Source organism: Peromyscus californicus, unplaced genomic scaffold, assembly GCF_007827085.1.
Source record: "Peromyscus californicus insignis strain IS unplaced genomic scaffold, ASM782708v3 Scaffold_4__1_contigs__length_199733344, whole genome shotgun sequence".
Taxonomy (NCBI): domain Eukaryota; kingdom Metazoa; phylum Chordata; class Mammalia; order Rodentia; family Cricetidae; genus Peromyscus; species Peromyscus californicus.
The window spans coordinates 129,253,707-129,830,422 of NW_026294562.1; the positions used below are offsets into that span (position 1 = coordinate 129,253,707).

Consider the following 576,716-nt stretch of genomic DNA (forward strand, 5'->3'; position numbering starts at 1 on the left):
ACGTGTCTTACCAGCACATCTCAGGTTTTTCTTCTTCCAGATGCACTTCAGAGCGATGTTATCAAATTTATCCCTTCCATTCTTCCTCTATCATAAATAGCATCAAAAATGTTATTCCGTTTGATGGTAAAATCAGTTCTGAAACACTAGCTAGCATCTGTGTACCAGTCCTACGCAGTGACATAGCACTATGGACTGCGGTCTTGACATGGGTCTAATCTGTCCTTCATGTTAGACTCGGTTCCTGCTAAAGTGTCATCTTACCATTACAAAAAGTGATTGTTTTTCTAGTACATACACTTCTTGGTTATTTTCTTTCTCTCTCTAGCCAAAAGAGCAAGTAAGTCATTTATTTATAACAATCAATAAATTATTACTAGCCGGGCCATGGTGGTACACACCTTTAATCCTAGCACTCAGGGAGGGAGAGGCAGGTGAATCTCAGTGAGTTTGAGGCCAGCCTAGACTACAGAGTGAGTTCCAGGACAGCCAGGGTTATACAGAGAAACTGTCTTGAAAAAAAAACAAAAAAAGAAGAAAAAATTATTATTGTCCTTTATAGCATTCACAGCCTCCTGAGTGCTATAGTCACATGCTAGTGGCTGAGTTTTCCAGAACAAAGGCAATTCACGTTGTGTTAACAGTGAACATTCTTTTATGAGATAAATGTGTTTCAAAACATCTCGGTGGGGAGGGATGAGGATTAATGTTAAATCAGTACAAACAGCATCTTAGAAATCCCTGTGTGTATTACCATATAAAAGTCTCCAAGAAGCTCAGCAAATAAGAAACTTGGGTTTCCTGTTGACTCGTGCTTTAACATGCTTCACGTGCTGTTACCCAAGCTCTGCTCTGCAGAGAATCTTTGTTTGGCATTTATTTACAGTCCAAATAATGTATGTTTTATCATGTCAGAATAATCCTCTTTTTGTATTTTAAAATGTGCTTTTTCTAGAACAAAACCAGATGTGAATTGGTTCAAATGTTTATTCTCGTCTGGGATCCCATTCTGATGCATTACTAGAGATGAACATCTTTAATAAGATGTAAATTTTAAGGAATAAGCCATGACTGAACTTAGGTTACTTTTTAAAATATTTTGCTGAATTAATAGATTGGCATTTTAATTCAATAATTCATAATAATTACCTTTATGTTCATTTAAAAAAATCAACCATTTAATTAAATTTTTAAGGGATTTGTCTTTATCTTTACAAATGAATGTGAAAACTCTCCATTTCTGCTTTATTGAACAGTTTTGTAAACTAGGATCAGCATGTGTGCCTATGGCTGCAAGCACATATCCAAGAGGCTCTTTGGGGTGTAGAACCCCACTTGACTCATTATTTAAAATGGCTGTTTGATGTTTCCCTGTGACTAGTGTATTTGTTCTTTACTTAAGCTGAGAATATCGGGAGATGTTCTCTTCAATCTCATCTGTAGTAAATGTTTACCCAATACTTTTGTTGGTGGTGGCGGTGTACAGAATTGTTGTGGAATGTTACTTTAACTGTGTAAAGTTGTATTGCATTTGTTTATGTTGCAGAATATTACTTTAACTATGTATAGGTATGTTACATTTGTTTACACTGCATTTGTTTAACAATGTAAAGATGCCTTGCTTTGCATGCCTAAGGCACCTGATTGGTCTAATAAAAGCTGAATGTCCAAAAGCTAGGCAGGAGAGGGATAGGTGGGGCTGGCAGGCAGAGACAATAAGAAGGAGGAGGAGGAATCTAGGCCCGAGGGAGAAGAGAGTGAATGAGGGAGATGTCTGAGGCCAGCCAGACACACAAGAAAGAAGCAGGAAAAGTAGGACATACAGAATGAAAGAAAGGGAAAAAGTCCCGAGGCAAAATGTAGACGAAGAGAAACAGGTTAAATTAAGTTTAAAAAGGAAGCCAGAAATGAGCATAAGATGAGGCTGAGCATGCATAACAAATAATAAGTCTCCATGTCATGTTTTGGGAGCTGGTTGGTGGCTCAAAAGAAAGCCTGCTATACAGAATAGTAAGTACCCACACTACCATAGGTTCCTTTGTGTATTTATGTATGTATCTATTTATTGCACAATTCAGCTTGTTCTCCTTGTGCAAGAAACATAATCAAAAATTTCACCATCTGAAGACAGATTTACAATACCTAGCTTGCAGTCTTCTCTTCTTACTCTATGTCTTAGGTCGAGTGGGTTGCCACCCCTCAAAGACCATCAGAAAACATCGATGTTCACATTACAATTCATAACAGTAGCAAAATTACAGTATGAAGTAACGATGAAACTAATTTTATAGTTGGGGGTCACCACAAAATGAGGAGCTACATTGAAAGGTCACAGCACTAGGAAGGTTGAGAGCCACTGTAGGATATAATTTCTAGCTTTGTCCTATTTTAACTGATTTACTGTCAGAGACCAAACATGGACCATGGAAAAGTACTGGCTAAGCCAGAGAACAAGCCCCTACCCTAAACCAAAGATAAAGAACAGGTCAGGCAGGTCAGGAAGCATAGCAACAGAACAACGGGCCCTGACCTTACCACCTAGCAGCCTCACAACTTGCACGACTTGCACGACTTGCACGTAGCCCTTCACCTGCACGTACGGCACGTCGTGCACCCCTTCCCTCCTTCCTGCCCCCTCTCATGCTATATAAGACGTGCAAGTCGTGAGGGTGTTGTGCTAGGTGGTAAGGTCACTGGTCAGGGCCCATTGTTCTGTTGCTATGCTACCTGACCTGTTCTTTATCTTCGGGGGCATCTGGTTTAGGGTAGGGGCTTGTTCTCTGGCTTAGCTAGTACTTTTCCATGGTCCATGTTTGGTCTCTGACATCTAGCTAGTACTTTTCCATGGTCCATGTTTGGTCTCTGACAACTTACGTATTTGGGGGCAAGTCTCCCCGTAGATGTCAAGGCAGAAGTGTAAGATGAGATGACAAAGCACAGAAAACCTAGTCAAGCTGTGTTCTCTCCTCAAAACCCATTAGATATTAGCAGGCAAGTCATGGCTCACTAGCAGGTAATTGAGTAGAGAGAAGAGAGCCTAACCTCATTGCATGCAAAAAACAACACCAATTTGCAACAACCCAGTGATGTCGCAGAACTATGGGGGCAGGTTCTGGAGTGGAAGTGCCAGGGGCCTCTGAAAGGAGTGGGATTGGCTGACACAAGACAAATGATGGGTGTGTGCATAGGCACAGTTGCAGTGTTTCCATCTACAGCCTATGGAGTCAGGTGGTTACCACCCTCCCCTGACTCCCACCCCAGCACCGTACCTTTGTGACATTTGGAAAAGTTTAACCAGAGAAGTTCTAGGCATGGAAACACCAAGATCAGGTGAAGGTGGCCATTAGGGTAGAAAATTGAAGCAGTGAGACAGAAGATAATCGGAGACCTTCAGGGGCGAAAAGGGGGCAGGTGATGAAAATCTAGCTGCTGAATCCAACTGCATCTTTATTCTGCTTCTGGGATGCCTGCAGGCAAGAATACGCCCTAAATAAGATAGTCTAAGAACTATCCTTTGTTGAGAAAGAAGCTTACGACGCAGCGAATTTCCAAAGCAAACATATTCATACATATGACGTGTAAAATGGTGACGCATTCCTCAGGAGCATGCTTCATGTTCCGTTAAAGCTAAAGGAGGACAAAGATGGCGGACAAAGAGCAAATCCTCAATCCCAGGGCGGTTAACAGAATGAATCCTCTGGCTCCTCCCTGTGTAGCAGAAGGGTCTGAGATAATGGAAACGTTTGCCATGTCCATCTAGACTCCAGTCGCAAGCAGTTAGTGAGTGCTTGAACTATGCATGACTAACTTTTTAATTCCACTAAATTTTAAGCAATTTAAATTTAAATGACCACATGTGCAAGGTGGCTACTCTACTGAGCAGAGTATTCTAGATGAAAACGAAGAGAATGATCACGATGGTGAGAAGGGACAGCTTTATGAGTTAGAAGACACAACACTGTAGGAGGAGCCGTGCTTCAGAAAAACGTGGTTTACAAGAATATTGCCTACGACGTGTACATTTTCAAACTTGCTATGATTCTCTAAAGCAACGGAGTTGGTTTCTCTTCATTTTACATTGGATCTGGTCTCCGGATATCTTTAACTACGGGACTTTGGGGGACTTGTAGGTGCGAGCCTCCTTGTAGAGAAGCCCTAATATCATTGGCTCCTGGATTCTATAGAAAGCCAAACTCCGTGTTTAAAAGGGCAGTAGCTCTGAGACTGCCATTTTGGGAAGAATCTCATGTTAACTACATGGAGACACGGGGCTACAGGAGATGGAAAGAGCCCTAAAATCTCAATGTCATGATGAGAATGATGATATGAGCCACCCACAGAATAATAGAGGAAGAGAAAGGGTACCAGAGAAGGATAGAGAATAAGAGAAAGAAGTGGTGTGGCTGTGATCAAGATGTATTCTATACGTGTATGAAAATGTTACAGCCAAACCCATTTATTTTTACAATTACTGGACAATAATAAATATTGTCTTTATATCATCTTTTGGTTTTAATCATATTGAGATAAGTGCATCCTATGAAAACTTAAAAACACGATAAATTTGGCATTTTGAAAGATGCATGTGATATTTTTATTTGCAAGTTTTTACAATAAAGTTTATAACCGTTAAAAAGAAAAGATGAGTTCAGATCTGTACATAGTAACTTTTAAAAGGCTTAATGAACTGAGGCATTTCTAGTTATCAGAACCTGAATAGGGGCCACTCAGCTAGACCACTGTCACTTCACCCAGGCAGGTTTTGGAGAAAACGTCCATAGAGTGAGAATGCACCCAGCTAGACCACTCTGCCACTTGTCCCATAGGGTGAGACATCACAGTCATTGGTCTCCACCCTGTGGTTGGTTCCCAGCCTCCTCTTGAGCACTCACATGAATTTTAATAAAGAAACATGGGAGGGCACATTCATAGATAGAAACTGGTAACCATCACTACCCAGAACTCCCAAACTTGTATGTAATTGTTTCTGACCCAGATCCCATCTTGAACACCGAATTAAATTGCCATAGTTTACATAGTTTCAATAGCAGCTCCTTCTAGGACCTCTAGGTCAAGAGCTGATTAGAAAGCAGTTAAAGTGAAGGATGTGTAGAGCATGGCCCAGCGTCACTGGGATTGCGCAGCATATGCGAATGATGATTTCCAGCTGTGAGATCACATTGCCCTTTCCCAGGGAACACTATGTCCATAGCATCTCCTCAGATGGGTGGGGATCAGAAGAGACTTCTCCAGGCTAACTTGGTTCAAACAGGTGTGGAAGAAACCATGGTAGGGAAGTTTCTTGTTCTGAGCACAATTGTAAGCTGAGGCTGGTAATGCAGATGGTAGGCACTGTCCTATGAAGGAAATAGAGAAATGACTTGTGTAGCAATTCCTCATCAAAAAGTCTTAGATTATTTAGGGATCCTCAGTAGTATGAGGAGGAAAACCCAAAGAATCCAGCTCAAATCAGTTACTGTACCACTAAGGTCATTGGTGGAGAGATCTCATAGACTGCTCTTCAAAACACAGCTCATAGGAATCAGAAATCAGAATAGACTGTGGGTGACAAGCATGGCTATGGGGCTTTAACCATACTGCCTTTCTCCTTGTTCTTAGCACCCATCGTATACTGTTATCAGGGCCTTTCTCCTGAAAATGTCCTCTAAAGTCATAGCATTAACCGTGTCCCTCACTCCATCCATGTGCCTTTCAAGTATCTTCTTATTCAAGATGCTTGCCAATGTGTGTGTGTGTGTGTGTGTGTGTGTGTGTGTGTGTGTGTGTGTGTGTGTGTGTGTGTTTTGGTGCTATATTCTAAGCCTAGAAGACTTCATTTCCTTTTCTTTCATTAAATTGACTCCCATAACCCTCCAAGTACGTCTAGACAATTCTTTCATTTTTCTAAGATGCCTCCTAAAGGGAATGAGATCCCTTCAACAGCCCCAATACAGTGTATGTTTATCCCTCCAATAGCACTCATCCACCTTTGCGGCTACCTACTTTCTCATCTGAATTCCCCAAGAAGACTTCAGGGCATGGAGAGACTGGTTAACTACTTTAGTCTCAGAACTAGTACATAGAAATCCCTCAACACTGTTTGTTAAATAAGAGCAGTAAAATATGCACATGTATTTATTCTTAGATGATGGACACCCTTTTATTTATGGATCTCACATTCCTCAGTCGTTGGGTACATCCACATGGCTCCCAAATGTCATTGTGTCATGCCAGACCTGGGATGTATAATCCACAAATATGGTGTCATTATGAGATATTGTTAGGCAGTAAAACAAAGCAACTGTTTATCTTTCCTCAAGCCAAACCTGAAAACCAGAGCCTCTGCTCTCACGTGTCATCTCAAATCTCTTAAGTGGTAACCAGCAGCCTTCCTGCAATTCTCTACCATCTTTTCTCCCCTCAGGGTGGCTGAGGTCTCTGAAAACTTCCTTCCACAAAGATGCTCCGATGCGCACATGACCAAGTTAAAGTGGCTATGCCCTCCCACACCCTAACTTTCCTTACTTCATTGGAGAAAATGGATGAAGCCAGGACCCTTCCCTGAGTTTTGGGATCCATCAGGTTTAACGACCTCCCTCTTGTAGTGAGCCGGCAGAACCTCATCCTCCACACCGTGTGCACTTCAGAGCTGGCATCCATGTGTTGAAGCTAGGCAGACCTTCAGCAATGTTTAATTTTTGGCAGAATTTATGGTTTTGGCTGGCTGCCCTTGTGAAATGTGTTTAGTTTTAACTGACAGACCTGGTCAGCACCACTGGCCACAGTTAAGCCTGGATAATTCAGGCAAGGTGAAGGAAATCGCCCCCTTTCCGATTTTCTTTTTTCTCCCCTTTCCTCCTCAGGACAGGCTAATCCCAGCAGAAGATTTCTGTCTTCCTACCTGATTCTCCATGATAAACACATCCGGCTTTAGGATGAGACTCTTCATCTGCAAGCAGACCTGTAGGGGTTGATCAAGAGAGTGGATTGCATCTGATGTCTAACACTGAAAAATCAAAGTCTGTGGCACACTGTGGGCAAAGGACTGGCTCTAGGAATCCTTAAGTGAGTAAGACAGTGTGCTGCTTCCGAGAGTCAGGCCTGGGCAAGGTTCAGAAGCAATCCAAGTGGGTCCCGAAGAGCCCAGGAGAGAACTGGAGAATGGCTGACTGATGTGAGCCTTAGATCCTGGCCCCTGCACTCACTGGGGCACAAGGAGTTTTTGTTTCATTTTTTTCCCCTCCAAGAGGGATTAGCAGCGAGTCATCTTCTGACTGCTTGTTTTATTCAGTTCAGTGAGAATGACCATGCTTTTTCCTCGCCTCTCAACTAGGCTCTACGAACATGCCAGACTGGGAGAGTGTACACTTCCCAAGTGATTTCTAACCAGTTTGAGCTTAGAAAGGGCCCAGGGGTGGAGGACGATGTAGCTGGGGGCTCAGAAATGTAACTTGCCTTATAGAAACCATCTCGAAGAGAATGTCACCCACAGAGTATATAAATACAATTTACAAGCTGGAAAGGAAGGGACCATGCACTCAGCTAGCTAGTGATAATCACTCCAGGGTGTTTGTGATGCATATCATTCCATAGTCTTTTCAGACCATTTCATATTCTTTTAATGAAAATTAGTGGGCTGTATATAATATCACAACAACAGAAGTTTCATCAGATGGGAAGCTTGGTTTACATATTTTTATACTGCTATTGCTAAAGAGTGGTTTGTTCAAATGGCTCATTTAGCCTGATTTATGACAGTCACTCAGCATGTGTGTATAATATATATATATAAAAGTATATATTGTACATATATATATATACTATGTATACTTAATTTCTTTATCAAATGTATACTCTATATTAAAACTTAAAATTAGAAAATTTAGCTTGTTCCACAGGTCTAAGAAGACTCCATTCTGTTTTTTCTCTTTATGGTTAAGAACTGGAAAGGAATATTACTAAGGGGTAATTCTGAATGCAAAAATCCCTATGGCCATCAAGCGCAGAAGCAGAAGGCCAAGCTGAGCCGTAATTTCAGCAGGGCTTGGCTCTGCGTTTCAGTGACAAACAAGGCTGCCTATTGAGAAAGAACTCTACCTGCATTAATTATTTTTCTCCATTCTGTTGGCTCTGGCTCAATTGTGGCCACAACACTTGCTCACATGTACTGAGCCAATGATGTTAGCGAGGGAAGGACAGCACCCCAGACTAAGGGGCGTTTGCCTCCCCGAGCACTAGGATTTAAGAGGGCAGCTGGGGAAGAATATGGAATTCAACAGGTCTTTCATAACAGCCCCATTGGTTCAGGCTGGCTTGGAAAAGGCCCTGGTGCTGGCAGGTACTTCAGGCTGGTTTTCCAGGAGGAGTGTGGCTCCTTCGCCTCCTTCAACAGGTCTTCAGTTGGCTCAGTTAGTTCATCTACTTCAGACTTTGAATTGGCACAAATGCGTTGTGCAGATGGAGCAGTCACATTGACTGGCCTGGAACTAATTAAAAACTGGAATATTTTAGATCAGGAGGAGGACATGGGACCAGATGTGTAGGGATAGTCTGAGGGAGCAGAAAGAGCAAACTGACCGTGGCAAGATTCAAATTCAGATGATGCCTGACCTTAAGTAGCCCCAACTACTTAAGGCTTGGACATGTCTAGGAATGTGATGGTCCTTAGAAATCTGACAAGTACTGAACCATCTCAGTGGTTCAAGAAATATCAGTCCTAAAAATTTTTCCGGTGGCACCATATTTTATTAAGAAGAACAAATTTTCCAAGCTTGTTGGCTTTAGGGAAAAGATACATCCAAGTGAGTGAAGACCTGTGAAAGGCGTTTAGACTGAGGGACAGTCACTGGTTGAATGTCAGAGCTGTATTTCAAGAACTAGACTTCCATAGCACTACACACAGACTTACCAACCTCCCTTCATGATGGAATGGGGCATAATTGTCCCCTGGCTCTCTTTTGAGACAGGCTCCACTTCCCTGTGGCTCCTCTTTTTTGTAGCTTCCTGCTGACTATTGCATTCTGTCATAAATTATGAGATTCAGTCATCCACCTTGGCTCAGATTAGTGTCTTCTCTTGTTAAGGACCTAATTATTGTCTCATTTCAAGTTTTGGGAACTCCAGATCTGTTTTTAGCTCTAGCAATCTTAGATCAGAGCCAATAGCTGTAAGTTCAAAGAAGTTTTGTGGGGTTTTTTTGGTGCTTTGTTTTTAATAAAATTTCTTTGGCTTATGCTTCCATATCCAGCACTGAGCTAAATCACATAAGATGGTGTCGCCACTATCGATGTCATAGTTCAGTTAGAACCCCTTTCATCTAGCAGCACCAAACTCTACATCTATTAATCACACTATAATTAATTGATTATGTTATATATTAATCCATGTTCTTCCTTCCTGTAAGACTGATGATTACTCTTTACTCTTTATCTTTATGAATTTCTTTGTTCTAGGTACCTCATACAAATAGAGTCACACAGCTCTCAGCTTTAGTGTCTGGCTTGTTTCACTTAGCGTTATGTCTTCAAGATCCATCCGTACTGTAGCATGCATAGAATTTTTTTAAAAGTTTTTATAATAGGATACTTGTATGCCAGGCTTTGTTTATCCATTCATCCATCAATAATTTGCTTCCACTTTTAGCATTGTGAGTGAAGTTGTTACAAACATAAGCACACAAGTAAGTATAGGTTCCAGACTGCTATTCTGTTGTCTACTTGAGGAATCAGAAGTGCAAAGCCATTTAGCAGTTTGCCTTCATGTGATAGCTACGTGAGCAAACCAGGATGGAGATGTAAGGGGCCCTGACTTCTCAGCCCTGTTTTGTCCAGCTTGTCTAAGGGGCAGGCATCTGTTCTGAGGGATGGGCTGTATATTGTGGAGATGAAACATGAGCTAAGCAATAATACTTGCACTAGTTAAATGCTCATCATTCTGGCAATAAATCTCCAAATTGGAACTTGTATGCTAAATTATATATTACTTTAAATGTGTCAGTTACATAAACATCGTATTTTTTTAAATCCAGTAATTTAATGCTTCCTATTTGTAAGTCATTGTACTGGGCATATAAATACATTGATTCTAACTACAGGTAATCCAGTGCTTCTGCCAAGTTACTTTCCAATAGACTCAATTGTTGAAAACTTCCGTTTATCACTAGTATACAACATCATCTATCACTAGTATGTAGGTCCTTTGTATGTTTAACTCTACAACCCATATTAGGGCTTCCATCTAACAGGCAATGAATCTCAACTCCACAGTGAGGTACTGGAGTTTAGTCCGGTCCCAGCACCCATATTCTTTCACTGCTCTTATGGCCTGAGCAATGCTTGATTACCTTGGACCATGAGATTGATCTTCAGTGAAAATCAGATACAAGCAAGATATGTGAGCACAAGTTGTTATGGATTTTAAATAGGTGGATTTGGGGAAGATCTGGAATGATCCCTAAGCATGAACACTTTGTCTGTGAATGACAGAGGCTTATGGAACAGATTCATGAGTGAGATTTGACAAAGACCATATATCTTTTAATGCCCAGCAAAGCGTCATGTACGCCAACATACTCTTCACATACTAACACCTACTTCTAACATTGGCTTTAATGGCTATCAAGTCTGGGGAGCTTGTTCAGCAATTCTGTGCTCAGGGATGCCTGGCTCCTTTTCAACATGTTTCCTATGTCTCATTCTCCAACTCAACTCTTCATCCTGGAAAGTCTGTGTCTCATTCCAGCTCTCTGCTGTGATTTATTTTTGGTGGTGAAGGGAAGAATTAGTCATACCTCCTCTTCTGTTGGAGTCTAATGGGTGCATTGTGAATGGTAGTAAAGATGGTAGTTTATCAGGCTGGTGACTGTAGGGTTCATGGCATGAGCTTCCTCGCTCCTCTGAATTTTCTTTACCCCATGAGTCACTCTACAATAATAATGAAGAGGTGAGGTTCAATGTCAGACAGTAGGCTGCCTTGTCCTCAGCATTCAGTCTTGCAATAATTTCATATTATGAAAGGAAAGATGATGTCACTCCCTTGGCAGTTGAAAACAAAGGAGGGTACATAGAAATGACCAGGACCACCCAAAGACCTGTCAATCAATACTATTGACAATGAAAAGGAAAGCATTCTTTTCCTTGGTCATTAAGTATGACTGAGCTAAGCAGTATTGACCTCAGGGTAAGGGGTTCCCTAGGATTTAATGAGTGGCTAGGACACTGATGAACCTTTAGTCAAGCTGGTTATTAACTGCCTGGAAGTGGCTGACCCTGGGAACAATCGCTGCCATCACAAATACAAAGCTGAGTCTGGCTTGGACAATCTGCTTTTGTAAGTCAACCTCAATGCTGAGTGACCTTACAGTGTGGCGTACTGTTTCTAGCGGACACCATTCGATCAAGACTCAATTTTAAGAATAAATGCTAGGAATAAAAGTGGATGATACTTGACAGTTTTGTAGAATAGCCCACTGTACACTTTAGTTGCCCTTTGATGATTATGGGTGGAACTGATACACTGTGACTACAATGGCCAGTGCTGGCTATCAGAAATCTAAGGAGATCCACGCAGGTTCTCTACCACTCATTTGTAACCACATTTAGAGAAGTGGTTGGATTTCAACAATGCATCTTAGCAAAAGGTAGATAGACAGAAATAGATATACAATGTTTTCATTCCAACATGCTCTCCAAACAGTTATGTTTTCCTTGGTTTGTTGAGCAAAGCTTTTCCTACCCCAGGTGTATTTCACACTTTCAATGCATCTCAGTTCCCATCAGCAATATTTCCAGTGTTCAAAGGCCACGGCAGTTAATAATTACCATTTCATAGTGCAGACACAGAAAAGTGGGTACCTTTCAATAATGTGTTCATCTGTTCAAAAGGGCTGTATTCTGAAATAATGAGGACAGCTTCTCACGATTCTCAGCAAAGAGTTAACACATAGAGAGATGCTAAACAAAGCCTGGTGGGAAAGTGGTGGGTGCAAGATCAAGGATCACTTAGATTCCTGATGGGGAACAAGGAAGCTGTCTATCAACAAAGAACATAGATCTACAAAGGGAATGGCAGTCCCTGGAGCAGCAAGCATAATGGAAAAATGAGGAGCCGAGTGCACAGGTTAGATAAGGCAGAAGGTTAGACCACAGTCAAGGAATCAAACTTTAGCAACAATAATCAAACAATGGAAAGTTAAGCTATATATTCATAAGGGGAGGGAGTGATTCGGGCTGTTGGTTTTGCTATTGTTCTGGGTGTTTGGTTTGGTTTCAGCCTTATTTGTCGCTCAGCAAATGCTTAATATATCTTTGTTGAATGAGAGAAATTGCACGCTGCTTCCTGGCAGGTGAGTTTGCTGTAAGAACCAGAGAAACCCCAAAAGTCCCAAAGGAATTGTGCCTTTCCAAGAGGGGTCGCTCGGACCCAGGAAGAAAGGGATGGTCATGTTCATGGTGGCAAATGGGAGAGAAGAAAAGAAAGAGACACACGCAAAAGGAGATTAGAGGTGAGCGAGATGGGTAGGTGGGTAAGTTCGTTCCTGTGTCAGCCTGGCGACCCAAGTTCTACCTGTGTATCCCTGGAGCCTAAGCTGAAAGGAGAGAACCAACCCACAAATGTGTCCTCTGTCCTCCGCACACCAACTGTGGCAAGCACACTGCACACACACAGCAAAAAGAGAGAAACAAACAGAGAAATGTTAATGGACAAGAGCAGTGAGACAATAAGAAAGACCCAGTCTCCACCGTGTTTACTGCCTCCTGAAGTTCCGTCAGACGCATTACACTGTTTGACTCAAAAGTCTGGGTCCTGAAATGTCACCCTTTACTACAGACGCCATGTATCAAGGAGCTTATTTTTAGGAGAGTAAGTATATAGTTTAATAATATGCAAATACCTTTCAGAGGAGACAGCACCGACATGAATTCTCAGAACTGACATCACTTATTTTAGGAAAAGAGTGGTACATAGAAAAATAAAATTACGGAACCAGTTAGATTTATAATCAGACACAAAAATGTTTCGTAAATCAATGACAGTAACTGAAGATGGAAGAGGATGTGTTACTGAAACCAATTTGCTGATAGAGCAGGAAAATGCAAGCCCGAGTCTATTTCAATAATTTATTCACTCGCTCACCGATCCATTTATTCAAAACCATTTTTGTTCATTCATTGGTGTTTCCCAGTCACTGCTCTGAGCACCAGTGATACAGCTTTACAAAAGAAAGGCAGAGCCCTGGCTTTCAAACAACTTACATTTTCATGCAGACACATGTCACACAATGCATAGCAACACATAAACCAACAGGAAGTTTATAGCAGGTTGTGAAATTGCTACAGAGAAAGTCATGGCTGAGGAAGGATCAGGCCCGGGAGTGGGTGTGTGGCTGGCTCTGGCCAGGAGTGACTTCAGTTTGGAGAAGAGAAGCTAGTTAGAAAACGTTTCCTGGGTTGATGGGGAAGATAAAATAGGCCTGGCTGTGAGCAGACATGCGGTGAGCTTTCCAATCAGATTTAACTGTACATTTACCTATGTTTGGATTTTAGTACTACAATGTCTATGTTCAGATAATCTTGCTGTGCAAAATACCAAGAATAATGCCAAGACTTCTTTTTTAACCTTGAGATAGGCAGACCTCAGACTTAACATGGAGGTCAATGTCAGCATCCCATCTTGGGATAATTCTATGAGGCTATCCTGTGCCCCTGACAGAAAATATAGTGTTAAGCTTGATGATTATCACATCCAGCATCTGTTTTCACTGAGAAGTTTCACTGAGAAGTCTAGAAAAATTCTGTGAAATGGTAGCCCCCAAATGTACTTTCCTTCCCCAGTTTCTAGCTGCGGACCCCATTTTGTTATCCTAGTCTCTCTTCATATAGAATCCAGGTCTTTGCTTAGATTCCTGCCTGTCCTTTACCAAAGTCCAATTCTGACTCCTTAACAGCACAGCTGAGATGCTCGGGTGTTTGAGGAACCCCCAGGCTCTCTCTTTCTACCTTTAAAGAGTGTTTGATTCACTCTTGGGCACAACCAACTCAAAGGCTCCCAGAGGTGTCAACAGTCTAGACCCCAGAGGACAACCTTCTACCTACCCTTCCTTAGTTTTTCCTCGGGTGCTCAGTTCAAATCCCAGGTGGTCTCATGCACTAAGGAAGCACTCTCCCACTGAGTCACTACCCAGACGTTGTCTGTGTGGGCCACTTCCTTGAGTGTGATGGTTTTCTTGTGCTTTGAGGTATTGACGGCACTTTTGACAGAACTGAAAACAGAAAATAGGGCCAGTAGTCCCCTATAAAGCACTTATGAAGCCTGTATTCTTTACACACACACACACACACACACACACACACACACACACACACACACACACACACCCTTTTGTTTCTGGCTTTGAGAAACTCAGTAAAGGAGGATTCATGTCTGGGGGCCTCCCACTCTGGATTTCATCTGCTGACTGTGCTAAGTCTGGGGGGTTTTGCTCCAAGGATTCTCAAGATTGCTTCTGTTGCCCGTATTTGTTATTAACCACACTTGCTTAGACTTGTTTCTGTTTGCAAGTCTCTGCACACACACACACACACACACACACACACACACACACACACACAGTTATTGCAGTGTGGGTCAGAGTGTCTGCTTCCAACTGGCTGACACAACAGATTTAGAGCTCCTGTACTCCCAGTAATCTGATCTTGACATTTATTGTTAAACTCATAGATAACATCTAAGGCTGAGATTAAAATGCAAATTGAGAACAATACTGAATCAGGACAACAATTATCATTTACAGGATCTTCTCACACAATGCCCAGCCATTCCTTTATGTGACTTCATTTAGGTTGCACAGTAACGATAAGGGAAATTGATAGTATGCATAAGTGGTAGGGGCAGGACACAAACCCATGCTGACAAACATCAGGGTCTATGTTCTCACCGAGATCAAGACCCAGGTTATAACTCAGAGCTGAAGGCACAAGTAACTGCGGGCAGAATTCTCAGCTAGAACTTGTAAAGAAAAAGTTGTCATTACTAGGGGCTGAGAAAGCTGCTCAATGGTAGAGCTTTCACCACTTTGCAAGACTGAGTTCAAGTTGTAACATGAGAATTTAAAAAAAAAGAGGGAAAAGAAGAAAAAAAGAAAGAAGGAAAAAGCAATTGACAAAAAAAAATGGATCCACACTAGAAGAAATGTAGCAGGAGATGTTATTTCTATCTTTCCCTGTGGAAAAATAGAGTAATGGAAGAAGGAAAGAGACATTGTAAGGAACTTGAAGAAGGGAGGCAGAATACGCCAGAGGAGGATAGTGAGGACTTTGAGATCATCCAGAGTCGGGAGAAATGACTCATGGTGCTTATGTTAAGAAAACAGAAGAGGCACATCTCGTACTTCTCAGCCAGCTCCAACCACAGCTTATGTTATCATCAGTGACATGAAAGCAACCCATGCTCCCAAGATTTTTTGGTGGCCACTTCATAATCTGCTCAATGTCCAACAAGACTCTCTCTAGCTACCAAATAAACAATGCCAAGGCATAGTAGCAATGGTTCATTTTGCATTGTTGAGAATTTATTTTAATCTGCTTTTGTATCTCATGGGTGCTTTCCAACTTTTAGATGTTAATCTAAGGGACAAAAGTTTTACACTGGGCCAGGAGGAGAAGAGATGGGGCAGGCATAAACAGAATCAAGGTTACAAACAAAACAAAAACCTATGATGCTAGAATATTTATAGTTGATGTGTTTGAAAAAACCCACAGCCCCTCGCTTTGAGTATCATTTTTGTTAATTATTAAAGAACTTAAGAAAAGATGCATCTGATTTCCCCGGGGCTGGTCCTCATCTTTATCTCATTGTTTTATAGAAGGGATCGATTCAGCAGCCCATCATGTGCAGGTACAACTATTGTTAGTTTATCTCAGCTCAACAGTAGGTCTCATTTTCGTGACTAGAGTTAGTAGGTAATCACTGCGTGGATTGGTTGCTATTGTTCAGCTCTTCTTGACTGTACATGTATCCAGAGTAGGGGAAGTCAAGGCATCACTGAACAACCCATGGACTATATGCGCCATCTCCTGCTAACTTGGAGAGGGGTCTGAAGTGCACGTATCCTGTTTGTATCACTCAACTATCGCCGCTGTGGTCCAGCCTCACTCAGTCCCTCAGGTACAACCCATTTCAAAGCACACTCTTTCTTAGATCGACTTGTTCTTCTCATACTTTCCTCTCTTTCTCTTTGAGTTTCACTTCTAAAAACAAAGGACTCACAGCCAAATGTTTGCCTCAAACGTTGCTTCTTGGAAGAAGCTGGGCTAATGGAAGATTATTATTGTATTTAATCATCAGAACGCTCTATCTGTTTAGTTTCCTTGGGAAATGTTAGGTGATATGTATTTGAAATAATGTCTTAAAATTTACTTTTACTGGAAATGTAATGAAAATCCATGCTACCCCTCACACAAGTTAATTTTCCTTAGGGGATGATAAAATCAGATCTCCTCACCATTGGCCTAGCAAGAAAGGCATGAAATTTTGGTTTTGGGTTTCATCTAACCACTGTTTTGTGGATTGTGGCGTTCCTTAGTGACATGAGCAACATATTTAGTTCTGCTCAAGACTTGGTTTATGTCTGTGATATTCATGAACATTTTAAAAATTAACCAACATCTAAACATCTTGATTTGACAGATGGTATTTCTCAAAATAAATGACATGAAACAGTCACCAGAATGACTTAATAAAAACAGTGTTTCTCTCTCCAAAACAGCTCTAAGAAGATAAAGAGGGTAAGCCCTTGACTTTCAATGTTGCTTTCTGTAAGACTCTCAGGCAGTTGGCTGATGTAAGAGATTCCCCAACTACCGCCCTTAGGGATTCTGACTTAGTCAGGTAAAGATGAGTCTAGAAATAGATACTCGAGAATAAAAATAAGATAAAAGGTTTCATGCCATTCTGAAGGAAATGATGCATGGACCATACCTTCAGACCGCCTAATTCCTGAAAGGGAAGCTCACTTTGGAGTTAAGGTATCCCTTCTGCAATTTACAAAGATGATTCCAACAGTAGCTGACCTGTTCTTTGAATGTGTTGATTTCAACACTGAGAGAATGATGTGAAAGTCTAAAATAATACTGTTCAACTTGGAGCTGTTGGATGCAGGTGGGAAAAAGGAGCTCAGATGCCAATGGGGAAATGGGATTTAGCAACATTGGGAAGTCACTGCCCTCTTGGGCTTGGAGGGGGTAAAGAGAGCACGAAGTACCTGATAACCATGACAGATAAATAAATAAATAACCACAAAACCTGGTGCCACAGTGGTCTTGCACAGCAGGTATACGAGCAATGGAGGCATATCACTGGTCCTGGAGACCCACAGGAGCCACTAAATGGGAAAAAATGTTTTGAGTCCTCCTCCATCCTTTTGTCAACGTCTCTGCTGGGCTGTCCCCACCTGGAAGGTAGATGACCAGCTGCATCTAGAGATGCTGCCAGCAGATGTCACCTCCTCCCAACTTCTACAGTTCTAGGATGAGGAGGGAAATGGTAAAGAATGGTGTGGATCATACAGGCATAGGCAGATAACAGTAAGATGAACCTTAATCCACCGTGTCATTAGTGTGTTGCTGGGATTGTTGGTGGCCATCTCTTCTTTTTCCACATTATACTTGGTGTCCAGGAAAAGTGAACACAAATTCCAGGCCACTCTGCCAAACAGTTGTCGCTGTTTGGTTTCCCCCACAGGCCACATGTTGCTGAACTGACTGGTGCTGCTGTGCCATTGTGTCATTGCCCAAGATCACGTCTTTGTTTATTCACAATGAATTCCATGAAGACAGTGTGCAGGATGCAAAACAACTTCATGCTATACCAAAACATTGAATAGAAACTTACTGAAGGGAGGTACTCCAGAGGTGACCTACTTCTATACAATAAGTCTAAGAAAAATATGAATTCTAAGGATAAAAGGACATGAAAGTAAGAAAAAGCTGGAAACACATGGACCTATTTCTCTCTTGTCATTAATATGCTAATATAGGTCATGTGTCCCTGAGATCAGTGGCATACACAGTATGGTCAAATTTATGAAACCATTTGGTCACTCGGTAAACATGTATTTAACAGCTACTCTAAACTTGAAACTCATCAAGGTGTTGGACATAGTCAGGAGCAAAGCATAAAAGAATCAGCATGGAGCCGGGCAGTGGTGGCGCACGCCTTTAATCCCAGCACTCGGGAGGCAGAGCCAGGCGGATCTCTGTGAGTTCGAGGCCAGCCTGGACTACCAAGTGAGTTCCAGGAAAAGGCGCAAAGCTACACAGAGAAACCCTGTCTCGAAAAACCAAAAAAAAAAAAAAAAAAAAAAAAGAATCAGCATGGACAGCAGATTCGGGTAGAAGGGCAGAGTCACGAATCAAAGCACCAATAAACGAGCAGAGGGACCATTTTCCACGGTGCCCTTTCTCCAACTAATATTCGGCGTTTCTACTCCGGGCTGTCCTAGAGTCCAGCCAGTTCAATTGCCGGGCTCCATCCAGCTCGTGAGATTATGCTCTCTCTCTCTCTGTTGACCTTTCTTCTTCTCAGTGCCTGGGCAATAATAACATAACGGCAGCTGCATGTGTTATCTGTGGGTTCTGCCACCCCTCTTCAATGCTTGGCTTTGCTCTTTCCTGGGAAAATAACTCCTGCACCTCACTCACTCACTCATTCATTCATTCATTCATTCATTCATCTGGCATACATTCATCCTCCCAGGCCCAGTGCTACAACCTGAGGACCCACCTGAGAACAGGGAACCTGCTCTCAAGGACCCTCAGGGTCAGCGTCAGTTTCCTCAGTGGCTTGTGCTGCACCAGATTGTCATGAGGATTAAAGGACTTAATCCATGCGGAGCATTCAGAACACTGCCTGGCACAGTCTGAGAGTTTACTGATTGTCAGCTTGCATTCTGTGTGCTATCCCTGAGTTTCAAACTCTCCTTGGAGTCACTGTTGCCTTAGGGAAAATTCCAACCTGCTTAGTGCAGTAGACACAGCCTTTCAGGATCTGGCCTCATTCTCCACACATCCTCCTTTCTAGACACATAGAACTGTATGTGACCCCTATCTTGTATACCTCCAAGCACTCTGATTCCTCCACATTGAGATGTCTCTCTCGTGACAGCCTTCTTTCCCTTTAAGAATGACCTCAAATCGTATGTTCTGTTGGGTGGGTGTATGTTTTATTTTTGAGACAGGGTCCTTACCAAATAGCCAAGGCTGGCCTCCAGCTCACAGCCTTCCTGCCCCAACCTCTCAATATGCTGGGTTACAGTCAACCTGTCATCAGACCCTGTTTCAACTGTGCCATTTGGGAAGATTTACCCGGACCCTTTACTGAAAATGCAAGACCACATGTGGTCACACTGACCCTTTTGCCCATAAAGTGAAGAATGTATGAAAATCAACTTGTCAGGTCTGAGATAGCTGAGAGACATTAAGTATAGGTACTATGAACAAGGCAGTGAAATGCATATCTAAAACTCAGAGAAATTTTTAAAATGTACATATATATCTTTTGCTTTTCATCATATTATTTCACATTATCTGTAGCCCAGTAATTGTGGTCACATTTGATTTTTCTTTCCTTTATGCCTTTGTCTTTGCTTCTTTTGAAATGTTATATTTTAATTGGCATAAAATAGTCTATATTTCAGTATAGTGTGATGCTTTGACTGATGTCCACGTATGGTAAGTGTGGAAATCAGAGCACCTAGCATTTCTATCAAAGCAAACATGTACCATTTGTATCTGTAATATATTTAATTCTCTCTTCTGGGTGTTCTGATCCACAGTATTAACGACTTAGTCATCTCCCTGTGCCCTAGAACCATAAAGCCAGCTACCTCTATTTGAATATATTAACTGTATTCTTGAAGTCGCTTACCAGTTTTATTATCCTTCCCCCTCCCTCTCTCTTGACTTCTGTGAGGTCAAATTTTGTAGCTCCTGAGTGTGTGATGCATCTGTGTTCCTATGCTTGGCATGTTTTATTGAACATAGTGCCTTCCAGCCTCATCAATGTGCCCAAATTCTTTTTTTCTTTTTTAAGTTGGAGTGTCAACTCCAGGTTAGTCTCGACTAGTCTGTAGCTCAGCATCTTCCTGCCTTGGGTTCCTAAGCATTGGGAGGATAGGTGTATGTCATGGTGCGTAGCTTTCAATAAACACCATGTTGATTGCACATCTTAGCAATAACAAATTGTGTTGCAATGAATATGAGTGTGCAAATGTTTCCTTGACATACTGATATCCTTCCTTTTCATATACACAAGGTAGTGGGGTTGCAAGATTGTATAGAAGTACTACTGAGGATCATTGTTAACTATTGAATATAGAACTTAAATCCTTAGGAGCAGATGAAGTCACCTAGTGAAATCTACAACAGGGGAGAGTGAGAACCCAATCCCTGGGAGTCAGTGCTTAAAGTCACACAGTGTCACAGAGAGCAACAATGGGGGTTTGAATTGAAGACAAGAACTGAAATATCACAGAGAAAAAGGGGGAGGAGGGAAGGGAAGGAGAGCAGGTGACCCTGTGGCCTGTCCTGTTAGGGGAAGTTGGGTGAAGACATGACTGAGTCTATTGTTTGTCGTCAGAGATGATGCCTAGCACGAATAATTTAACTGGCTATTTAAAGTTTTTCTCTCCATTACCAGTGAGACTAAAAACCCAAAGTAGAGAATGAGAGGCTTAACAAGAATCAAAGAGCAGAGGCTATGTGCAGACAACTTTTTCAAGAGACTTGTCCCAAATGAAATGCATAATGACAGTTAAGTGGCTGGAGGGTGGCATGGGACTCAGCCAGGGAAGGTATTTTTCTGTCAAGTGTGCACTGCACTCTGAGAAAGTTGACACAGTAAATAAAATGGTAACAAAAAAGGCATTGGTACAAGAAAGAGCCTCAAACAGTCAACATCTAATGGACTTTCCATGCTTGTTATCACAACTCTCAGCGTTGGCCAATGATGTCAGATCAAGAAGGAGCACTTGGGCAGGTGAATAACACAGTAATGCAGTCTATATCCCTTAGTCTCTGTTAGCCAGGCTCAGATCAAGAATAGACTTTCAACAGGATGTGGTAGTGAGTGCCCAGAGGCTGAGGCTGAAGGATCACCAGTTTGGGGCCAGCCTGCAGAGATAGAGTAAAACTCATTCTCCAAGAACACAAAATAAATAAAACCCTATCACCTACAGCAGTGTTAGAAACTTAGCTTTAGGGTCTGGGGAGATGGCTCAGCAGTTAAGAACATTTACTGTTCTTGCAGAGGACCTGGGTCCCCGGTACCCACAGGGCAGCACACAGCTGCCTGTCATTCCTTAGCCTAGGGGATCTGATGCACTTTTCTGTCCTCCTCAGACACATGGTGCATAAACATCCATGCAAGCACTCACACGTATATACACTCATAAAATAAAAGTAAGTAAGTCTAAAGAAAGCTCTAATACACTGTTGAGAAGCCTTGGACTTTGCACTTTTTAAACATTGTCTCCAAGGAGCCATTGAGGAATACTAAGTACGGCACAGCAAGTTTTGAGTGACATTTCTGACAAATGCATATGCCACCACTGTGAATGGTGAGAACTATTGGGTTGATATCACTCTGGGGAGGCTGAGTCACTTATCATCTCCTAAACAATCAGTTTGGGGCCATGGGGAGGTGGGTTCTGGATCCTGCACAGCAGTATTTAGTTCAATGGGTGTTAAGTTTATTCCATATCGAATCGCACTGAAACTGTTTGCCCAACAGCTTCACGGAGGAACCGTGAACTTTTCAACGGCAAGGACTGTGATGTTTTTTCAAAGCAGCTTCAACATCTAAACCAGTGTCTGTCACTTGCTGGATTGCCAGGAAAATGGATTAAATGATAAAATGTGTAAGGTGGTGAATGAATGAGCGAAATGGCCAGAGTTATGAAAATTGGGGAGGACATAAACATATCACAGTTCACATAAAGTCATTCATATTACATTCTAGGGATTGTAAAACCTCTCCAACTTCAAATCTTCAAATCCCATCTGCTATATTCTCATGTGCCCGTGTGTGTGTGTGTGTGTGTGTGTGTGTGTGTGTGTGTGTGTGTGTGTATGTGTGTATGTGTGTGTGTATACACTTCTAGGCAGATAAATGACAGATGTCAGTAGAATAGATCTGTGCCAGAACATTCCTGCTCTTGTCCCTTTGTCCCTTTCCCTTAATGACTGTGACGGTTCTATACATAAGAACTTCTTTGGCTGAAATATTTTATCAGCAAGCATGGTAATACTCACGTCCTAATGCTCCAGCCATAGAGCAAATGCCACATCTCGGGCATTAGTTGGGTGTAATTTTCACAAATGTAATCACTGCAGTTTTCACTTTACACATGAGAGAGCAGGCTTATGGAAACCGAGTGGTTGTCAGGATCACCCATTTAGTGAATCACTGAGAGCTTCGAAGCCAGATAGAAATCTAAAGGTTACGAGTGGGCCCGACACTTCAGTTAGCAAAGTGCTGGCTTTGCGAGATTGCCGAGCCAAGTTTGGTTTCCTGACCTCACATCAAAGAGTGCCAGCTGTGGTGGTTCTTGTGACGCTAGTTCTGGGAAGGTGGGGACACATGAACACCTAAAGCTTGCTGGCCAGCCAGCCTACTTGGAGACTTCTATGGTAGTGAATGGCCTTGTCTCCGCAAAACAGTGTGGGCAGCAAGCACGTAAGGAACAGTTGTGGTTGACCTCTGTTTTACACACACACACACACACACACACACACACACACACACACACACACACAGGACCATATACACATAAATAATTTTTGGTTTTAATCACAAGAATAAGAGCCCATCACACTTAACCTAGAAGTTCATATCCCTGATGTAGTGGTACTGGCCCATGACAGGGCAGGAGAATCAGGGTGGGGCTGGAGAGGAGGAAATCAGGCCAGCCATTGAGTACCGGCAAGTACAGGCTCTGGGACATCAGCGGGAACAGGTCAGAGGCTGCACAGTTATCAGACTATGCTCCAGAAATGGACTTAACACATCTCAGAAGGACCCTGCTGCTGGCCACTCTGTCCTAGACTTGCACTACTCCCCCAGCACTCTCCCTGGAAAAATAACTAATGATGGTAGAAAGTCGCCGTCACATGCAGGGACCGTAGGAACAATGGCTGTGCTTTCCAGAATTGCTCTGGGTGTGCTGCCAAGCTCGACATGGTCTCAGGCCATGTTGGGATTTCTCTGGACTCTGCCTTCATTTCAGAGACAAAACCCTGCTTTACTGGTTTACAGATGTGAGTAGCATGGCAGAATGTTCCTCAAGGGGAGAAAATCCTGGAAATCTACAGATAAGCCAGTCTGTAGTTCTCAGCCGACGCATTACACTTGCTAGAAATACTCCCTTATTAATGTATGTGTATGATGTATTTACTCACTTATTAATGTATATGCATTTCCCTGGCTCTCCCTGACTTCTTCCCTTCCTCCTTTCAGCTTCAAGAATTAGCGTATGATTTATTTCCCCCTCAGTGTCTGTCCCTCCCCGGCAAGCCACTCTGATTGGCAGCAGATGCTGCTCTGGAAACCTGGTAGAAATATATGTGAGGCACCAGGGCCTGAATCCACTTAGCTCCTTCACCTACTTTGACAAAGCTACCCCTAGATTGGCAGGGAGGGGATTCTGCTAAGTGTATCACTGTGAAACTCCTAACAAAATTAAAGTTAGAGTTCTTTCGACTTGTCCCAGTTATCAGTTTACCTGTCTGGTTGTCCCTTTGCTGTTACCTATAAAATCTAAGGAAATAGTGCTCGGGATCAGACGGTCACACACAGCCCTGACAGATTCTGAAGGAAATCAGGACAGCTTGTCTGTGCACCATCAGTTCCGCTGCCAGCCTGTGGAAGCGATTGGTGCGCACATAATAGCTTTCTTGCCTCATTGGGCCAAGGAGCCTGGTTCTTATTTTGAGAGACAAAGAAGTCATGTGTCTTTCCACCAGGCATAAAGGAGATGGGATAAAATTGGAGGCTCCCAGGGGGTCTGGGGGAAAGTTGATCTGAAAATTGTGATCAGATATTTTCCCCATCATGTTTAAATGGGTTAATAGGAAAGGCTGTATGTGGAGTGCGGGCGGCTTCTTTTCACTTGATGCTCAAATGCCCACAGTTTACAACCATCTTAGTATCCACCACCTCTGCTCAAAAGAGGGTGAGGGTTCTTTCATTGTTTTTGTGCTGGTAATTTTTTTTAAGTTTTTCAGATAGAGATTTTAAATTTTAGGGGCTGTAATGGTAGCTGGGTCAGTATAAAACGTTTACCACATAAGCATGAGGACTGGATTTTAGATCCCCAGCACTCACTCAGAAAGCTGGGTGTGTGAGGTAGGGACAGAAAGATCCCAGGGTTTGCTGCCAGGCAGTCTAGCCCAATGGATGAACTCAAGATTCAGTGGAGATCCTGCCTCACCAAAATAAGGCAGACATCTAGGTGTGGGTAGGAGGGGTCAGAAGAGAAAAGCTCTGGCTGGGCAAGCCTGAGGTAGAGCCCCTGAAGCTATGTGGAAGAGAGAACCAACTTCTGAAAGTGTCCTCTGATCATATGATCATCACAAAGCATGCATGTGTGTGTGTGTGTGCACACACACACACACATGCATAAAAATAAATAAATACTTTAAAAATTATAAAAAGTATGGTGGAGGGTAATTGAGGTTCAGAAAAAAAACATAACACTAACCTCTGCCTTCCACATGCAGGAACACACACACACACACACAGAGGGTGAGAGAGAGAGAGAGAGAGAGAGAGAGAGAGAGAGAGAGAGAGAGAGAGAGAAGAAAGAAAGAAAGAAAGAAAGAAAGAAAGAAAGAAAAAGATTTTCTCTCATCTTTGATTAGTTTCGTGTTGTTGTACTGTTGTGGCTGTTGTTATTTTTTCCAGTCCAGTAGACAAGGTTGAGTTTGTCTCTGGAATTCCAATCACCTGGTTTCCTCCCTTGGCCACTACCTCTAATTCTCCCCTGTCCCTTTCAGAATGCTGTTCACTGTATAAACCTTTCCCAACTTTAGTCACGTCTACTCAGTCAGTACAGTCTTGAAATCCTCTTGGGAGGTGCCAGGCCCTGTGAGGTGGGGACAAAGAGAAGCAGGCTCTGTTCCTGTTGCCGGGAGCCTGCTGAGTCTCCTGAGATGTTTGAAAAACCAAAGCTTACAAGTGACAAGCAAGCCAAAGCATATTTCATCACGGGGATTATTTGTACACTAGCAGAAGATAAACACTGTGGGTTATTTCACCTAAAACAAATTCTATATCTACATAGCTTCACATAAAACTTCAGGATTTCCAAGAACCCCATGGCATCTAGCTAGCCAGCAGCACCAGATTAAAAACAGCTGCCTTCAAAAATAGAAGAAAACTCAGCCTGAGTGGGGTTCACAGCATTCTTAGGGAAGATCATCTGTTAGGGTATATTCTAGAAGCCTTTGTAAGCATGGTAATGGTCACAGCCACTTTTTCTTGGCTCAGGTTGTGCTGATGCTGGGCTGGTGTGATACTTTGACCCAAAATAAGAGCACATCTTCACTCATATAACCTGATCTATTTAAGCACAAGAGTGACTGGGTAAAATGCCCCTCAAACATAAAACAGATGGTGTATTGGTATGCATGCCACATACACAAACACACATAAGCACACATGCATACACACCACACACACAGACCAAACACACACACACACACACACTAAGAGGGAAAGGGAGACAGATAGAGAGAGAGAGAACAGAATATGCTAGAGTTTGAAAACATGGAAATTATGTATCTGAATTAGAGACACAGAAAGGAAGCATACTGAAGATATGGACAGCTGTAGGACAGTAAAAAATAAATGCTGGGTGGAGGATGTTTCAAACTGACTTCTGGTTAAATATAGTAAATATAGTCACGTGCTCAGTAGAGTGACATCATAGCTCAGAACTAAGGCAGTGATCTTCACTTAACTGCTCTAAAACAGTATACAAATTTGCCTAAAGTCACATGATTATAAATAACAACAACAACAAAGACCAAGAGATACAACCACATTGGGTAGGTACACTTTGTCACAGGATGAGGTCTGTCCTTCATGGGCAATCACAATATGAAGAAAAGCATATGCAAACCCCTTCTGCTCCAAATCCATTACTTTCAATAATCAATTGCTACTCTCCAAAATTATTCTGTTATGGACAGAGTCACCAACACCTGGGTTTCGTTGAGTTATTAGGTAATTATCACACTGATTGATTCTTCCACATGCAAGCTGAATGTCTGTCTCTTCCCTCTGCTTCATCTATCGTCAGTTCATTTCAATAAACCTTCAGATGAAAGGAAAGTTCCCCCTTTGTCTATATAACTCAAAATCGCACTCATAAAAAGTGATGCTCACATCAGACCATCTCAGAGCCATCAGGGAAGTAATAATCAAAGGACAGAAACAAATGGTCCTGTGAACATGGGCACAGGGCCTTCTCTTTATGTGTCACCTAGCAGTGGGCTTGTTCAAGGTGCTCAGAGACACAGGAAGGATCCACGCCAAAGAAGGCAAGAACAGCTTCAGGATGGGAAAATTGAATGCTGGTTAGAGGATTTTTCAAATTGATTTCTGGTTAAATTTGTAAATATAGGTAGGGATCCATCTCTGCTCTGGGCAAAAGACAAACTAGAAATACAAAGATATCTCAACCTTAGCTGGGCATTCCTAAGTATTGAAAAAGACTTTCAAATAGAGCCAAAGTGATTTGTGTCACTTGATGCTGAAGGTAGAAGATTCCTGGCCATGGCCCCTGGAAGCAAGGAGAGGAATGGACCATGAGGCAGTTGGACTGAGATTTTCTTCAGCAAGATGTCAGCCCACTCTCATTTTCTCATTCTAATTTCTCACGGAAAGATATTATTCTCTTCAAATAATCATGCAATAAACATACACATATGTTCAACAAATATTAAGAGGTAGCATATAAGTTATTGAATTTTTTAAAGTATTCACTTTAAAAGTTTCTGTTCAAGTATCTATTTTATGTGGAGACTATTACCCCACTCCCTCCCTCCTTATTGCCTCTCCCCTCCTGTTAGTCCCCCTAAAAATTTTTCTACTTCATGTTATATATTCACCCATGATTTTATGTATCTACATAAAATGACGAAACCACAAATGAGATGATACTTGTCTTCCTGACACAGGTTTAGTTTGCTTAATATGATTGTCTCCAGTTCTAACCATTTTTTATAATAACAATTTTGTTCTTCTTTAAGGTTGAGAAAGCCCACTGTGTATATGTGTACAACTCTCATCTGTTCCTGTGTTGTTGGACACCTATGTAGAGCCTGTAATTACGCTGTTAACATTAAGTATAAATGCAGAAGTATCTCCATGACATGTTGTCTTGGGGTTCTTGAGGTAAACACCCAAGAGTGGTATACCTAAGGATATGGCACATCTAGTTTTCAGTCTTTTGAGAAACATCTATAATGACTTCCACAGAGGCTATATACTCCACTTCCAAGAGCAGTTGATAATTATTCCCTTTTGTCCTCATTCTTCCTGGCACAAGCTGCCATTTGTTTTTGTATATATGAGCAATATATTATTATAATATATAAATTCATATAGATAGATAGGTAGATAGATTGAGCCATAGACTATCTAACAACAACAACAAAAAAAAAAAAACCACCAGGCATGAGATGCCCTCTTGAGTTGTTGCTCAGTGTTGTTCTAGAGACTTCTAAAACATTGTAGGCTATTGATATTAGCTTTGGTTGTCCTATCCCAGAGGTGGAAGGTAAGTCTCTATTGCTGAAGACATCAAACACTTTGGACCCAGGACCTAGAGGACCAGAGCTGAGTCTAACTTAAAAGCCTCCTCCTTGAGGGTTAGTTTTCATGGTTCCAGAAGAAGAGAAAACAGTTGATTTTTCTACCTACCTATGGTGCTTGTGAACCACAACAATGACCAGCACGGCACATTAATCCTACGGATGCAGCAATGACACATATACCATGATGGTATCTAACAACTCTCTAACTGGACTTATGCCTTCTCAGCAAGACAGAACTCATGTCTGGTCCTGGAAAATTATTTCTTTTCATAAGGACTGTCATTCTGAGTAGGGTAAAAGTGGAATCTCAATGTAGCATTGATTTTTATTTGCATTTCACTGATGGCTACTGAGGCTGAACATTTTTTAATGTTTATTGAATTTGTAGTTAATCTTTTTAAAACTGTCCGTTTTTTAACCTATTTGTTGTTTGGTTTTTTGGGTACTAGATTTTTTGCTTGTTTTAGTTTCTGTATATAGTCTAGATAGTAATCCTCTATCAGACACGTAGCTAACAAATATTTCTTTCCGTTCTGTGGGCTCACTCTTCACTTACTTAACTTTTTCTTTTGTCACATAGAGGCTTGTAAATCATATACTGGTACAAAACCACATTTATCAATGAACTAGTTAGAAAACCTGGATACAAACCCACACAACTGTAACTACTTGATTTTTTGATAAAGATGCAAAAAAACCCCACATATTCAAGAAAATATTTCCTCTTTAATAAATGGTTCTTCAAAAACTATATATCCACTGTGGTGGTTTGAATAAAAATGGTCTCTATAAGCACATAGGGAGTGGTACTATTAGGAGATGTGGCCTTGTTGGAGTAAGCATGGCTTTGTTGGAGGAATTGTGTCTCAGTCTTTTCCTGTTGCCTGGGGATCAAGATGTGGAACTCTCAGCTCATTCTCCAACTCCATGTCAGCCTGCATGCCACCATGTTTCTTGCTATGACGGTAATTGACTAAACCTATGAACTGTAAGCCAGCCCCAATTAAATGTTTTCCTTTATACGAGTTGCCATGGTCATGGTGTCTCTTCACAACAATGAAACCCTAACTAAGACATCCACATGAAGAGGAATAAAGCTAGATATCTGTTTCTCACCTTGTACACACAAAAAAATATAACACCTTAGTGTGGATCAACAGCTTTAACAGAAGACCTTAAACTCTGAAGTGTTAGATAAAGAAGGAAGGAGAACATTTCAAGACACAGATGAAAGTGAAAACTTTCTGAATAGGACTACTGTTTCTCAGGAAGTAGATCCAACAATGGACACATGGACTTTTAAAATAATCCAATTATCTACTTCTTTTGAATAACTCAAAACAAGTATTTAAAACGGAGTTGAAGAAAATCATTTTTCCCTTTCCTAGTAGCTATCATTTATAAATAGCTTCTTGGCTGGGGGTAGTACTGTGTTCACTCCCCTTCTTCAGGCTGGGATTTTTGTCAGTCTTGTGCATGCTGTTGTAATCTCTATGAGTTATATGTGTATCAGCCATGTTGTGTCTGGGAAATGCATTGCCTTAAAATTATCCACTACTTCTGGCTCTTACAATCTTTCTACCTCCTCTTTAGCATAGATCCCTGAGCCTTGAGGTGAGAGATATGACAGATATAAACAATTAAGAGTTGAGCACTCCAAAATCTCCCATTCTCTGTATGCTGTCCAGTTGTGAATCACTATCTACATAAGAAGCTTCTCTGCCCAGGTGAAATAACACTGAGTATGTCAACCCCATTCAAGGGCAGGCCCATGTTCAGGAGTAGATGGCCAGTCTTATAGTTTTGATTAAACTTATTAGCTATGGTGGGTTGAGTATTTTACATTTTTTCCTGCCTTGTCATTTTCTGGAAGAATGTGAAATCTCTCACTGTGGTCTCTCATCTATTATAGGAACTATTATGTACCCTATACCATTCAATACCATTTTATGCATACCACACAAAATTGTTGTTTTAGTAAAAAATCATACTATTCACCAGTGAATTACTTTTGGAGGGAAGATGATTAACATGGGTGATTGTAGAATGGCAAGTGGGGTCATGTGAAAAGGCATTGAATTTTACTCAATGAGTTGTAACCTAAGAAATAACATGGTCTGACTTGAGCTTTTTAAGAATATTCCAGCTGCATCATGAATCCAAGATGGAGTGTTCAAGGAATGGAAGCTCTAGAAGATTCACTAAAAAGCTCCTATTGATGATCCAAACATAATATTTTCCTGAATGAGATATAAGTGGTAGAGATTGTGAGAAGTAGTCAAATGGACCTGTCTTTGGAAGAGGAGTCCTACAACATTTTCCGATCATGTATCATTACATACCTTTATTTTGTATGGTACTTATGTAATACATTTTCACTGTTTTATGTTCAATCTTTATTTTTTCCAATTTTTATAGTTTTTAAAAAAATATTCTTTGAGAATTTCGTAGATTATATTTTTGCCATACAGTTTCACATCTCCCAACTTCTTCCAGATATAATCTTCCACCACCCAACCTACTGAAATTCATGTTTTCATGTTTTTTTCTCTTAAAAACAAAAATGCAATAACAAAAGATAAAAGCCACTAAAAATCATGAAGTCCATCTGATTATTTCCCACAGTCTCTACCACTTATACCTCATTCAGGAAAATATCATTAAGCTTGGATTATCAACAGGAGCCTTTTAGTGGATCATCTTGCTTCCATTCTTTGCATACTCCATCTTGGATTCATGATGCAGCTAGACTGATCCTTAAAAGGCTCAAGTCAGACCATGTTATTTCTTCGGTCACAACTCAGTGAGTGGAATTTAATGCCTTTTCACATGACCCCACTTGCCATTCTACAATCACCCATGTTAATCATCTTCCCTCCAAAAGTAATTTACTGGTGAACAGTAAGATCTTTTACTAAAACAACAATCTTGTGTGGTATGCATAAAATGGCATTGAATGGTATAGGGTAAATAATAGTTCCTGTAATAGATGAGAGACCACAGTGAGAGATTTCACATTCTTCCAGAAAATGACAAGGCAGGAAAAAATGTAAAATACTCAACCCACCATAGCTAATAAGTTTAATGGAAACTATAGGACTATTCTATTAGAGTGTAAAAAAGAAAAGCTGCAAGGCAGGCAAGCTACAAATCTTGGCAGCTCCCCAGAGGAAGGAGATGGAGAGGAGAGAAAAAGCCATGGCTTTTGAGTTAGACATAGAGGTGTAGCAAGAAGTCATGTGGCAAAGGGGAAGCAGGCTCTTCTTTCGATTTCACTTATTAGTTGATGCCATTGGTCTTGCTTGTGTACAGTGGGAGGGTGCTAAGTATATAGGAGGTGGGAGGTTTACTGGAGGTGAAGATTCTTCAGTGGTCCAGTTTGCAAGATAAATGTACCCTGTGCAGGGAGGACATGGAACTTGCTGGTGATATTGCTGCCAAGAATCAGGCAGGCTCCATAAGTAACTGTTCAGACATGCAGATAGAATAACTGTAAACAACTCCACTGAAGGTGGTGTTTCAGCAAGCCAGATTTGAATGGTGTGATGGTTAACAAGGATTGTCAACTTGACAGGATCTAGAATCGCCTAGATGACAAGCCTCTGGACATGCTGGGAAGGTATTGTCCAGATTACGCTAAGTAAGATGGGAAGACCTACCTTGAATGTGAGTGGCACCATTCCATGGGCTGGGGAAACAGCACTGCATATAAAGGAGAAAGCTAGTTAAACAGGGATGCTCCCTGCTCTCTGCTTCTTGGCTGTAGATACATTGTGACCAGCAGATTCTATTACCTGTCACCATGATGGACTAAATTGTGAGCTAAAGGAAACCCTTCCATCCTGAAGTGTCAGATACGTTGCCACAGTAATAACACAATAACTGATATAATGGCATCCTTTCATTGGTCTATTGGTTACCAATCTTGGGTGACTAGATGTTTATTTACTTGTCCCAGGGAAAAGTAACATAGGGGGCTAGTTTAAAGATAATGTGTATGAAACAGAAGACAGGTGTAATTTGCAGGGGAGGTGAAACCAGATTGCTCGTGGGTAGGAAACTGTGAGAACTAGTGGAGTGTATATATAATTTTACTTTCTTTTCTTTTTAACATTTGAAATGTTTCATCCTAAAAAGATGAAAAAATTCTTGACATGTAACTATTTCTTTAAAAAGACAAAAACGTCATGTGCTGCATAAACTGAGAAGCCACATATTTTTTTATGGCTAACTTCTATGATACATACATTCATGAGAAGAACCAGCTTGTTCCTACACGATAATCTGAACCATGAAAGGAGCATTTCTTTGCTTGTCCCCATCTTCAAATGGCACATGATCTAGACAGCCTTCTTGATAACTTGAGTAAAAGTGCATCACTTGTTACTTGAGCCCTAAACTGAGGACTGTAAATGATAACAGTTGAAGACAGGGAAGGTGGAGGAAAGAATGTGTGAACATGTGTCTGTTAAGGGTTTGGGCATCAGTATATTAGAGATGCCCCATTTCAGAATTTGTCTTCCCACCTTAATCAAACTGAAAATAATGTCAACTTCTCTACGTTGTCTTAAAGAAATGAGTTCCCCAGGACCCCTGCTTACCACCTTTGGAAGAGGGGGTTCTCAAGAGCTGTTCCAGCTTACTGAAGCCAGCCCTCCCTGTCTGTATGTGAGAGGACCCCCGGCAAACAGGAAGGCCTGACTGTAAGGGAGACATGCATCCACAAATTTGGGTATCTTCAAGGGTCTGCAATGTACCCTTCACAGGAGCCTCTGATCCTATGAAGATGATGCACTAGCTTGCTTATTGGTGGTGTCTTTTTTGTGTTTTGTTTTTGTTATTTTGTTTTGACAAATCATTTTGGGGGGGGTTGTTTGATTTCTTCACCATTTGTGGTCATTGCTCCAAAAGGACACAATGGAATTTCTTGTGATTGTTTCAGCACACCATATCTACTTCAAGTCTGAGTTTATGCAAAGTTGTTCAGAGGGATTTTCACAGTCTTCAGTGAGTGTCTAAGGTGCACACAGTCCAGAAATGCAGATAATAACGTTCATCTTTGACCTTCATTTCCCTTCCATTCTTAGTGTTAGAAGAAAGCACTGGCTTCTGGAGTTGCCTTATGAAAGGGTTGCAATCAGCAGTCAAACACACACTCCAAACTCAAGTTCACTCACACAGCTCCCAGAGATGAGAGGACAGTCTCTTCCAGGATTTTCTATAGCAAACTCCAGGTGATGTTCACCATGATTTTATTTGATGTAAACTGGGACATCTGCCATGAATTCCATTCAATAATTATGAGAATTCACTTATACCAAATCCTATGCCAGGAACAGAGAACAAACAGTAGCACCTTTTTCCCCAGAATAGCGCAAAAGTTAGAGGATCTAGAGAGGTAAAAGTAACACCAGACCATAATGGGCTCAGTGATACTTAAAGGTAGGCATAAGACACCATGGAAGCTATAATGAAACCATCTCCAGAGGAGCAAGTATGAGATAATAAGAAGCATTTCAAGAGACTCTTGAGAGAGAAGTCAGAGATTCTTGGGTAGAGATGATCCAAAACATGAATGTCTGAGGCTATTGAGGCAAGATGGTACATAGCATTGTCAAGCGACACCATAGCGGCATGTAAGTTGGATGAAAGGTAGGGTGAATGTGAGCAAGCTACATAGAAGAGAGAATTAGAAAGAACCTTGCCACACAGGGCTCTAAGTAGATCTCAAACAAAGTGTACATGACTCAAGTCTTCAAGTATGAGCAACCGTAGATGTGCCTAGTCAACATATGCATGTTTAAATACATCAAACAGTCTGGTTGATTAATCTTCCAGGAGCAAATTCTTGCAAGGATGAAGTAAGAAAACACATGGGACGACATTGAGGCCAGACTACTGAGGGAGTTAGTGCCTTGGTGACTCTGAAAACAGCTCGGTATCTGAGAGTCTATTGTGTCTTCGCCCTGAACTTGAGAACCTATTTCAAGTCCTGGAAATGAGAAAAGGAGAGATGGAAATAGAGTAGTGCAAAATGTAAAGCCTGAAAATGTTGATTTTTTTCAATCTCTTTAAAATGTTGAGACATTGGCAGGCATGGGGACACACCTTTAATCCCAGCACTTAGGAAACAGAGGCAGACAGATCTCTATGAGTTTGAGGCCAGCCTTGTCTATACAGTGAGTTCCAGGCCAGCCAGGCCTACAGAGTAAGACCTTGTCTCAAAAACAGTAAAAAAACAATAACAAAACCCACATAAACTTCTGCTTCCAGTCTCCACATAAAAGAACTCAGTCATTCTCCCACTGATATTCCACATGACCATAGAGCCTAAGACACAATGAAATCTTGGATTGCAAGGAATTGATGGTATTGCCCATGTGTGCTGCATCATCAACATCAGGAAGCATACCAGTTTCAATTAAAGCAGGAGAGGTAGTGAGCAGCGGGATGCAATGGAGTGTAGTGTCCATGTTTTTCCTCTGTGCTTTTTCACATCAATGAACTTGATGAGACAGCACAACATTTTAAATTAGGTCACTTATTTATTTAGAAAAATGGAATGAAATGTATGAAAATATTGGAGAAAATTTAGGGGCACAGTTACATGCCTTAAAAGCCCAGGTGCTGGCTGTTCATAAACCCAGGTGAGCCACCTGCTGGGATTGCCAGTGACAGAAGTCTGAAAGGATATTCACACAAGATGCCAACTACAGAAATGCAGAAGAATCACAATCTAATTGAACGTCAGTATGCCTCTTCTGGACTCAGACATGAGGGTGGGAGAGATCTGGGTTACAGATCACACTTCTGTCTCAGGGTACAACAAAAGCACTACTGTATTATTCAACCCCATGCCAGTTCCAGGTGCCCACAAAACGTGCAGTCGATTGAGTTTCATTTGTTTTCAAATACACTGCAATGAGCTATCCATCAAGTATGATTTGGTAAAACTGCAGAATTCTGTCTTAGAAAATGTTAGAATGTGCGAGCTGCTTTCTTTTTGGCTTGAAAGAGACAGTGGTCCACATGCTGCTGCATTACCTCCTCTTTCAAGGATGCCATGGCAAACTCACCTTGTCTGGATCTACTGGAACGCAGCACACGGCGGTCTTCCGTTACAGCCTGTCTACATCAGTGGCACTGTTTGGTCACCTGAACGAGAAGCTGAACAAGAAGCAGAAGTGTATCCTGCAGGACCTCTCTAGGGATGGAGGACCGTGACTCTCCTCCCGGTGGGACTCTTGGAGTCTCTGGGGAGTTCAGCACAGACTCTCCAGTAAGAGGTCTGTTTCACCCCAAACCCAGAGTAGAAGAGTTAAGTGGGTTTTTTGATCAACCATCATGTTCCCAGGTGCATTCTAATGAAGCTGGAGACCCCTTGATTCAAGCCTGCCTCGAAGCAGTGAGAAAGACAAGAGGAAGAAGCAGACAGGCCAGCTAATGGCCCCCGAATAAGTTCTCCAGATGTAGCACATTCTTTGGTCCGCCCTGGGCTGTCATCAACATTTCAACATTTAACGTCTCATTTCCTGCTTTCTTCTTGCCTGTCACAGAAATTGGACTAAAATTCCCTCTTTACAGAAAGGATCATGCATAGTTTTTTTTTTTCTTTTCTTTCTTTCATTGTGCTCTGACTCGCGAGCATATTAAGTAGATCTCCTTGGCAGGGTGCAAGTTTATATCACAGAGGCAAAGTGACATGTGGCTTGTCACATACTGTCAGTCAGTTTGTATTTCCTGTTGAAAGGTGTGTGTGGCTGTTTTTACTCTTATACGTTCTCTCTTTCCTATAATCCCCTGGTAAAAAAAAAAAGAGAGGACACCCCTGGAAATACAAATGATTTCAAAAGATAAGGCCCATTTCCTAAAAGAAATTTCAAACCCGTCCCACAGTGTCACCCATGATGGCCTCCTTCATTTGGACACACTGGCGTGTCACCTTCCATCCACGAAATTCTCTAGCAACGTCCTCACCGTCCTCGCTGATCCCAGGCCTCTCAAGGATATCTCACCCCAAGTTCCCATCAATGGATGTCACTGTGGGGAGAACTGCAAGGAAAGGATTTGAGTTTCAGGAGAATCAAATTACGCCTGGATAAAAGTGAAAAAGGGAATAGATAGGTGGTGGTGGGGGGGAATGCTTGGGCGTTTCATCTTGCCAGCCCTGGTGTTCCGGGGTGGGGCTGGGCAGAGTGCAGAACCGGGAAGGCGAAGGCGGATTTGTGCCTTTTTGTGTTGCCGTGACAAAATGCCCGACGACAGCGATCTTAAGAAGAAACAGCTTGTGCTGGCTCTTGGTTTGAGAGTACAGCCCATCATGGTGGGAGCGGGGAGAGTTGCTGCAGCTGTGGTGGGAGCGGGAGCGGGGAATAGCTGATCTCATTCCATTCCGACAAGAAGCAGAAACATATGAGTGCTGATGCTAGGCTCTTTTTCTCCTCTTTTCCTTTTTATTCAGTCTGCTACCCCAGCCCATGGGAAGGTCTTCTCCACATCTAAGGTAGGTCTTGCTTCCTCAGTTAAACCTCTCTGAAAACACCTTCCCAGATATGCCCAGTGGTATACCTGGAAGTTTCTATCCCACTGGGTCCCGTCACCGTTCAGTCCCAAATAAACACACAGAGGCTTATATGAATTGTAAAACTGTTTGACTTATTGCTCAGGCTTATAACTAACTGGCTTTTACATTTAAATTAACCCATAATTTTGGTCTGTGTGTAGCTGCATGGCTTGGTACCTTTTCTCAGTCTCATCTCACTTCCTCTGTGTCTGGCTGGGGACTCAGTCTCTGCCTTTTCTCTTCCCAGACTTCTCCTCATCTGGTCACCCTAGAAATCCTATAGGATAATGCTTTTGTACACTGTAAAGATTTGTCGTTCCTATTGGTTTAATAAAACACTAATTGGCCAGTAGCCAGGCAGGAAGTATAGGTGGGGTGACCAGAGGAGAAGGCTGGGAAGAGGAACTGACAGAGACGGAGTTGCCAGCCAGCCACAGAGGAGGCAAGATGATAATGTTGGACTGAGAAAAGGTACCAAGCCATGTGACTAAACATAAATCGAAATATGGGTTAACTTAAAGTGTAAGAGTTAGTAATAAGCCTGAACTACTACTGGCTGAGCATTTTAATTAATATTAAGCCTCTGTGTGGATTATTTGGGAAGTGGCTGCTGGGTATTCAGGAACTGATGGGCAGGACAGAAACTTCTGACTACACAGTAGTGTGTCCCCCAGGTGTTTCTAAAGTCAGTCAAGTTGACACTCAATGTTAACTACCCCTGAAGCTTTCCCTGGCAGGGCTGTCTTTGTATTTGTGTGCCTTATTCCTTCGATATCAGGGGAGGTAATGTATAAACCATTGTTCAAATATCTAATAATCACATTGTTATACAGAAATCTCCTCCAAATTGAAATGTTTCTGTCATGGAGAGATGAAGGAGGCTCATAAGACTTGGGAAAGAAGCAACTTATAAGTCTTAGGGAGTTCCTGAAACTAGAAAGATTTACAAGACCCTTCCACCAAGGTTACGGAGGCAGCAAATACCTCCCGGGAAAGGAAACTGACAGGCTGAGCTGACCGTAGGAGACTCTCCAACCTTTTGACCTGTCTTCAAATTGTTCAGGGAGAGGTCGTGCACTGAGGCTTGCCTAAGTTGTTCCCCTTGGTGAGGTGGGCTTTTTGCCCATGCTCCTCTAAGTAACCCTAATAAACTCATTGGCTCACCAGGCTGGTCTTTGGTGTAATAGTTACTTTGGTCTGTTGATCCCCTTTCTGGGATAAGCAGATGTTTGCTCATGCCCCCCTAAGATAAATGATATCATACACAGAGCATAAGCTTTATGGAGGCAAGCCTGGAGTTGTGGCACAAACTGTTCACTTCAGTGACGTACGCATTCTAGCAGAGCTGAAATTTGCATATGGTAAGCTATTTAAAATATTAGTGATAATCTAAACCAATAATACAAGTTCCCTGTTAGTAAGGCCCTTGGATGAGACACATAAGGTTCTAGAACTATACGTATGACTGGTGATTTTTCTTACTGTGAAGGGTGATCATCTTTTATGGGTTAGGTGAGTGGAAATGCATGAGTAGACAGGATAAAGCTACTTGGCAAAATTACAGAATTAAGGGAGGTTTGACTTGTGATCCACCTGGTGCCTTCTGCTTTGCTGTCTCCCTGCCAATCATTTATTGCCACTGAGTTCCATTATTTTCACTTAAATCAATGTGTAGGAAGCAATTGCTGATTAAGCCTAGTATTTTCCAGCTTATAATGGTAAGGTGTTGATGATATCCATGAATTCCTAGAGACCAAGCAAGCATTAATTCTGAGTGTGACTGTGAATATTTCCAGAAAAGACTAGCATGTGAGTCAGTGGACTGAGTGGGAAGATGTGCCTTCCATGTGGGTAAGCGTGCTGATTGATCTTATGCCAACTTGACACAAGCTAGATATCTGAAAGGAGGAAACCTCAATTGAGAAGATGCCTCCATAAGATCTGCCTGTACAGCTTTTTCTTAATTAGTGATTGATGGAGAGGGCCCAGCCCATTGTGGGTGGTGCTATCCCTCGGCTGGTGGTCCTGGGTTCTACAAGAATGCAGGCTGAGAAAGCCAGGAGAAGCAAGCCAGTAAGAAGTACCTCTCCATGGCCTGCCTCCAAGTTCCTGACCTGTTTAAGTTCCTGTCCTGACTTCCTTCAGTGACAAGCAGTAATATAGAAGTGTAATCCAAATAAACCCCCTCCTCCCCAGTTTGCTTTTGGTTGTGGTGGTTTTTTTGTCCAGCAATAGAAATCCTTACTAAGATAGTAAGCATCATCAGATCAGCTGAGGGCCCAGACAGAACAAAACACTAGAGAAGAGTATTTCTTCTCTTCCTTAGAGCTAGAACAGGTTCTTCTCTTCCAACCATTAGGTGTTAGAATCACAGTGTCTCATAGAACTCTAAGATTTGCACCAGCATCCACATGGCCTGCCTTCTAGGGCCTCAGCCTAAACCATCAGCCTCCTTGCTTCTTGATACCTTTGGGCTTGGCCTGAGCCATGCTCCTAGCATCCCAGTGTCTTCAACTTGCTGATAGCCTGAGAGTTTCCTTTGAGAAACTCCCTTTACTCTATCTATCTATCTATCTATCTATCTATCTATCTATCTATCTATCTATCTATCTATCTATCTATCTATTGTAGAAAGTGACAAGTATTTTAGATAGTAGACATTTTAGGCTTCAAAAAATAGTACATCCCTCCCACCCCCGGTGTGTGTGTGTGTGTGTGTGTGTGTGTGTGTGTGTGTGTGTGTGTGTGTGTTCATGTGGGTATATGTGTGGAGGCCAGAAGTCAACTTCTTATATAGCTCACCTTATTTTGGGGAGACAAGATCTCTCCCTGTCCACAGGATCACAGAATAGTCTAGGATGACTGACCAGCAACTTTCAGAGATGCATATGTCTTTGCCTTTTTAGGTGCTGTGTTACCCGCACACTTGGCTTTTTTAATGTGGTTTCTGGAGATTAAACTCAAGTCCTTGTGAATAAATGGGAAGCATTGTATAGACTGAGTTGTCCCCCAAACCCCAGATATCATATTTCTGAACAAATAATGAACTCTGTTACCAATATTAGAAAACATGTAAAGGAGTATTTGTTATTGTATTCCAATAAAACTTTTTTAAACAAATACACAAACAGGGTTTCATTCATTTATAGTTTGTCAAACCCTGGTTTATTAGCTTGAAAGAATATTGATGCTTTAAAGCCAAAACTTATAGACCTATTGTTAGAATCAGATTACTAAAAGATTGAATTATCATTTGGCAATATAAATTTATGTTTAACTCATCAAATGACTAGTTTGAGTAAGGAGGAGGCCTGGCACATGATGACCACTGTAACTGTGGTGATCTAAATACAAATGGCCCTATAGGCTCATGTATTTAAATTTTTGATTCCCAGTTGGTGAACTATTTAGGAAGGATTAAAAGGTGTGGCCTTGTTGGAAAAGGGGTGTTATTGAGGGTGGCCTTTAAGGTTTCAAAAGCTCATGCCAGGCCTAGGCTCTCTCCCTGCCTGCAACTTATGGATCAGATGTGAGCTCTCAGCTTTTGCTCTAGCACCATGCCTGTCTGCCTGCCTGCCACTGTGCTCCCTGATATGATATTCATGGACTCACCCTCTGAAACTGTAAGTAATTACCCATTAAATGCTTCCTTTTATAAGTTGCCTTGGTCATGGTGTATTCATAACAACAGAATGGTACCTAAGACAGTCACCGACTACAAATGAATACAGTATGGAAATGCTGGATATCCAAGAATGACATTTGAGCATTTAGAACAGATAATTTCATGTAATCACAGAACATAGAGATACAAAAGGCAACGTTTCAAATATCACCAGACTATGAAACTTCTGTTACTAATTTAGTTGAATAATAAAATGAGAACAGAAAGCATTAATTATCAACCAAAGCTCTGCCAATTCTAGACTTCTTGGATTTACTGTAAAATTTACTGTAGGAAAATCTTTGTAAAAGATGTATTATCATTATCTATGGATATAATCAGTCTGGAGTGAAGCTAAACATGTGTTTGGCTTGCATTGTGGTGGAGGAGAGAAGACAGGAAGGGAGGGAGGGAGGATAGAAAATGAAATAGGAATGTCTGGCACTTGCCATCCTAAGACTTGAAGCCAGATGAGTGCCATTAGGGAGCCCTATTTGAAGAAGATACACTTAAACCTTCCCATGGAAGTCACAAACACAAGTCATTGTCATGCTTGAAGTAAAGATGACAGTCACTACAGGCAAAACACCAGCTACATCATTGCTGCAATGATCAAGACAGAAAATGGTTCACAATAGATGTAGCATCATGGGTAGGACCTGGCTGATAACCATTCCACACATATAACCATGATCACAGTAGAAATGTGTATTTTAGGTCCAACCTGTGGATACTCTTGACCACTGTTCATGAAGTACTAAAAGAAATAGACCAGCACATGTAAAAGTTGCATATTTGGATGTAGACACCAAAGTGTATGGAGAATTGAGAGAAAGGATGGACCAAGCTATCTGGCTTGAAGTGTGGTTGTAAGGTACCATTCAAAACCAATCACAAAAAGTTTCAGCTAGAAATCATTGACTTTAAACTGTGTCAGAGAGCCAGGAGGGGGAAGGGACAGTTGCTGAGCAAAGTGGTGTAGTGTGTCAGGGACTAGGTAGCTGGTTTCCTTGACTCTGTTTATAGTTTGGTCCTGAAGCAGTGATGTGTGTTATATTCACAACTGTCCACAGATACCTTCCATGTGTGAATCTCTTGTTCTTCATCCATCTCCATAGGTAGGACTACATGCTAGTTATTCGTTGCTGGGAGCAAGCACCTGACAAGGAGCAACTGCAGGGGTTAGTTTTATTATGAACATAACACAAACTGGAGCACAGCACTGGGAAAAAGGAACTCCAGCTGAGGAATTGCCTTCATCAGGTTGCCCAGTGGGCATGTCTATGGGGCATTTTCTCAATTGCTTATTAATGTGGGAAAGTCCTACCCACAGTGCTATTTGTAAGCAGGTGGGCTTATCAATATTACTTATTGTAGAGGACTAGTTGAATAAGCTAGAGAATCAAACAAGTAAGCAGCCTTCCTCCATGGTTTCTGCTTCAATCTCCTGCCCTGGCTTCCCTCTGTAATGTAATATAAATTGTAAAATGATATAATACTCCCCCCTGTTAGTTTTGATCAGTATTTTATCACAGCCACAGAGACCATGATGGCATAAGGATATAAACGATTTTTTCACAGAACTTAATAATCATTTTTATTTATTAAAATTTTCATTTCTCAGAATAAAAATTTTTAGTAAGGTTACTGGATACGAGATTAACTAAAAAAAAAATCAGTAGCCCTCCTATATTCAAATGACAAATGAACTGAGAAAGAACTCAGGGAAAAACACCTTTTACAATAGCTTCAACTAATAATTAATATCTTGGGGGTAACTCTTACTAAGCAAGTGACAGACTTGAAGATAAAGTCTGTCTTCAAGTCTTTGAAGAAAGACATTGAAGACATCAAAAGATGGAAGATCTCCCATGTTCATAGATCAGTAGGATTAGCATAGTAAAACTGATCATCCTGCCTAAAGCAATCTACAGATTCAATGCAATCTTTGTCAGAATTCCAATACAATTCTTTACAGATCTTGAAAGGACAACTCTCAACCTCATATGAAGACAAACAAACAAATGAACAAAAAAAAAAACCCCAAGATAGCTTAAAACAATCCTGAACAATAAAAACACTGCTGGAGTTCTCACCATTCACAACTTCAAGTTGTACTGTAGAACTATAGTAATAACAAACGTATGGTATTGGCATAAACACACTGATCAATGGAATCTAATTGAGGACCCAAACATAAATCCACACACCTTTGGACACCTGATTTTTGATAACTAAGCCAGAAATACACACTGAAAAAAACCCACCATATTCAAAAAATTGTGCTAGTCAAACTGGATGTCTGCATGTAGAAGAATGCAAATAGATCCATTATATATCACTATGCACAAAACTGAAGTTCAAGTGGATCAAAGACCTGAACATTAAACCAGATACTCTGTACATTATAGAAGAGAAAGTAGGGAATGGCCTTGAACTCATTGACACATGACATTCTGAACAGAACACTGATGGCACAGGCACTAAGATTGGCAATTAATAAATGGGTCCTCATAGAACCGAAAAGATTCTGTAAGGCAAAGTATACTGTCAATGGGACAAAGTGACAGCCTATAGAATGGGAAAAGATTTTTACCAACTCTGCATCTGATAGAGGAGCAATGTACAAGAGAAATAGCTGGAATTGGGGAGATTTTGGGGGCTGGTATGGAAACCTGAAGGTGATTCTAATGAGGACTCCTAGTAATGGGGAATATGAAGTCTCAACTGGCCATCTCATGTAACAAGACTAGGCTTCCAGTGGGAAGACATGGTTGTATTCAGTTGAGTTGTTGAATGAGGGGGTCCCATGGAAATCATCAAGCAACTCAGATTGTTACTGAGACAAAGGGTTGCTCTCTGCAAATGGATAGTATGGCTCATTGCCAAGGACAACACCCACTCAATTCATTGAAAATGGAAAAGTGCTGGTGCCCACATGAAGCCTTCATCCCTATGTTCTAGTCTCTTTGGTTCAGGAAGATACTCTATAGGGTACTGAAAGAGAAACGTGGACACCACATTTTTTGCCTACAATCTTCTGCCTGTAAAATATGCTAAGGCAATGGTGGCACAGAACATGTGGGAGTAGTCAACCAATGTCTGATTTGGCCTACTCTATAAGTAGGAACTCATACCTGACACTGGTTGAGTAACCAAGAACTAGAGACTAGATAGCCCAAAGTCCTAGGGTAAAACCAAACAATACTGGTCTAAAAAAAATTAAAATAATTTCTAATGATGTTTTGCTATATCATTGTCTTATTCAGTCATCATCAGAGAGGCTTCCTCAGGTAGTAGATGGAAACAGATGCAGAGACCCACAGCCAGACATAATGCAGAGTCTAAATGGGAGGTCTCCATCAAATCCCTCCCTTCAGAGCTCAGGGAATCTCATGGAAGTAGGCAAAAAGATTTGAACAGCCAGAGTGGGCAGAGGATACCAGGAGAACAACTCCTCTGAATTAACTAATCAAGGTGCATATGAGCTCACAAAGACTGAAGCAGCAAGCACAGGGCCTACATGGGTCTGCACCAGGTTATCTGCTTATATATTATAGCTATTAGCTTGGTATTATTATGTGTAGGTGGCATTTTTCTGTCCCACCAGGTATCTCTGTTCCACTAGCCAGCTCCCAAATAACCACACAGACACTTATTATTAATTATAAATGTTCAGCTGGTAGCTTAGGCTTGTTACTAACTATCTCTTAGATCTTTAATTAACCCATATTTCTTATCTATGTTCTACCTCATTGTGGTACCGTTTTGCAGTATGGCATGTTCATCTCTGTTTTTTTCTGTGTCTGGCTGGTGACTCCACATGACTCTACCCTTCTTCTTCCTAGCATCCTCTCAGTTTGGCTCTCCCACCTAATCTCTCCCTGCGTAGTTATTGGCCAGTCAGTTGTTTATTAACAATGAGAGCAATACATCCTCACAGTGCACAAAAGGATTATTCCACAGTATTTATAGGACTTCTGAATGTGGGAACAAGTGGGTCTCTGACTCTTGTGTCTACCCTTGGGACTTTTTTCCTTCTCCTGAGTTCCCACATCCAACTTCAATATGATAGTTTTTGCTTCATCTTATTTTATTTTGTCATGTTTGGTTGCTATCTCTTAGGAGCTTGTTCTTTTCTAATAAGAGACAGAAAGGGAGTGTAACTGGGGGGATGGGAGGGGAGGTGGGGAGTAACCAGGAGAAGTAGAGGGAGGGAAAACTATAATCAGCATATATTGTGTGAGAAAAGAATCTATTTTCAATAAAAGAAAAAATTCATTTCTTAGGTTTTGCATATGTATTACCTTTTGCCATGTTTATTAATAGAGTGCATATTGCAAATTGTTTTTATTTCCATTATATTATATAGTGTATAATATTATTATATATTTTTTAATTGAAAATTTGACTCACAGTTGGAAGATACTGCCCATCATGGCATCAATTGTATGGCAGCAGGAGCATGAGACACTTGGTCAGAGTGCACTGGAAGGCAGAAACCAGGTAGATGTGAATGCTGATATTCAGCTGGCTTTCCCCTTTGTGTTCAGTCAAAGACTCCAGCCTTAAGGATAGTACTGCCCACATTTAGGATGGGTATTCTCACTTCAGTTAATCCAAACTCATTCACAATCATGCCCAGAAGTTTGTCTCCTAGTAGATTCTGGATCCTATCAAGTTGATAAACCAAAATTAGCTATTACAGCGGAGTACTTGGAGAACTTAGCTCCCAGAAATACCACCTGGAGAAGGGTTTCCTACCAGTCAGGAAGGTCTTTTAAATTACATAGGAAGAAATTAATGCACTGTATTTGAGACATAGTATATTGGAGGGGGAATTAAATGATTACCTTAACAAATTTTCCCAATTGGCATACATGTTTGAAGAACAAACGGATGTTTTGTTTCATCTTTCTTCTGTTTTATTAAATAATTTATTTTTATTTTTAGTTATTTATGGGGGAAGGTGGGTATGCATGCACACATTAGTGCAGATGCTCACAGAGGCCAGAGATACTGGATCTCCTGGAGGTAGAGTCAAAGGCAGTTGTGAGCTGCCTGACATGGGTACTGGGAACAGAACTTGGATCCTCTGGAAGAGCAGTGCATGCTCTTAGCCCCTGAGCCATCTCTCCAACCTTGTCTTTCTTCTGTTTATCACACTGAGTACTAGCTCTCTGTAGAATTCCACGTAAACAGCTGGGGTGTATAAGTCTGGGGTTGCTAGGAGAAGCCAGAGGTCAAAATGTTGATATTATTGGAACCTACATGATATTTCCACCAAGGGACCAGTTTATAGTTAGGAGAAGGAAGCTCAAGGGTGATTGAGGAACACTCAGAACTTAGGAGTGAGAGGAAAAGATGAAGCTAAGAGAAAAGTCTGGAAAACATCATCCCAGAAGGGAAGAGGAAAACCAGAGTGAATGATATCACCAAGGATGAATCCCTGAAAACAAATTCACATCTGGGATTCCTAAAACACACATCGCCTCAGGGGGCTCTTTGGGAGGCAATGCTCCTGGGATAAAATATCAAGGTTTATTTCTACAGGAACAAACTATAAAGAAAATCACGAGCTCAGTAGACTGTACACCTGTGTTTTCTGAAGTCCTTTTCTCAAAGGACTAGTGAGTCAGAAACTCTGGATTTAATATTTCATTTCACAGTCTCTTGAGTACCTACCAATGGGGCTATATAAATAACCACTTCCTGAAACCTGAGACCATGCCTCCAGATCTCTCCTCACTCCTGTCACCCACACAGTGACAGATTCCTCCCACCACAGGGTTTGAAATGAGCTAAGTGGGGGGAAAAAGCAGGTGAGGAGGACAAAAAGAGGATCCCACCCACAAAGCCCCCAATTACATACGTGGGAAAAGGACCCAGTGAGAAGAAAGCAATTGTGCTCGCAATCTCATTGAAGGGATGCTGAGGCGGGAAGGTCACTTTCTATTAATGAAGAGAAATCTGGCCAGTCCAAGGGACAGAAACCTAGAGGAATTCACAAATGATTTCCACTCAGCTAATGTCTCAGCAGAGACTTATTGACTACTGGACACAAAACAGGAGATGTTTCTTTAATTTATCTTATTTGTTCAGTGTTACGCCGAGCAGCTGGACCAAAAAGACACCAAAGTTCTGCAGATTAAATAAAGGAGAGGCTCACTTTTCTCTCTCACTCTCCCCTGAGTCCAGAGATGAGCCAGCTATTCAAACGACAGAACTCATGGTGGCTACTCTGCCTTTCTGTTTCTTCCTGACAGACAAGGAAGAGGCAAGCAAGTTCACTGGAAGCCATGTCTGTCGTTAAAGAGAACGACACCAAAATCACACACATTTGTTTTTATTTTCCACTGCAGAGATGGCCATCCCTCCAGCTGCAAAAGAGACTGGAAAATGCACCACTGCCCATAGAAAAACCAAATGTCCTGATGGGGTTACCGTGTAGTTTGGGGCAGGAGCTTCTGTTCGGAAAGCAAGATCAGACGATCCTGAGGGACATTAACAACATGTACCATAATGTCCAGTGCAGTATCTGGAGTTCATACTGTAGATGGTACGTCACAACTCCCCTTTGAGACTGCCATCTACCCAAGCTCAGGTGTCGGCCTCCACCTTCTGTTTTCTTCTCTCCATGCTGCTACCTGTATTAACATAATTTCACCAGATGAAGTCAACCATGCAATGTGTCCTGCAGGAAGCCTTGGGATGGTCCCTGGCTGTTTCAGTCTTTTTCAAATGCCATATCCAAACAAAGGCATCCTTCCTCTGTGTTACAGCAATCAGTGTCTGTCTTCTCCATGTGCTCTCGGCTTCCTTGTTGCTCCCTCCTATTGGAGAGCTCCTGGACGGCAGATAGAGATTTTAAGATTTGTTTTTAATGCACATAGATTGAATGATGTCTACCCTGAGTAAGTGCTTCTCCTAAATGTTGGGTAGCACAGCCATGGTGAGCTCCAACCCTTTACAGAGTATCCAGGCTGCCACTTCATCCCCTGTGCTAATTCAGTGCAAGTCTTCATCTTCCATGTCCACTGAATTTTACTTAAAGACTGACCTATTATCCATTAGTTCTTTTCTTATTTTTTTAAATATGAGTACTTGTGTACACGTGTATTCGTGTATATGTGGTATATGTCCATGAATTCTGGAGAAGAATCTCAGCCATCATCTTCAGGAGTGCTGTCCACCTCTTCGAGACAGGATGTTTTACTGGTCTAGAGCTCACCAATTAGGCCAGTGAGCCCCAAGGTGCTTCCTTTCTCTGCCTTCCAAAAGATGGAATTACAAGTGGGCACCACCACCATGGTGGCTTTTTACATGGGTTCTGAGATTAAAATCCTGTAAGGCAAGCACTTTGTTGACTGAACCATACTCCCAATACCCCGGTGCTTTAATTTTTCCTACTGGTTGACTGGTCTTCATCCTCAAAGGTCTACTAATATTTATAATAACAAACTACTTCTCTTCAAAGCTCTGGACATCCCTCGGCCCAGAAGTGACATGTTCCTTCGCACTGTCAGGAGGATCTAAGATTGCAGATAAAGGAGCTGCAGATCGAGGCAGCACAATTGGCACAGTGTTTGCCTTGTACATGTGGAGACACGTCCAGGAACACACACATCTGTGGGAGCCTGTTTTCAGGTTCCTCGTGGCTTTACTCAGCAGATCTGCATAGAGAGAATGATTAGGACCATGGGCCTGAGTGCAGGTGTCTGAAATGGCCTGCACTTGGCTGTGCTGGGGGAGGAGGTCTTTTGCTCCACCTCTTGGTGTCTATAAATACCCTGGGGCAGAGACAGTCAGGGCCCATTAGAATAGGTTCCAGGCCCTCTGGAGGCTATCCTGTATTTTCTATCTGTTTATCTCCACAATCTAAATCCTTCTATCTAACGTTTCCTGCTGCTCGCACTCAAGAAAACTCTGGGGAACTGTGGGGTTGGTGGATAAACTTCCCACACTCATACTCACAGACACACATAGTTACTAGTGGAATTAGGGTAGTATATGATTGCTATTTAATATGGGTACAGGCCACTTACACTGGATCATTCTGGCGGCACAATATTTTCAGAATCATAAAGACTCTTAAACATAGGAGAGGGAATTGGACAAAAATGAGATAGACAGAAACATAAAATATTACTTAGCTCAAAATTTCTGGCTTAGGATAGAAGAAAGAGGCCACAAACTAAGGGGTATGGTTGGCTTCTGAAAGCTGGATAAAGGGAGGAAGTGGATCCCCTCCTAGAGTCATAGAAGGATCACAGCCCTGTGAAAACCTTCATTTTTTACCCAGAAAGACCTACTTTGAGCTGACCTCCAGAACAGCAATATAATACATTGGTGCTCTTTGAAGACACTGTTTGTGATAGTGTTATACCAATAACAGAAAACCAGAATAATATAGTAAGCCTGTATAACAGAAGCCCTTGTTCAACTATGAATCATGCTTATGATTATAATTGCAAGCAGTTATACTAGGGACCCCGTCTTGAGCAATAATTAGATATACTCAACTACTTTACATTCCAAGCAGCACTTTATGCTGTGAACTCTAAGAAACCATCTTTGAGTACAGCACGTATTGAAATCAGTTCAGAATTAGTTCGTTCAAGTCACTAGCTCCAAATTGCCAGCTTGTTCCCTCACATGCTCTCTTCAGTAGGAATCATCAGGATGTCTGGGCTAGTGCTGGCAGAGCTAGGCTTCCTACATGTCCAACCGTGAGCCAAAATGAACCCTTCTGTTCTGGTGGAAGCTCCACCTCAACTCCCCTCCACCATCTCTCTCTCCCCAAACCCGCCCCCTCAGAGCCCGCCAAACAGCAGCCCCTCCCCTAGAGCTGCCCTCCTCTTCCAGACCCCGCCCCCTTAAAGCTGGCCCAAAAGGGCGGCTCAAGGCGACGCCTACAGGTTACTTAAGGCCTGGTAGCTCTATTTGCCATGTGACTCTTCCCCTGCCTTTCCAAGGGTCACCCAGGATTGCTTTGCTCTGTTCATTAAACCTGGATTTATTAATTCTGTTTGATTTGGCTTATTATATCAGAGGCGATGGATACCCGGGGATTTAAAACCGATCACGTTCCTTCCTTAAGTTTCTGTTCTCATGCATTTTCATCAGAGCAAGAACAAAGGTAACTTTCAATACATCTCCAAAACAACTGCTGCACCCGAGGCTTAGAGAACACTGCAGAAGAAAGAGGCAGAAAGATTGCAAGAGCCAGAGGATCAGGGAGTTTGCTGTGAGACTGTGTCTCCTATTAATGTCAGAAGCCACACCCATAAAATCTCACCAACATGACTGCCTAACTGTGGGCTGAACAAGGACAATAGACACGCCGAAATGGAGAGGGGAAAGCTCACAAGGATCAACTCTACACAAAGAATTTCAGGCAACTAAAAGCCAAGAGTGCGAGAAATAGTCTTCCCAAGGGAAGAACACACCAGTCTGTTATCCAATCCCAAATATTCAGCCCTGAAAACATACATGTGAGTAACGTTATACAGTCTGAGCAGGTTATACTAGGGAATATATATATATATATATATGCATGTGTTTATATATGTATATATGTACATATACATATAGTTATATATGCATATAACAACAATTAATAAAAAAGAGGTCATTAATTTGAAAGAGAGCAAGGAGGGGTATATGGGAATGTTGGAAGAGGGGGAAAATGGTGTGATTATATTATAATCTCAAAATAAAGGAAATAATTAAAAAATGAATTTTAAAAAGAGGAAAAGTAAGTATCAACATGAAAATAGGGGAGATCAGTTGACCTGCAATGAGAGGCTACGCCAAAGGTGAAATTAAGAGCAAGTAGAGAATTAAAGGGTTGTTGTTTTACACCTCCAATATCCAGCAAGTTGTGAGCTTGTGCCAGCACACTTGTCCAAGGTGATAGAACAATTTCTTGTCCACATCAGCATTATCTACATTGTGCATCCTGTTTTTTTAATGTTACTGGAATACACAGCATTCAAGAATATAAGCTACCTTTGTTTACATCTCTAGCTTGCATGTAAAAATTATTGTGAACATCAGGGATGGTAATCTTGGTTTTCTCTTAGAATGGACACTGTTTCCAGACCTATGAGTTCCACATCCCTTCCATGGGATGGTTACTCCAGTGCTTTGAGTGCTCATCTGGAAACCCAAGTTAACGCAGCAGGTGGAAAGAGAAGAAAAAGCTGGGAAAGAAACGTTTTTACTTAATCACCCACCTCCCTAAGGCTTTTGGTTTCCCAGTCCTCCCTTGGACAGTTAATAAGACTCGACATTTTTAGAGCTGCTTTCAAAACAAAGACCCAGAGTGCTTCATGCGCCGTGCTTGCTTGTAGGACGTGAATGAGCTCAGACGCCAGGTGCAGGACACCCCCTCCAGTGTAGAATACAGCAGCTGGGCCACAGCTGGTGGATAATGAGCAAAGGACAAAGGCCCAGAACAGGAAGTGAAAAGCAATCAATGTCCAGACTGGACTTCAAGAGCAACAGGAGGTGGCTGAGATGGTAATGGCACCAGGAGGCAGCTGGAGCGTGAGGTGACACCAGGGAATGTTGCCACATTTGGGGGAGATCAGTTTTACAAAACATTCAAGCCTTTGCCAAGGGGGAGGGCGTGGGGTAGGAAATGACAGGATGACAGGACTGGACGGGACTTTCTTTTTTAGGGCTTCAGATCTTCCCTAGTCAGTAATTGAGTCTTCTTAATCAGATCTGACCAACCTGAGGAGCACAGCTTAAAGACAGCAGAGCATCATATTTTGAAATAGCAGGAGCAAGAACCGGGGGTCTCTGTCCTGGCTGGGGTGGGGGTGGGGGTCTGCCTCTGGTGGGAGGCATGTATTATTCTTGTAGCATGTGAGTACTAGTATTGTCATCAGCACAAGGGAGAAAGAACCATCACTTCTAGGTTTTGCTTGTTTTTAAGATTTATTTTTAGTTTACGTGTATAGGTGTTTGCTGCACACATGTGTGAGTACTACATACCCACTCAGGTTAGAAGAAGGTATCATTATCTCCTGGTACTGGAATTATAGACAGCTGTGAGCTGTCATGTGGGTTCTGGAACTCGAATCTGAGTCCTAAGGAAGAGCAGCCAGTGCTCTTAATGGGTGAGCCGCCTCTCCAGCCCTAAGAACCATCGCTAACTATGTGGAGTCATTTCCTAATCCTCTCAAGATTAGTTTCCGGGGAATTTGCCTCACACCTGTAAGATTGCAACACTGTTTCCAGTGTGCTCAGTTTTGACGTTTTCAGTGCTTCTCCTTAAATTACATCCAGGCAGCAAAATAAATGAGGGTGGATGGAGGACTCTGAGGAAGTCTGTAGTTGCTGGGTTTTTTTCTTTTTCTTTTTTCTTTTTTTGTTTTGTTTTTCTTTTTAGAATTGAAGAAAACAAATGACAATCGGGCAGATATGCCTCTGACATTTTACTCAGCCCAAGGATTTGTTCTCAAAATGTAGGCAAGCAGGTGTGAGCATACATATGGTGTTATGGCTGAGATCACAACAGACTCAGTCTGAGGGTGGATGTGCTGGCGGTAGGGGCATCACGGGTACCAGTACATGCGCAATCTAGTCACTTCCCCAAACATGCTATGTACTGTACATATTTTCAAAGCAAAAAGGCGTTCAAAGCTTTTCAGGGACTTTCACAGCCCCTTAAATGAAGACTCCACAGGCTCCCACCTTTTGTGTGACAGAGACAGGCTTCTCACCTGAACAGCCTCACTCCAGGCTTCATTCTAAATAGATACAATCGTTCCAGCTGGCCTTGAGAGCCCGTGAACATCCATAACCATACATCAGCTCTCAGTGAAAGGGCTCTGCTTGGGGCAGGGCATTAAGCAAACGACTGGCAAATAACTCTTCAGATTATTCTAATATACACAAGAAGAATGCCCTTGTGTAGAGGCTTGTCCTCCGTAGAAACCCCTCTAGTATTAGTTATAACTTGTACATCCTTGGATTTTGGAGTTAAAGAGGATGAATAACTTTTATGAAGCATGTGCTGCGTGCCAGGAAGAGTTCTTGGAATTGTTTGGACATGATCATTTGTTCTCATGCCCCAGGTTTCTCCAAGTGATAAGTTTTTTTTTAACATATATTTCATAATCTGAGGCCTCCTGAGGTAAGATTCAAGCATATGCAGAGGGAGAGCTCAAATCCAAGACATCCTGACTTCAGCTTAAATTACACACTGCATGAGTGGCATACACTTGTGTAGTCAGTTACAATTAATTAGTGGAATAATCCCACCGCCATCTTCATTTAATGGATGGGGAAGCCACTGGCTTTTATGTGACATCAGCAAGCCAGAAGTAAGAATGGCTTAGACACTGAAGGCTGTAACTCTTTTTAGAGCCCATGCTCACAAGGAGAGGCTGAGGGAATAATTTATGGAAATGTGTATCAGATCTAGTCTAGAAAGAACCTGGTCTTTGAGGTGTTCGAGTAGCAGACACGTTTGCACATGGGCCTTTTATCCTCTTCATTTATGTGATGATGATTATCCCCAGCATCCTCCATTCCAGAGAAGATCCTTATAGCAAAAGCAGTGACATGCCCTTCTCCTCCAAGTAGAGTGGTTGTAAGCTAATGGCTAATGTTCACGAGCATCATATCAAATAGCTGGTATGAGAGACTGTTCTCTATTGTGTTTTAATTCACTGTTTGTGCAGTGCGTGCATACACTAACACCTTAAAATAAATGAGAAATTCATGATTTGCATTAATGTGCCCAGCATCACATAAACCAATGAAGAAAGATAGAATTCGAACCAGTTTGAATAAGATCCCTAATTTCTCATTTATTCTCAGAGCACATTGATTCCAGCCTTGAGTTTTGATGAGTTGAGGCAGGTGCAGAAAAGCTGGGAGATGCAGAAAGTGCTTTAATGGAGGCTGGAGGCTCCTTCTCCACAGGAACTCTAACAGCTGCCCCTGAAAGCAACAACTAAAAGCAGGAAAGTGTGTGATCTTGTATCTTTCTGGAGAACCTGTAAAAGTAATTAGGCAGCCAATTGAGTCAGAAGTGATAAGGGAGTAAATGTAGCTATCACCATCCCATGTCTTTCAGGAAAGGATGTTGAAGGGAAATTCTTAATTGCTGAAATTAAAAGAAACTGTCATCATGCAACATATAAGAAATGGACAATTCACATGATAGTTTAACATTGTTAGTGGCTACAGTACATCAGGAGGGTTAACCCAGAGATGGAAGCCCTGTTGTTGAAGACACCATGCAATTCAGAAGCAGGGCCCAGAGGCACCTGAGCTGGAACTGACCTGCATGATCCTGCAATGAGGACTAGCATTTCATGGTACCAAAAGGAGCCATTTAAGCTCCCAAAGGAGGGAGGCAACCAACAGTCCTTCCCAGTTACGACACCTACAAACTGCATCAACATCCAATTTGGCACAATAACCCTAAGTATGCAGCAGTGGTGCACGTACTTTGTTGGTACCTAACAGCTCTCTAATTGGACTTAAAACCCACTCAATTAGAGGAATACCATGCCTGGTCCTGGAAATCTAGCTAACTAATCAGTGCTAGTGAAACCATAGTTGTACTACAACCACTGATTTACTAAAATGGCATAATCCCTAACAAAAATCTGTAAACATTTGTCCTGTACCCACAGATAAGTGTAGCTGGAGTTTTCTCTCCAGGTCCCGCCAAGTCCCGGTAGTCCCTTAGCCCACTTATAAAATAAACATACAGGGCCGGGCGGTGGTGGCGCACGCCTTTAATCCCAGCACTCGGGAGGCAGAGCCAGGCGGATCTCTGTGAGTTCGAGGCCAGCCTGGGCTACCAAGTGAGTTCCAGGACAGGCGCAAAGCTACACAGAGAAACCCTGTCTCGAAAAAATAAATAAATAAATAAACATACAGATGCTTATATTATTTAAATTGCTTGGCCATTAGCTCAGGCCTATCATTGTCTAGCTCTTACTCTTATATTTAGCCCATTTTTATTAATCTATACTTTGCCACGTGGCTCGTGGCTTACTGGTACCTTACATCTTCCTTGTCCAGGCGGCGGCTCCAGCAGTCTCCCCCTCTGCCTTCCTGTTCCCTCAATTCTCCTCTCTGTTAGTCCCGCCTATACTTCCTGTCTGGCTACTGGCCAATCAGTGTTTATTTATACAGAGTGATATCCACAGCAGATAAGTATAGTCTTCTCCCCTCATCAAGGAAATTTCTCTTTGTAACTGACAGAGACCACCACAGAAAACCACAATCAATCAATATGCAGTGCTGCAGAGCCTGGTCCCAATGGGTACATCTACAAAACACTCTGGAAACTAAAGCTCAGGGAACACCATGGAAGAGGGGGTGGAAAGACTGTAAGAACCTTTGGAGCAGGGACTTTGCTGTGAAATTCTGTCTCCTAGTAACACCAGAAGCTCTGTCTGTAAAGTCTTACCAACATGGCCATCCAGATATCAGCCGAACCAGGGGGATACTAACAAACATGCCAAAACGCATGAGGAAAAGCCCATGAGACTTCATGGCAACTAAGTAAACCTGGAAGTGGGAGAGGCAGCCCCTCCCAGCAAAGAGAAAACCAATTGGTTGTCTAGTACCAAACTGTCAGCCCTGAAGATATATATATATATATATGTGTGTGTGTGTGTGTGTGTGTGTAATATTATATGAACCCAATAGATTTTATTATGTATATATATATATATATATATATATATATAATGTGTATGTGTGTGTGTGTGTATGTTTGTGTGTGTATAGCAATTGATGAGAAAAGAGGCTATGAATTTGAAGGAGACCAGGGAAGGATATAGAGGAGGGCTTGGAGGGAGAAGAGGAAAGAGGAAATGCAATTAAAACACAATCTCAAAAACATATGCGAGGGATATACTTTAAAAATTACTTGGTTTAATCATTACCTCTTGTAAATCTATTTTGAGAAAATCTTGGGGTTAGAGATGGTGCAATGGTTAAAAATCTTTGAGATTCTTGGGGAGGACCAGAGTTTGGTTCCTAGTACCCATGTCTGTCAGCCCACAACTGCTTGTAACTCCAGCTTTAGAGGAACTGATATTTTCTTTTGATCTCTGTGGACACCTTCATGCATGTGCACATAACCTAGAAATAAAAAGTAAGCCTTCAAAATATATTTATTTTATCAGTAGGAAAACAACTGGATGTGACCAAGTCAGGAATTGATCTCAAGTTTGTCTGACTCCAAAGTCAAATTCCTTCTGGATTACACTAGATTTCCCTGCTACTGTAAGTATTCAATAAACAAGTATAGAAATAAATTCAGGGGTACCGCTTTATTAATAAGACTTCCTTTTAGGGAAGTAAATGCCTAAGTAAGTGTTTTTTGTTTTGTTTTGTTTGTGTAATGACCAATTTGATTAAAAAAATATTCATGCAGGTTTACTATATATCCTTACTATGAATCATTTCACTGTCCAAAAACTAAAAGATTAGCAACATGCCTTTGCATTAAAAGGCATATTATTTTCTCCTTCAAATGTGTTAGATAATTATGCTGAGTACATTACTCTCGGTTGGCCAATGTGGTCCTTTGGGGCTTGTGATGCATTGCTCCAGGCTCTTCTGGATTTCAGTGTTTCCATTGAGAAGTCAGCTGTTACTCTGATAGATTTCCTTTCCAGGTGACCTGTGTTTTTTCTCTTGATGCTTTAAATAATGTCTTTGTTCTGTATACTTAGTGTTTTAACTATGATATGCTGTGTGGAGTTTCTTTTCTGGTCTTATTTGGTGTTCTGGGTCCTTTTTTTATTTGTATGGGTGTGTTTTCCTTAGTCTGAGAGAATTTTCCTCAATGATATTGTTGAAGATCTAGTCTATATCACTGACCTAGATTCTTTCCCTTCATCTATTTTTATAGATCAAAAAATTTTTTTTCATGGTTTTTCACATTTCTTGCATGGGACTTTCTTGGGATTTGTTGTTGTTGTTTTATGTTTCATATTATTTGCTTATTTTGTCTAGATCCTCTACTTTATCTTCCAGTCCTGATAGTCTATCTTCTGCTTGGTTCATTCACTTACAGAGTTTCCCCTTGAGATTTCTAGTTGTATTACTGTGACTTTCAATTCCATCTTAATTTCTGCTTAAGTTGTCTTCAATGTTTCTCTTTATTGAATTCCATTTTCACATTCTGGATGGTCTTCATCATCTGTCACTTGTTTTGTTTTTGTTTTGGGGTTTTTTTGTTTGTTTGTTTTTTGAGACAGGGTTTCTCTGTGTGTTTTTGGTGCCTGTTTTGGATCTTGCTCTGTAGATCAGGCTGGCCTCGAACTCACAGAGATCCACCTGGCTCTGCTTTCCAAGTGCTGGGATTAAAGATGTGCGCCACCACCGCCTGGCAAGCATCTGTGTCATTTTTATTGGCCTTACATTTCTGTTTTCTTGGGCATAGCTTAGGCATTTCTCCTCTTTAAGTTCATTGAGCTGTTTCTTTGTATCTTCTTTAAACTCCTTGAAATTTTTGTTGCAGTTTTTGATTGTTGTGTGTTGCTTGCTAGGTAACTTTACTCTTATGCAGTTCAGGACCCATCCTAGGGAGTGGTGCTACCCACAGTGGGCTGAGTCTTCCTATATCAATTAACAATTAAAACAATTCCCCATAGACATGCCCACAAGTCAATCTGATCTAGATAATTCCTCATTAAGACTTTCTTCCCAGGTGATTTTAGGTTGTGTCCAATTCACAGTTAAAACTAATCAGCATCAATGGTACAAATAAAGACTTAATCAGGGAATCCAGACCATCCATTTCAAATGCTCACACTGAAAGTAGGAATTGTAGAATGGGCATATTGCCAAATACTGTAATTTCATTCTTTAAACTGTTAAATGGGTTTAATAGAGTCATTCCACTTTTAAAGTTTTTGTAACAAAGACCTGAGGTATTGATTTGTTGCAAAATGGAAAATACATCATCATTTTATAATCAGTGTACATGGTGCTTCCGAAGAGGTACATTCAGAAAACCCATACATTAATTATTTTAATTTGTTCAAATAAGCATACCTGGCAAATGGTAGAAACCATTTAACTACCATGGATTTTTTAGGGTGTCTACCATGCTGACTAGAGTTTAGAAAATAATCATTATGTATTGGCTGAGGAACAGAATATAATCTATATGTAATTAGTAGGTGCGTTTTGATACTAAGAAAGGTATATAGAGATACAAAGTAAATATAGCATTGTGATGGCTGTTGGTTGGATACTGAGCATCTTGAATTTTTTTCATAGCTAATGGAGAGTTTAGCAACATCTCTGAACAAGGGAATAACATTCAATGTAATGTAAGGCTATTAAATGACAGTTGATTTTTAGATGGGGTAGAAAAAGAACTGCCACGACTTCACATAGCATAAATTAAAACAGTTGTGAGCTAGATATTTGGCTTCAAAAGGAAGGGATTAGCAAGAAGACAGGACAAGACCAGAGACCATCTCTGAGGAAACCAGGATAAATTACCATCTAAATGCTTCTCAAGAGTGCTGGGATTGGCCCAGTTCTACCCTTGATCTGTTCTATGTTTTAGATGAGTGAAGCTAGAGGCCTCTCCCCCACCACGACCTGTCCCTTGAACAGCCAGCATGACAGCATTTCTCTCTAATGCTCCCTACCTAAGAAGAGGGCAGCTCCAGTATCCCATCCTGACGGACAGCAGGCCTGGGACAGTTGCTGCAGTGAGGGGAGAGCCTGGCTGATGGCTCTCACCCAAGCCTGCTGGGAATGGGGGCAAGGGCTCTCTTCCCTGGAAACTGTATCTGTTTGCTTTACCTCTTAGACACACAAGGGGACTCAGAGGCAAAAAAACAAAACAAAACAAAAAAAAACAACATACACATATACACTCCAGTCAATCCAACTGGGAGAGGTGGCCAGACCCAGAGGTCCTTTCGTAATTCCCTGATTAAGTCTTTATTTGTACCAGGTTCCCAAGGGGACTAGCTTCCAGTAAGGGATTAAAACCAGCTTGTATCTAATTACAGGACAACTGCTCTACCTTTATTTCCAAATATGTTATAAATTTCTTGTAATTAAATTTCCCCTCCAGGGAAGACTGCTTGGTTGCACATGCTACTCATAGTGAGACATATCCAACAGCTTCCAGAGCATTCCATTTTGATAAGGCCCGAGGTCCTTGCTGTACAGAATGGTGATGGCACAGTAAAGGGGCCATGTGGTCCTCTTCCCCCGCCATCTCTTCTATCTCTTGGTATCCAGGATGTGTCGGTTGTTGGGGATCCTCTGGAAGAACAAGATGGTCAAGTGGGTATGTGAAAACACAGCTCTGTGGACCAGAAAGGTCTACTTTTATGGACTGGCTCTGTGACTCACATATGTTTTGTTTGTTTATTTAGTATTGTGTATTTCTCATAAAGAACCACAGTTACCAATCTGAGGCATATATACAGCCAGATTGAATACAACAAACCAACCAACAAAAACAAAAAAAAAGTAAAAGTAAGTATGCGAATGAAGATAGGCTAACGAAGATGCAAAAGAATCACCTTCTATTAGAATCACCTCCTATTTGCTGCTCTGGTCTCCCTGGCGGCCAAGAAGAAAAGGAAAACATGACAAAACCCATCACCACTTCATCATTAGAGACTGGGACAGAGAACGAAAAACAACTTTAGGTCACTTTTTTTTCCCTATGCACAAATCTCAAACAGATCTAACTTGGAATACATGCTCAGGGATATTGATAAACACTGGGCGGGGCCTTCCACACTTTTCCAGGCCACCGGTCATTGTACTGGGAAGACACTGGCATGTTCTCTACAGCTCTTTTGTCAGACGAGACTGCAAAGGCCATGCCCAGGTTGGCTGTGAATAGCAAATGAAATAATAGCTAAGGTAGCACTTTGTCAACAGTGACAGTATACATTGCAGTAGCCTTTATTCCAGCTATAAAATAGGAACAATGATTCACAGTTTGGTGAGTATCTTAAAGGGAAAATTGGTTCTCTAGCTCTAGTCAACCTCCAGTTCTCATCCTCCTTTCCTGACTTAAGGCAAGACAAGCTTCTCATCCAAACATGGTTCCTTGAGGTAACATTCTCTTTCTGGACAGGAAACGGCTGTCTCCAGGAAAGGAGGGCTGACAGCTAAGTCATTTGTGTAAATTTGACTTGGGAGACTGACCACCATCTCAAACAAGAGCCTGATAGGACTCTTTTGTAAGCCAGTAGCCTGCAGATATTCTGCTTTTGTTGGAATTAACAACAGTGCATTTCAGTGGTTGATAAGGACACCAGAGGGACACAGTCTGAACACAGTCTCCTATAGCTGTCAGCCTTGCTAGGTGTCCATCAGGGACTTGTTTCTGCCACCCAGTTCTTCAGTCCAGTCACCAGCTGCAAAACTTTCACCCACATCCAACTGCTGAACTCCCATACCACACTCTTCCAAGTGTGGGAGGGACCTGGGACCAAATTCTAAAGCAAGTTTAGCTGGCAATTATGCTACAGATTGCTAAAAGTGTTGAACCTCCTGGAGATGGATTTAATAATGCTCCTTCCCCTGGGATGGTAGAATTCAGTTTGATAGGCAACTGGGAAGGGAGCCTGGAAGGCATGGCATTATGTGTTGGCTATTTTAAAAAGTATTTCACACCTGTTATTTGGAAATGAGTGATTCATGTTTTTAAATGGGTGTGTGTACAGGATAAGTCGGGATTTGGTTTTAGTTGAAGACTGGAGGTGCTTTGGGCACAGCGGCCTTCTCCATAGCCAATGGACTATGACAATCATGTGGAATGGGGTCAAGCTCTACCCAGAGCCCATCCATCTTGAGAATACATCCACATCTCCACCCACAGCTCATTCAGAGGCTTCAACCAGAGGCTCTATCCAGTTATCCATGGAGAGCTTTAGCCAGAGGGTCATTCCTTTCTGAGACTCATTCAGACCTTTCTCAGAGGCTCCATCCATAGCTCATCCAGAGCCTCTATCTTGAGACTCTATCCAGAGCTTATTTACCACACTGCATCTAGAGGCGCCATGCAGCTGGCCCTTCATACTTACAAATCCATCTTACACGCACCTATCTAGAGCTTTGCTTTGCTTGAAGGACATGTTAACACTTGACACTTATCTTTGCCTTGAAATTTAAAGGACCAACCAGGCTCCATGTAAATTTTGTCAACTCTACAAAACAGACTTTGGTCCTGATTAACACTATGACACCAGTGGTCATGGATCTGGGTGGGCCATGGAAGCAAAAAGAAACATCTCTTCTGGATATGCAGTTGGAGTGCTCAGAAATGCCCTCCCACCAGGAAATGAGTAATCTCCCTGATTTGTGGACTGCTGTCTATTAAAGCAATGCTATGAGGAATCTCAGGTCACAGCATGGCCTCAGTGTGGGAGAGAGGCTCCTGATGGCCCAGGCTCTGTTGGCTGACTCATCATACAGCTTTTAGCAACTTAACTCAGCAGTTCTGTGTCTCAGTAGCCTTCTCTGTAGTAGGGACTGTAATAACCTCCTCCTAAGATTGCCACAAAAATGTAATGTGTCAACCCCTTTTTGAATTTTTAAGTGATTCATAGTCTAGTCCACACAAACACACAATAAGTACCAGGTAGTTATTAAGCATCCACCATGTGTGGTATGTGTGCATTTTCCAAAGAGCACTCAAAGAGCCTTCATTCCTTCCAGTGATTGTCGTTGATTCCTGTCTTTTTTTAATATTCTTTTTAGTTATATTTTAAGACATGGCCTCCAACTCTCGATTTCCCTGCCTGTGCCTCTTGAGTGCTAGTGTTGTAGGCACAAAACACCACACCCTTTTCTCATCTCTCCCTGCACTGCTGAGGTGCCATGTGGACAGTCCAGTGGACTTTCCTTTACTTCCAGCCTCAGGGACAGTGTCGCTGTATGGGAGGCTCCCCAGCTGTGTGGCTCCTGCCTTGTATATCTTTCGAGGGAGGAAAGATGTGGGCTGCTGCTTCCCTCCACTCTCCCTCTGCCCCTGCCTCCAGCCTAGCAGTTCTAAGTGGGATAAACAGCATTCCCAGAACTTCTACCATCAGGTCAGGGCTGCAACTCTTGACATTTATTACAAACATCTGCGCACACCTACCTTCTTGTTTTGATTTGATTTTTAATTTGTCAGGTACTCCAAATGTACTTTTTACTTGAGTTGGAATGGAGAAGTCTTATTCCTATGAAAAGTACACTAGGCCATCAGGATCTCAAACACTTTGGACTCTGGAGATTCTCTTCTTTATCTTTATCTCATAGTCTATTTGTCCAAATATGTCTAAGGAATTGTGGGAAAAACAGGTCCTGATACTCACACTTGCCTGACCCTCAACCTTGGGACTTCCTGATCTGTTGAAAAAAAATTACAACGGGAATTCTAAGTCTCCAGGCTGAGGGGATATGAGCCAGATTAGCCACACCTCTTTCCAGGATGCTGTATCTTTTCCATAGTCATTGATTGGGGTTATAGCAGATGGAAATTCCTGTCTTCGTGGGTCATTATTTAGACTGAGCGACAAAAAGATCTCTTTGTACCTACACTAGAAGATGTAAACTCTAGGCCTTCTTGGGTACCCTTTTCTTAACCTTTCTATAGGGATATTCTGTCTGTGGCTAGTAAGACTTGGCCTGATATCTAGGAAGAGGCACAAAGCTATTGTATATGTCTCCTCCCAACAAATGCCAGCTGCAGCAGCTTCTACACTCTTGAGTTCAACAAAATGGCCTCCACTAACCTTCTTTTAACCCAGAATTCCTCTGCATTCACCTTGTGCTTTCAGCTGCTTCGGAGTAATTCTGTTAATTGCAGCCAGTACCTTCTTTAATATCATAATATTGCGTGCACACATTACAGGTCTCCATGGCCTGACATTGAAAAACATGCTAACAAAATTACAATGACTAGTTTATCAGTTATTTCTGACAGCAAAAACAAATGAACAAATACAAGGAAGCCATACTGTCCTATGTTAACAGTTCTTTTTTCATTAATTTTGCTTCTCATCCATAGAAGATGTGATAAGCCCATGTCAGGATGTGTTTGGAGAAGAGAGGAGAAAGGAAGAAAAGAGGGAGAACGTGTTATTCTTTTGTTCACAGGCGTAGACCACACTTAGATGGCTGCCCTGTGCAGAGCCTGGCCCTGTCTGATGCCAGGACTCCCAAGTCTTGGTCTGCCATGTGAACCTTCCCCTGAGGTGTGCCCTAGGAGGCTGGGTACATGGCACTCTGCGCCCTGACACCTTCTCTGTGTTGGTAAGAGCTGAGCACCATTCCAAGAAGCTGTTCCCCATCTTCCCAAAGTCAGTTGGGTCCAAGAAAGGTCAAAATAACACCATCAATCACTTGGGCTCGATCTTTAATAACAGCGTGTGCCCAAGAAGCTGGGATTACCACGGTGCCTTTGCCTAGTACAGAACCACCCACAGTCTTCATTAGGCCCCCAGCAGTTCAGGAAGCCATGACTCAGCTGGGCAAGCCGAGAGAGTGGTCAGGACTTTCAAGGGTAATTTAGCCTCATGTAGAAGCTCTGATTTATTCTTTTTTCCTCCTTCAGATGACAGACACTGTACCTAAGTGCCTTAGGCTGGTGACAGGACTGGAGGTACCCCAGGGTTTCTCCACTGTCACCTCCTAGACTGTATTCTGATACCTTTGCACATTGTTCCTGAACTCAGCTGTCTAATGCCCTGACCATCTCTTTTGATTCCCTTCCAATCCTGTTCACATAACCCATGTGGAGAACCAGGGACATCAGAGCACTAGCAGATCAAGTTTAGACTGGAGGAGTGAGATAGACTGGAATCAAGCCTATAATAGAGTTGTAGGTGTGAGCTGTGCATGTGGCTGGTGCTGAAGACAAGCAGATAAAGCTGTAGCCAGGCCACCACATACTGTACAGGCAGCTATGCATTTCCAGAGTAAAGTGTTAAAATGGACTAAGGTAATTAATAGTAGCTGCCAGGTTACCCCTACACCTAGTTTCTCTTTACCCATTTTAGCCAATTTTTCCCTTGAGTCCCTGCAATAAAATAAAGCCTTAGAGATTAAGTTTACACTGTTAGGATGGGTAAGAACTAAGTTTGTAGTAAAGAACAAAAAGGAGAATTTAGGAAACCTCATAGGACTAGAGCAGGCTTTATTTACTGCCAGGAGGATGGCATCCTAGGTCTTGGTAACGCCATCATCAGGGCACAGGCCCCAGTCAGTCAATGACCAGAGTTGAAGAGAATGCAGGTTACGTTCTTCAGGCTGGGCTCTTTGTAGCTATGGGCAGGGAAGGGGAGGAGGAGATCCTTTAAGGGCAGCACAGGGGAAGTCAGTGGTTTTCCTTAGACAAGGGTTTTGTTTTGTTTGGAACCTGTCGTGTCTGCTGTCTCCTTTTGCACCCACTAGGTGTCTGGGTTTGGATCAGCTGTTCTTCTTCAGCAATTCCAACTTTGAGCTCAAGTTTAGGGCCTTGTATTTAGAGGTAGGGATTCCTTTAACAGACAGAAAGACTTTCTATTTATGATAAGACATCAAGAAAGTAAAGCTTGGGTAGTCTCAAGAGCACCGAAAGAGCCACAGTTGCTCTGAAGCCCACGTCTACCAGCTCTCATTAACGACTTCTCAGCATCTCTTCCCAGCCATGTGTTCAGTGACACCACCGCCTGAAGTCAGGCATGATGGATGTTTACACCAGAGACATTGGCAGGTACTCAAAGGAAGGGCCTCTCCACTCCATGCAGGGCTGTTTCACTGAGCCACTGCGCCTGATGTTTCTTCTCAAGGATGGAGCGAAACAGGGCTTTTCCAGTGACCTGTACTTCTTCACTCATTAGTTCCTCATAATTGTGTGAATTTCCCAGAATAAAGAGGAACATTTCCAGAGCAACCTATTTTGTCAAACTTTTCTGTCTCGCTTTTCCTTAGATTAGAACATGTTATTTAAAGTGGCTAGTATGATTCAGACAATGGGAGCATGGACATTTCTCCAAGGCCCTATAAATTACCCCTTGATTTGTGAAGTGGACTCGTGGCCAGGCATTGTGCTGCACCGTGACTCACTTCCAATCCTTCATTTGGCTCTCACAGCTATGTTGTGGGGCCAGGACAGATTGGATCACAGATGAGGGAGGGGAGTCTCTGAGGGGTCAGTGCCTTCCCAAATGTCCCCCAGTTGGGAAGTATCCAGCTTTGGTGCCTTTTTTGTTTGCATAATATAGATACGGTGATACCAGTTATGTAAATCATACCTTGAGCCCATGTGAAAGTCAAATTATCAGATCAATAAAAATCTCTAGGTAAACAGAAAGATTTAATTCTTGATATCAAGGGCAGAATGAAGCTTAGTCTATAGGGAAAATTGCAAATTTCCCTTAAAAAAAACCTGGGGCTTTCATATCTGTGGGTTTCTGTTGGTAGCCAATAGTGGTTGCCTCAAAGGAAGACCAAAAAACAGAATGGGCGCCTTTAATCCCAGCACTCGGGAGGCAGAGCCAGGCGGATCTCTGTGAGTTCGAGGCCAGCCTGGGCTACCAAGTGAGTCCCAGGAAAAGCGCAAAGCTACACAGAGAAACCCTGTCTCGAAAAACCAAAAAAAAAAAAAAAAAAAAAAAAAACAGAATGGGTTGAGTAGGCTTTGTAGATAGAAATTCCCAGGGAAGAGTAACATTGTCCTTGGAGACATTACTGGAAGAGAGAAAAGAAGAAACTTCATGAAACAGTTATTGTCAGGCTCTCAGAGCATCTAGGAATTAAAAACAAAACACAACAAAACAAAAAAGCACCTAAATTAATGAAAATGTGTTTGGAGTCGACTGTCAAACTTGCTGAAGATGAAAAAAATGGCCATCTTCAGCAATAACAATGTCTGAATCATGCAGTGTGTCTGGCAGACATCCTTTCCCAAATGACCAGGCTGGTCCAAGCTCATCCCTGCTTAGAAGTACAAAGTAAAGTCTATTACAATAGAGGAGGAGAAAGGGGAGGAGGACTGCTTTCGGCAAATCTGCAGAACTCCAGGAGTCAAAGCCCACAGCAATGAAACTTGGTCTCATCTACCATTTTGAAGGGATTAGGAAGTGCACAGGACCTTTCAGGATTTGATGCTGTGAGGTTTCTTTTTAAGGTTTGCAAATTTTAGACTCCTCCAAGGGACTCAGGAACTCATACAGCCCGTGGTCTCGGGGACTTTGGATAACACAGTCATGGATTCCTTTTGTGCCTTGTTTCAGACAGCTCTGTTTTTTTTTTTCCATTTCATTCAAAAAGTTTATCCTCTGTGTGTCATACACAATGAGGGCAAGAGCAGCATGTGGAAGAGGAGAGAATCATGAATCATTAAAGATTAGGAAAAGACTCTTCAGCCTGTCTCGTTTTTAGCTCATCTGTTAGGTGACTGGGACTTAGCTGGATTTGTGGTGAAGCCAGGCCACCCAACCCACTGGGGGCAAATAACTAGATTTCTCTAATTTGCATCTATCAAACCAAATAATGTATAGTTGTCCCTTCAGATCCACAGAGCCTATGTCCATGGAACCAACTATCTTTGGATACAGTACTCTCAGAAAAAAAGGAAATTGAAATGAACATGTATAGTCACTTTTCTTATCAGTCTTCCCTAAACACTACAGGCCACTTTACATAGCATTTACATCTCACCGGGCATTGTAAGGCACCAAGAGATGATGGGACTCATACGGGCAGATACTCATCGGTGATGTGAGAACAATAGTACAAGGAACTTGAGAATTTGCACATCGGGGTATCTGCTAGACCCCTGGAAACAACTCTGCAAGTACAGAGGACTAATTGAATGCAAGAATTTGATCTCAATTATAGATGTGTGTTGACAATGACATTTTGATGATGCTAGCTAAATAACTGATTTTGGCAAAGCCAGATAAAGTTAAGTTTATTTTCCCATTAAAAAAAAAAAAAAGTTCCTTTGTTGCTCATTAAAGTGTTTTGTATATCTACTTAAAATTCAAACAGATGTGATTCAGAATGACTTGCTTTCACTTAAACGGAGATGCTAAGCATGCCCTCTGCAGTTCAGCTTGGGGTTTCCAGGTTATGATCAAAACCTCAGGTACAACAAATGAAATGTATTGAAAAACACGGTCAGAGGAAAAATCTATGCTTCAATGGACAACGATATACATCAGCATGATTATACTTCTAAATTCAATGCCAAGTGCAAGGAAACCAAATTTCACAACTCTTAGGTTCCTATCTGGAAAACATAATCTCTTCCATCGATTTTGTAATATTTTTCACACTTCTAAAGATTGAAAATACAGATTTCCCTTGCCCCATGACTTGAACATTTCTGTAGAGTTTAAGCTTAGGATGGAAAGTAGTGAGGTGTATTTTTATAGTGGAAAAAACAGCTCCACGCAGGAGACACACCTTGTCGCTAATTTGTCCTGCTCCATATTCTGGATGATTCTATAAAAGTTGGTCACACAAGGGAGTTCTGGCTTAAATAAAGGAAAAGGACAAGAAGAAGAAGGCCTCTACCCTCGGGGCACAGAAATGATGACTGTAACAGTGTTGATTTTCACCAAATGCCTGCTGCAGTGTAGGCTGAGAAAGCCACTGGTCCATTCTTTCTTTTTGCCTTTTTCTTTCTTTCTTTCTTTCTTTCTTTCTTTTTTTCTTTCTTTCTTTCTTTCTTTCTTTCTTTCTTTCTTTCTTTCTTTCTTTCTTTCTTTCTTTCTCCCCCCACACCCTCCCTCCATCCATCCATCCATTCTTACCTTCCATTGTCTGTCTGTCTGTCTGTCTCTCTCTCTCTGCCTTCTATGTGTGCCCATGTATACTGTGTCTGCCTGTGTATGGTATACGTATGTGAGTGTGTGAACGTTGTGTACAGGTTGTCATGTAGAGGTCTGTGTTTGTCTTGCGGTGTCTTCTTCTATTGCTCTCCACCTTGTTGTTTTGAGACAGGATCTCTCACCCAACCTGAAATTCAACAATTCGGCTAGTTTTGCTGGCCAGCAAGCCCCCAAAATTCTCCTGTCTCCAATCCCACCATCCTGGGTTTTTATGCAGATTCTGCTGATCTGAGCTCTGGTCCTCATGCTCACACAGCAAGTGCTTTACCCACTGAGCTGGTGTCGGGACCTGATAGGTCTGCTCTGTTCTCACTCTATAGCCAACGTTTTCCTGTCTTTATTTCCCTTTTTAAAGGACTTCTTATTTTTATTTTTGTGTCAGGGTGGGACTATGTGCCTATGATTGCAGGTGCCCTAGAGGGTCAAAAGTGTCAGATCCCTGGAGTCACAAGTTGTTGTAAGCTGCCTGATATGAGCACTGGGGCACAAAATCATGTCATCTGCAAGAATAGCTCACCCTGTTAACTACTGAGTGTAGCACAAATCTTTAAAGGTCTTATTAATAAAATCAAACCCGGAGCCAGGTATTGGGGTGAATGCTGGAAGATCAGAGAAGCAAAACCAGCCACAGCCACCTCACCTCGCCAATTCCTCAGCCGATACTGTTTCCTCAAACTAGAAGCCTCTGAGTCCTCATCCGGAATGAATCGCAGCTGAACTGCTGCTAAAAGCCTAAAAGCTTAACCAGGCTCTAGTTCCTGGTCCTCACACCTTATATACCTTTCTGCTTCCTGCCATCACTTCCTGGGATTAAAGGCGAGAGTCACTATGCCTGGCTGTTTCCAGTGTGGCTTTGAACTCACAGAGATCCAGATGGATACCTGCCTTCGGAATGCTAGGATTAAAGGTGTGTGTGCCACCATTTTCTGGCCTCTATGTCTATCTAGTGGCTGTTCTGTTCTCTGACCCCAGATAAGTTTATTAGGGTGCACAATATTTTGGGGAACCCAATAATACTACAACTGAGCCATCTCCCCATCCCATTCTGTCTTCCTTATGAAGGTAAGAGAAAGGTGGAATTATTAGGGATGAATCTTGACAGTTCTCCACTCTTTTCTGCAACTGTGTAAGCATAGACAGGCCATTGAAACACTCCAACAAACGTTATTCCTTAGGGAAATGGAGTGGCAGCCTAGAGAAAACCTGAACTTCACATGCCTCAAAAGTTCTAGGTCCATTCCATCTAATTTTGCTGTGGCTGCATTAGCTCTTGGAGGTCCACGTTAAGTGATAGTAGTGGGGCTGTATCCCACCCAGCCTGTCCCTCCAGAATATTGCCTCCACATGTCTATCCCAGTTCTGGCAGTAGATGCTGATTACGGGACTGTGAGCAATCTCACCAGATGTCGGAGCTTCCCCTCAGGGCTTTGAGGTTGGCAGTGGGCCCAAGCTGGGGGCCTGAATGTTTAGCAAAACTTGCCTGTGAGTTTGAGAAGATAGAGAACAGATTTTTTTCTGGGACTATTTTTTTTCCTTTTTAAATAATACCAATGTTGTCAATGAAAAGGAGACCTCAATCAGAGTGTAGTCCTACAGAAACTGTGTGAGGAAGGAGCTCCATTGATGGATGGTACCAAAGAATGAATAGTCACACAGACCAACATTTTTAAAGATGCCTACATTTAAGCAGTGCCGTGGAGGATATTGTAGCTATGTCCACATCCTCCAACCGTGCTGGGCTACACCACTAACATTTGCCCTCACCCCTTCCTGGTACATCCCCTACACAGTGTTGTCTGATTATTGCAGCTGAGATACCTCACTGCAGGGCAGTTTGATTGTTCTTTAGTCTGACCCTCAGCGTCCACCTGGCTACCCTGCCCAATCCTGATGATGGGAAGATGTTATGGAGCCGTTACCTTTGGCTCCTGTCTGGAATGGGGTTCTCCAGGGCACAGCAATGGGAGACAGGGCTAGGTACTAGGTACAAGGAAGGTTTATTAAGGAATGATACCTATGAGCAGGAAAGAGTTGAAGCAGGATTATGCAAGGAATGTTGTCTGAGCATGATGCACAAATCTGACCTTACCAGCAGCCCAGGGTATTTCCAAGCATAGATTGTCACTAGAGTGCTAGAGAGATTCTTTATGGGGTGGGAAGAGCTAGCCCCTCACATCACTACTTGCTTACTCACTGTCTCCTGTGGTCACCTGAAAAGGCTCTGCCATTAATGTCCCCTACTGTACTGAGTCATTGAGAGGGGTCAGTCTAAGAACAGCAAGCCTGCAGCCATGAGATAACCATCTTTCTCTCAGCTGGCCAGTTTGCAAAATTAGAGAAGGATGTTCCAATGTTTATCTCAGTCCCCATCCTCTTGATAAATGCCCTCCTTGCCATACTGAGGTTGGCTGGCAAGGTTTTAAGTTTCTACATCTTTCCAACAAGTATATCAAGGGTCAATGATATGACATGATTTTCTCCCCCAATATACACCTGTGATGATCAGAGATAGGACAATACAAGACCCAATGACAAAGCTCTGTACCTTTATAAAACAGTACCTGTCAACTTTTATTGGTAATGTTGATCATGTGTCTGGATGTATGCGCTCAACCTTCTGCAGGAGCATTCTCTGTAAGATATGCGGCCACACTGAGACAGCATTGCAACCTCCTGTGAGGATTATTTGTAAAAATCTAGAATCATGTGGGCATGCCTGTAGAGAGTTTCTAAGGTGGGTTAATTGGGGTGGGAAGACCCATGCTAAATGTGGGTGGCACCATTCCATGGGCTGTGGTCCTAGACTGACTAAAAAGGAGACACTGAGCAGAGCTCCAGGGTTTTCTCTCTCTCACCTTCATGGCTGAAGATGCAATGTGAACATTTGCCTTAAGCACCTTGTGTGTGGCTTCCCTGCTGTGATGGACTGTATCCTCCCTCAGATTGGCAGCCCAAAGCAACCCCTTCTTCCTATGGTTGTTCCTGTTGGTGTTTCATCAGAGCAATGAGAAAAGTAACTAATATACTTCCACTTCCAATGAAAAATACCAGTGTTTGGGAAGTCAATAGATTTTTCTCAAAGTACCTAGCCAATCGGGATAGACTAATACTTGAACCCACAAGTGGCCCTAGCATAGTATCCTTTATCACCAGGATAGCACAGATGTACAGTCATGCTTTCTGGGGTTTTGCAGACAGTCCTCAGCTTAATAGTGTTTTGATTTAGGATTTTTCTGCTTTATGGTGGTGTGGGAGCAATATGTGCTCAAGAGAAGCCATATTTCCGATTTTAAATTGAGGTCTTTCCCCCGACAGTGTGACACTAGGCAGTGGCAGTAAGCCACAGCTCCAGTCAGCCGAAGGGATCACAAGCGGAAAAGGCTGCTGCCTGATAGTTAACAGTGATGGCAGGGAAGGAGGATTTAGTGAATTTTCTTTTGGGAGGTTTACAGCTTACACGTGGCCCCTCATGAAGGGAGGAACACTGCTATTTCCAAAGCATATTGTTTTGGCTTCTTTCAAATGTAACATTTTGAGGACTAGCAGTTCAAACAACTGTTACACCCTCTGATGCGCTAGTAAAGGAAAATGGTTATTTTCTTCTCTCTTCATTTTCTTTTATAAAAAGGCCAGTTCTATTCGTTTAGATTCCAGCAAGCCCGCAAGTCCACATTTTTCTAGTAACAAAAGGAATATGATAAAAATAAAAAAGTCACAGATATCTACAATATGAAAGCCTCTTTGTCATGAGGCCAGGGCTACCACGTAGGCAGTTACAAAATTCTGTGTGCTCTAAATAAGTTGGATTTTCCTCAACTTTGGAACTAAGATAGGCTTTTAAATCAAAATTCTGGCGTGTCTGATAGTTTAATCAACACTGAGTCAACAATGGCTTTCACACTGCTGTTATTTTTTTTTTCAAATCAACCAGAAAAGAGATCTAATAATATCAATTTATTGATATCTTTCAGGATCTGTGTAGTGTATTAATGTGACGCAGCTGCATAGACTGCACCCTTCTCACTTGTCTCCATAACAAGATACTGGTGTTTCTCAAATCCAGTTTTACAGAAAAATAGAAACTGAAAGGGGGATTTCTGAAGGTCTCTAAAACATCACCCTGGACTCTGGAAAATAAAGGGGACATTTCAAGAATTCATTTTTATTTGTGGGATCATAAACTAAAGACCAGAAAGGACTTGCATTTGTGGGGAACTGCAAGTGGTAGCCTTATCAAAAGGAATACAGCTACTATTCTTTAACTTGAGGCTGAGATGCAAAACACACCAGAGCTCATTAGACTTTTTAAGTTTGTGTCTTAGAAAACGAAAGTTAATTCTGATCCTTCAAAATGAAAAGAACTTTCTTGAACTGGGCTTGGTTACTCACACAGCTATAACCAGCGTGTGTAGACATGTGTACCACAGTGTGTGTATCTACCCAGTCACTGCTGGACACAGGTTAATTGTATGCTTTCAATACTGTGAATAAGTGGCAAAGACTGAGAAAGTGAAAGCATGCTTGGCATTTTGATTTCACGTCTTTTAGATACAAGATGGTTTGATCACACAGAAGATCTGTTTTTAATTTTGAAAGGGACCTTCGCACTGTTGTCTATAGTGAATACTAATTTACATGTTCAGCAACAATGTTTTGATGTTCTCTTGTCTCTCCAGACCTCTGCCAATATTTCTTCTCTGTTTTCTGTTTGACATTCCTCTTTGTGCTGAGACTGAGATGGTACCCCCACGGTGATTTGATTTGCACTTTGCTGATGATGCAGGATGCTGAGCACCTTTGTACACACCCGCTGGCAATTCACAGGTCTTGCTTTGAGAAATATCAACTCAGATTTTCTAACGTTTGGCTCTTGAGTTTTTGAGCTCTACATATACTTTGGATATAAAGTCCTTACAGAATCCTTACAGAAAATAGATGCTGTACTATTCTATTTTGAACAAATTGGGTTGCATATCACAGTCTGGCTTACACTTACATAAAGGATAGTTTCAAGTATCACTCAGCATTTCCACATCAAGCCTCTCACAATCAGGTTACCCTTATTTCCTGCATATTGAACCCTGACTTTTATGTCCCTGTGATTTCTAACACTCTCCCCCTTCTGTCTTGCAGGGACAATTGTCGATATTTATTAGCATGTAAATAATGATAGAAAGGTATCTGTCCCACATTGTGTCCTTTATCTAGAATGAACCTATAAAATTGTTCTGCACAACAATGAGACAATCTGGGCTCACCAGACACTTATTTCTTTGATCTAGAATGAAGTTATATATGGCATAGTGTGTATAAGTGAAACCCATTGATCTTGATTTACAGTACACAGTATACACAGTGAGAGAACAGTGGCAAACATAACATGGCTCATTGACTATGCAGGATCTTAAGTTTGTAAAGACTAGAATTATATTCAGATATTCAGATTCCACTTAGGAATTATAGAAGCTATACCCTTGAAAGGAGACTGAGCACATAAAAATCTTCTCAGTGAGCATTTCTAGAATAATAATATTTGATGCAGATAATGGGTATTTGCTCAAATTCTAATAAAATATTATGAAACAGAGCTTCAATACAACCTAAGATTTTCAAATCCTAGTTTTTGTGTGTGAGTACTTAGCTCACATGTATGTGAACCATGCATGTGCCTAGTGCCCAGGGAGGCCAGAGGAGATTGTCATTCATCTTCTCTGGAACTGAAGTTACAGAGAGTTGTGAGCTGCCATGTGGGTGTTGGTAACTGTTGTCAGACTTTCTTTCTCTGGACCCCAGCCCCCAAATAATGACACAGAGATTATTTTTAATTATGAAGGCTTACTCACAACTAGCTCTCATAACTTAAATTAACCCATTCATATTAATCTATGTTCTGTCACATGGCTCGTTACCATTCCTCCGTAATGTATGTCTGCCTCCCTTCATGTCTTGCTGTCAAAGACTTCTTCCCAGAGTTTCTGTCTCTGCCTAGAAGTCCCACATAACCTCTTCTGTGGTGGTATTGTGTTCCCCAAAATATTGTGCACCCTAATAAACTTATCTGGGTCAGAGACAGAACAGCCACAATATTAAACATAAATGTTAGACAGTGGTAGCACACGCCTTTAATCCTAGCATTCCAGAGACAGAAATCCATCTGTTCAAGGATACAGCCAAGCATGGTGACTCATGCCTTTAATCCCAGAAAGCAAGCCTTTAATCCCAGGGAGAGGTGGTAGAAAGCAGAAAGGTATATAAGGCGTGAGGACCAGAAACTAAAAGCACTTAGCTGGTTAAGCATTTGGCTGGTTAAGCTTTTAGGTTTTGAGCAGCACAGTTCAGCTGAGAGCCATTTGGATATGAGGACACAGAGGCTTCCAATCTGAGGAAACAAGATCAGCTGAGAAGTTGGCCAGGTGTGGTTAGCTGTGGCTTGTTCTGTCTCTCTGATCTTCCAGTGTTCACCCTGATACTTGGTCCGGGTTTGTTTTATTAATAAAGACTCTTTAAAATTCATGCTACACTCTTCTGCCTAGCTCTTTGCCATTCAGATCTTTATTAAACCAATCGGGTGCCTTAGGCAGGCAAGGTAAAACACTGATGCATCTTTACACAGTTTACTCAAATATCCCACAGCAGGGGACTGCACCTGAAGTTTTTGCAAGAGCAGCAAGTGCTCTTAACTGCTGAGCCATTTATTCAGACTCACGATATAAGAATACTTTCTTCTACTTAAAACTGTTTTTTAAAAACAAAACAAAGCCGGGCGGTGGTGGCGCACGCCTTTAATCCCAGCACTCGGGAGGCAGAGGCAGGCGGATCTCTGTGAGTTCGAGGCCAGCCTGGTCTCCAAAGCGAGTACCAGGAAAGGTGCAAAGCTACACAGAGAAACCCTGTCTCGAAAAACCAAAAAAAAAACTTAAAAAAAAAAAAAAATAAAAATAAAACAAAAAACCAAGGCCAGATGGTTTTAGCACAGAACTCTACCAGACTTTTAAAGAAGAGGTAATGCCAGTACTCCTCAACTCATCCAACAAAATACAAACATGACATTGCCCAGTTCATTTTGTGAAGCCACAGTTCTCCTGATACCCAAACCACGTAAAGACCCTACAAAGAGAGGAAATTACAGACCAATTTCCCTTATGAACAAAGATGCAAAACATATTCAATAAAATACTTAGAAACCAAATTGAAGAACACACCAAAAAGATCATCCACCATGATCAAATAAGCTTCATCCCAGAGAGGTAGGAATGGTTTAATAAACAAAAATTAATAAATGTAATCCACCATATGAATATACTGAAAGAAAAAGGCCGTATGATCATCTTATTAGATGGAGAAAATGTCTCTGAAAAAATTTAACACACTTTCATGATAAAAACCCTGGAGATATTAGGGATGTAAGAGACATACCTCATCATAATAAAGGCAGTTTACAGCAAGCCCATAGCCAACAACAACTTAAATGGAGAGAAACTCAAAGCAATTTCACTAAAATTAGGAACAAGATAAGCTGTCCACTCTCTCCATACTTATTCATATAGTACTTGAAGTCTTAGCTAGAGCAATAAGGCAGCTGAAAGAAACCAAAGGAATGCAAATTGGAAAGGAAAAAGTCAGAATGTCTTTATTTGCAGATGATATTATCGTATACAAAAATGACCTTAAAAATTCCACCAGCGAATTCCTACAACTGATAAACACTTTCAGCAAAGTGTCTAGGTACAAAATTAACTCGAAGAAGGAATCAGAAGCCTTCCTATGTACAAAATACAAGCTGAATAAGAAAAAAGTCAGGCAAACAATACCTTTCACAATAGCCTCAAATAATATAGAATACATTGAGGTAACTAACCAAGCAAGTAAAAGACTTGTATAATAAACATTTCAAGTCTTTGAAGAAAGAAAATGAAGAAAATATCAGAAGATGGAAAGATCTCCCATGCTCATGGATCAGTAGGATCAACATAGTAAAAATAGCCATCCCACAAAAGCAATCAACAGATTCAATCCAATCTCCATCAGAATTCCAACACATTTCATCACAAATCTTAAAAGGACTTATTCTCAATTTCATATGGAAAAGCAAAAAGCCCAGGATAGCTAAAACAATTCTGAACAATAACAGAACTGTTGGACTTCTCACTATTCCTGATTTTAATTTGTATTACAGAACTATAGTAATAAAAACAGCCTGGTATTGGCATAAAACAGACACACTGATAAATGGAATCAAATTGAAGATACAGACCTAAATCCACACATCTATGGACAGTTTTGTTTTTGAAAATAAAGAAGCCAGAAACACACAAGGCCCTTTAAATCAACTGAGTAAAACTCATATAAAATCAGAGACTGAAGCAGCAAGCATAGAGCTCACATGGGTCTACATCAGATCTTCTGTGTATATATTATGGCTTTCAGTTTAATACTTTTATGGAACTCCAGAGTGTGTGAATGAGTGGGTCTCTGATTCTAGTGGCTTCTCTTGAGTTTCTTTTCATTCTGTTGGGTTTCCTGGTCCAGCTTCAATATGATGTGTTTTTTTATTTTGTTATTAAAATATTTTAAAGATTATATTATAATCATATAATTTCTCCCTTCCATTTCTTTCCTCCAGACTCTCTCATACACCTCTCCTTGCTTTCCTTCAAATTCACAGCCACTTCTTTCAATATTTTTCATTAATTGTTATTACATAAGTGTGCATGTGCGTGTGCTTGTGCGTGTGTGTGTGTGTGTGTGTGTGTGTGTGTGTGTGTGTGTGAGAGAGAGAGAGAGAGAGAGAGAGAGAGAGAGAGAGAGAGAGAGAGAGAGAGTTTTGTTTTTAGAATACTATCTTTTGTTTTTTGAGAGGTCTCATATTGTAGGTATTTCTAGATACCCCAGAACTACCTATATAAAGTTTAAGGCCAGCCTTAAACTTACAGAAATCTGCTATTCTTTTCATCTTGAGTGCTGGGATTAAATGCATAGGTCACCATTCTCAGCTCCAGAAATTTTTATATAAAAAGCTTAACTTTGATATTAAAACTTAAAAATATGTCACCAGGCAAGAAAAGACCATGATCCAAGCAAGTTTAGGATCTTATCCATACATGGAGCATGGAATCCAGAAGAGAGACCACTGTGACATTCAATTTGATGAAAAGTTATTATATTTGTTTTTAAGAAGGTAATTACAATTTGTATTTTTAAAAACTAAAATCAACACATGACAATCTAGTCATGGGCAAACATTTCCCAAAAGCCATAAATTCTGAAAAAAAATTCCTGGACTTGACTATGTAAAGCCGAAGTCTTAACTGTAAAAGAAACTCACCACAGACAAAGATAAAAGGCCTGGAAATAACAGAGCAAAGGGTTCTTTTGAGTACGTCAGGGAGGATTAAAATCCCAACTTGTATGAAAAAATGGAGCAAAGAACTTGAAGTTGTATTTTGTATTAAAATATACAAATGGTCAACAAGAACATGAAAGGGAAATATGTTCACTAAGAATGGAAGTAACGCAAAAATAAATCCACAGACACAATTTAGTGGAATAGGAAGTTAGGTGGTGGCATTGGAGTTTTCGGATTTATTCGATCACCTACAAGCTACATGATCTTGTCCTTGACCTCAGAGTCACTCATCTATGTAAGGTTTGTTGTAAGGATGGAAAGAGTTAGCTTCTATGTACCACCTATATCTAAAGGTTAAGAGCTCACTAATATCTACCATTGCTGTAACACAAAATACTTACTACATTTTGAAGCAGGTTGAAAATAGTTGTCCACTCATTCTGAATTACTAAGTAACTCATTCATTCAATGGTTATTTACCAGGTACCACTTTGATGGAAGGGATTGCTCTGGATAATATGTTGTTACTAGTGAACAAAACATATCAAAGTACCTGATCCCATTGTGCTGATTGTCTAATGGGCAGTAATCACTGCAATATCTAGGATCTGAGAGCATTCCAGAGAATAGGAAAGGATGGCAGAGTCCATGCTTTGAGGCAAAATAAGGTAGTAGGTGACAGACAGAAAGATGAGTTCTGTGTTCGGTGCACACTGTGGTCACTAGAGATGAGGATAATGTACTGTGTGTTGCAAGAAGTCAGAGAAATACTTTCTAATGTCTTTCCCCCCCAAAAAAAAATATTTGAGAAAACAGATGTGCTAACTTTGATTTGAACTTCGCATAATGAACTCATATAAGGAAATATATGGTACTTATATACGTGTAAAATTTTATGTGTTAATTAAAAGTTTTAAAATGAAAATTGACATGAGAAAACATTACCCCCACCCCCCCAAAAAAAAGAAAATATTTGATAAGTCTAAAAACAAACAAACAAACAAAATACCAAGACATTACCAATGCGAAGAGCCTTCCAGGCACAAGCAAGCTTCAGATGTAATTTAGAAAAGAGAGCAAACACTGTGCCTGGAGTCCAGGGATCAAGGTTCAGAAAAGAGGGGATGAAGTCGAAGAAGTACCAGGGTGCACATTATTTTGGTTCAGGACAGGGGATGGGCTTTTACATTTTATTGGAAGTCTCGTGAGAAGCCCTAGAAGGTGATGGTAAGTGTTTCAAATATGGCTTTTTGGGAGAGAAGGGGGGAGGCATGTGACACTTTCCAGTTCCCACGGTTTTAGATTCCCACCAAGGCTGATTTCTTTATGCTGACATGAAGCCTTCCAGCTGGAGTTGGCAAGGCATGTGCCCATCCTCTCAAGTCATACAAACAACTATGGGAAAGAAAGGGGCCTTACCAGCCTCTTTAAAGGACCCTTAATAGAAGAAATTGGAGGTTAGACCAGAAGGAAATAAAAACAGAAGCAGGAAGGCCAGGCTGACAGATTGCTGCTGCAATTATGAAAAATGTGAACAAAAGTGCTTCAGACTAGAATAATAACAGCACAGAAGGATAAAACACTCAGTGTTTCTCAGGATCAGGCTCTGCTTTCAATCTTTTCTTATTAACCTTCTAAATGCAGCATTCCAATAAATAAATACTTAAATCCATTATGTAATCTAGTGCACTGAAACACGGAGAAGTTAAGTGCCTGCCTCAAAGCAAAGGAATACAAGGGATTCAGTATCAAGACATTTGGCTGGCTGGCCTATGCTGGCCCTCAGGCGTGAAGTGCTCAGATTCAAGATGGAATCATCATCCAAAGCCAGTAGGAAAACAAAGCCAGATTAGGTAAATATTTGGCAATTAATTTGACTCTTAGTGCTATGCTGTCGTATGTACACAAAAAATCTTATGTCTGGCTATATATTGCTGAACTTTAACCTGTGATGATAGTATTATACTATGACTTTGTCCAGTCATATGGACCAAATCATAGTAATAAATACATATTTTTGCCCTTATATATAAAATCAAATATGTATATATTGACAATATATGGCAATAAGTATATATTATTGATTTCACATATTTTGGGTAGCTAAAGAAGCCACAGTCATTTTTCTAATATATTAACAAAATAGCTACTCCATTTAGCATGCTAGGAGAAAGCAACTGTTTTCAATTTTTCTCAACCTCAAGATAATGCCAAACTTCTCAATGAATACGATTTCATATTATAAGCATTCTGATTTAGCATTTCAGAACATGACCTAGACCTCTAATTTTCAAATGTAATGTGCATACAGATCACATGGGCTGTTATTTAATTCCATTTTAATTGGTAGGTTTGAGAGACAAGACTTTACTAGAGGAGGAACTTAGAACTACTATTGGTTTTTTTTTTTTTTTTTTTTTTTTTTTTGGTTTTTCGAGACAGGGTTTCTCTGTGTAGCTTTGCGCCTTTCCTGGAACTCGCTTTGGAGACCAGGCTGGCCTCGAACTCACAGAGATCCGCCTGGCTCTGCCTCCCGAGTGCTGGGATTAAAGGCGTGCGCCACCACCGCCCGGCGAACTACTATTGTTTAAAGAGCAGCGGTAAAACCAGACAAAGTTGCTGAAGAGCACGACTTGCATGCCATAAAAAGTGACACCCAGGAAAGGAAGGGGCATCTTCTAAGAAGCTGGGCTGTTTACTGATGGGGTGGGGGTCTGTGGGCTTTGAGTTGGACATTTCTTGTCTCTGTAAGCTTTCTCTCCCATCATTTGTGTGGAGTCCTCTCCACACAGATGGGATAGACAGTCTACATTGGAAGCTCTGCTTCCTGCAAGGACAATGTGGGATATTTGGAGCTGATGTTTTATAATCCTATTGTTGAAAGTCACAAAGATATGAGCAGGAAATAATCAGGGAGAGATGACAGAAGCCTGTCATCTAAAATGGATGAGACAGTTGAGTCAACAGGACACTGCCTCAAGACACAGGAGGTAGATTAAGAGAGATGAATAGATGAAAAAGCCTGGCTGAGATCTGACTTTCAATACTTAGAAGACTTTGTGCATCCAAGAGGATATGTCTGCTTAGGAGAAACCAGGGAGGGCCCTGGGAAGTCACTCACTCCTGGCTAAACATGAAGACTTGAAAATGGAGAAAAAAAAAAAAAAAAACAAGACAAACTCACAAACCCACTGAAGTTTGAAAGCATGTCCCATCTTTGCCCCAATTCTCTCTGTCATAGATACTCACATTCTTGTAGGAGTCCATCCTTGGGTGTAGTCAGGACCTAAAAATGACTTATAACAAATAGAATATTATACAGGTGATGAGGTACCACTTTCTTGATTAAGTTGCATAACACTTTATTGTTTGCCTTGCTAGGACATTCTCTCTCTTTCTGGCATTGATGACATAAGCTTCTGTGTCATTCACTGCTTTATACAAAGGCCCACGTGGTAAAGAATCATCACCAGCCTCCAGTTTATTATATTCAGCACTAACATTAATCTTTCGGTCCACTAACAGCAAGGGACTCAGATCTGCCAACATTAATGTCGATTTAGCAGTTCACTTTTCTCTAGGTGAACTTTGAGGGGAGTCCAAGTGCCCTAGTCAACATACCATTTCATCTTTATGAATTCCCGAAGCAGGTAATACAGTTAAGTTATGTCCAAATTCTGATTGACAGAACCAGTAAGATAATAAAGTGTTATGAACCCAAGTTTGTGTTGACACTATAACACAACAGTAGATAAAGAATACACCAAGCATGCACAAATCAATGTAAAAGGGTAGATTCAATGGCTAAAGGTATTTAAGCACAACTTCCAACTAGTCATTGATTGCTCAATTAGCCATAACAATCAAAAGAAAAGACTTAGCTCTAAAAATAAAATACTAGAATAAAAAATATAATATGAGAAATTTTAGAGGACACTTACTGTAGATAAAAAAATGTACTCCATAGAATGAGTTCAAATAATCAGGAAAACAAAGAAGCAAACAACTGAGTATGTGGGGCAGGACACAGAGGGAAAGAGATATAGAATCTGGAGTTGGTGCACTTAATTATCCATAATATTATGTCATCAACAAAAATTATGACATGCTGAAAAACAGGAATCTGTGACCTGCCAAGAGAAATCACCACTGGTATCCAGATATTGTACTTGCCAGACAAACATTTCAAAGCAGTAACTATAAATATGTGCAGTGCTAAAAGGGAATTCTGCCTAAAGAATTAGGGAAAAGTGTACTGGTAAGGATTCAACCATTATATAATATCAATAAAGAGATCTACACTATGGAAAAGTAAAAAAATCATCATAATTGCAATGATGGAGTCTAAGAATCTCCCAGAGGTGAAGCAATTATCAGAAAATGTGAAGGTACAATGGTAGGGTTTACCTCGTGCTCTTTATACATCTGCCAGCTTGTTCTTCATGGGACTATGTGTTACTCTACTCATTGATGGAACTGAACATCTAAGAAGAAGAGATTTAGGCAAAGAAAGACTTATTTTGGCTCATAGTTCCTGAAGATCCAGAGCATCATGATGGAAGGTCTGACAGCAGGAGTGTGAGGCGGCTGCCCACAGTTGTCTAGAAGCACAATGGACAGGAAGTAGGATCATGCTATCCAACCTCAAGAAAAGTTCCTAATGACCAATTACCTCTAGCAAAGCTCTACCCCCTAAGTGTTCCTCGACCTTCAGCACAACTTGATATCAAGTGTTCAGACCTGAAGAATATTCATCCTGAAGAAGAGAAAGTGAAAACCTAAATATACAAATAAATAAATAAATAAGAAAGAAAGACAAAAATTCCACAATCTGTAATGCTGAAGATTCAATGATTCTAACAAGCCAGAGAGGAAAACAAATAATGCAAAAACGTGAAATGTTAGGTATTTACATTCCTTGATATTTACATTCCTCATGTGTTTGAGCTACTTTTAAATATTTTAAGAGCACGGAAGCATAGTCAAACCATGGCATTGCTTCTATTTCCTCAACAGGTCCTTAAAATGTATTTGCCCATGTCTTCCTTTTGTAAAGTGACAGTTTCTATTCTCCTGTAACAGTACACTTCTTATTTGAAACGTTATTCTTGATATCTTTATTAATTCAACCAGGCTTCTCTATCAACACTAAAGAGCTGCTTCCAATCAGATTTACGTTAGTGAATCATGAATTAATCAGATTCATTGAGAAAATAGGGATCAAAGCACAGGAGCACACCCCTGAGCAGGCACTCTCAGCAAATGGCATCACAAATACAATGGGTCTTCCCTGTGCACACGATCCTGTTCCATAACTACACTGTGCCATCCGTGCTCTGACTTGACACCGTGTAGCACAGAGGCAGAAGGCAATCGTGAAAGACATAACCAGAAATTTGCTCAACAAGAAAGAGCCACACTGAAAATTAACTAACTCCATTCCTCTGAGTTCTTACCTATTATTTTACTAATTTGGAAATGCAGTTGAGCAATTGACAGACTAACAAAAGCGTTTGATAATAAATCTATATATAGACAGGGGGTCCTTCAATAATTCATTGTTATAGTTCCAACCAATATTTGTGTGTGTGACTGGAAAGGAAGTACAGGGGCATGGAGACAGGCCACTCTCATTCCATGCCATGAAGACTGGTTGGGAGTTCGTAGAATGGAAAGAAGTGGTACTTCATGTTGGTAGCTAAGAAATAGGAGGCTGATTTACACTGTTACTCCAGGTAGGAATATTGATATAATTTTTCTGTTGTGCTGTCATATCTCTCTACTCTAGAACATTATTATGGGAAGGTGTGACAAAAGAAAACTGGTTAATTTCACTATGTACATCAAGATTATGGTGATCAGGGTGCAATAGAATATTAAGTATTAATGTATTCTTGATCTTCCAACAGTTGTGTAAGCAAACCAACTAAAAAGAAATGGAAAACAGAAGATTCCTGATTTCTTTAATAGGTACCATTTATAGTGTTTTAATTGATTAAGTAAACTCATCACATGTAGTTGACTGCAAGGCATATTTCAAACATGCTGGCTTGAGATCAAAACCAATTCTCATTCAATTGGTTATGATATTACGAAGTGTTTCTAAATAAGTAAGTATAGCTAATGTGGGACGAAATTTGGCTCTACAAACTTCCAATGAATAACAAAAACAGCTTTTTTTGAATGTATGATCATTAGGATTCATATTACAAAATAAGGGAAAAACTGAACAAGAATCTGTTCTTGGAATTAGGATAGAGAGGCATGCCTTCCTCACTAGAAGACCTTCAACATGCTGATATCAACATAACCAAAGTCTCTCTCTCTCTCTCTCTCTCTCTCTCTCTCTCTCTCTCTCTCTCTCTCTCTCTCTCTCTCTCTCTCTCTCTCTCCTTTTTAAAAAGGAAAAGCAATGTTTGCAAAGTGAATTAGAAGAAATGCCCAAAATACAATATCCACAAATGGACTTGCTAGGAACAGACACAATCCAAGAATACATCTTAGGAGTCCCATTTCAATGGCACTTAAGATGTAAATAAGAATTACCCTAAGCAACTCACACTCTATAAGCCTAGGATGCAAATCAGAGGTTCTGATTAAATAGGTCTAGAGTAGAGTGAGGTTTGATTTCCCTCATGATGTTCTGTTTTCTTTATGATGTGCATAAATAGATAAGCACTGATCAAGAGAGATGAAAGAATATTATACCTTTGCATGATCTCAGTGTTTAGGTAAGTATTTAACATAACTAAGTTCAAATCACACAATAGATAATTGTGCACAAGATGTTCCTGATGCCTTCATTCTATTTCTACACAGCTTTCTGCCTTGCTTCTGTCCATAACGTGAGTTGGGGGGCTGCTCTCCGTGGACTGCATCACCTCTAAGCCACAGGATTTACCAATCAGGAACACTGGATGGGGCCACGGACAATGAAAGCTAAGCATTAGCTCATTTGATTCTTTCCAAGATGTCAAGGAGGTTTGCTGCAGCTGTTGTCCATGCAGGACACCTATAGACGAATTTCTAAGCCGTCTTATTAAATAAAGAACACGGAGCCAAATATAGGGGTGAAAGCCTTAGAGATTAGGGACATAGTGAGAGCCACTTACCTCACCAGCTCTGTAGCTTCCAACATGCCACGACTTCCTGTCTACCCAGGCTTTTATTACCTTGCTGTTCTGTCCTCTCATTGGCTCTTAACCCAGCTACCTCAATTCCTTGTTACTGCCTGTCTGTGCAGACTGCCAGGTCTCTATGTTTGGTACTGGGATTAAAGGCATGTGTCACCAAGCTTGGCTCTGTTCCCTAGTGTGACTTTGAACACACAGAGACCCTGCCTGCCAAGTGATCGGATTAAGTACGTGTGCTACCACTGCCTGACTTTTGTGTTAATGGCTTGCTATTTCCTCTGATCTCCAGGCAAACTTTATTTGTTAACATACAAATAAAATATCACCACATTTCAGCAAAATTAAAATATCACCACAGACACCCCTTTCCACATCTCTTGACTTCATGTGCCACTTACAACCTTGGCGTAGGTGGTTGATTGATGATGGTTTACAGCTAGTAACAGAAATCTCCCTTGTGACCTGTACACATACCTTCAGTGGGTAGCAGAGTTTGCGCTTCCATTTCTAGTGGTTGACATAGTGATGATCTTGCTCTTCCCAGGCAGTTGGGCTCTCTGTAAGTAACCAGTGCATGGTTTCCTGCTCAGTCATGACATTTGTTCCCTCATGTAGGTAGTAAGGACAATGCCTCTTCATTAACTTTAGATTCTTTGGCTCGGGCAATCTTCTGGCACCTATCTGGTTTCATTGAGCATATTGTGGCTTGGATTTATGCAGAAACCCAGAGTTCTTTCCTGGCAAACCAATATCAATGTTCACGGTTTAGAGCCAGGCATAGGACTAACTTGTGGCTGGTGATAACATGTGTAGAATGTCCTACCAAGTCTGCCCAGACCATCCAAGAGCTAGCTCTCCCTGCCTCACCTAACCCCACTCTGGTTAGTATGGGGTTTCTCAAGGGAGAATGATTTCTCAAAGACACAAAACAGACAGAAGGGTACCATCAGGAAACAAATATGAGAGCCTTGACTACGTCTTACAGTTTTAAAGAATTGATATGGCAAAGTTTACTGCTAAATCCTTTAAGAAGTCTAGGAATGAAAAAAAAAAACCATGTAACTCTGCCTATGCCAGTATTTTAAAACTTTTTTTCCTGATATTCTTTTTTATAGGTATTTTTATTAACATTCTATAAATATATTCTGGGAAGTAGTAGGATTTAGTTATGCTAATGAGGCTCAAGACACAGTCAAACAGATGCCTCCTAGAGCCAAGCTGTTTGACTGCCATGTTGAGTAACTTCTTGCTTCAACTCCTTGTGAACTAATGGGAGGGAGATCGTCTTTCCTCAGTGTCGTTCTCAACTCAGCCAGCCAGCTCTCCAGAGTGAGAGCTTATCGTACCTCTCTAATTCTTGAAGGCATCTCTGTATAATGAACATCCGTTCCCACTGTCTGCCAGCAAGGCTGAACAACTCAAAATCGACCCCAAATTTAGCTCTCAGCCCTGTTCCAAACTGCATTTCTATTTAAAAAAAAAAGTAAAGAAATTGACTCTATGCAGAGTAAACCTGCAAATAACATATATTTGGGAGGAATGAAAGAGCAAGTTCATTTGATGATTGATAGAATCCTGTGCTGTATACAAGGATGGCTGAATTAATGGAGAAAATTCAACCATAGCGCATTTGGCTGTGGCACTGGTTCCAAGACAAATCTATAAAACAAAAAGGAAGTATGAAAATGTATCAGGGAAATCTCGGCTTTGTTTAACATCTGAGGGCATTTCAAGAAGACAGTGAAAACACAACATAGAGTATTAGAGAGTGCCTTTCCAATACAGGTGTTTAAGCAAAGTATTGTGAGGTGGTACAATTAACAGATGGGGAAGGCAGTCGTGGACATGAATGTGGATAAAACATAAGAAGAAAAGATAGCACGTGGCTATTAGACAAGCAGGTGGAAGACCATGTTGATGAAATCCCTTCAACTGTCATGAAACACGAAGTGAGTTTGAAGAAACAAAAAACAAAAGAAAAGTAAGCGATCACTGAGCTGAATGGAAGCTGCCCTCCTACATTCAGCTTATTGAAGGTAGAGAGTGGAGCTGGAGCAGGATTGGAGTCTTCACCCCTACATCCTAGTTTCTTGGGCACAAGAAGTTACTCTGCAGACTACAGAAAGAAAACCCTGAACACTAACCCAGCCACAAAGCCCTCCACCTACAATCTGTCCTGCCTACAAGATGTGCTGGAGCCATCAGAGCACAGAACTTGTGGGAATGGCCAACCAACGTCTGGTTTAACTTGAGGCCCGCCCCCACAAGAAGGAGCCTATGCTCTATACTGCTTGGATAGCCAGGAACCAGAGACTGGATAACCCAGAGACCTAGGATAGAACCAAGCACAACTGTCAAAAAAAGATCAATGAAATGATTCCTAATGTGCCTTGACTAGTCATCATCAAAGAGGCTTCCTCCTGCAGCAGATGGGAGCAGGGGTGAGCTTTCATTGGGTCACACCCCTTGGTGATGAGAGAACCCCTCTGGAAGAGAGGGAAGAAAGACTGTAGGAGTCAGAGGAGATGAAGGACACCAGAACATGGTCCAGGGCTCACATGGGCTCACAGAGACCAAAAAGACAAGCATGGGGCCTCCATGGGTCTGCACCAGGTCCTCTGCATATATGTTATGGCTGTTAGCTTGGTGTTTTGTGAGACTCCTAACAGTGGGAATAGTTGTATCTCTGACTCTTTTGCCTGTTTTGGGGACTCTGACTCTTATTGGGTTACCTTGTCCAGCCTCAATAAGAGGGCTTTTGCCTTGTCTTATTGTATCTTGTTTGGTCCTGTCAGACTTCATCTCTTGGAAACTGGCTCTTTTCTGAAGATGAAATGGAAGTGGAGTGGATCTGGGGGAGAGGGGAGGTGGGAGCAGCTAGGAGTCGTGGAGGGAAGGGAACTGTGGTTGGGGTGTACTGTATGAGAGAAGAATCTATTTTCAATTTCAGAAAAGAAAAAGAAAAGAAAAGTAGCTAATCAAAACAAGTGTCATGACTGCAGACAAGGTGAGGGCTATGCTTACTCAAGCCCATAGCTTTACTGAGTTTGAACAGCTTGGTCCTCCTCTGCTTCAGCCCCTCTTGTAGGCATGCCTGCCACTTTAAAAACATGTTTAATACTATCTCAGTTTTCTTGACGCCTTAGGCATGTAAGTGAAGGGACTCTGGCCAGGTTAGCATAGCGAGCATGGCTCTGGCCAGGTTAGCACTGTCAGCATGGCTCTAGCAGGCCTTGCCCTTCTCCCATTCCCTCGTCTTGCTAAAATATTGTTAGATTATATTCCTAAAGTCAGCCACCAAGGTCTATTCTTTTGTTTGGCCATTTCCTCCTCCTGATGCTCACTACAAAAGGTCCAGTTATCAAAGTATTGAAGTCCAGCAATCAAAAGCCCTGTTTGGCTCATCTGATTAACACGCTCAATTAAAATAAAAAAACCTCATCCTAACATGGAGTTTCCCCTTTACCTTTATAAACCACCATTTTCCTAAGGGCCACATCTGTCTCCTCTATCCAGAGGCAGTCCTTTGTCCCTCTGGGACTAATAGCCTCACCCGCTCTCACTTGTTCCCTTCCCCTTCTCCCTTATTCTGTATCTCTTGTCTTTGTCTCTTATTCCTTGCCCTCTGTCCCTCTGGGGCAAATCAATCTCCTTTGTGCTGAGAACTTGACCTTGGGGGCCCTGAGCTGATACTTTTCCTTTCAACAAACATTAGGTTACAAAGCTGAAGTGGCATTTCCTGACTCAGGATTAATTTCTCAGAGTCTTGCCTTCCTCCGGCATTTTAAATTGTTTCTTCATTCATTCATTCATTCATTCATTCATTCATTCATTCATTCATTTGTGCATGTGTGTATGTGTGCATGTGTGTGTGTGTGTGTGTGTGTAGGAATGCACATGTGCCACAGTCTGCTTGTGGAAATTAAGTGACATTCCACCATGTGGATTCTGGCCATCGAACTGGGGTCATCGCACTTGGCTGCAAGTGCCTTTTCCTTGCTGAGCCATCTTGCTGGACCCACCAGCATTGTTTTTGACTGACTAGTACTGCAGGTCAAGTTCTTCAATAAAGTATATCACTTAATAATCTGCTTTCTTCCAAGGAACTTCTAGAGATGAAGCCCTGTCCTCTGAAGTCCCATGAGACTAAGTTTATTCCTTAAGTCTCTCCTTAATGGGAAAGAGTGAATAAATTCGGTCATCAGCATTTCCGTTCACCCCCCTTAGATGATTCCATACAATCATGATATGAGGCTCATACTGAGAAGTGTGAGGGAGAAAGACAATAAATCACAGGCCCAGGCTATCTGGTAGACCTTCAGAAATAGCTTTAATTCACCAACACTTGTGCATATGCATGAATGCATGTGTGTGAATGCGTACGTGTGTGCTCATATGTGTGCGTGTGTGTGTGCGTGTGCATGTGTGTGTGTGTGTGTGTGCTGGTGCACACTCGTGCACATGTGTGTGCCTGGGCATGTGTGCTGCATTGGTAATTGATGACAGATAACAAGATGGACACTTAGCTTGGGGGGGCAGGAATGGGGAGGGGAGCGATGCCAGAGCCACTAGGCAGGCATCAATGCGCACAAAGATGGCTGTAACAGGACAGCTTCCTAACAAGAAGCACAGGGCATGTACTCCAAAGCATTTGTCCCGCAGAATGCAGTCAGCCACCTGCAGGCTGCAGGCTAAGGAGAGCTGAGGCGATTGACATTAGGGAGAAGCTCAGAGGGGCCAATCCCAGCAGGAGAACTGACTCCTGCAGATCTGCTGCTGTGCTCTGTGCCTCCCCCAGGGCATCCCACTAACATGTTTTACCTGGGAACACTTCATCTGTCAGATAAAAATGAAGATAGGACTCCACTGAGGAGCAAGCGAAATGTTCTTGAATGGGCTTTGGCAGGGCATCACTGGATAATCCTGTCCTGTGTTCAACAGCGTTTCATGAGCTAACTCTATTGGCTGACCCTCCTTTTAACAAAAAGGAGACAGCAGAGTGGATACAGGCAATTCATATATATTTTATAGTATATACTATTTACTATCTACATATTCATATTATAGATATAATTATATACATATTCGTAAGTAGATTGATAATATGAATATATATAGCACTTTCTTCCTAACTGAATGCATAATCTTGGGGGGAAAGTCATATTTAAAATTAATAGGATTACTGCTACATATAAAAGAGATGTATCTTTTCTTTCCTCATTCTTGGCTTATGTAACAGCTGTTTTGTGTCACCTGGGGCCATGCCCTAAGACCATCTTCAGTCTTGTTTTCATTAGGTTTAATAAATGTCCATGGCTCCTAAGAGAGACATAAGATACAGGGAAATAAAAAAGTATTTGAAAGACCAGAAAACAATCCCAAACTAGTGATTATTAACATGACTTTACCTGCAGGTCCAAGGACCTGAATTGCTGCCTGATCCCTGAGCTGTGGCTGACGTGTTTATGAGTCTGAGTTGCTTCTGTCCCCTAAGGAAGCTGAGTGCGGTCACCTGAACACAGTCCCGTCTCCCCTCGTCATTTCTAGAAGGTCCTTGGATGACCTCAGGAGCCCTTGTTTTTCTCAGCCTGGCAACTCTGATTTCCTTGTTCTCCCAAGAAGAATCAGAAGTCCGGAGTTAAACCCACCCCTCCCCGCCACCACGGGAGAAACGAAGGAGTGTGAGCAGGCAGTGAGTTGGACTAATAAAAAAGCTGTGTCCCTAACCGCTGAGTGGACCACGGCAGTGGAATAGAAAGGCCTATTCTGAGTACCGAGGGGTCAGCCAAAGAGCATAAAAGCCAAGAAGAGCAGCAGGATTGATGACAGATGGGCTCAGATAATGTGGAACAGGGACGCTTCTCATTCAGAGGAAAAATGGCTGGCAGTGGGTTCAAACCTGGACACCCAGAGTAGACAATGATAGGTGCGAGAATGGGAGAGAACCATGTCCTTATAAACAAGAAGCAGTTTTGCAAGAACTGGATTTAAGGACATAAGAATAGGTTCTGGGTGCTAGGATGAGTAGATTAATAATCCACAAAGATACTTCCCTCTGCAGCAGGATTGTGGGTATGGACGACATGTTGCCGGGATCTCAAGTCCACCATCTAGCTTCATTTTGTTTCTATGGACTGCCTCCCTGGGTTGCGTCTCACATTTCGCTCCCTTTCTCCTCTCTCTCTCTCTCTCTCTCTCTCTCTCTCTCTCTCTCTCTCTCTCTCTCTCTCTCTCTCTCTCGTTGCTCCTATTTCTCTCTTGATTTACATACAACCCAGGGCAGTAGCATAAGCTTGAAAGGGTCTAATTTTTTCACTGGATTTCATGTGTTGTGTCATTTGAGTCTCGAACTCGGCACATGTGTATATAGATGGATCTGTATGTTAGTAGGACGTGTGTGTGTGTGTGTGTGTGTGTGTGTGTGTGTGTGTGTGTGTAGCCCATTTGCTTGTGGGAAAGCACCACTTTGTAACTACTTGCCAAGTAATGAGCACCAGGCTGATTACCTGACAGCAAATCAGATTCTAGTCTCTCTCAGCAGTTGGGAAGGGTCTAAGGAATTAAAACTGGCCTGCCGGCCCATTTATTGGTCTATCAAGGTTTCATGGCTGCTGGCAGGAAACATTAGACTCCTAGGGTAAAGATTGAAAGTGCATCCCAGTAAGCAGTGTGATCATCGGCTTATTTACTTGTCTTCAAAGCTGTGTTAACATTCCACATAGTAGCCACATGGCTAACAGAAACAATTTCAAGGAAGAAAGCTTTGTTTTGGCTCCTGGTTTCAGAGGTCTCTGTCCTTTGTCACTTGGTCCTGTTGCCTTTGGGTCTGTGACTACGTGAGCATCATAGAGAGGGTACACACAGAGCAAAGCTGCTTACCTCATGGCATCCAAGAAGCAAAGGGACAGAGAAAAAAGCATGAGAGTCCCATTATCTGCTTCAAGGATATTTCTCTAATGATCTAGCTTCCTGTCATTAAGACCTGCTTCTTGAAGATTCCCTTACCCCAGAATGGTATTCTTAGCTAGAGGCAAAGCCTCAATACTTGTGCCTTCCAAGAAGGTCAAATCAGAAGAGCCACCAAGACCCACTGACCAGTGCAGATGAGACATAACAGCGACAAACACATAAGGCGAGTTGGTTGGCAGGGGAAAGAAACCTAAGCTAAAGAAGTCTAATTCTTCCACTGTGGAGAATAAACATACTTGTCTTTTGATCTAGAAGCAGGTATTATCTCTGTATTCTGAGTAGGACAAGGTTTTGTTTTTCAGATGGTATTACATATTACCTAGGTTAACTTCAAACTCACTACACATCTGAGGATAACCTTGGACACTTGATCCTAGTGCCTCCATCTTTTAAGAGCTAGAATTCCAAGAGGGCATGCCATCTCATCCCTTTTGAGGTACCATCTCTTTCTTCCTAGTGTATTTACTAAACCAACATTCTTGAAATTGTAGTATGAAATACAGACAGTCAAGTGGGTCATCTCAGGAGATGTACAGAAATTAAAAAAAAACAAACATGTTAATGGTTGTTTCTCAACCATTCTTGTTTCCTAACTTTATGGAAGTCATATCCCCTTTCTTGATTTCATATTTCATATCTTTAAATAATAAAGAAGATAAATTAGATCAGTTCTAAGATAATTTATAGCAATGAAATTAGGATGACTGTTTTTTAAAGAGCAGTTTTGTCAAGATTTAGTCTTTCAAGATCTGATAATCTCAGGATCATGCTTACATCCAGGAGATCAGTGATGGCTGACATTACACACACACAGACATACACAATCAGTATGTCAGCAAATGTGCAGACTGATTTCTACATTTTGTGTGTGTGTGTGTGTGGGTGGGTGGGTGGGTGTGAAAGCCAGTGGATTAGAAGCTGTTACTAGAATGAAAGGCAAGTTGTGATATCTTATTTCTTTTCCTATCATTCTAATTCAATTGTAAATGTGTTTTTCTTAGTTTAAAGACATGTGAAAGAGACTGCAATTTTCTCTTGTTTGAAAATTCCTTTACTTTCAATATTTTCTGCTCACTCTCATCGTGAACTTGTTCTGGGAGTGAAACGATTTGCAGAAAAATCAGTCCTGCTGATCCCTGCAAAAAGGACCAGGTCATTATGAAAAGAACTCCTGCATCTGCTGCAGTAGCTTTGGTAACCTGCCAATGTCAACCACAAAGTGCTAATGGTGGTGGTGTCTCTCAGATACCTCTGATCTGGATGGCCATGTGAACCTGCTGACATAGGGCTCTCAAGGGTCACCTTCTTGGTCTAAACTCCCTTCACAAAATTAAAACTGATGTGCCCCATCTTCTTTATTCCATAATGACTTTCGGGATAAGGATTCACATCTTCATTCACATCATTTATCTCTGACATATCTCCCTTTGAAGGGGATGAGCAGAAGTCCCTCTAATGGCAGACACTGACGCTGCTAGTATTTAGGACCAGAAAAGCTCTGTATTAACTGATTGGGGTCACCTAAGATGACTGGGAAACACAGATATTTACATTACTATTCATAACAGTAGTGAAATTACAGTTATGAAATAGCAACGAAATAATTCTGTGGTTGGAGGTCACCACATCATTAGGAACTGTATTAAAGGGCGGCAACATTAGAAAGATTGAGAACCACAGCTCTAGCCCATTAATGAATCCTTTGATGGATTTATAAACACTGGTCAGTCAAACCTGACTTTCATCATACAGATGATGTACTCTGGGCATCTTTATGCCTGCCCTGGTCTTGGGTGTCTTTCTTTCCTGCTTTATGTATTCCTACAGCAACAGCTCCATCTTTTCATCACCACTGGGGCTTGTGGCTATCAAGCCTGCTAGAGCTGATGTATGTGGACAAAGTGCTTTGAATTTCATGAATCAGCAGAAGATCATCAGCTGGGTTTCTACACAGGGCTGTGCACTTCCCAAGCTGCATGACATATAAGATGGCTTTTCCTGGTGCTTGGTAAATATAAGCTGTTGACCCTATGTGGGTATTATTATCTAATTTTCCCCAAGATAACAGTTGGTACAGTGGTGCTGAATCCCTAGGGAGTCATAGCTACTAGATAAGTGCACTTGGTCCTTGCCAATAAATCTGTTTCGGAATGTCAGGTTTTATAAGCTACACATGTTTGTTCAGTGACACTTAAGTGGACACACAAGCCAAGTAGAGCAAAGCTGAGTACTTTGTCCATCGATCCTGTCTTCTATCTCTTCTTTGGGTCATTCCTTGCAAGTCCTCCAAAGATGACCAAGATCCCAGGGCGATCCTTGGTGGCCAGCTCTTTCATGGGGGAAACTGAAAATTTCACCAAACTCTAGCAAAGCTGTCTTCTACAGTAGACTCTTTCATGGTTCTTGATAACTTCTAATATAATCCCCCCAGATCTCCTACCACACCTTTACAGATACCTCCTCTATCTAGTTGTTGGCTCCATCACATTCAAGTCATATGATTTGTTGAGTTCCACTAAAGCCAAGATCAGTGTGCTTCATTGTTCCAACACGTATCAGTGAGTCTGAGGGAAGCTGAATTGCCCAGGTACCTTGGGATATGGACACCCACAGTGCATCCTACTTTCTAGCCGTTAGTAAGTATATATTAGATTAAAAATGTCCCTCTGCGTCAGTCAACTTTACATTACTACTGCAAAATACCAGAGGCAGCTAAGTTCATATAAAAAGAGATCTAGTTAGTTCACAGTCTTAGAGGCCAGAAGTCCAAACACCTCTGGAGAAGGCTTCATGGTAGATGGCAGGAGTCCATGCATGGAAGGGTCACATGGTAAGGCAGGAAGCAGAGATGCACAAAGGAAGCCTGCTGGTTTTTATAAGAATCCTCATGAAAACTGGAGGGCAGCATGAAAAATACTCTAACAACTTGTGAAGATAGGGCTTGCAATGACCCTCCACCCCCAGGCTCTGGATGCTCAAATGTTTCTCTTCCTCCAAATATGTATAGACACCATGGAGAGCAAATCTCCAATTATACACCACCCTGACACATGCACTTGGAAGATACTGAAACTCCCCCATCTCTTCTTGCTTAGATCTAAATGCCTCTTGTTCAAAGCAAGGCCATAGTGTATCAGTGCCAAGATGCTTCTTTACCAGTTTACCACACTGATTATCAGTGGTGAAGTTGGTGTCGTCCCCTTTTCCTCTTTACTTTATTCAGTAGCCAACCTCAGGTATTCTATAAATACAGAATAAACTAAGGCATTACATTTCAAACACTAGTTTATGTCATATCTCTTGGTGTTACTATTAATAACTGTGTACTAAATGGTCTATTTTTTATATTTTGAAACTTCTATTAAGTTTGCAAAGAGAACTTTCTCTTCTCATGGATGCAATTTATTCTTTCTTTATTGAAAGAGGATACAAAGGAGTTTTAGCACTTAAAGGCCAAGCAAAGAACTGACCACTTGTCTAACTAGTTCTAAGTTTGAGTTTGTCAACCCTAAAATCCTTTTGTAAGTTGTTATTTCAAAGAATGAGTTCTATTGAACTTGGTTAATTATTTATTTTTTTTTATTTTTTTATTTTTTTTTGGTTTTTCGAGACAGGGTTTCTCTGTGTAGCTTTGTGCCTTTCCTGGAACTCATTTGGTAGCCCAGGCTGGCCTCGAACTCACAGAGATCCGCCTGCCTCTGCCTCCCGAGTGCTGGGATTAAAGGCGTGCGCCACCACCGCCCGGCAATTATTCATTTTTTTAAGGCTCAGTGGAAAGGTGAAGTTTATGTTCCACTGAAACTAAACTATCAGCATTCTATATTTTGTTTTCTTAGAGATCAGTCATGTGGCATGAACTATTTTTCATTATTATCACAGTTTAATTTTACTTAAAAATATTAAATTTGAAGAACAGCTGTGGTAACACATACTTTTAATCCCAGTGCTCTGGAAGTGGAAATAGAGGTAGGAAAATTGGAGGTTCTTGAGTTCTAGAGCATTCTGGCCTCCCTTTTAAGACTCTGCCAATAAATAACTAAATAAGTAAATAATTGAATTTGAGAATAAATTTGACAATGTTTGCTCTTAATTTGAAGTCACATGATTTTACTATCCCCAACCCATGAAATTTAAAATCTAGAACCTACTTCCTCCTCCAAGAGTCCAGGAGGCAGAGTTTGCTTCTCAGTTACAGGCTTTGCTGCTTGTAGGACCCACAGGTGATGCTATGATTCGCTTTGATCTGGCCTGTGAAGTCACCTACACAAACACCTCTGGAGTGTAACTTCTGAGTGTCGATTTTGTCCACTTTGACTTCCTCTTGACAAACTCGTTCTCACATTCTTTTCAGAGACAAATATTTTGAAAGTGAAGAGCGGGAGAGGTTGCTAAATATTGGCTTTCAAAGGTTCAGAGTCACATGATGTTTGCTCGGGTTACCTCTTATTCTTCTATATAAAGAATGATGTTTATTCTTGAATGCGCTTCAGGGCTGAGGCGCTGCTGGGCAAAGAAATATGCAGCAAAGAATGTAAACATGGCTGGTACTTGCTTGGTTTTGTCCACGCAAAAATTTGTGCTGGATTTAAGCAATCAAAAAAAGAAAAGAAAAAAATGGAGAATGAGAAACAGGTAAGACTTTAAAGACAATGCCATCTTAGATCAAAATGAGAAAAGCAAATATTCCAAACCCCCTTGGCCCAGGTTTTTTCCCAGACTTGGATGCTACTGTAGTTTAAGAACATAACATTGTTAAATGGTCTAAAATAACTGAAAAAAAAGCTCTGCATAAGCATGAAACCATAGTCCTAGTAAATTATAGTCTTAGTGTCATTTAAGTCAACTGAAAAGTAATTCGTAAAGAATCAGCAGCTTAATTTGATTGCTCAGCACTTCTTCCTAAAACAGGGAAAGGGCAGGCATCCACAAACCAGATCACTGATGGCCTCCAGGAACCCTACTGAGCATCTACTCCTGAAGGAACTCTGAGCTCATTTTTCTTCTATGACATGGTGTTTCTTTGGCTGCCTTGCTTATGGTGTCTGGAGCCTGGGTTTTATATCTAGTAATAATTTGAGTCTACACTGGCCCTGTTCAAATCAAGGCCATTATGTCAAGATATGAAAGTCCAGGCCCAGAAACCTCCCAGGTGTGTGGCAGTCAACAGATCACCTCAGGTTCTTCTAAAGAAAACGGACAACATACTTTTTGCCACGCTCTACATGTTCATGAGGACTGATGAGAAGGCGAGAGACACTTCTGGGCAAAGAGGCACTCTGCAAGAGGGAAAAAAGGGCAGCAACAGAAGAGAGGAGATTAGCCATTCACTGAAGATCGAATTTGTCATTTTCAGCTCTTGTCTGTTTCTTACTGTTCAACTTAAGGTTTGTCTTCTTGACGATCTCCCATGTCAACATTGTTCATTTCTTTTCCAATTGAGAATTGAATTTTTTTCCACATTTGAGACTGCCATTGCATTACCTCAATCCTTGAACGTCTCTGGACACCATACTACTTGGTTTCATTTGTTAGAAATTTATGTTTTCCCTGCTTTAAAATTCTATAGACTGCCTAATGAGAATAGGACCACAAAATCCTGAAAATATTGTTCTGTGTGAGAGCTGCTTTTTATCTTCACGTTTTTAGATGCGGAAACGAGGCACGTCATCTAAGTACGAGACACATACGAAATAAACAGATGTACTTGAAGTCCACAGACCACCCACTTGCCCCCATTGCTCCAAATTCTGTCGTTGTCTTTATTTCATCGTGCATGGCTTGCATTGTCTTTGTGGGTTTTTTGAGAGGACTTGGTGAGTAGCTAGTTCCCGAGAAGCTCATTCCATCATCATGACAATGAAGAAACTTAACACCGTGCCTCCTCTAGGTATTTTCTTAAAAATAACATTAAGATTAGTTTCCAGTGATTGTTCATTAAAGTTTGGCATATGTTCTAGTTTGCTCTCTATCGCTGTGATAATACCATGACCAAAAGCAACCTGGGGACAAAACGGCTTATTTGGCTTCCATGTCTGGTTCACAGTCGATCATTGAGGGAAGCCAGAGTAGGAACTCCTGACGGGAATCTGGAGACAGGAATTGTATCAGAAACCATGCAGGAAAATGCTGCTTACTGGTTTGCTCTCCAGGCTCACATGCTATCCTTCTTACACCATCCAGGGCCACCTGCCCAGTGATGACACTCCCTATAGTGAACTGTGCCCTCCCACATCAATCATCAAGCAACAAAATATCCCCGTAGACTGGCCTACAGGCCAATCTGATGGAGGCATTTTTCTCCATAGAACCTCCATTTTCCCACCACACACAGGCTACAAGCCAGTCAGTACAGCATACATACAGAGAGACAGCAAGTGCACACATCTGTTGATTGGACTCCAAGGTGCTTCCAATATTCGAAAACATGGATCAGTTTGTTAGCTTTTAAACTTCATTTTTTTAATATCCCACAATATGCCTTTTTATGTCCAGAACTGTGGGATTCATCCAAGTTTTGCAGCCAGCTGAATTTAATTTGTTCTCAGTAATGTATAGCAGATACAGCATATAACAAAAATTTAATTATAATACTGTTGATGGATATTTGAATTGTTTCCAGTTAGGGATTATTATATATGCTGACACTGTGAACTCCTTGGGCATGCTTTTGGAAAACATAGACACGAATTTCTATAGGGACTGGACACAGGAGGAAAACGCAGGTCACCCAATGTATGCATGCTCCTGTTAATAGGAGCAGATTTCTGTTCCTAACAGGGTGGGGGAATAAGAAGCCTCGGCGTTCCACATCTTTACAAATCTGTGATATCGATTGTCTTTAAATTTTAACCATTCTAGTAAGTCTACAGTAGTGTTTTCATTTTCACAGATCTATTTCACTGTGAGATGGAATGCCCGTATATGTGCTTATGACACATGTGGATGTTCTCTTCCAAGCTGCACCTATCCAAGATGCCTGCAGCTTTTTTCTCTTGCTCCCTCCATCATTTTCTAATTGCTTAATAACAATATGCTATTGTTGCTCTTACAGAAGACCTGGGTTCAGTTCCCAGCACCCACCTGGTGGTTTACTATAATTTCTATTACAAAGGATCTAGTGCATATACATTTACACAGCAAACAATCAAACCCATAGAATTTTACAAAATCTTAGGGGTTGTAGGGATGCCTCCATGTTTAAGAGCACTTGCTGCTTTTGCAGAGGATGCAGGTTCAGTTTGCACCACCTGCATGGCAGCTCACAACTGTCTGTAGCTCCACTTATAGGGATCCTGACATCTTCTTCCCACCTCTGTGTGTACCAGGCATACATATGGTGCACATGCATGCATACAAGTGGAATAATCACACACCAAAAATAAGTAAATCTTTAAAAAACAACTTATTATATAATCTAACTATGAATCCCACTAATTTTATAGCCCTCCTTCACTCTCTCCTGTTGTTTCCAGTTTATTTTTTATTATGTCATTCTCTCTACTACTAGTTTATCTTCTAATTATTTTAATGTCAGAACTAGTGGTTACAGCATGCACCACTGACTCACAATTATAATCTAATGTAGAGTTAGTGCTCTGCTCGCTTATTGGACAATTGAAGTGAACTATAATTATGAAACAAAAGGCCAATGTTTTAAATGTTGATGAAAAAAGATGATAAACTTCATTGACACTGGAAGGTGAAAGAAATAAAAAGTGATGAGGAGAAATGCAATCAGTCTGATGTCTTTATAGTGTATAGCAGGTTCTCTACTGTATACAGACTGAGTACATTCGGTCTGAAGCAAGAAACAGCTTATAATGTAAGGGCAGCCATCAGAGGAACAGGAATCAATGTGCCTTTGCTTTTTCCTGTTTGCTTTCTGGAGTCTGAGTTGCTTTTTTCAATGTGGCGAACCCTATGTTGCGAGTCTAAATGGATAGGAAAGACTTCCCTCAGCACAGGACATGAAGACTTCTTCATACAATGTTGGGATAGGTCTCCAGCTTATGCAGTGCCAACAGATTCAGTATTGTTATATTTCAGTTAAGGAACTAATGTCCCAAGAACAAGGATTCATAACAGAATCAAAATGAAGTAACTCGAAGCTGCAGGTGGGGAACATTTTGATATTTTTGTCTATTCATTATTTATTAATTATTGATATTATTCTGCAGAGCTCAGGTTTATCACCAGAGCCTTGCATATGCTAAGTAAGTGCTTTACCACAGAGGGAATCCCCAGCCACCAATTTTTTGAAACAGGGACTTGCTGTATAGTCTAGGCTGGCCTTTAATCTGTGATTCTTCCACCCCGTGTGCCTTTTGTTTTTTGGATAAAAGAAAATACTCATTAAATCAATAACTAAAATTGTGATGGATACCTTTTAAAAAAATCATTCAATTTGTTTCTATAATTCCAACTAAACTCTTTCAAACATACAAGAGACTTTTGGTGAATTACAAGGAACAAGAAACATTGAAACATATCAGTAAGCAAACAATTGACTTAAAGACTTAAAAACCAAACAAATAGACGAACAAAAGCATTTTAATTTTATTACCATGTAAGAGTGAAAAATAAACATATTTCATACTGACAAAGGACATAAGATGTAATACAAATATATTGAACATTAAGTTCAATATATAAAGTGATAAAATATTACTGTCTGGAACAAAAGTTAATAGCATGAATAAAAGGAGAAATATTTAGAAAGTGAAATAGCCACCGTGGATGTAAATAACATAGTCATGTAGTCCATTGCTAACAAAGAATGTTTTATGGACATATCCTTGGAAAATGGAGAAGAGTTAAGTGTATCAGGCAATAAGAAACGAAACAAGAGCTTCACATCAAGTGGCACAATACCACAAAAAACCTTAAAAACAACTGTCTTCAACTTTTCGTTTTAAAACTTGATTTTTTTAAAGATGTTAAAAAAGTACCAAGTACCGTGTTTAATTTACAAGATATCAAGGAAAAGTAAAAGATGACTTCAGGATGTGACTTACACTCTGTAAAGAGTCATATGGTAACCTTCCATATCCCATAAATTTATAGATAAATATACATGCACTATGAATTCATGTCACTAAATAAGAAGTGATAAACAAATAAAACAGCCAACTCAGTAAGAAAAACACAAATAATTAGATGTACAGAAGGAAGAAGGGGACTAGTAGGAAGGATCAGCAAGCAACAATAAACTCAGTTTCCTCCAGGAAGCGTTAAAATCAAACACAGAGGTGGTTCTGTCTTTAGGACCAGATCAGTCATTGATAAATGTAACTTGGGAAAGACAGTCCAGAGCACAGATGCACTCTGTACACCTATATTCAGCAGTATTCAAGGAAAAAAAAAGCACAAAACAAAACTGATCAACTAAACTAAATACAGACGGTGTGGATAGATTTTAAACCCAGGTGTACAGTGACTACAACTGATTCAAGAAGAGACAGAGGAAGCAGGAGAGATGGCTCGGAGGTTAAAAGGTTCAGTTCCTAGCATCCATATCAAGGGGCTCAGAACTCCCTGTAATTGTAGCCCCAGAGAAATTTTCGGGCACTACACTCATGTACATATTACTCCGAACACACACATGCACACATACACACAATTAAAAATAAAACAAAATTTTAATTAAAGAAAGAAGAAATAGATATCTAAGGTTTTCTCCATCCTGGCTACATATTAAAATTATGGGAGTGAGAAGTGTTTGACATTAATAATAAAAAAAAGAACAAAACTAAAATAGTGCATGCACATATTCCTCACATTCTGATTTAATCGCAATATTGAGCTTGGACATACGAATCACAAAAGAAATGCAAAGGGATTGTGGTATGCCCCCTAAATGGAGCCTTGTTTCTGTAGGAAAACTGCTTAGAAGAGTCCAAAAGTTTTCAAAGTACCACTCTAAAAAGCACTGCCCCAATTATATGAGCCCCTTCTACATAAAGTAAAAATTACGATGCTTTTTTAAGTATGTCAGAGAAAAACAGAAAAGCATAACAGGAATTTTGTAAGACCAGCTTGCTGAGGAAAACAAAGCTTCGAAGTCTGTATGACAGCTGAAGAAAACACAAGCTCAGATCAGTGTACCTCCTATCAGCGAGAGCTGAGCAGACCATTACAAGAAAAATATGGTAGAATGAAGGAAGTCTGCACTAAGGGGTGAAGATCCACTCTAAGTAGGAAATGTAGTAAAATAATTCACAACCTTTAGACTTCTAAAAAGTAGCAAATTCTCCATCAGCTTTCCCATTGGCATTTTGATGGGTTGATGCCCATGTATGATACAAAAAAATTATTTTATTTCAATGAATATAGCAGAATACTTCTTCAATTTGTTAAAAAAAAAAATCACATATAACCAGTGTAATAATCTTAACATTTGAGAGACTGAGGCAAGAGAACTATCATGAGCTCAAGACCAGCCTGTGCTACATAATGAGTTTCGAAGAGCCAGGGCTGTACACAGAGACTCAGTCTCAAACCAACCAACCAACCTAACAACCAACCAACCAACCATCCAACCATCCATCCATCCAAAGAACCATCCATCCCCCCATTCACCCAACCACCCACCCACCCATCCACCCACCTACCCAACCAACCAACCAACCAGCCAACCCACCATCCATCCATCCATCCATCCATCCATCCATCCATCCATCCATCCATCCATCCATCCACCCATCCATCCAACCAACCAACCAACCAACCAATCAACCAACCATCCAGCCAACCATCAACACCAACAACACAACAAACATTAAAAGTCTAAAGGTTCTTGAAAATAATGCTTCAGAGGATTTTAAGTTTATTAACATTCTGATTAGGTTAGACATGACAGCTCACCCCTGTAATGCCTGCCCTTGGGAGGGTAAGCCAGGAGGAGCACCATGAGTTCAAGACCAGCCTGTGCTATATAGTGAATTCCAGTATATCCATGGCTACCAAGTAGAATACTGTCTCAAATAAAACAAAGCCAACAACAGCCCAGTGGCACTGGAGAGACGGCTCAATGCTTAAGAGCAATTACTGCTCCTCCAGAAGACCTGAGTTCAATTCTCTGCATCCACATCAAGTGGCTCACAACTACCTGCAAGGTCAGCTCCAGGGAGTATCTGCACTCACATGCATATACCAAAAAACAGACACAGATACACACACATAGTTTTCAAAAGTAAAATAAAGCTTTTCAAAAAAGGAAAAATGTGTAGATTACCAAGCCCACCCTTAAGTTTATTTATAAAAAAAAAAAGACATATTTCCAAATTCAATATAAGATTAGAATGCTCAGTGGCAATACTGGTAAATGGTGGCAGCTGTCATCCGAATACACTTTTGTTCTATTTTGGATTGTGGCTTCGAAGAAGCATACAATGAGGGTCATAATCAATTCATCAATGATACCTTGGGCTGAAAGAACAGATTGCAAGTCAGTGTTACTAATTTTTTTTTTTTTTTTGGTTTTTCAAGACAGGGTTTCTCTGTGTAACAGCCTTGGCTGTCTTGAAACTCACTCTGTAGACCAGGTTGTGACCATGAACTCACAGGGATCTGCCTGCCTCTGCCTCCTGAGTGCTGGGATTAAAGGCGTGCACCACCACCGCCCCACTGTTACTAATCTTTTAAAAGGGAATTATGAATACTCAGGTTTACATTTATCTCATATTGATATGTTTTAAGATGTACAAAATTGTGATCATGATGGGTGGCAGGGTGGCATTTGTGTGGTGTTTGGGGTTACCACCTTCCTCTCCAAAAAGGGTCATGTGCCATTTTCAAAATCATGAAAAATGATACGTTTCCAATAGAGACAAAATTACATGAGTCACATGGAACTATTATGCCAATTATTTATGAAAATATTTCAGTGGCAGAAATAGAAAGCAAGATTGTCCTGGTGCTAGAAGCCAAGGCAAATAATCTAAGGAGTTGTCCTGAAGTTAGTTTAAAAATCCCAACCATTGCTGCTTCCTTATGGGTCCTGCCACGATAAAAGAATGCTATGGTTCAAAACTGCAGTAGAGATTATTCCAACATACTTTGCACAACAGAACACCCGACGTGCAGTGCTGTGGCCTGAGCCCCAGGCATCCCCTTCTGGCCTCCTCCAGCCCTTCTGACCTCTTCTGGAAACACAGGAACTACTAACTGGCAGGCAAATGTTAAAATGCTTTTTATAGTTGTGTTTTGTTTGTCCTGCTGTAAATTATTTGAATTAGTTGCCAATTGTTGGAGAATTGGGAGTCTGTATCCAGAGCATCTAGATCTCCTTCAAAAATAGAGACTGTTAAGGGTTGAACCTCGCTCTCCCAAGGGGAGCTCTGCTCATCTACTTTACAAAAATCCTGCCAACCCCTGTGTCCTGGGTCTCTTGTGTCAGTCACTGCCCCAGGGAATGGATTTGGCCTTGTGTTCCAAAAATATGGCCCCCCGAAGACTCACACATCCCTTCAAAACCTTCAAGAGCTGTCACCCTAAGTTACTAGCAACTGAGAAAGATGCACTGTGCCCCACACTTGCTGGACACATGCGTCGGGAAGTATAGCTTTGTCTGAGACCCCTGAAGGACACACCTGCAGAATACAATCTCTCAAGAAGTCACCATTAGAAAACGGAGACGATAAAGTCTGCTTTAAAATTAACCACGAACTGAAAGCTCATCAGCTGTGAGAAGAGCATGAGGCCCACACTAGCTAGCTCCAAACACTGTACCATACTTCCACCCTGTGGCCAGATCACAAAGCCCATTCCATTATCATTCCCTAGTGTCATGTTGCCATCTTCTGGTCTATTCTGGTAACTCCCTAACATGCTATGAAGACACTCTAAAGCGCACAAATCTCAACAGTTACTGAAATTTCCACCAAATTGTGTATTTGACTGCAAAGAGTGGCTTATTATTTGTGGATAGTTGCAGCATCACCTGGCCAATACCTAGGGTATCATAGAATCCTGGTTCTAGGAACTAATGCAGATGTTTACAACAGGAAGGTTGAGGAGCAGTTATGTTGGAGGAGAAGAAACTATCTACCTAAGAAAGTCCCCACTTGAGATGGGTAAGGTTGATGATTCTCCAATGTTTCCTGCTGGTTACGCGAGAACCAAATGACATCTCGATAGAAATCTGTTTTTTGTTTGTTTGTTTTTGCTTCTATCTCAGAAATTTTAATTCAGTCTGTCTTTTTAGGATTCTTGCAATCTGTACTTTTAAAATGTCTTCTGACAGTTTGGTGAGCACTTTATCTAGAGAGTGGTGCTGCTCACAGTGGGCTAGGACTTCCCACATAAATTAAAACAATTGCACAGTCAACTCCACAGACCAGACCAGTGTAGTCAATGTCTCATGGATCTCCACCTCTGCTTTTGATCCTATTGTCTGCTGAGAGGAATGGGAAAATAGGAAAAAGACCAGGAGGAGAAGAGAGAAAAATGTAAAGAAGTCAGCCAGCACAACGTGGCTTATGAGAAGGTGCATAAAGGTAAGGGATCTCTGGCATGAACCCCAATGACAAAATCAGAAAGGAGGGGGCAATGAGAAGAGGAAGTCTGGAGGTAGCCACTGAAGGGAATATACCAAGAAAGCCAGATTTCTAATCAGCTAGTTATGACAGTAATGATTTTCACAGTGATATTCAGAAAGTATATTTTTTCTAGGAAGAGCTGGATTGTTAACAGAATGAGTTTTTGAGTAAAAGAGCACAGCATCCAGATGTTAAGAATGTGTTACCTTGAGCCTCATTTTATCTTGTTTAATGTGAAGGTCGGAAACAATCAAATGCAACCTTGGCATCCTGTCAGCTCTAGCAGACTCCATATCAACTGCTCAAATATCACACTGTAGTCATAACTATCAGACACTTTCCTTTGCTACTTGGGAATAACTCTAGGCCAGATATAGATGACCCTAGTGTCATGACTACTCTTTGTGGTCAGGTCCTCTTCGGATCCCATTCATGGACGAAGACAGTAAGGTTTACAGAGGTCAAGAAACTTGCTTAAGTCTATATATCCAGCAAGTAGCAGAGCAAGGCTTCAAGCCCTGATATACTAAGCCCCAGAATAGGGGGCTTAACATCATTTTATACCTAGCTGCCCCGCTGCTTCCGCTTCTTCTTCTTCTTCTTCTTCTTCCTTCTTCTTCTTCTTCTTCTTCTTCTTCTTTCTTCTTCTTCTTCTTCTTCTTCTACTTCTTCCTCTTCCTCTTCCTCTTCCTCCTCCTCCTCCCCCTCCCCCCTCCCCCTCCCCCCTCCCCCTCCCCCCTCCCCCTCCCTCCCTCCCCCTCCTCCTCCTCCTCTTCTTCTTCTTCTTCTTCTTCTTCTTCTTCTTCTTCTTCTTCTTCTTCTTCTTCTTCTTCTTCTTCTTCTTCTTCTTCTTCTTCTTCTTCTTCTTCTAACAGAAGTAAGCTTCTGTTTCCATGTTTCTCAAATTAAGTTGGTTGAGTTGGTTGCTTTGAGGGGATTAGTCAAAGAGCTTCTTAAATTTGTAACATGTGTATGTAGGGATGGAGTCAGGAAACAGCAAAGGGGTCTTTTACCTTTATGCCTCTACATACACTGTTTTCTGCTGCCTGCTTTCTTTGTCTCTCCCCCCTTGGCCCCATTTCCTCAGTAAAAGAAGATGGAGTGAGGAAAAATGAATTTGAACTCACACAGGTGTTCTTGGCCATGCTCATCTGTTTCCTCAGGACTTCTCAGCAACTTTGGATCTGAGCATCCATGGATGCTTTGTCCTGCACATGGTGTCCTGCCCAGACTGACAAATTTGGCCTCAAATACTTTTGTGCCTTCCTGGATATTATAAGGTATAAACTTCAATATTTTCATAGTATGTTCAAGGCTGTCTGCTCATACAGAAACATTGGGTTACTCGGAGAAAACAAAGACGTTAATATGCCCTACCGTCATTTCTCAACACTATCAAATTAGTATCTTTGGGGTTGACTGCGTTAAGATGTTTTGATTTGAAAAGTTACGGGTTGAGTTACTAACTTGAGTTACATACAGAATTCATCCAGTGAATTTTGGCTTGAGATGAGGACACAATTTCTAATAATTTCTTCTAGCATTTTCTAAAATGGTCCAAAATATACTTCTGCCAATTTATACAAAATGGTGTTCTCAGCATTGATGGTTATAAAATCAAAATATCTGTGAACTTTGAAGGGTGATGAAGATGCTCTCAGGCCTGCATCATTAGACAATATTTAATTTATGTAAAAAAAAGCACATCTATCTCAATAGTATGCAAATTTCCTTTTATCTTTAATACATGATAAAGTTATAAGTATACCAAGGAATTGTTTCAAATTTCTTCACGACTTTTTATTACAAAATGTTTGATGTATGCTCCAATGTCATATATCTATTTAGCAGGATCATATACAAATCTGCCTGGTGAAAAAGGGTCACAAGTGGAAGATGGCCTGGCCTACACTATTTCCTTCTTCAGATAATTGAGGTCATCAGTGAAAATATTCATGATATCCTTTAACAATTCCACCACTTGGGAGAGTTTTGGTCCCCCAAATCCTAGACTTCAAGTTTTATCCTCAAAATTGGTCCAAAGTGAGGTTCCCAAATCTCTTAATTAATGATTCAGAGCAACTGGGCTAATAGAGTGGTCCTTTGTGTAAGCTGAAAGTTGGCACGGGCTTCCCTGGACTTCTTATTATATTTGAGCTTGGTGGTTTGAACAAAAGTAAGGTGAGAAAGATTAAGGAATTCATGAGTACTTTCAGCACTAAAATCCTCTTGCTATATGTACTTCTCGAGATGCCACTAAAATTCCCAGTCAATTAGTTTAGTTTTATATACTCTTTAATTCCTTGGTAGATTGCACTTCCCTGCTCCTTTGGTCCTCTCACATCCTACATGAAAACATAGATGCCACTGACCATCAAGCATCTAACTGTCTGCAAATGGAGCTATGAGAACCCACTGTTCCCTGGGTCAGGAACTCCCCGTCTTTACCTGAAAGAACCGCCCCATTCTTTCAGCTGTGTCTCAGATGCCTACATGTCTACTCAAAGTCTTTGCAGACTCTGAGAAACAGTCAAAGCCTTCCAGTCTGAGCCCCCATATCACTTACCAGTAAACATCAATTATGATGCTTATCACTGTTTGTGTCGATGTCTTCTTTCTATTTATGAACAGGGTTTCATTTTCACAGAAGCATAAGGCAAGGTTGGGACATCATTAGTCTGCAGGCCGGCTGCCAAGCTGCCTCTAGCTTCCCCTCCCGCCCCCTGCAAACTCGGCTGCCTCAGCACATTCTACAACCTAGTCCTGTCTCGCAGGCTCAGGAACTCAAATTTCAATTTCTAAAACTTGCAGTCCTTCCAAGAGGTTTGCTCATAATAACTGATTATGCACCAAGTTTTAAAGAGGGGAGGGGGGAGAAAAAGGGCAGAGTGTAAATTTATAGTAAATAACACCATGGCATAATCACATATTTATGTGATCAGAAGTGTGCATGAATCAAGAGATGGAAAGTATTAGTTACATGAGGAAAAATTACTGCTGGGTAAGCCTCCATCATAGAGCTTTATCTATTGGGAGCAGAGGAGAGCCTTGTAAAGAAGGAATGGAGGAACTAATATTTCTGACCTGCTTTGTCTCCTTGACTCTCCGTGCCAGCTTTCATTATGCAGAGGTTAGTGTATAACTGATTACAGCATCACTTTTATATCAGGATCTGACCCCTTGACTGCCAACACATTGACAAATGTCTTCAGATCTTTGTTCCAATCATCATTACCCATCTCCTGGTTTCCTCCCACAGCTGATGAGACCCCATTCATTCATTCAATCATTCGTTCATTCATTTGCTCATTCATTTTATTTATTCATTCATTCATTGTGTGAAGATTTTACTATTGGTCTTAGGAGAAGAAGAGCTCGGGAATGGTATCCCAAGAAGCTCTCAGAGACTTCCTTCTGTTTTGGTGTACTCCATACACCCTGGCTCAGAATACATTCTCAGTAAGTGTTTCCATTGATTTGTATTTGTTCATTTAATTTTCTTTTCATGGTTTTCAGTCTTCTTTTTATTTGTTCTTGGAAGTTTCATGCAATATGTTTTGTTCCTAATAAACTCCTCTTCCACTTCTTCCCCAATTCAACTCCTATCCTCTACCCACCCAAGTTTGTGCCATTAATAAATAAAATCCTTCAAGACAAATTTTGTGCTGCCCATATATTCTTAGTTGTGGGATCTTCTACTAAAGCTGTCAACTTATCAGGGTATATACTCTTAGAAGAATCTGTCTCTCTTTCTCCTAGCAGTTAATAGTTACCAATAGCATCACAACTTGGGATGGGGTTATGTGCCCGGCTCCTCCCTCCATGCTGGGATTTGGTCTGGCTTGGCTTATACAAATTTCATACATGCTCTTGCTACCACTATGAGTGCCTCTGTGCAGCTTCCCTGCTGTGTTCAGAAGATGATGTTGTAGTCACCTACCACCTCGGCCTCCTTCTTTACCCTCTATTCCAATTATCCCTGGTCTTGGTGGGGGAGGAGGATTGTCAGAATATATGTTCTCTATAGGGTTGAACATTCTGCATTTTCTTGTTTTCTGCACCTTGACTGGTTTTGTGTTAATCACAATCTACTGCAATTAGAAGCTTCTAATTCCCTATCCGTGAGGGAGAGGCAATTGCGTTGATCTAATGGATATAATGGTAAGCCATTAGGAGTCATTTCAATGTTACGTCCATTTAGCATCATAATAATAGCTGATTATCTCCTAGGGCCTATGGCTTGTCTAGCCAGAAGCTCTTACCCTGATAATGGTACCAGATACGGGTTTCATCCTATGGAGCAGGACTTAGATCCAACCAGAAAGTCGTTCGTTACTCCCAAGGTGTTCATGCTACTATTGCACTAATGGTCATGTCTTTCCAGGCCAGTCATTATTGTAATTTGAAGGGCTCATATCTGGGTATGATTGATGATTACTTTTCTCCTCAAGTAGCTTGTATAGCATCTCCCAGCACTGTGACATCCAGACAGTAGGAATACAACTTCTAGGTCTGTATCAACTTGAATTTTGCCTATTCTATGACTCAGGCATGCATTGTCTTCAACAATGGAGCCTTACCATCAAGTCCTGGGGGGTAACCAAGAGCAGTAGTAACATCCCATAATATTTAGAGGTCAGTGGGATCTCACCAGTCAACAACTCCATAAGAAGTAATTCATATCTGACACTGGGATTTTTTGTTAGCCTCTGTTGTCTGGTAAACACATTGTTTCCCTGTTATACAGCAATTTCATTTGTGTGTGTGTGTGTGTGTGTGTGTGTGTGTGTGTGTGTGTGTGCGTGTGTGCAGGTAGGCTTCCAGAGTAGTAGATTTCCACATGTCATCTTCAAAAGGTATTTGGTATTATTTATCCCTTACCCTACTCTCTCTCTCTCTACACTACCAGCCACTTCCCTAAACCAGCTTACCCCATATTGTTTCATTTTTCCCTTTCAGCCCTTTATACCAATAAATTCTATCTCCTTTGAAAGTACTGCTATGGCCCCTCAGTAATTTCCTGATATATGTATGAATATACAAATGAAACATGTGCATCTGAAGATTTAATTCTAGCATCCACAGATGGAAGAAAACAAGACAGATATCCTTCTGAGTCTAGGGTGTATGTCTTTTGGGTATGTGCCCAAAGGTGCTATAGCTGAGTCAAATGGAAGATCTATGTTCAGCATTTTGAGGGGCCTCCATTCTGATCTTCATAGTGGCTGCACCTAATGGATCAAGGACTCAACATAAGAGCTGATATTCTGTTTCCGATAAAGGGAAAGTAGAGGATAGGCTTGAACTCATCGGCTAAGGGAAAGACTTTATGACCAGGAATCTAACTGCATAGGCGTCAAGATCAATAATTAAAAAATGGGCCTCATATGTGTCTAGTCTTATGGTAACTTGTTACATCTTGTTCAGTTGCTATCCCTGAGAGGCCTGATCAGAGACTGGAGGAGTGGAGGGAGGGGAAACTTCAGTCAGGATGTAATACATGAGAGAAGAATAAGAAAAGTGGACCTCATTTGACTTAAAAAGTTTGCGTACAACAAAAGAAACCACCACTCAAGTAAAGAGGCAGAATGGATAATAATAAAAAAAGAATTACCAGCTCTGTATCCAACAAAGGATTAGTACCTAGAATATAAGAAAAAGTAAAGGAAAAAATTGAACAAGAAAATAAACATCCCAGTTTCAAATGGGGCATGGAACTAGATGGAGATTTCTCAAAAGAGAAAAATGGCAGATAAACATTTAACAAAATGTCCAATATCCTGAGCCACCAGAGAAATGTTAACTAAAACATAGGCATATATGCATAAAACAACAGCTAATGTAAAAAGAGGCCATGAATTTGAAGTGGGGAGGGATACGTGGGACAGTCTGGAGGGACGAAAAAAAAGGGAGAAACGCTGTAATTATATTATAATCTAAAAAAACATAAACAAAAAACCAAAATAGTCATAACAGCTCAGATAACAAACAAATCAATAAATAATGACAAATGCTGGTGTCGGATATAGGGAAAGGGAGGCATTTATTCACTGTTGGCAGTGAATACATTCAGCTTTTTACTTAAGTCATAAAATAACCTGTCAAAAATTAACTAGTGTGGTAGATAATGATTTTAGTTTGTCATTATTTTAGTGTTTCCAGATGTAATTATGATTGAAAATATTTTCTAATGAAAAAAAATCACAGTGATTGTCCTGGATGACACATCATTTTCAAACACTTAATTTTCCAGACAGCAGTTCTTAAAATGTGTTCCCCAGAAGAACAGTACACTGGTTAGTCTTAACTGTCAACTTGCTACAGCCTGGAATTGCCTGGGAAGTGAGTCTCATTTGAGGAATTGTCTAGATCAGGTTGGTCTGTGAGCATGTCTACTGGGGAATGTCTTGGTTGTTAAATGATGTGGGAAGACCCATCTTGAATGTAGGTGACACCATTTCATGGGCTGGACCCCCGAACTCTAAGAGGAAGAAAGCTAGCTTAGCATAAGCAAGTAGGCAGTATGCCGGCATTCATTGCTTCTGCTCTTGACTGTGAATAAGGTATGACCAACTATCTCAGTCCTCACCCCCCCTGTGACATCCCTACTCTGACTATACCACGGAATTATGAGCCAAATAAATCCTTTTCTTCTTCATATTTTCTTTGTTGCTGTTTCTATTTTTGTCTTTCTTTCTTAGAATGCTTTATCATAAACAGAAACAAAAACTAGAACTCATCAGTGTCAGTATCATCTGGAAGTATAAAAAATGAAAAACCATCTGCCGCTCCTCAGACTTAATCAAGGTCTCTAAAGATAGAGTTCAGCCATATGTGGTTTAACTGTCCTACCCTGCTCTATTCTAGTTAGGACACTGCACATGATTCAAATGACACCTTCAGATTAGTGGGCAACTTAAAGCTCAAGCTGACCAAGGTCAATGGCATGCAATGAGTAGAAAAGCAGCTAGAACCAGGAAATCTTACAATGACTAGCTACCAGGCAACACGCAAAGTCATGAAAAATCAGTACACCATTTTAGCTGGTATTGGAAATAAAGACATCTCTGCTTATCACACACTGGCAACTATTCTCACCAAAACAGTATTTGAATGATTAAATTACCCAAAACAAACTTTTTTGCCAATTGAAAATCTGCAAATATAGAAAAATAAAATGGAAAATACCAAGGCAGGTTCATGCGTTACTCCTCCCAGGGGTAGAGATGAGATGTATTTGAGGTCAGGTCAAGACTAGGGAGTTAAGAACACCCACTCTGGGCACTGTATTTTGAGTGGACTTGCTGACTTACAGTTCCCCTAATCAAGGATAATGGCTGGTATGTAAATCATGTATCAAAGAAATGAAGAGAATGAAACAATCTAGTGTCTGAATTACTGTTCTATTTCTGTAAAAAGACCATGATGAAGAAACTTATAAAAGAAAGCATTTAATTGGAGACTTGCTTACAGTTTCAGAGGGTGAGTCCAGACCATCCTGGCAGGAAGCATGGTGGCAGACAGGCAGGCATGGCTCTAGAGCAGTAGCTAAGAGCTTGCATCTGATCACAAGCAGGAGAAAGGGGGTTGGGGAGAAAGAGAGCAGTGGGCCTTGTATGGTTTTTTGAAACCTCAAAGTCCACTCCCCAGTCCCTCTTCCAACAAGGCCACTCCTTCTTCCTTCTAGTCCTTCCTAAATAGTTCACCAACTGGTAACCAAACGTTCAAATATATGGCCCTATAGGAGCCATTCTTATTCAAACCACCACATTAGCCATGTTGCTACAAGCTTCTTGGATGATTTCTCCTGCTTATTTGATTGACACTTAAATTATACTGTTGTTGTTGTTATCATCATTATTTATTTGTGTGTTTGTGTGTGTGTGTGTGTGTGTGTGTGTGTGTGTGTGTGTGTATCCATACCACAGTACACTTGTATGCATGCATACATTTGGTCTCAGTGTATGGGTGGACACATGGGCCATAGCATGTGTGTTGAAGTCAGAGGGCAACCTTGTTGAGCTGGGTTTCTCCTTCTGCCTTTATGTGAGTTGCGGGCACAAAGCTAGGCTGCCAGGCTTGTAGGACAAGCATCACTACTCATTGAGCCATCACACCAGTTGTTGGTTGTCATTTGTATATATCTATAAGTGCCAACAGAACATCTTCTGGGCCAAATGCCTCCTGGGAAACTATCATCCTCCTCCAGTGAATATACAATTAACATTTGCCCAAACACATACTTTAAATGTTCTAGAATAATCATACTTGTATTCCCTTTGCTTTAAAAAGGGCACCAAGTTTGATAATAAACAATATATTGTCCCCTCCATCTCCACTACTCTGTCTGCTCCTGTGTACTTGAAATCTAACTACTGAGAGCCTCCAGTGATTAATCACTTCTCCACTTCTTTGGACATCCATGAAAGTACAATGGAAATAAGGCACTGAAGTTTGTTGTAGAATATTTTTTTAAGATGTGTTACATTTGTGTATGCTCTGGAACATTTGTTTAATGATGCAAAGAAGTGTTGCATTCCTTATGTTGCATTTGTTTAACCCTGTGAAGCTGTGTTACTGTGCCTGTCTAAAACACCCGATGGTCTAATAAAGAGCTGAACAGCCAATAGTAAGGCAGGAGAAAGAATAGATGGGACTGCCAGGCAGGAAGAATAAATAGAAGGAGAAATCTGGGAGGAAAAGAAGGAACGAGAAAAGAAGGAGGAGGACATCAGCCAACCATCCAGCTACACAGCAAGCCACAGAGTAAGAAATAATGAAAGGTATACAGAAATAGAGAAAGGTAGAAGCCCAAAGGCAAAAGGATAGAATTTAAAGTTAAGGAAGTTGGCAAGAAATAAGCCAAGCTAAGGCCAGCAAACACTTATAATTAAGATGAAGCCTTCGTGTGTGATTTATTTGGGAGCTGGGTGGCATGACAGGCAGCCCAAAAGAGCACAAACAACAGAAGTTATTCAGTGCACAATTTTCACTTGAGGACCTTTGTCTCCCCAGTTCCTGAACTTAGAAATGATTTTATTACTTTGGTCTGATGAAAGGCTGGGGCCATATGAAAGCTCAATCTTGTCACTGGAATTTTATCTTCCAAGTTTACTGGGACTGAGTACTATAGTCCCTCCTCCCCTGCTCCTCACACTGACTTGGATCCTTCCTCTGCTTCATGTCTATACTTGGAGCTCTTTGAAGGAAGAGCTAGTTGATCTCTAGTATCTCCCTTCTGGGCTTGGTAAAAACTATCTATTTCATCTCCTTCCACATGCCAAACTGTGTGTCATCTGTCCTGTGTGTCTTCAGAAAAGGAATAGAGTGCAGAACACTCAGGGGAGTCATCAGAGACCATCTCCTGACAAAAAAAAAATAGATATATGCACACTTCACAGTGCTAAAGAAAGTTGACCCAGATCAATTTCTTAGGTACAATCTATCCCAGTATAGAATCTTTTAGGAAGTCCCTGGAACACACATATATATTATCTGGAAAAGAAGAAGGAGAAGGAAGAAGAAGTAGGAGGAGGATGGGAGGAGGAGGAGAAGGAGAAGAAGGAGAAGGAGGAAAAGGAGGAGGAGGAGGAGGAGGAGGAGGAGGAGGAGGAGGAGGAGGAGGAGGAGGAGAAGAAGAAGAAGAAGAAGAAGAAGAAGAAGAAGAAGAAGAAAAGAAGAAAAGAAGAAGAAGAAGAAGAAGAAGAAGAAGAAGAAGAAGAAGAAGAAGAAGAAGAAGAAGAAGAAGAAGAAGAAGAAGAAGCCATCATGGACAGCTTCATATTCTGCAACTTTTGCAACATTTTCATATTCTCCAATATTTGGAGAGCAGGATACCCCAAATACCCTACATAGTTTAGCAGATAGAGCCCTGGAAAAGGAACGGTGGGAACAAACAGGACCATCTAAGGATGTACCTCTGAAGAAACAATAATCTCCAACCAAGTAAGTAACCTTGTCTTTTTTTTTTTTGGTTTTTCGAGACAAGGTTTCTCTGTGTAATTTTGGTGTCTGTCCTGGATCTGGATCTTGCTCTGTAGACCAGGCTGGCCTTGAACTCACAGAGATCTACCTGGCTCTACCTCCCAGGTGCTGGGATTAAAGGAATGTGCCACCGCCACTCAGCTAAGTAACCGTGCCTTAAATGTCTCCACAGGGGAGAACCTGCTCACTAGGCCCTGGGGAAGGCTAGGGCACACTGTACTGTGTTCTTCACAGAATGAACTCTGTTAGACAGTGCTGCCATGGAGTATCTCCACTTACCAGGACCCACACTGCACCTTCTCCAGGACACTTATCTGCCCCATTCAGTCCAGAGCTGTTAGGACCATTGCTCTGCGTCTCTCCTTATCCTCTGTGGGTTCTCTAAAGCAAACACCAGATACTTCTAACAGGTCAACATACTCCTTTACTCAAATTCATTACACGTCGTACAGAACAGAGCTGGTTCAACCTTGCCACCTCACCATCTGCCAAGTTCCTCTTCTGAGTCACAAGTCAAATGATTCTTTTTGTTTTATTACTATGCTCCCTCTCGAGTTTATTGCAGGTGATAGAGACTTACTTTTTTGTTTATTTTTGTTTCTATTTATGTTACAGTTCCATGGAATCATATGTTCTCCTATATATACATAGATCAATACATGTCAGTCAATACTCATGACAGCGGGGATGCAGCTCACTATCAACATTCCAATGCGTTTCTCTGTTCTGTACTTCTGTATTTAGATTCTCCTTCGTCTCCTACCCTGATAACCACTGCATGCTTTCTGTTCTATTAAGAATTTCCAGAATGTCATATAATGGAAATGACATAAAATATAACCTTTCTGAAACTAGGTTTTTGTACTTAGCGCAGTGGTACTTAACCAGGAACTTTTGGCCAGGTGGAGATGTTTTAAGCTGGTCTGACTCTGGAGGGAAAGGTGTTACTGCCATCTAGTGGAGAAAAAGCAATTTTGTGTCCCAAGAGCCTACAGTGCACAGGACAGCCCCACAATACATCATCCCAGCCCAAGTTAGCAACTCTGACTTTGACAAACTGATTATGTGGGGCATTCATTCATGTGATTACATGCATCAACAGCTTATTCGTTTTACTCTCCCAGCTATATTCCATTGGGTAGATGCCACACACTTGTATCCTTTTCTCTGAAGAAAGATATTTTGGTTATTTTCAAGTGTGGGCAGTCATGAATAATAATGCTGTGAACATTTTATTATAAACCTTAAATGAATATTACCTTTAAGTCACTCTTGCTAGACATTTTCACCTCTTGCTTTTCATGTTTACTTACTAATAAATCAGTAGTGTCTTGAAGTTCGGGAAATCACACCAGTCAGCAGCAATTCTAAAGAATCAATTGTTGAGTCTTCAGGAATTCTGTGTCCTGGTTGGTGGTTATATGTGTAGAGAAGTATGTAGAAAGCTGTCCTCATGCCAAGGCTGGCTCCATGCTCCGGGAACACTTGAGGGGACCCTAAGCTTTCAACTGAGGTTATGGAAGCAGAAATTAAAACTACAGTGTAGGTGTGACCTCCTGAATGGTCACCTTACAATCTTGAACCCTTTAACATTCACCCACAGAGGGATGGGAGGCTCCCAGGACCAATGAGCTTACAAGTCTCAAGACACCCCTAGTCTCACAAGTATTTGTGGGATCCTTGTGAGGCCCCTCCTTCAAGTATGCAAAGCAAACACTTGGCAAGGAGGCTCTCTGGTTTGGGAGCAGCCTGCACTCCCCACTCCCCTAGGGAACTTTCTGGAGTTATAGCAGCATTGGAGTCACCAATGCCTGTCAGTAACCCAAATAAATAGACGGGTTCCCCAAGCTAGACCTGAAAAGAATCAGTTCTTCCGTCTGTTGGTGCCTTTTCGAGCTGGGGTGAATAGGCATTTCTTCATATCTTCCCAGAAAAGGTCATGTGGCACTTGGAGCCTAAGCAGGGACTGACTGAATTAAAAGTGAATGGGGGTGGAATGCTGCAGGGTGAGTCCCAGGGTGGCCCTCTTCCTTTATGTGCAGGGGATGTTGTGCCCCCTAGCTGTAGCGACAGCTGCATTGCCCCTTCTGTAGATGACAAGATATGCAAGTGAAGCTGAGCTTTCTGCCCAGAGGGAATTTGCCCACTTAGGGAAAAAATTACAAGAGGAAAAGTACAAACAGACGCTCTCCTCCATGTTAGTGTATGATCTGGCAGATAAACTGGGTGATAGGGAGAGTGAGATGAAGGTACAGGCTGGCTATTTCTTATACCTAGGGGTCATAAGGGTAAGAGAGAACAGATTAGGTCTTTGTTAAAGAGCCCAGTCCAGGATACAAAGCATGGAGCCAAGGAAGGAAAGAATGAGGCAAAAGTAGTAGTAGTAGAGGTGCCTCTCAGGGCCAACCTTCAATACAGAGAAAAGGAAAGCGGACCAAGGAGCCTATCAGGGTCTCTCAAAAGCAAGTGTAGAAAGAATGTGTTGTAGCAGCATTCCTGGGGGCCGGGGGGAGGACAGATAGCTAAGTACTGTGCCTGGAGGGTGGGAAATCTTTAAAGCCAGAAACATGGGTGGAAGGTGGGACCACCTTCTGCCATGGAGGAAGGTCATGTGGTTACGGCATTGGGAGCACCCCAGCTGCTACCATATATGGTGACTAAAGTTGGCTACATCTGAAGGTAAATGGAGGCCCTGTGTTGTCCTGCAGATTTTGGTGCTCCATTGATATGCACCAAATATGCATGATATGGTGCTTGACCTTGGGTGTTATTGGTGATTGTATTTTAATTCATAGCAACCTTCCAAGAGCACTGGGAGCAATGAACACGAGTGGTTGGATATGGAGACAGGGTAGATCATATAAAAGTATTTCACTTGTCTTAGAAGTGGGCAATTGTCTCCCACTCTGAAAGAATACACTATATATATTTATCCTCTGCCAGAAAGTATGCTAGGAATGGATGGACTGCTGGGGCATACTAATTCTACAGAATTTTGCCTAAGGGTACAAACAGTAGGAATAGTCAGTTAGTCATGGTTAGAAGTAGTAGTAACCTGCAAGGCTGAGAAATTAGCCCAAGGCCCTTTTAATGGCTATCTGTGGTGGGTGAGGAGGTTGAATTGCTTATGGAGAGTGACTATAGATTGTGGAGGGCTAAATGGCCTGATGTCCCAGATCCATGCTACAGTCACCAATATTATTCTTTTTACAGCAGTTGAGACAAGTGATATGTTTTTTCTTCATTTGTTGGGCCTTCTTGATGATTTTTGGGGTTGGTTTTGTTTTTTGTACACCCTTAATTACCGAGTCCCACCATATATTTATGTTTGTTTGGAATTTACAATAGTGAACTTTCAATAGGTTTTGCTCTGGTAAAAATGTTTCATTATATAATGCTCATCCTTGTTTAGCTACTAGATTTGCCTTTTGAAGAACAGTAACATTAGAAGTTAAAGAGTTTTAGTGAGGGCACATGGAAAAGAGATTCTCAGAAGGCATAAGGTTGTTCATTGTAAATCTAAGTACCAGGGATACAAGTATAGTTGTGGGCTTAAAGAAGTCCCTGAGACTCCCTACCACAATATAGGCTATTACTACTGATATTGTTTGCATGCCTGATGACCACCTTATAGGCTATTATTGCTACTGATGTTGGTTACATGCCTCATGATGCTATATTGATACAACTGTTGTAAGTGTTATAAGTGTGGTATCTTAGTTAGGGTTTCTATTGCTGTGAAGAGACACTGTGACCATGGGAACCTTACAAAGGAAAACATTTAATTGGGGATGGCTTTCAGTTTCAGAGGTTTAGTCCATTATTGTCATAGAGGGAAGCAAGAAGCATACAGGCAGACATGGTTCTAGAGAGGTAGCTGGGAGTTCTCATCTTGATCCACAGGCAACAGAAAGTGAACTGTGTCCCACACTAGACATAGCTTGAGCATATGAGACCTCAAAGCCCACCCCCATAGGTACACACTTCCTCCAACAAGGCCACACCTACTTCAACAAGACCACACCTACTAATAGTACTACTCCCTATAGACCTAGAATTCTTACACATGCATCGACAGGGGCCATAACTATTCAAACCACCACATGTGGCAATTATTTTCCAACTGTTTAAGGTTCTTTTCACAGGAGAGAATCTATATTTGCTACTGGAAGCCTAAACAAAAGTCTGTGACTGGGAAAACAGGCTTTAGCAAGGAGCTCTTGTTCTATTAAAGTGATATGATGTGGCTATTAAATGAATTCTCCTCTGTGATGGTATTAGTATATTATAATACTAATGACAGTATTAATTGTCAATGTGATAGAATTTGGTCAGGGGGAGATGAGCCTCTGCACCTATCTGTGAGGACTATCTTGATTACATTAATTGAGATAGGAAGACTTGCCCATATGTGGTGGATCCTGGACTGAGCAGTAGTGTGCATTCATTGTTGCCTTCTGACTGCAGAAAATAATGTGATCAGCTGTTTCAAGCTCCTGTTTTGATTTTTCTGCCATGGTGAACTGCACCTTTAACTATGAGCTAAAAGAAACAATTCCTCACCGGGCAGTGGTGGCACATGCCTTTAATCCCAGCACTCGGGAGGCAGAGCCAGGCAGATCTCTGTAGTTCGAGGCCAGCCTGGGCTACCAAGTGAGTTCCAGAAAAGGCGCAAAGCTACACAGAGAAACCCTGTCTCAAAAAACCAAAAACAAAAAAACAAAACAAACAAACAAACAAAAAAACCAAAGGGGGGAAAAAACCAATTCCTTTCTTAAATTGCTTCTGCCATGATATTTTGTTAGCACAGCATAAAACAAACTAAGACATATTCAGAACATTTGTGTATGCCTGTGGACATCGGCTGTTGTCAGGTGAAGTTGAAGAAAACTTATTTTACAGTGGGAGTAGTTACCATGGAGATTCACAATGAGTCTAACTGTTGGTAGTGGTTATCTGTTGCTGTGGTCCATACTGTTGCTGTGTCACAGCAGCTCAAACCTCAGCCCTAAATGGAAGAGAATAATCATAAATCTACATCACCTCTCCCAGGCTCTAGGACGATCACTGGACACAGGGGGCAACGTATGTCAGAGCCAGAGAAAGTGGAGGACTGTCTTTGTAGCTATTTGATCCGAGTTGGGCATGGCCATTACCTTCCTAGGTGAGAAGAGTTGTGATCGCTCTGATGAGACCCTCCCAAGGGGGCCCATTAATATTTCTTGACATAGGGAGAAGGGCAGCTCGTGGGAATTATGGGGCTCCTCATAAGACTTCATGAGACATTCATGTGATCTATCCCCTTCCCGACGTTACATAACAGACAAACAACAGGCTAGCAGGGATGAGAACTTGAACATTGTTGAGAGGACATTTCAGCAAAATCTCCCCCTGATTTGTCCATGCTGTGGTTGGGACACATCCATCATGCACCTCCATGAGAGAACTGCTTGGGACTGTGGTTGCATTTGAATGCACCACCAATAAACTCTTGGACAAAAATCCTTTCTGTCATCTGTTGGTTAGCTCTGTGTTTGGAGTGAAAAGATAGATAATTCTTTATATCTCCCTGGGGAAAGTCATATGACAAAATCCTTATAAAAGTTTTGTAAATTGCTTTGTGAAGCATTATAGAGGGATTACCTAACTCCGGGATAGTTCAATCACCAAGAGAGTGCTAATGATTGGTTTCTAGTTTGGGAATCTGGGTTTATAAGACAATCTCTGTAAACCCACTAGCTTACTACTAAGCTAACAAAAAGAGACTCCAGTTCAGGTAAGAAGTTTAGCAATCCCCTCAAAAGGCAATTACAGTCCATGATAAGCAGCAAGAATAGTTCCCAGGGAAGGAGTGTGGTCTGATTCCCAGAGTGCCTACATTATAGTACCAAACATTGTTTCGATTTCCACAGTAAAGTGCAAGGCATGCAAAAAAAAATGGAATGTGGCTCATCTATAAGGAAACACATTCGTAGAAATGTTTCCTGTGCATGGCCAGATAGTTGTCTCCTGGATGAAACCTTACATCTAAAATTCTAAATACCCTCAAAGAGATAAAGGAAAACACAGACAACACTAAAGAAAACCAGGAGAAATACATCATGTCAAATACAGATGACAGGAAAGAATAAGAAATTATTAAAATAAGTCAGAAATATGGAGTTCAAAAATACAAAATCTGAAACAAAAATGTTAGCAGCAGATTGAAGTAGGTATAGGAAATAACTGGCGAGCTTAGTAAATAGAGCAGTTTAAGTGATCAAGTCTGAGAGCAGAAAACAAAAAGCATAAAAACAAATAAAAGAAGACTCTGTGGGAAGTGTGGACATGTGCTGGAGTGTACCAGCTCACACATAATTGGAATCCTGGAAGAGGATAAAGAGGAAGAATTCAAGACACCAGGACATCCCTGCAGCTGCCATCAATGTTCTTTGTGTTTCCTTAGCCTCATCTTGCACTCACTTGCCAGATACTCCATAATCATAAACTGCCATCACTGTGATACTTGGAAAGGCCAGTAAAAATCGAAGGACTCCAAGATAATAGGCTCTCCTACCAAGAAGACAGAAAAACACAACGAAGATGAAGACACATTGGAAGGTGGAGAGGATGACAGTACTGGAGAGGAGAGTGTGCTCAGAGAAAAGGCAAGAAGATCAACATTGCCCTAGCAAACAAGGGGCTTGTTTCCAAAAAGAAAACAAACAGAACAAAACCCAAAATGCTGCCATTGCCCACCTGCTAAGAAGCAAAAAGGTGGCAGCCATACTAACCATAAAGACAATTACGTCAGTGAAACTAGCCACAACACCTGGCAAGAAGAGAGCAAAGCCAGGGAAGGCCTTGGCAGTAACCCCAGAGGGAAAAGAAAATGGTCAGTCCAGCCAAGGAGCAAAAGTATGGCAAGAATGCCAGGAAGAAAGGTGGTGAAGAGGAAGAGGAGGGTAAAGATGGCAGTGAAGAGGAGCAGGGTGAAGACAAAGACAAGGAGAGGTCTGAGCCAGCAGTAGTGAAAGAAGAGGCTGCCGCTCGTGCATCAGAGGACCAAAGTGAGGAAGACGATGATGGTGAGGGTGAAGAGGATGATGGGGGTAAGAAGAGGATGGCCTCAAAGGAGACACTGTGGAGACCACACCAGGCAAAGGGAAGAACGTTATTGCAAAAGTCACTGTTGTGGAATCTAAGAGCATGGCCAAGGAGGAAGATGAAGAGGGACAAGGAGAAAATGAGGAAGAAGAGTCTGTTGAAGAAGCACCTGAAAAACAGGAGATGACCAAACAGCTGCTCTAAAAGCCATAGACAGTGGAAGCGCAGCACCAACCATGTCTGTCAATCTCTCTATGGAAAACCTGAATTCTAGCAAATATGTCCCCCAAAGAAAAGCCCATCCGTGAATATTCTGCTGAGGATGATTTCACTATTGAACCTGTCAGAAAGGGCATGCAGAAGATGTCCAGTCAGTTGGATTTAGATCTGATGAAAATCCAGAAAATGCCTTCAAGATCACTCTGGGCAATGACATTAAACTAGAGAGACCAGAAGAAAAACATAGTAAGAAGTTTCAGTTTTTAAGAACATTTTTGGCTCCCAAACTCTCAACGTTACTCAGAACTAATGAAACACTTACATTAAAAATACTTTTTTTTTTTTTAAGAAGACGTTAATACATCCCCCAATAAATCAAACCTAATGGATTCCATCACTTTATAAACCTGTCTCACAAGAATTACTGGAGAAGTCTGCACTGTGGTGAAAGGGCCCTAGGTAGGAAGCTAAGCCCATGTGGCAAACCAATAGCAAAACAGTGAAAATAACAAAAAAACAAACTTACCACATGGAGGAAGATAACGGACGGATGTAAAAACTCGGTATCACTGTATTTTGGGTTTCAAGGTCTCACGCCTTTCGATTACCAAAATTCACATGAATGAAACAATCACCTTAGAGAGCAGTTATTGCACAATGTGGAATATCTCGTATCATTTGTGAATATAGCAATATACAGGTACAGAGAAGATACATGAGTAGAGTTTTTGTGTGACAAATGAGGTTGACTGGGTATTAATTCAAGTGAGATTTTAACCAACTTACAATATTAATTGTGACATACAGTGCAAATACTGAAAATGCACAAAGAAGGGAAACGAAAAGAAGGCTAGTGAAGTCAAACAGGAAAGTCCCATGTGTATGAGACAAAATAGCTTTCCCAAAATTAGTACAGGAGGGACAAAGCATGCCTTGCACAGACAAAGGAACATGTAAGAACTGCAAACACACAACACAGCCTCAGAACACCAAACAAGCCCATGTCTTCCGGTACCTGAGCACATAATACTGCTTCTTTTGTTTACATGGGCTGTAACTTTATTAGGGCTCCAACTAGAGACCATTTATACTGTCTAGACTCATACCCAAGTATTGCACTTTGGCTCTTGTTTTCAACTTGTGTTTTCTGTTACATTTCACATTCAGTTGCTTATTGCTGGAATATGGAAAGCAACCTGCTTGTGTGTGTACCTTGCATCTTGTCACCGTCCTGTGCTCCTTCATTCCCTTTTCTCTGGTGCATGTTATATACAAACATGTTGATGCCATTTAAATATTAGGGAATTATCTAGCCCTCTGTGTTATGACAGTTGATCTAAGTGTGACCTAATATGTACTTAACATACCCCTTCTAGCTTCCTTTGGAGTGGTTTTCCTTGTATGTATTTACCCATCACCTTACTTTAATCTCTCTGCATCATCATACTTAAAGTGAGTTTATTATAGGTTTTATTTTTTATTCAATTTAACCATTTCCGTCTTTTACATGTTGTTATGTAGACCCCTCAAGTTTACGGTAATAATTGATATGGTGGAGCACTAATGTGTTATTCTCATTTCCATTGCTGTGACAGAATACTCGAGATAAGTAATTTAAAAAGAGGAAAGGTTTATTTGGTCTCGTGGTTCCAGACATTTCAGGCTATAGTTGCCTGGCTCCATTGCTTGTAGGTCCGTGGCAAGGTTGAAGGAAGGGCAGGGCAGAAGAAAGTGGCTCACCTCCCTGCAATCCGGAAGCAAAGAAAACTAGAAAGGGCTAGACAAGATAAATCCTTAAGCCGGGAGGTGGTAGCACACGCCTTTAATCCCAGCACTCGGGAGGCAGAGCCAGGCAGATCTCTGTGAGTTCGAGGCCAGCCTGGTCTACAGAGTGAGTTCAAGGACAGGCTCCAAAGCTACACAGAGAAACCCTGTCTCGAAAAACAAAAACAAAACAAAATAAACAAACAAACAAACAAACAAAGATACATCCTTAAAGCCACATGCCGGGGGACCACTTCCTCGAACCAGGTTCCAATCTCTAGCTTGTAACACCTCCTAAGGATGCCATTGACTTCCAAGTTCAGTGGACTACTTTATTAGGACAGTAAAAACCTGTGTGATCAGGCACTTGTCCTAAGCCTTGTGTTTGGTAGCCAACCATTAACACATGGCTTTCTGGGAGACAGTTCACATTCAAACCACAAAAGCTATCTACTATGCTCTGTTTTCTCCTCACTGTATTCTGGTTCTGTTTTCCTGTTGTTCTGACTTCTCCAATTTTACATGTCTTTTATATGATTCCATTTTCTATTTTCCATCAGTCTATTAATTATACTGTATTTGAAAAAACATAATGATTCTCAGGATTTGAACTATACATTTATGCTACTCTAAGACCTCTTCTAAACAGCAATGTATTGTTTTATTTGTGGTACAGTATCATCCTTATGAAAGAATACCCCTAATCTATCACATGTGATATCCCTGACATTCATTTAATTAATTCATATGTTGTAAAGTATTATTATTACTGCTTTCTTAAATGTGTAAAAAAGTTAAAATATTTTATATATCTTTGTTTCTCCTCTGATGATCTCTAAGTAGATCTTATCTGCTGGCTTAGTTCATTTTTCTTGTCACTGAAAAATACTTCTCTACTTAATTACATTTATGTTTGAGATATTTCCATTTGAATGTCTCTTGCAGAAAAAATTCATCATCAAGTTCAGATTTATTGTCTTTTGTATTTCTCCCTGAATTTTGAGAGTTAGTATCCCTGGATATAAAGTTCTAGGTTACTACAATTTTCTTTAAACCTATAAAATATCTTACTCCATTCTGTTCCTGGTTGCCTGGCTGCTGATAAGAAGTTTCCTGTTTTATTTTTGTTTGCTTTGTTTTGTTTGTCTATGATCCTCTACTGATAAATTTTCATTGACTCCTTTTATTTTTATTTTTATTTTTTTGAGACAGGGTTTCTCTGTGTAGCTTTGGAGCCTGTCCTGGAACTCACTCTGTAGACCAGGCTGGCTTTGAAGTCACAGAGATCTTCCTGCCTCTGCCTCCCGAGTGCCGAGATTAAAGATGTGTGCCACCACTTCCCGGTTTCATTGACTTATTTAAAAATGTCTTTGTGTCTTTGATATTCTACAGGGAACTTGCTGTATCCAGTTCTATGATTTGAGTCTTTATGCCAGTTGCTGTTCTTCGACTTTTCTGAATCTCTCACTTGATATGCCCTTAATTTTGGAAAGTACTTGGTGACTACGTTATCTCAAATATTGATCTTGTATCTCAAATATTGATTCTGCTGGGTTCATTCTTTTAACCTTGCTGAGTCGCTCTAGTCTTGGTAAATTGCCATATCGTCTTTGGTCGTCCTCCTCCCTCCCTCCCTCCCTCTCTCCCTCCCTCCCTCTCCCCCTCCCTCCCTCCTTCCCTCCCTCTCCCCCTCCCTCCCTCCCTCTTCTCACATTTCTGTTTCAGACATCTTTTTGGACTCACCTTCCTATTTACTGTATCTCTCTTCAGCTGTATCCAGTCTCCCAGTGAGACCCTCCAATGCTTTCTTCTCTTTTTTAATAATAAAATTTTAAAACTTTATTTGTAACATTTCCCTTAACTCTTAGAATGTTGTATCTCTGCTGACATAGTTTGTCTTTTCTCATATTGTTGCCTGATTTTCCCACTGACGTTCCTAACGTATACAATACTCTTTGGACATTCAGTGTCTGAGTCCGTACCTCTGTCTTTAAAGTCTTTGCTTCAGCGTGCCTTTTGACAAATCTTCTAGCTGTTGAAAGCAGGGCATGTTGCCTCAGGTAATAGAGGTTGAGAAAAGTAGTTTTTTTTTTTAATTGTAAAGATTTAACTTTTGCATAGCTAGTAGACCAGCTACTCTATGTGCTATGGCACACAGTTAACCTGCACAGCCCTCTACTGTACTTCTTTCTGGCTTTGGGCTTCCCTCAGTCCTCTCCCTCAGGGAGGCAATGTTTGGACGCTTTCCCACTGTAATCCACTGTCCCCACATGGGACCTTCACGGAGTATGGCTAAGTGCCAATGATAGGGAAGCATTTACCAATCTTACAACCTTTCAGTGAACCTGATAGCTAAGCCGTGCTATTCACAGGTGTTTCTCCAAGTCACAGATTTGGTTCTCTCTTCTTGTTTTGCATTTTTCTCCAGCTAAAGTAGGGCCAAGCACCATTTTCCCCAGAATATAGGGCTTTGCTAAGAGATATCCTGCAAGTGTATTTCACAATGATTAGCTTGTAGGAGATGTTGGCAGGAGCAGTAGGAATCATTCCTTTGTCTCATTAGTAAAAGACTTTGGAGACAAGCACAATGGGCCAGCAAGGGTAAGTGTTGAGAAAATGAAAGCATACTCTGAGTGGCACTTGATTTTGTAAGTGAGGACTGCCCCGGGGAAGGTTAGAGGGTTTTTCTTGTGGGGAGCTTCTTTTGTGTAAACCAGGCCTAGAAATGTCATTAAGGTTGAATCAGTCCAAATCATGCCCAGCTGATGGATGAAGTGAGTCGTGGACAATGGGATTGATTTTTCCCTTAAAATTTCCCTTACTGGTTAAATATGGCAAACAGGAGGTTACATAGCAACCACTGGGGGAAAATTTTTGTGGGCTATCCATGCTACATGGTAGTTGTAGCTGGCAGTGGTTTTGAGGATCAGGGAGAGTATCCTAGGTTATAATGACTCTCCCTTTCTGATTGGACAGGAGCAACTTGTGATTTCCTTACTCAGTGTAAAACAAGGAGGAGATAGTTTAATGAAGGAGTTGGCCATCACTCTGATGCATGCCTCCTTGCCTAACATGCTGCCATTCTCGATTTCTCTTCCCATTCGCCGTCATAGGCATCTTTGCTGGCTTTTCCCTGTGTGAACTTCATTGGGTTCCTGAAGGTTCAATCCTTCAATGCTCCCATAAGAAGGAATCCTCCAAGAGTTGTTCCCATGATGTGATTTCCACACTAAGCCCGCAGCGATTGGTCAGAAGTATTCCTCCATTTTATTATTACAGGGTCTTTTACACCAAGCATATCCATGGGATCCACATCTGCAGATTCCACAAACCAAAGAAGGGAGCATGCACAGATGTTTTCTTCCTGCCATTAGTCTCTAAACAAAAAGTGTAACCACTATCTACATAGAACTGACATTGCATGTATTGTTAGTGGTAATCTAGACATGCTTTAAAGTGCATGAGAGGATGTATGTATATATTACAAAGAAGTACAACATGATTTTCATGAGGGGATTGCGTATTTCTGTATTTTGGCATAGGGGTGCATGTCCCAGAATCAGTGCTCCAGTCACTCTGTGGGAAGATTGTCCCTTAGCTCTGAGATGTGCATGTGTCCCCAGCATGGAAATCACCTGTCACACCCAGTCCCCTTACAGGTTGAAGTGCAGCCACTGATTGGGCCTTTGTTCCGTTCGGAGCTCTTTGCATTCAGTGTTGGAAATAGAAATGGCATTACTATTTTCATTCCATTTGAAACACTTTTCCAATTCCTTTTCATTTCCTTTCTCTTATGCTATAGCTTATATACAAGTGTGCAGCTTCATTTCCAAATATGCAGAGCCTTTCAAGTATGTTCTGCTATTGATTACTGATTAAATTCCATTGTGACAAAGTAATGGACTTTGGAGGTCTTGAGTCCTTTTATATAAATTGAGATTTGTTTCGTGGCCCAGAATATAGGAGCTCTTTGTGAAATCTCCATGGATACTTGGTAAGAACATAAAAATATGAGCCAGCCAGTCTTTGAGACAATTCTTTATAAATTAGGTCAAATAGATGAGACCAGTTCACAAAATTGTTCATCTTCCATGTGCTTACTAATTTTCTGTCTGCTTGTCCTACCACTGAACGGTGATGACGTGTGAGTAAGGGGGTGTGAGAGGGAGAGGGGGAGAGAAGGAGACAGGGAGGGGGCAAGGAAAGCATAGCAGGAAAGGGGGAGATCAGGGGAGAGGCGGGGAGAGCAGGGGAGAGGTGGGGAGAGCAGGGGAGAGCAGGGGAGGGGAGAAGAGAGGGGGAGGAAAGGGAAGGAGACAGGAGAGGAGAGGGGAGGGGAGAGGAGGAGAAGGAAGGAGAGAGGGGAGGGGAGAAGGGAAGGGGACTGAAGAAAATCTGAAGAGTTGGAGACTTTTTGGTGTCTTTTTTCTCTTAATTCTGTCAGTTTTCACTTCAATATTTTTATGCTCCCTTAGGTACAGAAATATTTATAATCATCGAATCGACCTCTTTATAATAAAAAAAAAAACCTGACAGGGTATTTGTTCTGAAATCTAGCTAGGTGTTTCTTAGAGGTAGAATCTATTTGGATCTTGTCTTATTCTAAACCAAATGTTATCATGTCTTATGGGCAATCAAAATCTTTAAACCTCTTACGTTCCACACTTTCATTGATATGGGTGATTGAATCAGTCATCCTCTTTTTTCTCAGTGCTGGGTCTTTTCTCGTGGTAGGCAAGTTCTCTACCACTGAATGGTATGCTCAGTTCTTAAATCTGCTAGGTTGGTGTTTGTTTTCTGTGTCTTTGAATCCCTTTTTATTTTTCTTTCTGTTGTATTGATTTAATTTCAGGATGGCATTGTGGCCCCTTCCACAGCATGCTGTCTCCAACTCTCTCTTTTGTTATTTTGGTCTCTGTTTAGACTTTATTGTAATACTTTTTGTGCACCTGTGGTGTGATTTTCAGTAGCCCCGCCTCCTTCACCTGTGGCAAAAGAAACTGTAACAGTTTACTGATATTCCCCACCACTCAGCTGTCTTTAATAAAATGCACTTCTGTGTGTGTTAGCATCTGCCACAGGACACTGCTATTACCTTTAACTGCAGACTGCCCTTGAAAAGATGAATACTTTAATTTCAATATATATGGGGTGGTTAATATTGATTGCCAGCTTCTCAAAATCTATAATCACCCAGGAGACCAGCCTCTCTGAGCATGCCTGTGAGCGATTTCCTAGAATATGCCAACTGAGTTGGGAAAGCCCACCCTAACTGTGGGTGGCACTGTTGTGTGGTCTGGAGTCTTGGAATGGAAATAAAGGAAAATGTGGGCTTGGCATTAGTATTCATTTCTCTCTGCTGCCTGACGATGGATGGGGTGTGAGCAGCTGCCTCAACCTCCTGCCTCCCTGACTTCTCCACCATGAAGGACTGGCCCTCTAACTGCCAGTTAGAATGCGTTCTTCCTTCCCTAAGTTCTTCTGTCAGGGAGTTTGTCTGAGCAACATGTAAAGTAACTAATACAATATTTATGTTGTTTGTGTTATTTGCTTGTCTCTGGGATTGAATTTTTTTTCTTTTTAATATCTTCCTTTGCCCTGGGATACGCTTTAATGTTTCCTGTAGTGTCCTTCTTCTGTCTTCTTCATATTTAATACCCCTCTCCTATCCTATGCTGGTTGCACACTGATACCATGGCTGTTAGGATTTTTGTCTTTCACCTTTTTCTTTCCACTTTTCAGTTTTGATGTTGTTGCTGGCCTGTCTTTCAGTCCACTAATCACCTGGCCTAATTGTCTAAACCCACAACTTCATTTTCCACTACCAGGTGGGATATTTTTCTCACTTGTAGAGTAATTTACAGATCCCTGTTCTCTGTTAATTTTCTCTTCTTTTTATCCACTTTTAAAACATCTTCATCAAGTATCTGTGTCTCCTGTGGGTCTTATCAACTCTGACCTTCTAAGAAATACCTTCTCTGTGATCACTTACCTAGTACTTGATTTTTATTCATGTTCCCTGGCTCCATGTCACTGTAGATACACAGTTTGGTAGCTGTGGATAGCACATCTTCCTCTCAGTGCTGAATGTCCCCTGGGAAATGGACAGACCCAGTGGTTCACTGTCATCTGATTAGTGTTTGATCCTAGTGCTTGGGTTTGACACATTCAAGTTTGATGCTTCTTTTCAGCCTGTTAAAGTGCGGCCATTTTAATGAGTTTGTAGACTTTGTTCCATGTGCCTGGCCTTTTGGTGCATCAACTGAACATCTTCATGCACTCTGTTCTTGTCTTCCTACCAATGCAGCTGCAGAAATTTCTGCTGCACCAAAGGCCTACCAGATGCTGCAGCCCACTCATCTTTGGATCCACTTTACCATATTTCACTTAAAAAAATCTGCCAAGAAATAAGGTGAATTAATTCAGGCCTTATATAGGACATTGCCTTTTAGATCACTGTCTACAGTATGAAAGCTTGAAAATCCAAATTCTGCCTTTACTCCCACAAGGCAATCACTTCCTGTGTGTGGTCTCTATTTCCCTCCATGGTTAACTGGGAAAGGACTGGGAAAAGTTAAGATCATTATGATCTCTCTTGTTTGTGTCACTCTCCCCAGGAATCTCATCAGTCCATCTCTGTTCATTATTGTTTATCGTTCCCAAGTGTTATTTATCCACAGCAGACAGTGGGAGGTTTATCTCTGTTTAATCTGATACGTCTGCTCACAATCCAAAATCCTAATGTTCCTTATATATCACCAGACAGTTTGAAGTATCCCATCCTGGAAGTTGTTCCTTTGAAATGGTACTTCATTAAATTTGCCTTAAAGATTCACATTTTTAATAAACAATAATTATTTTAGCAACAACCATATTAAGAAATATGAAAAACCATCATTTCTTAAATCCCCAAACTGTATTTAATTTTAATAGGTACTTCCTGCACTCATTGACTTCAGTCACACATATTTCTAGATAGAATATTCAAAAAGTGAATAGTGATGCTCAAAATAGTGTCGTGTAGTCTGATGAAAAAGATGGCATTGGAGTCAAACTGGATTGATGGTGTGATATTTGCATATTAGATAACTTCCTAGCTGTAGCTTCCCCATTTGGAATGTGGAAGCAAGTAATTGCTTTTTCTGAGTGGTTGCTAGGCAATCTGCACTAGGCTAGTCATGATACATTGTCTTTGGGGGGAAAACTGAAAATAAGTGTAAATATATTTCAGTAGTATTGTAACTTAATGAGCTAAAATGCATAGACCCCGTGAGTCTGTCTGTAGCCATTTAAAACTAGTAACAATGTCACATGACTCTGAGGGTTTATTTTGAGATCTTAAGTGTGAAAAGAAAGATGAAGATATCTGGATATAAACAAAAATCTGTGAGTGTGCAGATGTATATATATATATATATATATATATATATATATATATATATATATATATGTCATCAAGGAAATTTCTGGAAGGTGTGATGTTATGCTAACACGACTTTCCTGAAACAAGGGCAGTAAGAACTGCAGGTGATTTAGGCTGGTGCAGGGGCAGGAAGAGGGAGAGGCAAGGAAAGAAAAGGTGCCTCAGTGAACAACTGTAAGAAATGCCTGTCTGCAGTGACTAGTGCTGTGGGATGTTCTGTATGTCAAATGTGTTGCTGATTAGTCAATAATTAAAACACTGATTGGCCATTGGCTAGGCAGGAAGTGTAGGCGGGACAAGGAGGAGAATAAAGCTGGGAAGTGGAAGGCTGAGTCAGAGAGACACTGCCAGCTGCCACGATGAGAAACAGCATGTGAAGATGCCGGTAAGCCACAAGCCACGTGGCAAGGTATAGATTAATAGAAATGGGTTAATTTAAGCTGTAAGAACAGTTAGCAAGAAGCCTGCCACGGCCATACAGTTTGTAAGCAAAATAAGCCTCTGTGTTTACTTGGTTGGGTTTGAAAAGCTGTGGGACTGGCAGGTGAGAGAGATTTGTCCTGACTGTGGGCCAGGCAGGAAAACTCTACCTACAAATGGCGTCCAACGTGGTGGCAAGAGTTTCCACCTAAAAACCTGAGAAAAGATTCTAAAACGGAGCTAAAAACAGTTCCTAATTGTCTCTCTCAAATGAGCGGCAGCTGCTGGTTTGAGCTACTGGTGGGTTCCTAGCGTGCGTGCTCCACCTGCCTATGGCGGGAATGAGGCCTTTGCAAGTGGCACTTTGAGCTGCATAGTGGATTTAGCCTTTGCTGGTGCAGAGCAAAAGGGGAGGTTTCTGGGCTACACGCTGCTTGGCTAAAAGCATAGACCCCCGATAGCTCCCAGAGCTGGCGGGTAAACCATGGCCATGTTGGGAAGCTGAGGTGGGTGGATCCAGCAGCCACAGCTGCTGCAGTTTAAGGCAATAGATTCACAATAAGACAGATTCAGATGTAATAGTTTACAATGTGTGTAAAAGATACGTAGGCTTGAAAGAGACAAAAAAGGTGATATATAGAGTTATAGAAATAAATACATAGTTTTAAAAAATAAAGTCTTTAAAGAGACAGTAAAATTAATATAAAAAATAAGCCACGTGAAGATGAATATTACACAGAGAATCTGGATTGTGTTGTCTTTGGGATTTTTAACTGCAGAAAAACATTTGATTGTAAAAGCTGTTGAGTTATGCCAAAATGTATATTTTAAAGGTACCTTGACTTCAAAATTTGGATATAAGGATATGTTGCTTCGGAAAAGAGTTTCTGCTTTTGTTCCCACAGAAAGCCAAAGGCTATGGATTTGTTCCAGATTAAGATACATCAGGTTTGACCAGCCAAGACCCCCTGAAAGGTCTCCGATGACACCATGGCCCAGATGATCCAACATCCAGAATGGTTTGAAGGCAACTGGCTCAGACGATACACCCTCATGGACTTTTCCATGATCCTAAAATTTTCTTTGTATCCCCATAAGATACAGCGCCCCCCTCCAGCAGGAAGTAGTAAGAGAAGCTACGCCCAAATTCCCAAATTATATGTAATTTTACTTTGTTAAGGTTAAAACCTTCCTTTTTTTTAAAAAAAAAAGGGGGGGAAGTGCTGTGGGATGTTCTGTATGTCAAATGTGTTGCTGATTAGTCAATAATTAAAACACTGATTGGCCATTGGCTAGGCAGGAAGTGTAGGCGGGACAAGGAGGAGAATAAAGCTGGGAAGTGGAAGGCTGAGTCAGAGAGACACTGCCAGCTGCCACGATGAGAAACAGCATGTGAAGATGCCGGTAAGCCACAAGCCACGTGGCAAGGTATAGATTAATAGAAATGGGTTAATTTAAGCTGTAAGAACAGTTAGCAAGAAGCCTGCCACGGCCATACAGTTTGTAAGCAAAATAAGCCTCTGTGTTTACTTGGTTGGGTTTGAAAAGCTGTGGGACTGGCAGGTGAGAGAGATTTGTCCTGACTGTGGGCCAGGCAGGAAAACTCTACCTACAGACTACTGCTCTGTGTTTTTAAGATTTTTCTTTGTATTGATTACGAGGATAAATGGATGTTTTTGGTGCTGACTCTTTAAACTTATATTGTGAGCATAGTACTATTTATATAAGTAGACAAAACCTCTGAGTTAGTAAAGGCTCTTAGAGATGAGCAGATAGATCTTTAACTCAAACATTGGCACTTTGCAAGAACTAATGATCTGCTCCACAGCAAGTCTCACTGCCTAGACCGAGCTGCATGTCTACACTCTGCTGCTTGGCTCTAAATCCCTCATATGAATTTGACTGAGAGGAAATAGACATTTGGACAGCTGTGTCTTTACAGTATATCCCCTTTCTAGCGTTTGCTCTTTGAATCCAATGAGTGGCTGGCAAAGGCTTTGCAGAGAGTGAATGGTTCTCATGAGGGCATGGGCATATATGTATCTTAATTCCTAAACCACACATCTGTGGAATCCTTTCTTGCCCATTTTTCATCACCCTGCCCCTGTAATGTTCTATGTTTCAGATAGTCATCTGGGTTAACAGTAATGGATTCCTTCACAAAAGGACAAACCTGTCACTGAGATTTTGCAGTTCCAAGATTGTCTTTCATCCAGTTTTAGACAGAGAATCAGCTGAGACAAAAGAATGATTCTCATGTCCTAAATGTTCCAAGCCCATCCCAAGGGTCTGGTCTGTCAGTCTGGGGAACATGCAGACAATTAAAGTGGCATCTGGGATGTAACATATAAGTGGGGGCGCTCAGTGCCCACAGCCACCCTACAGACCTTGTGTAGATCTCTTGGAATAGACTGCATGGATATCTACCACAGGAAACAGAAGAGGTGGGGACAAAGAACTTGCCTGGTTGTAGAGATGTCTGTAGCAAGAACTAAGTGGTTTTTTTCCTACCCTATTTTTGTGACTTTTGTCTTAAGACAGGAGCAGACAAGGGAAAAGCTCTGGATGGGATTTTCACCTAGCATATGATAAACTTAATACCAAATTAACTTCAGAGCACTACCTAAATTGACAGAAATTTTGGGGTAATTCAGGTTGCCATAGTAGCTGTAAGTGAGGAACATTCCTTACACTAATGCTGGTACATCTTGCTCCCTAATTTCTGTGCTAGACCTGAAACTCCTGTCTTCTTACCACCCCACTGCTCATAATTTTAGTTCAGTTTCTTATAGAAATTGGAAAGAACTCAATGAATTCCCTTCCTGAACATTCGTTCTTGGGATCTAGAAAATAAATACGTGAGATGCACAGTTAAGCGCCTGTAAAGGAGCTCACTAAATAATGCCACATGTCATAAGCTGTGGTCCTTAAGCATGTTAATATTCTAGAAGTGAGGGAGCCTGTTGCTCTGCTGCATGATGCAGCCCATTGCACATTATGTCGGTGGTGTTTGTGATAAGACACATCTGGACTGGACTGACATTACCTCGGGCATAAGAGTAAATACATGTGTAACAGATTTGGTCATTGACACGATGGGCTTACTTAATGCAGCTCTCAGCAAACATTTCTTAAAAATCCTTTTAACTTCCAAAGAATTTGGTATGGAGGATAATGATGAACCAAACAATATCTTTCCCTTAAGTCAAGTCCTGTGATCAATCTGGAAATGATGATTAAAAACTAAATGGAATAATGAAAACATTGAGACTTGGTTGGGAAAATATATAACCTCTCTCTATTTAAAGGCTAGATTTTTTAAAGATGTGAAGGACTTTGCTAGAGATACTGTACATGGCAGATACTTAAAGATAACAAGTGCACTGCAAACATTCATGTAGACAAAAGGCAGACTTTTTGTAAAACTGTGGTCAAAAACTATCATCATGGAAAAAAGCGTATGTCACCTCTTTCCTGCATTGGGAGCAGCAGATTGAAGCTGTTCTGTGTATTGTCACCTGTCAAGTGCCTCATCAGAGCAGAATGAGCTGATATCTTTCAGATGGGCACTAATGGTAACAAAAATACAATCCAGAAGGGAGCACAGAGTTATACATATATTTTTCCCACTGTCCTCTCTTTAAATTATTGTTAGAAGTTCACCAAGACTGAATGGCTGGTTTTGTCTGAAGCATGCAGTCACCTGTCCTATGCACAGCAATGAGATTTAACAGACTTAAACCCAACCAATAAAATTGGGGCTGAGACTATGCTGGGGAGAATTAGCAGTGAGGTTGAAAGGGAATAATACATCATGTCTTAAATTAACCTGAATGATTCAATTCAGTACTCAAAATGCATGGTTTTGAAATGCCACACTGAAGCCACGGTCTATGATGTCTGCAGGTTGTATGAACACCTAGAGAAAGCTTCTGCCAACCACTGTGGCCACAAGGATGTATGACCCACTAATCTAATTTGCACAACTGGAATTTAACACAAGCCCCCAGATGTGACAATGATCCCTACTTCACAGTATGCTGCATTTTGTGAACAAATGAGAAAATTGTGGTTACCTGTAACCCGCAGGCAGGACACAGAGATGGGTTATCATTTTGTAGCATTTCTTTTCTCGTATAATTGCTTAAGGACTGTGCTCAGCTTGTGTATCAAATTCAATCCGGAAGAATACATTGGCAGCTTGTTATCGCCCGACAAACCCCACTGTAAAAACTACCACTCAATTCTTGCCAGCCCCTGCCTGCTCACTGCATTTCTCCACTCCATCTTCTCAACTTCATCAGAAATGATATGTTATAAACAGACCTATTTATCTTCCAGATAATCCCAAATGGTGGGAAGAAAGAGCTTGACACCAATTTGAAGCTTTTCTCTCTCTCTTTTTCCTAATCATTTATTGGAGAAGAAAAATAACCCCTAGAAAAATGGATTTTTTTTAACCATGTGTTCAAGAAATCCTTGGTGCATTTCTCTTATTCTCTGTCCAAGTGCCAGCATGCCTCTATCAAGATTAATATTAAACTCAGCCTCAGGCTGAGCTCTAGCTTTGAGTAATGACAAATTCCTGAGCATTTCCCCACAGATCTGTTCTTGTTTTGGTTATGTTTGCCCTCTAAGCAGACACCCTGAAAAAACCCACCTGCCAGTGACTAAAAGTCAAACCTTTTTGACATCTGATTGACACCCTGCTGCTAGTTGGCTTCTCTGTGGGATGAAAGTCTGGAGGATTGAAACGGGGTCTCATCTATCTAGGCTGGCCTTGAACTTGCTAGGTAGCCAAGAATAGCATTAAATTCCTGGTCCTCTTGCCTCGACCCCCGAATGCTGGAATTACAAGACTGAAGCGTCACATCCAGCTCTACTTGACATCTTGGCGTGTTATTTAATCTTCACACTATTAAAGGTTCTTCTCTGGGAGGAATGTGCTTTCTGTAAAATAGAGATTGTTCATAATTAAAATTTAGTTTAAATAATCTTGAGAAGAGATCAATGAAGAAAATGAAAAAAATGAAGGCCAGTTGTGCCCCAATTCTAGATTTCATCTATAAAATAATGATAGTTTGCTTTATGTAAAACAAAGCACAGTGCCTTTATGTCCCCTCTCCTCTTACTTAAGATTTGGCAGGGCTCTTTGTGGATCAGGGTATTTGATGATCATTAGCCCAGTGGTTTTTAACCTTCCTAATGCTGTGACCCTTTAATACAGTTCATGTTGGGGAGACCCTAACCATAAGGTTACTTCGTTGCTACTTCCTAACTGTAATTTTGCTACTGCTATGAATTATAATGCATATATCTGATATGGAGGATATCTGGGATATTACTCCCAAAGGGGTCCCGACTCACAGGTTGAGAACAGCTGCAATAGAGCCTTCTTCCCACACAGCTCTAACATTCCAGAACAGAGGGTTGCGCCTTGATCCTAGCATTTTCTTTATTAACAGGTCACACTTGTGCGGACTTTCCTTCGGCAGAGACAAGTTGTCTTCCCTTTGGAAGCTAACCTGTCCATTCATACAGCTGTGTCACCACAGTGAACAAAGGCATTGCCTGGCATCCTAACTGGATGCAAGGTCATTCTGACTGGTCAGTACTTTAAGTCGTTTTAGTTATTTAGGTCAACTTTGATCATTCTGACTGGTCAGTACTTTAAGTCGTTTTAGTTATTTAGGTCAACTTTGATCATTCTGACTGGTCAGTACTTTAAGTCGTTTTAGTTATTTAGGTCAACTTTGATTAAGTTCCCACTTGCATAGTACATAGAAAAGCAGAGGTGAAAACCGTCCCCAGTGAAATTCTGATCGTGATCCTTAAGTGGAATAGAGTCGTTGCGGGTATTTCCCCTGATGCCTGTTTAAACATGCTACTCATGAGCACAAAACACTGAAATAAAAGGAAGCCCACTCCAAAACCAATTGGTTTGATTTCAGGTACAAAAATTTCATCCCCCTCTTTGGATTGTGTCTTCCTTTTGAGAGATTATTTGCATTGAGACTGTGGGTCCTGGTTTTTGTTGTTTGTTGTTCGTTCATTTGTTTTGTTTTTTGAGACAGGATTTCTCTGTGTATCCCTGGATGTCCTGGAACTCACTCTGTAGACCAGGCTGGCCTTGAACTCACAGCCACTACAACCTGGCTTTTTTAAAAAATTTTTTAAAAATATTTTTATTGATTCTTTGGGAATTTTCACATCATGGACTCTGATCATACTCATTTTCCAGTCCATCCATGTCTGTCCCCCGCAACCTTGTGATCTCCCCCCAAAAGTGAAAATGAAAATGAAAGAAAAGCCCCAATTGTGTTATCTCTATACCTCTGAGTCCTGTTTCACACTTGAACACTGCAGTGCAAGGGGCTGGCCAGACACAGCGGTGGCAGCTGGTTCTCTGTCCTTTTCTTTCACTTTCTGTCCTGATTTTGTTTCCTTTCCACTGCTGATGGACAGGCAGTAACTACACACATTATAAGGTATGTATCAGTGGACACAGGTGACGTTTGGATTCAGAGACAAGTTATATGATCTAGTGAGAGTAAATAAAAAGCTCACCTACACTGACATGTTTATTGCTGCTCTGTGCTGAGGACATTCAAAAGCCTCTTTCCCGCCATTTCAAAACATGCAAGGCAGAATTGTCATACCACTTGCTCATCTGGAAAAGAACAGCCGCTGCCCCCCTCCCCCCCCTCCCCCGCTCTATTTCTTCTCCTTTTGCTCACTGCACTTCGCTCTCTCAAATGCATTTGAAAGTACATTCATTTTTGTTGCATTCTAACTACTTCACAAAGAGAAGATTTGTCTTATAACTTGTAATGCCATAAAATAAAAATAACTGAGAATGCCATGGTGTGGTAAGCCTAGAAAGTGTAGAAACTCTGTGATCCGTGGTTTTGCTATGGTTTACATGCATTTTCTTCTACAAAATCCAACAGTGACAGCCCCCGAGACTCTGTACCTTTAATTGTCTTCCCTGTGCTGTGTACCTGGGAACACGTGTGACCTTCTCAGCACCACCTCACAGCAAGCGCCAAGGTCTAACGAGGTCAGTTCTTGGACTTCTCGTTCAAAATTATTGGGGCTCTCCTTTTTGCCTTATCTTTTAAACACATTTTTAAATGAGTGTTTCAAGTAGTACAAATATATTGGTAGAGTTTTCCTTAGAGTTTCTCCCAATTGACATATCAATTCAAAAGTAACTGACACCTTCACACATACATGGCTTTCAACCTAAGAACTTGTTTATTCTCTTTTATGTTAATTAATAAATATTTTTGCTCCTCTATGAATCTAGTATATATATATATATATATATATATATATATATATATATATATATATATTAGAGCAATTTCTAATGTGTTTGATGATTGTCACTAGTCTTGGAGGTGATCTGTACATTGTATCTAACTTGAAAAGGAATGGCTCTACACCGCATTATTAAGTATAAAGATTTTTATAAGATTGAGTTAGATAGCTTTTATATGTATATGTATAAGTATATGTATATAAAAGCGCTTTTTTATAACATAATTTCCCACTGATTCTTTGGGAATTTCACATCCTGCACCCCAATCCTGCTCGCCTTTCAGTCCCTCCATATCCTTCCCTCGCCCTTGCAGCATCTTCCCCCAAAAGAACCCTCCCCCCAAATCAGTTCAAAACAAAACAAAGAAAACAGGCAAGCAAGCAAACAAACAAAACCCTACCTTGATCTTCCGACTTGCCAACACCTCTTCATTCTCCCAGTGGCGTTGGGAGCTGCACACAGTACACCCCTTGGTCCAATCAACCCTACCCACAAAATGTTCATTGCCAATGTTCATAGGTCTGGTTGAAGGCCTCTGGCACACCATCATCACTGAACCCTCACCGAAACTCCTCTTGGACACAGCGCTGCTGCCTTGAGGCATGGGGATTCTGTGGCTACGGTTCTGCGGGACCAGTTCCTTCCAGAACTCCAGCAGGTCACAGATAGGGTAGATGCTAGAGTGGGCCAACACAAGGCCCAGGGTGGTAAATGAGCTAGTCAATCTGTGCCGCTAGGACAGCCTCCTTCAGGAGAGGGCAGAGCTAGCTTTCCTAGGTCTATGCCAGTGGGTCCAGCTCTCCCATGATGGGGCAGGGCCATCTCTCCTGCTGTAGCGTCCAGTAAGGAGCCAGGGATAGCTATCTCAAGGCCAGTGAGGGGTGTAGCCGGCTCAGCATAGACCCTCAGATTTCAACATACATGGTTCCCATGAACTCCCTGTGGCAACACTGGCTATGGACATCATCACAGACCCTAGCCACCTGCAGCAGGAACATGGACCCAGACATGGCCTCGGTGGCAGCTTGGGCCACCCAGATCAGTATGGCCCCAGCAGTGGCAAGGTCCTCTGACACCAACATGGTCTCAGGTGGTTGTTCAGACCCTGGGCATCTACACAGCCCTTGGTGGTAACAGGAGCCACAGACATTAACTCAGACCCTGATTGCAGTAGGGTCATAGACCCAGATATGGCTGTATGCTGCAGCTCAGGCCTTCTACATTAGGATGGCCCTGGAGGCAGTGGGTTCCTCAGATACCAACATGGACTCTCACCACACCCCAGTCATCCACACAGCCATAAGTGGTTACTGAAGCCATGGACATCAACACAGACCCTGGCTGCTGCAGGGCCACTGATTCAGACATGGCCCTTGGCATCAGCTTGGGCCTAGATGTCATCATATCCCCCAGTGGCAGCAAAGCCCACTCACATCATCATGGCCCTGGTGGCATCACAGCCTTCAGACACCAAAATGGCCACAAATGGTGGCCCAGACCCTGGGTACCCCCATAATGTTGGTGGCAACACGGGTCATGGACGTCAATACAGACCCTGGCGGCGGTAGGACTATGGACCCAGATATGACCCTAGGCAGCAGCCCAGACCTGGACATCACCCTGTCCCACGTAACAAGCAGTCTGCCAACATCAGCCCATTCCTCACAGCCCTTGCTTCTTCAGATCTGCCTCCTACTACAGCACACGAACCATTCATTCCCCATCTCTTTCTCTCCCATTTCTCCACCATATACTTGCTCATCATAATGCATGCTCCTGCCTGGTACCTTGTGGCACCTGCCCGCAGATGTCTTCAGTCAGCCCAAACCATGAGGACCCAGGCTGCCCCATGGCTGTCTTTTTCCCACCCGAGCTGCATGGCATCAAGCAGGCCCGTGGACCTAAAAGTACTTTTGTACTGTGTGTGCATGTCTCTGTGTGTATATGTCTGTGAATATATACTTGATTGTGTATCTGTGTGTCTGTGTGTGTGTTTCTCTCTCTCTCTCTCTCTCTCTCTCTCTCTCTCTCTCTCTCTCTCTGTGAGTGTGTGTGTGTGTGTGTGTGTGTGTGTGTGTGTGTGCATGCACACAGACATGTGAAAGTAACCTTGAATGGCTGTCAGTTTTATCAAATACCTATTAGTATCCACTTGTGCATACATATGTAGATTTTACTCTTTAATTCATTTAACTGTTGAATCACATTTAGGGTTTTCTTTCTTTTCTCTGTTAAATCACCCACGTGCTCTCTGATGAGTCTACCCTGGTCACACTGATAACACTACAGTAGTAGCTCCTGCTTGTCAGTTGATGTGTGGGACTTCTGTGAAAGGTCACATGGCACCTTCCCTTGTGCAGATTTATCTCTTTCTGTTTTAGTGTCAGTGTTATTGTCCTGTTAATAAAATGACCTAGGGAGCTTCTCTTCTTTTCTCTGTCCCTAGAAATACAACATGCAAATGAGAAATGGGTAATGCATGTTTGGAAAGTAGGAACCAAAACTCCTCATCCAGAAGTCCATTTAGGGGATAAACTTTTATTATTTACATATTTAATGGCTAAAGATCAATTTTCTTTCTCATAGAATTACATATTTGGCAAATTATAAGTAGATAATCAGATAAATATAACTAATAATTTCTAGAGAATCATCTCAGTTTTTAATAAATTGGCATGTAGTCATGCATAGTTTATAACTTCTTTATAACTACACGATTTCTCTAATTAAGCCCTCTCTTTGGTTACTAGTATAATTTTTTCATGAACTGTTGTGGTGGTATTTTACTTGTACTGAAATGTGATTTTAATTGTATGTTAATAAATAAAGTTGCCTGGGGGTCAGAGCTATTAGAGCCATAGCAAGTGCATGGTGGCGGTGGCGCACGCCTTTAAGGACCTGGAGGGAGGTACATACAGGCAGTGACGAGGCAGTCACATGTTTGGGTTTACAACCAATGAGAAGGCAGAACAGCTAGAGTATATAAAGACATACACACAGGAAGTAGCCCCCTTTTCGGAGAGCTCTCTTGGCTGAAGAGGATCGCTGAATCAGGAAGGGTGAGACTCTTAGCTCTGACCTCTTGGCTTTCTTCTCTGAATCAGCTCTGTGTTTCTTATTTGATAAGACGGTTGGTTACATCTACAAACTGTCCTGTTCAATAGTATCAGAATTTTCATTTTCGTAATCAATGCAAATTAAGCAAGCATCTTTGATTTTTGCAAGTTCATAGTGGCTTGTTTACTTTGGGCTTTTAAGTGTGTTCTACAAGATTAACTTGTCTTTCTACTCTTTCTCCTGTCTTTTTTAGGTATGTTTTAGGTTTAGGTATGTTTCTTTTTTATATTTTTCAAAATTACATTTATTAATTGTGTATATGAGTTACAGATGGGGCAATAAATGTGAATGTCACAGAGTCATATGGCAAGAAAAGAGGACAACTTGAGGGAGTTCTTTTCTAACAAGGGGGTTCTTGGGATTAAACTCATGTCATCAGACTTGGCAGCAAGCATCTTTACCCACTGTGCCATCTTACTGACCCACATACAATATTCTATTTAAGCATTTTCTTGATGTGGATGCTTAGTTCATTCATTCTGTCTTTTGTTTTTATCTATAAACACTTGATGCTCCACTTACGCCTGTATTCCATGACTTCAGTTATGAGCTATTTTTATTATTATTATGTGATTGTAAACAGTTGCTTAACTTTCAATACAAACTTTTAAACACCTACGTTATTGCAGTGTATCCAATGTTTCCATGTGAATGGAGTCTTTCGGTGGTTCTGGGTTTGTTTTCTACTTTGTTATCTGACATCGGTGTCTATATGGTAAATGCTGTATTAGCTAAAATTCACTTTCTGGGTTGCCGTGCAGGCTTGAGAGAATGTTGCATCATCACAGACTGTGTGATGTCATTTTCCTCAATGCTTTGCATTCCAAGCTCCCCACTCTAAAGAGCCTTTACTGAGATCACACTCTGATCTCTGGGTTGTACATATATTTTGCAAACTCTGTTATTTTCTATTGACTTTCTTGAAGCCATCTTTTACCATACAAAAGCTTTGTTTTTTTTTTTTTGGTTTTTCGAGACAGGGTTTCTCTGTGTAGCTTTGCGCCTTTCCTGGAACTGGCTTTGGAGACCAGGCTAGCCTCGAACTCACAGAGATCCGCCTGGCTCTGCCTCCCGAGTGCTGGGATTAAAGGCGTGAGCCACCACTGCCTGGCTTACAAAAGCTTTTTTTTAAATGTCACTTTTATAAAGTGGCAGTTGCCTATTTTTTTTTTAATGCTTGTACAATTCCACACTAGTTCAAGGAAAGCTAACTAACTACCTGTGGTGATATATTGTGTACCCCAATAAAGCTTGCCTGGGGATCAGAGGACAAAGCCAGGCACTATATTAAACATAAAGGTCAAGCAGTGGTAGCACACGCCTTTAATCCTAGCATTCAGGAGGCAGAGATCCATTCAGATTTCTGTGAGTTCAAGGCCATACTGGGAACAGAGCCAGGCGTGGTGGCACACACCTTTAATTCCAGTGCTAGGAAGGAAGAAAGATGGCAGGGCACAGAAAGGTATATAAGATGTGAGTAAACACGAAGTCTCTCTCTGGGGGCTGAGGATGTTGTAGAGGTAAGAAAGTGGCTGGCTTGTTCTGTTTCTCTGATTTTTCAGCTTTCACCCCAATATCTGGCTCAGTTACTTTTTATTAGTAAGACCTTTTAGCAATTCATGTTACAACTACCTTAAGTGTTCATATAACTTCTAAACATTCTTCCAGGATTATATATCTGTTTTTATTGTCATGATTTACATTGGGGGAAATACATAAGCTAAAAGACCTGCAGTAGGTTGGAGAGATGACTCAGTGATGAAGAACATTTACAGCTCTTGCGGAGGACCCGAGTTTGGTTCCCAGAACTCACATCAGGTGACTGACAACCACTTGTAACTCCAGCTTTAGAGAACCCCAATAACTTTGGCCTCCAAGGGCTCTTGTGCACATATCCAAACAGAGACACATAGTTTTAAGATGAGAAAAACGAGTATATAAAATGCAAAAGATTTCCTAAAAATTCAAACATAAATAAAAAATCAATTTCAAAATATTTGTTCATAGTGAAAAATAAATCACAACAGAATACACATTTATTTCACTTGACAAATATCTCAACTTTCCCAAATCCAGAAAAATGATGTATGTTTACTACCTGCCTGCTTACTATTCAGCTACTTTTATCTACCTGTTTTTCACATCACAGTCTTTAGTCCCCTCTAATATCATTAGAGTTTTAACACGTTTTCCACAGAGAGAGTAAAGACGTAAATTAGCCTTTAGCCAAATGGGCTCAAATATCTTATGACTAGTAGCTGCCAGTGCTGTAACTCAGGGGAAAGACAGACACACCCTCTGGATTTAGAATTCCTTCATGATGTGTCTTCCAAGCCAGAAATCAGAAAAAAACCACGTGGACATGAGTTTGAATCCCTACACTCACAAACAAAGCTGGGTATTGTAGGTGGTGCATGTCTGCAATCCCTGTACTGGGACTGTGGAGACAGGATGAGCCCCAGAGCTCACTGGCTCGCTAGTTTAGCTGAACTTGTGAGTTCTGGATTCACTGAGGGACCCTGTCTCAAAATCTAAGGTGGAGAGTGGTAGACAAATATACTTGATACCATCAACCTCTGGCCTTTTTACATGCATGTGCACACCTGTGCACTATCCACATGTACATATCACACAGGAATATAAATTAAAAATTGGAAAGGAATATCTACCAAGGATTTAATTCACTTTTGAGGTATATATATATATATATATATATATATATATATATATATATATATGTGTGTGTGTGTGTATACTCATGTGTACATATATATACACAAACATACAAATATACAGATAGATTTATCAAAATATATTTCTATATATTTGCACATGTATATATATAGATGTACATGTATATATATATATATATATATATATGTATATATATGTGCGTTTATATGTTTCTATGAGGTGTGCCTGCTTGAATGTGGCAGCCATCAGGGCTAGGTGTGATTTTATGTTCCTTCGCTGGCTGCTTCTTTTTTTTTGGTCTGTCTTAGGAACTTAAACTTTATATTTTTACAGCATTGAAGGAAAGTGTGTGTGTGTGGGGTGGGGGGCTATGAAATTCAAATGGTACCCATTCAGCAAACAAAAACCACCTCTGAGCATCTCCCAGGCTGTGTCTCCTCCCATTCTCCTTAGAGCTGGTCTCCTGCAGAGCTAACTCAGGCTTCAAGTCCAGACTGCTGGCATCCCGCTGTAGCAATTAGAGAAACTGCCCCTCAACGCCAGCTTTATTTTATCCTATGATTGCTAGGGAGAACAGCACACAGCATCCAGTAGGCAGCCATTGTCGTGGTACCTGTTATCACTGTCATTTCCTGCTTCATTCATGTGCAGCCGCCTTAAATACCTTCGAAGCCGTTGTGCTTAAAAGGCTGAGCCCTGCACTCCAAGTATATCAGAATGAGGCAGAAGCTGGACTGGGTAGCTTGAAGGACATAGATAAAACAGTATAGCTGGATGTCAGGAGATTTTGAATTACAGTGGGCAAGGTAGCTGGGGTCAACTTAGGACCTTAAACATCCGTAAATAGGTACATTTCAAATAAGTGCCCCCATGAATTCTGTCTGAGCACTCCTGCCTTTGGTTACCATCAAACCTCTCAGCAGTAGGTGGCATAAATTCCAGGGATTAATCTGCACACACATATTTGGGATTCAATAGCTTGTTGAACATTGTTTCCATCTGGGCGCTTCTTGCTCAGAGGGCAGCAGGAGCCGCTATCTTTCCATGAGGCATTAATTTGGATGGAATAGTTACTGCTTAGTCTTTCCATGGGCGAGCTGAGCTCTGCTCAAGGACTTTGCATACCATTCCCTTAACTCTTGTAAGTGGTATTCCGGATGAAAAAGGCAAGACCCAGAAAGACAAGAAACATCTTCTCCCAAATCTAATAGCTGGAAAGCAACAGAGAGCTGAGATTCCAGGAAGACAGGGTGGGGTAGGGGATGGGGATGGTGGTAAAGATTCAAGGAAAGAGTGATGGTGTGGTGGTATTGTGTTCCCCAAAATATTGTGTACTCTAATAAACTTATCTGGGGTCAGAGACAGAACAGCCACAATATTAAACATAGAGGTTAGGCAGTGGTAGCACACGCCTTTAATCCTAGCATTCCAGAGACAGAAATCCCTCTGGATCTCTGTAAGTTCAAGGCCACATTGGAAACAGCCAGGCATGGTGACACGGGCCTTTAATCCCAAGAAGTGAGCCTTTAATCCCAGGGAGTGATGGCGGATAGCAGAAAGGTATATAAGGCGTGAGGACCAGAAACTAGAAACATTTGCCTGGTTAAGCTTTCAGGCTTCTAGCAGCAGTTCAGCTGAGATTCATTCTGGATGAGGACTCAGAGGCATCCAGTCTGAGGAAACAGAATCAGCTGAGGAATTGGTGAGGTGAGGTAGCTGTGGCTTGTTCTGCTTCTCTGATCTTCCAGCGTTCACCCCAATACCTGGCTTGGGTTTGTTTTTATTAATAAGAACTTTTAAGATTGCTGCTACATGATGTTTTTTTTTTCACTAGAAGGAACTGTCTCTGTAGCATCAGGCCATTTCTACAATATCCAAAATAAATATGGCCGGGTCTAAGATGACAATACTTGTGAGACTTACCTTCACTTATCACCAAGGTGAGGGGCCAGACTCTGTCACTTAAACTGACAAGTCCATGACTCATTCTGATTTGTTGCCATGTAAAAAACAAAGCGTGGGGAAGACTACATTTTAAGGTTCCTGAAAAATGGCAACTTAAAGGCTAAGATTAAGGGTACACACAAAAACATGAGATGTAAATCCAGTCAGAGGCAGAGCGATGATCCGCTGAGGATAAGCACTTCCAATCGCTAGTTCCAACCTTAGCCTGCAGGTGGCAGTGCAGGCCACTGGATGCGGCCTTTGGCCTCAGGGAGAGCGTTTCAGAGGACCAGAGGGCAAGAAAGGAATCCTGTTTCTAAAGTCTTAACTTTTACTCCCATGTGAGAGTCACTTCGGCAGGTGGATCTTGGAACCGTTTTCTTTGACCTCTTCCTCCCTTCTGGTGTTTTATTTTCCCCTTTACTATTTTTCTTACACATTCTCAAAGCCCAAAAGGGGGCACTTGGGACTAAAATAAATGTATTGTTGTTTTTCCTCAGACTTCAAATCAGACGTTGAAAGGATCGACTAAGGAGTTGGAAACAGCTGTCTAGACCATTCGATATGTCCATCCATCAACCTAGATAATATCTTTCAGGAATGTCCTCTTCATGTACCTGGTGATTCAATCCACTTATATCGCTTTCTTCCTGAAACCTTCAATACTTCCCAAATGCTGACAGGGAAATACTGAGAGTGAAAGTGTGACTCTGGCCTCCTTTCTCCACTTACACAAACCACCACATCAAGCTCCAGCTGTCTATGACCTCCATGAGCCCAGACTGTCCATGCCCATGCTTACCTAGAGTACGGCATCCTCCTCTGTGGTGATATTTTCTTTGTGATGAAATGTAATTTTGTTTGTATGTTAATAAATAAAGTTTGCCTGGAGATCAGAGGTCATAGCGAGCCATAAACAGAAGTCAGGTGGTGGTAGCACACACCTTTATTCCTATCACATGTCAGGCCGAGTCTCTGTGTGGTCAAGGACACAGCCAAGCGTGGTGACACACGCCTTTATTCCCAGCACCAACCATAGAGACCTGGAGGTCTGTATAGACAGGCAGTGATGAGGAAGTGATGTGGCTGGGCTTAGAGCCAATGGAAAGGCAGAACAGGAAGACAATAAAAACACAGATTAGACAGGAAGAAGCTCTCTCTCTCGGGAAACTACGTTGAGGTGGTAAGCTAAGGTTAGTTTGGTTGCTATTCGCTATTTCTCTGATCTCTTCAGCTATTACTCCTGTATTTGGCTCTGTGTTTCTTATTTAATAAGACTGTTTAGAAATTCGTCTACACTCCTCTCCGAAATGTTTTCTCCTTGAGTTTTCCATCAACAGATAACATACAGTGAAAAACTTGTATGCATATAAAATGGAATGCTCTTCAGCTCTAAAGGAAACTATAATTATGAAAATTTTAGGAAAATGGATGGACTTAGAATATGTATTATTAAGCGAGGTTACACGACCTCAGAAAGGAAAAAAAACCTCCACGTTATTTTTTATATAAAGAACCTATCCCATAATATGTATGTATATATGTAAACAAATGTACATATGGGTATAATATAACATGTAGGAAGGAGAACTAGGAGAACTAAATGCTAGGAGATGGGAAAGGACTGAATGCAAGTGATGGGCCTGAGTTATGAAAGAGGCTATAAAGCTAATTGGTTTTCTAGTTCTAACTCTGTTGTGGATTTTTGGAGGGTTGGTGGTGGACAAGCGCATAAAAATACATTTAGCAGTGGAGGGGTAAAGTCCAATGTGAAGCTCCACGGGTTCAGAATGGCTTTTCAAACGGCACACAATTTAACTTTGCTTCTGGTTAATTTCACTCAGGATGTTTTTATATTTGCAAGTTATTTATAGCAAAGTTTATATGTTAAAAAAGAGCCAGCCAGGCGGTGGTGGCGCACGCCTTTAATCCCAGCACTCGGGAGGCAGAGGCAGGCGGATCTCTGTGGGTTCGAGGCCAGCCTGGTCTCCAAAGCGAGATCCAGGAAAGGCGCAAAGCTACACAGAGAAACCCTGTCTCAAAAAACCAAAAAAAAAAAAAAAAGAGCCAAATCAGGGCTGGACAGATAGCTCAGAGGTGAAGAGCACTGGCTACTCTTCCCGAGGACCCGGGTTCAATTCCCAGCACCCACATGGCATCTCATAGCTGTCTGTAACTCTTGCTCTAGAGGATCCGATGCCCTCATACAGACATACCTGCAGGCAAAACACCTATGTACATAAAATAAAAATAAATCAATTATTTTTTAAAAAGAGCCAAATAGTGGTGACCAGAGGCTAAGGCATGAAGAAAATTGGGTGTTGATAGTCCTTGGGCACAAAGCCTCAAGCAGGCAAAAAGAATTACTGATTTTCAGATCAATAGTAATAATCAAATACTGCCCATTTCAGTATTGCCAGAGGAATGGGTTTCAAATGTTCTCATCCAAAATAAGTTAAATATCTGAGGTGAGGAATTTAGGTCAGCTCTGCTGGATCATCTACACTGCACACAAGCATCAAGGTGCAGCTCTGTACCCACACTGCATGCAAACATCACAGTGCTGCTCTGTACCCACACTGCATGCAAACATCACAGTGCTGCTCTGTACACACACTGCACACAAACATCACATGCTGCTTTGTACCCACACTGCATGCAAACATCACATGCTGCTCTGTACCCACATTGCACGCAAACATCACAATGCTGCTCTCTACCCACACTGCATGCAAATATCACTGTGCAGCTCTGTACCCACACTGCATGCAAACATCACAGTGCTGCTCTGTACCCACATTGCACGCAAACATCACAGTGCTGCTCTCTACCCACACTGCATGCAAACGTCATAGTGCTGCTCTGTACCCACACTGCATGCAAACATCACAGTGCTGCTCTCTACCCACACTGCATGCAAATATCATGGTGCAGCTCTTTACCCACACTGCATGCAATCATCACAGTGCTGCTCTGTACCCACACAGCATGCAAACATCACAGTGCTGCTCTGTACCCACACTGCATGCAAACATCACAGTGCTGCTCTCTACCCACACTGCATGCAAGCATCACATGCTGCTTTGTACCCACACTGCATGCAAACGTCACAGTGCTGCTCTCTACCCACACTGCATGCAAACATCACGGTGCTGCTCTCTACCCACACTGCATGCAAATATCATGGTGCAGCTCTTTACCCACACTGCATGCAATCATCACAGTGCTGCTCTGTACCCACACTGCATGCAAACGTCATAGTGCTGCTCTCTACCCACACTGCATGCAAACATCACAGTGCTGCTCTCTACCCACACTGCATGCAAACATCACAGTGCTGCTCTCTACCCACACTGCATGCAATATAATTTGTCTACGTGTAAAAGGGGCCAGATCCTGATACTCAGACTTCACTCCAGACCAATGAAATCTGCATGTTTGTGGGTGGGCACAGATAACAAGTGATTTCCAGGCACAAGGAAAGCTGAGGCTTCCTGACAAGTCTGTGGTTTCAAAGCGTGTTCCCAGGGCCAGCAGTGTTAGAGAACAGTCAGTGTATCTGAAACGCACGTCTTTGAGACCTACCACAAACTAAGGTATTAGTAATGGGCAAGGTTTGGGTAGTGACGGTGGTCATCTTTTAAGAAGCCTGTCCAGGTGGTATATGCAAATGTCTGAGAATTGCCGTTACACAGTGTAGGTTGCCTAATTATTTATTTCAGTTGTTGACAATAGAGAAACCAGGGCATCGTGCATGCTAGGCAAGGGTTCCATATTTATTTGTGAGGCCAACACAAGCCACAGCGTGGTTGTGGAAGTCAGAGGACAGTTTGTGGAAGTTGGCTCTCCCCCTGCACCACTCGGTTCCGGGTATTGGATTCAGGTCATCAGGTTTGATGGCAAGCCAATCAGCCATCTTGTTGGTTCTCCTTTTTGAAAAAGAAATGGAAACAGGCCGTACATTTCCCAGTTTTCCAGGCTGGCCTTGAATTCATTCTGTAGTCCAGACTGGCTATGAGCCTCTGCTTCTGCTGCCTCAGCCTCCCCAGTGCTGGGGTGACAGTCCTTTGTTGGCAGGCCTGGTGTGAAGTCCTCACTTCCCAGAATGTCCCATTGCTTTGTATGAGTCCTTCCTTCCTCTTGCGCTCTGATTCTGGGCACTTTCTCCACATGCTTTGCTTACAAAGAACAGGCCCATTTTCACTGAAAAAAGAACTTGACTCCAGTTTGGTCTCCCAGTCAACATCAATTTATAATAGAATAACTTGGAAAAGCATTTTGCCTGTATCTTTCAATCCTTAGAACACCTCGGAGGTACTGTAAGCAAGACAGCTTTCCAGATAATGGAATGAAAATGGGCAAAAATATTAAACTTCGCTGTGCTCTGTACATTAGGCTTAGTGTTTCATCACACTGGACTTCTAAGAGGCCAGTAGGATATGACTTTCAATGCTCAGGCAGGAAGAGACGGTCATAGTCCTTCAAAAGACGGTCACAGGAACACAAGGCCAAGGAGAACAGCAGCCATTTTAAAGCAGATCTGCCCCAACAGTGAGCCCTGCTCTGGGTTCTCATGAGCCTTCCTTTTGAATTTTGCCCATAACCAGAGAAGCTTAGAATGAAGAAATCTGGGGTCCTCAGAAGTGTATAGCTAGTTCATCACATGCTACATTTACTGCTCCTGATGTGTCCTGCTCCTTTAGCAGCTATACACGGACAGGATTCTTTTTCCTCCTGAGGAACTGAAAAGGGGGAAGGATTTCCACACACACACTGGCTTGGAGACACAGTTTTCTGACACTTTACATTCTCTCGAACTCATATGCTTTTCTGAGCCTGTGGACTGGATTCTCAGTCTGTTATGGTCTCATAAAGGTCTCCCAAAGCCAGTGTTGAAGGCTTCTTCCCTTGCATGATCCTATTGGGTAGAGGTAGAATTTGTAGGAGTTGGGCCCAGCCTTTAGGTTATTGAGTGTGTGCCCCTGAATGAGACAGGAGACCCCAACATCTTCCTGTCTTTCTTTGCTATCTGTCTCGGGAGATGAGTGGTTATATCCCACCATGTAGTCACAGCATGGTGTGCTGTTTATCATAGGCACAAGGGACTGGGGCCACTCTACCATTGGTTGGAAATATGAGCCAAAGCAAACCCCCTTTTCCCCTTTATATTGCTTTAGACATCTTGTTACAGTTCTGAAAACTGACTAATGTCCTCTCTTGAATATTGTATGAGTATTACTAAAATTGTACCAGGTGGTACTGTGCTAGGTTCTGGGAGGCAAGACAGTGACTACAGCAGACATGGCTTCTGCCCTCCTGTTGGTCAAATGGTGTCCCTGCTGGCTTACTATCAGGAAGAACCATATTAAAATATCATATATGGTAAATACAATGTAATAAATAATGAAATATGATATAATGAATGTGTGTGTGTGTGTGTGTGTGTGTGTGTGTGTGTGTGTGTGTGTAAGGAGTTGAGTTTAGATAGTTTTGGGTATCCTCTATGAGCTAAAGTTTAGTGTGGCTATGGATATGTGTCCATATGCCAAACACCCCGAGCTGGCAGACAAGAACGTGCCCAACCTTCATGTCATGAAGATCATGCAGTCTCTTGTGGTGGTATTGTGTTCCCCAAAATATTGCATACCCTAATAAACTTATCTGGGGTCAGAGACAGAACAGCCACTAGATACAAAGGCTAGAAAATGGTGGCACACACACCTTTAATCCTAGCACTCCAGAGGTAGAAATCCCTCTAGATCTCTGTGAGTTCAAGGCCACATTGGAAACGGCCAGGCATGGTGACACACGCCTTTAATCCTAGAAAGCGAGCCTTTAATCCCAGGGAGTGGTGGTAGAAAGCAGAAAGGTATATAAGTCGTGAGGACCAGAAACTAGAAGCTTTTAGCTGGTTAAGCTTCAGGCTTTCGAGCATCACAGTTCAGCTGAGAGCCATTTGGATATGAGGACACAGAGGCTTCTAGTCTGAGGAAACAAGATCAGCTGAGAAGTTGGCCAGGTGAGGTTAGCTGTGGCTTGTTCTGTCTCTCTGATCTTCCAGTGTTCACCCCAAAACTTGGCTCCAGGTTTGTTTTATTAATAAGAACTTTTAAGATTCATGCTACAGTCTCTAAAGTCCTGAGGCTATGTGAAGGAGCAGTTTGCCTAGAGACATTTCTATTGGTACCTTACAAATCCAGTCCCTCTGTGATTACCTCCACCTACCTCCGCAGATCATGTCTGCTACCCTGCTCTGTAGCTGTCCTGAGATTGGCAGGCCTCGGCCCAAAGCTGACTGGCAAGATTCACAAGAGGGGAGGCAGACAGAGACATCTACAGAAGGAGTGTTGTGTCCCCTGGTGCTGACAGGAAAGCTGAGGCTGGGGTTGGCTCAGCAACTGAATTCCAGCTTAGAGGCAGCTTTGGTTGTGAGCACGGTCAGCCACCTTAGTGAAGTTGAAGATTGTGTTGTAGTGAATAAACTTTAAAGAAAAAAAAATAGTCTCTTCGAAAGTTCTGTGTACCTATATAACTCTATTAAATGTTATCTCTAGCTGTAATTGTAAGCATCTGTGATTCTATCACATCAGGGGCTGAGGCAGAAGGGTTATGAGTTCAAGGCTAGCCTAGGCAGCATAACAAGTTAAAGGTTGGCCTGAACAACACAAAAGCATAAAGAGACGCTGTTTCAAAAACAAAATACTCTCACTATTACTGCAAAGGTGATCTTTAATGAGCTTGAAGGATTACCCAATCTGGTCACAAATCTTTGGGCTTCTTAGGATGTTCCCACATAATTGGGCCACATCGATGCTATCATTATTGTAGGTCCAAGCACTTAGGGGGTGGGTCCCAATTAATTACAGTTATCTTGTTTAAATTGCAGGGCTGTAACCCACCCCAAATAGTCGAACTGAGCCCATTGGGACTCAGGTGGTTAGGGTGCTATCCTCTACAACATAGGGACTGGTTAATATAAACAGGTTCAGGAGGATGTGACCAAGCCACTGGATGGGAAATCAGTGGCCCAGTTGGTTTCTTCCTTGCCTGGTGTTACCTGTATGGATTAAATTGCCAGACACAAAGCATTTTAAAGCCACCAGAATTGTGCCATTGGCTCTGGTGTTGGGCCACACTTGCTCTTGGTGAGGAGACAGCACAAGCTGCGTAAGTCCAGGCCTGGACACCAGAGGGTTAGGCTGCCCCATGTGGCCAACATGGCAACAAGCTTCTGCCACCTGTATCCTGCTTGTTTTGTTATTGTTGTTGTTTTTGTTTGTTTATTTTTGCCAAAGGTAACCCGAAAACAATTGAGTCAAAAGTAAAACAGGAACTTACTTTGGTTCCTCAACTTTTCTTCAATTTTCCTTTTTTGTTTCATTTTATTTTTATTTCAAGCAGCCAAATTTATCATCCCCTTCTCTGAAAGCCATGGGCATGACTCCCAAACACAGCCTCAAGAGTCCATGATACTTTGGTGACTCAATTTTCCCTTCTGTAGATTCCCTAAAAATCTGCCCCAAAGTATCAACATAGAGCTACCTCTCTCTAGATTCTACCCCCCCCCCCCATGTTTCTTACTCTTGACATTGAGAATTGCACTCCTGTTCTTTCGTATCTTATCACTGCCCCTCTCTCAGGAGTGTTTCCTCATCTGACCAATGAGAGTTCATCAAAGCCAGTGTCTAAGGTCCCTATGCCTGTCTCTAGTCAGTTGCCACTTTGCTGAGTCCTTGGCATGGCTCCAGAGCTTTGGACCTGACTGGGGCAGTGAGGGAATGAAGTATAATACCAGCATGTTAGACAGATACACAAAAAAGTTATGGTTGGGTGGACTGGGCTCTTGGCTGCAGAAACCCAAGTCATCAACACACACCCACTCAGGGCTTTCTCCATGCCATACGATAAATAATGCTTGAAATTTTTGATTAAAAAAATAGAAATGTAAGCAATATAGAAAACCGTGGGAAGCCCAAGAAGTTGTGAGTGAGTGAATGTGTACGGTTTGTTCCTTGTGAACGTGTATTTTTGATATGGGTATGGCAATGTCAAGGAGCCACAGCCTCAGACCCAGAGGAAAAGACGAAGCACTTTCTTACAGGCTGTGTGTGAATGTGGACAGTGTTAGGATACTGCCCTCACTCTTCCAGGTTCTGACGTCTTACGTCATCAGTGGGTATGGGTGACTGCGTACTGCCGCATGGTCATGCAATTCCCACCTTAAAAAAAGCAGGACGCAGACCCCCACCCTCTCTTTCTGTTTCAGCTCTGCTCTGCTCCACTCCCTCCCCCATCTTTCTCTCTCACCAGGTCTGGTCCCCTTCCCCACACCCATTTTCCCTCTTAATAAAGCTCTAAAAACTAACATTGGGTTCTGCTGTGGCCAGTGACTTTTCCGACGACCAACCAGGGCCATTTTACCCTTAGACACTATCTATTTATTTTTGTATTGCTGTACATGAAGTAGCTCTTTACAAAGCAAAAGTTGAAGGTACTTGAACAAAAGAAAGCTCTTTCCTCCGGTTAGCAAATCAGAAGCCATTTCCATTCATTTCCCTAATAGAAGGGAGAATTAAGTTCCTTGGAAAAGCAAAGCAAAACAAAACAAAACAAAACAGAAAAACCACAAAGTGCTCTCATTTCTGGGGTGAACCAGTATTAAGCCTTCTGATCTTGGAAATAAATGAAATGGTCTCAGTTGTAGAAAAGTCACCAGTCAGAAGAGCAAACTTAGGGTTCAGATCAGTTTTCTAAATCATTCTTAAAACACGAAAAAAGTTTATTAAGCCATGGAGGTGTTACTCTGTCAGTACGACAGAGAAAATACTTGTTCAGAAAGATGCAAAACTTAGAAGAAACTTTATGCTTACAGGTGTGTGCCATCCGAGGGAAGCTGGACCCTTTCATCAGTGAAATTTGTTCTTTGGTGCATTCATACTTGTCATATGTAGTGCATATATACTGCATTCTCGTCACTCACAACACCCACCGTCTCTTATCTCCCTCTTGCCTTGTCAACCTGCTTCTTTCCTGTAGGTCGCTTTCACTTGCTCATGTCATTGTGTGTGTGTGTGTGTGTGTGTGTGTGTGTGTGTGTGTGTGTGTGTGAGAGAGAGAGAGAGAGAGAGAGAGAGAGAGAGAGAGAGAGAGAGAGAGAGAGAGAGAATCACTGCATCAAAGCAGGGCTGTCTATGAGATCACGGATATAGAACTATCCCATGAAGCCCAGTAGACTCACCAATGGTACACATCTGAAGATAATGACTCCTCCCTCCCTAGAGCCCTTCATAATATTTCATCAAGGAGGGGTAACCCATAATCCCCTCCCCCACCTGTGACTGGCTGCTGGCAGGTCCAGTCTTAGTCTTATACAGCCCCAGTGCACACAAGGTAATTAATGTTTGTAGTATGTCATTCCCCGAAGACTGCATTTTGTCTCCTTTCTCTGTATTTTCTGACTCTTACATTCTTTCCACCCCTTCTTCTGTGATAGCCCCTGAGCTATAGAGGGGATGGTATAGATATCCTGTTTAGCACTGCTCATTCACCACCCCCATACATGCACAAACTCCTTTTAGCACCTTACACAGTCAAGTATTCCTGCATTTGCTGTGCTGCTGTTTGTTTTAAAGAGGTGCTTCTCTGGTTAATGTTTAGAGTGGCTTTGTCTGTCAGTATAGACAGAAATGTGGAGAAGGCAGTGTGACACTACGCTGATTTATTTAAACAATGGTAGTAAGTCTTCCTGTGACCTATCACATCCATAGTCATTGGTCTTTTAATGGGTTTTACTACCAGAGTTGCAATCACTCCTGTTCAGGGACCTCAAGTCTAATCAGAGAGTGTTTGGTGGTCCCCATAACCATCATGCCACTGTTGCAGCTTTAGGCACATCCTACTGGGTGTGCTGATTTTGTATTGCATAGATATCACAACTGGATAAGATCACAGATGGAACGTTCTTTCTGTTGCTTAATGTTCTAATAGGGTGATGGGAATACAATCGGAAGATCTGGCAAGTTCTCTCCTTACATAAGGAATCTGTTTTTCATAGTGGCGATAATTATATAATTGTTAATATAAAATTCATTGTATTACATATTGTAAAGGGTATATTTTATGGTATACAAATTACATCTCCAGAAAACTACTTTATAAAATTCCATGACTAAATTTAATGGTGAATTAAAAACAGGTAAAATTTATAGAAATTTTGATATGCAAAATGAGAATACAAAATCACAGAGAAATTCAAAATAAAGGAGAGCTAGAAGGGTAAGGAAAGACATAAAGTATCGTGATAGTTTTACATGAAAACTTGACTTAATTGAGGAATATTTAGATAGCAGGTGAAGAACAGACTCTGTGTGTGAATGCATGTGAGCTGAACAGAATGGGGAAGATCTGTTCTTGTTGTGGACAGGCACTATTCAATAATCTGGAAGCCCGAAGAGACTAAAATGACAGAAGAAACTTCAGTTAGAGAAGCAGGGAGGCTAAGGACAGTGTCACCTCTCCAGCCCTCCAAATACAATCCTCCAGTTTCATCCCCACCTCTGCCACAGCCCATCTGCTGCAGCCTCCCTTCCTTCCCTCACCCATCTCCAGTGGATCCCATAGACCTTCTGCTCCTAACCACTCCCATTGCTTTATCCCAGCCCTCAACTCCAGCAGTCACTCCTCTGGAACTCACAGGCCACTCCTGCCAGGGAAGCAGGTAGGCTAACTGCTGATGTCAGCTCTCCCTTCTTTCTCCCAAGTCCAATTCCCTGCAGCGCCCCACCCTCACCCCCTCAGCTCTGTTGGATCTCACAGATCTTCCCATCCTTACATTCCTTTCCCTACTCATTACTCTGTCCCTCCCCACACTGACAGCAGTCACTCCCTGTAAACACACAAGCCACTCTAGCCAGGGAAGCAGGTAGGCTTACTACAGATCTTCAGGTCTTCAGATCCTCGAAAACTCCTAGTCTCATCCCCAGCTCTGTAGCAGACCACCTGTTGCAGCCCCGCTTCCTCTAGACCCCCATCTGTAGTGGATCACACAGACCTTCCCCTCCAAACTTTTCTCCCTCCACTCATTACTTGATTCCAGGCCCCAACCCCAGCCCCAGCAGGTGCTCCCTGGGAACCCAGCCAGCAAAGCAGGTAGCCTAACAGGCCTTCACCTCTCCCTCCATTACCCCAAGTCTCTTCAACAGCTCTGTAGCAGACCACATGCTGTAGCCTCTCCTCACTCTTTGTCTCAACTCCCAGGTGAATAAGCAGATCGTGGTGGAATATCCTGCTTTCCTCCCTCATGTGGATCCCTCTGCTCTCCACTCCAGCACAACCTTAATCCTAAGAGTCAATTCCTAAAACCCAGAAACAAATTTTACTTGGAACCCCCAGTGGCTATACCTATTGCAGAAGATTTTCCTACAGGCAACACATAGCCACCACACTCTCCTAAGAACAGAGAGGAAACAGAAACCAAACATCCATCCAACAAAGACAAGACCAGATATGAGCACCTAGAATTATAATTATCCCATTCTCAGATGCCTAGACAGCAGTGGAAAAAGACAATCAATAACAAAGACAATTTGTCTCCACTAGAATCCATCAATCCTACAGCAGCAGAACCTGAATATTTCAACATAATTGAAGTACAAATGAAAGACCTTGAAACAGCCTTTATGCATATGCATATAGAGGTCTCTAAAGAGGAAATGAATACATCCCTTAAAAATCTATGAAAACACAAAGAAACAGTGGAAGGAAATGAATAAAACCATTCAAGACCTGAAAGTGGAAATAGAATTAATGAAGAAAACCCAAACTGAGGGAACTTTGGAAATGGAAAATTTAGGAACTCTAACAGGAACCACAGAGACAGGGAGACAGGTGTCACCAACAGAATACAAGAGACTAAAGAGAGAATCTCACGTGTTAAAGATGCAATAGAAGAAATGGATACTTCAGTCAAAAAACATGGAAAACAAAAACAAAACAAAACAAATAACAACAACAACAAAAAAAAAACCTCCTGTTACCAAAAGACCAAATCTAAGATTAATAGGAATAGAGGAAGGAGAAGAAACACAAGTCAAAAGCACAAAATATATTTTCAGCAAAATCACAAAAGAAAATTTCCTTAACCTAAAGAAGAAGATGCCTATCAGGGTACAGAAATTATACAGAACATCAAATAGACTAGAACAGAAAAGGAAGTCCCCTTGCCACACAATAATCAAAGCATTAACCATACAGAACAAAGAAAGAATATCAAAAGCTTCAAGGGAAAAAAAAGTAACATATAAAGGCAGACCTATTAGAATTATACCTGACTTCTCAATGGAGACTCTGAAAGTCAAAAGAGTCTGGACAGATATGCTGCAGACTCTAAGAGACCATAAATGCCAGCCTAATTTACTATACCCAGCAAAATTTTCAATCACCATAGATGGAGAAGAGAAAACATTCCATGATAAAAATGAAATTTAGGCACTATCTATCTACAAATCCAGCCCAACAGAAGGTGCTGGAAGGTAAACTCCAACCTAAATATGTTAACTATATCTAAGAAAACACAGGGAATGAATAATTCCAGACCAGTAAAGTCAAAAAAAAGGAAACACACACACACACACACACACACACACACACACACACACACACACACACACACACACACAACGACCGTCACCACCAACAAAATAACAGGAATTAGCAATAATTGGTTTTTTTTATATCTCTTGCAATGAATGGTCTTAATTCCCTAATATAAAGACATAGACTAGCAGAATATATACAAAAAAAGGATCCATCTTTTTGCTGCATCCAAGAAACATACCTTAACATCAAAGATAAACTTCTCATTATTGTAAAGGGTTGGAAAAAATATTACAAGCAAATAGATCTAAAAAGCAAGCTGGTGTAGTCATATCTGACAAAAATAGACTTCTAGTGGATACTAATCAGAAGAAATAGGGAAGGACACTACATACTCATCAAAGCAAGCAGAAAAAAAAAAAAATCCACCAGGAGGATTCCTAGTATCTATGCCCCCAGTTTTTAAAAGAAACACTTCGAAAGATTAAATCACATATTGACCCTTTCACTCTGATAGTGGGAGACTTCAACACCCAACTCTCACCAATAGATAGGTCATCCAGACAAAAACTACACTGAGAAATGTTGGAGCTAACTAAAGTTATAAGCCAAATGGACCTAACAGATATTTACAGAACATTTCACCTAAACACAAAAGAATATACGTTTTTCTCAGTACGTCATGGAACTTTCTCCAAAACTGACCACACACTTGGTCACAAAGCAAGTCTCAACAGATACAAGAAAACTGAAATGACACACTGTATCCTAGCTGACCACCATGAATTAAATCTAGGTAACAACAACAACAGAAACAATAGAAAGCATACAAACTCACAGAAACCCAACAACTCTCTAATGAATGAAAACTGAGTCAAAAGAGAAATTAATAAAAAATTAAACACTCTCTAGAATTGAATATAAATGAATACACAACAACTCAGGCTTACAGGACACAATGTGAAGGCTGTTCTAAAAGCAAGTTCATAGCATTAAGTGGCCACACACAAAAAAAATTTAGAAAGATCTCAAACTAGCAACTTAACAGAACATCTGAAAGTTCTAGAAAAAAAAGGAGAAAAAAATCACATCTAAAAGGAGTATATGGCTAGAAATAATCAAACTAAGGTCTGAAATCAACACAGTAGAAGAAAAACAAACAATACAAAGAATCAATGAAACAAAGAATTGGTTCTTTGAGAAAATCATAAGATTGACAAATCCTTATCCAGATTAACTAAAAGATATATAGAGAAAATCCAAATTAACAAAGTTAGAAATGAAAAGGGGGACATAACAACAGATACTGAGGAAATCCAGAAAACTTTAAGAATATACTCTAAAAACCTATACTCTACCATATTGGAAAATCTAAAAGAAATGGATCATTTTCTCAATACATACCATTTACCAAAGTTAGATTGAGCTCAGATAAGCAATTTAAACAGTGCTATAACCCCTAGTGAAATAGAGACAATAATTAAACATCTCCCGAACAAAAAAAGCCTAAGGCCAGATGGTTTTAGCACTGAATTCTGCCAGACTTTCAAAGGAGAGGTCATGCCATTACTCCCCAAATTATTTCACAAAATAGAACCAAAAGGTACATTACCCAATTCATTTTATGAGGCCACAATTACCCTGATATACAAACCACATAAAGACCCAACAAAGACAGAGAATTGCAGACCAATTTCCCTTATGTAAATTGATGTAAAAATACTCAATAAATATTTACAAACCAAATCCAAGAACACATCAAAAAGATCATCCACCATGATCAAGTAGGCTTCATTCCAAAGATGCAAAGACAGTTCAATATACAGAAATCAATAAATGTAATCCACCATATAAACAAACTAAAAGATAAAAACCACATGGTCATCTCATTAGATGCAGAGAAAACCTGTGACACAATTAGATATCAAGAAAGCAAATATCCCAATCAAAAACTGGGGTACAGATCTAAACAAATAATTCTCAACAGAGGAAATCCAAATGGCTGAGAAACACTTAAAGAAATGTTCAGTGTCCTTAGCCATCACAGAAATGCAAATCAAAACTACTTTGAGATTTCATCTTACACCTGTCAGAATGGCTAAGATCAACAGAACGAGGGACAGCTCATGCTGACATGGATGTGGGGTAAGAGGAACAATTATACATTGCTGGTGGGAGTGTGAACTTGTATAGCCACTATGGAAATGAGTGTGGTGGTTCCTCACAAAGATGGAAATCTATCTACCTCAAGATCCAGCTATACCACTCTTGCACATATACCCAAAGTGTTCTTGATCCTACCACAGAGACACTTGTCCAACCATATCCATTGCTACTCTATTAATAATAGTCAGAAATTGGAAACAACTTAGATGTCCCTCAACAGAAAAATGAGTAAAGAAATGTGGTACATTTATACAATGGATTATTACTCAGCTATCAAAAAATGGCATCATGAAATTTGCAAAGCAAATGGATGAAACTAGAAAAAAAGTCATCCTGAGTGAGGTATCCCACACCCATAAAGACAAGCATGGTATGTATTCACTTACATGTGGATATTATGTGTGAAGTCCATGATAACCATGCTACAATCCATAGAACCACAGAGGGTAGGTATAAAATAAGGGACTAGAGGGAACAGATGGATTTTTGTTAGGAAAAGGAAACAAAATAAGTAGATGCATATGGAAAGGGGGCTGGAATGGGAGGATCATGTGGGGAGGGAGAGGGGAGAGAAGGTCCTGGGAGGGAATATGAAAACACAGCTAAAATTAAGGGACATTTGAGGGTTAGTATAGAAACCTAATACAGTAGCAACTTCCTAAAATACATACATATATGAAGGCAATATAAATGAAATTGCCAAATAATGTGGGAGACAGAATAACAACTAGCTGTCTCTGGTCACCCAGTGAGGCTTCTAGTGCCAGCATTCAGTTACATCTGAGTTATTGGCCAAAGAGGCCCCGTGGGAATCTCCAAACACCCAAGGTTGTTGCTAAGACTACAGGTTGCTCTCTACAAACTGACAGCAAGCCTCCATTGCTGAAGACAACACCCACACAACTCATTGGAGATGTTAAGTCACTGCCTACACAGAGCCTTTACTCCTATGTTCCAGCATCTGTAGCACAGGAATGTACTCTGCATGCTCTCAAGAGAGAAATATAAACACCAAGTGAGCCACAAACCCTTTATCTCCAATGGTGTCCTGCCTGCAGGATACACTAGGGCAATGGTGGCACCAAAGTTATGGCAGTACCCAACCAATAACGGATTTGACTGGAGGCCCACTCCATGTGATGTCACCCACACCCAACACTGCTTGAGTGACCAAGAACCTGATAGTAGATAGCCCAGGGACCTTCGGGAAAATCAAATAATACTGGTCTAAAAAAAGAAAAAAAAATGTAGAGATAAAATGACTCCTAATGATACTCTGCTGTACTCACAGATCAGTGCCCTCTTCAGCCATCATCAGAGAAGTTTCCCCCTGCAGTGGTTGGAAACAAATATAGGGACCCAAAGCCATATATTATGCATAGAGGACCTGGGAACACTCAGCCCTACATAGGATGTCTCCTTCAAATCCCTCCCCTCAGAGGTCAAGGAGCCCTGCTGAAAGGAGGTGGAAAGAATGTAAGAGTAGATAGGAATGAGGACACCGAGAAAACAAGACCCTCTAAAGCAGTGATTCTCAACCTGGGGGTTGAACAACCCTTTCAAAGGGGTCGCATATCAGATATCTTGTATATCAGATATTTACATTACAATTCCTAGCAGTGGAAAAATTACAGTTATGAAGTAGCAATGAAATGATTTTATGGTTGGAGGTCACCACAACATGAGAACTGTATTAAAGGGTTGAAGCGTTAGGAAGGTTGAAAACCACTGCTCTCAGTCAACATGAGTGAAGTTCATACGAACTCACAGAGACTGAAGTAACATTCACAGGGCCTGCACAGGTTTGCACCAGGGCCTCTGCATATCTATTATGGCTTCCAGTTTAGTGTTTTTATGGGATTCCTGAGTGAGTAAAGGAGTCTGTTTTTGACTCTTGTGCCTTCTCTTTGGTTCTTTTCCTTCTGCTGGTGTGTGTTGTCCAACTCCAGTTAATAGTCTTTGTTTTACCTTATTATATTTTATTTTTATATTTTTTAAAAATGAATGAATGAATGCCTTGCCACTAGGGTAAAGGCTAACAACTGTTCTGTGGTTTCTGTGCATTGTGAATATATGCTGTTCCCACTGGTTAGTAAATAAAGCTGTTTCGGCCTATTGCAAGAAAGCTTACAGCCAGGTGGGAAATCCAAGTTGAGAGACATGGAGAAGAAGGGTGGAGTTGGGGAGAGATGCCAGCCCGCCACCAAAGGAACAAGATGCCCACAGACTGGTAATGCCACGGCCAAGTAGAAACTTAGATTAATAGAAATGGGTTAAGTTATAAGAACTAGCTAGCAAGAACCTTGAGTCATAAGCCATTCAGTTCATAATTAATATAAGCCTCTGAGTGATTGTTTTATAAATGGCTGCAGGACTGTGGGGCCAGGCAGGACCACAGGGCCGGGCAGGACCTTGGGGCTGGGTGGGACTGGGCAGGACCAGAAAAACTTATGGCTACACAACTGAACTCATATCTGCCATGAGAGTGAAAATTAGTTTTCTGCAATGGAGTGACACTGGGTAAATAAACCACTCCAGGACAGGCCTCATGTTTAGGAGTAGGTGACCCATAGATAATGGACTCACAGATTTTTGTGTGTGTGTGCTTTTATTTGTTACAGTTTGGTGGTTTTCTTTGAGGGAGTGGTTTTATTTTGTTTTCTTGTTTGGGAGGGTTAGTTGTTGTATCAGGTTTTTGAGAAAAAAAAAACAAACCTTAAAGTTGGGTGTCATAGCAAGGGAAAAAGGACCTGGAAGGAATTGGGGGAGAATATGGTCAAAACATATTCACAAATAAATAAATAAGCAAATAAGTAAAATTACCAAAAATAAGTAAGAAAGCCAAAAGATGGGTATATTAGTCATGGCTTACCAGAGGAACCAAATCAATAGAAAATATATAAACTGGAGAGAGGATTTATTAGACTGACACACATATCATAAGTCAGAAAATCCAGTAATAGCCATCTGCTGGGTGGGTAGCTTGGAAATCCAATCTACTCAGCTGAGAGGTTGGACTCCTTCAAACAAGGAGGAATAATTAGTGTGAGCTGAAGGTCTTTAGTGGAGGGCTGCTTACATAAGTTGGCATTCACCTGTTGAGGAGTCTAAAGGATGACCCTTGTGGTTGACAGTGGTGGCAAAAAGAAAGCTTCCTCAGGAAGAGGAGTGCACTGTGATAGTTTGGATGAAAATACCTCCCCCATAGGCTTATATGTTGAATATTTGATTCCCAGTTAGTAGAACTGTTTGGGAAGAATTAGGAGGTGTGGCCTTACATGAAGAGGTGCAACACAGGGTCTTTGAGATTTCAAAAGCCCACATAGTCCCAATGTCTCTTTCTGCTGCATGCTTGTGGATCAAGATGTAAGCTCTCTGCTACTGCTCCAGTGCTATTCCTGCTTGCCTGCGGCCATGCCTCCCCCCACCCCATGATGGTCATGGACCCACCCTCGGAAACTGTAAGCCACCAATAAACTCTTTCTTCTATAAGTTGCTTTGGCCATTATGTCTTTATCACAGCAATAAAAAAGTAACTAAGACAGACGTTAGACCAGGCATTGTGTAAAGCTATGATATGCCATAGGGTGTATGTCAGAAAGAGTTTTATAAGGGGGGAAGAAACAGCCTAAGAGAGAAATGTGTTGCAGTTGGCAAAGCTGGAAGAGAAGAGCTATCTAGGCCCTTTGACACCAGACATAGAGTTACAGGATTTTAAGTTTGATCTCTGGGTTTTGGTCTTGCTTGGTTCAGAATTTCCTCACAATGCCTCTGTGCCTCCCTATTGGGATGGTAAGGCTTATTCTATGCCATTGTATGTTGGAGGTATATCTTTTAGATTTTGTTTTTATAAAGGGTTACAGTTAAGAGATTGCCAGAAGTGTCAGAAGAAATTTTAGACTTTGAACTTTTAAATTGTATTGAGACTGTGAAGAACTATGAGGACTTTTGAAGTTGGACTAAATCCATTTTGCATTATGATATGGCAATAAGCCTATGGGAGCTATGGAGTGGTGCAAATGAGAATGATCCCCAAGGGCTCATATATTTGAGTTACTTGATCCTCAATCAGTAAAACTATTTGGGAAGGTTTAGGAGGTGTGACCTTGTTGGAGGGTGTTACTAGGGGTGAGTTTAGAGGTTTCTAAAGCCCATACCATTTCAAGTGTCTCTCTCTTTATATTATACTTGCAGATCAACATGTAAGCTCTCAGCTACTGCTCTGGCACCGTGTCTGCCTGCCTGCCTGCCTGCTGCCATGCTTTCTTCATGACAGTCATGGTCTCTCCCTCTGAAACTAAGTCTCAATAAACTCCTTCTTCTGTAGGTTGCCTTGGTCATGGTGTCTGTCACAGCAATATAAAATTAACTAAGACAAGTGCATACAAACGCCCCCACTTGTTCTTTTCATTTATCCAAACTCCAACATTTTATTTGGGGTGAGCTCTGTCCATTAGTTCATTGGTGCACAGTGAAATACACAGACATAGCCTGAGTGTGTTCTTATCAACTTCATAGGAATTTATCCACCCAGTAAAGCTGAACACCAAGATTAGCAAAAGACAAATTCCAAATATTTTCCATTCCCTCTTTTCTCATTGCTTTGCTCTCTTGGAGAGTGGGGTACCATTTTCCACCTTTCTTGGACACCTGTACTCAAACACTGATCTCTGTGAATGGACCAGAGAATTCCTGGACTCAAAGGCCTTCATTGTTAGACTGAGAGCCATATTACAGCTTTTTCATATTCTCAGAAACTTGGACTTGAATTGAGCTGTTCTGTCAGCTACTGTCTTCTTGTTTACCAACAGCTTGTGGCGAGACTTCTCAGCCTTCATGATAATGTGAGAAGATTCCTCGAATAATTTCTTTTTCATATATATATGCATACATCTATGCATATATATATGTGTGTGTTTATTATCTGATGCTTACCTATCATTTGTCTATCTATTTATCTACATCATGGTTCATCTTGGTTCATTTTCTCTGAAGAATCCTAATACAAGAATAGTATGCAAGTGTCTAATATATTCTTGACCTGAATCCTAGTTAGCAAAGAAAGTCAGAAAGAGTAAAGAATAGATGCAGAGAAAGTGATTGATAATTTTCTGCTGAAAGATTTAATATACTATCAAGTCACAAGAAGGCCAACAAACATCAAGCAACATAAATAAAAAAAAAATCACATCTAGAGACATCTTGCTAATGTTGGAGATACACAAAGATGGAGAGAAAACCTTACAAGCATCTACTTCCATGACATGCAAAGAAGGAAGTAAGGAGTGTTTGTTCACTGCCTATAGACATTCAGATTTGGATCAAGGTTTTAGAGACTTATCATACAGTCCTTTAAGTATTTTTAACACTGCTCAGTTAAATAATTTAACAGGTCTACTATGATAAGTTTTTGACATGTTTATTTGAGAGTAATTTTACAAAGGGAAGAATGGCCAGCTTTGGAACTTACTGTATTTGAGACCAGGCCTCTAGTGATATATAATTTAATGAAAAAGAGAACAGAGACCTAGAGAAGATTGTAAACAAGAAAGATAAGGGAGAGTAAAGAAGGCAGAGAGGAGGACAGAGAGGAAGCAGAGGGTAACCCAGAAGTCTCCAGGGCAGAAGCCAAATCAATTGCTGGTTAGGAGGTGTGGTTAGTTAGACGCAACACATACAGAAAAGTGTGAGAAGAACACTTAGTCTGGAAACTTCCACAAAGGACAAGAGTGGAAAGGTTTCCCATCTCAGATGGGAAATGGAGCCTTGGAAAAGTAGGAATGAAATTTGAGAGAAAAAATTATAGTATCACAATTTTATGCTACAAGTCAAGAAAGAAAGGTGAGCTAACTCAGTCAAAATGGACTTGACTTATGAAGACATGTGTAACTAACTCAGAATTGACTGGAAGACCAGACAGCCATAGCAGACTGGGTGCACAGAAGACTGGAAAGCTCCAATTTCAGGACGCACCAAAGTTAGGCCACCACTGTGTGCTCAGGTTAACAAGGCAGGTGCTTGTGTCACTGCTGATGTCCAATGAAAACTAAGGGTATCTCATCCTCCCCAAACGCTAAGGCTTGGCTGTGGGTACCTTACTGACCAAACATCCATCCGCTCCTCACTATACAATCACCATTACTTGCGAAAGAACCTTCTTAATTACTCTTTAGGAGACAGCCCAGACAAGCTATCCCAAGTAGGACAAGATTCCACAGGGACACACAGCGCAAGAATTTCCCAAAGCCCTTAAGACTACGAGTCACTGGGAATGTGAAGTCATGTGTCCACTCCAACTCCTATTGCTGTTCTTCACAAATGAGAACAGAAAGTTCAGTACAAAAGCCTTCTACCTAACATCCACCAGTTCACCCTCACACACCAGAAAATAGTTCCCAGACATCAATAACATCTCCCGATGTTTGAGGTCCAGCACGAAGGCCTCTGGCTGTGATCTGTTCTTCTTTATAATTCTGTCTTCCTCTTGTTCTCATGAGTCACCATCTGTGTGGTGGGTCCTCTTTCCCAGTCAGCCGTCAGTCAAAGAGAGAAAAGAAGCAAAAGGAGCAACAGAAAGCTTTGTACGTGGACTGTGAGCATTAATGGTAACTTCAGTGAATCAGCTCAATTTCATTCCAGAGCATAAAAAATATATAGGATTGGGGAGCCTGGGGACAAACTCTAATTTGCAGGAAGTGGCATGATCCTATTACAAGGTTTTGTATGTGGTAATAGATTCCAATAGCAGAGCTCCTGGCACAAGTCTTCTTAGCAGGGATCTGTGCTAAGGGCCAAGCTAAAGATGAATCAGGCATCTGGTTTTAGAGACAGCTTTTAGATAAGGTCCGTCCTCCAGGCCCAGGGACATTCTTCAGATAAGGGCAGGCAGAGGCAGGAAGTTCTGCTGGAGAAAGGGGGCTCCGTGTTTCCAAGCTTCTTGAAATAAGCTGCCAGGCTATGAGGAGCCTGTGACCTCTACCAGCCAGCAAAAATCTCCCAACACACCTGCAAAATGATCACAAACCCACAAGGGACCAATGCATATGTGATGTTAGTGGGAGACAAAATGGGAAAGCTGGTTGAAACAGTTCCATATAAGGAAGGCAATCTGAACAGCGGATCTACGTGTCTTTTTTGTAGGAGGTCTCATGGCTGTGGGTAGTGTTTGTGACTGATTCTCCTGCTCACTCGGGATCTCCGTTTCCTCCCTGCAGACATCCAGTGGTTGGAGTGTTTCACTGTTGGGTGAGCTAAAACATTTACGAGTATTGCAGTCTTTGCTCTTTCTGCATGTGTAGTAGTTCAATTTTCTTTTACTGCTTTTTTCATGCTGTCTATAGACGATCGCATTGTGACATTGAATGGGAACACAAATGTAATTGCTTTATGGTAGATCAGTCCTTTTATATGGTTACAAGTAATTGTCTTTACCAAACTGAAAAGTTTTACTCCTCCTTAGCTATCTCATTCCTAATTTCTGCTTGGTGGTTATATATATATATATATATATATATATATATATATATATATATATATATATATATATATTTATCTCCACACGAAAGTGAGAAGTACCTCTGTTATGTAGTTCAAGTCTGTACTTCAATACTATACAAGCAGCTCTGACTGTTTTACTATGGAGATAAGTCTCGGTAAAGAGAGGTGACTTAAGAAAAAATCAGAACAGCCCAGACTTACAGTTTTAGTTTTGCCTATGTACATATGAGTGGTGCTTGCTTCTTTCTGAGTAAAGCATTTCCCATTCAAATTGAAGCAAGAAGTATTTCCTACTTTAAATTCTTATTGTATATGCTACTGTTATGGGCTGAGTTCTATTCCCCACAAATTCACAGTTTGAAGTATCTAACATGTATACTGTCATGATATGATTGCATTTGGAGACAAGTCCTTTACAGTGGTGACTAAGTTAAAGCCAGTCTGCTAGGATAGGTCCCAGTGTGATCCAAATGGAGTCTTAGTGTGAAGAGAAAGTTGGACCAACACAGAGGCATCAGGGTTCATGGACACACAGAGGAAAGGCCACACGAGGATGCAGCAAGCAGCCACGGTAACTGGAGACAGTGGACTGCAGAGAAACCACACTTGCAACCACCCGCCCTTGGACTTGCGGCCTCCTGTATTTCAAGGAAATGGATATTTGTAACTTAACTCACCTACTCCCCTGTCTGTAGTAGGTTTTGTTTAAATTCCAGCATCATAGCACAGACACCAATTTAAAGATTTTAACAAAATCGTTAGTAAATGAAACGCACACAAGTTACATCTGCTTTTCTTTTCTATCTGAAATATTTTCAGATGTGAGAACAGGCTGGTTTCCACAGCTGCTAATGGGAAAATCAGCCTTTGACAATCTTTTTTGTTTTTTGTTTTTTTTTAAATTTATTTATTTATTTATTTATTTATTTATTTATTTATTTTCCTATTATCAGCTTGATGCAGTATAAATTCTTATCCTAATAGTGAAGTGTTTCATTGAGGCTTGCCCTGTAATTGAGTAAAACCAAAACTTATTATAAACCACAGTCATCCTAGGGTCCCCCTGCTATATAGCCTCCCTGGTTCTGTGGGTTTCAGTCGGATTGTTCTTTGCTTTATAGCTAGAATCCACTTATGAATGAGTACATACCATGTTTGTCCTTCAGGGTTTGGGTTACCTCACTCAGGATGATATTTTCTAGTTCCATCCATTTGCCTGCAAATTTCATGCTGTCATTGTTTTTCTCTGCTGAGTAGTACTCCATTGTGTATATGTACCAAATTTTCTTTGACAGTTTTAATAGCAAATCACCTGTGACATATTTTTCTTGCACTGGGTTGGAGGAATCATCAAGGACTCCATATACACTTGGCTAAAAAGTCAGGTGTTTGCTGGCCATATCATCAGTACCTTCGAAACGTGAATCAGGATATCTTTCCTTAAGTAAAAGTTTGGATCTGTTTAAATGGTATTGAATTTGACTTGAAAGCTTATGTATTGAGGAGACTGTAAGTTTCTCAGATCAACTGCCCCCAAATGAGGCTCTAGGTTGATGAATGTATGAATCCCAAGGGGAATTTATGAGCAAATGGGGAGGCCAGACAAAGTTTTATAGAGAACTGTTTCAGTTCATCCTACCAGAAAGTACTGGAATTGGGTACATGCCAGTGGTGGCCCAAATGTAAGGGACATACATGGTTTAGGCTTCTGGCATCATCAGTCATTATTATTTTGGAGAAAATAAATTCCAAGACCCCAATATGAACAGCCTATGGCAAAAAGAGCTGCATATGCCGGCTCTGGATAGCAAAAGCTCTCCAAAGCTCTGGGGTCCCAGAAACAGAATTAGTGAAATGCACAGGCACCTTTCTGGCTGGAGAGCTGATATCATGTACCATTTTAAGCATTGTGTTGTTCTGTTACTCCAAGTTACATGCTTGGTCTTAGGCCACACCCCCAGAAGGCCGCCACCACTTCTAAAACCTGGGTAGCTTCAGGAACTTCTGTATTAGTAAGGTTTTCATTAAGCACAGACCTTCCTGTCATGTCGATGCCAAGAATTCCTCTAGGAAAATGACCAGGCATTCTGCAGCAGTATCACCTGCATTCTTTCCTTCTCTGGAACTCTTCTCGTTCAAGCCTCCCCTCCCATCTGTCTTCCTTCTGCTCCCCTGTTTCTTCATTGTGTTTGCACTTACAGCCTCTGATGGTTCTGCACGTCGGGCGCTGATTGGATTTCCTTCTGAGTTAATGCTGGCAGCGTCAGCTCCAATTCAGCCCACAAACAAGAGCAATACCATGGGCTACTTTTCCCGGGTGGCTTAGGAAACAGTGAGAACGATATTTTCCTCCTGCCTTCCCAAAGTGAACTGAGTTTGAGTTTGCTCCCAGGCTCCTATCATTTGTAGAAGTCACTTGCCCCCGGCATAGGTATTAACGGATGGAGACGTTGGCTTGCTGTGGCAGGGCAGGAGCAGGCATGAATGTGAATCATCTGTTGATACACTTGTCTGAGCCTTTGGCACAAGCTTGGGCCAAATCTCTACCACATCCATATGCTGACGTTCTCAGGGGAAGGGACACAGAGTTCATAGAGGTTTCTTAGTGCCTAGGGTCACCTGGTTTCCATGCACAGAGACTCAGTTTTTATTGAGGCCACATAGAAACCCCAACGCTCTTTTCTACAAAGGAGAGTAACATATTGCCAAAAAGTGCAAAGCTTTACCCTAAATCCAAGAGGTCTGCACATTTCTTATAGGATTCATAATGTTTCAATACAGTATTTTGACCTCCCCAAGTGTGTACAATTCATTGGATCTGTTTGAATTAGGACCATATACAGTGGCTTCTTTCTTCTAGACTCATTCAGACAGAACTATCGTTTCCACCTCTTGTAATTACTATATAGCATTACCACAAAGCTGGTGGATTTAAACAGTAATATTATTTTTATCTCTCATTTCAGGAGGCTATACACTTCAACTTAGAAAAAATGGTTCCCATAAGAGGGTCAGAGTGATATTCTGTTCCTAGCATTTTGGGGGGGGCACCTACTATACTGACTATTTTTGTGTGTCAACTTGACACAATCTAGAGTCATCAGAGAGGAAGGAGCCTCAGTTGAGGAAATGCCTCCATGAGATCCAGCTATAAGACATTTTCTCAATTAGTGGTCAATGGAGGAGGGCCCAGCCTTTGGTGGGTGGTGCCATCCTTGGGCTGGTGGTCCTGAGTTCCATAAGAAAGCAGGCTGAACAATCCATGGGAAACAAGTCATTAAGCAGCACCCCTCAATGGCCTCTGTGTCAGCTCCATCAGCTCCTGCTTCCAGGATTCTGCTCTGTTTGAGTTCCTTTTCTGACTTCCTCCAGTGATGAACAACAATGTGGAAGTATAAGCTGAATAAACCCTTTCCTCCCCAACTTATTTTATGGCCATGGTGTTTCATCACAGCAATAGAGAGCCTAAATAAGACACCGGCCATCTTTGGTATTAGTCAGCTTGTGAATGCATCACTGTCCATACTACCTTCCACCCTGTAACTGTGTGTAACTTCCCCTTTGATGATAAGGGCATGTACTTGTAGATTTAAAGTGGTCTACCCTAAGTCCAGAATGATCTCTTTCAAGATCCTCAACTTAGTGTCATCTAAAAAGGTCCCCTTTCCAACTTGGGTCACCTTCACAGGTTCTGATATTTAGAGCATGATCATGTATTTCACCCCATTGCGGATATATTTCTGATGAATTTTAGTGTGCTTCCAATTGTAGGTTGTGTTCATAAAAGTACACAGTACAAGGTAGTGTAACTTGTCTTTTACTCTGGAGAAAATGCACCAATCTGTCTTTGCCCATGAGCATTGATGCCATTATATTTTCATAGAATATACCTTCTACTCCATGATACATGGATTTTTAGGAAGACCAAGGGGTTCCTTTTTAGGTTCTAACAGCTGATATCAGCAGTGTATCAGACCTGTGTGCTGTGTCTTCTGAGTAGGGAAAACAGTCATAGCTCTGTAGGCTAAATGATGCTGTGGAAAGAAATAGCTGAAATCATTCTGGGGTGAGATTGTTATGACATACCATTAGATCCTCAGCTACTCGAAATTAACTGCATTGCACTGAATCAATACGAGGACTTCTATCGATTTCCTTCTGGAAATAGATCACACCTAAATAATAAATGCACCTGGAGTCATTACCAGCTCAAGATGGGATAATTCATTTTCATTTTGATACCCAGTCCAAAATTAATCGCCCCTGGCCAGATTTGAGAGTTAAGTACAGACAAAAGAGAAATCAGAACCTTTGCATCTATCAAAGGTTTTCGTGGTGCCACCAATTTCAGTAATGTCTTCATAGAAAGTGTAATTCATGTGCATTACCACCTTAGTATTTTAGGTGACACCTGGCTTTTTATATTGGCTATTCTGCTTCGTTTTGTTTTGTCTTAGGCAAGGTCATGATGTGTAATCCCAGCTGGTCTCAGATTTATAATCCTCGGCCTCTCAGATGTGGTAATCCCACATGGGCACCACTCTGCCCAGCTTGTAAAGGCTTATCTTTATATTTATAGTTGTTGTGTTAAAATCTGGAAGGCACAACCTCCTAGGATTGAGAATACACTTAATAGTTGTTGATCCACCAACTGGCAAACCCATGTGAAAGGGGTTTTTAATCTGCTGCATAGGTACCATGTCAAAGTTCCATTTGCCATTTGGCCCTCATAAGACTCCATTCTGAGCAGTGAAATATGTAATCACTAAAACTCAATCTGGAAAAGTTAGTGAAGATGACTCATCTGCCTACCCCTGCTTTCTGTGTTTAATTTTTAGAGTCTACCCTCTAGGGAACCAATTCTGGAAACTGAGCAATCAATCACGACAGTTTGGTTCAAATTATGGTTCCATTTTCCACACCAGGAATATCTTTTAAAGATATAAACCACGAAAAAGGATGATAGTCAATTCCAGGATAGTAGAATATATGTATTTTTCCTATTCCTTTTATTATGTGGCATTAAAAAATAATATTGATTTGTACACACACAAGGTAAAAATGATTCAGAACTTCAAAAGATTCCAAATAGGCAAAGAAATCTTGATTGAAAGAAAGAGGTCCTACGTAATCTGATTTCAGGATTATGCACCGTGATGTTCAGCCTTTCATCCCAGTGACGAAACACGTGAGTCATAGGAGGCAAAGAAGGAAATATTTGTCTTGGCTCATGGTGTCACAGATTTCAACCACTTGGTTCTTGTTGTGCAAGGTTGAACAGAATATCATGGTGAGTGAATAGCCTATCTCATGAAGGACAGGAGGGAGAGAGTAAGGGTCAGAGACAAGCTGTGTCTTCCCAGGGCATGCTTCTACTGACTTATTGAAACAGGCCTCGCCTACTTGCTACCGCCTTCCAACAATGCCATCAAATTTTGAATGTCTATGGCTTAATCCACTGAGTATGAAGCTATGGCCCCAAGAGCCAGTTACTTTCATGGTGTTGCACCTCTGAATGATACTGTCATGGGAACCAAGCCTCCAAGGAAGGGACCTTTTGGGGCATTTCATATGCAGTCCACAACAGTTGCAAACAATTGCTACAGCAATCAAAACAGTCTGTTACTGGCTAAAAAAGAGAAGACCCAAAACACATACATCATAAACTAGCAGAATACAACAGGGAATTAGGAAATAAAACCATTTCTAGATGTTCAACTAAATTATGACACAGACATCAAGAGGATAAAATGAAGAAGTATTACCTCTTCCACACTCAGTGCTGGGAAACCAGAACTCTGCATGCGGAAGAATGAAAGTGGATACACACGAAAAACGTGCACTTGAAGTGCCGTAGAGAATCGTATAGAAGACTCTAACACATAGTTCCTAGGAAGAAACAACACAGCCAAACAAGGAAAGAGTTCCAAAGCATTGATCTGGGAAACAGTCGTTCGCGTATAACAACAAAGGCACAGCTAACTAAACACAGAATAAGCCAGTAGGATTAAACCAATCTATATATAAGGTTCACTTTGGGAAAGTAAACAATCAGCAAATTGAAAGGGCAACCTCCCTCTTTGAAGAAAATATTTTTAAGGCATATATCTGATAAAGGGTTGTGAATATTCAAATATGACAAGAAACAGTCAATTCACCAGCAAATATACTCCTAAATAATCAAACTTCAAAGTGGGTGAAGGGTGTGAAAAGACAATTTTCCAAAAGAGACATATTGACAGTCAATAAGGATCATGAGAAATGCTCACATAGGTATCCATTGAAACCCACAATTAGATATGACCTCATCCCAGTGAGAAAGTATGTATGACAAAAGAATGTATTCAATAATCATAGTATAGTCAGATGTGTTATAAATGTATGTTTATGAATCAACACACATACAAAAAATATTAAGAAAATTATAATGTAAGCAGGAAAAAGAGGGCATAGAGTTAAGAATTCTATCTCTTACTTGATGCCTTTAGACAATAATAAGGTTTATATTTACATGTAAACATTTTATCACATGCATGTACATATGTGCATATATTCATTTTATATGTGGATATTTATAAACATAAATTTTAAATATAGTATAACCAGAAGTACCATTAAAGCTCTATAAAGAGATATCCTAAAATAAGTATAAGTAAATGAAAATGAAATCCTAACGTTTTAGTGATATGCAGGAAGATAGAACAAAAAAAACATAGACAAGGTCTCTTAAAAGGAGGAGATATGGAGAGGAGGGAGGATATGGGCAGGGGGAGCTGGAAAGAGTGGAGAGAGAAGGAACTGTGGTTGAGATATATTATATAAGAGAAGGATGCATTTTGATTTTTAAGAAAACAAAGACAAAATTAGGAAAAACAAAATTCAGATAATCAAAGGAAAATGGCAGATATAAACCCTGCTGTGTCAATGTTCAAGTGTAGGTAAACAGTCAAAATAAACCAGCTGAAAGACAAAGATCAGAAAATATATAAAATATTATACAGTGGTATTATGTCTATGAGAAACTCATTTGAATACAATAACACAGACTTGCTAAAAGTAAAAGGACTTAAAGACATCCTGTAGACAAGAAAAGTAGGAAAGCTATGTTCACAAAAGACAAAATGTACTTCAGAGTAAATAATGATGCTAGACAAAAAGGCTCTTCAAACTATGGTAAAAGGTTAAGGCAATCAAAATGACCTGGCTGTACCAAGTACAAACACCCTTCATTTGTAATGTCAAATGCCAGAGACACCACAGGGGAGACGGAAGTCACATAGATAGCTGAACACTATAACACATCTCTATCAATAATAGAAACATGACAAGACAGCAAACTGGCAAGTCTATGGAAGGATTCAGTGTGCCATCCACCAAGAGTATCTAAGTAATATCTGTGGAACACTCCACTCAACATCAAAATGCCCCAACCCCTCACAGTGCTGTGCTCCAGCCCCGAGAAGGACAGAGAAGGAGAGACCTCTACCATCGAGGTACATCTATAGCCCTCCACATCCTTTCTAATTGCTTGTGAAGCCTACATTATTTTCTGAGCCGTAAAATTAACCGCAGCAAATCTGAAAGCACTGGAGTCACACAGAGTGTGTTGTCTGACCACAACCAAATAAAACTAGAACTCATTAACAGAAAGGTAACAGGAACCAATGCAAACACTTAGAAACCAAGAACACACTTCTAAATAATGCATGGGCCAAGGAGGACATCTCAAAGAAAAAAGAAAATATATCGACCTGAATGGAAAGGAACAACACAAGATATGAAGCACTTTTCATGGGCTACGTCATTTCTGTAATTGTATAATGCATTTCTTTGTGGGTGTACGTGAAAAAGGCATTAAGTTAACAAACATATATGAAATGTATGCACTGTTCAAAATGTGAATTATTGTTAGGACACTTTCAGTTGGTGTTTCTTATCCTTTGTGTCTCAATTTGAGACAATAATTTTTACTGCTGTAAAGTACAGATTTTTCAGAAAACAGATTTTATAAAAAAAAATATGCCTGTCAGTGGTTTTGCACTGACAATTCATTTGATTTAAAACATTTAGGGGTGCTACAGAGATGGCTCAGTGGTTAAGAACACTAAATGCTCACCCAGCGGACCTGAGTTCAATTCCCAGAACCCATGAAGCACCTCAAAACGTCTTCTAATCCCTTTCCAGTGGATCCAGCGCCCTCTTCTTGGCTTCACAGGCATCAAGCACACACGTGGTTCACAGACATGCACATGCATGCAGACAAACACTCATATGTGTAAGATAAAATATTTAAAGGTTTGTTAAACTCTCACAAATTTTGTACAGACTTTTTATCAAACTACCTGCTACATAATAAAGACTTAATAAAACTATCTGAAAAATATTTATAGTTGTATCAGTATTAAAAAATTATAAAACATATCCATGGTGCTTACCAATTAGCATAATAACTACCAGATAAATTCTATCTAACTTGTCCAATAACAGGAATTAATACATACGGGCAATGTGATTTATTATTTAGTTTTTAAGCCAAATACCTCCTTAGAAATCAGTAATGGCTTTGCAATAAAGTACATCAAGTAGAAATCACTGGGAGACCAACTGTCCTTAGGATGACATGAATGTTTCATGAGGTGTCTAACACTTCTCTGATGGCTATACAATAATAGATATGTCTGTTTTTAATGTTCTAAGGATGGTTGTAGCTGGAGTTTTCCTGCCTGGTCCACAGTCAGGATAAATCTCTGACACCCGCCAGTCCCACAACCGCTCAGACCTGACCAAGTAAACACAGAGACTTATATTGGTTTCAAACTGAATGGCCGTGGCAGGCTTCTTGCTAACTGTTCTTACAGCTTAAATTAATCCATTTCTATTAATCTATACCTTGCCACGTGGCTTGTGGCTTACCAGTACTTTACATCTTCCTTGTCCTGATGGCAGCTGGCAGTGTCTCCCCCACCCAGCTTCCTGTTCTCTCCATTCTCCTCTCTGTTAGTCCTGCCTATACTTCCTGCCTGGCCACTGACCAATCAGTGATTTATTCATTGACCAATCAGCAACACATTTGACATACAGACCATCCCACAGCAGATGGTGGTTGTTTATGAGACATAGAAATAATCTATTGATGGATACTTTACAAAAAAGATATATAACATTGAAACAAAGTTATTTTGAAAGAATAATTTACAGATTTTGTATGTTAGAAGAGGGTTGGTGAGTATGATGTTGTTTATTAGGAGAAAGAAGTTCCGGTGTTCTACAGTGCAGCCAGCATAGTTGAAAATAAATTATTATATATCTTAAAAGAGAAAGGTCAGAAGAGAAGAATTTGAGCACATATTTAACAACATCTTTGACTGTTTCTATGGCCCTTACTCCCCTTTACATAGGCTTTCTTCTTCTAGTCTCACGTGTGCCTCCTTTCTTCCTTTGGTTAAATAAATCACCATTACTCAGCCTTTTCTTTTAATTATGTGTATATGTAGGTAATGTAAACATGAGTGCAGTTCCTATAGAAGACAGAAGAGGGTGTCAAATCTCTTGGAGCTGGAGTTACAGGAAGGTGTGAGCCACCCACTGTGGGTGCTGAGAAATTAACTCAGGTTCTGCTGTAAGAGCCCTATGTGCTCTAACTACTAAGCCATCTTTCCAACCCTCCCTTGTAGATGTAACCAACTATCTTATTAAATAAGAAACACAGAGCCGATTCAGAGAAGAAAGCCAAGAGGTCAGAGCTAAGAGCCTCACCCTTCCTGCTTCAGCGATCCTCTTCAGTCAAGAGTGCTCTCCGAAAGGGACCTACTTCCTGTGTGTATGTCTTTATATAGTCTAGCTGTTCTGCCTTCTCATTGGTTGTAAACCCAAACATGTGACTGCCTCGTCACTGCCTGTATGTACCGCCCTCCAGGTCCTCTATGGTATTGAGATTAAAGGCGTGCGCCACTGCCGCCACACACTTGCTATGGCTCTAATAGCTCTGACCCCCAGGCAACTTTATTTGTTAACATACAATTAAAATCACATTTCAGTACAGGTAAAATACTACCACATTCCCTTTAGCTTTTCATATCAAGGTACCTGTCTCTGACTTTTCTCTTGTCTCCTTCTCCTCCCCCTTCTCCTTCTCCCCTTCTTCTCCTTTTCATCATCCTCCTCCTCCCCTCTTCCACCTTCTCCTTCTTTCTTTTTTGTATTGAGATTGGATCCATGGTGTCTCTCATGCTTGTTGAAGTCTCCATTACTAAGCTATACCCTCTACTCAAATGTGTCATTGGAATACTTTCCTCAACTCAGTGATTAGGTTTCCCAGTTACGCAGACCTTGAAAAGGATGAAAGGATGTGGTATCATGTCAAGTCAAAGCATTTATATCAGGTCATATTCAATACACAAGGCAGTTAGACAATGGATGTCACCTTCAATTCTCACAACTGTATGAAGTGCTGGGTATTATAACTGTTTGGAAAACTGGGACACAAATCTTAAGTACTTGGAGATTTTGGAAAGACATGAGGGTAGCCAGGAAACGTGGCATTTTTCTTACTGTGAATATCCTGAACTTTTCTTATTCTTTTCAATCATAGTGTGTCCATGTGTCTTGCCAACATGGAGAAATCACAATGGTTGTGGCTTCATCAGTTCTTGACACTTCACTGTAAAAGTCCACACACCAGCTGCCAGGAACTGCAAAGAGAAGTCAATTAGTGTGTTTGAAGTCGCTTTACATCTGTATTGTGGTAGTCCCTGAAGGTCCGCTCTTGTTTATCATCTGAAATCCCTCAGACTCTCTGGGGCTCACTCTACCAGAGAACAGTAATTAGTTCAAGAATGACAATTCTATTATGACTCACCTTTCTTCTCCTGAGATGGCCAAATGATTTGACAATACTCAGTTTGTAGCTAGTCGGAAGATGTCATCAGCTTCATCAGCTTGTGTGCATGCCTGTGTGTGTGTGTGTGTGTGTGTGTGTGTGTGTGTGTGTGTGTGTACGTGTATGTACATGTGCATGTGCATGTGATGAGGTGGGAGGGGAAATCCCCATAGTGCAACACAGGTAGGAAAAAACAACAACATTGTGATCCCTTCCTTTCCCTTGTGTACGCACCATAGCTTAGGACTCACAGACCACATTTTTCCTTAGAGACATACTGTTTTAGAAGCTCAGGGGAGGGATGGATGGTTCCTACCATGCTCAGTATATTATTCTTCATTTATGGATTGCTATCAGGTTCAAATTAAACCCACCTAGTAGTTCCCAGTATCCCACTGTACTAATTTGCTTTGGAATGAGATTTTATGGGATGTAGGAATTTTTATGCTAAACCTGGAGAAGTCTCCAGCAAAATTAGATGCATTAAACACCCAAATCACCATAGATACTCCTGTTTATAAGAGCCAACTGGCTGTTTAGAGGTTTATTAGAACACAGTCATACCCATTCATTCCCAAAGCCTGTGGTGACTTCATGTTACCAGGCAGGATTGAGTAGTTGTGAAGGTTGTGAACGTGACCGTATAGCCTGAAGATTGAGCATATTTCCTTTCTGTCCCTTTATAGAAAAAGATGGCCAAACTCTGAACTATATCTCACTGGAAAAAAACCCCTCAGAGGAGCTATGCAAAGACAGCTGAAGAATCCATTAAGGATGATGCAACTCACAGTCAGAACCACTCCCACTGCTAACAACAATAAGAGGGTTTTCTATGGTGAACTTCTAAGATAGACACCCATTCACACCTTAATAAGATGATAACAATTGTCCTTACAGGGAAAGACCAAGAGAATAATTACTCTTTTATCTTTCTTAAAACTCTTCTTTGGCCTGTGTTTTCTCCCCTGAGATTCAGCCTCCTGCTTTCAGGATACTTTGTAGAGCTGATGAATCTGGACATTGCTTTTAAGTACAATGCTTTTAGTCTCCATATTTCCAGGGATGACAGGTTGCTAACGGTTCTAGCTATGGTGTTGGCTACTTGTTTCTCTATCAGAATAGGCTCTAAAATTGTAGTGTGGCTCAAAACTGTGGGCTGCTCTGCCATCTTGGGCAGGTTCTATTCCTCTGGACCTTGATTTTCTTACCTGCTCACTGAGAAACCACTGTTGCCCTGTCATATGCTAAGGTACTGGTTTTACCAAGTGATGTAGCCAAGGTACCAAATGCCAGATCATATGTTGTAAGCATCTGATATGGCCAACCTGCTGCTATTAAAAGCAGAATTACTAACTCCTTAATCACTTACTTAGACACTTAATCTGGATTTTTGCTTCTGGTTCTACGTGCATATTAAAGCTATACCTAACCTGTGAGGAAGATGTGCATATGGTTTTCACTTGAGATAGCAATTTCTCAGAGAGATGCACATTGAACTTCTTGGGCTTCATTCAGTGGGTGACACTTTCTAGAAGTCTGGCAGCAGTTCATTTATCTCAGTGATGGTGGATCTGCCTGCAAGTTGTACAGAAAAGAGAGTGATATCATTTTCGAAAGTCATTGGTCCTACTGAAGTGAGATCTTCCATGATTCAGGGAGCCAACTGAGTAACCTGTTCTCTTCTGCACCTGCAAATAACTCTATAAATCTCATTGGTTCACCAAGTGACACCTGGGTAGAGCTGTTCCTTTGGTCTGTCGTTGGTGTCCTGTCTGACATGGAGAGATATATTTATTTGTTCACGTGTTCCCAAGAAGAGTCTTGCAAAAAAAACCTAAAACACTGTGGCTCTGATATTGTTCTGTCAGAAACTTCTTAAAGATTAGAGAACACTTTAAGGAAAACAAGTCTCGGAGCTTCCAAACAGGGAATGCCTTAAGAGCCTTCCCACAATCACAGACTTAGTCTTATGGCCCTTTAAAAATAGTCACCTCAGAAATAGTCTTTACTCTTCAGATGCCTCTAATGACACATCTTTTGACCTAAAAATGTTTATTTTGGATATCCGAGGGTTTCTGAGTTGAAGAGGACTTGGTTTAATTTGGTTCTTGAATGTAGTCCACAGCCCCATGTTTTGAAGGCTTGGTTCCCTAGGGTAATCCTACTTGGGAAAGGTTGATTCTTTCAGAGTGGAGCCCCGTGGGAGTGCCTTCAGTCTCCAGGCCTGCTCTTAAATGGGGTGTGTGACACTCCCTTCTGTTCTGTTGCTTCCTGGACATGAGGTGAATGCTGTTGTTGCACAACACCCTCTCACAGTGATATGCTGCCTCACCACAGGTCCAGAGATGCAAGGCCAGATGATCCAGCGTCGAACCTCGCAGTATAAGCTAAATATCTTCCTGGTCTTCTCATGTATTTCTAATGTGTGGTGATTAGTGTGGAGTGTGAACCATTTCTAGCAGCCTTCTTTTATTTTCAATGACATTTGAGCTTCAGTGATGTTCAGTGTCATGGCATAGAGAAGCAGAGCTATGTGAAAGACTTTAGACCTCCTGACTCTTGACTATCTTCTGTGCCTTTCCCCATATGTCTTTTGGTATACTTTCTATACATACAAGTCAACTTCCAAGCATAGCTTTTTCAGATATGAAGTTCCCTGCCATGTGCAACACATTTGGTGTCAAACGGACTTCTCACGCGTGTGTAAGTCTGGTCTTGTTATCTGATCCATCCAGACTGCCACAATCTGTTTCCCCTCTTCTTAGTCCCTTTTGTCATACAGTGGAATTAATACAGTTTTATTTTATCTCTACCCAGGAAAGCATTTAAGATATCATAAACTGCTTACATGGAAAGGTGTCAACATATACTGGAGATTCTATGGAAAGGAACAAAGCTGAGGAGCCTGAGGGGACATTTATTTCCACTGGCAACCAGAAGCACTGATCGAGGGATGCAAATAATTACATGTAGCTCTATAATTAAACCAAGACACCGAACAGTGAAAATTACAGGAGCAGCTCCATGTGATGGACACAGGGCTAATGCAGACAAACAGATGTGCTGAATGTCCAGGAACTGCTTCTGTGGTCTTGTGATGAGGGCTGGAGCATCAGATAAGATAGATGGATTTATCTGGTCCCCAATATTGTGAATTCTTGATATGGCCCTTGTGCCTAACTCTTCAATGCTCAGTCTACTTTTAACAGAAAAGGAAGAGTAGCAGAATTTACTTCTGAAGTTGTTAAGGAACAGTACCTAAAATAGTTACATTCCCATTCTACTGAAATCTTCATTGTTGTCTTATCACAAGGTACCATTTTTCCAACCTGGAAAGGAATTGTAGCTAATGAAAGCCTCACTCCATAATTTGCAAATGATGTATAATTTATTAGCTGTGCATTTGTAGACATGTTTCTGCAATATTCTGTTCAAAATTTCCAACTAACTTTTTAATTTTAAATTGAGAAATGTTGAGCTTTTACAGAAGTGATTTCGTGCCACCCGGCATGTGCTACACAGTAGTCCCAGCAAGCCGTAACTCCCTGTCTTAAGTCGCATCCACTTTTACGTCAGGAACACATCCAGGTCTGCTGTCTTGCTAGAAAGGACTTGGGATGCATTCATATCCTTGGCTGTAGTTTATCACAGGAAAGGATACAGTGCAAAAGCAGCAGAGGGGACTGACTTACAGAGAAAAAGTATCTCACAAACCAGGCATGAGATTCCAAGAATCTTCTCACTTGTCGTCACAAAGGATACATTTAATCTTCTGGCAAAAATATTGTGATAGCACCTGTGATTTCACATGAGACTGACTCAGCATTGAGGAGGGCTGTGGTGGGTTGCATGAGAATAGCCCCATAGGCTCACATCTTTGAATGTTTAATCATCAGGGAGTGGCACTTTTTCAGAAGGATTAGAAGAATTAGCAGGGTTGCTTTGTTGGAGTAGCGGTGGCCTTGTTAGAGGAAGTGTGTCACTGAGAGCGGGCTTCCTAAAACCACAGCTACTTCTCCAGGAACATGCCTGTTTGCTGCCACACTCTCGGACACTATCTTCCCCACCATGGTGACAATAAACTAAAGCTCTGAAACTGTAAGCAGGCCCCCAGTTGAATGCTTTCTTTTATAAGAGCTGCCTTGGTCATGATGTCTCTTCCCAGCAAGAGATAATAGTGACTATGGAAAGAGTTCACTGGGAATGAATATCCCTATAAACCTCTGCCCAGTATCCAACTTGTTGTTCACAAAGATGGTAGTCAACAATGAAGTTAAGATTTTTTCCCCCCTCCACTGACATTCCCTGAACAGCTGGAGTTCTGCATGAAAAATTTAAGGCTCCCAGGCAAAGATGAGCTTTTAGCATGTGTCATATTTTTTTTTTCCTGCATAAACAGCTCAGGCACAGTGAGTCACTCTTAGGCATTAGGGAATGGCAGCAAGACTCCAAAATCTGTATTTTACATGTCAGTTTTGCACCAATGTCATAAGGAGAACTTTCTGCTTTGTTAGGTTTTTGATGCTGTTCTTTTGTAGTAAAATAGTGAAGTATTTATACATAAAAGATCAAATTAAGGCCACATCTTACTCCATGCTTTGCCAGCAATTAGCTAGGATTAGCTATTACAGTAGTAAACAATCTCATGGAAATCATGCTTTTCAGAGCTTCTTGGATTGCTGATTTTGTGAACAAGAAATTACAGTAATGTCTCTCTTCCTCCCACTCTTTCTCTCTCCTCTGTTCTCTTTTCCTTATTCCCTCTTTCATTTATTTCCTTCACATCTCTCCTTTGTTCCTGCTCAGTTTTATTACTAAGTATAATATACAACAAGTACATAAGCCCCGAGAAGTGAGACGCAGAAGCATAGCCTTACCACGAGGTCCTTATTTAAGCCACATATAAAGTGATGTATATCTTGACAGTTGATGATAAATTGGAGTCAAATCCTAAAGAATGCATTAAACAACAAAAAATTAGCATGGCTGATAGGCCATGGAGAGGCAGACAAAATGGAATCATGGCAAAATATACAAATAATTCCAAAGATGGTATCAAAAGGATGAACAAAATAACAACAAAACTCAAATACTACAAATAGGAAATAAATAGCAAGGTGCTAGATTTAAACTTATAATGTCAGTAGTCATACTGAATGTAAATGGCCCAAACAGATCAATTAAAAAGAAAAATATAAAGTGGAATAAAGAAAAGAAGACCCTTCTATATGCCCATGCAGAAAGCTCTGCTTAGACTCAATCAAAACAAGCAAAGGACATTAAGTAGAAGGCGCTTCTTGGGAAGAAGAATTTCAGCCAGAGAGGAGATAAGAGAAGGTAAAGAGAGGTGAAAATGCTCTAAACTCAGCATGTCTGTGTATTAAACTGTCAAAGAATAAATAAAAGAAATTTAGGAAACGAAAAGAGCAAATTTAATCTAAGTTAAGCAGAAGAAAGCAAATTGTGAAGATGAGAATATAAACCAGTAAGATAGAAGGCAAGAACAAGGACAGTAGAGAAAGCAAATGAAGCCAATATCTTTGTTAGAGTTGACATCAGCTGTCACCTTGACGCAAACCTAGAGTTTCCTGGGAAGAAGGAACCTCAGCTAAAGAAATGCCTGCATTGGTCTATGGTCATGTCGGTGAGGCATTAATTAATTGCTAATTGATAGAGCAGGGCTCAGCCTACTGTGGGTGGTGCCATTCCTAGGCAGGTGGGCCTGGGTTATCTAAGAAAGCTTTCTGAGCAAGCCAGAGGGAAGAAGCCAGTAAGCCGTTTTGTACAGTGGTATCTATTTTTCTCCCCAAGTTGCTTTTGGGTCTGGCGTCTATCATAGCTACAGAAAACAAACTAGGACACAAATTGGTAGCAAGAGAAGGTAGGGTCTTGCTGTGTTGGACACGACCATGTAGTTTGGGGGGGAAGAACCTGGAAGCATTTGGAACTTTGAGCTGCAAAACCCATCATCATATGCTCAGAGCTTAATGGGCTGTTATAGGAGCTTGGGAGGCAAGAATGCTGAGAGGAAATCAGACAATAGATGCCTGGATTGTGAAATTTCGGAAGAAAGCAAAGATCTACTAGGGCTGTTCATATTGCATGTTGGATCACGAATCTGTGGAAGTGAAACCTTTCTCTACTTTACAGAACGGTCAAGGCTGGTTAGTTGAGGCTGCAGAACCTGCTGTGATTAATGAGAGACCAGCATCACTCATGCAAAAGTTTCTGGGAAGGATTTCCTCAATGTCAGCACATAGAAGCTGTGGTGCAGTGGGATCAGGGCTGCCTTTCAAGTTGGCAACTGGAATTGGTAATGTGTAAGCATCTACCACGTGGTATTGGTTTTGGCGGCATAAACGCTAACATCTTGTTTGTTGGAGGAAACGAAGGCTATAGAATATTAACGTATTAGCCAATCTGATGCAGAAAAAGGTAAATTTCAAAGATGAAGAGAATGATGACAATCTAAGGAGTCTGCAGTTTTCAGAGTATCCGGGGACCTTTATAGCCAACCCCATCAATAAACTCAACAGGGAATATTAGTTAGATAATCCCTTGGAAGAATAGGCTAATAAAGCTCATTCAAGAAGCAAGGGGTGATTCACACGAGTAAATTTACTAAATAAATTGACAAATTTCTCAAAAAGGGAAAAAAAATCCTCAGCAGCCCAAATGGCCACTGATGAATGCTAGCACGCACTTACGGAAGATGAAGACGCAATATGAGGAAGACACAAAGGTGAGCAAGCTCTATAGCCGGCAGCATTCTAACCGGACTCCAGAACTTTCTAGCACATGGTGTAGACGCACCTTCTCCCAGGCACTCAGGCAAATCCTAATCTTGATGTCACTATGAATGAACATAAGTAAGCCCACGGGTCAGTTAACAGACAGCCTGTCTTGGGTAGGCCGGGCCTAATCCGAGGAGCTTAGTCCTAGCTCAACTTGATATGCCATGCTTTGCTGACACCCACATGAGGCTTGCCTCTTTCTGAACAGAAACAGAGGAGGAGTGGATTCTGGGGAAAGGGGCAGAGAGGAGGTGGGGAGAGGGGATGGGAGGAGAGGAGGGAGGGGAAACTTTGGTCAGGATGTAAAATAAGTGAATAAAATGAATTTTTTTAAAAAATGAAAGTTTTCTCTTCAGGTGACCCAAGGGATGGTCAGGAACTTAAGCACAAATAGGTTCTAGTGACTGTCTGAATGATGGGAGGCAGAAAGTAACAGGCCACGTGGAGACACTCTAGGAGATGAGTGTGACACTTGGCTAGCAAGGGAATAAGGATCCCGTCCTCCAAATGAGCAGCAAAAATTAGCTTAGAAAAGGACTTCTCCAAGTCTCCAGAAGAAACACAGCCAATGTATCACTTGTACCCTTTAGTATTCGGAGCAGGGGACTTAGCCAATTACTTGTTACATAAAAATGGGAACTAATGTACTTGTGCCAACGACTCATTCTTCACAGCTAGTGTTACCATAGAGATAAAATGAGGCAGGGAGAGTCCGGGAACTCATGGAGAACAATGCAAAAATTCTAAGCACAATGCCGATAAACCGAACCTAACAATTTATAAGAATAATATAGTCAAGCAAATGGAATCTTGGGCCTAGTTTATCACTCCAAAGTTGATGAACATGGTGAGTCATGCTAACCAACTGAAAAACAAAAAGTTTGTAATAATCGTAGTAGATGCATAAAAGTTAATGTGACAAAGGTCCACCTCACTGCTTGCTCCGTGAAACTCGGTAAACTGGGACTAGAAGGGACTCCCTCATCCTGGGATGCTGTAGTAAGGATCATGTTTAGTAGTAAAAGACTGAATGCCATTTCCTGAAGCCTGAGGAAAATGAAAGAACTCTGTGGCTCCATCTTCTTGCGTTTCTTCTGACCCCTGATCTATTTGTTTATATTAAAGAGAACACGGTGTCCTTTATTCCTCGAGCTCAGGGTGTGCTGCAATGCAGCAGTGTGTGCTTGTATCTCTGTTCTCAACACAGGGAGGGCTGGAGAGTCTCCCCAGTTCTAAGAGCAGGATCAAGGGAAAAACCGACGCTACTTCAAAGGAAAGGAGAAAGGCTGCTCCTCTTCCTGGATGGCATGGTGGTCTGTTTAAAATCGTAGTCTACCAGAACTACAAGAACCAAGATTAACAGGATAAAAACATATATATCATCTTTATGTCCTGGCACCAAATGGTTAGAAATTGAAATTTTAAAATCAACAACATGCACAATGCTACATGGAGAAGCTGTGGCAATCATACACGTTATTAGGAATATAAATTGGTACAGCCAGTTTGGAAGAAGTTCATTGATTACATTCAAAATCGTATGTACTTGTGATATATGGTCCAACCCCAGCCATTGCCTTCCTGTTCATTTACTCAGGGGAAAAAAAAGAAAACCTTTGTCCTGGAAAATACCATTGAAATTTGTAATTACCACAAATTGGAAAGAACTGAAATGTGGGACACCAGGCCCATCATGGTCTCTTCAAACAGATGAAATATTGTGCGACAGTTCTGAGCATACTAGCGCAAAGGACCATTCGAATGACTCAAAATAATCATCCACAGTGCAAGAAACCAGATCTTCGGAAAGCTATTTCATTTACCCAAGCTCTAGAAAATGCATGTTAACGGAGGAGGAAGCTTGGGAGAGCATGCCCAGGGGCACTTGGGAACGTTGAAGAGTAAAGCCTGCGTGCTTGGTCTCAGTTCTCTGGCTTGAAATGCCCACCCATTATATTGTACATGTTAAAATGCATGTTTCATTATAAGTCGATCCTTCTTCAGTAATATTTTTAAGTCAGAGTGACAAGTGCCACAGCTTAGGATCCATTCCTAAGAGCAATACCTTTCAATGAAATACACTTGAACACAATGGTATTGATTTGAACACTTACAGTGTTCAATAAAAGAGTGCAGTGATAACGATCTCCAGATTTGTCTCTCTAGCTGAAACCAAATTCACCTAATTAATATGCTAATATCCATCTGTTTTTAGGATCTAGTCACTGGGGGTAGTCCATGCGAGCCTTCCTAGTCTCCGTTTGAAAGTTGAAACAGGAAATGTCCATCTGTAGCTAGCACCAGGGAAAACACCTTTGGTGCTGGTGGGATTCTCAGGAGCACACCTCAGCTGCTGCTGTGTCCAGGAGTCCTTTCCCCATTCCTGTCAGGCTCTGAGGCACTGATGCAGGAGAAAGTCAGCCTCACCCCAGATCTGCCTTACTTACTCATGCCTGTACCTGCACCACACAGGGCCAGTTGTGTCCTCTAGTGTCTCTCCTAAAAGGAATTTTCTGTAGCTCTTTTTAAAAGGGCTAGAAAATAATGAAAATAAAGCACATAACATTTTTTTTTATTCCTTCGCAATCTCAACCAAACATAAAGAGTTCGGATTTATGCAGTAAGATCCGAGCAGGCATGTTTCCTCCTTAAAATCTGAATATTTGTAAGGAAGAATTGCCTGTGGTGAGGCTGCATGGTTGAAGAGGAAAAATAGCAAGGTATCTCTATTTTTAGGCCATTGTTCATATACCTTAGAATTCATCACATGAATGAGGACAGTTTGGATGGTAGTCCTTTAATTCAGGAAAGAGTACAGTCTGTAAAACCGGCAATGCTGGCCTGGCATGTCTGAAAGGCCTGGGGAAGCCAGAGTTGCTGCCTCCCAGTGCCGTCTCCCTAATTTCAAATCTTCCCCGTGGAATTTTCATGATAACAATAGGTTATTTTCCCCAGGAACCGCACTTCCACTTTGTAGAGCTTGCTGCAAGAGGGTGAGGCATGACTTAGCAAATCACCGGAAGCCGGGGTGTTTGTTCGCCCTGCTCTGGCCTGGGCAGGTACAAACCAAACCCTGTTTGTTAGGGCTGGTGGTTTCACTTGTCCCTTCCTGTTTGGAGAAGGGCATTGCCTATAGAAAGAGCCAGGTTCCCGAATCAGGAGCTTGATAGACTGTCAGAGGGCACAGCAGAGGACAGGGCCACCTACGAGCTCTGTGTCTCCCCACACATGTGACAAAACTCTTAGACAAACTCCGAAAGTCTTCAAGGAAAATGTGAGGGTCTGTAGTATGATGAAGGGGGCCATCACCAGCAGTATCATATGGATGTCACGAAGCCCTTAATCTAATGTGACAATGAGGTCTCCTCACTTGTACCTTTCCTGTGACATTTTGTTTTTCAGGGTAAGATTAGATTTTCAAATATAATCATACTTTTAAAAAATGACAGAGGGCCGGGTGGTGGTGGTGCACACCTTTAATCCCAGCACTCTGGAGGCAGAGCCAGGTGGATCTCTGTGAGTTCGAGGACAGCCTGGGCTACCAAGTGAGTTCCAGGAAAGGCGCAAAGCTACACAGAGAAACCCTGTCTTGAAAAACAAAAACAAAAAATAAATAAATAAATAAATAAATAAATAAATAAATAAAAAAAATAAAATAAAGTGACAGAGGAAATCAAACAGTTACAGTTTCTCCCAGATGTGTGGTCAGTGTCCTTCAAAGGTGTTGAGGGCATGGACAGCAAGAAATGCCAGAGACGTAGACATGCTTCTAGACCGGAAGAGCTCAGGGAAACAGGAGGACCGAGCAGATGGTGTCATCCTGCCTGGGATCATTGAACATGAAGTGTTGCAGTAGGAAAAAAGTGGCATTCATGTAAAGACTGGCAGGTAATTAATGGCAACTACCAGTGTCTCTTTCTTAATTGTGACCAATGCATCAAGAGATCTTCAGATATTTACAAAGGTGAAGAGGTTGGCCAGGGGGCTCAATAGGTAAGAGGGCTTGCTGGACAGGCATGAGGACCAAAGTTGAGGTCATCAGCACATGAATTTAACTCCAGTTTGGGTTCAGTAGGTCGGGAATACTCAACACGTTGAGTATTCTCGTGGACAGAATTCATGGACTGAATGAGAAGGACAAAAGTGAGCTGAGCATCACTCGTCAGTCTCCTCTTCCTTACTGTAGACATGATGTGACCAGCTGCCTCATGCTCTGGCTGCCACATCTTCACTGCCGTGGTGGACAGTACCTTCAAACTGTGGGACCCAATAAACCCCTCCCTGCCCAAGTTGCTTTTCTCTGGCATTTTGTCCAAACCACAAGAAAAAGCAATGAAAACATCTGTCCTGGAGTATGTGTACTAAATGTTCGCTCGGTAGAAGTGATACTGGACTTCAAACTTCAAACTGGACTAGAAGAAAGAAATCTTAGAGTCTTGAGAATAAGTGCAAAAAGGAGAACACTGGACTCTGGACTGAAGATTTTTCGAGAACTGTAGAGAAGAAAGAATTTTCCAGTGCAAAGTCAACAATTTTTTTCGGGGAGAGGCAGCTGTGGCCTCACCCATTAGAGAGCCCTGAAGCCAGCAGCCATAATCACATCTCACTTAGGAGGAAATGCAGTAACTTTGTGGCTACATAGCCTGAAGACATCTTTGCATTTACAGGATGCTGGGAGGCTCTAGGCGGAGATGGTTTATCATTTGCTCATTAGTGGTGCATCCTTCATGAGCTTTTACCCACTCCCCTGAGGTACTCAGGGAGCTCACACTGTCAGCATGTCCATGTGAAAAGACTTGCAGACTTTTTTTTTTAATCAGACTAACAGTGATATGTGCTGCTGGCTGCAGACCTTGGATTTTTTTTTTCCTCTTAGATAGTTCATAGAAGTAACTCTTGTAACTACTGGAGGAATTGATGCAAACCACTAACAGTTCAAGAATTGTGAGAAAACTCAAAAGAAAAGATAACATAGAATCTAGTTTATTTATTTTAATTAAGATAATATTCTAAAATTCCCTTCCATTAACTACCATGGTGTTCCAATAGGAATCAGATCTCCTTTGCTCAAGATACCTCTGGAAACGAGAAACCTTTATAACTCATTGAGAGAGGCTTTCCAAAGCAGCACAGTTAGGGTGAAGCCTTGGAACCCCTACTCCAGCCCTAGATGGATGGTAGCCAGACAGCTTTCTGGTTCGAAGGACCCATATCAGCACTTTAAGGAAATGGATTTTAAAAACATAATACAAAATGGAGGGACTGGAGGACAGTGTATCTGAGATTGGCACTCTGTTAAGTTTTTATAACACTACTCAGGCTTCAATGGTCTTAAATTGTGGACATTTTGGCTCTGTGGATGTTTAGGCAAAACTTATTAACTAAGAATGGTAAAGAGAGCACCTTGCTTAACACAGTAACTGAACAGTAATTGAAAAGTAAGTCTTTAATCTCAGTTCATTCCAGGAATATGACTGCAATCTTTTAATAAAATTGCAGGGGATGAGGTGGTGCACAGGAGAAATGACGGTTGTTAACCATCAATATGGGAACAAAACAATGGATTGCCTTTCTTTTTGTTCATTTAGTGAAATTAGTCCTAGAATATTGACGTGTGTGTGTGTGTGTGTGTGTGTGTGTGTGTGTGTGTGTGTTGCTTTTTTTGTTTTTGTTTTTTGAGACAGGGTTTCTCTGTGTAGTTTGGTGCCTATCCTGGATCTCACTCTGTAGACCAGGCTGGCCTCGAACTCACAGAGATCCACCTGGCTCTGCCTCTCGAGTGCTGGGATTAAAGGCGTGTACCACCACCACCCAGCGTGAGTTGCTTTTCTATTGCTGTGAAGAGATACCATGTATACTGGCCGGTTTTATGTCAACTTGACAAAAGCTAGAGTCATCATCACATAGGAAGGAGTCTTAATTGAGAAAATGTCTGATCCAGCTGGAGGACATTTCCTTAGTTAGTGATCAGGGGGAGAGGGCCCACCCCATAGTGAAAGGTGCCCCTTCCGGACTGGTGGTCCTGGGTTCTAGAAGAAAGCAGGCTGAGCAAGCTGTGGGAAGCAAGCCAGACAGCAGCACCCCTCCATGGCCTCTGCATCAGCTCCTGCCTCCAGGTTCCTGCCCTGTTTGAGCTCTTGTCCTGACTTCTTTTAATGTTGAACAGTGCTGTGGAAGTGTAAGCCAATTAAACTCTTTCCTCTCCAGCTTGCTTTTTGGTCATGGTGTTTCCTTGCAGCAATAGAAACCCTAACAAAGACACCATTGCTGTGGGATGTTCTGTATGTCAAATGTGTTGCTGATTAGTCAATAAATAAAACACTGATTGGCCATTGGCTAGGCAGGAAGTGTAGGCGGGACAAGGAGGAGAATAAAGCTGGGAAGTGGAAGGCTGAGTCAGAGAGACACTGCCAGCCCCGTCAGGACAAGGAAGATGTAAAGTACCGGTAAGCCACAAGCCACGTGGCAAGGTATAGATTAATAGAAATGGATTAATTTAAGCTGTAAGAACAGTTAGCAAGAAGCCTGCCACGGCCATACAGTCTGTAACCAATATAAGTCTCTGTGTTTACTTGGTCGGGTTTGAGCGGCTGTGGGACTGGCAGGTGAGAGAGATTTGTCCTAACTGTGGGCCAGGCAGGAAAACTCTAGCAACACACCATGACCAAGGCAACTTATAAAAGAAAGCATTCAGTTTTGTGCTTATAATTCCAGAGGGTAGTAGAGTACATGATCATCATTGTGAGAAGCATGGCCAGCAGGCAGGCTGGCATGACCATAGAGCAGTAGCTGAGGAGGGAGAGAGAGGGTGGGTAATTAGGAATGATGTGGTCTTTGAAAGCTCAAAGCCAATCACCAGTGATCTTAATCCTTTCCAGACAGTTTAACGAAGCTAGGACCAAGAATTCAAGTATATTAGCCTATGGGGACATTCTCATTCAAACCACTGCATTGTGCAAGAGTTTCTATTTAACAGTTCAAAAGTACAGAGTAGGTTTGAGGTTGCGGGACAGAGAAGGGAAAACAATCAGTTTCTGTGACCTTAAAATCCAATGAAAGAACATACCATTCTGTGGAAAAGGCTCATCCAAAAATGTTTTTTAGCAACTTTACTCACCACCTCCCAGCGCGAAAAGTCAAGTGTTTATCAATAGAACAGACAAACCAACTGTGATATATTCATACAATAGAATATCATCCAGCAAAAAAAAAAGAGAACACAATGAGGAAAGAAAAAAGTCAGCCTTACATAAAAGCATATAAAGGTGTTGTCCTATTTATCTGAAGTTCTAGAATAGAAAAACTGAACTGTGATGGGAAAAATATATATCAGAAATAAGATTGACACATTGTGAATTGTGAGTGTGACTCTCTCTCTCTCTCTCTCTCTCTCTCTCTCTCTCTCTCTGTGTGTGTGTGTGTGTGTGTATGTACAGATACTGACAAGAAAAATAGATGATGCAATTTTGGAGGATAAAGACAATGTCATAACAGTTTGGCACTATGCCTGTGTTTATCAATTAAACAGTGAACTTATTTACATTTGGAACTATGTATCATATATATATGAACAGAAAATAAACCTGAATTCTAGTTAATGGTATGATGGATGATGTGCCATGATACCTTCTGTTTACTTTGAGATAGTGGGCAGAATTGGTATGTAATGAAACATATGATAGAATATAGGTGGTCAATACATAGGTTAATGGTCTTATAAATGCTGTATGCTTAAGAATTTTCATAATAAAATGCTATAAAAACTCCAATAAAATTAGAGCTGGGGTGCGTTGACTTTCAAGCATGAACTTTGTCATCAACATTGTCATTACCATATCCATTGATTAAGTTAATGAGAATCTGTTTGGGCTCAGATGTTTCAAAATATGAAATCTCCTTACACAGTCCTTGAGTGAAGGTGCTATTCCAACTCAAATGTGTAGGAATTCAGCTTGTTCAAGGACAGCATCCTCATGTACCAGATTTGATATGCTCATTTATTTACTAATATTGCTTGCTTTTGTTCTTTTTATAAGTATACTAGATTTCCTGTGTGTGTCAAAATAACAAAAAACAGTTTGAGGGTCTAGAGAGTCATGTCTGAAATCATTTTTGTTCAGATTATAAAGCATATTAAATAAGCAGGGGGAAAATGATCACCTCCAAAGTTGAATGATTACTCTCCTGAAATCCATGGATGAATAGTAAACAGAGCTCAGGGGAAACAGACATTGCCATGACTGATTTTGTTCACGTTGCAGATGGCTGTAGACATATCGAGGCCCTATTAAATGACAAGAGATATGATGTTTGATTTGGAAAGAACAAGAATGCCATCAGTCAATGACAGTTTGGGTGCAAGGATGACTTTTCCAAGGACAGGAATAGAGAGACTTTGATGCTGACATATTTGCATCTTTCCCCTCAGAAAGGAAAGACGCAGCAGGGAGCTTTGGACCATGAATCATAACTTTGATTGCTTGCCAGTCACCTGGGGAGGCAAAGCTGCTTAGTGACTTCATTTCCAAGGCCATAATAATAAAAGCCATATTGAGATCTTGTCCAAGTGTCTTTAAGGAAAAGAACCCATCATGTTCTCAGTATATTTCAAAGAGCAACTGTGTGTGACCTAGAAAATTTACTGGCTGTCATCAGGAAGTGGAAATTTGCCTGTGTGATATTTTAAGGATTGGAGACAATGAGAGTGATGAGCCTTGGAAGAAGTCTTAAGTATTATTACAACTGTAGAAAGACACTTTTCAGTACTAAGGCAAAGGTTTATAAAATTTAAGTGCTAGACCCATAAAGGTTTATTCCTAATGGAGTATGTCTGTCTTTCAGCAAGTTTTTCCAAGCTGCAGCTGATTCACTTCTGTCTGGAATTGGATCAGTTCAATGAATTAATGGGAGGTGATTTCACGTCCATCAGACCCTGACTGAGTGTTGAAAACATGACAAGAATTTGGAGGCTGGACGCTTTCATTAGAACAAGCAATAAGATATCCAGTGTCACAAAATTGATAATAATAATAGTAATTATTGGGTGAAACTACTGAAAATGCTTGATGTGGCTAAATATCTTCATCAAACAGCCTGAGAGATGGTACTCTGAGTACTGAAGACTAAAGCTATGAATTCAGATATCTTCTCTTCTAATGAAGTCCACTTGACTTTTAAAAAATTGGGTCATGTCTTTTTGTCACCTAGAATCAATGTCAAGATAGACACAGTTGAGGTCCAGTCAAATGCCTATATGCTTAGACTTCCATTCCTGACTGTGATGAGATAAAGGAAACTGGATTGATCCCTCTCCATCTTTAACAATGGTGACATTTGTCTGCATTAGACAACAGATAATGCAGTGGCTTGATCCCAGGAATGGAAAGGAGATGAGTTCTGAATTTCCTTCACTTTACTGCCTGGAGTGAGCACACTTTATAGTTCAGTGGTAGGGACACTAAGCAGAGCCTGCTGGCTTTTCTAAGCTCAGGGAAAATTCCCCAGGACATGGTGGCTTTAATTTGTGTGTGTGTGTGTGTGTGTGTGTGTGTGTGTGTGTGTGTGTGTGTGTGTATGTGTGTGTGTGGCTGGGGGAGTAGAGAAAGGGAAATGTATACGTATAAGAAGAGACAGAGATTGGGAGAAGCATGAACAGATTGCTCTTACTGTGTACTTGAACGTAAATAAGCCCAGGTAGCTGACAAATCCAAATCTGAGCAAACAGCTGTAACACTCTCTGAAATTCAGACAGAGCCACCAGGCAGAGTTCACAGTATCTATCAAAGGGTCTTCGTCAGGGTTTCTATTGCTATGGGAAAATGCCATGGCCAAAAGTGACATGGGGAGAAAGGGGTTTATTTTACATTCCAGTTTACAGTCCTTTATGAAGGGAAGTAAACGCAGGAACTCAAGGCAGGATCCTAGAGGCGGGAACTGAAGCTAGGTCATGAAAGTGTTCTGCTTACTGGCTTTCTCATAGAGAATTTCTCAGCTTATTTTTCTTACATATCCCAGTATCAATGTCCAACTTGTAGATGTAACCAACCATCTTATTAAATAAGAAATACAGAGCTGATTCAGAGAAGAAAGCCAAGAGGTCAGAGCTAAGAGCCTTACCCTTCCTGCTTCAGCGATCCTCTTCAGCCAAGAGAGCTCTCCGAAAAGGACCTACTTCCTGTGTGTTTGTCTTTATATAGTCTTTCTGTTCTGCCTTCTCATTGGTTGTAAACCCAAACACATGACTGCCTTGTCACTGCCTGTCTGTAGAGACTTCCAGGTCTTCTATGGTTGGGATTAAGATTAAAGGCATGTGTCTCCAATGTTGGCTGTATCCTTGAACACACAGAGATCTACCTAGCTCTGTCTACCAAGTGCTGGGATTAAAGGCATGTGCCACCACCGCCCAACTTTTGCTATGGCTCTAATAGCTCTGACCCCCGGGCAACTTTATTTATTAACATACAATTAAAATCACATTTCAGTACAAATAAAATACCACCATACCAACTGACACATTTATCTAGTTATTCTTTATCAATAACAAGTCAGGAGTCAGATATCGGGGTAAGAACCTGAAAGATCAGAGAAGCAGCAGAGCATCTATCTACAACTGGTATCCAAACGGGAATAAAGGAAGGGACATAGAAATATTGGGAGAAGTAATGCTTGAAACACTTCTCATCTAACCTAGATTTGGTGATGATTATAAACTCAGATTCAGGATGCTCAAAATACATTAAGCAGATCATATATTTCTTGGACATTTATTGTGTACCTCCCCTATTTATTAGATAACCATCTCTAGATTGGTCTCCAGCATCCCATTCTGATGCTCAAGCACACTCCTTCCCCTTGAAAATTAAATGAACTATTGATGTGAATGCAATGATTAGAGTCTGGCAGAACTGATGGGATGTGATTTCTGAGACTGTAATAAAGTTCTGGTTCTCTTCCATCTTATACGGAAAACATGGGGAGGTATATGTAGCCAGGAATCATGCTGCACAACCAACCAGGTTTAGAATTTTGAAGCAGATTCTTTGGCTCTAGATTATCAGCAGTAATATAGCGCTTGAGGCAGCTTGTCTGAAAACTCATGGGATATTCTGAATCAGAGACGCTCATCAGAACATCCACAGATGATGCCAGAACCATCGCCATAGAAACTCCAATATAGTATACGTTGGTTATTTTAAATTACTGAGGTTGGGAGCTGTTACACAACAATAGATGAGAATCACATCCTGTGTGGGGGTCCTTACAGGCACTGTGGCAGGCAAGGACACTTTCTGCAAAGAGGTGAAAATGAAAACTGAGTTCAGCCTGATTTAGGCTGGTTGGATCAAACTTTGAGAGTCTGATGCCAGGCAGTTCATTGCCAGCATACTTAAACACAGTACAATTTTGAAAACAAAAAACAAACAAAAAAACCCCTCCCTGGTATAATACAATCCCTTGTGTACAAGGAGGCATAGTTATATCAAAATTCAACTCAAAGTATATGTCAGTTTTCCAAGAAGATAAGTATTAGAAATAGGCTACTAGTATTAGTTTAAGCTCCCAAGGAAGGTTCTGGTGTGGTCTTGGCCATATAGATAGCACAGAGGTCATTTGTGCTATTAGCTACCCTGGGCCTTGGTTGAGGGAGCTTTGGGCTATACAGATACTGTAAAGGTCATTTAGAATACTGGCCACCTCAGGTCCTCGTGTAGGAGCTTGACATGGCCTGGCTCAACAGATAATGCAGATCATCAGGCTATTAATCACCTCTAATTCGCAGGGGTTTTTTTGTGTTTGAAAAAACAGGTTTTATGATCTTTCCTGTGAGAGGACAATCCCATATGCTTAATATTCTTGTTTTCTTGGTGATCTGTGTGCAGCACAAGGACCGTCGTGCTCCCCAAATATTTGTATGAAGTTTTGAAAAACCTTATTTTCTATAGAATGTCCAGAAATGAATGGTTAGTCTAGAAATATAATTTGGTAAGAGGTATCAACAAAACCTTTCTACAAAGATGGAAGTGGTTGCTCTTGATTGAAGCATTTTTAAGGTTGCAGAGTATGTACTGCTCTGGAGACTCTTAAATAAGAAGGGTTGATTCTTGCTAGTTGAGGAGTGAGAGAATTTTGGAGGGAGGAGACAGCAGTTATTTTGGGTGTTGGAGGAGACAGAATCTCATAATTTATATTTAGCTTTCTTCCTCCAAACTCAGAGGGTGACAAAATGTGTGAGGTGGTTGGAGAGGTGGAGCACCAAGGACTTGGTGTGGGAAACCATAAGAAGGAACAACGTCTGTGAGAAACAGGAAGAAAGACCAACCAAAGATACTACTCTTTAAACCACAGACATAATTGTGACTTTTATCTTGGGGCTCAAGTATTGTGTGTGGAAACAAAACAGTGAGTCTTTTAAATTGTTCCTAGTAATATTTACCCTTCTTTGCAATATGAGAATGTGCCTCTACCTCTAGATCAGTTGGTGAGTCTCCACCACCTTAGAGAATAACACAGTCCGATAAGGTACTGTGGTGGCCTGTACATCACTTTATTGACTAGAGGAGTACAGCCTTTTCGTCAAGTGGCAATGACAGCCAATCCTTGAAGGAAGTGTGATCCCTAAGGACAATCCATTTTCTTGTCTGACATATTACAGCCACCCACACACAGTGTGAACTTTGATTTTATTGGGACCATTACCATCACTACTGACATATTCAGGCCATTCCCTTTGACTTATTTGTCTATCTTGTTAATCCTCACTCTCCTCCAATGCTCTGATCCTCAGTCTATAGTTGCTTTACCCTGGCAATTTAAATTCTTGTTTGCTTTTCCGTACTGCTCACCAACCCCTGACTTTTTCATTTTTAATTTTCTTCCCTTTGACTTCTACTCACACTTTTTATGGCGATGATAATGGTGCCCTCTATTCTCTCACTTTACATTGTCATCATTTTGCGACTGGAACTTCTTGCCTACAGAGGACACAGGCTCCCACTGGTCACACCTTGCTGAAACAGGCACTTCATAGTTGTGTGGAATAAGAACAGTCAACAGACAAACATCACCATCAGCATTTCAAATGCTGGTTCTCAGACTTCAAACTCTTAGAGAACTATCCTGTCAACTAACAAAATCCCATTTCAGCAACACACTAAAAGAGCCTGCTCAGGAGAAACAGTAAGGGCTTGAGATTTGAGGAGATTTGAGGAGCTCTCAAAAGGAGCAATAGGTTGTTATTATTGGAGAAGGGAGATTTAAAAAAATGAGTGAGGCCTTGAAGGTGATACAGATGTAACAGAGGCCTGGCATAGGTTTGCATGAGCATGCAACTGGATCCCTTTCTTATTTTGTGGTTTCCAGAGCATGTTTCAGCAATGAACGTGTATGGATGAAGCATACACAGTTTGAAAGATAAGCCTCAGATTTTCAATGAGGACCACATTTTGAACATTCATTAAAGAGGGATTAGTTCACTGAAATATGCCAGGAATAAGAATACAGATAACAATCTCTCTCTCTCTCTCTCTCTCTCTCTCTCTCTCTCTCTCTCTCTCTCTCTCTCTCTCTCTCTGTGTGTGTGTGTACACACATGTGTGCACGTGCACACCAATAGGCTATATTCAACAGGGACTGGCTGAGGAACTCTCTTCTCTCCAAATCATCTCAAGTATATTTTCTGTTTGATTAGATATGGATTCCCTTACTGTTTTTCATTTTAAAAGCATCTGAACAATAAGTTCAAATTAAGCAAATATGCTTTATAAAAAGAATATAACCTTTATAGAATGTACACTTTTCCCTTTAGTTAGGTGTTTCCAGATAGGGAAACAATTGAATGCCTATGTGATGATTAGTCTTCTCAACTTATTTTTTTTATGACTTTTATTTTTGAGATTATAATATAATTACAACATTTCTCCCTGCCCCTTCCTCCCTACAAACACTCCCATATACCTCTCTTTCCTTTTTAAAAATGCATGGCTTCTTTTTAAATTAATTATTATATGATGTATGCATATGTATATACACATGTATTCCCTAATATAACCCACCTAGTCTGCATAACATTACTCCTATGTATGTTTTCAGGGATGACCATTTGATATTGAATAACCAACAAATTGGTGTGCTCTTCCTGGGGAAGCCTACTTCTCCCAGTTGAGGTGTTCTTTAGTTGCCTATAGTTCTTTGTAGGTTTGAGGCCTTGTGGGCTTTTCCTCATCTACTTTGGCATGTTTATTGGTGTTGTCCTTGTTCAGCTCATGTGTAGGCATTCATGTTGGTAAGTATTCATGTGTGTAGCCTCTGACATTACTAGGAGACATAATCTCTAAGCAACCCTGATCTTCTGACTCTTAAAATATTCCCGCCCCCTCTTCACCAATTTTCCCTGAGTCTTTGGTGTGGGAATGCTTTAGAGATGTATCCACTGGAACTGGGCTTCACAACTTTGAATTTGGATTGGTTGTGGTTTTATATAGTAGTACTTTCCCTGTTAGAAAGAGAAGTTCCCTTTATGAGGGGTAAGGATTACACTTATCTGTGGTATAAGGACAAGTATTTATAGGTTGTTGTTAAGAAGTATGCTGCTTTAGTAAAATAGTGGTTGCAGGTTCTCCTTCAATAACCATGACCTCAACAGCACTGAGTAGTCAGCTAGGTTTCCTGTACCAGGCTGTTGGAGCCCACTGAGGTTTCCTAGTGACTTTACCCAGCAGAACTGCATAAGAGGATGATTGGACCATGGGCCTGGATACCAGGTGTTTGGAAGGGTATACACTTGGCTGTATCTAGCAAGGGAGAGGTCTTTTGCCTCACCCCTTGGTATTGTTATAAAAAGCCTTTTTGAATAAAATCCTGGGCTAGTAGGTTTTGACCCAGGCCCTCCCGAGGCTATCCTGTGTTTCTGTCTTTCCTCTCATCGTCTAGATATCTCTTTCTATCTAAATATTTCCCACATTTCCCTGCTCAAGAGTGCCCTAGTCGTAAAAGTGGGGGCTGGTCCACCACACCAGGCACGGTCTTCCTCTTGTTGAGAGGGTCTTAAGTCCAATTAGAGAGCTGTTGGTTAATGCCAAGGTCTGTGTGCCACCACTGCACCCATACAATTATCTTTCCATGCTGGTTGTTTATATGGTTCAGAGCATCATAGCTTGGTAGGACCTTCTGTTACCATGAAAACTGGTCCTCAAGGAGGAGTTCTTCAGATCAGTTCCAGCTCAAGGGCCTCTAGTGTCTGAAGTGCAATGTGCGTCTTCAGCAATACAGACTTAATTTCCACCTCTGGGAGTGGGGGGTGGGGTGGGCAATCAGGGGCTATAGCAATAGGCTGTGTGTTTGGGAGAACAGCCCTGAACTACTCAAACAGGGCTTCTTATGTCTAGTATTGGGGTTTTTGATAGGTGATGTTTGACTCTCGGAGGAAGCGTTGTCATCCTAGATGAGAAAAGTTTATTAAAACTACATATTTATATACAAAATCATATGTATTATGGGTTTTTAAAGAAAGGATATCTAAAAGTATAATTCCTTATGACTTTCAGACACACTTACTGTTTTTTTTACCTTCCTCCCTCCCTCTTCTGTGTTTACCTCCCTCCCAAAAGCTCTCCCCTTCTCATTTCCCTGATATTGTCAATTTGATCAGATTGAGAAATGCAAAAGAGGCAAATAAAGCACACTTCTGGGTGTGTCCGCGAGGGATTGGTTGGGGACAGTAGGCATGTGGGCTGGGCTGTAATAGGGGGCCGGGAGAATTTCCCTGAAGATGGACTTACCCAGCCCATAGCGGCCAAGTGAAATAAAATGGAAAAAGATGAACACCAGCTAATGTAGGTACCCTCTGCCCTTGCTTCCAGGCTTTTGTGATGTGAACAGATCTATTAGGTCCTCCCTTCCCCACCATAATGCACTGGAGCCTTCATAAATCAGAATGAGTCTTCCCTGCCCTTAGCGGCTTTGCTCAGGTATTTGGAAACATCAAGAAAGCCTAATTAGCCCAATCTAAATACTAGAAATTAGTTTAATTTAAGCTGAAATCTTTTATTATTTCACTTCATATTTTGGGCCCATATTTTCTCAAAATGTGGCAACATTAGTCATTGTAAGTCTGTACCTAAACAATTAGTGAGCAAGTAATTGTATGCCTAACTTGCTTAGAAATATTGTTATTACACACTTAATAAGGCTCCATCAATTTCTGTACTAATTTGTAATCACTAACTAGTGAATCTGTACTGTCTTTGTAGGTCAACATTCCAGCCAGTAATTGGAGGTTAGATAAATAAAAACTTATACAAATTACATGTCCTATATAGTTCACCAAGACAGACTGGTGACATGTGTTCAACATTTGTTAACATTGTTAGTTATGAGTGTGATTATTATTTCTCCCTGTGTATATATATATTTAAAATTTCTGATTTCTTGAGTCAACATTATGGAGCTATTTCTAGACAGGTCTGGCTTCATTCCATGAATTGTTCTTTATCTGCTAGCTGTGCCTGTGAACATCCTAGGTTTTCTACCTCAAGATCTTTTTCACAGCAAGTGGGGCTGACTCCAATTCCTCTCCTGCCAACTCTCTCAGTGTTGTTTTTCCACATATTCTCCTGAACTTGACTCTGGACATGCGTTTCCAGCCTCTTTGGGCTTTTGCATCAGAGCTGCCTCCCTTAGACACACTCTGCTTGCTCATTTGATTGAACACTTCACCTTCTAACCGAGCTCCAGGACCCCAGAAGACAAAAGCCATCATGGTTTTTTCCCTCTCCCTCCTCCTCCTCCTCCTCCTCCTCCTCCTCCTCCTCCTCCTCCTCCTCCTCTTCCCCCTACCTCCTCTTTTTCTTCTATTCATAGTATCGACAATAGAGCTCAATGTATTGTTGATTAGGGGACACAGACTAGTCACATGGCTTACGGCCATAAACCCAGGTTTAAAATTTTTTGAACTTGAATGTTTTTAGGTGGTTATGCCTTGTGATGTTTTGACTATTTTTGTCCTTTCCTGTATTATCACAGGCAATCTTTTATTTTACTAGCTTGCCACAATAGACAACACTGCTTGTGTTCTTGGTTGTAGAATTTGAGCATGTGTTAGCTATGACAATATGTCAGTGACTGCATTGCTTATCAATGGAAGATTGGTTATCATGGAGGACTGCTTATCATCCTGCTACTCCAGTCTGGAAACATCTGCTTGTTCCATCTCAGACTTCAGAAAAAAAAATACAACCAAAGATAGCTCCTCTGAACAATGAACAAATAAATATTTCTGAGGAATTGCTAGAAGTGGGACATGCTGAGCATTCCAGTGGCCCGGTCAGAAAGGAAAATAAGGTCAGTTGCTGTTGTGGGGTATTTGTACCCTGTGAAGATGTACTGCTGTGATTGGTGTAATAAAATGCTGAATGCCCAATATCTGGTCAGGAGAGATAGGTAGGAAGTCTGGGCAGAGAGAGAATGCTGGGAAGAAGAAGATGGAGTCTCCAGCCAGATGTTGAAGAAGCAGGATGGCAGTACAGAGTAAAGGCAACCAACCTACTTAAGAGAAGGTAGATTAAAAGATATGGGTTAATTTAAGTTTTAAGAACTAGTTGGGAACAAGCCTAAGCTAAGGCCAAGCTTTCATAATTAATAATAAGTCTCTGTGTCATTTTTTGTGAGCTGGTGGCCCAAAGGAAAATCCACCTATATATGGTGTCCAGTGTGGGGTGCCATGTGTAACAAGTCTTTCTCTGTCCTGCCAGTGAGCTCCCGAATAACAACTTCTTATAATTATGAAAGCTCTGCCTTAGCTTAGGCTTGTTTCTAACTAGCTCTTATAACTTAAATGAACCCATTTCTATTAGTCTATGTGCTGCCACATGGCTTGTGGCTTTTTAATCTCTCCTCCTGCGTGTCCTGCTTCCTCTGCATCTGGCTGGTGACTCCCTCTTTCTTCTTCCCAGAACTCTGTCTGTCAGGAAGTCCCACCTATATCTGCTGCCTAGCTATTGGCTGTTTACCTTTTTTATTAAACCAATCACAGTAACATGTCTTTATGCAGTGTAATCAATATTTATCTCCCAACAATATTTAATGTTTACAAACCTTTAGACAGGTCATAATACTCCTGATTTAAAGTAAGGACACAGCCCCAGACTCACGAAATGACTGCCTGTACCAAGGTGCCAGAAGCATCTAACAAGCTAAAAGGCCCATGGTAAAACTGGGCTTATCCACTGTGCTGAGGGTCCTGTACCCTCTAGAGAGTCTAGGTAGTAGGGGGTGGGGTGGGAAAATCAAGTGTAAAAGGAAGAAAAGAAAAGAGGCTTAGAAAGGAGCAACTGTTCCTTTGAAGATGACAATACAAACAGATTAAAAGAGCAAGCAAGGCCACATAAGAAACTTTTGTCTCTCTCACTCCTCTGCCCCAGTGAAGTTCCTGTTCTGTGGTTCCCGCAGCCCAACCGCAAGTTGAAAATGACTTGCAGCATTTTGCAATCATTAAAAGCTATAGAAAGTGAAACAGCTACAGACAGAGATGTCTAAAGTGATATCTCACCCCATCTCCCACCACAAAATGTGCATCCGTCCAGCTGTCCAGCTCCCTGGGGGAGGGTGCTTTGGATTCTTGTTTTGTCTTTTATCTGTCCAAAGATATTACCTGCCCCCTCCCAGGAGTGCTTTCCTCAGAGAATAATTCAGTTGTCTTTAGTATTTGAGCTTTGCTACATCACCAATTACAGCTCTATTTAAAACTACATGGGGTTCATCAATTTATAATATGCTGTTGTTATATTGGATTTCTTAATTTAAACAGGTTGTGAACTGAGCCTTAGTTTATGGGCACTGGTCAATGGTGAAAGAGATGTTACTTTAAGAATGTTAAACCTCCTGAGTTTATAATAGGCAGCCTGTTCTCTCTGGCCTTCATAATTCATAGCAGCAATAAGGTATGTGGTTGAAGTCTCCCAAGAAACAGCCCCGTGGTCAGTGTGATTGCTGACATGGAGATTTTTCACTTCCAGACACACTCTCTTTCACACATTAGACAATGGATGCCTGGTTGCATGACAGTCTCATAATAGCTCTTGGTCTTTTAAACGTTCAGTGCAAATGCATGTTCGATGGGGCCCATGTATAACTCTGCATACATAACCAAACTACTGTTCCATATCTGTCATGTTCTGCCTAGAGGCCATATTGCAGGGGAGGAATCTTAGCAGTGAGATGTGCATATTTGAAGGATGCAGAACAATTTAAATGGGACAAGTTATAATTGATAGTCACCCAGAATGTGGGATGTGAGATGTCAGAATAAGAGCATCCTTCTTAGAAAGAGCCAACAACCAACGTAATCAAAGAAACTAGAGATCTGACTCTTCTCTGCTCTGAGGGATCACAGTGGATCTCCATGGTGATGTCTCCATGTCTTCCTACCCAAGCTGGTTGTGCTGTCAAGCTACAATCCAGCCCAAGTCCAGAGGGAGGGCCAAGGCTAATGTTAAGAGTTCAAATCCCTTTGATGGCCAAGAGAAAGCTTCCTTGGCTCTGCTAGCCACGCCAGCAGTGACAAGCCCTTGGCCTCTGACATCATTCTCCTTTCCCTTCACTGCTCCTTCTCATCATTTAGGGAACGACAATGGTAGAAGCTGAAAAGCAATTAAGGTACACACACCTATCAGGATACAGATGGTGGCAAAATGTATCCTGTTGTCATAGTGCCAGATGCATATCGTGTAACAAAGGAGTGGACTCACTTTGTTGCATGGTATTGAGAAAATGGCAGCCTTTTAGGGTGAGTGCAAACAGTTTTTGCTATTCTGTTTACCCAACCAAGTTTTTCTATTGTGCTGTTGTCATTTCACCCCCTTTTCATAGTGGCAGGTGTGGAAACCTACTTTAGTAGGTCACTCCAGACCTCGATCCACTTGCCAGCTTATTTCCGCCTGCAGTGTTCGGCCTCCTGAGTAAAGGAGGGGCCTTTACAGAAGTCGAATTACTTAAAAAGCATATCATGAAACCTTCCTTCTGAACCCGTCAACAGAATTTATGATAATTCCATGTGGCAAATCATCTCAAGTATTCCACCGCAAGGATCCAGACCAGGGCAAAGTTGACTTCCTCCGTGGTAGCTATTGAGGTAAGTAGGCTTCTCTGGACCAGGCAGTGGCTTTCCCCATTTCTTCCCACTCTTCAATGCTTTCTCCCTTTTTTCAACCCCTCCTAACTTCTCACCTAGGAGAGATGGTCATTAGCTCCTTCTTAGTGAATGGCTACCACAGGACGGAGGTGGGGGGGTGGGGGGGTGCTGGACACTGGCTTTAGAATTTCTCAGACTCGATGAGATAGCTGTATTGAAATTGAGATTTATTAGAGGGAAGTTTGGAATCCTAATGGCGGGGTGATCTGCCTAGTCACAATTAGTTGTTGGGCCAGGATTTGATTTAAAGGCTTTCTGAGTTCAGAGCCCTGCTCTTTACCCATCAATCACGCCAATTACACTCCTCTCCAATTACAGACCTCCTGTCCCCACAGCAGCCTGTAGAATGCTAAGTCTGTCCCACACCCAATTTACCCTATCGGTAACTCTTGTATCTGATTTCAAAACTGCTGCTTCCAGGAAAGGCGAGTCCCCCGATCTTCCCAGATAGAGCCCCTGGCAGCCACCCACAGGCCTGCAGAGAGCAGAGTGGAAACAGAGGAGGTGCAGGAGCAGCAAGGTTGACAAAGAAAAGAAACAGCCTGAAGGGAGGAGGGGAAGACACGGGAAAGAAAAAAGGCCAGGATTTACTGAGCACCTGAGTGTCATTAAGAAGTCTCTGAGTCCTTGGAACAGCTCCCAGGCCACAGGGCACCTCATTTTTGGAGAAGCCGGGGGGGGGGGGGGGGCGGGGGGGCGAAGACCCACACACAGCAGATCTGAGTGACTGACTTCTTCCACACACTAACGCACCAATGTGGCACAGGTTTCATAGGTTTAAACCCTTGAGTACCTCTTCTTAGGGTTGGGGCGGTACGAAGGGAATTTATTCTCTGTCTGTTGGTCTTTTAGGGACGGAATGGGAGCATCGTGAGGTCCTCTGAGCATCAGTGAAGATAAGATATTTAGTAACAAGTTTGTAGGACACATTCAGCCTCTTTCCTCCCTTTTGACCTTTAGGACACACCTTCCTCCCCCGTGAGCCAACCCAAACGAATGATCGGAGTAGTCACCCTCTGCGTCCCCAGCCAGCCTAGAGAACAGCCCAGGCTCCTTCCTGTCACACCTGGCAGAACCACCCGCAGCTGCCCACGCGCTAGCTGGGAGGCGGCTCCAAGGTGACGCGACCGCCTCCTCCCCTTTAAGGCGGGGCTCACAAAGGGGTGGCCGAGGAAGTCCCGCGGCCCTTGGGACACTCTTGTCTCCTCGGCATCAGGGCTGCTTGGTGCTCTCCTGAGCAGCGATCACGGCTGCAAGAAACAGCAACGGTGGATCCCACGCAAGTGAGGGGCGCGCGCCCGCCGCGCTCTGCTGGACTGGGGACACAGTCTCAGACAGGTGAGGGTGGTGGCTGCTTGGTTCACCTGGCCGCGCACAACGGCCGGGTAGCAGGGTTCTGGACAGCCGGATACTGAGGCTGTACTTCTTCTGTCCTTTTAAAGCCCAGGTGGGGAGTTACTGACTTTGGGGGTCCAGGATGGGATGTAGTGGCGTTCCTAACCAGTGGTTAGCGAGTCAGGGTTCACAGAAACGTCTTGTGGCTCAGAGGCAGACGTTAAGTATTGGCTAACTTGACAGGGCAGTCTGTTCTACAGCTTCTTAACATTTTAAAGGCCACATACTCAGTGTCTCCAGAGTGCAGCGGAATTATCATCCTATTGCTGCCAGAATCCGGGCTTTGCAGAGGTCAGTCCTTTGCTTGGATGGGCTTTGATGCACTCTGAGTTCCTGGAGATGTAGAGACTCGCTTTTCAGTCTTTATGCTGGCATTTGCTCGGTGGCAGGACAGCAGAAAGCCTTAGATAGAGTAAGCATAGGTTCTAGGCTCTCAGCCACATTACAAAACAAAGCAAAGGTTAGGGATGACTGTAGTGAATTTGCAAGAAAATGTTTCTGTAGTTAGTCCCCTAACACTGTCCAGTTGTTAATAGAGCTCGGATGCCTTGGCAATTTCCTGGGGTGAGTCTTCTCTGTTAATGGACGACCTCTTTTGCAGTCTGAGGATTCCAGCTGCACCTGCATGCTGGACCTTGTGTGCACTGGAAACTACAAGCCCAGGGCATGTAAGGTGTTAAGGAGCTTTTCCATGAATCCCGGGGCATTAGAACACTGCTTTCTCCAGGCATATGAAATTCAGTTGCTATTATTTATTGTGTGGGGTCTCTGGATGATGATAATATTTGCATTCAGGTTTTGATTGGGTCAGCAACCATTCAATTAAACAAATACTATATACCTGCTAAAGGTGAGCCTTCTAAAGACCAGGCTGATCTAGGTTTTGGTAGCACAGATGCTAAGACAAGGGGGTACAACTTAGAATACTTATAACTTACAGGTGGTGTTTAGAAAAGCCCAGGGCCACATTTATGATTTACTTCAGCGCAGTCACCACAGGGAAAAAAGTACCATACATGGAAAAACACAAGTCTGAGAAGGAGTATGTCATTAGCCACAGTGAAAAGAATGATGAAAATTATTATTAAAATAAAGTTAAGACAGCACTTGGGAGGCAGAGGCAGGCAGATCTTTGTGAGTTCGAGGCCAGCCTGGTCTAGAGAGCGAGATCCAGGAAAGGTGCAAAGCTGCACAGAGAAACCCTGTCTCGAAAAACCTAAAAAAAAAAAAAAAAAAAAAAAAAAAAAATAAAGTTAAGAATCAGTGACAATCAATTATATAAAAGGCCATAGGCACTTTATCTTATGGCATGAAATACATACATAGTAGATATCAGCCCCCCACCCAGATGAGAAACTGAGGCCCAGAGCAAGGCAGTACTTTGGACAAGGAGGTTGACCTAGAAATGGAATGTGGGTACCTCTGTAGGCTGTTTTGATGGTCCATGCTGTTGTGAGATCAGATAATGTAGCTCTGAAAGACTGGCTGGAAATTAGAATTCAGTCATGTTCATAAAATCTGCTGCCTCGGGTAGAAGTAGGCTGAAGTGGATAAAGTGAGCCGTGGTTTTATTGTGATTGTGTTGGTAAACTGTGACCTACCTGGGACAAGTAGAGGGACTGATACTTTTTAAAGGGAAAATTATCCTGTGACTTTTTTAGTCTATCTTAAAAGGATTAATATGTCCAAGTGAGCCCAGTAACTAAAAATTCATATGTATTCTTTCTATGCCATACACTTACATGCTTTAACAGTGTAGCTTAATTTCTTTCCTTAGCTGGAAAGCGAATAAAAACCATCACTGTTCCCTAGAAAGAACCTTGTCTATGTATGTAAATCCACCTCATATTAATAGATACATAACATTCATCTTTCCATCAGCCCATCCCAGGAAACGCAGCCCATTGTGCAGATCTGGCAAGGAATCCTTAGGATCCCCATGTGACTTTTGTATAGAATCCATGACAGCTCTCCTAACCACATCTCCAAGTGCACAAAAGCTAGGAAATTGACCTTCTAATTAAAGTGATTTTGCTCTCTAAAATCAGTTAAGCTAGAACTCATTTTTTGTCAAGGAGAATGTTTGCTTTCCTAAAACCCTTTCTGGCAAACGCTGTTAAGTAAACACAAAAGTCAAAGCTGTTCACACTTTAATTATTTTTGAGGTATTGCCATCTAACTGATGAGCAAGAGCTCTGCCCGTATAGAAAGATCAGGGGGATATTCTGCCTGGATCATGCTTCACATGAGTTTAGTTTCTCTATTTGTAGTGAAGTTGATGACACCCAAAACTCCTCTTTATGAGCCTTTAAAATTGTCTGTAGGAGATGTGTATAAACCTATGCTTGATTTGATTAAGGTGGTCCAGTAAAGATAGAGCTGGACAGATGATGAATTGGAGAAATTTCCAGAAAATCCAAAGAGCCAAAGTATGTCTGGACATTGAAGCTGTGATGTCTGAGGGTTTTGTGTATCCTGACAGGCAAAGAATTAGTCATTCTCTTGAATTGATTAATTCAAAATTTGGGCATAAAAGTGAATATTTATTTAAATGAGGATGAAATAGATAAGAACTTGAGCATTTCTCTCTCTCTGTCTCTTTTTTTTTTTGGTTGCAATCTTATTGGGTAATTTATCAGAACTGTTTACAGAGCAATGCTTCCTGTTTCTAGCCTGGCTTCCCTTCTCCTGAGACTACTTTGTTTCTACCAGATGTATGGATCATAGAGGCTGAAGACTGAAGCTCCTGTATTCATAATGAGTGAAGGGCAATTTAGTGTCTGGAGGCCAAGGACTCCCAAGCCCTTGAATAGAGAAGAAGTAGCTGATGGGGTGGCACCAATTCCTAGATTGTTCGGGATGCTCATCACCTATGTCTAATGAACAATCCAGATATGACCTCTAAGGCCTTCCAGGGATCTTGTCTATTTAGTTACCATTTACTAAGGATTTTTTGTATCTCCAGGACAGGGTTTCATTTATCACAGTGCAGTGTAGATGGTGCCTTCAGGAAGGTTCTTTGGTCATGTTTGGAATTGGTAGAGTTACTGAGTCTAGGAAGGGCTTTGTAGGTGAGCAGAGGGCTGCAGGGAACCTGAATGCCTGTTGTTACATGCTGCTTTTAGTGATGTAGTAATGTACCTTAGTCAGTTCTTATGATATTCTTTCAGATCAGCAGCATGAGCACCTCTGAGATAGCTCCTTGGATGCACAACCTCAGACCCTACCTCAGGCCCCGGGTATCAACAGCTATGCATTTGAGCAGGGAGGTTTTTATTGAAACACCTACCAGATGATGTAAGGTATGCTGAAGATTGGGAACCACACGTAGAATTTTAGAAAACAGACCAGGCAGAAAATCCCTTTGGACCAAGAGACAGATGGGTGTTAGTAATAATGTACATGTATTAATACTGTAAAACAGATTAAGCACCTCTATTCTGAAAACAAGAAATCCAGAGGGTTCCAAAATCTGAAACTTTTTGAATATTGGCATGATGCTTCAAGGAGAAAATTACACACTGTACAACTTTGTCTTTTGCCCAAAATTATTTAAAACATTGTGCAAGATTACCCGAATGCTAGGTGCAAGTGAAACACAGTGAACTTGTGTACAAACTTGAGTTCAGACATAAGCTATCTCACTGTACATATACAAATGTTATAGCATATGAGAAATTATCAAATTCCAAACTCTTCAGGCCCTAAGCATTTAGAATAAGTGACATATATATAGTAAATATTGGAGCTTGTCTTGTTTATGTGTATCACATCCTTATATTGTGCCGTGCATTGTGTTAAAAATGTTAATGTTTAATCATTAGTGTAACCTCATGGTGAGGCAGGTCTTTGATGAAAAGGTGGGAAAACTTAAGAAGAGAGCAAAAAGGCTTTGCCTATCTTATGTTCTCACAAACGTATGGAAAGTGGTTCAGGTAGGATTCAGGAGCAGGCAGTCTGGATCCAGACCCACCTTTCTTATCCTGCCTCAGAGAAATTTTCATGGATGCCACTGTATTGTGTTGGGCAGCAAGGAGGAAATCTGGAAGGCAGGTACAACAAACTATTTGGATGTACCTTTTAAGCCATTCTTTCATTTTATGAGCACCCTGGTTCCCAGGATTTTCTTTAGGGACAGATTCCCATATTGGGGAGGGGGTTTCATATGACACATTCCTACTGCAGATGTTTAAAGTTTGAATACATTGATTACTTCCTTGTCACTGTGATAAAATACTTGATAGGAGCAACTGAAGAGAGGACAAATTATTTTGATTCATGGTTTGAGAGGATACAATCTATAATGGCGGGGAAGGCATAATGGTGGGACTATAAGCAGATGGTTGCAGGTAGTATCAACAGACAGCTTAGGTGGACTAGAGTCAGTGTAAACCTTAAGACCCACCATCCCAGGCCACAACCCACTTCTTCAAGGTAGGTGCCACCTCCTAAACATTAAACAGTGCCACCAGCTGGAGAGCAGGTGCTCAGACACATGAATTTATGGGGAATATTACACACTCAAACCCCAACAGCAGTGAATGGACATACTTGCATAACATGGGAAAGTCCTTTCCTGGAACCATATTATGACCTAATAGTATGTCTCCAGTGAGTTTAATTAGGAGTAGTAGTGATTATGTAGGTTGGCTTTCTTTATATATGCCAAGATGTGACCTGAATTTGGGCTCGGGATAGAACCAAGGACCTTCTGCATAAGGGGCAAGTTTTTCATATTAGACTTTTCTAAAGTCAAACCCTCCCCCCCAACCGTAGAGGACTTGAAGGTGATGCGTATAACCATTGTGTATTGAAAGGTGTACAGAAGAGCTGTGCCTTGTGTTTTCACAGCTGTGAGGTGTTTTTTCTATCTTCCTGAAAACAAATATTCACGTTTAATCTCAAAATAGCCTCAAATAATTAAGCTGCATAAGTAAGAATATACAGCTACAGATATAAGTATATGTGAGGACGTACAGAATGATGGTGCTCTTGAGTCTGAACTTCAGGTTACTGTCCTTGCTTTTCCTCCAGCTGCAAACATTGAGTGTATGATGGGCAGCAGTGTCTACATTTGATAGCCTCAGCTGCTTCATCCTCATATTCCTTTTTGCATGTGTTCAGTCACTCGTGGCTTGTCTGGTTGTTAGGTGACTGTGGAGGTCAGGAGGAGATCGGGTCAAACATAACCTTTTCTGACGTAACCGATTAGACAAGTATAGGCTCTTCAGTGCCTCTTGTTCTGACACTGTGTAATGACATGTTTTTGTCATTCAGGGTTTAAGCCTGTTTGCTGGACTTGAGACAGTGGGGATCTGGAGGTGTGGATATATTTGGGAGAAAAGTAGATTTACAAGGGTGATCAGGTGAATGGGGGTGATGAGGACAAGGAAAGTCTTGGTCTCAAGAGGGGATTTGTATCAGTTTGGGAGGAAGAGTATTACGAGGTCCATGAACCCTGTGTTTGAAATGACTGTGTGTCCCAAGGCAGAGGATTGGAACCCTACAAAAGTCTACAATCTACAAGTGAGTTGTATAATGCAGAGATTTGGAACAATGGGTCTTTAGGTAATAGCTTAATTATTGTCTAGTTATCACCTGGTTGAATAATGCAGTTGCCATGACAACTGAGGGAACCAATTGAATAGATTCTACAACTAAATGATAGAGAGTGGGCAAATTAGAAGGGGGTTGCCAAGGACATGTGACCATCCCTCACTCTGGCTAGGAAAGATGCTATCACATTCCACTTTCTTTGAAGTTAGGGTGGAAGAAGTTGACTCCTGCCCTTTCTTTAGAAACTGGGGATGTATTCTCTACTCCCATTGACCTTTATTACATTCCAAAGCTGGAAATGTGACTGGGGGAAAAAAATTCTCTTTGAGGAAAAGTCAACCAGAGCCGGCCACAGCAATGGTGTGAACAGGGAGATTGTTGAAGGCTAGCTTTCAGAATCTGATGGTGTAAAAATTTCTCATCACTTTTAGAGCCCATTTCCTATGGTGCAATGCCTTACTCAGTCATGATGCAGAGGGGAGGGGCTTTCTCCTGCCCCACCTTGGTATGTCAGCCTGTGTTGACTACCTCAGGGAGGCCTCCCCCGCCCCATGAGGAGGTGGGATGGGGGGAGGTGAGAGAAGAATGGGAGAAGGGGAGGGAGGGGGAACAGGGGTTGGCGTGTAAAATGAAAAAGAAATAAATTAAAAATTTTCACATCATTTTCTTATGTAAAAACCTTAATTTTCATCTTCTATATTATGTATTTCATAAAATTATGTTTTTTTATGTGACACAGATTGAACACATTTTGCTGTTGATGCTAACACAATTCGGGACAACTTTTTAAAAGCAGCATGCATAGATAGTCTTTGATGCACAGAGTTAAGTAGAAAGCTGTTTGAAATATGCTAAAATGTTCCTGAAATGAGAATTTGGTCTTATTTGATCCTGTCCTATGTGCACTGTATACTAGAGTCTTAATTGTTACTAAAACAAGTAGATCTCCATTCCTTTAGAGCTTACAGCACAGGATGGAAGTTAGACATTTCACGCTGAGTGACCTTCAAGGGCTGTTCAAGATAAGGGGTGGGTGTCATGTGAGCTGGTGGTGAAGGGCAACCTCTAAGCAGAGCTGCTGACCATGGGAGGAAGCAACAGGTGGGGTGGTTAGTCAGGGACACAAGGAGGAAGTTTGCGAAGCACCCTGGATGGATGCTTTTGAGGAACTGCAACCTCCGTTGTTTAGTTTCAGCATTGTTAGCAAAAGTAAGCAAATGAAAGAGAATACCCGGTGAGAGATCTGTGAGCTGAGGATGAGGCCCCAAAAGAAAATACGAAGTGGATGTGTGTGGCAAATACCATGTTGTGAGAAATGCTGCAATGAGACTTCTCAGTCCCAGAGACAAAGGAGAGGGTAATAGCTAACACAGATCCCCTTAAAGAGCAACTACAGAACACCACAGCACCTTTCAAACCCAAACTAACAACAGCAGCAACGGGATGGTGATTGCGTAACACTGTTTGGGTTCGTGCATGATGGGCTATTTTTCAACATTATAAAATATATTAGGGTTTTAGATTGAGAACCTCTTGGTATATCAGTCCTGAACATTATATTTCTTGAATCACAAAGAGCAACATCATTGCTACAATAGCTTTGTTTTGAGTTAAAGATATGCATCTATTGGTATAAATCAATTAGCTCAGCTTCCTAGATGATGTTCTTTGGGGACCTGACTTCTAGGGTCAGCTCTTGCACCCCCTGTTGTTGTCCCATGAGTGAGTGATAGCCCAGAGGTGAGGGAAGCTTTTTCCCCTCATGTAATTAGTTGGTGACTGAGACTGTTGGGTAGAATGGGTCTGTAGCTCTCTGTCTACACATGTCTTGTCATTCTGTGCTCAAATGTCTCTTGCCTCTTGCCTAAGTAGGCCCCATGTTGATCTTGCTCTGCCTCCCCTTCCTTCAACACGGCCACCTCTCCTTCCCTTCTTATCTTCTTTCTGGTATGTTTTCATTCTAATGTCCTTCCACGAAGCTGAGTGTTAGGAATGCTGTAGGAATCCTTGGTAGAAGTCACCTTCAGCATTTGGGATTTGTCTGAACAGGTAGGTTTGTCGACATTTCTTTCCTTCCCTTAGAATTTCAGGTGAGCTGGCAAAGCCAAGGTAGAATGAGAAGAAAGGTTCCCAGGAAGTTGTCTTTGTTAATATTTAATAAGACATGGGAGGGTTAGGAAGGCACGTTATAAATTGTCTTTAAACATCATGAACTTTTAATGTGTAAAACAACAAAAAAGTTTGAACAAGCAGGTGTGGCTCAGGTCATTTCTAACTGATTGACAAGTTTGATCGCATTATCATCTACTTCCTCTCTGACATTCAGCCTTGGGTCAGTTTCTAGCTTCGTCGTAAATCCAGGCTACCACTTCACTGTGTGATTGTGTGGTTTCTGTGTTCCATTGTCAATACACGCTTTCCGTCGGCAGGTTTCAACTTTGCACTTGGTGCTTTTTATAGATGACAGAACATACAGAGTCACCTGGTGTGTTTTGCATTCTGTGTACTCACTCTCCGAAGTCACTGAGCCTCTACCTGGTACAGCTTTATCTTAGTCTTTTTACTCTGAAGGATCCCTACTCAGCAGGAAGCACTCTCATTTGACCGAAGAGGAAACATGTACAACTTACAGGAACAAATAAACAAGGAGGTTGGTGTTCAGGCCAATATTTGTTTGTTTAAGTTTTACTCCATTCTTGCATTTCAAATGATCTCTATTTTAGTTTTTCTTCTCTGTCTTACTACTTTTTAAAAAAATGTTTAATGTTACCTTCTTTTTTTTTTAATTAAGAAAGTTTTTTCATTCATTTTACACACCAATCAAAGATCCCTCTCTTCCCTCCTCCCGCTCCTCCCCACTACCCTCCACAAAAAGGCAAGGTCTCCCATGGGGAGGCACATCCAGTAGAGGCAAGTCCAAGCCCTTGCCCCTGCCTCAAGGCTGCGTGAGGTGTCCCATCATAGGTAGTGGACTCCAAAAAGCCCGCACACATACCAGGGATGGATTCTGATCCTATCGCCAGGGGGGCCCCCAATCAGATCAAGCTACACAACTGTCTCACTATGCAGAGGTCCTAGTCCAGTTGGACCAGGGGTGGAGTGAGAAAGCAATGAAATTGATACCATGATAGAGTGAGACATCATGGGGATAGAGAGAAACCCAGTGCTAGGGAAGTTACCAGGAATCCCCAAGGATGACTCCAGCTAGGACTACTAGAAATAGTGGAGAGTGTGCCTGAACTGAACTGGCTTACCCCAGTAATCAGATTGGTGAATACCCTAACTGTCATCACAGAGTTTTTCTCCAGTGACTAATGGAAGCAGATGCAGAGATCCACAGCCAATCACCAGACAGAGCTCCAGGAGTCCAGTCAGAGAGAGAGAAGAGGGATTCTATGAGCAAGTGCATGAAGATCTTGATGAGGAAACCTGCAGAGGCAACCAAACCAAACTAGTGGGAACTCATGAAAGCTGGATCAACTGCTGTGGAACCTGAATGGGACTGGTCTGTCTTACTTCTTATTGACATGCAAGAATCACAAGACGAATCACAAGACTTCCAGGTCACCAAGACTCATCCCAACTACTATCTCAGGATTCCCTTTGCTTGTTGGATTATGAAGAGGCTGGTTGGTCCATTCATTCTTAGGTTCAGTACCCAAGCTGACACACTTCAACGCATGAGAGAGAGAATGATGAAAATACCACATTGATGAAACCCTTGAGAATCCTGCTGACTCTGTTGTGGAGATGGGTGTGCATTTATTTGATGTTACAGACAAGCACACACATACACACATTTTTAGATTACTTTCTTGCCAGATTGTGAGTACCCAAAGCTTAATGTTTTTCAATGTCCCCTCTCCTTAATCTGACCCAACTGATACTGTAAACTCCCGATTGTTCAAATGGATTTGTGAAAGGAAGAAAACAGCTGCCGTATTTCATGCTTGATTGTTCATAAAAGATCAACTCACTCTATGTGTTTCTGTTAGATGATGTAAGCTTTTAAATGCGAACAGAGGTTGACATTTCAAACCTCTGAAAATATCCTTGCCATTGATTTAATTGGGTGCTGATCTACACAGCCATCAGCATTTGGGTACATTTATCAATTTAGTCTTTTTAGTATCTTCACTGCTCAGCTGTGGTTAATGTTCCAGATGTTCCAGTCTTTGAGGGTGGGTACTATTCTTATTCCCAGAAAGGCCTTGGAGCCACAACTCAAGGACCTTCCTTTTTAGAAGACCTAGTTTGTAACTTCTTAGGATACAGCAATGGATGCTCCAGCTAATAGATTTTAGTGGGCAGTGAGATATAATTAAAGCCCCCACAACCCATACTTCAAGCTCTGTGTGCCTTTGAGAGGGACACAGCTCGCGGTTTGTAGTAATTCCAATAAGAAGCCAACCCACTTTATGGTGTGTTATGAGGGCCTGGGGAGATGACTCAGAAGGGAAAGTATTTACCGTATGAGCAGATGAGGACAAGTGGGTCCCTGGAACCCTTGTAAAAGCCAGGTATGAGGGCCCATATTTACACTTCCAGTACTGGGGAGGTGGAAACAGACAGGTCTTGGCAGCTCACTAGTCAGCCAACCTAGTCCAATGATGAGCTTCAGGCTCCATGAGAGACCCTTTCTCAAGAGAAAAACAGTAGAGGAAGACATTGACTTTTGGCCTTCACAGACACAGGCATATGCGAATGCATGCACACACTCTCTTTGATATTTTTGTTAACCTTTTTCTTAAAATATAATTTTTGCCAACTTGTAATTCTGTATGTCTGTTTGTAGGAGTTTAGAAGTTTTCCTTGGTTTGCACTGACAACCTGAGTCTGGCTAGTCAGAGAGCCAGTCTTCTGGCAATTAGTCCTCCTGCCTGTGACTGTGGGTGAGCACCAACTGACCTAGTGTTTATGAAGAATTTGGTGGCATTGTTGCTTTCTCAAAGCATGGCAAAGCATGGCTTGAAATGGTACACAACAGAATCCCCTTCACGCATGCCTTTCCACTGTTGGCTAAAGTATGAATATATAAGTTCCCTTTTTAGAAGTGAGCACTAGAAAGCATGTAGTGGTCCCTCTACGGAGAAGGACTAGTCTGGGCGGAGTCACAGTTCATTGCATGCTTCCATGCACAATAACCATTTCCTAACGCATGCCTCTTAAATAAATGTGTTCAGTTTTAAATGGGTAGGGAGACAATAGGCCATTTTTGTTGCCATCAAAGTGTCATTAAAAAAGAAAACCCTTGCAGGGGCTGGAGAGAATGCTCAGTGGTTAAGAGCACATACTGTTCTTTCAGAGGACCGGTGTTTGATTTCCAGAATGGCTTCAAGCACCCACTTCAAGAAGCTAACACTGCCAGGAACTCCAGCTCCAAGAGCTCTGAGCTCTCCTGTCTCCCCAGCCACCTGCATTCACATGCGCATACCTGCACACAAATGGACATGCATGTACATAATTGCAAAATTTATAAAATACACTTGTACTGGAATATGAGGATAGTTAAAAAAAAGAAATGAAAAAAACAAGAAAAACCTTTGGATTTGATTAACATTTTGAAACCTTAAAATGTCTGACATTTACGATCAGATTCTAACAGATTCTCTGAAGTCAGAAAATCTTGTCCAGTTATGTCTGCTTAAGCTGAAAAATATCTCTAGATTGTTGTCTCAGTTCAGTGTGTCTTCCAGATGGTGCCCTCTGAGGCAGGCATGGGGTAGACCAGTTAAGAAACTTCTACGCCAGGAGCCCAGTTTTAGAGGCTCATACTGTCTATACCCTCTTAAACTTACCATCACCGTGCTGATGAGAAGAGGCTTGGTTTTGAACTCAGAGTAAATCAGAGTTCAACTATCAACTATGTCAGATGTTAGCTGTGGACTTCACTGTCTCAAAATTCTCTCTCATAAATGAGTGGTGAAAATTCTTACATGGTGGTGGTGTAAAGATTAGTAATGGTGGGTGGGGGAGAGTGCCTAGTATATGATGGGTATTGCCTAAGTTGCTCTTTCACGTGGAAGACAGGGAGTCTGGCTTCTCAGCATTCAGCAGCATATGGAGGACTCGGGGAGCAAATGCCCAGTGTCTTCGAAGCTTCAGGCTTTTAATCAATGTTTCTTGTCACTCCCTAACCTGTGCAGGGAAGAAGGCATGATATTAAATTATTGCTTTAAAACAATAACAACAGCAGCACCCAACTAAGGTCCCTGTTAGGAGACAAAAATTAAAAATTAAATTCAGTCCATGGACTCAACTTGAGGCCCCCAGTTTTAAAGATGGAGTGTTAGCTGTTTGCCTCCTAAGAACTCATCTGAACCTTTTAGACGGTTGCTTCACTTATAAGACATTTTCCTCTTTTTGTGTTTTAAACCAAATCTGAGGCCGGAAAGCTGATAGCAGACATGAGCACCCTATCCAAAGTGCTGAATTCCATGTCTTCTTGCTGAGTACAGGATAAGTCGGTGAAAACTGAAGCACAACTGAGCCCAATTTGACAGTTTCCTGGAAGACCAAACGGAGTCAGTGCCTTTGCCGGACTCCTGCCCCTGCTTTTCTAGTTGCCAGGAAAGGGTTGATTGGCCATGATCTCACGTTTATATGGGGCAAACCTGAAGAGAGAAATAGCTCTTAGTCTCAAAAAGGTGGTCTCAGATGACTCTGATGAGTCAGACATGTGATCCCATGTACGTGGAAGTGAAAGACTGAGGCAGGAGGATTGATATATCAAGACCTGTCTGGACAACTTAGTGTCCAGACATCTCATGTCTCAAAATCAAAAATTAAAAACAGGCTGAGGATAGATCAGTGGTACAGCCCTTTCCTGGTATGCATAAGGCCTCCGGTGAAATCCCCAGTAGAGGGACTGAAGAAAGAGAGGAAAGAACATGTCTCCACAGAAAATTAGGATTCCTCTTCATGAGAATATCCATGTTACTGTCTTGGGTACAGAGAAAACTTTGAAGTCATGTAAACTGCTTAGATCAGAGAGGAGGGGAAATGTGTCCTGTTGGGCAGGATGGGAGGAAGGAAACTATTGTGAGAGGCTTGCCATGGTTGCTGGGACAGGTTTACTGTTCACCTCCCATGGCCTCCTTGGATTGTGCTGTAAGGTGCTTTGCAAACAACTGAGTATGTTAGGGAAAGACAATATGACAGAGTGTCACCTTCCAGGATCCAGGAATCAGGTGATGGAAACCTGCTGGGGATAAGGCAGCATCATGATCAGGAATACAAAACTGTGTGGCTGAGCCTGCTTCTTATTGACTGTATGCCACTGGGCAAGTTGCTTAAAGCTTTCTATGCTTCGGCTCACCAATCAGTGAAATAGAGGCTGTTAACAGGGTTATGAGGATTATATGACAATATCCCTAAAGAGCTTGTTCTTGATGCCTGTGGTATCATTTCCTCACTGTGAGGGGTATCTGCAGTCACTATAGTTTCCCATCCTCATGGTAAGGAAGCTTATTTTCGCATTAATGAACCATTACATGCCCTGTTGGCTTACCTCAATAGACCCTAATAATTGCTTCATATTTAAAACTCATTTACAGCATTATATCTCAGCAGGAAGATTTCTTGGGATGTTGCTAATCACTCTAGGCTTTTTCCATGTGGATCCTCTGAGGTGCATTGCAAAATGCACATTTGGGAGTGATCAGTTTAAGCTGTTACAGGAGAGTGTCCTCTTCATTGAGCTGACAGCCACACTGATTAAATCAGAGTGGTGGGGGAAATCAATGTAACTTTTCTGAAAGATTGGCACTTTTAATATGGAGAACAGCGCTCTACACCTCATCATTTGAGAGATGTTGCTATAATAGAAAGCCATGTAAATACTTTCCTAGAGAACTGACCACAAGCTTTGCTACTGAATAACCTCCTTGGTTGTTGTGAGACAAAAGTGACATGGTCTTGACAAATGTCACTTGAATTAATCACTGACAAGTTTAGAAATAGAATAGAAATAGCAATATCATATAAGCATAGGGACTATTCTGTAATTAGTATTTTAGGAACTTTGGTGTGTATGTCCACATGGGTGTGCTTGCAAATGCATGTGTGTGTGTGTGTGAGCATGCAGTATACATGGTTCATTTGAACCCACTTGTAGGCATTTTCTGGAAGGAGAGTAGAAGGTAGTAAGCTTACAGATTTTGGGCTCATGGTCAGCTCTAGGAATCTTCAGCTCTCAGCTGAGAGTCTTTGCCATTGGTTATGTATGCCTTACCCTGTTAAGGAAGTCAAGGACTTCATGGCCCACCTCTTAACCACAATTTTGTTATGGATGGCAATAATCGGAGTGGAGTGTTCATTATTAAATGACTTGGAAAATGCAGATGGGATGTGCAGTGGGTAAAACACACTCCACACTTACATGGCTACTCTACTGCACTTCCTCCTGGGCATCTAATGGGGCTGTGAGAGGGCTAATGATCATTACTGACCTAATCTTCTTAAATCTGTGCACAAATCTACTCGTGTTTCTCGTCATAGATCAATACATTTTTCTTACAGCCTATGATTTTAAAAAGTTTAATGGTTATGATCCCTGTTAGGTTGATAGGATACACTGGTCTCTAGGCAGGCTTGGATTTATGGTAAATATTTAGTCATGATGCTAGTAGATTTAATTGTCTGGATACACTCACTCTTCTGCCTTTCTACCCCTCTGTTCATCTGTTCATCTGTCCATCTGTCTAATTGAAACATAACTGTGATGCACTAAGTATTTATGTGGACCAAGAAAATATACTCACCCCCTCTCAAGTTCATATATCATTGGGATTGGAAGTAGATTGCAAGATTAAATAAATAGACTATGTGATCACTTTGGATCTATGATAGATGTCAGCAGGCATTACAGGAGACATTACTGGGCAGAGGTACTCCTTCATAGTAGAAGGTGGGGCTTGGTATTGGGCCTATGGGAGGGCACTCAGGGAGATGACCTTTTCTCTGAGACCCTAGAGAGCCAATGTTTGATTTGTGGCTGGGACATGTTACACAATGGCATGGAACCAATAACAGAATGCCTAGATTGTGACTTTGAAGGTTGGCACCCATGTTCTCTTTATTCTGGTTCTGCAGCTTTTTTCTTCATGTGGACTAGAGAGGACAGGATAGGACTGGGTAGAATTGGACCTTCCAAACATGAGGAGTCTCTCCCAGCATGGCCTTTGCCATGGGTCAGTGGAGCCTTCTTCCCTGCTATAGCCAATGTCAACTGAACTTTGTGCCGCCTGGAACCTCACCTGTGTTTACTTGCCATTGACAATGGTTGGATAGGCAAGCCCTGGGCTGTAGCTAGGCTTGGTATTCATTTACCTTCCTGTCTAAAACATGTGCTCTCCTGCTTGGTGCTTTTAGCTCTGGGCAAAGTTGGCACTGTCTTGTCGGCCTCCCGCTGTCAAGGTTCAGCCCACTCACATCAAGACACCTGCTGGAAATGACAGCTCCCTCTACTTTCATTTTGAACTTGCCAACTCTGGAGGCCTTTCTAGCCATTTCTATTATTAATGGAATTTGAGTTGTAGCATGTGTTTTTTGGAAAAGCAATCTAAGCAGTGAGTTGAGCTTTATAAAAGTGAGTGTCTGAATTGAGGGTCCGTCAAGACTTGTCAGTGAAGGAAACACCCATTGTCACAAATTCTGTTGCAGTGCTTTGAGAAATTCTCTGTATTTTTTTTTTTGATTGTTGTTGTTAACTATGTGTACAGAACAGCATAACACGATTTCTTCAAAATGGAAGAAATGTATAGATTTATAGCTTTATAAGAAAGCAGAAATTTACTTAATTATTGAAATTCAACTTTAATCCTATTCAAGACTTTGAATTGTATAGGTAGATGTTTGTGCTTGCTGTTTTCTAGAATAGTTTGGATGGAGACCAAAAAAGTGCAACATTTTATTGCAAATAAGTCAGCATTATAGCAAATTAATGATGAAACATATTAAATAGGTTATATTCACTTTCCTGCCACATACCTTCATGGTGTTAGTAGTCATCTTTTTATGAGCATCTTACACTTTAGAATATTACAATCTCAAATAACATACATGGACATTTCTGTCTTGGCTCTGTGAAAAGAACTCATTTGACGTGTTACATTTAGTCACCGGTATCTCTTAAATTGATGGTTTTGTGCTTGATTTTTTGTGTAAAACCTGTGTTTTGATATTAGTGTTGAGACAGCACTGGACAGGTTCATGTCCTTGAAGTCCCATTTCATACTGAGCCCTAGAACCTTCTCCAACATAGCTGCTGATGCAACTGCTTTGAGTTCTTCTCGGCTGTCCATCAGAAATCCAGGCATTGTGATGGTGACGAGCACACCTCCCCACATACACAGAACATCACTGCACACAGGTGTTTTTAGATACGCTTATCACACATACACATAATGCCTATACTAAAAGGTATAAAAAATAAAATGGAAAAAAATCAAATATTCCCTGTCTTGGAGAGGAGTCAGCCATTAGCAAGTAGGTGTTCCATGCTTGTTTGTGGTTGAGCCGTGATAGACATACCATCTCACAGAATTACAAATATTGTTTAGTGGTGGCTTTGTGGATTTTCCATTTACAAATGTCACTGGTGATTTTTCAAGTGGTTTCCTAGAGCTTGAGGATAATTTTTAATAACTGATTTGATAAGTGAATTAAGAAGTGTTTCCTGTGTCTAGTCACGAGCCTGTCTCCAAACCTGTGCCGTTTACTGCTCTTCCTGGGCCAGATCTCCTAGGCCTGGCATTTATTTACTTTTAATTTCCCCACTTATCATCTTGAGCAAACCCAGATAGACATCCTAGTCTTCACCTCTGACCATGGAATTCTCTAAAGTTTCATATGGTGAGCATGTATTGGGATTTGGAACAGAAGGTTGTGAACTGGGCACTTTCATGTGGAATTTCCTCAATTTAGTCTAAATCTAAAAAAATTAAGGTAAAGCCAGTGTCCCCAAAGAATCAACACTGGAATTATTTGGGAAACATAATATTTTTCCTCAATACTACTGGGACCTGGGTTGTCCATTTTCCCTTATATTAGCCCATTGAGGGTCTTTTTCTTAGATACATGAGATAATGTGTTCCCTAGAAGGTGAAATTACTCAGAAAATTAAAAGAAAACCGTCCTTGAATATACATATTCTTATATATATATATTTATGTGTATATATTTATTTGTGATTTCTGATTTTTAATGAAATTCAGCATAACAGAACCGAGTTAGCAAATCCACAGCAGAGCTAGGCAAGTTTATAATAAAATTGGCCCATCAAAACTGTCACCATTGTGCTTGCTGTGAAATGTGAATTGGTGTGGATTGATAGCATGGGGAACAGCAAAAGTGTCCTTGTCATTTAGTTTAAGCAAACATCGAAACGAAAAGTGTTCATTGACTTGCACTCTAATGTAAGAAGGCTGATGGCGAAACAAAATTAAGAAATAGTGGCCGGGCGGTGGTGGCGCACGCCTTTAGTCCCAGCACTCGGGAGGCAGAGGCAGGTGGATCTCTGTGAGTTCGAGGCCAGCCTGGACTACCAAGTGAGTTCCAGGAAAGGCGCAAAGCTACACAGAGAAACCCTGTCTTGAAAAATCAAAAAAAAAAAAGAAATAGTGGTCCTGGGTCCTGGGAAGATATTAAGAAGGTAAAGTACCTGCTGTGCAAGCAAGGGAACCTGAGTTTGGGTCCCCAGCACCTAAAAGCCAGGTGCTGCAGCGCATTTATGTAACCCCAGTGCTGGGGGACAGAGACCTTAAAGCAGAGGGGAGGGGCTTGGTCCTGCCTCAGTTGAATGTACCAGGCTTTGTTGACTCCCCATAACATCCCTTATCTTTTTGGAGGAAGGGATGAGGGATGGGTTGGGGTGGGGGAAGGCTTGGGGCAGCGGGAGGAGGGATGAGAGAGGGATCTGTGGGTGGTATGTAAAATGAATAAAAAAAAATTCTTAAATTAAAAAAAATGAAATACAATCTCAAGTATTCATACCTTAAAGTTAATTTGATTTTATGGCATTCTATATATGGCTAATTAAAAAAAATACTTAATCCATCTTAACCAGTTGATGCCATGTATCACATCTCCATAGTATGAGATTTGAGTTTCTCTCTTCTATTTTAAACTAAGCTTCTGTGCAAGATTGCTTCTAGCCAGTCTTGTTTCTCTGCCTTCCCAGCTCCCCTCATCCTACTGTTTACATTTCCAAAGCTGCTCAGCCTGATCCATAGCCACAGCTGGATGCAGCTGACCATCCTCACTGGTTCTCTGCAGAAATGGAAATGGATGCCCACTTTCTCTCAATGTCTCCATCCTCAATCAGCCTCACCGACTCCACTTCACTTCTCAGGCTATCCTTCCTGGCCAGTTGATTTATTTTTATCATAGGCTCAATTGTGTCTGTTCTGCCAGCAAGAGATAGTGAGTCCGATGGATCATTTCCTAATCTTGTTTTGTTTTTACTCCACACCCCTGTTAAAGTAGGGACAAGGGCTTCCATCACCTACAATTCCATCTTAACTTAGTTCTTAACTTGATGCTGAGTATACAGGTGTATTAAATATGTCTGTCTCAAGTTTAGAAATATATGGTCCTTTCAATGGAACTCACTAGGCATGACACTCACCTCTCTCGTGTCAATTACCCTTGTATTTGTTTCCCTGTGACTAACTGGTGGCTGTGCCATATTCCTGTCATTTGACTCAGCCCTGCTTCCTAAACATACATAATCAACAACTGAAAGTCATTCCTCTATATTCATGGAAATTTAGTATCAGGATCCTTAAGCCCAGAGATGCTCAAGTCCCTTTAATAGACTGCCATAGTATTTACATACAGTCTCCTATTTTCCTGTGTGCCTTAAACCATCTCCAGGTTACTAACAGTTGTTTAATAATACATCGTGAGGCTTTTTGTTTGTTCATTGTGGGTTTTTTACCGTGGTGCTGATTGAACTCAGGGTCTCGTGCATGCTGGGCGGATATGCAACACAGAACAGTATCCCCAGCCCTGTGTAAGTGTTTTAGTATTTTATTGTTTGGGGAAAGAGGTCATGAAAAACATCTGCACGCATTCAGTGCAGATGCAATTCCTCTCTGAATTATTTTTGGCCCACAGTGGGTTGAATTCACCAACGGTGGTGCTGCAGCACCCATGGATGCAGAAAGTAACTGTCCACAGCTCAGCTTCTCTTTTGATCAATGCATCTTCATTCTCTTTAAAATCTCCTTGGTCTAGGCCTATGTGTTGGGTAGGTAGATCCGTCTCCTGTGTGCTCTACTGACACCTACTTCTTCAGATTTTGTAGGTTTCTCCATACCTTTACTTTGCTTTTGTATCTCTCTCTCATACTGGACCCTAAATATCTCAGGAGATCAAACTATATATTGTATTCTTTCTTTTAACACCAACGAAGGAATGAGACCTTCCTTAACCATGGCACTACTTTTTTTCCTTTTGTAAAACTCAGAAAATATAAGAATGTAAAAACGTGTGATGGTTCCACACAGGCTGAAGTGTCTAGTGTAGTGTTCATATAGTGTAACCAATAAATATAAAGGGCCAGAAAAGCAGCTCTTCTTGGGTTAAGGAGATGAGGTGTTGCTGTAAGCCATGGTGGGTGCAACCAGTGTCTCTTTGAGACTCTTGGCTCCTTCTGCCCTCCAGCACACTGCTTTCACCTTCAGTGACTCCACTTTCCAACTACTGTAAGAGCTAGAGCTGAACACGTGTGCATGATGCGGATGTGACAGTGGTGGCTGACACGATAGAATGCTTTGAATAACTCAGTGGTACTTGATGAGACTTGGATATTCTTTGTTTTTGTTTTTGTTTTTTTGTTTTTTTGAGACAAGGTTTCTCTGTGTAGCCCTAGCTGTCCTAGAACTCACTCTGTAGACCAGGCTGGCCTCAAACTCACAGAGATCCACCTGCCTCTGCCTCCCGAGTGCTGGGATTAAGGCGTGTGCCATCACCGCCAGGCTGGACATGGGCATTCTGGAAGTCACTGCCTAGTTACTTGTGTTTATGTTGCTATTTTGCCCATTGTAGGGTACTTCAGACCCATCACCTTGGAACCCATCTTTACACATTTCAAATTGTCCCTCCCTGTCCCCCTCTAATGCACCAGTACCTCGGTCAACCCCAGTGTCTATTTCAGTTTTTAAATTCCTCTTTCAGAATCGAACCTGATTTATCCATTAGACAGGTGGAGTGATTTCCTCCAGCTGGAGATGGCTGTGTAGCCCCGATGCTGTGGCAGGGCTAACTGGGGAAACCCTGGCGCTGGCACTTACCAGCTGACAGCCTGTTGAGTATTTCTAATCTAGATTTCCTGAAAGCAGGGTGGTTTTATCCAGCTCTGTTATGCTTATGAAGATCCAGAAAATTCATAGATAAATGTTCAGGACCTGGTGAGATGGCTCAGTGGGAAAAGGAACTGCCATGCTAGCAAGACTGTGAGTAGAGTTTGATTCCTGGGGCTCATTTCAAGGTGGAAGGAGAGAAATGGCTCCACAGTGTTGTCTTCTGATCTCCATACCAGTTCAGACAGTGACTGGTTGATGCATTCCCTGAATGAATGAAAGAATTTATACCATATACTTGTACTATGGGAGAAATCATTCATTCATCATTGACGGCAACCTTAGATGATTGATGAACATTTATTTAGAAAGTTATCACATCACTAGAGACAATTTTCAAGCTGTCATTTTGTTAATAATTTAAACAATGTCCCTGCCTTCTTATTCTGAAACATGGAGTTTTGAGGTGCCTTTCATTTGGCACTTTCATAAAAGATGAATTATGTTTGGGAAATGTCAATAATTTGATGCAGGGCTTAGCAAAGATGGACTTCATAAAGACAGAATTGATTAGAAGTCTCCTAATGAGAGACAGGATATTTTCTAAAGATAATAGTAACTAAAAATATCAATTAGTAAATTAAAAACAGTTAACATTTTTATTATTGTTAATTAGCTTTTTCTGTAAGAGCAGTCTACTAAGGGTAGAGATGATGTCAAATATATTATTGGGGTGTGGTGGTCTGAATGAAAATGGCCCCCATAGACTCATAGGGAATGGCATTATTGGAGGGAAAGTGTGTCACTGAGGGTGGGCTTTGAGGTCTCAGATGCTCAAGCCAGGCCCAGTGTCTCATTCTCTCTTCCTGCTACCTGCCAATCTGGATGTAGAAATCTCAGCTACCTCTCTATCCACCATATCTACCTGTGTGCCACTGTAATTCCTGCAATGATGGTAATGGAATAAACCCTCTGAACTGTAAGCCAGTTCCAATTAAATGTTTCCTTTTAAGAGTTGTTGTGGTCATGGCATCTATTCACAGCAATAGAAACCCTAACTAAGACCAGGGAGTTTTCTAATTTTCAGAATTGGTCAGCAGGTATTTCATTGACTTAGTGCAGAAAGAAGATCACAAGATCTGATGCTGTCCATAGAAGAAATCCAAGTGGAGGTCTTTGGTGTTAGCAGTAGGTACAGATGGCTCCATACTTAACTGTTAATTTTTAATTAGGTTGTTCAGTTGATGTAGTACGAGTTTTAATAATTTTATTGGCACTCATTTTCTGGGTAGTAATAGATCCCATTTAGGTAAAAAACCTTCCCCATAGTCTTACAAAGGGAGTTTAGACTGCATCAGGTGTCCTGGTGAGAGGTGGATAGGAGTGCTGGCATTTATGCTAGCTGGCTTTAAGGCTAGAACAAGGGAAGGAAGGACCAACTCTGTAGGGGTTCTGTCTGAACAACTTAGTGTCCTGTGGATCTTCCTTTAGGCTGAGAATAAAACCCTTTGCCATTGCAACCTAACTGTCTTCAAGGGTGTTGGGCTGCATTCATAGCTCTCCCGGGAGGCAAGTGGCCAAGAACCCACAGGCTGGACACACATGGCAGTCAGAAGAAGAATAAAAGGGAACAGTGAAATTGGTGTGAGCAAGATAATTGCTCCAGACTGTTGAGGGGAGAGGGCTTATCTCATTTCAACTGTGGAATGATTACGTGAAAACATTTTCTTTTGACCTTGAAGTTTGTCTCTTTCTGTTATACATCCCAGGCAATTTTTTTTTTTATTAAGGAGAGATGATCTTTGCCTTCTGAAATGAAGACTTTTGCTTTGATTTCACAGCAGCTAACAACTCTTGACGTTTATGGTAGGAAGGATTGCACCCACCCATTCATTTTCAGGGAAGGACTCCAGTTCATGGTGTGCTTAACTTTGTCCCCATGCTCTTAGCCTACATAGAACTGAGCTGTAGTAAAGGAGTAAAGTTCCACAGCATTGCTTAGACTGAGGGACTTACTACAGTGTCGCCAGTAAAAATCAGCAAGGCAGACCTCCAGAGAGGTGTCTCTGTTGTGAGAGACTCGGAGAAGTGGAGAAACTCACTGAAAAGCAGTGAAACATCCCCTGTTCTTAAATCCTGAACAGAGACAGCAGGCAGCACCCAATAAGGGATGCGGTCTATGACTTCTTATTCCCAGCAGGGTGCAAATGCGAACAACCGGAGCGCTAAGCTGGAGAAACCAACCACAATCCCAGTAACTGTTGAGACTTGCCCCTCAGCAGATCTCCCTTCTCTGCTCAGGACCTATCTGACCATGTTCTCCGTGCTAAACACCGGGAAGACTTGCACTAAGTGGACCTGCTGATGTATCATCATCATCATTTTATTTTTAATACTATGAGGTTGAGAGGTGGATGTGTGTGTGTGTGTGTGTGTGTGTGTGTGTGTGTGTGTGTGTGTGTGTGTGAAATTCCCCTACAGTTGGAGGAGGAAGTGGGTACTGGGTATCATGCCTGAAATTCTCAAAGAATAAAAATTTTAAAAAATGCCATCAAAAATATAAATCACACCAGTCTCCTCATAAGACTCAGCCTTTCTCTGTCTAGCCACGTCTACGTCTACTTAAACTCACTTAGGTGACCCTGCCATCTCCGCCAACCTCCATCCCTTCATTGCTATGGTCTCTTCCTAAGGACAGGTGGACTGGGTTATATCAGATATGTTCATCTCTTTGGTATTCGAAGCCAGAGGCACAGATGTGGCTTTAGGGCTCAGTGTGGACTTTTCCTTCTCTCTGGAAGGGTCTACTTCCTTAAGTAACTAGTCACTCACTGCTCACATTACCTCCTTGTCTTGACTTGAATGTATCTTTAAATTTATGTGTTGGACAGTTAATCCTCAAATTTGTGTGTTCATGATACGTGGAGATAGGACCTCTGGAGGTGATTAGGATGTGATAAAGTCTTGAGTTGGGGGTCCCCAAATGACATTCCTGCTTGTATAGAAACGAGACTTGTGATGGCATGCTAACTCTCACCAAATGACCTCTCTGCCATGTTATGATGCAACAAGAGGGCCTTCTCTAGATGCTGGCACAATGCATTTTAGATTTTAGCCTCTAGACCATGTAAGCCTCTATTCTTCATAAATTAATACAGTCTCAGGTATTTGGTTCTAACAACAACAACAACAAAAAATGGACTAAGATACAACTTCTTTTGACTCTAGTTTCTCTTCTGAAGACATAAGTTCACTGTGTGGAGACTTGTGTGGGTAGGGCCCTATGTCATTTGATCACTCAATTGATAGATGTAGAAGTCAAGTCAAGCTTGGAATCATGAACTTGGAAGTCCATTCATGAGAATAATTTTCAAAGTATATGATAGATCAGGTGAAATGGAACCTTACTCATACATTTTGAAATTTTAGTCCTGGTGTGTGTTCACTACAATAATCTGGCAGCGCCACAAGGTAAAGCTTTTTGTTTTGTTTGTTTGTTCTGTATTTGTAGAAATTCCACTTTTTAAGAATATTTGTTTTCGTTTCCTTATATTGACCTTTCATTACCTTCAAAGGTTAGGAGCATCCTAATCATTGTTTACAGCATTAAGGCTGAAGAAAGTTAACCAGATGTCTTTATGCACACATGATGGAGAATGCATTTATTTAATGGTGTGAGTCTGAAAATGATGACTGTCTCGTGTCTCAGCTGAGTTGCCCGTTTTTTTTTTTTTGGTTTGATTATCCCTTCCACTCACCTATCACCTGAGGCCATAAAAGGCATCTGTATCTACTTTTGGAAATACAAATTATACAAATGGGATAGAGGAAGCAAAAGGAAGCAACCTACAAGGTTGTTTGCAAATATCAGTGAGTGCATTTAAACAAATGAGCTCACTTATTGAAATTAATGTCCCCAAGGGAAACACCCTTTTGTAGAGGTGCCTGCAGTCTTGCCTGAAACCCTTATTTAAATCACACCTGCATGCTTTTTTTTTTTTTATTGCATATTTTCTCTATTTCTGCTCATCCTGGCTGGTTGGCAAAATGCCCTCTGCCTGATCTAATTTTCTGAAAGGAGAGACACTGATCCTAAAATAGTCTTTGCCTACAGGGGAAACCAAATTCTTTCTCGGTGTTGCTGCTGCTGTTGTTTTTTAAAGTTTGTTTTATAGCAGACTAAAGGATTTAACTCTTCACCTGCTCTCAAACGCTCCAGATTTTCTTGATCATATAACCTTAACAGCGGACATAGCGTATGTGAGTTTTCATATTTACTTATGCCTGTGTGCATGCTCTACGGCGTGATGATGTATTATTAAACAAACACAAAAGGGACAATAAGGGGACACAGGAAGTCATTCTGAATGGAAGGTCCAGTATTTTCTTCTCCTACCATGGAGCTGCACTCCAGGCATACCTGTGCTGTTCTGGGGGAAGCCCCTTACAGCTCCTAGTCCAGGACAGGTTTTCAGGTCTACTGAAAGGTGCCCACACCCTGCAAATGGAGGCTGGGAAGAGGATCCTGAAGGAAACTCTTGGAACTCTGTCTCCTCCGGCTTCGAGAGAACACAGGGTGTGGCCTGGTGCCTGCTGCCAGGTGGTGGTCAGGGAACGGAAGCTGGTCTTCTGCATCTGTTTCTGCCGCTGGCTTGTGACTGCAGCTGTGTCTGCTGGTTTCTAAACCACTTATCCAGAAACTCAAAAACTTCTGAAAATGGAAAGTGCTTTTGTTTCTCATTGGCATCCAAACTGCAATCTGACCCCCTAGCTAGCCATTTGGGAGCTAGCTATACATTCTAAGTGGCTTGAATTTTGATATGGCTGGTGGAATGCATACTCTCCTTGTTAAGCTTTAAATTCTGACTTCTATAAAGTTGGCTGAAGATTTTCATAGAAGGGAAGGTTTGATCTGTGTACCATTCTGTTTGGAACTTGTGATTTTGTTGAGACTCATGCTCTGTGACCTTTTATAAAGGATTCTGCTTTTCTGAGACAAAATTACTCATAAAAACTTGTGATGTAGTTTAGGTCCTGAATGTTCCCCTAGAGACACATATGTTGAAGGTTTGGTTCCCACTACATGGTGTATTGGGAGGTGGTATAAGTTATGAGGTGGGAGGGGTTGGGTCATGATCCTTTTGAAGAGTCTATTCAGGCCCTGGTGCCCTGTCTTTGGTTCTAGGTTGTATTCATGTAAACAGGATTTCTCTTTCCTATATTCCTATGATAACGCACTGTATTCCCATAGACCCAAAAGCAGCAGGATCGAATGACCACGGACTAAACTTCCTAAATCGTGAGCCTGAAAACTCTTTTTAAGTTCGTCAACTTGAGTTCTTTGTTAGAGCGATGGAAAGCTGACTGACATAGCGTGCTTAGGTCTCTATGGCTACAAAACAAGAGCCTGTTCACATCCATCACTTGCACCTTGATTATGATGGACAGACATGGCAGAGAGCTCTAGCCTAAGCCCTGCCCCATGCCCTTCTCCTGTAGAGAAATGGTTGTTTCCAAATTCTGTTAACTATTAGCAAAGGATATGTTGACCACTGGCATCCCTATTCTCAATTTTTCTAGAAGCCCATTCTTCAAGTTTGATTGCTTACTGTGGGGTGGGTCACTTGCTGTATCTCAGGATTGAGGTAATGACTCTGTTCAGTGTTCTCCTTCTGAAGGCCCACCTTCTTTTGCGTCATGTGTGCCTGAACCCCTAGAACCTTCCTGGGGATTCTAAGTACTGTAATGTCTGCAGCTCTCTAAAGATAGGGAAATGCAAAAGTTCTTTGGTAATGGAGATCTACCAGGGCTCCTTTCAGTATGGCCATTCAACTGCGGAGGTCTCTACAATGTCTGCCATCCTTTCTCCAGGCTTCAGTCACCTACGGTCACTTAGCCCACAGACTCCTTGCTCTTTAGATCGCATACCATTTCCTTATCGTAAGGTTCATGGGTCACTGATAGGTTGCCGGGATCTCCAGTTCTGAACCAGCTTTCTCTCTGTTTTCTCTTTCACCTCCTGCCACAGGTCCAATGGCCAGGAATACAGGTATCACCCACACACAAACAAGTCAGTGTTCCAAATGCTACCATTTAGCCTTACAAGCACTGCATTAAGTGTTCTCACCTTTTGCCATGCTCATCCATAGAGGACTGGGTGAATCTGATTCTATCTACTATATGGGCCCTATGTTAGCCAGCTCTACATGTTTTAAAATTCTTCATTATTCTGAAGAATTTCACATGTACATACAATGAAATAGGAATTCCAGCCCACATTTCACTTCTCAAATGTTTTCCTGAATATATACCATAACTTCTTGTCTTTTGGTATAATTCCCCAAGTCCAAGCAATGCTGCCCATGTGTACACAGGTGACAGCTGCGTATTTTAAAAAACAACTCTGCCACCCCAAAATAGCTGTGGCAAGAGAATGCTATTCATTTATTAGTTCTTTAATTAGCAAACTGGGGTTTTCTAATTTACTCAAAATGCCTACAGGAGTTTGATGAAGATTATATAAGTTGTCTTTGTGATGTATGTTAGTGTCTCTTTACTCGGTCAAAATACACAAGACAATTAATGAAAGAGCAAGGGTTGTTTTGGTCACAATCTCAGAGTCTTCAGCTGATGGTTGATGTGGTTGCTTTGGGGCCTATGGTTGAATTGTATGACACAGAGGTCTACAAATAGGCCTCAAGGGGCCTGTTTACCACACAGTAGCTGGGACACAAAAAGAGGAAGGGGCTTGGGTTCCAATATCCCAGTCAAGGGCATTCCTTTAATACAGAATTTCCTCTCCCAAGTTTTCCCCTCCCTTTCTACCACTTTCAGATAACTCCATGGGCTGGATGTAATACCTTCAGTACAGGGGCCTTTCCGGGTGTAGTTGAGATCCAGAGTATGTAAGATACAAGCGTGTACATGCCAGGAACACGGCAGGCCCAGTATCCCAACACCACAAGCTACTCCTGCCAAGATCTGAACTTGAAGTCCAGGCTTATAAAGTTGAAGCTTCTGTATTACAAAGAGACTGCATTAAATTCTGTCACAAATTCTATTGGTTAGGTCATGCTAATAAGAGAAATGGGCTATCAAATAAATCCCTGATTGACTGGTACTTACATCTGTTGTGAATGGATTTGCGAATTCATGTTGTCCTTTAACATGAACAGAAGATCTTACCTAAACCTATTTTAAGTCTGTGAAGTTGAATGGCCTTAAGGTTTAGATAGGCAACATCTCACCAAAGACTCATAGGTTGAAGCTTGGTCCCCCAACTGGTGGATCTAGTCATCAGGTGACTGGATCATAAGGACTTGGACCTCATCGGAGGCTCAATTCCTTCATGTCTGTGTAATATGACAGCAATGTTGCCAGGTGGTAGAAAATGAGAAAAATAAGAGGCCTTCTTATAGAAAGCAGGTCCTTAGAAGGGGCCCTGGAAAAACACACTTTTTCCCTGACCTCTCCTCTCTTGGCTTCATGGCCTCCATGAGGTGAGCAGTCTCCTCCACAACATTCTCCCACCACTCACATGTTGCCCTACCTTACCAAGGCCCCAAGCAAAGAGATATAACCAAATGCAGACTGAAACATCCAAAATGATGAGCCAAAATAAACCTTCCTCTGAACCTCTTCTCACTGGTATTTGCCAAAGCAGGGGCAAGTCTGAGTGATATATTTGATTAGGAAGCCATATTTACCTGGGACTTTGGAAAAGCATTGTCATGTCACATATAAGTCAATCTAATTAGACACAAATTTAAGAACTTTGAAAATTAAGCATTTTATTTCCTTCCCCTTTATTGTCCTCACACATTTAATTTCAGCCATGTAATCAATGTCTCCTCTTATTTGAGATAATTTAATTGACTTTGGGAGATTAAAAATAAATTATACTTAAAAGGCTTTTAGTTGAAGTCACACAAATACTTTAGTATTATTAAGTACCAATAAGTGAAAGTTTATAATAAAGTCTTCTTGTGCAATTATCATGAAATATGCTCTTTTATGGTGGTCTTTAATGTGCTGTTTGCCAAGTGAACTTCATTGGAAAATAATTGTTTGAAGATTGCAGCTTTAATTTGTGCATGTGTTTCCCAGACTCTTCTCTTTACTTACCAGTTTATAATGTGTGCATTTCTTTTGAGATATGACTGGGATGTTGTCGGACACAGATTGGCCTGGCTTCATTCATCAAGATCAGTAGCTTGTTAGCTCACTCCTAATTTTTTTAACTTCACATGTGAACACAAACCCAATAGCGAGTGAGTAGAAGCTGCAGTGATGACGTCTGTAATTACATATGCATTTGGAATACTACTTCTCAAGGCATTTGAACATGTCTATGTTCTGTTACTTTGCTTGCAAAATGGTGTGTAGACTTGTGTATGTAATTTCCTGTGAACAAAAAAAAATGGATTCTTATAATAGAGTCATGGTTTAATCATGTATGTTTACAAACCACGTAGTTTATTAAAGGATCTGTGTGTGTGACTATTGGCTGAATCCTGACTATTCAAAGTGTCTGTCGAAGACAGAATACATTGAGTTGCATTTGGTCTCTATGGTCACAGTCATTGTATTCCACAGAGCCAACAGAAGCAGTGAGTTAGTGAACACTAATCAACTGAACCATTGCTTCCAGGGGAACTCAATAGTTAGGCTCTTAGAATTTTGTCTTAGTTTTATTTATATATGTATAAATGTTTTGCCTACATATATGTGTGTGTATCATGTGTGTATATAGTGCCAACAGAGGTAATTGCTTTGAGCCACCAAACTATCTGTCCTATAGTCATATTCTTGCAGATAGTTAGGTCTGAGTTAGGTTCTTACAAAACTCAGGTCACAACTTATTTAAGTCAAGTTATGACATATTTGCTTCCTAGTGCATGAACTTGTTTTCTGTGTAGTACTGTTAAAAAACGCCTTACTATGTGAACATGTGCCATGTATATCATATATATGAGACTCATTAGCCTTGAACTTGTGGCCAAAGCATTCAAATCATATTTGAATGAAAGTTCTCCAGTACACGTATACTTTTTTTTCTATAAGGCATATTACAGCCTTCCCCCTCTTAAGAATACCAGATGGTGCATCAGACTTGTGCTTGAGGATCATTTAAATGAAAGGCACAACGAATGTGTACTCAGTAGGCTGTAGAAAGGGTAGGCCCTTTCCAACATCAAATCTGAAGATGTTATAAAATGTAATGTACCTTCTCCTCTCATTACTCATCCCTTACCTTGTAAAAAAAAAAACAAACAAACAAAAAAACCCCAATATGATAACACATTCCGTGATCAACGTTTTTAATAACGTAATCATCTGACCAGGACAAGCTCACATTATGAGCATAATTTTCCCCTTGGTTGGTGCTCTGTGCTTCATTGTATTATCTTCAGTCTGATTTTGTTGTGAGAATCTTTCCCAGTAAAAAAGTCAACATCTTAAAAGATCAGTAGCTGGAGTGGTAGGATGTGCATGTACACACACATGCACCACCACCACCAGGATGATCATGAACTTGTGGGCCCTGTGATAATGTCTGGTGTGGCAGAACTCCCCATCTTCCTCCAGACATGCACTTGTGACTCCCTGACACCTGGGTTTGATAAGAGGACCCCATTCTTTTTCCTTTCCTGGCAGTTCCTTTCTTCATTTGTACCACTCACTATATGAATTACAGGAAATATTTTTGGTTTTCAATTTTTTTTGTTAATATTTCTTGTCTGTCTTGTCCCCTCTGATGCATACTTTCCCCATCCAGTGTTTACTGTTTTGTTTTAAGCACAGTGACCAAGGACTTGATACAACTCTAGTCTGGCCGAATGTTGCCAAGTGAATGAATCAGCTTTCATATGAAAGTTTAACAACAGTAAGCGCTCCTCGATGTTAAAATGAAAATAAACATGCGCTGATGCACTGATGGGTGCGGTGTTAATGCATCTCTGAGAAGGAGGCTGGTGGAGAAAAGACAGTTGAGAGTTGTCAACCTATCTGAAAACTTTTCAAGCTGGGATGTGGGGATGGAGAGGAGCAGTCAGAAGATGGATGTGTTTAGTAGATGGCAAGTTGAGTGGCTGCCAGTATCTGGAACAGACCTTTGTTTGCTGCTGTGCAGAGCAGGCACACCCAGAGGCTGTGATGGTCAGAGGCCAGCCTTTTGGCAAAGAACTTACAGAGTATGTTTTGGTGAGTGGCCAGTTTCCTGGCATTTAATCTGTGAGTCAGAAAAACTTTATGTGTCTTCCTCTTTAGAAGGGTTTAGTCAGAAAATGAAATATATGAATTCAGTCTTCATCCAACAATGGAGTTATGTGGAAATGCTGTGCAAAAGGAGCTCTTTACGGCTTTGGAGGGACGTGGAAGATCCGGAAGGGTGGCTTTTCAACAGGATTTTCGTCTATTGCATTGTTTGGTGAATTGCAGCATTTCAGTTTGTTTGAAGAAGTCTTTCGTACCTGTTTGAGGTCTTGTTGATTTAAAACTCAGGTTTATTATAAAACTCTTATGCAGTAAGCTTACCACACACATACCTTTGAAGTTTGAAGTTTAACTAATTATCCAAAAAAATCTATGTGGACATCTCTTCCCATCTCCCCTGAATAAGTAGTGGTAAGTTTGGCTGTTGGGTCACATGACAGGTAGATATTTAATTGCTCAAGAAACTGTTGGGGTTTTCCGATGTGTCGGTGTTAGACTTCGTTCCTGTTTACAGTGCATGAGTATTCTAGTTTGCTAGGCATCTAGACAGCCTCAGCAGCACTGTGTATTGCTGGTTTTGTTTTGGCTTTGCTCGTTTGTTTTTAGCCATTCCAGAAACTAGTTTAGTTTTGAATATAGTGGTGTGTGTGTGTGTGTGTGTGTGTACACATATTCTGATGTCATTTTGTTTTTCTGAGACTATTTCTTCCTCCTATGACTGACTCCTGTTGTGTTTACTGCCTCATGGAAATTGTCTGGACTGCTGCCTGTGTGTGATGTACATTAAACCCCATTTCGCTTCTTACTGTTGGACTATAACTTTTTTGTTGTTTTCGTTTTCATTTTGGTTTTTCCAGACAGGGTTTCTCTGTGTAGCTTTGCGCCTTTCCTGGAACTCGCTTGGTAGCCCAGGCTGGCCTCGAACTCACAGAGATCCACCTGGCTCTGCCTCCCGAGTGCTGGGATTAAAGGCGTGCACCACCACCGCCCGGCGGATTATAACTTTTATGCACACAGGACTTGCACTACTCTGATGAAAGCCACCAGCAGATACTCGCTGAGTTCTGAGGGGACAGCGAGCAGAAGTCAGCCTTAGAGAATTACATTTGATTAAAGGTGTGAGTTTCATTTTTTTTTGTCTGTTATATACAATATTAGGTAATCATTCTTTTCTCTTTAGACAGGGTCCTATTATGAAGTTCAGGTTGGTCCCAAGTCCACAATCCCCCTGCCTTAGTTCATCAAGTATGGATATTACAGTTAGAGTTAGTATAGCCAGATGAGATTTTCCTTACTTTTTTTCTTTTTTTAGAGAAGTATGTTTTCTTGATTGTCAGTTGTGAATCAAGGATGAATTGATGAAATATTAGCAATATTTAGACTATTAATATAAGGATCTCTCATTACTCTGACAGCTTCAGTGTCTCTTCTTCCTATAATATCCAGTACTTTTTCCAAAGCATCCATGAAACATCCCCTGTTGATGAGAGTGGACCCTGTAGACAGGTTTTTCTTTGGGCCGCCAGCTCACAAAATACAACACGCAGACTTACTATTAATCATGAAAACTCAGCCTATGACTCAGGCTTGTCTCATTAGCTCTTAGAATTTCAATTAACCCATTTCTATTCCTCTCTGCGTTGCCACATGGCTCGTGGCTTTTACCTCTCCTCGCGCATGTCTTGCTCCCCCTGCAACTGGTTGTCAGCTCCCCTTCTCTTCTTCCCAGCGCTCTCTCTGCCCAGAAGTCCCACCTACACCTCCTGCCTAGCTCTTGGCCCTTTAGCATTTTATTAAACCAACCACAGTGACACATCTTTACACAGTATAATCAAATATCTCACAACAGTACCCTGCCATGCTGGTTTCAAATCCTGCCAGTTTTCAAGCTCTCTTTAAATCTGGTTCTAAGAAAAAAAAAACTAATGATATAGACAAACAGCACCATAGACTTGCCCTAGTAACTTGGCTGTCTGCAATCACTCCTATTTAATAATTGTCTTATTAAATATGAACGTGACTTTAAGTTCTGCTTTTTAGTTCTCTTCAAGTTCAATTGTGCATTCAACCGATGTTGTGCATAGACCAGTATAGGTATGTACTTACAGCTTTATATATCTTGAATCACATTTTTGGTGATGGTCATAAAATATACGAAGCAGAGGGCTCATAATTCATGTTCAGTGTTTTGTATAAGCTTTGTCCCAGGAGCATGGCAGCTTCAGTAGGGTTTATTAGATTCAGACATGCGTGATTAGTTTTGGCTGCAGACTTCGCTAATATTCTGTTCTACTTTTCCCACTCCAAGCACATTTTACTATACCTAAGGTTCTGAATAAAATCTTCTTGACTTTGAATATTTTTCCCTGGCCCATTTGTTACATTTCCAATTCAACAGTAGGTGCTTAATCCTGCAAGGACTCTCAGGAATCAAATGTCCTTCTAGCATAGTAGTTATCAACTTTCCTAATAGAGTGACCTTTTAATACAGTTCCTCATTTTGTGGTGACCTCCCCCCACCATAAAATTATTTCATTGCTACTTCATAACTGTAATTTTGCTCCTGTTATGAATCATAATATAAATACCTGATTTGCAGGATATCTGATATGTGAGCCTGTGGTGGTATTGTGTTCCCCAAAATATTGTGCACCCTAATAAACTTATCTGGGATCAGAGACAGAACAGCCACAATATTAAACATAGAGGATAGGCAGTGGTAGCACACACCTTTAATCCTAGCATTCCAGAGGCAGAAATCCATCTGTTCAAGGATACAGCCAAGCATGGTGGCTCACGCCTTTAATCCCAGAAAGCGAGCCTTTAATCCCAGGGAGTGATGGTAGAAGGCAGAAAGATATGTAAGGTGTGAGGACCAGAAACTAGAAGCATTTGGTTGGTTAAGCATTTGGCTGGTTAAGCGTTTAGGTTTTGAGCAGCACACTTCAGCTGAGAGCCATTCGGATATGAGGACACAGAGGCTTCCAGTCTGAGGAAAGAAGATCAGCTGAGAAGTTGGCCAGGTGAGGTTAGCTGTGGCTTGTTCTGTCTCTCTGATCTTCCAGTGTTCACCCCAATAAGTGGCCTCAGGTTTGATTTTATTAATAAGACTCTCTAAGATTCATGCTACATGAGCCTCAAAGGGGTCACAATCCCCAGGGTGAGAAACACTGTTCTAGCATTTACTCTGCTGCTCTCTAGGGTGGGCAATTGTGTTCTGATACTAATTTGAAAATAACATTGTCGTACTGAAGTTTGAGGTAAGGGAATGGCTAATGTAAAAGTCTACACAAATGGTGAAAACAGGCCATCTTTAAGGTGGCTTGGTCATCCACACATCTTCCTAATGGCTCCTGCCTCCCTCCTTCTCTCTTGCTGGCAGAATAAAGTGACAGAGGCAGAGCAAAGTGACGGTTTGGGTGGGGAGAGTCCCGGTGGCTCCAGCTGGTGGATGCAGTGATCTCATTGTAGACGTTTAAAGTTATGGCTGCTGTATTTGATTGTCATTATGCATGGCAGGGACGTTGTTAATGTCAAGGACATGAGGACTGATGATAATTTCAACATACAGGACAGCTCCACACAGATGAGGACTGCTGGTAATTTCATTGTGTGGAACAGCCCCATACAATGAAGCCTACACCACCCCCAGTGCCAACAATACCCACTATATATAGGCCCAGGGTCAATTTCTGCAGCTGTGAACCTGAGCAAATCAAAGTTTCCTTATCTGTAAAGCTGGCATAAAAGTATCTATTGTATGTGATGATTTGGAAGAATTGTTAGTGCATGTAGAACAATGGATACGGGGGCAGATTTACAGCAGGGACTAGTAAAGAATCCTGGGTATAATTTTTAATGCTCCATTGGCTTCCGAGCCCACTCTGTATAATAGTCAAGGTCATAAACGTGGCTCCCAATGACCTGCCGTATGTCCTTTTTCCTGTCCGTCTTGCAGCACCTCTCTTGCTGGTTCCCCTGTCTGACTGTTGGCTCTGACCACCCTTGACTGCTTGGAGTCTCTCCACATCTCCCCCCCGCCCCGACCCCTGGCCTTCTGCTTGGAGTTTTCTGTGTATGGAAGGCTCCTGTTCAGATCTTTCTCTCTCTCTCCCTCCCTCCCTCTCTCTCTCCTTCACGTATTTCTGGTTTCTGCTCTGGTACTTTATACAATGGATGCCTCCCCAGTGTGTGGACCAGAAATGGCAGTTTGGCAACCTGGCTCATCACACACAGACATCCTACATCCTTCACTCTTGCTTTTTTACTTCCCTTCACTTGACATATTAAATATGCATTAACTTATTGTCTGTTGCTTCTAAGTAGGATATACATTCTATGAAATAAAGAAGTCTGTTTTGTTCCCTAACATATCCCTAAAGGCTGGAATATCCCCTGGTTACTTAGATACCAACAATGTTAATTGAGTGAATAGATCATCCAGTAGCAGGATGGAGCAGATTATGATTGAATGTACACTTGGTGGTGTACATTTGGGGATGTATATGTGTGTGAGAGAATGTGTTTATAAAAGGTTACCTTTCTTCTAGTTAAATATTTTTTTATGAATTATGATAAAACTAACAATTTATCCGTGCCTGTCCATCTAACCAAATTAGCCAAATATTTTAAGTTATAACAACATACAGAAAACTGGATTTTCTGCTCATCAACCTCTGCAATTCTCTCATCCATTTTAAATAAGAAAACCTGCTGCTGTCATCACCCTGCTGGCATAATGATGTGATTGCCTGTGTGGATGTGGTTTGAAACTGACTGTAAGTCTCTGGATGAAATGAATAGAATTACCTATGTCATATTAGAATTATCGGGGTTCCTCTGCCTGCCGGGAGGAAGGAATGGTTACTCTTAGGATATGTGTCTGATGCTTCTGTTCAGAGAGATGTAGATGAGGATTTACTTTGCCAAGACTGGTTATGAAGAAACTACTTGTTTGATTGGGAGGCAAGAGAAAGACAAACAGATCTTTTTAAGTTTGAATTTCCCAACTTTTAATAAATGCAATCACATTCCTGAACTATTTTGTTTCTACTAAAAACTACAATAATTTGATGATTTAAAAATACATACAACCATACTTCACATTAGAAATGGCTTAGAAACATATGCCCAACACTTGGCTTGTCTTAAGTAATTTATTTCCAGGTAAATACATTGACTCACACTTAATATTCTAAAATAGTTAAAACTCCAGGTAGAATAAGTTTTATAAAAATGGTTATTGTCTTCACATACTATTCCTATAGCAGGAAACCCTACCAACACCTTCAGCATGTGCTTTTCATGAAGCCAATTCCCAGGTATGGTGTCAGGTGCTGTTTTTATTGACATGACCACCTAAGGCAGGACGAATCTACTTTGGTGCACAGTTTGGGAGCATCATCCAGCACTATGGAGAAGCTATTGTGGCAAAAGTAGCTTTACCTGTGGTGACAGAACTCTGAGTGTATAGTCATATCATAGCCATAGTCTTGAAGCAGAAAGACATGAATATAGGCACTCAGATGACTTGTTTTTTACAGCTAGGACACCCATTAAGGGAGGTTGCTACCCACATTCAGGGTGTGTCTTCCCCTCTCTGCTAATTCTTAAGAAACATTCTCTTGCACATGCTGTAAGTCTGTCTTCTAGGTGATTCAAAATCTAGCCACGTTAATAATTAAGATTGACCATCGTATAAGGGTAGCCTTTAGAAAGAACAGTATATTGGACTCGGGTTTCTGAAGTTGGCCGATTACTTCGTAATGTAGTACTAAGTGGTGTGTCTGTGTGGTTTACATGAGGCCAATGAAGCAAGTAAATGCAATAGCATGAAGAAGTGAATTGCTTCTCTTACACTTGGTAAATACCATTAAGTTGATTGTTGGATAGTGCTTGGTTAAAATAAAGCTCAACCTAATGGCTGGACAGCTGAGACTAACTTTAAATAAGGGAGTCAAGAAAGCTGGCACGTGTTTATGTTGGAATGGGGAGTCCATTGAGTCAATGAGGGATAGCTGACCGAATAGTTTTTCTATCTACCTCTAATCATCATCATGCCTCCCCAAGGGACCTGTATTTCTCTTCCTCTTCAGCCCAGTTTTTGAGTGTCATAAAATTATTGCCTCTCTTCCCACCATTTCCAAACTCTTCTCACCTTACTCCACTCAGATTGTTTTCTGAATCATATCACCAAGACAATTCATACCATGACTACTTATTCTTTTCATTTTGTCAAATGGATACTTTCAAGATTATTGTTCCTTGGTCTGTGCGCAATACTTTATGCTGCTGACCACTTCCTCTATAAAACATCCTTCCTTTGACGCCTCCGTTTTAAGTTCTGGTTGTCATAGGTGATACCACATTTTTTTTTCTTTTCTGTCTAAGTCTTTGTAGTTTCCTTTTTGAGTTTATTCTGCCACAACTGGCCATTAAGTGCTAGAGTTCCTTCAGGCTCAAGCCATCTTTTCTTATGTATTTTCATCTGTAGTCTTCTCCAATAAAAGTCTGAATGCTAATCTCTCCAACATTAATTTCTAGACATGACCCATTTCTTGGTTCTACAATCATGTTTCCAGCTGCCAACTTGGCTTCTTCCATGGGATAGACAAAACAAAAAGAAACCAGGACTAAATCTATGATATTTTTGTAAAATCTAGACTTTTCAGTGAGTGGCTTTAATTCTTTGGGAATTATTTGGGTTCAACCTCAACATCTTCCTCTTTAGTCCCTCAACTGAGTGCTGTCAATTCAACTTCATTAAAATATTGCTGAGAGAAGAAAATGACTAATAAGAACACAGATATGAGCAATATAGTCAACCACCTCCAAATAATTGGCAGACATAGAACATAACAACTGGAGAATTTTTAGTATTTTTATTATTTCTATTAAAATATACATTACAATAAATGTATATGTTTGTATGTATTTATATTTCATGTTAGCATTTAACATTATAACAATTGCAATTTATAAATTGCTTATTAAATTGTATTATTATTTAATTCTGGATAACATTTATGCCAAGAGTACATTCTAACTGGAGATTTTTTTCATATTTATAATGTCTTGTGTGTGTTTATGTTATGCATATGTATTTCTGTGCATTTTTCTTTGTAGTTTTTGAATTTTTGAGATTATATAGTATAATATATAATCACAACATTTTCCTCCCCTCCTTCTCCTTCCTCCAAACCTTCCTATCCACTACTCTACTCTCTAAATTCATGGCCTCTCCTTTTATTGTTACTACATGGATATATATGCATATATCTATATATATCTATATATATATGTTTATTTACACACACACACACACACACACACACACACACACACACACACACACTCCTAAATATAACCTGCTCAGTCCATATAATGTTACTTGCATGTATATTTTCAGAGCTGGCCATTTGGCACTGAACAATCAGTTGCTGTGCTCATCCCTGAGGATGACAACCTTTACTGCTCCCAGTTTTTTTTCAGTTGCCTATAGTTCTTTGTGTACAGTTGAGGCCCCATGGGCTTTCCCCAGTTCACTTTGGCATATTGGTTGGTGTAGTCTCTGTTTAGCCCATGTTCCGGCAATCACGTTGGTGAGCAGTGCTCTCTGCAAGAGCCAAAGACCAACTAACAAAACCCTCAATGCCGTACCTGAGAAGCCCTCTTGGTGTTGGTGGTCAGGGCTGTCCTAGGGCTTCCCAAAACATACTGCCCATTGCTGTTGCCTTTGGTTGCCTCAATATGTGGAGGTAAGTCCCTATGGCTAAAGACACTGTGCACTTCAGAAACAGGGCCCAGAGATCACTGAGCTGGAACTGATCTAAATGCTTCCTTCCTGAGAATTAGCTTTCATGATACCTGATGGCACCATGCACACTTCCAAAGGATGGAGGCAATCAACAGTCCTGCCTAGCTGTGACACCTATGAACCACACCAACAGACAGCATGGCACATCATCCTAAGGGTGCATTAGTGGCATAAATACCTGGGGGTAACTAGTAGCTCTCTAATTGTACTCAATATCCACTCAATGGAAGGGAAACCGTGCCTGGTACTAGAAGCATAACTAACTACTCAGTGCTAGTCAAATCAAGGTTATTGGAGGATAATGTACTAAACTCACTGGAGAATTTTTAAGCATCCGATTTCAGAAGACTGAAACTAAACAGATTTCCTACCCCACCTCCCAAATCAATCTTCTACAATAATTAGGTATTAGTAACACAAAGATAATTAAATTTTCCTGTGTAGACATTAAACTGTCTCTCAAAGTCTTATTATTCTTTATTTTCACTCTTGTCAAACTAGATACCAGAGGAAATTTTCTTATTCTCTTGATTATTTAGTATTTAAAACCCTATAAAAAATTTTCATAATTAAGTAATTTAAGTTTGAAAGCTTTCTCTCCAAGATTGGCAGCAATGGAATGAAGTCCCCTGTCACCACTGGCATTAATCCATGTGTAAAGCAAGTTATGAATCTGTGAAAAAGAAAGCTGTGGTTTTGTCACAGTCGGTGAGATTGTGTGAATACAGATCCTGAGAGCTGTAACTGAGTAGCTTGCTGGAAGAGATGCTTGCATGCTGATAGCCACTGAGTGCAAGTTAAAATGCAAAACTATGGTACAATTCTGTATGTCAGTAACAAACAGAAATAGAACATCATAGACAGCATCAAAATCATGAGAAATATGAAAAAAGTTCACATTGAAAGCTTCAAAATATATTTGAAGAAATTTTAAAAATCATGTTTATTTTCTCTATAGCTTTATACTTACTTCCTCACTAAGTTTCTTTTCCCAGTTCCTTAAGTAATTGTGCATCCATGAACCAATAAATCAGCATCAATTTTTTTGTAGATTTATGACAATTTTGAGACTTTGAAGACTCAACCGCCTTACTTTATTTTCCTCTAGTGTATCTCATTTATTCTGGGCACTTTATATTTTAGGATATTTATTAGTTTTAATTACATACTTATGTATATTTCTCTGTGTGCCTAACATGGTTACTGGGAACTGAAATCAGATTCTCTGTAAGGATGTACCCATGCTTAACTGCTGAGCCATTTCTCCAGTTCTCAGTCCCTTAAAGTTCATGTACTTAGTTCTACATCAACTTAGAAGAAAGATAAGAGCAGGCATTGATAAAATTGGAAATAAAAATAGAAGAAAATTTTGTCAAGATACAGCAAGTGGAATGTATTTTTCTATTTCATAAGAATTTTTAAAGAAACACCTTGGGGCTCTATCAATTCTTATCATGCAAAGGAAAAATAACATGAGTGTATTCATAAACGGGCAGAGACTGAATCTGTAATAGCATGAATGTTTTATGCTGATATGTTTGGTACCCTAGATAAAAACTTATACTTTCTGATAAAATATATTAATCATCAAGAAATACAAGATACATAAAAACAGGCACCTAAAACCAATAAGAGAACTCTCAGCCAATAGTTAAATATCATTTCCCTCAAAATTCATGCATACACAATTTTACAGTTAGGTTCTGCAAGTCTTTTAAGGAAATCCAGTAGTGTGTGTGTGTGTGTGTGTGTGTGTGTGTGTGTGTGTGTGTGTGTGTGTGTGTGTGTTCTATATGTATTTATGAGGGGTGACATGCACCTGTGTGTGTATGGGGTGATCATGCTCGTATATGTGTGTAATATATATATATATATATATATATATGCATGTCAGGGTAGGCATGCACATATGTTTATGTGTGCATATGTGTTTTATGTGTATACACATGCATGTGGGTGGGTGAGCATGTGCTGTGTGTGTTTGTGTGTGTGTGTGTGTGTGTGTGTGTGTGTGTGTGTGTGTGTGTGTGTGTTGTGTGTGTGTGCAGAAGACAACCTGGAGTATCACTTTATCTCAATAGAGCCATCTTTCACCAACTCCAAAAATTCTTGTCTTACATTAATGTTTTCTTTGCTGAAGGTGAGATAATTATGAGTCTTGACCTGAAATGTCAACAAAGGATTAGAATTCCATATTACATGTAAAGTTACATGAAGAAATTCTAAGTGAACTGTTTGCAATCTGAATTTAGCAGTGGTTGAAATTGTTATACTAATAAAAGGAGAATTTGAATTTATCTTGGAATAAAATAAAGTGTTCTGCACTGGGATAACAGTGTGATTTACAACATTAACATATGGAAAGAGAAAAAAAAACCCCACAGTCATCTAAACAGATGGAGGGAAACTGTTTTGACAATTCAATACTTGTTTATTTTCTGGATTGCTAATCTAAGGCTATCTCCTTACCTTGAGATACCTCAAGAGATGTTCAAGTGCTTCCTGGTAGTTCACAGCAAGAGGAAAAGAAACCAAGACAGCTGTCTATCCGGGAAACTAGAGTTGGTTTTAGTTTCTAGGTGAATTATCAATGTTAAAATGATTTCAATAAGGTGATTGGAATTACAAACTGCATATAAAGGCAGTTTCCTGTCTTCTAGTAACTGTAGTGAAATAAAACCACAGCATGAGTGCCTGTAAACCTGTGTGATAATCTTGCATTGCCAGCAAAAAATGAGTAAGCCTGGCTACTATGGAAACATTTAAACTATAACTGATGATCGTTGAAGATTGCTCAGTGGTGCATTGCATAGATAGCATATGATCCTGTGATCCTTTCCCCAAAGGAATCAAGCTTACATCCACACAAAAATTCACACATCTATGTTTCCAACAGCTTTCCTCACATTACAAGTAGTAGAAACAACTAAGGTTGCCTTCAGCCCACGAACTGTGGTTAATCTCCAAACAATGTAATACTACGGAATGATAAAAATTAAGTGCATCTACAAAAAATGGAGAGAGGGACCTTAAATGTGCTTTGCTCAGTGAAATAGGAGGGACCGGAGAATATGTTATGTGAGATTGGTGACCTTTGGCGTTCTGGAAACATAAAGCTAGAGAAAATATAAAATGATCGGTGACTGTAAAGGAGAGGGAGGGCTAGGGAGTAGACAGGACATTTAGATCAAGGAAACAATTTTGTAAAATGTTATAATAGTTTGTAAACAACAAACATTTGCTGAAACCTACAGACAGGCATAAATACAAAGTGTGACCTCTAGAGAGGGAGAAAAGGGAGGGGCACTCATAGGAGGAAGAAGAATGTGGTAAGTACAGTTAAATTGCACAAGATGCTTGAGGGGAATTATCTATGTGAAAATCACTGCTGTGTTCAATGAATATATGTAACACACACAAAAAAGATGATAGAGGAGAATGGGAAAAAGCAGACTGAAAAGGAATGTAGGTTCTTTATGCTCTGTACCTTCTGTCTGATTTGTCTATAAACATAAAAGTATTCTAACATATTATGGAATGACATACAGAAAGAAACCACATTTGTGATTAGCTAGATAAGAAAATCATTAATTTGTTTTTATTTGGGGAATAGACACCGAACATAGGGATGCTAATATTTACATTGAACAGTACAGGAAAAGAAAACCAATTGAACGAACTTTGACAGTGGTTAACTTACCTATCTTGTTTCTAAACTTTAAACCAGTAGCAAGAATTACTGTATGTATAAAGTGGGTAGAGATAATCAGTACAGACTCTGTGTATGGAAACTTTAGCCTGACAGTGACTATAACAGGCACACTGGGAATTGGGCTCGGCATTTGCAGTATAAGATGCTTTGAAATTTGATCACCCACAGGAGTGACAAATGAAATTTCATTCCTATCCCAAACTAAAGAAAGAAAGCTCGAAAATGAGAATGACAAAGCTCAGTTCACATGGGAACACATGACCTGACCACAGCTGGGAGTCTTTGCGTGTAGCTCAGAGGTCCAGGCTCTGAAAATCACCAATTTGAAGTGTATGGCAAACAACGGCATTATGCCTAAGCAAAAGGTTTCCCAAACTTCTCAAAGGAGGCTGAGTCAGGAAAGACTGAATCCGTCCTCCATTAAGACAGATGATGAGTGAACTGTGGTGAAGCCCACTCACTCTGTATTTACTTAGTACTGGCAAAGCACTTTAAAGCATATTGCCATGTTGGATTCAAGCAAGCATATTGACCTAAAATGAATGAATGAATGAATGAATGAATGAATGAATGAATGAATGAATAAATGTGTGATTGATAGATACACAGATAAGAGCAATGAAGTGGGGAAGAAAATCTGTGATACTTGACAAAAATATACTCCAAGTGCTGAAGAAATTTGTACTTAGGATCTCAGATGGAGTGAGTATAGTTTTTGATCAGCTACTGAGAAGTAGAAAGCCTCCTAACACCATGAGCACCTTGTACAGACCTCTCTTTTCATTGAGTAAAGGTAAAAATATCCCAAATTTTGTGTTTAAGTAGGACTTAAATTCTTTAAAATCTTTAATTCTGCCGGAATTCTAGTTGGAGATTGCTTGATCAAAATGAAATATACTTACCATGTGCCTGTTACTCTGCTACATGAGTTCACATTTATGTTGTGAAAATAAACCTACAATTTATTCTACAGAGCAGTGGCTCTCAAACTTTCTAAAGGTGAGACCCTTAAATACAGTTCCTAATGTTGTTTAATACAGTTCCCCAACCATAAAACTATTTTCATTGCTACTTCATATCTGTAATTTTGCTGATGTTATGAACCATAATGTAAATATCTGATATGAAGGATATCTGTTATTTGACACCCCACCCCCACCCCCCATGAAAGGGTCGTTCGATTTCCAAAGGGATTGCAACTGACAGGTTGAGACCAGCTGCTACAGAGGAACTATGAGAAGTATTTTGAGTTCTTGTTACTGATCAGCTCTGTTAAACTCATAGGAAAGAAAATGCCATTGTTCCTTGGAGCTCCCCTTTCCTTCTTTGTGGTTCTAATTCAGCTACTGGTGTGGCTCAGGCTCAGTCAGACACTTTGAGGGCTGGTGTTGAAGTTTTTCTGTTTCCATTTGGGTGATTGCTTAGCTGCCAACTGCGAGGAACGTCTGAAAGCATAATATAGATGGGAGTGCCATTAGTCTCCTGGCTCAGGCTGTTTCCTGTGAAGATCTTGTCCTGCCATAGTGGCTTAGAGAGGCACAGTGCTTATTCTTGCTCATTTAATGAAAGCTGAGGTTTGGGGTAGGGGAGCAGAAGCATTTTGTTTTGTGAAGAGATTAAACGTTTGCTGTTGTTTTGCAAAACGTGAGTATATTCTTGCAAAGAGTTTTAGTGTATCTTTCTCTTCAGTTGGTGCACAGTAATTATGACATTTAATGAGTATTGTGTGATACTCTCACATGCAATATAAAATGACCAGACTTACACTTTTTTTCGTATTGGAGATATTTGAAATCCACTTTACTCTATATTTGTAAACAATTAACTGTTGGCAGTCATATTGTCTGCGAGGAAGCTTGTGTCTTTAACTTGGAGTTTGCTGAGCTTCCAACGAGAGTCTTTGAACTTAAGACTTGAGAGAAAAATGAAACATATGGGTTCCCTTCAAATATCCTTTGAGATAAGGAAAGTTGGATTACATTTAATATTCAAATAGGTGGGTTTATCTCACTGGGCTTTTCTTCAAATGTAAGTCCTTCTTGGATTTCTTCTTTTAGCACTCCTTTTTCTGAAGTACACACTGTATATTGTAGGAATTGTGTTTCTAGTCATAAAGGAAGCCCAACTTCAGTTAGCAGTACATCTTTAAGAACACATTGGATTTTTGTTGTTGTTGTTGTTTGGTTGGTTTTTCAAGGCAGGGTTTTTCTGTGTAGCAGCCCTGGCTGTCCCGGAACTCACTTTGTAGAGCAGGCTGGCCTCAAACTCACAGAGATCCACCTGCCTCTGCCTTCTGAGCACTGGGATTAAAGGCATGTGCTATCACACCTGCTCAAACACATTTCTTTTTTCTTTTTGACAAAGATTTTTGTGTTTGTATGCTTGTGATTCAGTATATTTGGTTCTGGTTATGGGCTTCAAATGATGGGCAGAATGCTTTTAATTTTTTTGTGAAAGTTATTAAAAGTAGTATCCTGTCTCCAGATAAGATGGAATTTGGTAGAAAGGGAAGAGCACTAACATTGGGATTCTTCTGAACTATACATGCCTTAGGCTCTACTTCTCAGAAGCATGCCACTTCTGTGATCACACCAGGCTAGTGGGAAGATACAGATCATTTCAAAACTGGACACAACATGAAACTTGGAAGTGCCTTGCAGTGTAACGGCTTCACTAGAGAGAAGAGCCATTTCCTGTAACCTATTGTTTTGTGTGCTGTTCTCTTCGTCAATACTTGGATTTTTTGTGGTTGTATATGAATTTTACAGTAAGTGTATTACTCACACAAAAACCCTGCTGTATTTTTATTGTCATTGTATTAAATTCACAGTGCTTGGATTTAATGTGTCTGATAGTGATATGTTTAACAGAACAGCTAAACAATTCTGGAAAAGAATGAATTTAGAGGAGTTACATAAGCTGATTTTAAGACTGGATGCTACCATGGCCATCAGAACAGTATAGTAGTGGAAGGTGATGGGGATGTGGGTCAGTGGAACAGAACATAGAGTCCAGGATGCCTCCCCTCACAAATAGGACATGTTTCATTGAGACAGGGGCTAAGTAATTCGTTAGAGGAGGATAGTGTCCCAACGAATAGGGTTGGAATAAATTGTCATCCATATATAAACTGAACTTTGACCTAAACCTAATCTTGTTTGCAGAAATTTTGTTAAAATAGGTCATAACTCTAAATGTAAAACTACAAAACTCCTGGAAGGAAATGTTAGAGATCTCTTTTGTGATGGAGGTTAGCCAATGGATTCTTAGATATAAAACCAAGTCCATTGTGTAAGATCTGTAAAATGTCACAATATTTCTAAAAGCTAACCCTTGATAATTAAGAACCGTTGACATGCAAAGGATATTAATAACAACATGAAAAGACAAGCTACAAAATTGGGGTGAATATTTGCAAGTTATGTCTTCAACAGGACTCTTATATTCAAAATATATAATGAACTCTAATAAGCCAAGAGTAGGAGAGCAAAGAATCTTATATTAAAACAAATGGACAAAAGTCTTGAACAGACAGTTCCCCAAAGTACATATAAGCTAGCAAATTAATGCCACAAACCATTTTCAATATCATCACCAATAGGAAAATGAAAATTTAAAACCTTTCTAATAATTACAAAGAATTAAAATAAAAATTCTAGCAATGTCAAATGCTACAGAGGATGGGAAACCAGTGAAATCCTCACAATTGTTAGTGGGAAAAGAAAAGAATTCATACAACCACCCAAGAAACACTTCCTATGAAATTAGCACCCGCTTGCCTCTTGACCCAGCAAAAACATTGCTGGCCATTTACTTCAGAGATGGATAGTAGTTCCACACAAATTTATAACAGTTTTAGTTGAAAGAATATAAGACTAGCAAGGCCCCACCTGCCCGTCAAGGAAAACAAATCGGTTTGAGATGTGCACACACAATGATGTACTGCTCCTGGATATCAAGAGACAACCTTCTGCTGACACATGCCACAACTTGGTGAATCTGTGGAAAGCTTAACAGGAGTCAACCTTGGAAAGTCCCACCCTGTGGGATTCTGCCTGGGAGATGTTTGGAGACAGCTGCTGTGATGGAGAAGAGATCCATGGTTATCAGAGGAAATGAGTTTCTCCTGATGGTGTTCTAATGGTCCCCAATATCATCTTCCATCAGCTTCCCTTGATCCTATCCAAACATCAAGGAAAAGATCTATTGGTTGTCGCAGGGCAGTTCAGCTGCATGAATGACAGAAATGTTTTCCCACATGCAACTAATTCTTCAGGGGTATGCTTTTAATCTCTGATGTCACTTTATTGCATTTCTTTTCTTTTGTTTTGTTTTTGTTTTATAGATAGAAAGATTTCAAACCTCCCCTTTATATGAGTACTGAATTCCTCACATAGTTTCTTCTCCAGACAAATAGATTTCCCCACCAGGGAGTGCAAATCTCTTTTAAGGACTTAGATCCCAAACAGCGATTGCCAGGAAGTTCTGTTGCAAAGCAGATTCCTGGGAATCAGGTTCATCTGATATATTGGACTTAATTATTTAAATATCATGCAAATTTTAGGTTTTATTATAGAAATTTCAAACAAAATTTGCTTTAACGCCCTTCTCAATGAGTCCATTTCAGATGGTACAGGGGCTTCTTTGAGAAGCCTGTAGGCCTGGGAATGTGAACATGTAGGTCTTCTCTGTGTGCCCACCTCTGTCTCCCCCACTTTTATTATGGGTATGAAACCCCTAATGTGTCCTGCAGCCCTTTCAATGCCATCGAGTATTGTGTTATACTCCATTCCTTGAGCCCTTTGTCTTCTTCTGCTCCCATTGAGGTCACGTTCAAGTGCACTACTTGTCTCTTCTTCCTGCTGTTGTGTTTCTCCAGGTGTCTCTTGGCATTTATACTGCTCCCAGACTCAAGGTCATTGTTTTTGATCAGAAGTTACTGATCTCCATTTTCATGAACTTCCTTTAAAATTCTCATATGTTGTATATATTTTAATCAGATTCTTCCTCTCCCCAAGACCCTCCCATATTCTTCCCGCTCCGTACCCACCCCACTTCATGTTATTTCTCTTCCTCTAAACCAGTGGTTCTCAGCCTTCCTAATGCTACAACCCTTTAACACAGTTCCTCATGTTGTGGTGACCCCCAACCATAAAACACTTTCTACTACTCCTTTATAACTGTAATTTTGCTACTGTTATAATTTATACTGTAAACATCTGTGTTTTCCAGTGGTCTTGGGGGACCCCTGTGAAAGAGTGGTTGTGGGTTGTGGCCCACAGATTGAGAACAACTGCTTCAGACAAACAAACAAACAACCCCCCCAAAACAAATAAACAAACCAAACCTGAAGAAAGCATACACACACACACACACACACACACACACACACACACACACACACACACACACAATAGCATGGAATCTGTTTTGTGTTGGCAATTGCTTCTGAACATGAGGCCTGCCTTGGAGTGTGGTTCATGTACTAAGTGTCACTTCATTTGAGAAAACTGTTTTACCCTCTCCCAGTATTCATATAATGCAAATAGCTTCTTAGGTAAGGGTTGAACTTTATGCCCACTTCCCCTTTTTGTTCTGGGGCTTTGTAAATTAAATTGTGCAGGTCTTGTGTAGTCTGTCACAGTCTCTGTCAGTTCATATGTGCATCAGCCCCACGTGCCTGAGTGAGGAAACACAGAAAGATAAACATTGCATAGTTTCTCTTATATGTGGATGGTAGCTTTTAAGCTTTAGATATGCATGGGTTTATTTTGTGTATTTTACTTGCATTGTATCAAAACTTCCTGTTATTTGAGACTGTTTCTTTACTCTGTGTCTATTTTTGTGGTTGATCAGAATAACGTTTTTTAAATGTTAAGAACTGTAGCTGGTTGTAATTACGATGGAATTTGGATATGCTACTCTTCTCAGATCTTTCACTTGTGTTTTTTTTTTATTTCTATGATGAATATCTAGAGGTTGGGATTTGTACCCTGGATCCCTTATAGCACCTGTCACATCATAAGTGTCCTCCATACATTTATCAGAAGATTTGAATGTGATCTCATTTCCTCTGACTGAGTAATCGCATCCCCAGTGGAGAATTGAGAAAATTGGGATATAATGAGATGACATGACCCTGATCCAACAGCAAGGTAGTATGTAGCAAAGTAGAATTTGAACCCAAGGAATCCATCTCTAGAGGCCATGGACTTAGTCTGTAGTACTGGAGACACCAAGTGCAAGTACTGGGAGAATCTCTTGCCTGTGGTGATGGACCATAGTCATGGGCTACAGAGATCCATATTCTAATCTTCAGCAGGTTAATAGCCATGTAAACCTTGATTTATAGGGACTTTTGACTGTTCTTTCCACTACTAAAATGCTTTGTCTTGATATGAGATGGTAGGATACAGGAAAGCGTTTAGGGATGCTTTTAGAAAGCACTTCTCCTGCCCCCAGGCTCTCAGCTGTGTTTCATAGCCAAATGTGGCAACATCCATGCAGTGTAGGACACAGTGCTCTGATCACACTTGTTCACATCAAAAGGATATTATGAAGCATTTGGCACGTGAAATAGGGTCATTTATCCAGATTTGGTTTATATTGGCTCTCTGATTGATCCAACCTACTCCATCTCAAATCACCATGGCGTTTCCACTGTGACCACACTTATGTCTGTGCGGCCATCTTCATTCACACTCCCAATGGCGTGTGAGACACTTGTCCAGGTCACCTCATCAGGATGGGTCTCTTCAGCTCGCTTTGCGGAAGGTTCCTTCATGGAAGCATTGCCAGTTCTTCTGGATATGCACAGGACTTTCATTTGGACAGAGGTGTTTTCTTTACCCTCGTGTGAATAATGACCGTATAGCTGTTAAATGGAATTCAAGTTCAAATGAGTACATCTGTCCTTCAAAACAGATAAAGAGAGTGGGGCGGGGCCTCAGTCAGTAGAGGGCAGACTGTAGAAGCCTGAGGAACTGAGTTCAGATCCCCAGCACATAAACCAGTGGGACTCATCTGTAATCCCAGCACAGGGGGAGGCAGACAGGAGAATACCTTGAGCTCATTAGCAGGCTGATGCATCGGTGAGTTCCAGGTTCAGTGTTAAACCCTGTCTCAAAAAATAAGGCACAGAGTGGCTGAGGAAAACACCTGGCATCAACCTCTGGTTTCAATACGCATGTTCACACACATAAACTACACACACACACACACACACACACACACACACACACACTCACTCACCCCACACCCGACATTAACAGCAGGATGTTACATTTGTAGTGTAGATTGGCATGCACATACGGTTTCATTTGAACATAGCAATGCTCTTGTCTGTAGGTGCTCTTTTATCATCTTTGATGTCACAATAACACATTTTTTTTTTTAGATAATGACATCAAACATCACCCAAACGGTAATGTCTAATGCCAATTACCTTTCCAAGTATAGCAAGTACTTGGTGATCCTCCATTTACAGACATATATACAGTTCCCCCTTGTTTATGGTGAAGAAATACTACAGAACCTGTTCTAGCAAATGTCTTGACTTTGATATTTTTGGAGAAGAATAAGTAGTCTTTCTATGAAGCTTATGTTCAATCCAATAATCCCGTTCATTACTTTTCTATTCTGCTGACTTAAATATTTTTAAATATTCTGTTTCTTAAAAATGCTTTTTCTGATGTTTGTGTAATTATGACCTCAATGTTTCACTTCTCATTAAGGGATCAAGAGCAAATTTTCTGCATAAATTCCCTTTGGGTATGCCCTTTAACATCAAGAGGGCTCATGTCTGCTCGTGCTCTGTTTTGCAGGAGTCTTCGACTGTTTTCCACTAGAGGCACACTCATTTGAAGAGTGGAATTCTTGATTCTTCATGCAGTCATGGATTTGGATAAACCATCTGTCTGGGGGTCATTCAAACAGCGGACCAGACCATTGTTAATCAACTTGAGCAAGAAGAGAGCTAAAAAGACCCCAAGCAAACCCTTGGATTTAAGGGTGCAGCATCACCTGGACCGGCGCCTCAGCCTCTCGGTGCCCGACCTCCTGGAAGCAGAGGCCTTGGCCCCCGAGGGCCGGCCTTACTCGGGGCCCCAGTCATCCTATACCTCGGTACCCAACAGCCTGTCCACGGCAGGCATCGTCCCCAAGAGCAGCAGCAGCTCCCTGAAGCAGTCTGAGGAAGAACTGGACTGGAGCCAGGAGGAAGCAAGCCATGTCCACGGGGTGGACACCGACTCTGAGGAGATCTATGCCTCTTCTGCAGAGGAGCGGCGGGCATCCAGCCAGAGTGGCCTGGATCTGCACAAACATCCCCTTGGAGGGGATGCTCCTGAAGAGCCAGAGGTGAGGCCTGGGCACTTCCCAGCTTTTAAAAACAGCGTTTTTAGGGTGAATTCACTGTCCTTGGGAAATTTGGGTAGGAGTTGTTTTGTGGTTACGCTGGATGGAGAGAATGTCATTTACGGGAATGTAAATTAAGGTACTATTGATTGCGCTGGTGTCCCCGTTTGTTTTAGGGCTGACCTCTATGTATTTAAAAGCTAGCTCAAAAGAACTTTCTAGGACCGTTTAAGGCTTTAAAAGCCCTAGTGGGCAAGGTTCTTTTGTTTCAACTCCTGGCAAAGAAATTGAGCACTGTAACTAACCTTTTGTTCTTCCCCCTTTCCTCCTCTTTCCCTCTTCCTCCCCTCCCTCCTGTTCCTCCTCTTCCCCTTACCTTCAGTAGGTTACATGTTTCACGCTGAGGTGAGGAGTGGCAATAAATGAGAGCTATAGAGCCGCTCTGTACCCATTACCAGCTCAATCAGACCTGTAGACAAAGTATGCAGACCAATGTTTTAGATGGCGTGCATGTTTCTCTTTGACCACTGGAGCCGGAAGGGTATTCTTTCCTCCTGTCGTATCAGGCCTGTGTAAACTGGTGCACCAGCGTGCACACTCGTTTCCAGAACTTCCCTTACTTCTCTGAACAAGAAGGTAGTAGAAATCAGCAATCAAACTTTCATTGATTAGCAGTTGTAGCAAAGCTTCGGCATTTCAGGAAGGCTTCGTGGCCACTGTAATGCCAAAGCTCATAGATCTGGAAGAAGAGTTTATATTCAGTCACCAAATTCTTAAATCCCGATCCTGATTGGATGATCAATTTAATCAGCTAACGTGGATATTTTTATTTAAATTCCTCTTAATTAATAATGTAGAAATAGGTTCCAATGTTGAAGTAAGAGGCTAATTTTTTATGTATTCCAGATTAATTTTAGAGTTGTAAACAAACTGATTCTTCAGCTGAAGGTTCTGGTTTTTACTTTTAGATGAAAATCTGTTGCTCATTCAGTGTGTCTGGATCCCCTTGGGGAGTGGAGGATGCTGTGACCATGTTCTTTTGGACATTGTTACTCATTAAAGGACTCAGCTATTTTTATTTTGACCTCAACACTTAAGGGATATTGTTTGTAAAATTTTTGTGGTATTTAATATTTGTAAATTTGAAATATATTTCCATTTTACAAAACACTAATGAGGTAGGTCTAATATGCTTTGCCAGCACGTTAAAGAAAACTTGTTGATTATATCTTGAGACTCTTCAACATCTTTGCATTTATCTGAATCTGAGTGGACTTCTTGGCTTTGATACATGAGCAATTTCAAATGACTCTGAGTGGACTTGGCTTTGATACGAGAGCAATTTTAAATTAGAAAGATTTTTGAGCTATGGATGCTAAACTTCTCTAGCCCTGCAGCAGTCTTTGTTGAATAAATATAAATCTTTGAATGCTGTGTAGCCCAAGCATTGGGAAGGATGTTATTGGAAACTGGTGAATGCCACATCATGTTTGTGTGTGTGTGTGTGTGTGTGTGTGTGTGTGTTCTAATGTGTGCCTGAATCTTCCCTGGTTCTTTCTGTGTAAGGTGGGTCTTTCCAGTCCCTAAGATTCCAGTGTTTATTATATAGAAAGAGGAGCTTCCCCCTCACTCTTTTCCATGAATTGTCTGTGATGTGCAGAGTGTCCATGGCTGGGAGAGTAATGTCTAATTTGTCCTTTTCTGAAGGCCTTGCTCTGTGACCATACAGAGCATATGTTCAACTATGCTTAATTAAAAAAAATCAGTGATGGCAATTGACCCAGGTTAATAGAGTTTGATTTGTGGGTTTTCAAAATTGATTTTTTTAATAGTATTTATTAGTTAAATTACAAATGGCCTTTGTGGTGATTTTTTCCTATAAATATAGTGTGTTCTGGTAATATTGATTTTGTTTATAGTCATTCCCACTCTCTTTGAATCTAATGCTTTTCTCTACTCATCCACATTTTAGTTTACAAATATGTTTTTTAGATGCCACATTTGAAAGGAAATATTTGTTCCCTGATTTTTGGAGACTGGCTTACTTTGAAATGCTTAATATGATCTGCACTAGTTTTACCCATTTTCTTGCAAATGGCATGAGTTTGTTCTCCTTTACAGTGAATAATATTCTTGTATATGAAAAGCATATTTGCTTTGTCTCTACACCTGTGCCCAGCCACTGGACTTGTTCCATGTCTTGGATATTGTGAGTGATGAAGAATTAAACAATGGATGCAGCTGTCTATTGTATATTCACTTTGAGGTTCCTTTGAATGGCTAGACTTTTTGGTGTTGTTTAGTATTTGTTTACTTCTGTTTTAGCCTTTGTATTTTTCTCTTTTCCTATTTGTTTTTAATGTTTATATTAGTTATATACAGTAGTGGCTTTCATTATGACTTTTTTGTAAATTTACACAATGTATTTTGATCATGTTATTCAATATCTTGTCTCTTCCTGATCCAGATAATCCCCTTCCTATGCCCTTCCATTGTCCATGTACTTTCATGTATTTTTGTTGTTGTTATTGTTTGGTTGTTGTTGTTGTTGACTCATTAGGACTGCTTGTAAGAGCATGCATGGGTGACGGTTTGTTTACAGAATCATGGGCACCTTACCATGATGTCTAAGCTTTGCTGGGTGAAGAGTTGTTGCTAACGATTGAGGTGTGTCCACCTCCCTCTGATCATATGCTGAACTCCTAACCCACCATATGACTGTATTGGAGACAGGCCTTTAAGAGATGATTGAGATTAAATAAATGAGGGTGTAAGCATGGAGTCACTCATCAAATAGTACTGACATTTTAATAACAGAAGGAAAGTCCTGGAAATTTTCTGTCCACCATGTTAAGACATATGGAGAAGGCAGCTATCTACAAGAAGTAAATGACCTCATTGAGAACCAAATTTTCCAGGAACTAGATCTTGGACTTTCAGACTCCAGAACCATGAGAAGTCAACTGGTCTCCCAGTAAGGGAGATGGCACTGTAGAAACCTGAGGTGACTGAGGTAGTGTCTAATGGTCTTTCTCAGGAGATGACTTCATTGTTCTTGTCACTGAGACTGGGGACAGAAGAGTTTGTCAGAGAGCCTTGGAATACTGAAAAGCACCAGCCCCCAGCATACTTATGTATGTGATTAGTTGTGTAGAAGACTTCCCTTCTTGTTAAATTGCAACCTCCAGATAACTAGCAATGTAATTTTTCTTCTCTAAGCATTTGTGCAAATCTGTAGAGATGGGTATATGTTTATGTGTGTATATATACACATACATACATATACATATATACATACAGAGATACATATGTGATAGTAGATACATAGATGAATATGCTCATGAAGTCTTCATTTGCCTTTCAAGCTAAATCCACCATGAGGTGCTCTGGTTACCATTAAAGAGTCTCTATTGGGTTGAGAATGTGTTGACACAGTGTTCCTTGGTGCATAAGTGTGTTGTTCTAAAGCCCACCCTCTTAACTGTGGCATCACTTAACTGAATGTGTGGGTATCAAATCATTTGGCAGCAGTGAAAGTTTCCTGACCATGTAAGGACTGCAAATTAAATCAAAACCCAAGAGGTAATGAATGCAAGATATTTATGGCAGAACTGAGCCATGTTACTACGGGACCTCACTGCAGTCTTAGTTCTGAACACACAACATGTGCCATTTGCATTCCATGTGCCCGTATACCAAACAACACCAGCAAATGCTTCCTAGAATCCCTTGCCTCAGATCTGAGAATGTTGTATGTTATTAATTATAATGTTTCTCTGTACAATAAATTTTTCTGCTCTTATAAAATTATAATGGTTTAATTAAAGAAAGCACACTTTTCATATTTTACTGCCATAATTTTTCAGTGTATATCAAATTAGCAATCTTTATATTTTATTATGTCATGTTAGATTTTATTTTTATTTTTTTATTATTCTCTTAAGCAATAAATTAGATTCTATTTTTATAATTACTATTTGTTTATTTACATGCATCTGAATGCATGTATGGAGATAAGAGGACAACTGTGGAACTATATCTCTCCTTCTACTGTGTGTTTGTCCTTAGAATCAATCCCAGGGCTTTAGTCTTCCCTCCCTGAGCTGTCTCTCCAGCCCAGAATATTTGCTTTGAAGAATTTCTGTGCTTGAGTTGCTAACTTAACTTTTAAAAAGAAATTGTTAAACAGAGTTTAGCTTGGGATTAGGAAGAAATTTCCAACAACTTTGGAATACCTCTACTCAGAGTTCTGCCATTTATATGGTGCAGCATCCTCAGCCTTGACAAATCAAAATATCAAAGGACTCCAAGGAGTATTGGGGATGCTGCTCTTGTTATGGCATCAAAATTCAGCCAAGTTTTAATTTTTTTTTTTTTTGGTTTTTCGAGACAGGGTTTCTCTGTGTAGCTTTGCGCCTTTCCTGGGACTCACTTGGTAGCCCAGGCTGGCCTCGAACTCACAGAGATCCACCTGGCTCTGCCTCCCGAGTGTAATTTTTTATATGAAAAGAAAGCATCTCCATTGCATTGGCATGTAATTTGCTTTCATCTTCAATTAGTGGTAAAATATTTACCTCAAAGAAATGTTGTAAAAACAAATTTCTTCATGATTGATTTCAGCAAGTATGTGATCTGTATACCTGTTTTATAGACCGAAGCAAGGGGTAGTGTGAAAGTTTCTTGGAGGAAAAGTGTCATGTGTAGGAGTTTAGGAAACCCTATTCTTTCTTTACACATGACAGCTAAGCTATGCCCATTAAATCTCAAAAATATGGTTATGTGTAAGGTCTGTCCAGTGTCAACACCAGTTGACATGCCAATGTGGATGAGGGAAATTTCACTAGATTCCACTCCTAGATGAAGAGCTACATGTAATCAGAGGCTGCTAGAAGAGGGAGAATCAATCTTTTCCAGGGAAGAGACCCCTGATAGGTTTAGTCCCAAATGATAATCCCTAAACATGTACATATGAGCAACACTAAATGGACACAATAGTATATGCATATATACACACATATCTTTGTTACTTTTCTATTGCCATGACCAAATACCATGACCTGTGAAGTTTATGACATTTAATTTGGGGCTCACAGTTTCAGAGGGTTAGAGCGTACAACCATCATAGTGCAGAGCATGGCAGCAGGCAGGAATGAATGATGCTGGAACAATAACTGAGAGCCTACATCTTTGTCTGCAAACAGGGGACTTGTGTGTGTGTTTGTGTGTGTGTGTGTGTGTGTGTGTGTGTGTGTGTGTGTGTGTGTGTGTGCATGCGTGCGTGTGACAGAGAGGGGGAAGGAGATAGAGATAGAGAGATAGATAGAAATATATATATATATATATATATATATATATATATATATATAGAGAGAGAGAGAGAGAGAGAGAGAGAGAGAGAGAGCACTAACTAGGCTAACTAGGTATAGGCTTTTGAAACCCTCAAAACCCTGCCCACAGTGACACACCTCCTCCAACCAGGCCACACCTCCCAATCCTTCCTAAACTGTTCTACCATCCTGGGACCAAGTATTCAAATATATAAGTCTATGGGGACCATTCTCACTCAAACCACCACAGCACATATACACATATTATATACATTTATAACAGTAGAGAAGAGGTCATGAATTTGAAAAGGAGTTCAAGATACATGGGAGTAATTGAAGAAAGAAGAGGGAGAGGTAGAAATGCATATATAGTACCCATGAATGATACTCTCAAAAAAATTAAAAATTAATTTCAAAGAGTCCACTTGGCAAATGTCATCCAGCTAGTTCTAGAACTAGCCTTAATCCAGACATATTGGAGTCTTAAGTCTGCGTGCAGAATTATATTTTCTATGCAAGTTGGGAAGTAGTTTTAAAAGTAGAGAGATCCAAAACAAGACAACTGCAAAAAGAAGACATTCATTTTTTTTTCTCTACTGTGCTCCATCCAACACAAGGATAAAGACAGTGATTAAAAAACAAATGCTGATGAATAGAAGGGTTATTTCCTCAATATCATCCATGAATTCTGCCATGTGGTAGACCCTTCCCTCATAGTTCATTTGGCAGTTGGAGCTGTTAACACTAGCTTTGGTGATACCTCACAGGGTAAGTCAATGGTGCTTTCTGCTTGGGTGTTTCCAGAAGACCTGCCTTCCAGTTATAGAACTTCAGTTTGGTGACCACAGAGAAGCCACACAACAGCCACAGAGGGGAGGAAACAGCTTGTATCTTGCAAAAGGAAGCAGGTGCCCCAATCTCACTGTGCTTCAGTTCTGTGGTCGTTACTATTTTTGTTTGATTTCAATATGGCGTCAGTGAGGCTGGTATATATGACATGTTCTAGGGGTCTTCATGCATATGATTTTCTCCTTTATCTCCATCTTTGGAGACTCTGACATCTGTGGGTGATGAACTTGGCCCTAGGAACATAGCTACTGACAATACAGACAACCCCCCCTTCTTTATGGAGTTCCTATGATTAATGTATGGATAATTTAGAAAGTAGTAAGTGCCATGGAGAAACATTAAGTGGAATACATCCTTAAAAGCCTTGTGTAGAGATGTTACAAAGACTGGTCAGGAGTGATATCTTCTGAGTAATCAATCCGCTTTGGTTAGTATTTCTACTAGTTTTACTTAGGGTGTTGGGAATTAAACAGTCAATATTGTGGGCAAATGATCTAAAGTTGAGTTATGCTCCTAACCCTGAGAAGACAATCTTCACATGAAGAGGAGGCAAGATAGCAAGCTATGTGTTTATCTGGAGATGTCTTTCATGAAATGAGACCAGGAATTGTGAAGTCCCCAAATTAGCAGTCTACTAAGGGGTGTGCGATCATTTCACAAAGAACGAGCAAGTATTGTAGACGAGGAGGAGAGTAAGGGGGAGCAATGGAGGAGACATCAGAGAAGGAGCAGAGCTTACGTAACTGTAAGGCTTTTCTACTCTGCAGGATGACTATTGGACTTCGGTGATGGCCTGGTACCCTAAGTGTGCCACATAGATGCAAATGAACCTGAGACTCAATGCCATACTGCTCTGCACACAGTGCCAAGTCAGCGGTCAGCAGTGTGTTGGCCATGGCTCCCACACCTGCTTCAGACAACGGGGCGAGGCTAAATAATGGTTTGCTTTGGACGAGAGTTCTGAGAAAACCTGTTGGCCAGCGAGTGGGGGGAATGGCTTCATCCTCTTCTCTTCTAATGCCTTTTCCATTTCAACAGTGTCAGCTGGTGAAAATTAACAGAAGGCCTTGGGTTGCTTGCCACCTTCAGTTTTAAAAAAGAACTTTCGGGCTGAGGAGATAGCTCGTTGGGTACAAAAGACACTTGAATCACATGCATGAGGACTTGAGTTTCAATCCCCAGAAGGTACTTAGAAGCCTTACATAGCTCTGATCTCTAGTCCTACACTCCTATGGGAAATGGAAAACAAAAATGGGAAAATCCCTGGAAATGCACAGGGTAGCTAGCCTGGTATAAACAGTACACAAACAACAGAGGCCCTGTCACAAATAAGGTAGAAAGTTAGGACCTATACCCAAGGTTGCCCTCTACCCTTTTTATGGCACATGTCCATCCATACTCACACACATGAATGCTCACTCACATTAAACACACACACACACACAGGGAGATAACTTATTTCTTATTGTTGCATATATTTATGAAGTATGATATAGTAACTCCATACACATGTATAACTTTTAATGGCCAAAACAGGGTAGAATGTTTCCATCTTTCATGAAGGTTTCGTGCTATACCTTCCAAGCATATCTGCTATAATAGTATAATAATAATAACAATAATAAATGTGCTAGCATAGTAACACCACTTTATTATTAGTTTCTACAAGTAATTCTGTTAAATTCCGTCAGCATCATCTCATTGGAATGCATCAATTTACAAAGAGTCTACCTGGTACAGTGTCCACCCAAAAGAAGTCACTCATTAAGTAGCTTTTGAACTTTTTTTCATCTAAAACCTACAAGGTAAGTATCCTGCTTTGCTCCTTTGGGAAATGTCTCCATGCCTGGAAATTTAAGCAAAACATTCAAAGACACAAAGCAAGAGCAGAGATGGGTGTGAGTGTCTAGGTTTTCCCCACCCAGATGCTTGTTGATTAAGGGATTTAAGTCTAGGTCGTCTTGATCCGGATCCTTGTTTATGACTGGGTGTTTCTGTTCCCAGTACATCTGGTGTGGTGGCTGTTACAGGTGCTTTGGGCACAGTTGTGGTCTAATGAAGAGTAAAGGGCTCGAAATCCTCCCAAAGGCCTAACTGTCTTGCTTCTCCTTAGTGACTATGTAGCCTCCTGGATTCTTCATTGTATATTGGAAATACAATGACAACCTTTGAACTTCTTAGTAGGAGATGATAATGTGTGTGTTTGTGAATTATGATGTGATAAGCAAACATAAGGGGATGGATTATTCTGTTAACACATCTCTTGCAAATAAGTGGAAGGTCATTTGCAAATATTACTCCTGCTTCAAGAGGTGCCTGGGAACTGGCCAAGCACTTATATCAGGATTTGGCCAGTTTTTTTTTTTTCTGTAAATGTCTAGATATTAACTGTGTTTGACTTTGTGGGTGAAAGATGTCTGCCACACAATTCACTTCTGATGTTACAGCGTGGAGAACACAGAAATGAATAGGCAGAACTGGCATTCAAATGAGAGGGCCAAACAGAAAACACCAATTTTAGGTATGTAGGTTTTTATTCCAGTTTGTTTTTGTGTTTTCTTGTTTAGATAGCGTTTTCAATTCTTGCATTTTAGTAAGAAAGCTACATTTTGGTTGGCGGCGTTGTGGCTGAGCTTGTGTGCGGCGATGGTGTTAGTGGTGGCTGCAGGAAAGCGCTTGGTGCAATGTCTCACACCATTTTGTTGGTACAGCCCCACCAAGAGACTAGAAGGCAGGACTTACTCTGACTATGAGTCTGTGATTGAGTGCATGGAAGGTATTTGTAAAATGTATAAAGAACATCTGAAGAGAATGAATGCCAACAGCCCCTCCGTCACATACGATATCAGTCAGTTGTTTGACTTTATCGATGATCTGGCAGATCTCAGCTGTCTTGTTTACCGAGCTGATACACAGATGTACCAGCCTTATAACAAAGACCGGATCAAAGAGAAGATCTCCGTGCTCCTTCATCGACAGCCCAACAGGTTGGGAAGTAGTTGAGTTGGAAGCATTAGGGGCTGAGGGTGGGCTTGAAACAGGTGCATACAGTGTGCTGTACTGAATATTTTGTATGATAGGAATCCTGTTTCCATTTTGTTACTAGAGCCAAGATTGAATGTATGACACGATAGTGAATGGTCTTTTCATTCTGAATTTTGCTCCTTTCCTTTCTTTCTTTCTTTTTTTTTTTTTACTTAAACATTTTTATGGTAATTCAGAGAGAAAGCGTTCTTTGCCAGTTAAGGTTGGTTCCGGTCCTTGAAATTGTTTGTATCTGCTTTCTAGCAGTGAATGCACTAACCCTTTGTCAGGGGTAGGGATGGTGACCAGCTTAGTTATGTCCTCTGGGAAAGTCTTTGTAAAACATAAAAAATGTTCTGAAAAAAAAACCCTACATTTTTTAATGGATGTTAGCAATTTATCGACCTGATATTTGTAAATGGTCTTTTGGGGCAAGTAAAATTATGTAACTCAGTGTTAGAAACAGGAGAAATTTTTTCTTTTTATTTACATATAAAAAATACTATGATATTTCTCAAGTTATTGGTAGTGTGCCTTGTGCCACTGAATTTCCAAAATCTATCTTTTTATTTTATTTTATTTTTTTTGCTGTGCTTCAAATAAGTAGAAAAATGGTTATAAAAGAGTAAATGGAATAGAATGAGAGCTGAATGTTGCAATGGGCTGTAGTTTGCTGAGGACAATTTTAGATTCTTGCGGGCATGTCTGTGCATACACACTTTATATGCTGAATGTTAGATTAGGTAGTATTCTGCAGTTTTCTTTTGGGAACAGTCTTGGCAGTGAAAGAAAACTAAAGATTGACCTTGACAGTGTGTCCACCAACCTCGCTGTCATTTGTGCAGAAAGGGAACATGGAAGACGAGGTGGAGGTGTAGACTTGACTGACTTTTGGACACACCCTCTGATTATGCTTCAGTTGTCAGATGCCTTCCTTCTCTTTAGTCTGTCACTGATTCCAGTGACTGCTTAATAGCTTATCTTGCCCATCTGGCCATCCTATTCCTGATGTTTATGTTGATACGCTCTATGTCTCACATAGATGTTTAATGTGATGCTCTTTTCTTTAATAATCATACTGTTGAAAGCCTCGAGTGGGTTACAGAATTTTAATCATATGCCACATAATACTCAGATATCCACTCATATACTTTCATGGATTAGCTTGAAAATGAAACAATTGATCACAGCTAGTGTTGTCCCTTATTGTTAGCTTGTCTGTCTGTGGGTGTATGTCTTGTTCTATTGGAATCAGCCACCCACAGATGACTCACTTTGTTTTGGTTCTTGAGTACACCATATAGCAAGGTTCTCTGACAGCCAAATAGAAGCTGGCATTCATACAAGATCACATTGAATATACAGAAAAGGAAAAATTCATTTGTTCACACCAGTGTTTTACTTTCAAGATCCTTGGTGACAATATTTTTGTGTGTGTGTGTGTGTGTGTGTGTGTGCATGCACATGTAAGAGTGTATTCACATTCATATACTTGTAACTGCATGTGTGAAAGCATACATGCATGTCTGTGTAGAATTCAGAGGTCAAACTCAGATATTATTTTTCAGGAGATGACCACCTTGATTGCTGAGACAGGGTCTCTCAGCACATGGAGCTAACCCAACAGATAAGGCTGCTTTCCAGCAAACCCCAGAGACTCATCTGTCTCTACTCCTCAGCCCTGAGATTACAGGTGTTCACCAGGATGCCCCTCTTTTTACATGGGATCTGGCAATCAAACTCAGGTCTTTCCACTTGCTAGGCAAGCACTTTGACCAACAGAGTGATTTCTCTGACCCTGTGAAACACACACACACACACACACACACACACACACACACACACACACACACACACACACAATGTGTCCATCTCAAACCTCCTTTCACCCTTCTGAGTTTTAATGAATTTTCATTCTTTTAAGTTTGGGATTCACACCTAAAAGGGCCACAAATTACAGATTAGCTTCCCATCTGTGGCAATGCACTAAAGTAGAATGCAAACCCATGTGTCTCTAAAGCCAAATCAAATAAAATACACCTGTTGCTTTGACTGAGAGATGAACACCCTCACATGTACATTAGATAGAAAATAACAGGCCTTAATATATTTTTGTGAGATTTATTAGCTTTTTTTATGATCTTCAAAATTATCTATCCTGTCTTTAAACAACTTGTTTAAAATCCTAAAACTGATGCTCAATAGTTCGTCAATCTGTTCACTCACCTGATAGAATACTACTTGGCAACTAAGAGAGATAATAATGATGGGAACTTGGATGCCTTAAGTTGACATGCTATATGACTTCTTTGACAAGATAATCTATAAATGATAAGATCATATGATGAAAATAGATCAGTAGTTGCCTTGGGTGAGGAAGAGGAGGAATATTTTAGCATAGTGGGATGAATGAGGAGGGGGAGGAGGAATATTTTAGCAGAGTGGAACAGAATGAAGGAGTTTTCTGAGTGGGGGAATTATTATGTACCCTGATCATAAAGCAGTTGTTCATATCTACACCTCTTTAAAGCCACAGTGCTCAGCAATATGGTAATCTTACTTTGTGTTAACTTGACTTGTGATACATTTTAGCAAACCCAACATACCTGATTATTCTTATTGAGAACACAAACACCAACAGCTAATGGCAGAGGGATATCAGCCATTCCTTATGACATAAATTTAATTGCGCTCCTTTTACTAAGACACAAAGTCATAACTCACAGATCTAGTTATTACGTTTACAGAAGAGCTGAGAAAACTGCAGATTCTGCTCAGTGGATAATTCTCTAGGTTCCGAGTGCATGAGAATAGTTATGTGTCTCCCAGCTGCTGTAACTTGTCCTCTTGTGCATATGGAGTGCTTTTCTGTTCTTATGGTAATCATTTTCCTTCCTTCCTGTATATATATATATATATATAGTGTGTGACAGTTACAGTGGCTGTGGGAACCATAACTTTAAGTTCTGTGACTTCTGTGAGTAAAACCAGCCATAATGTTGAATTAATGCCATTGCTCACATGGAATTTCCCTGTTGCTGTAAGTGGGAAACTTATAGTGTATTTAAATAAAGGCTTGGCATTCATTTTTCAGTAGTATATAAATTATGACACATATGTAGACTAATTTCATCATTAAGTAGCATTACTACTAAACAGAATAAGGATGACATTGGAGATTATACACAAAGTACCATGCGTTAGCATAATGTGGTTTAGCCATCCATACAATCAAAATGGAAGATAAGGAGCTAGGGAGACAGCCCGACAGTCAAAAATACTTACAGCTCTTGCAGAGGACCCAGGTTCAGCACACTACTTCCCTAACTCCAGTCCAGGGCCTCCAACAATCTCTTCTGGCCTCCAAAGGCACCAGGCTTGCATGCACATGGTACATGTGCATAGTTGTAACACACACACACACACACACACATACACACACACACACACACACACACACACACACACACACACACCCCAAAAATAAATACTTAGAAAACATGGAAGCTAGAAGACTACCATGACTCTCACTCAGCAAATAACAAACTACAACTCTGCTCCTAGCCCTGGTAGCTTTGTCAGACTGCCTTCAAACAGGACTGATCAACTGGAACATTGATTCATTTACTAAAATGAAATGGTAGTGGAGACTTTCCCGGCTGCAGAGCTTCAGAGAGTGCTGGTTATTGTTGGTTCTGGGTGTTGAAACATCAGTATTGGCATAGTGCATCAGGCAGAATTTGGGACTTGATAACATGCAGTATAAAAGACATGCAAGGAATCCTTTGACATCAGGAACATTGGGTAAGAATCTAATTGTTGATGGCCCCACCTGTCTTGCCTGGGTGTCATTTTAGAAACAGCCAATCAAGGTGAGACCAAGAACCTGAAGGAGAGGTTTTTTTGGCACTGGACCCGCTGTGGCATTCTTGTCTGTCATTAGGCTGGGCCCCACGTGGGGTGGTAGGACGTCTTTTAATGCCAGGATACTGATAGTACTTACAGGGGTAGTAAGGTATAGTGGGTGTAGGAAATGAAGTGCATTAGCCCCAGAGACAAATCAAAGTATAGAAAATTTCCTTCCCTTCTTCCTAGGTGAGTTCATATGAATTGACTGCGAGGTCTTCATGTTCTGGGGACATTGGACCTAGGTTTGGTGAGGACAGAGAAAAGTTTGAGAGAGAAAAGTAGAATCAAAAGCTCCAGGGCAGCTACTACTCCTGGCTGAAAGCTTATTGGTATGCAGGCTATTTCTGTATGTTATGGCCTCCTGGCTGTTACCAGATGCAGAGGTGGTGGGTCAGGGAGCCTTTGCTTGTTTGCAGCTGTTCACCCACCCTAGAGGAGGATGAAAAATGGCCCTCTTGTGCTGGCACTGTCCGAAGGTTAGGGAGTGTACGTCTTAGTGAGGAAGGGTGCTTAACATATTCCCATGGATAGGAAGACCCACGTCATCTGTGCCTCCAAGCATGGCCTGCATACCAGCGGTCTTTAGTCTGAGCAATCTCTGCAGGCCTCCTTGTCCCCAAACTGTATTATAATGATGGAGTCACCCAGCTTTCATTAAAGCAAGACATTCTATCTTTGTTCATACAAGTAATTATCCAGGCTGATGTGCCAGGCAAATGGTAGCATGATCATATTTCCAGGAAAGGTGAACACGAACCCTGTTCTCTCTTGTCTGTTTCTCTGCATGTATCACTCTCTCACTCTGTTCTCTAACCCTGCAAAATCCTCAGCTTTTCTAGCTATTCCCTCATCTGTGCACACACACTAGACCAACAGGCTGCTGAGCATCATATTTACTCTTGACAGGTGTATAGTCTGTCACCCCTGCCGTCCTGAGTACAGGAGCACATTCACACTAGGAACCTCATGTTACCCTGTAAAGTCATTCGTTGGCAATGCCTGGTTCCTACTTTTGGACTGGCGATTAGACAGTTGTGGGACCCAAGATGTCTAGTTGGAAAAATGTTCCACAAATTGAATATTGAAGGGCTTCCCAGTTTGTGCATGCTGAGTTCCCAGGGGGATGGGCAGAACAATTTAGTTTGGTAGTTGCAGGCCAGAAAGTCCCACCTTGGGAGGGACTTGGCTACATGCCTTCCTGGTCCTCTTCCAGGGATTAAAACAAGTTGTTTGCTATATGTGTGGATGTACTCACAATCTAGTACCCGAGCCATGTTCTAACAGATAACCTAGGTCCCAGAGGCCATGGCCTGATCAACACCTCTGAGCTCACCTCCTCTTGCCACACAGCCAGCAAAGCCTCCCCCTGCCCCCCATACCTGAAACCGGATATGCAAATATTGGATTTCCAAAGGGTTGGGGCGGGACATTGTTACAAGTAAACATTCATTTGCTTATCTAAATCAGAATTTTCTTTACTTTTACAGAAGGCCCGTGGCAGTGATGATCTGAATGCTTCTATGACATCTCAGCATTTTGAAGAAGAATCTGTGAGTGACGTTCAGTACAAACTAACACTGATGTCAGCATCGCAAATACTTCCTACCAACTGTCTGTAGTGCTCTGCTCCTTTATCTTTAAAATATATGGAAAGGTGCCCACCTACAGAAACATGTCTTGCAAGTGCTAGCTAGAAGAGATTAATTCAGATTTATTGATTGGTTAGCCTGGAATAGATTTGTCTAAAAATATACAGTAACTATGCAACTGAATTTGGAAGGATTCAAAGCCCTTTGAAGCCCTCTGAAACTTTGAAAAGTAGCTTGTCAAGGGCAGCTGCAGCCACAAGATCAATTGATTGAGTGCCTAATGAATGAATAATAAATCATCCCGTCTGTTCTTTGAAGAATGGTAGAAATTTGAACTGGCTCAAACATTGCATGGGATTCATACAATTCATAGGTACTCAAAAAATAGGCAGGTTCATCACTGGAGCCCATGACAGTTGATGAATTCCTAGAGAGGGAAGCGACAGAGCTTAGGGGACGGGAGAGCACAAGGGTAAAGAAAGACAGCAAGGGAAGATACTGAATAATGAAGGAGAAATGCGCCTAAGCTAGAGAGCACAGAGCTGAGACTGTCCATTGTGGACCTGGAGACTCAGGTGAAGAGCCTGTGCCTGATGGACTGGAAAGACTCACGTTGAGAGTTGAAATTCTATCCCATGTGGAGGAGGTCTACTGGAGTTGGTGAGGATTGATGGGAATGTAGACAAGAAGTGGGAGACAGTCTACATAGGAGGTAGATATGTGGACACACCTTGGTGGGAGGCAGCCCCGTTCCACTTTCTTCATACTATTTCTTCTCCAGTGTTCTGTCCTTATTTTGAAATTAGTTTATTCCCCACCCCGGTGTGTGTGTGTGTGTGTGTGTGTGTGTGTGTGTGTGTGTGTGTGTGTGTGTAAGTATGTATGTGTTCATACCTGTGTATGTGGGTGCACTTGCCTTTGTCATGTGGAGGCTAGAAGAGGACATCCTCTTCCGTCACTTTCCATCTATTCCTTTGAGGCAGAATCTCTCCCTGAACCAAGACTCCTATTTTCTCTGCTAGGCTAGATGCCAGCCAACCTGACTGAACCTATCTCCACCTCCCTCAGAGCTGGAGTTGCAAATGTGCATAGAATGTTTGGCTTCTTATGTGAGTGCTGGGACTGGAACCCCAGTCCTCAGAATTACACAGCATGTGCCCAACTGCTGAGTCATCTCTCCAGTCCAAGTATACAGTTTTATAATAAGAAATTTCCCAATCAATCAAGGAGTTTAGGGGGTTCAGACATTGACACACTATTCATTCAACTGCTGGAAAGTTCATCTTGTGAAGTTATACTCATGATTACCTCTGAATTCAGATACAATCCCACTAGGGGAAAATATCAAGTAATTGACTGATAATGTAGTTAATGACTATGTTATCAAAGCAATTTACAGCTGAGGTTCATACTTGAGCACTGTTTCTTTTGTCTTTCCTGATTAATAAGCAGTGTCTCCACTTGGGCTCACATTTCACTAACTTAGATGCTGTTTTCATCTGTGCAGACTCTTGGAGAAGCCGGTGATTGCCTGAGTCACCTCCCGAGCCCCTTCGCATACCTCCTTACTATACATCTGAAGGAAGGCCGTAATCTCGTGGTCCGGGATCGCTGCGGTAAGGTTGTTCTGTTGTGCGCTTGCTCAGTAGCCTGAAAATTCCTCTGTGTTCTGGTAGGAAGGCTAGAGTCAACCACGGTCCATCTCACACTGTTTAGAGAGGAGCTCATCCCTCACACTGGACCTCCAGCCTCAGCCTCTGCCACATGCATTGACTGTGACTTATTTAAAAGTGATAAATGCTGGTATCCTTAAAAAATAGTAACAATTCATAAAGCTATTTTAGAATAAAATAGCCATGATAATTTGTATTTGGCATAGAGCAAGCAGTTCAGAAAAATAGTCACTTGGCCTTCCCACTTTATTGAAGAGAGTGAATGGATTTCTAAGATGAGGCAACAAGATTCACTGATTGATGCAAATAGTGTTTAAACTTCTTCCTTCCTGTCTTGAGATTCCACAGGATCCCCTTTATAGCCATTGTCTGTTTGTCTTTTCTACAAGCCTGTATACATTCCCATATCTATTTAAATTAAATTAAGACTGTGATACCTTTATTGTTGTGCAATAAGCTTTGCTTTTTGCTTTCCGTCTTCAAGATAGGCCATGGTTTTCTGTGCAAATATATTTTCTCTTTTAAACTCACCATGTTGCTGCATGTCCTTTGCATGTTCGAGTCTCCAAAGAGGCTGGTTCATCATTTCTGTGTCCTTGGGTCCCCACTTACGGATTCCATCTTTGTTCATGGCAAGCTGCCCTCAGTTAAGAAGGCTGAGACATGCAGCTGGGCAGGGTGAGCAGGTAGTACCTGTTGGGGTTTCTTCTGTTCTGCTCTCAGCAGCTCCTGGCATCTGCCATTTAAGTAAGGCCTTTCTTTCTGGTTACTACCCATGCTGTCTGTTCCTGTTTGACCACACAGGCTTTGCTGGTCCTTGTGTAGCCATCAGTGGACAAGGGAGTGGTGATCTGTCCTCTGCTGTATGAATGCTGCACCCAGATCTTGTGCTCAATCATACATTAGTCAGCTTCCACTTCTCGTATCTGCTGCCTCCAAGCCTGGAGCACGGCTAGCTCATTTGCCACACACATTGCCCTTCTAGTCACCTCACTGCTGCCCCAGAATTCTCCCTACTACCTCTTCACACTCCATGTACTTGTGCTGCCAATTCTGCTACAAATCTGCTCTCACTCATATGACTTCTGTCTGTGAGAACTGTGTGAAATATATCCTTTCTTTCTTTTTTTTCTTTTTGTTGGCTTTTTGAGACAGTGTTTCGTGTGTAGCCTTGACTGCCCTGGAACTCTTGCTTTGTAGACTAGACTGGCATCAAACTTAGTAGAGATCTGCCTGCCTCTGCCTCCTAAAGTGCTGGGATTAAAGGTGTACACCACCACCGCCCAGCACATCCTTTCTTCTTAATAAAAACTCTTTCTCTTTTCATATGTAGTTTTCAAAACAGAGGGTCTTGCATTGTATTTGTTAGTAAGTCTATTTTTTTATTCAATCCCATAATTTCTTATCTGCCATTTGAATCACATGTGTTTTTACGTCTGTCATAAACACATCCATGTCTATAGATACATTCCATGCCAATTTAATGAGAGGGGTCACCTAGATCTTCATACCTGGGACAACATCTAAGGGATGTGATCCTTAATTAATATAAGTAACCACTTACAGATGACCCGACTCTGGAACTGCTAAGTGTTCCAGTGACTGCTTTTGTTAAAAAAGACCACTTTCGAGTCCATTCTGTGACAACATCCTCAGATGTTAAGAGCATTCTGGAGAGAGATCGTTTAACTTTGCAGGTCCCAAAACAATTTTTTTTGTATTTATTTTGTATATATATATGTGTATATATATACACATATATATATACACATATATACATATATATAATTTTGTATATGTACATGTATATATAAGCATATATTTATATGTCTTTAATCTTAGAATTCATTAGAATTCTAATTCATACACACACACACACACACACACACACACACACACACACTTTTTTTGGAATTCCCTTCCCTCCAAATCTATAACTTTGGGGGTAGTCATAGGCCCTGGATCCTTTTGGGAGCCTTTTCTGATCTTTTGATTCTCTCTTATGTATGAGTCATCTAGCCAGCCTATTCCTGGTGCATCATTCTAATACAATCACAGCACATCCCTATAAGGTGGTCAGTATACTTGAGTGATGATGAAGCTATTGCCATGTCAAAAAGAGAATGAAACACTGCGGCTCATATGCACTTTTTTTACACTTTGCTGTTTTAATTTTTATTGATGCATATTTGTGGGGTATTATGTTTATGTATGTACAAATATATGTAATGATCATATGTGTGCAATTTGCTTATATATCACCTTAAATACTTCTCAGCTCATCATTGTGAGAACATTAACTCTCTTCTCCATCTGAAGATTATTGTATTATTGTTGGTTATGGTCATTCTATTGGGCAACACAATCCCAGAACTTCTTACCCCACATAGCTATAACATGATGCCTGTGGCTAACCTCTGTCCCCCTTTCTCTTCCCCATGTTCTTCTTGTCCTGTGGTATCCACCATTCTGCTTTCAACTTCTCTGAGATTCTACATATAAATGAGAACATATAGCATTTGCTTTTCTCAGCCTGGCTTATTTCATTTAACATAGTGTTCTTCAAGCTCATCCTCTTCCTTTTAATTACTGTGGAGTTTATATTCATTATTTACAGGAGAGCTGTATTTGTATTTTTTCCCTTAAATGGGATAATATATTTAATTTTTAATTTAAAAATCAAAATGCATGTAACTGATCAGATATTAATTTTCAGTTCTGATGGGGGCTTTCCAAAGTGTTCAGAGGTTTGAGTTACCTCATCAGCTCAGGGAAACAGCTAGAAGATTGTTAATTTCCACGCATAGTTTCCATTTTGTAGGTTTTGCTCATAGACGTTATTTCTGATGAATCATTCTCTGTTACCAAAGAGCTCAGCATTTTCTATGAATTGTTACAAAAATCATTCCTGTTTATGAAGCTTTCAGTCTAGATATAGGTTGGCAAATAGTTTATACCCAAGGCCCAGTAGTAGGTATTTTAGGCTTCATGATCCATGAGTGACAGCTATTCATCTTGTGTTACTATAACAGGAAAACATTCATAAAGAGTACATGAGCAAATGGACATGGCTATGTTCTGTTAAAACTGAATTAATATAAGCAAAGATAAACTAGTCATTGGGCAGGAGTGAACCCAGATACTAGAGTTGCTGACCTCTGACTAGAATATTATGATCTGATTTTTGGATTCATTCTCTAAAAACACACTTTTAATTGCATTGTGGCTGAAACCACTGTTTGAATAAAGAATATGTGTTTATTAAGCAATCGTGATTTGAAGTTCACACTTTTAGTAGATCTATCTAGGAAGCCTCTTGGTTAAAAAGACAAAATACTGCATTACTATCTGGAGATATTAGGCAGCCAAAAGTCATGTTTTGGTATTTCTCCAGGTCTTAGGGTGAAAACTCAGTTTCAGGAGGGGACTGCTTAGGTAACATCAAGAAAGTATAAAGCTGTGTTTAAAGGCTTCTTGACCCACAGGAAACTAAGAGGAGGGGCCTCCCAGGCACTCCAGTGCCTCTGTTGGCCAGGGCTGGGAAATACACCCTGCTGATGCTGAATCCTTTGCTTCTGTCTTTGAAGATGTTGAGGTTTTTCTGGGATTTTTTTTGAAGTTTGTTAATGAATACAGTGGTCAGGTGTTCTTTGGAAATATTCAGTGAGGAACTTGTGGTTCAGAATGCCAAACACGTTTAGCACTGGTGTCCTGCAAAGAGCAAGGGTCTGCAGCTGCTACCCAGGACCAAACTATCTGTCATATCTATTGCTTGTTTATGTTCTCTTGGTGTTGGCAGTATTCTCTCTCTCTCTCTCTCTCTCTCTCTCTCTCTCTCTCTCTCTCTCTCTCTCTCTCTCCTCTTCCTCCTCCTCTTCCTTCTCCACCATTCCTCCTTCCCTACATTCTCCTCTCCATCCCTTGTAAACATGAATATATCCATGTGAATAATTATGGATGTAAGAAGAGTGTCATGTGAGGCCAAGAGCTTTAACCACACAGTTCTAGAAGTTTGGACACATATCAAATATTGCTATGCTAGGACTCTTTCTAGTGTAGAATTCTTTTCTTTGGGTTTCTGACATCTTCCTTTGCTTACACCACACTAGATCCAGTAATGGGCATTTTGTGCCTGATTAAGGGATTCTTTTTCTTTTTCTTTTTAGGCAGGCAGTTTTGCTTGCTGTGGTGTGAGCTTGAGATGCAGCACATTGTCTGGGTATGGCCTTGAGCTCATTCTTTTAGGAGGAATATCATGGCCATTTTCCTCTCAGTAAATGCCTGTTTGTCTCTGCCTGACCTCCATCTCCTCTCCTCTCTTTGTTCTTGCATTCACCCCTTTACAACATTATCTTCATACTTCATATCCCATGTTTCCTTCCTACTTTGGGGCTGTAAAGTTACACCTGCTGTATTGTTTTTGAGCACATAAGACTTGCCTTTTTCTATGGTTTTGTGTGGTCCTGGACCAGTAATTTTAAGTCTTTGAGAATCAAAGCTGAAGTGATATAACATGACCATCTATTTTCAGTACAACTGCTTCATCATGTGGTTGATGCATAGAAAAAATTGGATCACAGCTCATTTTCCCATAGAGAGTAATGTGACTGAGAAGATACTTGGTGTCCCAGCGGGTAGAACTCAGGTCAGCAGCCTCACCTTCCACACTCATGGGATCCTGAGTTTTCTAATATAGACAAAATCTCATGACCCTGGGAAAACTCCCATCTCATGCCTCTTATACCCTACATCATTAATTCCTGAAAATGAACAGCACCCACATTAAAGCCTGTTTTTCCCCTTAAAAACTTAGGCTAACCCAAGTCCATAGATGTAGACTGAAAGAATACTGTGTTGATGGTGCCCTCTCCTGGCTGCTCTCCAGTATTGCAAAGGGAAAAAATGAAATTCACCATAACATTCCTAGGGCCATAACCGTCACTCCCACTGTGTTGAGGGATAATGGTTTTCTTTGTGATGTGAGTTATTTTGAAAACTCATGACCTGTTCCACTACAAAACTTCTCTCTTTATTCATATCAGAAATAGATAAGTATTTGATGTTTGTTTATAGAGTAGTGGCAGCTTCCTCTTCCGATGACAGGAAAACCGTCATTGGAGGTCACTTTTGAAAGGAGTGACTTGAAGATCAAGAGCACCAAGACTGCCACACGAACGGGTGATTAGAAAGCTGATGGACTGCCACTGAAGCGATCCAATGATCAGCCCTTCTAATTTAAATCTTGCTCCACTTAGCAGGCTGAGTTTTATGATTGTATATTCTCTTTGTAATGAAAGGATAATCATGGGAGAGCTATAGAGAAACACAGCCTCTGGTATGGCTGTAAAGATGGACAGACGGCTGTTTCTAGAACTCTGCAGGAAAAAAAAATAGCATCCTTTGAATGACTCTTTTGGCATTGGTGGTGGTATTATACCCTGCACTTTATTTTTTTTTTTTTGGTTTTTTTGTTGTTTTTTTTTTTGGTTTTTCGAGACAGGGTTTCTCTGTGTAGCTTTGCGCCTTTTCTGGGACTCACTTGGTAGCCCAGGCTGGCCTCGAACTCACAGAGATCCGCCTGGCTCTGCCTCCCGAGTGCTGGGATTAAAGGCGTGCGCCACCACCGCCCGGCTATACCCTGCACTTTAAATTGGATTCAGGAAATGCTCCTCAAGATGTAAGACTAACATGGGGGAAATGTTGCGGATGAAGTCACCATCAGGTCCTCACTAGAATTTTAAAATGAGTTGCCTTTTGCTGATATAAGTTTGAAAGCAGGGTTTCCTTTCTATGGCATAATAAACCCTCATTCTTGGAATGCTCTGTCACTCACTTTTGGTTCCTATGTATATTGTTCTCTATTACAAATATTTAAGAAGAAAGATAAAATTATAGAGCACATACTTCTCTGGTGAGTCAATGTTCCAAATTAGGTTAATTAAAAATGAATTTTTATTGCTATTTATTATTATTATTATTACTATTATTATTAGGGTGTATGTGTGTACTCACATGCATATACATGTTCCTATGATGTGTGTGGACATGTGTGTGCCACAGCACATGTATAGAGGTTAGAGGAAAACTTCATGGTGGTCAGTTTTCTCCGAGTTCTGGTTCTGGGGATTGACCTCAGGTCACTAGGTCACCAGGGTTGTGTGGAAAATATCTTCACCCATTGAGTCATCTTGCTGCCCCCCTCCCAACTTTTATTATTACAAGCCATGCTTCCACAAATGCGCCTGTCTTAAACTGTGTGTACAGCTTTGGTCTTCACTTCTTTGCAAGTCAATTATTGATTTGCATCGATTTTCTTCAGTCTTCTGATCATATGACTGGTTCCCTGTTCTCATTACAAAATTGGCAGTTTGCTCCTAAGAAAGGCTTAGCCTCACCAGAGGCAATGAGTTGGCTCACTTTCTATTATCTACATTGACTGTAGAATAACTTTGTTAATTGGGTAGAGGAAAAACATTATCCTTTTTTTTTGCTTAAATCTGTGTTTGCATCAATAATTTTGGACATTTAAATAGGTTCATTCAGATTTGTTTTTATCTTTGCCAGCCCCTCTTGTGTGCAGAATGGCCTTGCTTCCCCAGTGTGCTGGGTAGATTTACAGAGAGCATTATAATTTGTCATTGGACTTTTACTCTTATTTCTGAAGGGTCTGTTGTGATCATCTTGCTAGTTTTCACTCCTAGTCTGAATAGTGCCTCCCTCTGTTTCCAATGTCTACAGAGGCCCGTGCTCCTTGGATCACTCACATTAATCTATCTCAGTCTGTGTTTTCATTTTGCATTTGTATTTTTTGTATGTCTCCATTTTTTTCCAATATTAAGACCTGAATAGAAACTTAGTTTATCTTTTTCAAAATGACTTCTAGATGAACAAGGACAAAGCTTTCTTTCTCTAGTGATTAGAGGGCCTCTTTTCAACCACTATACACTCAAGTGCAATATATACCAGCGTTTGTGTCCTGGGCTTCTGTTGGATTTCTGCGACGTGTTCTGTAGTGCAAGAGTCAAGTGCACATCCCAGTCTTACTTCAGCCACACAACCCAATGAACCCTCTTTATTTTGCAAACCTCCAGCTTTGCTTCTCACTGCAGTACCGTCTCTGAACACCAGATGGCATGAGATCCTTACTCTGGGTGTGCAGCAGCATAAAAACATGTGGGCCTCTGTGTCAGAAGTGAACCTGAAAGCTGATCCAGTGGTGCGGGTGTCACTCTTTCTTCTCTGCTGGTGGTGTTGTAGCTTAAGATGCTAAAACAAATTAGCAGCCCATTCTGGAATCTGATTCTGTGCCCCCTCCCCTTCCCACCCTGCATAGATCATGCAGGACATACTGGTCTTAAAAAGCCTTTCTGTTTTCCCATTTCTGAGATCTTCTCTCTGGGGACTGTTGTGGCTCGGTTTTGTTTTGAGACTATGTACACTCCTGCTTTGATTGGTGTGTTCGGTGCTTGCCACTCTGTCAAGCCAGTTTCCATTTAATCCTTTCTCAGTGCTCATGAGGGGACAAGGAAAGAAAGCCTGGAATGACTCCAATACTTGCTGCGCCTGTCTTGACCACTGAATTGAATTTAGCCCGGCATGATATTTATCTGCTGGTGAAAGACTTCTCTATGTGGGTGAGGGTGTCCCTTGTCAGGTGCGGCATGGTGTGTGATGGGTCCCGTGCTGTGTTCCAGGTGTCTGTTGCTCATTTTGCTCCTTCATCTGTTGTACATTGGTGTTCTGCTTGTGAGTATGTGTTTCTATGTCTCCAGGCCTTCTCATTTTACTTGAACCTTTGTTTCTTGTGTTACAAGGATGGCCATGCATGAGATTCACAGAAGTTCACACTCATGTGTGCTTCTGGTTACCCATAAAGAACAGGGATGCAGGCATATGGTTTGCATGGCCAGTTCCATCAAAGGCCAGCTAGTTCAATCCTGTATTCACTAAATAACCAGTTTACTGAAATTACTGTGTCTGTATATATTGACAAGTCTTTCAGCTATAAAAAGTTTTGACCATTATATGCATATATATGATGCATATATATATGTGTGTGTGTATATATATATATATATATATATATACATATGACATAGACTTTTTAAGTAGCTGTGAAATGTATCTGACTTATTAACAATGGATATTGAAGACAAAATCAGAGTAGCATTTTAAAGAATATTTAAATATTTATTTACTTTAAATGTATTTTTATTTTATGTTTATGGATGTATTGCCTGCATGTAAGTATGTGCACCCTGTTCATGACTGGTACCCATGGAAGCAGAAGTTGGTGGCACCCAGAAGAGGGTGTCAGATCCACTTGGAAATGGAGTGACAGATGGTTGTGAACCTCTACGCAGGTGCTCTAATTTGAGCCCAGGTCATCTGCCAGAACAAATGCTCTCTTAGTCACTGAGCCATCTCTCTAGCTCTTTAAAAAATGCTTATGCCAACAAAATGATAGGGACAGGGTATGTTGTGGCATTGGTTATGGAGTCAGAAAAAAGGGAAGGTTAGTGATGGGAAAAAGATGAAACAAAGAGAATCCAGATGGTAAAGGGAACAGAGTCTCAGTAGGTAGAGACAAAGGTAGTATGCGATGCGGCTGGAGGAAACTTATGGGAGGTCGTTGTCTAGGAGAATCCAAATGCCCCTGGAAACGCTCATTGCTTATTTTACTGCGGCGCCGATAGGTTCTATTATATATTTCATACAGGTTTTTATAAACTTCATAAACAGTTAAAGGAGGTTTGTGGTAAAATTGAGACTTTCAGATCATCAATTCTGCCATAAGTTGATTTCTGGAAGATTGTTGAGTAAAGTGGATATTTGTGTTGTGTTTTGTATTTTTAATCATGTATATTTGTAAATTGCCTGAGACCATTGCATTTCAAGGTCCAATCAGGGCCAGTCCTCGCTCAAGGGGCCACAGGAGGTTTTGCATATGCATGGACCCCTTAGAGGAGAGAAGTTGTTCCTATTCAGTTAAGGTGGGTACATTCGCAAGTGTATTTTAAGGACTGTAGACCATTGAGGAAAACATAGCTCGTCTGAGAATGAAAATGGGCAAGTGGATCTTAGAAGCAGATAGCCTCCATTTGCAGAAGTAGCCTGGGCTGGGACCTACCAGCAGATGCTTGTATTTCCAGCCTTGAATGATCCGGGAGGACCCTTGGCTTGGGATTACTCTGAACGCATATGCTACATAGGAAGTGATTCCTTATTTTCACAGGATCAAGGAAACTGCTCCCTCTCTTTCTCAGTTGCCCCTTCTGGTTTCTGAATGGGACTGTGAAAGGATGTAGTGTGCAGACACCATTGCATCTGCATGGCTTCCCTGTGATTCTGTGAGGCACGGGCTCCTTATGTAGAAGTCACAACTAGCATACCTCCTCCATCTTATTTTTTATTCTGGAAATTGTCTTGTTCTTTTATTTAGTCAGCCTCAAAGACAGAGCTCAGGGACCCCATACTGCCAAGGATAGATTTCCAGAGTGCCCTGAAGTCCTCAATGAATGACCTCTGGATTTTTTGATAGAGAAGAAACCTATGTTTCTGGGGATTTAAAATTTTTAATTTTGTACACAGGTGTTTCCTTTTCAGAACACTCAACAATATTATAGAGATGTTTTCCTGAGTTTATAGAATTCCTGAAAAAAAGAATTTAAGCTCACAGTTTTTTCTTCCCATTTCCCTAAAAGGAAGGTGATAGAAAATTCCGCAGCGTCAGAGCTAGCACTAAAGAAACTTGATAGGGAGAAATTAGTCATGTGAATTACCTTGGACATTAAAATAAAGTAAATGGACATTAGGACTGCATAAATGGTTATATGCTCTTCCTTTTTTAACTTAACTGAATCATGATGCTAAAAATAGCAGCCCTGACAAGGAGGCGTTCTTCGTAAATTTTGGAGCTGGCGACCATTGAAACAGATCGGTTTATTTGTTCTCAGGGGACTCTTTTGAGAATCGTAGCTTTTCACATTACGAAGGAGAAGAACGCAGTGTAAGGAAACTGAGTGAATTATTCAAGATGACACAGTTTCTCACAGGATGCTCCTGCGCTACCTTCAGCCTCTCTGGGTGTGTTGGGTACCCCTAGACATACGCCTTTACTTCCTGGAGCTCAGATGAATTTAAGATTACCTCTATAGATTGTTTTCCATAGTCAAATCATTTCAAAGATGCCTTCTCCGCAAGTTTTATGTTGTATTTACATTGTTGTTCTTTGTATCCTGCATCTATTAATGAGATTTGTATTTTATTTATTTTATTATTATTACTCTGTGTGTGTGTGTGTGTGTGTGTGTGTGTGTGTGTGTGTTTATGCATGCTGAGGGATATATGTGCAGGTCAGGGGACAACTTTTGGAAGTCACTTCTCTCCTACTATGAGTTCCAGAGATCAATTTCTTAAGGCTTGTGCAGCAAGTGCTTTTATCCACTAAACCACCTCATTGGCCCTGTTAATAGAACTTAATATTTCACTATACATTTTGAAAATTCCAGAGGAGAACACTAAAGACCATTTCTAATAGCTTCGGGGACATACTCCTTCCAGTCTGTAGTACATTTCTCCAGATGACAGGGATGTCTGGGTATTTTGGTTTTTTATTTTCCATTTTAAAAAGCATATGTGTATGGTGTGTAAGTGTGTGTGTGTGTGTGTGTGTGTGTGAGAGAGAGAGAGAGAGAGAGAGAGAGAGAGAGAGAGAGAATATGGAGGCCCCAGATTGATGACAGAAATCATCTTTATTTTTTCTTCCACCTTATTCTTAGTTCTGGCCCTTTCGATCAAAACCAGAGCTCATAGAGATGACTGATTTCCTCTGGGGGTGCCTTGCCTCTGCTCCCTGAGTCTGGAACTATAGATAGGATGCCAAGCACGCTGCCTGGACCTGGGTTCTGGGGATCTGAACCTGAGTCCTCTCACTTGCTCGGAAAGCACTTTCACTACCACTACTGAGCCTGCTCCCTAGCCTCCTGCATGAAGTTCTTAGGGTCTGAGCTCAGCTTTCTCCTCTACCCTCCACTCCCTGCTGAAGCTTTCGGCTCAGCTATCACGTGTCCTTTCTTTCTCCCCTTTCTCCTTCATCTAAATTATAAGCCGCTGTCAGACTTATGTGTGCAAGGCTTTGGCTCTGATCGCTTTACTCTCCTCCTGAGTGAACCTACATTTCCTTCCTCTTCATACTAAAATAACTCCAGATGGACCAAAAACTTAAGTGTAAAAAAAGAAAATGTACAAAAATCAATGGGAAGAGACACAGCTGAATTAATTTAAAAATCCTACAATTAAAAAAAAAAAAGCTCCTACGCAGGATGTGAAAGTACAAAGGCAGCCATCAGACCTTGGCTAATTTGATTAAATAAAAAGGAAAATAGCTTACTGCCAGTAATAACTTGTTAAATTCTGACAAGATGTATAGTTGGTGAGCAGTTTCCACAAGGAAGATCCGTTCCAGTTGTAGGCAGTGGACGAGCTGAGCGTCCTGAAAGATAGCCACATAATAAGAACAGGAACAGGATTGAAAAACACAAATAGAAATCACAACAGCCAGAAAGTCCCTGAAAGTGTTAAAGAGAAGGGGAGTGACAGAGGAAACACACACACACACACACACACACACACACACACACACACAAACACACACACACACAGTCAACAGATTAAAAGAAAGGTTTAAAATACTCAGTGTTAGGGAATGCAGAAAGAAACAAAAAACGATGTATACTCTAAGTTTGATGAGCATCTAGAAGAATTATTTTATATTTATTTGTGGGTAGGTACGCGCACCTGTATATGCCATGTATGTGGGTGCCCTGAAAGGCCAGAAGTGGCTGTTGGAGCTCCTGTGAGCTGCCCAAAGTGGATTCTGAGAACTGAACTGGGGTCCCCTCAAAGAGCAGCAAGCTCTCTACCCACAGAGCAGTCCTTCCCACCCACCCCTATGTTTGATAAGCTTAGAAAACCATTTCACAAGGTCTGTTAGAATCAAAACGAGCCACTGTCACACTTCAGGGTTACACACTTGCTCCAGAAAGGGGATTCCAGGATAGATACATCAGCCTGCTGACTGAACTCCTGTCTACAGCAGGGAAAATATTAACTACTGGCCTACACTGATACAACACAGCCAGGATATGTGTCCTTGGAAAGACACCCCTAGGTGCATATTGCTGGTGTGACCCCAGTACTATAGCATATGACTTGAGAAAGTGCAGTCATTTAAAAATGATTCGTACATATATTTTCTCCTGTAAAACACCGAAGAAACTGCTTATGGGTATCAAAGCAGACGAATGGGATCAGGGTCCACTCTGAGGGCACAGGCTTTGTTTCATTTCGTACCTTTCAAAGTTGTGGGCATATATTACTTTTACTTAAACAAAATTAAAAAGGCCAGGAACAGGAAATAAAACACCCACATTTCTTGCAGAATAATAACTAACCCTTTATTGTGTATATTTAGGGCACTTTGGTCTCTGACTCAAAACAGCCCGTTAGAATCTATTTCTTTCTCTCTATTTTTTCTTCCTTAATTTCTGGGTTCACTGAATTGCTTGTTTAGTATTACAACACTAATGATTTTTTGGGTCTCCCTCCCTGCTGCAGTGACCCCAGTCTTTTTCCTGTTTGGTCCCAGGTTGATTTCAAATCTTGCCCCCTTGATTTGAGCCCTCACTGACTTGTGAGTTAGGAACCACCTTTCCTACCTACTACTGAGCAGAACTCCACACCAGGTTTACTTCTTTTGAACATTACCACCTGGGCCCCTTGCTGTATTGTGGGGTATGCATACTATCCAGTGCAGAAGAGCAGGTTTCGCGTCTTGGCAACACCCAGGGTATCTAGCACAGAGCAAGACTTGGAAAAGACCAGACGTATCCGTGGTCTGGTAGCATGGTTGACAGGTACATGTCAAGGGAGAGTGACCATCCGTAGGTTAGTGGTCATGAGCAGGAACAACTGTGATTCACGTGATTCTTAGGAGGTGGATTTGGTGCCTCTCTGCTGCAGGGATTATGACTGCAGATATATTCACCCCCTGGGACCTCCATGGGGTTATTTCCAGTGCCTCTGTTGATTCCATAATCCATGAGTATGCAAGTCCTTTATATAGAATGTAGTCTATAAACTGCCATGCTTCTATGTGTACATATGGTACACATGTAAATTATCATAAAAATCATTTATAACCAACATGCACTTCCTCTTATCTTTTACTTCATCTGTAGATGATTCACACAGTGTCAATATTATATAAGTAAATAGTTATGTTGTGTGGGGGATAATGACCAGAACAGGAGTCTGTACTTATTCAGTAAGGACACATTTTACATATTTAAAAAAAAAAAAAAACTGTGTTGTGCCCATGGTTGGTTGAATCAGTGCATGTAGGAGTTCTGTTTATGAAAGCTCCAGTCTGTGTAGTGTGAGAGAAGATGACTGGCCCTCGGTCCTAAGAGTCTGAGTTTGAGGCTATGCAGAGACACAGCCTGGTCTCTATGTTCTCTGATTCCTTCTCCACTGAAAGTACCAACTCCCACAAGAGCCTCTTTGTATCCCAGGCTCCCAGTGGGGAAGGTTAAAGTCCACCCATTCAGGTGTCAGTTCACCATTTGTATAATCTGGGAGTTGCATTCCAGAGCTGCCGGGCCCCTTTTCAGAACCTGCCTAGTTGAGATACCACTTCCCTGACAGTCAGGCACTTAGGCTGGAAGAGAGAAAACCACCATGAACTACCCCCTCCTAGCAAATTTTCTCCAACAATTAACACTGCACTAACTTGACACCCTCTTTCCTTATTGGGCTTTGTAAACCCTGGTCCTTTTTTCTATTAATTCCAGACATTAATATTTTCTTTCATGCAACTGCCGCCATTCACCCGTGAAACAGTTTGAACATTATGTAGCTGTCAAGATGCTTGGGGATTACCCAGTATGCCTTGCCTGTGAGAAAGTGACACCACTGAGGCCGAGTTTTGAGATGTTTATTTTGAGAGTACGCTGACAAGCATGAAGGCCCTGATCCCAGAGTGGCAATTTCATTTAATTAAAGGCCTCTTTTTATTATAGTTTCCCCCCACTTTTTTTTTATATATATATCACGATGATTGTTAAATCCTGACCAGCCAGAGGTGTTCTCTCAAGCTGCTGAAGGAGGGGGTGGGCAGATGCTCACTCACCGGTGTGAATTCCACTGAGTGGCTGTGAATGCATTTATTTTTTACTAGCCTTCAAAAACTGCTCAACACGGGTATGTGTTTTGAATGAGGTCTGGGCTTCTCTTCCTACACCGCCAATCTTAAGACGGTAGAATTGGACACGTCCAGTATTTGTAGCTTATTTTAATTTCCTTGTTTTAAAGTTAGTGCCCATGCATTACTGGAATGCTAATCCAGAAAATCCCTGCTTTAGTAAGGCTATTAACACTGAATAATGTACACTGTCCCATTGCATAGTGATGCCACCGTCCACTCAAATAGCTAGGGGATGTATTGCATTTACTTTTCTGTGGTTTTTACTACTGGGGCCACATGGAAACATTAAGAAGGGGCCTAGATGACAAACTATTGAAGTAAAGAACGGTAGTTCTTAATGACATGTTTGCAGAAAAGTAGTGAAATTAATTTTTTTATAATTAATTAAAATTTATTTCTGATATGATATTTGTAGATGGTATTGGCTTGAATTTCATATCAGAAATTCATTTCAATGGATATTCTTGGAACCTATCAGGGGCCCTGAATTAGATGGTGGGTCCTTGCATTTATCCTCATAGGGCTGGGTTTCAAGATGGACCACAGTGCCATAACTCTGCAAGTCCCAAGTTTCATCTTAGTAGCCTCTTGAGCTGGCCTTCCCTGGTCTCGCTGCTGATTATTCATTTGCTCCTGTTTCTTCACTCACCTGATACAGATGAGCAAGTATATCCTGGGCATGTTAGATGACACACACACTCATGTAACACACAGGCGCAATACATAATTCATGCATTATGTATGTAGGCTTCTTTTCTTTTCAGTTGATCTGAGAAATGTGGAGGAGGATCTACCATCAGTTTGTGTGTGTGTGGCGGTGGGCGGGGGTGGGAGTGGGGGTGAGGGGGTAGGGGGTGGAGGTAGCAACTTGAGGGATATTATTCATTCCCTTTGGCATCCATTTCAAAGCACCCCAGGAGGGGCCACTCAGGTCAGCTGTGTCAGTGCTGAGGCCAGCTGAGAGCCTGGTTGATGTGCTGGTCCTGGGTGGGGACAATGTGTGCAGCTTTCGTGCAGGTGCGAGGAGGCAGCAAAGAATGGCCACTCTGTTGATTTAATCTCTATGCCCCTGGTGCCAGTCTGAGCCCCCTCACGTCATCTTTTGAATGAGTGATTGCGGAGACCGGTTTATTTGTTATGATTATATTTTAAGGTATAAGAAGATAGGATTGAATCGGCCATCTGCTAAATATTTGGAAATGGCTGCTTTCCCTTTTCATGGACTTAACACCGATCCTAGGAGGGGCAAGCTTCTCCCCAGGATTCCTGACACTGACTTGATTTTTCGAATTTTTGTGGGTTATTCAGGGGTGACGTATCCACAATGAAACCACATAAAAAGCCTAGAGAGCACATTCATAGTCAACCACTAAAATACAAAATGGAATTAATCGTTTACCCTTAAACTGTAACGTTTTCCCCTCCCCATGACACATCTAGGGCTTCCCATCCCTCTGCAGAGGGACATCATCTCAGTGTGCTTCCTGGCTTGCTTCAGGCCTGGGGACTGTGGGAAGAATCTTGACTGGGTAGAGATGTCAGATGTCTATGTGTATTTTTAAAATTCTGTCTTGTTCTCTCTTTCCTTTTTAAAGGCACAAGTGATCCGTATGTAAAATTTAAGCTGAATGGGAAGACGCTGTACAAAAGTAAAGTCATTTATAAGAACTTGAACCCGATTTGGGATGAGATAGTTGTGTTGCCGATACAAAGCCTTGATCAAAAGCTTCGTGTGAAGGTAGTAATCCCGACAGCTTTCCGGTCAGCTCCTTTCTTCAGAATCTATATTCTTCTGTAACTCTTAGGGCCTCCTTAAATGTGCACTTGCTTCAATTAATCCCCCCATTTTTCCCTGAGGCTGGATTGAAAATTTAATATTGTAGGAGGAATTCTTTTTTAGACTCTTTATGAAACTGTGTTTCCCTCAAATCAAGGAGATACATATGCTACGAAGTCACCGTGTACTGTGTAAATAATGCCCTTATTGGCTCTATTTATACTTGCTCAATGTGGAAGAATTATTACTGGCCCTATAGTGGTGACAAGTTCAGACACTGTTCTCATTAGAAAGAACTTTATACTTAACAGAGCTTCAAGTTACCAGGTGGAAGCATCAATGACTCCAACATCTGGGTTTCAACTGTGTGAGTTGAGTGTAGAATGGGATGGCTGCACAATCGTTAGCAAATTTCTATTTAATTGGCAGATCTGTTCACCATGGAAAATGCTAAGTTTTAATGAGAGGCCAATTAAACTATAGAGAGGGTCCATTGTGTGTAATATTTTGTTGTATTTGACCACTGCCTTAAAAGTTTTGTTTTTCTTTCTTCCTTCCTTCCTTCCTTCCTTCCTTCCTTCCTTCCTTCCTTCCTTCCTTCCTTCCTCCCTCCCTCCCTCCCTCCCTCCCTCCCTTCCTTCCTTCCTTCCTTCCTTCCTTCCTTCCTTTCTTTCTTTCTTTCTCTCTTTTTTTTCTATTGTTTCGAGCATGGCTGGCAAAATAGGCAAGATATTTTTTCTCTGTATAAGCTTGACTAGTTTTCTTCAACCTCACTGTGCAAATTATTGTAAGGACTGAACGATGAATGTCCGAGTCCCCAGCCTATTCTATATGTTAGTCATTTGATCAAGCCAGTTGCTTTGGACCGCCCTGTATGCTAATATCCTCCCTGATTTCTAGGTGTACGATCGAGACTTAACCACATCTGACTTCATGGGCTCCGCCTTTGTCATTCTCAGGGACCTTGAACTTAACAGGTATCATTCTTTTACCTTGAATCATTATCAGTGAATTTTAGGGAAACCCATGCTCATATTCAATCACGCTTATTTGGGTTTTTTAATTATTGAGGTCCATAATTTAACTTAAAACATGTTTTTATACTTTATTTTGGTGATAGAGCAGGGAGATCAGTTAACCAATGTGGAGTTTGACAATGTCAGAGTTTTTTTCTTCCACCCCCAGAAAATATATTTTCATTAAATGTGGTTCTGTATTCCCCCCACCCCTGCTGTGTCTAATCTTTATGCAGAGGTAGTAGGCTTTTGCCTTAAGCTTCGGATAGCTTAGCAGGCCTGCAGTATTGCCAATTGATGTTACGATCAATGTTGTGTTTTTGCTTGCAGGACGACCGAACATATTTTAAAACTGGAAGATCCAAACAGTTTAGAAGATGATATGGGAGTGATTGTGTTAAATTTGAACCTAGTTGTGAAACAGGGTGACTTCAAGAGGCATGTAAGTGTGAACCTTTCTGATTAACCTCTCCACTGTGATGAGTCTTTGGTGACTGACCAGCAGACAGGATGACTGCCAGTTGTACATTAAGGGGAGAAGTAAAATAATTGCATCGAGTGTCAGTATGCAGTTATCGACACTCTTTCTCATGAACCACTGGCCAGGCAACTGAGAAATAAGACGTTATCTGGCTGACTAAGGTATGGTTAGGATTGCTTTTAAACTCATAGACTATGTGTGTTTTGCCTGAATAAGCCACTTGAAAATATAGTTTCCTTAAGTATCAGGGCTTCCATTTAGTAATTTTTAGATTCTGGGTGACTTTTGCCTTTCATATATTCAGCTCTGCAGGCAGCTCCCAGGATTTAATGTTTACATCCTGAATTATGAAGTGATCAAGTGTCCTCTTGCAATATGTTGCGTCCTTTGCCTTCTTCACTGGCTGTTGCTTTTAGCTGCTAACTTTTCCACTGGGTGTGCTTTTGTGAAAAATGCAAATTTTAATGTTCTCTCTTCTATCACATGGAAATTTCTCATTAACACACTATATAGTGGCGATGCTGCACCATCAGTGAAGCGTTCGATTTTGTTAAGATAAGATAGAAAGTCTGCTCTTACAAGTAAACATGCTGATGGAAATCATAATCTCATTTTCATATTCATGGGCTGCACATCATAATTCCAATAATTAAAATAAGAGCACAATGTGTTTTATTACAATTTACTGAAAGATGTTTTTAAAGCAAACTAAAGAAGTTCCTGGAGGAAGAATAGATATGTTACATTTGATCCTGCAGGGAATCCATTATGAAAATCTGAAGCCTGTTTGGAAATTAGGTTTCTAATAATACTTTCTAAATTGAGGTAAATATTCTTCATTTTAGCTATTGCTTAATCTTTCAGTTGTAATTAACTTCATGATGAAAACCATAACTAGTAATTTACTACTAATTTACTAGTTAGGAGCTAGCTAGTAATAGGAATAGTAAAAGTGTACTATGAATTTTTCAATTGTCAGAGTGTCAAGTAAACATTCGCTTTCTATCATTTGAATTCCTTAGGTTAATTTGCTTACAAAATAACAGACTAAAATTCTCCTCATACTTAAGATAACACTGTTCACACTTGGGACCTCAAGGAAACTGTTAATATGGTGAAGACAGCGTTGTCTTCTCTGTCCCCCTCTGTCCAGGGCTTTTCTTTACCTTCATTTTTATCCTGTTGTTATTATTGCTTCAGAATCTATGCCCCGGATTCACTGTTCAAGTGTATAGTAGGTGGTGGGTGACTTGAGGTGGGTGCTAGCCTAAATTAACATGTGATATAAATACGTATTGGAACCAAATGCTCATGGCGGACCACTTGACAGCCAGTGTTTCTTCGGTGACTTCTATAAAGTTGATGTCTCCCATGAAAATGGCTGCACCTTTTGAATTTTTACACAGCTCACTAGACTATGCTCAACAATCTTACTGCATTTCAACTGCGTTTCAATATCACCACATTTGGAATTTTCAAGTATTAACTATTTGATTTTTACTTATCTCAAACTGCAGAGCAAACAATGCAAGACGCAACTGGGAATTGCACTTGTGATACATCTCAGTGTGTCTTTTCCAAGTCCCAAGAGTATCCATTGTCTTCACCTAACTTAGCCTGGCCCCTCTTAGTACTTGAGCAGCACCCCCCACCTCCTCTGTTGAGCTCGCCAGCGTCTCTGCTGACTTGTGTGTTCTCCTTATGCGTTGCCCAGCAGAAGTCAAGTGTGCAACTGATTTTATTAATGAGAAGGCAATAGCACATGGAGGCCTGCCTATCTCATTGACTTTGCTTTGTAATTTCCCCTTTCTATTTACATACTTGATCTAAGCATAACCAAAGGGGCACTACTGCAGGAATGACTTGTTCTGAGACACATATAGCCATCATATATATATATATATATATATATATATATATATATATATATATATATATACTTACAGGACTAACATGGTCCAGTTGCGTATACTAGATAGAAGAAAACATTTGTTCTTTTTATTAAGATTAAGTGGATATTAAAATGTGTGTTTATTTTGGGTTTTTAAGTGGAAATAACAAGCCCTTGGACGAGGGCAGTAGATTTATGTGATTAGAATGCTTGGTTTATACGTTACCACTTATGTGTAAACTGTAGAGGAGTTCCACTTTGGATTCTCAGTTTTGCACCAATTTTTCTTGCCATCAGTGAGGGAACTATTGTTGCTTTAGAACCAAAGAGACAAAAAAAAAATCTTAAGATGTGCAGCTTGTTTTTGTGTTGTACATCTAAGTAGGGTGCATCCCCCTGACTGAAAGCCCAAGTAAATTGTACTTTCTTTTTCTTGGAGAGGAGTAGGCTCATAATTAAAATCGTGGACTTGTCATCAAACTATCTGTGTTTGACTCCTAGATCCACCATGTCTCAGTCAAATCCACAGGGTCAGTTAACCTCTCTGAGGGTTTCCCTCATGTGTGAGATAAGAATGGAGATACCTGTTTTATAGCATCATGGAGATTGACATGACCAACTATGGCTCCAGACAGGGTAGAAATATTCAGTATACGGTAGCTTGTAGCATTACAGTAAAGTAGATATCATGTTAGTGTCCTAATTTGGTTTATCTTTTGTGATGGCTACAAAAAAAACCAAGCCTATACAAAAAAAGGACCCAATAGCTTTATACCCCTATAAGGTTGTCATTAATTTCTGTGACTGGATTAAGTGAAAATACTTGGTATTTTTATTGAGAAAACGCCTGAGCATTTTCTTTCAAACCTTCATTGTGGTAGCTTAACTAGGTCAGGGGCACAATGATGACCTCACCATTTCCCCAGGACAAATATTAATGAGAACCTGCACGTTCTCTCTGTCCAGTCCTAATGGCTGGCCAGTGGAATGTGAATGGACTTCTCTTGACCATTGGTTCCTTTTCAGGTTTCGTATTGATTGAGGAGAAATAGTAGCAAGGCAGACATATCATTTACCTGCATTTTTTCTATTCCTTGAACATTGTAGTAAATGTGGTCTGCTTAGATTTCATAATTCAGTTGCAGTATCCTGAAGGTAACCACGTTTTAACAAGCAGTTAGTGAGATAGCGAGAGCAGAGCATTGTGGTACTGGGTACTGACTTGGGAGAGGAGATGGATTTTGCTGAAATAAAATTTCAACCCTAGATGAAATAGAGCAGCCTTTGCATGACAAAAGAGGGATCAGAAAAGAATAGGGGGAAATGTGTTGACCTTCAAAACTTTTTTCTTTCTTTACACATTTGCTTGATCAACTAAATTAATTTCATTGGACAATGGTGATTCTAAAGTATTCAGTATTTTCTTTTTTAATTAGGTTATAAAATAACAAATTTCCATATGGCATAAGTTCTGCACTCTTTTCTGTTATTTTTGACTATTGAGATTTAACCTATGAAAGTAAATAGAATTTTGTTTTCTAGTAACAAAAACTATGGATGATCCAAACATGAACTAACATCAGTTAATAATTTACAAATATTTTTACAATGCTACCTAAACATTGTAAGTGGGAGAAACATAATCTTCCTTTTTGGAGATGAAATGTATTATTTCATTTAATTGAAAAAAATGTAATCCCAGCACTCGGGAGGCAGAGCCAGGCGGATCTCTGTGAGTTCGAGGCCAGCCTGGGCTACCAAGTGAGTTCCAGGAAAGGTGCAAAGCTACACAGAGAAACCCTGTCTCAAAAAACCAAAAAAAAAAAAAAAAAAAAAAAAAAAAAAAAAAAAGAAAAAAATGTTATTGAGATAGAATGATATTTGTCTGCCATTGCTGATCTGTCCTGAATACTATGAGAAAATGATGTGTGCAACTACCTAAGTGTGATTTTCCTTTGTTCTTGTTTTCTTGTTTCTGTGAGCTTTTTGTGGGGAGAGATAAGTGATGGCAGAGGCTACCTTTCAAATTTGGGAGATAATAATCTGAATATAATATGCATCATATGTAATGTAAAGTAGTTTAATTATGTTATAAATGATTCAATGTTTCTCTGTTTCATTTTTATATCTTCACTATACAATGAAGCGTTGGTCAAATCGGAAGCGGTTAAGTGCCAGTAAGGTAAATTTACTTGTTTTTTATTTTTATATAATCTGAATAAAACTTCATTTTTTCACACATGCATTCATATATATACAGATATATATACATACATCCATTCATATATATACATATACACATACACATATATACCTACATATATTAAATTAGTTTTGTTCAGACTTTATTTGTATCAGCATTCTGTACCTCTTATTGTTTTAATGAATAAAAAGGAAAGGCCCTTTCTTTAGAGTTTCCTTAAGTGAGGGCATGGCCAGATATTGGAACTTGCACTTGTTTGAGTGGTGACATTTTGTATATACGAGGGGTGTCAGAATTTTACACTTCATTAAGCTTGGGACACTTAGAATGTGGCGTTGCTAGATGCTGTCCCTTCAGGAAGTTCTTTGCCATGAGAAGCCAATGTGAGTACTTCAGGGGCAAAGTACAGACTAGAAAAACATGTGCCAGCCCTTATCAATCTCTCCCATATCTTCTCAATGTACGATGGTACTATTTTAAATATATCACGAAGTACTGGTGGGTTTTACATCATTACTATATCTAAGCAAGTGCATAGTATTTTACAGTTTGTGCAAGTGGGAATACCAATGAAAGCATTCAGAATTTAATCATTTATTAAGTTAACAAATCAGAAAATTATATATTAGGTAACTAAACACGAAAATTATTCTAGAAGGAACCCCCCCCCCCCACACCAAAGTATTTTTAACTCAAGTTAGCAGTTCTTACTACTCTACATCCAGAGATGTAGAGTCCTAGTTAAATGATGTGGTACTTCAGGCTCTTTGTCTGATTTGATTTCTGAATGTGAGGGCTGATCCGTGCCTCTGGTAGAAAGAAGTTGTGCAGACAATCACTTGTATATGAATGAGTGTGTACATACACACAATTTCTAAATTTATCTGTATAATACCTCAGGTGACTACTTCTCTATACAATATGGAGTCTACATCAAGAACAAGAAACCTTAATATTTCTGACTGACAGAGAGAGAGAGAGAGAGAGAGAGAGAGAGAGAGAGAGAGACTGTCTTGCACTCAGAATCCATAGGAGTCAACGTTCTAACGCCACACTCTGACTGTAGTGTGTCCACACTGACTATAGTGCATCTGCATTTTAAGCATGTAAACAGAACTGTGAAAGGGGAAATTGTCAACCTCTAATCTCACTTGGTTCCTTGCACCATGGTCCATGTTCAGAAACAGATGAGGACACGATAAATAATGGTATGCTGTCATCTCCAACATTCTCCACTTTTGCCTTATTCCTTTATAGTCACTAGAGGGTAGGAGAACATCATTTCTCACCACAGAAGGGAGTCCAGCTCTCACTCTCTGCCTTAAGAGTTGCTGTAACCACCCAAAGCAGTAAAGTTTCCCAGAATGCTTTGGTGAAGCCTGACAAAGCAGTATTTTCTCCTTTATTGATTCGGCTGCTGCACTAAAACACCGGTACTGTACATCAATAACCATCTTTAGTTAGGGAGCTTCAGTCTGTGGAAGAGCACTGGCAGTTTGTGGGAGAACATAAAGGTGAGAAACAGAAATTGTGAGCCTGGGGAATATTGGAGTCCAGGGAGGACAGGAGAGGTTATGGAACAATGGCCAAAGGAATGAAGAGGGGTAGGAAAAATGTCGACGGCTTGGATAAAGATATCAAAATTATGAAGGGGACGGAGGATCCAGAGAGCAGTATTTATATATAGATACTACAGAGTTATGTGTTGAGGCTGAGCTGCTGCTCTTATTTTTCTTTCTGGAATTTTGACTTCAGTGTGCTGGGCTCAGGAATGTAATAAATGCCCAAAGCCAGTACATATGTTTAGTAAAATCCCAGACAAGTAAAGCTTGATGAATGCTAGAGATATTCATATGTGAGACATGAAGATTATACATTGGGGAACACTTCATGGTGATGGTGCTTTCTTTGCATTGGGAAGTATGCAGTTTAAGCAGGAAAGCGAGATAGCTTGTAATTTGGCTTACAAGAAAGAACCACTGGGAAATTATACACCCACTGCCATTAACATTGTATAAACACGAATAAAAGTCTCTGATCATCTACCTTTTGATACTCTTAAACCACAAATTTCTTTAATTTAAAAATAATATTTTGTTATTTTACGTGTATAAATGTTTGCTGCATGTCTATCTGTGGGCCACATGTGTGGCTAGTGTTTGAGGAGACCAGGGGAGGGAGTTAGATCCCCTGAAACAGTAGTTACAGATGGTTGTGAGCTGCCATGTAGACGCTGGATATTGAACTTGGATTTTCTAGAACAGTGGTTCCCAACCTGTGGGTCAGGTTAAAGCCAGTTTGGGGGTCAAATGCCTCTTTCACAGGGATCACATATCAGATATCCTGCATATTAGATACTTAGATTTTTAATTCGTAACAGTAGCAAAATTACATTTATGATGTAGAAATGAAATAATTTTCTGGTTGGGGGTCACCACAACATGAGGAACTGTATTGAAGGGTCGCAGCATTAGGAAGGTTGAGAACAGTTTTTCTAGAGGAACAGCCAATGCTCTTAACTACTTAAACATTTCTCCACCTTCTCTTTTAAGATTTTCATGTTGTGCTTAATGTTAGGAAATGTCTGAGATAAAGATTGCTTAGCTGTGAACATAGAAAATTATACTTCTGTGCTACCTATGGCATAACAAGGATTTAAACCTCAATCTGATTCATATATGCCTTTATTTAGATGGTTGCTTCTTTTTCTCTATAAGTCTTATATGTTTGAATTACCTCAAATGTTCCTGAATAAGTGTATCCTTGTGGCTCATTTTAGAAGTGTGTCTTTGTTATTTTTGCCCTAGATTTCAATGTGATAGATATATAAGGGTAGTGTTTAAGATAGGCTTAGCTTCCTCCCAGAAAATCTTTTAAAAGGAGTGTCTGATGGAGAATTCGGGGTTTGATGTAGTAGATCATGGACTGGCATCTCTGTCTTTTGCACTGTTGCTGGGTAGTACTCAATGTGGCCAGGGCTGCTCCGAGACTCACTGTGGTGTCCTGTGATGCCTGCTGCAGCTCTACTCAAGAACACTCACAGCACTTACAACCAGCAAACAGTTTAATGCAAGGAAGGACAGAAAGGGGACTAGAAGTGGAGGTCACGTATCTGTGACAGTACCTAGACACCTTGTAGCTCTGTTATCCTCCCTCCCTCTCTCCGTCCCTCTCTCCCTCTCAAACACACGCTCGCACGTGCGCGTGCGCACACACACACACACACACACACACACACACACTTGCACATGCACACATGCACACTCACACACTCACACGGATTTGGGCGGGGGAGGCTCTCCTCATTTGATTTGTAAAGCTGTCTGAACACATGTTTCTTTAGCTATGGATTTCACGTGCATTTTCATGGGGATGAGTACACACTCTCTCAGGGCTCTTCTTTTGACCTTCTGATTCACACATTAATACGTCAGCCATCTAAGATAAGAGAGGACCTACACCAGTGTAACATTTTTATTGTCTGTTATGAAATTACGTGACTAGTAGTGGCAACTTTTGGCCCGTCTGGCTTCATATTCTTTTATTGCAGTTTCTGTCAGTTATTGTGGAGGCTGAGCTCTGTGGGCTACACTTTCTAGGTCTCCTAATCATCTGTGTTCCAGCTGGCTTGGTATGGGGAAAGAAATTGGCACAAAGAGTGTTTGATGTAGAGGAACTTAGACTGAGGGAGGAGAGTGAAAGAATTTGAAAGGGCCTCCTGTCTGTCTATCTGTCTGTCTACTGTCTATCATTAACGAGCTATTCTGTGATCAAATCAAACCTGGGAAGAGGGACAAGTTTAATTGATTGCATTGTCTGCAGGTAGTTAGGGTTAAGGAGCTGTTTCTACCCAAATGGGTGTCTTGCCATCTACTGTCTGGATGAACACGTCTCACTATACACATTTCTCTATGTGAACTCCCCATGCCTTATTGGTGTGAGAGCCTGGGAGTAGTCTGAGGGAATCCCTGTTGCAAGAAAAAGCATTCTTTCGAGTGCTGGGGTCAGCTCTCTCATGGAGGTGGGGGCACCAACTCTCCTGCTACAGTGACTAGTGAGGGGCAGGGACAGCTATCCCAGGGCCAGTGAGGGACAGGGCTGGCTCAGCATGGCCCTTGAATTTCAACATGCATGGTTCCTATGACCCCCTGTGGCAACAGGAACCATGGACATCAGCCCAGCAGCTGGCTGCTGTAGGGCCATGGACCCAGACATGGCCTGCGGCAGCAGCCTAAACCAGGCCCCCTGTGGCTGCACAAGTCACTAGGATTGGCATGGTCTCTGTGGTTGTGAAGCTCTTGGACACCAACATGGCCATAGGTGGTGGCCCAGACCTCTGGCATCAGCATTGACTTTGATGTTCTCAGGAACCATAAACATCAACACAGATCTTGGCTGCTGTAAGGCCATGGACCCAGACATAGCTCTTTGCCCAGATGACACCATGGCCCCAGTGGCAGCATGGCCCTCAGATACCAACATGGCCATAGGATATAGCCTAGACCCCAGGCATCCATGTGGCCTTTGGTGGCACCATGGGGCACAGACGTCACAGACCCTGACTGTACTAGGACCATGGACCCAGACATGGTCCCATGAAGCAGCACAGGCTCAGATGCCACCATGGCCCCAGGTGGCAGTGCAGCCCACCCAGATTCGCATGGCCCCTGTATCAGAGCAGCCCTTGGACACCTACATGGCCCAAGATGGTAGCCCAGACCCCTGGCATCAGCATGGCATTCAATGGTATCAAGAGCCACAGTCATTGACTCAGACCCACCTGGGTGTGCCACCCCGCACCACAGGTGTGGGAGAACTGGACCCAATGGCATGGGCCTAGGAGAGCTGGCTCTGTCCGTCATCTGAGGGGGTGGTCCCCAATGGCTTGGAATGACCAGCTCAACTACCACCCAGATCCATATCCTGGGCCTTGGGTTGGCCCACCCTAACAGCTGCCCCATCTTTGACCTGCTAGAGTGCATGAAGGGACTGGTTCCGCAGGACAATAACCGCAGAATCTCCATGACTTGGGGCAACAACAGGATAGCTGAGAGAAGTTTCAGTGAGGGTCCAGCCCAGTGATGATGGTGTACCAGAAACCAGAGACCTTGAACCAGATCAATGACTCATTGCAATGAACATTTGTGGGTGGGGCTGATTGGATGAAAGGGTGTACTGTGTAACACACCCTGACTCCCAATGCCACTAGGATGAATGAAGAGGTGTTGGAAAGATGGAGGAGTGAGGTGGGCTTTTTGGTGTTTTGGTCTTGTTTTTAATTAATTTGGGGGGCATACTGCAGGGGTGAGGGGTGGATATGGAGGGACTGGGAGGTGAGTGGGATTGGGGTGCGTGATGTGAAATTTCTAAGGAATCAATGAATAATTATGTCTAAAAAATGAAGAAGAAGAAGGAGAAGGAGAAGGAGGAGGAGGAGGAGGAGGAGGAGGAGGAGGAGGAGAAGGAGAAGAAGAAGAAGAAGAAGAAGAAGAAGAAGAAGAAGAAGAAGAAGAAGAAGAAGAAGAAGAAGAAGAAGCATCCAACAAGCCGAAGACAGAAAGAAGACAGAGCATGTTTCCCGAACACTCCAGCTAGCAGAGTGCTTTCTGTTTATTAGTTTGCTCGTTCTCATTTGCACATGTTCTTCAATGTCTGCTCATAGTAACACAGTCACACTATTCACTCTTTTGGTTAAACTCAAAGCCTTGAAATTATACATTCACACTGCCACATATATCTTGGTCCATAGAGATCTGTCTCTGCATGTCTGGGTGCTTGTTTTTTTAATCCAATCTAATATATCTCTATCTTATTTCTCCAAAGTATGTATTATCTGTCATCTATCACATCTTTCTAGCTTTTTAAACTGTTGGTGCTAGGAATAGAACCCCAGGTCTTAGGCTAAACATACACTCTACCACTGAGCTCTATCCTTGCCCTGTGTCTGTCTATTTTCTGTCTGCCTTCTGTACATCTAGATGTGGCCCTCCATAGACCCATGCTAAGTGTCTCAACTCTGACCTTCTGCTTTCTTTTAAGAAGCTGAGGTCACAATGAGACTCTGGATACAGTGACCTCCAGGCTTTCCTGCTTTTTTGAGGCTGCAGCCATGCTCAGGTCAGACTGTCAATCTGCCAGAGCTTTATAAGCTTATATGAGCAGAGTCAGGGACACCATCTTCCTAGCTCTTTCATCATGCCAGTCTTCTCTGTAGCATTATGCTCAGTATTACACCAAAATTTGTCATGGAACATAGCCTTATAGTGGGAATGCTGTCCTGGAGTGTCAATGTGAACTAGAGAATCGGAATGTGTGTTATGAGTATTCAGGGCCATACAGCAAGTTCCTCTCTTAGTCCTGCAGGTGGGTGGGGAGAGCCCAAGGTAATTTCAAGAAGACTAGAGTGACTATGAGTAAACAAGACAAGGCAGCATGGAGATGTGGCCATTCCAAATAATGGAGTACCTGACAAGAGCCAGAGATCATAGTATACAGATTCAAACAACCTGTGCTCCTAAATGTGATCCATGGACCAGCCACAGCTGGGATTTGTTATATTATTTTTAAAAGTCTATTTTCAAAACTTTTGTTGTTTGTAAGTTTTTGAGACAAGTTTTCACATGTAGCTATGACCAACTTAGGTTTTAGAACCTGTTATGTAGGTGAAATTGGTCTCAAAATTTTACTGCCCCTCCCACACCAGTCTCTTCTCCCACCTTCCCACAGTCCTGACATTGTGGGTTTGCACTATCATGCCCAGTTTAAAGGCAACTCCTTAGCTCTCATTTCTTTTTACGTGTTGAATCAAAATCTCTGATAACTAGTGCCAGGAGTCTTAACTAGACCTCCAGGTAGCTCTAAAGCATACTCCTGTCTGATAGCCATTGGCATGAGGTAGAAAATGTGGTAAGCTCCTGGAGATAGCAGAAGTGGAAAGCAGAGATGTCAGGAAGGGTGATGGTACGGTCAGTAGCTCTGCCTGCTAACTCTTGGAGGATAGGAACAGGGCTGGGGTTAAGGCGCTGTAAGGAGGTGCTCAGGGAAATAACAAGAAGATGCTTGGGATCCGGTGCTAGCCCTGCACTTTCAACACCTAAGAGTGAGACCAGCACCAAATACCTTATTTTAGGTCCAGAATATGGGAGCATTTGCTACATTTTAAATTAAGGCAAGAAGTAGAGAAATAGAATAGACTAAAAGTCTAAGGCAGTTGACATAAAAACTAAATACTAGATTATAAATAGTGCTGCACAATGTTTGAGTTCCCTAGAGGTCAGGTCAAAGAAATAACCTCATGGATCACGTGATCATAATCCTTTTACCCCGTTAATAAAAGAACTGATATTTCTTGCCCCAAATTTAGAGTCATGGAGCCCTTCCAGTCCTTGTCTGTTTATTACATCTTTTCTTAACTTAGTTTTTATTTTCCAGTAGAAAATGTCAGTGATAATATTTCCTTATAGCTGAGAATCTGAAATGAATACAGCACTTCTATAACTTTATACACACAGTGTTTATGTCCTTGGAACTTTGGATACAAGTGCCTCTGTCCATGTGGGAAATGTAGAAAGTTTTCTTTGTGTCCTTATGTGAGGACTCAGGATCTTCTTCAGACGATGTAAGTAGCTGCAGAGGAGGGTCTGTTCTGGAAGCCGGTTCCCTGCATGCATGGATCTGCTCCCATTGTGCCGTAAAGCTGTTGACAGGCAGCAGTAGTTTTACATGTTGAAAACACTTGAAAGGAATATTTTAGTGAAGCTTTTTATAGACCTAGACCGAGTGTTTTCCCTCAGCTTTGCACAGAAACAGTCACCGGAGTTGGAGTCCTGCTTTGCTAGTCATTTTTCTTACCATTTTTCTTACAGAGGTTTTTTTTTTTTTTTTTTTTTTTTTTTTTTGTTTCGTGCATTTGTTTCTGTTGGTTACCTGTGTTGGCACAGAGACTTTAGGAGCATAATGGATAGGTCAAAGACAGGATGTTTTAGCAACACAAGAGTCTTACACTGCCATCACTGAAAAAAAAAATCTTAAAATAAAAAAAATTCAAAACTACACTTGCCCCTGCTTTTTCTTGTTACTCTATTTGTTTATTATTATTTTTACACATGGCATATGAGCGTATGTGTGTGAGTGGGTGGGGTGTGTGCCTGTGTGAAGGAGGTCTGTGGGAACCTGTGCTTCTCATGCTTGTCACTCTTTGCCTTATTCCCTTGAGACGGGGTGTCCCACTGAGCTTGGAGCTCATGTTTTGACCTAAACTTGCTGGCAAGTTAGCCCCTGTCTCCACCATCTATACTGTTACCATTTTGGATGCTCATGGCCCTGCTGGTCTTTCTGTGTGGATGCTGTGCTGGGGGATGGGGATCTGAACTCACGTTCCTATGCTTGTGAAACACATACTCTCAACCACTGAACCATCTCCCCAGCTCCTTGTCCTCTTTTACCTTTCCTTCCTTTTCCCTTCACCGTTTGTTTCTTCTCTTTTTCTTCTCTGATATCCCTCAGCACATTCCACACTGGAACTTGCAGGGATCAGTTGAATGTGGCCTTGCTCCTGATGGCCACAGACTGTCCCCCGAGCTCCTAACTCCAGGTTCTACCTTGCGCTTGTGTTTCACTCATCAGTTAATGTCACCAGACTACAATCCACTGTATAAACCCCGAATAAACACATTTACTCTGAGGCTCTATTCCTGGATGAGAACCTTTGGAGATTCTGAAGTGAATCTTGGCACCTCCTTGAAGTGAGCAGAAGCTCCCTAGCGTACAGACTCCTTTTCTTCCCACTGAGCTCTGAGTGTGAGGTTATCATGACTTAAGAAGTAAAGAAATCTTTGGAGGGTTGCTCCATTTGCATGAAAATCAGCATGCTTAATGAGCTGAGTGTCACACCTTGTTTTTATATTTCTATTAATAATTGATGTATGCACTTTCATTGGACATGATTTTTCTATCTAAGAAAAATGAACGTGGATCCTATGGAGTGGGGGCCCAGACACAGAGAGATAAATGGATCACATAGAAATACTAAAAGGTTCTGATCCTTGGGGAGGAAGGAGGAAAATTGCACACCCCTGATGCACTATATTTTATCCCTCCTGTCTGTGGAGGAATTAGGGTCAGGACCCAGAAACTTTGCTCTATCAGCTGGTGTTTGTTTCACCTCAGGTGGGGTGGGCTTCCTCTTTGATGGGTCATTTCCTCCTTTCCTATCGTATTCCAGACTGCATTAAGATGACAAATTCCCCTTACAGGCAGGGACAGAGACGTGAAAACCTGAGCTATACAGCTAACCGAGTGAGTGCAGATGAGCCGATTTATTGTGGGGAGAAAGGGGATGTTTGAAGAACAAAATAGATTTTGCTAACCTTGCTGTGCTGTTGGGCACACACAGAATGCCTGGTTCTGTCCTGCCCTGTCTCTTCATTTTGGGAAGGAATGCTGAAGGAGGTATGAAGAATGTCTTTAGATCACGCACAGGTACACAGAGTGTGGAGTTTGCAAGGGAACATTTTTTAAGGTCAAATAAGTAAAATAAAAGTCTTACTTTCTTTCCTATCTGTGAACTCTGCAGTAAATAATTCTCTTCTCCCACCCTGCCTTTAGGAGGGGTAAAATAAAAAAAGAAAAGAAAACTTGGCCAGTGAACGAGAAAGTCTATCAGATCAAACATGACTGTGTTAAATACTAAAATGTTCAAAGTCCGACTGAGATAGATAAAGGCTTTGATGGAAAGAGGATATTTCCCAGGGACATTACAAGCCATAATCCAGATGTTATGGTGTAATGCAACGAGTGTCCATGGATAGATCAGGAGCTTCAGCCAAGCCGCGCCTGGTGCCGGCCTCAGCCTTGCCCTCCCATGCTGTTCTGCCATATGGAACCCATCTCCAGCCCCCTTAATAACCAGCTTTGGATTCCATTTTCACAGAGCTCATAGAGCTAAGTGGGGCTGCTTTATGGACAAGTTAGATAGAGGCCTTTCCAAGATAAACATCCAATTTGAAATTAGGACATTCTGCACTGCAAAATTATTTTAGGGCATATTTCACGGACATGCTGCCATTTTTCTTAGGCAATTGCCAGACTGTAGGATGCCCTTTGATCCTCTGTGGACATTACTCCCTGTTTTATAAAAGGGATGTTGAAATAGTTGCAGCGTTGAGGGAGGAATATATCTGTCGGAACTTTGAAGCATGGCCATGGGACAGGTCATGCTTTAGCTTGTTGGTTAGAAGTCAAACTTTTAAGAAGGAAAAGACAGCAAAAGAGGGAATTACAGCAGGACTTATGAATCAAAATCTCATCTTTCCTTTAAAGGCAGACATGTCAGCCTGTACACTCAATAAGCTGTAAAATGTGTAAGAGTATATTCTGTGTTTGTATGCACATCTGTAGATGGTGGACACACATGGATGCATGTCTGTGCTATGTGCTGCTTTTGTGATGTGATTTTAACAAAGTCACTTAATTTAAACTGTTTTGTATCTCTTATTGTTGAATACATTGTATAGAAGACCAAGTGACATTGGTGGTTAAGAAATAATCCTTATGTGCTGGGAGAATCTTTCTCTCCTATTCAATTGTTTTCCCATTTGCATGTTCTAATTTGCAATAGTATCTCTAAATCAGTCCCCCCCCATCTCTGTCTCTTTCTCTCTGTCTCTCTGTCTCCTCTGTGTGTGTGTGTGTGTGTGTGTGTGTGTGTGTGTGTGTGTGTGTGTGTGTGTGTATGAAGAAAATCTTTATGATCATCCTGGATAAAAGTTGGGAGTACATCTTTCCTTAAAAGTAATTTTGTTTACTGTTATAATACATCAGCAAAATACTCAGAGTGGCATGAAGACATTTCTTGAGAATGGTACAGTGACAGACTGAAGTAAGTAAGCTGATATATTGTTAATATGGACCTAACTTACTACTTGTTAGGGTAAATTGTGACTGCCTGGTGTGGTTGAACAAACTGGTGTCTCAATGACTACAAAGACAGAGTAAGCAGATGATGGCAATGCCTACACGGAGTTAGGAGTGCATTGCTTTGTTCTGATGCTCAGTTCCATTGACATTCTTCAGTCTAGTGGTTCTTCCTCTAAAGAAAAAGCATATACTTGTTTCACTTCAGTTGTCGAGCAAAATTTGAAAATGAACTCTGCCATCTAAACTCAGCCTGTGGATCAGGTGGGAATCCCAGCTCAAGCAACTAAGTAGGGAGGGACCATTGAGAGGTCAGGGCTGAGCACAAAGTGCTGAACAACTACAAAGGGATGGTGGGTCATTTTGTTGTACAGTGTAATTGTGGCATTTTGATTTCATAAAAACAAATGTTGATTTTCTTTTCTAAAATGTTTTCAAGAGACAAACTGATGCAGAGAGAGATGAAATTAGTTGGTGGGATGCTGAATGTCATGAATAAGTTCATGAAGATTAGTTCTACCACTGATTCTGTTTTCTTTTGGGGGAACTTAAAAATTATATAATGAGAATTATAAAAACTGTAGCCACCATCTTTATCATTTAAGAATAGATACTTGTCTTCTTTCTATATTGTGTTTGAGGTATATATAAATAAAATCATTTAGAAAAAGAAAAATAGTAAGTTAAGAGTTACTTAGCCCATCTGGGGCTTCAGGGACTCTGAGATGACTTCATACCCTTCCCATTCCTCCCTGTCACATCTCATCCTCTGGACCCACTCTGCTTATTTGTCCAGTTAGGTCATTGTGAGCTACACTTGGAGTTGTGGTTCTTCTCACAGTGGCATGGAGCTTTTTAAATACTAGCCTGAGGGAGAGAAAGGATAAGTGTGAATGTGATGGATAAATTCACAATCATTATTGCTATAGATGCAGAAGCGTTTTGTCCCTTAGAGCTCTCTTTCCAAGCATGCCTTTTTTTTCCTCCCAACGAGTCAAACAGCCAAAGCCAAGTTCCAGAATCTCTGTGAAAGAGCTCATCTGAGTAGGAGTGCAGAGCAGAGCCAAATCCACATGCTGTTTGCACCTATCTTTTGCAAGATTGGAAGCAAGTCACAGCACTGGGAGCATGCATTTGCAAAACCAGGGAATAGTAAGACGTTCCTCCAAGCTGGGAGCAACTTCAGGCTGAAGCAGGGAGGGCTGGAATGTCTATGACGGCCAGATTCACTTTCAAGAGCAATCAATCTGTTTACACGCTGTTTTTATTTATTTATTTATTTTTAGTCCTCTTTGATCCGCAACCTACGGCTCTCAGAGTCCCTAAGAAAGAATCAACTCTGGAATGGGATTATAAGTATAACTCTGTTGGAAGGGAAGAATGTCTCAGGAGGGAACATGACAGAGATGTTTGTCCAGTTGAAACTGGGAGATCAGAGATACAAAAGCAAGGTAAGCGATGTTAATGATACAAGGAGGACATTATCTTTCCAAGCGATAATGAGGAAAAATTTTCCCGCTTTATGTTTCTCAAGAGTGGAGCCAACTTATTTTTAGCATCTCCCCGGCCATGTTAAATAGCATCCCAGAAAATAAAACTATTGTATAGATTAATTAAACGGATTCAGGTTTTGCTTAATGTCATTTATTTTCAGAGGTAAAGAATTTATTTTCATGTATTTCAGAGGTAAAGAAAGCTTCTTAAATCATAGTTCTGGATGCATGATCTGTCTTCAGTTTGAGAATGAGTTATGTGGTCTCTGTAGGAAAAGGGTAGATGAGTGTTCTTCATTACTCTAAAATAAAGCTACAGACTACTTGATAACATTAAAATGTTGGAGATAAGTAAAAATGTTTTCAAAATTATATGTGTGTTTCCTTGTTAGTTTTAGCACAAAAATATAGATATCTGCTGTTTCTGGGTTTTGCTGTTTTTATTTACTTTTTGTTATTATTTTTCCTCCCCCAAATAAACTACATAAAGTACTAAAAAATAACAGTGCTTTTAACTGTTTTTTAAAGAATAAATTGTCTGGTCCTACTAATCCAGATTCCATATAGTTCTTAATTTTAGTAATTTGATGTGGATTGAATTAAAAACAATCATTTTTAAACCATGGAAATTAATTTGTTTTCATCTTGATATAACTGTTTTATAACTAACAGATAGGAATATTTTGCATGTTTTATGAATTTAAAGGGGCTAGGGTAGTTGAAAGTTACGCTACTTGCGGAAGACCACATTAAAAAACAAAACAATCCTAGAAGGTCTTGAAAGTGGACCCAGTGATATTTGCACTGGGATCCTGGCATCCAGGAAGCAGCCAAGCCAATATAGACAACTTGGAAAAGGAGACAGGAAGGCAAGAGGCTGTATTCTGCCTAAATTTCAGTTCAAAACTCCAACATTAGACATTCTTCACTCCCGCACAAAGGAACAGGGAGACAAGACTCACAGCAAACAAGAGTGTGCAAACAATGGAAAAGTGAGTGTGTGTGAGATCTGAAACACACAGATAATCATTTCCAGCAGATCATTTCAGGCAGAGCCTGCCACTGAGTGTACTAGAATGATTACTTCCCTCTACTGGGAAGCCTTTAGCCACTCATGGTCAGGCTAAGGGTTTCTGGAAAACTAATTCATCCCTGTGGCAATTAGCTCTACAGTACAAGGTGGAGTATAGAGTTAGACCAATGTCTAGCACATTCCCTGTGGGAAATACTGCATTGAGTTTTTATTTCTAAGACATCTTTTTCTTCTTGGAATCTAAATCCTGTGATCTGATATGATGATAAAAAATGGTATAAAACCCAGCTCAAATGTGTTTCTATGACATGGCAGCAGCTGAGGGGTGAGCAGCCCATGCTTCTCCTTGGTTGAGAGTAGTTGGTGCTGATTTAAGAGTTGATCTGTGGGTTTAGAGCCCAGACTCAGTGGCCAATGCTTGAAATATTTATTCACAAATTAAATCTCTATAAAAGAAAGGAAAATGAAGATCCTGTCAGAAAAGCCACCCCATAGGCAATTTGTTCACACTTAGAGAACACAGGAACATGTATGTGTGATTTTTCTATAACCAGTTAATTTTCCAGTATGGTAAAGTGGAATTGTCTTGTTTTCTCTTTGACAAAGCATTGTGATTCATTATCTTTGGACTCAAAACTAGATGGTCCGTGCTATCATATATTATAGATTTCTCATTTAATGTGTCCAAAAGATGTTAATTAAGCCCACAAAGTGTTAGTTTATCTGATGCTTAAGCCAGCTCTGGTATACGCACCATCACAAACATTGCTTGTATTTGACTAAACGGTTGGTTAATGCTGTCTTCAGTAGGAATGAGCAGACTCTTTGTATATATTCACTGCATGTTTGCGTGGTTCTTTCGGTTTCTTATAGTAGTCTTTTTAACATGATGGAACAATTGCTGCATTTGGGAGTCAGTTAAAAGAGTAGTCATATTTTGCTAAATCCTGAGTCCATGAGGGTCCCTTTTATTCCAGAAGTTTAAGTGTATCTTGCTAAGAGACCCACCCCATCATGGTGACTTCCTGCCCTGTAGACATGACATAAATGTGTAGCTGCTGTAGCCATGAGCGACCTTCTGAGAAAGTAAACTCTGTAACTGCATGTTTTCTAGACACTGTGTAAGAGTGCAAACCCGCAGTGGCAGGAACAGTTTGACTTTCACTACTTCTCTGACAGGATGGGCATTTTGGACATTGAAGTGTGGGGAAAGGACAGCAAAAAGCACGAGGAGCGACTGGGCACGTGAGTCACTCTGCTACTCCTGGGGTGGGAGTTCCTAACTGTACCGTGCTAGCTCCGAAAGAATGTCTCGTGTGTTTGGGTTGGGGGTGGGCACCCATCTCCTACCTCAAGGGAGCAGGTAGCACACTGGACAGCCACTTAATGTGGAAGGGGAATTAGTTGATTTTCTAGTTGGTAGATGTAATTCCGTATTCAAATCAGGCTTGCAAAAGAAGAAAACCGATTTATCCCTCCTATTCTATAGGAAGCTCATTCTAGGAACTCATAATGATAACAATATACTCAAAGGTCAGAGTGCATGGGGCATGTGACATATTTGCATTCAGACACCACAGACACTTGGTCATCTTACATGCTTTGTCTCTGGATTACAAATGATACCTAACATAATGTGAAACCTATGTAAGTCCTTGATAGATCCCCGGATGACTTCATTGTGATTACTATGGGTATAATCTTTAAAGCAAACATTTTATCCAAGGTTGGTTGAATCCATGCATTCAAAGGTCCCACTGCAGTCTGTGAGTCAGGAAGACTCCAGAGGAAATTATGTGCTATCTCAGACCATTGGGACACATCTGTAAACATTTGCAGGATTTCATTTTAGTTTTACAATGTATCAAGTGATACATTTAGTAAGAGAAGAAGTTGAGTTGTTCCCGGTAATAGAAAAGTTTCAATGTCCTTGATTCAATGTCTATACAATCTGAAGCAGTCAAAACCATTCTGTGGTTTGTTTACTTTGGAGGTGGTCTAAAAGTAAACAACTCAGTTGAGGTGGTCACCCATGGGTAACAAATAATAATGTGAGAATTACAGTTTCTTCATAGGACTGTATTGAGGAATACCATAAAATCGCAAGCACGGTGCCTGGCCTGTAGTGGACACAAAGGAAACACTGGCAGAAATTCCCCTTCCCTCTGATCTAGGGCAGCAGAGCTTTGCAAACTAGGGAGAGGAAGTCGTCCAGTGATGTGGCGTTGGGCTTGAGGACAATAAATTCCAGATCCGGGATTTGGGTTTTTAAAGATCCCATTCTTTCTATCAAATCATTCCCTTTTGTTCCCCCCCCCCGATGAATCATTTGTATACAAATCTTAAATGATGAACACAAATGTGTAAAGAATTGCCAGCAGTTATCTGTTGCTGGCTTCCAGTCTGGAGTCTCGGCTCAAGGCTCTGTGCTGAGCCACTGCCGAGGGACGCGAGGGACGATATCACCTCTCCTATGTAGCCAGTACACCTTGATATTCAGGATTCCGGCCAAGACGAGGGTGTATTACTCAAAAATAAAGATTAAAAGAACTTATCTGCTATGTATAACCCATTGGTTTTACAGCGAGGGAGTGCAGAGAGAACAGTCGGACGCTCCGGGGGAGACTTGGCACGAGGCCAGCTGAGCACTCCTTCAGAGAGTCCTCTTTCTCTATGCAGCTCTCCTCAGTGCAGGGGGTGTGGGACCCTGCAGTGCAGCGTTGGTCCTTCTTGCTGTCTGTATCTCCTCCTTCCCTCCCGAGGCAGCTGCAAGAGCAGCTTAGCACCCATAGAATCCCCCGCTTCTGTCTCAACACAGCTGTCCTGTTACATAGTGTTCCCCGACATGTAACAAGACACTTGTAGCAGACTGGCGGGCTGTCATCCACCTGGCACCAATTACTTCCCACAATTACACAGAAACAGACATGTGCCTCTGCACACAAGGTCTGCATTCCATTATGCATGGCCAGGTACCTACTAAGGGAACAGCCCGCCAGAAGCTAGGGCAGTTTCATCTCTGCTTTTCACCCCGTACCTGCCCGGCACAGTTGGCTTTGCCTTGCACATCTTCTCATGCATACTCTCTGCTGCCTGTCTGCTAGGCAGCACTCACGGCTTTCTGGGCCAACTGGGTACATAGCATAGGTAGTGAGCTGGATCATGCCTCATACCCCAGATCCAGCAGGTGTGGGCTGGTGTTTGATGGCCACTTCATGTCCAGTTACTAGTCTGGTCTTGTTTCTTTTCTCCCATCCCCACACAGGGAAACTGAAATGCCTCAGACATTTCCCAGTACCTCCAACATCCTCAGCTCTCTGACATGTCAGAGGCCTGCCTGTATCAAGGACAGTAGGATCAGAAAGTTAGGACTAGGGCTAAGTTAGGCAACTCTGAGAACTCTATGTCCCAAAGTGTTATCTGCACAGTGGGTATTTGTGCCTCCTGTGATGAATGGCCCGGAGTTATTTTAGTAGGTGCAAATAATAATGCCTTGCATGTCTCATATCACTGCATTGTCGTGCTTCCGTCACATAATAGGAAATGCTTTTCCAAATGAGTGTTATGCGCCTTCACAGAGACAAAAAATAACCAAAGACGTCCTGTACGGCCTGTGTTTTGTCATTTGAGTATTCACTCATTATTTTAACCATTTCCCGTTTGTAACTGAGATGTCTACCTGTCTTCTCATCATTCTGTCCTTCCTCTCTATGCATTGGAAAGGATTTTTGTTGCTTTTTTGGGCATCCTTTTCCTTTTCCCCACTCTTGTAATTCAAAAGATAACAACAGCGTCTCCTGGGAGACCTGGCTCTGTGCAGCCTTGCATTGCACCGAATATAGGCAGACAGAAGTCTTTACTCACATAGAATACTCCTTTTCAGGTTGAATGGAGCCACGATGGCCGGACAAAGTGTCTTGGATTTTGTAATCCTAATACTCAGGAGGCTAAGCAGGGAGGATCATGAGTTTGAGGCCAGCCTGGGCTACACAGCAAACCCCTGTCTCATAAACAAACAGAACTGCAAACCATTGTACTAGCATGCCGTTATTTCTAGCAAGTTACTTGTGGATTATTCTTATGAGTTTCTTTCTTTTTTTATTTCAACTTAAAAAAAAAATTACTTAATAGTGTCTGTGTGTGCAGGTTGGCATATGCCAAGATGTTCATATGGAGGTCAGAGGACAACTCCCAGGAGTTGAATCTCTCCTTCTACCGTGGGGTCACAGGTTCAAAGCCAGGTCATAAGGCTTGTACAACAAGCACCTTTAAAGTACCATCCTACCAGCCCACATTTCCCCATTTTTGTCCCCATAGCTTATTTTCCTTTGTGTCGTTCACTCTGAGACTTGGCTATTCTTACTTCAACTACTCAAAAATAGAGGAGTCTCTAATAGTGCAAACAGATGCTCACTGTCTCCTGAGACCCATCTTACATTTTATTTTGGAGAACACAGACATGTTAATACTTTCACATCCCTCTAAGGAAATTCTCCTTGGTGAAGATTCCCATTGCAGATAGTTTGATACGGGAAGGAAACATAGCATTTTAGGGGTTACTATGTGATTTTGGTAATGAGCCTACTGTATGTCTATTTTGCTGGAGTCCATGGCTAACACTCAGGTCAGAAACAGCAGCAATATCCACTGATTTGATATTATCTACAGTGAGCATTACATTTCTGTTAATAATTTTGAATTTTTTCTATATGGCAACTATAGATCTCCATAAAATGTAAAACTAAAATGATTTAATTCAAGTACATTAAATGTAACCAGTAAAATTCAGTATGTTTTTCAAAATATTATATATATATATATATATATATATATATATATATATATATATAAACAGTGGGCATGTTCAAAGACATTTGCATATTTACTGACTTGGGAATGAACAGCAGCACCATTCGAGATTCATGGGTGGTGTAGCCTTTGCTTATAGGAGCTGGGCTCAAATACACAACAGTGGTCTTTAGATGGCCTCTTCCCTACATCCATGTTCTGAAGCTTTCTTGAGTGTGACTTCCCCTCTGCCATAGCATATCCACCCACAGGTTCTGTCTGACCTTCAGTAACTGAAGATGGGGTGGATAGAGTCCCAAAGATGAACATGCTTTCACAAGAGTCAACCTCCCTTGAGAACATGCTGCCTAATTCACCTTTTGTTGTTGTTTATTTGTTTTTGTTTTTTGGCAAAGCAACTATAAAAAGAAACCATCAGATCTGAGGCAGGGGGAGTAAACTTTCAAGGAAAAGAAGACATAAGCCCAAGAGAAACCAGTCCCAGCTATGAGTGCGTGCGATATAGTATAACTAACAATACACGCAGATAACAAGCCCCAGGAATCCCCCTACTGTGGACCCCCAGCACAGAGTGATCTGTGAACACTATGGCCAGCTTTTATGTGTGTGTTGAGGATCTGAAGTCTTCCTGCTTGAACGGCAGACACTTTACCCACTCAGCCATCCTCCAGCCTCTGTTGTTAATGAAACGAAAAAGTATAAAGAACAGGTGAATATCAATTATTTCATTTTTGTGCTGTTTCAACGCAGAAATCATTTTCTTAATGGATATATTCCATTTCAGCATGACTGTAGAGATTCTGTTTTGTGGAGTATTCTAAACTTAATTTGCAAAGCTTGAGACTGAGAAGGCACACTCCTGTTTTGATCTGCCTCACAGTCATTCCTCGGTCCCAGATGGTGTCTTAAAGTGGCTCTGACATCCTACCAGTTTATTAGTGGCTTTGAAGCAGTGAACAGTCCAGGCTGGACTATTTCTCTGGACAAATTGCAGCCCATGTCGTTGATCTGCTTTTACAGCCAGGCTTGACACATTCACCGTTCTCTTCCTGTGCGCCCACTTCCTCAGCTGCTGAGATTTACAGCTTTTCAAACCACCGCGCTCTTTCCTGCCCCTTGCATTTAAGCTAAAAGCCGACCAGTCTGTAATATAAAACATGGAATTATGGTAATGAAGAAGAGGTTAAAAGCTACCACGGCAAGTCAAAGTTGGGCTGGTTTGGCTGACTGATATGGTAAAATTATGTGTTGAATTAAAACATTAAATTGTTGTGGGATTAATGGAGAAAGACAAGAATGGGAGGTCAGAACCAATGCTAAATCAGCACTTTAACAGCCTGTGGTGAAAGAGGGGAGCTTTAATAAATGTCTGTTGGGGAAAAAAATAATAAGAGTAATTTAGTCTCTGTTTCCTTCAGGTGAGTAGAACTGTGGAGTTCTCAACCTCAAACCCAGGAAGTCCGTTTACTTCAGCTGTTTTCTATACAGGGAAGAATGATGGCTGAGAAATAATTAACCAAAGGCACAGATTTTTGTCATTTGAGATGAGGGGGTAGTTTTTTACCCCAGTGGCAATTGTTTGAGCATTCATTTTATTCACCAGTCCCGGAGCCCTCTTGTGTGCTGGGCAGGATCAAAGCAGTGAGATTCATTACGACATAACGACGGTGAATCTTCCGCCCTTGAGCACTAAATTTTGAGCCGTCCGGTCACAAGCAGCCAACAGTGGCTCTTCCATTGGTGTGAAGGTTGTGGATTCCGGAGTCATGCAAATGACCTTGGGTTTCTGGTTCAAAGTGGGCAGAGTTCAGGAAACAGGGTGACATAAACAGAGGTTTGTAAAATGAGTGGCTGAGAGTGGGGCAGAAAGGGCTGGAGTGGTGGACCAAATAGCTTGCCATGTAAGCAAGAAGAGTTCAAATCCCAATAATTCATGTAAAAGCCAGAAGCATAGTGTGAACAGCTGGAATCCCGACCTGTTATAGGGAGGTGGAGGTGCAGATGGGAGAATCCCAGGGAGCTTGGGAAAAAGAACAAAGAGAGCCTTTCTGAAACAAGGTGGAAGGTGAGGACCAACTGCTGAATTTGCCTTCTGACCTCTACATGCATCCTGTGGCACACACGCTTAGGAAGTCAGCACAAAATGCAGGCAGCTGTCTACCAAGGAGACAAGCTCCTTTGTTCTGTAGAACCTTGACAGGTGGGAAAAGGCTGGTGATGTCTCTGGATGAAGTTAGAGAATCGAGCAGGGCATATAGCCATGGAATCCCATGTCATGTTGATGAATAAAGCAGCTTCTCTCTAGGTGTGCATAAATCAGCGACCATTCTGCCTTTATTTTCACAAGGTGAATCTTTGAATTGTGCCAGTATTCCTGTGAACTCAATTTGCTAAGATCTGAAGCTAGAATGTGTGTTTTCTGGTTTCCCATGGGTCCTGTGGGTTCACTACCCTGATTGTCCAGAGAGGGTCACTAACCTTGCCCACGGGGTGAAGCATCCTTAATTTTCATTAATCGGATTTCTTATAAGGGACTTCTAAGTGGTGCAGTTCCTTACAGCAGAGCAATTTTATAATAATGTTTCTTTATCTCTTTATTAGCAAACAGATCATTGGGTATTTTGGCTCAGTTTCATAGGGTATAGTGAGATAAAAAATATTTTAAAATTTCTTATGTTAATGTCTCCGATGCCTTTATTGACCTCTTTATATTACCTTCAAGCAATCTTGCAGTTAAAAATACTTTCACTGGCATAATTCACCACAGCCCAAATAGTAGCATTTCTGTGCATCAAGATTGACAAACAGAATCATGGAGTCAAAGCCTGCTTTTGAGTAAATGAAGCTTTATTAGAAAACAATTTCCTTTGTTTTCATTGTTGGTTATATTGTAGCTTTTGTGTTATAAGGAGAGAGTAGAGCAGTTTCAGAAGAGATGATGACCCACAAACCACAATGGATATTTTCTGCTTCATCACAAAAAAGAGTTTGCTCTATGTGAGAATGTCCTGGGTGAGGCGCATAACACGCTGACAGGCTAATTCTATGACTTGCCCATAACAGGTAGAGAGGTTGACCTTTTATCCTCCTTGTAGCTGGTACAGGTTGATCCTGCATCTACCTACAGCTGTTAGTGGGGGAAAAGAAAGCACAGAGCGTCTCAGAAAGCAGCAAAAGCTTTTTTTGGACTTCAGGAACAGCCTAAGCAAGCAAGCAAACAAACAAAAACTAACTAAAGTTATTTTATATATTCTCTTAGACAAATACATTCCAATAATGGGGATGAAAACCTTCCAAATGCAATGTATGAAGTTCTCAAAGAATTAGCACAACTATTTAAACAAACAAAAAAGGGTCTTGAATTGTCTTTTCAAGATTTTAAGTAATAAATGCATCTTTAATTGATTTTTAAACATATTGCTTACATCTGGAAGAGTTTAGATTTGCTTTGTTAATAAGGAAGAGAAGCATTGCCTCTTACAATGAGCTAAGAAGGAATTTCCCCCAAATCGTCAGTGGATTTTACATATTAGCAGATAACTAGTGATTGGTAACCAAGCACCACATAGAGCAATGGCAGTTTTAAACATCATGGATAAATAGACAAAAAGTTTTCAGTTTGATTATAATGTTGAGAAAGTGTATTCCCCTTCCAAATTAACGTGTCCTTAACAACGGAAAATAATACCCTAAGTATGCACACTCATGTGATATTAATAATGTGGGAACTTGTAATTTTTAGAAGATGGTATTTAACACTTGATATTTCTCTATTAAGCACAGATAAAAAGACAATTAATTGGAACAATTGGGGTCTCGCTCACTTGTTTGGTTCCCCACTTAAATGATTGTTTATAAAATAGAGCTATTAAGTGACCCCTCTTTTCAAGGGTAGCAGTACATTTTATTTCACAAAGGCTTTTTACTGCTATAAAAGCATTATTTTGATTAAAAGCACAGAAAACTAAATATATTTGTATTGTAATTTGTCTCTAATAGAAATATTTGAGAATTTATTGTATATATAATATAGAATATAAGTTAATATGATATACATTTCATATTTATAATTTATATAGTATATGTAATACATAGTATATTATAAATATAAAATAAATATAAACAATATATAATATATATAAAATAATCCATACCCATCCCTATAATTGGGGTCACTTTACATAAATAGCAAGTAAAAAAACACATGCATGTTTAATTTTAGAGTCACTTATTAATATGTGAATTTTGATCCTGTAATAAAAATGGGAATGAGCCGGGCGGTGGTGGCGCACGCCTTTAATCCCAGCACTCGGGAGGCAGAGCCAGGCGGATCTCTGAGTTTGAGGCCAGCCTGGGCTACCAAGTGAGTTCCAGGAGAGGCGCAAAGCTACACAGAGAAACCCTGTCTCGAAAAACCAAAAAAAAAAAAAAAAAAATGGGAATGGACTGGTAATTTACTTTTTCCCTTTTTAATTGTGAGGGAGACCCCAATTGTTCCAATTAATTTTGTCTTTGTATCTGTATGGCTCAAAATTGCCGTTGCGTTCCTTCCCGTAAGGGTACCTACTCCTAGCTTTCTGCTCACAGACAAAGTCCCTTGAAAAGTTGGTACAAAAATCTGCTTTAGCTCATTGCGAGGGGCCGTGCTTCTATTCTTTCCCAAAGTCTTGAATATTCATCACATTCATAATTGTACAGAGTCTCTGAGAATTGTATAAAATAATTAAATCTCAGCGCTTCCATCGCCTGCCTCCACCTGCCCCCCAGTGCTTTCCTGGCTTCTTCACCCACCTGCATCCTGAAACTTAGACGGGGCGGTGCAGGCAAAGCCAGAGCTTTCAGTGTGGAAGCAAACAAATAGCTCGGTACCTAGCTATCCCCCTTTGGAGGGTTTGCTTCTGTATTTAAATGCATTTGAGGTTTTCAGCAGCTCTACAACATGGGCTCTTAAGAGGCAGAAAACCTGCAATTTAGAGCAGATGGGTACAGCCCTCCCTGGCAAAGCTGCAGAGACAGGATCATTCAACAATACTTCAGGCTCCATTTGTCCACAAGAAACTCACCCGGGGAAACCTGCCTATTAGGAAACCACCTCAACATATTTCTGTAACGAACATTTGCCAGTTGGCTTTAATCGGTTGGGGAGACAATGGTGTCTGCGTTCACTCTTCCCCCGCATGTGGTTGTCCTGACTTTTCTCTTTCTGTGTGCAAACTCCTAATCCTTTATTTAGGGTAGGGAAGTTACAGGGAAAGCTCAGCCCTGACGCTCAGCTCACTCCCACCTCACCAAACTCACCTCCCTCATTCTTGATTGTACTGTCCTTTGTGGCCCTTGTTGGGCAAAGACCTGGCATCTTTTTTTCTTCCTTGTCATACTCTGTTATTGCCTTTTCTTTTCATTTTCTTTAATGAAAGTGAATCTTTAATTTAGAGCACATTAGGCCTAGAGAGAATCCTGAGGAGCTCTGGCAACTTTCCCCAATCAATACCCTGTGTCCAGATAGAGTGAAGTTTGGTTCTGAGGGAATGTGTGTGAAGCGGGGGCCGGGGGGGGGGGGGGATGTCCAGGAGTTGACTATGGCCTTGGATTAACCCCTGCTTTCCCCGTCTCCTGCAATGTTTCTAGGTGTAAAGTGGATATTTCAGCACTCCCACTGAAGCAAGACAACTGCTTGGAGCTGCCTCTGGAGAGCTGCCTCGGGGCTCTCCTCATGTTGATCACCCTGACTCCCTGTACTGGAGTCTCCATCTCTGACCTCTGTGTCTGCCCCTTCGAGGATCCCAGTGAAAGGAAGCAGATCTCCCAGAGATATGTGAGTCCAATGCCTCGTCACATGGCCCCTTCCTCCCTGGCTCCTCCCACCAACTTGCACTTTGAAGCTGCCATGGAGTCTCTGTATTGAAAAAAGTACCAACAGAGATCTTGGTTGCAAGTTTAATTCCATGTCTCATATATCAAGACAGCAGAGCTAGGGGTCAGTGCCTTAGCATGTGGTGAAAGGAGGCTTGGGTTTTGCCTTGCTGTTTCAAATCAACAAAAGCTGTTTGAGAGTTGCTGCAGGATACTCTAGGAATACTAGTTTAGCCTGTCTGTGGGTTCAAGTGGATATTTGAACAGAAAAACAAGTTCATTAGAGGAAACATTTTAAGTAACTATAAATGTTCAGCATGTTTTATACAGAGAGTTTTTTTTAGGATGGGGACTGTGCCTGGATAAAGCATGAGGTCAGTGCGAAAGACTTTATTCTGTACCACCTTGATGGTAACATCAGTGTTTGACCATCTCTAACTACTGCTATGTGTGGAATGGTATACTCAGCATTTATCTGTCCATAATATTTGTTTCTTGTACTATGGCCTTCCAGGTGGCTTTATTTCCATCGTTTAGTCTCCTTCTCTTGGTAAATCAACACATGTTCTTTATTTCTAACCTTGGAAGAAAGTTGAAGCCTGGAAACCAGAAGCAAGATGAATCTTTACTCAGTGGCCATGTTGTTCTCAGTGTAGAGCTCATTGCCTTCAGAAGTCTTCATTGTGTGGGTGTATTGAATTGAATAAGTCTTAATCTTCAGGAGGGAAAATTCTAGACCTACATCTCACGTGAAGTCAGAGTCTACATACCAGTTCGTTATATTCTGAAGATGTCTGGCAGAGTTCACCATTGTTGTCTTCTCTGAGGACTTTATTTAAGTAAATGGAAGGTGAAAATGAATACTATCCTCGAGTGGACAGTAGATTGTGAAATTTAGGTGGACTGAAATTCAAGTGGATTATGAAATTTATGAAGCATGCTTTATATTTATAAAATAATGTTTGTGGCATCATAATGGCTGCTCTGAATAACATTTTACAATTTGAGGCTACTAAGAAAATAGACATCCTGAGTGTCTTCAGTGAGCCAGCATGTGAGAGAGAGAGAAAGAATTTACCATCACATGGTCTTTTTATATAGCTTAGGCTGGCCTAGAACTTACTATGTAGCCTAGGCTTGCCTCAGATTCCAATTCTCCTGCCTCAGTCTCAACATTGAGATTACAGGTCCACATGCCCACCATCCTGGCAGAGTAGTGATCTGTAAACAGTATTTCTATTTTTTATTATAGAAATATTCATTTCAAAAGCTTCCATGTAGCCCAAAAACTAACTCGTTGCTTTGTTTAGAGTAAAAATATATAGAGACAATAATTTTCAAAGGTTCTTAGAGCTGCTGCATGTTAGATTAGGCTAAACATATTCAATATCAAACTTTTGCCGTTTCCCTCCCACATGCCCAAATAACAAGGCTTTGCTGTTGTCTCCTAGTCATTAGCGCCTGCTTATCCCACCCTTTTAGTTTTTTAATAAGGATGGCAACAATTTTGGAGGTTTTGAAGCTACATTTTTTTTTCCAGTAGACTTCTTCTGTAGGCATGAGAATAGGTACTTGCTTGTCTCTGATACACGTGTTTTTAAGGACGCTGTGTACTTAGAAGCACCTAAATACTGCTGTGCCAGCTTCAGAATCATGAGTAAATGTAGTGAATGCATCCAATCTGTGGACCACGTTAATTAAAGACTAAAGAGAATATGACTACAGGATGGTACTAGAAGCCCAATTTTTCACTTAATGAATGGAACAGGTTGAATCATAGATCAGGAAGCTGAGTCTCTTTCTATCTCTGCTTTCTTTCCCTTGGCAGTAAGCTTTTATGATGGGATGAAGGTTAGTCCTACAGTATCCATAAAGTTTATAATAACAAGACCAGCTTGATATTGCCTTTAAAGGTGATTTAAAAGTTGCATTAATGAGAAAAGGCAGGGGAGAATGAATGTAATTCCACCCACACATTTTCCCAGTGGGTTATCTATGCTAGCACCAGGGGGCGATGTTAAAAGCAGATTGTGAGTGCTTCTAATTTGTTTATTTTGAGGCTGCAGTTAATTAATTCTCAGTCAATTTTCCTCTAATCCGGCTGTGATACATGCCTAACGGCCCTGGGGTCTGACATAAGACAGCTCTGTAACTCTTCTCAGAATTTTATGAGCAAGGGGGAGAGAAATCTGGAATACACTTCCGGGGAAACTTCAAGACAAGAGCTCACTAGCAAGCCATTTTCACTTGAGTTTAACCTCCTTGTCTCCACAGGCCTTGCAGAACTCACTGAAGGATGTGAAGGACGTTGGCATTCTACAGGTGAAGGTTCTGAAGGCGGCAGACCTCTTGGCAGCTGATTTCTCAGGTACAGAACACAAGCCCTTTCATTCACTTTTGTTATCGCGATTTGTCTTGCTTCAAAGTGAGCTTCAGGCAAAACACGACACTTAATAAGGAGAAGTAACTATCGGGTTTCTTTGAATAAAGTAATAGGAGGCAAAGCCCACACGGGAGCAATTGTTTTCTCACAATGCGCATTTTCCACGAAATAATTTCTTTTCAAATAATGTTACTCAGATGTATTCATGTAGTGGTTCATTTGGGATTCCAAAATGCTAATGGATTGCCAGCCTCACAGTTTCAGCTTCTGTGCTTGTAAACGATGCTTCGGGAAGGGGGCCCTGCTTTGCTGTGGTCTCTCCTAGGGCTCCTGCCCGCCTCACACGCGTGCTTTACTGCTGAATGGGGCAGTTCACTCTTCAGCAGGCAATGCCGGCGGTTCCTTGTTGGTCTGAGCATCACTGTATTAGTGACCAAGGTCAAGGCCCTGGGACTGCTTCCCACTTCTTGTTGCCGGGCGGTGGTGGCGCACGCCTTTAATCCCAGCACTCGGGAGGCAGAGGCAGGCGGATCTTTGTGAGTTCGAGGCCAGCCTGGTCTCCAAAAAGCGAGTTCCAGGAAAGGCGCAAAGCTACACAGAGAAACCCTGTCTCGAAAAACCAAAAAAAAAAAAAAAAAAAAAGGAATACTCTCCTGGTGCTTTGTGAACTTGAACTTTCAGAGGGAGGCCTGAATGGACCTTCTTTGAGCTCCAGTGGGCCCTGCAACATGTACAGTCTTCCAGACATGGCCAAGTCCAACCCGTCCCTTCCTACTCATCGCTACATTACGCCAAGCGCCAAGTGAAGGGCTGGTGGTGTTTAATCTCCTGGATTTACAGGCAGTGCGGGCTTCCTGATGTGGGTGCTGGGACCGGAACCTGGGTCCTCTGGGAGAGCAGGAAGTATTCTTAACTTGTGAGTCGCCTCTCTAACTCTACATTGTTTTAATAAGCTGAAAATGCATAAGACCAAGTTTTAAGAGGCTTAAACTTGGCAAGAATTTTAATGTTTAAACACATTCTTTGTCAACAATTATTGAAAATAGGAACTCAATTTTAAGAAGTTCACATCCTGCCATAGATGATGAGAAGAAAGGACTACTGTGTACCTATGTGAAATGATTTATCTCCACCCCAAGGAATGTCACAGTGAATAGATTTTAAGATGTGTTTTGATGACCTACTAAAAGACATCAATTTTAAGTCTTTTTGTTTTGTTTTTAAACAACAATTATTTTATTTCTCTTTGCTTTCTTAGAATGTTTTTGTTTGGTGGTTAAAAAAATACATCATTAGTAATTTCTATTCCTTTATCCCATTTGTCAAAAACCAGTTTGTTGATATGACTTATTTTAAGTCTTACAGATTAAATACCTTGTGTGTAGTGTGTGTTTGCATGTGTGTGAGTACATGTCTATGCATAGGTACATGTGCATGCCCCCCCACCGCGTGTGTGTGCGTGTGCGTGTGCGTGTGCGTGTGCGTGTGCGTGTGTGTGTGTGTGTGTGTGTGTGTGTGTGTGTGTATGTGTGTTTAGTCCAAAGGTTGACATATCATAGCATTCTTAATTGCTGTCCACCTTAGATACTGAGGCAGGGTCCCTTGTTGATCTCCAAGCTCACCATTTCAGCTAGCATGTCTACCCACCCAGCTTACGCTAGGGATTCCTGGTCTCTGCTGCCCTCATGCTGAGATTGTGCCCCCGGTTTCACATGGGTTCTGAGGATCTAAACTCTGGTTCTCACACTCATACAGCAACACTCTATTGACCGAGCCATCTTCTCAACTCTCAAATGGGTACTTGTAGTATTCACTAATATAACTGTATGTGTGAATGGTCTCATTAAATAAGAACTTCTCCTTTCCTTACACTGATGGATTGAGAAAACATTCACTGTTACATTTGTGTCTCTTTCAGGTGTTGTTTGATTTGTGAATCATTTAAGATTAGTATGCAGAATGAGGGGTTTCATCACAGCATTGTTATGCATGTCATCAGACTCATGTGTGCCTTTGACAGTGTTTATCATGTGCTTTTGACAGTCATGGTTTTGCCATCACTGAAACATACTTTGTGTTATCAATTCATTTTTCCAAAATGGATTATTTTTATTTCTAAATATTAAGGTAGAACTTTTCTTTAGCCCATACTTGTGCTTGTCTTAGGAAAAGTCTTAAGCTTCAAGAGTGTGTTTATGCATTTGAGAAGATTGTTTTTAAAAACCTCTTTTTGCAGTTGTAGAATTTTGATCCCCAGCAATTAAGGACAGTGCATCAATGGCTTTGTTGTTTGTAAGGCCTTGCTTAAGATGATGTCAACTATGTAAAGAGTGTATGCAACCTGCTTTATTTACCCATCCTGTCATCTGATGCCCACGAGGCCCCTGAAATTACCGTGGATGAAAGCTCTTTCAGGCCACTGAGCATTATCCAAAGAGCACTTTGGCTAGTTAAACAAATGGGGATGTAACTCTAACAGGAGTCTTTGTAAATGCCAGAATGCAAGGTGAAACCCTTTTTATAAAATATTAATTAATAAGGAGATGTTATTTTGCTTTTTAAAAAATATTCAAAGTCCTCAGTAGATCATTTTGGAATGCTGATGGTATCACAACACAGTGATGAGGAGAGCAGTACTATTGAGGGTTTTGACTAAACACTTGTATTTTCTCTCTGTGTATTATTAATGAACAAATTATAACTATTCAAAATTGAGGCAAAGTGACTTGTCAGTAGCTAAAAATGTCTTTAGACCATATGAATTTTAGCTTTCAGAATTAAATTTAGTAGTCTATGTTTCTTGTAGCTCTTTGGCCTCTGGGTTTTCCCACCTGGGAATCTATTTTTTAGGAGATGAAGGGGACCTAACCCACAATTGTAATGTAACATTGTGCTGATTTTGAAACTAGACTCAAAAGCTGGAAGTGGAGTCTGCCCTCTGCCTCCCAAGATCTGAGATGATAGAACCTCCCTCCATTCCCAGAATAGTGTAACTTTTCTACAGGAAAAGAAATGGATTCCAGTTATAGTGAGGGACTACAGTCAATACCTAAAAGAAGTCAGCAATAAAGGCGTACAAGTGGGAACTCAAGAATTATTGCTAATATAATAATCATCGCTATGGTTACCACTCCTGATAATGTAGAATAGGACAACAAAACAACAACATCCCCTGATCTTCTATCAGAAGATCCAGTCACTGTCAAAAGTACCAGGAGCATTGGAGAAATAAGTACCTGTTTATACTGTATGCCCCTGTCAGATTCACCAGCCAGTCTTACTTTGTTGCGGCTGTTCAGAAAAGAAAAAATTTTCCTGTGCAAAATCCAACCACTAACTGAGAAGCTATTGACCGGTGATAGCTGTTGGGAGATAGCGTGTGAGGATTTTTTAACGATGTGACCCCTGGGACGCTCACCGCACTCCAGGGCCATCCCCACTACTAGTACCAGCTGGGCAACACAAAATGGATGGACACAATGTGGGGAAAAAGAAGATTCAAAGTTGGGTAGGGAGAAAAGTTCGGGTCAAGAGGGTGGTTGTGCCCAGAGCTGGGATGATGAGTATGATCAAAATACATCATGTGATATTCTCATAGAATTAAGAAGCTATTTTAAAATGAAACATATTGTTCTATATGACTAGCAATGTTCTCTAAAAAAAAAAAAAGATTGTCATTTTAGAGAGGGTGAAAAAGGGACCTTTTTATCCTTTTGACTTTTGTCTGTCGGTCTGCCCATCTGTCTGTCTTAACGATTGCTTATTTTTTAAAAGTAATGCCATGTAACCAGGAGACCTGATTTTCCTGGGATTCAGAAAGTGGATGAAGCAGAAGCAAGAGAGGATACTGACAGTGGTTCCCAGAGGTCCTTGTTACTGTGTGTTGTGAGTAGGGTCCCCTGTACTATGGAAGGAACAGGGATCCATGGCAAAACCTGATGGCAGTTCTGATTTGAAAGTCATCCCTCTGTCTGAGTAATAATGAAAGTATGAACCACTCACATCTCTGCCATCAAATTAAAATACTCAATTTGTTATTAATGATATATAGTTATAACAAATTAAAATGAAAAACGCTACTATTTTAGATTTTGGGGGAAATATATCTAATGAAGTGAATGTCTCAAAAAAACATTTTCTTTTATGAAAAGGCAAATCAGTGGATACCCTTTCAGATGTCACAGACGGTATCAATAACTGTGTGTGTATATTATCAATATTAAGGTATTTGCATCACCTGAGGACACAGAGGCTCTAAAATATACTTACTTTTTGATTACTACATTCCCGAAGCAATTTTAAATTTTATTCAGTACGTGTGTGTGTGTGTGTGTGTGTGTGTGTGTGTGTGTGTGTGTGTGTGTTAGGTTGTATGCATTCACACTTGCTCATGAGAGAGAGGAGCATCTGCACATGCTTGCCATGTAATGTTCAGCACACAATTTGTAGGAGTCAGTTCTTTCCTTTAACCGTATGGATTCTGGGGATGAATCTCAGATCATCAGGTTGGAGCAGCAAGCTCTTCCACCCAGCCAGTCATCTTGCTAGGCCTACTTATGCATTTTAAAAATAAATTACTAATATAGAGAGTGATTAACATCATTCATAATGAAATATTTAAATTTCCATGTATCTTGCTTTTTAATTTTTTAAAGTTACTGAAATTTCTTTGTATATAAGCAAAGCCTGCTTGGGGTGTAGCTATAGCTGGACTTTCCTTTTCACTGCCAGCCCCAAATAATGACACAGAGACTTACTATTAATTATGAAAGCTTGGCCTTTGGCTTAGGCTTGTTTCAATTAGCTCTTATAACTTAAATTAACTCATTTATATTAATCTACATCTGTCATGTGGCACTACCTCTCTTTTATCTTGCACCTCCTGTTTCCTCTACATCTGTCAGAGTCTCCAACTACCTTCTTCTCCCCAGAGTCCTCTCTGTCCCTGGAAGTCCTGCCTAACCTCTTTCTAGCTATTGGCTGTTCAGCTTTTATTACACCAGTCACAGCAATACATTTTCACACAGTGTATAAATATCCCATAACATTTCTCCCTCTTTGTCTAAATAAAAAGGAAAGGTTTTAATTCTAACATAGTAAAACTATACAATAAGAACAATTATCAGCTAAGAATTACATTTACAATGTCCAGTTCATTTGTATTTGCATATCAGAGAAAATACTCTATTATCTATCTTATCTTGATGGATTTAAAGTTTTAAACATAAACCATTTTTTATCATAACTTGTATTACCATCCTAAAATTATCCTTTTAGACCTCAAAATATTTTCCAAACTTACATACTTTATACCTCTTTTATGAGTTTTCGAATTAAATTTGGTAATAAGAAGAATTGTAACTGTAACTATCTCATCTTCAGCTCCATCAGAGACCTGAGAAGGATACAATATCACCTGAGTAAACAGGAAGTGCAGAGCAAACAACTTCTAAAATTATAGAAATAACAGAGACTGCTGGCTGTCTGAATAGTCACCCAAGGTTCCTCTGCAATGTTGGGGCATCCATCTTCAGCCTGCAGACCTTGAATATCTCACAGACTTTTCTGTGAAGCAGGAATTTTGAAGGACTGTCCTACTTTGTCTTGGCAAAGTTAGGCAGTTGCCTTCTTTTGCCCAGTTTGGACAGCATACTGTCAGTAGTTGAGGCAAGGGCAGTTTCTTGCTCAAATGGCTAGATTTACCACATTGAAAGCAAACTCCATATGGAGATTCTTCAATGCCCATCATCCTTTTTGAAGTAAATTGGTGCTGCCAGGAGCAGATGTGTCTCGATGTCAAGAAAAGCCTTATGTATTAAAACACTTTAAATGCCATATTCTGTAGATCTTTGAAGTGTTTGAAGACCACCTATCTATTTAAAATATACCTCTGTTTAACCTTGAAAACATAACTAACATGACTATAAGTTTTATTGTTATAGATGACTATTAACCTGTCTTTCTTTATTATCCTAAATAACTTTCAAGGACTAGAACTTTACATTACACCTTTAAATGAGCTGCATAGGTACAATATCTTAAACAAGAGTAGAAACACGCACGCGCGCGCGCACACACACACACACACACACACACACACACAGTATAACAAAAATAACCTTAAATTTGTATCAAAAAAACAAAAATCCATACAATGTAAAATATTTGAGTAGATTTTAGTTCAAAAATAAATTCAACAATCTACCTTTTTATCCCATCATTTCTATACTATATCCTCCCATTTTCCCTTCAGAAAGAAATCCCTGAATCTAATCTCCTTTGTTCAGCTTTTTTCCTGACATTGACTAATAACTTGTAAGCAACCCCTTTAAACAATGACATCCATAACCCATTGAACAGCCAAAACCACCCACCTCACCTTTTGGGAATGTGGGCCTTGTGTTCTCTAGACTGCTTCCTGTTGTCTGGGGTGATGGCATCTTTAGGGAACTCTGAGAAAATTGGGATAATGGTCAAGTTCTGGAAAAACTAGCTGTGACATTTGTTGCTGTCTCTGTGTAATGGGAAAGTGTAGGGATTATCTGAAGTCCTGGCTAGAGTAATCTATGAGGATGGACTATCTCAGCTAGCCCCATTGAAGTTGTTATGGATGCAGAATTTTGAGGAACTGGAACAGAGGCATTCTGAGAGGCTGGATCACCTGGGCTTTTTGTTTCCTTTGGTGTCTGGTCCATTTTTTCTGAGAACACACAACTTTTAATCTGCATTAATACAAGTATGGAATGTTCAATGTGCACAAGTCTGTTAAAGATGTTTTGTTCTATGTTTGAACAGGTAAAAGGCATCTGTTAACTTTGTAAGTTTGTTTGGACTGCATAGCCAAACCTCTATCCATGCAATATGAAAAGGTGGCATATAATAAATAAGTCATGAGGACTTTGTAGCCATCAAGAATTATCATGTTTTATCCAATCTCAGAGCTGTTTCAGTGTCAAGAGATCAGGCTATATATCACCTATCCTGTAGCCTCCCTTGTTTTTTTTTTTTTCTTTTTCCATGTCCATAGCCAAGATTTTCAGGTCTCCCTGAATCAAATCTGATCCTCATTAATTTTGAAGAGAACCATAACTTTTTGTTTCCTATAGAAACAAAGGCATAACTTCTCCCCCAATGCAACTGACTTTCATTTTGAAGTTAAGATATTCTTAAAATATATAGTTTGGTTAAATTTAGCAGTTTCCATAATCCAATGTCTCTCAGCAGCTATTGTTTTTTGTAAATTAGCATTTAAAAATTCAGTGTCAACAAAGCACAATACAGGATTCAGACATCCTGTGTATTTCCCATCTTTATATAACTTATTCTTTTTATATTGCTTTATTCTTTCTTTAAAGACTTCACTTACTATCTTTAAACTGTTTGTTTTTCTTATGATTGTCTATACCTATTTCTTTTCTTTCTTTAGCATCTAAGTGAATTTTTAAAATAATATACCTTTCAAAAGTTTTTCTGTGTCTGAACCTGGCTTTACTAAGTGCCTGCAATGTTCCCTGACCACATGTGACAAATCTTTTCTTTTTAATTAAAAATTTTAAATTTATTTTACATACCAACCACAGTTTTCCTACCCTCCTTACCTCCTGTTCCCTCCCCCATTTCCTTCCTACCCCCTCATCCACTCCTCAGAAAGGGTAAGGCCCCCCATGGGAGTCAACAAGGCATGGCATATCAAGTTGAGGCAGGACCAAGTTTCTCCCTCATGCATCAAAGCTGAGCAAGGCATCCCCCCATAGGGATTAGGTTCCCAAAAGCCAGCTCATGCACCAGGGACAGATCTTGGTCCCACTGCTAGGGGCTCCACAAACAGACCAAGCTACACAACTATGAGGCAAATCTTAAACTGCCATGTCAGCCACTGTGAAGCTCAGCTTAGTGCATGGTGCTGGCTAGCTCAACAACCGCCAGTATCTGCACCTCTATACACAGAGCACTGGCCCACCTGAGAGGCTGCAGGACTAGGAAGCCATGTTCTGCTTCCTGTCCAGAACTTTTCTTAGCTTTCTTGGGCCCTATGGTTGGATATTTGAGGCCCCACATTGGGTGCCAAATATAGATAGACTTTCTTTTCTGCTCCCAGCCACAAATAATGACATGGAGATTTCTTATTTATTATGAAAGCTTGGCCTTTGGCTTAGGCTTGTCTCAACTAGCTCTCATAACTTAAATTAACCCATTTATATTAATTTACATTCTGTCATGTGGCACTACCTCTCTTTTGTCTTGCACCTCCTGTTTCCTCTCTGTCTGTCTCACAACTCTTCCTTCCTTCTTCTTCCCAGAGTCCTTTCTGTCCCCAGAAGTCCTGCCTAACCTCTTTCTAGCTATTGGCTGTTCAGCTTTTATTACACCAATCAAAGCAATATATTTTCACACTGTCTACAAATATCCCACAACATTTAGCTCAGGTCCTAAAGTGCTTGTCTAATTTGCATGAAGCTATTGACTCAGTCTCCAGCACTGCATACACTAACTGTGGCAGTGCAAGCCAGTAATACCTGCACTGGGCAGGTGAGGGCAGCAGGATAAGAAACTTCATGCCACCCTTCACTAGATAGATAGTTCAAGGCAAGCATGGATTACAGGAGACCCTGTATCAAAGAGAAAAGACTTAAATACTTATGGATCTGAATGCCAGAAGTGATAGAACACAGTTAAAAATGTTCATCCCCAAGAGAGTGAGAAGATGGCTACACTGTGAGACCACTTGTTAAAAACAAGGAGGCAGTCTGTCTTAGATCCCATCTCTTAAAAATTGCTGAGAGCTTTTTTTTTCCCCTGAGGTCTATGCTAACATCAGCTCTGGATATCCCAGTTATTCTAATGAGGAGTCTGTGTTACCATACAGACTTGTAAGCTTATATCACAAATTCTTTGATCCTAGGGTAACCTAGTACTTTAAAGCAATGGGTTATGCAGTCTGATGTCATCACTTCCTTAGTAACTGGGCCACAGCCTTGATTTCTGAAACAAATGATGGACTGTGTGTTTTTTTTTTTTTGATTCAAGGTAAACAGACCTGTGTATAATGCTTGATAAGACAAATATTATTCACTCTATTTAAAACTCACCTTTTTAGAGAAAAATAAATAACTCACAAGCAAATGACTTAAAAGAGTGGCAGAATGCTTCTTTTCCTTTTTTTCCTCCCCCTGGACAAAGCTGACAACATGGGAAGACCACCCAGTTCCTTAGCAAGAGTGGAGGCCCCAACAGAGACTAGTGCTGCATGTTCTCATCTGTCCAGGGGCTTATCAAATGCATGGATAAAGTTAAAGAATAATGCAAACGTGTCTCATAGACTATACAAAGATAATAGAGTATGCAATGCATCAGTAGAAAGGTATGTGAGAACTGAAGCATTTTTCAGCCAGAATTGTCCATTAAAAACACTTCTTTTACAATTACAGTGATGGAGCGCAGGGAGCAGTCTTGCATGCTCAACTCACAATGATATAACTGTTCAGGAGAGTCCTCATATGACTGTGAGGTGGTATACCCTGATTAGTCAATTCCATATGTCAGTGTAAGGAACCATTAATGGATAGCCTTTGCCTAACACACAGGTAGAGAATCAACACCTATTCCTGACTCCTCTCTCATACACATCTACTTTCCTGTTAATTAAGCTTTCTTTTCATGAGTTTTGTTATTCCTCTTCTTTAAAAGGTCAAGTAGATGAGATTTTTATATTTCCCTGTGCCTTATTCTAGTACCCCAACCCTCTGGATGGCCCCAGGTAGAAGAGGTAGGAACTCAGTGCAATCCTATCTTCTTGGTTTGCAGGAGAATCTGGGAGTTTACCTGAGGCAATGGAGGAGGTAGACCTGGAAGTACAATCTTCATCCATTGTTGGCATCTATTTGTCCTTCAACAATCTCACCCCGAATTTCTTTCTTTCTTGAGAGTTTTGTATGTATTTTGTCATAAACACCAGCCATGGGCTATAAAAGATTCCCGAGTATCTGCCAAATTAAATGATCTCCAAGGGTATCTGTCAGAGGAATGCCAAAGAAAACATGTTTTAGAGCAAGAAATGCAAGTTGTTATCAACATAGCCTCATTTGATGAATAAGCAGATTAGTTCCAGTGTCAGGACCCAATGCAGATCTAGGGTACAGAAGTGCATTTAATTCCATGCCACTGCTGCTTTCCAGGGAGTATAGTTTGCCTTGCCCGCAGATTTTTGAAGTTTTCCTCATCCCAAGCAAAGTTGGCATCATAGCAGTGCGATGACTTTAAACATTTACCATTCAGTGTCTCCATTGATGCCTAGGAACATGGGATCTGCAGGTGGAATCTGTGTCTTTCTTTTGTGCTCTCTCCATCCTCCTCCACTGCAGAATTCCTGATGTAGGGGGTGGTGTGTGCCATTTATGTCAGGGAAGACCTTACTGAATCAGGGAGCAACACTCAGTTTGCTGGTTCCTTGGCTGTGCCATTAGGAGGAGCTCTTGGCACATGTAAATGTAGAGATGAACAGCCATTACTTGGCTAACAGCCTCTGTTCATTAGGCCCTTCTCACATGCCTAAATCACATGCCTGAGTAAGCCTAACAGTTCAATGATATATTTATTGATGATGACAACCAATGCATGTATTTTTGCCCTTGATTTTTATGGTCATTGCTTCTCATTTAAACCCCCTTTTTATTGTGGAATGGCATATATATATATATATATATATATATATATATATATATATATATATATATATAAAATCGCCAGGTATTAGTTGGTTCTTCCACAATGGCCTTGGGTTCCCATTCTTGTGGGTACTTTTAGGGTTAAATTAAAACCTAAATGAACATGCCTGGTGCATATTTTATATTCAGTAGATGATTTTTCCCATTCTTTATTACATTTACTTTATTAGTGTGTAGCTGACTTATGAAAAATGTCAAACTCTGTATTCTTAACCTATGGTTTATAATCTGCCTTAATTTTGGATAATCCTGGAATTATTAAGCATTCTAATCACTTTTAGCTTTTCATTCACTTTTAGAAACATACAGTGATCACCATAGGATGTTTTATTCTTGTTATTTCTGTTCCTATTATCTGCTAAAAAAAATGAAAAAAAAAGTTTCACAGTAAGGAAGTTCTCATGGTAAGCTGTCCAACATTGACATTTCACATTTTGATAATCTGGATAGTAATTTTATCTATATAAAACACATTTGTGGGCTCATCAACTTTTTATTATATATAAAAACACCCTTCACACACATGTATACACAAAACTGTTGACTAAAACACCGCATTGAAACCTCATGGTACAGAGTATAAATCTTCCAGTCATATGTTGTAATACTGACTTTTGAAGCATTTCTGTAATTTTACTTTGCTGTGTTTAGTTTATTTCTTTTTTTTAAATCCACTTGTATCAGAAGAGCAGGCCTGTAGTTATTGTTCACTGGGAATTTTAACCCACATGCCCATTTTATGGTTTATTTTCACTGTCTGTCTCTGGGAGCTGTATCCATAGCAATACTTTTCCTCTTAAGGATGCCCTATTTTCAGGGGGATGACTATAATTGGAATTTCTAGAAGCTTCATGGTAGTGATTGAATGCTTTTAATTTTCATGAGATCCTCCTGGACAGCTGAGCCCAAATCGAGGACTTTTGAAAAACACATTAAAAACTATATAAATCTGCCTTTGGCAGCCTGTCCATTTCAACTGTCTGCCAAAGAATGTGGACTTCAGTTGAAGTAAAGTTTGGGAGGATGTAGAAGATTTGCCAGTTGTAACTTAATATTGCCACAAGTGCCAGTGAATCCTGCTCTTGCATGGCATCCAGTGAGCAAGCATAAGTCGCTTTGGTGTTAGAGGCAGGGTTCACAGCACATACGAAATTATTTCAGTAGGTGCTTCTGCTGAGTGAGCCCCTATGGTGTTCTGATGGTAGTGGAGGTCGGAATTGGTTCCCACCCTCAGCAACAGTTGTTGGATTATAATTTGGCTGCTCAGGTCAGTGTGAGACTCACTGATGAACATGTGACAGTGTCCTAGAGCAGATGATGCATTAGATGAGATGCAGAGGCTGAGAAGGAGCTGGCATGGCAGAAACAAGTGCCCAGCATTTCCCAACTCCAAACCTGCAGAGCTCTGTCAAGGCTGGAAGAGATCAAGCGAGACTAGAAAGTAGATCCCGTAGAAGAACTTGGAGGGGGAAGGAGGCTATTGTCTGAGGTGGGACTAGATCACTTGAAAGTCAGACAAAGAAAATTGGAAAACTGAGGAGAGAGTAGTGGTGTGATCCCATATAGACTAACAGAGATGTGTTCTGGCAGCTGTGAGGAGCATGACTTCTGCAGAGGGGTGAGGCAAGTTCAGGATGCTAGTATGGTTTGGAACTTGGATGGTACATGGAAGTAAAATTAAAAGGAAAAATGACTTCTGCCATAGTCCTAGAATCTAAGGATGTTCAACACCCTTGCATAAAATGTGTAGACTTTATAAATCTGTGCATGTAATATGCACACATATTCTCCACATGCATTAACTAACCTCTGTCTTACTAATGCCTGTTACAATGGGGATGGTGTGTAAATGGTGATAGAGTTGTCTTTATTCAAACAGGTGAAGCTATCACAGGCATAATTACATATATGATTAATGCTCATTGGACCCATCAGATAGGGTAGACCAACTCTATGTATAGGTACACAAACACCTTCCTGATGAATTTGTCCACAACTCTTCAGTAAGGACCAATTTCTTTTTTAACTACAAAATCTCTTCCTCGGAGGAGAGTCCTTGCATGGGGAAGCTTGGTTACCTTTGTGTCCTGGACAGTGCTAGGTGAGGAGGAAATATTCAGGAAATTGCTTTCAAATGATTGGTACCAACCTGGCTGGTTTTGTGTGTCAACTCGATACAGGTTAGAATCATCAGAGAGGAAGGCGCCTTAGTTAAGGAAATACCTCGATGAGATCCAGCTGTAGGGCAATGTCTTAATTAGTGATCAAAGAGGAAGGGCCCAGCCCATGAGGGATGATGCCATCCCTGGGTTGCTGGTCCTGGGTTCTATAAAAATGTGGGCTGAGCAAGCCATAGGAAGCAAGCCAGTAAGCAACACCCCTCTATGGCTTCTGCATCATCTCCTGTCTCTGGGATCCTGCCCTGTTTGAGTTCCTGTCATGACTTCCTACAGTGATGAACAACAAGGCTGAAGTATAAGCCAAATAAATCCTTTCCTCCCCAACTTGCTTTTTGATCGTGATGTTTCATCACAGCAATAGCAACCCTAACTAAGACAGACACTATTGAAATGCCAAGTTCCCACCTACTTTTAAAGGAATAGAAATGAATTTTAAGTTGCCACCCCCAAATAAGAATTATTGAGTGATACTTCATCATGAGCCAGAGCCACTAACATCATGACTATGTGACAGAGAAGTGCATCTGCTTATACTGGAGATAAGTTAGAAGCTTGACAGCAAAGTAGGGGGCAGTAAAATGTCCTCAAGGATGTCTGAATTTCAGTTGTCCTGCCATTGTTCTCTTAGTATCATTGGGAAATGTTTGGATGGCCCGTTTTTATGAGAAAGCATTGTCCTCAATAAAAATACTCATCATTTGCATCTTAGAGCATCCTCCCCTCCGAAACCTTACAAGAGAAAGAAACTAGTGTACAAAGTGTCCATAAAATACTCTCTAAGCGCAGTCATGCCTTTGTTTCCTCTTCTCTCTGCCTGTTTATACTGTAATATTAATAAATGCAGCATTTTAATGAGCTTTGACTGAATCATCTTCAGAGAGTTGGTGCAGTAGGCTCCTTGGAGACACATAACTGAAGTTCCTGGATTCTGGAGAGGAGCGTGCTCCTCATTAGCTAGGACAGCTAGGCACAGGGCTGCTCAGGAGAGCCGGGCACAGCTCGAGCCCACCTGTGCCTCCGCAGGACTGTAGCGCCTCTGCCCTGCTGTGTACCAACCCCAGGGCCTTCATTAAAAGTGTCAGGTGCTTTCCCCAGAGCCAGTGCTGATGGCATGTCATGCTGCTGTCCCCAGAGAAGCGGTGCTGACACCTACTAATGGTCTGACAAACGGTTAAGTAGCTGTTGGAGCTCAGGTTGGGGAGGGGGTGGGCTGCTGCACCTGAGCATGTCAGCCAGGGCCGATATCTTCCTCACCGTCAGTGCTGAAGGGGAAGCGTGTCTTCCCGCCCCAGCAGGTTCCTCTTACACTTCTATAGAAGGCTTTGCCAGGGGAAACCCAACTACCAGTCAGCAAAATTGGATGTGGGTGGATTTCTGTGTCGGTGGCATTTTGTCTGCCCCTTCTGTGTTTGGACTGCCTTGCATCCCATGCTTAGAGAACAGGTCAAAGCTGCTTTCACTCACAAAAGCCTAAAAGACAGAACTGATCACAGAAGTAGTCACAGTCAGGGTTTAGGGAAAAGCATGGCTTCTTGGGGCCAGAATCCTGGTGAAGCAGAGGCCAATCCAGGCTTTGCTGAGAACATATTTCTTTTTTCAGCCTGGTTTTCTGGCTTTTTCAGGAATTCAGAGGACTCTGGTATTATTTTATTATATTTCTGTGGCGTGGATACAGGTCCTTCCAATTGTTCGAAGCTGAGGGTCCTGATGCTTCCATTTATGCCCATGGATGCATCCGCCGAAGGGTAACTGAAATGATGGGATTGGCTTTAAAAGGTTTCTTCTAGGCTCCTGAGTTGTCCAGGCCATGAATCAGTGCAATGGGGTTCTTCTGTCTAACACTAACTCTGATCCATGCTTCTACAGTTTAACTTTTTTCTTTTTTAATTTTTTAATCATACCCAGGTGCAGGCTCTCCGACAAGTTAAGCTCTACATGGATGTGCAGGGCCTCAGCACTCCTGGCTATTTATTGAAAGAATTAGATGTAAGTTCAGCAACTTGAAGGGTTGGCTAAGAGCTCAGGAGGCCTGAGGACACTCTGTGGTAGGTCCTAGCCACCTGTTAGAGGGACATCTACCTTTAAGCCCTCTACCATGCTATCTGTTAGACAGACATCTGTTTTTAAGCCCCCATCATGTCCCACTAATGTCAAATGGCTACAGCCATTCTTTCTTCCCCCGACCAACTCAATCTTAGGCCTCCCTGCCAGTTTCTGCGAAAGGTTATGGCTTTTGACTTGGAGGCTGTCAAGCAGATTTTGGATTTGGGGTGTCCTTGCTTCTTATGTGTGTTCTTTTGGAGGACAGAGGGAGATAGGATGGAAAAATAGAAGATAAGATGTGAAGAGGAGTGAGGTAACTGTGTGTGCGCGTACACATGCATGCTTGTGCTTGTATGGTGTATTTATGTGCAAGTACAGACACTCACAGGTCAGAATGGTGTAATGAAGGTCATAAAGACAGTGCTGAGTATCAGACATCACCTTCCACCTTGTTTTAGACAGTGTGTGTGTGTGTGTGTGTGTGTGTGTGTGTGTGTGTGTGTGTGTTTGTCACAGTACACCAGGCCAGCTGGCCCAGAACCTTCCTGGGATTTTCTTGCCTCTGCTTCCCATTTTGCCCAGGTTTTTGTGGGTTCTAGAGACTTGAACTCAGATTTTCATCCCTTCTAGCCCTGTGAGATGAAAATTTTAAGTTAAAAACAAGCTCTGGCCTTACTTATTAAATTATACTTTGAAGGTTTCACAGCATCACCAACTTTAGCATATGGAGTCTCATACAGAGAATGTCGGTCATGTCTACTTACTCACCTAGGGCAGAGGTTCAGTTCACAAGAGCCATTTTTGTACTTTCTTGTCTGTCTTCTCACAGCCTCATGGAAGTCGGTGTTTTCATTGGTTTCCAATTACAGAAGAGTAATTATCTATATTGACTAAAGAAAATTTAAGGAGGTAGCAGTGGTAAGCTTTTAACTGACATAGGATAGCCGCATCGTAGAGTGTGATATGTCCATGGTGTCATAATTAAAATCAAGCATATGTACCATGTCTATCATTTTCATACATCTAGCATGTTTTTGGATATGAAGATCCAAAATCCTTTTCTCTAGCTCTTTTAAAATATCCAATACAATTTTATTAACGGAAGTCACAGTACTATATAAGAGAACACCAACATTGCATTCCATTCATCCCTCCAGTCCAACCTTAACCTTGTACTTGTGCACAAATCTTGCTCCAACCACCCCTCCCTCCATTCCCTAGCCTCTTGTCACCACTCTTTCACTATGCCTCTTCCTTATTTTTTGAGATTTATTTTTATTGTTTGCATGTATCAGTGTTTTCCTGCATGCATGTCTTTGCACCATCTGGTTGCCTGGTACCTGTGGAGGCCAGAAGATGGTATCAGATGTCCTGGAACTGGAGATGGTTGTATGCTGCCATGTGCGTGCTGGGAATTGAACCAGTCTTTTGCAAGAGTAGCTAATAATCTTAACTGATGAACCAGCTCTCCAGTTCCAACTCTACTTTGTGATTGAATCTATACTGTGTGTAAATGAGACCTCACAGTGTTTAGTCTTCTGCGACTGAATTACATAATGTATTATCCTACGGGCTTATCTGTGTTGCTGCAAATGGCATGATTTAATCCTCTTAATTGTTTAATCTTCCTTATGATTGGATATTATTCTGTTGTCGATATGTACCACACTTTCTTCCTATGCTTGTGAGCTGGTGGACACCTGTGCTGTCTTCATTTTTGGCTATTATGAAGAGTGCTATGATGCACACAATACAACCAAGGCTGAAACCATTTCCATTGGATATATACATATATTTACACACACACACACACACACACACACACACACACACATATGAAAATAGGATTGCTGCCAGATGACAGATCTATGTGTAGCTTTTAAAGGAACCCTGTTCATTCATAATGGCTTTACTAACTGATTGTCCCACTAACATATAAGTCTTCCATTCCCTCAGACATTTCTGGTTTTTGTCTTTGTTTCTGTTTTCATCAAGTACTGGGAATTAAGCATAGTGTCTTGTATGTGCTAAATGCTTTCTCACTCAGTACATCTACGGCCTTACTGTTGTCTGTTTGGTAACAGGTATTCTAAGTGGGTGAAAGAATATATCTTCGCAGCATTGATTAGCATTTTCCTGAAGATGAGTAATGTTGAAGATTTCTTCACTTTTGGTAGTTTGTATGCCTTTTAAGGTCTTTTGCCTATTTTTAAATTGAGTTATTTTATTTTATTTTGTCGTTGAGTTCATTTTAAAGACACACAAGGAATTGAGGACCCTTTCACATGGAGACCTGGGGCACCCTCCTGTGAGAGCTGTGGTTATTGGCTTTCAGAGTGAAAATTCAGGTGCTACTTTGGTCTGGATCCCTTGATAAGTTTAAAGACTGAACACTAGTGGGCTTTCCTCACTTGCTGAGTTTTCATAGTGGATCCAGAAAGCCTGCCTGGAAAGCAGCTTCCCTCCCCTCTGGTCTTCTCTCTTTTCACAATTTTATTGTGAAAGCACACAGCTTTTGCTCAATTTGCAGTGTCCCTTTGGAGATTCGTTGGTCTTTGATGGTTGACTGTGTTCTCTTTCCAGGGAAGAGTGATCCTTTCTGCCTGCTGGAGTTGGGCAATGACCGACTTCAGACACACACCATTTACAAAAACCTCAATCCTGAGTGGAACAAAGTTTTTACATTGTAAGTATGTCATGCTCTGGGATCCAAGGAGCAGCTTTTACTTAGAGAGCAATTATCCCTGGTGTATATGGGGAAGTTTGGGGACTCCTGGGGGGAACTTTTCCACCCAGTTTTATGTGCAAAGAGCGAATTTTATTGTTTTTTCTCTTCCAAAACCCTTTATCCTTTCTTTTTATAGTGTGGCTTAATAATAGAAGAGACCATTTGGAACTGTAAGGGACTGTTCAGAGACATTTATAAAGTAGATCTTTTAGTGACTAAATTAATCTGTGGATAGATGGAAGCTTCTAGATGTCCAGACTAATCTATTTCTGGGTTAAGAAAAGTTACAAATGGAGTCCTGTCTTAAATTCTAAGCACTTAAATGTTATGATACTATTTTAAATGCATGAAGATTTGTATTCTGTCAGAATCTTTTGGAAAATGCAGATTATCTATGAATCCTTAAAGACTCCCAATGACTCCTGGTATTCCTTTCTATCAGAGTGGCTGGCTCCTTTGGACTGCCCTATGTATTTCATCAAACTTGGGCATTTAGGAAGCTGTGTATATTTAGTTTCCTAGTTTGCCTTAGATTTCAAGGTGCCTGCCTGTTAAGAGAAGTTCCTATTGGACTTGAGTGACCTGGTGATGCCTCACCCACTCAAAACTGATGCTTAGTCTGTGCTTAAGAGTAGAAAGAGTCAGATTTGCCTCCTGTGCAATTGACAGTATGCATAGCAAGTCCCTCAACGGATTCACAGAAGTGAATTACCTGGAGACACATCAGCCAACTGCCAGATACAAGGGTTTTGACAATAGCCATGGCTCTGATTTTGATTGTCTGTGGTGCCTGGTTTCTATTCAATATAAAGAAAAGGTGCTTCTAAAACTGCACGTGGGGTTTTTGGTACTTTATGTTTCAACTAGAAAAAGCTTTCTGTATACCTCATCAAATAATGAATTTTACCACATTTTTTTAAAGAAATATTTAAAAATATTTATTTGCTTATTTTTATGTATACGTGTAGGTATGCAAGTATGTATGCCTATGTGAGCTTATGTGCACCACATGTGCATTCAGAAGACCACACAGGCTAGAAAAGGGTGTGGAATCCCTTGGAACTATGGTTATAGGCAGGAGTGAGCTACGGGGTAGGTGCTGGGAACTGAACCTGGGTCCTCTACAAGAGCAGTGACTGCTTTGAACCCTTGAACAATCTCTCCTCACATTTTCTCTTCATTGATTTCAAAGGTGATTTTTGCTTTTCCCATTGCAGAGTGACTTTGCAATCTCCTTCATTTTTTCTTCTGCTTCCTCTCTCTCTTTCTTTCTTTTTTTATTCTGTTTCTTTAATAGTACCACCCTTGAGTGCACACATGTGTGGAAAACGCCACAGGAAGAAAGCTGGCTTCTCCCATCATGTGCACATCTGAATCTTCCATGATGGAAGGTTTGGGAATAGAGTCAGTTTGATTTAATTTTTGGAGTTTAATTAAATGGTAGTTTTATACTCTGAGGACACACAGACTTAATTAGTGCAAGTGTTTTCAGATCTTCATGGAGCGGACGTCACTCGTGTGTTTTTGTGTATAATACCTGATATTTCCTCTTTCAGCCCTATTAAAGATATCCATGACGTTTTGGAAGTGACAGTGTTTGATGAGGATGGAGATAAAGCCCCAGATTTTCTTGGAAAAGTCGCCATCCCCTTGCTGTCTGTAAGTCCTCTCCATTAATCAACAATTTGTAAGTCGGAGTTTCTATGGTCTAGAGTAATTTTATCTTTGTCAGTCTTGGAGCTACAATGGAAAGTAGCATTAATTCTTTATATTTTAGGTACAAAGAGACATAGCCTTTTCTGTGTCAGTCTAATATTTATTTAATCAACCAGACATTTTGGCCAATCTTTCAATCCCACTCTTAAACTTCATCCCGTCTCAGGATGGCACTCCTGTCTGATTTCAAGGGATCCCACTCTCTGATCAGATTTTCCACAGACCAATGAGGACTATACATTGATTTCTTTTTAGTTCCTCCCTGTCTATTTCATTAAAGATTAATTGTGGTGACTGCACCTCTGTTCTCAGTTCTCTTAAAGACCCCTTTTCCCAAAGTTCTGTCTGTTGTGTCTGCTTTCAGACTTTAAGTATTTTGTGGAAGAAAGTAAAGATATGCCTTGGAAAATAAAGAGGGTTTCAATCATCTGGTTAAGGTCAACAAAGAAGAAAAACAGAATAATAATAATAATAATAATAATAATAATAATAATAATAATAATAAACCATACAAAATGCAGTAGAGAAAGCATCCCAGAATGCCTTTATGAGAGTGAAGGGGGAAAGGTGGCCAAAAATTGTCTTTTTATTTATTTATTATATAATATCCACCTTTTCCCTTTTGATGGGACATTAATATGTATCAATTGAACTTGTTAGAGGCAAGCATTTCAGTTTTCCATCCATTCATAAAATTGGTTGTACAGTCATTATGGGTTCACCAAAATATGAGAGTTGATTTCTTCCCTCACACTTTTTTTTTCCCCAAAGCTATTTGTACATTTTTGTGAGCTGTTCACTCTGTGTTCTAACTACAAGCTTCATCTTGCTCCCATAATGTTTACAGGGAGGGGAACACTGTACCTCTTAATATCTTTTCATCTGCTTTTGATCGCTTGGTTAATTTCTCCCCAAGTTCTCATATCCCTGATGCTCCTCCAAGAAAATGCATGCAGCAGCTGCCGGCTGCTGCAGCCGGCCCCTGCCAAATGCTCTGAGCTCTCCGTGGCAGGCGGCAGTGCTCCTAGAGAGGAGATGGCAGTTTGGGATTCCCCCCTTTTTTATTACAGCTTTGTCAGATATTCCTAGAAGAATACATGGAGCAGGAATATGGGACACACTTTAAAAGAAGTCTAAAGAGAGATGTTACAAAACCAAAACATCCACCCTTTACAATTTAGTGTATATGTATGTGAGCAGAGTGGCGCTCTCTCTCTCTCTCTCTCCTTCCCTCTCGCCCTCTCTCTTTCCTTCTCCCTCTCTTCCTCTCTCTCCTTCTTTCTCCCTCTTCCTCCCCTTTACACTTTTTAATAGATTAATCTTCAACGTATTTTATTCATTGACATGTGAGTACAATTTGATAGTTTGGAAACCCTTGATCTTTTTTCTTTGTTCGTAAAACTTCCAAACTTTCGTACATTTGCTTGTTTTTCTGTGGCATCAGCTACTGGCTTTGCTTTCCTACTTCAGTCCCTCAATCCCTCTTTGACTTTGTCTCTCCTTCCCTCCCTGCTCAGCAGATCTAAGACAGGATGTCCAGCTGCATCAGGACTACCCAGTCCTAAGGCTGTTGATGTTTGAAGTTAGAACATGTGTATGTTAGATGGAACTTTCCTGTACATTTTGGAGTGCCCAGCAGGTTCCTGTCTTCTCTCTCTGACAGTAGCACTGCTTTCCTCTGCTGTTGTAAAAACTAAAAATGTCCCTAGACATTGGCAAAGATACTGAAGGGTGGTGGACTCCCTTATGGAGACAATAACTGGACTAAACTAATGGATTCTTTTTTTCAAAATATCCCTCCCCACCTAGAAAATTATGGCAAAGACATACCTTACTCAATACATGCTTTAAACACAAACCAAACTCCACAGTTGAGTTTTGCAGTACTGGAACAAGCTATCCCATGGCCTATTGATCATTCTTTTGTTTAACAAATGCTGATGAAATTTCACTGTGTGGCAGGCAATTTTAGCTAACAGTGCTCTAATGCTGACCACAGGGAGCTCCCTCTTCCCTTGTAGCTTATATCATGTTTTATATGAGATGAGAATGCAGAAAGATAACTAAAATAAAATCAATATCCAATGTTACATGATAAAGACCCACCACTGGGGCACCAAGAGTGTAGGGAAGTGGACATCAGGTATCCAGGACTACAAGGTGAGGGGTGCACAGGAAAGGAGACACTCAAGTGGGAACTCAAGGGGTGACAGAGCAAGCAATGTAAGTATTGGGGAAATTTCCAGGCAGGGGATCGATCATGTATGTGCACAGGTTCGCTCACAGGAAGGACTTTGCCTGTCAACGTCCAGAGATGGCTGGGAGGCCAGTGTAGATGGAATGCAGGGGTCAGAGCACAGTGGTCTATAAAACAGAAAAGGACACAAGGGTAGGGTAGTGCAAGCCTTGTGGTACCCTGACAGCCAAGCACCAAGGCCTGTGATGGACTTGAACTTTTCCTCAGTGAGGGATGGGAAACTACAGGTTTACGTCGCTTACTAGTTAGAGTTTCTGTTGCTGTTATGAAACACCATGGCCGAAAGCAACTGGGCTGGGGTGTGTGTGTGTTTATTTCAGCTTACAGTTGTGCATTTGGTCCATTGCTAAGGAAAATGGAGACAGAAACTCCAGGTAGAAACCTGGAGGTGGAACTGGAGTAGAAGTCACCAGAGGAGTGTAGTTTACTGGTTTCCTCCTCATGGCTTCCTCAGGCTGCTTTCTTGTAGCATCCAGGACCACCAGCCCTGAGACAGCATTGTCGACAGTGAGCTGGCTCCTCCCACTTCAACCATCAATCATCAATCAAGAATCTGGCTGGAGCATTTTCTCAGTTGAGAAAATGAGAAATTTCTCATTTCCTCTTCCCAAATGACTCTAGCTTGTAACCGGTTGATATAAAGCTTGCAGCACACATTATTTGTTTGTTTTAAATGCAGCTAGCATGTGGCACAGCCAAGAGAAAGGCCCAGTTTAGCAGGCTCCGCCTTGCAGAGCAGCCAGGCCAAGGCTGTAATCCTCTTAGTTGCCTTGGGGACGCCGGCATGGCACTGGGTGCAGCCTCTGCTGCTGCCGTCCATGCCACTGATTTGATTGAGATTAATTTTAATTCTCTGACTGATAGATTGGGAAAATGACCAAATCCTAGAGTAGACCTGTGTCTTCTTGACATCAGGTGGTCCACCTGCAACAAACTGACCTTTTCAAATTAATTTATTTCCTAATAGGATGTAGATTATAAATGTGATTTCTAAATGTCGTGACTCTCATTATGACTGAAAATTATAATCCAATAATTATTTAATTTATTGTTCTGTTATCAAATAATACTGAACTGTACTTGGGAGGGTTTGTTGTTTAAAGATATGACCATTTAGGTGTACTTTTTTTTTTCCGTCTTTAGTTTATATCTCTTGAGGGATACATACCTGACAAGTTCAGTGTAGTTAATATTCTAAATCATTAATTTTCTAATGACTTAGTCTTTCACATTTAATTTTGGAAATTTTCAAATTAGGAAACAGGAACACAGAAGTGACCCTGTACTGTAGCTGGTTAGTAAGCAAGTTTTTAATGTAGACAGCCTCATGTTGGAGTCCGACTCGCCGAGTTTCTTAGACAGCCATAGTAACACCCATCGAGCATCAAACCATAAGCAAGGCTAGGGATGTGTTTGCACGACTGTGACATGTACAGTTAGGGCTGGCCAGATAGACATGATAGGAGAAGTGTAGGAATTCTTGGGAGATATCTGTACAGTTGGAACAGAAAATGAAAAGTCACAAATGCCACAGGAAAGGAACAAGATGCTTTGATGGATTACAGTTTGAGACAACATTAGGAAACAGAGGTTTGAACTCTCTCAGGAAGGAGTAGCGAATGTGACTGTGGATGAATGGGAAAGTCCTCTAAAGCAGAGGACAAAGCTGAGAGGTGCAGGAGAATGGTCACATTGCGGGAACAAGGAGGGCCTGGGTGCCTTGGTCTCAGGATCAGAGTGGGGAGAGTAGAAGGGCATTGGATCTGTCTGTTAGCAGGGATCCAGGATGGGTTTGGAATAGAAGCAGTGACTCTAGAGTACTCCACTAGGACCACAGTGTGAGGATATTCTAGAAGATTTGTTGAATATCCAAGAATTAAGCATCAGAGAAAATGCTTGAGATTTATTTTTTTATATTTCTTAGGAAAAGGGTTGATTCCTGCTTTTATTTTTTTTCAGTTATGTGAAAGAATTAAGAAAGGGGAATCTGTGGTACTTACTAGTTACTTTACAAGAGAATTAAAACTTTATTCAGTGATGCATTATTTTAGCTTGGTCTGGTAGCACAGGTCCATAATCCCAGAGACTTAGGCTGAGGCAGGGGAATCATAAGTTCAAGGCCTGCCCAGGATGCATAGTGAGTCATTGCCAGTCTGGGCAATGTATGGAGATCTTGACTCAGCATAAAAGGAGAACTGGGGATAGAACTCAGTGGTGGAACACTTGCCCAGCATGGAGGAGGTCCTAGGTTCAATGCTCCATATGATGAAAATATCAAAATTTATATTTTAAAACAATTTTCAACCAACAACATATTCATAATTGAACGGGGATAATTTTGTGCAGTTATTTTCTCTTTACCTAAGGCACAAATTAAAGTTACACTTACCATTTGGTGGTGTTGTACTTAAGGATGCTAATAGTATGATGATAAAACACCATGAGCAAAAGTAACATGGGGAGAAAAGGGTTTATTTCAGTTTACGGTTCCACATCCCAGCCCATCACTGAAGGAAGTCAGGGAAGGAACTCAAACAGGGCAGGAAGCTGGAGTTAGGAGCTGGAGCAGTCCGTCTTACTGGCTTGTTCCTCATGGCTTGCTCAGCCTGTTTTCTGATAGCACCCATGACCACCATCCCAGAGACAGCACTACCCACCTTGAGCTGGACCAGCCCACATCAGTCACTAATTAAGAAAACCCACTGCTGGCTTGCCCAGAAGCCAGTCTGGTGGGGGACATTTTATCAACTAAGACTCCCTTTTCCCAAATGACTCCAGCTTGTGTCAAGTTGACATAAAACTGCTCAGCACAGTGAAGTAAGGAAGGCACAGTGCACTTAAAATACCCAAGTCCAAGGTAGAGAATGTACCTTAACTTCTCATTTCACTCACTATTAATGTACTTAAGCCTGTTGCTAAGGTGCATTTAAGACTGTTGTGTAGCATGAATCCTAAAGGGTCTTATTAATAAAAACAAACAAACAAACCTAGAGCTGGGTATTGGGGTGAGTGCTGGAAGATCAGAGAAGCAGAACAAGCCACAGCCACCTCACCTCACCAGTTCCTCAGCTGATCTTGTTTCCTCATCTTGAGTCCTCATCCAGAATGAATCTCAGTTGAACTGCTGCTAGAAGTCTAAAAGCTTAACCAGCTCTAGTTCCTGGTTTTCATGCTTTATATACCATTCTGCTTTCTGCCATCACTTCTTGGGATTAAAGGCTCACTTCCTGGGATAAAAGGTGTGAGTCACCATGCCTGGCTCTTTCCAGTGTGGCTTTAAACTCACAGAGATCCAGGTGAATCTCTGCCTCTGGAATGCTAGGATTAAAGGCGTGTGCTACCACTGCCTAACATCTATGTTTAATATTGTGGCTGTTCTGATCTCTGACCCCAGATAAGTTTATTAGCATGCACAATATTTTGGGGAACACAATACCACCACATGCCTTTAATACCAGCACTCGGGAGGTAGAGGCAGGCAGATCTCTGTGAGTTCGAGGCCAGCCTGGTCTACAAAGCAAGTTCCAGGAAAGGTGCAAAGCTGCACAGAGAAACCCTGTCTTGAAAAAATGGAAAAAAAAAAAAAAGACTGTTGAATAAAAAGCCAGGCTAACTCAACTATAGCTTTTTTTTTTAAATTTTTGCCTTTGTGTTTTCCTTTTTGAAATTAAAATATAATTTCAACATAACCATTCTCGTTCCTCCTTTCCACCCCTCCCTTGTTCAGTATAGCTTTTCAATCAGGGTAAAAGTACTACCTGGCAAGTGGGTCATTTAAAAATTCAAACATTGAGGCTGGCGAGGTGGGTCAATGGTTCAGAGCACTCTCCTTTCCAAGAGCCCCAGTTCAATCCCCAGCACCCACAGAGTGGTTCACAACCACCTGTAACCCCAGTCCCGGGGAATCTGATATCCTCTTCTGGCCTCTGTGAGCACCAGGTTTACCTGTGATGCTTAGACATAATACAGACATAATTAGACATAATTACCCACACACATAAAGTCAAACAAAATTAAAACTTCATACATTAAGATTACAATATTCATTGGTGCTAGTGAATTGTTCAAGGCATATGTATATATTCAATATATATCTGAATAAAAGATCCAAGGTCAATGAGCCATCCTTGCACATGCTTAATTTCTCTTCAATTAAAAACAAAACACAAAAGTCACAGGGCCTCCTTTCTAGGCCATCTCCATCCCTTTGCTTCAGCTGCTGATCCAACAGAAACACTTTTCACCAGGGACACCCCTGATCTACTGCCAGTGGCCACTGGCTGGGACCCAGGTAGGGGATTTTAACTATCCTTCCTGTTTCCCACCCCAATTTCTGCAGCCTTACTCTTGATCCTGTAGCAGCTAGCCTGCAGGAAGCCCTCCTCCTATCCTACCTATACTCTCTGGGGACTCTGCCTGTTGGTGAGGACCCTGGTCCTCATAGCTCTTTCCTGTAGCTCCTCTCAGCCCTTCCTCCTAGCCCATCTGCATTCCTTTGTGCTACCTGTTGACCTACAAAAGCACCTTCTACCAGGGATCCCATAGCCACCCTAGTAGTCTCGGATCCAGAGTACACAATAGCATCCAAAGAATGGAACACCTACTCAACAAAGACAAGACCAGATAGCCACACCAAGATATATCTCAAACATCAAAAATCCAGATAGTTAGATACCAGTGCAAAAACACAATCGTGAACACCTGAGACAATATGCCTCCTCCAGAAGCCAGCAGCCCTACTGGAATAGGCCCTGAGAAATGCAATTTAGCTGAAGCATGGGGCAAGACTTTAAAAACAGAAATGATGAATATGTTGAAGAATTTTAAAAAGGATATGAGTAAATGCCCTATTGGTGACCATGAAAATAGAAATAGTTAAATGAAATAACGAAATCCCTTGAAGACATGAAAGTAGAAATAAAATCACTAAAGAAAACTCAAATGGAAATAAACTGGAAATGAAAAACTTAGGATGTCAGACAAAAACCTCAGAGGTAAGCCTTACTAACAGATTATAAGACCCAGAAGAAAGAATTTCAGTCAAAAGAAATATTAAACTAAAAAAAATATCTAGACACAATACATCCAGAAGCTCTGGTCCATTGTGCAATATATACCGAACCTATGAAAAAAGGAAAAATAGGGGAAAAAGATGAAACCCAGGTCAAAGGCATAGAAGATATTTTTTAACAAATTATAGAAGAAAATTTCTCAATATAAAGGAGATGCCTATGGTTGTGCAAAGAACAACACAGAACACCAAATATACAGAACCAGAAGCGAAATTACTCATGAAACTCAATAATCAAAGCATTAAAAGTACAGAACTTATAAAGGATAATAAATGATACAGGGTAGAAAGACCAAGTAACATATAAAGGCAGCACACTAGAATAGTGAAACCCTGAAATCTAGAAGTGCCTGGACAGATGTTCTACAAACTGAGAGACCACAGATGCCAGCCCAGACTGTGGTACCCAGAAAAACCATCAATCACATTCAGATAGAGGGAAAAACGTGAAAAAAAAAGTCCTATTAAAACCAAATTTAAGCAATTTCTATCTACCAATCCAGCTCCACAGAAGGCCCTAGTAGGAAACTTGAGTCACAATAGATTAACTATATCCAAGAAGACACAAGGAATAAATAAACCCATGACAGCAAATCAAAAGAGTGGGAAAAACCCCCACAATGTAACAATAAAATAACTGGAGTCAATAAAAATAGCTCATTGAAAACTCTCAATATTAATGGCCTCAATTCCCTCAATAAAAAGACAAAGACTAACATTAGAAAATAGAATCAATCTTTCTGCTGTATCCAAGAAACACATATCACCATCAAGGATAGATCTTACCTCGGGGTAAAGGGATAGGAAAAGATTTTCTGAGTAAATGGGTCCAGGAAGAAAGCAGGTATAGCCATCTAATATATAACAAAATAGAGTTCAAGCCAAAACTAATCAAAAGAGCTAGGGAAGGACATTAAATACTCATAAAAGAAAAAATACATCAGGAGGATGTTATAATTCTAAGCATTTATTCATGAAACATAGGCTATTCAAGTTCATAAAAGAAACACTACTACAGCTAAAATTTCACATTGACCCTCACACAACCATGGTGGGTGACGTTAATACCCTACTTTTACTGATAGACAAGTTATCCAGAGAAAATTAAACAGAGAAAAGCTAGAGTTAAATAATTTCATAAAGCAAATGGACCTAGCAGACTTCAACAAAACATTCCACTCAAACACTAAATAACATAATTCCTTCTTGTAAACTCATGGAGCCACATATTAGGACACAAATCAAGTCTCAACTGATATATATCTCAAAAATCTTAAAATAACTCTAACCAAGCAAGGGAAAAACTTGTACAATTATAAACTTTAAGACATTGAAAAAAGAAAATAAAAACGACACCAGAAGATAGATGTTCCCATGCTCATGGATGGGTAGGAGTAATAGTGTTAAAAAGCCATCCTACCAAAAGAAATCTACAGATTCAATACAATCTCCATCAAAATTTTAGCATAATTCTTCACAGAAGTTGAAAAACCAATCTTCAACTTCATATAGAAACACATGCACACAAACAGGATAGCTCACACAATCCTCAATGATAAAAAAGACTGCTGGAAGTATTGCTATCCTGTATTTCAAGTTGTACTATAGAGTTATAGTAATAAAAACAACATGGTATTGGCATAACAAACATACTGATAAGCATAATTAAACTGGAGATATAGATATGAGTCGAGACAGTATAGATACCTGACTTTTTACAAAGATGCCCCAAAAATCACATTTGAGAAAAGACAGCACCTCCAACAAATGGTTCTGTTCAAACTGAATGGCGGCATGTAGAACACTCATCTATGGCTGATGGGAGTGCAAACTTGTACAGCCACTATGGAAATCAATGTGACAGTTCCTTAGGAAGCTGGGAATAGATTTACCTCAAGATCTAGTTATGCTGCTCTTGGGCAAATACCCAAAGGTCTCTACATTATACTTTAAGGACACTTGCTCAATCATGTTCATTGCTGTTCTACTAATAATAATAGCCAGATATTGGAAACAGCCTAGATGTCCAAAAGATGAATGGATAATGAAAAATGTGGTATATTTAGACAATGGAATATTTTATACAGCTGTTAAGAATGATGAAATTCACAGGTAAATGGCTGGAACTAGAAAAAAAAAATCATCATGGGTGATTTAACCCAAACTACGTGAGACAAGCGGGTATTCACTTATATGCGTATCTTGGCTTTTAAGCTTTTGGCATATGTGCTACACTCTGAATAACCTTAGAGGTTAGGTACTTAGTTTTGGACTGTGGGGAGGAGAGGATCTCCAAAGGATGGAGAAATAGATATATTGATCCGGACAGACAGAGGAGGAACTAAAATAGGAGGGTTAAATAGAGAGGAGGTATGGAGAAAAGGGTAAGGGAGGAGATTTGGGGAGGGACAACTGATACCAAATGTCCTTTGAAAAACCACGTGGAAACCTGTTGTAGAAGCTTCCTAAAATATAAACTGATATGAAAGGAATCTAACAATAGGGGAGAAAATGCTCCAAATAGACATCTTTTGCCACCAAGTAAAATCTTCACTCACAAGAATGGCTTACATCTTTCTAAGTTGTTGGTCAATGGAACCCTATGGAAACCTCCAAACAACCAGGCTATTGATTACTCTCCACAACCTGATGGTAATGTCCTATTGCTGAAGACAACACTTATTTATATCACTGAAAATGGAGATGTCAAGCTGGTGCCTAACTGGAAGCTTCCCCCCTAGTGACTAGTGTTCACAGTACTGGAAGATTTTCTGAAAGACGCTGAAAGTGAAAGTTAATCATCACTATCACCCGAATAAAAACTCCGTGACCTCCAGCAGTTTCCTGCCTGGAAGATATACTGGTGCAATAGTAGCAGAAATGTTACAGGAACAACTAATCACTTTCTGATTAGATTTAAGATCTAGTCCATGAGATGGAACCCGTAACTAACACTGCTAAAGTAGCTAAGAACCAGAGTCTAGCTAGGTCTTGGGGGCCTTAAGAGCCCAGGGGAAAACCTACTATTATTCTGCTAAAGGAACATAGCAATCAAATGACTCCTAATGAGATATATCTATACTTATAGATCAATACCTCACTCAACCCACATCAGAGATCTTTTTGCAGCAGATGAGAATTAACACAAAGACACATAACTGGAAAATGTGCCAAGAGTGAGAGACTTTGGAGTACACACTCCTGAATGGGATTTTTTTTGCACCAAACCCCTCAAACCCCTCTCCTCAGGGTCCAGGGAGCTATGCAAAGGAGGAGTCAGAAAGATTGTAGGAGCCAGATGTAATGGGTGACACCAAGAAGACAGTGTCTTCCAGGTACAATGTGACTGATACACATATGAACTCACATAACTGTGGCAACATGCATAAGGTCTACACAAGTTCAAGCCTAGCACTGAGGAGGAGAAGTGGGCAGAGGATCCCACCCCTAACCAAGAAGCTGTTTGCAATTGATACCTGCTGGCAAAGGTGAAATCAGTTTTCTCCAATGGAGTGTCACCGGGTGGTAACCATACTCTAGGGCAGGCCCTGGTCCCAGGAGTAGTGAGCTAACACAAAACAACTCAATGATGTTTTGGTAGTTTTTTTTCATTTTGAATTTTTTGGCTTTTTTTTTTTTTTTGGTCTTATTGATCTTTTGTTTATTTTGATTTTTTTTTGTGTGTGTGTTTATATGGTCTTTTTGTGTTTTTTATTTTGGGGGTGTTGTTTGTTTGCTTTGGTTTTTTGAGACAGGGTTTCTCTGTGTAGCTTTGGCATCTTTCCTGGAACTCACTCTGTAGCCCAGGCTGGCCTCGAACTCACAGAGATCCGCCTGGCTCTGCCTCCCATGTTATGGGATTAAAGGCATGCGCCACCACCACCTGGCCTGTTGTTTGTTTTTTGAAAAAAAGAGAGAAGTAACACAAGTAACACGCAGTTAGGTGGGTGGGAAGGTGTAGAGTATCTAGGAGGAATTGGAGGAGGGGAAAACATTACCAAATATATTGTTTGAAAAAAATTTTCAATAAAAAAGCATAGTAGTTAATAAAACAGACACACACATAGATATGCAAAATCCTTTACTCAAATACAACCAAGATCATTTCAAATAATTGTTAGAATGCATCATAATTGGACATCTAATACTGGATCATTTTCTCTTTCCTTTCTAATACTCTCATCAGTACCATAGTAACGCAATGGATGACAGTAAGCACTTTTCAGTTTTAAAATATTTGGGGCCATTGACACTATCTTCTAATAATGAGGTTTATTTACTATTTCTATCTTCCATTTAAGTGGACTCAGTGCTCTCAAAATCAGGGCAGCCTCTTCTCTAGCCTAGACTTTCTTCTTCAAATGTAGTTGCTCTCTAAAATCATCTACTGGGCCGATTTAAGAAGAACACAAATTGCTTTAGTTGCTCAATCTGTGTGGAAGCAATCAGGTGCAGCCATCCTAGTGTTTGACAAAACAGACTTCCAACAGAACTAATCAGAAGAGCTAGGGAAAGTCACCACATACTCATAAAAGGGAAAACCCACCAAGAGGCTATTACAAATCTACACATTATGCACTGAACACAGGGTGCCCAAGTTCGTTAATTACGTATTGACTCCTTTATTACTTTCTAATAATAAAAGGTATACCGTTATTATTTTCTAATAAACCCAAATTAAAATAACTCCACTCATAGCTCAATGAAATGCATTTTGGAACAAATTTGACTCACCTTCTTATGCAAGTGCAACCCTTAAGGTCAAAGCAACCTATACCAGAAATATGGCCTCCATGCTGTCTTATGGAGCTGCAGTATTTTGGTGGAACATGTATGTGTGCTGTGAAGAGCTGTATCCCTAACAGCTTCTTTCAAACAGATTTATGGGACAAATTTTTCTGTAATTTCTTGTACAAAATAATGTACCATACAAATTTCCATTTGCATTTTCAATTAAGTATTCTTTGTACAAGTCCCTGTAAAGGAGCTGCATGAAGTAAGAGACATGGACAATCATGGTTCTTTGTTTGTTTGTTTTAAGATTAAGATGGAGTTTTTGGCCACTAAAGTAAATAATAGTAAAAATTAAGATTGTATGAACAAGTTTATGATCAATACAAAAATTAGAAATGGCATGTTGCCAGGACGTGGCTTTGGAGTGCAGATTTGGTCCATGAACCAACATGTTCAGTCTTGAGGTAGAACGTAAATAAAATGGAGAAGAGGATGCATCATCTGGGAGATTATTGGATATAAAGAAGACTTAAATCCCAATGTAGGGTGATAGAGGTTACTTTCATATGTATGTGTGTATATTGGAGCAGAGTATGTGTACATGAGTTCAAGTACCCAGGTGCTGAAGGTGTAGGATCTCCCTAGAGCTATAGCTGAACATAATTGTGGTCACCTGACTTGAATTCTGGGAACCAAACGTGGATCTTCTGGAAGAGCAATGCATGGTCTTAAATACTAGCCCATCTCTCCAGCTTCCCATACAGTTCTCTTTTAGCACAAAAATTTAATCTTCTTACCCACTTCTCCAAGCATAACATGTTAATTGAAACAAGGTGAAATCAATTAGCTCTGCTCTGCCCAGGACCAGGGCACTGTTAACATTCTGGGGTTTTCATGAACCATATGCATTATCATGGCCTGTGAATGCACTGAGTCAGGTCAGTCAGGCTGAGAAAGTGAGAATGCCTAGTGGGCATTTCCCAGTCTCCTAAAACAAGAAGCTGGTGAGGACAAGGTTGAGCACATCACACAGAATGGCAGATCGTGAATACAATGAACTTTTCTATTAAATAGTGAATCTCTTATACATTAAGTCAAAGTAAAATCTTACTTGCTCCTGCTTTGAGACATCTCAAACATGGTGATATAAAGCAGGAATTTATAATGTATAGATGTACATAAGATGCATGTCAGATAGATGTTATATAACCGATTGCTGTAAGAGTTGAAAACTGGATGAATTATCACTCAGATTATACAAAACACAGCCCTGCATGAAGAAGATTTCACATTCTATTTTGGAGAGAAAATATTTTTAAAATTGCAAGATTAGAATAAAAATGTATATCATCTATCCAGCGTTAAATACTTAAAAATATATCATGGATTAGGACTACAGCTTAGTGGGAATTTGATGTCCCATCATTGTCAATGAAGCAGAATGAACATGGAAGCTCCAAACTCAAACAGAATAAAAACAATGCTTCGTGAAGCTTCAATCCTGTAAGTCTGTCCATAGTGAGCACGCTGCATGCTGCTTTTGAGCATAAAAGTTCTGAGCAGGATTATCTAGAATCTTCTTTTCATCTATGAGCTGATTACCAGATAACTTTTAGACACATTAAAGGTGTAATTCTCAGACTTTAGACAATTAAAAAATCCATGTGATATGTGTCTATGTCTGCACGAAACTGGAAAAACATTGTGTTTCAATGCCCATTGAACATGTTCAAATACTATTGACTTGGTTCAGAATACCTCAGTAGAGTCCAAAAAGGCAGAAATTACACTATGGTCAGAGTACCGAAATCTGTTTTTTAAATGTTAGCAAAGAAAGAAAGAACTATCAAACTACTTGGCTCCAAAAGAAAAAAAACTCTGAATTAGTCAATGCACATTCCCAGACTGCAGTTAGAGGGTGCTTAATACTTGGAACAACACTACATAAACCTATGCATAAGGACTGAAAGTATAATTTTAACTTGATTGATTTAGTAACTAAACCTAAAGGTTGCATGTCATTTAGACAGTTCATCAAAACTAAATAAGACTAAGAAAACTGGAAAGGAATTGATAAAGAAAGACACCACCCTTGAAGTAGGTTGAGCAGTGTATCTCAGTGACAGAACACTTGCCTAGCATATGCAAAGTTACGAGTTATCTACCAGCACTGAGGCAAAAGGAAATAAAACACAAAATAAGAAAGAGTATATGCAAACAGTGGTGCTGTGGATATGATAAATCCAGGCACGAGTACACCCTTCAAAAAAACTTGTGAAACTGACAAGCCATTTATAGCATTAAAAAAAAAAAGAATTGTAGTGAGGATGGAAAACAGTAAACAAGATGCAATTGTGAATGCGAGCACGATTCTTGGTGAGGGACCAAGAGAGTAGGGCTGGCTCTAGAAGAAGATGTGAGATAACCTGAGTGCTATGAAGATGTTTACTCTCTCCAATGGAACTGTAAGGATAAGACAGTTCCACACTTGGAATAATGAATTGCTAAAAGAGCAAAGAAAATTATCTTTAAAAGTATAAATAGAGGAATTTGGCTATCAGATAGTGAATGTGCCACTTAGTGAAAATGATTAGTTATGGAAAGTTTGGAAAAGTTTTCAAATGATTCTAACCTTTTCTCTATGCGTTTTCTTCTCTTGTTGTGAAGAAAATAGCATATCAATTGTTTACTGAAGTTGTTTTTCTTGAGTCCTAAGGAGATGAGTAATGCTAATGCCATATAAATGCATTAAGAACATGACAATTGGAAAATGTATTAAATTTTTCCTTGTGATCAGAATTAATAAGTCATAGCAAGAAAAAAATTTAAGAAAATAGAAAATTATGTTCTTCTTGTGTATCAGACAGGCTCGACACATTAGGAAGCATACTGTGTAATTGATAACAATGACATATTAAAGGTGGAATGTTCCACAGCAGTATCACTAGATGTGGAAGGGGTCCTTGAAAAAAGTCTACTCCCATTCCTGATTACGGACAAAATAGTCCAATCATTTAGCAATCATATTAGTTACCTTTTTGTTACTGTGACTAAAATGTGTGACATAGACAAAGAAAGGAAAAAGTAGTTATTTTGGCTACTGGTTCAAAGGTTTCAGTCCATAGTCTCTTGGCCCCAGGCACTCTTAAACAAAACAGAATGGTGGTAGGTGTACGTGGTGGTAGGAGCTTCTTCACCATGTCTCACTGTGGAATGGAAGAGGAGGAAGGGCGGAAGACACAAATGGGAAGGAAAAGGAGGATGAGGCAGCAGCCAGAGGAAAGATGTTCCCTGTTATCTACTTCTGCCGGTTAGATTGTGAAATTCAGAATCTCACACTGTAGTTCAACCAGCTGGGAAGCAAGTACTTTACATCATGAGCCCTTTTCAGGGACACTCCATATCTAAACCATAACAGTAACTGAAGGAGACTCCCTTACCATGAGTCCCAGTGTCTGCCCAAAGCCTCAGAACCATGGCTGTAGTACCACAATATTCTTTCTATGCCTTCCCCTTCAAAATGAAAGTAGTAATAGGGCCTTCTCTACAGTATTGTTTAGGGACTTCAACAGGCTGAAGTTTATGAATTAACTAGTGAGAACATAAATCTTTTATATCAGCTACAGTCAATCCAAAATTATATGGAAAAAACCATTATGTACATCTTAATAAGAAATCACATTTTTAACGTGTTATATAATTTCAGATATCTGTAAACATAAATAGTTAATAAGTAACAGACTATGAAAGATCAGTAAGATACATATTAAGAAAGCAATAGCAACAGCTATATTAATTAGAAAATTTAAAACACCAAAGCCTAATATAAAATAAACAAGATATTATGTCTAAGATCTTTGTAAAGATATTCTAGAACTTTAGTGAAGGACTTGATAGAACACTAATTAGGGATCATTTAACATTAAATCTGAAGCATGAAGTCACTGTGTAAAGCATAAAAGACTTGGTAAGTGGTTCTGGGAAAATCAGCTGCTTAGGGAGTTAGGGTAAAACATTCCACTCAGCACAATAATAATTTCAAGATGAATTAATCACTGAACAGTTAAAAGAATGCAAGCTCTTTTTATTTCCTCTTGGTTAACATCAGAACTAGTTGACCAGATTGATTGTTGAAGACTACACACACTTCCCTTGCAGGATGTATCAAGTCGGAACTAAGCTAGAAGCTGTCACCATGCTCCAGAGACTTTATGTTCTAGAAAGCTTTATGCAGCCTGCTGCGGACCAGTAGTGTTACACAGCTGTGAGCACTGTGGACTATAATATCAACCTGTCAAGCCAGATGTGCTCACTGTTGGAGTAGTGGCATGACTGTTATGGTGGTAACCAACTACGTTCTGATTGTACTTAAGGCCCATTTCTTAATTCTCAGTCCCGTAGCTGGTAGGATCAAGATGCCTTCAGAATATATTTAAGCCCATAGGAAAAGGCTACTTCTGGTCTTAATAAGAGAAGCTTCTCTTTGCAATGAAATATAGTAAGTGCTGACTGCCCAAGGTTCTGAGAATAAGTGATGGCTGGGTATACAGTCCTAAATAGGTAATTGTGCCACCTCCATTAAAGCTGAGTGGACATTGCAGAAGTGGGAGCAGAAAGAATGTGAGAGCCAGAGGACAGGAAGAAGGACAGTGAAACACTGACTTCTAGATGTGACATAGACTATGTAGTCATGATCTCACAGCAGCTACATTGGCCTGTATAAGATGACTAGATCTGTCAATAGTCAATTAGGGATCTAGGAGAGGCCCATGTACTCCTTCCTACCCCTCCATGCTTAACTATTGGATACCAATGGATTCTGAGATGGGCTGTGATTGTGTTTGGTTATACCCACTGGCAAGCCTACCATGCTTCAATGGATATTTCCAAACCTGTGGTCAAACGTGATGCTTATGAAACTCAGTGAGTTTCAAAACCAAACCCAAACCACTTTCATATGTGGCAAAGTTATTTAGTGGGAGGGTGGAGGAAAAAAGGATGAGATTAAAGTAAGGCAGGACAAGGTTAGTATAGTCAGAATACACTGAATATATTTATCAAATTGACAAATTCCATAAAAGTTGTTAAGATACTGATAATATTAAAAGGAAGTCCTAAATGTGCAAATGGAAACAAAGCAGTAAGAGAAAAAAATTTCTAAGATCCTCAGACTATGTAGCCTCAGCATCAATTACCATGCTAAACTGAAAGACAAAAAGATGGAGTGATTCAAAAACAAAACAAAACAGATGAAGACAGAATGATAGCCTATAAACAAATGTTTGTGGCCAGCATGTATTTTCTTTAATTATTGAGTCTAAGGTAAGTCAACCTGGAGGAAAGTTAACCCAAAAGAGAAATCCTCATAGCACAGAGATGGCCTATCTAGTTATGGTCTTCGTAGTTAAGAATGTAGGACAAGTTGGCAGATCAGGGATTGAACCACTGGCTTCTCATGTAACATAGCTGAGATTTTGCAAGTTACTTAACTTCTCTGTCTTTGACTCCTTATTGCTGATATGAGGCTAATTCTTACATGTATATTGTAAGGATAAGTGAACTTGTGAAAATGGAGCAATTGTGAACTAAATGGTCACATTCCTTTACCTTGTTTTAGCAGTTTAAATGATTAATTTAAGCAGCAGGATTGACAAATCTGGTTAAGAGTTTTCATTATCAAATGGAGAAAAGGGGTGCCTTAAAATACTGTTGGAAATAGTGACTTGGATAAAAGTGGTTCAGAATGTCATATACACACACCTTGTACATTTATAGTCTAGGTATCCATTTTAAAGAGGCAGCTAGGCTCACACAAATAAAGTAGTTATATATAGTCACACAGACACAGAATATCAGAAACAGGAACTGAGTATGTCTGTCTGCTTTCATAAAGTAGTCTCATTTGTTTTCAAAAGTGTGTATGAGGCTGAGCAGTGGTGTCGCATGTCTTTAGTCCCAGAACTTGGGAGGCAGAGGCAGGCAGATCTCTGTGAGTTCCTGGCCATCCTGGTCTACAGAGCTAGTTTCAGGACAGTTAGTGCTGTTACATAGAGAAACTGTGTTTCGAAAACAAAACAAAACAAAACAAAAAAGTACATATGAACCAGAGACCTGCTTATTTCTCCAAGGTAAAATATTTGGGATTAAAGAAATTGCAGGAAAAAGACAACCTTCTTCATTGGGAATGTAAATCACTTAAGAATTTCAAGAAACCAACCTGGCAAGGCTTGTTTAAACCCTATAATTAGCCACCTTCCATGACTCAGCAATTATACCAAGGGGCTGTACCTTGAGAAATGAATGCATGGTACACACAGGTATCTATCAACACTCCTCACAGCCTACAAGGGCTAGAGACTGGTGAATTTAAAGAACTATGACATGTAATTCATCAGATCTAATTAAAAAGCACATACTTTAAACCAGGGTTGGTGGTACAGGCCTGTAACCTCAGCTACTTGGGAGGTTGAGGCGGGAGAATGGCAAAATTCAAGCCCTTCTTTGGCTACAGGATGAACTCAATTGCCAAGCTAAGCAATTTAGGAAGACCCTATTTCAAAACGTCAAAGAAAAAGAGCTGTGGGGGTTGGGGGATATAGCACAGTGGGCCAGCACTAGTCCAGGCTATATGAGACCCTGCTATTACCAATATATTAGCACATATATCTATGCATATGTATACATGCATAATTTCTGTGTATACAAATTAAGTCAATCAGAGATAATATTAAACATATGCCATGTATTTAGCAATTCCTATGTACTCCCTACTGTGACTGACTGTTGTTAATGTATTTCACCTCGGAGATAAGTAGCATTATGATTTACATCTTAAGAATTAAGAAACAAGGACAGAGCAGCTAGGTAATTTAAATGAAGTTATCCAGCCAGCCTTAAGCAAAGTCAGAATTATGAACTCAGTTTATCTACCTCTAGGGTCTACCTTAGACATTGCCAATCCTGTTTTAATTTTTTAATTAAAAGTTTAGTATAAAGAAATCATAAATAAGAAAGATCACACTGAAATTATCCAGACCCATGGTGTATAAAAATACATTTGATAGTGTAAATGTAAAATCCAAGGTAAAGCTCAGAATGGGTGTTTAACTGTTTAGAAACTCATTAAGGTGAATGAACTATCCTATTTATATAAGCAACAGAAATAACAATTTACATTACAAACTACAGATGCATTTTTTTCTTGTGATACTTTTTGTGTGTAAATTTTCCCATAACTTAGAATCCTCTGTGAAATCTGTATGGAAATAGCTCATATTTTAGGAACAGTAGCTGTGAGAAGCCCTAAGTATACCAGACTTCGTGTCGTTTCTCAAGTTCAGTTCTGGGTTTGATTCTGGTGCAAGACTTGACTGCCTTGGAGAGATGTAATTGTCGTGACAAGGGTCAAGGAGGGGGTTCTAGGCTCCTTCAGCTTCCTGGTAGCTGATCTCTCTTCAGGACTCCTGGAAATCTTAACCTCTTCTGCTATTTGTAACTCAAATCATTGGACCCACACCTGATTCTAAGCTGCATGAAGAATGTGAAGTCCCATCAGATAAAGTGTACTAATTACTAATTGTCCTCTTGCCAAGCCATGTGTCTCTCCTTGTCATGTTTTATTGGTGTTTATTTAGCTTGTGCCTCAGCTGGGCTCAGCTGCTGTACCATGTTGTGCCGTGGACACAGTCTTTTACTCCTTCTTTCTTCCTCTTCTTCTTCTTCTTCCTCTTCTTCCTCTTCTTCTTCTTCTTCTTCTTCTTCTTCTTCTTCTTCTTCTTCTTCTTCTTCTTCTTCTTCTTCTTCTTCCTCTTCTTCCTCTTCTTCTCCTTCTTCTTTTTCTTCTTCTTCTTCTTCTTCTTCTTCTTCTTCTTCTTCTTCTTCTTCTTCTTCTTCTTCTTCTTCTTCTTCTTCTTCTTCTCCTTCTCCTTCTCCTTCTCCTTCTCCTTCTCCTTCTCCTTCTCCTTCTCCTTCTCCTTCTCCTTCTCCTTCTCCTTCTCCTTCTTCTTCTTCTTCTTCTTCTTCTTCTTCTTCTTCTTCTTCTTCTTCTTCTTCTTCATTCTTCGTTTTTATCTTCGTCTTCATCGTCATCTAGAGTGGAAAATAGTATTTGATACAGGAAGCTAATCTATATCCAAATGTTCTGCCTTTTCTAGTTTGAAGGTCAAACAATAATGGAATCAATATGACTTTTTACTTGAGATTTTGATCTTAAATGCATGGCTTTTCTCCTTAAGCTCTCCCATGGTCTTATTTCTTCATATTGATTCTGATTAATGTTGGTAACATATTACATCAAAGAGTTTTATGGTGAATCACAATAAAAATAATTCTTGTTTGGAAAAATGCAATTGGGATTTTTTTTCTGTGTGTCCTCATGTGCTACAGTATGTTACAGTCAGGTTATGTTTTTAAGAATATTGAACAGAGTATTCCTCTGACTCAAAAGTTTATTATCAACTTTTAAAAGCCTTTCATTTTTACAGTGCTTAAGAATAAGCAGAGACAGCCAGGCGGTGGTGGCGCACGCCTTTAATCCCAGCACTCGGGAGGCAGAGCCAGGTGGATCTCTGTGAGTTCGAGGCCAGCCTGGGCTACCAAGTGAGTTCCAGGAGAGGCGCAAAGCTACACAGAGAAACCCTGTCTCGAAAAACCAAAAAAAAAAAAAAAAAAGAATAAGCAGAGGCAATTCTATTTTATGTAGAAAAATGTTAGTTTAAGGATTATTATAATTTTCTTAACATGGTAATTTTAAAGTTTAATTTGTTTGCAGTTTTACACACACACATACACAATATATACTTTTCACACATATATAAAATTATGTACACACACACAGACATACATATACATGTAGTGGTATTTGCTTTGCCCATGACCTTGGGCTATAGGGCCCGAAGGAGGCGAAGGAGAGGGAGAAGGGTCACATGCCCCTTCTCCCTGCTCCTGCCTGTGAGGTGGATTGTCTCCCAGTCAGATCAGAGGACGACTTCAGCTGTCTATTCCGTTCTGTATTCATGAGTGTATTTCCTCAATGTATATCTTAAATCCTGATTCCCCATTAAATAGACGCACGTGGATCAATCATTATATATGCATCACACTCACTGCTCCCATCTCCCTGCCACCTTTCTACCATCTCTTTCTTCCTCTGCAAACATCTATCTCTCATTTTCCTTTCTGCTCCTTTTGATTGAGGCCCACCAAGATTAACCAGCACTGCCTGCGTGAGGTTGGCCTTGAAACTACTGCTTGGAGCCTCGTGGATTCAGCAGAGGGTGAAAACTACAGGCAGTGACTTCTTCTCCTGTCCCAGAGTCTGTCATGGCCACATTTCCGAGGGGAAGTGAGGCCCTGCATGTCCTCTATTCCTTCACTGTGCCTGAAGATCGGTTTGACAACATAACTTTTCATAATATATTTTTCTCTAATTCCAAATCTCAAATTATTGTTTAGTAAGAGACTTCCTGTTGCTTTTAAACTCTTTGGATAATGACCAGAGTTACCTTTTTTCCTATGCTCCAAACAGATGGTTTATATCTCATACTGAACTGAAAAGAAATCTAAGGTAGAGAGAAATGCCCATCTTTAAATCATGGAAGTTACTATTGCTAGTTATGGAAGTACCTTCCTTATATATGAAAGGTACTGTTCCTAATTATGAAAGGTATTTTTTCCTAGTTATGGTAAGTACTGTTTTAAACTGTGAAGGAATTCCTAATAATTCCAGAAGATAGTATTTCTAATTATGAAAGATGCTATTCATGTTTATGGAAGCACTGTTCCCAGTTATGCAATGTATATTCCTAATTAGATTATATATGTGTTATACTGCCCTGTGAAGATGCCTTGAGTTATGGTCTAGTATTGTCCTTGTAGCCGATAATGTTGAGTACAAAAAATTATGTAATAAACCAGTTTCAAGATTTTTATCTTACAGAACTGAAATTCAATATATTATCTGGTATTTTCACCTAAGAACTTTAGTTTGATGGAAACTCAGTCTTCCCAGAGGTTAGCACAGAAGACTCTCCAAATGAACATGGGGACCCACCTCTTTCTGTCATGAATTAAACACTGTTGCTTCTTTCTGGCTGGGGAGACAGGGGCTGCAATCTTTATGTTGGGTTTCAGCTCTCTCATAACTAGAGACAAAAATTCACAGAGTCAAACACATGAACCATGAACCAATAGCTGAGGAGCCTCCAACTGGATCAGGCCCTCTGGATAAGTGAGACAGTTGATTAGCTTGAACTGTTTGGGAGGGACCCAGGCAGTGGGATGGGACCTGTCCTTAGTGCATGAACTGGCTGTTTGGAACCTGGGGCTTAAGCAGGGATACTTGGCTCAGCCTGGGAGGAGGGGACTGGACCTTCCTGGACTGAATCTACCAGGTTGAACTGAATCCCCAGGTGAGTCTTTGCCCTGGAGGAGATGGGAATGGGGGGTGGGCTCGGGGAAAGGTGGGGAGGGGGGGCGGGAGGTGGGAGGACAGGGAAATCCATGGCTGATATGTAAAATTAAATTAAATTATAAAATAAAAAAATTAAATTAAAAAAATTCACAGAGTCTTACCTCTAAATGTTTTTTGACTGTGTTTAATTTTCCAATTAAATAAAATTGTTAAAATTTTAGTATTAGAAATAATATTCTATTTCTCACTCTAAAGCACTATAAATCATGAGTATAGCCTTAAGTGTGTAATGTACATGGGTAGCATTCATCCAACACCATCATGTGGGAGTTGGGCAGATGCAAATAGCCTTTCAGATTGACTTTTTAATCCTGTATCCAAGTGTTGACAGTTCAGTTCCATAATAGAGCTGGAAAATGTTTTCCAGAATGTTCTCTTCTGTTTTAGTGTCAGTATTTACTGTGATGCCACATGTTTAAATCATTGTAGCTGATTTTCATTTTGAATATTACATAGCAGTAAAGAAGAGACATATGTAAAATAATATCACCAAATCATATTGGTAGCTACAAAATAAAGTTATAGACTTCATATAATCTTAACAACAAAAATTAAATACTTTATAAGGCTATTTCTGTAAATATAAAGTTTCAATGAAAAAAATGAAGAGAGAGGTGTGCCAATCCCTACTTAATTTCTAATTCAGGAGAAGAATTGTGATATTTATATATATTTGAAAGGAATTAGGTTTTTATTTTTGTAGTCATCAAACTTAAAATTTTTATGTTCCAACTTAATTTGCTATTGAAGTAGTAAACATGACTATATTTCACGGTATTTCTGGCTTTGATGATACCTTTAATGTTCCTGTGTGGATTCTGAGTTTCACTGACACAATGCTAGTGACATTGAGTAACAGGAAATCATCATTTACCGAATTAAAAAAAAAAAAGAAAACCTCCCTCTTCTGTGAAATATTTTTATATGTATACTTCTTGTTCTCCTACTGACCTTCCCTTGCCCTTAAGAAATCATGGAAATTTTAAGATAACATTACAAGAACTGAGGGCTGAAACAAAACGAAGTTGGAAGCACTTCAGCTTGGCAAATTGACATGCTGTTTTTGTATTTATGTCTTTCAACTTTAACACCGACAATTTATTAAGTGAGACTCTATGCCAGAGCGGAAGCTCCGAATCCTGTTTGGACACCGTTGAGGAAGGAAGTCGGGACTTTATGGGGGCACCCCCTTCCTCTCAGCCGCTGACCAGGAAAGCCATCTTTCTGTATGAAAGCTATTCAATCTGAGAGGTGGGGTGCTTCGGGAAGGAAGATGACCTCTCCCTTGTAAAGTGGAATTGCTGTTTCCCCACCGTGACTTACTCAACTCATTTCCACCAGTGTTTATGAGAACACTTGTGTGAATGATTGTAGTGACAGCAATAGTCATTTAAAATATGGCTCAGATTCCCGGCCTTCCAATTTTTTTCAAGTTATTTGAATTATCAAGCATTACAGTCAGAACTAGCAGACTTGATAAGCCCAGGTTGTGCTGAGGCCCTTTAGAGTGGACTACGTTTCCTAAATGCCAAAAGTTTCATCAACATCCGCCACGGCTGTGTAGGAAAAGCATGGCTGCTCTCAATCTGAAGACAGGACAAGGAATTCTACAGTTAGCGTGCTTTCAAGGGAGCCAAAGACTTTCTGAAATGCCAGGGGAGGTGCTGTTTGCTGAGATGTCATGTTTGCTGGGAACTGCAGGCAGGTAGCACAGTGAGAGGAAGTGCTGAGAAGTGCTGGATGGAAGCCAGGGGGACGTGGTACTGTCAGAGACATGGATGTGTAAGCACTTTGGATATCTTGAATGATTTGGGATCTTGACTTCAAATTCAGCTAGGTTTTGATTTAATTAATTTGAATTTTGTGGGGACCAGTGAACCACTGATAGCTTCATAATGAAAATTAGCTCCTTTATGGTTCTTTAATCATTTTTGAGAATGATTTTATAATTAAAGTAAAATTGCTAAGAAAAGAGAGCTCTCTATTTTCTTCCCATGTTAGCATCTTTTTTTTTTTTTTTTTTGGTTTTTCGAGACAGGGTTTCTCTGTGTAGCTTTGCGCCTTTCCTGGACCCTGTTATGTTAGCATCTTATGTTACCATGTTGCATTTGCCAGCGCTAAAACATCACCACCAGCAGTATGTGGAAATGAAATCTTCATAATTTAGGAACAAAAGCTTCCTATCATCATGACATGATTTGCACCCCTAGGTTTATGTCAACATACCACTTTGAGTCAATGGTTGTTGCTTTATCTTCCTATCAATTACAACGCCACTCTAGAATTAAAAGTTGATCAATCTTTCATTTAGTACCTGCCAAATACTTGCTTCATGTGTAATCATATAGTGGTAAAAATGAGACCAATATAAAAACAGTAAGTGAATTACCCAACCATGCTAGTAGATACAAAATGAGTTATAAAATATATTTTTACAGAGGCCAAAAAAATTAAATACATTTTCGACTTAGTCAAACTTAGTTTTGGTTTTCCCATTTAAAACACAAAGAACATTGATACTAATATGTATTTTGTCTTTTATTCCTAACAGATTAGAGATGGACAACCAAATTGTTATGTGTTGAAGAATAAAGATTTGGAACAAGCTTTTAAAGGGCTTATTTACTTAGAGATGGACCTCATATATAATCCAGTAAGTGCCCTCAGGATGCCGCTCCCAGCTTTTCAGTACCTAAAACACATGGCATTCAGCCTGAGTAGTCTCAGATTAATGTCAAATATTTCAGAATTGAAGCTGGAGAATGGGTGGTGGTGTGTTTATACCTCAGTCATAAAACCCAAGTTGAATGTTCCAGGTTTCAGATAGTTGAGCTTGCAGGATTGATGAGGTTTAAATTCTCAGTAATCTAAATGTCAAGGAAAAAAGTAAAAATAAAAGAAAAGGTAGCCTTTGTATATCTATATATTTTGTATATCTATATGTCATCTACTGATCATACAAATATATAATACATTATACGTATAATCCATTCTATAAACGTAAATTTTATGTAATTTACATATAATATCTAGCATATCTGTTTCATCTATGATATGCAAGCTGTGTGGCCTTTAAAACAATGAGTATCATAGATTTTATATCTCTACAGTCTCAAATTCTCGGTAATTTTGAAATTGGGAGACGGTCTTCAATATAAGAGTGTGTTCTCCCTAGTCCCTTCCTGTTCCACTCCAATAAACCGTGTCTGTAGTTTGCAGGAGAGGTGACTCGATCTACTGCTTTCTTCTGGGAAGCACTTGCATATGGATTATATGGAGATTATGTTATTCAGCCAAGACATGAGTGCAGTCGCAGGGGAAAATATGTTGGTTAAGGGCTACAGTGAAGGTAGATTCATGTTTCAGTTTTTGAAGTTTTCCCTCATTCTGCTGGTTTGAACAAGTCAGTAAATTCCCCTGGGGCACAGCTTTCCCCCTGTAAACGAGCTAACATGGCCCATTTACTTGCTTTTTCAGGTCACTGGAGGTAATGAGATTGTCTGTGGAAATGTTGTTTTTATGGACTGAGAACTGTCATTCCTGTTTTAGGCGCCATTGCCAAAAGTTTAGTTCAAAATGAGAGGAGAAATTTTTGTCATTCAGTTTAGCATGAAAATTTATGAAGCTCGGTGTCTGTCCTGATTTGAAGTATTTCTGTGGGTTTATCCAAATGGGGACATAACTGTCCCTGGTCCAGCCTGACTTACCCAAGGACCTGATGACCCTGGGACCCTGGAAACTGGCCACACATGACAGGACCCACCACTTTCTGGTTCCTACCCATGGCCTGTGGGTTGAAAGGTCTCATTTTCTGTGATCTTCTCAGCTGCTCGGGAAGAGAAGGAAGTCCCTGTGAATGCTGTCCTTGTAACAGTCATGTGTTTCCCCAGGTCAAAGCGAGTATCAGGACCTTCACTCCAAGAGAAAAGCGCTTCGTGGAAGACAGCCGCAAGCTGTCCAAAAAGGTAGGTGGTGCCCACCAATGTGAGCACCTTCAGCACTCAGGATCCAAGCAGGTCCGGTCACGGCTGAATTTCTTTCACTTCTCTCCTCTCCCACTCCTTTTTAATCTGGACTCCTCATCTTTTCATTTCTTTCCCTGATCTTCTCTCTCAAAATAGGGCTTCAGCCAAGTCCACGAGGAGAGGCTTAATACACAACCTATGGGAGGGAAGAGGGGGGTGCGCCCTGCAGTGTTCTCTCACAGTGCACGTGGAGCAGACAACCTAAAAGTCTTGGTTGACCCTCTTCACTTACTTCATACTGGTTTCTCCTTTCCCAGCTGAAGGCCAGCGCTCTCTGTTTGTTCAGGGGGGTAAAGGAATTTCCCAAGGGACTGAGGAAGCCTCTAGCCTCAGATTCACCTAGCTGCTCCCTGTGTCTAAATTTAGGGTGTGTGTAGGCATTTTACCCCGGATTGAATTAGCTGTTTCTCTGTTTGCCCATCACCCCTGAATTCCTCTCTTATCAGTTCAACAAAAGGTAAAGATCTCGGATGAGGGGGAGGAACTTCATATTCAAAAAGAAAACTCATGACCTCTGCATTTCTTTCTCCGGTGTCCCTCCCTGTCCTCTTTAGATAGAGTCCAGGATTTCAGTCAGGACCCATTGTTCTTCTTCAGTTGTGTAACAAAGAACAAAGTGTCCCCCCTTTAAAAGTGTTTATTACTTCCACAGCTTCCTCTGCGGTGAGCAGCTGTGCATGACACAAAGCAGTTAAATATAAAGCAGTCTTATCTTCCTTTTGTTTCCCATGAACTTCTGCCCACCCCTCACCTTGTGGAGGGAAGTAACTCAATGTTTTGTTTTGGTGCCTTAGCATTGAGTGAAATAGTCATTGTGTGTAATCTGAGTAAAAGTCTTCATTTTTATTATTATTATTATTATTATTAGTTTTTTGTCTTTTGCCCTGTTTACTTGAAAGCTAAAACCTAAGTGGAGGTAGGCAGGGTGGCAGCTTTGCAAGCAAATCAAAATACGGTGCTTCCCGCTGGGAGAAAAGACATTTTCTTTAGAAAACAGCTTGGCCACTGGGGTGGTGTTAGCTTTGAGAGTGGAGGGGGAATCTGGAGCCAAATTCCCTGGGTGGGTCAGGACCCTCCCCAAGTACTGCCCTGGGGTAACCCCTGGGTCACTTCAGAGGGTCATAAAGTTGAAGTTTTTACTTATGAAACAAATGCTTAAAACCAAGTCAGGAACTCTCACAACCACCTGTAAGGTTAAAAACAGTGACAATCCTTTCGGGGAGAAAGGCTGAGAAACGTGCTGAAGAATCAACAGCTGGGAGGGGAGTTGGACTTCCTTCCCACAACTATCCCTTTTGGCCTAACTGAGCTGGAATATGGGGGCTTTCTGACTGGTGTTCTCTCCAGTTGCAGCCATACTAAAGAGCATCTTGAGACTCATTCCCATTCTGTCTCAATATTTTTCTTTCTTGCTTTGTCTCCATACTTCTCTCTCTCCTTGTCACACCATGTACACACACACACATGTGCTCACCCACACCATGCACGCACATGCACACAGCACTCCTGTCCACCAAATGCCCATTTGCTACAGCTCTCCTCAGCTCAGTTTTGTGTTGAACACTATTAAAACAAGCCGTTTTTCAGACAATGGACCATAGCTCAGGTTGGAAATTCTTGTTCCCTGTGGATGGCAATGTTTTGAAATAGTTTTAGAAGCTATGAGGGCTTCATACTTTTTTAACTGGTGCCATACATGATCCAATTTAAACAGCCAGGGCAGTGGATCTAAGAGACCATCCAGAGAATGTAAATCCAATCTACCTCTCTGTTTTCCATTTTTTTAAAACTCAGATCTTATCAAGAGATGCAGACAGGGTGAAGAGACTCACCATGGCAATATGGAACACAATACAGTTCTGCAAAAGCTGCTTCCAGTGGGAGTCCACACTGAGAAGTACAATAGCATTTGTGGTAAGGTCTTTCTCTTTGTACTGTTCACATTGTTTCCTGTTTATTTGTATCCATTCATCTCTCTAAAATATGTTATAACATAGGAGCTTAGCCTTTCTAAGACAGTACCTGGATAAAAGCTGCCCATCAAAATCCTTTAACTTATTCCAATACTAGTCATAGGTCACTTCTTGCTCAGTTTAAAAGAGCCAGGATCTATATGTCCTGTGATGAAATTGCAGCATATTTAGATAGTCTTCACATGGCCTACAAAATGTGGCAGCAGGCAAGTAATATGACTAAATTTTATCTAAATGGTTCTACTTTAGTTTTGCAGTAAATCATTCACAAAATTCAATATTAAAAATATGTTTCCACATCAAGCTTTGGATACAATTGATCACTGTGAATTAAAACAGGACCCAACACCAGAACTGAGAAACACTTGTATGTATGAGCTACACTAGGTTTCTCAAAACAGTGACCCATTCACATGAGCATAATAATATCAAGTCAGAGAACTTTGAGAATTGTCACACCTCCTGAGTCTGTTACCGAAAATCCACGGGTCTTTGAAGAACATCCTAGTTGGTACCACAGCCTCGCTTGGCATCTCTGGGGCATCCTCTCTCTTTTGTAAAGGAACTGGCCCTTGATCAGACTGATAATGTCAGCTATGAAGGAGATACCGAGATTCTTAATGCCTTATATGTCTTTTATACCTGGTATTAGTGGTGAATTTCTATACAGTTTATGTATAAGTAAGAGATTACAATAGTTAGACTATATATATATATATATATATATATATATATACGTATATATATGTATATATATACGTATATATATGTATATAATGATCCAAGGCAAATTGGATTCTCCTGTTTTCTGTTGACAGTACATCATCCTCCATGTTTTCTTCTGTCTTGCAGGCTTGGCCTTAATTTATATGATGTATATATCACACAGATATATTCATGAGATCAAACTGATATAGAAATAAAATCTAAACATTGCTGTTACATATATATGTGTATATGTATGTGATATATATGTGTGTGTGTGTATTTATATATGAGCATAAGATATTAGTGCCTCATTGTGACCTCAAAGTTATTTCCACATTTTTTTATAGAACCAGTTATGTCAGCTCCATAAGAGACTTTTTCTTTGCCAGTGGGCAGCATTTTGATTGATTGATTTTCATTTTTGCATCATTCAGGCAATGCCAATCCTTGCTGTCATTGCCCTGGCATTTATTTAGCTATCTCCATTTCTTCCACCCTCCTCTGCTGGTGGCTCCATAGCTCAGGCTCCTCTTGTACCTCCTCAGCTCCACTTCCTACCCAGATTCCCTTTCAAAACTTTCCATGGACTGTTGTGTGCAATTATGGGCCTCAGAGGAAAGTGAACACAATTGGCGGCTGCTTGCAGCCAGCGCTCTGGCCAGCCGCATGAGAGGTAGAGGATTTCCCCTTTTTCTCAGTTGATTTCTGGCTCTGAGACTTTAGAAAAACAGATCTGTTGCCCTGGATTCGGTAAGGGGATGACAGAAATGATTAATGGGCTGCTGGCCTGATCTGAAGAAAGATTAAAACAAATGAATGGAAACAGGTTGTCCAGTAAAGAGCACTTCTGGACAGGAAGGGAACCTTGCCAGGGGGCCTCTCCATTGCCTCTGCCTGAGGTGAGTCCTCTTCACTGGATACCACCTCAGAGAAGAGCCAGTACCCGACAGGGTGTCAGAGGCTGCAACAATGTTCCTTGGTACCAAGTGTCCCCAGACAGAGGGGCAGCAGTGCTGTCCTCTCCACCCTGATTTATTGAATCATAATGCCCAAGGATACATGGGCTATGGGACTGTGGCAAGCTCTACTGTTTGTGTGAATGACATATTTCCTTCAATACATCACTGAAAAAGATCAGACTTAGTCACATACGCTGTAGAGTCAACTCGCTGTGCCCATGCACTCCAGTTTCACAGACCCAACCAGCTACAACTAAAAAAAAAATCTTCAAAATTACATCTATACTAAAGAAGTACAGACGTTTCTCTTGTCTTTACTCGTACAAAATTGTATCACTGTTATCTACATTTCATTTGCATTTTATTTTATGTTACAAGCAGTCTAGAAATGTTTTGTAAGATATGTGTATGTTACAGTCCAGATGATGACATTGGATCTAAGGTACTTGGGCATCTATGAGGTTAGGTATTTGGGGATGAATCTTGGAACTAAAACCCTAAGTTTAATGAGGGATTACTATATACATAAACTGTATCACTTATCCTGAGTATAATGCATTGAAATGCATTCACATGCAAAAGTTTATACCATATGTATAGTGCCTAGCCATGGTGTTTCTCAGAGACACCAAGACACTGAAAGGCAGATAGTTCCTGCCCCAAAGCTGACAGAATTATAATTATCCGTCTACAGTTTCTGATCTTCAAAATATAGGACTATCTTGAAATGTACTTCAAGGACAGAATGAAGGGCATGTGTGTGTCCATGTGTGCATTCCACCCTCCTCTTTTGTTGTTTAAATTACATCATGAGCAGTCAAGCTCTTTTTGGGGAAGCATGTTTTGTTCACAGAGTATTCTATGGGCTTTTCGGTTGCTCATAGAGTTCTGTTGGAGCTACGTACATAGGGCCTGCCACTGGGCATGTTGCTATATCCTTGGGTATGTGGACCTCTGTCAGTTTGTCTATCATCAGAAAGTTAGTTCCTCAACTAAGCCGAGCCAGAAAGATGCAAGGAGGTTGAGAGAAGGAAGCTCAGCATCCTCTTTGTCTGGCTTTCTTTGCAAGGATGATGTGTATGTAATCACTGGTACCCACTAATAGTTCTCCTGTGGTCTAGTTAGGGCAGGGTGCTGCTGCTTTTTATTCATCAAACTGGCACTTCCTTCATGTTCCACCTGCTGGCTGGGTGATACAGGGGTGAACAGCTTTGTGAATGTCTGAAGCATAGGTTTAACTTGGGAACTTATTCAGCAAGAAGATAGTATTTGAATCCTTATCTTCTATTGGAAATGAGGGTGAGTGATAGTGTTGGGCTACTGTAGAGCTGAAAAAAAAAACAGTTTTGGTCAAACTATCCATGATAGGACTTTCCCTGTCCCTGTAGATATAAGAATTAATACTAGCACACTACCTATTCAGGGGAGAAAGGAAAATACTTTTTCCTTCAGTTCGCTCCAAAAATAGTCTACACACTTCATAGTCTTCCCTGTTCTTCCAGATGAGACAAAACACGTGCATTGTGGGATTACATTTAGTATACGCTAGCTATTAATGTTAAGTCTTCAGGGAAGCAGGCCATACGTTTTCCTGGGATTCCTGTGAGTGTGGTTACATAGATCATTCCTTGTCAGAAGCTTCAGTTTAAAATTCAATCAGCGTTTTAAGATCTAAGTCCAATCAGAAGTAGATAGACAGATATGGAAGAATTCATCATGTTAGATTATTTAAGCATAAACCTGACTCACTGGAGAACTTATCCTCTGAATCTTGTGTAGGTGGCTGCATCCTCAATGCTAGGAGAAGAATGCTATCTTGAATACTTCCTGATAGCTACTATGTTAAAATTGCTGTGTGTTGTTGAAAAAAAATTCAAATCAAAGAAGAGGCCATCAATGTGAGAGGGGACATAGGAAGAGTAGTTGGAAAGAGGGGATATTGGAGGGGTTTAAGGAAAGAAAGGGAAGGGGGAATCACTATATTTTCATTTAAAATATATTTAATGTGAATGTTTAATTAAAATACAATCTCAAAAATAAACAAATAAAATGCAATACAATAAAACTTATTTTATAATTGTTAAATTTGCATTTAATGGGGAATGGTCAAAACATACAAAATCATGCTTCTCACCTCAATGTGTTTTGTTAGGCAGAATATTTCAAAGAAAATTCTTACTCTGCCTTTAGAGATTTTGTTCCCTTTATGAACGCTTGAGAAATATTTTGGTTCATTTTTCTTTCTGAGCTTTAAATTAATTATTCATGCTAAATTAACTATATAATTTCCCTCTTCAAAGAGTCACATTCTTGACTTTCCCAATTGAAAGCCAATATAAGTGCTAAGTTATTGACAGAGAACAAATGCTCAAACATATTGTACATAAGAGTGAGTACTTCTGTCTGCATTCTGCTCTATGAATTGATTTGTAAATATAGCATTTATCCATGTGCACATGGTTATACCCACACAGACCTTGAACTCTGGGGATACTAAGAGCTCAGATTACAGTTTTTCTGATTGGGTATAGCAATTCTAGGCAATGTTCATGTGCTAATTCAATGAGTTCTCACAAAAGCCTGCAGATATAGACGCAAAACTGACCCACTTTTTCATAGGTGCAAAATGTGAGCCCACGCAGCAGAATGTTGATGTTGATGTTCATGTGTTTTTAGGAGGCAAAGTGGGGATTGAAACTCAGATCATCTAGCTTTACAAGGGGCCTGCTTTATTCTAGGGCTAGATATTGCTTGCCATTGATGCTCATGATTCAATGCCACTGTTGTCTTTGGGTTTATATTCTGACTCTTGGAGCAAGCTAACTGAATATTTCAGCAATCCCTTGACACTGTGTGCATTGGGGAGACACCTGTTCCCAGGCACTGAGAGAAAGATACCTACCTGGGTGGGACTAGTTGTCCATCAATCACTTTGTTCTAAGTTGATGGGACTAATATTAAATAAGGTAGACAAGTTTGTGATACCACTGGGCAACAGTTCTAGCCTCGGGAATTATGTGACCTGTATCCACATTGGTGGAACCCATATATATGATATGAGAAGCACTGGTTCTATATTCATCCCTAGTTGGAATGTTTGTTTCCCTTACTTTGTGAGAATAATCTTAGATGATTCAGAAGTGTTTTCAGAGAAAGAATAAATAAAGACTGAGTAAAACTAATGGGTCATGAAAGGATACTTTTCACATTTTCTTTAAGGTTTCAAGTTGTTAAAAAGAAGAGATAGAATGGGAAGTAGTTGTGGAGAGTAACCAGTGCCTTCAGGTTATCTTATACAACCCGTCAATAAGCAGGCATTTCGGGTTTAATCCCCATAGTGTCTCTATGGCAGAACATCATTTGATAGTGGGTTAACTCACAAAAAATACTTTCGCATTGTGATATTATATACTATAGGATCAATTATAAATATGTTTTTCTGTTTTTTCTGTATAGACTTATACATTATCTCAGGACACTGTTGAAAGATGTGAAGTTATATTATCGCATAAATACATTTTCCATGTGATAAGATAACATTTACTAAGAGGTGGCCTCATCACAAGGTTACTTTAAATAGCAAAGCTCTCATGGTGGTTTTAAAGTGGTGTTGCCTTTAAGGCATTGTGTCTTTCCACCAATCTTTCAGACAGACATCTACTACACTCAGAGGCTAGTGTGCAGGGCATTGATGGATTCCTTGTTTTATTAAATTTTTCCTTAGATATTTGCTGTTAAAAAGTAATCTAAATCTACCATATATCAATGGACATCTTCATAAAGCTATGGCTTTAACATCTGTGACTTTTTTTTAAAACTTTTTGAGTGTAAGAAAATGAAGAATTTTTCTTGAGTTGACAGGCCTTCTAATATAATATATAATTTAAAGTATCAATCAACCCCTCAAATATGGTCCAACATACAGCTCTCCATTTCTTAATCATAGGCAGTACTTATAGATCTATAAATTCATTTATATCAAAGGAATCTATAAATGATATTTATATTTGATATCATTTATAGATTCCTTCGCAGTTTGAGATCCTAGCATATTAGGAAATGTAAAATATTTTGACTTTGAATTTAAACACAACAGTAATAATGGAGCCAGCCATTCCAACACATATCAGGCATATGTGTAAAACACACACACACACACACACACACACACACACACACACACACACACACACAGAGAGAGAGAGAGAGAGAGAGAGAGAGAGAGAGAGAGAGAGAGAGAATGAGAACAGAGAGCATTTAGGAAGTGAACAGTTTGCTCTGTTCAGCAGTTTGCCAGAGCCGTTCAGCAAAGCCTTGAGGTGTCTATTACTTGTTCTGCTTACTGCTATAGCAAAACAACCTGACAGAAAAGGAGTAGAGTTTACATTGGCTCGGAGTTGGAGGGTATTACTGTCCATCAAACTAGGGAAGTCATGGTGCTGACAGCTTAAGGAGGCTGCTGGCCACACAGCCTCTACGTCTGACTCTCAGGAAACAGGGATGGATGGATGCTGGCACTCAGCTCACTTCCGTTGTTTTTAAACAAGGGCTACAGCCCATGGAGTGGTGCTACCCATAGTCAAGTTGGATCTTCTTACCTCAGCGAACTCAGTCTGTACCCCTCCTCACAGAAATGCCGTGTCTCCATAGTGATTCTATAGCCTGTCAAGAGGACAATTATCAACTATTACAGTGACCATGATTCCTTTGGGACATTCAGCTTTATCTTATTTTGTTATGGATGGCAAATACAGTTCTAATTTTGTTTCTGAACTCCCTAAATGGGGCAATTCAAGTGGCTCTTTGGGTGATTTGGATATTCATAGTATCTAAAATATTTAGCTTTCTTTCTAAGCTCAATCACTAGTTTATTCATAACTAGCTGTACTTACATTTTATTACATTTTTGGTGGCTGTCTCCATACCTACCGGCGGCAACTACTGTTTGTACCATGTGCTCAGTGCCTGTGCAGTTGGAGCTTAAAGATGAACAATAGTTTTATAAGAGAAAGTGAAAATAAACACAAGGTTGAACCATTTAATATGAAGGGGAGAATTTCTTAAGACATCTTAACAGTACGTACACACACACACACATACACACACACAATATGCATATACAATTTACAGTTCTTGATATATCATTTGTTTTAATACTGATACAATGATCCCTCACATCTTTAATGTGGAAGACTACCTAACATGCTTCCAAAAACATTTTAAAGATTTTTTTCCTCTGACACTTTTTAAAAGAAGAACAATTCATCATCGCACATCGTGATTATAATTTTTACAACATAATTGTACCTTATATTGACAACTTCTCAGGCATTAACTAATTATGCCGTTTAATAAAATTATAGTAATTGCATTTAAAAAATTATCCAAGGAAGATATAAAAGGACACTATTAACTATTTTAGCATATTTTCATGTTTATGTTTTCAGACTTATAATTGAATTGTGCTGGCAGATAGAATCCTAGGACATGCAGACCGAGTCACTTGGTATTTTAAAGGATCCTGATTTTGACTCATGAGCACCAGGTCTTTATCATCCTAATCCTAGTGCAATACACACTATCAGTTCACACAGCCATGCTCGATAGCAAAAGAATGATAAACTCTGGCTCTGTGGTTTGTGTACTAGCCTCTACGTCAGAACTCCGCCATTACTGTTACCTGTTCCCATCCTTCCCTTGGGCTGAACTTTGAGCACCCATTTCTCTTTGAACTTGAAAACAACATCAGATGCATGTACAAGGACACGATATGTGTGGGCAACATACACACACACACACACACACACACACACACACACACACACACACACCATTCCCTGAGCTTTCTCTTAGAAGCCTTGCATCTTTCAGATTCCACTGGGATCAATTTACTTCAGTCTAACCCCCAGGAGTACCCTACTGTGAATTTGAATGTGGTTCTTGTGTCAGAACCTTAGATCTTAGATAAAGATAGGATTCTAAGAGCCATGTGGCTCTTTTGTGTAGCTAATGGTTGGCTGCTTTCTTTACTGCCATCCCTCTTCCTATTACACTTCCTTCCCATTACTGCTGATGGTCCAGCGTGTTTACTATAGTTACATATGGAAAGGCAGAAATGAACTTCTCATACTATGTAGCCATTGGTCCATGAAATTTCCTCCCCTATTTTTTCTTTTTCTTCCCGTGTCTCATACTCCTTACCCCGTTTACTCTTTTCTCTCTACCTCCCTGCTTCTCACATCTCTTCCTCCCTTTGTTTTTTTATTTTCTATTCCTATTGATGTGATAGAATACTTTGATAGAAGCAGCAGATGGAAGAAAGGGTTCATACTAACTCATAGTTCAAGGGTACAGATCAAGCTGGTATTGGAGTCAAGGCATCAGGAGCTTAAAGCAATCAGTCACATCATAGCCACAATGATGAAACAGTCAGCAATGAATTCCTGTGCTCAGTTCACTTTCTCATTTTTATATAGACCAGCATCCCACCAAGAGAATGGTGCTACCCACAGTGGGTGGTTCTTCCCACCTCAATTAATGCAATTAAAACAATCCTCCCAAGGCATGCCCTGAGACCCATCACCCAGGAGATTCTAGATTCAGGTTGACAACCCTAAACATCACACTTTGCCTCTCTCCTTGTATTCTTTTACCCTTCTTTCCTCCTTGTATTTGAAGACAAAAGATAATGTTTTGCATATGAAAATATTTGATGAAAAGAAATCTCTTTGAAACTCAACTTTGATAATAAGCATGGAACTTATTTTTTTTTAATGAAATAAGCTACAAGTAATGGTAGGAGTCATCGTAAATACTAATGGGTATTGATGTTGCTCTAGTAAAAGCCTTATTAACAATATTTCATTGTGAAGTGTATTTTGTGAGGTTAAAAAAAAAATGCCATGATCTCTGTTATGTGCTGTAGTGAATCCACAAGAGCCAACTACTTCCAGGAACTCATAAATGTGCTTGTAACCACCAAATCACAAAGCATGGACCACCACCCTCAAGGCTTTGATAGTTGTCTTCACACTTGCCTTGCTTCGCATCAAAAGCAGGACACACACAGCATTTGTTTGCTGCATTAAGGAATTATGCAGAGTGACGATATGTATTATTCTGGTATGGCATCCCATGCTTCCAATGGCAAAGGTCTAGTCTTAAATTCTTCTGATGATAATGCTGGGTGCACAGTAGGCATCTAAACCTTGCTTCCTGGAAGAATGCTAGGATCACTGGAGACCATCTGTTTCCTTTTGTTCCGGTTCCTCCTCTGCTGCGCGAACCCGTGACTTCTTGGGTGCAGAAAATCCAAATCTATCTGACATCTCTCTTGTCATCTTGTCTGATACGCGATTCCCTGACCCTGACGGTCCAGGGTAGTGCTAATTAGCAGCAAGACGGCCAAAAGGCAGCCAGCAACAGGAGGGCTGGGGAAGATCTCTAGCTGGAACCCACAGTCGTTGAATCTTGGAGCATTTATTTTATTTTATTTTATTATTTTTTTAAGAGCAGAGTGCTTTTCCTCCTCTCCATCTGTTTCTTTAACATGACACCTGGATGTGCAAACATTTGGAGTGATGCAAAAATGGAAAAGAGTGTCTAGAAATAGAGAGAGGGAAGGGCATGTGTGAAGACAGCCACCACCATCCCCACCATAGGTTCTGACCTGTTGAAGAACTATGCTCAGTGCTTCTATTTCTGGCTAATTTGATATTGCCTTTTTGTTGCAGCCTGAGCTTTGTTATTTGTTTCTAAGCTGTCATTTTTATTAGTCTCTCTGGCTGATCTTTTGGGGCTCCGCATCAGGTGGCGTGTGCTCTTATTGTCTGGCTGGGCTCGGCAAAACGGAAGGCCTTTTATTGCTGTGTGATGTGGGCGTGCTTGCCTGGGTAGCCTGTAATTAGACCCACCACAGGTGACAGTTACAAGAGAGCCCAGTAATCATTCGAGCTGCCTGATCTGATGTTTATGGAGAGCAACCTGCTTTGTGACGGTCTGGTTAGGGTTTACTGCCGGATAGCACCTCTGCCACTTGATTTATGCTTTTGAAAGGCATGTTTGGTTACCTCTCCCTGGATCTTGAGGTCATTAGCTCTTTAAAATAACAGATCATTCTCCCTCCCCTCCTCTCTCTCTCTCTCTCTCTCTCTCTCTCTCTCTCTCTCTCTCTCTCTCTCTCTCTGTGTGTGTGTGTGTGTGTGTGTGTGTGTCAATGTGTATGTGTATTATTTGCTTCTATTTGTGTGTGTTGTTCACTGGCCTAATAGTCCCTATCTTACTTATGCCAAAAACCACATAAAGATATGAGAACAGCCATAATCAAATTCAATGCACAGTGCACAGCCCTCTTAGCCATGTTCTTGAGCAGGGCTTGTGAACTATTTCAGTTTCCCTGAGATTTTCAAACCACCACAATCCATGTCCCCACCCCACCCCCACCCCCACCCTGGGGCCTTTTGGAATAAGTTTTCTATTTCTGCCCAATTTCTCTAAAGTTTCTCTCGATTGTCATGGAGGCTTCCCTTTTGTTAAAGAAAATATGGTAAAAGAAAAAAAAGACACAGTATGCACTTCTTGGCAAAAGCAATACTGAATGAGACAGCCAGGGCTGCTGTTTGCATCTGGAAAAGATGGAGCCACAGAATGTTAAAATTGGAGGAATGTTTGTGTTCCATCAGAAGGGTAGAAACAAGGCCTTCCTTAGAGTTCCCAGAGCATAACTGGCAAACCCCCAAGCCCCCAAACCTCAGCTCTACACCATTTTTACAAGGTGTGACTTTTACTGGCATTCACTTTGCTATTATGGTTTTAGTTCCTGGATATGAATTGCATCTACACAGCAGCCGCGGATTCTGCTGTTTTTTAAACAGTACATTTTCCCCTCAAGTCCTCCTATTGGAAACTAGTTTGTAAGTCAGTGGAGCTGCTGCTTGGAAAGATAATGCTCCCAGGGACATAAATCTGAATCATGACTCCTGTGCATTTGGCTGACCCTTCTGTTACGGCAAATGGATCTCCACCATCAGGATTCTGTGAGCACAGAGATGGAGGTGATGGGGATGATGACAATGACTATAATAGCCTGGGATCCATGTGTTTCCAAAGCGCTGTGTTTTGACTTCTGCCATAAAAACCTGTTCCTCAGTCATTGGTCTACAAGCGTGGATTTTCGCAAAATATTTTAAAATATCTTTTCTATTTTCAAAGCAGGCGAATACTAAGTATGTGTTTGCTAATAGCAATATTGCCCTTCTAGGTACAGTGCTTAGAAATATTTTGTAAATGATTCCCAAACATGAGCTGTTTTCCCAGGAAATAAATTCAGTCTTTTTTTTTTTTGTAAGGAAACTTCTGCCACCCCCGCCCCATTCTACTTTGCAAAATCGGAAGATAAAACATATGTTTTGTTGCTTAAAAGTGGCTACTGGAGCCCTCAGATGAATCTCTTCTAGAATGTTTAATTTGCATTTTATGGTGGTGTTTAAATTTTCAAAAAACGTAACTGCTACCGAAGAACACTATTTATTTATGGCCATTTAACCCCCACCTCCCCCCGCACACACCCAAAGACAAGTTGGAGGAAACAGAAAAAAAAAAAAAGAAGAAGAAAAAGGGGAAAGGAATTAAAAAAGAACGAGCAAGTAGCTTGATGCTTGTCTGCGTTACTTAAGAGTCCGGCAGGTGGCGACAGAAACCCACAAATGAGAAAAATCCCAAGGTAGTTTTTTTTCTGTTGACTACGTGGGGATTTTAATTCCAGCAATTTATTTTTAATTTGATACAATAATCTGTAAACAGAAATTATTACATCCATTTAAAAAATTTAATTTCCATGTTGTGTAATTTTCTGCTCCGTTTTTGTAATCATTTTCTCTCATATTATGTAGCCTGTTTATCTCCATGCAGAAGGGATAAAAATCTAGATTATTGTCAGGTTAGTACAGATTTTCTGTGTCAATTAGATATCTTGCACACTGGAATTGCAGTTTATTTTTACATAACTTTTACGTAAAGTTATACATTATTGGTGATTTAGAAAAATCTGCTCTCTCTCTCTTCCTCTCCTTCTCCCTCTCCCTCTCCCTCTCCCTCTCCCTCTCCCTCTCTCTCTCTCTCTCTCTCTCTCTCTCTCTCTCTCTCTCTTTACAAAGACACATATTTAAGCTATAATATTAAACCCAATTGCTGTAAGGGGCCTTTTCTTACTTGACTACTTAAGGTTAGTTTCAATGTTCTCAGTGCTAAAATCACAACACAAACAATTGTCCTCAATTAGAGAATGCATAGCAGATATAAGAACATTTCCATTTCTCTCCTTGTTTGTTTTTGGGTATTAGGAACTATAAAGGCAAAGTCAATGACTTAAAGAGTGGAGATTTCTTTCTCTGATGCAGGTTAAGGTTCAAAAGTTCTTAAATTGCAATTTTTGCAAAGGCATATATTCATTTGCATTTTTTTTTTTTTAGGTTTCAGCTTGAAGACACTGACTCTAGAATGATTTGCTTAAGCATAAAGCTAATTTCGGCTCTCCTATTTTCTTGTAGCCTCAATTAAAAAAAAATCTGAAAACCTTGCAGTGCACATTTTCTGAGGGAATTGACATGATTCTAAGGAAATGTAATTATTTTGGTTTAAATGCTTTAGGCTTTAAAAGTGAGTGTCATCACGAGCCACTGGGATGGTCCTGGGGAAATTATCTGAATTTCTGCCATTGTCTTTCTTTGGAACTGTCTGCTAAGTCTTATGATAAAGTTCAAAACCCAATAAGGTCTTGTCTACTGGTCCCTTGGATCCAGACTGTCTTGTAATAGAAAGGGGGTGGGGGAGGAGAGAGAGAGAGAAGAGAGAGAGAGAGAGAGAGAGAGAGAGAGAGAGAGAGAGAGAGAGAGAGAGAGAGGAGAAGAAACCAGATTTCTTATATTCTGTTTCAATTGCTCTTTCAATTACTCATGAGGGAGACTAGGGGAAGGCAAGTCCGACCCCCTGAAAACCTATTTTGCAGCCTCCATATGAAGAATATTCAGTTCTCTGCTCTGTTAGCAGCTGACCAGGATCTAATCCATTAAAAATATGTCGTGGTAAGCAATTCTCGAAAATGTTTATAATAAGTGGTGAAAGCCAAGCTTCCACTGTGAGATTAGCAGCCAGAGAGGACGTGTTCATCTGGAAATAGGTTACTGCTTGACCAGTTGTCCTGGCGTGAAGCCCGCGGGATAGGAGGAGATTTAAAAGCTGAAAGTGTAGGGGCTGTATTTGATTCCCCCCCACCCCGCCATACACACACACACACACACACACACACACACACACACACACACACACACACACACACACACTTTGCTGCTTTTGCATATAACTGCGTTGTTTATCACTCACATGAGGTTTTCTTCAAGGGATCTATTATGAAGCTAATTTTAAGAGCAAAAGCATGGCGTGTTTCGCGGGGGTGGGGGGTGGAGGATTACCCCATCCCCGTCTTGTGACCATCAAATGACCTATGCATATCCATGTAACTAACTCATTTACTTTTACAGAACCGGCTCAGGAAAAATGGGGGTGCTTAGGATTGTAGTGACAATCCAGCTTTCTGCTTGATTGAAGTCCAGCCTCCGCAGTGGACACGGTTGCCCAAGAATAATGCTTTGGAGGTGGATGATACCTAGAGTATCAGCGGCCTGAGTGACTAAGAGATCAAATACACTGGCTAAAAAGCCTTAGGGAAGCATTATGTGTCTGAGGTCTGATCTATTGTCTGGGAGGTCGGGGAGTGTTAATGCAGTCTGCAAAGATTACACTCCCTCTCTAATTGCTCACACACATCCTTAAAGGATTTAAGCAGCCAGGAGAGGTGATGCTCCTTGGCAGTTTTTGGTCTTCTACTGCAGTTGAAGTGTTATCTGTCTTCCCACCTAGATCACTAGATCCCCTCTGACTGCAAGGCCCACATCCCTAAGGAAGGATGAAAGTAACCAGAGATGGTGCTTTCAGCATGGTTCCTACCTGCTCTTTAAATACCCTGGAGTTCACCTTGTGAGAAGGACAGCTTCACTGTGGCACACGGAGCCTTCACACCAATCCAAAACTTTGCATGGATTTTTGGCCCAATATATTTACTTCATTTCTTCTCAGTACTGGAATGCTACATGACATTTTGTATTGGGGTTAGACCAGTAGATCATTTAAGCAAGTGGGGAAGTGTGAGCATTAATATCTCTGGGCTTCCTCCTTTACCAAAACACTCATGTGAGCGTGTGCATGTATATATATGCATGTATGTGCACACGCACGCGCGCACGTGCACACACACACACACGCAAATGCACACATAAGTAAACATGTATTATCATACTGCTTATACTCTGAAACACACACTCACATGCACAGGCATGCATACACACACAAGGACACACACAGTCACACATGTTCTAAACTGTTTAAAAGACCCATCCACAAATAGGACCTGAATAGCTTTGTCCAGACTTTCATTGTACACTTCATGTAGTGTGCAAGCACACTTCTACAAAGGCCCCTCCCAGCTTTGGAGTGTATGTACTAAGCCTTGTACTCCTGGGAGCCCATGAAACAATGTGATCATTCCCAAGTGACACCAGAAAGCCCAAATGAAGGCTTTACTAACTCTTTCACATGGCAGTTTAGGGAATACGGGGTGTCTGTGTGTTTGGAAGAACACAATGAGGCTGTGACATTTGTAATCTGTGTGGCTGCAGGAGTGGGGAGGGCAGGTCTACATGCTCTTCCGAGTGTTCTCTCCTCACCAGGCACCATTGCATCACTGAGAGGTACAGATTCTCTTAGATCAGCCCCAACTATGAATACAGATTGTGTGGATGGCCTGGAGCCCACACTATAATGTTTATGTAGCGTGGTGGATGAGACCTGGGAGGATTCCCTGTGATTCACCATGGTGCTGAGTGATGGGTGTGGAAGGAATTTTTTTTTTTTTTTTAAAAGAAATCCTTGTTTGTCCCTTGGGATTTTTCACACTTCTTAGTCGACAACGCAGTATTTTACTCATCCTGGATAAAGCTGTCAGTGTGTGCATTATATGTGTGTCTTGAAGACTCTGCGCAGATGACAGGAACAATTGCTGGAGGGAGAGAAAACACATTTGAATCAAAAACTTCAGAGGAGAGCTTCTCTAGGATCTCCGGCCCCTGCTTCTACGTGGTGGACTTCTTCTCACACATTTCCTTTCTGTGTGTTATCTCACACTGTTGATAGATTGCACTGAATGTTTCATCTGTATATAAAAATTAAAAATTCAAACAAAAATCTGGCCCACATGAAGAACAGGCCCTTTGGGCATATGGTTCATTATGCATATTCGTTTAATTACTAAAACACTTGTGATGGCTTTTCTGCCCTTGCTTTCAACTTCCAAAGTTGGATCTCTTCTATTGCTTAGAAAATGCAGCACAGAATTCTGTTTTGAAGGCGCGGGGGGGGGGGGGGGGGGGGGGGGGGGGGGGGGGGGGGGGGGGGGGGGGGGGGGGGGGGGGGGGGGGGGGGGGGGGGGGGGGGGGGGGGAGAAAAGAGAAGCAGCAGCAAAAAGAACCTTTGAAGAAACAATGTAGTTCCCTTGGAAGAGGAAGGCTTCCTCTTGGAAGAGGAAGGTTTCCTGATGGGAAGCTGATGGGAGCTGGCATTCCTCCTCTCCTTTTGATCCCCTCTCACCTTGGGCTCTCCCTCCCAGTCCCACGGCAGCCCCACCCCCACCTCCCAGGGCTGCTCTTACTGTGGTGAGTTCATACAGATGTGAACAGGGAGGTGAGACCAGGGATGTAGGTTTCCAGCATGTTCCCTTGGAGTAACTCAGGGAATGGGATGATAGAGCTGTCTGCATTTTATTGGATAGAATGTGGCCGCTATGAAAATGTGACTTTAATTGATTTTTCAGGGCAAACAGGTGGTGACGGATTAGACATTCCCTGGTCTCAGTGCCACTCCTAATTTGCGGCTGTACGTAGAATAGCTTTATTAAAATAAACAATCTCCTGGCTTTGGTATTACCTGAACATCTGCCTCCCTCCTTTTGAAGATATCCTGGAAAGATTTTCATTTTGTGATCCTTTTAGAAAGTTCGGATTCTAAGCTAGTTGAAAACAAAAACAAACAAAAAAAGGACTTTATTTTCTATACTTGCCATTAAATGTAGTATTAAAAAAAAATCTTGGCGTGGAAGCTGTAGTGTGGCCCAGTGAGTCACACAGTATACCCTTTAGTCCATATATCTTCACTTGTGAGTGTTCACTGCAATGAGTCATTGGTCTGATTGAGGCCTCTGGCTTCTGCTACACTATCAGTACTAGACCCTCACTGGGACTTCTCTTAGACATCCTATTGCTGCTCAGAGTAATAGAGATCTTGTAGCTTTGGATCATTAGGTCTGGCCCCTTCATGTGCTCCAGTAGTTCACAGATGAGGTGGGTGTTGGGGTGGGCTACCTTGTAGACCTGTTTTTTTGTTTTATTTGTTTGATTATTTTTTGTTTTGTTTCATTTTTTGGTTTTACTTTTAAATTTTGGTTTTGGAGGAGGCTGCAAGGGCAGAGGGTGAAAGCGAGGGAATGGGGAGATGAGTCAGATTGGGATACATGATGTGAAACCCACAAAGAATCAATAAAAAGTTTTTTAAAAAGTAGTATTTTTTGTCCTTTAGTGTAACACAGATAGAATTCAGATGATATATAAATAGGATCATTGTTGTCTTTGTTCATTTAAGCAAAGGCACATTTTTATTTTTTTACATGATGCAACAGATTTTCAGCATGCTAGGTCACAGTTGAATGTGTGCTTATTCTGTTGTGACTAGACTTGAACTTTCTTGTTGGTGAGAAAAAGATTCCTGGGTTGAATATACACAGGAGTATGAGAGCTGTGCTGTGAGCCCTTTCGGATTTCTTCCTGATTTATGGGGGCATCTCTACTTTAAGAGAGGATTTCCTGGGCTTCTGCTAATGAGAATATATTTAAAACTCCTAAACATGCCTATCTGAGGAAGGCGATTCCAAATCTGGGCAATATATGTGTCTTCAGTGGCAGTGCAACCAAGATTTTGCTTTCCAATTAAGCAAATTAGTACTTGAAGAGAGGTACTCCAGGACATGCTTGGTTGGATTGCTAAAGGAATTCTACTTTCCTACGCATAGCATCACTTACCACTCACTCTGAAAGAGGCCCTTGGAATTGAGGCACCCGAGTTTGCTTCCAGCAGGGATAATGTGTCTTGAGCAGACTTGGTATGAACACCCTACAGTCCCGCTGCTTTCAGTCCCAGAAACAAAGCTGTCAAGGGAACCCCTTTGCTCCAGCGCTACACTTCTACTAATCAACTTTATTTATTTAATACCAGGCCTGTCCACCCCTTGTTTTTATTCTGATCCTTCTATGAACATGAAGAACCGATGACCGTTAATGGTTCAACTTCAGTCCTAGCTGCAGTGTGCTGTTCTCTGACTTTGGACAGACAGCCATTTTACTGCAAGCCTTGTCCAGCTGGAGGATGATTAGAGTGTGCCTCTTTCATCCTCTTCTATGGAGGACACCAAGCAGTCCAAAATAATGCTTCTGAAAGGAGTGAGACTCTCACCAGTCCACACAATGGTACTATTGGTTTTTGACCTCTTCAGACACCCAGATTTTCAGAAGACTCTATAGAGATGTAAGGATTTTCTGTCCCTTTCTTTAATGAGAATAGAAAACTTGCTGATAATAGTGAAAAATGTATTTACCAAAATCAGGCTTTCAATTGCACAATTACTGACTTTGACAAAAATGCATAATGAGAAATTCATTGTCTGATTGTAGACTTGAAATTATGATTATTACAGGGGAAAAGCCAACGGTGACTGCACATTAGATGACTACCCTTTCTTTCATTCAGTTTAGTACTTTATAAATTTAGTACTTTTTAAATGTGTAGCCTGTCCTTTCTGTGTGATGTGGAGATTTGTTTGAAGCCATCAGTGAAATGCAAAGCATCAAGAAATATAAAGCACATAAGGACCGTAAACGTCATGCAGACATCAAAGTGATATTGTTTTCAGAGAAAGAACATGGGAAGAGTATTTAATGAGAAGTGAGCATATATGGTGGCATATTCCTGTAATCTAGGATGTGGGAAGTGCATGGATTATATGCATGAATGATTACCTGAGTCACCAATAATGCCTTGGTGTTGCATTAAGGAAAGAAATCAAATCACTTCCCCTTGGAGTCCTTTAACCAAGAGTGAGTCCAGATTTGAATTCTCTACTTCCTGATTCCTGTGTCTTCTGTCCTCTGTCTATGGAACAAGTCTGAATCTATGCTGCATCTGTATCTTTGTCCATCCCCATGTGTCTGTCTGGAGAAGGAACAGGATATTTTACCAAAATACTCAATAATTTTTATAAGGGCTTAAGTCATTGACTCCAACTGATCACAGCTGACCTGGCTAACAAACATCAATGTTTATCAACCAATATCAAAAAATTGTTACTTTCAACTTTTCTAGTAGATTTTAGGAAGTTGCTTTCAGCCTCTGTATTCGAAACTTTCAGCAAATGATACACATGCATTTTTTGGGCTAGGGGCCTGGGAGATCCCTAATTTAAGATTGTAGCTACACATTAGCTTAGGTTATAAAAGTTGATCACATGGAAATCCATGACAATAAGGTTAATTGAGTGTTCTCTTAAAAGCAGGTTAAACAAACAGGCTAAGTAAACAGTAGGATGGCAGTCTTAAGCTTAAATGACTCTAAGGTGTATTATTAACTTTGGCTGTGAGATTTGGCTCAAATTTTAGTCTCATAGGATGTAAGAGACATTGTCAGAATATTGCATCTCCACAGGGAGGAGAAGATAGAAAGATCACTGTAAATTCAAGGATAACTGGTTTATATAGTTAGTTCCAGGCCAGGTAGGGTTACAGAATCCAGCTTAGTATGGAACTAGCTGTATAAAGTGATGTGATAATATGGCTGCTCCATGGTATTGTTAAGGGGAAGGTTTTTGTCATAGATATGAGAGAGAGAACATCCAGAGAAATCTAGAAGAGTCCAGAGCAGAGAGAGAAAGGAAAGTGAACCTGGCTATGAGAGAAGCAGGAGCAGAGAGGGGGTCTGTAGATGTAATTCTGAATGGTCTTATTACATAAGAAACACAGAGCCAAATGCAGAGTTAAAAAGCCCAGAGATTGAGCAGTAGCCAAGAGCTAAGACTGCCTTCTTACCCCCTCGCTGTTGCTGTCATCCTTCCCCCCCGAGAAAGAGACCTACTTCCTGTGTGCGTCTGTATTTTTATTGACTTTCTGCTCTGCCTTCTCATTCGTTGTAAACACAACCACATGACCTCCTCGTCATTGCCTGTCTATACAGACCTCCGGGTCTCTATGGTTGGTATTGAGATTAAAGGTGTGTGTCTCCATGCTGGCTATGTCCTTGAACACACAGAGATCTGTCTATCATGTGATTGGGACTAAGGGTGTGTGCTACCACTGCCCGACTTCTGCTAAATGGCTTGCTATTAGCTCTGATCCCCAGGCAACTTTATTAACATACAAATAAAATCACATTTCAGCACAAATAAATTATCACCATAGGGGTCAGTTAGAAAGGGGCAGGGGGAGAAAGACAGAGAGAGAGAGAGAGAGAGAGAGAATATTGAAAATAGCAGGGTTATAAGGAGACTGAGTAGCTGTCGGGGAGGGGGTGGAAAACCCTGTGAGCTGGAAGGAGTTTTAGGGTAGGGGAGGAAGTGAGAAGGGCTAGGATGATAGTGTGGACTTTGAAATGTATAACAGGTACTTGTGATATTCTGGTTGGCTATAGACACCAGCACAGGTAGCCGTTTGTCCCTTCTTCCAGTGATAAGGGAAAGTGAGTTCTTTTGGTAGAGAGGAACTAGCTTTACAAGTTCCTGAGGAATACTGGCTTTTATCTAACCTCAAGAAATCCTTCCTCCTATAGTCCAGGTTGAACTCATTCCTGGATATTTGAACTGTCCTTTTGTATTTGGGGAAATGAAGTTTCCTTTGGATATAACCATTCTCAGATGTTAAATGTTCCCACTTTCCAAGGCACAAACATATCCCTCACTGAGTCATGTTGGGGTAGCATTAATAGCCAATGCATTCTAGAGATTTTCAAGCTCCACTTCTTGAATTCATGGTCTCCAAAGCCATAGTTTAGATTGTGGTGCGGATTTCTCACAGACCACTGTGCTCTATCCATACCCTTGTACCATGACCCAACTGCAGTTGCATAACCACAAGAAATACTTCCTAGATCTTTACTGAAACGCTTACATTTTGATCTCCTGATTCAGTCTCAACAAATGTTTGCATATCTGTTACAGGATAATTCCATCTTATGTTTTCTATGATATAGAGACAAAAGTCATTTATGATCTATCAATCCAAAGAACAGATAGTAATTCTGAAATGAAAAATACGTATGTTCAAAAACAACCACAATACTTTGCAAAGTATATGTGCCTCTTATATTGTGGAAAGGCAAGGTTTGTTCTAAGTAGAATAACTTGGAAAAGAAAGATGAATGTTACTAGGGACAATTCAAATAAAAATACTGAGAAATAAACAGAGGAGGCAATTTTTAAGTTGCATAAATTTATAGCTTGGAATTTAGGAACTAGGGTAGGATACAGAGAGGGTAAGTATTGAAAAATGTAAGTTTAGGCCATTATTTTATTTAATGGGCCTTGAATAGCAAACTGAGAATTCTATATACTTAATCTAAAATTCTAAGAAATAGGAAGGTGGATGACATTGGTCCTCTTGTGGAAGAGAACCAGGGAAAAGTATTTTGAATAATTTAGGAAATAGAAACAAATTAAATAATCTGATTATAGACAACATTTGGTCCACTGTGGCATGAGTATAGACTATTATAAAATGATTGAATCCATTATTTACATTTAAATATATGTGTTTATATCATGGACATTTAAAAATAAAACTTCTCATTGTGAAATATATGTAAGACTCACAAAAACAAAGAAACAAGAACATTTTGTGAAGAGTTTTAATGACCCTTGGTTTTTCTTAGTGCTATCATACATAATCACAAATGAACCTTGTCTGATTTGGGATTCTCATAAATTATTCACTCCAGCACAAGCCTGATTCCTGTTTCTCTAGATCTGGCATTTGCTGGGTAGTTGCAATGAGCTTTTAATACAGTAGGTAAGTAAAGAACGCCACAATGAAGATGCTCAACTATCTTCGTGTCACACAGAGCCTCTCTCCTGTTACCCCTTTACACCCAGCCTAACTTTGGCAACAGCTCACTAGTTTCCATCACTGTACTTCTGACTCACAGACTGTCAGAAAAATCGTAGAGTATGGTGACCAATAAGATGAACTTGTCTCACTCTGTTTAGTGGCTTGAAGATACATTCATGTTCTGTGCATCACTAATTCATCCAGCTCATCGTCTTTTAAATGCTTAGAGGGCTGGGCAAGGATGGACTTACATTTACAGGACTGGTTAGATGGTGCTTGGAATGGGCCCCTAGAGAGGAGTAGTGCTTTGGGTTCTCCATGGTCTCCACCACTCCCTGAGTCCCTCACCTGGGATTCCCACACTTTTATCCATTTTACCTGCTTAATCCATGTGGACATTTTGGTTCATGAGCTTGTCAGTAAGCCTTTGATCTGAAGTGGATGTAAAATGGTCAGGGCTTCATGGGTTAATGTATGTGCTACAGGAAAAAAGAAGGCTTCCATGTGTCAGGTAAATTTGGGAAATAATGTCAAGGTTTAAGTTAATGTAATTAGCATGATGGAATTCTTATTCCTCCTCCATTCCTAGAAGTGCTCTCAGCACTGAGTTGTATTCCTTCTGGTTGACTGTGGTTTTGCCACTAAGGGCTCTGCCTAGCTACTGTATTCAACACTGCCTAGTTTTGAAAGGAGGAAAGCATGTGAGATTTTGATGTCTTCTTCTATGATTTGAAAAGAAATTCAATCAGCATTACTTTTGATGATCGTATTGGTCTGTAATTTTGTGAATTATTTTGTCTATTCTATTATAGTTAGACTTTGAATTGATTCTAGATTGTAGATTTTGTTTTATTTTACTTTGGGTTATTATTAAGATTTTTTTTCTTTTTTGGTTTTTTCAAGACAGGGTTTCTCTGTGTAGCTTTGCACCTTTCCTGGAACTCGCTTTGGAGACCAGGCTGGCCTCGAACTCACAGAGATCCACCTGCCTCTGCCTTCCGAGTGCTGGGATTAAAGGCATGTGCCACAACCGCCCGGTTATTATTAAGATTTTAAAATAAATATTGGCATACATGTCATCTGGTGGACGTGTGGAAGAGTTGAGGCTTATGGTCTCAGTGTAGGGATTGTAAAGCAGCATTCAGGAGCTTTATAAATATGTAATTTCTCAATACTTCTCATCAAACCTGTGGAGTCAGGAACTATGGGAGTTGGACCAATGTCTTGTTTATATAGATTTCCAGGTGTTCATATTTTTTAAAGTTTATACTGACTGCTTTAGGATATAAGATTTCTGGAATATCGTAGACACGTATATTGTTCGTCCCAATCATGTCCCAAGTTATAGATCATCACCATCCAATTGAATTTATCTTTCTGAACCTTAAAAACTTCTCTACCTCATCTTACTTGTTAATTTTATCAACTTGGGTGTATGATGTATTATTTAAATTTAGTCAAAATTGCATTTTTTCCACAATGAAAATGCATTTTTCTCACTGACAGGTTTGGTATGTTTGAAGAACCTTTGGGTTCCTCATACTTTGTTATTCTGTTGTGTATTTTTCCCCTTTCCACCCTTTTTAATTGATTTGTAGCACTGTCTATACTAGATAATTTAGACATAAGCTCTCTGCAATACAAATATCTTCTTAAAGGTTCTGTGTACCTTTTGTAGGCACAATGTGTATGTCATTCTTTGATAAGCAACACCTACCATCTCAAACTTCTTCTTTTTTTTTTTTGAGATAGGGTTTCTCTGTGTAGCTTTGTGCCTTTCCTGGAACTCACTTTGGAGACCAGGCTGGCCTCGAACCCACAAAGATCCACCTGCCGCTGTCTCCCAAGTCTGGGATTAACGGCGTGCGCCACCACTGCCCGGCCTCCATGTCAAACTTCTTACCCACTCTGTTTTCTACTTTGTACACATTTAAGAAATTCTTTCTTAGATCTTATATTGTTTAAAGTTTCTATTGTTCTGACTTTTACATTAATGTTAGCCAACTGGTGGTTTGATTTCATTTTCGCTTTTTTTTCTTTTCTGCTGTTAGAGACTTTCATATATGCGTATAATGTGTTTTAATTAAATGCATCTCACATTCACTCCCCTCCAGTTCCTCCTCTATCCGTCCTAAACTATTGGATTCCAATTTTATGTATTATATTTTTGAACTCACTGAGTCCACTTAGTGCTGCCAGTCATCATTGGCAGCCTCCTGGATTGGATCCTTAGGAAGGATTTTCCTCTCCTTCCAGCAGCCAGGAGTCTTAATTAGCGGTGGGACCTTATGCCTACCTCTCCTTCCTGTGGGAATTTGCCTGACTGGAGCTTGTGCAGGTCTTCTGCATGCTGTCACAACACCTGTAAGTTCATACGTACAAACTATGCTGTTGAGGTTAGCAAAAAGTTTTGTACTAGGTCTGACTCTTAAAATCTTTCTGCCCCTTCTTCCTCAATGATTCCCCAAGCTTGGTAGGAAAGGGTATGATAGAGATGCCCCAGCTTGGACTGAGGACTCCACAGTCTCTTATTTACATGTTGACCAGTAGTGGGTCTCTGAGCTAATAGCTATCTATGAGGAAAAGGAAGCTTATCTAATGAGTTGAGAGATTCCATAATCTATGGTTATAAAAATAAATCATGAGGAGTTGGTTCAATACTATGTTCATTTAGCAAAATAATGTTAGTAGGTTCTCCCCTTGACTCAAATAGACACAGATTCTTAACCAATTTAATGGTGCTAGACATGAGTTCCATCTTTGGACTTGTCCTTAAATATAATTTTAGAAAGTGGTTGATTACTCTCTTTACATTGGTGGGTACCACTATTGCACTAGTGGTCGTATCTTTTTAATTTGATCATTTTTGTAGCTCATAGAGTTCAAAACTGGGTAAGACCAATGATGATATTTCTCCCTCAGTAAAATAGATAACCCCTTCCCACAATGTGAGAGCTAATCAGTGTGGTATTTAGCTTCCAACCCAGTATGAACTCTTTCTCCATGTTCTATGAATCAATCATATGGTATCTTCAACAATAGGGTCTTAACCTTAAGTTCTAGAGGGTAACCAAAACTAAGGGCAACAGCTTGTCATGTTTGGTTGGGGTCAGTATGATCCCCCTGACCAAAAGCTATAAGAGACATAACTCACTCCTATCACTAGACCTTTTATTTGATACCCTATGATACCTGGGGAAGCATTGTTCCCTCACGATATGTTAACTCCATTAAAACGTGTGCGCATGTGCGTGTGCGTGTGCGTGTGCGTGTGCGTGTGCGTGTGTGTGTGTGTGTGTGTGTGTGTGTGTGTGTGTGTGTGTGAACAGTAGTAGTTTTCTGTGTGGATTTTTCAAGTGTTTAGTGTTGTTTATCCCTCCCCATACTCCCTACTTGGCCCTCCTTTTTCCTCAAACACACTTAATCCTTCTTGCTCCATTGTTCCCCATTTCCCCTTCATGCCACATGCATTCTATCTCCTCTCTCTTGAAAACACCCCCAATGACTTTTTTCTCATTTCCTGATTTCTATGATCATGCTGATTTAAATACACACATCCAAAGATTCAAAGCTAGCATCCACATATAAATGTGAAATAGGCATTTATCTATCTGAATCTAGATTACCTCACTCTAAATGATATTTTTCAGATCTATCCATTTACCTGGGAATTTTCCAATTTCACTTCTCTTTAAGATGACACAGGATAACACATCGTTGTATAAATGCGCCACATTTTGGAATCCTTTGTGTTCATTTACTCATACCATTTATTGAGTAGTTTCTCAAAGTCAGAGGTGCCACTCTATGCTGACTTGTTCCTTTTGCTTTGGAGCTACAGTAGGAATGACTGGAGAAAGAGAACTATTCATCTTGTGGTTTCTAAGAAGCAAAATGAGAGACAGGAAGGAGCCATGGTCTCAGTATCTCCTCAAAAGGCATAACCCAATGACCTAGCTTCTTCTTCAAGGCCCTGACTTCTGAATGCTCCATCACCTCCACACAGTGCCATGGGCTAGGATCCAAGCCTACTACACATGATTCTTTGGGGGAAAATCATGGTCTGCTGATAAATGGTTGTCATCAACTTTCTGTATGTAGGTATGCTTCTGTATTGGTCTTTTGTAGATCCCATACTGACATCAGACATACATCATTAGATTTAGTATAGATTTTCTTGGTTTGTGTTTTATCTATAGAAATGTTTTGGCCAAAGGTGTTGGGATTTTATTCCCTCACATAAGAGTAAAAATAAACTATTTTCCAGGGAAACAGAAAAAGACAAAACCAATATTATAAGTAACAAACCCAAACAGCATTTTTTTTTACATCAAATCATATACATCCCAACTTATAGGCTTTTGCTGTGCTCTACTTATGGTCCAGATGATTTTGCTACATAAATTTATTCTTTATTTTTATGTAAGATGTAATGTGTTTATATTGACATGTATGTTCATCTTTTCTATCTTTTCAAACTCTTCCTTTGGACCTTCTCAGGCCTCACTTCCAAGCCCTTTTGTTTCCTTGCAAGGTGATCCCATCTGATGCTGTTGGATGCTATCCAGATACTGATAACACACACAGTTATATCTATAGCCCTAGCTTTTATCTTGAATTTAAAACCACATATCAGTGTCTCCTTCAATCCCCAGCCTGTGCTTCAGATTGGTCAACCAATAGATACATTCATTCTTCAATTGTTCAGGCTCTATTCCATGTCATACCCAGCACTCATTCTTGTTTGTATGCTTCTCCTGGGCCACGTTCTCTAAACAGTCTGAACATAATCATTCTTAGGTCTAGTACTATCACCATATTCTTAATCTACAATTCACTCTGGCCTAGGTCATGGCAATGGCTTGTGAATGAAATCTATTCTCTGCATGGAGAGCTCTCATTATGCCACCACATTAATATTTCAAGAGTAGAAGACAGCATATATTGTTCTCCTGTTTATAGCCATTTGGATAACAATCTGACTATTTCCTTAGAATAAAAGTCAAATCTGAATGCCCATTGACGAAGCCCCTAAGAAGAGCTCCTACATCTCCTCTTTCTGATCATTCACATTCTCCTTCAGACACCCTTGGATATACTAGATGATAAACTTTTCCCAGTTTTGGAATTTGTGACTACACACACTTTCTTCAGAGCCTGGGCTATCATCATCATCATCATCTATATATAATATGTATCATATATAATGTTTTACTGTTGATACTATATATAATACATTAATGATCTATGTTGTGTATTTATGTATATTAAAAATAATAGAATATAAAAAAGCTAAAATAAAAAAGCTCCAAGTAAGCTCCATAAAGGATGGTTATTGACTCAAGAATCTTTATTTTGTTACTGTGTGTGTTTATGATGGGGAAGATTCCACAGCATGCATAAGAAGGTGACAGGACAGTTTTATAAAGTTGGTTCTCTTTCAAGCTTTGTATGTGTTCTAGAGATGAAACTTGGATCATCAGGCTTCATAATAGGTGCTGCTGATTTATCTTTCTGGCCCAAGGATGGCTTTTGTATTTCTATCAATATTTCATTCCTTTTATACCCATTTATGTCCAAGTCAATGTTATCAATTGCAGGTGCTTAACTAATAAGAGCCATGAACAATGAATTCATGCAGCAAATACATTTGTAATGGCAGACTGGGGTTAGTGTGTGTTCTGGTGGAAGATTTGCCTAAACTCCCCTCCCCCATCTCTTTACCTAAACTCACCCCCTCAAAGCGTGCCAAACATGGCTCTTCCCCAGAGATGCTCAAGACTACTCCCATAGGGTATTTAAATTGTATCCCAGAAAACAGACACATGGTTTTCTGGTCTCTCATCCCAGTCTCCTCTCTGAGGGGGGGAGGTGCTGGAGAATCACCCAGGAATGTTTTACCCATTAAACTGAGGCTTTTTCTAATTTGGTCTGATTTGGTCTAATTTGGATTGTTGCATTGGCAGAGAGTCTTATCAGGGTGCAAAAACCTTTCCGTGTGTAGCACTCAAAATGGGGTGATGTAGAGGCACTGTAGAAGCAAAGAGATGCACCAGCCTCTGATGTACTTGTCTTCAAAAATCAGAGTGCTGGTATGCGAAACCCTAACTGGCAACATTTCAGATCTTGCATCTTGCAGCCATGTAGCCTGGTGAGGAGCCTGGAACATATACTGGGAATTTAGCTGATAAAATACATTCAAGTGTAAGCTGCCTCACCCTGCTGTACTGAGTTATAAGGTCTAAAAATCAATTGTAGGACAAGGAGCAAGAGAACATTTTCATTAGGGAGAGGGACAACTTGAGACCTGCTGGTGTTGTATTTTATTGTTTCTGCTTTGTTGGAGATGGTGGTATACAGGGCACTTTAAAAATTGTATTATTATTTTAAGTGTTGTTTTATAAGTATGGGTGTTTGTTTACATGTATGTCTGTGTGCCATGGGTATGCCTGGTGCCCACAGAGGCCAGAAGAGGGTGTCAGAGTCCCTAGAACTGGAGTTACAGATTGGTGTGAACCGTGATGTGGGTATTGGGAATTGTACCTAGGTCCTCTGCAAGAACATTCAGCACTCTTAACTGCTGAACTATCTCTGCAGCTTGAATGCTTTTATTTTAGGAATGACTTATGGGGATGGAGAAATGGTGCAGACAAACGTGCAGGAAAAACAGCCATACACATAAAAATAAATAGATATATACTAAAATGAATTTTAATTATTAACATTAAATTAGAAGCCAGTTGTTTTATTGCTTTGTTTTTCATTTATCCCTGGAAGTTGTTAACTCTCACCCAGCACCTTTTTATTTATTCTACAATAAGCATGTGTATGTGAGCCCCTGACTTTGTTCTGTTTTATATCATTTTCCCTGTAGAAAATATGACACAGATGCCATTTTCAAATATGTAGATTTTTATCTTCATTGCTACAAATTGATTTGCACAGTATTCTGCCAGCCCATGTGCACTGCTTTTGGTGTGTATTTATATATTGCAGTTTTCAATTTTTCTTTTGGCAAGGACTACTCCTGTGGATACTCACAGCAGTGTGGACCCTTCACCAGGAATTTATAGATGGGAGCATTTTCTATCCCCTGGAGTTATTGATTTGAAGACAACAGGCTTTGAAACAGCCCACCATTAAACAAAGGTGGTAACCAGAGCATCCTGTGTTCCCAAGAATGATGCTCTTGTTTCAGCTTCAACCTAGCAGTCTAGTAGGATTGGAGCTTGGGTTGGTGACAAGGAAGGTAGATGGTATATCTTTCTATTCTCCTTATTAAAACAGATGCTGGAATGATTAAAGATCTGTAGATCAATAAATGTAACCGAACACATCTCTGGGATGAAACCTACTTGATCATGGTAGATCATTATTTTTGATGTGTTCTTTGATTCCATTTGCAATATTTTATTGAAAGTTTTTACATTTATGTTCATAAGGGAAATGGATCTGTAATTCTTTGTTGAGTCATTATGTGGTTTAGGTATCAGAGTAACTGTGGCCTTATAAAAAGAATTAGGAAATGTTCCTTCCAATCCCTTTTTGCAGAATAATTTGAGGAGTATTGGCATTAATTTTTCTTTGAAGGTCTGGTTGAATTCTGAGTTCTCAGCTGAATTCATCTGGCCCTAGGCTTTTTTTTTCTAGAAGGGAGGGGCTTAGAAGACATCTAATTACTTCTATTTCACTAGGGGTCATGGGTCCATTTAAGTTTCTTGTCTGATCTTGATTTAACTTTGGTAGGTGGTATATATCAAGAAATTTATACATTTATTTTTCAGTTTTCCAGATTGGTGGAGTATAGATTATTAAAGTGTGTCCTTAGGATTCTCTGTATTTCCCTGGTGTCTGTTGTGATGTCCCCCTTTGTCTCTAATTTTATTAATTTGGATAGTTTCTCTCTGTCTTTTAGTTAATTCAGCTAAGACTTTATCAATCTTATTTTTTTTTTCAATGAGCCAATTCTTTGTTTCATTGATTCTTTGTGTTTTTTTCTATTTCATTGATTTCAACCCTGAGTTTGATTATGTCTTGCTACTTATTTATTTGTGTGCTATTTCTTCTTGTGGCTTTCATTTGTGTTGCTAAATCACTAATGTGGCGTATCTCCAATGGTTTGATGTAGGCATTTCGTGCTACGAACTTGCCCCTTAAAACCGCCTTCATTGTGTCCGATAGGTTTGAGTACGTTGTACTTTCATTTTTATTCAAATCTATTATGTTTATAATTTCTTTCTTGATTTCTGTCTTGACTCATTTTTCATTCAGTAGTGAGTTATTCAGTTTCCATGAGTTTGTAAGCTTTCTGTTGATGGATATCAAGATTTAATCCATGGTGGTCAGATAGAATGCAGGGTATGATTTCAATTTTCTTGTGTCTGTTGAGACTTGCTTTGTGTCTGAGTATCTGTTCAAGTTTGGAGAAAGTTCCATGACATGCTGAGAAGAAGGTACATTCTTTTGTGTTTGGATGGAATGTTCTATAAATATTCTCCAGGGCCATTTGAATTATAATGTTATTTAACTCTATCATTTTTCTGTTTAGTCTTTGTCTAGATGACCTGTCTGTTAGTATTGAACTCACCCACTATCACTGTGTGAAGGTTAATATGTGATTTTACCTGTAGTAGTATTTTATTTATGAACTGGGTACCCTTGTGATTAGTGCAGAAACGTTTAGAATTCCAATATCCTCTTGGTGGATTTTCCTTTAATGAGTGTGTAGTGTTCTTTCCTATCTTTTCTCATTAGTTTTGGTTTGAAACCTCTTTTGTCAGATGTTGAAATGGCCACACCTCCATGGATCTTGGTTCTGTTTGCCTGGAATATCTTTTTTCTTTCTATCCTTTCACTGTACAGTGATATCTGTCCTTGGTATTAAGGTGTGTTTATTGGATGCAGCAGAAGAATGGATCCTGTTTTCAAATCCAATCTGCTAGTCTGTGTCTTTTTTTTTAATTGTTTATTTTATATCCAGACCACAGTTTCCCCTCTCTCCTCTCTTCCCAGTCCCTCCTCATCACCTCTCTTGTCCCCCCCATCCATTCCTCCTCCATGTCTATTCAGAAAAGGGCAGGCCTTCCATGGATATCAACAAAACATGGCCTATCAAGCTGCAGTAAGACTAAGCACCTCCCTTGTATTAAGGCTGGACAAGCCAACCCAGTATGAAGAATCGGTTCCCAAAAACCAGCAAAAGAGTCAGAGAGTCTGTGTCTTTTTATTTGAGAAATTGAGAATGCTAACATTTAGAGTTATCCTTGAGCGACGTTAATAGATCCTCTTATTTTGTTGTTATAGTGTGAGTTCCCCCACCTCTTTTGATTTACTGGTCTTTATTAATCTTTTGTGTTTCCTTGAGTTTGGGGAACCTCTTCAGGTTGCAGTTTTCCTTTGAGGACCTTTTGTAGAGCTGAATTGGTAGATAGATACTGTTGAAATTTGGTGTTAGTAGTCTGGGCTGGCATCTATACTCTCTTACAGTGTGTAGAACTTCTGGGTACTTCTGGCTTTCAGAGTTTCCATTGAAAAGGCAGGTGTTATGGCTCTGCCTTTATATATTCCTCAGTCCTTTTCCCTTGGAGCTGTTAATCATCTTTCTTTTTTATGCTTAGTGTTTTGATTATTATGTGTCATGGGGAGTTTCTTTTCTGGCTATGTCTATCTGGTGTTTGGTAAGCATCTTGTAAATTGATAAGCATCTCTTTCTTAAATTTAGACATTTTATTCTATGATTTTGTTGAAAATATTCTCTGTGCCTTTTACCTGAATTTATTCATTTTTCTCTATTCCTATTATTTGTAGATTTCCTCTTTCTATAATGTCTCAGATTCCATGGATGCTTTGTGCCTTGATCTCTCTCTCTCTCTCTCTCTCTCTCTCTCTGTCTCTTAAGATTTAACATCTTTTTCACTGAGCTATCCATTTCTTCTCCCTTGTCTTCAATGTCTGAGGTTCTCTCTTTCATGTATTGCACTCTGTTGATGAGGGTTACTTCATAGATTTTTGGTAGACTTCCTAAATATTTCACTTCCAGCTTTATCTCAGTTTGGCTTTTCTTTGGTGATTCCATTTCTACTTGCTTGCCCTGAAACTTTTTCATTATTTCATTCCATCATTTGTATTTTCACAGACTTCATGAATGGAATTATTCATATTCCCTTTAAGGTCCTTGTACATACTATACTTGCTATTTTGAAGTCTTTGTCTTGTGCTTCAGGTATATTGCATTTCTCAGGGCCCACTGTAGTAGGGTTACTGGTGGAGACATATTGTCTTGACTGTTAATGTTTGTGTTTTTTACACCAATGTTCAAGCTTCAGGGACGGGATGATTCAGGTGAATCTAGGTGTTGATATCTTGTCCTGTCTTTGTTGGGTGAAAGTTCTGTTCCTTGGTTTCTCTTGGACTCTTCGGATCTTAGGAAAGTTTGGAGCCTGTGGGTTGCCTGGTAGAGAACCCTTCTGCAGGTTGATGGATGGCAGAGAGAAATAGAGGTGGGTTATGAGAAAAGGATGAGAGGGGCTTCAGGAAAGAACTAAGGGGATCCTGTCCACACCAGCGGGATCCCCAGGGAGTTGGAGGTGTGTTGGGCAGAGAGAATCCTGCAAGTAGATAGACATAAGGAAAAGCATACTCTGGAAGGACAGGGATAAAAGTTAGGAGGACCCTGGGTCTGAACCAAGAGTTGGAGTCTTTATGAAGGGAGGAAGGACACCTGTAAGCAGGTTGTTTCCAGGCTGAGGGTGAGAATGGAGAGACTGTAATGGGGGACAGTGTGAACCACTGACCTGAATCCCTGCCAAATATGGCCCCTGGGAGTCCAGCAAGAAAATGTTTTTAGGGGCTGACAAAATGGAGTAGGGAAGGGCTAACGGGGATGAGAGGGTCCACAGAAAGTAGGCAAGCTGGGTCTACACTGAGATTATGTGGAGTCCCCCAAGAATAGGGGTTGGCTAGGAGGAGGGGCCGCTGCAAGCAGTCTACTATAGCACCACTGGGGATGAGACTGGGAGACTATCATGGAGGACAGGAAGAAGAGTGAAAATCGCGTACCTGAGTCCAAGCCTGGTGTGATCGCTGGAGTCCCAAATAGAGAAGATTTCTAGGTATTGTCTCCTGACACAAAGGAATAGAAAGAAGGGGAAAAGCTGTGTTTTATATTCAACCCCTTACAAGGATAATTAAATATAATAACTGTAAGATTTTTGTTGATGTCTCTTACCAGATTGGTGAAATTCTTCTTGTACATGTTTTGTAAGAACAGATGAGCACTGAGTTTTTGTCAAATGCTTTATTTTATTCATTAAAATAATGAAGTATCTTTCCTCCTTTATTATGTCAAAATGGTAATTTACATGGTATTTTGTGTATTAAACCACATCTTTGTTGTTTTCTGTACATATTCCCCTTGGTCTTGATTTTAGTATCTTTCCATGTAGTTTTTCATATATCCCTTGATTTTGTTTGTTAAGGGCATGGAATTTTGCATCTATGTGTATGTTTGCCATTTGATTGTGATTTCTTTTGTAATAGTTTTGTCAGGTTTGAGTATCATAATAATAACTTCTTAAAACAACTTGTGCGGGTTTCCTTCTATTCTAATGCTTCTTCTTTCAATATTGAGTATAAAATTCAAGTGAATCATTTGCACCTCAATTTTTTTTTAGTGGAGATCCCTTTATTTAATCACCAACCTAATTTATTTTCAGTTGTATTAATCTTTATTTTGCTATAAATTTCCGCTTTGTTTGTTACGAATTTTTTCCCACAGAGATATTTGTCATCTCTACCATTCATGTTTATAATGTTTAATACATTAACATTTAGTGCAATTATTGTATTTCAGATTTACATGAGTATTTTTCCCATTTTGTGTAGTTTTTCCTTTTCTTGTCTTTTAGATTTGAATTTAAATTTATCTGCTTACTTTTATAATTTATTCCCCTGTGCATGTATCAGAGAAATAGAGAGACAGGGTAAGGAAAGGAAAGGAAGGAAGGACAGAGAGAGAGAGAGAGAGAGAGAGAGAGAGAGAGAGAGAGAGAATACATGTTGTGCATGCTACAAATCAATTTGTATTTGTGTGCATGTGCAATGTGTTTGTGTGCACCCCTTAACTTTCAGTAGTCAGCTCAGGATCAGTATTACATGCCGATTTGAATTGTATAAACACTGCTACTTGTCTCAGTTTATTTGACTATTGTAACATGAATCTTAAAAGGTCTTATTAATAAAAACAAACCCAGGAGCCAGTTATTGGGTTGAGTTCTGAAAGATCAGAGAAGCAGAACAAGCCATAGCTAACCTCACTTTGCCAACTTCTCAGCCAATCCTGTTTCCTCAAACTAGAAGCCTGTGTGTCCTCATCTGAATGGATCTCAGCTGAACTGCTGCTAAAAGCCTAAAACCTTAAAAGCCTAAATGCCTTGAGTTCCTAGTCTTCACGCCTTATATACCTTTCTGTTTCTTGCCATCACTTCCTGGAGTAAAAAGCATATGTCCTTCCCAAGCAAAGACATGAGATCTCAAGTCCTGGGATTAAAGGTGTGTGCTACCATGCCTGGCTCTGTTTCTAGTGTGGCCTTGAACTCTCAGAGATCCAGGTGGATCTCTGTCTTCCAAGTGATAGGATTAAAGGTGTGTGTGTGCCACCATTTTCTGGTGTCTATGTCTAATCTAGTGGCTGTTCTGTTCTCTGACCCCAGACAAGTTTTATTAGGGTACACAATATAATGGGGGACACAAATATCACCACAGACTACCATTCTTTGTATTTAAGTTTTCATGCTCTTACTTAAATGCATTATAAACCCCATGATAGATGTTATATGCCTTGCTTTGAAGATGCATTTGCATTTTAAAATGTTACTTTACATTTAACTTTGTACCATTTTTGAGGTGTATTTACTGGTGCTACTACTATGACAAGTAGTTCTTGGGTCAAAGGTGAGAAAACACTCAAAGAACCCAAGTCACACTATGTTCTGAAAGAAAAAATTGTCATTATTAGAGATTATGTGCTTTTAAATATGTATCGGCTCTCCAAATAAAACCCTGGAATGAAAAATAAGATAAATGAATACAGAAGAACCTTCTTTAGATCTGTATGAAGTCATGCCCCACAGAGATGTTCAAACACATTTATAGCCACATGTCTTAAAATACTATTTTACAGAATAATTTTCTTACAATTGTTTCCTTTTGGAGTGGTTGATAAAATTTCATCAGCAGGTTGGAGATGAAAGTGACAACGTAGATCTAAAGAAAGGTGTAGATTGGTATATAAATTTAGTTTCTAAAAGTGTCTATAGAGAAAAAAATTAAATTTGATGCTTGTTTCTACCTATAAAAAAAGAATAAAGATTATGTACATGCAATTATCATTTAAAAAAATAGATTTATCATTTCAGAGTGAAATAGGATTCCTGTAGTAGAACATTGAAGGTACAAACCCTGAGATTATGTTTAACCATATAAGGAAAGAAAAAGCCATAGTTTCAATCAAAGATTGTGTACATAAGATTCTGAAACATATACTTAAGAACTGTCATTTGAATGGGGAACTATAACAGGTAAAATGAATGTACTTGCTCTATGCATAGACCAGCAAGAGACTGTAAGACTTTCTATTGAATAAAATGCTGTCATATTGCACAGGTTTTTAAGCAAATAACTGGATATGTATCTTTACACATATCAATAATTTCTGTGTAGTCTCTAGTGAGTACCCAAAGGATCCTCAGTTGAGTAGGACTTACCATTTTTAAGAGAAAATTGCTTTGGGGATGAGAAGAATATAGCAGAGGGGTGTTGACAGAGGGAACAACTACCTGAAGTGTCTTGTATTTGAAAAGGAGAAATAATAAGGCACAGAAAAAAATGACAAAAGAAATCTTAACACTTGAAGGTGCCTATGTATTATTTGTCATCTTAAAATATTTGGTTATATAAACTATAACATGTGTCATATGGGTTGAAGAATGCTTATGTGATGTCACAATACCCGAATACCAAAATTTGAAAATAACACATGAATCAACATTTTACATCATTTGGAATCAATGTAAAGCTGCTTTTTGTCTTTGTGAATTCAGTACAACAATAAATATTAAGAGACTGTTAGACCTCATTGTTGGAGTTTCCCCCCCAAAAAAGAAGATTTTTTTTTCAATCTTCTGTTTAGGTAAATATATCCTGTTAATGTATTAAAAAGAGAAGGATAAAATCCTTCTCCAGAAGATGCCAAAAATGAAAAACAAACAAACAATTGATCAGCCACCATCCATTACTGACTTAATAAATAACACTCCTGAAATAAACCCTTATTAAAATGGATGAAAATCTTCTTCTTTAAAAATGTGTCATTAAATTTGAAGCAGATGCAAAGGAGTGCTTTTAAAACATTTGAGGATTATCATCAGTAATAAAGTGAATACCTCTATGAATTTTCTCATATTAAAACTGAATAGATTTGTGTATATTCTTAATATGATATGATTTATACAGTGGGAACTAAAAGCAAACATCGTGCTTAATGGTAGAGAAATGAAAAACCGGGACAATTTTCATTAAGATTTGGAATTTGACAATAATATCTCTCCCAATATCTTTATGTAGAAGCAATGAAATTAAACAAGAAAAAACAAGTTACAATCGCAAGGAAGGAAGAAACAGAAGAAATTTCTTATACATGGTTTATGTGAATATATTTTAGAAACTCCAGAAAGCCAGAAAAATTTCAGCAAGGTTGATAATTTTAAAAATTAATATATTCAAATTAGGGCTTTTTCATGAAATGATAACCAGATTTTTTTAAAAAAGTATATTTAGGATACAGAGTAACCCAAAATAAAAGAATTAAATGATATATAATAGTTATAAAGTTTTCAAACTTCAGGTAAAAAGTATCTTCAGCAGTAAAACAATATTGCTTTTGGATAGGAAGTTTTTATATTTATGGTAAAATATTCTACCTTGAATTTTTTTTTCTACGTACTGGAAGCTGATACTTACAAATCTTGTGACGCATTTCATAGACTATATGTGAAAGTGTGGCTCAAGTTTGGTTTTAATTTCCCCAAGAGGGCAGTCCTGTGTTTTCCTGTTCTGCATCCTGGGAGGGAGCGCACCTGTTGCTTGCCTGTGAATCTTACCCACCACTGCAGCTGAGGGTCTTTAGCACTCACTTGCCCGTCCACAGCAAGGGACACGTGTCTCTGAGGCTGAGACTGGTTGGTCCAGGTACATGTATATCTTGTATTACACCAGAAGTAATACCTAATTATTTCCTAAGAGCCCTAAAATTTCACAACTTGCTCATTTTAGGATTTCTTAAAGGGATTTATAAACATATATGTATGTTAAATACCTGTAGTTTGAAATATTGGCCACCATTCCCCCTTGTTCAAATCATCTTTACTGAAGGCAATATTTGGCCCATGTTTTGGCTCATTGTGACCTTAGAATCTTCTATCCTGCTCTCTAATTTCTGACATATACAAATCCAGAAGCAACAGTATTAAATAGAGCTGACAGAAAAAAAAATGGTGTTTTGAAATACGACAATTTTCTCACTGTTGCCGAGCATGTCCTGCCAATTCTGCCTATGTTCTTTTCATTCTGTTAGTGTGTAAAGCTGAGTTCATTGTGTATGCACATGCACACACATCTATACCTTTTGCGAGCTAGTTCTAAATGTGATCCCTTTTAACATTATATTTTTAGTTCTTTGAGCATTTCATACATTTACTTTGATCCTTAACCTAACTCCTTCCAGATCTCTTCTCCTCTCAACTTTGTATATTTTAAAATAAAACAAAACAAAAACAAATAAAGCAGCTGAGTTCTGTTTGTGCTGCCCATGCACTCAGAAGTGTGAGTTCATGCACTGTAGTGTCATCAACCTACTAGGGACCAGAGGGCACACCCTTAAAAATACAGAGTCTCCTTCCCCTAGAAACCATCGATTATCTTCAGCTAGGGCCTTGGTGAGGTCATGAGTGTAGTGATCCTGCCATGTCCAGAAGGACAGTTTCACTCCAGTCCTCCTTGACCTCTGGCTCTTACCTCAGTTTTTACACTTCTGCAATGGTCCCCAATCTTTGGGCAAAGGAGTTGTGATACAGATGACCCATTTGCGGCTGAACACTCCACTGGCCGTCATTCTCTGCACTTGGACAAGTTGTTAGTTTCTGCATTAACCAATGTCACCTGAACACAGAAGGGACCCTGATGAGGCCTGAGAGCTACACTAATTTTATGGCTGAAGTATGAATTTAAAGGGCAGTCTGAACCTTGTCCATTTGCCAGAGTAATAGTAGTAGGCTTATCCCTAGAGCCTATGATCTCTCCAACAATGTGTTCTTGTCTAGATTAACATTTCTAGACAAGTGTTTCTTCCTGTGGAGAGGGTCTTAAATTGAATCAGAATGTAGTTGGTTACTCCTACAATCTTCGTGCCACTATTGTATGCTCAGCATATCTTGTAAGCCCAGCCATTTTTGTAGCTCATAGGGTTAACAGCTTGGTGCAAGTGTTGTTGGCTGTTTTCCCCAAGCAGCCTGCATGGCACCTTCCAGCATTATGAATTCTAGCCATCAGGGATGACACTTCCTGGTCAATACCAACTTTATTTCTCCATGTCCTGTTTATATGGTACTGTCTTCAGCAATAGGGTCTTACCATGAAGTTCTGGTTTTCATCCAAGAGCAGTGAGAACACATTGTATTGTTTTGAGTGTCTATGACATTCCTGGTCCACATTTTGGGGGATGTATCCCACATCTGACACAGGGATTTATATTTTTTGGCAACCTATGACTTCTGGGAGGAACATTATCTCCTGTAGAAGGAAACTCCACTTTTATTTCTTTCGATGTATGTATGTATGTATGTATGTATGTATGTATGTATGTACATAGGTATCTATCTATCTATCTATCTATCTATCTGTCTGTCTGTCTGTCTGTCTGTCCGTCCGTCCGTCCGTCCGTCCATCCATCCATCCATCCATCCATCCATCCATCCATCCATCCATCTATCTATCTATCTATCTATCTATCTATCTATCTATCTATCTATCTATCTATGTATTTATGTATCTATCATCTATAGTGTTTCAAACAGTAGGTATCATTTTGCAGCTATCCTCAGTATTAATTAATTTCCCTCAACCTGATCCTCTCCCCTCCCCTCCTATTCCTCTCCACACTTAAACCTCCTTACCTATTATGCCCCTTTCCCCCTTAATGTTACTTGTGTTCTAATAGTCACTCTTCCCTAAGATCTTCCCGACACCCTCAACCAGTGGTCCCTTTCCAGGTCCCTGGTACCCCAAGTTAAACACAGAAATCTAAAGATTTGACATAAGATTCATATGAGAGCATGTAACATTTGACTTTGTGGGTCTCACTATGTCACTTAGTGTACTTTCTAGCTCCATTTATTCACCTGCACATTTCATAACTTCATTTATCTTTGCAGCTGAATAAAATCCCATTGTGTTTAGACCACACATTATCTGTTCACCAGTTAAACGATGTCTAGATTATTTTCATGGTTCATCTATTGTGAATAGAGTAGCTATGAACATGGTTGAACATGTGTCTCTATAATAGGAAATATAGTCCTTTGTGTATATGTCAGTAACAGTATAGCTTGGTCATACAGTTGATCTATTTCTAGGTATTTTAGGAACTGTTGCACTGATTTCCATGGTTGCTGCACACATTTGTACTCTCACCCTTTTGGAGCAATCCCTAAATCTAGTCTCACTATTAGCAATATAAAATTCCCACCCACCCTCTGTTTTATCTAAGAGTCAGGGCCTCTTACTTGTTTTCCCGGCAGGTGTTTTTGGTCACTGTCTGGAATTTTGAACTCTACATGATCCCTCTGGCATTGTTGCTGCTCTTTCTGTACAACTTCCTCAGACCTATGAAAGGGAAGGCCAGCAGCACCCAGGACAGCCAGGTAAGCAAATTCCCAGAGTTTCTCCAACTTCGCAGTAAGGACTAGGATAGCAGCGGAGCATTAGTCCCATGACTAAATCATGACCCGGTCAACTGTTTGAGGCATGAAGAATGAAATACAAGCACAGTTTCAAAACCAGGTATTTTATCACATGCATTCTGGAATCTTTCTTTTATGCTGACTCATAGTCTTACATCTCAGCTGATGTTCTCAATATAAGAGGAAGCCTCTGGATCTTTGCTGCTGTTTCCTCCCTAGAAATCCACAAATCTATCTGGTTTCTGATAGAGTTCCTAGGACTTGCTTTTTAAAGACTAGAGGAAAATCTCTGGAAAGCTGGGTTAGGCCACTGATCCTCTTGAGGTTTATCCAGGGATTACCAACTTTCAGGGTTCTTAGCAAATTGGTGGGAGTAATCCCCCCCACCTCTACTACCAAATGATGTGATTTCTTCTATTGGCCTTCAAAGGCCCTTTATGTGGAAAGACACATGGTCACTTCTGAAGGAAATCCTTGGTACCTGCTTCTTCCCTGTCCCTCCTGACGCTTATCATTGATTCCAGTCTAGAGGGTATTTTTCTCTTCTCAGTGAACAGGAACTTGTATTAGTAACTAGCTTTAGGAACAAATCTTGCCATTTCTGATTTAAGAAATGGGTTTTAAAATCAAGGCTCTAAAATTTTGGTGCCCAATACATTTCTTTCTAAAGTCACCATCTACACATGAGGTTTTTCCATGATTCAAATGCAAACTATTGTCATATGGTTTTTATATTCTCATTTTAAAAAATCATCTTTGAAAGAATAGGTAGAATTTCCAGTTTCATTTAGGATGGAGAAAAATGTAGAAAAATGAGCATTTTTAGTTAGAAGAACCAACTAACAAAAAATGGACTTAAAGTTTGTGTGTATTTATGGACCAGATTTTATATAAGTTAGAAAAACATCTCTAATAGGGAAACATCTGTACTAGTAAATGCTGTCAACTCACATTGGTGCAATATTTAGCCAGATTTTATTTTGTCACCATGTGTATGAGATCTTCTTTATCCTATGTGCAGAAGTGCATATATTTTCTGTGACTACATATGTGTGTACAGATGTGCATAAATATCTTTTTACGGGTAGGAATATAAATTTGCATTGTTAAGAACTTTTTGATTTCAAAAACATATTTAAATTCACTGCTTAATGTAGTCTTGATAAGACAACTGTGAATGAGACAAGAACTTCCATTTTCATTTCATCATTACCTTGTGAGAGGAACGTTTGGAGCAGCAGAGTGATGGGCCCAAAGTCACAGGGACAAACTGCAGAAATCATGTCTCAAAATGATGACATCTAACTTTCCCAACTGTAATGTGTTTACCCCTGCTAACCTTTCTTTGCTGCATTCCTACATGTCTATTGGCTTATATGAGACATGAATGAATAAGCTAATCCCCTATACAGTCAGTGAGTATAGTTCAGACTGACAGCTGGAGCTCATGAGGATTAACAGAGGGAAGGAAGCACCAGTCTGAGAGAAGTTACGTTCTTGACTGCTCGGAGATTTGATAGAATAGAGTACAGCACTCTGGTCACTCCACGGTCACTACTTTTAGCAGTTGGAATGCAGAACATTGCTTTAAGTTGGTGGAACGGTACTAAACAGGAAGTCTGACCTTCGTGTGTGTTAAGCAGAAAGGTAAGTCTTCAAGTTGAAAAGGTCCCTGGTTTTCTAATACTGAGTGTTCTTCCCCAGCTCCTGAACCCATCTGATTATAGCAACTGATGGTAATTTTCCCCTCCTCCTCCTCCTCCTCCTCCTCCTCCTCCTCCTCCTCCTCTTCTTTTTCTTCTTTTGAGATTAGATCTCATTATATAGCATGAGCACTGGCTATGTAGAGCCTAGCCTCAAACTCAAGGAGATCCCTCTTCCTCTGTCACCCGGGTGCTGGGAGTAAGGCATGTGTCAATGTATCTGACCGCTGTTCACTTTTAGACATTGCATTTATATATGTGAAATGTTCCTGTTAAGCAGATGGGATTTCTAAAGGGCTCTGAACAAACCCAGTAGCAACACAGATGCCATCCAGCACTTGCTCTAAAGTCATGCACCTGTTAGTCAATATCAAAGCCTTCAGTTTTCTTCCCTGCTCTGTTCCTGCAACCCCAAGGGAGAAAATGTAACATTCTTAGTGATGACTCTATTCAGACTAGTGCATTTTCTGTTGTAGAATGTTTCAGTCATGGCAGCAAAGAGAAAGAAGTGGTCCCCATAATTATGAGTTTAGTAATTAGCCTTAACATAGTACTTGGTTTATTTTCCAGACAAGAACAAAACTATTTACAGAAAGGATCAACTGCTATGCAGCTTTGAAGCTGGATACTGTCAAAGACTACTTGCACAATAGCTTTATTTATACCTAATGGTTCCAAGTAGACTGTGCATAATGTTTACAACCTTGCCACAGTGCCCCTGCACTTTAAAAGTATGATTTTTTAAAAGAGGATATAATGAGTTTTAAAGCATGCTAATGTTTCAGCTCTGTAAAGAAAACTTAACAATGTGTGTTTCCATTTGCATTGAACAATCCCAGTTGATGCTTACTTGATTAACAAGCTATGGGGTTTCCTTTCAGGAGAGCACAGACATAGAGGAGGAAGAGGAAGAGGAGGAGAAGGTGAGTGGTATACTAATGACAGACCCTTAATGGTGGCCACCCTGTTTCCCCAGGTTCTGTCTGTTTTGGCTTTTGGGCATTATGTAATATTATAAAAATACTATGGTTTAAAAAAATCAACCCCTTGCTTATTTAAAATGGAATGCTTACAATATTTACTTTTCCTCTGACATACATCATAGTAGTAACAACTACCTTTCATATCTCACAATGATTATTTTTTTAATGATAATGTGTTCCTTGTTTTGATGGATAGTGTGGTATTCAGTTTTTTCCCAAGATTTTTAAAAAAGCAGATGGAAAGAGGGCAAAACATGAGCAAAGAAGTGGACTTTTTTAAGAATCAGGATGCAAGCCAAGATAGTCCTTTCCATCGGTGAAAGCAAGCCTGAGAAGTCAAGAGCAAATCAAGGGAAGTGGCTGCTGCTTCAGGTTCACGTCCGCGCTGTGGGGTGGTCACCCACTTCTGAGCCTGTCACTTTCCCAGCTGTTGCTGGCAGAGTTCTCTGCTATATGTCTGTGTACAGCTGTCCTTTTCCTTCTCCTGGGAGAATCTCTCAAATCTGCTGCTTTTGTTGTCATTACACTTTCAGACAAACCTTCTGGAACCAAATGGAAAAAAAAAAAAAAAAAAGAAGTGAAGTACCATGAGAGGCTTTGAGTTTAATGGACTTCCAGTCCCTCAAACCTGGCCTTGTGTGGGGCTGTGGCGGTGGTGTGGAGTGGCTTGTGGGAGAGGAAAGGGCGGACAGGAGGACCCAAAGAGCAAGCGTGCAATATAAATGCCTGCTGAACAGACATTAATTCCAAGACTGGTTCTGTGACACTGGAGCCTTACAGTTAATTGAGGGGACCAGATGGTTCTGCCCATTTGAAGCAAATGAGTGTGTTACAGAGTGAGTCTTATCTGTTGTCTGAAGGTGATCATTATTAAAGACATGATGGAAAAAAGCACGTATATTTAACAAAATATATCTGTTTCTTTCCAGAATAGAGGTGATAGCAATGTAAACTTCTTCTTTAATGATTATTGATGAACTGACTAGAGTGGTTTCAGAATGATCAAACCATTGAATAGCAGGTGAATACCAATCTCAGTGCACGGAGAGATGTTTTGCCAGAGAAAATTACAAGTAGTTATTTTAAACTTATCCGAGGCCCCTGGCAAGGCTGACCCCTTATAGTTCTGATGACCAGGTATAAGTTGGAGTTCCTATAACCCACCCCTGAGGTTTAATAAGTTTCTCGGTTTGTTCACAAAACTCGGGAAAATACTTCCCTTCACTGGCTTATTTATGATTCAGTTTAGGAGCAACCAAATAGAAGAGATGCACAGGGCCAATCCTGGGGCAACATGGGACTTCTGCGCTTACCCTGGGCCCAGGAATTCCTTACATTAGTCTACACAGAGTGCTCCTGACGCTGTTTGTGTTTCTATTATTCTGTGCATGGAGGGTTCTCTATCACTACAAGATTGATTACGTAAGTTAGTGACCACTGGTGATAGAGGAGCCTGTCTCTTCATTTGGAGGGTAGCTTGGGAGTGGGGTACACCTTCAAATTTGAGCCCTATCATCAGATGCATGGCAGGAAGCTGCCCCTGTTTATTGAAGACGCCATACTCAACTTAAACTCAGGTGTGTCCGAACAGGGCTTGTTCTGCGCAGCAGCCAGTACTCCTTCCACCCTCGTGGATCTGGACCTGTTTCAGGAACTAAAGACAAAACCAAATATAATGGAATATACTCCCGCTGCTCTTATCACTTAGCAAAACACAAACGCTTTGAGAGCTCTGGCCACCAGCCAGGAACCAAGACAAAATATGTATTTCTTATTATATCACAATATCACACCAGGCGAAATTTAAATCTTTTTAAAAACCAAAGCTTAAAAGTGAGGCAAATTTCGATTCATCCAAATCTGTTTAAATGTGCCACCCTTGAAAGAGGACCACACTTACCCCCTAGGGACAGTTGTGACAGAAGATCTTCAACATAGCACCTAACGAAAAGCTTCCGACAGGAGGAAATGGACCTGTTCATCATGCCTCATAAGTGTACTACTAGTGCTTGTGAGGCTGAGGCAGGAGGATTACTGTGAGTTTAAGAACAGCCTGGGGTATAGAGTGAAATACTATGTCAAACAATCATAAACAAAACACATAAAACACTGGATGAAAAAATATCATATGATCTCTTCCACCAGGCAGATATAAACACGGCTTCTCACCCGTGATAGGGCACAATGGAAAAACCAAGGCACACTTTCACCATGGGCAAACCTGTGACCCCAATGGGTTTATGGAGCTTATTATAGAACATGGGTGAGGGAGTACTACGGGAACATGGGTGACCCCCAAAGCAGCTGTACCACTGAAAAGTCTCACCCAAGCATAAATGACAACTTCCCCCAAAGCTGCATGGGTGAAGTCCCCCTGCGGCTAACCTTCCACAGTCTATGCACTCTGAGATCTCCAGAGATCACGAGACTGTGTGAAATTAGAGCACAATCACATATAGCTGACTTGGAGGTGTGGTGGGGGGAGTGGCTAGAACCCCCGAGTGAGGGTCCAGTGACCCTCTTCACTACTTCCTTCTATAGGTGAATGTTAGCAGTTAATGGGCCCGCTCTTAAGGGTCTCTTGCAAGCAGCCACAGCTACAGGGATCAAGAGAATGGCTCTTATACACTCTTAAACAGCCTTTCAGGCAGCACATTCCAATCTAGAGCCTAACCCAGAATGTGGTTCCAGAGAGAACCTGGAGTTCTGGAGATGGAGCAATATGTGCTATGTTTCAAATCTTTCTGGGCAAGGATGACCACAGAAAGCATCTAAAAGTGGCATCCACAGAGAAGGGCCAGGACCTAGTGAGGACCAACACACAATAGTGCTATCAACTTGTCCCATGTGCGGAGGGTTGGCAGTGGGGCTGTCCTCACTCACTTCAGGGTATATTCATTTCTGAGACATTGCTATTAAGGTATTCCATTCCTAGTTTGGTCATAACCATGGTGCTTTGTTTCCATAGTTTTATATTTTTATATAGTTTCTAAAGAAAAAAACCTAAAATGAAAAAAAAAAGCTATCTATGATCTTTTTGATAAACATATCTTTCTGTTGCTAGAGAGCCTGGCGTATTTTTAGTCTCCGCCCATATCATGTCACTCTTGCTACTTGTCTAAGGGTTTCTATGGCTACGACAAAACACCATGACCTAAAGCAACTTGGGGAGGCGAGGGTTTATTTCAATTTACTCTTTCACAGCACAGTCTATCACTGAGGAAAAAAATCAGGGCATGAAATTCAAGCAGAGCGGGAACCTAGAGGCAGGAACTGATGCAGAGGTCATGGAGGGGTGCTGCTTACTAGCTTGTTCCTAAGGGCTTATTCAGCTTGCTTTCTTATAGCACCTAGGACTACCAGCCCAGGGGTAGAACCCCACTCAGTTAGATGAACCCTTCTATATCCATTATCAATCAAGAAAAATGTCCTATAGACTTACCCACCGGCCAGTCTGCTAGGGGCATTTTCTCAATTGAAGTTCCCTTTTCCCAAATGACTCTAGCTTGTGTCAAGCTGACATAAAACTAGCCAGCACACTTCTGTTGTGGATTTGCTAAACTAGAATTCTTAAGCTTCAAGTTCAACATTATGAGGGTATATCCCACATGTTCTAATGCATCGTTTCCTCTCTGTGGACAGGACCCCAGTACCATGATGTGCTTGTCTGAGACCTGGCCAGGCACTGACAGGGTCACTCCCCACCACAGAGGATTGTTGAATGATCCCCATGGCTTCTGCTGTGTGTTGGACGTGACAGAACAAGCTTCTGGGATTTGTAACATACCTGATCCAAGAGGATTCATTTACAAATTATAAACACACAGCCATTCCCAGCAAAAGTGGAAGGGAGGGAAGCTACTCTCTACCCCACCCATCTATCTTGAGAGTGACATGCCTTTATCTCCAGTTCCCCTTCCCAGAAAACATCATCACAGATGACAGAAGATGAAAGGCTGCCCGGGCCCCTTGGCCCAGCTTCTTCAGGGGGTGAATGCACTCCCCTCTTCTGCCTCTCTCTGACTCATAGACCAGGACAAACATGGTCTGGGGTCTGTCATACTTTTATTGTCTGGAATACAGATGGTCATAAAATGACATCACTGTAGCCTCTGGTTCCTTATCATTGTTAACAGCACACTGTAGTCATCTGAGTTAGAAACCAGACTGGATGCCACAATTCTGCCTTCTTTTCTGTTGTAATAGCACATACATCTTTCAGGTAACTAGATTTGGGGCTTTTAAGGAATGAAGCGTACAGACTAAACTTTGAAGAAAGAAAAATCCTTATTTCTTATACCAGATGGTCCATGTAAGAAATTGCTTGTTGCAAGTCTAGTTTTCTAGGGACCCCCATAACAAACAGATAATGGCTGAGTTCAGCCAACAACAATCAGTTAGCATTTTCTATTTTTATTAGATTTCCTATGTGGAATCTTCCATGTGGACCTTATTTGTACGGATGGACTACAATGAAAATTGCATTAATTTTCTACACAGTAAAGGTCAGTAATTGAAGCATGAACCAAGAAACGATTGTGTAAAATGCTGTACCCCATACTTATGAAAGGTCATGTAAGACAATAATATCTTGTTTTCATTGCTGAAGGTATAAATACTTTCCAGAGAGTTTCTTTCTTGTGCCATTCCAATGGTCACTTACATAGACTATTCCAGCATATACTATTAGCATCAGGAAGAAGGAAGCATAATAGAATGTAATAAAAATAAAAAAAAAAACTTGTTTCTAGCTATCAGAAGAAAGCTTCCTCTGATGGTCACAGTGTAGATTAGTTTTTGTAGAACTAGACTGCCAGGGGACTTGAATGGCTTCTTTCAAGGTCATTGATGACATCACAGATGCCGGTCAGTGTTTTCGAGAAAAGAAATCCATCCCTTTATATGAGTTATGGATAAAATAAAGATAACGGGTATGTTTCTTTAAACGAGAAATGTTTAAGCATTCCATTGAGGGGCATTCTGTAATGAACAAGGATAAATGAGCATTACTTGTACTATTCCCACTTAGAAAACTTAGCACACTGAGTCACAAGAGATGCCCCAATGGTAAAAACCATTCACTGCTCTTCCAGGGGTCCTGAGTTCAGTTTCCAGCCCCCACATCAGGTGGTACATATATAAGTCCAGTTCCAGGGGATCTACTGCCCTCTTATGGTCTCTGTGGGTACTTACATGCATGTGATGTGCATACATACACTCAGACACACACACACACACACACACACACACACACACACATTAGAAAATAACTGTTTAAAAACATAGAATGCCATCATTGTCTTAAGTTGTCACAGTCAACTTTTAAGATGCCTTTCCAGCTTCCAAACTGACCTGCACCCGTGGCATGCATTTGGAAGTTTCTTGCAGAGTACTTTGGTGAGGTGCCCAAAGCTACCAAGGTTAATTCCTAAAAAGGTCAATCTTCTGTTCCCTTAACCTAAGAATACTATTGGCCATGGAGTGTCTGACAATCTCAGTCTATCAGAAGGAGGATTTTTGCTTATTGCTGTTTGTGTCTTCTTAAGAAAATAAATAGCAACAGCAGCTCTTTTGTGTGTATGTGTGTGTGTGTCCCCCCCCACACACACATACACACACACACACACACACACACACACACACACACACACACACACACACTATGTAGGTCAAGCAATGATTTCTGTTAATTATAGGACACAATGCCTGTTATTAATGCCAGAGTATGGCATTGTTAAGAAAAGAAAAGCTCCAGCAAGCTTCTTTGAACAGTTAGCTTTTGATATGTAATCATGTGTGCACATATGCGTACACAACTTCAGAACAAGCACAACCTATATGGAGGACATGGTGCAGAGAACCTGATCATGGAAATTTCCAGGGCAGTAATGTAAATGGTCATTCTGATTTAAGCTCTGATAATTGGATTTAATTTTTTTTTTTTTGATGCAGTGGTTTTCTGGATAGGGTTCCTATGACACTGTGTTACTTTCAAGGTTTTAGTAGGAGAATGGGTTGCAGCCAACTCTTAATGACCAGTGTATGGATGTTTTGAATCACAAGAGGGCAAATTTCTGAGTTCATAGACTCGCTTAACATGTTATCTCATGTACATTTCCTTTTTTGAAAATCCAGTCTCCATTATTCAAAGGGTTGGGACTTCATTTCAAACTTCAGAAGTAACCCCAAAGTGTTCTCAACCTGGTCCTTGGAGCATTATTTGGATATCTTGCTTGTTATGACACTGAGCAGTGTCCTTGTACTTGAAGATGTTTTAAAACATGCACTGTAAGTGGGTTTCTTGGTATGTGCTTTCAAACAATATGAAGCAAGACATGCCAGGCTGTAAATTCCACAAGTCTTCTATGCTGCTATTAGGTAGCACTACTATTTAAAAGCTTAGAGTCCAAGGCTCTGCTTCTTCAGTAGCTGGTGCTACATCAAGCTGTTTACTTTCCCACTGTCTAAAATCATTCCATGAAGCTAAGGTAGTAGAATAAACTGGCCATTGTATCCTGGTTATCCACTGGCCATTTGTCTTATTAGTAAGTTTTGTTTTCCCAATCTTACACGAGCAAACTATGCATTCCAGTACCCTTCTCTCCCCTCCTGTTTCTAGCCTATCTCTGCCATTCCTGCCTCCACTCCCTAAAAATATTTTCTCCATTTATTAGTTGTGGTTTTGTTTATTGTTTTTAATAGTTTTGAGGCTGGCTGTGTTGACATGAATTTGAAACTAACCCTCAGAGCTTAGAGAGATCAACGTTTGCTACTCATTTTTGAGGGTGGGGAGCTACTAATGGTTGCCTTTGTCTTTCCCAATGAAACCTGCTGTTTCAATGTGGCCCACCCTCACCCTGTGTCCCAACTATCCACAAAGTTTACAAGATACATCTTAGACAGTTTATAAGTTAATTGACGGTTTATAAAACAATTGATAGAAAACAGAGTTATCATATTTTTCCTACTGGAAAAGTAAATACTGCATGAAGAATGACTTTAACAGTATTAATTTAAAACAAGCTGGTAAGACATTTAAGTATTCAAACTCATGTAAATATTAGTAACTTTATAATGTTCAGGCATTGTGGGCTTTTATGTCCTTTAACTCATTCAACACTCAGAATATACCACTAGCTATTAATTTCCCTATGCATTAATTAACAAACCTCATTTAAGAGAAATTAATGCATCTGAGATTTCTCTGTCAAATTCACAGTGGGATTCAAATCCAGATCCTCTGGCCTAAATCTTATTTGTAAACTGTGTTACATTCTTTAGAAACAAGCATGCCATTCATTCATTCATTCATTCATTCATTCATTCCACACTGTAGCAACAGCAGCAGCATTTGCTTATTTTTTTTCTCTGTAGCAGAATTCCTGTGAATATAAATGCCATGGCCACACAGGTGCTCCCATGAGAACCACAATATTGGATGAGTCACCCTTGCACAAAGTTAGGAAATAGTTGAGGCAGTTGGGAGGAAACGTTAAGGGAATCAGGCCTGCTTATAGGAGCTGATGTTTGGGTCAAGTAATATAAGAATTACCTTTAGCTTTTTTAATATGTGTATATGTGTTGTATGTACTTACTATTGTGGATATGTGCACACAGGAGTGTGGAGGCCAGGGGTCAAGGTCAGATGTCTTTTCTACCCACTCTTCATCTTTTATTTTCTGAGACAAGGTTTCTTACTGAACTTGAAGCTTATCAATTCAACTAGGTGAGCCAGCCAATGAGCTTCAGGGATCCATCTGCCTGTTTCACCCCACTAACTCCTTTCCAGATGAGTGCTGTCATATCTAGCCTTTTAGGTTTATTTCTGGGGACCCAAACCAACATTCTTACACTAGGATGACAGGTGCTTTACTGACTGAGTCATATTCCTAGCTCTGCCTTTTACTGTTCTTAATCAGATGAATATCTTACCCACTAGTCCCCTCCCTCTCTTAACTAGGAGGAGGGTAAAGGATCCATGCAACAAAGCCATCACTTACTGTGCATCTGTCTGCAGTAGCCCCGACTACAGAAGCCATGGGTCCTCCTTACCTTGTGGCAGCATCTATTTGTCAGCTGGCCCAGGGAAGTGATAATGGAATCAGTCCACCCAGCCTTTGAGTCGCCAAAATTATGGACTGCTGCCACCTTTTCAGTTGTATGTTTCCAGTATCTTTCTCAGGATGTTTTGGATTGTGTGCTTTCCTGTTCTCACCCTTTCATTTGACACCAGACAAGACTTCTGTTTCAAGGCAAAAGCACATGTTGGTAACACCAGGGTAGAATTCTTTGTGAAGATCAGATGGTTAAAGCAGAATAAAGATGCTTAGAATCAGCATTGATTCAAAACTTGAACAGTTTTGTATTCATTTCTCAAAGAGAAAAATATACTTGAGACAAAGTACTTTTCAGAAAGAGCATACGTTGCCTCCTCCTCCTCCTCCTCCTCCTCCTCCTCCTCCTATTAAAACATAATCTTTGAGGCTGGAAAGATGGCTCAGTGGTTAAGAGCACCAGCTACTCTTCCAGAGGACCCAGTGGGATCAATCCCAGAGTCCAAGCGACAGCTTGCAATGCCTGTAACTCCACTGCAGAGGATTCTAGTGTGGTGCACAGTAATACATGTGGGTGAAAACACAATACATATAAAATAAAAATAAATAAATCTAATGCCGTCTTTGTACATGCATGTTTATAAGTACGACTGTGGATATCTCACCATAATACACTTATAAACATCAGAGAACATCCTTGGATGTTGGTCCTTCCCTTCTACTTGGAAAGACAGGATCTTTTTGGTTTTCACAGCTGTGTGCTCCAGGCAAGCTTTCCCATGAGTTTCTACCCAAGCCTCCAGTTTTAATAGCATGCACCATGATATTGACTCTACCTGTGCACATGAACGTGCCTCGTGGGGCTAAATCCTGAAGTCCATTCCTAGTTCGTAAAGCTAGGGTTCGCAAGGAACAATTTTTAATCTCATGTAGCAGAAATACTGTTTCTTCATCCTCATTAGCACAGATATTAAGTTTTTTTCATGTTAAATGCCACTCAATCAATTTCTGATGTTGATCATTCAAATTTTCAAGTTACAGGCTTCTAATATTCAATGAATTAAAAGAAGCAATCCATTCCCCTTGTCTAAAGTTCCAGTTTTACATCTTTCATCTGGGTGGCTGGCATTACTGGGAGGATCTTGAGATGAAAATTTTGCCTTGATCCTTTGGGGACTTGTAAGCATTCTTTGACAAACACCACTCAATTTTTAAGCATGTCAAAAATATTTTTTCTGACAGGGTCAATTTTCAGGAATATCTCCCTGGTTTTGCTTAGATAATTAATAGAGAAATGAGTGATTTTCTAAACCAGAACAAGCAGGAAAGATTTAAAGTAACACACTGATTATATAATTAATCCTCAGTTATAAATTCATTTTGATGGTGTTAATTCTCTCCCAGAGGCTCAAAGCTCCTTTATTGCACCTATGGAGCTGTGTTCACTAGAGACACAGGGTAGGCAACAAGGCCTTAAGGAAGGAAAGCTCGCCTGATACATGCCTTGTGTTTTGTTTGCTTTAAAAGAGCGAGCAGCTATGTTATGCCACAGGCACATTATTGATCCTTCTTTTGACTCTCTTTAAGACTCAGCCAAAGACTCAAACCTCCTGGTGCTCTATAAACAAATGCACAATTGAAAGATGGTGATTTTGCATTCATCTTTACATGATAAGCACCTTTAAGTTAAGAGTTGGCCCTTGTCCTGTTTTTGTCTTCCTGTCAACGTCACTCATTCTTCCAGTGCATTAAACCAATGGAAGCAGGAACTGGTGTGCTGGAACAATGGGTAAAAGCGGCCACTGTCACTGGGTACTCAAACAGGAGGACCTGAGTTCACATCCCCAGCACCCACACAAGCAACTAAAAGGTACAGCAGCCCACTTGTAATACTAGCACATGGGAGGTTGAAACTGGATCCCAAGAACAAGCTGGCCACCTAAACTAGTAAAACAGCAAGCCCTGGGCTCAATTAAGAAAGCCTGCCTAATACATAAAGTAGAGAATGACAAAGACAATGATATCACCCCCTGGCCTCTGCTTCCATACGCACCCCTCACCCACATACACAGATGTGCCAACAGGCACACAGACACACATATCACGTGCCCACATCTAACAAAAAGAAACCTGGTAAAATTGGATTCTGGATTTGAAATCTTCATTTTTTGTTTTTCCTGCTCCGCCTGCTATTGCTGACAGGTGCTTGCACATCGAGTAGCCCCTCAGTCATGAGGATTTCACTTAGGCCTCTATCCTTTTACAGGTTTATAATCATAAAGAAGACCTGCTGTGGCTATGTGGTCAGTTGCAATCATCTTGTTCATTTGTGCAGTCACGCCAGCGGTCATCACTATTTTTCTAAACACAGTTCTCTGTATGAACCGGGAGCCTCTCTGGTGAAAGGACTCGAGGCATGCAGCCGCTGCCTGTCTTTCTGAATGAATCACTCTTACTCTTCCCAGGCAGTGTGGTGTCAGCAGCAGATGCGATGTTGTGTCTGCTAAACTGTTATCACCACATCCCCTGGTTCAATCTGAGATGTGTAAATAAAGCCAGCGGGATGCACATCCAGCTGCTAGACAATCTCTCAGAGCATTGGGGCAACATGAACAGACTTGTTCCAGAACAGCCTTTCTTAAGAAACCTAAACTCACCCCAGTATTCTTTAAGCTAGACAAAAGGCTGCTCATCTTTTGTCTTTTTGCCTACTTGAAGCGAAGGGGTTCGTGTTAATTACTGTACCAGGTAATTTACATAAGTGATAAAGTTCTTTCCTGATTGGTTTTTGTCAACATTATACAAAGGAGGCATGTCTTAAAAGAGAGGATCTTAACTGAGAAGCTCTACCCACAAGACCGGCCTGTAGGCATGGCTATGGAGCATTTTCTGATGAATGGTTGATATGGGAGGGTCCAGCCCACTGGAGGTGGTGCCATGCTTGGGTTTTTAGTCCTCAGCTGTGTAAGAAAGCAGGCTGACTAAGTGAGTAAGCGGCATTCTTCCATGGTTTCTGCTTCAGTTCCTGCCTTGAGTCAGGGTCAAGATTATGTGAGTTTTGGTTTCCAGAACTGCGACTAAGACTCACAGGGTAAAGGTCATCATGTTCACTGCTGTGACGATTCTCTGAGTCCTCTGGGTTCAGGTTCTGGTCCTCAGGTGCTTGTGTGGAAGCGAGGGTAGTGAGCTGTAATGATGTCAGGCATCATACCCAAGGAAGGGATTAGTGTTGGTCTTGCAGAATGGAGTGTTTGCTCCTAGAAGGGTGTTATGAAGTGAGAGCACCCTGCCTGCCTGGCCCCTCTTGCAAATGTCAGTTTCCTTTTCTGTGTCTCTGTAATGTTGTAATATTACCAGAGGAAGCTCACCAAAATGCTGGTACCATGCTATTTGAATCATCCAGTCGTGGGAATTGTGAGCCAAATACCTTCTTTACTTTGTAAAATCACTCACCTCATGTTTTCTGTTGCAGCAATCCAAGTAAGTTAATGTACACACAAAGCTCTCATGTACTCTGTCATAGCAATCCAAGTAAGTTATTGTACACCCAAAGCTCATCCATGACAGGACCAGAGCAGCACCCTCTTCCCCTCAACTCTGTAGATGACTGTTATTCAGAGCTATACCCTTGCTTTCCTCAAAATGCAACTACTACTAAAGGTTTTGTGTGCATTGCTATATAGGTAGATGTCACTTTTAAAACTGTAAAATTGGTGTACCTTATTTGACATAATTTTGCAGTGTAGCAAGTGAGTAAAATGTTGGCTACTATAAAGATTAGTGTTTCCAGAATGTGCAGGTCTATGGAGTTCATATGCCTTAGGAGTTTTATTTTACATTTTATCTAAATTTTCATCTATTGATCTAAAAGTCACCGATTACCTGTCAGTTTTTTCTTAGATGAAAATGGAATGAAACATTCCTCGAAAATATTTTCAAAAGGCATCAAATAGTACACATTCTTATGAATGCTGCACAAGAAAATCCCAGAGGAAATACGAGGGAGGAACACCTAGCAGGAGCCCGTTTCTCAAAATGATGCGTTGTATAAAAAGTAGAGAGAACAGAAACCCATAGACACACAGAGAACAAATGGCAGAAAGAACAAATACCGGATGAATGGATACTTTTAAAAAAGACCACCTGCATATATGTTACAGTTGTGTAGCTTGGTCCTTTTGTGGGACTCCTAACAGCAGGAGCAGGGGCTGTCTCCGACTCCTTTGCTGGCTTTTGGAACCCTACTCCTCATACTGGGTTGCCTTGTCCAGCCTTAATACATGGGGAGGTGCTTAGTCTTATGCAATTTGATATGTCATGTTTTGTTGATACTCATGGGAGACCTGCTCTTTCCTAAACAGAAAAGGAAGTGTGTATTGGGTGGGAACAGAGCAGGGCTGTGGAGAGAGACTAGGAGGAGAGAAGGGAGGAGAAACTGCAGCTGGGATGTAAAATAAATAAATACATAAATAAATAAATAAAATGTAAAAAATGCCTCCCCAAACATATGACACTTCTTCTACCGAGTGACACATTCTTACCAGTTGCTAGTGCTGGTTTAAGTCCATTGGCACATACTTGTCAACACAGACAAATTCCTTACTGTCTCTATACTCTAGCTTCCTGGAAATAGGACGAGTGCTGGTATCTGTGTGACATGCCCATTGACAGATGGGTGACTTAAAAGATAACTTCAGATGTGCAGAAAAGGAGCCAGTGTGTTCCTGGATGACTAAGAGGTGGAAGTATGGTGTGACATAAGAGGACAGAAAGCAGTCAGTGTGGGTGAGCATCCTGAGGAGGCTTCTCTAATCCCATGGAACTTGAATCTGACTGTTCAGTTTCATGCATTCATGACACATAGAACCTTGCGTGATGTCTATGCACTTGCCAGTTTCCCAGGTCACTGTCAGTAGTGCTTGGACATTATTGCACACATAAGTCCCTGCTCTTTCACTGTATCCACTCATATCTCCATCGAGAAAGCATCTTAGCCCTGAGGAGTCCCCACTGCAATTCTGTGGATCCTCAGAATATAGATAGAGCCAGCTGGTCTTATCTATTGGTCTAATAAGTTCCACCAGTGAGCAGCACAATGGGAGGGTGTGGATGATGTTAATCACATATATAACTACGAAAGTACAAATACCACCTTCCTGTAGTGTAGAGGCTGCTATGTCTTGATCAGCACAGAGAAACATTGTTGAAAGACCACCAGAGCCATTCAGAGAACAGAAGGTATCCTTGACCCTAACCATGAGGATACATCCTTCAGCTGGACATATCCCGTGTCATGTATGAACATCAAATGACTTGTGTAAGGATTCTGTAGAGGCATGGGAATGCACGAAGAAATGCACCTCATCTGAATGAATAAAAAGAATTGATCCCTTTCTGTACCAATAAATTTCAGAGGAAAAGGATATATCATGCATCCCTGTTTTTCCAAAAAGCTTCTGTTCATTAATAGCCTCCATTTTAGAGCTAAATATTATATTTAATAATTACATCAAAACAATATGGAATAAGTTGCTTAGGTTCCCAGATTTTTTCAGTGGCCATTACTAGTATCCTTTGAAATGCATGTGTGGGTAGTAAACTTTTCAAAGACAAACAGTAGGTTAAACCTAGCAGACAAGCAGCAATTATCCATCTGTGATTCCTTCCACAGGTTGGAACTACCCTTAGAGGTAAGGCTGTGAATGATCACTGGTAGAACAAAATACCTGCCCCTTCTTGTCTCAGGGACTGGAGGAAACCCACCCCATTCCTCCGCCTCATCATCCACCGGTTATAGGTTATACTAGCCTACCACGCCATGACTGTCACCTGGGCTATAGGATACACAAAATCTCCAAACTGCCAATTCCAAATGGTTAGTTGGAGGATTAAGAAGTTATAGAGTAAATGTACATGGAATATATTCAGAGTTTAGTCCATGTCATTGATAGGATGATGGGAAAATAGTGTAAATACAGGAATAGAAGGTTTTATTTTGTCTATTATATTGAATAATTTTGCACTTTTAAAACTTGGATAGTACACATCAATATTTAAATAAGATTTATACAAATGTATATAGTTAATTAATAATCAGGGTCTGATAATAGTGCTATAACTAGTTGTTGGTGTGCTGGCTATATTTTAGATTGCTTGGTGTTCCTATAATAAAATACCCAGGGCTAGGACAGGCTCTTTGTAGAAAGGCCTATGTAGTTCATGATCATGATAGTGGGGATGGCTGGTGCCTTGGTGGGGTCCTTTAGCTATGTTACATCGTAGAGGAGAGAAAATAGCCAAGCACATGGTAACCATGCTTTAGTTCAAATTATGATAAAAAATATTTGAACATCAAATATATTTAGAAATGGGAGAAAATAATGAATCCATGGGTCATTCAGAATAAATTCTATAAAATAGTCAAATAAGCAAACATCTCATGGGAAGCACTGTCTTTAAAAATGTGTAACAGAAGAAGTTCATAGCAATAGGTATAAAATATACCCTGGGTGTATAAATTTGATATTACAGTACAGAATTGAGACTATCTTCCGTCATGCTTGTGAGTTTTCAGGGAACCTAAGCTCTGGTTGAGAAAGTTTCTCTTAATTTTATCTACAGTGGTGTCAATTAGGATGCTGATTAAATGACCATTCAGTTCAGCTCTGAAGATGGTTAAGAACACCTTTGTGGATATTAGAAATGAGAAGACGAAAGGCCATAGCATGGACATCCTGTGACATACGATAGAAGACGAAAGTAGAGCTGAAAAGAGAGTGTATTTATTGAGTGCAATTGAGTGTTTGGACCACAGACGACCTTCCTTATGTGTCACTTCCAAATACTCAACCGACATGAAGACTTTTTCATTTTAATATATACATATATATGTTTTTGTTTTGAAACAATTCGTTGTGAAAATAAAATGGAATCATTTTATAATTTGGCTAATATAATCCAAGTGACTTAGTTGATAAATAATTTTAAAAGTACAGGATCTTGATTACTCTGACTCAAAAAAAAATATGCAAGTCTGAGTCTTATCTGTGGATACCGAACACTCAAAGCAAAACGTCAAATTCATTTAAAAACTGAAAAAGGATGCTGTCACAATCCTTCATGAGTTTGCTGTACTAATTAACACTTTCTTCCTATCAGAACCTTAAGTTTTGGCTGTTTTTTTGGGGGGTGGAATCAAACAATAAAAATGAGGAGTTTTTTAGAAAATTGAGCCACACGGAAATTTGAGTCATTTTCCAAGAAATTGTTTTGACCTAAAGTCAAGGCTACTGCAAGGGGGAAGCTCCTTTGCCCTTTGGGTCAAGTTCCCCAGAGCCTTGGAATGCTCCTTTGTAAACACACAGGGCTTATGTAGCAGACAGAGATGGGTTTTGACCATTGTGTCTATTCATAGGCAGTTGTGGGTTGCTGAGTATGAATGAGGTTGCCTTAGCAGCATGTCTAACTTTTAGCACACACTGCTTAAAGAATGATAGTAAGTGGAAAATAAATTAAAATTAAGGGAGAGAGTGAAACTGTCTCACAAAGCTGCCATTGCAAGAAGCAGCAGCAACCTCAGTGTTTCCTTCTGCACCAAATGATGGGGTAGGTACTACTTTAGTCCCTGAGGGATTAATACACCCTCTCTTTATATAAATACACTGCCCTCTTGGTGTATTTCCCTGCAACCACCACAGAGGACGTTTGCTTCCTGATTCTATTTATGACTCTATTTAAATGAAGCAGAAAAAGAAGATGAAAACAACGAGTTTGTTTGTTTTTCTTTCTTTTGCAGGATAGAGAATATCTTAGGAGTGTTCCCTTAGGATTGTCTACATGGTGATTTGTCATAACTCTAACCCAAGCAGCATTCTCAATAAGAAAGTTCGATAAAGACCCTTGCTGTATACAGCAAGTGCAGTAGGCTGAACTGATGCAGAGAGACAATAGCAGAGAAGAACACAAGCCAAGAAATAGTGTAAGAATATCAGTGTAGGAATTTCCCTTCCTTGGGCGTTTGAATAATTACTAAATTATGTTTATAGTGTTATAGCTACTTATCATAGTAAAATAAAGTGAAGATCTTCTATATACAAGTTAGAGGTAACAAGTTAGACAGCAGAATTCCACTTTACAAAAGGAATTGAAGACTAAGGAAGATAAGGTTATATAGTATGCCCACTTCATGAATAAATCACAGTACAGTGTCAGATCTGCCTGCAGGCTGTGACAATAGAGCTGTGCAGTCCAGCTGCCTGTAACATGTCTCTGAGGATGCTTACTCTGTTTCTGACATAACTGCCCAGGGACAACAGACGTTTTCCAGATATCTGCAGTGTGTTGGAAACACGGTTAAGATGCATCAGTTTGCATAAGAAGTCACAGTACTTGGAAATGTATTGTGTGTGCCTCCACAGGGTCCTGTTCTTACTGTGGGGCCCGTCTGAAGCACTCTCATAGAAGAGGGTTTGATGTACTTCAGATAACCTAAGGACAGAGGGGAAACCAGCTGGTCATGCTGAAGCAATTGCAGAATTCTCTGCAGGGACCCGAAGCCTCTGGTCCCATGGACCCCCCTCTTATCATCTATGGATCCTAAGACAGCGATAGGGGCTCACATTGTGAGTGGGAGTAACCAAAAGAGTGAACAGGCCTCTATATCCTGGATCAATAAACATCTTTGGAAAATGTGGCTGTTCTCTTGAAATAATTGTTTTGCTTTGTTTTCAAGTAGCTAATATAAATCTTGCTTTTTATGTTTTCTAGGAATCTGAGAAAAAGGGACTAATTGAGAGAATCTATATGGTACAGGATATTGTTTCTACTGTCCAGAACATCTTAGAGGAAGTCGCTTCATTTGGAGAAAGGATTAAGAAGTAAGTTCTGTTGATGGACAGAGGTGTATAAACTAGACCTGGCACCCACAGGATGGTAGGGTAAGAAGGGCATGGGATCCTGTAAGTGATAAGGAATGCAATGGTATTGCACAAACTGGGAGTGACCTTAGCTGCCTTATCCTTTGGGCTTGACAACTCTCAGACGCAGGGTACTTCAGAACTGGGGTGAAGATATGGCTCAGTTTACACTAGTCTAAGCACAACTATTTTCCCCTGTTTTTGAAAATAGGTTCTTTTCTCACATAATGCACCCTGATTACAGTTCCCCCTCCCTCTACTCCCCCTACTTCCTCCCCATCTCCCCTCCCACCCAGATCCATGCCCTTTCTGTCTCTCATTTGAAGAACAGACTTCTGAGAGATAACAACCAAACACGACAAACTAAAATATAATAAGATAAAACAAAAACTATCACATTGGATTTGGACAGAATAAACCAACAGAAGGAAAAGGTCCCAAGAGAAGACACAAGAATCAGAGACCCACTCATTTGCACACTCAAGAATCCCAAGAAAACATTAAACTGAAAGCCATAATATATATGCAGAGGATCTGGTACAGACCCATGCAGGCCCTGTCTGCCTCTGTCTCTGTGAGCAGGACTATTAATAATGCTCGTTTTCACTTTCAGAAATATGCTGGTTTTAACGAAAAATTGTGCATTTAAAAAATAGCGTATTTTATTCAGAAATCAGAGGGAAGCAAATATGCTTTGAAGGGTTTTTACATCTGAATCCAAGGATCCAGTGAATGATTAGAATACATTTTCTTACTTCTCCAAAAAGCTACACAACTAGTAGTATCGTAGGTTGGGTGACATGGAATTACTTCATAGCTTCTATGGGTATGCCAGGATTAGTTTGACTCTCTTTAGCATGCTAGAGAGAACATCTTTACCCTAGTAGGCCAAGTATACTATGACAAGACACATTTGCTGTTGTTCACTATTGTTATGTAAATGAGCAGGTATGATATGGTCCCCATACAATTTTCTTCATAAAAGCAAGCAAAAACAATCCAGAAGAAAAAGAAGGAAGGAAGAGAGGAAGGAAGACAGAGAGAAAGAAAGAAAAGAAGAGAAGAGAAAAGGAAGGCAGGATACATTTTCTCAAATCCAGCCTTTAATGTGCTACCCTCTACTTTTTGGCCAAAGAACTCCACTCTTTTAATGGAGACTAGTATCCATATTTTTGTTTTTATTTTATGTAGCATTGATGTGTATAAGGGCACCTTTGTCTGGTATGACATGTGAGTTTTAACTATTTTCTTTAGGTTTATAAACAGATTTTGTTCCTTCTCTGATCCAGAATTGTAGCATCTGTGTTTTGTAAATCCACACTCATGTTATTGGTCATGTCTGTGTAGGTTATTCTAAATACCTAAAGGGGATACTAGTTTTGAAATTGTAGAAGTAAAGAAATTTCAACTAGTGTTAAATACCCAGTGAAAGTTTCTATATAAAAATGCATGTGAATCCCAAGTGATGGTTAACATCAGGGAGTATATATAATAAATGTGACTTCTGTGAATACTGTGGGTTTTCAGTTAGAAGTTCAAAGTCATTGCCAGTGAACAACATTATCCTATTATCAGGGTAGTAGTTTCTGTTGTTCCTGTTGCCATATGGACACATAATCTCTCTGTAGCTCTGACCGATTGAAACTTACTATGTATCCCAGGCTGGCCAGACATGACTATGTAGTCCAAGTTGGCCTGTTACTCATGGCAGCTCTCCTGCCTCAACCTGCTGAGTGCTACAATTACAAACTTAAGCTGTGTACCTAGCTGAATGCATGTTTGGTTAAAACTGAGTCAAAAACGATGTTCAGGGGCTAGAGACAGGGCCCAGTGATTTAGAGTACTTGCTGCTCTTCCAGAGGAGCCAGGTTCAGTTCTCAGAACCCACATTAGGCAACTAAAAATTGCCTTTAATTCCAGCTCCAGGGGATCTGACAGGTCTGGCCTCAGTGGACCACCCATCTGTATTTCCTTGTACATACCTACAACCAGACACACACAAATGCACACATGCTCATAATTAAGAAAAGTAAAATTTGAAAAACAAACACTTTCAAATGCACAGGTTTCTATTAAATTTACACAGTGTATTTTTCATTCTTAATATCTTAAGAGAAAGGAATTAGAGTGCAGATTTGTGCTGACAGTGTTGACACTTTATCTGTTTTCCTAGATTTCACATGATTAACAAATCATGCCTTGGATTAGCTTCGCAAATGTCCTGAAGCATATGGAATAGTAACATACAATAAGGAGAGTGGATAAGTCTTTATTAGCTTATTTTGCTGAGAATACTATGTGTACATAGTAGCTGTAGAGGTAACAGTAGCATCAGGTGGTGACATGCTGGCCAACCACTGTGCGCAGCCAATCTACAAACAATGAATGTTTTTGTAGAATCACCCAGTGTTGAACAGAGTAGTTCCTAGCAGAGCATGGTAAAGAATTGCTTGTACAACCTAGGATCCTGAAGAGAGTGATTCAATTTGTAATCCAGGGTCACAGTCAATAAGCCTTGGAGGAGCTTGGACTTGAACCTGCTTCTGTTACTGTTATACAGTAATACTATCACTCTGCAAGAATTTTTTTTCAGTAAGAGAGAAAAAAATAGTAATAGCCAAATATAATTGTATAGCTTTAGTAGATAAGAGACAGGTAGGATACTAGGGGAAGCTTGATGAGCACAGAAGGTGACTTAAAAGAGAGGGATCTAGAAGGCAAGACTGAAGAAGCAACTAAGCAATCTCAGAATGGGAGAAGATAGTTTGTCAAAAGGTGGATGGGGGCTGCAGCAGATGGGCACCCTGTGCATAGACTCAAACCCAAACACTATGGAACAGTGGTTCTCAACCTTCCTAAAGCTGCTCCCTTTTAGTACGGTTCTTCATGTTGGGGGACCCCCGACCATTTTCGTCACTACTTTACAACTGTAATTTTGCTACTGTTATGAACAGTAATATAAATACCCATGTTTTCCAATGGTCTTTTTTTGGGGGGGTCTTGGTCCACAGGTTGAGAACTACTGTTGTAGAAGATACAAAGAGAGATGGGGAAAGCAATATGTGCATGGAATAGAGAGAAAAGTGGTGATGCTTGGAAGCAAGGCACATCACAAAAGGCCTTGAGCAGATAGAAAAAAAAAAAGTCCCTGAAAAAAAAAAAGAGTGAAGAATGTACTGGAAGCCAGAAGGATAAGAGGATGTGGAGTGGGGGCAAGGCCGAGGAAGGAAGATGATGTTTGGTCCAACTGTCTCTATCCTTAAACATCTCTCAAACACAAATGTAGCTGTTGTGTGGCTCATAATGTAAAAGGAAATGTGTCTGATGGGAGAAGAGGGCAGAGTGATTGAAGCAGGCTCCCATGTCTACAGTGCTTTTGAGGGGCAGCTGTGCCTAGCACAGCTGTGGTGGCCATGCCCGGAACGTGTTTACAGGAATGAACAGAGCACTGTTGTGCCCAGCTGCAACCCAGGAAGGCTCATGGGCTCGACTCCTATTAATTCTTTGCCTATTCATTATTACAGTGACCTTAAAGTCCCTGCTGGGCATTCAAGTGGGATGTCATGTGTCACTCTCTTGGAATTCTATTGTAATTCTGTGCTTACAAACCAGGAAAACTTCTACCCAGGCTTTGGCAACAAGGAGCATTTTGCATGAAACTCTTAGAGCAAGGCTTCCATGCTCCTTTCTGGAAGATTGTCACCAGTGCTGTATATATACATGGGAGAAACAGTGGTTTACCCTCCCTGCTTTATTTTCTCTGATTACTTTTTCTAGTATATGCAAATTTCAAATATGTTCACATAGCATGTTGAAACTCTTGGTCAGCACTACACTCTCCTGGAGAACAGGTCAGATGGTCTGAAGAGCCGAGTATACTGAATGTCCCTTGGTGGAATGATCGTTCCAACCCCATGTCCTTGAGCATCTTAGGCAAAGTTTCAAAGAGTTGGTAAGATTAAGGGATCCTAGGGACTCATTCCCGCAGAGGGCCTAGAGTAGTGGTTCTTAACTTTCCTAATGCTGAGACTCTTCAATACATTTCCTCATGTTGTGGTGACACCTAAACATGAAATTATTTTTATTACTATTTCATAATTGTAATTTTGCTATTATTATGAATCGTGATATAAATATCTGTGTTGTCCAATGGTCTTAGGTGACCCCTGTGAAAGGGTTATTCAACCTCCAGAAGGGTTGTGACACGCAAGTTGAGAACCACTGGTCTAGAGTGTAGATGACTCATTTGTATAAAATAGGACTGTCTTCACTAGGAAGTGGTGTTGGGAAAGTAGGTTAAGCACAGTTAGAATCACAGGGGACTCAGCAGAATGACAATTGCACATTTTATGTTTACCCTGAGAGAAGCATGCTAAAAGGGATGAAGAATAAAGGGCAAATGCCTAGAAGAGCATTAGCAAGCTACCATGAGAACAGTGTACATGGTGATGCCAGCTTGTTGGATATGTCATAAGAGAAAAATCTCCAGGAACGTGTGGCCAGTAGTTTGTGTTTCTGAAAGTGGAGGTATCTGAGGGCTTCACTTGTCCCAGCCTAAGAAAAAAGTAACCATTGAATTTGTCATGAATTCACCCCAACACAGCATGGAGTGGGGACCATAGGAAAGAACTGCACTCAACTTACTGGGTGGTGTCCTAATCATTTTTACTAGGTGCCTTGAAATTTACAAAACAATATCTTCACATGGGGTGAGCTCATGCTAAGAAGGTTAGCTTTTTATCCCCCACGACAAGAATTTGGAGAGCCCCCAGCTCAAGAAAACGACTCAAGTCTATGAAAATGTTTCATTAATTATTTGATTTCAAGATGGGCAAGCTGAGTTGACAAGGTTACTCAGTTATTGAGTGTGCTACAGAAGACGCCCACCAGAACTCTGGCCTTTGACATACATACACATTGCATGCCTTCTATGGGCACACACAAATGTTAAGATCACATGAATTGGCGGCTTCCTCCATCGTTCCTTACTATCCTAATCTCCACCTTAGAGCTTTGACACTTAAGTGTGGGAGAGATTATTTCCACTTTCTTGATTTGTTTGTTATACATTTAATTGCATTTTTTAAAAAAAGATTTTATTTCCTACCTGTTCCTTCCTGGTGTTTCGAAGTAAAAAACATTTTCCTCCACAGACTTCATTTCTTCTTGTATGAAATAGATTTGGGGTTTTCTATTAGATCTGCCTATCACATAAGAAACCTTTTCATCCTTTCATGGCAGTGCCTGTACATTTCAGTTTGGTTTGGAGCATTGCTCATGGCTACAAGACAATGAGTTTGTAGAGATCAGGACCAGTTTGGTGGAGGTTGATTCCTCTGTCTCACAGTGAAAGCCGCCAACAGAGCATCCCTAGAGAGGACTTCTGCTATAGGTTTTTGTAAAGATAAGAAACATTCCTTTGGTGCCTCTTTGTCTCTCAGTTGCCTTGTGCACATGAGTTGAGTTTGTCAAACATGTTTCTTCTGCATGTTCGTGGGCTTTTTAGATGGGATGCCAAGCTTACCACCCTGGAATAAACTCCCTGTGCTTTGTGATACAGTGTCCTCATATATTACTTTTTGCCTCTTTATTGCTGGAATTTATGATATATACACATGCCTAAGATTTCACAGCTGTGATTAATACTGTGGCCAGTTAGTTTTCTGTTCTTCAAAATTCCTCATGAATAGTTGTGTTTACCTTCCTCTGTTCTCTGGAAGTTTTTGATGGAGTTGGAGAATTGTCACTTCCCTTCATATTTGAGAGAATTCATTATTGAGGCATCTGGGAGTACAATTTTTTCTTAATGCTTTTAATTAAATATTCATCTCCTGTTCCCATATGTGTATATATATATATATATATATATATATATATATGTATATAATTCTGTTTTTTCTATAATTTATGTTTCTATAAGCTGTAATTTTTCTATAACTTACATTTTTATAAATTTTAACTCTTCGAGGTTAGTTTACTTAAATTGAATATTTTACTATTTTCTATTTTGTGTGTGTGTGTTCATAAATGTGTGTGGTTTATGCATATGTGTAGAGGGATGGTCATATGTAGAGGACGGAGCCGAATATCCAATGTCTTATTCTATGGCTCAACTCCTTATTGCCTTGACCAGGGTCTGCCACTGAACTGGAAGCTTGCTATTTCTGCTGGGCTGGTTGACCAGCAAGCTCTGGGGTTCTGCCTGTTTTCACTCGATTCTGAGGTTACAGGCACATGCAGCCATGCCTGGCTTTTTATATGGGTACTAGGGATTTGAACTCAGATCTCTCTGTGGCCCAGCAAGCACTTTTAATTTACTGAGCCATTTTAGCCTATATGTCCTACTTTTATATGTTAGTAAGATCTGTCCCAGCATCTTCCATTATACTTGAGAGTTGTTTTTCCTTCTTTCCTTCCTTGACAAAGACTTATCTATTAGTCTTTAGAAGGAACACTTATTTGCCTTCATGAATCTCTGCTTCCTTTTTCTCTTTCATTGCCTACATTTCCTCAGCACTTTCTGTGATCTTCACTCATTGATATTTTTTCTGCCACTTGGCAATTATATCACTTACTGTCAATCTTTCTTGTTAATGTAAAGATTTAATCTTCTACACTTTCCTGTAATCACAGCTTTAACTCCATGACAGACATTTTAGATTGTAACAGTAATCATTTGCATTCAGCTAATGCCATTTTCTGATTTTTATATTGATTTCTTCTTCAGCCAAGAAGTGTGTTGCTTAATTTAGGTTACTATGGAAATTTTCTGCACAGTTTTTTTGTTTATAGATTGAAATTTAATTCCTTTATGTTCAGAAAATATTGGCTCAACAATACCTTACTTCCATAATTTTTTCATGAAGGCTTAGTAAGCAGATTGGGTGAATTATACCTCATATACTGCCCAAGTTCAAATTGCTGTCATCATATCTTGTATGTGCTCTTAGTTTAATGGATTTCTGCTAATAGTTACTTAGAGATCTGTCAAAACAATCCACTATGACTAGGAACGATCTCTTCTTAAACTTTCTTTTTTTTTGCTTTCTATATTCTTGATGCTCTGTTCTCTGTTTTTACATATTGAAATAGTTATTTTATGAATTACCTTATTAATAATTAAAAAGTAACCTATTTATTACTAATGAAATTTTACTGTCTTGCTGACTTACATAGATGTAGATATGCCGGATTTTCTTTGTTAGTTTCATGATTGATTATTTTCTTTCAAGATACCTCGCATTGTTTCTGATCTTTCTCCTGCATCTAACACTTGGTATCTTTCCATCATAGCATATACTTGATTCAAATTTCATATGGTTACTAAGAGGTTTAGATTTAAATCTCTGATTTTTAAGTACCTTACTCATTCTTGATTTTTTAATGACTTAATTTTTTTAATGGCTTGTTATTTTCTAATGACTTTTCCATATTAACCATGGCTGTATATATAACAAACATATCAAGTTGGTCTCAACACCTGAAATCATCTGTCTCAGAATTTGTTTTCTGCTGTTCCTGCTGGGTTTTATTGATGGAGTCAGGTGCCCTTTGGTTTCAGCTGTGAACTTTCCTCCTTGGATTGCTGTGTTGGTGTGCTCAGATGTCTGGACTGGTCAGACTTACTGCTGGAGAGGATTTTGCCATGGGTCACCCTGGGCAAATACCAACTTGAGAATCTTGGTTTTTCTGCTTGTTTGTTTGGTTTGATTTGTGTGTGTGTGTGTGTGTGTGTGTGTGTGTGTGTGTGTGTGTGTGTGTGTGTGTGTGTGTTGTTTTGTTTTGTTATTGTTTTCAAATCTTTGCAATCTGTACAAATAACCTAATCTCAGATAGATAATGTCAGTCCTGTCTTCCTGGACCCCAGGTTCTGACAATATCTGTCTGGTTCCCCCTTTTCATTTACGTGGATTTTCTTTCTGTTCTTCTGCTGTGGGATGGTCTGTATGTCAAATGTGTTGCTGATTGGTCAATGAATAAATCACTGATTGGTTAGTGGCCAGGCAGGAAGTATAGGCGGGACTAACAGAGAGGAGAATTGAGAGAACAGGAAGCTGGGTGAGGGAGATACTGCCAGCCGCCGTCAGGACAAGGAAGATGTAAAGTACCGGTAAGCCACAAGCCACGTGGCAAGGTATAGATTAATAGAAATGGATTAATTTAAGCTGTAAGAACAGTTAGCAAGAAGCCTGCCACGGTCATACAGTTTGTAACCAATATAAGTCTCTGTGTTTACTTGGTCGGGTCTGAGTGGCTGCGGGACTGGCGGGTGACAGAGATTTGCCCTGACTGTGGGCCAGTCAGGAAAACTTTAGCTACATTCTTCCTCCTTTCATTCATTCTGTTTCTCACTTATTCTTCCTGTAAATACATGGACTTTATGCCATGATTTCCTATTTAATTCTTAATTTATGGAGGTTCTAGGCTTTTTTTTTCCTGTCTCTCACTCAGGTAACAGAAACAAGCTAAAAACTCCCAGTATTTGATTTTTTTAAAAAAAGGTAGAATAATGACTTTAGAATTGAGTTAAATTCTTGTATTAATTTTATTTTATCATTATATTATTTTCTTAATTCCATGTCAGCTGAATGGTGGCTTAGTTTCTTTCCAAAAATTTTTTTTCAGATCATTTGTCTACCATTTTACCCCTTTAAGAATATGTGATTTTATTGGTAGAAAGTGAATCATGATTTATATCGCTTCCTAAAAAGTGAATTCATATATTTTTAAATTTTTTATTATCTTCAGACTACTAGCTGATATAATTAGATTCCTTCTGATATTTATGTCATGTTTGCATGAGAGCAAAACAATTCAGTAGCTAAAATGTATTAAATAATTACTGCACCACACAGTGTTTGAAGTGTTTTGTATTCATCAGTTGATTGGCTAGTCTGAGCATCACTGTAAGGTAGATGAAGTTTGTCAGTTTTGCGTCTATATTATGGGAATGAAGCAGAGAGAAGCTGGATACACTACTTACGGTTTTTACTTTGGGCTAAAGAATGTTAGAACAGAAAACAGTTTTTAGTTGCACAGTACTAGCACATAATCTGCAAAGGTCAGAAGGTCATATGTTCATCCCTAACTGTGGACTTCTAGGTAAGGTAGTCTACTCATTTTGTTTCCATTATTAACAAAAATTCAAAATTACTGTTTGATATTCACATTTACTTTAGTTTTATTTTATTTCACAATGTATCCATTATGAGGATCACACATGGTCAATGAAACAATATCCTAATGTATTCTATGCCTCTTTTCTAAACCCTATCGCATTTAGCTATGAGTAGCTCTTTGGAATATATCCTGCAAGCATTTATTGTGGTAGAGACATCTATTAGTATAGTGTCCACACACCAGTAAATCCAGTAATAATTTTCTGGATGTATTGATGTCTATATTTTGATGTTTTTTTGTTTTTTTTTTTTTTTTGCTTTTTCGAGACAGTAGCTTTGCACTTGTCCTGGAACTCACTTGGTAGCCCAGGCTGGCCTCGAACTCACAGAGATCCGCCTGGCTCTGCCTCCCGAGTGCTGGGATTAAAGGCGTGCGCCACCACTTTTACTAGCTTTGAATCTCCACACTTGGGGATGGAGTGAGTGGGCTTTGTGTAGTGTCATTGTTTTCTAAATATATATGATATTGCAGAGTCTAAATATTCAAATTTTCCTTCTTATTATTTCTTTTGGTTTGTTTGTTTTTGTTTTTTGAGACAAGGTTTCTTTGTGTAGCCTTGCCTGTCCTGGAACTAGCTCTGCAGACTAGGCTGGCCTCGAACTCACAGAGATTTGCCTGCCTCTGCTTCCTATGTACTAGGATTAAAGACCTGCAGGCTATCATGCACCACCACCACTGACTTTTGTTGTTGTTTGTTTTTCCTCTTTTGGGGGACCTGCCACCTACCTCTCAAGTAAATCACACATGGAGGCTTTTTTTTTTTAAATTATGATTGCCCAGCTTTAGTTTGGCTTGTTTCTTGCCAGCTTTTTTTAATTTAAATTATCTGGTCTACCTTTTTGTCTCTGGGCTTTCCTCAATCTCTTCTGTAAATCTTATTCTTACTCTGTGGCTAGTTGTGTAGCTGGGTGGCTGGTCCCTAGAATCCTCCTCCTTCTCTGGCTACTTCCTCTCTCTCCCCAGATTTCTCCTTCTATATATTCTCTCTGCCTGCCAGCCCCACCTATCCTTTCTCCTGCCTTGCTATTGGCCTTGCTCTTTATTAGAGCGACAGGTGTTTTAGACAGGCACAGTAACACAGCTTCACAGAGTTAAACAAAAGCAACACAAACAAAAGTCACACACCTTAAAATAATATTCCCCAACAGAAGTTGTTGTTTGTTTGTTTTTGAGACAAGGTTTCTCTGTGTAGCCCTGGCTGTCTTGGAGCTTGTTCTATAGACCAGGCTGACCTCAGAGAGATGCCTATTTCTTACCTGTTTCTTAGATTATGCATTTTCTTGAAAGATTTGTTACTAATAGCGAGGTGGTTTTCTGAAAAGTAAGCACTGTGAACTGCTTTGGTAGCCATTCATATCCTGCCCCTGTGTCCTTGGGTAAGACTGTTCTTTAATTTCTTTCCACTCTGAGCTGCACCACATGTGCCACAGTCCCAACGGTGGCAAGAATAGCAGGAGGATGGCCATGAGTTGGATGCCAGCTTGAACTATATATTGAGTTCCTGGCTAGTATGAGACTGTGTTTCAAAAATTAAAAAACAGAAAAAAGTAAATGTTTTACCAAATTTACAAATTGACAAGGAAAACCAGAAAAAAATTTAGTAATGAGAACACATATTTTTATTTAAAATTTATATGTAGACTAAAATTTAATTCTTGTTTAATTCTAGAAATATATATGATACACATAGTATTAATAATACTATTTCACTGAGAACATATCATAATTCAGATTGGTTAAATCAGTTCCTCCCAATAACCTAATATTATAATTCAACTAGAGCCCTAGTTAGTTGGCTCATAACTCAGTGGTCTTATGTACTTTTCTAAACTGAGTAGAGGCAAGAAAAAACCTTCATTGGTAAGTAATGTCTAGCATAAGATAGTCAACAGTCATATTAAAAGCTATAAAAATTTGCTTTTAGGACTCTTTCCTTAGCTCAGTGGCCCATTTCCATTTTTAGTACAGCTTTTTCATTTTTAATTACTTTTTTGTTTTTTGAAATTATAATTATATCATTTCCCCCTACCCTTTCTTCCCTCCAAACCCTCCCATATTCTCCTTTCTCTCTTTCAAATTCATGGCCTCCTCTTTCGTTAATTGTTGCATCCACGCATATATGTATAAATATATACATGTATATTCCTAAATACAACCTGTTCAATTCATATAATGTCACTTGTTGGTCTGTTTTCAGGATTGAACATTTGGTATTGAATAACAAGTTGATGTGCTCTTCCCTAGGAAAGACTGTTTCTCCCACTTTAGTGTTCTTTAATTCTCTGGAGTTCTTTGTGTAGGTTGAGGCCTCCTGGGCTTTCCCATGTCCACTTGAGCTTGTCTATCATTGCTGGCCTTGATTATCTTGTGATTAGGCAGTCATGACTGTGAGACTTCATGAATGTAGCTTTTGACATTTACTAGGACACACTATCTCAACAGCACATTCCCTGTTCCTCTGGCTCTTAAAATCTTTCTGCTCCCTCTTCCTCAGTGTTCCTGAGCTTAAGTGTAGGAGTGTTTTCTAGATGTATACATTGGGACTGGACTCCCCAGCTCTGAATTTTGTGTGGTTGTGATTTTCTGTAATGGTCTCTGTCTGTTGTAAAGGGAAGTTTCTTGATGAGGGATGAGGACTAAATTGATATATGAAGATTTAGAACTAGGAACCTCTGATGAAAGAAACTATGTAATGATTGTCTTATTAAGCTAACACTATTTAAATTCCATGCTGAACTTAGAAGGAATGGATTTTCTTTCATCTCTCCTCCTGGTGGATGCCTGGATTTCCTCCTAACCTATATTCTGTTTTTCTCTTAAACTCTAATAAAATTGTCCTCTAGATTTTTCCAAAAGGTACACAAATTTGCTTAATATGAACATAATAATCATTATACCTCTCAATGGATAAACATTTAAGAAATATTGATAATCATCCGAGCTACTTGCAGTTCATCATTATTGGTGAAATCATGACTATTTATTTATGCTGTGTGTGTATGGTATACGAATGTGTGTGTGCACAGTGTCCTGTGGGTGCAGCTGCTCCTATGAAAACATGCATTGCATCAAGAGGAAGATGCCAGGTGTTCTGCTCTCTGCCTCTCTACCTTTCTCCTTTGAGGCAGTCTCTCACTACACCTGGAGCTTTCTGTTTCAGCCGGGGTGGTCATCAAGTGAGCTCTTGCGAGTCAACCCCTAGTCACTCCCCGGTGGGATTGCAGGGCGGGTAGCCGTGCCTGTTTTATGGATTTGGGTTGGTTGGTTGGTTTGTTTGGTGGTGTTGTTTTCTAATGCTGGTATTGGGGATCTGAACTCAGCTCCTCATGCTTACCCAGCAAACAGGTTTACTTACCCAGCCATGTCCCCAGCCCGCCCTGAATATTGATTATTTATACAAACCAGTCTCAATTTGCTCGTCCATAAAACATGGCTAGTATCTAAAAGGCAGAATTATTAGGAGCTGCGCAGTCCAGATACATGAACATAATATATGACACTTAATGGCCTGAGGGCTAGCTTATTTTGATTCCTCTGAAATGATCCAGTATTTCTCCTCATTTTCTCCAAACAAAGACCACAGAAAAAGTTCTATGTACTCCCAGTCCAGGGCAGTCCATCCATAAATCTTTTGTCCATGAAGGTGAAGCAGTGGTTGGAAAGTCTAGGTCCAGCTGGGAGCTTGGGAGGTAGGCAGGTTTTTGAGGACTGCACAGTGCTGCTCACACTGCATTCACTCCCATAGCCCGTGTTCTAGGGCCCCATTTGCACACATAATCGTGAAAATCCAGCAATAAGAATCTCCCTTTTCTACACCTTTCCTAGCCACTGTGTGTTCCCTGAGAGAGAAGCATTGGCTTAGAAATGACTTAACTAACGATTAGTATTGCAGAGACGTAGGCACCAATGCATTATGGCGGGACTGCTGTCCTCAGTCCCCGTGCAGTGTGGGAAGGGTTTTGTTGGAGACGGATGGCTTGAGGAAGCCAGTGTTGCTGATTTTCTGACAAGTTCGGCACTAACTGGTTTTCTGATAGTCTCCTCATTAAGATTTCTCAGGTACCCAGTCAGGCATGCTGTCAGTTTAGCAGAATTTTATCTTCAGGTTTTATCTATTAGAGGCACACACACACACACACACACACACACACACACACACACACACATACACACACACACACGTATGTATGTATGTATGTATGTATGTATGTGTGTATGTGTGTATACACCATGCTTAAAGAAACTTTTTAAATTGACCTTATTTTATAACTACACCAGAAATACAAATGATGTGATGACTCTGTGGCAGTTTTTCAGCATCAGATGAACTGACACTAATGTGGTTTGTCCACAGTGTGTTTAACTGGACGGTCCCCTTCCTTTCTCTGCTGGCCTGTTTGATTCTGGCCATAGCCACAGTGGCTTTGTATTTCATCCCTCTCCGGTACATCGTTCTGCTCTGGGGTAAGTTTGCCATGATCCTTTGGCTAGCAGGCAGTTCCAGGTAAGAACAAATTATTCATTTTTAAAGTACAACCATAAACTTTAAATGTGCTCTTGTTACCAATTAAACATGAGATTAAGGAAAACGTTTGGGAAATGAAAACTTCCAGGACCTTTCTGCAAAGGCCGGTTGCATAAGGGCTCCATGTGGATATTTATAAGCCTTGTGCAGAATCACAATCAAATGAAACTATGATCAGGCTTCCTATTTCCCTTTAGGCTTTCCTGGTCATAAATCCCTTTGAATAATATATGGCTGTGGCCTAGTAACTTTCCAGACACACTGTGGTTCAAATGGTGGGCACACACCTGCATGTTGCCTTTTATAGACAGTAAAACTGGGTCTGGCCACCGCCTGACTTCTCTGATGCTTCACCTCAAGTGCAGGAAAGAAATAAGCTAACCTCAGAGTTAAATCCAGAAGCAGTGGGGTGATGAGTGGACATCTGTGACTGCCTGGGCAGTGGGTGAAAGAGGAAGAAGCTCTTGTTTGCAGGGGATAGGGCTTGCCTGCATAACCTTTAGCCACTTTGAGAAAGCCGCGAGAAAAGTGGTGATGTGACCTTGGCACCCATTTCATGACTAGATTTCACATTCAAGCAAGCAGCTGGACAAAAATGGAAGCCTCTTTGTGAACTGCCGTATCTTTGCTGGGATGACAAAGAGAGTGTCCTAGGATCATGCTCATGTTGTCATTGACGGAAGAGCCAGCAGCCTTTGTCTTAGGCCCATTGCCGAATCCCCCATCTTCATCATTTCATGGGCTCTTGACATGAAGATATTCAGAGACGTCCTGAAGACGAGAGACTGCCGGGATGCATTCACCTGTAAACAACAACAGAGAGCCTGGAAATGAAGATCCAAGCTACACCCTCTTCTAGAGCCATCAAGAAATTCTTCCAAGATGGGGCTGGTAAAGGGAAACTGCTGATGAAAATAGCCAAAGTGGACATGAGGAAATGGGAGGAGTTATTGGAGAAATGAAATAACTCAAAAGAATACAGAGCAGCAAGGAGCGGGAGAGGGTAATTCGGTCATTCTCTATGTCATTTTGGAGGTGAAATTCTCCTTTTTAAATGTTGTATTTATTCTCTCATACCATACAACTTGACTGCAGCTTCCCCTCCCCCTACACCTCCTGCCCCCTCCCACCTTCCCTCTCCCCGAGAACCACTCCCAGTCCTAGTCTCCCACCAGAAAAGAGCAGGCCTCCTAGTGATATCAACCAAACATGGTATGACAAGATACACTAAGACCAGGTACAAACCTTCACATCAAGGCTGGGTGAGGCAACCCAGTTGGAGAAGAAAGTCCCCAAAGCATGCAAAAGAGTCAGAGACAGCCCCACTTCACTGTCAGGAGTTCCCCCCAAATACCAAGCTAACAACCATAACATATATACTGAGGACCTAGTGCAGACCCATGCAGGCTCCGTGATTGCCACTTGAGTCTCTGTGAGCCCCCATGAACCCTGCTTAGTTGATTCCGGGGGGTGTACTCTCCTGGTATCCTAGGAGGTGAAATCTTAAAGAAGGCTCTCTCCATTGTAGCCAGTCAAAGGAAGAACATATTCTAATTCCTTCTTCATGGAGTTTTGACTTAAAAATATTAGGCATGAATGAGGATCAAGTAGGAAGTTTGAAACAGTGCTACATTGTATAGATAAAATAATTTTATCTTCCTTCATTTTTGTAAGTATTTATTTTCAAATCCAATTTCCATTTACCTTTGGCACTTAGATGTTACCTTCTCACCAGATGTGGTTGACAATGATAAGTCTTTGGCTACTATCTTGTTCATGTTGAGTTGAGTGGCACAGTCAGCTGTTAAACATGATATATAGTTGATTATCCTTCTGAGCATCGTTCCTTCAAGGAAGAAGGCTGATACAGTCTTTCCTATATTTCCTCAAGAGAGTGTTTCCCTGAATGCTGTGACCCACTTTTCTAGATGTTTAAGTCCCATATATACTGACATAGCATGTGCCTCTCACCTGTGCATACTCTCCTCTGTATTTTAAAACATTAGTAATCCCTTGAATTACTAATATATAAAACTATATACAATATGGTAAATAATTGGCATGCTCTATTTTTAGGGAGTGGCAAGGGAAAAGTCAGCCTAGGTTCAGCACAGACATTTCTTTTGCTAACATATTTGATGCCTAACTGTCTAATACAGGGATGTGGAGTTCAGATATGGAGAGCCTACATGGTTGTGTTTCCTCTTCTGGTTGTCAGTTTTGGCAGTCCAGTGCCTCTTTCTATTTACCCAAATCACTTCGACTTCTGATTTCATCTTCTCGCATCTTGGCAGCTTTCTAACATCTCTAAACTTAATAAAAACCCTTTTCTATTTGCTTTTCAGTTTGTGGATGATATTGTTCAATAGTGTGGAGCTCATTCTGCTCTCATTGGCCCAAACAAATCTTTTCAGTCTTTCATTCCGGTTGCTTAGTTCTACCCTCTAAGCTTATTGATCAGTTTACTAACTGGTAAGGGAGTCCAAGCCTTAACCATTAATACATGGTGGCTTGCCTCCTCTCCTCATGCAAAACAAATTAATTATTAGTTAGTTGTTAATTAGTTATGAGTTAGTTATTAGTTAGCATAATGTCAGAGAATATTCCTGCATGTCCTTGAAATGATTATATCCCTTGTAGACTCACACCTTGTCACACAGAAAAAGTTACATGTATATGCCTAAAACTTTCGTTGCTCCTTCTAACCTTATTAAGGTTTACATGGCTTATCCTAAAAGTTATCTGTTAATTTTTGTTGACTGCTAAAGCAGATGAATTAGTATCAAAAACTGACGGCTTCAACCCTTTGGAAAAATCAACCAAATTTTAGTCACTATATGTCATATTTTATATATTAAATACTTTTTGTAGATGCATTTCAGGTCCAGATATTATTTGACAAAAACCTATGAAAACAGCTTAACTTCAGTACTCTCCTGAGAAAAACTGGACTCAGAAAATTCACCATGAGGTTTTGACAGGTGAAACACTGTCTTTGCTCTTTGGCTTGGTAGTGCGTAGTGTAGGCATCTGAGTGTAAACAGTATGTACAAAATAGTTGGAAATTCGAGCAATTGACTCTGAATGCTCATAGTTGTGTTCCATAAAGATGACCTACTATGGCACCTACCACTTCTTTATTTTGGGAGAGTGATTTTGCAAATTTCCACAAAGGTTCAGTTATAAAAAAAAAAAAATCTGAAATCAGCCTTAGGAAGTTTTTCTACCATACTTTGCTAACTTGTATGATGCATACATTTCTAGAAGTCTCTATGGTACTTTGCTGACCTGTGTGATATATACACTTCCAGAAGGCCACACATTTCCACAGTTCAGTCCAATGCATTTTTTTTCTTTTGAGATGTTTTCCTTAATTTCTTTGATTCTATCCTTTATTGTGGATGCTGTCCTTATTGTCTATCAGTTCTGGTCTGAGACACTTCCATAGCTGGAAGGTAGATAAAAACTCCTCATCTACATTTGGAGCTGTTTTTAAGAAGGAACCCTGACCCAGTCACTTATGTTTCCATTTGAGAACATGGTGTGGTCACATGGAAGGAACTCAGGATTTGACAGAACCAGCATGGCTGCTCTGTCTTACACTCAGTCAAAGTGCTGTACTTGGAACTGTGCACAATGTACTCAAGTACTTGATAGACAGTGACATTCTATGCCACGTGGTTGTTATTGTGTTACGAAAATGCAAAGCAGAAACATAATTTCTCCAGGTGATTTTTTTTCCCTATTGGAGGCCTCAGCGCCATTAATTGATCTGTATGTTATATGATCTGGGACTACTCACCAATGACTTCATTACCAAATGTTCTGCCTCACAATTTGCATCTCATTTGACTTTTTTTTTTCTTGGCTAGCAATAGCAACAAAAGATAACTCTCTATCCGTATCGTTTCGGTTTTTAAAAAGTCTAAAATTATGACTAGTATTCATTGGATCAAGATACAACTTTCGTGTTTGGGTATGTGCTCCCAAAATAGTGTGTGTGATGACGAATAGCACAGAGACCTTTTTCATCACTACCTCCTTGTGGTATTATCTAAGTAGCATCTACAGTGCTGACTCCAGTTACCCTGTATTGTTGGATAATTGCAGATGATAAAATCCTTGCCTATCTTACTCCACCTGAGTCTATCATCAACCCTGGAAACTACAGAGGGAAAGTTTCTATTATAAAGATTGCATTGTCAGAAATCTTGGGCCCATGAGGGTTAAGTGATGTACCTGAAATCACAGTTAATACGTTATGAAGCTAGAATGGGAGCCCGAGTATGCCTGTACCTTTGCTGTTGCCCTGTTACCCCATAAAGTTGACCAAGGAGTCTATGATGTCCTCTTCATACTTGATCTCACATAATAGATAATTTTACAGAATACCTGAAATTGTTCAACCTAAGATACCTTCAAAATAAGCTAAGCTTCTGAAGCACGCAAGCCGCATACCTTGTGATTTTTATTCCAAGTTTTTCAAACATAGTCAGTCTCACTGCATTGTGGTCTACTTCTGCCTTTATGGGTGCGTCTGAGCTGCTGTGCAGGTTTGTAATCTTCTCAGTGACTAAGAATGCAGTGTTTTGATCGGCTGTGATATTATCCCTGCCTTGCTGTTCGTTGTAAAGGCTCCAGATGCGCACACTATATATAATTAACAATAGAAGATACATCTTTTCTCAATACGTCTTTGTCTCCCTTCATCACTTTGCCTTGTCTGTTTTTCTTTTGCCAAAAAGCCCATGCTACAATTAAATGTCTTTAGAATAACACAGTGAGAGTATTTTAGTTTAAAGGAACGCTGGGGGGAATTTTAGTTCCAAACACGAAGCTTGCTGTGGGGGTAGAGGGAAGAAAGGCAGAGTGCAGCTTTGACTTGAAGGAAAGGGGAGCATTACTGAGATCCTTCCCCAGCCCAACCACCAAGCCACCATTTACTCATGAACAATGGCCGGCTCCCATTTGCAAAGCAGATGTAAATCTGACCCCCCAAAGAAAGGACTGGAGGTTGTCATTGTGTCAGGTACAATGCCATGCAGGAAGTCTAGTCCTAAGATGAAAGCAAAGTCATATTTAATGAACAAAGGGAAACATCAAACCTTTTATGTGATGGGAACTGTTGAACTTGGCTTCTGAGTAGGAGCCATTCAGAGCACAACTAAGCTGAGCATTCATTCAGCATCATTGGGACAGGCGGGCCTTCAGATATGATCCTTGTTAAACAAGCACCCTGTGGCAAAACTTCAGAAGGCCACCTAGTCTTTCTGCTTCTAAAACTCAACATGAAAAAAAAAGGGGGTTGACATTTGGTGAAAAGACTATAGCTTAGGAGATCTGGATAAGGCAGAGGCACCCCAAGGAGCAGAGTAGAAGACAAAAGAAGGTTGGGAGGAATCTCTCTCTGCAGAGGAATCCAGGTTCTGGGCATGCCCAGGAACTCCAGATGCACAGCTGAAGACTGACAGAGGCTGCATGGTCACTTGGCATCTTGAACATTGAACCTCATCCTCATTCCTGCTATCCCCATTCTAAGTTAGTGCAGACTCCGTTGCCTGGACAAACACGTGTGCCAGTGTTGCAGTCCATAAATGAAGTTAGTCACCACAGTACGATAATTTTCCAATAATAACTTTTCACAGTTTCTGCCAGCAACGTGCAATCAACATGTCAAGTTCTGTTCTGCAGCGAGAGAAAAGGATCCTGTGAAAATGAGTGGAGGGAGAGAGTGAGGGGGGCTGCAGCTTCCTTCCACCCACTAGAGCCCTCATCCTCCTCTCCCCATAGCTAGGTTTTGTCCAGAGTGTCCAAGCAGGGACTTGTTTTGACTAGTAAAGGCCTTTTCCCACCTGGGACACTTGTTTCCCTAGCAGAGGAGGCTCTTAGCGGTGGTTACCGAAAGAACCAATCGGCTCCCCTGTTTTAGCCCATGGTTCTGCAGTCCTGCTGCTAGGACTCTAATGGGATTTTCACAGCTGAAGAAGGAGAGGCTCCTGTCCACTGCACGACCCTCCATCATTTCAGGACAAAGTTGTTTTTTTTTTTTGTGAATGATGCCGCATGACAGCAACGTGTGCATGACTGGATGTTCAGTAATTGTTTTCACGCTGATTTTTAGTTGTGAATATCTCTCCTTTCCCCACTCAGGCATGTTTGCAAAGATAGATGGTAGACAGGTAGATAGAGATAGAGGATAGATAGATAGATAGATAGATAGATAGATAGATAGGTAGGTAGGTAGATAGACAGACAGACAGACAGACAGACAGACAGACAGACAGATAGATAGATAGATAGATAGATAGATAGATAGATAGGTAGATAGATAGATAGATAGGTAGATAGATAGACAGACAGACAGACAGACAGACAGACAGACAGACAGATAGATAGATAGATAGATAGATAGATAGATAGATGGGTAAATAGATGGGTAGATAGACATGAATGATAAACACATTGTATTTTTGTTTTGTAGGCATAAATAAATTTACTAAGAAGCTTCGAAACCCTTATTCCATCGACAATAACGAGCTCCTTGACTTTCTCTCCAGGGTACCCTCAGACGTTCAGAAGGTAGGTGATGATTGGTCACCACCCACAGGGGCACCAGCATTGGGTTCTTGCCAGCCCTAGAGATTTGGAAGGGCATATGGCTGTGCTTGTGTGAGTAATTGAGATAAGGAATCAGAAAATCCCTAAAGAGTTCTTTCTGGGAGGCGGTGGGGAGAAGAACTAGCCCTTTGTCCAAAGTAGATAATGACTGGGGAAAATCCTGCAGAAGAGTTACTTAGGAGTGAATCTGGATCTCATACTGAGCAACTATGGGGCTGCGGCATTGGCCTCATTTTGATTTCTTGCCTCCCTGAAGAGAGTGAGATGAACTCAGAGGAGTCGCATGAGATCCAGTGCTGAGGGGTACTGCTTATTTTCTTGGTTCTCCAGATGGCAGTCGTTTGAGGGGAAGGAGGAGACAAGAGGATTATTCTTTTTATTCCTTTCTTGCCCCAATTATCTCTTCAGCCTCCCCTCTATCCTCTTTCGTCTAAAGATTTAGGAATGCTGAGGGCAGAGCCCCTACTTACTCTGATACGCACAGATGAGGAGGTGGTGGGAAATCAAATTTGAGATCAATTGCAAGTATTATTCACAGGGAATGCTCACTTAGTCCAGCAGCGCCTCAATTTTGTGGATGCACAGAGATTAACAAAGGCAACAATAACAGAAAGTCCCAAAGAATGGCCCCATCCGGGGTCCTGCGGACTTGCCTGCACCAGAGCCAGAGGGAGGCAGGCAGGCAGTGATTTCGCTAATGGAGAAGAGTGACCACTGAGTAGGTAAAGGGGGAGAGCGTGGCATGAAGCATCATCAAGATGATCAAAGGCACCGTCTTTTATTGTCTGGGAGAACCCCAAATCAAGCATTGATTTTCATCTGCAGGCCAATGTAGCATAATTGGCTTCTCAGGATCTTCAGATGGATTATGGACACATGGGACTAAAGTTCTCAAGGGCCCTTTTCCCCTTCATTTTACAGTCTAGAAATTAAAACGGACTCTGTGATTCTTAAATAAATAAAAAAAAAGCAACAACAAAACCACACAAACAAAAAACTTTTACTTCGTCACCTAAACCCGTTAAAATTAATTCTATAAGGCTATATTTACTCTCTAGCATTTTCATGACATAATTGAGGAATAATAACCTGGCCTTTGTTGGCTCTATATTTAAGACTGACAGTTATATTACCTTATGTTATCCTGGGGGACTTTCACAAAATCCAAGATGGGAAGGATGAATTTTTCTTTTTGTTTATCTGGTTTGGGCAAAGGGTAGCCTAATGGCAGAAATGCTGAAATGAATATGTGGCCAATAACACAAATGCATTCTATCCCCAGCCTACCAGAGCGACACATGAAAACATTATGCTTGCAGTGTACCATCACTTGGGTTACAGTGTGAGTTCACACAGCATCTGTGAATAGAAATTTCTCATCAACCCCATCTCTCCATGGTCCTGGCAACAGCCCTTGGAGTGTTCACCCAGATATACTTGGTATATTCACAGAGAAGATACATATGACAAAACATTTGAAAGAGGATCCTCCATGCATTAGCATGAGTCTCCCTGTCCCACCAAGGGTACTTTTGAATGACAATGATAGTTTGCCTCTGGGGACTCCCCCAGTGTTCATGTTTATCACAGATGTTCTAGCCATTACACTGTAAGTCAAATTAATTTTAAAGAACATCTACAAAAGTTTGGGGCCTAGTATCAATTTCAATATTTGCCCCTTGCCCTTCGGTAAAATTCATGACTGTAAGAGGCTGAATGTTCCCCCATCATTGCAGTACTTTGAAATGAATAATACTCAGTAAGTTGTGTCATAACATATGATCAATAACCCCAAGAGGCAGTTATTAGGTTATTTATGGTAGAAAGCTGGTATAAGCAAGACCAAGATCAGGCAGCAGTGGTGAGTTAACTAGAAGCCCATAGAAGCCCATGCATCTCATTAGAAAAAAATCTGCTTTTAATACTTTGGTTTCAAGAAATGATGCATGACTTCTGAAACCCTTCCTGCAATTAATCCCCCCCGCCCCACCATCCTGTGTTTAAAAACTGATTCATTACCTTTGAATCTTCCATCCTTTGCCTTGCGGTGTCCTTGGGGAGCCATTAACACACTCTGCAGTGAGCTAGGGTTACCTAACTGCCAGCATCATGTCTGTTTGTTTTCACAGGTGCAGTATGCGGAGCTAAAGCTCTGTGGCAGCCACAGCCCACTTCGGAAGAAGCGGAGTACTGTCTAGGGCTCACTCTGGCTGAGGACTCCAGCATCCTATGTGTAGCTGATCAGACCTCTGTCTTGGCTGCTCCAGTGGTACCCAGGTGTCCTGAAATGGGTGCTCTGTGCAGTCCTCTCATCATCCTCTATTCTCGTCACGTATTCAGATGCACACACCTGCACACATGTCCCCATGCACGGGTATCTCAGATGCCTAGACAGTCAACCCAACCGAAGGTGTCAAGTCTGAAACTGTGAGAGTCTTTTATTCATTTGTAGGTAGGACATAAAACAAGGGGTCCGCATATCTGAACACTGTCCTTGGTTCCAGAATGATGCTCAACTTATTTCAATCCCTTCAGCCGATTTTTACTAAGATTCAGTTATTTCCATCAGGGACTTGTGGCTCACACTTGTAATCCCAGCAGTGAAGAAGCTAAGGCAGGGCAGTCACAAGCTACATGTCAGCCCAGGAGCCGTGCCACACTAGCCTCTGCTCCATTACAGTCATAAAATGCAGCATCAACAGAGGTGTACTTATTTCCAGTCTTGATCTGCCACTTGTTTCTAATTCTTTCCATCCAGATAATGTACATTAGAAAATGAACATTTTGCAACTTCTAGAATTAACCCAAATAGTTTGAAATCAGCTGTGATTACTCAAGACCTCTTTGTGTATTTGGTGACCCCTTAGTATTGGATGCCAGCCTGTATCACATCTCAGCTGTTGTAGGCAGGGGGTATCCTTGAAGGTCCCAAGGAGCCACTCATTTGAAGAGTAAGGATTTCATGATAGTATTTTGCTGCTGTAAAAATGCCATTTCTTCCAACTTCAGTTTTTGCTTATTACCAAAACAAGATGTCGATATGCATCCTCAGAAAGATGGTGGGGGTTGGGGGAGACAAATTAGTAAATTCAGAAAGTTTCTAGAAATATGAAAGTATGAAGGGGCTTACTTAGAGACTCTTAGTGAAATATAAGCATTTCAGTTACCCAGTGTTTTGAGCAGACAGTTAAAATGTTTTGGGCTCCCTGAATTTGTCTTGTTTTTTCCTGACGGTCAAAATGATATATAGACAATAACAGCTTATTTCAAAACCCTGTTCATACAAAACAACCACCCAAAAGTCCTCTGTAAATAGCGTCAGAGTCCCAAGCAACTGGCCCTCCACAGCATACCCTGCCAATTTAAAAACAATTAATTTTGTGCATATAGAAAATATGTACAGATACCTTTGTGTTAAGATTATATTTAAGCTTCCAAATCTATATTTCATTGACACATACTTGCTATGTGCAGGTTTGTATATATATACTGTAAAGAAACGTTGAGGTAAAAAGACCTAATTTACTTATGTTTCCTTCTTTCTTTGTTGCTGCATTGTAATTTAATAATCTCCAAACAAAATGTTTTATGAAAAATGCCAAAGATTCTAAACTTTATCATCTCACGTCTGTTTTTCTTCATATTCTGCTTCCTGGTTTCTTTGTGGCAGAGCCCGATCTCTGCATGATTTGATTTACTTCAAGTTAATGAAGCTGGCTGGAAAAGAGCCTTGAGGAGAGTCTAAAAGCCCCAGGAAATCTGTTAGTTGTACATACAATAGATACTCGAGAACTTCTTTGTCTAACCAGTTACTCAATCTTCTGTGTAAACAATACTGCATTGTCTCATCCCTGTCATCCAGTTTATCATAGTCTGTCATTTAGTAACGACCCAAGGCAGACATCTTTAAGCCGCCTCGCGTGAGATCTGATCAGTCATTGGAATGAAAACTTTGAGGAGTGAAATAACCCCTTATTTATTTAAATGTGGATCCCATCCTTCATGACTGTTCTTTTGCTTTAGAATTTCTAAATGAAATAATTTTCCTGACAAAAAGGTATCATTAGTGAGACTTCTTTCCTCTGTAGCCCAAATAGAACTCACAGTATTAAATTCAGGACACAAATGCCAGCTGGTATTTGAGAGCAGGACAGGGCCAACTTTTCCTAAACTCTCTACTGAAGATAATTGCTAGTTGATTAAATTGACATTGCATGTGAGAAAATGAGTGTTTGTTGGAAGTGAAATGTTAAGATTTATATAATTATTATAGTTGTACAGGTCTAATCCTTACAGACTCTGCCTTAGCCCAGGATCTCAGAGAATCACAATCACTATAATTTGATACTTTATCCATCTTGAAGAAGCACCTGTTACACACTGTGGGCAGAACTATTGTCCTTGTATGCATGACACCATAACTATCATGAATTTCCTTTTCCTTCTTCCACTGTTTGATATTCAAAAGGAAGATTTGTTCTAACCCAAGATCTTAGCAACTTCTTCAAGATTTTTCTTCTTCTTTCTGAGAATTTTTACAATTTGCATTTCTAGACAGCAGTCCTTTGACATGTACAGATTTGCCAGCATGACAGTTTGTATGCTTTGATACCAGTATTGAATAACATGCGTGATACTAGAATGGAGTCACTGCAGTACCACAGCAGTGAATCTGATAGCCAATGGCCACTCTAAAGACAGAAGAGCCAAATGAAAGCAAAATTCCTACACCTCAACAGTCCAGACACAAGTCTTTGGAGCCTGGCTCCCTAGTGACCCCAAATTCCTTACACAGACATCTGGAGCCTAACCCCTAAACACTCACAATGATTTACACAAACGACCAGTGCTGTGGGATATTTGTACACTGTGTGAAAATGTATTGCTATGATTGGTATAATAAAAAGCTAAACGGCTAATAGCTAGGCAGGAGGTATAGGTAGACTTCCAGGGACAGAGAGGGTTTTGGGAAGAAAAAGATGGGGTTGTCAGCCAGACATGGAGAGGAAATGGGAGGTGCAAGATGGAAGAAAGGGAATGGCATGTGGCAGAACATAGATTTTAAAAAATGGATTCATTTAAGTTACAAGAGCTAGTTAGAAACAAGCCCAAGCTACAGGCTGAACTTTCATAATTAATAAGAAGTCTCCAGGTCATTATTTGGGAGCTGGCTGGCAGGTCAGAGAAAGATTTGACTCCTTTAAAACATGAGTCTTGTTATAAAACTTACAGTTTAAAGAGGTACTAAGAGGTCTATCTGTCTCCTCAGACATGGGCCAACACAAGAGATCCACTATGAAAAGATTAAGTAACTTCTCTTTTACTTGCAATGACATAACTTCCATCTGCTTCTTTGAGTGGCATGATTTTCTCTCTATAGAAACTCACTCACTGCTTTATTGGAGTGTATTTCAATAAATTATATGTTGATGTCTTGGTAAATTATTTTATTAGTACATCACTGTCTTTCCTATGTTGGTTTGCATGGCAACTATTATGTGCCTAAGAGGCAGGTAGCATATGCAGTGTGGATACTCTGAATGAAGGTTGAATCACATCCAGGGAAAGATGGACTACAAGGTACAAGATACAGCCACATAAATCAGAGTGTGCAAAATCCACTTAATGACTTTGTAAAAATTTCAAGATTCCATATTCATATTATTCAAATTGAAGATAATTAAGTGGGAATGCTAAAGTTGTGTGAAGTATTCACGTTTCTCTTCTTGATCCCATATTCACGTTTATAGCACTGCCAAAATATCTTAAAGGCTTGTCTCCCGGACTTGGGCCAGGAGTCCTCTCAGATATATTTGTTTTTATTCATTGTGCTTTTATCTAATCTTCAAACCTATAAAATGTAGTCAGTCAAGGGTTGGTGTAGTATTGCTTCCATCCTGATGGCCCTGGCCACCCTGCAAGTCCACTGTTTGCAATATTCTACCTATCATGGAAATGGTAGCAACCACATTGAGCTGGGTTAGTTTTCATTCATGTTATCCCTTTCACTTATGATATCTACCCCTACAATTTCTGACTAAGTAGATTCTATTCTTCAAACCATTCAAAGTTCTCCTGCTCTGATGATGTTACCTTTGTCTTTGTGCTATATGAGTTTCCACTTCCTACTGCAGCATAACATGATGAGGGCATCCGATGGTGAATTGGAGAGTGTTAATGCACATCTTTTACAAAAACATTATTGTCATCATGAAGTACCTACATCCTAATTACCTTCCCAATTCCCTGCCTTCAAACACTATTATCCAATAATTTAAAGATCAAGGTTTGGGCCAGGTGGTGGTAATGCATGCCTTTAATCCCAGCACTCAGGAGGCAGAGGCAGGTGAATTTCTGAGGCCAGCCTGGTCTACAAAGTGAGTTCCAGGAAAGGCACAAAGCTACACAGAGAAACCCTGTCTCAAAAAACCAAAAAAAAAAGAAAATCAAGGTTTGAAGAAATGAATTCCAGAGGGTTCACCAAAACATCAAGAAATCTTTACATCTGCTGTAGGTCAGCGCTCCCAAAGGCCTTGACCCTACTATTCTCTACTAAACATGCCAGCATGTAAGCCACTCGGAAAACACGTGCCTAACAGCACAATCACAGGCCATTTGTTTTTGTGTTTTTTCATATGTTGCTATTGGAGAAAGGGAATATTCAGGATAGACTCTTGTTCAGATCCTGGATAACAATTACTTGCATGAAGCAGAGAGCTTATTTTGTATGATATATGATTTCTGGCTATGTCAATGACAAACCATTCAATTATACAATGACTTATATTTGGAGAAACTCTTACATGGCAATAGAAAATGTAATATTTTGAACTGTAAAATGAACTTTTGGTTCTTCTCTTGTTTCCATGTAACTTGGCAGTTAAAATACTGAACACAGATTGATACACATAAGCAAAATAGGTAACATTCCCTTGGCAGAGGTAAGTAATAAATAGCTACTTTCAAACAGCTGATTGAAGTTTCATAAAACTTTTGCTCTAGTTGCAGTGGGTGGCTTCGCAATTAGGAATGTATAGAGAATAGTTTAAGTCATTTGCAGCATTCCTAATATAAACTAATGGTGCCCTAGACTTACATATCATTGTAAAGTGAGAGCAACTATAAAGGTCTAATTGGGAAACTGTAAGAAAAAAAATGAGGAGAAATTGATGTCTGTAACTACTTGACTGGAGAGAGAGCAGAGTCAAAGATGGCTCTTTGATTCAAGGAAATAAAATGTTAATAATTTATAGGCTTTCTCCGAGTCTAGGGAAGTGGTGTTGCGTTTTGCTGTGGAAATAAGTAGAGAATCATTTACGGAAGAAATGTGTGTGGGAGTCATGGAGGAACTGTGGGAGTCAGTGTTGAGGCTGAGGAGCCTGAAGAGCCTCCAATGGGCGTAATAAGGAGATAACACTGTGTGGAGAAAGTGCTCAAAGAAGAAACACCCTATACCTAGGAGAAGCATACTTTAGAACTTGCTCAAACTGAGTGAAGGCTTGCTGTTTCAGAAAATGAATCTTGAAGGCAACATTCGGACATATAATCATGAGGTGGTTAAGACTGTGAGGAGTGGAGCTGGCTTACTTGATAATGTACCTGCTGTGCCAGCACAAGGACCACAATCTGGATGCCCACCTCTCACGTAAGAGTAGGGTATGGTGGCCCATGTCTTTAAGTCCAGTGCTGGAAGACAGAGATAGGTGGATTCTTGGAGTTCACTGGGTAGCCAGTCCCGGAAACTCAATGAGCACCATATTCATTGAGAGACCTTGTTTCCAAAAGCAAAGGTGAGTGGGGCTAGCAAGATAGCTCAGCAAATAAAGGTACTTGTTGTGAAGTTGATGACCTGAATTCAATCTTAGGACACTCATTGTAGAAGGAGAATAACCAACTTTCTTAATCTGTTCTCATGCCTCCACATTTGTAGTGTGTCACACTTGGGCCTACCAACTCACACAGTAAATAAATGAAATGTAGCCAAGCTGTAGTAGGGGTCAACAATAGAAGTTACTCAGTGTTGACTTGTGACCTCCAAACATGTGCATGCTCAGGCACGTGTATGCATACACATACACACACACACACACACACACACACACACACACACAGAGAGAGAGAGAGAGAGAGAGAGAGAGAGAGAGAGAGAGAGAGAGAGAGAGAGAGAGAGAGAGAGAGAAGCAGTGATTATAGTCAAGGATGATTCTTATGAGGAAATAAATTAGCTGCATCATTAACTCTGTGTACACTTATTAGCAGCAACAACAAAAATATTCCTAGGTGTGTGGCAGTATTAGCCATACTAAGTATCTGAAAGGACCTCTGTTACAGCTTGCCCATCCTTAACCTATCCACACACTTATGAAAACAGTACAGCTGAAAATAACAACCCCTGAAAGTGTGGTGAGCAGCTCATCGATGATTTGACAGAAGCTGAAATTCCAGAGCAATGATTAGAAACAGGCTCTTCTTTGCAAGAAGTCTGCTAAACTTCTTTACATGGAAATGATGGGTGTTCCAGGGCATAGAATGTTAATATTTTGGGGGACACATCAAATGTCAGTGAGGTGCTTTAATAAAAATCGATCTAAAGACTGTCAGAATTCTTTCTAAAAAATTAAAATGAAAAACACCAATCTTATACAAGGCTGCCTAGATTATACAGAGCTAAAAGTATAATATTTACCCACACATTATAGAGAGCAAAATCCTCATTCCCAACTTCAAAAAATTTATGAAAGAATAAAGAAAAATTGTTCAGCAAACTCCTGTATGAGCACAGATGTTGGGTGGAAGATATAGAAACCACTGCACATCATGAGCTGGTTTTGTGGAGCTCACTACCTGTGGTGGGACACCTCCCACAGCCTTAAGACAGGTGGAGGGGATTGGACCTGCTTCTCCTGAACTTACCAGGCTCTGCTGACTCACCGTAGGAGGCCTTAGCTTCTTGCAGGAGGGAATGAGGGCAGATTGGGGAAAGGGAGGCTGGAGGGACAGGAGGAGGGAAGAGGTGGATCTGTGATTGGTATGTAAAATGAATAAAACATTTCTTAATAGAAAAAAAAGAAAAAATAAAGAAACCACTGTGCAGAAAATCTGAGGAAAGAAATATGATGGGATTCATATGTCAGAAAATTGAGTATATGTAAGTGTTAAGCAATTTAAACACTTCTGATTTAAAAAAATGTAGAAATTGATCAACTGATTCTAAGACTATATGAAAATGCAGGGTTTCAAGAATAAGTAAGTCAATGTTGTAAAAGTGAATGCTATCCAATGATCCCACTCTAACTAAGATAACATGGCATGTGCACAAGATTTGAAAAATAGAGAAGTCAAACCCTGGATGCTTCTGATGCCCACATAGATGGTAAATACTTTTTCTTAGGCTATATCTTTTCAGTGCATAGAAAAAAACCTTTGTGTAAAATGGTAGTGGGTTATCTTAGTTTTAATATGGATAAAATATTAACGCCTTTCCTTATCTCATAGACACATATCAATTTATCATATATAAAATTGGAAGGCAAAATAAAAATTCCAGAAAGACACATAAGAAAATATCTTTATATCATGTAATATAAGCAAAAATGTCTTAAGCTATAAACAAAATGTTAATTCAAAGGGAATATAGTAGTGCTTTAGAGAAGACTAGAATTAAACTTTTCTTCAAAAAATGACTAAGAGTAAAGAGACTTACCTATGCAAGAGCAGGTATCTTTATCTACATTCTATTATTTCCATATTATTATATGCCAGATGCTATTATCTATATTATATTTATATGTGGCCTAATAAATAATTTGTATACAGAATATCATGAAAAGTCAAATATCTCTGGAGAAAAATGTGAACAGGTTTTTTTCCCTGGGAAGTGCACACCCAAATGGCTAACCAGTATAAAACTTTTCCAACACCTTTAGTTACCAGGTAAATACAAATTTAAATTACCGAACACAACTATATGAAAACAGCTACCTGGGAATTTAATTGATGTTACTTCTTCGGAAAGCTGTTCAGTAATTTCTATTAAAGGTGATTACCCATGCCCTGTGCCCATTGCTCCAACATCACCATTTGGCACGTAACCACAGAGGTATGCAGACGTTCAGCCTTTCACAGTGCCGCTACTTGCATTTTTCATAAACGAGGAAGCCTATTTCCTTATTGTCTGTGTTGAGGCATAGAGTGTCACTATAAAATGGAATAGGCGGAAGTTATCTGAACTGTTGCTATGTGGAGCAAGATGCTTCCACTTCTCAACTGAAGCCCAGGAGACTCTAGGATAAAGAGGTACAAAGCATGATTTCAGTCAAGTAAAGTTAAGATATAGGAAAACACACCTCAGGGTGTGGAAGTTGGAAAGCCGAGTCAGGAGGCTAGGGCTCTAATGACTGACCCGGTCTCTGTCCGGGTTCTTGGGTATTACTTTTTCTATTATTTAGAATTCTGTTCTCGTTTGCATAAGCTCATTTACTTCATAAAATTTGTTGTCTTGAACACTTAGGACATAATATCTGCACTTCTGGTTTTATTACAAGAAAAGTTAAAAAATAGGACAGTCTCATCCCATTTCACAGAAAAATGGGGCCAATCATAAGTATTTAGAACATGAAAGGAGAGACAGTTGTAGCTCTTACATTCTGAATGTATTTTCAAGTGACCAATGCAAACACACATTTAAATACATTTAAGTTTTCAATGAGGGTTGTGGGAGTCATTTGAAACAAACCAGAGGGTTCTTACACAGCCTTAACCTATGTTTGAATATTTGGTTCCAATACCAACACAAATTATTTTTCATTTTAAGATATTTACTGTCAGGATTATTAAAGTGACTTCCCCTAACTGGGCACCCACTACACAGTGTAAAATTGTTTGGTGGGGAGGGATTCTGATGTAGTTCAGTAATACAGCACTCACCTACCAGGCCCAAGGCCCTGGGGTTGCATGCCCAGCACTCAAAACATAAAAATCCTTTCTTGGTCCGGGGACAGAGTTCACTGTTGCTTAACCTGAGCAAACTGGCTAATACAACTTCAGGATCTGATGTGTTCCAGAAACTTTCAGCTTTTCCAGGTTGTAGGTCTGATTACATAGCATGGCATCCCGGGGACTTTATCTCTCACATGTGTGATTCATTTCATCTCCTTCCCCACCTTTTTACACGTTAAAGTTTGTCCAGCAACAAGGCTATAAAACGTGTTGAGTGCCTGAGGAAGACTATGGTTTTTTTTCTCCTGTAGGAAGAAATAGGTTACACGGGACAAATAAGTAGACACACATACATATAAACACACACAAGACACACCTATTTGTTTCTATACATATACTCATCATTTTTATAATTTTGCATGTTTCCAAAAAAAAAATGAATCAAAGACTACCAAGTTAAAATACCAAGATTCTAAGTTTTCTGAAGAAATCCTCAGTTTGCCTTTGTTTTTTGTTTTTGTTTTTGTTTTTTTTTCCTTCCAAACCTTACCCGCGGCTCAACCTCACTAGTCACTCAATGCCAGAAGGTAACGCATCATTATTCCAGCCAGCTTCTGTCTCTCTGAGATGACTTCATTATATGATACTCTTTATGCCTGACAAATCCCGAGATTTCAGCTTTTCATTCCTTTAATTTATCGGGATACAGTCTTGTCTCTTTCACATGTTCACATTATTACATCAAAACAATTGGATCAAACAATAAAAACTGCATGGCATTTGCTTTACTGCACAACAGAGAAAGTATGCAACCACTCCACGATGTCAGTTCTGTGCCAACTACTGCTAACTATTTGGTTTTACTTTGTTCACTTAACCTCTTCCTCCTAAATGCTGAATTACCCAGAGCAAGTGGAACATTCTTTGCACTGTCGAGTGAGCTCATAGGTTGCTGATCTCCATCCTTTTTATTCATGTTACATGCTGGACTCAGACCAGGTCCAGACAGCAGGCCTCTGCAGTGGGGTTTAGTATAACAAGCAGAAGATGATGGTGACTGTGGAGAAGATGGTGTCGTCTGTGGATGTTTGATAGAGTAGGAATTCTCTGTGTGGGCAGACCACCTCAGTGCCTGTGTTGTTCCAGACTCCACAGCTTATTGTCGCCCTCAGGTGCAGCAACTATTGTACTGAGGATTCCGGCTACACAAAAAAGTCTCAGATAAGAGTCTTTCTCCCATCAATTTCCCATTCTCTGTGTGTATGTGTCTCTCTGTCTGTCTCTGTCTCTATCATGTCCACTAGGCTAGTAGGCCTGTGAGCTTCCAAGGAGTCTTCTGACTCTCTACCCTTTCATCACAGACTGTAACATAGATATGTTATATCTATAGGTGTGTATACATACATAAAGAGCATTTGTGTCTTAGGTCCTGTCTTTTCAGTCGTTAACAACGATGTTGGATAAGGTTAGCCCATAACCTCAGCAAACCTCTCTTTGATTAGATTCACTATTAGTTATCCTTAGTGCCATCTTACAAATGTGAATAGTTTTCAGCCCATCAGTTTCTCTTTTTATTTCAGCAAATTAAGAGTTTTAAAGTGATGTGACACCACTACATCTTCTTTATTTGAAGTAACACACAAATCTGCTTGTTTCAGTAACTGCCTCCTCACCCTGCTGCCCCAGTCACTGACCTCAAGCTCAAGCTCCATATTTATTTGTGTATATATATATACGGTGTGTGAGTGAGTACATGTCTATGTGACCATGTGTGTAAGTAGGCAGGGGTGCTAAGGTCAAAGTGTGGAGGTCAGAGGACAACTTAGAGTATTGTGAGCTCCCAAGGATTTTCCTGCCTGTCTCACATCTCACCATCTAAGTAATGAGATTACAGATTTGCTTTTTAATACTCTGTAATGTTTATTCTGGAGACTTAAACCCAGGTTCCTACACCTGAGCAGCAAACACTCTACCAACTAAGCCATTTACCCAGCTGCAGTTTCATAATTCACTGTTTTGAGTGAGGGTCCTGTTATAGTCACCGGAATGATTACCACTTATCGATGGTCATTTATGTTGGGGACTTTGAAGCACAGTTGTAATCAGTTATAAAAATATTTTGAACAATTAACTTTGTCTGACTAGACTTAGGAATTTGAGTTTACTTTTATAGGCATCTTAGGAACAGAAGAATACTCTCATATTTGGGTGGTTGTAGAATAACTGACGTTTTAATGATGACTTTTTCTGATAGTCTTTTCCCTTGCTTCTCATCAATGGCTCCTTACAAGCTGGTTGAGCTGTCTACAACTATCTAGTATTTATATTGGCTGTTTGTGAAAGATTTCCAAAACAAATAGTGTCTCATTCTTGGTAATAATGAATGCCTGTCCTCCAAACCCTGAGTTTTCATTAGGGATTTCGATAATTCATAGTCCAGTGGCAGAATTATGGACATAATTCACACACATTCTTAAAGCTTTCCATTATATTTTAAGCATTGTAATTTCATATGTTTTCCCAAAAAGCCCAATGATCTATAAAATTTCACCTTTACTTCATCTCGTTCACCTATTTTGCCTTTTTCCCACTCTGTTCTCTGGAGTCAGACAACAGATCTTTTGTGTGTACTGAAGGGCAAATTAAAGGAGAGAATCTCAGAGTTATGGTTGATACCACAGCTTATGAGGCAATGGAAAAGAGTTTTCCCATCTCCTGCTGCCATGCATTAGTAGTCGGCTATTTCTCCTAGGAGTTTGGCTGACCACAAAGACCAAGAGCCAGAAAGGTAAAGGTTCCAGTTTGGGACCTTTAATACCATGGCACGTAATTATTATTGAACAACAGAGTTGACTTCCTAAACCCCAGTTTCTTCATGTCTAGTGTGGAAGCTATAGCACTGGATGATAGAATGACTCAAGACCCTGCTATGCATGTTCTGTTCCTCCTATGAAACTGTAATATGCATAAATATTTGTAAATAAATAGATATATACATGCATGCACACATGTGGTGAATTAAAATAAGAAGTCTTTCTCAAATATTTTTTTTAAAATTCATTCTCATGGAATTAGTGTGACTAGTTCATGAAATGGAGTTCTTATAAATGAGATTAGTAAATGTAAGAAAAATTTCCCTTGTCTTTTCTACCATGTAAAGTTGGAGTGAAAAGAGGGCAACCACTGAGGAGGAGAGCCCTCACTAGACTCTGTCCTCTGAAGGGCCTTGATCGTAGAGTCAGTCTATAGCCTGAAGACCTGTGGAAAATAAGAATTCACTGCAGATAAACCATTTGGCCTATGATAATTTCTTTAAACTGCCTAAATAGATTGAGACATTTTTTTCAATAGATAAATCTTCGTTGCTAATAAGTAGAAGACAACAGTATAGTGGGATCCCTGACCAATAATGATAAAAAAAACAAGTGATACTTCCTCTACTAAATGTAGCTAGAGTTTTTATTGATTTAAAAGACTGTTTCTTTTCAATACCCTTACAAGAAAAAGACACAGAAAGATTTGCTTTCACAGTGCCTACTTATAATAATTCTCAACCGGTTAAAAGATTTCAATGGAGGGTCCTCCCACAGGGAATGTTGAATAGCCCAATTCTGTGCCAATATTTTGTACAACAGCCATTGGAAGTGATATGTAAAAAATTTCCTAAATCTATAATTTATCATTATATGGATGATATTTTACTAGCCGACTCAAATGCAGATACTTTAGAAAGAATGTTTGAAGAAGTAAAGAAAATTTTGCCTTGCTGGGGATTACAGATTGCTCCTGAAAAGATACAAAGAGGAGATTCTATTAATTATTTAGGATATAAAATAGAGCCACAAAAAATTAGACCCCAAAAGGTGCAAATTAGGAGAGATAGACTACAGACTCTTAATGACTTTCAAAGATTATTTGGAGATATTTCTCATCTACGAACTGTTGTTGGGGTAAAATATGATGAACTGCATAATTTGTTCAAAACCTTAGAAGGTGACAAGGACTTAAATAGTCCAAGAGAATTATCACCTGAAGCTGAGAAAGAATTGGCCTTGGTAGAAAAGAAAGTACATGAAGGGCATGTGGGTCGTATTGATCCAAAGCTGGATTGCATTTTGGTTATTTTACCTTCTAGGCATTCTCCTACAGGAATATTAATGCAGAGGGAAGATATTATATTGGAATGGATATTTTTACCAAATAAATCAAATAAAAAATTAAAAACTTATGTGGAAAAAATCTCTGACTTGATTTTGAAAGGAAAATTGAGACTTCGTCAATTAGCAGGAATAGACCCAGCAGAAATTGTCGTACCTTTAACTAAGGAGGACATTGAAAAATTATGGACAGAAAGTGAACCTTGGTGCCCCAGCCAGCGGGGTATCAACGGGGCGACCCACCTGTGGGAGAGAATGAGAGGGATGGGGGAGACGCGAAAGGACGACAGCAAGACAGTGTGTTCTGATCAAGCTGCAAATTTTATTCTCCTCAGCAAGACTTATATAGTATGGGAGGGGGAAGGGAGGAGGGAAGGGGTGCACGATGTGCTGTACGTGCAGGTGAAGGGGGACATGCAGGTGAAGGGCTACGTGCAAGTCGTGCAAGTCGTGAGGCTGCTAGGTGGTAAGGTCACTGGTCAGGGCCCATTGTTCTGTTGCTATGCTACCTGACCTGCCTGACCTGTTCTTTATCTTTGGGGGCATCCGGTTTAGGGTAGGGGCTTGTTCTCTGGCTTAGCTAGTACTTTTCCATGGTCCATGTTTGGTCTCTGACACCTTGGCAAAGAGCTTGCAGTAATTTTTTTGGGAGAAATTAACAGCAAATATCCCAAAAGCGAAAGAATTGATCTTATAAAGAGAGCTGATTGGATCTTGCCTCGAATTGTACGGGAAAAACCCATATCTGGAGTTCATACATTTTATACAGATGCCAACAAACAAGGGAAGGCAGGTTACAAATCAGAAAATTTAAGTAAAGTGGTTCAAAGTCCTTATAATTCAGTTCAAAAATCAGAATCGTATGCTATTCTGTTGGTATTAATGGATTTTTCAGAGCCTCTCAACATAGTAACTGACTCTCAGTATGCTGAAAGAGTAGTATTACATATTGAGACTGCAGAATTTATCCCTGATGCTTCAGAATTAACTTCACTATTTATTCAATTACAAGACACAATCAGGAAAAGGAGGCATCCTTTATATATAACTCACATTCGATCCCATACTGGTCTGCCAGGCCCTCTAGCACAAGGCAATGATGAGATTGATAAATTATTGATAGGAAATGTGCTATAGGCCTCAGAATTTCATAAAAAGATCATGTAAATAGTAAAGGTTTAAAAAAGGATTTTTCCATAACCTGGCAACAAGCCAAAGAAATAGTAAAGAAATGTCCTACTTGTTCCTTCTACAATCAAACACCATTACCAGCAGGATGTAACCCAAAGGGTACTCAAAGGAATGAAATCTGGCAGATGGACGTGTTTCACTTTACAGAATTTAGAAAATTGAAATATGTACACCACACTATTGATACTTATTCAGGATTTCAATGGGCAACTGCTTTGAGTTCTGAAAAAGCTGATTCTGTAATCACTCATTTGCTAGAAGTTATGGCCATCATGGGTATACCTGCACAAATCAAAACTGACAATGCTCCATCATATGTCTCTGATAAAATGAAACAGTTTTTTGCTTATTACAATATAAAGCATATTATAGGCATACCACATAATCCTACAGGTCAAATAGTTATAGAAAGATCAAACAGAACTCTAAAGGATATGTTAAATAAACAGAAAGGGGTAACAAAACCCCCAAGAAATCAACTGCATAATGCTCTATTAACTTTGAATTTTCTTAATGCCAATGAGAAAGGAATAACAGCTGCAGAGAGACACTGCCAGCCGCCATGATGAGAAACAGCATGTGAAGATGCCGGTAAGCCACAAGCCACGTGGCAAGGTATAAATTTATAGAAATGGATTAATTTAAGTTGTAAGAACAGTTAGCAAGAAGCCTGCCATGGCCATACAGTTTGTAACCAATGTAAGTCTCTGTGTTTACTAGGTCGGGTCTGAGCTGCTGTGGGACTGGCAGGTGAGAGAGATTTGTCCTGACTGTGGGCAAGCAGGAAAACTATAGCTGCAACTAAATCATGACCCCAACCTTCAAACTCACCTCCAGATACTGCCACATGTCCCCAGCAATAGAGTTGTGTAAGTGGTTGTTGGGAGGCCCTGCTGTTCGGAGGTTACAGTCTACCATAGCTTAGCAACTTTCCCTGGGCTCAGCACAATATGGAGGTCTCCCTCTCCTGTCCCAGTGGGGGCTTCCTGCTCTCTACCTAACCTTATCTGGAGGATGTCTCTAGGCCCAGATGCCTGACTTATCTCAAGGATAACCTTGGACATAGTTCCCTGCAAACAATCTTCCCCTACTGCCCACATGGTAATTAAACAACCATGCTCAGCTATTTGCATAGAAGCATGACGTCTAATAAAAATTAGGGCTTGCCCCAGCGACCACTCCAATCTTTTCTGTCTTTGAATTTAACATCTTTATTGATTTTCTGGGAGTTTCACATCATGCACCACAATTCTTCACACTTCCTCGTCCTCCATACCCTCCCATCACCCCTGCAGTACCCCCCAAAGAAAACAAATCAAAGCAAGCATGCAAGCAAACAAAAACAAGAAAAAATCAACCAACCAACCAACCAACCAAACAAACAAACAAAAAAAACCCAAAAAAACCAACAAAAAAACCAAAAAAAAAACCAAAAAAAAACCAAAAAACAAAAAAACCAAAAACAACAAAAAAACCCCACCTCTTCACTTCTCCTTCTTTCCTACCTCTCCAACACTTCTTTTTTCGTCGTGGTGGCATATAATATATCCTTTTGTCCTTTGAAATGTTTACTAGCCAATGTTCATTGCAATGAATCACTGGTTTTGTTCAAGGCCTCTGGTTTCTAGCACACCATCATCACTGGATCCTTACCCAATCTCCTCTGGGATATCTTGTGGCTCCTTTCAGGAGCTCCAGCAGGTCCTAGAGGGGGTAGATGTTAGGGTGGGCCAACCCAAGGTGGGCCTGGGTGGCTACCACTCCAATCTTATATTTCCCCTGTACCCTGGAAAAAGTTGAGCTGTTTTACTGAGGTCATCTCATGGAAAGCTATTTCTGCAGTATTCACAGACCATCTAAGCTCTCTGTTGTCGCTTCTGCCCTTGTGGAATGGTAGCCAATGGACTTCGAGGAAATAGGGGGTCCCACAAGTGGTAAGGAAAACTGCCCCTTTTGAGGAGTTTGAAGTCCAAGCAAAATCTTCGTTTTAAGCTGTCAATCCTCTCTGTCTCCTCACTGGCAACTCACCAGCAACACCTGCACTTAAGAGTGCTACACTGGTTAGGAAGCACTATTTTGTGTATGGTTCTGCCACAAAGAACAACCAGGGCAACAATGCATTCACTCAGTGGGAAAGATCTCCTTTGTAGCCCATAGGTAGTATTGTGGCAGCTGGTACATAACACTGTAACATCAGCTAAACTTGGCTCTAGGAGCCAGGGAAAAGTCCTACCCAGAAGCTGCAATTCCAATGCTGTGGTTACTAGACACCAGAGATTTCCCTGCATGCATTGGTGCCGGGGACCAGCCTCAGCAGTTTCGGGGGTCTGAAGGATGGGGCACCTGGAAGGCACAATAATGACTCAGAGACAATGTTCGTGCAAGCTGACAGGTCACTTTGGGCTTCTGCAGTTGCTAAGTTTGTTTTGCTTCCCTAGCTTCTCTTAGCTTCTCTAACTTCTCTTACTTTAGCTTCTGTTTTTTCCCTGGTGACCTCAGTCTTTTATTATCATAAGTAAAGGGAGAACAGAAAGAAAAGGGAAAATCACCCAATACAAAATGTTCTCATTATTCCAAAAATTATTCTTAGAAAATCACCAATATATTTGTCACCATCTTTTACTAAACACAGGAACTATCCCAGACTTAACACCAAAGCAAGCATAATTTATTTTTATTATTAATGATTATACAATCTTTTGAGCACTTGACCCAAAGGCTAGCAACATGCAATTTTGCAAAAAAGGTAAAAATAAGAACAGTGGTCAATGCACCAGACAGTCATTTCCTTCTCACACAGTCTGCTCCAACCTCAAGACCCCTGCAGCTGCCTAAGTTTCTCCTCAGCCCTCTGCAAACACCAAGCCCCATGACTGGGGGGCTACAATGACCTCAGATAAGAAATCTGTCCCTGCAAGTCAACAACTTCTATCCTTCTATATCCAACAATTCCAAGGAAGACCTAATCTAATTTTTAGAGCTTCTATGAAAGGAAGCTCACCTTTTCTGGCAGCTCTTTTCAATCTGGGAACCCAATAAAGCTTGTAGCAATCACTCCATCAATTGTCACATTATCTCCACACTCCTTTAGGAGGAATAAAAAGTATCTGAATTAAAGTTGCCATCTCCTTTTCTTGGTGGAGGCCACTATTTTTCTCCTATTCTAGGTTCCCACACTTTTAGTTTGTCATCCCATCTATATGTTACTCCATCCACAGTCTTCAGCCAATACCCCTTAGGGTCTCAAGTTTTGCACAATGCCCTTGGAATATCCTCAGAAACTGAATTATTCATTATGGCCAATTTAAGTTCAGTGTGTTGATACACATCATACCATGTGCTATAGTTGACCACACATTCAGTACAGTTTATCCAAGCCTGAAAAACTTCCCCAGGCTGAAGGTTCTTTCCCAGGAACTGCATAACTGCCTTAACCCTAGCCTGAGTGATCATCTCTGTATAATTTCCTGTGAAATTTACTTCACCCCTTTCCTCTATCACAGAAATCATCATTGATCTAGGAACACAGAACATGAAGATCAGATAGAAGAAAAAGACTAGTATTACAAGAAGTAATTATATAGAGGAGGACATGACATGTGCATGCCATAAAGCATGACCTTGGGACACGTAGGCATTTCTGCCTTGGCCCTCTAGAGGCATGCTAAGTAGAAGATCCTGAAGGGAACACACGGAGGGTTGATGGTCCACAATCTCGGGTTCTCCAATCTCTGCTGGCAGCATGTCAGCCATAATATATGCCGTCCCGGGCACATTGGGAGAAATTTCCATTCATTCTTCAGCTCTAGAGCCATAGTTATCGAAGCCACACTGCTTCACTGATACTTAACTCAGAGAGATTAAGTAAGGCATCCTCCACATTGTGTGCCCTAAGAAGACTGTGTACCAGCACCACTAGCCTGAATACCTGCATCTGCCATAGGGGACTAGTTAAAATTTCTCCTCAGTTTTTCAACATAGGAACATAGCCGCTGGTAGCCAAAACACTCATACTGCTTGTTTTTTTTCATCATGGCACTGAGAAATTACCATTGGAATCTCACAGTCTCCAAAGAGTGTCCAATAGTATCACAGGTTCCCCAAGCTAAGCATAATTATCCCTGAAGTACGTTCTCTTTTGTATCCTACAACATAAAGTTCAAGGATACCCAGTTACACAGATCCAAGCAGCTCCTTCGCAGATCCCTTGGGTTTCAGAGACAGTCTCATTCTGTCTCATGTCTCCACAACAGTGGCTTCTGCTGCTAAGGACTCAGGGATCTCTTAGATACAACCTGACAGTCCTGGCAATGTCTTATAGCTCAGAGACTGTGGCTGCTGGTGGCACATGTCTAGAATTCCTTATATTTGCCCCAAGGGACAGATCCCTTCTACATCCGCCACCACTGAGTCTATAGTGGCCGTCATCCCAGGACCAATGTCATCAGTGCTCACCTCTGTGAAGTCTACTGACACATGATAGGAAGGTCGCCCAAGCACCTTCATGAACTGCTGATGCAAATATGGTACTGCTGACATCCATCAAAGATGTAGACATGAAAGACTGTGATTTTTTTCAGCTGCCTCAAACCAACCTCAAAGTGTCTACTCATACTGACTTTTATATTCATATGAATGCAAAAATATCTGCAGAACTACTTCATAAATGTGGAAGAGGTAAATAGTAAGCTAGATGAATAGGCATAATTTTTAGAACAAGAAACATTAGAGGCCCACAAAAGAGAGTAACTGTACAGAAATGCATCTCAATTTTAAAGAAACAAACAAAATGCCTGAAAACAGATGAAAGATAATGATCCAAAAGAAACTCAGTGAGATACAAGAAAATACAAACAATAGAAAGAAATGGAGAAAATGAGGGTATAAAAGGATTCATCAGAGACAAAAATCTTTAAATGGACTGGTAAGATATCTTATAAATATGAACAAGTATTAACAAAATAAAGTAATTCCATAAAAGACCAGAATAATCAAAACATTTCTGAACAGGATGATATGTAAAAGATGACGATGGAGGGGCAGGAAGAAGGGAGGAGGAAGAAGAGTGGGAGAAAGACAGCCTAAAAAATTTGTCACTCAGCTGAGTGAATACATATTCACACAACAAACATTCATGCTCATGCTCTCAGTGACAGCATGCAAAAGAAATGATTAAATTCACAAGTCAAATATGAAGACTGAATGAATGAAGAAGAGACACAGACCCAACTACATGCTGCATTTAAGAAACTCACTTCCATAATGAAGGTACATACAGACTGAGTGGGCCTCATCCACCCAAAGCTAAAAGAAAGCAGAAATGGATATAAACTCAGATAAGGAATATTTCAAGAGAAAAACTGTAAAAAGAATCAGACTATCATTATGCATTGATTTAAGGATGGATTCAGCAATAACATGAATAATATGCATAGTTGTATTGTATGTACTCATGCATACATGAACACATGCACACATATGCATACACACATACATACATGAACAACTGCACATATACATATCCCTAAACATACAAATACAACCTGCTCAGTTATTTAGTGTTATTTGTGCCTATATTATTTCAGGGTCAAAACTGAACTCTTTTTTATGAGTCCAAAATTATCCTGATACTCAACCCAGAGAAAATACTAAGTTATAGAATCATGTGATGAACACAGATGCAAAGTTTCTTAATATTTTAGCAAACCCAATTCCACAGCACATAAGAAATAGGACATGATCATGTGGAATTCATTCCAAGGATGTGAGGCTATTCCACCATATGTGACTCAATCAACATGATACAACACATCCCTAGAATGAAGAATAAGACATATGGTCATTTTAATAGATATAAAAACAATTCAATAACATCCCTTGATTATAAAACCTTTTAGCAAGTTAGGTATAGAACGAATGTAACTCAAAATAAGACAGGATGTGTACCAGTACCCCACAGCCAACATCTCTACCTTCTTACACCCTATCTTGGGATACCCTGGTTTTCCTCTCTGTTCCTTTTTCTTGTTTTCATTTTCTTTTTTCTCCTTTTTTGATTCTATATATCAGTGAGGCACTATCAGATTGGTTTGTGTGCATGTGTGTGTGTGTGTGTGTGTGTGTGTGTGTGTGTGTGTGTGTCTTATCCCACTGAATGTAATGTCCTCTTGATACTTATATGCTGTTCTAAATAATGGATATCACTGGTAAAGGTTGAATAATATCCCATTACATTTTTTTTTATTCATTCAGCCACTTCAGTGATTTTCATGTCCTAGGCTGTCATTAATTCTGCAATGAGCATAAGGATGTCGACATCTTTCTGAAGCAGTAAGCTCAGTTTTTCCTCAGTGTAGACAGAAGAGGAACTGCTGGGTCCTGTGGTAGCTTTATTTCCAGTTGTGTTGGGAATATCCATACATTGATTTTCATAGTTCCTGAACCAATCTACATTCCTAGAAACCACATGAAAGGTGATTTAAATACTTTAATGTTTTAGATTATGGCACCGTTTTCCTCACACACAGACTGCCTCACTGTTAGACCAGGTAGCCTCTTCTCTTTCTAATATCTGCTAGGGAGATATCAGGCTTGCGCATTTGGAGCACATATGTGCCTTTCAGCAAAGAGACATCAAGCCAGGCTAACAAGAAGTCCTTACCTGAGCAATGTGTGACCTTTGCTAGGTTTGTCACTGTCACACAGGGCAGCACTGTTAGTCATTATTTGCCTTAAAAGTGAGTCCATACAATGGACATCAGCTTTGTGTTTTAATCTTCGATGGATGGAGGGCCCAGAGCTGACGCTAAGTCCATCCACCTAGTGTTTTCTAGTTCAAAAATTCAGCCAGGCTCAAGATTATAGAGAATTTTTAAATGTGACATGGAATTTTAATTTCTTTGCTGTGCAATCCTGAGCCAATTAATCTCACTGGGCTTTGCTTTTCAGATCAATGAAGCAGGTGCATTTTTCCTATGTAAAAATCTAACATTTTGATGTCAATTAAAAGTAGAAGAGGGCAACACATTTTAGTTGTTTGGGCACATTGAGGCAAGGCATTCTGACATCCTCAACTCTCACTATTATTTAATGAAGAAAAAAGTAAATGTTTTCCAATTAGAATAAGCTACATTGCTTAATATGTACATGTCTGCACAATGAAATAATTCCAGGTCAGATAAGAAATTTCTGATTCTTCTGTTTCAAGTCATATGCCTTCCTTGCTCCCATCATTAACTTTTTTTTTTTTTTTTTTTTTTTGGTTTTTTGAGACAGGGTTTCTCTGTGTAGCTTTGTGCCTGGAACTCACTTGGTAGCCTAGGCTGGCCTCGAACTCACAGAGATTCGCCTGGCTCTGCCTCCCGAGTGCTGGGATTAAAGGCGTGCGCCACCACCGCCCGGCTTCCCATCATTAACTTTAACCATGGTTCAGCACTTCTGTATGTATCTAAGATCGGAACACCATTCCTTTATTCATTCCCAATATTCCCCACCTCTCTCTCTGCTTTGTCATACTCAAGATATCCCATCCTTACCCTCTTTACTTCATATCTATGAGTCTAGGAGCAGTCTCTCTCTGTCTTTCTTGGTTTTTCTAATTATGCTGAGGTATACCTAAAATGTCTTTTCATGAATGAATCCATAGAAAGAAAAGGACTTGAACCTCTTTCCATCTGAAAAGCTACGTAAGCGCTCACTCCAAAAACTGCATTTACTTCTGTGTGAGGTCCTCAGTACCTCCCCTAGGAGTGCAGGAAGTCAAGTAGCTCATAAGAAATTCATCCCCAGGCTAATTTCCCTGTTTCAATTTTGTGCCCGGAAAACAGTTGTCTGTAAAATATACAGGTCCTTTCTTACATCTTCTTTTCTTTCTCAATTAGATGACTCTAGACAGAACTCAGGGATCCTTAAATAATTATGTTTTTCAATCTAGTTTTGCTTTTTTTCTCATATTTTCTCCTTGGTCTGAGAAATTTCTTTGCATTTCTTTTTCAATTCTTTCTATTAATTATTTAAGGTGACCAATTGGAATTCAAACTTCTCAGCCAGTTACATCCCAGCTTTTCCTTCAGACTGCCATCTAAGTCTGAATATAAAGGTGATTTTCTTTTATGTCCAGCTCTTTCTTCTTGAGTTATCTACGTCTTTCGATGTCAGTTCTTTTATAGTGTATATTTTCCTCAATGTTATGTAGATCAATTTTCAAGTTTTAGTATTTTGGAATGAATAATAGATTGATTGTTCTAGACAAGAACTGTGAGTTTTCTCTGCTGATATGTAGCTGTTGTCTGGATGAGAAGTTGCTAAAGAAGGGTGTACCCCTGACAGTGTGCACATTTGATGGAGTAGATAAAGCCAGTGTGTGACTGTGTGTCCTTCCTAATACTAGAATTAAAAAGATTTCAAGTTGCCAATACCATATTGAGCAAGTTATTCATAACAAATATCTATAATAATAAATAATAAGTAATAATACATTAATTAGTCCTTGAATGTATCGGGAAACTAGTGGGTAATATTCTAACCTTTATATAAAAGGTTGGAAGTTAACCATGAACACAAAAGCTTCAAACGGAATCAAGGATCTAATTTTAAAGGACATCTCAGTCATGACAGCTGAGCCATCCTACACGTGTCTGTGCCCTGGTTCTGGGGCTACACCAGGTCCACTATGTTTCAGAGGCCACTATTACAACTGACTCTCTCTCCAGCCTAATATCAAGAGAGATAATTTCAGTTGTAAATCTGCACATGAAGGAAAAAGTGATATAAATAGTCCCCAAATTTCACTGCTTAGTTCCCTAACGATCCTCATAATTGCTGTAGACACACAAACTTAGGTTGAAGATTCCTGTAGACTTTGTCAGTGCTGATTTCAACTGTCAGAGGTACATGGAGATGTTGCTGCTGTACAGCAACTGAGATGTCTGTATTTTATCCTGATTGGGCCTTCCAAGGGGTAAGTCCTGTGTATGCTTTGCTGCTAAACAAAAATATGAAAATAATGGAAATCAATATAGTACCAAAGGGGTACAGCAAATGACCCCGAAGTAACAGAGATCTACAGATTGCCCAACACAGAACTAATGTAATTATTTTAACAAAGACAAGACAGCTGTGTGAACATAGACAGGCAATAATAAAATTGGGGTAAAAATACATGGACAAAACTAGAAATTCAGCAGAGAAGTCAGACCAGAAAGCACAAACAGAACCTTAAGGGTTTAAGAATTAAATAGAGGGAATGAAAGTGTCATTGAAAGCATCAGCGACAACATTAAAAAGAGAAGAAAGAGTTTGTGACTATGAGGACAGGTATTTGAATATAATACATTGGAGGAGAAATAAAAAATGAATAAAATGGAATGACTAAAACAAATGGAATTTACAGAATATAATCCAAAGAATGAATATTACAGAAGGTTTGGGGGAAGAAAAAAGGGAAGTTAGAGAGAGAGGAAGGGGAAGGGAGAGAGGAAGAAAGGGAGAGTAAAAATGATTATTTAAGAAAAAAGTAGCTGAAAAATTCCCCATAGTACGGGCAGAGAGGTATATTTCCATACATAACTCTTAAAGATCTCTTGTAACGTGAGTCTTAAAATGTCTTACTAAATAACAAACATGGAGCCAGAAATTTGGGTTAAAGCCTTAGAGAGATCAGGGAAACAGGGAAAGTCACCAGCTAACCTCACCTCACCAATTCTACAGCTTCCAACGAGAGTGACTTCCTGTCTACCCAAACTTATGTGCCTTGCTTTTCTGCCCTCTCATTGGCTCTTAGCCCAGCTACCTCACTTCCTCTTCTTACATATCTCTGTCACTGTCTGTCTGTCTGTACAGACCTCCAAGTCTCTACAGTTGGTACTGGTATTAAAGGCGTGTGTCACCACACTTGGCTCTATTCCCTAGTGTGACCTTGAACACACAGAGATCCTGCCTGCTAAGGGATTAAGGGCATATGCTGCCTGACTTCTTTGTTTAAATAAAATAGCAGATCTCCAGGCAAAGCTTTATTTATTAACACGCAAATAAAATATCACCACATTTCAGCACAAATAAAATATCACCACAATCTCTAATCAGCTTCAACATAAAAAGAAATCTTCAGCATGACCTATTATAACTAAATTAACAAAAATCAAATACAAGGAAAAAATTTAAAGCAACAAGGAAAAATACTTCTTATATAAATGAGCCTAGCAAGGGACCTTTTACCCTTGATAGGATTGTAAAGCAGGAGGGCCGATAAAATTCTACTCAACTTCATAGTCAAAAATCCTAGCAAGGAAAATTAGGCACGATAAAGAAATAAGCATACAAACCAAATGAGGAGCAAGTTAAATTGTCTCTGTTTGTAGATGATACACTCCTACATACATAAAATTCCAAAGACATTGCTAAAACACTGATAATCAATTCATAAAAGATACCAACTAAAAAAACGTATCAGAAATCAGATGGCAATCATCAACAGCTTTTTAATTGGATTTAAGAGCCACTTAACAAGGAAGAAATAAATGCCTGACACTAGAAATCTAGCCAACTATCCAGGATTAGTAAAGTCATGGATCTTGGAGGATAACAAAAAACTGTCACTTTACTAAACCAGTACAATCCATAGCTACATTCTAAATATTTGTTCTTATATCCACAGCTAAATGTAGTCAAATTCTCTCCTCAAGGAAACTTTTCTTTGCATCAGACAGAGACCATGACAAAACCCTCAACCAACCAAAATGCAGAATTGTGGAGCTCAGTCCCAATGGATACATCTATAAAACAACCCCTGAAGCCAACATTTAGGGATCATTTCTAAAGAGTTGGTGGAAAGACTTTGAGCTCCAGAGGGATTAGGGAGTTTGCTGAGAGATTGTGTCTCCTTGGAATATTGGAAACTATGTGCATAAAGTCTCACCAACAATACAGTCCAAACATGACTTGAACAAGGACAGCAAAAGACGTGCTAACATGAATGGGAGAAAGTCCAAGAGGCCTCAGTCCTACACATACACACACACACACACACACACACACACACACACACACACACACACACACACACCAGCAAAAATAACAACAACAAAACTACAAGAAACTAAGGAATGCTGATCATGGGAGAGTCTTACCTAGGGAAGAGCACACCAACTGATATCTAATACCCAATAGTCAACCTTGAAAACATACATGCAAGTAACATACAGACAGAACAGTTTGTACTTAGGTATTTAGGAATACACACACACACACACACACACACACACACACACACACACACATACATACACACACACATACATACACATACACACATATATATGTATGTATGTATGTATGTATGTATGTATGTATGTATGTGTGTGTGTGTGTAACAAAAATTAGTGAAAAAAGAGGCCATTATTTTTAAGAAAGCAAGGAGGAAAGGGAAGGGGGACATGATGTAATTATACCATAATCTCAAAACATAAAAGAAATGATTTTTTTTTTTTTTTGGTTTTTCGAGACAGGGTTTCTCTGTGTAGCTTTGCGCCTTTCCTGGGACTCACTTGGTAGCCCAGGCTGAAGAAATGATTTTTTAAAAGAATCAGTTGTACATAGGGCTGGTCCTGATGATCCATCCAGGTGTTGGAGAGTGGACCCTGAGGATGTGAAAGCAGGAGAACTGGCCCCACCCCTTGCTCATCGCTGCACAGGGTAAACTAGACAGGGCAGTGCTGGAGAGCCCACCCTGGTGATGAGGATGGGGAAGAGCTGGCAGGCTGACCAACCCTGAAAGTACCCAGGCCCAGAACCAGGCTTATGAGTTGGGCCACCCCATCTATGAACTGCTGAAGCATGTGAAGGGGCCATTCCTACAGACCCAAAGTTGCAGGATCTCCATGACACAGGATATCCAAGAGGAGTCCCAGTGACAGCCTAGTATCAATAGTGTAGCAGAAACCAGAGACTCCCAAACCAGACCAATGACTCATTTCAATGAACTCCTGCAAAGAAAGATATAAGGACAAAAGGATATACTGCATGACTCACTGTGTCTCACTACAACTTCCATGACAAGGTTTTACATTTATCCTTTTCTTTCCCCCTTTTTTTTCTCTTAGATTTTATTGTATTGGAGTGGGGAGTTGTGAAGGTAGAGGACAGGTGCTAAAGGATGGGGAAAGGAATGGGAATGAGATGCATGATGTAAAAGACACAAAGAATAAGTAAAAACAAAGTAAAAAAAGAAAAACAAACAATCAAAAGAAGCAGTTGCTAGCAAACTCATATGCCAACAATTATCTGAAAAGGAAATTAGGAAAATATCCTCTACAGAAGTATTAAAGAAAATAATTATGAATTAATTTAGCTAAGAAGGTAAAACACAGAACAAATTTTAAAACACCGAAAAAAGATATGTAGGAAGAAAGTATGTGCTGGGAAATTGGAAATTCTGATTTTTTTTAATTAAAACATCCATACAACCCAAACCAGTCTACAGATTCCATGCATTCACGATTAAAGTGGATTTTTCTTTTATATATTTATATTTTATAATTAACTTGATTTCACATATCAGCCATGGATTTCCCCATCCTTCCTCCTCCCCTCCAGCCTCCCCCTCAATCCACCCCTCATTCCCACCTCCTCTGAAGCTAGGTCTCCCCTGGGGAGTCAGCCCAGCCTGGTAGACTCAGCCAAGGCAGGTCCATCCAGTCCCCTCCTCCCTACACCAAGGCTGAGCAAAGTGTCCCAGCATAGGCCCCAGGCTCCAAAAAGCCAGCCCATGCACCAAGGACAGGTCCTGGCTCCACTGCCTGGGGACTCCCAAACAGTTCAAGCTAATGAACTGTCCCACTTATCCAGAGGGCCTGGTCCAGAGGGTTCCATTGGGGCTCTTCAGCCATTAGTTCAGAGTTCATGTGTTTCCCCTATTTTGGCTATTTGTCCCTTTGCTTTTTCCAATCATGGTATGTACTCACTCACAAATGGATACTAGATGTAAATCAAAGGATATCCAGACTGTAACTCACAACTCCAGGGAGGCTACCTAGTAAAGAGGACCCTGAGAAAGACACAGGGATTGCCCAACGATGGAGAAATGAATGAGATCTACATGAGCAAACTGGGGGTGGAGGTAATGGAAGGCAAGGGTCGGGGGAAAGAGAGCTTAGGGGAGCAGGAGGTCCCAGCTGGATCAGGAGCAGAGTGGGAGAACAGGGAGGGAGATACCATGATGAATGAAGACCCCAGGGGAATAGGAAGAAGCAGAGTGCTAGAGAGGTCCCCAGAAATCCACAAAGATACCTCCACTGCAGACTACTGGCAATGGTCGTGTGCCTGAGCTGACCTGCTCTGGTGATCAGATGGCTGAACACCCTGGCTATCATGATAGAACTCTCATACAATGTCTGAAGGAAGTGGATGCAGAGATCCATGGCCGAGCCCCAGATGGAGCTCCAGCTCCGGGAGCCCAATCGATGCGAGAGAGGAGGGATTGTATGGATTCTTCATAGAAACAAAAGTAATCACAAAATTTTAACAAATCACAAAAGACCCTAAATAACTAAAGCAGTTTGAACAAGAGGAAAGCTGTGGATTTCTGAATTTTACAGTCTATTATTGAGTTATACTAATGAACAGTATGATATTAGTAAACGAATACATGGAGCCATGGGACAATAGAAAACCTAGACATAAACTCAACACATACAGGTCAATGAGCCTTTGAGAAAACCCTCTAAGGTTATGCAAAGGAATGGGGGATTCTCTCCAACAAATAGTGCTGGGAAAATTGCCTATCACATGCAAAAAAAAATGTAAAAAAAGGAAAAATAACATTTTTTCCCCAAACATATACTAAAATGAATTAGATGTTTGAATTCAAGACTTGAAACTTTATAACCCTTAGAAGTAAGGAACTCCCCAAAAGAGCTCTATGCACTGGTCATGGGAGTGGTTTCTGGTTTATGGCATGAAAACAAATAAACAAGCCAGTGCCACAAGTAAAAGTAAACAGATAGTGGTAAATTAAAGGACTAAAAATCATTTTAAAAATAAAGAAGATAGATATGCCAAGCTAAATAATTTTAAGCACTGGAAACAATCAACACTAAAATGCAACCCAGGAAAAGAAATGGGAGATTTTGTAAACCATGTATGTTCACTAAGGTGTTAATTTTTTTTATGGCATGAATTTGTAATGTTCAATCTTCAAAGTTGACTAGACTAGATTTAGGATCAGCTAGAAGAGACATAGCTGAGGGAGACCACTCTGTGGGTGGTACCATCATCCCATGGCCTTGGATCCTGGACCTAGTAAAGAGAGAAAAGGAGGAAGAGAGACAAGCAATAGTACCCACCCTGGTTGAAAATGCAATGTGACCAGCTGCTCACAGGGATGCTTCCATGCCTCCCCTCCATGATGGATTGTATCCCCATTCGTCAGAAAGACTCTTCCTTCTGTAACTTGATTTTTGCCATAGCAATAAGAAAAGTAACTAATACAGATAATCAATCAGGCAAATGAAAGAAAAAAGGACCCATTTAAAAATTGTCAAAGGGACTTGAAGAGACATTTTCCCCATGAATATGGTGATATTTTATTTGTATTAAAATGTTATTTTTATGTTAATAAATAAAGTTGCCCGGGGGTCAGAGCTATTAGCAAGCCATAGGAAAGCAGGGCAGTGGTGGCGTACGCTTGTAATTCTAGCACTTGGTAGGCAGAGCTGGGTAAGTCTCTGTGTGTACAGGGATACAGCCATTATTGGATACACATGCCTTTAATCTTAATACCAATCATGGAAAACCTGGAGGCCTATACAGACAGGCCCTGAGGAGGTGGTCATGTGGTTGGGTTTACAACCAATGAGAAGGCAGGACAGGAACTCTATATAAAGACTTTAACACAGGGGTAGCTCTGGTTCGGAGAGGTAGGACCACCGCAGGAGGAAGGGTAAGGTTTTAGCTCTTAGCTCTGACCTCTTGGCTTTCTTCTTTGCATTGGTTCTGTGTTTTTTATTTAATAAGAAGGTTGGATACATCTACACATGAACATATACAAGTTTCCATCTGGTGAATAAAATATCACCAAGCATCAGGAATAATACAGGGAAAAGCAAGTCAATGCCCAGATGAGGTTTCAGTTGGTCCTTAAAGAAAGGTATCATGAAAAAGCCGAAAGATACTAAGCATTGCATTCATGCAGAGGAAAGGGAACTCTTGCCCATCACTGGGGGTATGAAAATGGACAGTCATGGAAAATGGCATGTGGGCTTGTCACAGAAGTAAAAGTAGCACTATCATAGGATCCAGCAATCCCGTTTCTGGCGAAACATCCAGGTACAGTATGAATTGAGAGCCATCACTTTCCATGTTCTTCCCAGCGACATCAGTGATAATCAAGCGTGGTGAGGATGTGAGTTGATGGCAGTGGTAAAGGATGCTTCTCGCACACACGACCTTGGAGTCAGCCACCCGCACACATACAAATCGGAAGAAAAGAAAAGCAAAATGCTGTCAAGTTCAGTGTCATTTGCCGTTTGCAGATGGACAGATAGAGACATAGATTATTATTTGGCCTCAAAGATAAGAAATCTGCCACTTGTGACAACACAAATAAATTGGGAGAACATTAAACTAAATGAAATAAGCCAAACAGAGAAAAAATATCCAGCACAATCACTTTAATATGTAGAATATATAAAATTCAAATTCAGAGTATGAAATAGTGGTTATCAGAGATATGGGGAGTGTCACTGAGGATCTGGGAAATAAGAAATGTCGATAAAGTGCACAGAAACTTTTAGTTATAAGATGAATGAGTTATAGAGAGCCTAACATACAGCATTGTACCAATTGTTCACAATAATGTATTGAATATTTGGAATTTGTGAACGAAGTAGATACTAAGCACTATTATCTCACCATGAACACACACAGAGGTAGGAGTCCATTTGTATGTTACATAAGTAGAGGATGGTAATCATTTTATGGAGTACTTATAGTTGAAAACATCATTATATATATATATATATATATATATATATATATATACACACACACACTTTGGAATACATATGTACATATACATATATATATATAATTTTTGTCATTTTATCTTAATGAAACTGAACAATTATAATTTAACCCAAATACAGCTCTGTCAAATTGCACCATTATTACACCCCTCACACTTTATAAACATGGAAACTGAGACAAAATGGATAAGTGAGCAGTTCAAGGCTTTGCACAATGAGTAGCAGAGCTGAGCTGTGAAGCTAACCAGGCTATCCTTGTGCAGTTGACCTTCCAATTCTGCTGCAACTCTTCAAAGATGCCATTGACATTTTCAAAAGAAGTGACCTATAGTTTTATAAGCCAGGGTCTCATTAGCTATGTGCCACCATGTGAACTATTGGTGAGTCGGCCTGGTCTTAGCCATTCCCTTCTCATCCTCCGCTGAGTTCAGGCTTAAGCCTTCCAAGGGTCATCCCAGGCAGAGCAGCTTACTGCTCCACCCCAGCCTGCACTCTTCAGTGTGCTCCATCCATCCTTGTCCTTCTCCAGAGCGCTTGCCGGTGCATGCTCTCACGTCACCCTCTTCACTTGTGTGCATATATTCTCTTTCACATAATTCTGCCATTTAGTGGCTTCTCATGACAGAACAGAGAACTACCGTGCTCGGTTAACTAGATTTTAAGAAATCTAAACTAGGTACAATTCCTGTACTTTCTTCACTAGTGTTTTAAATCAACCTACACCAATTAGCTTTATGACATACCCTTTTAAACTAGGACCCCATTTCAACTGCTCATACTTAGTCTAGTGGTAAAGAGTGCAATTATTTTATTACTTTCAATATACCTGGGATTAAATTTGTATTTCTCTACATATAAAAATGAACTACATGCAACATATGTGGACTAGATTTAACTTCTGTTCTGGAAGGGTCTTACTGTGAAATAATGCTGACTTCCATGACTGTCTTCCATAATTATCTCATACTGACCATGGCATGAAAACTTAAGTAATCTGGGGTACCCAAGACAAATTCTCTGACAACTTTGTGGGAAACCTCAACAATAATGTGTTTCTCAGATTTTAGAAAAGAATGTCTCTACTAATATATTTAAATTTTGAACATTTCTTATTAATTCCCAAATATGAGCCGATGAAGTGAGTTCTCAGATATTCAGGACTCTGGATAGGGTTTCCTATGCAAGACGTGTCAGGAGTGTTAGCCAGGAACTTTCCTGACAGTCAATGCCAGTCCTGTGCATTTATCAATGCCAGTCCTGCGATGCATATGTTTCTGGTGTTTGCCATGCATTGTTAGCAGTGATTGTCATGTAATTAAATCACTGCTCATCACGAGAGCCTCTTTTTATGCTGAGATAAGCATCAGGAGCCTGCTGTAGGACCCTGGGATCAATAACCATGTTCCCAGTAGGATTACAAAGAAGCTAGGGTTGAGTAGGGCACTCGAATTAATTAGGAGTGATTTCTTTCTCTTTCTACTTTCAATATATTTTTAATTGTTTTTCCATTTTCACCGGGCTCTACCCCACTTCCTTTTAAGTTCTGCTGATATTCAGACACTCCTGTCCAGAGATCTGTAAGAGGCTGAGCTCCACAATCCCTCCCACCTCCCTAGTCATGTCCCATACTTCTAACTCTGTTTGGTCCCAGTGATCTCAGGGGCTCTGAGTTTTCAAAGAAACTTTGGCAACAAAGATGGACATCCAAATTCAGAAAGCTACTTAAACATTCACACACCGACTTGCAACTACGTGGAGGGTCTCACATTAGTTGTCATACCCTTGATAAAATAGGTGCAGTTTGTAGAGGTAACTGCGTATTCTAAAATAAAATCTGAACCAAACCAAGTTTTAGAAAAAAGCTCTTCTTGTTATTTGCTCACCTGTGGTTCCGTGCCTGAGGAGGGTGACATGTGAATGGAGCAATGTAAGAACTTAGAATGCAAACTTGATATTCTAAATAAGAGGTGAGTTCTCTTGCCAGAGGGAATGAGTGCTCTGGGATCATCAGAGATACTCCCAGTATGGTGTTTTAATACATGGAGTGGTCCCAGCTAAAGGACATAAAGAGGCTCCAAAATCAATGTTATGATGTCCCTCCGATAGTCTCTCTTGATGTGATTTGACTATAAATGTTTGGCCTCCTTCCATTCAAGTCAGCCATCAGAAGTAGTGTTCTTACTCCAACCTACATATGTCCCAAAGCCTTTCTGTCTAGAAGCTGACCCTAAAGAAGTTCTACTTGCCTTTTCCTAAAGACTGTATGACCTAAACCAGCAAGACCCTACTCCCTAACTCAGAGACAATAAATGTCCCAACAGAAAGAGCAGGAAGAAATTGACCACAGAAGACCCACCAGGTATCCCTACTTGGGACTATAAGATCACACTTCTTTTTTGCCAAGCATATTCATATATGGTTATCTCTGCTTCAAATAATTTAACCATAAAAAAGATACTGTCTTGTGACTTTTGTCTTCATTCAGAAGGTTCCCATGTGTGGTGATTTCAATAAGAATGGTCCCCATAGGCTCTTATATTTGAAAGCTTAGTCACCAGGGAGTGGAACTCTTTGAAAAGATTAGAAGGAATAGAGGGGATGACTTGGTTGAAAGAAATGTGCCATTAGGGGTTGGTTTTGAGGTTTCAAAAGCCCATGCCTTGACCCGTTTCTCTCTCTCTCTCTCTCTCTCTCTCTCTCTCTCTCTCTCTCTCTCTCTCTCTCTCTGTGTGTGTCTGTCTGTCTGTCTGTCTCTCTGTCTCTGTCTCTGTCTCTGTCTCTCTCCTTGTGGATCAGGATGTACCTCTCAATTACTTCTCCAGTACCATGCCTGCTGTACATGCCACTATGCTCCCCACCATGGTGGTAATGGACTCATCTCCGAAACTGTAAGTAAGCCCTAATTGAATGCTTTCTTTTGTAAGAGTTGCCTTGGTCATGGTATCTTTTTACAGCAATAGAGCAGTAACTAAGACACCACGTCACATAAAATTATGATTATATAAATGTGTCAAGCTTTTCTGTGGTTAACTTGCCCTTCCTTCCAGACATTTTAACTGTGGTCTTCATGAGAGAGAGGAAGATGACAACTCCATTTCTACCCACATATGTGACAGTAAGAATACTTTTCTGCATTTGATGGATGATTAAAAATCTTAGCTAAAATTGGGGACAGAATGAATGAAGCTGATTCTGTAGGGGGTAGTGGGTGGGGCTGAGTGCTGGTATTCAAAGAGTAAAAGGTAATGGGCAAATCTCCAGGGATTGAAAATTAGATTTTTCAAAGAAAAACAACATCACTGAAGACTGAGTTTGGCAAATAGCCACAGGGCCAGTTTGACCTAAGCTAAGCCACCATCATGTGTCAAATGCTCAGCTACGGTGACTGGATCAGCATAAGCAAGTGATACAAATGAGAACGGAATGATTTCGGAGTTTCATGTAAGGCATTGGAGAGAGCCGTCTGGTTTGTATTCAACTTGGAAGGCTGGAAGGAGCGACTCACAGCTATCTCGTCTGCCAAGTGAACAGAATCAGCATGTAGAATGCAAACCAACAGAGACAAGGACTGCGATGGGAGTTCTTGGTGCTGCCTGGCACTGGAGTGAGAACCCTTCCAAGACATCCCCGTGAACTGATCCAGCAAACTCCCCTTCTGCATAATTCACACTGTATTGCCTTCCCTTCCCCACAGCAGAATTCTAATTAACACATTGGATCATACAAAACTGCCTCCTTCTACTAATTTATCGGCCTTTGGCTGTATAAAAGACTGAAGACATATTTACGTTTGTTGGATATAACTATTTCTTCTCTTTTAAAATTTTTCTTTGTGGTATTTGCTCATATTTGACAATTTTCTTTTTGTTTTACAGTAACTTTTTATATATTTAGAATACTAGCCTTTTAAAATGCCATATATATAACAAATATTTTTTTTCCCAGACTGTCATCCATCCTTTGACTGTGACAGGTTTTCGTAGGAAACAAATGTTTTCCTTGTGCATTCTGCTTTTTGGCATTCTGCTTAAAAGTGCACTCCCTAATCCAGAAGTGTTTAAAATTCAGCCTTCAAAATAAAGCTTAAAAATCAAAAGCATCTGTCTATACTGGGAACAATAACTTAAATGGATAAATAAAGAAATAGTTCAAAAATAGGAAAAAAACCCCTACAAAATATGAGTTGGGTCTAACATTGAATGTATCTGCATTTTGAAAAAAATGAAAGGACAGAAGAGACGTCTGGTTAAATGAATAGATACTTCTTTGATGGATGAATAACTCAATCATGAACTTTATATTGACTAATATTCATTGGATGTCTATAGAATGCCTGACACTCTGAAGGGCTTCTTACGTTTTTTTCTTTGTTTCTGTTTGCTATCACAATATACTCAAGGTTGGTTAGTATTGTTTAAAGCAGAGCTCTATTTAGCTTAACATGGTTTTGGAATCTGAAATTGTATGATTAGACAGCCTAGAGGTTGGCTGAGGTCCTTCTGTCTGCACCACAAGCTGACAGACATCACGGCTGAAGACCTTGGAACCGGAAATCCCACCAAATTACGGAAAGCTAGGTATCTGAGGTCTGGACTTGCTCTTTGCATAATAGCTCATTCAGTCCTTGGAGAATTATGTTCTTTTCTGATGATGACACCTCCAATGGCCTAATTACTTTCTACCAGGGCCCAAGTCTCAAGAGTTTTTCTGTCTCTCACCATCACCCCACTGGAACTGAAATTTTAGTACCTGAGTCTCTGGGTTACAAACGAACCCAAATAAAAAGAATAGCACCATGTATTAGCATTTAAATCTCTCATTAACCCCAAATGGTATTATCATCACAAACATTAGAGCTGGTAATTAATGGGGTTGGAGGCTATAGTAAGAGAGAGGTGGGAGTAATGAGCTGGGAGTCAAACAAATAAAGTGGTTAAGATAGCATATTGCACCAATCGAGCAAGCCAAGAATGCAGATTATTTTATGCTGTAAGTTCAATATAAATGACATCCAAGAAGGACAAAAAGAGAAACAAAATAAAATCATAGACTTCCACAGTCTCCTGGTACTTTTAATGCTTTATTTTGATTTGTGATAAATTGGGATAAAGTTAGCCAATTACCTAAATAGATTTCATGAATTATCCATTCTCTCCCACCATTGTAAAATGCTATTTTCTTTCACGATAATATATATGGATATATTCCTGGTGTTTTTTTCCCTTTAGCCTAGCGATAGAAATATGTTTTTATATCAAGAATGAAACTGTGTCAACTTTTTAGATCTTTTGGTTCCCACTCACTCTATCCCCAGTACTCATCAATTCTAGTTTCAAAATCCCTATGACGAGCCTTTACTTGAACTCTATCTCCAGTGCCTGCGCCTGGGTAGTCATACTCCTGAAGCCCCATCAGACTCACTCTCAGTCCTCCTGTGTCCACACTTAATCTCTGCCAGATCTATCGCAACACACTAGGAAAGAAAAACTCCCATTTTGTCCTGTCACTTCCCTGTTGGGACCCCTTAGAGAGAGCTGTACTGTGTTAGGGAACATCTGTCCTACTCTGCATTTGTGGGGCTTCCACCTACCCTGCCCTCCCCTCCTATCACATATCTTCCTGTGGAGTTTCATGTCAACACCGAATTCCTTTGTGTTCTCTAATGGGCAAGATCTTCCTGTTGTAAGACCACTCTGCCCATTATCTGTTGAGAACTCTCTTATCTCTTCCATCACTGACCTCATCTTAATACCTTTGCCTCATAAGGAGGCCATTTATATGCCTGTCAATGTGAAGGATGTGAATGATATCCTTTACTTTGGACAAAGAATAATTTGCCATGTTGTCACTTCTCTATAACCCCAGTTTTCTTTGATAACATTGCTGTTTGTAATTACACATTTCTGATACAGATATCATTATTTATTCTCCTTCTCGCTCTCTTTTACACTATATTGTAACTTCCATATATGTAGGGATCATGTCGATCCACACCAACACCTGCCATGAGCATATGCACACAGTAGGTCCTCAAGTATTTCCTTAATAAATAATTGACAGTTTACTGATATCTGAGTAAATGTATGACTTCTATCATTCTTCATATTAAAAAAAACCCAATAGAATCTACATTAACTTTGTCTTTTGTGTGTGCTGTGTGTCATGTATGTGGAGCATGTGCATATCTGTGGAAGCCAGAACAGGACATCAGAAGTCTTGATCCATCACTTTCTGCCTATTGTCTTGAGAAAGGGTCTCTCTTTTTAAAACTATATTTTCTTTTAACTTTTATTGATTCTTTATGGATTTCACATGATGCATTCCTAACCCACTTACCTCCTTTTCCCCTCACATCTGCCCTTTATCCTTGCAACCTCCTCCCAAAAGCCAAACCAAATTTAAAATAAAACCAAACCAAACAAAGAAACAGAACAGAAACAAAAACGAGAGAGAGAGGAGGAGAGAGAGAGAGAGAGAGAGAGAGAGAGAGAGAGAGAGAGAGAGAGAGAGAGAGAAAAGAAGAAGAAGAAGAAGAAGAAGAAGAAGAAGAAGAAAAAGAGGAAGAAAAAGAAAGAGAAGAATTTTGTTGTGGAAGCTGTAGTGTAGCACATTGAGTCACACAGTGTACCCTTTAGTCCGTTCATGGTTACTTGCAAGTGTTCATTGCCATGGGTCAAGGCCTCTGGCTCCTGCTACACCACTGATAATAGCCCCCCCCCCCTGGGGGCTTCTCTTGGATATCCTGTTGTTGTCCTGTGTCATGGAGATCCTGCTGGTTTTGGTCTGTAGGCTTGTCCTCTTCACATGCTTCAACAGTTCATGGATGGGGTTGATGTTGGGTTGAGCCAACTCATAGCCCTGGTTCTGGGCCTGAGTGGTAGCTGGGTTTGTCAGCCCACCAACTTTCCCTCATCATCACTACCCCTGCAAGCTCTGGCACTGCCCAGGTGGATCTCCAGAGCATCCCTGTCTTTTGGTGAATGGGAAGTTCACCACTTTGCTAGGCTGACTAGCCAAGGAGCTCTGGAGATGCATCTGCCTCTGCTCCAACTATACTGGAGTTCTGAGCATGTGCAGCCATGCTTGGCTTTTTGTGGGGGTGCTGGTGATTCAAACTCAAGCCCCCACACTTGCTGCACAAGTACTTTGGCCATCATAACATTCCCCCCAGCTTCTATACAATGATTCTGAACATGAACTTTGGGAAGATTTTTTTTCCTTTATTAAAAGCAGATTTTTTTTCTCACATAATACAGGAAGTTTTTTAAAAACATACCCTAAAAATACCCAGCTGGAAATTATTTACACTCATGAAGTATTTTTGTATAATCTGCTGCCTTTACAATTCAGAGTATTAAGTCTCTCAACATGGGACATAATATTTTATAGTTCTATCCACATATGTTCTACATGTTTCTTCTTATGATGGCTATTTCCACTTACATGTTTTTGATGGAGAGAAGGCAACCTCTTTAGTTCCTTATTGTAAGTTATTTTTTTATTGTGTATCTACGTCCATATTGAAGGAAGAAATGAAACCTAAGTTCCTTCTCAGTAGAGGATAGTCCCTTCTGTCCCTTGGTGCCCAAATGGAGTCATGAAGCTTATAAAACCAACTTTATCATTATATAGAGTTGCAGGGAAGCAACCGTCTCTCCTCTGCACTCCCTGAGAACCTGGCAGTGTTCTCTCCTACATCCTTGGGTGTCTGTCATCCCAGCAGCCAGCACAAAAATCATTCCTCACTTTCACAAAACTGATTTCTGTTTATGGAGCAGCTGGCAGGAGCATTCCAAGGCCAGGCGCTCCCTGAGAAGCAAGCTTGCTTCTTTCAGCTGTCAGGGGCTTTTAGAAATAACACCCTCCTCTGAGGAAGTCAGAATAGCAACAGGAAAATAAGTAAAACCTATTATAAAACAGTTGTCCAAGAACTTGGGCACGGCGCAGGGGAGAGATCGATACGCTGTGAAGGTTAAATCTATTTTCACACTGTGCTCTATTTCACAGTTTAATGGTGTTTTAATGTGTCTGTCACTGAGCTCCTTCATGTTACACAGGTAGAGCCTTTATAAAGGAGAAAGAGCCTGGCTTTTCAAGCTTCACTGTAACATCTTATTTACCAGCTGCGATCTGACACTTTCTTCTCCCTTCCAGGGAGACAGCAGGACTGGCTCTTCCTGCCACCCCTCCGACTCTCCTTTCTCTTCTCTTTCTTACTCCTAATTTTACAGGAGGCAACATTAGGACCCTCTGAGTGACTCTTAGATATCTTTCTGAAAAGCTCCCCAGGACACATACCTGAGTCAAAAAAAGGAAGCTCACTAAAGCGTATCTGACCCTTCTACCCTGTGCCCTGGATTGGCATCCTTCTGTTTTGTTGGCGTCTCCAGCTGGCTCTGTTCAATATCAATGCTGTCCCCCTGTTCTCTGGGCTCCTTGCTCAGTCCCCAGCTTTGTCTCGTCTTGCTTTTCATACTTCAGGTCACTGAGTACATCCCAGTCAGGGGCCTTCTCCCTGCTCTCCAACCCTTTTGGGAAAAGTCCTGATTGCTTATTAATTTGTATGCAAGTAAAGATTTTTGGCTTATTTATTTGCAAGCTTCAAGCCACAATGGTAATACACAACCATATTCATTTAGTAAGCGTTCCACAATTAGTGGCTACACACTAGATAGAATAAAGCAACAAAAGTCAACTCCCTCAAAATCCAAAATGATGTTGTCCTCAAGTTCAGATGTCTGTCCGTTTGTCCGTCTGTCCGTGTCCCTCCCCCTCCCCCACTTCTCACTCTGTCATAGAGACCTGGCTCTATGTCTTTCTCTTAACTTTGGATATGACTGGCATTCCTTGGCTTCAGATAGATCACCCTAGTGTCTACCTCTATCACAACATATTGCAGCCCACCATGATGATCCGATACAATGTACAATGACACCATTTAAAACTGTGGTCACAGTCTAAAGTTTTGACAAAGAGATGGGCAGTGACACAAATGTTACACCAATCAGATTATGACACAGATGGGTGGTCAAATATTCTCCAGTATATTTCTATGAGGATGCTTTTAGATGAGATTGACATTTACTATAGTGGGCTCAGAAACCCTGGCTTCAGTACACGGCCGTGGGGGGAGGGGCTGAATCTGATCAGTTGAAGGCTTTCACAGAACAGACATCCTGCCTTGGAACCAGGTGGAATTTTGGTAGCAGAGGGCTCTGGAACCTGAACTACATCAACTTTTCCTGGACTTTCACTCTCAATCCACCCAGCAAAGTTTGCATTTACCAATCTTCAAAACGGTGTGAGCCAATGATTTTAAAACAGATCTTTTTTTTTTTCTCTTGTATACATAGGCACAGAGATGCACACAAACGCCCTGATTAATATACAGTCTGCCATGATTTTGACAAGGTGTGAGTGTGGGCTCCACGTGTTGACATTTAATCCTCACGTTGTATTTAGAGACCGGGCCTTTGAGAGGAGACAGGACTAGGTGAGGTCACTAGGGCAGAAACCAGTGACTGAATCCAGGGATATTTGTAAGAGGGGAGAGAGACAACAATGCATACACACACACACACATGAACTTGTCCTATCTCTTTTCTCTGATGCTTTAGGGCTCTGACCAGCAAGAAAGTCACCACCATGTGCAAGCCACATACCCGAGTCAAGACAGCTCTCTTTTTTTGGAAACCAGTATGTTATTACAGTAGGACAATATGCTGTCCAATGGATTACAGAGCTATAGAGGAAATAGATCAAAACTAACCTACAGAGAACATATTATTTATTCATGGTCAACGATTAGGAGACAGATTTTATCCACTTAGATTTCTATATATGAGCACAATGGAGTCAGAATGACATATTCCTTCTTGCTTTGATTTAAAAATGGCTAGGTTTTCCATGGACTTCAAAGTACAGTATGGGTGGAGGTGCAGGTCTAGGCATATCTTATAACAGAGGTTCTCAAATAGTAGTGTTTGGGCATCTGAGATGTTTGAAAAAGTCTGTAAAGTCAAAATTATCACCATTAAAATGCAAAATATTTCTTGATTAGTTCCTTGTATTGACATTTGAACTAATCTCACAAAAATAATTGCAGGTAAAATCAATTAAGTAACTCCAAACATTGCTTTTATTACCTCCTTATATTATTAACAAATTAGCAGAAGGTAATTTCACTTAAAATGTGTTTAAGAAAAATAAAATATTAATTATTATTAATTATGATCTTCTGGGTACTAAAATGGAAAGTTTACATACAGTACTTCTGTTCTGTATGAAAATATAATGGCTATTTTAAGGAAAGTACTTGTGGTTTGAGTTACTAGCTAAACTTTCCATTACAGGAAATAGCATTTTTACTTTCAAAAACAATAACTCTGAAAAGACAATAGAATCCTAGAAAACATGCATCTTCCATCATGATCTATTGAATATCTCTATGATGAGATTTGTGCTGTTAGTAAACAAACGTGACATTTTAGTTTGAATATGAAATATGCCAAGATTTGAAATGTTTCTCTAATATGTTGAATTAACATTTTTTAAAAGACAAAACAAGATATTGTAGAATCAAGCATAGGTAATATTTAGTAAAATTTAAAATAAATAAATTTTTGAGTTCTTTTATGTAGTGGCAGGTTCCACATGCAATTCATGTTTACAAATTTACCATTTGTGAATTTTTTTCAGAAATATTAAGGAGGCATCTAAAACCTTCTTCCCTTTCTTACATACATGGTAAACCTCCTTTATCTACTTCAGTTAAAGTAATAAATTATAACAGCAACAACAACAGCAAAAACCCAAACCAGACCTCTGCTATCTACTGTTTCTCCAGATATTGAAGACATCAAAGAAAACTGTGACTTTATTATCTTTAAAATTTATTATTTATTTTATTTAAAACATAATAATGACATCAATTATTCATTTTTCATACATTACTTTCAATAACTGCTTCATAAAGTGATCAGCTTTAATATTTGCTATAGAAACATTGGTAGATACACTCATGTAAAAAGCTTTCTCTTATCTCAGACTTAGTTGTTATTGTTTGGTTGGTTTATCAGTTTTTGAGAGTATAAAGATATACATATTGGTCCTGAGGGGAAAAAGAAGTTAAAACTATTTGGGTTTAGAGATAACCAAAAATATATTAAGAAAACATATATGATTCTGGATAGAAAACTGACTTATTTCATACTAAATCATTACTGAGCTACAGAGGTCATGAGTGATTCACTGCGTGGTGTAGAGGTGGTGCCAACATGACTTGTAGAGGAGTTACATAGGGTGGTACAGATGGGAAAGAAATAATTCCAACTCAGAGTTGGCTTGTGAAATTGAACATTCCAGTGGGGATTTAACCAGAGAAGTCATCAGAAGACTTACATTGAGAAATCTGTTCAGAGGGTTGGCATTCAGGAGAGCAAGCCAACAATTAAAGTTCCTCTCACAAGCAGAATTCCCTTGGAGGAGGTCTGTCTCTGTTTTGAACCTTGCAACTGACTGAATCAGAATCACCAAGTCTTATAACCACTAGAAGGCAGATCACCTAGGGAATCTCTACTATTTTATATCTGTTGATTAATATGGAGTTAGGCAATTTACCAAATGCCATCACTACAAGCAAGATTAGTGTTGACTGAATAGCTGCAAACTGTCTCACAGTCAAATGAACACATTAAAAAGATCATGATAGCCCAAGTCTTGTCAACATGGTACCCAGAAAAGTCATTAGGTCATATTTAATCTCCATTAAGGATTAGGAGCTATTCTTTTTTTTTCTCTTGTTAAGAAATTTTCTATTCATTTTACATACCAACCACAGATCCCCCTGTCCTCCCTCCTCCCAACCTCCAGCCTCCCTCCCCAACCCACCCCCCATTCCCACCTCCTCCAAGGCAAGGCCTCCCATGGGCTATTTTTTCACATAATACTATACAACCCTCCTAAAAGCACCACTCACATAAAAGATAATAATAAATGCTAGCTGCGATTACAGATCAGTTGTGAAGATGGACATATGGTTAAAAGCATCCCAAGCCTCTTCTCAGACAATGACCAAGTATCCCAGGGAATGGGCATTCTTTCCTTTGCTAATCCTTGATGAATTTTAAAATATAAAGTTAACTATCATTAACCTGTCTTATGACAGCTGGTAAATGAATGAGGGAAGAAAACAAAAATATTTGGTAGATTCATGGTTTTTATATGTAGGAGTGCTTTGCTTACATGTATGCAAGTGCAACATGTGTGTACAGTGCCCACAGAGGCCCAGAAAGAGGTGTCAGGTCCCCTAAAACTGGCCTTCTAGATGGTTGTGAGCTACCATGTAAGCACTGGGAACTAAAACTGTCTTCTGGAAGGGAAACAGATTCTCTTAACTGGTGAACCATATCTACATCCCCACAATTAATCTTTCAATCACAGTTAGCATTTATTATTCTCTTTTATGTGAGTCATATACAGGGTATGTATGTGCACATGCATTTGGAGGCCAGAAGAGGATCCCCTTGAGATAGCATCTCTCAGTGAATCGAGAGCTAGGCTGGTAGCCACTAAGTTCCAGAAATCCTCCTGTCTCTGCCCCCTTCCAGTGCTGGTGTTACACACATGTTCATGACCACACATGCCTCTTTATATGGGTGCTGGGATTTGTCCATATGCTTGCATAGCAAACATTGTTCTCTGCTAAGTCATCTGCCCCCCTCCACTTAGCATTTATAACTACTTTTGTTATTCAGCTTTTAAACACGGTGACAAAACCCCCAAGATATATTATGTAGAGGAGGAGATGTCAATTTTGATTCATAGTTTCAGAATTTTCCACCTGTGGTAGGCAGGTGCCATTGTTTTTTAGTTCTAAGATATGAACCATCATGGCAGAGGCCAAGCGGTAGACAAAGCTGATTACCTCATGGAGGTCAGAAGTGTGTGGGGGAGGTAGAGGTAGAAAGAGTGGGAGACCCATGATAATATATATCTTCAAACTCATCCCCCCATACCATGATTCACTATCAATTAATCCCTGCCTTCTAACAGCCCATTCACTATGCAGTGTTGACCTACCATAAAGTTAGCACTCTTGTGCTCAGAGTTCTTCTCAATGGCACTACCAGCCAGGGACCAAGACTGCTTCTGTACTCAGCCTTTCAGGTAGGCATCTTTTATACCCAAACCATTAACAACTATAATCTTATGCTATGCTTTTGTATTTCCATTATCTTTAGGTGAAGTCTCTCAGATGGTTATAATTGGATGAATAGATCTGCCTTCCCAAATGATGATTTTTTTTTTCAAATTTGCCTGGATTGATTGATTGATGGATGGATGGATATTACATTCTGGCCACAGTTTCCCCTGTGTCCTCTCCTCCCAGTCCCTCTCCCCACATCCACCCCCACTCTGTTCCCCCCCCCCCAATCCACTCCTCTTTCTCCATCCAGGAATTAGTAGGTCTCCCATGAATATCAACAAACATAGAGTATCAAGTTGCAGTAAGACTAAACACCTCCCGATGTATTAAGACAGGGCAAGGTGACCCAGTAAGGGGAGTAAGGTCCCAACAGCGAGCAAAAAAGTTGGAGATAGCCTCTGTTCTCACTATTTGGAGTTCCACAAGAGAACTACACAACTGTGTAGTCCCCAAGCTACACAACTGTAACATATATGCAGAGTGCCTAGGACAGTCCCATGCAAGCTCCCTGGTTGTCAGTTCAGTCTCTGTAAACCCATATGAGCCCAAGTAGTTGATCCTGTGAGTTTTCTTAGCCCCTTTTGGCTCATACAATCCTTCCTCTTCTGCAGGATTCCCTGAACTCCACCTAATGTTTGGCTGTGGGTATGCATCTGTTTCCACCAGTTGCTGAATGAAGCCTCCCTGACAATAATTGGTCTAGATACCAATCTTGTCACAGGAGATGGCCAGTTCAGGCTATATATCTGCTGTTGCTAGGAGTCTTAGTTTGGGTCATTTTTGTAGATTCCTGGGAAATTCCCTGGCACCATGTTTCATGATGATTCTTAACTATTAGCAATTTTGCCTAATTTGATTTACTGTAGGTTTTCATTTATTGTTATAATAGAACCATATAGTGTAAGAGCTGTTTAAGGGGCCCACTGTGCTATAGACATACTCTTTTTATATCTGTTGTATAATAGCAGCCCAATTTCACTTCCTAATCATGGTTAGTCATTCTAGACAGTGCAGTGACACTTTTCTTCCAGTTGATTTAGAAGCATGAAGAGACTACTATGACTTGATGGCAGGTTGATTATACTGATGGTCTGAGCACAGGAGATTAGTTCTTTGCTCTTGCTAGATTAGGTACTTACACAGATGAGTTTGTCTTCCCTGCATGCAATGCTTTTAGCAGCTCTCTTTGGACTCTTAGATATTCGCTAACTTGTTGGCCTTATTCCTGGTACTTCTCCTCCAAGAATGGCTACTGTAAATGGAAGTTTTTTTATCTCGACAACCTGTTCTCAAATACCTGGCAGCTGCTTCCCAAATTACCACACAAAGGCTTATATTATTTATAAATGCTTGGCCAATAGTTCAGACTTGTTACTAACTAGCTCTTCCATATTCCATATTCCTTATTCATACTTTTCCAAGTGGTGGTATCTTTACTAACATGGCATGTTCGTTTTCTGCTCCCTCTGCATCTGGCTGATGACCACTCACTCTGCCCTTCTCCTTCCCATCATTCTTAGTTTGGTACCCATGCCTATGCTTCCTGCCTGGTTACTGACCAGTCAGCATTTTATTAAACCAACTTGAGTGACAAGTCTTTACAGTATACAAGAGCATTATTTCACAGCAGGATGCTTTCGGATTTGAACACTAGAAGAAGAGCTTGTTGTTGATTGAGTGTGGAGTTATACACACACGGTTTAGGGAGGAAGGTGAAAACGGAATTAGTGAGTACATAGAAAATGTTTGAATCACAGTAGAAGAAAGAAGACAGAAGGAAACAGACTCATTTCCAGCACAGGAAAGCAGTGTAACCAAAACCAACCAGCCATGCAAAGCATGGAGAACTATTCAACACTGGAGGAGCATAATAAAAAAGTTGGTGGTCCATATGTATGATAACACCATAATATAAGTGCATGATAATGAGTCTTAACATTGTAACTTTCATTGTTTTTCACAAATAGAATCAAAGCTTCTGATGACCTGCTACACAAACAAATAGGGAAAACAGCAGGAACCTGATATACCAAGTCCAACATGTATGGAAATCTACTTCAAAGAACAGAGGGCAGGGTGAACACTGAGAACTCATGCACCCATTCACTAAGGAAAGATAATTAAAAATGTATGGAAGTGACATTAATTTGGGCACTGAGAATATAAAATTTAATACAATTTCTTTCATGACCTGATGTAATTACGGGATACTTTGATTAAAGAAGAATAAGAAAGCATACAAGTTAAAATTAGCATTTGAATTTGATAGGGCCACAGAAAACAGAAAGACCAGACAAAGACAGGTTTGATTTGTATTACTGAGGGGTTCACTGATGCTCAGATGCTCAGTGAACATGAGCTTGGGAAAATTAACCAAAAAAAAAAAAAAAAAAAAAAAAAAAAGCATGACCAGCTCAGTGAACTCCTGAGACATTCTGAAGCATTATCATTTCTCCTAGAATTAAGACACTTTTTAATCTCCATTTAGTACTTTCCCAGTGAGGTTATGAACCAGCTGCCTATAGAGCAGAAATATTACTATCCAATTAATATTTTGGAAGCTCTGACAGATTACTCTAACCTCTTGGCTCAGCAGTCTGTTCTGAGTGTCTGATCATACAGGAAGTGGGATAAACTCAGGGCAGGTCAGTTCACCGGGTCCTCACCACCCAGAGCAGAGGACACTCACTCAAGTCTGTGAATCACAGAAGGCTGCAGCAGGGGAATTTACATTTGAATTATGAATATTTAAATGGCCTTATTAAAACTGGGTCCACAGAGAGCAAAAATGCATTTGCTTTTAAAACAATTAAAACTATAAGGAACAGGGTGGATGTAAATGCATAAACTCTGGAGCCAAAAGTCTCAGGCTAAATCCCTAAGTCTGGTACTTCCCAGGGCTGTGGCCGCATGGAAAGCAATTCCAACTCTCCTTTTTCTTAGTCAGCGAATGATATGAAAACTGTATCTCTGGACCAAAGCATGGAGATCTAAATTCTGGCTCTCCCATTTATTATCAGGTAATTTAGCCTCTATGAATCTAGATGTAGCCTGCTGGAAACGGAGACACAGCTAAGAGCTATGGCAGGTCTGGCTGTGAGAAGAAAGTGTTAATTCACATATTTAAGAGATGTGTTGAGTGCCTACTCTTAATATGATTAAGTATATGTCACTGATATGAATCAGAAATTGTGCTGGGTGAGGAGATGTAAGAAGGCAGACAGATTTTTCCCACAAGGAGATAATAAAACACATAGTAACAAAACGTAGAATGGCATTTAATAAGGAAACTTTAGTGTTGGAAGAGCTCTATGTCAGTGCTGACAGGTCAAAAAAAGTTTCCAAAAGGGAGTAAACTGTGAGGTATGGCAGGAAGATAGAAATTAGATAGGTAACAGAACAAAACGTATCACTGGTAAAAAGAAGACAAGGTATGACTATAAGGGAGGGGGAGAGGAGGAGGGGGAGAGAAGGAAAGAGAAATCAAACGTCCTTTGGCAAACTTTTCTCCAGGTGATGCGCTAAAGGCCGGGTGACGGTTGGCCTGGGAGGAAATATCAGGGAGCATGGACTCCAACTTGCAGGCATTGGCAAGCGCAGGATTGGGCGAGGTCAGATCACTTCATCTGGCCTGGTAGGGAGTCATGGAAAGGGGGACAAGAACACAGACAAAAGCAGGAGGTGAAGGTGGCCGATGCTGTCAGTCAAAAGTAATTCTGTCTTGTAAGGTGATGAAACAGAAGATAAGTGGATGAAACACTTTTCAAATTTGAAACCCAAGGAAGATTAGGTGGTTGGATGTGGGGGACAAAGAGGGATGGTTGCTTAAGGTTGGTCTAGATTGATGACTTGTGCAATAGATACATGCGATGATTTTCACTAACTCAGGGGGACATCAGAGGTAGGCTGCATTTAGGATGAAAGACAGGGGAGAAGTGAATTTAACTGTGAACTCACTGATCAGGGGAGTAAGGCCATAACCAAGCAGGAGAAAGACTGTGCTGGGGACACAGGGACTCGTTATTGTAGACATGAGAGGCAATGGGAAAACGTCAGAGAACAGGAGGAGCTGGAGGATGGCTAGCCAGGAAAAAGGTATTGTAGGGGAAATGAAACGCTGTAGTTGAAAGGTGAGAAGTAAAGAAGACACACTTAAGGTCAGAGTTGAGAGGTACAGGCACATCCTGAAAGATTAAGGGCACTCAAGAATGGATGTGGTTGCTAGGAAACAAACATGGCCAGGACTGTCGTGACCTGAAACTCACTGAGCACCACAAGCAGGTGATTTCTGTTTGTCTAACTGGGGTGACTGGTGGTAGAAGCTGGCAAAGTGAAGAATGGGAATGTGAATGGGGACTCTGTGATGAGAGCTTTGAAATGGGAAGCTGAGGGGAAAGTGAATGCGCTGGAGGAGTGAGATCAGGGAGAACGATTTAAAGACACAAAATCTGGCTTCCAGGTATTTGAATACCAGGAGACTGCACAATGAGAGCAAAGCTCGAAGTTTCCACAGCAGAAGGTGACAGAATTTAGACCACTTCAGGAGATGACTCTTCCACATTTCCACAATTCCACAAAATACTGGTGCTTTTAAAGAGTGTATTAATTCTTGGAATGACTCTTTTAGTTTTCTTCACTCATAATGATCACACATATGCATGAGGTACAATGTAAAATTTTCAGTGTCTATTGGGAGGTGAACAAATCAGACAGCACACCTATCTCTTTGCAAATTGATCATGGTTAAGTACACCCCAATCCTCTCTCTGTTTGAGATATGCAACAAGTTGATCACGGTTAAGTATACCCCAGTCCTCTCTCTGTTTGAGACATGCAACACAATTCTTATTAATGCTCAACAACTATCTTCATGCTCTTGGATAGAAAACTGGGATGTACACTTATCTAACTGTAACACTGTAGACACTGAGCAGTCTCTTCCCATCCCTTTACCTCCTACGCTGGTAGCCACTGTTTTACTTTTAACCTTAACTCCCTCATCCCTCATAGTTTTTAGATTCAAAATCATGATCATTGGATTTATTATCAGTGCATAGTTTGGCAACTGTGGGATTAAATCCAATATACTTTACTGTTTTCTTTCAAATATAAACTTTTCTAAATGCTTACAACAATTTGTATATGGAATAGTATCATGTAACATACCCACCTATTGGACTAGTATCAATTTCAGATAAATAGTCTGAGGAGCATATTCTTATACAGTCATATTTCCTTATATGTTATTGTACATTATGTACTAAACTTTTCATAATATTTGAACAAATGTCCAGCAAAGCCTTAGTTCTTTTTCTACTTATTCTACTGTCTGCCTAGAAAACATGCTTATTCCCAAAGTTTAATGTAGTGGGCCATTTCTAATCATTTGGCTGTTAGCTTAAATACTTTTTCTTCATTGATGCTTTTTCTCACAGATTAATGTAAGTTACTTATACCCCTAGTTATTTTTTTTATTACCATAAATAATTTCCCCCAGTACTTACTGAAGAGCATGATCTAGTTAATTCATTTACATACATTATATTTTTCGTTACTATTAATATAAATACAGCATAAGAGTCAAAACTTGTGTCTGCTACTACAGTCTAATACCTTAAATTGTGTCATATGCCACTAACACTGGACAAATAACGGTTGGTGTATAAAATACTAACTATAATCCATGCTACATTTAAGTCTAGAAGGAACAATGGAAGGTAACAAAGACAATAGTCAAAAATAAGGGGGCTAAACTTAAGAAAACTCTACCTCATAGTGTAATTGTTTCTGGAAATTATTTTAAAAGGAAGGCCATGTTTTATTTTTAATAATTAACTTTCTTAGCTATCCTAGGAAACAAGGGTTGCCTGTAGGTGCATTACTGAGAGATAATATTGGCTTTCTTATAGTGTGTTCTGTGTTATGACATCCATTGAGGTTTCTGTTTTTCTTGTCCTTCAGATTTTTGGCTCACAAAAGACAGGGATCTCTAATAAGATTTGCTATTTCTTTGAATAAGGTGGATATATTCTAACTAAGCCACACATACTGTACTTCTGAAAACCTAGCCGTATACTTAATTCTTGATTATCATCCACAGTGTTGTCAGAGGAAGGAGAATACCATAGAGCTGATCAAAACTGTGCATTTATGACCTCAACAGCAGACTAAAAGGAGTGCAAGTGGGAGAAATCTACTGGCCCTGCCTCATTGCCTCAGAGGTGCCTGCGCTCTTGTTCTGCTCTAAGAACTTGCTTTGTCTAGAGTCGGTACTTACTATGAAAGAAACAGAAAGCTCCTTGCTCAGTTTCTTTGTCTAGATTCTTTTTTAAGAAATTTTTTACTCATTTTTCATACTAACCACAGATTCCCCTCTCTTCCCTCCTCCTGCCCCTCCAGCCTTCCCCCCTCCCAATCCACCCTCCATTCCCTCTTCCAACAAGGTAAGGTCTCCCATGGAGAGTTAGCAGAGCCTCATACATTCAGTAGAGGCAGGTCCTATCCCCTCCCCTGCACCTAGGCTGTGGAAGGTGTCCCACCATAGGTAGTGGGCTCCAAAAAGCCAGCTAGATTCCCTATCTTGAGCTTGGTTCTCCTACCAGCAGATCCTGAGACAAGAGTTGGCTGTTTTCTCAAGAGCACATGTAGGTAATGATGAAACAGACAGAAAAGACCAGCCAAAGAAACACATTAATGAGAAAGGTATTATGGGAACTAGAATTCCATCTTGCTATGTAACTGGAGAAATGAATGAGAGAGACAGAGTATTTATATTCTAATTTCTATCTCTTATTGGATAGATGCTACTTGCAAGGAGTATTAGATTACAAAAGTGGTTGGTATCTCTTGAATGCTGTGACAGAGCTTGTGGGAAGATTCTTGGGTATTAATACTTGTAGCAGGACAGCACTGAAGTACTCTAATGGCAAGAACTGAGGGCCATGAGCAGGAAGGTCTGATGTCAGTGTTGGAGGAAGATTGAATTCCAGTGAATTACATACATTGCTGAAAACACTCAACAGCAAATTATCTATATTACTGGGAGAGAGGGTAATTTTTGTCATGTCATAAATCAATACTTCTTTTTAAACTATTGTGTTATATAGTTATTTCCTAGGAATCAAAATTATCCCACCAGCTGAGCGTCTTGAGATTCAGAAATCAAAGGAAACTTACAAGGCTTAGGAAGTTCATGGAAGTTACAAAATTCACAATGTCCCTACCCAAAGTATGCAATCAACAGGAAATTTCTGGAGTGAGGTGTGTCTCTCTGGTGGAGCTATCTGAAAGTCAGAAGGGAGCTTGAAGACTGAAACTTTCCTGATTCATGAAACCTGTACTAGGATGGAGTTTTTGGTGGTGCAATATGCCTTTGAGTCACCAATGCTTTTGTTATAACCCCCAATAAACTATTTGGTTCTCTAAGCTAGACTTGGGTGGAAATGTCTTTCTCTGTTGAGGGTGACTTTTCTGGGGTGAATAAATGTTTACAACACCCTATGAAATATTATATAGCACAAAGCCATAAATTTTTTGTTCTCATTCTTTTTTCTCCCTTCCTCTCTCTCTCTCTCTCTCCCACATCTCTCATCTCTCTGGAATTTTAAAGGAGGGAATTTTTGTTATACTCACTTTGAATTCATAGAATTTTCTGAGATGCCCACAGAGCCAGATAGAACTTCAATTCTGCATGCTTAAAAATTTAAAAAGGACTCCAAATTGGTTATAAGAACAAATACATTTTTTAAATGTAGGAAGCAAGCAATCAGGATGATTTTTAGCATCCTCCCTCTTTTATTTTTTAAATATACTTGATTCTGTCTGACATATTCTGCCCCATTTTCCTTTCAAGACTGGTTATGGATGAGGAGAAGTAACTGCTGTTTATAGTTGGTGCTTAAATGGACATCATCACATGGTTTGAAGCACAGAACTAAAATTTTCTTAGTAAGAAGTTAAAAAAAGAACTTAAAATTGAATATGGTCAAAATGAATATTATGAATGTTGTTTTTTAAAGTCCTGGGACAGTTAGATACAATGAGATACGGATATGCTATGGTGTTACTTAAGGTTCATGATATTAGTTTTATCTTATTAGCAAAACATTAACATAGATTTCAAAATATTTTCTAGAGACACTACTTTATCCATAAATACGAATTAAATAGATCACCAGTTACCACCATTCAAAATATATTAGCCTTCTTGGCAAAATACAGCAAAAGTAGTGTCAGTACAAGTAAGAGGGAAATTCTTAGCGTAGTCTGATGATGACATTAGTAGTGGCCACATTTCTCCAAGAAGTTCATACAGTTGGCCCTGCTGACCAGCTGGTATGGTTCCTGGAGACAGTATGACTCAGCTCTTATATTTGTCCTTAGTCGAGAGAGAAATTACAGACCAGAGAAGGAAGGACCAATCAAGCATTCTTAAGCTAGTCTTGTCAACTGGAAGGGGTATTGAAGGACAATGGTAAATAAGCAAGGATCCATGCTTTATTGTTAAACCTTGACAGTTAGCATTAAATTAAGTAGATTAAAAACTGAAAGTTTGAGATAGAGAGAACTTTTTCTCATTTGCATTTTAGAGCATTTGTCAGAGTGATACTTAATCCATAATGAGCACATAGTGGCCTGAGAAACAACCTGTCTTTGTGCACCTTTCCATAGAAGGACAAAGCCACAGTGATCTACAGCCACCAGAAGCACAGCTTTCTGTGGACTCCTAGTATGGGATAGGTAGCCAATCTAAGAAGCAATAATTTAGCTGACTAGAGGTAAATATGTACTTACTAATACTTTATGGGTTTTAGGGAGATATTGTTTGGCTCTATCTATTATGAATAGTGTTCCTTAGTTGAGAGAATGGCCTTTGTTTACTATGATTTGGCTTCTTTATAACAAACTGAGCAGCCCCTAGTTTATGTGGAATTTGCTCTCTCACTCTTACCACTAAGTTCTTGTCTAGAGAAAGGTGTGGGGTGTGTTCTAAGGATACCTATAGAATGATGACACATTTCATAGACTTTGTGCCCAGCTTCATGTATAACAAATGAAAAAATAAATGAAATGGGTGTGTTTATGGAGAGTAAAAGGGAGAAAAGGATGATATCCAAATCCATTAGCCTTAAACACTCAGCTACTTCTCTAGCAAATTATTCTCTAGTCAAGACAGTGAAGAAAGGCAGAGAACACCTGACACAGAATGAATAGAACCTCGTTGATTTCCCAGCTGCTTCCCACCAGTGTTTGGACTGGACTATTGTCTCTTCGCCCAAAGCATCTGTAATCTCTGAAGCCTCCTTAGCCTTCCTAGTATTTATCACCTACATCAACCCTGAATCCATATATTATCACACAGGAAATTTGTATGGGTCAACAACAGAAAAACTTCCAGATACATGAATGATATCAGGCCATAATCTAGCAGTGACTGCATAAAGACCTATTTTGGTTCGTCCAGAAGTGAACCTCCATAAAACAACCCCCAGGTATCAACATTGTCAATACGCCTTTACCAACTCAACTAAAAATTGGTTTATAAGATATGATGCATTTGTTTTTATACTTACAGGATGCATATCGAACAAGTAAAGCTTTGGATTTTGAGGCATGGAGTGGCTGACATTCTCTCTTCTCTGAGAAATATTCTGGGTGCTAGGCATATATTAAAGAACCAGAGACATGTGGTCCTTCATTCACAGATCCAATATTTTGATGAGACAGATGGACATGATCTAGAACCGTCATTAACAATTAACTATAGGGCTCTCGATTGTGTAAATGTACCACATTTTTTTATCCATTCTTCAGTTGTTGGACATCTAGGTTTGTGGTGATATTGTGTTCCCCCAAATATTGTGCACTCTAATAAACTTATCTGGGGTCAGAGAACAGAACAGCCACAATATTAAACATACAGGTTAGGCAGTGGTAGCACATGCCTTTAATCCTAGCATTCCAGAGGCAGAAATCTGCCTGGATCTCTGTGAGTTCAAGGCCACACTTGAAACAGCCAAGCATGATGACTCATGCCTTTAATTCCAGGAAGTAATGGCAGGAGGCAGAGAGGTATTTAAGGTGTGAGGACAAGGAACTATAGGCTGGTTAAGCTTTTGTGTGGTTAAGCTTTCAGGCTTTCAAGCAGCAGCTCAGCTGAGATCCATTTGGATATGAGAACACAGAGGCTTCCAGTCTGAGGGAACAGGATCAGCTGAGGAATTGGCAAGGTGAGGTAGCTGTGGCTTGTTCTGCTTCTCTGATCTTCCAGCATTCACCCCAATACCCAGCTCCAGGTTTGCTTTTATTAATAAGAACTTTTAAGATTCATGTTACAATGTTGTTTCCATTTTTTTGGCTATTATGAATAAAGCTGCTATGAACATAGTTGAGCAAGTGTCCTTGTGGTATAGTAGAGTGTCCTTTGGGTATATGCCCAAGAGTGGCATAGCTGGGTCTTGAGGTAGATTGATTCCCAATTTTCTGAGAAACCTTCGTATTGACTTCTGTACGTATTGGCTGTACATGTTTGCACTCCCTTTAGCAATAGAAGAGTGTTCCCCTTGCTCCACATCCTCACCAGCATGAGCTGTCACTTGTATTTTTTCTCATAACCATTCTGGCAGGTGTAAGATGGAATCTCAGAGTCATTTTGGATAAAGAAAATGTGATATATTTATGGAGTATTACTCATCTGTTAAAAACAATGACATCATGAATCTTGCCAGCAAAGGGATGGAACTAGAAAAAAAAAATCATCCTGAGTGAGGTAACCCAAACCCAGAAAGACAAACATTATATGTACTTACTTATAGATAAATATTGGCTGTAAGAAAAGGATAACCATGCTACAATCCACAGACACAAAGAAGACTCAAGGTGGAGCCACATGAATCTCACTGGTAAGGGGAAGTAGAATAGACATCACAAGTGGATGAGGTGAGAGGTCTGGATCGGGAGTGGGCAAGGGAACAGAATAGATCAGAGGAGGAGAGGGTGGAGGGAGAGAGTACATGGAAAGACAACTGTTATCAAGAGTGTCTCTGGGATGAGCTAGAAACCTAGTGCAATGGAAACTCCCAGTAATCGATGATGGTGACTCTAGATAAGACTCATAGCAATGGGAGATACAGAGCCTGAACCAACCACCTCCTGTAACCAGGAAAGAATCTCAGTGGATGGATTGGGATCCCAACCCAGCCACACAACCTCTGACCTACATTTTTCCCTGCCTACAAGATATGCTGTGACAAAGGTGGCAAAGAAATCATGGGAGTGGCCAACCAATGAGTGTTCCAGCTTTAGACCTATACTATGAGAGGGAGCCCACCCCTGACAATGCCTGAAGGGTCAGAATCCAGAGGCTGGACAGCCCAGAGGCCTAGCATAAAACCAAAAAAAATCAAAGAAATCATTCTTAATAACATTCTGCTATACTCATAGATCATTGCCTAGCCCAATTGTCATCAAAGAGGCTTCAACCAGCAACTGATGGAAACAGATGCAGAGACTACAACCAAACATCAGGCAGACCTTGGAAAATCCTGTGGGGGAGAGAGAGAGAGACCAAGAAGATCATAGGAAAACACACATGAGTCGGCTAATCTGGGCTCATAGAGCCTGAACTGCCAACCAGCGAGCTTGCATGGGACTGATCTGGGCCCCTTGCACATATGTTGCAGGTGTGTCATCTGGTCTTCTTGTGGGACTCCCGACAGAGGGAGCAGTGTGTGGTGTGTGTGTGTGTGTGTGTGTGTGTGTGTGTGTGTGTGTGTGTGTGTGTGTGTTTTGGGGGGGAAGGCTGGCTTTGACTCTGTTGCTTGCTCTTGGGACCCTTTCCTCTTGCTGGGTTTTTCCATTCAGCCTTCATAGGAGAGGATGAGCCTAGTCTTGCTATAACTTGATATCCTGTGGCTGGCTGATATACATGGAAAACCTGCACTTTTCTGAAGGGAAGGAAGAGGGAGTGAGTTGGGGTTGGGGGGAGATTTGTGGGAAGAACTAGGAGGAAAGGAGGGAGGGGAAACTGTGGTCAGGCTGGGAAAAATTAACTAATGAAATAATAAAAAATAAATAGAATAAAATAGTTACCTATAGAGCTCACAGGGAGGAACCCTAAGATTTGAGAGACTTTACAAACAGCAGCCTGAGATATTGGCAGCTCAACATTTTGCAGCTATCTGATGGGTGCTGTTAACAGTTGTCTTAACTTATGCCTTGGGAATCATAAGACTCTTCTGTTGTCAATATTCCTGGGTCTATGAGTTTCTTCTTGGGGAAAAAGCAGATTATTCTTTACCCTTTAGATATGAAATAAGAAATTATTGAAAGACCTAGGAGAACTCTTCTGCTATACACAGTTCATTTACCCAGAAAATCCTAACAACTGCCCAGTATTTATTGAGACTGAGTATTGAGATGGGCTGTCTATCCTCACAGAGAGGCCTGCTGTCCAGTGGATTTTGACAGAGCATAATCCTCAGTTCCAATTAAGATGCTTTATAAGTCCTGGTATTTGACATGAACACACAGCCAACAATGAGGTGATGAAACACTATCACTCTGAAACAAAACCCTTATTTTAAAACCCAGTCTTTTCTCTTTCGCTATGGAAACTCCACTGCAGAGCACACAAAGGAAGCCTTGACAACCCTATCCCTGGCTCCAACAGATGCCACAGTGGCCGTTGCTCAAACGCTTCCTTACATCAGTCTATTCTCTTCAGAGTCACCCCAAGGAGGAGCCCATTCAGTCATTGTACTGGCACTGTGCATTCACTCAGATGAACAGATTCTTCATTTATTTGTTTGAAAATTATTCAGCAGTAGATTGACAGTTGTCAACTTGACAATAAATTGATGAACAATCTCATATTTTATGCTAACATTTTCAAATATTCTAACTTTCCTGTGAGGGTTTTCAAGAACTGTGGCTGATAACTCAGAAGATAAAAAAGGTAAAATGTTTTCTTGCAAACTTGAGGGCCTAAGTTTGGATCCTTAGCATCCTCAGAAAAAGTGAAGATCACGGTTGCATACATCAGTAACCCAGCTTTGTGAGCCAGAGAAAGGTGGATACCTGGGACTTGCTGGCCGACAGTCTAGCTGAATTAGTAAGCTCCCAGTTCATTGAGAATCCATGTTTAAAAACAAAAAGATGGAGAGTAGTATGAAAAAAAGACAAACACCTGGTATTGATTGACCTCTGACCTCCACATGCATGCACATACATCTGCAGAGTACAACTACACACACACACACACACACACACACACACACACACGTACATACATATCCATCAAACACATACATATAGACACAGGTGGTAGTAGTTTCTTTGGGTTGAGTATACTTATCATATAGGATTTCCTTACTTATTTTAAAAATGACATAGAATTTCAGGAATATAGAATCAGAATGAATAACTCAAAAGCACAGGTTTTCAGTGAAAGAATATTGTAAATATGTAAGAACATTTTTACAACAACTTTCCTAAGGAAAATTTTAAGACATTGAAAGATGAAGTGACATAAAATGTTTAGCTAACATACCTTATAATAAGCAACCACTAACTGTTAGTCATGATCTTCGCTGACATTACCTTTATTTAATCATTCATTGGAAAGTAAAGGGATAGTAGATCAAAATGATCACAACTAACAGAGTGACATCCACAAGTCTAGTGCAAGCATCAGCAATGAGAACAGGCAAATGTGATTGCAATGGCCATTGATGTTGGTATTGGATTGAAATTAATCTGTCTTGAAATCCCAGGTACACAATGGTCAAAGGTCTGTTAAAAGAAAAACTTAATTAACATAAAAAATTTGGGGACACGAAGATTATTTTAAAAAATGAGGTATCTATTGCCACATTGTACTTTTCTAGTGAAACAACAGTTATAAAATAAAAAAGATCATGCTGGAAAGGCATAATGAAGAAAACAAATCATATTTCGTACATAAATCATGTGTCTTTTGTGCTGAATTCCTTCCAGAGTTCCCATATGAAGCATTTATTTAGAGCTTTGGATGCAAGTCCTCTAGATGTTGCTTTCCCCATTTTTGTTCTGCGACTAAATGACTACAGGTTTAATTCTAGAGGTACGCTAGTTCACAATTGCTGCTGAAATAGATTGTTGGGTTTTATATTTCTATTTTTACTTAATATCTTGTGTTCTCACTGTGTCAATAAAACATTACTTAGGCCTCATTTAAAAAAAAGAAGAAGGATGAAGTGACTTGCCCAAGGCCACAGAGATGATTCAGAGCAATGGCTATCAACCTTCCTAATGCTGTGACCTTTTAATACAGTTCCTCGTGTTGTGGTGACCCCCAGCCATAACATTATTCTGTTGCTAATTCATACCGGTAACTTTGTTACTGTTATGAATCATAATGTAAATATCTGGCATGCAGGATATCCAATATGAGACCGCTGTGGGGTTTGTGACAAAGAGGGTGAGAACTACTGATGTAGAGGCTTATTTGAGAAAAGAAGCTTACACCTGCCCTTTCATCCCTACAACCAATTGTCTTTCATCTGTTTTCTCTTTTTCAGTGTCAAGGACCACACCAAGTCCTTGCCCATGTGAGGCATGAGCTCTACTCCTGAGATAAACAATTCACCTTTGCATTGGATTCAAAGTACATTGATAATACACTGACTTTAAATAGCAAATCCCACAAAATATGGTTCCATGTAAAACTGTAAAACAAACGATAGACAAATGTTCTTTAATCACCTCATTGTTGCAAAATATTCTTTTACACTGAGTGAAGATGTGTCACTGTAATTGGTTTAATAAAGAGCTGAATGGCCATTAGCTAATCAGGAAGAGGTAATGCAGGACCTCTGGGAACAGAGAGAAAGAAAGGTGGAGTCACTGGCCAGACACAGAGGAAGGAGGATGGTCAGTACAGAGTAAAGGTAACTGAGCTAGGTGAAGGAATGTAGATTAAAAAATGTTGATTAATTTAAGCTATAAGAACTAGTTAGGAACGAAGGTTGAGCTTCCATAATTAATAATATGTCTCTATGTCATTATTTGTGAGCTGGGGGTCCCAAAGAAAAATCTTGATAAACAATGAAATACAATAAGCATCAAATAAGAGTTAAGAATTTAGGGAACTTTAGGAACAAAAGTAGAAAATTACATGAATCTTAAATACTCAGGAGTAACATATTTAGAATCCAAACCAAAATGCATGGGCTGTATAACCACTTCCGGGAAGGGAGTACACTAAGTAGGGAGCATTGGTCAACTTCTATTTCTGAATGTGAGTACTGATTACAAGAGTGTATTCTTTGAGTATAAACAAGCATTGAATTTCCTCATCAGTTTTATTTTTCTCTGTGTTTGAACTTGAGGATGATGCTTAGTCTTTTTCCCCCTCACAAGACAAGCTGTACCTGAGTTCCAAAAGTAGTTAGTGTTAATTTCTACTTCAAACTTTATGACTCTGGGGGAAAGTGGTCTTGGGAAAACTTTAGAAAATCAGATTAATGACCTTGATTTAAGCAATTCTATAGGTTCTACCACAAACCACTTGACTCTCCGGATAGTATTTATCTGTGAAAGGAAGATAATAATACAATTAACCCTTCACAGTCTAGGGACAACAAAGGTCTGTTGAAGTGTTTGCCTTAAAGATGGATGGAGAGGGATTCTCAGTGAATAAATATGACCAGTTTTTAACAAACAGAACCCCCATAAACACTTTTTTGTATGTCCCTATAGAACCACTGGGAGCTGAACTTTGCTATAATTCTCCCACAGTTCTCTGATCTCCAGAAACCATTCTACTTATGTCTGAGCAAGGATAAACACCTTTGACCATTAAATTCCACAGAATCTTTGGTTAAATTATTCAAATCTTTGGACCTGGGTAGACGGTTTGTCCAGTAAATGCTTGTTGAGCATGCATGAAGAACTGACTTTAGTCTCCCAGAATCCAAATAAAAGGTTACACATGCCTGCAATATGTGCCTGTAGTCACAGTGCTGAGCAGGAAGATATAAAAGATCCTTGGTGCTCACTGGCTAGCCAACTTAGCCAAATTGGTGAGCTCCAGGTTCAATAAGAGACTTGGCCTCAAAAAACAAGATAAAGATCCGTTGAGGAAGACAGCAGCAAACTCTGGCCTCTACTCATACATGCACTTACACAAATCATTCAAAAATTCAACAGTAGTTGTATTTATTGAGCATGTTGGTCAAAGTCTTGTATCAAGGATGAGAAAATGGATTTTGGTGCAATCCTATTTACTGAATACGAACATATTTATAATCTCTAGCTAACAGATCACTGTGTGAGTTCAGAGCCTGAGGCATTTGATGAGGTAGCTTTTAAGTGTTGGTAGGGAAATTGTACTGGGAACATCCCTGTATGAAGACTATCTGAGACCACTGTGTTGAGATAAACCCACCCTAAAAACAGTGTGAAACAGAGAGAACTCAAACCCATTGTGTTCTCATTGAAATGTTAGACATAAAGTCATGCCATGGCTAAATTAAGTGACTATTTTGAGGCAGTAAGTTTTAGAATGACTTGTTATGTAACAAGGATATGGAGGAGGGGCTTAAAGAAGTCTATAAGTTTAACTGATGCTACTTAATACCATTCTGTCAAAGACACCGAACTCTCTATGTATGAATAAAAACTATTCAAAGCCATGTGGAATAGAACATACAGAAGGCACAGTTTTCTGGTAGTGGATGGGTATGGGTCCTGAAGCCACAAGGGATGGCTGATTCTGAGTCTCATTTGTTAAGTTTTTCAGAGAAATGTTTTGAAAGTTTCCCTAGTTAGTCCAAGAATATTGTAAGAAAGTATGTTCATGAAAGCATTTTCTAAACCACAAGTCACTGTAGAAGAAGCAATTAGAAATATGTTTGTTCCTCTATGAGGGTTATTTCATGATAATCTTGTTGACAATTTTCTTTTGGTGGAATGAATAGTGTGAGAAATTACTGAGACATACACAATGGCTGTAATGTTGAGAAGGGACATCATAATGCCTTGGGAATGTGAGACTATGCTCATGGTTTATTTTGAATCTGCTTTTATGATAGTATTTTAGCTGTGATGTGAGCACAGGTTCTTATTTAGTACAAAGCAAATAGAGTATCAAAAGAGATGAGACACCGGCTTTGTAGCTCAGATACATTTTAGCAGCTTCATTTCTGCTCCAGGCGGAATGATATCTATAGCCTACTGGATGGAGAACTTTTTGGTTGTTTCCTGTTTGGGATCATCTGTCACCCACAGAAAAACTTGAGCTAACCAAGCTGAATGAAGAACTCCTCTTTTACAGGACAGCCCATAGCATTCCCCCAAGCTTCTCTAACCACAGGAGACTTCATCTTCAAATACAGCATGAAGCATGCACAATATGGTTAGCTACACCTTCCTTGGTTCTGTCATTTAAAACGGGATAACTTTCCCCATTAGGGAAACTTCATTAAAGTAAACGTTGGGGCTCACAGTACACAGAGAAGCCTAGGTCAGCTCACTCTGCAACATTCACAGGTGCTAAGCTCAAGCAGGAGTAATGACACTAACTCTGACTATCAGGTCTGACTTGCTTCTCTACTTCGCTATTTTTCCTTCTAGTTGACAGCTTATTTTCATACACAGTGTGGAAGTCTCCTCCCCATGTGGATGCTGGTTTCCACTCCCCCACCCCGACTCTTCTAACTAGCTCCCTGATGCCACAGGAATTAATTCTTCCTGTCGTTTTAAATACTGTGACATTGAAATACAATTTTTTAATGTGCTGGCATTTAACGTGTCACAATATTTCAGTTATTCTGCATTCATTTGGGTGCTCTCGTGTTGTTACAGCTGCTATGAAATTCTGACAAAGAGGTGCACTTCCTTCTTCTGTTCCACCATAATTGCTCCTTGCTGCATCTCTGAACCGTAACCATGGCGATCTGCAACATTCATCAGAGGACCTCTTGTTATTTCCCCTGTGTGAATGAAAAACAAAGTGATATAAATATGAGAAGTTTTAAAAAGGCAGCTTTTTCCTTCTTCCTCCATTTCTCTTTCCCTCTGAATTTTTGGCCCCCACCCCCAATGTGAAAGATCCATTGAAAGGAAATTATGTTTCACAGCTTGAGAGTGTTAATTATTTTTTTTAAAAAGGAGAATTCCTCTACAGAGGATCATTCTGTGGCAGACATACAGAGAGAAAACTCAAGCCATTGACTTCAGGGAGACGGCAGCACTGTCATGAATGAGGAAGGGAGAGACACTGGCTAGTCTTTTCTAAGTTTGACTTGGGACACATAGCAACTCATTTGAGTTTCTTAATGTGGGCTTTCATTCCATCATGGAAGCATCTGAGTGGTGTTTGGGTGTGCTCTTCCTATCACTAAGAACATTGTAAGGACCAGGGCTTTGATGTACTTTAAACTGTTGGCAAGATTTCAGATCGAGAGGATGTTGGAAGGCCAACTCATTGTCATTCCTCTGTATATTCTCCTACTCTTCTTGAGTATGTCTCTTTAGTCTTGAAACTTTAGATACAGCAACTGCAAAGTTTCTACCATGTGTTCTGTGTGGCCATGCTCTACAGGTCAACCAACAAGGGCTTGTTATGTCGCTATACCCAGACCAGCAATGGACTAATGGACCTATCTAAAATATTGATCAATTCCCAATGGTTCTTTAAGTTTACTACTTTTAGATAAAGTAGTGCTGAATCTTGATTGGAATATTATTTATAGATTTCCTAGTTCGAACTTCAAAACTCTTACCTCACTTTGTGCACCATGATTTATCTGATGTTTCTTTTAGCACATCTACAACTATGATTGTTTTCTATTTATACAAGGTATCTCAGGAAAGAAAGAATCTAGATTGATGTTAATGAGCTTGAGGAGCACATCACTAACATTCTCCACAGAGGAAAATTGAAGCAACTAGTACAGACCTGAAGTTTGAGGTGAGTGACTGTGTTTGAACATTGTAAACCAGAAACAGATAGGCTGGAACCTCATATTCACAGACTTGGGACACAGCACAAGAATCACCCCGGCACCTGCCACTGGGCTCAGACCATGGGAGGGCGTGGGGTCTCCTCTTCACAGGGATAAGGATGAAAGGAAGTTCCCCACTGGCAAACTCCACAATTACAAATTCTCACTGTTTTGGATTCTGGAAATTGCCTCAATCCTTATAGGTTGGTAGTCCACTTAGTTAGATCTGCATGGTAGTTCTGATTTAGAAAAGGACCTTATATCACCTTCCAGTATACTGTAGAGTACTGTAGCCAAGAGTCACCTTGAGAAGTGAACCATTGTCACTACTTAAATTGCTCTAAGGCTCAGAAACCAATGCATAATTTCCACCCCTTAGATCCTGAAGACATTTCACTACATTGGCATGAGAAATAGCTGCCTTGTGAATCCAGCTAGGCCTAGTAGAGTGACTATTCACTAGTCTAATCTGATATTCCACACCAGAGTGGACAAGGATAGCAACATAGAGGGAAAGTGACCGAACCACCTTTCAGAACAAGGAGATCTGAGTGCATGCTATCTGAGACCAAGGACATGGCCTGTGACAGAGTGTACACATGCCAACGGCAAGACAAAAGGCAGTATCCATGTGGCTGCTACTTCTCCTTCCATCTGTCTGCACTATATCTGAGACTTTATTGCATACACGTCAGGAATGCATCATGATCAGTTTGCACTGCCCATAGGGACATACTGAAAGCATGACCAGCTTCATAGTTCCATTATTTGTCCTCTCTGGGCACATGCTTTATAGCTAAAGGAGTTGAAGGGGAAGAAAGGTGCCATCTAAAATGTTCTTGCAATTTGCAGATGTATAAGTCTAGAAAGAGTCTGAACAGAATTTTGTTGGGTGTCAGCTATAGCCCTACTCCTTGGTATGCATTGCCAATTGCAGAAAAGGATGTCAATTCTTGCTACTTCACCTATATGGCTCTACTCTGCCATCTCTAAATGTTTCCCAACTGTGTGTAGATGTCAGGATGGGAGGTGAACTCCTAAAGAGAGTGCTGTGGCCCTTACCACTACCCCGCCCCATGCACCATATAGATGCATACCTCTGACTGGTCAGAATACAAATGCTTCCGGTCCCTCATCATTCTGGGTCGGACAATGTCAGAGGGCCTTGCCAACAGAGTTAGCACCATCAAGAGTGTTTGAAAAAAAATCCTGTATCTCTCAGTAGAGGCCACCAGTCCCATGGTAGGAACAACAGCAAGCGGAGTAACTCATACACCCTGTTGTCTGCAGTACATTTTCCCTTCCTGCTAGTGTATATGAACTCTTACATTGCCTATAGAGATAGCAGACCATGTATGTTATAGGCCAACTCCTTTTTGAGTTTGTCATTTTAAAGATTTCTCTTTGGTTCTCACATCTTTCTCTTTGCTGAACTTGCATAATCCTCATTGTTTTACTACTTAAACCGTGTATCTGTATTATCTTGATTACCACTATGCTTTTCTTACAGTTCTTTGAGCTTTTTACAGGTCTTTATCTACCATTGTGTTAATATCTGTATCTTTAGAATTTATTTGTAGAGACACATTGTGTGTTCTGTGTGCACAGTCATTAATCATAGTCAAAATATAGTAGGAAGACTATAGTGTGGTGCTCAGCTTGAGATAAAGTTGTCCTAAGGTATTTGGCATGAAGGTACTTACTAAAAAACAGTAGAAACCTGATCCATAAGATATAACAATCTTAATATACAAACATGAACAATAGGCAAAATTTAAGTTGCTGGGTGAGAATTCTGTAATCAAACTGAGTTTAAGACATGTAAACAAAACTGTCGTTAATGATCACTTTCAAGTAAAGAAGATTTGTCTGCCAAAAATAGAGAAGATAATATAATGCCTTCAAGAGAATATTATAACTCTCCAGCAACAAATTCCAAATTTACTGATAAGGACAAAAATGCCTGATAAAGAACTTTAAAAAAAACTCAAAGAATTATAAGAAAAACCAAATGAGATGCAAGACAGTACAGATAAATGATTAAAATAGGAAAAAGCAAATTCAGCAAAGAGAAAGTTATAAAAGAACCATACTGGAATCACTGAAATAAAACTCAAAATGAAGTTGAGTGCTTGGTCAGGTAAAGAAAGAATATGTGAAATTAAAGAAAGGCCTTTTGGGATATCCCAGTCAAAACAGAGAATGAAATAGTGAAGAAGTCATTTAAAACCTTTGAGATCCCATTAAATGAATAAATATTTACATTTTTGAATATTCAACAGTAAGAGGAAAATTTAGTAAAATAGACAATATATCCAACAAACCTACATTAGAAACCTTTTCTAATCTTGAGAAAGACATTGGCCTCTGCATCAGTTATTTTTCTGTTGCTATGAGAAATAATCTAACAAAAGCAACTTAAGTGGGAAAGGATACGCTTTGGTTCACAGTTTTGGGATATAATTTTTCATTGTAGGCAAGGCAAGGTAGCTGGTGACATTGTGTCCACATTCAATAAGCAAAGAAAGATCAATGCCTGTACTCGGCTCACTTTCTCCAGGGAAGGGTGCCGCCCATAGTGGATAGGTCTTCCCACCTCAAGCAATCAAATCAAACATTATTCCTCACAGATCCACCCAGAGAATAGTCTAAGGAAGGGATAACCCTTCACAGATGTTACCTGAGTTCAGATTCCAGTATGCCCACAAAGCCTGCATGTGACAGCATGTGAATATAATTTTACTACTGCTCAGGAGACAGAGATTTTGGCAGAGGGAACCTTCTGGCCAGCCAGTCTGGGTGAAATGAGAAATTTGAGATTCAGTGTGAGAATCTCAAAAAAAAAAAAAATAAAAAAAAATAAAAAACAAGGTAAAGAGGATAGAAGAAGACATCCAATATCCACCTTTGGGTTTCACATACATGTGGACCATCTGTCCAATACAAACACAGAATAACTTGAATAGGTCAATAATAGGCAATGAAATTAAGCCTAGGATAAGATGACTTTACTGCTAAATTTCCCTGTATTAAAGAATAGTAGGCCCTTTCAATCTGTTTCAAAAATTAAAAGGAAAGGACTGTTTCCGTGTTGATTGGTGAGTTCTTATCCATCTTGTTGCCAAACTCAGCTATAGATACAATGATACAATGAAACTTAAGATCAATATATTTTATGAACATAGATATTTTTTTTTTAATTTATTTTAATTTATTTTGCAATACAATTCAGTTCTACATATCGGTCACGGATTCCCTTGTTCTCCCCCCTCCCGTCCCCCTCACCTTCCCCCCAACGCCCCCCCCCCCATTCCCATCTCCTCCAGGGCAAAGCCTTCCCCACAGACTGAGGTCAACCTGGTAGACTCAGTCCAGGTAGGTCTAGTCCCCTCCTCCCAGGCCAAGCCAAACAATCCTGCATAGGCCCCAGGTTTCAAACAGCCAACTCATGCAATGAGCACAAGATCTGGTCCCACTGCCTGGATGCCTCCCAAACAGATCAAGCCAATCAACTGTCTCACCCATTCGGAGGGCCTGATCCAGTGTGGACCCCTCAGCCATTGGTTCATAGTTCATGTGTTTCCATTCATTTGGCTATTTGTCCCTGTGCTTTATCCAACCTTGGTCTCAACAATTCTCGCTCATATAAACCCTCCTCATTCTCGTTAATTGGACTCCCAGAGATCCACCCAGGGCCTAGTCATGGATCTCTGCATCCAAATCCCTCAGTAGTTGGATGAGGTTTCTAGCACAACAATTAGGGTGTTTGGCCATCCCATCACCAGAGTAGGTCAGTTCGGGCTGTCTCTCGACCATTGCCAGCAGTCTGTTGTGTGGGTATCTTTGTGGATTTCTGTGGGCCTCTCTAGCACTTTGCTTCTTCCTGTTCTCATGTGGTCTTCATTTACCATGGTCTCCTATTCCTTGTTCTCCCTCTCTGTTGTTGATCCAGCTGGGATCTCCCGCTCCCCCAAGCTCTCTTTCCCTCGACCCTCGCCTTTCATTACCCCCACTCATGTCCAGGCTGTTCATGTAGAAAAAAATCATCCTGAGTGAGGTAACCCAGACTCAGAAAGACAAACATGGTATGTACTCACTCATAGCAGGATACTAGACATGAAACAAGGATGAATTGTCTGCTACTCACATCACCAGGGAGGCTACCCGGAAAACAGGACCCCAAGAAAGACACAGGGATCGCCCAAGAACATAGATATTTTTACAAACAGCTTAATATTAGAAATTTGAGTTCAGTAGACTATAAACAGATCTCTGGGGCAGGAGAAATGGCTCAGTGGTTAAGAACACAGACTGATCTTACAGGAGACCTGAGTATGGTTCCTAATACCCATATCAGGTGGCTCATAACCACCTGTAATCCCAGATTCAGGAAATCGGACAATGTGTTCTGCACTCAATGGACACCTACACTCATGTGAGCATATAACCACTTACAGACAAATACACATATAAATAATTTTTTATTTTAAAAAAAATTAAAACTTCTATTTTCCACGATCATGTTAGCTTCATCCTAGAGGTGAAATAACAGTCTCAGCACACACAAAGTAATAAACATAAAATCTCACCTTAAGAGAATGGCTTAAAAATTATACAATTACATTAATATAAAAGAAAAGATTAAATATAAAGGCATAGTACCTCACCATAGTAAGGTAAACCTACAACCAAAACAAGTAGACTTTGGAAAGCTGCACTAACTTCCTGTAAGATTCAGAACAACATACAGGTGTGCGTTTTCACTATTCTTACTGAATATAGACTTTTATCTAGACAAATCAAGGAAAAAATATATGATACAAATTCAAAGAGAACAGTGAACTTATCTTTATTTACATGTTATTATTCTTTACATAGCAAAAATCTGCAGACTTCAAAAAATACTATTATAACTGATAGATGAATTTAGTGAAGTTGCAGAATACAAAAACCAATGTTCAACATTGTTTTCAGTATAGCAATAAATAATATGTTGTGAAAGAAAACATTAAAGCAATCCTGTTCAAATTTATTAAGACAAAAAGATGGAGATGTTCCTTATATTCATATTAGAGCAATTAATATTGTTAAATGTCTATAGTGTCCAAAGGGATTCTAATATTTTAGTGAAATCCCCAACCAAAATACCAATGGCATTTTTTCACAGAAATAGACAAAATAATTCTGAATTAAATAGGAAAGTGGAACGATAATGACACCAAATTGTCAAAGCCATATCAAGTAGCTCAACAAAGATGTGGGCATTTAAATATAAGACTTTGAGACCCAACAGTCACTACAGCCAACAGAGCATGGCATTGACAAAAGTAGACACAGGGACCAATGGAATAGAATTCAGCTCCCAGAAGCCAACTCATGTGTCTACAGCCAAGTGGTCCTTGACAAAAGTGGCCAAAGCAAGCACTGAAGAGAAGATGTCCTCTTTGTGAAATGGTGCTGGGGAAGCTGGAGTCCCACACACAAATGATTGAAGCTGGGCTCCTTGCCTTCATCTTGTACAAAATCACTTCACACAGGTGAGAGACCTGAAGCTCTGACTCTGAGACTGAAAGTTCTACCAAAAAGGATATGAGAAACAAGTGAAGACCTCAGCACGAGCAATTCTTTCCAAAGTATAGGAAACAAGATGGCTTCAAACTAAAACGCTTCTTCATAGCAAAAAGGCAACCCGGAGAACAGGAGAAAATAGTCAAAAGCCATTCACCAGGCAGAAAGTTAAACTACAGAGTATGTGAGAAACAAAGAAAGCAGAATGTAAAGAGGGAAAAAAATGAAAGAACTGGTTTAAAAATGGGTAAGTTATCTTTATCACCACTTCCTAAAGGAGGTGTAAAGAGCCAACAAGTATACAAAAAATTCTCAGGGCTGGAGAGATGGCTCAGCAGCTCAGAGCACTGTTTGCTCTTGCAGAGGACCCAATTCAATCCCCAGCAACCATATGGTGGCTCACAACCATTTGTAACTCAAGTTCCAGGGAATCAGATGAGTTCCTCAGGTCTCTGTGGGAACTGCATACATGTGGTGCACAGACGTATATGAAAGCAAAACCCATATGCACATTTTTCTAAATCTCAATGCCACTCTCTCAGGGAAATGGTAATCAAAGATAAAGTGAGACATCATTTCTCCTCAGCAGAATGACTATTACCTTAAACACATGCACGGAGAGAGAGAGAGAGAGAGAGAGAGAGAGAGAGAGAGAGAGAGAGAGAGAGAGAGAGAGAGAGAGAGAGAGAGAGAGAGAGAATATAATGGTGAAGATGTAAGAATAAAATATCTCTTAAACTACTGCCACAAATACAAATCAGAACCACTATTATGGCTGACAGTAGGAAGTTAATATTTTAAAGGATTTTCAAGGGTCTGTGTCAGTATATGCTATGTATGTGCAGGTGTCAATGGAGGTCAGAAGAGTGTATTTAATTTCCTGATCTAAATCACAGGCAGTTTTAAGTTACAACGGGATGCTGGGAACCAAATTCTAGTCCTCTAGAAGAATAACAAATGGTATTAATAGCCAAGGCATCTCTTTAGCCCCCAAAGGTTTATTTAAATGAAAATTTGATTTACCATATGACCCAGCTACCTCACTTTTGATTGCTATATTTGTTCTTCAGACTTTTGAATTGGTGAGACAAACATGTGAGAAAATAACTTAAGGAAGTAAGAATCGTGAAGGTTGGAGCTTTGGTGGAGCAGAGCAATTCACACCTATGATTAGGAGAATTCCTCTATTAAAGAGTTGTTTCCTTCCTCATTTCCATCCATTAGGCCCCCAGCCTGGAGAAGAATACTGCCCACATCCAGGTGGGTCTTTTCCCTTTAGTTAATTCTCCCTCAAAACTCCATCAGAAACATGCCCCAAATTGGGTTTTACTAATCTAGATGTTTTTCAATTCCAATCATGTTAATAATGATGATTCTCCACCATAAGTCTACCCTTGTCACTTTGATTCATAAACATAACTCCTGAGACAATTATATCCAACCCCAATCCCAAAGGCCCTTGTCCATCTCATAAAGGAAATGGTATTCAGTCCACCTCTAAAAGTCTCAGTCATCTTCAACAGTTCCAACATTACTGAAGTCCATGTCTTCCTTGCAGTTCAGCATCATTCTTACAGCTTCGTCCATTGCTCTCCTAAGGACTGCTTGCTTGTATCACCATACATCACCAGGTCCTCCTTTGGAAGATAGATCCAGGCGTCCCTGAGCCTCTCACTCTTGCCTCCGTCTGAATGTAAAGCAGCACCAACAGGGCTTGCTGACAGCTTGAGTAGTAGCTGGGCCCTTTAGATTAGGGCTGCCTGTGGCCTCTGGGTGCCTGCAAAACTGAACATAGGCAAATATTCTCCTGATTGGCTCTGTGTAAACAGGGTTCTCTACAACTTTCTTCTAAAAAATCAAAGTCTTTAGAACGAGTAAAAGTATTCACACTCTCGAGCCATTGATGACCAGGTAAGTTTAGCCAATCCAAACCACACTCAGCGTATCATTCCTATTGTTCAATTTCAAGGACCTGACTTCTTTTAATGGTTTGTCTTTTTACCAGTCATGCTTTCTTCATCACACAGTTTACACCCAGTTGTTTCCTGGGAAAGTATAAGTTTTATAAAGTACTTTTGCTTGCCATTTGTACTTTAAGCTTGTCTAAAAGATGCCGGCAATATCTATGTTCCAGCCTGAATGTTGGGTTACACTGTATTCTCTGCACAAGACTTACTCATCCACCACCTTCAATTCCAACTTCCTAGGAAGTTTCATATCATGAAAATATGTCAATGAATTTTTGTCAAACTACACCAAGAATAGCATCTAAACTAATCCCCAACAGACATGACAATCTCTTTTGAAACCTTGTGAGCACAGAATTTATGGTTCACATTTTTCTCTCCATTCTGTTCTTCTGAGCTCCATCAGAATCACCTCCTAAGCCTTACTCAAAGCACCTAAGGTATTTCAAGCCTCTCTCCCCATATATCTCTAACTTCTTCTCATGAATCTGTTCCAAAGGCTTTTTCACCACATGACCAGGTAGCCATGGAAATGGATTCCCTCCTAGTGCCAGTTCTCTATGTTATTCAGACTTCTGTACTATATTGACAAAAATACCAAAGGACACAGCTTCAGGGGGAAAGAATATTCCCCACATTAAAAAAAAAAAACTAGAAAGAAATGCAGCATATAAAGCCAAAAAGGTTAAAGCTTTCTTTAATGAGAGTAATTAAGTTGGGGAACAGGAGAAATAAAGTTGATTCATAATAAACAAATACACACACGCATGCACGCATACAAACACACACACACAAAATGTGGCCACAAGTACACTTTTGAAAACAGAATCAAGCCTTAACCAAAATAAAGTGCTTTCCATTAAAAAGGAAAGGTAATGGATTGAAAGAAATTTTCAGTTATATATATTTATATTTATATATATATAAAATTTTCAGTTATATATATTTATATTTATATATATATAAATTTATATATAAATTATCAGTAAGGCTCAGAAACTAAAACAGTACAGTGGAGTGCCAAGCACCCAACAACAACTTTCTCCAACCCCAACCTCAGTTTTTTCTCTGCATGATAGGTCTGCATTCACTCACTGCAGTATATTTTCCCCTCTTTATCAGCCTATTGGTAGATCCATGTTCAATACTCTTAAGATTTCCTTCATGGAAGGCGGCATGATTTGGCATCTTGGTTTTAGGGGTAAACCCCAGAGATGGAATCTAAGGGCTTATTCTATGACATTAGCTGTGGCTGAGGAAAGCAGAGGCAGTATAGGAAACGTCCCAGTGAAGAGGGCGAAGGGTCCTAAACAGAAACCAAATAATATCTACTAATGAAAAGTGTTTGGAGAGATGCTAGATCCTGCCAGCCTGCCACCATCGAAACAAATTCCAGATTGAATAAATAAACTGTACAAAAACATGCAAATACTAGACAGGAATGAGAAAATGGTTTCCAAAATTCTTTGGATAGTAAGAAATAGTCCAAGAATTTAATTAAAGGAAAAAAATATCAATAGAGTTGACCACAGAGCATCTATATTCTCTTTGAAGAAACTAACAGATAATATATAGGAAAAATACTTTGTAACTGTATATGACAAAATTGAAATAAAAAATTAATATGTAAATCAATCATTTTATTCATAAGTGGGGAAAACAACTTTTAGAGAAAAATATAGGCATAGGGTTTCAATGTAAATTCATAGAAAAGATGATTTCCTCAAATCTCAGTGTCATTTTATCAGCATTGCTCTAATCAAAGAAATGCAAGTATAAAGATTCAATATCATGGGGAAGACCTCAAATCATAAAAATTGAGATGTTATTTGGTGAGCTGCATATAACCAAAGAAAGTTAAGATAAAAATAACATAATTTTTGTAGGAAAAAAGTAGTTCCACATATAAAATATTCAGAAAACTTATGTCACTTGCCTTTTTAATTTGAATGAGCATGTCTGTCTCTGGCTGGAGCATTTGAACACTTGTTTCACCGTTAGTGATGTTGTTGTGGGGGTGGGGTTAGGAGGTACAGCTTTCTGGAAGAAGTGTATATCTGGAGCAGGATTTCAGAATTTCTGAAAGCCTGGCACCATTTTCAGTTTATTCACGGCTTTGCGATTGCATTTTGAAGATGTGAGCTCTCAGCTTCCTGTCTGTGCCCCCTAGGCATACCGCTTGCTGCTCTGCCTCCCTGCCATGAAGGACTCTTATTCTTCTGAGGTCATAAGCTAATATAAACTCTTTATTATATAAGTTTCCTTGGTCATGATATTTTCTCACAATAGGAAAGTAGCTAATATGTTATGATTCTACCTTTTAAGTGAGAAGTCTATAGTTAGCACACCTTAGAAAAATTCTCACATCCAGCTATTGACTACCTGTTCAATATCATCTGTCTTGTGCTAGGGAATCTCAGCAAATGAGTTTCTCTTCTTGACCCATGTCAGTTTCAGAGAGACCTTGAGGTCCATACTCTTGAGTGGCCAGAAGGAAGTCAGTATGCAGCTTCACATAACAACAATAGCAACTTGGCATTGAAATAGCCATGTAAGTCTGGTCTTCACTAGAAGTATTGGTCCTCATTTACAACCTCCAAGTCTTTAGCAATAAAAGTAATACAAATTCCAATTCTACCTTACAACATGAGAATTTTTAGAATGGTTTATATTTAAAAACATAGTGGTATATTCTTAGCATCAAGAACACAAACACATATAAAATATGTGATATGCATAATACATATATTGTATAATATGTATATATATAGTATATATATAAATATGTAACTGTATATATAGTTACATATTTATAGATATATAAATACACACACACATATATATACACACATATATATATGTGCCTGTATTCACAGATTGATGAAGGGATAGATCTTGGCCTATGAGATTTCTAATCTTATTTTAACTGAAGTAGAAATAAAAACGGACCACTGATCAATTTCTTTTGGTTGAAAATAAACAGTGAAGACAGCACTAAAGGAAAGGAGTATCTAAGCTTACAATAGGAAAGCTCTGAAACATTTTCTAAAACATGAACCTACCTCTAGGAATTCTCTTGACCCTTACTTCTGATAATTAAGGAAAAATAGAAAATTCTTTATTGAAAAATCTATCATGCCAAATTGATTGAAGCACATATATTAGTTTGACCAGTTTGTCAGAAAAAATCAAAATCAAAGATATTATTTTCTATTGATAAATGGTGGCCAATATTTTTTAATTGTCAACAAAATAGGTACTTATGCCATCTTACTCTGCATTTCTAATGACTAGTCAAAAATCCTAATTTACGCTATTTATGTTGTAATTATCTAGACTAGAAAAACGTGAAATATATGTTGTACTCTTGCTGTTCCAAACAGAAGTAACATGACTTTTTCTTAACTAACTTCTAACTTAAAGTTATTTTCCAAAAAAAAACCAAAAACAAAACAAAAAAAAATTATTTTCCAATTGATTTTATTCACTAACATCCATGTGATATGGACCCTGTATACCTCTGATATTTATTTCACTAATGAAATGAAAAAGTTAAATTAACTTTTGTGTCCCGATGTTTCTATTTAGTCTGTTATGTATGGAATGTTTAATGTTTTGTACTGATTTATAGGACATCGTTTTTTTCTAAAGTCAACTGATTTACTCCTCCCAAGTTCTTCATGGTCTACATTTGGGGTTTTCCTTACAAGTCTGTTTTGTGCATATAAGCCTTTCATGAGACACTATGTGAGCTTCATCATCCAGGAAAGTCTGGCAGCCTAGAATTTCTAGTATTCCGAGTACAGATACCAAGTTTTTATTCTTTTCTCCAAGTTGGGTGAATGTTGAGACATCTGAAGGAAGAGAGTACATTAAATACTTAATACAGTGCTATTCAGCATTTGAAGTTATATTCAAAGATAACCAGAGACAAATCAAAACATTAAACTAACTTTCAAAGCTAAGGCTTTGGTTTATCAAATGAAACTCTTAAGGTAAATCGCTGACAATAGCAAGTAGGAGGTAGAAAGCGCTTTCTCTCTTCTGTAAGAGTCTTGTAGGAGGCCACTCATTCAGCTTTTGCTTACATAGGAGAGCATTTATTTTATTCTCCACCCCAGAACGATGCTGGCTAAGTAGTGAAAAATGACAGGTCCTTTTGTGCAGCCTTGAAGCAGAGTGTGAAGAGGCTTTTGAAGAACTTGAGGTGGGAACTGGAGAGCTGGAAGATGGTATGTGAACCAAGTTGGGTTTCTGCATTCATCCAGAGAAAGAAAAGGCAAGGGAGTAAGGAGGCAAATGCTCTCTAAGATGAATTCACTGGCAGAGTTGAAGGGGACCAAAACTAAACAGTTTTACTATGGACCAAAAAATACTGAAGAGAAAAAAGTGAATTTGCATGACATGCATAGGTCTTGTCCTGAGAGGACTCTTGCCAGGACATCAGCACTGCAAGGACCTGCTGTGAAGCTGGAGTAGATGATGTGTGCCCAAGACAAGCCAGAGCACACAGAATCCAACAGGAAATGCTTCCTACAGAGAGTCACTGAGAAATTCTCACAACCTAGACGTCCCACTTCTGAATTTGCATCAGGAACTGATGGGAAGATGGAAATGGGTCCTTATGTTCACTGCAGCTTTGGTCACACTAGCCAAAATATAGAGACAGCCTATATGTTAATCGCTATATGAAAATACAAGTGTATACTTAGAAATTGAAATGCTATTATTCAGTCTTGAAAAAAGAGAAATTCTGTCATTTGTGACAACAAAGATAAATTTATATAATATTTAAAAATGAATAAAACTAGGCACAGAAAGAAAAGATAAATCCCATAAGATATCACATATAGCATCTATTGAACTCATAAAATAAATGTCAAATAGTTATTAGAGAGTTATTAGGGAGTCAGGAGTGGGAGGATGAAGATATCCTGATCAAAGAGTTTGAATCTTCAGGTATACATAAGAAATGGGTGTTGAAATATATTACAAAGTAAAATGGCTGTAGTCTATAATGATGTATTATATATTTCAGGATGTCTCAGTACATTTCAAATGTCTCCATAGAAATGATAGGTAAGTGAGGTGATATTAATTAGCTTGATTTAATTATTGTACAATCTATACATGTATTAATATGTTACCTGTTATATATATTATATTATATATGTGTTATATATTATATGCCTTTATATATATATATATATATATATATATATATATATATATATACACACACACACACAATTATGACTTAACAATCAAAATTATTAGTTTTTTTTTAAGGATGAGATAAAATTTTCTTTACTTAAGTAAAAGATAAGCTGTGTTAAAAGGGTCTACTGACAAGGAGTGTTCCCAGGGTACTGAGCAATTGCTCACATGACGCTTCTATAAGAGTATAGAGTCTAATGTCCACTATCCTGTAGCCCATGATTCTGGACACCAGCCCTAGCCACTAATCCCTCCACATTAAGGATGCGGACTCAGAAGCTGTAGTGGAAGACCCTAGTTTCACTAGATTCGGTCCTTTCCCAAGCTCCTATACAGAGTTTTCTAGATTGAGTTCCTAGAGTCTGAGGTCCTCTGTCTAAATCTGTATCTGAGTTTGCATCCTCACTGTGTTGACCCATGTTGAGCAATAATTCCTCTGAGGAAGAGCCACCCACCCCGATCTGTGTCCAGAACAAATAATTTCCTTTCCACATGATCCCTACATTTCTTGAGCCTCCTGAAATATATTTCAAATAGACACACACAGACATTCAGAATGACAATAGTTTAATACTCGTAATATTGGGGGTAGAAGATATGACCTCAAAGGGACCAATCTTGCTCTTGTTTTATCATAAGGAGAGGAGGCGGGGTCGTCTCTTCTGTGTCTCAAACCCTCTGAATTTAAACCTAACGAAATCTTCCAAGCTCTACAGCTGTGGGCTAGACCGCTGGCTTTAAACTTAAGCTTCCTAAACCGTAGGTTATGAGCCTATATGGGTTTCTAATACTGAATGTAGAGGGCTATGAAAAAAACATTGGGCAAGAGCAAAAGTTTTGTGAATGACCAACAATAAATGATTTCTAAGGCAAATGCTTAGGGAATTGGAGGTGTTTCTGATAGTTTATGTCCATGTTGTATTAAGAGCTTTGCTGAACTCTTGGTTCTGAACACAGCATGCCCACTTTGAACTGTGTGCTGTCGTGCCAGCAGTTGCTGCCCGAATACCTCAGCTCAGGCTTGAGACTAATGGATGTTATCAATGCAATCTATTTTTAAGATTTAGAAAAAAATGTATGTGCATGTGAATATCCATATGCCACATATGTGCACTGCCCATAAGGTTAGAAGATGCTGTGGAATTCCCTGGAATTACAGGGGGTTTTAAGCTGCCTGATGTGGGTGCTGGGAAGGCATCCTCTGGAAGAGCAGTAAGCAGTCTTAACTGATGAGCCATCTCTCCAGACCCTGAATTGCGGGGATTTTTTAAAAAAATTATTGTATGTACAAACCTTTCTGTTCTTATAGAAACATATTTGTATAATTATGGAAAACAAAGAATTTTAATACTTTCCTAATGTCATTCATTAGCATGTAAGTCTAAAATTAGTATGTCTTTGGACTATATCATGTTTAAATATTTGGTTTTAAAAATTGCTGCTAGAGTTGTTGACTTGAGTTTTATAAATAATACTTAAATGAATTTTGGCTTGAAAATATGACAGAATTTCCAACAATTTCTAAAATGGTCCTAAACCTACTTCTGTCATTTTATATTATGTATTTATGCAAAGTGATGTTCTTGGCATTAATGATTATAAACCAAAATATTGATCAATTCTAAAATATGTTGTCTATATCATGTAGTACCAAATATTCAGCCAGAATTTAATTCTTTAAGTAAAAATAAACAAGCACATCCATCTCATTAGAATGTAAATTTTCTTTCAATCTTAATAAACAAACTTGTATGTATACCAGAAATATGTTAAAATGAGTTTCCTTATTACTTATTATCATAAACATTTGATTTGCTTACCTCTTTTGTGTACCTACTACTGTGGTTTGAGTGTGCAACATCTCTCATTAGCTTATACATGTGAACACTTGATCCCAGCCTATTTGGGAAGTGTGTGGGATCTTGAGGAGGCAGAACCTCACAGGGGGAAGTATGTCACTGGGGGTGGGCTTTGGAGCTTTATAGCCCAGCCCCACTTCTGCCCATTTTCTGTTTTCTGAGTTCACACGTAATGTCATCAGTCAGCCTTTGGCCTCAGTCAGCATGACTTCCCTGCCTGAAGCCATGCCTTCCAGACCACGAAGAAATGATTCCCTCAAACTATGAGCCAGAATAAACCCTTTCTGCCTCAAGCTTTTCTCAAGCTATTGCAGTAGAACATCAGGAAAAGTAACTAATGCTTCTATACACCCTAAGATATGTAAAAGGTCCTTTTTTGGGTGTGAAAAGGATCATAAATAGAAATAATTTTAAAAGTAAGGAGTGGGTTTGGGGTAAGAGCAATTAGAATGCAAACACACACACACACACACACACACACACACACACACACACACACACACACATGCATGGACGTGTGCTCACACAAGTGCTTGTGCAATTTGGGGCCTAAAGAGATGGCTTAGGAGTGTTTACTGCCCTTCTTGAGGTGCTCTGGGCAGGATTTGAATGAAGTGAATGTCAGCTAGCGACATCATTGAACCAAAGGTAATAATTGCACGTTTTGAGCCAATTAGTCTCATGGCTGGAAGGTGAGGCAAAGGTGGAGGTGGAGGGCTGGATGTTCAGATGGCTGACATGTTCTAGGACTAGGTGGTGTACTGAAGCAGGGGAAGAGCTGGGTATAAACAGAAGCCAGGTGAAGCCAGCGCTGTGAACACAGAGGGAACAGAAGATGGAGACACCAGCCTCCAGTTTTGAGAACCAGGATTTAGAGATGGAGGCCAGCAGAGATGTAAGATAAAGTATGAGACTGGGAGCCGTACGAAGAGTGTACAGAGCTGACCATGTATAAGAGAGAAGATATATATATATATATTATTTTCAAATTAATTCAGCACGTATCTTTCCTTATACAGAATGTAAACAGGCATGGAGCACTCCTGCTCTAAATTAGACTTGGGCTACCCATGCTTACCAACTGGCAGGGATTGCTGGAGTGCAGTCAGGGATCACTAAGGTTAGGTCTGTGCTCCATGAAAAAGCATTTGCCCAGCTTTTCACACTTTCCTTTGTTGCTCCTGTTTCAATCAGCCTTCATCAAGACGAAACTGGAGCTACCAGGCTGGACTAAGGCAAGGGCTTCTGTCTAAGAGTCTTTCCAAATTTTGACTCCTGACTTCTCAAAAGTACTAGACACTGCCAGTAAAATTTCTGCCTTCTTAAAAAACACATGTTCCTGGCCCAGCAAGTTCGGATGCATATTGGACACCTAGTGTTTTGTTTCCGTTGAAGTCTCCCCTTTGTTGGCTTCTGACAACACAAAGCAGAAAACGCAGAGGCACAAAGCGGAGTGTGAGCCATCGAAGGCTGCCCTGGCTTCTCCCTTCACAGTACACTGGGAGATGCCATGTGGTGCGAGGCACTCATTTGCAGGTATAAAAATCTGTAAAATTGTGCTTGAAAATTAAAAAATTTTAATTAGAAGGCAGCATCTGTGAACCTTTTGCTGGAAGCCACTGTTCCTTTCTCTTTTTTTTTTCCCTGACAAATTAGCCCAGCTTTGTGGCCCCTTATCCCCACCCCACCATGTCAGAGATTGTAAAACAGCCCTGTCTCCCCTTGCTATGTGCCTGTAACAGTCAGAGAGAGATTTCTCTACTTAATATTTAACAAGCTACTGATGCCTCCTGGAAAAATTTTGAGAAATATTTCATTTAGAGCCATGTATTCCTGCACACATGCTCCCTGCTACCCTGTCCTCCATCTAATCCCTTATTTCCGGAAGCAGCTTGAATCTAGACTGGATGCTGACTTCTGAGGAGTACATCGCTCCTGAAGCCCTACCCTCTGTTGTTTGAAACAGTATCGTCCACCCCAGTAGCCAATTTGAGCAGCCACAGGCAACACATTTTTTTTTTAATTTCAAGTTGGAGATATTTTATCAGTTGCAAAATAAAAATGTAAAAACCCTGCCTAATAATGAGAGTCTTCTACAATCTTGGCTGACATGTTCTGTGGTGCTTTGGGTAGGAGTTGAATGAAGGTACTTTCAGCTAGGGGCATCACTGGACTGAAGTTCCAGGGCACATTTGAATCAATTAGTCTCATGGCCGGAAGGTGAGGCAAGGGTGGAGGTGGAGGGCTGGGAGTTCAGATGGCTGACATGTTCTGGGACTTGGTGGTGTACTGAAGCAGGTGAAGAGCTGGATATAAATAGAAGCCAGGTAAAGCCAGTGCAATGAACACAGAGGGAACAGAAGATGGAGCTACCAGCCTCCAGTTTTGAGAACCAGGATTTAGAGATGGAGGCCAGCAGAGATGTAAGATAAAGTATGAGACTGGGAGTTGTACAGAGAGTGTACAGAGCTGACCATACAGAAGACAGGGGTTGGGCTTTCACTGGGTTTTTAGAAATATTACAACATGGTGATTAATTGATTTACTAATGCCCCAGATCAAAAGATCATGAAGTCCTTATAGGGTACTTCTGAATGCAATTTTTTTTGGTAGTGGGTGAGGGGGACAGAGTCTGACAGATATCCCAGTTAAGATGAAGTTATTATGGCTATCTCCAATCCACTAGGCTGGGTGGTGTCTGTATAAAAACAGGATTCAGAGTAGGGCTCATGAGTCCTCACTCCTCCCAGAAGAGCTGTTGGCTAGTAATAGTGCTGGGAGAAGAGGCATTCACTTTCTTCAGTGGTGTAGCCATTGGCAAGTTGCCCATGATCCAGTAAATAGCCTTACACCAACACTCATACAAGCAACTCCAATTAAGCCTTAAAATAAATAAATAAATAAATAAATAAATAAATAAATAAATAAATAAAAGACATAGACGTGGGAGGGGACCAGTTGGGAAGAAGAAGGGGGTCATCAGGATTAGGAAGGGCAATTTGGGTGTGTGTGAAGATGATCACAGTATATTGTATATATATCTAAAACTGTAAAACAAAAAGGAAAACCATGAGGAAGCTCAGTCCTAGAGGTTGACACAGAAGACAACATTATACAGGCAAGGAGGCGAGAAGGAGGTGATGAACCTATAACCATGGAAATGCCAGAAGGTACTAGAAAAATAAAACAACACAAGAGGAACTAGAAAAACTACAAGAGCTCAGGCAGTCAGGGAACAGATCCTGGTAGATGCCTGTAGGGTCCCCCCTCCTATTTTGGAGGCCCATTACCCAGCTTCCAAATAAATACACAGAGACTTATTCTTATGATTGCCTGGCCTTAGCTTACCTTGTTTCTAGCCAACTTTTCTAATTTAAAGTAATCCATTTCTCATCTATGTTTTTCCTCTGGGCTTTACCTTTCTTTATTCTATAAAGCTTTCCTTCTTACTCTGTGGCTAGCCATGTGGCTGGTTGGCTGTCCCCTGGTATCCCCCTCTCCTTCTCCTTTTCTCGCTCTTCCTCCTCTCTGGATTTCTCCTCCTATTTATTCTCTCTGCTCTCCAGCCCCACCTCTTTCTCTCTCCTACCTAGCTATTGACTGTTCAGCTCTTTATTAAACCAATCAGGTGTTTCAGACAGGCACAGCAGCACATCTTCACAGAGTTAAACAAATGCAACATAAAAGAATGCAACATATCTTTACATCCTTGAACAAATATTCCACAGCATAAAAAATGTAATACTTTTTAAACTAATATTCCACAACAGATGCCTCAGAAGGAATGAAACATACTGACACTTTTATGTCTTGTATCTTTTAGAACTGTAAAAAATTACATTTCTCAACTGAATCACGAACTCTGCAATCCACTGTAATGGTAGAGCTAACAAAGTAACACATTAGGTGTTGCCTAAAGGCAGACATGGCTGGACTCAAAATTTCTAGTCTTGTTCCTCTTTAGTAGAAGAATTTAAACTATTGTCCAGCTACTCAGCCCCCTGAAAACATGCTTACCATTGTCACATTATTTGCTATTCTACTCCCATATTTCTTATGTTCCTCTGAGTTGGATCATTCCTTCCTGGAGGCAAGTGGAGGCTCATGAGTCTCAGGTAGTAAAGAAAGCATGATATGTCTGGGAAAGCAAAAACTTGGAAGGTTCTTGAAGGCACCTCCCCAACTTTACAGATTGTTGTAGGTCAACTGCTGGAGGAGGAGATTGACCTCCAGGCAGTGAGAGGGAATTCTTAGTCCTTTTGATCTGCCTGCAAGCTATGCAGAGAACTCCAGGATTATAAATTTTATGAGTCATTACCCATGTAGGGGCTGGCTTTTTGGTGATGCAGCTGCTTTGGGGTCATTCGTAATTCTGTAAGTAATCCCTCCCACACATTCCTGCTAGTAACCCCAATAAAAACTCATTGGCTAGATTTAGGTGCAATGCTTATGTTGGTCTGTCATGCATTCCTTCTCTAGAGTGAGTAGATATGTATGTTGCATCTCCCCAGGAAACATCTCTCACAGAATATGTAGAATTATTACTACAGATGACTGTCGGGACAGGAGCTTCTTAAAAGAAAGGGTTAGGACTAGTATTGCAAGCCTTTATAACACCTGCTAATTGGGAAGCTGAGGAAGGAAGATAGCAAGTTCAAGGCCTGCCTAAGCACAGTAGTAAGACCACATCTCAAAGCACACAATGAAAAAGAGAGTTATAGGTAAAGCTGGATGGTAGAACTCTTACTATGGAGGTTTGAATGAGGATGTTCCATATAGGTTCCAGAATTTCTGTGCTTGGTGGCAGTGTTTGGGAAAGCTTAGGAAGTGTGGCTTTGCTGGGAGAAGTATGTCACTGGGGACAGGCTTTGAGGATTTAAAGACTTGCAGCATTTCCACTTTGCTCTCTGTTTTTTGCTTGCCATTCTAGATGTAAATTCTGAGCTGTTCTAGCCACCATGCCTCACAGATGACGTTACCTCACCCTGGTAGTGACTCTTATTCCTCTGGAACCCTAAGCCCAAATAAACCCTTCCTTCTATAAACTGCCTTGGTCATGGTATTTTATCAGCAATAGAAAAATGACTGGTACACCTAGCCTATGTGAGTCCATAGGTTCAGGCCCCAGCACTATAGGAATGACAATCAAAAGAGCAGTAAAAATTCATTATTTTGGCCCAGTACGCATTTTTATTCTTCTGAGAACCCATTCACCTATAATGAGGCCCTAGAAGTTGCACTTATGTGCATGGTGAAAAGAGATGTGTCCAGGAACCCTGGCACTCTTGGATCTACCATTGTCCTAGATTTTTTTTTTTTTACTTGCAAAAATACTCAAGAGAACCAATTTACAAGGAGGAAAGAATTATTTCACTCAGTGTTTCAGAGGTCCTTGTCTGTGGTTAGGTAGTACTGTTGTTTCTGGGCCTGAGATGAGGCAGAACATTATGCCAAGAGCTGTTTAACTCATGACAGTAAGGAATCAGGGCAACCTTCAAAGACACACCCCCAGACATCTACTTACCCAACTATTCAAACACCTCCTAAAGTTGCTAGCACTTCTGCATGTAGTGCCACCAGGATAAAAACTTCAATGATGAGTCTATAAGGGGTATTTCAGACTCGAACAGTAACAACCCTACTTTGTATTCCAATGCTGTGTTGTGAAAGAGACATAAAGCTCTAAGAACAGTTGCTTCTGGAGTTCATGATAACAAAAAACCACCATCAGTGTCTAACCAGTGCACAACAGGTGAATGAATGAGATGTCTTGGATTTGAGGAGATGACGGGATGGGGCTCAGCTAGCATCACACTGCATGAGTGGTCAGTCAAAGCATGAATCAATCATTCACTTTCATCTTTATCAAAGAGTGGTCCGTGTACTCGAAGTGCTGGTGAATGATACTAACTCTTCTTATTATTCAGCCTTTCTGAATCTCAATATCTCGATTTGAAGCCTGGAAATGGCTGCTTTATTCGAAATTAAGTTGCTTCTTAGGCACACTGAACATTGGGAAGCTCCTTCTATTCAAGCCACTGCTGTGGGATGTTCTGTATGGCAAATGTGCTGCTGATTAGTCAATAAATAAAACACTGATTGGCCATTGGCTAGGCAGGAAGTGTAGGCGGGACAAGGAGGAGAATAAAGCTGGGAAGTGGAAGGCTGAGTCAGAGAGACACTGCCAGCTGCCACCATGACAAACAGCATGTGAAGATGCCGGTAAGCCACGAGCCATGTGGCAAGGTATAGATTAATGGAAATGGATTAATTTAAGCTGTAAGAACAGTTAGCAAAAAGCCTGCCACGGCCATACAGTTTGTAACCAATATAAGTCTCTGTGTTTACTTGGTCGGGTTTGAGTGGCTGTGGGACTGGCAGGTGAGAGAGATTTGTCCTGACTGTGGGCCAGGCAGGAAAACTCAAGCTACAAGCCACCGCATACCTGGGTACTAAATTGGGGAAGCAGATTTTTTTTTTTTTTTTTGGTTTTTCGAGACAGGGTTTCTCTGTGTAGCTTTGCTCCTTTCCTGGAACTCACTTGGTAGCCCAGGCTGGCCTCGAACTCACAGAGATCCGCCTGGCTCTGCCTCCCGAGTGCTGGGATTAAAGGCGTGCGCCACCACCGCCCGGCTTTAAGGGGCTAGAAGGAACAGTGATGATGTTTCGCAAAGGTTTTCAACAACACTGGACCGAGAATGAAACTGAGGTTGCTTATGGTGAGGGAACAGATCCATCTGTCACATCTGCTTCAGTTGGAGAGAGTAAAGTGGAGGCGGCTTGGAGCTTCTGGGGAACGTAGGATAGAGTAGAGAAAGCAGTGATTAAGGAAACTAGCAGGCATTCTTTGACAGCCCGCAGACACCGCAGCCTGAGCTGGAGATGAGACATATTTGCTCACTCTTGCTACTTCCACACCACAGTTCTTCTCTTTCCCTCTAAAACTTTTGCTCCTTACAGTTGCCATTCACCCCCGTGATTGCCCTACCCAAGGGAAATGCATCTGACTGGGCACCATCTCCCAGTGTCTGTGCCACATTTCCACTCAGCTACTATCTTAACCACCTTCCTCACTTTTTCACCCTTAGCATCAGTGTTCAAACGTGCTCAACATTACATTCTCGGGGAAGAGGCTATGGAGTAAGGGTGAGGTAATAGGCAAGGCATATGGAAACATTCCCTACGTCCAGCATCACTTTAGCTACTCAGACTGTGTGAATCGCAGTTTCACTGGCCACCTTCTCAAGAGGTGTTTATAGGCACTGCACCATCCTGGTTCCACCCACCATTCTGCACCCTGCTGTGTTCTTATCTGACTACCAACTCCTGGATACTAACAGAATGATCTGCTTCTCCTCTTGCATTGGCTGGAACTCATCTTACATGGGCTACAGATACACCTTAAGTCTCTCTAATCCAGGGTCTATCCTAAAACAGAAGGCCATTCTCATGATTCTGTCTTTGGATGACTTTAATTTGACTTTTTCTGTTGGCTGTGGATTGCTTTGGCTCTCTTTCACATTTTAGTCTAGAGTCCAGGCAAATCAGTGATACTTATTTGGATTATGCCAAGGAATGTTCCTTTATCAAGGCAGAGAAGAAGATTTAAGAGCTAAATGAGGGAGATTCTTACATTTTCTATTAGTCCAGCATTAAACCCGCCCATTTCATCTGGGCATGTTGTCAGGCCTCTATCAGGAGACTGGGTTTGTACTTGTAGCAGGTAAGTAGCAACAGTTCACTAAGAAGGACAAAGTAATGGGTAAAGAGCAATTATCACAGAGAAAGCCTGGGTAAAGAGGTAGGACTAGCAGTCACACCAGCTACCCTACCTGGTACCCCCTGACGCTTCCTATTGTCATTATGTGATGTGTACTGGTCTCACCATTGGGTCTACCTGGCCTTCAAGTCAACACATTCAAACACAGCCCTTGCTAATTCTCGCCCACTGGATTATCTGTCATTTCTATATGCAAATGCTCCTCCTCTAAATTGCCTTTCTCTCTTTATCCTGTGGTCATGAACTGATAAATAAAGGGGGAGTAGAAAACATGTTGAGTCCAGTATGAGCTTATAAATTTGCAAGGACCTCAACTTCATAGTGTGTGTCTTATGGAAAGCATTTTAATAGCCTTTCCTCTTTGTAGATCTCCCACTGTGAGCACATTAATTTCGATGAATAAATGGGTCTTGAGTTATAGGACATGTTTCATACCATCATATTTGAGTTCCATTAATTTTCTTCCTTGCTCTCTCCAAATACTGTACGAGTACAAATTGCCATACTCATGCTTGTATTCTCCTGCCTTCTTACAGCACAAAGCAAGTTTGTTGAAGACTCTCTCTCTCTACCTCTTCCTCTCTCTCTGTCTCCCTCTCCTCTCTCTCCGTCTCTCATCCTATTCTTCTCCCTTTGTGCTCACTGACAATATTACAACCTTATTGTACTCCATTTAATGCTACTTACTGAGGATGCCCCTAATGACTGGTGTATGGAAAACACAAAATAAATTATGTAACTTTATTTTCCCAAAGACAACTGGGGTTGCATCCGTGTCAAATAGCACATAACAGATAGGGATTTATTCTTCCATTAGCTTTTTAGGTTTGCTTATCTTTCAGAGTAATTTAAATTGAAATGGAAGACAAATCCTTATTTGATTGTTAGGCAATTCACTGCTATTTATTTTGTGTAAGTTGGTGTGGGATCTAAGTGCACTGCTGTTAAAAGGCTATTTAATGTCACATAGAGGGCCTATTAATTTTTTCGATAAATTGCCAGTGTGTCCGGCTAGTTGCATACATTTAATAGGGCAAGTCCTTTCTGCTCAAAGTCGGCCTCCATACTTTGTGGTAATGGTGCCATAGCTTATTTCTGTTAGACATGGTGAAGCACTGCCTTTGTTATCAGAAGTCTGGGGATAAATCTCAGAGTAAATGGTTCCATTGGAAGAGGGTCAAAGAATGATAGAAAGATTTTGTTGTTGTTGTTGTTGTTGCTGCTGCTGTTTTATACAACATGTAATCAATACACCAAGCAGAGTGGGGATTTTGCAGATAATTTCCAGGATAACTCTCTTCGTGTTCGTAATGAAAATCTGATTATTGCAGGTGAAGTTGAATGCTAACATATGCTTGATAAGGGTGTAAACAGAAGATCCAAACAGGTGTGTCCTTGACACTCTTACTGGTCTTACACATTACAAGTCATAAGTTATTTGCATTTCTTTCTACAGTTGAGCAACAATGCTAATTAGGTAATGGCTATCCCATGGAAGTAGGAATTGACTGTAGGGAGCAGAGACACTAGGGAACGGAGAGAGATCATCAGAAATTTTCATAAAGTTTGCTGTGATTGGGAGAAGTGGCCCCTAAAGGGTCATGTGTTAATGGCTTTGACACCAGCCTCTGATACAGCTGGGAGGTGGTAAGCTCTTTGGTAAGTGGGTCTTAGTGAAAGAATGTTATACTGTTTGGTTTGTGTCCTTGAGTGGGATATTGGACCCTGACCCCTGCCTGTCTCTCTGCTTCTCAGCTACCTTAAAATGAACAATCTTCATGGGACCCAAAAGACAATGTGCCAAGTAGGCATGTGATTAAACCAAAAGGTAAAACAAATATTTCTCCTTAGTAAGATGGCTATCTTAGGTATTTTGTTGTCATGTTGGAAAATCATTTATAGATCATAAGTGAACAATTTTATTCTTAATTTAAATCATTGACAAAGGACATGAAGCAAGATATATGGTCCATGAGGCCAGGAGTCTTATCTGGTTTTATAGGTAATCATTTCTTTTAACAATTGACTCAATGTCTACCACAAAGTCCATAGTCAGATATCTGTCAAGGGAACTAATGCACAAAGATAGGAAGAGAAACACCAATGATGAATAGAAATGGCAGAGTAACGATGTCGTCCTTTCTATTTCCTGTTTTTGTATGTGTATCTGTATATATGACTATGCATGCTTGTGTGTGTGCTACTGTGCACGTATGCATATGGATGAAAGGAACCAGAGAGGATGTTGGGTGTTTCCATTGATTGTCTTCCCCTTTTCCTTTATTGAGGCAGTGTCTCTCACTGACCCCAGAGCTCACTCACTTGGCTAGTTTAGCTAGTCCATTTGCCCCAGGTACCCCATCTCCAGCCTTTCAAGTGCTGGGAAGACAGGCAGTTGCCAGTCCTGCCTGGCTTTTCACGTGGTTTCTAGGGAGTTGAGCTCCAATCCTCGTGGTGTTTGCATGAGAAATGTTTCACCCTTTGCTTAACCAATTCATTTTATTTCCTAATGAGAAAAGTGTTTCCACAGAACAGATGAATATTTTGACAAACTATATTGCTGTAAACGAATAGGAACAACCAGTTTAAGTAACATTGTAACCTGTATTATCTCTTTCTATATATGGAAAGATGTTTTGTTGAAAATTTGAGAACATAAGGAAGGATTGAAACAAGCAAGATTAAAGAGAATCTGAAAATGTTAACATCATCAGAGAGAAAAAAGATATAAATGATGCATGAATAAGATCCAGCCTTATGTTATTGGTATTTCCAAAGAAGGACACAAAAATAAATCTTGTGTGGGAAGTACTTACTTAAATTTTCAGAAATGAAATAACTTAAGTCTATAGATTTAAGATGTACTTAGAATCCAGGAAAATTTGCAATATTATGATCAGAGATAAGAGATCTCCTAATAGCTCCAAAGACAGAGAATTCTCCTTTGGAAATATAATAAAAATAGCTAAACTTTAAAAAGAGGAAAAGTGAGAGGGAGCTGATGCATTTGTGTCTTGCCTTCCTGTGGTGGTTAGCTATTTGTTTGTTTTGTTTTCCAACATGACACAACCTATATATGCCTCAGAAGAGGGAATCTCAACAGATTGAAAAAAGTGCCTTAACCAGATTGGCTTGTGGGCACATCTGTGAACCATTTTCTAGATGAATGGTTGATGTTGGAGGGCCTTGTCCACTATAGACAGTGCCGTTCTTAGGCAGGTGGTCAATGGCTGTATAAGCTGGCAAGCTGAGCAAGCCATGGAGAGCAAGCCAGTAAGCAACATTGCTCTTCGGTCTCTGCTTCAATTCCTGCCTTCAGGTTCCTGCATAAATTCCTATTCTAACTTTTCTCTTTGATGGATTATGAAACCCTTTTCTTCCCAAATTGGTTTTAGTCAATGTTTAATCTCAGCAATAAAAACCAAAGTAAGACACCTCCCCTAGTCATAAGGGTAAGGGTGTGTGTTTTTCATAGATGCCTATAATCACGTGATTAAATATATGTTATTATTTTTGTGTGTATATTAATACTGACAGAGAATAAGGTATTAGATAGTCATTAAAATGTCATCAAGGAAAATCTGTGCTGAGGAATGGCAGTGTAAACACACCCTTCAGCACAGCTGTGCTTGGCTTTTGGAAGTGAGCTTGAACTCCAGAAATTGCTTAAAGAATGTTTAAAATTAGTGGGGGACATTTCAAGAAGTTTCCAGAAAACTTAAATAAGTTATAAATTAACAGCAGCCTTCTTACACACATGTGCCTGTGTACTATAAATGTGATAAAAGCATAAAAATGTGCACACATACAGAGATATTAAAATTTCAATGGTTCAAGAGATTTGGATAGGGGTGGTCATTGTCAGAGAAAAATATGAATCTAATATTTTATACAGGTATTAAATTATAAACAGTAGATAGAAAGACATCCATACATCGTATAATGAAGGAAAATAAGTGACTATGAATCCTTCTCCAAAGAAAATTAAGGTTTCTTACAGGAAAAATGAACAGAATTTTCATGAAAAATAAAACAAATAATCCAGGAACAGTGTCATATTTCTGTAATCCCAGGACTAGGGAGGGAAAGGCAGGTAGATTTGGCGTATGAGGCCTGCTAGGTTGCATAGGTAATTCCAGGCCAGACAGGTCACAGAGAGATATTGTATAAAACAATAATAATAAAATAGACTTTATACTTACTGGAAACTAAAAGTAATAACTGAGAAAATGTCAAAAACACAAAATCTGGCAATGGCACAAATGCATATAGGAGATACATGTTAAAATATGTATATTTGAGAAGAATATTAATCTGTGAACTGAGAATAGATTCCTAATTTGATTAAAAGAAAAATGTTGAATCTGCTTTCTGTTACATACCAAAGTGCATGCTTGTTTCATAAGTATTTCAAAAACAAACATTGATAGCATTAGACATAAACAATATGTATGGATATATATTTTCAGGATAAATAAGGAAAAACATCCTCATGAATTCAGGAGAATGGGTAAATCTAAGTAGATAAGGGCCAGCAATTACTTCACTGCCGAAAGTGAAAGATCAGACAGTGAAAACACAAATGAAAATGTTGGAAAATATATAAAGCTGTAAAGCTTGCACCAAATGACTTTCCTTGCCCTTGCCCTATTAGATGTTTTGGTAAGTGGCTCTGTAAGGTCAAGATTAAGGGTCGGATTCAGGCTACTGAGACAGGACGGGATGCTCCTGGTGCTGAGATGGGAAGGGGCTACTTAGATAAGTTTTATCCTAAGAGAGATACAAACTAAAACTAGGGTGTGACACTTGTTACATGTAAGATTGGTAAAGGTCAGTTTGGAGTTTGAAGGAAATGGTATTCTCTCTTGCTTCAACAATAGGAATCTAAACTGGCCTGTGCCTATGAAAATATGGGGACATTATTATTAAATTTTGAAACTGGACCTTCTCTTGACTTGGCAATTTTACTTCTCTGGAACTCATATTGCTGACAAAGTCACATGGGAAATTACGTGCACACAAAGATATTCATGAAACAATAATTTGATAGTAAAGGTTTATTAAATTCCAAAATGTCCATGAACAGAGGAAGATAAATGGTAACACTGTCTTACAATTGAATACTGTGCAAGAAAAGGGGGAAAAAGAAAAGGATCATTCTCTATAAACTATATGAAAGACATCCAAGCTATATCATTAAATGTAAAGAGAGGAGTAGAAAAATGTTTGTTTAGGAAATGCTGTTGTTTCTGTTTTAACTAATATAGAGATACAGAGATATATTCAGAGACTAATATGACGTGGAGACACTAACTAGTAGAAGTAATTGCATTTGGTGAGAAGTAGGGGTAATGAGCAGGATGGGAGATCTTCTGTTCAATGCTTTATTCCTGAAACAATCCAGATCCCTGCTACTTGAGCACCTTTGCCCAACAACAGAACATGCACAGAGCGGTTTCCGCAGCATCAAAACACAGACAAAAATTTCCCATTGTTTGTAGCCCAGTAGCCACTGAGAAGTCACAGCATGAAGAAGCACAGCTGGAAAGACCATCATAAATCCATCTGTGCTAGCAGGTATGCTGAAGTGTCATATGAAGGGCACAAAGTCTTATACAGTGGACAAAATTCAGGAGATGACTTTTGCAAGCTTGCATGTGACTAGGCCATACTTTTGGTTGCTATTTTAAAATATTGCCCATTTATTAAAAAATGTATCTAAACACATTAATGATACCTTGGTTGAGGCCTCTACTATTGATGCTTTTTCTGTTTCTTGACTGTCTCTGGGGCTGTGTGGAGTGAGTGAAGTGTGATTATCAAACCAAGATGACATTGACTGATTAACACAGTTCTCAGAATGTCCCTTGTAATTAGCTGACACCTGAATGTGCTTAAGGAATGTTTTGATGATCAAGACATTTCCTTCTTACTCAGTTCACAGATTTTAAGAGAAACCCCTTTTCTCCATCATCCTTCCTTCTCAGGAGTGGCTCTCCAGGTAGAGTTGTTGAATGCCTCCCGTGAGGACCAATGTCATCAGGTTTCCACCAGCCTTTAGACTGTGGGTAGGGCTCTCCCAACCCCCGCTCCTTGCGGATGTCCCCTGTGATGGTGCTCTTCTCCTGAGCTCAGAAAAGACCTGGCTTTGGTGGGGGTTTCCTGGAGTGGGGTTCTGGGTTTCAAATCTTGGACTTTCTCCACAGTTCAGAAAAGACCTGGCTTTGGTGGGGGTTCCCTGGAGTGGGTTCTGCATTTCAAGTCTTGGGCTTTCTCTACAGCCTGAGGTGATGAGGGAGCAACCAGCCTTTCCTTACTTCCAGTTTACTGAAAAACCCTTCCCTCAACCTTAGAACTAAAGGCTTACGAATTTAGAATACTCACCTGTGAAGAGAACCTGGTGGCCTTTTCTCTGTTCTCTACCTCTAAACTCACTCCAAAAAAAAAAAAAAAAAAAACTATGTCTTAATGAGGAAAAAAATATTAATCAGGCTGAATTTCTTATGCTTAATTGCTAAGCTTACTTTACTCCTGTCTTCCATGGTGGGTTAGATGTCCCACCATGGTAGCTAAAATGTTTGAAATTAACAAGGAAAGTACCAGACAAAATTCCTGGAACTTTGCTAGTTTACTGGTAATAAATTAACAGAGTTTTCTCACACGCAAAAGCCAAACTTATTTTGGCATTTGAATTTCTACCTCAAGGTCAAAGGAGGGAAATGGAAATGGGGAAACTGTCTAAGAAGGGACAGGAAAGGGGCACTAGATACTTTTGTATAGTGCATGTATTATGCGAGTGAACGCAGGTACATACAGGCCATGACACATGGGTGGAAATGAGTAGGCAACCTCAGGTATCACTCCCCATCTTTTTACCTTGGCTGAGGCAGGATCTATTTGTTGTAAGCCACTTCAGAGAATAACTAGGTCTTGAGCTTCTATAGATCGTCCTGACTCCACCTCCCATCCCACCATGACACTGGGATTACAGTCATGTGCTACCACACTTGGCTTTATGCATCCTCCAAGGGATTCAAACTCAGGTCCTCATGCGTGCGTGACAAGCACTTTAGCCACTGAAACACCTTCTCATTGCAGGGAGAGTCCACCTCTTTATCCCAGGTCTCAGAAGTCTGGCTTCCCTGCAGGCTACCATCCATCTCCATAGCTGTCTACCTTAGAAGCAGTTCTCAGAAGAATTTTCAGGAGCAGTTGTGTCCTGAAGAGTCAACTGGAGGAGACTGGATGCTGGACTGTGAACTGTCTTGTTTTGATTTCTCCAGCTAGTCAGGTGGTATGAGTGTTTGTGGATATAGTTTTATTGGCATTTGGCTTCTACCTTGGGACCTTCTAGGCTAACAACAGCAGAATCAAGTGGTTACCCTAGAGACCATGTGTCCTTGAAATGCTAAAGCATTTACTTAATGGCTTTTTATAGATACAACTTGCTGACCTTTGTTCTGCATTTCAAGAGGCCTGTGATAATTGTTTACAATTATTGTAGCTGGAGGCACTCACTCTCCTGAGCAGTACCCATATCCCCAGACCATTCTGAGAGCAAAGCTCCCATTACCTTGTAGTTCAACCCTCCTTTTTTTTTTAAGATTTGTTTATTTATTATGTATACAGTGTTCTGCCTGCATGTTTGCTTACTTGCTAGAAGAGGGCACCAGATCCCATCACAGATGGCTGTGAGCCACCATGTGGTTGCTGGGAATTGAACTCAGGACCTAGCCGCCAGCAGTCACAGTTCTTATCCTCTGAGCCGCCTCTCCAGCCCAGGGAGTTCATCTCTCTTATCTGCAATAGCAGACTGAGGACGGAAGAGGCTCCCCTAGGAAATGGAAGAAGATCCTGGGCAGGCCTCAGGAAGTAATCTAGGGTTGATGTTCCCTCATCAGCTTCTCACCTCCCAGCTGAACACACCTGCACAAATTATTTATCTTGCCAAAAGTTGCAAAATCCTAACGAGGCATCACCCTTGAAGCTCTCTGACACACAACAATGACCTCTTAATAATACTTAGCATTTTTCCTTAGGCAACAACAACTGTGCTATTGACTACATGACCACAGCATCTTAGACAGTACCTTTGGATGAAAGATGAATGTCTAATCCCAGACCAGGTGTATCTGACCTATAGGCGACATGATGATGAGGTTCCCAAGATCCAAGCTTTCGGCTACACAATGTGGCTGTTGTTTAGGGTGAATACCTGCATTCAGGTGTCCTACAGATAGTCTGACATACATATCTTGTTGTGCCCTAAATATGTATAGATTTCCTTTTTTTTTTTTTAACTTTTGGACAATAAGCCACACAGTCACTCCATCCCTGCTGAATCAAAACTATCTAAAACAGCTTCGGGAGGTAAAGTGGGGATAGGAGACATGAGGAATGTGCATTAGATAAATAGAGTAGATTGTGCTGCCTGGAACCCTGGTGCTTTCTTAGTGGGGTGCCCTTCTCTTCTGTGGAATTGTTAATTCTGAGACATTCTAGAATAAAAAAGAGACTGTTTGATAGTAGTTATTCTGGAAAGAGGGGAGGATGGTTAAAAACAACAAGATTTGAGCTGAGCAGTGATGGTGCAGGCCTTTAATCCCAGCACTCTGGTGGATCTCTGTGAGTTCAAGGCCAGCCTAATCTACAGAGTGAGTTCCAGGACAGGCACCAAAATTACACAGAGAAACCCTGTCTCGAAAAAACAAAAGTAAAAAAAGAAAACAAAAACAAACAAACAAAAAACAAGATTTGGAGAAACATATAGAATAAAAAAATCAAAACTCCAAGATATAAAATCAAATATGAAAATTACTCAAGCCATTGGATGACCATTCAGCAATGTTGAAGTATAAAAGTATGGGTTTTGGAATTACAGAAGCAACAGCTCATGACTGAAGGAATGTAGAGCCCACTCTAGCTGGACTGGCTGGTAAGGAATCAAAGCTGAAGGTTAGGCTTTTTGTCCACATAAGGTCTATTAGGGAATGAGCCCAGCTGCAAAGCCCCAAGTTCCAAGGCCCTAATTCTCAGGCTCTAATTCCCATGACCTGACTCTCTGGACCCAACTAGGTCCACAAGTCAGTGTCCATTTAAAAGCAGTGAGTCTGGCTGTCATGTAGTGGCAGCCTGAACTGGTAGGTCAGGGAGAGGGTTTGTAGTCTAGTTGGTGGTCACTAGGGAGTCAGCCACACTCACTGTGACTAGGCTCCTGGAAGGGAGGAGGCCCTGTTCCACTGTCTGGTGAGATGCCCTTGGAGAAACTTCTGGTCTCCAGGTAAAGTCACTTAAGGCGAGGAATGCCTTCTCTACAGCTTTTTCCTGGAGGAAGAAGCCAATGAGCAGAAGGAAGGGTTAAGGGAGAATTGGGTAATCGCAGAGTATGGGGAAAGGTTGACCTCGTAAGAAGGGGCAAAGCCAGCAGGCTAGGAGCAGAGGTTGGTGACCTCAAGCCTTTGGCTGTTGAGATGAGCCTGAAGACTCTTTGCCCAGGATGATTAGAAAGAGCCTTACATGTAAACGCTGCAGTCCCCCTTTCTCAGGCCAGCCGACGAATAATTAACTGTGCTCTCTTGACAGCACTTTTAGCTTTGAAGTCAGTTAAGGCTGTTCTGTGTTGCCCAGAAGTTAGGATGTGTTCTGAGATAAGAGACAGCTAATTGCATCTATTCCTGCGCTTCCCCTATACCTTTCAGCTCTTGTTAGTTTTGGGCCCGGAAGGAACAGATAATTGTATTTATTGTCATCAGCTTACCCTCTAGCTTTGCCATCAGTTTAAAGCCCTGCCATGGGTGCATGTTTGACCCCGAGTTACTCTTTTGGTTTATCTTTAACTACCCAGTGACAAGCAGTTATTGGAATGCTAGATGAAAGGTTAGTGCTTCAAAGTTTCCTGGGGCCTCCTTGAGAATCTATCCCTTTCTCATTTCCCTAACACATTGTCCACCCTAATGATTTAGCAAAGGAAAGTCTGAATCCATGTTTAATATGGGGGCAGGTGAATTAAAATTTATTATCATATCAAGCCACAGGTTGCCAAAGACCTTGAACATGGCATGAGCTACAGTGGACTTCATTTAAGAGTTAGTGTAATGAATGTTCTAGGCTGTTCCTTCTTTGACAATGAGGAATTTTCTTTGGCAACAGAGAGTAGTCTGTCTAGGCAGGCTCTGCCACTCAGGGGTTATTTTTCTACAAGATCAATAAAGGAGATGAGGGCTGATGAGTTAGCTTTATTGGTAAAGTGCCTACTGTGCAATCATAAAGGACCCGAGTTCAAGCCCCAGAAGCCACTTAATGAAGTCAGGCATTATAGTGTGACTTGTAACTTCAGTCTAGGCAGACAGAGACAGGAGAATCTCCTATGCTGGCCAATGAGGTTGCCTAATTATTGGGTTTGGGACAATGAGAGTTCCTATCAAAACAAAATAAAGCACAAAGCAAGATGGACAGCTACTGAGTAGTGACAATACCAGATGCTGACCTCTGACATCCCCACTCATGAGCACACACACACACACACACACACACACACACACACACACACACACATTAAATTCACCCACACCCACATTAACAAGCACAGACATGCACATACATGTACAAACACAGAGAAAATAAAAACGACAAAATGGACAGAGGCAGGAAGGAGACATGGAGGAGGGGGAGAGGAAAAGAGGAGGAGGGGGTAGGAAGAAAAGAGAAGAGGAGGAGCCAAGATGTGGTTCATAGTCAGACATTGTTTTCCTGTAAGAAGTTCTGTGAGGAGAGCTTTTCAAACTCCGGGATGGAACTCACCTGGATAACCAAGGATAAAATCTTATACACAAGGTCAAATCCAGCCATGTAATATTGGAGAACTGGGACTCTACTCCCGCTCCTTATTAAACTGACCACCACATACACATATTTGCAGTTATCCTTACATTTGTTGTGGTTATAAGTTAGAAGTGAAGTTTGGGTAAAAAAAAATGCTCTGTTATTCTTGTACAAAGATGAGACAAAGTCTTACCCTTTTGATGCATTGCAACCAAAAGAAATGGCCACATCAAGAGTATTCTGCAATCACCAATGCTTCCTTGTTGTCCCCCAAATGCCCAGCCAAGGTCCAGTTTTCCGATTCCCCATCCCACATAGAACTTTGATCATCATTTGTGGAGAACATCTTAGTCTTCCGTGGCTTCCCTAGGCCATGCTGTTTGGTCTGCCTAGAGTGGAGGGAAAATGCTTACGTGAAGGAGGAAAGAAGTTGGGGAGAGGAGGAGATGGACAGTGGCACAGGCCTGCAGGTACCATGTCCTGGGCTGAGGCTCACCTTCCAAGAAGAACATAAGTGTGCCCAATTGCTCTCAGGCTGAGTCTGCTCGTATTTAGCCCGACCAGGATCCAGATCTGAGTGTTTTGTACAGCATGCTTCTCACATGGACCATAGGATTCCTGCTTGAGAAACAGGCTCACATGAAGTCAATATGAAGGACCAATATTTGGACACTTGGATCCAAAATACCTCCAAGACTCTGAGAGTTGCTTGGTAAATAAATGAGACACAAGGGCTGGTGCTTTCCAATTTAAAACCTCATTGGCTAGGTAGTGAACACCTCATTCAATGTTATTGCCAGCTTTGAAAGGGCCAGGGATAGATATCTGTGAGTTATCTATCTATAATCTAGGTGTAGAGAGGTATTTTCTGTGATTTTCTCCCTAAGGGTCAGGTGACTTCCTCGTGGTGGGAGAAACAGTGTCACCTCTCTCCTGCAAATGTCAAAGATTGCTGACTTGTTTTAGACTTGGGAGAAATCAGTTATTTGAAGTAGTGGTAGCAGGGCTTCACAACCCCATTTAGACTTTGACTCTTCCCATGCACCCTCCCCCCCACAGGCTTTCTCTTTCATCTTTTTTGTAATTAAGAGATTTTCTATTCATTTTACATACCAACAACAGATTCCCCTGTCCTCCCTCCTCCCACCCCCCCTAGCCTTCCCCCCAACCCACCTCCCATTCCCACCTCCTCCAAGGCAAGGTCTCCCATGGGGAGTCAGCAGAGCCTGGTACGTTCAGTTGAGGCAGGTCCAAGCCCCTCCTCCCTGCACCAAGGCTGCACAAAGTCTCTCACCATAGGCACTAGGTTCCAAAAAGCTGGCTCATGCACTCAGGACAGGTCCCAGTCCCACTGCCTGAGGGGCCCCTAAACAGTTCAAGCTAAACAACTGTCTCACTTATCCAGAGGGCTAGTCCAGTACCATGGGGGCTCCTCAGCTATTGGTCCACAGTTCATGTGTTTCCACTAGTTTGGCTAGTTGTCTCTGTACTTTCTCCAATCACGGTCTTGATATCTCTTGCTCATAGAATCCCTCCTTTGTCTTGTCAATTGGACTCCTGGAGCGCCACCTGGGACCTGGCCATGGATCTCTGCATCTGCAGACTTTTTATGTGACTAACAGAGAGATTTCTAGCAAAAGTGATGTTTGGTAAACAGAGGAACGGTCACAAGTGAAAGATAAGAAACCTTTGGGGCTCAAGATAACCCATTCCCATTGAATATTAGTTAAAGTTCCACCAGGCTTTGTGCCATTCAAGTATTCCCTGGGGCAGCATCACTGGTATTTAGATGCCATCTTAAACTTGAGAAAAGGCCTCAACAACAAAGGATACCCTTACTCTAGTCTTCAGGGCAGCTCTTGAACAAGATCTTAACTTCGAGGTGTCTCAGACTGAATATGGTCAAATTTCCGTTCCTTCTCCATGAAGGAGTTGCTTGTAGTCACCATCCCCTCTCTGAGATGTTGCATGGAAGAACTACATTGTAGCTAGAGTTTTCCTGCCTGGCCCACAGTCAGGACAAATCTCTCTCACCTGCCAGTCCCACAGCCTCTCAGACCCGACCAAGTAAACACAGAGACTTATATTGGTTACAAACTGTATGGCTGTGGCAGGCTTCTTGCTAACTGTTCTTACAGCTTAAATTAATCCATTTCCATTAATCTATACCTTGCCACATGGCTCGTGGTTTACCGGCATCTTCACATGCTGCTTGTCATCATGGCGGCTGGCAGTGTCTCTCTCACTCAGCCTTCCACTTCCCAGTTTTTTCTCCTCCTTGTCCCACCTATACTTCCTGCCTGGCCACTGACCAATCAGTGATTTATTTATTGACCAATCAGCAACACACTTGACATACAGACCATCCCACAGCACTCCCCCCCCCCTTTTTTTTTTCCAAAAGGAAGGTTTTAACCTTAACAAAGTAAAATTACATATAATTTGGGAATTTGGGTGTAGCTTCTCTTACTACTTCCTGCTGGAGGGGGGCGCTGTATCTTATGGGGACACAAAGAAAATTTTAGGATCATGGAATAGTCCGTGAGGCTGTATCGTCTGAGCCAGTTGCCTTGAAACCATTCTGGATGTTGGATCATCTGGGCCATGGTGTCATTGGAGACCTTTCAGGGGGTCTTGGCTGGTCAGACCTGATGTATCTTAATCTGGAACAAATCCATAGCCTCTGGCTTTCTGTGGGAAGAAAAGCAGAATCTCCTTTCCAAAGCAACATATCCTTATATCCAAATTTTGAAGTCAAGGTATCTTTAAAATATACATTTTGGCATAACTCAACAGCTTTTACAATCAAATGTTTTTCTGCAGTTAAAAATCCCAAAGACAACACAATCCAGATTCTCTGTGTAATAGTCATCTCTACGTGGCTTATTTTTTATACTACCTTTACCGTCTCTTTAAAGACTTTATTTTAAAAAACTATTTATTTCTTTATATAACTGTACATATGCCTTTTTCTCTCTCTTTCAAGCCTACGTATATTTTTACACACGTTGTAAACTATTACATCTGAATCTGTCTTATTGTGAATCTGTTGCTTTAAACTGCAGCAGCTGTGGCTGCTGGCTCCGCCCACCTCAGCTTCCCAACATGGCTGTAGTACGTTTTCCCCCAGCTCTGGGAGCTATCGTGGGTCTATGCTTTTATCCAAGCAGCGAGTAGCCCAGAAAACTCTTTTTTTTTTTTTTTTTTTTTTTTGTTTTGTACTAGCAAAGTCTAAATCCACCACACAGCTTAATGTGCCACTTGCAGAGGCCTCATTCCCACCATACTGCAGGTCGAGCATGCACGCACGCTAGGAACCTGCCAGTAGCTCAAACCGGCAGCTGCCGCTCATTTGAGAGAGACAATTAGGAAGCTGTTTTTAGCTCCGTTTTAGAATCTTTTTTCTCAGTTTTTAGGTGGAAGCTCTTGCCACCACGTTGGACACCACTACATAAATGCGGTTATATTCCTGTTTTTAATATAAACTCCTTATGAATCTGTGTCTCCACATACCTAGACGTGAAACATCTACATAAAGGGTGGCTTTTATGTCTTGATCTTTTTTAGATAGTGGAAGCAAAGTGTGAGAGCCCACATAAATCATTTGTGCTAAACATGGAAAGGGCCTTTTGACTAGGAGCTCATTAATCACCACCTCTCAGGTACACATTGCCTATGACCACTTTTAAGCTTGCTGCTTAGTCCCTCAGGTCAACATTAGAGTTTTAAGTCACCCCATGAAAGTTCCGTCCAGAGGGTCTAGATTTGAGCTCCCTTGGTTATAGGGCAGCAGGGGCAGTAACTGAAGGAACTGGTTAAACTTTTCAGAAGATGTTAAGGAAGAGTGGTAGTTTGAAGCTAATTGACTTGCTTAGGGAAAATGGGGATGGGCAGAAATCATGCCACATAGAGGAAAAAATAGTTGGTGTCCATTCAGAGAAAATTATCCCTCCACCTTTGTCAGACCCCTGATGTTGGCAAGAATGAACTGGGAACTTAGACAGACAGCATCTGGCATGCCATGTCGGGATCCCATGGTGAGCAGTAATAATCAGGATGAGCAATCACTCACAGCAGGTGTGCACAGGTGGGAGCGGAGTGGGAAGCAGGCCCAGTGTGCTATAGGAATTGCAGAACACAGACTGGTTAGGGTGAACCCCTGAAATTACTGCAAGGGACTTGGAGGGCTATTAATTCTTAGCAGTCAGGCCTGTGTGTGCCCAAATGCCATAATTAGGTCATTAAAAGTAGATGTGATAGAACTTTATATTGAACCAAATGCTTCCTCAACAGGGGTCATGGAATAAAAATATTTTTTGATATTAAAAGGATATGAAATTTCATTTTATGCACAGATAATATCTGAGTAATCTCTGTATCTCCACAGTTACAAATGAGCATGGGCCACAGGCTGGGAAAATGGAATATAGTCTCTTTCTTCCGATCTCAAGGATAATGGAGTAACACATTACTCTCCATTTCATAGCAGGTTCTAGATAGGCTAGGTAATAGTTCTAAAGGAAGCAAGGCCACACCTGCCCACCGACCACCAGATTCTGAGAAGGTGGAGAGGTCTTGCCAGCAGGAGCTTGAGGTTGTCATGTATAGTCTCTTGTTCTGTGAGTCTGGGATGTGCCAATCTGTAGAGAGGTTTCTTGGGAGGATTTGACCTTTGTGCCTGGAGCCTTTGCTGCTGTCTGACTCAGTTTCCAGAAAGTTCTGGAGGATGGATTTGACCTTGTTAGTGGGAGCCAGGACATGGAGGAGATCTGAGGTCGGGAGATGGGAGCCCTTCAAGGAACAGCAACCAATGAGAGCCAACTGGCAGGAAATATGGAAATGGAGTCAAGGGCATGTTGTGAGGGGCTGGAGCTGAGTGTACTTGCCTCTGTGGCAGACCGTGTGTGTGTGTGTGTGTGTGTGTGTGTGTGTGTGTGTGTGTGTGTGTGTGTGTGTGTTTGCCAGGATCTTCCTATGATATGTGGAGGCCAAACATCAACTTAGGATATATGGAGGCTGGGCATCAATCCATCCTCACTTGTTCAAGACCTTCCATTTTCCTTCCTTCTTTCCTCCCTCCCTCCTTCCTCCCTCCTTTCTTCCTCCCTTCTCTCCTCCACCTCTCTCTCTCTCTCTCTCTCTCTCTCTCTCTCTCTCTCTCTCTCTCTCTCTCTCCCTCCCTCTCTCTCCTAACACATTGTCTCACTGGTTTAGAGCTCTTTAAGTAGTCTAGGCTGGCTGGCCAGTTATCCCCCATCAATCTTTCTCCACGTCCACACATTGGGATTACAAATACATACCCATGGATGCTGCTTTTTTACATGGTTTGGAGATGGAATTTAGGCCCTTATACTGCACATCAAATGCTTTTCATGCTGAGGTGCCTTCCTTGCTCTTATTTTCTGATGCCCAACTTTGAGGGACTCCAGGGCATTGGGAAGTACAAAGCAAAACAAATGTCATCTTCACCTCGAGTCACAGTAGAGTAGAAGAGAAAATTCTGTTTGATGACTACCATTGCCACTAACCTGTTCCCTACTTAAAACAAGGCAAAAAGCATATGTTGGAATCAGAAACTTCATTAAACAGAGGAGTGGGGCAAGAGAGGGCAAGGAGGAGTTTTAATTCTGATAACTTTAAAGATACCATAATTATACTGGGCATGGCATTCATTGCATAGAGACTGATTTAAAGAGGGAAATGTCTAGTGATTGTTTTATTCTGTGGGAGAGAATAGAAGACTCATAGACCTGCCTTTGATGACTTGAGACACAGAAAGAAACCTCATCCCACAGAACATTTGAATGGCAACAGTCTGTGGAGAAGAACGTGGAAAATACTGGTTATGAATACAATGCAACGTCTTTCATTTAATGCAACTTGCTAGTCACATCTGCCCATAACACATCACTAATGCTTGGTAACTTGATTCCTGATTCATTTAGTTTTTCATCTCTAGTTTGCCAGTTTTGGAAATCCACCTGATAGTCTCCCAGGACAGTCAGCATCTCTTCAGTTTCTCTGTGCCACATGTACATTGCCCCTCAACCCTTCCTGGTACCGGGCACTGCCCTAAAATCCCACCTATTTGACTCTAGATCTAAGACATCCCCCATCACACTCCTCAGAAGCCCCTCTCTGGATTGGATAAAGCTTCAAAGCATCCAGTTTCGCTCTGAGGTTCAACCAAGTGTGGATGGGCGTAGTTGGCTCTCTCCTCTCTTCTTTCTCATTCCTGCACCACGGTAGAGCTGCAGATGACACACAGGGCTATCCCCAGAATAACATCTGGAGACACAAATGACTATTGAGAATTTTATAGAGGTTACAACATAGAACTACTTTTATGTCTTAAATATTAAGAAAAGACCTTGCCTGCCCTGCATACAGTATCTGTTTAAAGTTCATCACATGTTTCTGATGCCATGACTCAACAGTTTAGTATCTCCAAGGGGACACTTACTATCTACTGAATTTCACTAAGAGGCAAATGAAGTTGATCCAAGAACTGTAGTGGAGAGAATCTATGTTGCATTAAGTTGGATATAAGTGATCATGAGAAACAGACAACAAGCCTCGCATTCTAAATGCAAACTTCAAAATATCCTTAGCTGAAATTTTAAGGAGGACTATAATTTATTATGAAGTTCAGTGGAATTGCAAAGGTGTGGGCGGTCAGAATCTTTCAATGTTCTTGTCTCTTTGGTCACCTTGACAGCTAAATTATTAGGAGGTAGGAAGAGAACATACTTTATAGCCAAAAAGGTAGGTTTCTCAAAAAAATATTGTTAAGGTTAAGCTAATTTATTGAAAATCTGGATAGACACGTTCTTAATTTCTTCATGACTAGCTCTGACCTCTGGGGAGGAAAGACCTTTTAAATTTGTTATTTCTGTCTTCCCTAAGTAATTTGTTTGGTAGTGAAGAGGTTTTTATTATTCTTTATACTTGTTTTTCTTATTTGAATAAACTCTGAGCTTACTTTTTGGTTGTTACCTTAATTTGTCACCAAATAAATATTCAAGGAGTACACACTGAGCTAAGGGCTTTGTATTGGGTTAATATATTAGGTTACTGTACAGGATTCTTTACTTAGAAGAGTGATAAGTTTATGCATTTTGACTTCATACTTTAGCCTTAAGTATGAGGGAGCCATCTGCTTTTGTGGTCAATGACCACTCTTCCATTTTTACAGAATCCTCCTGTACTTGCTAGTTTAGTAATAATTTGAACCTGATATCATCACCAAACTATAAACACTGTAATCATTGAATATAAATGGAAATTAGACAGCATAGCTGGTATGATATTAACATATTCAAAATGATCAGTTGAATACCCTGTCTCAGGAGTGAATCTGACACACCTGAAGAGCCCAATCAAGTCAGAACCAGTGGTAGGGGCATGAGCACCACCAAGTCACTAATATGTGATACACTCAGAGGTTAGCAGTAAGCCTACCTTCCAATTACAGTTGTGAAATGGAGGTAAGCATCCCAACTCCTTATTGAGGGAACTCTGATGGAAAAAGGACATATCTGCACAGTGGCCAGAGCTTGCCATTGCTAGCCCTACTATTAACATCATGAAGAATTGCAAAATTGAAAACTTTACATTTGTTGGGAACCATCACTTTTGGAATATCCATATTATTTTTTTTGCTTTAGTTCCAACACATTAGTAATAGTGAAATAGACAAACAAACAAAACCTTGCAGGAACTCTGGACAAGTCCAGAACTCTAACAAGGGCTACCTTGCCTAAGCTCTCATCCACCAGACTTTCTGGTAGTGGATGCTTACATGGAGGCTGAAACCCAGTGAAGACACTGTCTTCAACACATTCTTCTGTGTGGAGCAACAAGCTGAATGTGGTCAGATAATTGAGCACATTCTACCACTTTGGAAGTCAATGTTTCTTCTCATATTTAAAAATGATGAAACAGAGCAACGAGAATGCAAGAGTGTATTCGTCAGGTTTATTCAAAGAGGCAAAACACCAAGGATAAATGACTACACTTATCTATATGCCATGTATACTTACTAATATGTAGAAGCACAGTGTCTTGGCTTTATGCAGTGGCAGAGATGAAAATATGGACTTACAAAGGCTGTGTGTGCCAAAGCATGAGCTCTGCAGGATAGGTAGGAAAAAATTATAGACAGATAAAGAAAAGCTCATGGAGAATGACATACATTTGTGTCTGTATTTGCTTCCTCTGGGTTGCACCTACTCTCCTGAAGCTGGGTCCTTCATTGTGGTGCTAAACACATTTAGCCCAGGAATTCCAAAAGCTCCTGGAGGATCCACAGGGAAGGAGAAGCTGTGGTAGGACCAGCTTCTGCCTCACATCAACAATGCAAAACATCAACTAGACAACATTGTGTGAAGCTGCCCTCCATATCCACTGATTAAATAGTTATCTTATTATTGTTGCTACCTTCTGAATCTCTGATGAGATACATGCTATATCCTACCCTGAAGAGAAATACACAAGTCTTAAAATTCTGGGAATATGGTTCTGTCTGTATGACCAGTACAGAAAGACATAAATGATATAAGGAAGCCTGGTCAATATACATATATATATATATATATATATATATATATATATATATATGGTATCAAATTCTATCTGCTGCAGTGTATTGCCTGCCTATAAAATCAGAGTTAGAAAGAGAATAAAGGTTAGGGGGACAACTAGACTGCCTAACCTCTATAAGCATAATGCTTTATATAGCTCTAAGACACAAACGAAGGAGGAAGACAGTCCACCCAAGGCCATCAGAATAGGCCGAACACCAGATGCTGTTGCTAAGAGACAAATGTGCAAAGACAGCTCTTTCAAGTGAAAACAATTCAACAAGATTTTCGGTGCCAGTTATCAGAACATAAGACTTGTGACTTCTCTTTCTAATTTGAGCCTGAGGTCCTCCTATGGAGTGTAGCCCTCAGCCCACATAAATGCCCTCTCAGGGGCACCCTTAGCAGAGTTGAGGAGTTAGGTAAGAGACAAGGAGGTGCTGAAACCAAAATACATGATCCAGAAGAAAGCAACTACGTGTGCAGATTTCAGGGAGGTCAGGGCTTCAGACAGGAGGACAGGAGCCGCTGGGAAGTATCACCTGCAGAGCACATCATCAACAGGGAGTGAGAAAGAGTTGCAGCGCCTCAAGAACCATTACAGCTGCTGATCCTAAAAAGTGGCGATGCACGCTCTACCATGTGTTCCTTTGAGTCATCAAGAAGAACAAGCATGCCCTGGCCTACTCAGGTGTTGGGCTGTGCCTCAGTTTCATGCAACTAATGTCAGCCCTGACAATAGGTGCAATGCAGCAACTATATTAACCCTATTTATGAGAAAATCCCAGAAAAGAGGCAGAGCAACTGCCCATTAAAGCAGCATGTTTACAGAGAAAATTCAAGCCTGGAAGCCAGGGACTTGTAATTGTGCCTTTTTATATAATCCTATCCTTTGCAAGATCCAGGTATAAACAATTGCCTGGTGGCGGATGCAGAGCCTGGGTGCAGCCTTGGACAACTCTCTCCATGGACACTGTGCTGTGTTCCTACGAGCTGAGTAATGGGCTCTCTTTTCCAACACAGCAGGTTGTGTGTAGTGATCTAATAACTCCGTTGTAGAGACCCGGAACTAACAAGGAAGAATGCATGTCATCTCAAAGCTTGGACTTTAGGCAACATGAAACATCTAGACATGCCTTTGTATGCTCTGACTTTGGAACAGATTGTTTCCTGTAGGCCTTCTCAGGAAAGAAAAATCTTTAAATAAGAACGATACAGTTAAATGGCTGGTACAGGGGTATTGGGTTGCCTTGGCCTGAGATGTAGTACATATGCCCGACTTTTCAGAAGAACCAATATTTCCTTACAATCTGTACAACTCAATGGCAACTTCAGTCATACTAGAGACTTGATCAAAATGGTGAGCTTAGCATCCAATATATAGTGTATTGAGCAGCTGAGCTACTCTCCTTTCTGTTTACTTATCTCAGAGATACAGAGAAGATAGAATCTACCCTTTTATTGAAGTACCTATCTATCTGTCATCTGGCACCTATCCATCAATATAGATGTATACAAAGGAGAATGAATGTGTCTGAGTTAATATATCCAAGAAAAACAATATGGCCAGAGCCCATACTCCAGTTCCACCCTGCATTTAGTTTCAGATGCTTTTATCTTAATACACTTGGTCAGTATGGAATGCCATTTTTTGTTTGTTTTATTTGTTCTGGCTTTTCTTGTATTATGTAAAAACCCCAAATATTAGGGTAGCATCCTCTCCCTTTCCCTTTGGAGCCAAAGCTACCCAGAATGTTTAAGTGAGATGGCTCAGATCATGTAGCTCAGAAATGGCTGACCTGGGCTGGGAGACTGGGCCTACGGGACTGCCTGCATCTCTGGTGCGTTCCTAGGGCTGCAGTCATTCTTTGGAACTCAGAAGTAGGATTTCTTAGACTTTTCACCAGACGGTCAGATTCATGAATGAAAATGAAGCTTTGTGTGGGCATTGTTGGGGGAGGGCATCACAGTATTTGCATAGTTTAGTAAGTTTTTAGAAAACAAAAACAAATGAAGATTGCAAGAATCATGCTCATGAATAGAGTTAAAGGTTGATGGCACTTTGCTTTGGCCCATGGATCTCTTAAGTGAATGGGAGGAAATACATCGGAGTCCATACTTCTGAGACTCAAGGTTTGGGTAGTTGGAGAAATGCAGTGAAACTGTAGAGGTCTTAGACAGCTCAAGAAGAACAATGGGCCTACATGAAAACATCACCAATGACAGAATATAGTATGGGGAGCAGAGGAACGGGGCAAAGGTAAAGCAATTTGAGGTGCATCCCCATTGCCTGGATAGGGAATCTTAGCTTTAGCAGTTGCCCTTTTATAAGAAGGGGCTTGGCTGTTGGAATCAAGATTAAAAGAAAGTGGGGGGGGATGCTCTTTTTTTAATCAAATAATACAATATTAATGCATATGAATTTGGTTTAAAAATATCTGTGGGAGAGAAACCATTTAAAAATGTGCTTTCTCAATAACCCCAAAATTAATATTAGGAAGAATGGAAATGTGCAAATAGTCTGAATTTTAGCATTAATAAAATTAAATGAGAATTTGATTATGCTGTGTTGCAGCAACACATAATGTTCTCAAGCAGAACCTCTGCAAATCTGTTAATTCTGCCGGTGATTAGATATGTGCATTTCAACACATTTTGCTGCCCTTTGAATCTAGTAAAATCAAGATGTTAGAATGTAAGTTATTTTCTGGTTATTAGGATCTGCTTCAATCTTCATCTTTAATCAACTGAAGATTCACAAGATGGCTTTGATAAGCATACTGGTGTGTATGTGTGTGTGCGTGTACCACAAACTGATGAGCTGTTGCTCGTATCCCTTGCATTTCGGAATGTGCCCTCTGGTATCAGTTATTACTAAGGACTCTTGTGAGTTTCATTCATTGAAAAGAAAGGCAAGTACTGGAAAGGCTTTTTGCTTCTCTAAGTCCTAGGGGGCGCCTTGTGACTTGGCCCTTTCTGTCAGAGTCTGTAAGAGAAGGTGGGAGTCAGTGAGGCAGAGGGTGGGCAGCCAGTTGGTAGATTAACGCCTGGCTGCCCTCTGACCTGTGGGTTAAACTGCTGTCTGCACAACTCAGTCTGGGAAGCTGTGTTCCAGGGAGGGAGAGCTGCCAGTTATCTGTCAGCACACCGTGGACTTAATGCCAGGAAGACACACAGAGGACATGATGTTGTTGAGCTCAATTTCCAGGCCCCCCTCCAGTGGCTGCTCTGGGCACTCCAGTGTGTACAATGTGGGGAGTTCTCAGTCATCAGGAACCCATAACTTCTTTAGACCTTTCAGTGAGACTGAAGGATGCCATGTATTTATAGAGTGCTACCTTTCAGATCTTTGTACAGTTTTCAGACCTGAGAGGATCAGGGTAAAGCTTCTCTCAGAGTACTGCTATGTCCGGGAACAAATACGTAATCTAGGGTTCAAGGTGTAAAGTTTCTGTGAGGGATCTGAGTCAGGGGTGAATTGGAGAGAGAGGAAGGGAAGACAGAGTCTTTTTATCTGCCCCAAGCCACCGGAATACACACAAAGGCACTAGAGCCACCAAGAGCAAATGAGACACAGACGGAGACCCAAAAGGAGCAGGAACAGAAATCAGAGCTACAGGAAGACAGAGACAAGGGTGGATACAATGACAGTCATGGAGCAAGACAGACACACGGAGAGATACACAGACAGAACTAGATGGAGCTAGACCCAGACAGACAAAGAGATACACACAGAGAGAGCAAGAAGTATGCACAGAGTGAGACACACACACACACACACAGAGAGAGAGAGAGAGAGAGAGAGAGAGAGAGAGAGAGAGAGAGAGAGAGAGAAACACACACACACAGACACACAGAGAGAGACAAACAGACAGACAAAGACAGACACACAGAAAAAGAGAGAGAGACAGATAGAGAAAGAGACAGAGAGATAGACACACACACAGACACAGAGAGAGAGAGACAGAGAGAGGGGAAATCAGAAATGCAGAGAGGAAGAAAAAAAAGAACATGATGGCAAACCGCTAGCCCAAAGGAGACAGAAAGACCAAATAACACAGAGGACACACTGGCTGCAGCAGAGCTTATGGGGAGAGACTGCTGGGAAGCAGGGCCTCACACAGACTTAACCACTGAGGTTGATGGAAGAAAATGCAGCGGCCTGAACCCCATCCCCATGCTCTCCTAGGGTCTCCTCTAAGGACTGGGTTTCTCAAAGAGCCTTGGGGGAGGTAACAAGGGGTGGTTGGGAATACAGTGGCAGGGCGGGGCGGGGGGCGGGGGGGGAGGAGATGGCAGTGTTAGTGACTTCTCTGTTGAGCCAAAGCCTTCAGAAGCTCTCCTTTCCATCTTTCTCCCCTGAGCCCCCACTCTTCATCCACGGCTGTCTTTCCCTACGCTGTCCTGTCAACCCTGCTTGCTGGGCTTTCCTTTAACTGGCTCTACAATGCTACGTACCCCTTGACTTACCACAAGGTTATTTCTCAGTAAACCCTATTAAAAGTTGAAACTACCAGAAGCTGAAAATGTCTTTGATGCAGGTAAACACTCAAACAACAGAGCTCGCCATCACAGCATGATGCGGGACATTGTTACCCTTCGTAATTGCCTAGCTCTTTGAGAACTCTGGTGGGCCTGCATTATGAGAGAGGATTGCTAAAAAGAGATTAAAATTCAAAGGCTGCTCCCCACTAAATGGACATCACATTTGCATAAATAAAGTAAACAACAGTAGATAGAAACATTGCAAGACTTTTTGTGCTTTTTGAGACAGCTGCTATATGCTAAGCCTTTACAGATGGAGCAAAGTGGTCCCTTTCCTTAATTGAAAGCAGTGCTCTCTGGGGTCCTGAACCTCACACAACATCACCAGCAGAGTTGTAAGCAATGGATTGTGGGAGCAGGAAGGAAGATGCAGGGATTGGTTTATTAAAGGCAAGATGTTCGGGTGGTCAAGGAAGGGGATTCCTGTGGTATTAGCAGTGCTGGGCATTGGGTGAAGGAGAGATCCATCTCCCACTTGCTGGCTAGTTGCCCCATGCATTACATCATTCATATCCCAAATGTTTACAAAGCACGTACCATATACCAGGACCTATGTCACATTTTAGCTATCAGCAGTACCAAGTACTGCACAAGTAGAAATTGTCTGTCCTTCTTCTCAACTGACATTCAGATGCCAAAGAGAGAAACAGGTAAACTGAGACAAATCCAAGAGTTATTTGCTTATGGCTAGTTGAGTAGAGAAGCCCAGGCTCTGATGACCTCTCCCCTCTTTTGAGGGCATCCTCATACTGATTGAGTTGATTAAATACTTGTATACTTCAGAGAAATCTTTGACCTCTACCAGTGTTGGTAGAGAAGTTACTTCTCTGAGAAATGCAGCTGAATTGTGTGGAAAATGAACGCTAGGAAATTCCAGTTTGGTTCCTAAATGAAGCCACTAAGAGAGCCGCTGGGTTGCCTGCCTCCAGTGGGACATGCCAACAATGGTTCATGTGCAAAGAAGAAAGGTACTGTAAGCAAAGGGAACCCTTCCCTTCCTGGAGACATTGTCTTGTGCAGGATCCTGTCCCTTTCACTTAAGATCTGTTTAGACTTGGACATGAGTACCGTGGCTTGGCCTTGACAGGGCTTGCATTTGGCCTCTTTCCAGAATGTGGAAAATTCAAGTTCAATAGGTGGTGCTGTCTACCCTCCAGTCAGCCTCAAGCACTCTGGCCTTGAACTAGGCAGCCTCAGGTATGGAGAGATCACGTATCATATTAAAGGAGACTTATAAAAGGTCACTGTAGCATCAGAGGACATGTGCTGTTTTACTTATAAGGTTATTAGGTACAAACATAGCAAACAGACTTTTTTCCATGTTCTTTTAGAATGGGTTATTTATATTACATGGGCATTATTCATGTGTTTGCTTATTCCGACCACAACATATTTTAAGCTGCTGCTCTTTGCAAGCATCTGGAATTCTTTCTTATATCCAGTTACAAGGCACCAAGCGGGAAATATATATAATAAAATCTGATGTCTGCTACCTACAGCCTTAAAAAATAAAGCACACCAGTTAGGTACCTACCACAGATTGAATTTGGACATTAAGCCCTATTTCCTTTCTATTGTTATGAGCCAGGGGCAGTGATAATCAAGTGAAACTGTTGATATAAGAAAATTAGGACTCACTCCCTGTCACCCTGATAAGATATAAGAAGAGATAGGGCACCACATTTCAATTACAAGCAGAGTCTGTCTTTCTGTCTCCGAACCCCAATGTTAAGCTTAAATGACTGTCCGACCATTCAACACATGCTTCATCTTCCTGCCTCTCAGCTTCTTAGTCTGTGAGATGGAGACAAGGACAGCACAAGGTTCACAGAGTTCTTGTAGGAAGCAACGTCTATGAAGTGTTTGGAGTCCTCAGCAGCACCACGTGGGCGGGTAGAAGACATTTTTATTATTGTATTAAAATAATCATGCAGAAAAGCTGTATGCGGGAAATCTCTTCTACAGGCACAGGTTAGACAAGTAAAAGCATAGAAGGAAGGGGATTGATGTCAAGTCAAGTGATGCAGGTCCTCATGGGACTGAAGGATTTTGACAGCTGGAGGTCATACTTTTGATCGCCACATCTTTTTATTTTACCTTGTATCACCTGTTCTGCTGAGTCCTTTATATTTCATTTTTCTTAATCCTTATAAGAAGTCTATGATTCAGTCTTCTTACCATCTCTACTTCACCCTGTGTTCTTTCTTCCTAAGATTTTAAAAAATTAATCAATTAGTTAATTCATATTTTATTGCTAATAAATGACAGAACAGGAATTCCTCTAGATCAGAGCCACTTACCCCCCGCATCTGTATTCCTAAGTCTTGATCTGGAACATCTGCTAGAACACAGAGGGAAGTGAGGGTGGCTCCTCTGTCTCTCTCTAGATCCTGCTCAGAGCACAATGAGGAATCCATTGCGTCCACAGTGGTTAAGGGAAGCCCTGAGAGTTGACAGGGACAGAAAATCATGGCTGGAATGTCATTAAGGACAAGTTAGAAAGTTTACATGTGAGATGATTCTGAATGGGGAACAATTGCATTTGGGGGATTCTGAGTCTTAAGTATTTTTTTTTTTTTGGCCAAATATTCTTACACGATAATTGAAAAAGAGCTTGGATGACTTGTGGTGTAGTCAGACTATATTTTAGAAGTGGACGGTTTAGGATCAAATCCCCCCATCATGCCCCATTGTTGAAATTATGGGGTTGTTTGGGTCTATCTTAAAAGAGGCTGTTCGGAAATTTAGATGAATGAAGAAAGGTGCCAGAGAAAGGAGGGCTTTTAACATGCCAACTGGTTACCTTCAGCTCTCCATCTTCTCCTCTTTCATTAATTCATATGCATGTACCACCTAGGGAAGCATTTGGAAAATGCTGCCAGCCATTCTTTCATGATAGCATGAGTTAGGACTTTTCTATAGAGCCCAAAGAAAATTGTACTCTGAATGAGGAATTGAAGTTTAAATCAAGATGTTCCTATTATCCAGAAAGATCCACTTACAATGCTCTCTCTTGAATACCTAAGTACCTGCGTTCCTCCCTTCACCCTCCTCCTGCACAATATAGCAAGAACCACAGGGTTTCTGCTCCCCTCCCCCTTTTTTAAACCATTCTCAGTATTACCAGATGCCGGCAGTGTGGCTGGTAAATGCCAGCAGACAAGGCTCCATTCCTCTTGCCTTTTCAGCAAAGTATGTAAGAGAATGGAGCTCTTAGTAACTGCCTTTGTGGTTTGTTTATTGTTTTAATGAGCCTTGGCCGCGTAATCACAGCACCATTATGACCTGGCCATACCACAAGGAGAGGAAGTTCCCGGAATCCTCCTCCTAGCTCATCTTTTCATGTTGCTGGAAGCCTGTGCCTCTGGCCAGCTTGCTCCACAAGCTTCCGGAGTTCACTGTGCCTTTGTTCTTATCAGTGATGCCCTCCTGTCCCCTATCCCTCCCTCTCCTCTTCCTTCTTCCTTTAGACTTTGAGGCTTCAAGTATCAAGCTGAGATGGGGAAAAATAAAAAAAAAAAGGACCAGAGTGAATAACATTTCTTAAGCCGGAACTATCCAGGAAAGAAATGCTGGCCAGGAAAGGGCGTGTGGAAGGCCATGGGGATAACAGCCCCCCACCTCCTCTCTCCTCCTGCCTTTGTCAGCTGTAGCTACAAACTGATACATTTCACATGGTTTTCTCTGGAGACCACAGTTATTAAGAAAGTGCCAATAGTATATTTAACTGGACTAGCACAGAGCGGAGAAGTGTATGTGTGTGTGTGAATTGGTATGAAACTGTACAGTGGGGTTTTGTGCACTTTGGGAGAAATTTATCCTTTGAATTAGGGGAATGAGCTAGACAAATTGTTCCCAAATAGATATAAAGATTCAAGAGCGACAGACTTCCCATCATGTCTACTGTATTACCAGGGCATCACACATGAACACAGCACTACTTGATGTTGCTCAGATGTTCTGGTTTGATTGGGCAGCTCAGTGGGGTCCCAGGTAACATGGACTTGGGCTTTCTATGAACTTGAACATGAATCGTAATCTTGAGATTCACTAGTGGTGTTACACTAGGGCTCATTCTCTTCTGGCATACTGTAGGGGAGAGAATAACAAGAACTTTGTGCTGACTGGGAAAGGTAGCTCACGTAGAAAAGCTGTCACTCACAGTGGCAATCAAGAGACCCTGTCTCAAAGCAGGTGGGAGGCAAGGACCAACTTCTGTTTTTCTCTAACCTCCACACCCTTTCTCTTGGCATTCATGTGCCCTCACATCCACAAACCTGCACGCACGCATGCACAAAACACACACACACACACACACACACACACACACACACACACACACACACACACACACACAAATGGAAAAAAATGTAGAACCTACATAGAATACAAAGTACATAGTATAGTAGGAGCTTTATCTGTATCAGCTACTCCTTGGATATCCTCCATCATCTCCAGTTCCTCCTCCTCTTCCTCCTTCTCTCCTTAATCTTCCTTGAACGTAGGTAAGTCTAGGAACTATGGAGAACAAGTCCCTTTCTGAATCTTACCATGAAGAAGGCTCAGTCCAGTGAGACTGGGCACAGGGTTTCCACTGAGGGCTTCATAAGAGGACGCAAAGCTCCATGGGTATCATCAAGAGGAAGAGAAGCCAGGTGCACAAGGGTGGCTAATTCTTTGATCATTTCTCAATCCTCGGAGTTACACTCAAGCTCAGTCTCCTTCCATGAAAAGGGTGAGGACTCAGGGGTCAGTCAGCCAGTTATTGCTTGGCAATACTGTGATTTAGAATGCAGAAAAGAAGTGTGCCACTTATCACAATGGTATAGCCTTTGGTCTGTATTCCCTGAATAGGATTTTTCAGAGAGAAATACAGGAAGGATTACTTGAAATCAAGCAGACACAAAAACTTAAACTATAGAGGGACCTTTGTTCATTTTTCTTTTGATAAATATTTCTTGTGCATCCCTCATGCTTCAGGAATGGGCATAGTAGTAGACAGCAAATCATCCATGAACCCCTGTTTCCAGTAATGGAAATGATAGCCAGGAACCCCTCTTAGCCCTCCTCCTCCTGAAATTCCCCTACAGTTTGGGTTGGCACTGTGACAATTTGATTAAGACTGATGTGTTCCCATGTTAGTCTTCTGTGCCTTCAGAAACAAAATCACACAGACCAGGTGACTTTAAACAATGAGAATGGATTGTCTCCTTTTCTGAGGCTCCTTGTCCAAGATATGTACTTACCACTACTTCTTTATTTTTTTATTAAGAAATCTTTTATTCATTTTACATAACAATCTAAGATCCCCTTCTTCCCTCCTCCTGCCTCCCCCCAACCCCCCCCCATTCCTTCCTACAAGAAGGTAAGGCCTCCCATGGGGAATCACCAGAGCCTGGTACATTTAGTAGAGGCAGGTCCAAGCCACCCCCCCCCCCCCCCCCCCCCCCCCCCCCCCCCCCCCCCCCCCCCCCCCCCCCCCCGCCTCAAGGCTGTGCAAGGTGTCCCACCATAGGTAGTGGGCTCCAAAAAGCCTGCTAGAAAATAGCATCCTGAGTGAGGTAACCCAGACTCAGAAGGACAAACATGATATGTACTCACTCATAAGTGGTTACCACTACTTCTTTAAGAGGACTTTGTGCGATAGTCCTTTCAATGTCTCCCAGAGGTTTCATGGCAAATTTTGTTACCATGCAAATATTACCTTTGTCCTCATATGGTGCTTTCCCATGTAGCCTTTTCCTCATAGTCTGCTCGTCTCTGTTGGTGTCTGCTACCTGTTGCCAGTCATACTAGACTTGGCCCCACCCTATAGACTATAGCCACACCTTAGCTTGACTTTCCTCTCAGAGATCCCATTTCCAAATCCAGGGACATTCTAAGTGTTGGTAGTTAAGGTTCCAGTGCATTTGAGAGAACAAGATTCATTTCCCAACCATTGGTATTTAGGCTCAAATCTAGACAAATCAAACTTCTAATTCTTGTTCCTCGGAACAAGGGCATTTATAAGCCAGCCACCATGATGTGAGGAGATGCTATTTGGTATGGAAGTGAGGTGACACTTCCTTAACAGCCCTAACTCCATTCCCAGAAGCCACATTCCCACTGTGTGAGTACTCCATCTTGGAAATGGACCCTGTGTGCCTTCCAGTGAAGCTGACCGAACTCACTCCTGTGGAGCCAATATGTGCTATTACTCATAAGCCTGACCCAAACTGCATCGTTATAAGCAAAAGTAGCTGCTGTCTTACGCTACCCAGTTACACAGGAATAGATAAGCTTAACAAGGTTACTGGGAGCAGACATAAAGCAAGTAGTTTCCTTTGAAAAATGTGAGGAGAGACAATCCCAAGGTCTCAGGAGAGAATGAACAAGACCTCCAGAATGGTGCAGTCCTGAACTGCTTCCTTACTAAATAAATGCTCATCCGGATGGATCAATCCTGGGTGCTTTACCAGTTTGACACTCCAAGCAGAGGTATTTATCTCTGCCTAGCTGACTCTGAAAAGCCTTTCCTGTGAAAACACCTTCACTCTCTAGGCATGTCTGCCTCCTTTTTAGGAGCAGTAAGGGTGGGGACCTTGTAAGTGGGTGATGACAGGGCCTATCCAAGGTGAACTCCATTTACCTTACTCCTTCATAATGGCACAGAAAACGGAGCATAAAAATATCCCGTGGAAGGTTAAGTGCTCTGTACTAAATGTGGAGGAGGCAATGAAGCAGGGGGTCAGCATAAACAGCAAGCGGGGAGTCGTAGGCCTATAGCGTTTCTCTCCTTTCTCCTCTCCCAGTACTGTTCAAGTAAAGCTATGTGCTACAACAATTAATGTTAATGGGAAATTGCACAGCAGATAAGCAAGATGGCGTCTTTTGACAGGTGTCCATTTCCGGTTAAGCAATCCAGAGAGAAGCAAATACTCACCAACTGAGGGCAAGACTGTCTAGTCTGCAAGTAAACCAAAAGCAATTGTTTCCATTCTGAGGAAGAGCTAACGACTGGGTAGTCATGGACAGAGCTAGGTCTGGGCAGCTTTGTTTAGTACCAATGGGGGCAGTGCAGTGCTCTGTGGGGATATCAGGTGTGTTTAGTTGAAGGTCACTGGGTGATCAAGATTGAGTTAACACATGAACTTTGAACCTTATGTTCTTGGTTTGACACACTAGATAGTGTTTTACACGTCCCCACCACTGGGCATTGAGGACGCTGTGCAAAACCAGTCCTGCAGAGACTCTGTTCATGTGACACATTCGGTCAGGAAAGAAAGAGCCACCAGGCGCAAATCACACACACACACACACACACACACACACACACACACACACACACAATTTTCAAATTAGAATAAAGCAACAAACTACTGGGTTAAAGCTGTCAACCCTTTCATTCAAAGACCTTTTGTTCAAAACCTGGTATTTCTTTCTGACTTACAGAATAAGGTGCAAATGTCTTTTCATGGCATTTAAGATCCTGAACAGTCTAGTTCTTATTATACTTCCCAAATTACATTTCTTTCTGCTTTTCTCATTCCAAATTCTCATATGCTTTGGTCTTACATGGGGTAGAGGAATAGCTATGGAGTCCGAGTGCTGAGGTTCATATCTGTATCATCCCACTCAGTAGCCATATGTGCAGCCTTAGGAAGGATACTCAAGCTCTCGGGGTCTCGGCATTGACTTCTTCTGTAGTTGGCTAGAATCTCACTGCCATAAGCCCCCATGACTGGAAATGGCATGGCCTTATGGATGTGGGTCAGCAGAATCCATAGGAAAGCAAGCTCTATAGCTTACTTGCTGGTGTTATTACACCTTATATGTGTATGGATGAATTACACACACACACACACACACACACACACACACACACACACACACACACAATTTGATACTTGCCCTATTTTAATTTGAATACATTTGTTTTCATGCCACACAGGAAGACATAGACTGTGTCTCCATTACAAGCACTGAATAAAATGTATTCAACTTGCTGGCATGCCTTGCAGAGGCTGGGTAAGACCGCTAACAGGAAGGAATACTGTTTCGGGGGGCCTCAAATAGGTGATTAGAATGCTGTCAGTTGGAAGTGGTGAAGAAGTGCACTCTCTGGCTTAAAGAACTACTTTTGGGAGCTGCATCAGGGGACACCCTGTGTGCCAGTTGGCAGTGGTCGAATTCAGAGGCAGAGTGATCTGTAAAGATTGCCTTACTCGTAGCCTGGACAGGAGCTGTTCTGGCCCTCTGGAAACCATGGTGAGCCTTTTATCATTTAAATTGCCTTCCAGAAGGGGCAGGAAAAAGGACAAAATACGGAAAATAAAAGTTAATTAAAAAATAAAATCAAGAGAAATGTGTCTCCAAGGCCACCTCTGTTACAGAGGCCACCTGTCATTAAACGTTCTCCTGTCTATAAACCTGAGATTGGAAGCCAACTGACACTTCTGTTGTTTAATTTCTAATGCCTCCTGTCTGGTCTCTGCCTCCCCTGTTGTAGGTGGAGGCTGTCCTATGGATATGTCCCTGGGCCAGAGCAGTATGAATATTCCCATGAGCCGGCCAGGCACCCACAGAGAAAGCCTACAGAGAGTTGCAGCTCCCAGCTCTCCAGGGAGTTGCTTCTTGCAGGGGTGCAGGTGGGTCCCCTCACAGTTGGTGAGTTTGTGCTACAGGGAGGAAGGATGCACCCCGAAGAGGCCGGAACTAAGACAGATCTTCAGCAGCGGGGCCTCTTTTTACCCATTGTCTGCATCTCTTTACTTCCTCAGCTTCCCCATTCAATATAAATGAGTTGGGCATCTGCCATGCACTGCACATCGCTTTAAGTATGCAGATTAAAGCCACAGTAGTATCATATAAAGAACTCTATTTTCAGGACCCAGACATTTTAGTAAGAGAAAAGAAAAAAGATAAATAGTTATTTGGGGTGGGTCGTCTTACAAGGTAGTGGTGCAAATAATACACACACACACACACACACACACACACACACACACACACACACACACACACACACACACACATATATATGTTAGAGACCGACTCCGGACAGCTGTGTCTTGAATTTTGTGTGACCTTCCTTACTTTATCAAACCTTGCAAAAAACAGGTTCCTGGCCTAACCGCGGGCTGTACAACTTCCTGGAGTACCTGCTAATCAGCCAGCTGCAGGGGCCTGGGACCAAAGCGACCTCACCCTTCCTTAGGAATTTTCCATTCTTCTCTCCTTTTGCTTCCCCTACTCCCCCTCCCTGCCTGAAGCCCTGCTTATAAGCCTCAATACCCAGTCAATAAACGAGACCTTGACGCGACTCAGACTGACTCTGTCTTCCCTTATGCGCCTGGTCTCCTTTCTCTCTAGCCCCCATTGATCTTTCAGGAGGTGCCTCCTCGGGTCTCCCCAATAACCTGGCCCGCGGGACGGGTCATATATATATATACATAATATATATTATATATATAATTAGTGTGGTTCCCTGGAAAATGGAAAGATTTTTCAGATGGTTAAGCAGTGAGGTGACTGATGGGCAAGTTAGGACTACCCATATCACAGAGAACAGTGCTCCTAGAAGGGGCATCAGTAAGCACAAAGGCCCTGGGGTGGGCATGAACATGGCGTCTTTGAGAAGCAGAGATGTTACTGTATTCCTAGATATGGATCCATGCACATGATAGATGCTCAGAGAATCAGACCATTCAGGACTTTAGAGCTTGGGAAACGGAAAGACTTTAGCCCACGGGTTGGACATCAAGCCCTGGATCAGAGCATCCAATACATGCCAACCACATTCTAGAAAAAAACTAAAGAAATGTGGGAGGTTGTGAGGTTACCTGCAGTGAGGTGGTTGGCCCCAGGGCACTCCTCAGAATGAGCCTATGCTCTGTTGCCTCAGCCTTGATCAGAATACCACCTGCACCTCACTACAAAAGTACCATGCTCCTGACTCCATCAGAAGATTAGAACTTCATTGCTGCCCTCTATCCCTTCCTTCTCTTCCTTCCCTTCTTAAAACACCTCCTAATTCCCTTCATGTTCACTGTATCTATCTCTAGCTTCAACACTGAATTCTAACTCTCATGCTTTAACTCTTCCACGTAGCATGGGAGACATCCAGGTTTTGCCCTCTGATAACTGGACTCCGTAAGGATGGCCATCAAATTTACAAAAAAATGCTGTTGGTGTGGGACCACCCACATGCCAGATGGGACTACAGACCAACATCTTACCTCTTTTCTCTGTATGGACAGCTCTGCCTCTCCAGCTCTCAGCTCCGGAACAGGTCTTCAGAGCCCTTGGATGTTACTCTACACTTAGGAAGCCTTCCCCACCATCCAAACTAGGTGTGGGAAGGGATCTTTCTTTCTGTAGGAGGAGAACCAGGTCTGGAAAAAGTGTCAGCCTACAAAGGACGCAGCCACGAAAACTTTGCAGTAAAGAGCATATGCCCCTGGATGAGATCTCCATGAGAAGGCCTGAGTGGGCCTGGAAGTTGGAAGGGTGATTTCCAGCTGTCTTTTCTCCCTCCAGTCTTGGACTCCTGAAGAGTGTTCTAGTTTCCTTATGCTTGCCTTGCCCAGACCCCTTCTCTCATAAGACCCCATTCTCTTTCTTATCTAGCATTTTGAAGAAAGTTAAAACTAGTTGGTGGTGTAGGGAGATAAGCAAAACCAAGAATGCATTTGTGAAGTAAGGCCAGGAAAAATGTGCTCTGTTGTAGTCCATATCCTGAGAGTCACAAATAGCAGTTAGTGTGTAGAATCTCATTCGGGGAGGGCTTTAATTTTGTTGTTCCAGAATGTTTATAATGTAGAAACGAACCCAAGGCTGCATCAGTAGGGAGAGCAGTTTCAGAGGGGACCAGGAGGAGATTAATGGGGCTCTTCGTGCCTGCCCTAATTAAGACATTTATTAGTATGTTTTAATAACTTTAAGGTACCATGCACTCCCAGAACTTGGTATATAGGCAGTTTTTATCTCCTGAGAAGGGAAACTTTCTGCTCCAAATTACACACTAACTTTTTCAGGGCAGGTGTTATCTTGTGTCTTCCTCATTTTCTGTCCTTGTAGTGTATCTGTTGTGCATAGTGTAACTGGGACCCCAGGGATTTCTGATGCCCACTCAGATTACTGGACTTCTGAGGGAAGAGGAGGATTCCCAGGGAGAATTCATGGGCTAGTCACATAGTGGGGTCCTCAGACCAGAATCCCCAAGGTCATCCGGGAGCCTGTGTGAGCCCAGCAGAATCACTCACTGTATCCATATCTTTCCATTTAGTTCCCAGAGTTAACCTCCCATGTAGGTATGAGTGTCATCTTAGAAGCCTTTCTAAGTTTCCTTTAAAATCTGTCTTTTCCTTGTGATGGTACTGTCTGCTTCAGTTCAGCCATTTCAGGTACTTTGACAATTCTTTCCCTGGTCATAGTAAGGCTGCAGTTTAATCCCACGTCTTCACATTGCTGAGCAAATGCTGGTACCCGACTTCACTTCTCCCTCCCTTTAGCTCCCTTGTCCTTCTCCCTTCCATCACCAAAATGTCACTCACCACCTTTTCTTGACTAGCTACTTATGGAGTCTTCTGGTCAATTACGTAGCCCCTACAGTTTGGGCATTTAGAGTGTCTTTCTGTGATCTCCGCAGTATGGGACTGGTAAAGTGGCTCACGGTGTCTCTCCTGGGGCATCCATCCTTGCACAAGCTCTTTCCCTCAAGTGTGGCTGGGGCAGACAGCTTGCTCCCCATCAATGATTCCGGGGAAAGGGAAAGGTCTCCATGGAGAGGTTCAGAACCAGCTGTGGCTTTTGTCTTGCTCAGTTTCCCTTCTAGTGTCTTTCTGGGTGACTCACTCTCTTGGGCCTTTTGCTATGCTGTTAACTGCCATATCACAAGATTTATGTGCTGAGGAACTGAGGCCACCTACTACCCTGCAGGCAATGGGAATGCCTGTGCTAAAAGACCTAGCCATAAAGCCAACGTGGGTCCTTAACCAATAGAAATGAGTATTTTATAGACCTGCTCTTTGTGGAGGGTAATTTGAAGTAATTAATAACTGATATAGACTCCTTGCATTTGAGACTGTCAAGTCTATGGGATGGAAGGTAGCGATTTGGTACAAAGCATTCGAGCACAGGAGGCATTGCTGCTGTCTAACAATATCTGGTTGTCTTGCCAGTCTTAGGTACAGTCTAAAGTACATCTCCCAGTCTACCCTGACTCCAGATGAAGAGTTATCTTGAGTTTAAGGACAGTTAAACTTGCCTAGATGTGATAAAAAAAAAAAAAAAAAACCAACAACAACAAAAAAAAAAACAACAAAAAACTTGGAAGTTGGGGGTTCCCTACCTTTTTTTTTAAATTGAAGAGAGATTCTTCTCTTCTATAATACATCCTGACCACAGTTTCTTTTCCCTCCATTCCTTCCAGCTCCCCACACCTCCCCCAGAAGAACTCGCCTCCATTTCCTCTTCAGAAAAGAGCAGGTCTCCAAGAGACAACAACAAAATAGGACAAAACAAGATGCATTAAGACAAGGCAAAAGTCCTATTGAGGCAGGACTTGGCAACACAACAGGAGGAAAGGAGTCTTAAGAGCAGGCAAAAGAGTCAGAGACATACCCACTCTCACTGTTAAGAGTCCCACAAAAATACCAAGCTAACAGTGATAGCACATATGCAGAGAACCTGGTGCAGACCCATGCAGACTCCACGATTGCCACCAAGAATCCCGTTAGAAGAAATTGCTTTATGCTCAGTCTTGTCAGCTTGTTGAATGCAGAGGACCCAGCAGAGGACTAAAAAAGACATAAGTGGTTCTCAGTCCAAATAACTACTGTGGAGGAAAAAGTTTCATAAAAAACAGTCAACCAGGAACTTCCATGTCAGACTTTGCATTTGATCCTTGAGTTATTGGTGGTGCTTGTCATATAGCTAACCTAAAAATACTGACCAGAAAATACTATTTTTCTGTACTCCATTTGTTCTACATTTCTGGTATTTTAATAACAGTTTATATTTACCCCTTAAATAATTCATTTAATACTGTTATGCAACTGAGTAACATTTATTTATTTCCCTTCACTTACTTGTTGCCGAGCATTGGACTTATATTGAAGACAGTTTTTCCGGTCAAAAAAGGCAAGTAAATTGTAATTCATGGGAGTAATAAAGTTATGCAAGGAACTCTATGTTGAGATCACTGGACATTCATTTGCAGCACCGAGAACCATCTGCGTCACATTTATTGAGCATCTGTTGCATTGTAGAGGTAGAAAAGTATCCCTGTTTTAAAGTACAATGAATTTAACTCCTGGAGATATGGGGTGCATAGACTATAAGAAAGGCTCTCATAGAAAAAAAAATGTGCCTAGACTTTTAGAGTTTATTCAGTGAGACTTCGGTGGTTGGAGATAGAAGACAGCATCGCAGTATAGGTTGGGAGTATTTATTAGTCGGAGAGTGAACACTGTTATCGAGTATGCAAGGTTGGCTGCATGATGGATTAGGCAAGTGCCTGTGGAGCCCTTTCTGAGGGCAATAGGCAAGGATGTTAATGGGTGGAACTTAGTTATGAGAGGAAAGTCTATGTATGTCCAGCTGCTTGGTGTCTAGTGTCTCATTCCTTCTAGCCATATTCCACCAGTAATCTGCACTGTTAGGCGTTCAGTGTTATATTCCTCCCAGTTGTGTCTGAATCTGTGTGTTTTAGCATTTTCATCATGTGAGTCATCGTACCATCTTTAGGTACCGCATACCTGTTAATTATAGCTATAATGGCTTATGTCTAATTTTACCACAAGGAAAAAAATCCAAGAAGGACAAATATTTCTATACAATTTAGAATAAAACAACTTTCCTATAACTTTTTTGGGAGGATGTTTGAGACAGGGCCAGTTTAGGCAACAAAGGCTTGCTATTCATTGAGAATTAGGATTTTCCCAGTGGGTGTGGTCTGCACTCCCTAGGACCCCACCCTTAACTTCCCGGAACAGAGGGCATGATTCACTTTCTCTTGTCAGGTTGGTAGAAACTTCAGGAATGTTTGCAAAGTTTGGCAGGTGCCACTTGTAGAGCATGTGGGGTATGGGGATGAAGATGGCTCGGGTTTGGCCATCAGGAGCAAGAGACTGGTGGCTTTGGTGAGAGAAGGCATCAGGCAGCCCCTGAGGTAGGAGACTGAGATACATCGGAAGTGCCTCTGTTTAGACTTCGTCCCTTGAGTCTGCTAATGTGTTATAACAGCCTGAATGGACTAAGGTGACCTTTAATATGGATCCCTCATTTACTTAAAACTTTAATCATTGTGGAGCTTTACAAATATTTGTATTAAAATGCTATTTGTATTATTTGCTGACTTTCTTTCAACATCTTTGATGACTCTTCAATTCTGTGCCTCATTTACTCCCAGCCCTTTACGATTGTGTTCCCCAACTCATTGTCATCACAACCCATTCTTTATGGGAAGAGGAAGTAGGAAAACTCTCAGGATGAGGGACAGTCCCCCATGAAACCTTCTGCCTGTAGGCAGATACCTTAAATCCTTAAATTTGTGAAGAACAAACTCAGTGTCCTATACCATAGAGCTAAAATTTGAAGGCTGTGCATTCATTGGAGAGAGGGTATATCTTTCACCTTCTCTACCTACATAACTGTTCACTAGAGCTGGAACAAAAGCCTAAAAACACTGCTTGTATCCGTGGGAAAAGTATGTTATCCACCTTCCCACTCTGCATGACTGTTGATAGAGAGCTAACACAGCTCCCAGGGTCTCCATGGGATTTAACAACAGAAGTACTCAGAGACACAGTAGTACAACCATGTGCTATAAGTCACATGCTTTAATGATATCTACTAGACTTTGTAAGAGGGAGACCCTGGGAAAGATATTTCTGTCCTCTCCTCATTAGATGTCATGGCTAAGAGCATGGTCTTCCTCAGTCCTCCCACAAGCTCAGGACACTCTTGCTTCTCACTTTAAACATTAGTTTATTCACCTGTAACATGGAACCTCATAGGATATATGTAAGCATTCAAGAGTCGGTTCAGTTCAGCATTTCTGGAAACTATCATTCAAAAAGGACAGTGTGAAAAATGAATCCAGAAAACCATGTGGGGGGCAAATTATAAAGTGTCTTTAGTTTCGTGAAGGATTCTGTGGAATAATCCATGCTCAGCATTCCACTGTATACACATTACATACATATTAATTCATAACCATGTGAGCGATTAGACTTCCATGGTCAACCATGTTGCTAACACTACAACTGGATGAGGCTACACATGAAAGAGTTCCCTTCCTTGGGTGGGTAACCTTTTAGTCCTTCAACCAGTCATTTTAGCTGTGGCTTAAGGAAAAAGATTTGGGGAGAGTAACTCACTGAGGACCTGAGTTCAAATCCCCAGCATTCACACCAAGTGTTAGGCATGGGTGCATGCACCGGTAACCACCCTAGCTGTGTGGGAAGATGAAGATAGGGTGACCACTGGGTCTTAGTAGTCCCAGCCTGGATCCTAGTTCAAAGAGAGACTCTGTCGCAGGGAAATAAGGCAGAGAATGACAGAGCATGACACCAGACATACTTCTCTGGTCCCAGTATGCACACAGGGGCACATGTACATGTACACACTGGTGAACACATACCACACACATATACAACACAGACATGCATGCACACATGCATACATATATACATACATACATATACATACACTAAGTTAATTAACTAAATTAAATGATAAGGTTGACTTAAACACATATACAACACAGACATATACACACACATACACACATATATACACTAAATTAATTAACTAAATTAAATGATAAGGTTGGCTTAAATATCATGGAAGTGAAGTTAAAGAGAAAACTACAGGGTACCCTAGCCTAGCCTGAGAATATTTGTGTACGTCAGGGTCTGGGGAAAAGCTGCTTATGCTAAAGTCAGGCCCAGCCAGACACAGGCATCCAGGAAGTGGAGGGACTTTATGATCAAGCAGCAGGCTGTGAGGGCCAGACTGGTTTCTGGTGTGACATGTCAACTCCAACTGACCTGGAGTAGCTTCTAGGCACATACTTCAAGAAGCATGCTGACATCACATCTGGTTCCCTGATTGCTTAGTGATGTCACCTGCAGGGATCCACTAATGCCTAGACGTTTAGAGCTACTGATGTGACCTGCCAGGATATCCATAGCCAGAGGCAGCAGAGGCCTCCAAGTTGTCTGGAGAGTGGGGCTGTGCAGGCTTGCGGCACAAGCCTGAGAGGACACAGAACACTGTGTCTCTTCTCTGCACACTTCCTGCCACAACATAGGAAAAGGAGTTTCCAAGAGTTAACGAGAAAGGCTTTCTGCTCTGATAGGGAGTAGGTCATGAGAGAGTGGGCAGGGGCCTTGAAATCATGTTCGTCAGGCATGGTTAGAACAGGGAGGCACGGACTCATCTCCGGTTGTAAATTTGCATTCAGAGAACTGATAACACTTTGGATCTATCGGAGGACAAAGCTGCCAGGATGAAGAGAGCCTTAGGGTGGGTGGCCCAGCTGGCTGGAGCAGGACCTGCCTTGGCCAATCAAAGTCAAACCAACCAGCAACGAAGCAGGGGTACATTTGACTAGAATGACACCGCTAAACCAAATGTCTGTCCTGGGGACAAGAGAGCGTTAGAGACAAATTAGGATAAGGTAGACGTCTATGTCTTGACCAGGCTGGAAAATCGTATAAATTTAGACATAAGACATTAATGATGTTTCCTCTGTAATTTAAACTATTTTAAGCAAAGGCTGTTCAGTGCCATTAAGCAGCTTCAGTGTGTTACAGGAAGGGAGTATATCTATAATATTCTTTCCCTTTCAATTCAGTTTTCTCACTGATTTTCTTGCTTTGATCTTTGTAGAGATAAAGGCTAGCCCAACAACTTTGGCACAAGGATTAGCAGGCTTTGAATTAATCATCCAGCATATTGGGCTCTTTGGTGCAGTATGGCATGTATGTGCATGTGTTTCTCTCTCTCTCTCTCTCTCTCTCTCTCTCTCTCTCTCTCTCTGTGTGTGTGTGTGTGTGTGTGTCTGTGTGTGTGTGTGTGTGTGTGTGTGTGTGTGTGTGAATTATGTGCTCATGTTCACAGAAGTCAGAGGAGGACATCAGCTGCCTTTGCTCTATCACATCAGTTCTCAACCTGTGGGCCTCAACCCCTT

At 40.7% G+C, this 576,716-nt stretch overlaps 1 protein-coding gene and 1 pseudogene across 4 annotated transcripts; both read left to right on the top strand.

The window, feature by feature from the left end:
• The first annotated feature begins 207,127 nt into the window (after positions 1-207,127).
• On the top strand, positions 207,128-454,145 carry Mctp2 (multiple C2 and transmembrane domain containing 2). Of its 4 annotated transcripts, XM_052763048.1 has the most exons (23): positions 207,163-207,365; positions 256,851-257,385; positions 271,979-272,041; positions 273,588-273,696; positions 289,615-289,757; positions 290,697-290,773; positions 291,143-291,254; positions 295,331-295,366; positions 307,588-307,752; positions 309,942-310,072; positions 319,265-319,451; positions 321,764-321,857; positions 339,403-339,505; positions 341,104-341,206; positions 366,348-366,449; positions 367,687-367,761; positions 369,616-369,735; positions 408,561-408,683; positions 411,307-411,348; positions 428,229-428,338; positions 441,912-442,021; positions 448,564-448,661; positions 450,830-454,145. In XM_052763048.1, the coding sequence occupies exons 2-23, from the start codon at positions 256,921-256,923 to the stop codon at positions 450,896-450,898; spliced, it is 2,637 nt and encodes an 878-aa protein (XP_052619008.1). In that variant the 5' UTR covers positions 207,163-207,365; positions 256,851-256,920; the 3' UTR covers positions 450,899-454,145. The 4 variants fall into 4 exon arrangements, with proteins under 4 accessions (XP_052619009.1, XP_052619008.1, XP_052619010.1 ...); XM_052763049.1 differs by lacking the exons at positions 408,561-408,683; positions 411,307-411,348; positions 428,229-428,338; ... (1 more) ...; positions 448,564-448,661; positions 450,830-454,145 and adding an exon at positions 381,931-382,037 and having other exon boundaries at positions 207,128-207,365; XM_052763050.1 differs by lacking the exons at positions 207,163-207,365; positions 256,851-257,385; positions 271,979-272,041; ... (3 more) ...; positions 291,143-291,254; positions 295,331-295,366 and adding an exon at positions 307,435-307,453.
• LOC128094638 (enhancer of rudimentary homolog) lies at positions 266,243-266,561 on the top strand (annotated as a pseudogene).
• Positions 454,146-576,716: the final 122,571 nt, after the last annotated feature.

Coding starts and splice junctions, on each gene's coding strand:
- Mctp2 (XM_052763048.1), top strand. CDS start 256,921: ATGGATTTGGATAAACCATCTGTCTGGGGGTCATTCAAACAGCGGACC. Junction 289,758..290,696: donor ATCAAAAGCTTCGTGTGAAG/GTAGTAATCCCG, acceptor CCTGATTTCTAG/GTGTACGATCGAGACTTAAC. Junction 428,339..441,911: donor TTTGGAGAAAGGATTAAGAA/GTAAGTTCTGTT, acceptor GTTTGTCCACAG/TGTGTTTAACTGGACGGTCC.